This window comes from Talpa europaea (assembly GCF_964194135.1).
Source record: "Talpa europaea genome assembly, chromosome: 7".
Classification (NCBI taxonomy): domain Eukaryota; kingdom Metazoa; phylum Chordata; class Mammalia; order Eulipotyphla; family Talpidae; genus Talpa; species Talpa europaea.
The window spans coordinates 65,752,891-66,240,477 of NC_140074.1; the positions used below are offsets into that span (position 1 = coordinate 65,752,891).

The 487,587-nt window shown below is 42.6% G+C and overlaps 1 protein-coding gene and 1 pseudogene across 2 annotated transcripts; both read left to right on the forward strand.

The window, feature by feature from the left end:
* Positions 1-115,691: 115,691 nt before the first annotated feature.
* Positions 115,692-116,062, forward strand: LOC311172980 (large ribosomal subunit protein eL34-like; annotated as a pseudogene). The gene has a single exon. The product of its transcript is annotated as a large ribosomal subunit protein eL34-like (transcript).
* A 131,010-nt stretch (positions 116,063-247,072) lies between these two features.
* PAPPA (pappalysin 1) lies at positions 247,073-477,998 on the forward strand (the record flags this gene model as incomplete). Its single annotated transcript, XM_084237287.1, has 22 exons — positions 247,073-247,481; positions 276,023-277,085; positions 297,643-297,788; positions 302,195-302,488; positions 309,523-309,715; positions 316,593-316,714; positions 325,841-326,339; positions 357,418-357,546; positions 362,566-362,657; positions 391,016-391,209; positions 417,321-417,434; positions 418,350-418,485; positions 420,696-420,909; positions 428,510-428,678; positions 431,188-431,371; positions 438,867-439,077; positions 439,755-439,926; positions 448,910-449,057; positions 453,699-453,808; positions 460,369-460,440; positions 464,823-464,921; positions 477,891-477,998. The coding sequence occupies 22 exons, from the start codon at positions 247,073-247,075 to the stop codon at positions 477,996-477,998; spliced, it is 4,878 nt and encodes a 1,625-aa protein (XP_084093413.1).
* Positions 477,999-487,587: the final 9,589 nt, after the last annotated feature.

The following is a 487,587-nucleotide window of genomic DNA, read 5'->3' on the forward strand; positions in this document are numbered from 1 at the left end:
AACTATTAAACCCAGTCATAAAAATGCTAACCATAAGGGAAAAATGATTAAGTTTGGGTTTACATTATTAATAACAAATGTAAAATTTGCATTAAATTGATACATATAAAATGAAAAACTATTATAATTTTTTCAAGAGAACATAATAATATGGGGGTAGTCCTGAGTATTCTAAGTTCCCATGCCTCTGATCTGGGGTAAGCAGAATGACAAAGTGGAGGGAAAAAGTATTGGATGTATGGGTCTTAGCCATATCATTGAATGACTGTGCAAGATATCATTTATCTGAATCTCATATATCTTACCTGTAAGGTAGTGGTTTGATACTGGAGATTAGGTGATATAGTACATGTGGTAAATATTTTGAAAACTGTGAAGTCTCACCAACAATTGTTGCTATAGTTAGCATCTATGTGCCAGAGGTTCTTTTTAGGCATTTCACTTTTGTTACTTTATTCAATACTCAAAAACTTGAAATCTGTGAGAGATAAATAATATCTCCATTTTCTAATAAAGATAAGGAATAACTTGCTCAAGGTTACTAGATAGTATATAGCAAGGATTCGGTTTAGCTTAGATTCACTAGAATCAGATTTTCTAAAGCAGCTCCTTGATGCATTACAGCAGAACGGAGAAAAACCAGGTGCATCCTCCAAGCTTGTGAAATGACTGTTATGTGGAAAACCGATCAAAAATGTACTGATCACTTAAGGAATCCTATTTTGGCTCAGAAACGTTCATACCAAGAAGTCTTCCAAGGGCTCTACTATCTGGAAATTTCCATGCAAATATGACACCAGTAAGTTGTACTCATCTAAATCTCATCTTTGTCTTTCCAAGCCCACTCTTTCAAACCTTCGTCCTCATTATTTTCCACTATACTTTCAGGATCCCAAGTCCAGAGATTTGTTACTTATCTCTATAACTAACTGAGCCCTAAGACTTATTGAGTTTTCTTGTTAGATGGCCCAAGTTGGGGCTTCTTTGTCATTTCCAATGTCATAAAGCTAGATGAAGCCTTTTACTTTTCAAACCCATAGTATCAATGCAGCTAGGAAATCATTGCTTGCTTACCTCTACCCCAGACTTCACTGTTACACAGCTCTCCACAAAGTGGCATGGCTGTCATGTGATTTTTGTATCCACCTCATCTTTGCCTGCCAAGATTAAAAGGAACTTTAAAGACCCTAGGTATAATAGTCTTTCTGAAGTACAGAATTCTTTATTCCCAGGCTTTTGTATTTGGATAACTTGATTCTCTTTTCACTAAGGTAGAATTGACTAATAACTAGATTGCTGGTTCAGAAATAGACAAGAATTGCATGTAGAGGAAGACATCAAGCTCCTGAGAGGTGGAAAAGATGTTATCCATACTTTTCTCCAAGTGGTTCCATAAACAGGATGCACCCTCTTCACCCTTTTCTTATTACTCAGATCTTGGTTTAGTCTTTCTTTCCTCTAGGAAGAGTTCTCCATTGCCTAAAGCAGCCTCCTCTGACATGGATCTCAGAGCTCTTCTTTTTTCTTCATAGCTTTATGAAATGAGTAACTGACCTCCACCCATGTCTGACAGTGTGACTGCCAACAGGGGGAGTTGGCCTGTGCCATGCACCATTCTGTCACCAGCACTTACCAACTCCCTGAAACATAGTAGGCATTCACAAGTACTTGCTGAAAGGCTAAGTGAATGAATGAAGAGAATATGACAGACTAGTTTTAGTGACAACTTTGTCAAAAACCTCCAGAACTCCCAATCCCTTCATGCCTCCTGATACCAAGCAAACACTTTGTGTAGTCTCAGAATCTCCCTGAGAGGGAGCATATGTTCCCATTTTATAGAAAAACACTTCGTGTAGTCTCAGAGTCTCCCTGAGAGGGAGCATATGTTCCCATTTTATAGAAAACTGAGACTCAACAAGGCAAAGTGGATTGCCCAGATGTTGCCCCACATAGGAGACTAACACACTTAAGGCACAGACCATTAAAATTTCCATCAAGAACATGGACGAGCTGTCAAGGCACTTCATCATAGATAAAGGGTATTCAGATAGCCACTAGGCATGTGATAGGGATGAAAAAAAATGGTGTTTTCAAAATTTTTGTTGCTCTTTTTTGTTTTTAACATTTTAAGAGATTCTAGTGTGTTGCCCCTTCTAACTTCCATAGCTATAAGTCTTGCTTCTCACCCCCAGGGGGTCGTGGTTTCCTAGTGTAATCATTAGTAGCACTTTCTTTTGCTTTCAAAAGCATCCCACTTTACTGCTAGTTCATAGGGCTTCCCCACTTAACACTCATCTTGTCTTTATCATACACTAGGGTGGAGGGGGGAGAAGGGAGGAGGGAGTAGGATCAAAACAAGGGGGTTGGGAATTGTATAGGAACTATAACAAAGATGAAAATGCATACATTGTGCAAAAATGAAAAATGATGCAAAAATGTATTAAAAAACAAAACAAAACAAAACAAAAAACCCTGGAAGGGCATCAGGAATTCCTAAACTACCTCAATAACATTGCCAAGGCAAGCTTTCAGGTCTCTATTCTCTCTCCTCTCCCTGCCAGTTCCTTCTCCCTTTGTCTTTGCCTCCCCTCCCCCCTCCAGTTCATCCATATCTTTGGATTTATGAAAACCTGACTTTTGCCAAGTCACTCTGGTGAACTGTAGACTTCCTAGAACTGCCCATCCCACAGGCAATAGGGGAATCTCGTTGGTTTTAGAGATGCTTCTACCTGTTGAAGAATTTGGGGGTGGTTTCATTTCAAATTCAATAAAATCTCAAATGTATTTTACTGACCACCTCTTTGTTTTAAACCCCAGATTCAATTTAAGAAAAACTATATCCATCCCAGAATTTCATTCACAAAATGTGATTTTTCTGCAGCATTGTTGATATCTTCTAAAAAGATATATTTAAATTTTTTTCCTTTCCCTTCAAATACCAAAAGTTTAGAGCTGACTGATAGATTTTTCATTTTAAAATGTACAAACCCCCAAGTTCTGAAAATTCTAAACATGGATTTGCAGGTTGAGGCACAACCATATCTGATATTTGAGTTTAAATGTATTTTATTTCTCCCATTTTCTTCCAATTCTCTATCTTCAGTACTTTAAAACATAAAACAGTACCCCTACAAAACAATGAAAACTGATTATATGTGAACAGTATTTTAGATTGGTGTTTTATTAAGGTCTGTGATTTAGAAAGACTTTTTATTTTTTGTGTGTTTCATGGAAGTTTCTGAAATAGAATTCTTTTCAAAATTTTTGTTCTAAAACATTTTTCTGTTTAAACCTTGAAATTGGCCTTTTAAAAAAATTGATTGGGAGTATATGCGGTGGGGGAATTGAGGGGTTCAGTCACTTTACATTCAGGTCTTATTTCATAGGACAGAGTAATAACTTATTGTTTCTAGTCATTTTAAAATAATTTTATATTTCCATAAGAAATTTCAAAGACACTGCATATTCCTTAACCGTTATCTCCTGTTATTAACATGTTTTATTATCAGTTTTCCTTAATATCCCTTTCCTTTTCCAGAATTCTATCCAGGGCACCTCTTCACATTTAGCTGGCAAGACTCTTTAGATGGCTCTGTCCTGTGACAATTTCTCAGACTTTCCTTGTTTTTAATGACCTTGACAGTTCTGAGGAGTAGTCAGGCATGTTTTAGAATGTCCGTCAGTGTGAGTTTTGGATGTTTTTTCTCATGGTTAAACTGAGATTTGGGGGACCTCCCCAGTGGTGCAGTGGTTGAGCGCTGGGTTGTGAAGCTGCCCGCAGCCTCTGCAGCGCCGGTTCGATCCCCGGCTGCTCCCCGGCCACCAGAGGAGGGTCCCACATGGCGCGCAGACCTCTCCTGCCACCCGCTGCTCCCCTCAGCAGTGTACTTCGGTCCTTCTGCCTGCTCTGCTCCCCGCTCTGGCTCTGGTGAATTCTCTCACCCTCCGGCGCTTCTGACTGTACCCAGTGCTTGTATAAATAAATAAAAATAAATCTTTAAAAAAAAATGAGATTTGGGAAGAAGACCTTAATGATGAAGTACCTTTCTTATTGCATCACCTCATGGTGCGTGATCTGTGATGATGGGTGGCCTAAGCAGTGCTTGTCAACCTAGAAATGGTCACTTTTCAACCAACTCTCTAGTTTTCAGGAAAGCAGTGTAGGTGTCTGTCTGATCTCAAGTCAAGACAGAAAAATTTGTAATCCTGGCCTGGATGTTAACTTGCTATGTCAACTCCCCTCGCCAAGTCTTACCTGCAGTCTGTAGGGATTAGGGAAAACATTACAAGGTAAAGGGAAACCTTCTAGAGTCTTCTAATGTCTTACATTCCATGTTCTCAACTTTTATTTCTGTCCAACTTTGTCAGTTGGTGTCCCAGTAGCAAGAAAAGATCGGTAACTTGAGAAAAATATGATTCATGTATTTATGCATACAAGAACTGGGGTAGAGGCCACAGATGCGGGGGTGAGAGGATTCACCAGAGACAGAGTGGGGAACAGAACAGGCAGATCCACTGAAATACACTGCTGAGGGGAGCAGCGGGTGAGACAGGAGAGGTCTGCTGCTCCATGTGGGTTTCTCCCTGGCCGGCTGGGGATCAAACTCGTGCTGCAGAGGCTGCAGATTGCTTCATAGTGTGGTGCTTAACCCTTTGTGCCACCAGCAAGGCCCAACTTGAGAAGAATATGATAAAGAAATAGACAAAAGTGAAATGGAATGTAGGGAATACCTGAAACTTTAGTGCAGCCCTTAGGTCTCGTGCCAGAAGGGAGTCTGTGTTTCACCTGAACTGGAGATAAAAGGATGGAGCGCTCAAGGGCCTCTGAGACACAAATATCCTTATTGAGAAAGAAGGCCACCAGCGAGGAGATATGGCCATCTTCCAGAGAATCCAGGCAACCCATGCAGACTAGGCAGGAAGCAAGAGGGATCCATTCCCTGACCTCATACTTGTTCTTCCCAAAAAACTTCTCAAAGTGTTTCCCACCGGAGCTGGATAAACCTAATCTGAATCTACGGAGCAAGGCAGCAAGATCAGACTCTGGGGCACGGCAGTATGAGAAGGATAGAAATTAATCTGGAGTGACAAGCCAATGATATCTAGCACAGCTGTACTTTGAGTGCTATGAATTGCAACTGAATCAGTTCAGCCCGACACATAAAGATGCCCAACATTACTTAATATAGCTGTTATTTAAGTAGTTGCAGAGATAGAGGACTCAGTGAATTTCCAGACAACAGATGCCAATGTGGCATATTCCTAAATATTGCCATCTGTTCCTAGTCTTTTAATCCATTCATCCCAGACAACTCTTCCACATTAAAATGAAAAGTATATAAAGACAATTGCAATGGACTCTCTGAATCACTTCTTCTCCAGCTAAGTAGTCCAGATTCCTTCCAGATTAGATGGGAAATTGGACTAGGTGACTCTAAAGAGTCACCCATATCTAAGATCTGTCATTCCATGGAATTGCAAATCACATCCTTGGAAAGATTTATGTTCCTAAGATTCATTTATGTTGCATTGAGAATTAACATAAATAGATAGAGACAAGGTCAAGATCCTGAGGAAACAGGTCAAACACCAGAAGTTTAATTGCATTTTGGGGGTGCCTTATAAAACAAATAATCAATCAGAATGGCATAAGGGAAATTTGTGGCTTCCCGGTAAGTGAGTTAAGAGTCTGAAGTTGCATCAGATAACTGTCCATTGCATAAAATGACTCCATTTTAAATAGTCAGAAAAGGGGCGGGGAGGTAATAATAAAACATCACAAATGTTTTACATTTGAGAATGCTTAGTATTTCTTATGTCATTTATAACATTGTGATAGCAAGATTTTTATGTCCATCTCAATGATGAGGAATAAGTATCAAAGAGATAAGCACTTGATCCAAAGTCATCTTGTCTTAGCACAGGGCCAGGCACATCCTTGATACTCAGCAAACAAACCTGAAGGAGTAAAACTTCATTAGCTAAAGCGATGAACTAATCTTCTAGAAAGGGCTGCCCAGCACTTACTACCTCCTGGCACAATTGCTGGGCACAGAGAAAAGTCAGCCAGGGTTCCTTTTTATATTCTAGCCAGACAGTCATTTGGACACCTGAGTGAAAATGACTTTTATATTCTCTAATGACTATAACTCATTTTCTACGACTTAATAAATGTGATGAATAAGAGAATCCTGGGGAAGCCAGATAGCATTTACAAATGGGCTGGTGCGACTTGACGGATGGCTTTGGAGCCCAAAGCAGGGAACAGAGTTGCTGAAAGCTGCAGGTGTCGGCAGAAACTGGCTTCTGAGCCATTTCTGTTGCCTTGGATGATGATAATCTGGGCTTTTTAACTGATTAGAAAATCTAAAAGTGCTGTTTGATTTTTCAGTCTGTCTATAAGAATCAGCTAACTGCTGGAATTCAGCAAGCTTTTTCTTGCCCCTTTCCACCCAGTTCTAGGTTCTCTCTTCACTTGGAGGACTATTGCACATATGGATATAAGATCAGGAGGCCTGATGCATTTAAACTACTCACCTGGATAATATCATCCGTCCTTTTACTAGCAACTAGAGTATTTAGGAAAAGCCATACCATAACTATTCTTACAAGATATGCAGTTTTAATTTTGTTGAGCATTTTGCCTTTTGAAAAGCTTTTTAAGTATTTGTTCTAAGAAAAGAGGAGTTGGGTTTTGGGTACTCTGCCACGGTGAAAGAGAAATTGGACTTTGAGTTAGATAGTTCCAGGTTTGGTTTTGGACATACCACCTTTAAAAAAAAAAAAAAAAAAAAAAAAAACCTTTGGGCACTTTTAGTTGTAACTTCTCTGTGTCCTTTATGAGAAAGGAAATCTATTTCAAAATTCCTCCTGTAGTGCAGTGGTTCGCAGTCTTGTCTGCACACTAAAACCTCTTGGGGAGCTTTAAAAAAATAGGCAATTAAATATCTATTTGTGGGAAGTAAGTATTTAAAAATAACAACCCAAAGGTGGAGCTATAGAAACTAACAGCTTGAGTGCAGCGCTGTGAAGCTGTCCACAGCCTCTGCAGCGCCGGTTTGATTCCTGGCTGGCCAGGGAGATACCCACATGGTGCAGCAGACCTCTCCTGTCTCGCCTACTGCTCCCCTCAGCAGTGTTCTCGATTCATCTGCCTGCTCTGCTCCCCGCTCTGTCTGTGGGACCCTGGGGGTGGAACAGTTTTGTTTGTAAACCCCAGGAGGTGGGAATCTGAGGGTGGCCAGTGGGCCTAGATGGCCAAAAGCAGCCTGTGCATGCCCAACAGCCAGGTGGAGGAGAAAAGCCAATTAAGGCGGCAAAAGCTGGTACTGATGCTAAGTTGAGAAGCCCTAAGCGGCTGTTAAGCAGCCTGGGTATGCTGAAGAACTGTGAGTCTCGTAAAATCACCTGTGGGTGATGCCCTGCTCATTCTTGAGTGAGGGTGAGGAGCTGAGGAACCTGTCCTTGGGGGACGGGTGGGGAACGTGGCTTGGGGTGGAGCCCAAGCCAAATGCAGAGTTTGGATCCCGACCCATGTGCTTGTGCAGTGGGTTGGCCTGAGTGCAGGGGTCTGTGAGTTGCATGGGTGGCCATGAAGGCCGAGTGTTGGAGCGACTGCAGAAAGAAACCCTGAGGGTTGGCGATTACCCCCAACAGAATAAAATTGCCAATCCCAGAGCTAGTGCATCCTGGGGGTGGATGCTGTGTGTGCCTTGTAGCCAAGACTACAGCCAGAGAAGGCCAGGAAGCCTGACGGCTCCTGGTGTAATATAGTAGATGCCATGAGTGATTCCCCTTCCTCGTATGAGCAGTGACTTCGGCAGCAGATTTGGTGGCTTATCTGCTGGTACCAATAATTGTCTTTTGCACTAGGTTGGTGCCCTGCCTGGACTTATTTGTGTTCTGTTGTATTTTGTTGTGATGTATTTGCTTTTGTGGGCCATGGCTGCACTGTTTATGTTTGCTTAAAAAATTGTATATACGTGGACTATATGGCAGAAAACCCTGAGGGGGTGGACTGTAGGGTAAAGAAAATGTCAGGCTTTTCTGCCCTTCCGCCATCAGGATAGATGATGGATCCTTCTCCTGAATGCATGCCTGATGGCGGGCACCTGGAATAGGGTGTGGGCATAGGTAGATGGGATTCAGCTGAGCTAAGACTGTGCTTTTAAGGGCGGCGTCACAGGGACGCCAGCAGCACCAGCAGCAGCAGAAGCAGCAGCAGTAGTAGAAGCCGAAGCCGAAAGAGAAGCCGAGAAGCAGCAGAACCAACTCCAGAGAGCCCAGATAGAGTGAAGACTTGAAGCACCCCTGCCTGCCATATGCCTGGTGAACCCCAAATAAAAGACCTGCAAAACCACTGAGGACTCTGACTTCTCCTTTGCCCGGTCTTCATGGGATCAGAAAACCTGCCCCGTGTCCGTTCCTGACCTTACACCATCACATAAATTTGCTGTGTCATCTGCACCTTAGATCTGCATTTATCTTAGATCTGTACATCTCAGGAGACAGAGTTGGAGATGTGCAGCCCTGGTCTGAAGTTCTCAAGGTAGCAGAGTGAGAAACAAAGCAGTCCTTACATTTCCTGTCCCCCTTTTCCCTGGAGGTTGTCAGTTGTAAAACCTGGAGTGACAGTGGCAAACAGGGGTTCAAATCCTGGTGACAACACTCCTGAGTCAGAGACTGAGTGAATTATTGCCTTCACTAAGGGTTCTGTTTTTTCCACTACAAGAATTAGGATGAAACTAGTTACCTCTCATAATGTTGTTACAGGGATTAAATTAAAAAAAAAAAACTGTTAAATGCTCAGCTCAGTGCCAAAAGTGAGTGAGGATTCCTTCACTGGTGTTCTTGTCATCATCATTGTTGTTTTATTGTGTCATGTCCTTTCCACTCCAAAGCCATGAATTTTCTGAGTTTTTGATGTTTATAAGGACTGGATAATTTCAATGGGGCTCTCTCTCTCCTCCTGCAAGCCTAATTGTACCATCAGAGTGCAAATACTCTTTTGAGTTCACCCTATTGGGCATTCTCGCCATGTGTGGTAAATCCTAATCTGTAGCATGGTTTTTGAAACTACAGTGTCACTGAATGTAATTGATACCAGGGACCTGATATATGGTCTCCCTGGGGTATGACCGATACTTTTAGTAATGTGTCTTAAGAAGAGTGGCTCTCAAAAGGCAAAGGGAATCAGAAGCATGAAAATCTTTGGACCCAGACCGTGGAAACGATGTATTTTTCCCAAAGCCTGAGTTGAGAGGAGTTTGGCCTGGAAAACTGGCTAGTCTTCTTTCCATCTCTGTCTCCAGTGTCTTGCCCCGGCCTCATCCCATCTGTCATCGGCTAGCAGACTTAAGGAAGGGCATGTAAGTGTGGAGTGATGGGGGCGGACACATTTTCCAAGCCTGCAGGCAGCCCCAAGCTATGTCATGAGAGGACACCGTTGGTGTTTCTCAGCAGAATGAGGCTTCCAAGAGGTATAAGACTTGGACTCAAAAGGAAACCCAGGCATCTCTTTCACTGGGTCCAGCCATGTGGGGAGGGAAGGATAAGCTCACACTCCCTTAGGTCATCATCTGACCCTGCTGCTATCACAGACCATCACACAGACTCTTGCCCGTCCCTTGTGCGGTCCTTGTTGATAACCACAAGGTGGCATTGCAGATTAAAGTGAAATACTTCCAACCTTCCCTGCTCCCAGGTGCGGCTCTGATGTTCAATAATTGGGGGTTAAGAGGTCATCTTTTCCAATGTGCACATTTTACAGACGGTCACACTGAGGCTCAGAGATAAGGCATAGCCTTTCCAGGCAGTTGCAGTATAGAACATATATATCCAGAGGACTGGTCAGGGAAATGCCTTGCCCAGATAATGGAATGCGTCCCTCAATTTAGCAAAGTATGGAATACACCTATATGGATTTAAAGAATATTTTCTTCTCTTCAGTGGGCATGAGAAATAGAAAGTAAATACTATGAGGGCAAAGATTATGACTGTTTCTCTTGGCACATACAAAATCATAGGGATAGTTTATACAACATTGGTTTTGGTCCCTAATCATGCTAGGTTCCTTCTGCCCTGATACATGCTTGGTTTACTTTTTTCACCTTCAGGCTAGATTTCTAGAAGTCAATAGGGTAATATTTACTTTCCTGTTACTCAGTTTATAAATAGTTATTGAGACCCTCCCTGGTGTGGGGACTACTGTGCATCTACTTGGGGCCTGGCCTGGTGTTTGGCTCTGAGGACATGACGGGAACATGTTTTGTTTCCACAGGTTTACTGCTAACTCACTCATTAACTTCTGAGAACTGTGGAGAATAAGCAGGGGTGTTTGCAATACCTTCCTCCTTTTCCCACTTCCCCATTCTGATTCCTTCACAGAATTCAGAGTTCTGAATTCTAGATCATATAACAACCCTAGTTCTAGATCATATAACACCCTCCTCCCATGAAGCTTGCTAGAAATTGGATCTTCTCCCCCATTGCTCCTGTTTGTGTTCCTTTGTACCAAAACATCGCTGTCCAGTGAGGACTCCCTGATGACTGAATCTGGAATGTGTATTCTTTGGAAGGCTCTGAGGTTAGCTCTTCAGGGGAAAAGACATGCTGTCATGCTGTTTTAGAAAAAATTCTCTCCTGTCAGAGGAAAAATCAGTGATTTGTTAGGAGAAAAAAAATCAAATGCCCAGATGAAACTTCATTACTATTTTGTATTTTAATGCTCGTGTAGGCTAAATGATTTTTCTCAGGTCCCTGACTATGTTGGAGTGATGTTCAGCAGTAGACATAGTTTCTGAAACAAAATCTGAAAATCCCTGCAGGTAAAAATCCCCACACTATGAAACCTCACTGGTGTTGAGAGGGGCAGCAAGTTAACTCACCCATTTATGAGAGTGGGAACAGAACCTCCTCTTCCTGCAGCTCTGGGTCTGATGGCTCTCATTTGATCTCAGGCCACCAGGGTCTTTTGCTGAACAGCTCTCTTTCTGTCTCCTCATCCTCACTCACTTTCTATTCTCCCAGCCTAGAGTCCTTCCATTCTTTCACAAGTTGCTCACAGGACGCAGTGTCTAGACCCTTCTCTCTGCTCCAGGGCTCCTTCTGAAGAGGGGTGGCTAGAGCTGTATGGCCCCTAATGTAAGCCATCCTTTCCAACTTCTTTGTGCCCATTCCTGTGCTAAATATTGGCAGTCATGAACAAGAAATGGCTGTTGTCTTGGAAAAACTCTTCCTACAAAGTAAAGGTAAACACAGAAAAGTAAACACAAGAGGAAAGAGGGTGAAAGTAGATTTCCAAGGCTGCAGCATGAAGTAGCCATACAGCAGACATAGTGCTCTAACATGTCGGCAATATTGTCCACCTTCTAGAAGTTCTTATTCCATTCCTAATATTTCATTAAAATGGGTATCTACATTATTGCTAATGGATGTCACCCATAGGAATATCAAAGATGAAATGGATTCCCAGTGCAAGGCTAGGTGCATTCTTCCTTTTACTTGCCTTCTTTTTCTCTTGTAACTCAGGGATGGCCAAATACTTAGAGAAGAAATTTTATTTCATTAATCCCTTTCTTTTGTATAAATTGACACAGCTGAGTCTCAGGGAGAGAATGGCATTTGCATTGAGCCCAGGATGGACCCATGTGCTAGATTCCCCTTGCAAAAGGACTCATTTTTGCAGCACACTCTTGTATCTTAGTTGCTGGTTGCACTTCTGAGATAACTGAGCTCTGAAATGCAGTGCTCTGGAGACAGGGCATGAATGCTGTGTAGTAATGAATACCACTTCTGTGTCTTCGGTGGTGGTTCTCTGCTGTTGACTCTTCAAGGCTTCATTGGAGGGGATCATATTTTCCCAGCACTTATGGGGGCTCCTCTACTTTTCTTTTTAATCAGAGTAGAACCCACTTTTTTATTATACATTGTAGAAGTTTCCAGTTACAGAACAAGGTCATATCTATCATGTTGCTTCTATGCTGCATCTGTGAGGTTGCAAGAGGTACACCCTAGATTATGTGGGAAGACCAGTCAGAGAAACAGAACTAAACTGGAACTCAGGACTCTTGACTTTAGTGCCCTTGTTTATTCTTCATACTTCATAGCTTAGTCCAGAACATCCACTTGATATGTAATGTTACTGTTTATAAAGTTCTGCCCCATAAATCAATGTCATTTATTCTTCACAGCAAACACATGGGATTGGTATGAGTTCTTGCTTTACAACCAAGGTTTATAGTTTTATTTGGTTTTCTTCTCTTCGTGTTTAGAAGAAATGGGACAACTTTATAGTTATAGGGTGGAGTTGTATATGTGCGTGTGTATACATGTATGTGTTTAATCAAAACACCTCCCCTCCCTGCTTCAAGTTCTAGAAAACTTAGTGGAGCAAAATTAGTATAAACCCAATTCCCTCCTCTTCTCTTCTTTCCAGGACAATGAAAATTTCCATTCACAAACATGTTCCCAAAGACCTGAAAGATCTAAATGTTTAATTGACAAAACACACCACGACACTGGCTTCAGTTATGTCTTTATGAATTGGTCTCCAGCAGCAAGAGCAACAGAAGAGAATATAAACAAATAGGAACTACATCAGACTGAAAAAATTTTACACAGCAAAATAAACTCATTAAAACAAAAGACACCCTACTCAATGGGAGAAAATATTTGCACATCATACATCTGATCGGGGGTTGATATATAAATGACTCATACAGCCTTACCAAAAAAAAAAAAAAAAAAACAATCAAAAAATGGCAGAAGAGTTAGATACTTCTCCAAAGAAGACATGAAATTCCCCAATAAGCACATGAAAAAAATATTTACATCACTAATCATCAGGGAAATATAAATTAAAACCACAGTGTGATGCCTTCTTACACCTATGAGAAAGGCCCATATCAAAAAAGTGTAGGAACAAATATCAGCAATGGTACAGAGAAAAAGGAACCCCCATACACTGTTGATGGGGATGTATACTGGTGGAAACCCTTATGGAAAACAGCATGAAGGTTTCTCAAAATATTAAAAATAGATCTACCATATGACCCAGGAATTCCACTCCTAGCACCTACCTGAAGAATAAAAAATACTAAATTGAAGGGATATATGCACTTCTATGTTCATTGCAGCATTATTTACAATAACCAAGTTATGGAAACAATCTAAGTTCACAAGGACAGATAAGTGGATTAAGAAGATATGAGAGGGCCTCCCCGGTGGCACAGCAGTTGAGCGCTGGGTTGCGAAGCTGCCGGCAGCCTCTGCAGCGCTGGTTCCATCCCCAGCCACTGGGCGAGGCTCCCACACGGCACACGGACCTCTCCTGCTGCGCCTGCTGCTCCCCTCAGCAGTGTACTTCATCAGTCTGCCTGCTCTGCTATCCGCTCTGACTCTGGTGAATTCTCTCACCCTCCTGTGCTTCTGACTGTACCCAGTGCTTGTATAAATAATTAAATAAATAAATAAATCTTTTTTTAAAAAAAAGAAAGAGCTCAGCATTTAAAAAAATAAAAAGATATGAGAGATAGACACAATGGATACTTTCAGTAATAAAAAACATAAATTATTGCCATTTGTGACAACATGAATGTAACTGGAGGGGATCATGCTGGGTGGAATAAGTCAGAAGGAGAACACAAATATCAAAAACATAAATTCTACTCTTATGTGGAATATAGAGAAACAAAACAAAGGACCAGTCAAAACCAGACTAATCCAAACCCTAGAAATCTGTCAGTAAAATTAAAGCTACAGTGGAGAAGAGGGAGGGTAGAGAGCAAAGTGGGGAGGGACACAATGAAGTATGATACAGGACTCTGCATGCATCAGTGGTGGGAGTGGCTGGTGACTACGTGTGAAAAGGTGTGATCCTATACCACTGAGTCACCTACTGTGCTATGAAACAATAGTACCTCAATAAAAAGAAAATTTAAAAAAATAAAAAATGAGTAACCCAAACTTACATTGTTACCAATATAATCCATAGCCCATGAATGAAAACTAGGATTATGTGGTCTGTAAAGATGCTTAATATACAAATCAGAGTTTCACTTAGTTAACTATAATTTATATTTATTGGCAATTTTAATTAACTAGTCATTAAGTTAATTAATATGATCATGAATATGAATAGATCATTTAATTCTTCTAGTAGTCATAGAATGTAGATGTCACTAGAAATGTGGAAACCAAGGCACAGAGATGATCAGAAATTTTTCATCTACTGGGTGACAAAGCTCAGTGATGTAGAATTTGGGTCTGCTCAATTCAAAATACCATGCACAGGTTCTTGGAATTTTCCGTAAGGGACAACTGCAATTTTTGTTCTTCTGCCTCTGGAAAAACATTCCTTCTGCCAGTAGTTGTAAAATTCTCAAAAGCTTTAGTTCAGGGAAGGTCTTACTTTTTTTTCCTCTCAAGTTACTAGTGATGGAACACAAAAAGTGAAAAAGGGGGCCTTATTCGTTTTGTCAGCTCAACGTGTAGTTGCCTTAACTTGTGAAAACTGCACATGACAGCTTCTCTGTGACTTTGACACAGTAAATCATAACATGTCTCTCTGATCTTGCTGAAATAGCAGGAACAATATATATCTGACCACTGCATTGATAAGTAGTCTGGACTGAAACTACTAGAGCTATCAACAGAGGTAACATTCATTCTACTCAGTACTTGGTGTTCCTAGAGATACAGGATGCTTCTGAGAGCATGCACTTGAGTGGTACCAGCCCTGGGGTTGATATGGGCTCTTGAAGAAAAATATGAAAATCACTGAAGAATTCCATCCTAGAACTGGATAGTTTTAAGTTTAATGGCATCGTGACTGGGGGAGGCCATAACCATCTTCTAATGGAGTCATTCCCAGAAAGGGATGCCATCTGCCTAAGAGCTGATATCAGATCATTTACAAATCTTTTAACTCCTAATAAGACGCTTTTCCTTGCATTACTCAGTGGCAGCTCACTGAACCACCATCATATTTGTGGTCCCTGAGTAATAGCGTTGAGGACATGATGAAAATAAGTCATGGACTGACTATACCAGTCAAGTAGAGAACAGATCACTAAATAGAATTACAATATTTCCCAAAAAGGCTACGATAACAGTTTAGTAATAGTCAACTCTATTGAGTAGCATTTCTAATAATTCCAGTGACCCCATATGATGGCTATGTCTTTGTTTCAAATATGTGAGGGAAGTAAAATTGGAAGTTGTTTTTATTCAAGAATATTCAGTAAGTGGGCCTCCCCGGTGGCGCAGTGGTTGAGCGCTGGGTTGCGAAGCTGCCCGCAGCCTCTGCAGCGCCGGTTCAATCCCCGGCTGCTCCCCAGCCAACAAAGGAGGGTCCCACATGGCGCGCAGACCTCTCCTGCCGCCCGCTGCTTCCCTCAGCAGTGTACTTCGGTCCTTATGCCTGCTCTGCTCCCCGCTCTGGCTCTGGTGATTTCTTTCACCCTCCGGCGCTTCTGACTGTACCCAGTGCGTGTATGTATAAATAAATAAATAAATATTTTTTTAAAAAATTGAATTAAAAAAAAGAATATTCAGTAAGTAATGGAACTAGAATTATGAGTATATTAGAAGAATTGGGTGATCCAAGGGGAAATGTCCATATTACCCTCGGAGAAAGGAAGTTGTGATGCCTGAACTTGTTTTCTAGGAAAACTGGGAATTAGCCAGGCAGAAAAGAGAAAAGAATAGTAAGAGACCAAGAAGGAGCAGTAAACTTTAAGTTTGAAAACATATATAGAGTAAAAAGTAAAAGTATAAAATTAAACCTAAAATAAGAAGTGTAAGACAAAAGGAATAAATGTGTTTTTATATATACATAATTCAGACATTCACTATAAGAAAATCAGAGTATGTTAATAACAGTCCAAATAGTCATTAGAAAGATGAGGTGGGGCATTTCACAATGATAAGGTGGTCAAGTCAATCCACATAGGAGACTAAATGATTTTACATGTGCATCATAGTAGCAGAGTTTTAAAATACATGAGTGACAACTGATAGAAATGAAGAAAAGCATACAAATCCATGTTGAAGAATTCAACCTTCCTCTTTGAGTAATTGATTGGACAGAAAATCAGTAACAATGGAGAAGACCCAAACAACACAACTAGCAAACATTCCAGCTGGCCTTATAGAAACACTCCACCCAACAGCAGTAGGGAGCACATTCTTTTTATGTATAAATAGACAGTTCACCAAGACAGATTATCTACAGGTCAATAAGAAAATATCCATAAAAAGTAATTATACCTATTCAGGAAAAAACAAGGGTGGTATTGAGACCTGTTTCCATCCTTAGCATAAACTAGTTATACCTTCATTATGTCAGTGAAATTTTAAGATTAATATTATTACATTTTAAGCCTATTGTTCTGTTAACTCACTGTTTGACCACTGACAAGTTTCTTTGTATCCCTGAACCTCAATTTTCCCAAACATAAATGTTTGGTACTGAGAAGGCAATGTTTCCATTAATTGTTTTCCACTATTATTTATGCAATTAGCACATAGCACAATGCCTATTGTATAAAAGGGCATCACAATAAATATTTTTCCTAAGTTGTTTTGAATAATTTATAATAAGTAATTACTCTAACTTCAATGCTAACATGTGACTGCATTTCACCCTTACATTTCTGACTTTAAAATGTGAATTGAGTACAGTTTTCAGTTAGCTATTTAATGGAGTAACAATCTGAAACCTTTAAATAGCAATAATATAAATATTTCTTGGTATAGTGTATAAGAAATGCACTGATATATATACTGTATAGACTGTTATTAATGCTTGTGAAATGTGAATAAGCAATAATGCAATTAATGTAAAGACTTCAGATAATTAATTTATTTGGTTCCAAAATGCACAAAATCTTACAAAGTCCATTTTGCTGTTGAAAATACGCATTCCGTAATTTGGTTATTTAAGGTGCCACTAGCCATGTACTAATTATTTTAAGAATAATAAGAAGTATATCATGATTTTGCAACTGTTTTTGACCTGATCTTAGGGCAAAGATTTTTTTTTAAGATGTATGTATGTATGTATTTATTTATTTATACAAGCACTGGGTACAGTCAGAAGTGTGGGAGGGTGAGGGGATTCACCAGAGCCATAGCATGGAGCAGAGCAGGCAGACTGATGAAATATACTGCTGAAGGGAGTAGCGGGCGCGGCAGGAGAGGTCTGCGCACCATGTGGGACCCTCCCACGCCTGGTAGCTAAGGATCGAACCAGAGCTGCAGAGGCTACACAGCGGGCAGCTTCTCAACCCAGCACTCAACCGCTGCGCCACCAGGGAGGCCCAGAATTTTTAATTCAGTATTTTTCTTAGTGTATTCTGTAAAGCTGTAGTCACACAGGTTGTAAGTGCCATAGTAAAGGGGGAAGGAAAAAAAAATTAGTTTCAAAATGTTTTAGAAACTTTGACCGAACTAAATTTACAGGAATGTATAGATCTTTAAATATATTCGTGTGCATTATAAAGTTCAAAATAGTGGACAATATGACCATCAAAGTAGCGGTTTACAATAAGAGAAAATTGTTTTCTCCTAGCTCTGGTAGCTGCAAGTCCGCAGTCAGTGAACAAGCAGGACCACTTTTCCTATGGAAGATCCAGGGGAGGTTCTTTGCCTCTTCCAGCTTCTGGTGGCTGTTTGCATTGATGTGTGACCGTGTCACTCCCCCCCCCCCGCTCTATGGTCAAGTTAAAAAAGAGAATAATCCCCCATCCTAGAGAAAAATACATGATTGACAAGGGAATAGGAAATCAAGATTATTTATTTATTTATTTATTTATATTTTGCACCTGTGCACCATCACTACAGTACCCTCTGCTCCTCCCTCCCTGCTTCTTATCCCTCTCCCCTCCCCTCTCCTGCTGGATGTCTCTGGTTTATAATTGTCTGTTTGTTTTTGTTTCTTTGAATTGTGTTTTGTATTGTTATCATTTTTTTCCCCAAATCAGGTTGAAATCAATATTCTGTGTACAGCACTGGGTCCAAGAGGGTGGAGTGGAAAAGTATTTTTAAAAAGTGCTTTTCTCTCATGTTGAAATGCAAAAATGAAATGAACTTATTCTTAAGCATACATTTCAGAAGTTAAAATACCAAAAATAAAATTGTCCTTGAAGACACTTTTATAGAAAACACCTTAATACATAGATACTTATCTGGAGGACAGACTTCTTGTCTTTTTTTTTTTTTTTTAAGATGTATTCTATTTATTTATACAAGCACTGGTTAAAGTCAGAAGCACAGGAAGGGGAGAGAATCTACCAGAGCCAGAGCGGGGAGCAGAACAGGCAGACTGATAAAGTACACTGCTGAGGGGAGCAGCAGGTGCTACAGGAGAAGTCTGTTGCACCATGTGGGACCCTCGCCGGCGGCCAGGGATCGAACTGGCCTTGCAGAGGCTACGGGCAGCTTTGCAGCCCAGCACTCAACTGCTGCACCACTGGGGAGACCCAGAATTCTTTTCTAAATCATGAGAATAAATAAAAAGGAAAGACTGACAAATATATAGGAATTCAGACTAAAACTCAGTATGATACAGAGAGGGGGTAGAGAGGGATAGATAATTGAATAACAGAATGATCTAAATATTTGCTTTGATCCAAGGAGGATATAAACATTGAACACCTTAAGAATTGATGAGAAAATAAAACTAATTTAAAATTAAAATTCATAATAAATTGGTTATGTTTGGAAGAATTCAGCAGACTATAATTTTCAAAAACAGCAAAATAAAGTTTACTCTTTCCATTGGACAGGAAAAAAATGGAGAAATGATAAAAGAAAGCAGGGCAAATTGTGCAAAAAATCTTGCAGAAATAAACAAGTCTCACAGCAATATATTGATACATTAAATGTATGTGGTTTAAATTCACTGTTCATAACCAATGTGTTTCAGAATGTATTTCTTGCACCAAGGACCACTAATTTATTTTTCAAAGAAAATATTTTAACAAAGGGTTATAAACAGTGTACACAAAGGCAAAGAAACATACATATAGACAATGCATACCACAAGAGTCTGAAGTATCAATTTTAATGAGAGATAAATATAATTTGAGGTAAAAATAGACAGATAAAAATAATAGAGGACTTTGGGGCCTTCCCTAGTGGCACAGGCAATTGGATGCAGCACTGTGAAGCTGTCCACAGCCTCTGCAGCATGGGTTCCATCCCAGCCGGCCCCAGAGATACACACGTCACAGCAGACCTCTCCTCTCTCGCCCGCTGCTCCCCTCAGTAGTGTATTTCATCAGTCTGCCTGTTCTGTTCCCCACTCTGTCTCTGGTGATTCCTCTCACCTTCCCGCACATCTGGCCTGTACCCCAGTTCTTGTATGCATAAATAAATAAATATTTTTAAAAAATAATAGAAGACTTGAAAGAACATGATCAAAGATACTATGTTAAGAAGCATGTATTCATCTAAGAAGATAAAGTCAAAATTAATAAAGCAACATAAGCAGAACCTTAGGGAGAAATCATGGTGGCAATGATTGGTAGATTGAGATCTTTGAAAAAATTTTCAGTAAATCTTGATTTTAAAAATAAGTAGAAGTATTTATAAATTGCAAAAATATATTTAGTAGATAAAACTAATAGGAAAATATAGATTTATACTCAACAGAAAATATGCATTTTTGCAAGGACATATGACATAATCTCAAGATTAATATGTATGTTACTAAATGTATAATCCCTCACATACAGGATAATTTATCCATAAAATATGTGTGGCAGTGCAGAGGTGGAGCCAACTTGAATGTCTATTCCCATAAGGTTAGATTAAATAAATGAAAAGAAGAACATGCTCAAGATGGAGTAGAGTCACAGTCAGAAGAAATAAATTAACTGCACTTAGAGGAATGGTGTTGGCTATTGAAAACAATAGCATTTATTAAATTAAGAAATACAGTAAAATAAATAGAAATTTATAATTTTATTTATGTAAATAAAATGTATATATAATTTTAATTGATTATATATCTAAACATATCAGTACACTAGTCTGAAGGAAATAGAAGGAAAAAAATGAAATTAATGGGCATGAACTAGAAAGTAAAATAAACAAGTATGGAACCTTGAAAAAATTTAATGGGCTTCCCTGGTGGTGCAGCAGATTGAGCACAGCATTGTGAAGCTGTCCACAACCTCTTCAGTGCGGGTTCGATTCCCAGCTGGCCAGAGAGATACCCACATGGTGGAGCAGACCTCTCCTGTCTCGCTCGCTGCTCCCCTCAGCAGTGTTTTTGGTCCATCTGCCTGTTCTGCTCCCCACTCTGTCTCGGGTGAGTCCTCTCATCCTCCTGCGTCTCTGGCCTGTACCCCAGTTCTTGTATAAATAAATCTTAAAAAAATCATTTAAAAAATATTTAAAAGAAAAAAAAGAAAAGAAATGATAATCACCATGCAATAAAGAGTAATGCTGACTCAACTCAATGCCTCATCGGAGCTTGAAAAAAAAAGACAATAATGCAAACCAACCAAAAACTAGTTAAATAAATTATATATTAAGACAAAAAATAAGAAACAGTCTGAAAAAATAGGTCAACATATTTATAGTATTGTATATGTGTGTACATATACAAGCACATATAGTTGTACACATATAGTTCTGGTCTGTGGCATATGGATGTTTTACACTGTTTTTAGGATTTTTTTTTCATTTTCTCCATTGAGCTTCTATTCCTTTCATAATCAGAAACAAGGAAAAAACTGAAAAAGAAACACTTGTGCCTAAGGCATCTATAGCTCATTTTGACATTTTGGTTTTTAATGTCATAACATTTGAAAGAAACACAAAATGAATTAAAAGACATCAAACACACAAAGAAAATGGCTGATGAAATTATTAAACCAAATAGTCAAGAAAAAGCAAAGTTCTAAATTGTTGACATGCATTCTCTTAATTCTAAGACCACTGCACAGCAGACATGACTGCCTCTCAAGATTAGTTTTTGCTGCAGTGTTAGTTAACTGTTTCTGTAGCATGTATCAAGCTCAACTTTTCCCCATACTCATCACTGAGATGAAAGTTTAAAAGGAGCATCATTACTAAGCCTGCAAAAATGGTCATGCCAATGATGAGATGGAAAAAAACAGAAATGTGGCACTTTCTAAAAAAAATAATTTTTAAAGAAAATTCCGTGAAGTCAATTCTTGGCTATTTTTAACTTCTGCAAACTATTTTGAAAAATCAGACTTTTGAAGCTATATCAGGAAATACAGTTCAGACCCTTGCAATTATACTGCCTTAGGTCACAGAAACATAGTCCATGACCATCTTGGAATTTCTAGAAATTCACAAGCATAGAGCATTTCCTTTTGAGAGACGTCAGCAGGTCTTTTAAAAATTAGAACAAAGGTAACATTATCCCATTTCCTCTTATGGTATCCATTGGTGCAGACAAGTCCACTAGCACTGTTTTGGTTTGAAAGTTCTAAGAAGTATTTCCCACAAGTAGTATTTCCTTTATTCCAATACCATGATTATCACATTTTATGATCCTTTAAAAAAAATCTTTAATTTTTTTCTTCCTGTAACATTTTAATTCTCATCTTTCTCCAATTTCATCACCTTCCTCATCATTGTCACAAAACCAGATGATAACTGGTATTGCTAATGATCAAGAAAAGAGCAATTGTAATGCCATATATCAGTATACATATATGTGTGTATGCATATATATGTAAATACTTGTATATCTAAAATACATTGAATACCAATTATTGCCAGTAATTTGGCATACCATTTTCATAGACACAGCTAAAAGCATTAGATGTACTCCACTCCAAGGTACTCATTGTATAAATTGGGGGGGGGCATATTAATATTACATATCATGCCAAATTATTACATCATTTCACAAAATATTAAGAACACACCACATTTGTTACATCTAATTAGGCATGATATAGATGAAATAACTGAGTCTTAGAGACTACATATACAATCCAACTGCTCACAGAGTTACAAAGTGGTGAATATAAGAACTGAATTCACATATGTATCATACCCAAGCCAGTGCTATTTCTACTGGATTGAATTGCCTCCAAGGGAGACAAGAGACTGAATTAAACAGCAGAGCTTGGATTTAAGACACATTTATATCAATGATAATTGAATTCCCACTTTAATGCACTGACATTTCTTTGTAATATCATTTCAATTTACCACAAAATGATAGATTATTTTTAACATCCACACTTTGAAATGTTTCCTATGTGTTTCATCAGCTAGACAATATATGAGGCATGTTATATTAGTGTCTTCCAAGAATTTAAACTTTGTAAAAATAATTAATTCTTGTGAACCTATTATAAAATAATGGCTGACAATTTCTTTCTAGTGGCATACTGAGGATAGCATTTCAATTCAGTTCAGGAAACATTTATTGAGTACCTATTATGAGAAAGGCACTAGGATGTCTTTGGGGACACAGAAGGGAATAAAATAGTTACCAGTCTCAAAAGGAAGAAGTATACAAAGACAGAATAACAATTAAATGTGGCCCATCCCAAATGAGGGACTAGCCCAGTGATTATTTCCCAACATAATAGAGTTCTTACCCCTCCCTAAATGTGCAGAATATTTCTGGAGGTGATTGACAGCAGAAATTCAATTTTCTTGAATAACAAGAAAAAGGCAGTTGGATGAAGAAAAGAGAAGAAAGCTCTTAGAGGGAATACTGTGAGCCACAGGACCTGGGGCAATAAAAACATGGGAAACTAAGAGGATTGTGATTAGATTGATTCACATATGGCAGAGAGGTTTTAATGGAGGTTAGTAAAAGATAGAGTTAATAAAAGGTGGTAGAAGATCCTGTCAGGAGACAAGGAATCAGGACTGGATTCTCTGGACTGGTGAGAAAGTGACAGGGCATGGTTATGGGAGCCATGTGGTCTGTATTGTACTCCTTTACTATTGTACAGAGAAGGAAACTGAGTCTCAGAAAGAGAAAGTGACTTTTTTCTATGTTCCACATTTAATTAATGAGCAGTGACAAGTCCAGAATTCTTACTATTATTTCATTCATTCAATATGTAGTTATTAAGTGCCTACAGCATTCAGAAGGATAATAATACAAGACAGAAACTCTGCCCTTGTGGATTTATCTCTCAGTAGGTATTTTTAAATATCTGTCATTTACTGAGTTATTACTTTGTACCAAAAATAATGATGAGGCATTTACATAAACCATCTCCTTAGCTCATATCTCTTATTTCCCACCAAAATCTCTAATTTGTAATCTGTTTTATTTCATTGAGGTGTTTCAAGAACCTACAACTATCCCTGGCACAAAACAGAAGTTCAGTAAATGTTTCTCAATGAAATAAATCATTTTATTAATTAGTGAATTGTTCCTTCCATTTTTCCATTTTAAGGAATTCTGACTCTAGGTCCAGTGGTCTTAGCTTTGGACATTTCTTTCCTGGTCATGTTCCCTTCCCACCCCACTCTCTGGGAAGCTAGGGAAGCAGCTACAAATATTATTCCTGGGTCAAAGAGCTTTATCTTTCTTACCAAGGCTCTGACAGATGTGCATGGAGCTAAATGTGTGACCCACCAGCCTCTTGTGTGCAGAAGGGAATGGTCCCACGGCATGGCTCTGTATGTGGTTCCCCTTCTAACACTAGTGAGACAGGACTTTAAGGAGATGATCCATGTTGGGACAGGATGGTTGATGTCCCTGGGAGCAAATTCCCAGAAGATAGATTCTGGAAGAAAATTCATACATGTATCTAAGTGTTGTTATGGCTGTCAGACTGTGTTGAGACTGAGATACGTACTTTTGCAAAAAAAGCACATTTTTCTCCACTTCAACTTTGTACACATGCTGCAATTTAACTCTCCATAGGTTTTATATGAACCCCAAGCTACTTCTACAGGATTCCAATACGCAGTTGAGACCACTTGACTTCTGCCTTATATCCCACCCTTCTCCTTCGCTCTGCCAATCCTCCCCACCCATTCTCTAATTTCTAATTAAGTATGTGCAAGTTAATAAAAGAACATTTGAGTGCTCTGCAATCATAGGGTCATAAAGTCAGAATCTAAAGTGTCACTGAACCTGATGTCCCATTTAATGCAGTGAAAATTATCCTTTTGAAAAGTACCTTAAAACCTCGAGAGTTGAAATGATGTGAACAAAATCAGTTGTTGATAAAATGTTTAGTTTTAAACTACTAACATACTTAAAATAGTCATACCTAGGAGTGCTGAGCAACTTGATAAACCCCTGGTTCTCTTGGCTGGTAGACATACAGAGTGATCCACAGGGTTGGGAATGGGCAACGTGGAAACCTTTGCAACAAGGGTGGAAACAGCCAAAATATTTTTAAATTGTGCTCACAGTTGGCTATTGAGTGAATAATTTACAAAGTAATGGGCATAAATAGAAGACTATGTAGACAAAATCATAGTACCCCTGACCCTTTCTCCACTAAAGATTCTAAAATTTTTAAAGTGACTAGAATCTATCAAATTATCAAAAGAATATATCAGACTTTTTGATTTTTGTTGAGATGATAGCTATACATAATTTATTTATTTTTACTAGCATTCCACTTTTCTTCTTATGCTTGGTTTTTAGGTTTTGCTGATAAATGGTGTGGTGAAATATTTTTTTCGAAAACTTTAGGTCATTAATTTTTTTTTTTCCTTGTGAGTAGGATATTCATAGCCTTTGCCCATTTTAATTGACTTTTTTAAATGCTTATTTTTTTAAATTTTTTTAAAGATTTATTTATTTATTTATACAAGCACTGGGTACGGTCAGAAGCGCGGGAGGGTGAGAGAATTCACCAGAGCCAGAGCGGGGAACAGAACAGGCAGACTGATGAAATACACTGCTGAGAGGAGCAGCGGGCCCGGCAGGAGAGGTCTGTTGCTCCATGCGGGACCCTCGCCTGCGGCCAGGGATGGAACCGGCACTGCAGAGGCTGCGGGAAGCTTCACAGCCCAGCGCTCAACTGCTGTGCCACCAGGGGAGGCCCTTAATTGACTAGTTTTATTGAGTTTTCAGCTTTTTTATATATTATGGACATGAGTCTTTTCTCTATGAAATATTTTATGATATTTTTAAAGTAACAGTTATAGGAAGCTCTTGAAAATATTTATTTTCCCCAAAAGGCAGATTAGGTTGTTACCTAAAGAAGATGATGAGAAGCAGTCAGTAATGTGTTGATGACATAGGTCACATCTTCAGCAGCTTCCATGAGTGGATGATGAGTCAACATACATCCACTGTTTTCACTGAAGGAAAAACCCGTGTGGTGACTAACCACTTCCATTGTCCTCTCCTTTTCTTTCTTTGAGAATTACACATTTCTTGTGGCCACCCGGCATGGAGCTCTTAGAAGGAAGGCAGAGGCAGAAGGAACTCAAACCACAGCCTTAAATTCAATCTCTCTTAACAGGAACACTAAGAAGACAGAAAAACTAATACAGTTAGAAAAACTGCAAGAACACAAATCCTTTCTGCACAATCTACAATTCATAATTTACAAAGAACTTTTCATCATTGGATCTCTTTAAAAAATTATTTTTGAGGCATCATTGGTTTATTACACTGTATGGGACTCAGATACATAAGGCCACCCTCCTTAGATGCATGTGACCACACCACACCCAACTAACAAGGCACACAGAGGCCTCCACCATAGACTACCTGGCCCATTCCCCACAGTGTCTGCCCCTCTCCCCCTTTGGAAGGTTTGATTCCACAGTCAGATTTCTAGGATTTGCTATTGGTTTGGTTCTGTCTGACCCCTACTTTTGTTTCTCTGTATTCCATATATAAGTGGCACCACCTGCTATTTGTCTTCCTAGTAATTGCTTTAGTGTTATCTCCATTTTACATAGAGGTAAATAGTGATTAAGAGGGGTGTCTGAATTAACAGCTCTAAAATTTTTGTTGAGTCTCATCAGCTTTTTGTAGATTTTTGTGATCAGTCCTTTATCATTAGGACTGGGGTTTAAAAATCTTCTCGTTCTAGTTGTGTTTTTCTTTTTTTTTATTTTATATCTTCTAACTTTATTTTTTCCTTTTGCTTATTTTATTTATTTTAATAGTATATATATATTTATATTTTATATAATTCTTACATCATTTTTCATTTTTGCACAATGTATGCAGTTTCATTTTAGTTACATTCCCCATGCAATCCCCACCCCTCTTATTTTGACATTAACCCCTCCTCTCTTCCCTCCCCCATAATGTGTCTCTGGTTTATAATTGCTTGTTGATTTTGACTTTTTCTTTATTATAATTAGTCTTTTTCCTGGTCCCTCGCTTAGGTTTTCTAACTTCCTGCTATGAGTGAGACCATCCAGTATTTTTCTTTTTCTTTCTGGCTTATTTTGCTGAGCATGATCCCTTCCAGCTCCATCCATGTTGCTGCAAATTGCGTGAGTTTATCTTTTTTGATTGCTGAGTAATATTCCATTGTGTATATATATCACATCTTCTTGATCCAGTCATCTATTTTTGAGCATTTGGGTTGTTTCCAAAGCTTAGCAATTGTAGATAGTGCTGCTATAAACATAGGGGTGCAGGTGCCCTTTGGAATTAATGTTTCTCTGCCCTTTGGGTAAATACCTAGGAGTGGAATTGCTGGTTCATATGGAAGCTCCATATTTAGCAGGTCGAGGAATCTTCACACAGCTTTCCATAATGGTTGGACCAGTTTGCACTCCCACCAGCAGTGCATGAGAGTTCCTTTTTTCTCCACATCCTCGCCAACATTTGTTGTTGCTAGTTTTTTTTTTTTTAATATGTGCCATTCTCACTGGTGTTAGATGGTATCTCATTATAGTTTTGATTTGCATTTCCCTGATTACAAGTGATGTTGAAGATTTTTTCATATGCCTGTTGACCATCTGCATTTCCTCTTTGGAGAAATGTCTTTTTTTAGCTCTTCTGCCCATTTTTTGACTGGACTATTTACTTTGTTTTTGTTGAGTCTCATTAGCTCTTTGAAGATTTTTGTGATAAGTCCTTTATCATTAGTGTTGTGTGCAAAAATGTTCTCCCAGTCAGTGGGGTTTCTCTTTGTTTCTGTTATAGTGTCTTTTGCTGTGCAGAAGCTCTTTAATTTAATGAAGTCCCAGCTGTTTACCTTTGCCTTCACTATCACCACCTTGGGTAATGTGTCTGTAAAGATGTCTTTGAGGTGCCTGTCATGTAGTGTTTTGCCTATATTTCCTTCTATATATTTTATGGTTTCAGGTCTTATGTCTAGTTCTTTAATCCATTTTGAGTTGTTTTTTGTGTATGGTGTGAGGTAGCAGTCAAGCTTCAATCTTTTGCATGTATATAAAACACTGTTAAAGGAAATAGAAGACACAAGGAAATGGAAAGACATACCCTGCTCATGGATTGGAAGAATTAACATTATCAAAATGGCCTTCCTACCAAAAGCAATTTACAGATTCAATGCTATTGCAATAAAAATTTCAATGACAATCTCAAAGAAATAGAACAAATATTGATGAAATTCATATGGAGCCACCAAAAACTCTGAATAGCCAAAGCTCTCCTGGAAAAAAAAAAAAAAGAAGTGAATGGAGGCATCACACTCTCAGATTTCAAACTATACTACAAAGCCATATTCAAAACTGCATGGTATTGGAGCAAGAACAGACAAATGGACCACTGGAACTAAATAGAAAATCCAGAAATAAACCCACAGATTTACAGTGAACTAATCTTTGACAAAGGAGCAAAGAATATGCAATGGAGCAAAGAAAATTTGTTCAATAAATGGTGCTGGGAAAACTAGTTGTGTTTTTCTTTTTCTTTTCATTTTTTAAAAAAGATTTATTTATTTGTTTGTTTATTTATACAAGAGCCAGGGTACAGGCCAGATGCACATGAGGGTTAGAGAATTCACCAGAGTGGGAAGCAGAACAGGCAGACTGACTGAAATACACTGCTGTGGGGAGCAGTGGGCCAGACAGGAGAGGTCTGCTTGCTATGTGGATTGCTCCAAGGCTGGCGGGGATCGAACTGGCACCGCTGAAGCTGCAGACAGCTTCACAGTGCTATGCTCAACTGCCTGCGCCACCAGGGAGGCCCTAGTTGTGTTTTTCTATTGAAGAACTGAAACTGTTTTGATGAGTTTTGTATTCTGCCTTTGCTGGTATATCACTAAGAGTCACAGATGTATTTTATCATGTAAGTTGTTTGTTCCATAGAAATTGCATTGTTTTCCAACCTTTATAGAGAGAGGGAATGGAAGCAGTGATCAGGGAAGCATACGTGAAATTCTCTATAAATTAACCTGGTACAAGAAAGCTCAGATATACATCAATAATTATGGAAGAGGGCCTCCCCTGGTAGCACAGCGGTTGAGCTCTGGGCTGCAAAGCTGCCTGCAGCCTCTGTAGTGCCAGTTCGATCCCTGGCCACCGGGCGAGGGTCCCGCATGGCGTGCAGACCTCTCCTGCTGCCCGCTGCTCCCCTCAGCAGTTATTTCGTCACTCTGCCTGTTCTGTTCCCCGCTCTGGCTCTGGTGAATTCTCTCACCCTCCCGCACTTCTGACTGTACCCAGTGCTTGAATAAAAATAAACAAATAGGGCCTCCCCGGTGGTGCAGCGGTTGAGCGCTGGGTTGCAAAGCTGCCCGCGGCCTCTGCGGCGCCGGTTCGATCCCCAGCTGCTCCCCGGCCACCGGAGGAGGATCCCACATGGTGCGCAGACCTCTCCTGCCACCCGCTGCTCCCCTCAGCAGTGTGCTTCAGTCCTTCTGCCTGCTCTGCTCCCCACTCTGGCTCTGGTGAATTCTCTCACCCTCCCGCGCCTCTGACTGTACCCAGTGCATGTATATACAAAACAAACAAACAAACATAATAAATAAATAAATAAAAACATGCCTCTATTTAAAAAAAAAAATAAATAAACAAATAAATCTTAAAAAAAAATAATAATTATGGAAGAGCAGTCACACACGAACCTCTTGCTCAGTGCTATTTTGAAGTGACATTTAAATAGAAAAGGTTCCTTTTCCCCTTCTTCACTCATCAGTACCTGTACTTGTGCCTTGCTAAGTGCTCCTCTTCCCTCGTATACACATTTTCACATCTGTACTTTCTTATTTAGAGTGAAGATACTATGGGGCCAATAGATGCTGAGTTTGGGGCCGTGATCTTTCCATAAATGGTTGGGTTGCCCAGTGCCAAGCTCATTGAGGCCCTTACTGATCCTGTGGCTCACACGTCACGCTGCCCCTCAGAACCTGAATAAAAATCCAATGCTTAGGGCCTTGCTGATGGAGCAAGGGTTAAGTCTCAGCACTATCAAGCTATCGCCAGCCACTGCAACATGAGTTTGATCCCCAGCCAGGGAGCTAACCCTCATGATGAAGCAGACCTCTCCTGTCTTGCCCACTGCTCCCCTCGGCAGTATAATTCAGTAGATCTGCCTGTTCTGCTCTGTCTCTCACCCCTCCCCCCAGTTCTTGTATGCATAAATAATAAATAAATAAATGTCCAGTGCTTAGCCACCTTTTCCTGAATGCATGTATGTTAGGTGATAGGGTTCGGGGGAGGCTTCCACAAATACGCCATGGTAGCATATTGATTATATTGACCTGATACTACCTAAGAAATTGCCAGTGCAAGACAAAAAGTGTGGCCTGCCTTAATCTCCCTCAGAACATGAGAGATATCTCCCCACTGAAAATTACCCTCTCTGTACCAGGAGATGACATTTAGAGTCATAAAGTCTGTAAAGCAAACCCTGTTACTTCTTTACTAATTTACTACCCCAACTTCTTTACAAATTTATTCTTTCCTTTTCAAAAAGGCATAGAAGCTATCTGCTTTAGCTATTTCTTTGGTCACATATCATTATAACTCTTGTACACATGAAATTACATTTGCTTTATATCCTGTTTGTCTGTCCTTTACCACAGAAGTATTTCTGCCAAGTCAATAACTTAGAAGGGTAGAGGGAAAAAGGGGTTCTCCTCTACCCAATCCCATCCTCCCAAGATAGCAATCCCTTTATTTTTTACCTGTGTGCCCCCCTTCTATCTCATCTGAGATTATAGAAGTATCACATTAAGACTTTGCTCAAATGAAAAATTAAAACCTTTCCAACTACTCTGCCTTCCCTTTTGCACACACAAATGGCACTGTATAATTCATTGCAGTCAGCACACTATAGCAGTTACTGGGGAATGTCTTACCAACCCTATGAGTCTGCAAATTCCTTGGTAGAAGGAACTGAGCATTTAGCAGGCCTGGGTTATGCTACTGTGAACACTCTTCCTCCCTCCTTGGTAACAGTAACAGGGATGGTGATGCTGCAAAGGGTGTGTAGTCGTTTCCTGTACACGGGAAATGCAGTTTCTCCTCAGGCTCTACTTCCCAGTGACAGCAACCAGGGCATTCTACCACACCCTCTCCTTACCTCAGCAGGGGGGCAACACAGATCCCAAAGGGCAGACAATCACAGAGCAGTCAGGGTAAATAGAGTGCTCACACATTCAATACATTTTTGTTGAACCTCTTCCCAGTACTGGACACGATTACAAGAGGCCAGGAATGTGAAAATGAGGTAGAGTTCCATAGGCACAATGCCTACAGTTAAAGGGTGAATATAGCCAGTAAAGCCAAGAGTATATAATGTATAGCATGCTGGGTGAGAGAAGTGACACGTAGGAGCAAAGAAAAGAATTCTGTGGTAATGTTAAATAGGATGGTCCACAAGGCCTTGTTGAGGAGGTGTCTTTGAGCGAAGACTTCAGGAAGTGAGAAAGTGAGTCAGGTATAAATTTAGGGAATGTTGCTTTCACACTGAGAAATGGCAAATATAAGAGGAAAATAAGCAGACAGGTAAGGAAGCCAGGAGACTGGTGTGGAGAGCGAAAGGGACATTTATGGTCAGTGCTTTTTTATTTTAGCTTTATTATCATACAAGCCCTTGGAGGTAGACTCCATCTTCATCCCCACTGTTGTTACAAGACTGAGGGCAATGCCCAAGATCACAGAGTTAGGTGGTAGAGCTTGAATTTGAACTCAGTTCAAATTTCAAGGGAGAGAAATTGTAGGATTGTGTGTTAACAAGCTGGGCACAGCTGTAAAGCATAGCTGGGTGGTCGGCCACTTAGAATCTCACCAGTTTCCATGTGGAGTCACTGCATCTCAGCCTGTCAAATGTAGGATGGAAAGAAATTTATCTACTTCCCACCTCCTGTTTATCCTTGACAAAAGTCCGCCCTACAGTCCTTCCTTTTGGCTTGTCCCACCCAGCCTATACGAGCCATGGACATTGTGGGAACTGTCATAGCAGATACTCTTCTGGCTGTAATGATGGTGGGTGCAGTGTGGGTCATGGTCAAAGTCTGGCCTCACCTGAGAAAGGGAGGAGCCTGCCCTTCATAATCATGAGGATAGTCTGATCCATCAATGTGGCCTCTACGGCCAGAAGCAAGGCAAGCTGCCAAGTTTCAGAGTATTCCCCACCAGTGGGCCAGTGGGCGTAAACTAGGTCAGTGCATTTTGCCAAGGAACAGGAATTCCTCCATTGCAGCACCGTGACTTCCTCAGTTCCACCAAACTGACTCCTTACTCATCTCTCATGCCCAGTCTATCATCTCCTTCCAGAAAGACTTCCTAAATTATTTCAGCCTTTTTACTCTCTTCTTTCTTAGTGCCCACACTGATCAGTCAGGAATGATTTTGAACTAGAATATCCTGTGACATCCAAGTTTGATTCTACCAGCTACTAGTCAGGTGAACCTGAGTGTACCATCTTCCCTCCCCTAATATCATTTCCATCATGCATAAAGTGTAGAAAATTATACTTTACCACAGTGCCACCTGAAAAGATTTGTGTAGGCTGTAGCATGTAATAATATTTTGGTAAATCTTATCATTGTGTATATCACCACCATCATTGCCATCATCATCATCATCATCATCATTGCTTCATCTTTGTTTTGTGGGATCAAGAAGTTAAGGCCAAGGATCACACTTTTTCTCTTATCTGTTCCCCAAATTTCCAGCACAACGATAAGCCACTCAATGAAAACTTTTGGCTTGACCAGTACTTGGAGAAGAACAAAATTACAAATCCTTTGCTTCAAATCCTTTTTGGAACTTAGCTAACCATAAATAAATAAGCACATGAAAATAAATTACAAACCCAACTGCGTGCCTTGCTCTGAACTATGTGTTTGACATAAAAACTAAGCCTCCCTCTTTTAAAATTGAAATATGAAACATTGTGTGTGATTATTTTTTTCCCTTTTAAAGACAGAGCCACGGTTGCAGAAATAATTTAATATACTCCACTGCATTTGCCCTGCAGTTGTGCCAATTCTGATTACACATTTCCAGATGCTGCTGTTTGTTGTGGTTCTTTCACTCCTACCTGGCCAAGGAACAGAATGGTTTGTGTCTCTCAGCAGCTGTGGCCAGGAACATTCAGCTGATACGTGCTCTCGGTGGAAAAAGCACCTGGGTGATCGTTCACCTCAGGGTCAGCATTCTGAAGTCCTCTGGCCTCTCAAGCTCAGCACCTGTACCTTGTGTTTAAGAGCCAAAGGACTGAGGAAGAGGTGGAATGGGCCAAGATAAGACAACCGTCAACAAGCATGAAGCAGATTTAATAAAGGACCTCATTCCTTTCCACTATGTTTTCGCGAGATATTTCATGGGAATTGCCACTTGGGAGATACAAAGAGCCAACCTGGGGTGTGGCCAACCACAAGTTGTGAGCTTAAAGCCTTCACAGACTGCCTCCTGGTCTGTGTGCCGAAAACCTTCAGGAGCAGAGCCCTCCTCCAGGATACCCAGCCCAGGGGCTTTCTGCACAAGCATGCAAGTGGGCACTGGGAAGTATCCTTCCTGAGAATGGAGACCTGGATTCCTTCTCGTCCACTCATCCTTTGCTACTACTGGAGGTCATCAGTTTCCCTTGTGTTGGTCTCAGAATTCCTGCCTATAAAATAATGAACCTCAGGTTTCTAGGCATGATTTTTGTTTCACCTGTATTACTTTCATCATGATTTTAATAATTCTGAAATATTATTTATTTACTTGTTTATTGTCTTACCGTTATTTACATCCTTGTTCATTTTTTTTTGCAATAAATAATTTCTCCAGAAAGTAAAAGAAAAATAGTGGATGATCTCACTCTTAGCAGGAATTTAGAAAACCTAAATAAAGGACAAGGAAAAAATCTAATTATAATAAAGTAAAAATCAAAATCAACAAGCAACTATAAATCAGAGACACACTATGGAGGTGGGGGGAAAGGGAGTAGGATCAAAACAAGGGGGGTGGGAATTGTATGGGGACTATAACCAAGATGAAAATGCGTCCATTGGGCAAAAATGAAAAATGATGTAAAAAATGAATTAAATTAAAAAAATAAGGAAAAATAATTTCTCCCCCCAGGTGTAGTCACTGTACTCGCCCACTACTAAATCATCCATAATCTTTTCACCATTATCCATCGTGGTCACTCCACCTTTTTTCTCCTCTCCCCCTTTCTCCATTCCCTCCTGGATACTTCAGATCTATGGTCAGCTTTCAGTGGTTGATTTTAGAGTTTGTCTTTGTTTGATCTTTTGTTTTGTTTCTTTATATTCCACATATAAGTGAAACCATCTGTTTTGTTTTGTTTTTTTCCTTCTGGCTTGTTTCACTTAGGATAATCCCTTCCAGCTCCATCTATGTTGCTGCAATGGCATGAGTTTATCTTTTTTGATCACTGAATAGTATTCCATTGTGTATGTACCACATCTTCTTTTTTTTTTAGATTTATTTATTTATTTGTTTGTTTGTTTGTTTGTTTATTTATTTATTTATATAAGCACTGGGTACAGTCAGAAGCGCAGGAGGGTGAGAGAATTCACCAGAGCCAGAGCGGGGAGCAGAGCAGGCAGAAGGACCGAAGTACACTGCTGAGGGGAGCAGTGGGCGGCAGGAGAGGTCTGCACGCCATGTGGGGCCCTCCTCCGGTGGCCGGGGAGCAGCTGGGGATCGAACCAGTGCTGCAGAGGCTGCGGGCAGCTTTGCAACCCAGCGCTCAACCACTGTGCCACCGGGGAGGCCCGTACCACATCTTCTTGATCCAGTCAGCTATCCTGGGGCATTTTTGTTTTTCCACATCTTGACTATTGTCTTGACTATAGTGCTACTATAAACATTGGAGTGCAACTTTCCTTTCAAATTAGTGGTTTTGTGTTCTTTGGGTAGAGTCCTAGGAGTGGAATTGCTCAGCCATATTTGGAGACACCTCCCCACTTCTTTCCATAGGGCCTGGACCAGTCTACTTTTACTTCTACTCTTTTTGTAATGCTCCTTCTTGTGCACCGTGGAGGCAAACAATAGTGTGACGTGGGGAAAACAGCATTTGGTGAGAAGACAACACCCCCTAACTCTCATCTGCTGTTGTCTCTACTGCCTTGCAACTGTGTTTTACCAGTGTTGCCCCCTTTCTGAGTCTCGGTCTCCCCAAATGTAATGAAGAAGGAACTGAGCAAACTCACTGAGCTCAGTTGTTATGATCTGGCATACGTTCCCCTGTTGTGGAACGGAAGGGCCATATTCTACACCCACTGACTCCACACCGTGTGGAAAAGAAACCAGTGGCAACTTCCAGGGACCATCCAGTGCTGCTTTGTTTGAACTCTTCTCCTCACCCCTTTTGGTTACTAGAACTACTCCAGAGAGAGAGGATTAACTTGCTGTCCTGCCTGTAGGGTTTCCTTAGTGGAAAATCTCATCTTTTGCACCTTAGTGGTGTAGGAGTGAGGGGTCAGGGTGGGGACTGGAGTTGGGTCCAGACCTGGCTTTAACTTTCTGATGCTTTTATTTATAAAGTGCTGACAGTTCACATGTGTATTCATCAGTGCCTCTTCCCCTTTTACCTCTTGGATTCCTTCCCAATATATTTGCTCACATTATTTATTTTATTCGAAAACCTTTGTATTGTCTCCTTCACTCTCCTCAACAATAGGTAATAATGATCATATCACGGCTAGTACTGCTACTACTGCTACTATAATAACAATAATAAGAAAATCACTTATTAAATAATTGTTACAGGTTAAACAATGCAGTGCAATTTACTTATGTATTTCATTTATTCCTCACAACACAACTGTCTTGTGGATGGGTTTTATTTTCCCCATTTTGCCGAAATGGAAACTGAGGCAGAGAGAGGCAGTGTGGTAATGGGACTTTCTGTGGCTGATGATAGACCTTCACTTTGATGACTCTGTATTGTCTGTCATACTCAAGATAACCATTCAATACTTGCACCCCTTGTGTTGTTCTTTATGGATGGAGACAGATTTTACCACTGCAAAATCTCTGAAGGTTAGAGTCCATGCATAGATTTCTCTATATCTCTCGGATGTCTCACCTTGCCTAGCACATGGTAGGTACTCAAGAGATAGTAGATTCAGTTATCTCATTTAATCATCACAACATATTGGAGAAAAACCTGTTAAGAAATGTTTAGGTATATTCTCAAGGTCGTCACACAGTATATGGCAGAGCTGACATTCGAGCAGAAGTATCCAAGGCAAATTGCGTGAGATTCGGTATTACCACAAAGTATCTATATACACTTTCACGTTTTTTTTTTTAAACAATTTACTTTTGGGGAAAAAAGCATCAAGCTATAATGAGGGCATTATAGTCTGAGAGTTGCAACTGAGAGTTGCAAGTAATGGTAACCTGAATACAGAGGTTTCTGGTGGTTTATATGTGTTTTATTAGCAACATTGGTGAGAGCAATGAGTATGGTGGTAAAATTAATGCTGACAGGGAATTATTTTAGCTTCCATGTGAAAGTCCTCTATTTTTAAAACACATATTGATTACAGACCAATTACTTCAATTCTATTATTAGCCTAGCACGATAATTTACAATGGATTCTCAGTTAAGCCTGATGGTTCAGTTCTCTGCCATCCTCCACACCATCCTCTTTTTAACATACAAATCAGCATAATGCATTGAAATGACTTTCTTTAAAAAAAAAAGATCTACAAGCAAAATATATCTGCAATATCATAGTCATGTTGAAATTGCAACCTTTGTGACCCACAGAGTCATTTTCCTTGACGGACTAGTCTCTAATGCTTAACTTTAAAAAATAGTTATTGGGGTCTCCCTGGTGGCACAGGCAGTTGAGCGCAGCGCTGTGAAGCTGTCCGCTCTGCAGTGCCAGTTCGATCCCCACCAGCCACAGAGCAACGCACATGGCGTGGCAGACCTCTTCTGTCTTGCTGCTGCTCCCCTCAGCAGTGTATTTCAGTCAGTCTGCCTGTTCTGTTCCCCGCTCTGTCTCTGGTGAATCCTCTCACCCTCCCGCATATCTGACCTGTACCCCAGTTCTTGTATAAATAAATAAAATCTTAAAAAAAGTTATATATTTTTTATAGCTATATAATAATATAGCAGCAATAGCAATAACAGCAATAAGCAGCTGTGGGCACTTCCTCTGTGCCACACTATACTAAAACATGCATTTTCATATTTATTGAATCTAATTAGCATTCTATTAAGAAAATAACATTATTACTTATAGTTACAGAATTTGGGTTCAGAGAAGTTAAGAAACTTGCCTAAGGTCAAACAGCTAGTGAATGAAAGAATCTAAATTTTCTGGTCCTAGAGGCTAAGTTCTTACTTATTAACATAAACTGATTTTCTTAGTGAAGATGATTCAAGACAGATTTGGCCTTTGGAGGGGTTAACCCATGAGAGGAAACATCCATTATGTTAGCAGAATAAGAATATTTGTATGTAGTCTTGATTTGCTATTTTTTTTTTTTGTCTGTGTGGGTTAGTGAAATTTAAGTGACTTCTACAGATGTTGTAAAATTTACAGCAAAGAGCAGACCTCGGTAGCTACCTGCAACCAATACTGATTCCTCTTTTGTTTCAATATCACTTCATAGTTACCCTACAAAGTTCATGCGCCATAATATTCTGTAAAGTAGCTTGCTCACATGAGTTTTTAGCATAAAAAGTTTAAGTGTCTTGCCCTAGATCACTGAATTAACAAGCAACAAAGCCAAGAACCAAATCTTTTTCTTCACGATTTGGAATCAGGGCTCATGTGTTTGTTAGTTAGTTAGTGAGTTAGTTAGTTAGTTAGTTGGTTAGTTAGTTTTAAGATAACAGTTTGAAAGATTTTAAATATCTTGGTCAAAATCACAATCATTCGGTAGCAGACCAACTCTATCTGGTCAAAAATAAGATAGAGCAAAATGCGATTTTTGCTGGTGGTTGGTATTCATCCGACTATAACACTGCCAGAACTTTCAAGAAGAACTGACTGCTAATATGTGCCCCCAGACCACCATTAGCAAATATCTAGGTTATGAAACTCTGGTCTTCAAGAACTGATATCAGGTAGCTCCTCCTGGACATGAGATAATAAAAATTCAGCATTTGCTTTCCTTGTGAAGGCTCAAAATGAGATCCCAAAAGATATGAAATTCAAGATTTAACCTGGCCCAGTTTTCTTTACAAGTTTCTGACATCCATCACTAAATCCTTTCAGGATGTGAGAGCTGAGTTATGAGTATGAATCAAACAATGGGAACCACTCCATGTGAGCACATCTACCCCAATTTTTAATCCAAATGGAATCCAGATCATAGTGGATGATGGCTGACAGGCAGCATTCTTTACATTACAAATTATTTTTTTCTTCCATTTTATAAATTCCACTGCAGGGTGAAACATTCAAGTCACAGAAATGTAAGAAATCACTTTTTCTTAGTAACTTCCATCGATAGGCTGAAACAAGATGAAGATCTAACCCTGAACTTTCTCATGGAAGCTCATTTGGGATATCAGTTCCAGGCTTTGTATCTTACATTGTGTGTGTGTGTGTGTGTATGTTACTCTATCCTCGTGATTTTCCCAGACTGAATCCACTATTATAGTTTCTATAGAAAAAAAAAAAAAGATAGCTGGAATAAAATGCCACAGTATGTGTTGCTTGTTATTCTATGTGGGGTGCTGGAAAACTATGAGGGACATAAAATAGCAGAGGGCTCCTCATCAGAGCGAAGGCTTAGGGATGAGCTGGGGTGGGCCTGCCCTACTGTGTGGGTTGGTGCAGAGGTTAGGTCCGGTCGAGGTGCCCAGCTGAGATTACTTTCTCTACTTGTCCCCTCCTCTGACTCCTTGCTGCTCCTCACATATGGGGGGCATGTTTCTTTCTCAGGACCTGGCTGTTATCTCTACTTACAACACTTTGCTTCTAAACTGGCTCCCACACCCACTTCAATTCTCATTCAAAGTCACTTTCTTTCTCTCAAACTCCACCTGACTACCCTATTTTAAGATAACCTTGTAGGGCCTCCCTGGTGACAAAAGGGTTAAGTCTCAGCGTTATGAAACTGTCTGCAGCCACTGCAGCACAATTGGATCCCTAGCCAGGGAGCTGACCCACATGGGGCAGCAGACCTCTCCTATTTCACCCACTGCTTCCCTCAGCAGTGTATTTCAACAGATCTGCCTGTTTTGCTCCCTACTCTGTCTCTGATGAATCCTCTCATCCCTCCCCACCCCACATCTCTAGCCTATACCGCAGCTTTTGTATGCATAAATGAATAAAATGAATCTTTTAAAAAATAAAAATAAAATAAAATAACCTTTCATCTTTCTTCCCGTTCCTTGTTTTTTTTTCTTTTTTAAAGATTCATTTTATTTATATAAGAGCTGGGGTACAGGTCAGATGGGTGGGAGGGTGAGAGAATTCACCAGAGATAGAGCAGGGAACAGAACAGGCAGACTGAGGAAATACATAGCTGAGGGGAGCAGCAGGCGAGACAGGAGAGGTCTGCTTCACCATGTGGGATTCTCAATGGCCAGCAGGGATCGAACCCACGCTGCAGAGGCTGCGGAGAACTTCACAGTGCGGCGCTTGACCACCTGCGCCACCAGGCAGACCCTCTTTCCTTGTTTTCTTATAGCTTTCTAACAAGTTTATTTATTTTATCAAATTGTGTAAATAAATACATACATAAATACTTTTTATAAGATGAACTCCAAAACAGAGAAGAGCTCCATCTGTTTTGTTCACCCAAGAGCCCCAAGTACACAGAACAGTCTTGGCACAGGGGGTGGCACTCAGATGTTGACTAAAGACATGATTGTTAGTCCATATCACTCCCTTCAACTACTTTTCATTACCTTTGTAAAATCTGTCATTATATTGCTTATAACATGTATTTTTGTTAAGGCACCAGTTCTGAGAACATTCTCAGGGGATGGACCCATTCCCAAGTCATTTTAATTTTACAGATATACGGTTCGTCAAAGCAACCAAGACATGTTTGATGGATGAATAAATATTGAACTGATGTTAAATAAACTTTGAGGGGAAAGAATGAGGAGGTAGAAGTGCTTTGCATAGATTATGTCCAAGAAGCCACTATCATCAATCACTATCTTACAGAGGAAAACCTAAGGCTCAGAAAAATTAAGTGACTTATGCAGGTTACACAACTAGTAAAAAGAAGAGGCATAATTCAGGCGTAATTTGTTATTCCTGACCCCAAAGCCTGTGGTTAATTACATGATACTGCATGATACTGCACAGTCTTCAAACCATAAATTCTGTAGAGATGATAGTTATAGATCCTCTGTGTATTGGGATGATGTGGCATGCCAGTCAGATATCCAGGGATTAAAGATTCATTTTCCTAGATGATCAGAATGCTGGTCACTGTCAACTCTTCAGCTACAAATTGTCCTCGATGGAAAGGAGTCTTCTCAGTCAAGGCAATGGGTCAGCTCTTATCCAATGACTTCTCAACGTGGGGTTCAAAGACCTCACCACCTTGCCTCAGGTGGCATGACTCTGCAAGGTCATAGTTCCCCATGGGATCAGCTGGGACCTCTGATGTGACTTCATTACATCCCAATGCCTCCTTCAGTTTAGTTCTAGAACCTTCTCTGACCCAGAGTCTATTTTCTAGGAAACCATCTCATAGTCAAATTTTAGGTAATGCCTCCTTCAGTTTAGTTCTAGAACCTTCTCTGACCCAGAGTCTATTTTCTAGGAAACCATCTCATAGTCAATTTTTAGGTAGTATTGTTGAGTTCATAGATTTGCCATTATCACACCAGTAGCATGCTCCTTAAATCTGACCCCAGGTAGTAAGCAGTGTTTGGGATGCCTGGACACCTCCAGATGAGATATGCTCTCTTATCTTCTGGAAGCATGTTGGGGAGAATGATTATGATACAATTTGACCCTGTGGGTTCATGTTTACTTGATCCCCTTAGTTTTTTTTTTCCATTTCTTTTAATTTTTTTAATTAAAAAAATAATAATTGTCACCAGTTTGAGGGTCATTAAAGTTAGTAAGAAACTAGTCCTGGAACTCTTCCATTCAAGAACTAGGACCCATATGTACTGGACATTAGGCTGCATTATATTTGAAAGAATCAATGGTGCATAAACCTAATTCATGCCTGCAAGTAGCCCTTGGTGTAACATGGGTTGGTAGGTGGTGTTCTAAATTCTGTGTATCAGAACTGCCCATGGAACTTGTTAGCAGTGCCCATGACTGGTCTTAGATGGGACCCAGGAATTATTATTACTTAATTGTTATATTCTTATAAAAGTAGTTCATGAACTAGTTGTGGAGATTTGAATCCCCAAAAATGATATAAAACAAGTATTGCTTGATCTACTTTTTTTTTAAGATTTGTTTATTTATTTATACAAGCACTGGGTACAGTCAGAAGTGCAGGAGGGAGAGAGATTCACCAGAGCCAGAGCGGAGAGCAGAATAAACAGAGTGACAAAGTACACTGCTGAGGGGAGCAGCGGGCAGCAGGAGAGGTCTGGGTGCCATGTGGGACCCTCGTCCGGCGGCTGGGTATCAAACTGGCGCTGCACAGGCTGCAGGCAGCCTTACAAGCCAGCACTCAACCGCTGAGTCCCCGGGGAGGCTCTACTTTTATTGAGTACAAAGAGTTATGGTCAGCACTCTCTCATTGTGTAATGTATGTATCCGTTAGGTTATAGAAACATATATTGTACTGGGAAAGATAATAATCTGATTAATCTATACATTCATTGAGAAATCATTATGTGTTAGACACTATGATAGGCTCCATGGCAAGATGAAGATGAAAAAATGCATATGGGTCTTTTGCCCAAAAAACTTAATTAAAACCAGGTAAGAGTCTTTAGGTTTTGCCTTCATTTTCATTTATTTAACTATTTAATCAATTAATTAATCCTTTTATTCATTCAGTAAATATTTATAGAATATCTGCTGAGTAAAATGTGCTATCAAAATGACAAATAGCGGGCCTCCCCTGGTGGCGCAGCAGTTGAGCGCTGGGCTGCGAAGCTGCCCGCAGCCTCTGCAGCGCTGGTTCGATCCCTGGCCACTGGCGAGGGTCCCACATGGCACGCAGACCTCTCCTGCTGTGCCCGCTGCTCCCCTCAGCAGTGTATTTCATCAGTCTGTCTGTTCTGTTCCCCACTCTGGCTCTGGTGAATTCTCTCACCCTCCCGTGCTTCTGACTGTACCCAGTGCTTGTATAAATAAATAAATAAATAAATCTTAAAAAAAAATGACAAATAGCATAATATGTGATAAATACCTCTCTGAATGTACCAGTAACCTAAAATGGGAGGTCTACACCTCAGCTTCCATACACTTTGTAACATTTGAGACTTGAATTATTAGAATGTTTCCTGTGTCAGCAAACCAGCAATTATCTTGAGGTGGTGATCATTGTTAAGATATTTGTAATTGGGTCATCCTAATTCCCTTTAGTTCACAAGTCTAAATGGGGGAGGGGAGAGTTGTAAGAGTTCCCTCTGGTTTGCCTGACTCAAATGAACCATTTTTGAATTTGGAAAATTTCACAATCATAAGTCTCACTGGCCTGTGCTAGCCAGAGATTTTCTAGGAAAATCTCTGGTATGTGTCATGGTGAGGAAATGCTCAAAGAAGAAAAAGGGGTAAATGAAGAATCATAATCATTTAGAAAGAATTCACCAAGAAATAGAAATCTGTGTGGTGTAATTGAGAAATTGCATAATGTGGTTGCAGAAAATGCAGGACACATGACAGGTAGGACTTCATTCTCCCTTCCCCAACCTGTGGCAGACAACACCAGTCCAGCCAATCTCTCTTTGCTATAGAGGATAGATGAAAGTACAGAATACTTCTAACAGTGCTGACTCCAGATTACCCACTACTAGTTGTCATTGGTGTGAGAGATGTTATCTAATTTCCATTCCTAGAGTAGTGATTTGTATTTGAGAGTGTAGAGACTTGGAATTTAGGTTCAGTTCTTCTGCCAACCAGAGATTTTCAAATGACTGGTTCCCTGGGCATCAGTTTGCCACTTACCAGTAGATTGTGGATCCTTTTTATGCTTCTGTGTGTATGTGTGAAAAGCAAAGGGAAGAAAATGTAGGGCTCAGCACCAAGACCATACATGAACTTGAAGTGTAGATGTATGCCCCTAAAATTACAGTGTTCTAAGTATGCATTACCTCAATAAAATAAGTAATTAAATTTATTAAAAAGCTACAGTAATTAACAGCATATCACTTTTCTATTTGATGAAGAGGCAGAATAAAGAATTTAGAAAGATCTATACACATATGGTATTTGCTATCATTTTATGATGGTGGAAAAAGATGAATTTTCAAATGTATCAGGACAAAATCCAATCTGGGAAAAATTAACCTTATCATTTATGCCAAAATAAATTGTAAAGATATTAAAATAAAATACTTTAAATATGAAAAGAAAGTTTGAACCACTGATAAATAGCAGAAACCTACTTGTTCTCTCTCTCTTTTTCTCTTGTCTACTGGCAATCTCCTTTTTTGTTTATCTTGAACTTCTTATTTCCCTGAATGCCCTTTCTCCATATTTCTTATGTACTGTGACAAATGTTATTGCTGGACTCACTGTTCCCTTTCTCCTCATCTCTTACTCTACCCCTTGCCCAATTCCAAACTGTTAATCACTTGAAAACAATTCATTCCATTTCTTTCTTTTTTAAAAAAAGAGATTTATTTATTTATGCATATAAGAGCTGGGGTACAGGCCAGAGGTGCAGTGGGTGGTGGTGAGAGGACTCACCAGAGAAAGAGTGGGGAGCAGAATAGGCGGATCTATTGAAATACACTGCTGAGGGGAGCAGTGGGCGAGTTAGGAGAGGTCTGCTGTACCATGTGGGTCAGCTTCCTGGCCAGGGATCGGACTCATGCTGCAGTGGCTGCTGACAGCTTCAGAGTGCTGAGACTTAACTCCTTGTGCCATCAGGGGATGCCCTCCAGTTCTTTCTTTAGCTTTACTGGTCCTTGTTCTGGGTGTTTTTCTCTGGTGACATCAACTTGGGTTGCACCATATTCTTCCACAGCCCCCATCACTACCCTTGTCTTGGCACTACCCTTTGAGTTATTTCCATTCCAAGACTGTGCCTCTTAACCTCCATTCTTTGTAGGACATCTTACAAGGTGACATATAAGATATATACAATCTTATACCTCATTCTCTTCCCCACTAGAATGAATGATCCTTGAGGAAAAGGGACTTTTTTCTTTATTTTTGGATTTGGATTATTTATCCAAAAAGATACTTAAAAAAAAAAAGAAGTAACACTTGTTTACAACACTGTATGTGATTTAGAGGCACAAAGTAATACCTCTTTAGATGTAATCACTACACCACATCCACTACCAAGGTATCCATAGTCTTCTACTATAATCCATTGTGTCTCCTTCTCCCTTTGTTATTCCCACCACACCCACCTGGTTCTAGCAACATCAATTCTACATTCAGATTTCTAGGGTTTGTGATTGGTTTGTTTTGCTCAACCCTTTGTTTTGTTTAAATTCCACATATAAGTGAAACCATCTAGTTTCTGTCTCCTCCTTCACTTATTTCACTGAAAGCCCACAGTGAACATAGAAGTACATATATCACTTTGAATTAGTGTTTTTGCATTGGTTGGGTAGATGCTTAGAAGTAAAATTGCTGGATCATATGGTAGTAGATTTATTTTTAATATTTTGAGAAACTTCCAAACTGCTTCCAGAGGGGCTGGATTAGTCTACATTCTCACCAATAGTGTGCAAGTGTTCTTTTTTCTCCACATGCATGCCAACATTTGATATTTCTAGTTTTTTTTTTTTTCATATGGGTCATTCTCATAGGTGTGAAATGGTATCTCAGTGTAGTTTTGATTTGAATTTCCCTGTGATTAGTGATGGTAAGAATTTTTATATGCCTTTTGAGCATATGCATATCTTCTTTAAAGTATGTCTGTTTAGCTCTTCTGGCCATTTTTTAAGTGGGTTATTTGTTTTCTTTTTGTTGTGTTGCATGACTTCTTTGTATATCTTGGATATCAGCCTTTTGACAGATATATGTAGAAATATTTTCTTCCATTCAGGATGGTGTCTTTTTGCTTTAATGATAGTTTCTTTTGTTGTGCTGAAGCTTTTCATATAGTCTTGTTTGTTAATATTTACTTTTGTTTCTTTTGCCAATGAGACATCCATAAAGACATCACAGAAATCAATGTTGTTCAGTGTTTTGCCTATGTTTTCTTCAATATATTTTGTGATTTTAGCTCTTACATGCATATATTTAATCCACTGACTTAATTTTTATGTTAGGTGTGAGAAGGTGATCTTGTTTCATTTTTTTGCATGTGGCTGTCCAATTTTCCTAACACCATTTTTTGAAGAGAACTTTCCTTTCTCTTTGCTCCTTTGCCATTGATTAACTATACAGAAATGTGCTTTTTACTCCTGGGCTTTCAATTCTATGCTATTGACCTACATATCTGTTTTTGTTCTAATGCCATGTTATTTTGATTACTATAGCTCTGTAGTATAGTTTAAAGTCTGGGAGTGATATTCTACCAATCTCCTCTTTTGTCAGGACTTCTTTTCTATGGGATCTATGGGATCTTCTGTGATTCCATAGAAATTTCAAAAATGTTTGTCCTATTTCTTTGAGGAAAGTCATTGGAACCTTGCTAGGGATTGCATTGAATCTGTGTTTTGCATTGGATAATATTGCTATTTTAATAATGTTAATTCTTCCAATCCATGCACAAGGAACATTTTTCCTTTTGGGGTATGACTTTTCAATTTCTTTTAACAATGCTTACAGTTTTCATTGTATAGGTCCATCAATTCCTTTGTTAAATTTACTCCTAGGTATTTATTTCTTCTTAATGTGACTGTAAATGGAATTGTTGTCTTGATTTCTTCCTTGTCCAACTAATTGTTTGCATATAGAACACAACAGATTTTTGTAAATTAATTTGGTAACCTGACACTTTACTATACTGTTTTATTATTTCAAGTAGGTTATTTTTTCAAGTTCAGTGGGGATGAGGGTGAGACCTGTGACAGTGAATAGGAGGAGAAGCTGTGAAAGAACAGGGCTGCATTTATGAAACTTACAAATTCTCCAACCATCACCCTCCCTACCACCCACTTGACCCTCTGTTCCCTGCTCTGAAAACTAATATTCTTCTTGTGAGTTCTAAATTCTCTCGTGTATCTGTTTCCTTTGCTGGGTGCTCCACATTGGCCTCTACCCAAATGCCTCCTGCAAATGTTTATTTTTATAAATGTTGCATATACAGGGCAGGAGATAGGAAAAGGGGTGAGCCAGAGTTATTTACGAAAGCACTTTGGCACTCTGTTCCGGAAATCATTTCCACAAGAAGCTGCCCTGGACAGAGTGCACTTATTCTCAGACTTCCTATCCTCATTTACAAGCAGAAGACATTGCAATTGCTATTTACAGTCAGGAGATCCATAAGGTTCCAAGCCAAAAGTCTTCTTTCCTGAAAAGCTTGTGGTGGCCTCCAGCATCCTATCCTCACCTTTAACAAGAATGCTTGTCTGTTTGATCCAAATGATAACCAAATACCTGGGTCAGAAGGAGAATTGTGGACCTCATTCATCCCTATCAGTGGACATCCATTTGTGCAGATCCTATCCCAGTTGCTGGGACTACCTTTATTGAGGACATGCTACATATTGTCATGCTTTACATACATGATGTGAAATTGTCATGAAATAAACATGATCCCATTTTGCAGATGAGGGAAGGAAGGGAGGCACAGAAGACAGACAGAAGGATGAGTGATTTGAAGTTCTATAACTTGTACAGTGCCCCACAATGGGTGAATATTATCTCTGCCCATTTTGCCTATACCTCCAATCAAACTTGTTCTTACATCTCTCCACCAAAATTATTCTTATCAAGGTTACCTTTGTCATCCAGCTAGGTTAACCCAACAGTAACTTCTCAGTCCTCACTCTGATTTCTATCACCTAATGACAATATATAAACAGTGCAGTACTTCTTGAAACATTTTCTTCAGCTGGCTTCCGAGACATCACACACTCTCCTGGTTTTACTCACTCCTCACTGCCATACCTGTCACTTATGTCTGCCCAACCAGATATGTTGAAACTGGAGTCTTTCAGTACTAAGTCCTTGGACTTTTTTCTTTACATTGACTAGCTGGGTGATCTCATTCCCTGTCATGGCTTTATCTGCATACTAGCAGCTCTTTTTGCTCTGCATTTTCAGAATGGACCCCTTCTCTAAAATTCAGGCAGGAATATATATCAGGGTACTTAATATCTCCCCTTAAGTATCATAATAGCTCTCCTCAAATTCTCCATATTTTACTATCAAACTCACTCCTGTGATGAACTCCCCAATCTCCCAAGCTTCCCAAATCATATTTCATGGCAAATCCTTATTTCTCAAAAATAAACAAAACCACTTTTGTTCATATTCTTATGCAATATTATAGGCTATCTGGTTGTTATGCTTAAAACAACAACAAAATGCTTTCTTCTGATAATCATATCCAATTTGACAGTACATCTGGTTTAAGTTAGATCCAGCCAGTCCTCACCATCACCGTGGTTCTAGTATAAGCATCAATCTTCTCTCACTCAGAGTGCTATGTTGTCTTCTTTCCTTTGCACTTGCCCTACAAACTGTTTTCAAACCATAGTCCAGAGTAATCTTGTTAAACCTGTTGCTTTGCTCCTATATAACTGTATAAAGTCTTCTCACTTTCAAACCAAAGACCTTAAACAAGTGACAGGGCTCTACACGCCCTGGCCTCACATTCCCTTTCTGAACTCATCACCCACTTAGCCCACACACCCCTGCTCACTCTACTCTGACTCCACTGGCCTTCTTACTGCTCTTCTTGCCTGGAATTTTTCCCTCTGGACATATCTACACCACCTCTATCAGATCTTCATTTAAATGTGACTTTCTCATAAAGATGTAGCTGATCACTCCACTTAAAATTGCATCCTGAACCCAGCATTTTCTACCTTGCTCTCTTGTTTTGTTTTTCTCCATAATGCTTACCATCATCTTATGTTCTATATATCTTATTTGTTTTGGTTATCCCTTTCTTTTCTCACTCCACATTAGAATGTGAGTACCTTAAAGGTAGGGCTTTTTGCTGATTTTCCTACTGCATACTGCCAGAACTTCAGAGCAATATGTGTAATATATTGGTCCTTTATCAAGTAGTAAATATATCCAAACAACTTAAAATGGAGGCACCACTGAGCTTCAACAAAGGCAAGAAAGCCTTCCTGGAGAAGGAAAAAAAAAAGTTGAATACTTATTGTGTGCTAGATAGTAACTTAAACATCTTACATTCATTACCTCACTAAATTTTTCCTAACAAACTTGTGAAGTAAGTATTATTGTTGTGTCCAAATTAGAAACATTAATGTCAAATGGCTAACTTATTTTCTCAAGATCACTACAACAATTTAAATGAAAACCCGGGACCCAATTCTTTTTCTCTCTAGTTCCCAGTCATGGAATACAATCTTAGAATCTCATTAAATGGATCCAGTCTACTTCAATTAAATAAGGAATAGGGCCTCCCCTGGTGGCGCAGGTAGTTGAGCGCTGCACTGTGAAGCTGTCCGCAGCCTCTGCAGCGCTGGTTTGATCCTGGCTGGCCAGCGAGGGTCCCACATGGTGTGGCAGACCTCTCCTCTCACTCCCTCTGCTCCCCTCAGCAGTGTATTTCAGTCAGTCTGCCTGTTCTGTTCCCCGCTCTGTCTCTGGTGAATCCTCTCACCCTCCCGGGCATCTGGCCTGTACCCCGGTTCCTGTATAAATAAATCTTTTAAAAAATAATTAATAAATAATGAATGACTGTTTATTAATTCATTTGTTCAGTAACCATTATTTACTACTCATGATCATTTTTTTAAAGATGTATTTATTTATGCATACAAGAACTGGGGTATAGGCCAGAGGTGTGGGGGATGAGAGGATTCACCAGAGACAGACTGGGGAACAGAACAGGAGGATTGACTGAAATACACTGCTGAGGCGAGCAGTGGGCGAGGCAGGAGATGTCTCCTGCACCATGTGGGTAGCTCCCTGACTGGGGATCAAACTTGTGCTGCAGTGGCTGTGGATAGCTTCATAGGTTGTGTCTTAATCCCTTGCACCACCAGGGAGGCCCTCCTACTAATTATGTTATAGTGCATGTTGTATCCAGAAGGAAGAAAATGAAGGTGTCAGTCCTTGCTTTCCATGAGCTTAGTCTAGCATAGCTGACATTATCATGAAATTATAAGTGTTTTAATAGTTTTTTGCTTTAGGAATAAGAGGAGGGAATAATTGATTTCATCATGATGGAATCAGATAAGAAAGACCTTGTAGAGAGATGACATCTAAACATAATCTGATAAGAATAGTGAAGACTTTGCATTCCAGGTGGGACTGCAGTGGAAGTAAAGGCTGAGGCCATGGCAGTGTTTGACACACTCGGGAGAAAGAGCAAAGCAGGTACAAGAGAGAAACTGGAAGGTGGGTCTGGGACTTTGCCCTATAGATAGTAGGAAAGCAAGGTCAGATTTTGTCTGAGTAGTGGCTCACTGATCTCCAGCTTCATTGAGATCACCTTGACAGTCATTGTGGAGGATGGATGCTGGAATGGGAGGCCTTGCTGCCTCCAAGAAGAGGGTTAGCATAGAGTGTTAAAGTCAATTCTCAAACTTGGCTATTCATTAAATTGCCTGGGGGGCTTTAAACAATTCTAATACCAGACACAACCCAAGTCAATTGAATCAAAATTTCTGGGTGCAGGCAATGACATCGGTAGTTTTAAAGATTATCTGATGACTCAATGTGTAGCCAAGTTTGAAAAATACTGGTTTATGAGTTACCAGATCTGGATGACTAATTGGATATGACTGGGAAGGAAGAGAGAGGGCTCAAAGATAAGATTTTCCAGTTCATATGACTTGGGGAAAGATTATTGTTTTAAAGTGTTTTCCATAGAATGGACTGATTACCCCGGCACTTATTGAGTAGCCCTAGGAAAATGACACTCTGTAGGGGCAGGAATGGACCCATGCAGGTTTTCTGATCCAGCAGACCAGGTAAAGGAGGAATCAGAGTCCTTAGTGGGTTTTTGCAGGTCTTTTATTGGGGTTCACCAGGCATATGGCAGGCAGGGGTGCTGGGGGTGCCGGGAGGCTGGCAGTCTTCCCAGCCCCCAGCAAATCCTCACTCTATCTGGGCTCTCTGGTGTTCTCTGCTTCTGCTTCTTCTTCTCTGCTTCTCTCTCGGCTTCTCTTTCGGCTTCTGCTGCTGCTGGTGTCCCCATGACGCCACCCTTAAAAGCCCAGTCTCAGCCCAGGTGAATCCCATCTACCTATGCCCACACCCTACTCCAGGTGCCCGCCATCAGGGATGCATTCAGGACAAGGATCCATCATCTATCCTGATGGCGGGAAGGCAGAAAAGCCTGACATTTTTCCTTACCCTACACACTTTCAGTTGTAAGAAATGGCAAACTTGTCTTTTAAAATCTTTATGATTATTAAATGAGGTAGTGCAGTTTAAACACATGGGTTGATGGTAGGAACATGATGAATGCTGAAAATAATTTTATTAATTAGGCAAGAACAGATCTATAGGAAAAGGAATGGTTTCCAGCTGACAGATATTACTCTGGCTCTCAACATATTGAATTTAGACTGTATTTAAGTTACTTAGTAATTATTTGAAAAGAATGTTTCAGTGTACCAGAAGTGGTTCAGAGCTGTAGGTACAAGTGTGGTTCTATTTTGTGCTGACACAAATGTATCATATCATTCAGAGAGAATATAATGAGAGAAGTGTATGGAAGGCTAGTATAGCAGATGCAAATAATTATAAGCCTCAGTTTCCTTCTCTGTAATGTGAAGATAATAGTAAATCATGTTTCAGAGTGTTTCTGGCAGAATTAAATATGATGATGTGAGTAGAGCACATAAAAAAATGTGTAATATGAGAATCAGCAGAGTGTAGGAAGTCAGAGGAGAAGAAAGGAAGAGAACTTTCAGAAGAGCAGTTTGTCAAGGAACAAAAGAGTTCCAAATTTGAGGGAAAGATTACTTGTGTCAAATACATAAAACAAATCATTTGGGGCCACAATGTTCTCATTGGTATAATGAACCCTTGAGTAAAAGGGTATTTACGTAAGTGACAATTTATTGTCCTACTTTAAATATGAGCTTCCTAGTTTAATAACAAAGAAGGAAATGTAATCAGTTGCAAGGTTCTAATACCACTACTCAAGAGGAAACAGTTATTTTCTGGTTTGAAGGCTGAAATCAATTTCTTTCCTGAATTCTTATCGAAGAATTAAGAGGCATCCTCTTTTAATAACTCAAAAAAAGCTTTTAAAAATGAGCTTTATGAGGCCACTTCTCATAAATTCTCTCCATTTACACTACTCCATAAATGCATGCTTACTAAGAACCAGATATAATAATAGTGTCTAATATTACCATAATAAAGAAATCAGCTACCATTTAGCGAACATTTATTATGTGTCAAGCACTGTGCAAAGTGTTTTATCTGCATTGTTTCTTTTTTTTTAAATTCAAATTTATTAATTTATTAAATTTAAGCTTATAGAATTGAACACCCTATACAGACATACACAGATGACTCCTGCCAGCCAGGATACAATTCCAAACCAGTCATAACAGAGATGCCGATTACTAAAAATACAGGTAACTTCTTTCCTTTCTTCCTCCCCTTTAAGTGACTTTATAGTAGGTTTTAAAAATGTTCCAAAGTACCTAGTTCCTTTTTTTCTGTTCTAGCACAGAAATAACTTCATGGGGTCAAGTGGGTGGGTTTTTGATTGTGAAATCATAGACCTGTGCTTGCTCCAAACCTTCCCAGTGATACTCCCACGGCCAGGAACAAAGAGTGTGGGTCTGCCTGGAGCAGGCAGAGGACACTTGCCCCATATTATTCAGCACTCACAACTGGCATTTCCTCGCCAGAAACTGTTGTTCCATGTTCTTCATCTCCAAACTTCAAACTTTTTTAGCAGCGATCATCAGTCACTGTTGACAGGTCCTTTTTGCCCCACTCTGTTGCGGTGCTTAGTCACCTCGGTCCTACTTTTTTTTTTTTTTTGATTTGTGAAGTCAGTTTTTAATGATTTGAGGTCTTATTTTATTTTTTTATAATAAATTTTATTTTTATATTCCCCATACAATTGCAACCCCCCCATTCTGACCCCAATCCCTCCCCTTGAAAATAACCCAGTGTAAGGGCAGGACAGGACACAGTGCAGGTTTTGATCCCATGCAGACCGGGTAAAGGAGGAGTCTGAGTCCTCAGTAGTTTTGCAGGTTTTTTATTTGGGGTTCACCAGGCATATGGCAGGCAGGGGTGCCTGCCAGCCTCCCAGCCCCCAGCAAGTCTTCATTCTATCTGGGCTCTCTGGAGTTGGTTCTGCTGCTTCTCGGCTTCTCTTTCGGCTTCATACTGCTGCTGCTGCTACTGCTGCTGCTGCTGGTGTCCCCGAGACGCTGCCCTTAAAAGCACAGTCTTAGCTCAGCTGAATCCCATCTACCTATGCCCACACCCTATTCCAGGTGCCCGCCATCAGGCATGCATTCAGGACAAGGATCCATCATCTATCCTGATGGTGGAAGGGCAGAAAAGCCTGACATTTTCTTTACCCTACACCCAGTCAAAAAATGGGCAGAAGAGCTAAAAAGAAACTTCTCTGAAGAGGAAATGCAAATGGCCAACAGGCATATGAAAAAATGTTCAACATCACTTGTAATCAGGGAAATGCAAATCAAAACTACCATGAGATACCATCTTACACCAGTGAGAATGGCACATATTAAAAAAAACTAGCAACAACAAATGTTGGTGAGGTTGTGGAGAAAAAGGAACTCTCCTGCACTGTTGGTGGGAGTGCAAACTGGTCCAACCACTATGGAGAGCTGTGTGGAGATTTCTTGACTTACTAAACATAGAGCTTCCATATGATCCAGCAATTCCACTCCTAGGTATTTACCCAAAGGACACAGAAACATCAATTCCAAAGAACACCTGCACCCCTATGTTTATAGCAGCACTGTTTACAATAGCTAAGCTTTGGAAACAGCCCAAATGCCCAAAAATAGATGACTGGATCAAGAAGATGTGGTACATATATACCATGGAATATTACTCAGCATTCAAAAAAGATAAACACATGCAATTTGCAGCAACATGGATGGCACTGGAAGGGATCATGCTCAGTGAAATAAGCCAGAAAGAAAAAGAAAAATACCGGATGGTCTCACTCATAGCAGGAATCTAGAAAACTTAAATAAGGGACCAGGAAAATGAATAACTATAAGAAAGTGAAAATCAAAATCAACAAAAAACTATGAACCAGAGACACTTTTTGGGGGGTGGGGGGCGGGAGGGGAGGGATTGGTATCTGCATTGTTTCTATGCAGTCCTAGAAGAAGCAAGAGGGTATTTGATGTGTGTCCCTGCAGGGTAAGTAAAGTATCAGGCTTTTCTGCCCTCACACCATTAGGATTGATGATGGATTCTTGCAGTCCTGAATGCATGCCTGATGGTGGGCATCTGGAGTACGGCATGGGCATATGTAGGTGGATACACCTGGGCTGAGAGACTGGGCTTATAAGGGTGGCCTCATGGGGATGTCAGCAGAGTGAAAAAAAGACCAGAAGGAGAAAAGAACCAGCAGAGAAGCAGAGGCCATGAGAGACTGCCAGAGAGCCCAGAAAGGGTGAGGACTCAGCCGGGACTGGGAGGCCTGCCAGCCTCCCGGCCCTCCAGCACCACTGCCTGCCGTGTACCTGGTAAAATCCCAATAAAACCCTAAAAAAAAAAAAAAAAAACCCGATGGCCCTAGGACTCTCCTTCTTTACCCCGTCTGCTTGGGTCATAGAGATCCTGCACTGTCCCATCCTGCCTCTACTGTCCCATATGATGTGTCTGAGGTTCCAAAAGATAAGTGACCTCCCCTAAGTTCAAGCTACCACTAAATTGTGTGGCCAGGATTTTCAAAAATAAGTCTAATTTCCTCCAAGGTCTGTGCTTTTAAATTCTGCTCTAATCTACTATTTTGTAAATATGATTTCCAAAGTGAGTGGTTAAGGTGGAAATGAGATGATTTTGTCAATAAGGAAAAGCAGGCTTTGAAAGGTAAAATGAGTTTCAAGTGTCCCAAGAGTTTCTTTACATAAAGTACCATATGCTCAGCCCCTTCTGGCTAAAATTTTATTTTGTTTTATCCTGTCAGATATAACATGAATTGGCATGAACAGAGAACAGTGGTTATTATGCCCTCTTATGGGCAGAGGATATTTCTACCAATGTGTAGATGTCAGGAAGATTGGTTTATAGTTATAACTCCTGGCTCCTAAGCAATCAAAAAATATATTACCTTCTACTGTTTCTTTCCACTCAAAGCATCAGTTTTTCTTTTAAGGTGAGTGTAGGATAAAGAAAATATCAGGCTTTTCTGCCCTTCCGCCATCAGGATAGATGATGGATCCTTGTCCTGAATGCATGCCTGATGGCGGGCACCTGGAGTAGGGTGTGGGCATAGGTAGATGGGATTCAGCTGAGCTAAGACTGTGCTTTTAAGGGCAGTGTCACGGGGGGACGCCAGCAGCAGCAGCAGCAGCAGCAGCAGCCGCCGAAGCAGAAGCCGAAAGAGAAGCCGAGAAGCAGCAGAACGAACGCTAGAGAGCCCAGATAGAGTGAAGACTTGCTGGGGGCTGGGAGGTCTGCCAGCCAGCACCCCTGCCTGCACCCTGCCTGCCATATGCCTGCTGAACCCCAATAAAAGACCTGCAAAACCACTGAGGACTCTGACTCCTCCTTTACCCGGTCTCCATGGGATCAGAAAACCTGCACTGTGCCCAGTTCCAGCCCTTACAGTGAGTTAATGGCTAGTGGGAGAATACTGAGTGGAGAAGTTTCCACCCAGATCACCTGGTTTAGTGACACATGTTGTGCCCTCTCCAGGTGTGCCCTCTCCAGGAGAGCCTTGTCAACCAGCCTCCTTGCCCTCACTATTACATTCTCTATCTCACTGCAGCTACAAAAAACAAAACCACCACCGACAACCAAAACACAAAACAAAATGCTCTCCTGCACTTAAAACAGCAGAACCTTGCCAAATACTCATCAATCTCCATTTAAAAGCCAGCAAAATATAAATCAGCTTCATTTTAAAGAATGTTCTTTTAACTGACACAGGGAATTGGAGTGAAGGCCGTAGAGAAGAGGCTGTGATGTATACAGACTATTGTTTAGACCTTTGGCAATGTACAACAGTCCTGGTTTCAAATCCAGGCCCTTCTGTTCATTCGTTGGTCACATGAACTAGAACCTGTCCATTGAGTCTCACTTTTCTCATTTGTGAAAGGGTAAGTTAACTGCACCTATTTCCTATGCTAGCTGGAAATATTGTTGAGAGGAGAGACACCCATAAACAGACACTTGTTAGTTCTCAGCCCTCATTCATCTAATTGGACCAAGGAACTGGGTATTCAGAGCTCAGCACTATCCCTTTCCTCTTTCGAATCTTCCTTTGTCCTAAGAGCCTGTATTCCAGTTTGCCCCCTGTCATGTAGTGACCCATGCAGTAAAGACCCTGGGCACACCTAGGCAACCACAGGGTGTCCTGGGCAGTTGTGACCAGGTAGACATCTCTCTCACATCCTGGAGAAACTCCATTGCACATTCTCAAACAGCTCTTTCAGTAACAAAGTCAACATTTTGCTCTCTGTCTACTTAACTCCTTTGAATAACTTGACTACACAAGTTCAGAACATGGGAGACTCCCTAAAATACCAACAGGTTTTAAATAAAACAATGTGGATCAAGTGATTAATGCAGTTCTGTTGGTTCTGTTTAGGCAGCATATTTTCAGGTGTGCTTTCTGGACTTAATAGACCTGGCAGTCAGCTTGTTAGTTCTAATTAAAATTACCTGTTTCTTGTTATTAATTTTCAATAACTATGATTGAGAGTTTTCTAGGTGCAAAGTCCTATGTCATGCACAGTTGAAAAAGAGCAAACTTTATACCCAGAGATTTACCAGACTGCTGGTGAGAAAAAAAAAATGCATGTGTATTTATATAACCACATATGAAAAAGAAATACAGCACAAGAAGGGTCAGAGGAACTACTATGGGGGACTGGCACAAAGCAGGTCAACAAGGAAGCAGAATTATTTCATTTGGTCAAGGAAGCAGACCCGTAATTAGAATTTCTAAGCTTCTCACTAGTAAAAGGGGAAACTGAGGTGCACACAGAGTGTGAAATACCCCAACTCTAAGATATTAGGGAATCTTTCAATCCCTCCCCAAGTTTACTAAACTTCAACAACTACCCATACTCCCACCCTTAATGTTGGAGGTCATGTTAGTGTGAGAGAAGGAAAAAGTATGATGATAGTAATAGTGATTAATTGAATAGCTCTCATGAAATTGATGTGAGACCGTGAGTAAGTTTTGTTCCTTCTTTGTGCTTCAGGTTCCATTTCTGAAAAGAGAGGAGGATGATTGAGTGACAGTCCTTTAGGGTCGTCCCAGGACTGACATGCTCTAATCTGTTCTTCTACAACCTCAGGATGTTGTAAGGCCAGGAATGCAGGGAGGATCCTTAACGAAATCTTGTTGTGCCTTAGGGACTTGGAGGCACTTTGGGGAAGCCCCTTTCATCCCTGTGCCCACCTCATCTCTGCAGGTTTCTTTCTGTCCCAGGGTATCCCCCAGAGGAGTGATTGTCCCAGTAATATGATACCGCTCATATCCTCCTAATTTGTCTTCACTCTGACTTTAATGAAAAGTAAACCAGTCTCCAAAAGAACAAGATATGTCTGGTCTTGCCCAGGCAAGACATAATGGCCCAACTAAATCTGGTCTCTATATCTATCTAAGCAATGACTTCCCAAAAATCCCAGGGGAAGCCCCACCTGGGGTGGGGTAATTGGCGTTTCTAAGCTTCTCACTAGTAAAAGGGGAAACAGTGAGGTGCACACATGGTGCAAAATACCCCAACTCTAAGATATTAGGGGATCTTTCAGTCCCTCCCTCCAATTTCCTCAACTTCAACCACTACTCATATTCCCCCCCCCCTTAATGTTGGAGATCATGATAGGGTGAGAGAAAGAAAAAGTATGATGATAGTAATAGTGACTAATTGAATAGCTCTCAGGTATGGGTACTCCTGTAAATGCCTCATATACCATTCCATTGAATCCTTGAAATAACCCTATGGAAACAACCCTATGAAGTACTCAAATTATCGTCTTGTACAGTCAGATTTCTGGGGTTTGTTTTTGTTTGGTTCATATTATTTATTTATTTTTAAAAGATTTATTTATTTATTTATTTATTTATACAAGCACTGGGTGCAGTCAGAAGCGCAGGAGGGTGAGAGAATTCACCAGAGCCAGAGTGGGGAGCAGAACAGCCAGATTGATGAAACACTCTGCTGAGGGGAGCAGCGGGTGGCAGGAGAGGTCTGTGCACCATGTGGGACCCTCGTCCAGTGGCCAGGGTTTGAACCAGCGCTGCAGACGCTACAGGCAGCTTCGTAACCCAGCGCTCAACTGCTGCGCCACTGGGGAGGTCCTGGTTCCTATTATTTAAAACAGTAGTTCTCAACTGGGAATAATTTCACCCAACCCCAGGGGACATTCCTCAACCTCCTACAAGACACAAAGAAGCCTCTCTTCACCCTCCAAGAAAAGTTATCCATACCCAAATTGTGGAGATTGAAAAATCCTTAGTTAAAGATCTATATAAACTCTCTCCTGTTCAGATAATAGAAGTTATAATAACTATCTTCTATTTCAAAACGGTATTTGCTATTCACTAGTAGCTGAGCAAAAACAATCATGGACCTACGTTGTTTTTCTTACATATGCAACCAACAAACTGCCATCATAAATGAGATCCATCTCTTAGTTTCTTTAAATTTACTCAGATCAGATCAGACAGGAGGATACTGTGATTCTCTGGCTCATGACTTTTCAAAGAATGTATGTACATATGTGTGCATGTTACATATGTGTGCATGTATGTCCAGCACTGTGAGTGCTTCTGGTTTTACCTACAGAACCACAGTTGTGAAAAGTCATAGCAGGCCTGTTAGTCTTGGAATAATACTTGCTGTTGTATTTCTCTCTGGGTAAATGACAGAATCCATAATCTGTTATAACTGTTGCACATTTACCAGAATTTGTAGAATTTTTACTTAATTGATGCTCAGACTGTCCCTAGAAAATAAGGAGAGCAGAAATTATTATCCTGTTGAACAATTGAGAAAGCTGACATCCAGGAGTTCCAAGATTTGCCTAAAGCCACAAAGTTATTAAGTAATAGAAGCATTTTATGACTCAATGTAAGAAAACTAGCAGATACATTTGTAGGTAGGCATTTGTGCTAGGATTTAGTATTTACTTTGTTTCAACATTTCAGTTAAAATCATGCAAGATGTGTTAGGCAGTGAAGCCAAGTTTGGGAGTTCCAAGTGACACAATTCCTATCATCAACTTTTCAGAAACTAGTATCTGAATTTATTGTGATTGTTAAGACGTTTTCCATAATTTTATCCCTCCAAATATCTGGGGCTCACTTTGTTGAATCTAGTATGTGTGTTTTCATATAGAAATTAAATTATCTATGAACATGGAATGGAGAAGAAAGAAACTAGACAGGTCTCAATTCCAACCTTGTATACATACAATAATTGCAGGTTCTCCCTCAACCTCTTGGGACTTCCTTTAAATTTTCCTCAGGACACTGAAGTTCAGTCTTCTCTTTGTCTCAGTTGTAGTATGGGGTTGCTCTGAGGATCTATCTAGTAAAATACCTCTATTAAAACTTAACTGTGAGGTAATTATGTAGTATCCTAACCAGACCTAACCCTTATCCAAATTCCAGTGGGTTAACAGTTCTCCAAGAGCTGATGAACTCATCCATCAAAATACCACCAACTGGGCAAAGAAGCAATTTCAAACAAGCATCTCTTTTTTTTTTTTTTTTATAAAATTTTATTGTTATATTCCCCATACAATTGCAGCCCCCCATTCTGACCCCAATCCCTCCCCTCCCGCCCCCGCCCCCCTAAAAGTGTCTCTGGTTCATAGTTTTTTGTTGATTTTGATTTTCACTTTCTTATAGTTATTCATTTTCCTGGTCCCTTATTTAAGTTTTCTAGATTCCTGCTATGAGTGAGACCATCCGGTATTTTTCTTTTTCTTTTTGGCTTATTTCGCTGAGCATGATCCCTTCCAGCGCCATCCATGTTGCAGCAAATTGCATGTGTTTATCTTTTTTGAATGCTGAGTAATATTCCATGGTATATATGTACCACATCTTCTTGATCCAGTCATCTATTTTTGGGCATTTGGGTTGTTTCCAAAGCTTAGCTATTGTAAACAGTGCTGCTATAAACATAGGGGTGCAGGTGTTCTTTGGAATTGATGTTTCTGTGTCCTTTGGGTAAATACCTAGGAGTGGAATTGCTGGGTCATATGGAAGCTCTATGTTTAGTAGGTCCAGAAATCTCCACACAGCTTTCCACAGTGGTTGGACCAGTTTGCACTCCCACCAACAGTGCAGAAGAGTTCCTTTTTCTCCACACCCTCGCCAACATTTGTTGTTGCTAGTTTTTTTAATATGTGCCATTCTCACTGGTGTAAGATGGTATCTCATGGTAGTTTTGATTTGCATTTCCCTGATGACAAGTGATGTTGAACATTTTTTCATATGCCTGTTGGCCATTTGCATTTCCTCTTCAGAGAAGTTTCTTTTAAGCTCTTCTGCCCATTTTTTGACTGGATTATTTTCTTTGTTGTTGTTGAGACTCATCAGCTCTTTGCAGATTTTTGTGATCAGTCCTTTATCATTAGTGTTGGGTGCAAAAATGTTCTCCCAGTTGGTGGGGTTTCTCTTTGTTTTTGTTATTGTCTCTTTTGCTGTGCAAAAGCTCTTTAATTTGATATAGTCCCAGCTGTTTATCTTTGCCTTCACTATCACTGCTTTGGGTGATGTGTCTGTAAAGATGTCTTTGATGTGCAAATCACGTAGTGTTTCGCCTATATTTCCTTCTATATATTTTATGGTTTCAGGTCTTATGTCTAGTTCTTTAATCCATTTTGAGTTGATTTTTGTGTATGGTGTGAGGTGGTGGTCAAGCTTCATTCTTTTGCATGTAGCGACCCAGTTTTCCCAGCACCATTTATTGAACAAACTTTCTTTGCTCCAATGCATAGTCTTTGCTCCTTTGTCAAAGATTAGTTGACCATAAACCTGTGGGTTTATTTCTGGATTTTCTATTCGATTCCATTGGTCTGTATGTCTGTTCTTGTTCCAATACCATGCGGTTTTGATGATTATGGCTTTGTAGTATAGTTTGAAGTCTGGGAGTCTGATGCCTCCATTCCCTTCTTTTTTTTTCAGGAGAGCTTTGGCTATTCGGGGTTTTTTGTGATTCCATATGAATTTCATCAATAATTGTTCTATTTCTTTGAAGAATGACATTGAAATTTTGATTGGAATAGCATTGAATCTGTATATTGCTTTTGGAAGGATGGCCATTTTAATAATGTTTATTCTTCCAATCCATGAGCAGGGGATGTCTCTCCATTTCTTTGTGTCTTCTTCTATTTCTTTTAACAGTGTTTTATAGTTTTCTTTGTATAGGTCCTTTACCTCTTTTGTTAGATTTATTCCCAAATATTTGATTTTTTTTGTTTCAATAACAAAAGGGATGGTCTTTTTGATTTCTTCTTCTTCAGATTTATTGTTTGTGTATAGGAAGGCTACTGACTTTTGCGTGTTGATTTTGTATCCTGCCACTTTACTGAACTGATTGATGAGTTGAATTAGCTTTTCTGTGGAGTTTTTGGGGTTCTCTATGTATAATATCATATCGTCTGCAAATAGTGATAGTTTGACTTCTTCTTTTCCTATTTGGATTCCTTGGATGTCTTTCTCTTGTCTTATTGCCCTGGCTAGGACTTCCAGTATTATATTGAAAAGCAATGGTGAGAGTGGACATCCTTGTCTTGTTCCAGATCTTAATGGAATTGCTTTCAGCTTTTCACCATTGAGAATGATACTGGCTGTTGGCTTGTCATAGATGGCCTTTATGATGTTGAGGTATGTTCCTTGTATCCCAAGAATTTCAAGGGCTTTTATCATGAATGGGTGTTGCACTTTGTCGAAAGCTTTCTCAGCATCTATTGATATTATCATATGGTTTTTATATTTCTTTTTGTTGATGTGTTGGATAACGTTGATTGATTTTCAGATGTTAAACCATCCTTGTGCCCCTGGAATGAATCCAACTTGGTCGTGGTGAATTATCTTATGGATACATTGTTGGATTCTGATAGCTAAAATTTTATTCAGGATTTTTGCATCAGTGTTCATTAGGGAGATTGGCCTGTAGTTTTCCTTTTTTGTGTTGTCCTTGTTCGGTTTTGGTATTAGTGTAATGTTGGCTTCATAGAACGTGTTTGGTATTGTCCCTTCCTTCTCAATTTTTTGGAAGAGTTTGTGAAGGATAGGCACTAATTCGTCTCTGAATGTTTGGTAGAATTCATTTGTAAATCCATCAGGTCCTGGGCTTTTGTTTTTGGGGAGGTTTTTGATTACCATTTCAATTTGGCTAATTGTAATTGGTCTGTTTAGGTGTTCTATTTCTTCTTTATCTAGCTTTGGGTGATTGTAGAGTTGTAGGAATTTGTCCATCTCCTCTAGATTGTTAAACTTGTTTCCATATAACTGTTCATAGTAGTTACTGATTATTCTTTTGATTTCTGCTGTGTCCGTTGTGATTTCTCCTCTTTCATTGATGATCCTGTTTATTTGTGCTTTCTCCCTTTTTTCCTTTGTGAGCCTGGCTAGGGGTTTGTCTATTTTATTGATTTTTTCAAAGAACCAGCTCTTGGTTTCATTGATCTTTTGGATTGTTTTTTTAGTTTCAATTTCATTTATTTCTGCTTTGGTTTTTATTATTTCTTTTCTTCTACTGGTTTTGGGGTTTTTTGTTGTTCTTTTTCTAGATCTTTGAGCTTCGAGATTAGGTTGTTTCTTTGCGTTCTTTCTTGTTTCTTGATGTGAGCTTCTATTGCTATATATTTTCCTCTTATTACTGCTTTTGCTGCATCCCATACATTTAGGATATTGGTGTCCTCCTTGTCGTTCAATTCAAAAAATTTTTTAATTTCTTCTTTGATCTCCTCCTTAGTCCAATGGTCTTCCAGTAGTGTGGTTTTTAATCTCCATGAGGTAGGAAAGTTCCTTGCCTTCTTTTTATGGTTTATTTCTAGTTTGATGCCTTCATGGTCAGAAAAGATGGTTGATATGATTTCAATCTTGGTGTATCTGTTGATGTTTGTCTTGTGCCCCAGTATGTGATCGATCCTGGAGAATGATCCGTGTGCGCTTGAGAAAAATGTGTACTCCATTTTTTTGGGGTTTAGTGTTCTATAGATGTCTGTTAAGCCCAATTGCTCTAGGTCTTTATTTAGAGCTTTGGTTTCTTTACTTATTTTTTGTCTTGTTGATCTATCCATTGTTGATAGTGGTGTGTTGAAGTCTCCCACTACGTATGTGTTTTCTCTGATGTCTGTTTTCAGAGAGGACAACAGTTGTCTGATATATTTTGGTGCTCCTTCGTTTGGTGAGTATATGTTAATGAGTGTTATTTCTTCTTGAAGTATTGTCCCCTTGATCATAATGTAGTGACCATTGGGGTCTCTTTTTATCTTTTTGAGTTTGAAATCTGTTTTATCTGATATAAGTATAGCTGTTCCTGCTTTCTTTTTTGGTCCATTTGCTTGTAGGATTGTTTTCCATCCTTTAACTTTGAGCCTATTTTTATCTTTTGTAGCTAAATGTGTTTCCTGGAGACAGCAAAAGGTTGGGTTTTGTTTCTTAATCCAGGCTGCAACTCTGTGTCTTTTTATTGAAGAGTTTAGTCCATTTACATTTAGAGTTAATATTGATATGTTAACATCTGTATTTGCCATTGTGTTTGTCTTTCCTTTGATTTTATTTATTTATTCTTTTAATAACTTTTTTTTTTTTGGCCTTCTTTCATTGTTATTCGTCGCTCTGAGGTTCTGGCTTTAGGACTCCTTGTAGTATTTTTTGGAGTGGGGGTTTAGTTGCAATGAAATTCCGGAGTTTCTGTTTGTCTGGGAAGGTCCATATTCTTTCTTCAAAGAGGAAGGAGAGCTTTGCGGGATAGAGTATTCTTGGTTGGCATCTGTTTTCTTGGAGTCTGTTGACTATGTCCCTCCACTCTCTCCTTGCCCGTAGTCAAACAAGCATCTCTTAAAAAGGGAGAAAATATTGAAGAAGGCTCATGGGAAGGTGTGGAGATTAAAAAAAAAAAACACAGATTAGGAAGGGGAATGAAACCCACCATTTCTTTAATTTCACTTATTTCTCCCTATCAGTCATGCCTAGACTCAGCTTCCTTCCTACACTTAGATTCTGGGTACCTACTCTAAAGAATTCCTTTATCAATAAAGTACATTTATTTCCTTCACATGGAACATTCACTGACCTTCCTGGAAAAACTCTCCTGGATACATCCAGAGATCTGCCCTATTGGTGTTGCCATCTGAACGCTGTTGCTCAACACTGGGAGATTTTTTTTTTTTAAGTTATCCAGCATTATGGATTGGAGTGACAAGTTGGCAGTCCTCAACCTTGCTTTATCCCTCAACACAGCAATTTTTTTTGTTTGTTTGTTTCCCATACTCTGAGCATGGAGAATTTGTAGAATTTGTATTTATCTTAATTTTTGCTCAGAACATCCCTATAAAATAAAGAGAATTTGTCGAAATCTATGTCTTTTGATTCCAAACAGATATGCTTTACTCTTAGGCTCCTTATTGCAACCATTTTACTGCCTCTACTTGGGTCTGGCTGCTCCATCAATTCTTTGTTGGCTCTCAACAGATAAACTCTTCCTTATAGTGGAAGCCAGCACAGGGGAGTTTCTCCAACATTCTCGCACAAGTCTTCCAAGATACGTTGAATTTTTATACATCTTTCCTTTATTCCTCCTGTCACACACACACAAATGGCATACGTCCCTTCCTTTCTCTCTAAAGATAATTACTTCATCAGTGCTCTGGTGAATTTTTCCAGGACTTTGTCCTTTCAGCTATCTCCTCCCTATTTTGTACCATCAACCCTACCCCTCTTTTTCCCATGAATCATTCCCATCTAACTAGGACTAATTCATCCATGTTAAGATATTGATGTTTTATTGCTCCCCAAAAAACTACAAATAATCCTAAATCCATGTCTTTTGATTACAAACAAATTTGCTTTTTTCTCCACATGGTCAACTCTAAAAAGGATTGTCTGTTTCCAGTCTTCCCTTTCTCAGCTTCATTTTCAGTCCACCCACTTCATGCTGGCTTTCTTCCCTTCATTCATTCCTCACCCAGGTGGCACATGCCGACATGTAATATGTAATTCATAAATATTAGTTGATCAAACTTGCCCCACGCTCCACCATCTGTAGCCAAGTTCATCAGAATCTCACTGATGCTAGATCCCATAAATACTTCTTTATGTAAGTAGATTAAGTCATAGCATATCACCCTGAGGTCACCATGCCTCCTGATTTCTTCCTTTTTATTTGAATATAGCTCTATTGAAATCTTGTTCACATGCCATAAAATTTACCTTTTTAGAAGTGTACAATTCAGTGGTTTTTGATATGTTTACAGAGCTGTACAGCACTAACCACTATCTAATTCTAGAACATTTATTACATCACTTCAAAGAAACTCCATGTCCTATAGCAGTCATAACAGTTCCCCCCACACATGCACACACAAATCTACTTTTTAATTTTTAAAACTGTTCTGGACATTTTATGTAAATGAACTAATTTATTGCTGTCTTTGGTAACTTACTTGTTTCCACGTACTGTAATGTTTACATGGTTCCTTCATGTCACACCATGTATCAGTACTCATTCCTTTAATTTTCTCCACTGCGTTTATCCATTCATTTATTGATTAACATTTGGGTTTTCTACCTCTTTTGTGACTACTATGAACAAGGCTGCTATGGATATTTGTATACAAGTTTTTGTGTGGGAATATATCGTAACATTTTTAGGTTTATTCTTTTTACTTTTTTTTTAAGATTTATTTATTTATACAAGCACTGGATATAGTCAGAAGCATGGAAGGGTGAAAGAATTCACCAGAGCCAGAGTGGGGAACAGAACAGGCAGAACGACTAAATACACTGCTGAGGGGAGCAGCGGGTGGCAGGAGAGGTCTGTGCACCATGTGGGACCCTCACCTGGTGGCCAGGGATCGAACCAGTGCAGCAGAGGCTATGAGCAGCTTTGCAGCCCAGCGCTCAACCGCTGTGTCACCAGGGGAGGCCCCGGTTTCTTCTTTTTAAAAAAAAAAAAAAAAGATTTATTTATTTTTATACAAGAGCTGGGGTACAGGCCAGAGGCACGGGACTGTGAGAGGATTCACCAGAGACAGAGTGGGGAGCAGAACATGCAGATGACCAAAATACACTGCTGAGGGGAGCAGCGGGGTGACAGAAGGGGTCTGCCACGCCATTTGGGGATCTCCTTGGCTGGCCGGGAATCGAACCCATGCAGCAGAGGCTGCGGACAGCTTCACAGTGCTGTGCTCAACCCACTGCACCACCAGGGAGGCCCTTTGGGTTTATTCTTAAAAGCAGATTGCTGGGTCCTAGAGTAACTCCATGCTTAAATTTTTCAAGCCCTGCGAGACTGATTTCCAAAACAGCTGTACAAATTTATATTCCTACTGGCACTGTGTGAGGTTTCCAGTTTTTCCATATCCTTGTCAAACTATTATCTATCTTTATAAATTTTAGCCTTCCTAGTGAGTGTAAAGTGGTATGTCACTGTGGTTTTAATTTGCATTTTCCTCTGGCTGATGTTATTGATCATCCTTTCATCAGACTGTTAGGATTTTCTATATCTTCTTTGGAGTTAAATGCCTATTCAGATCTTTTGTCCTTTTCTAATTGTGTTATTTCTAATTGTGTTATTTTCTAATTGTGTTATTTTTTACTCTTGCTTTATAATAGTTATTTATAGATTCTGGATACAATTCTCTTACCATAGATATAATTTGCAACTATTTTCTCCCATTCTGCAGGTTATGTTTTCATTTTCTTAACAGTTTTTAGATTTTTTTTTATATTTGATAATATACAGTTTGCTTATTATCTTTTCATATTATTCATTTAATGTTATGTCTGACAAAGTTTGCCTAACTCAAAGGCATGAAGATTTAATACTAGTTCTAAGAAGTTTGCAGTTTTAGCCATAATATTCAAAACTATGGTCCATTATAAGTTAATTTTTCTGTATAGTATGGTGAAGGTTCTCCATTTGGGTATACAGTTGTCTCAGCACCATTTGCTTAGAAGACTGTTCTTTTCCTATTGGTTTGTCTGGGCAATCCCATAAAATCCAATTAGCTATAAATATAAAGGTTTATTTTTGGACTTTCAATTTTATTTGTTTGATCTGTATAGGCCTATCTTTTTTTTATTTTTTTTTAGAGGCATGTTTTATTTATTTGTTTGTTTGTTTGTTTTGTTTATACATGCACTGGGTACAGTCAGAAGCGCGGGAGGGTGAGAGAATTCACCAGAGCCAGAGCGGGGAGCAGAGCAGGCAAAAGGACCAAAGTACACTGCTGAGGGGAGCAGCGGGCGCCAGGAGAGGTCTGCGCACCATGTGGGACCCTCCTCTGGTGGCCGGGAGCAGCCGGGGATCGAACCGGCGCCTCCGCAGAGGCCGCGGGCAGCTTCGCAACCCAGCGCTCAACCGCTGCGCCACCGGGGAGGTCCTGTATAGTCCTATCTTTATGCCAGTATGGTATGTCTTGAAAACTGCATCTTTGTTGTAAGTTCTCAAATCAAGAAATGCCATTCCTTCAACATCATTCTTCTTCCCACCCCTGAGGGCACAGAGCTCTTCTCCCGAACAATAGGCCTTGTGTCCAATATGGCGTCTTCCTGCCTCTGCTGACTTCCATAATGCAGCAGCCAGACTATAGGCCAGGTTCCAACTCACCAAGACAGCAAAAGATGCAACAGGAGATACTCCCAGAGATGCCAGGATGCCCCAGCACAGCACCAGACAAGCAACACTCAAGACTACAGCTGCAGCTGCTGAATGATCAGACAAATGGCCACATTCATGCAGCTCAATGAGGCACCCAGCTCCAGGTCTTTGCCCAGGCTATAACAGCAACAAAAACTGGGAGCATTTTCAGTTGCTCATCTACTCTCAAAGCCTCTTAACTTTTCCTCTCTTAGGTTGGCTGCTGAAGCCCTCTCCTCATTCTGAGGCTCACAATAGCCTTCTGGAAGATTTGGCACGGTCCCCCCAAAATCTGCTGAGCCCAAATGCTGAAGATCCAAAACCCACTGAATCCTGAAGACTGAATCCATTCCTGCCCACTTCTGCGGTGCCTTGTATTTCTTAATGGTCGCCCCACCCTCAAAATGTGATACTTTTTAGCATTTTCCCTGGGGCTGTCTATCCTCACCATCAACCCCCTCCAGGGGGCACCACCTGTAACAGTCTATGGCTTCAGCCACTGGTTATGTGACCATGAGTGGTTTTGTTTATGTTTTAGCATTCCATATTAAAATCTTTTGCCTTTTTCCTGTGTGTGCAAGCACTCACTCACTCCCTCTCTTTATCAATTCCTAACTTGTCCTGATCCATTGTTCTCACTTCAGCTAGCATCTCTGTGCTGAAGACTCTATCTTTGTAACTCCAACCCAAATATTCCTTCTGAATCCCACATAAATGCATCTAAATGTCTATGGGTATCTCTTGGGGGACCTACATCCATCTACAACCAAATCTGTCCCAAATTCGTTGCAGTACTTACTTTTCCTCCTACTTCGTATTTGTCATTTCTATTTTTACCTGTCACAGTTAAAGGCAGTACAATATGCATAGCAAAGGAAACCAATTATCACCCTTGACTTCCTTTCTCCATCCCACACAGCAGATTGAATGATCATTTCATCTGATCATACTGTTTTTTCTGCTTCACGACTGTCTTACTTTTCCTGTTTTCACTCCTTGTTACATTTAGAATTGAACCTGATTGCCTTAATGCATCTACAGAGAACTTCAGAATTTTGATTGTCATTCTCTCCACTGTCACCTCTCCTTGTTATCCCAAAGTCACCTTGAATTTTCCTTTCCATACTTCATTATCTTTTGCACATAATATTCCAAGAGAAATCCCTATGTGCTTTTATCAGTTCTCAGATTTTTTTTATGCTACCTTGAATTGGATTCCATTATTGTGACCAAAGAAACCTAAACCCCACACCAAACTTCAGGGCATAGCTGCAACCTCCTTAGCCATAATTGATCCATTATTTAATTTTTTCTCACCAATTTATCTACTCTTAGCTGAACTGACAGGCATCTGGTATCATCCATGCTCTTGGCAAGTCCTTGACAGATCTGATAAGCAAAATTCTCTCTTTTCTGCTCTTGCTATGCTAAGGGTTGGCCTCACACTTTATTTTAACACCTGAAAAAGTTTCTCTCTCAATCACTTTCTTTTTTTCTGTTTGCAAATGGAATTCTCCACACACACCCCCCCACCACCACTACCACTTTTGTCGGGTGGAGAAAAAAATGGATCTGTTGTTTAATCACTAAAATTTACAGCCGATATATGAAATACTGTTGTTCTAGAAGCAAAACCTTTTTGGAACCTTCTCTTCTGCATCCAGTGTGTGTAGGTTATATAGCCCCGTGGAAATTTTTAAATTGATGTATAATGGGTAACGTTTGTTACAACTATTGGGGGGTTAGGTTATGGGTTCCTTCTTTGTATAAATCCATGTTCACTGGCATGGGGACAGGCAGTCCACAGTGACACTTTGGATTTTGGCTCTGACAGGCCCATGTTGCAATTGTATTTCCTCTTTCTTGCTACTTCATGACCTTGTCTTTCTGAAATGCATTCTTTAAAATGTATTTATAAAACGGGATAAACTCCCTTGAAATTCAGGATTATTAGTAGAGTTAACTATGTGAGTGGATGTTAAAATCTTCACCTGGGATCTTGTCAATGGTGTCCACCGATAGATGGCAGCTTGGTTTATTGCCATTATGGTGATTCCTGACCCTACAAGCTCTGCTCTGCTAATAGATTTGATCCCTCTAATCTTTTGTTTCTTTATCCTAATCCTCCACTTCCCCTCACTGTTCCTTTTTGGTTCCCAGTGAACAGGCTGCATGTCTCTTGATCTGGCAGATCCTGAAATCTCTGGTTAACTTTGTCAGACAAGTTCAGGCATGCACAGACATGTCCACGCATTTCTCAGAAGGTTGACTTTGCCAAAGCCAGAACCACACACTCCCCCTCCCTTCCCAGCAAGTCCTGTGTTCCAAGCTGTTGGACATAAGTTTGTGCTTTCGAAACTTCAGTATTTACACAGAGCCTTTGCCTCTGATTTACCCAGTGTCCAGCTGCTGATACTTATCTTGAAATTTCTAAGTGCAAGACTGCAATCAAAGCGTCAGGGCACAGAAATGAACAAATAAAGATGTTTGGGGACTGCCGGCTTTTCTCATGCAATTTGCACATTTTTCTTGGCTTGCATAATATGAGGTGGCTGGGACCATGGGCCCCTTCATTCCTTGGCCCAGTGGTACAGCACATGGCAGTGTTACAAATACAGGAGCTGGACATGCAGAAGGGGCCTCACCCCTGCTAGGAAAGCGTCCACCTCTGTGCCTCCCAGACAGCGTTGACGCATTCAGACAAGCTGGACAAAGAACGTACAGTCTGCATTCCCTGGCCTTTGAAGGGAAGATGTTGCAATGTACAGGCAATTGGAGTGTTTGCCTAATTCATCAAAACATTCACATTTGCTAGTAATACAATGCATCTATGATGAGAAGGACCCAGAGGGAGCTCTGTGGATTAAGGGCAAAATGGCTTATGTCTCCTAATTTCTACCATTTGGCTAAGCTTTTGAAGCAGCCTTCACTTCATTCATGAAAGTGTTGCAGTGTTGTTTAAAATGCATGGGCTTTGGAACCAGATGGATCTGTGGCTCAAACTTGCTAGCTGTGGTATCTTGGGCAATATACCCTTTCTAAAGCCTTTGCTCTCATGTAGAAAGTAAAGGCAATAAAACTAAGCTCTTAGAACTTTTACAAGGATTCTTTCAGATAGTGTATAGTGTTTAGCAGGGCACTAGAGTAGATGCTATAAGTGAGCTTTTATCATTCATGCACTCTTTTAGTATGTACCATGTGCCAAACACTTTGCTGGGAACTTAGTATAGTTTTTTTATTTTGGAGTCAGTTGAACATTGGAATGGAAGTTGGGAGACAGGGAGAAACATATTTTGTTTATGTAAACAAGGGGGAGTGGGAATTGTATGGGGACTGTAATAATGACAAAAATGCATACATTGTGCAAAAATGAAAAAAATGATGAAAAATAAATAAATAAATAAATAAGAAAGAAACATATTTTGACCGAGGCATAGAAGACTTGAGTTTAGTGCCAGTATCACCTCTGAGGAATCTACATGATCTAGGATAAGAGACTGTGCTCTAATCCTCTTTCCTCTGTGGTAAAGCAAAGCAATTATTCCTATACCTAAGAGCAAATGACACTAGTCATTTCAGATTGCATAATCTTTTGCCTTTTACAAAGAGCAAATGAGAATAATAAATAGTAAGATGATAATGATGATGATTATAACTAGCACTAATATAGAGCTTATTAGTTTCCTAGCACTTTCTAAGCGTTTTAAATTTACTGCTTTCTTCAATTTTTACAGCATCTCTAGAAAGAATTATACAAATTTTACAAATGAAGAAACCATTTGATGTAGACTTGTCCACAGCAAGAAATCGGAAACCAGCTAGTCTAACTAGAGAGTCTTTTCTTTCAGTCATCATATTTTGTGCTTGGTGTATTATGAAATGCTGTGTAAATGTGGAAATTTGTTATTGCCACTGGAAAATTCTACCTAATGAGCTACATTTTGCTCTGATGATTGTAGGATCCAACAATGTCTTTTTTAAGGGAACTGAAACAATTGTTCCACAATATATTTTCCCCCAACATTTTGTTATGAAAAATACCAAGCACACAGAACAACTGACATGTGTTTACAGCCTATCTATACACATATCTTCCTCTATCATTTTATTTGTGTTGCATTTCAGATGAGTTAGAGTCACCACCCAGCTTCACCTGAGTATTGCAGTGTATATATCACTAATTAGAATTTAATATTCTTTATGATTTTTTTTCTTTTTCAAAATGCATTTTAAGGTGCATGAATGGAATTAACATTTACTCCTCAGAAAGTAATAAACTAACATCAAATCATGTGACAGTCCACTTACAATATTATCACTTTATAATCATTGCTGTTGTTGTTCTGCTAGAGTTATTGATTTTCACATCTGATATCTCAATACTAAGAGCCAGTCTACTATTGAGCTGCCTTCTCTCCTGCTCAGACCTTCCATTTCATCCCAGACATAATGACTCCTGCTCAGTTTTTCCCACTCCCACCCTCAACCTTTTGTGCCCAAATCCAACCACAGTTTGCTCTCTGCCAGACCTCCATATATGCAATGGCATTCCAGTGCTGCCACAGAGTTCCACATGGTATCCAAGCATCTGTCTGACCCAGCCAGTGATTACAATAACACCTTATATTTATTTGGTGCTGGTTCATTATTTCATTCTGTAAGTATTTATCAAAAGCCAGTTTAACCAGGTGACTGGGAGAGGGAGAGATGTGGAGTGGGCAGGGGCACTGAGTAACGAAAGACTTAAATCAATCAGCACACATTCATTGCTTGACTTCTGTGTACACAGCATTGTCATCAAGGAATTTGTAGTCAAGTGAAAGGAAGGAAACAAACAAACAAGAAACAATTGGGGACCAGTTGTAAAAGGAGAAGCAAACAAAAGAGTTCTAGAGTGTCATGGAAGATCTGTTTGTGATATCTGCTGGCAAAGTGTAGAATAAGGTTGTGCACAGGATTCAACTGGGATTTCTGGAGAGAAATGAGACTTCTTAGATACACCAGAAAGAAACTCAGTAGCTCCTATTGAAGGAACCATTTAGAAACTGAAAAGTTACCTGTCTGGATGGTTGTGGAATTTAATGAAGACATTGAAAATCTCCAGTGTCCTCTCCATCTCTGAGACTTGGCGACTAAGACTCTATAATAATCTCAGCTTCATACCCGCCCCCCCATAATTACACTGCCCTTTGGGGGAAAAAAAAAACAGGGTCAAATGTAAGATGATAACACATATATTTTTCTGCATAGCAAAGAAATCCAATTATAAATCTCTAATTGCCAACCCTCCGAAGCCAGCAGGATATGTCACACATGGTTTTTTGGCCAAGTCTATTCATACTAGGTGTTTTATGGTGCTCACGATGCCCTTGCCTTACTGGCTCCCCTCTCTTTCACTGATGAATCTTCCTGGGGAGGGACTCTCAGCACTTTCCAAGGGTACTCTTTTACCAGGATGTATCCAAATCAGTACCTCCAGATGTCCCAAACATCTTCAAAATACCAAGGTTTGACTTTGTTCTCCCTAGAATGTGGAAAAGGTTACTTGTACACATTCTTTGCCATGTTTCATGTCTTGGGCACCAAGGATGCCTTCTCTGCCTTTTTGTGTCTCACAAAACTTTTGAATTAACATCTCATTCATCCTCAGTCATAGTTACACAATTTTTCTTGCCATTCCTATTCCTCTTTGTGGTCTTCCCCACTCCACCATCTCCAATCAGTGCAAACTACACATAAGCATGCACCCAGCCAACTCCCCAGACATGTATGAATATCACTTTCAGCCTCAGTTTATGTTCATATTGCTGCAGAGTAAATCTATCACCTGAATTTGTGAAGTTCTCACAGGATGTCCAACCAAACTGAGTCCTTAGGATACCTTTTAAATGGGAAATCAGTGGATTCTGCTGTGCAAAAGTGCAGTCAATAAGGACATGTTTATTTTTAAAACATTAGTTTGATTTTTTTTAACAAAATAAGTCTCATTTTAAGCAGTTTTTTTTTAATCATACAAAACAAAAGGATGGAAAATAATGACTGGAAAAATCTCACATTCCAGATAAGGTATCTGCTGACTTTTGATTTGTCTTATTCTAGGATTTCTCATAATATGATTAACTAGATCCAAGGTTTCTGAAGGTACAGGTTATTTCTAACATTCTTATTTTAAACCATAAATATTCCTATCATTGTATCTTTGAAGAAATCCATGGTTATCAACTTAGAACCAATTTTTAGACATGAAATCAGTCCCATAGGTCACATAGTAGATCATTTGGCAAGTCATGCCAGCTACAACTTAAAATTGTTTTTCCATTTTATTTTATTTTAATTTATTTTTTATTTTTTAAATTTATATATTTTTACATCAATTTTCATTTTTGCACAATATATGAATTTTCATCGTGGTTATAGTCCCCATACAATTCCAACCTCCCCTTGCTTTGATCCCACTTCCTCCTCCCCCACTCCCCCGCCACAGTGTGTCTCTGGTTTATAGTTGCTTGTTGATTTTGATTTTTAATTTATTATAATTAGTCTTTTCCCTGATCCCTTATTTAGGTTTTCTAAAGTCCTGCTATGAGTAAGACCATCCAGTATTTTTCTTTTTCTTTCCAGCTTATTTCACTGAGCATGATCCCTTCCATCTCCAACCATATTGCTGAAAATTGCATTGAGATACCTTCTTATACCAGTGATAATGGCACATATTAAAAAAAAAATTAGCAACAGCAAATGTTGGCGAGGATGTGGAGGAAAGGGAACTCTCCTGCACTGATGGTGGGAGTGCAAACTGGTCCAACCATTATGGAAAGCTGTGTGGTGATTCCTCAACCTGCTAAAGATGGAGCCTCCATATGATCCTGCCATTCCATTCCTAGGTATTTACCCAAAGGACACAGAAACATTAATTCCAAAGAGCACATGCACCCCTATGTTTATAGCAGCACTATTTACAATTCCATGTCCCCTTATATTATCACCTATGAACATCTCCCACTTGCTCATCACTTAAGAATATATTCTATTAGTTAATCACCAAGAAATATTTCCCACTAGTCCTTCAATCAAAACATCTTTCAATGGCCCATCACCCTAAACTGTCAGCCTAGAATATCTCTCAATGTTCCATTACTCATGAACAGACTCCACTAGGCCATCTAGTCCATCACTCTAGCACATCTGACTGTTGTCTGTCACCCAAGAACATCTCCCACAGTTCTTCAATCTAATCCATTTCCCTGTAGTCCACCACTGTAATCCAGCTCTCCCCTCATCATTGCTATAATCGACAATTGGTTTTCCTGTGTCTGTATGGACTCCTAGTTTTCCTCCCACCGAATAGAATGAAAAATATTTTGAAATAAAGTCAGAATAAGTCAGCCTCCTATCTTAGAAAAAACAGACGTGATTCTGCATCACAGCCTTCCAAGTCACCCAACTCCTGGGTGATTTAGCCCCCGGCATACATCTTTGGCTTCCTGTTTACCACCACCATCTCTAGGCACTCCAGCTACATTGACCCTCTCTCTGCTCCTTGAATAAAAGAGGCTCATTCCTGCCTTAGAACCTTTAAGTGGGTTTCCTTCTCCAGAAAACTGTTCATCCAGATCTTCATATGAACCCCTCCCATGATTCTAAAATAGTTCACCACCCATCACTCTCCCCTACCAATTACTGTTGATACAACTGCTTTATTTTCACCATGGCATATATAATTTTATTATATTAAAAAGGTATTGTTCTGTATCCCGACACTAGAATTTAAACTTCATTAATTCTTCTTCCTTGTCACCAGCATCTAATACCTTCAGTAATTAATGCTCACTATGTAAATATTGATTGATATATGGCTGGAAAAAGGAGCATATTGTTTTATTAAAATGCATGCAGAATATTAAAGTTTTTGATGCCTATTTTCCAATTGGCTCTCAAAATAGTTTATCTTACCTTTATCCCCACTAGTAGAGAATTAAAGAAGAAAGTTTTAAATTGATTTGCTCAAAATTATTATGTTTATTTTCTTAACATTGCAAGAAAAGAACATTCTTTAAAGTGTCATGCGCAGGGAAAGAAATTCATTTATTCTTTCATCTGGCTATAACTTTCCCTTGAAAATGACTCAAAGTAAGTATGACATGATAACTCTGAAGAGTAAGCAGATTTTTCTCCATAAGTGAACTTCCTTTTCTATATGGATGACCATGTGTGTTAAGGGGACAAATAAAAATTTAAAAAGTCATAGTAGGAAAAACTTAAAAGGCTACTTGATATGTGAGAAAAATCTTGCTCTCTGGAATAAAGCCTATCTGAATTCAAGTTCTGGAAACAATACTCACTGAACATAGGGCACAGTTTCAACACTTCACTGAGACTCAATACCCTCATCTATAATATGAGAATAACCATTGTTCCCTTTCTGAGTTGCAGGTAGGACTAAATAAAATACAAGGCAGAGTATTTCATTGGACACACCAGAAACAGTCCATTGTGCTCCATAAATGAAAGCTATTTTTAGCTACATTCTTTTCATATTGGTGACTTCAGCTGCTCTTCTGAAACTTTGAAGAGAAAGAATATCATATCCTCTAATATGGGAGGAATCATTTTTTGTCTAGGAAGGAAATGCAATTAGGAATTTGACACCAAGTGGCAAGTTGGCACCACTAACTAGAACTGTCCAGCAAATGGTGAGATTCCTCATGAAGCAGGATGTACCTGATATCCTCAAGAGGTAAAAGAGAGCAAAAGACAGTCATAGGTAACATTTGACTCTAAGTAACATTGCCCATCAACTATTATTGATTCCCAAAGGCCCTTTATCAATGTACATCTGCTTTGCTAGGCAACGGAAAGGATATTTAAGGGAAGAATTTTCATATTATATCTAAGCCCATGCCACCTAAACAGTCTCCTTCTCTGTCAATATAGAAACTCAGCCTTGGGCATTCACACACAATTATAATGGAAATAAAACCCAAATTCTTCTTACATTTATCAACAAGTGGCTGGAGTGTGAAACAAAACCACTATCCTGTGATAACTCTCCTTTACTAAACTGATTTGCAGCTCCCAAGTGTTTGGGTAGACAATAAATTAACTTAAGATCATGTCCTTTATGCTAGTACTCACTGAGGAAATCCAATCCATTGTTCCCTCTTTCTTCTTCTTTTAACACCTTCCAGTCGTTAGTGTTGATATCAGTGGACCAAGTAGTTCATTGAATGGTGACATAACAAAACAGGATTGCTGGTGTTAGCCCTGTGCACTGTAGTTTTGCGTTTTCTTCAAAACGCTTGCACGTGTCTATAGACTTAGCCAGGTAGTAGAATATCATGTCAATGAATATGTGGTGTAAGAGAGAGTAGGTTCCAGTCCCTGCAATGCCCTTGCTTACTATGTGTCCTTGAGCAGGTTACTCTCTGTCCATCTCTACATACATGATGGAGGTTTCAGGCTTTCCATCACACAGACCTGAGTCCAAATCCTGACTCTGCCACTCATCAATTGGGAGACTGTCGATTAACCTTTCAGATCCTGAGTTTTCCTTCCTTAAAATTGGTTATTACGATAACCGTTCCTCCCTCATTGAGAGGCCGTGGCCATTAATTTTGGTACTGTAATGTACAGAGCTTAACTAAGTGATTAACACATTGTAGGAGCTTAATAAATAGTTCATTGTTACAGTAATTAGATAAATATGCCCAGATCTAGAGAATCCTCATGAATATCACCCAGTTTCCTTGCTTCTGCATCAGTGGTCAAATCCTGGCTGCAATGTTGCTATTCTCCCAGTCACCCAAGCCAGAAATGTTTATCGATTCACAGTGGCTCACCCAGTTCTGTTTATGAATTGGACACTATTCAAATTGTTGGGAGATGCTGACAAAAGGACATATGTGTTTCTTCCTTCCATGGATCTTATAATTTGCACAGTCATCTTGGCTTCCCCCCTCTCAAATACTCCTGTCCTTGCTAACAAGGTACTAAATTCAATTGATTCTCTTGCCAAAATAACGCTTAACCTCACCCTCTCCTTTCACTTCATCATACGCTCACCTCAATTCTAGTTCCACTGGCTCTTGCCTATATTACCACTGCAGCATCTTCACTGATTTTTTGCTTCCAGCCTAACACTCTGCCAGCTGCTCTCCACAATCTGTCACAAGCATCTTGCTTAAATACAAACCCCTTCCTGTCCAGAACTAAACTCAAACTCTGCACATTTTATATGAGGTCTTTCATCACTTAACTCTGTTGACCTCTAATTGATTTTTGACCCTTTCTTACATGGGCAGTCTCTGACCACACAAAACAACCTAAAACTACCTGAATAGCATTTGCTATCTTATGTTTCATGCTTCCATATCTTTGCATATGCACTCTCTCCTTTGGGAACAAAAGTCCTCCCTCTTACCTATTGGGAAAACTCACTCTTTAATATTTATTTATAATATTCCATCTACTGTGAGGGAACCATTCTCAGAGAGGTGGTCACTTCATCTTTTGAGCTTTCATTGTACCTTGAAACTACTACTCTTGGTTTCTCATAATTATTCACTAGCTATCAACTCAAATGTCACTTCCTCAGAAAAGGCTTTGTTGACCACTCCCTATTCTAGAACCTCTGCCCAAATTATGAATTTTTATCCCAAAATACTTCTCCTGTGACATAACTTCTGTTTACAAATATAGTACCCTGAGTCTTATAAACAAGCTTTTACAAAGCAACCACATAATTATATAACCATAAATTAATTGACTATTTTTCTTATATGAAATGTTAACCACAAAAACTATATATTTTATTAAAAGCAATCTGATATCATCTCACAGAAATGCTAGGCTAAGGTCATGCTAACTATTCAAACCTTAAAAATTTCCACATTTTATCTCTCTCTTAAAACAGATCAAGAGAAAGTTACATCCTTGGCCCATATTCTTTGGACCTGTAAGGAATCGTCTTTTTAGAACTACAATTTAGCACTATTCTCTGTTTGTCCAGGCGGTTGCTATTATGAAAAACAGATGTTTGTAGAACATCTTTTGAACCCTTCATCAAAGTGCTACTGTGTACAACTTCCAATGTATTGCTGTGTCTTTTAGACAAGTTCATCTCAGAAGTAAAATCAGTGCATCTACATCATCTTCAACTCAGATGCCAAGAGATAAATACCCATCATCTTTCTCTGCTAGCTTGGTTTGCAGGAATCTCAGTGCTAGTTTCGGCATAGCTATAACTTTATTTTCAAGGTTATTATTAATATACTCTTATTTTTTCTCTTTCTATTACCCTCATACTTCTAGTTTTTAATATGTGACATTAAAGGATTTGTGGCAAGATAAAAAAGAAGGAGGTATGTGGTAGTAGAAGCATTTTGGTCATATAGGATACTGAGTTTCAAGGTCACTTCTGTCTGAACTTGAAAGAGTCCCTACTCAAAACCCAGAAAATAATGTCTTCGGTGTGATTATGAAAATTGTACACGCCTACCAGTGCTTGAAATTTAAGAAAGGGTCCTTTTTCAATTATGTCTGTGCCACCTCACATCTTTTCAGAAAATGAAGAATAAATATATATACAGACAAATGATAAGAGATTGAAATAATAATAAGTCAACAAGATTGTTCATGATCAAGTGTGTAACAGAGGACAATAGTTTTACATTGAATGACCCAGAAGGTCCTAATGTAGAAGATAGTCTTTTAAGGACTTACATAGATGAAAAATAAAAGTGATATTCTGAATGGTGAGACTTTGGTGGGAAGAAGAAAAGTAAAACCCAAAGCAGTCAGATCTCATAACAAGTTTATCAACTAAAGCACCAGAATGTATATCACAAATAATGAAATTAAAAGTCCAGAAATTTCCTGCTTTTCAGGAGATTTTGATATTGATTGATTTTGAACTGATAGTCATGAAACACACAATAAAAACCTAATTTATTGGAATATCAAAGGGAAAATCAAAGGTAATATTTGGAATGTTCCTCTCCCTCCTCAAGTTTAAAACCATTGACAATGGAGAATGTGTAAATAGGAGTAATTCTGTGGAAACCTAAGATTTTTCCACTCATCCTTCAGAAGCCAGAAGCATATCCATGGAATCATAGAGAAGAGAAAATGAATCGGTGCTTGACATCAATCTGGACATTTGAAGAAGAAAAGAGAGAGATCCAAACAAGATAGATCTCATAACAAGATAGGTCTATAATGCAGACCAAATTCATACCTCCTTACTCCAGCCCAACTTGAGACTGCTCTGTGTATGTGCCAGATCCTCTCCATGTTCAGGTCATTGCATCCTATCCTACCACATTGGGTATGTGAAAAGAATACCTTTTTTTAATCTTTTTATCCATAACTTACTGGATCTTGATCCATTTCCATGCCAACATTTACAGTGGTCAATAAGACTGAAAACGTCTGTATTACGTTTGGTGCATGCCCCTTGCTTACTTATATTGCTGGATCTAAAATAAGAAAAAAAAGTATTTTGAGAGTCTGTTGTGAGGTTGCCAGTGGATGTTTAGATTAAGATGGATCATACACCACACATCAAATGATTTTCAGCTCAGTATCCAAACATTTTGTTTCTTATCTACACTAACTCCAAATTTTGTAAAGTTATTGAAAGTTTATTGTGGATAAATTCATACAAGTCTGAAAAGGACACAACTGAAGTAAGTTTTCACTCATTGGATGGGGGTGGGACTTGCCTTCCAAAGGAAAATATGTAAGTAGAATGATGAGCAGTATCTCTTCTTGGCAAGAGATTTAAAAAGTATTTGCAGATAGAATATAAAATGATTTTTTTCTGGAGATGAACAATAAGCTGAGTAGACAGCTGCCTTATGTCCTGAGAATTCTGAAGCTGGACTCTTGCAAATCATGAGAGAGGGTCACAATGGATTGGGAGTTGCTGCCATAAGATGGAAAGTGTTGGTGGGAACCTACGGGCCAGACAGATGCCATCTCTGATCTGGCCCTAATGCAACAGTTTTCAATTGTCAGAGAAACAATGAATAGACAGATGGCCTGCAAGTGCAGAACCTAGAATTCCTGACTTCTTATATGTGGCTTTTATCATCTTAGGGTGGCTTCAGGACTGGTATCCTTAGTTTGATAGAGAAGAAATGCATACCTACTCTGAAGTTGCTCCATGCTACTACTATTAGTGAAGCAAGGTTTTCTTCCATCCCAAAAGTTCCATGTAGACTTTTCAGAGCATCTTGCTCTTAGCCACACTCTGTGAGAAGAGCTTGTGGATTCCTCATTGATGTTCTCAAGTTAGAAGACAAAGTCCAACCCTTCTTGTGAGAGTAAACAAGACCCAGATTTTTATTCTTCTGTGAGGATGTGGGTAGCTATTTTTTCCTTGAGTCTGCTAGGTTCTCTATTACATAGAGAAGAATTTTAGAAAGAGGAGTCCTGCTTTAATGCAGGGGGAACCAGCCAGGCCAAACATGCTTGTAACATATGGGAAGATTCTAGAGCAGGCAATTGCAGTGTTGGACAGATGTGCGAAGGAGGGATGGTGGAGGAATAGAATACCCCCTCTGTTTTCTAATTCCTCCAGCTGCTTCCACCCAAACAAACTTATTAGTATTTCAGAGCCACAATTGGACAGAGAGCTGCCCATACATTCTACCTCTCCTTTTTTCCCTCCTTAGTAGTCTCTGAATCAAATGACTTTGAGTTGTTCTTCCACTACTTTAGAACATATTTTAGGTTTCTAGGGAAACACACCTCCCCAAACACATTCATGCATACACACAAAAAAATAAAATAAACATCTAATAAAAAAATATGAGAAGTTGGGATTTGACACCAATTTCTAGGTATTTCTCCCAGAGGAAATATTTGTGTCTCCTGGACCTGTATGGGAACAAGTCTTTACATTTAAAATAAAAGATCCAAATGGTGGGACATGAGCAACTTAGGGATGTGCTATGTGGAATGGACTTGACTAGAAAACCTGAACTGTAGCGTCCCCCCCCTCCAAACACACACAGAAAGAGAGAGAGCAAGAGCTTCATGTTCTTAGAAATTACTTCCTTTTCTGGTTGAGTCCTCCCCTTTATATTTTCCCTGCCCTCCAACCCCCTTTTAGCCCAGTAGCAAAACCTTGTACTTGCTTCAGTTGGCTCATTGTTCCTATTACATTAGGTTGTGATTGTGTACCTGGTCTGCTAGTGAAAGGTGAGAGAATCTGAGTTTTAGAAGCAGGTTCAGATGAAAATCCTGACTGTACCCTCTCAAGTGTATGACCTTGAGCAAGTTGTCTAACCTTGCCTAATTTATATAAAGGGGAAAAAAAAAACACATACTGTCTACCCACTGAGGTTTGTAATCAGGGAAATGCAAATCAAAACTACCATGAGATACCATCTTACACCAGTGAGAATGGCACATATTAAAAAAACTAGCAAAAACAAATGTTGGCGAGGGTGTGGAGAAAAAGGAACTCTCCTGCACTGCTGGTGAGAGTGCAAACTGGTCCAACCACTATGGAGAACTGTGTGGAGATTTCTTGATCTACTAAACATAGAGCTTCCATATGATCCAGCAATTCCACTCCTAGGTATTTACCCAAAGGACACAGAAACATCAATTCCAAAGAACACCTGCACCCCTATGTTTATAGCAGCACTGTTTACAATAGCTAAGCTTTGGAAACAACCCAAATGCCCAAAGATAGATGACTGGATCAAGAAGATGTGGTACATATACACCATGGAATATTACTCAGCATTCAAAAAAGATAAGCACATGCAATTTGCAGCAACATGGATGGAGCTGGAAGGGATCATACTCAGTGAAATAAGCCAGAAAGAAAAAGAAAAATACTGGATGGTCTCACTCATAGCAGGAATCTAGAAAACTTAAATAAGGGACCAGGAAAATGAATAACTATAAGAAAGTGAAAATCATAATCAACAAACAACTATGAACCAGAGACTTTCTATGAGGGGTGGGGTGCGGGGAGGGGAGGGATTGGGGTCAAAATAAAGGGATTGCAATTGTATGGGGAATATAAAAAATAAAATTAAAAAGTAAATAAATAAATACTATGCTTCCTGAACAGAAAAAAAAATCTTTTTTTTATTGTTAAAAAAAAAAAATAGAGCATGTATGAAAATAACTATGTAGGGCCTCCCCGGTGGCACAGCGGTTGAGCGCTGGGTTGCGAAGCTGCCTGCAGCCTCTGCAATGCCGGTTCAATCCCCGGCTGCTCCCCGGCCACCGGAGGAGGGTCCCACATGGCGCACAGACCTCTCCTGCCACCCGCTGCTCCCCTCAGCGGTGTACTTCGGACCTTCTGCCTGCTCTGCTCCCCACTCTGGCTCTGGTGAATTTCTCACCCTCCCGCGCTTCTGACTGTACCCAGTGCATGTATAAACAAAACAAAGAAACAAACAAACATAAATAAATAAATAAATAAATAAATAAATAAATAAATAAATAAATAAATAAATAAATAAATAAAACATGCCTCTATTAAAAAAAAAAGAAAAGAAAATAACTATGTATATACTATATAAAGATTCAATGAATATTAACTTCCATTGTATTTCCTTATTATTTAATATAAGCCTGACATACGATGGGTATTATGAAATTTCCTGTTGGAAAGAGAAAAAGCAAGAAAGAGAAGAGGAAAGGAAAAGGGAGCGGAGAAAGGAAAGATCAAGAAGGAGGGAGGAAAAAGGAAAGAAAAGGCTCGGAATAATGGGAGGGAAGAAAGATGTGTGGAAGAGGAAATCACACCCTCATCAATAACATATTTGTTTTTAAGGAACTCTGTGGCATACTTATCTCTACATCCTCATTTCTTAGTACTGATGTTAGCATATTGTAGCTCTTTATTGTTTGCTGGACAGATGTTCTGAATCTTTAAAATGGGCATAATGATACGTACTGCTCTGTGCTGAGTTTCTATGAGAATCTGGTGAAATGTTGAGTGCAAATATGCTCTGTAAAGATATCATGAGTGCCGGTGACTGACCTAAGTTCTAGTATATGATAATAAGTTGCGCTGCTTGTCCCACGACCCTCTTTACATAATCAAATAAATTGGTAACTGAGGAGCTTACTTGAAAATGAAGTGCTCACAACTTAGGTACAGACATGCACAAAGTTTATAATACTGCATGTGAAAGGGATGAGTAGAGAAAAGTGGATCATGAGGAAGAATAGGATTGTGGATTTTCTGGAGACAGTACATCATAAAGAAGGACCTTGGAAAGACAAGAGAACTTGGACAATAGGTTGAATCGAATGGAAAGAGTTGTCTAAATAAGTTCTCTTTACTTAGGGGCCCAAGCAGCCCTGCTGTGGGACTTCCCCAACAGAGGGCAGATGTATCCCCCTCTTTGTTGGGAAATAATGAGCTGCCATATTAGAATGAGATTGTGGTATACCAGATGAACAAGTGGAGAGCTTTGTGGATAACTTTGTGCAAGTACTACGTGCGGAAGCTAGAGACAATGCTTTATCACAGGTCTTTCTGGCAGATACTGTGGTCAATGGCTATACTTCATGGCTTATATTAGTACTAAAGAACAGACTTGTAAGACAACTTTCAAGTCAAAATTTGTTATGGTGAAGAAGAGACTGATAAGGTTCTCTGATAAACTTTGTCTTTTCAGAAGTCTTATTTAGCATAACTATGCTTTCTTTCTATTACAAGGACTTTTAAAAATGGGAACATTTTAATTAAATAAGTCGCATCATGTATAATCAGAGTTGCTGGGCTAGACACTCTAAATTCACTGACTCAGAGTTTATTCACTTCTCTGGGTAGAGGAGTCATACATAAAATTTCACAAATCAGCCAGACCAGACTTTTTTTCCCCCATAGGAGTGAATAAAGGGGAGTGAATATAGAGAAGCAAGTCCTAAAGTTGAATAAAAATTGTGCTTGGGTTGAAGAAGGACTAGCTTCCTAAGAGGGCGGGATTTTTTTTTAAGATTTATTTATTTATGCCTACAAGAGCTGGGGTACAGGCCAGAAATGTGGGGAGGAGGGAATAAGATGATTCCCCAGAGATAGAGTGGGAAGCAGAACAGGCAAACAGACTGAAAACACTGCTGAAGGGAGCAGCGGGTGAGACAGGAGAGGCCTGCTGTGCGATGTGGGTATCTCCCTGGCCAGGGATCAAACTCATGCTGCAGAGGCTGCAGATTGCTTCATAGTGCTATGCTTAACCCCTTGCGCCACCAGGGAGGCCCAAGGCTAGTGTATTCTTTTTTTTTTTTTTTTTTTAATACAAGCACTGGGTACAGTCGTGGGAGGGTAAGAGAATTCACCATAGCCAGAGTGGGGAACAGAACAGGAAGACCGACAAAATGCACTGCTGAGGGGAGCAGCGGGCAGCAGGAGAGGTCTGTGCGCCATGTGGGACCCTCGCCGGTGGCCGGGGAGCAAACTGGCTCTGCAGAGGCTGCGGGCAGCTTCGCAGCCCAACGCTCAACCGCTGAGCCACCGGGGAGGCCCCCAAGGGTAGTATATTCTTTACTGAACATGGATCCTGGAGCATTTTTCTAATCATGTGGGCATTTGCCCACATCAAGGAATATACAGACCATTGATTCAGTTGTCTACATTGAACCCACAGAACTATAGAGTGCACATTGCTCCAGCAGGAAAGTCACATTGAGTCTCTCTCATTCACCTGATTTTCTAGAACTAGGATGACCTCAGAAACTACCTCTAAAAAGAGGAAGCTTTTTTAAGCAGTTTGCATTCTGTGAAATGCAGCCAAAGAGGAGATGGGATATCTCAGGTCTTTGAGAGCACAGGTCCCAGAGCACACGCACCTGACCTTAGGCAATCTGTGAATCACTTTAGGCAACAGCTATTCATCTCTAAAATGAAGGTAAACTTCTTCAACAGGAGGCATCAATAATATGTGAAATAAAAAAAATGCTAATTAGACCTGTACCTAGCAAGAGTGAGTACTCAATAAATTAATATCAATACAATTGCTACTATTGGCAGTGGAGTTTAGAATTGGGATAGAAATTTGACAACCAGATATAAAGGGTGATCCTATGCTAGTGAAGGATGTCTCCATTCAATTCACTAAAATTTCTGAACTCTTAATATTGATGAGTCATTTACAGTGGTTAGATTATTGAGGCTTTTTTTTTTAATATCAGATGTACAAAATTCATGAAATGAGAAGACAATTAACAGAAATGTCTATGAGACAAAATAAAGATAATTACACCCATTACTCTTAAGAACTGTTTTGGCTATTCAGAGGAGGAAATTATTTTACCTAATGGTGAAATTCATTAAGTCAGGACAGACTTAATGAAACAGGTTTTTTACATTCTTAGAAGGAAACATGGAGTTTAGAAAAACACAGATATGAAGAAGGATAGATATTTTAGTGAGGAAGAAGGAAGTGCAAAATACGCTATGTGTGATAAAAATGTAAGCTGAAAATTCAGACTAAGCTTACAGGGCAGAAAGTCTTAGGAAATTCTTAATTCTATAGGCAATAGAGAAGCATTCCACATCTCTCTCGAGTGGACTGGTAATTCTCTAAGGACGGAATATTTAGTTGTGTATATGAATTTTTCATGATATAATATGGCACTGACAAATGGCACTCATAATTGAGTAAACAGTGATGGATGGATGGATGGACAGATGGACAAATGGACAAATAGACAAGTTAATTAAATAGTGATTGTGGAAGATATGTATCCAGCCATATCTTGTACACATCTTGTTGTTCATTTATTAATTCACTCATTCAGTTTTTAGTAAATATCAAAAATTAGTATTTTGGAAACTATACTGCACACTATTTGATAGGAATTTTTCTATCTTGCCTAGGAAATCCACAGAAGATCATTTTGCCCACCCTATGGAGAGATTAACTTTCTTTGTAGTACACTTTACTGCAGGGATTTTTTTCCTTAGTCATTTTTGTTGAATCTTTGAGTTGATTTAGATAAGTAGGATGGATCTTTTGAAATTTGGACCTCCCCAATGCCAATTTTTATGCTTCCACAAGCACTGCAATTGAGGCCACTCTGCCTGGCTATTAATACTCTAATGGAACGGCATGCCCTCATACAAAAGGGAAATCAGACATTGTGCTGAGCTGATTAGAAATGATGGCATGGAGCTTCTTCCTGAGAACGGAAGTCCTGTAACCTCAAGTACCAAGGACTATAAATCTCAGCAATATATAATGGTAATTGGTTTGAAAGGCCTAATCGACACAGAGAACGGAAGCCAAGTACAGAATGCTCAGGACTGTAAGCTCCAGGCCTCCGCCTTCTTCCAGAAGGAGATGTGTCATTTTCTCCCTCAGTGCTGGGAAAAGCAATAAAGAATTTCAAAAGGAAAACTTCACTAAATGTCTAGGCCAGAAGCCCTCCCTGATGACTGGTGGGGTTTAAAAGTGAAGTACACCTGCAGCACATTAATCTGGAAGGTGGTAAAAACATGAATTCCTAGTTACCATTTTAGACACATTGAGTCAGAATTTCCAAATTTGGGTCCAGTAATTAGTAATTTTAGGAAGTTCCAGTCAATTCTCATTCACAGTGTTGTTTGTGGACCACGGCTCCAAATATCTATCCTTCTTCTCTATAAGACCATCCTCAGGGCCTCCCCAGTGGCGCAGCGGTTGAGCGCTGGGTTGCGAAGCTGCCCGCGGCCTCTGCGGTGCCGGTTCGATCCCCGGCTGCTCCCCGGCCACCAGCGGAGGGTCCCACATGGCACGCAGACCTCTCCTGCCGCCCGCTGCTCCCCTCAGCAGTGTACCTCGGTCCTTTTGCCTGCTCTGCTCCCCGCTCTGGCTCTGGTGAATTCTCTCACCCTCCCATGCTTCTGACTGTACCCAGTGCATGTATAAACAAAAAAACAAACAAACAAACCAGCAAACAAATAAATAAAGCATGCCTCTTAAAAAAAAAAAAAAAAGACCATCCTCAGCCCTCTGCCTCAATTATAAAGAAAACACCTGTGACCTTGGTTTTAGACAACCCATGTTCAAAACTCAACTCTGAGTGTCTTTAGCAAATTCCACATTCTTTCTCCAAACCCCACAGGTTGTTGTTTACTCACACCTGAGACAAATACAAATTAGCCAGTTGGGAGATATTTTTTTTTTTTCTCCATGCAGTCTCTCTAAGGCCAAGTCTGTTTCCATCTGTGACTTCATCTTCAACATGTTGCTTCCAAAGTCTATGCAGAAAAGCAGGACGGCCATGGAGACAATGTCAGAGACTCAAGTGCCTCAACCCAGAAGAGACACACAGAACTTTTGCTCATGTTTCATTGGCCAGAGCTCCTCACATTGACCCATTCAGGAACAAGGAGGGTTTCAAAAATCCCTGGGAAGGCAGCTGCTTCCTAACAACTTTGCATTGTTGAAGGAAAACCCAAGTCTCTCTCTCAGTCACTCTACTAACTCATGCAGTTGCTGTGAAAATTAAAGGAGAAAATGCACAGCAAATGCTTAGCACAGAGCCTAGTACACAGTACATAATCAATAAATATTAACTGGAGTCACCATTCCTAAAACCACAAGGTTAATTACATTCTTTATAAACACGAGTGGAATGGCTTATTTAAATGCCAAATTGACTATCACAATGACCCAGCCTGATTTCAGTCTCATTTTTATGAATTCATTCAACTCATGCTTATTAAGTACCCACTAAGGCAGTACACACACAGTGAATAAACTCCCTACTTGTAGACATTACATAGAGTGGTGGAAGACTAGACATGGATATGATTTCATAAGTGATTGTTTAAATTACAAATGTGAGGGCCTCCCCTGGTGGTGCAGCCATTGGGCGCTGGGCTGCGAAGCTGCCTGCAGCCTCTGCAGCGCCAGTTCAATGCCCGGCTGCTAGCGAGGGTCCCGCATGGCGCGCAGACCTCTCCTGCCGCGCCCGCTGCTCCCCTCAGCAGTGTGTTTTGTCAGTCTGCCTGTTCTGTTCCCCACTCTGGCCCTTGTGAATTCCCTCACCCTCCCGTGCTTCTGACTGTACCCAGTGCTTGTATAAATAAATAAATAAATCTTAAAAAAAAAATAAATTACAGATGTGATAAATTATGTGAGAGAGAAGTACAGAGTAATAAAAAATATATATCTTAAAGACTGACCCAGTCTGTAGTGTTCAAGAGAGGCTTCTTTAAGACCGGAAAAATGAATGGAAATTGGCCAAATGAAAAAAGTGGGGAACAGATTTCAGGCAGAGGGAACAGACGTCAGCCTCTTCTTCCAGATCTCACTCAGACCTGGGGCGTCATTCAGCTTGCACATCAGACTTCATGGAATCTTCCAAAGCATCATCTGCTTAAAAATGCAAATAAATAAAAACATCCTGGTAAATATGTCTACAAGAATCATTAGAAACTTACAAAGAACACACAACATCCAAACACTTTAGCTCCTCCAAGGAACCTGCAGATGTTCTTATCCAATTGCAAACATTCCTTTTCTCTTCTTTGAAATCTTCAATAAGTCTCTTTATACATAACTTTTCTCAGCTTGATTCAAGTCACTAAAAGTGTTTCATATCAAAACATTTCTGTCATTTGTACTGCTCTTGGGTGACTATTTGGTCTTTAAGATGCAGAAATATGATTTTATGTCAAGTATTATAAGAAAATAATAGTGATAATAAATTAGAGGGAGGAGACTTTTAGAGATGGTAGATAGGCTCATGGCATAAATTGTCATATTGGTTTCATTGGTACAGTGACCGCCAAACTTATTGAGCTGTGTAGGCTAATTGTGTACATCTTTTTGTATGTAAAAAGAAATACTTTTTCAGAGTGAAAAAAGCAGAAATTGTGTGCACATTTGGTCTCCTAAGTACACACACAACCACATACACATGCATGTGCATATTGTGTGCACACACGTATCTACACATGTGCATGTGCACCCATAGAGTAGAAGAGTATGACTGTGAGTGATAAGTACTAAGTAGATCTAAACAGTTCAAGCCCTGGCTCTACGATTTGCTGGTTGAGTGATCCCAACTCCTTAGCATGACACTCAAAGTCCCTCATGCTTTTGAACCTACCAAAACTTTTGACCATTCTTCCCTGAAGATGACCTTGGATACAGCCAGAGCAAGCATGTGGGCCCCTGGATTGTCCCTCATGCATCCATTATCTCATACCTCATGTGAAAATCCACTATCTGAAACTCATAGACCTCAGTCTCTACCCTCTGCTACACATACCACTTCTCAGCTCATACTCAGTCTGAAAATGAATTTCAGTCTCTCTAAGCTTTTTGTGATATCGTGTTAGCCTCATACATGCCACACCAAGCAGACTTAGGTGTCCATTCTCTGGGGTGCTATGCTCTGCTGAACACACTGGTAACATTTGTTGTACTATTTTCTAACTATTTATATGCCTTGCTAGCATACTATGTAAATTTTTCAGCATGAGCAGAGGAGATACATATATATATATGTGTGTGTGTGTGTTTGTATGTGTGTATGTGTATATATGTGTATGTATATATATATATATGTATGTATGCAAATACATATATATATATATGTAATCCCAGCACCTAGAACAGTGCCTGATACATAATGGGCATTGAATGCATGTATGTAAATCAAATGCCTGCTCTAATCATTTATTCTCTTTGAGGGTCAGTTTTTTTCTCACCTGTGGAAATGAAAATAATACTTGCTTTACTTATTTCATCTATCATCTTATTAAATGAGAAAGTGTATCTATATTGCTTAGCGGAGTCTGCCATATGGTAAGTGTGAAAGATTGATTAAATTAATAAATACTTGAGTGAGTACCATGTCCTGGATTATGAATGTAAAAATATTTTCCAACAACTAAGTATTCTACACATATAGTCATATATTCAATAATCATAATGGGATTGTTGTAATATTAAGACAAATATGTGTGTACACTTCTGCTTATTTAATTATAATAATGGTAATAATATAAATAATAATATAAATAACTCTGTTCATGTGCTTGAAGAATAATAAGAGTAAGGAACACAGAGTTTGCAATCATTGGAGTTTTGAGCCAAATGATAGCACTTGATGCATAACCAGTTATGAATTCCAAGGTCAGTGAATTTAATACATTTTATATCATTGTAAATGTTTGCTCTACTCCCAGGGAAGATTAAAAAAATTCCCCTGTTTGGCTCAGGAGCTTGCTTCTCTCCTGGCAGTATGCATCAGACTAAATGTCACAAGAATATTTCAGCATATGTGGGTAAATATTTACACTCATTTTAAACAGATATTCCAAATTCCTTGTTGTTTTTCAGCAGAGGTCTAGCCCTGGTGGTAAAAGTCATGAATAAGACTTTTTTATTCTCACTAAGTGAAAAGGGGCTTCTCAAGGATTCTTGCCTCCAGGGTGCTCTATTTTTCTCCTTCCATTCTCTTTGGGTTGAGCTGTTGGAAGGGAGAACTGGCCCTCTGCCATGAACTCTCTTCTGGGCTACTTCAAGTTATTGCTCCATGGTCTCTGAAACCCAGTAGAAGATTCAGCTGTGGTCTCAGGGAAGAAAAACATATTAAGCCAAGAAAAGGGAAGAAATATAGAAGATATAATATGAAGAAATAACTCTTGTAAAAATGTGTGGTGTTATGGCTTTAGGATGCAAATGGGCAGGCAGAAAGATTTACACTGAATTTCCAATTCTAAGAGCTATGGGGAATCATGGCCAGAGCAAATCAAAGGTTGTGATTGTACATTGGAGATAGAGGGAACACAAGGCTACAAACATGGAGAACACTGGCTGAGTCGATAGGCTGATAATACACAACACTTGGGTTATCGACATTTTTCTGTTTATCTGTCTGTATGTATTACCCTAGCAATTTCCCTACCTTTCTCTACCATCAATAGTAGAGCCCCTCCTTTGTGGAAAAGGCATAAAGACATCTGCTAATTGGTGAGGGGAAGAAGCTAGCTTCAGCCTGTTCTAATGGGCTATTCTGAAGCTTCATTGATGCCACAGAGTAGCTACATCTGAAGGCAAGGGGGGGGGCTCCAATTTTTATAACCCTATATCACTCAGTTATTGGCTGCAGGGTTACCAAGTGGTTGGACAACAAAGGCCATCTCATGGACCTCTTGGGCTGTTTGAGTAAGGTAGCTCATCACAGAATAAGGGGGATTCTTAGACTGTGAGTGCTATGAGCTATTAACAGCCAAAAGTCACAACTGCAGTGGAAAAAAAGGGAATCTCTGTAGGCACAAAAAGAAAGTACTGAGTTGGGGGGCATCCCCTGGTGGCGCAGCAGTTGAGTGCTGGGCTGCAATGCTGCCCACAGCCTCTATGGCGCCGTTTCCCTGGCTGCCGGTGAGGGGCCCACAAAAAAAAAAAAAAAAAAAGAAAGAAAGAAATTACTGAGTTGGGGTTGTGTAGAGAGACAAGTGAGAATCATAGAGCATTATAAGTTCTAGCAGAGGAACTGATTTTTTTCATTCTGTGTTTACTGAACTTCCACTATGTTAGTAATACGACCAGGCACCAGGGAAGCAAAGACCAGAGGGAGTCTTCAGTATTCTGAATCCTAGAACGATCAAGACAAGAACTTGGTGTTAGGATCAATAAAGTGGGACAGTGAAGGCCATGGAAGACCCTGAGCACAACACGCCCATACTCTATACCTGCTAGGTGAGCAGTTCTGTGCTTTGCATTGTGAAGGCAACAAAGTTGTGTAAGCTTGTCTTCCACTTCTAGGAAGATAATGAGTGAAAAGAGTAAAGAAATAAAAATACAAGGCATGATGCAGTCTATGTCTCATAATAAGTAGGAAGATTAAGTAGTAGGAGAGTGTCAGAAAGATCATTAAATGGAGAAAACATGGAAATGTGAGAATTGGCTTTGGTACCCACTTTTTTTTTTTTAATTTTTTTTTAATAGAGGCATGCTTTATTTATTTGTTTTGCTGGTTTGTTTGTTTTTTTGTTTATACATGCACTGGGTACAGTCAGAAGTGCGGGAGGGAGGGTGAGAGAATTCACCAGAGCCAGAGCGGGGAGCAGAGCAGCTAGAAGGACCGAAGTACACTGCTGAGGGGAGCAGCGGGCGGCAGGAGAGGTCTGCACGCCATGTGGGACCCTCCTCTGGTGGCCGGGGAGCAGCCGGGGATCGAACCGGCGCCGCAGAGGCCGCGCGCAGTTTCGCAACCCAGCGCTCAACCGCTGTGCCACCGGGGAGGCCCTTTGGTACCCACTTTTAAGGATTAGAAGAATAAGATATGTCAGCAGGGAAAGGTTTCCCAAATAGAGGGAATGGCATAAGAAAAGGTAACAAGAAAAAAAGTTTCATGTAAGTTGTCCTCCATTGTTTCCAAAAAGTGGGCTTTTACTGGCGTAGCAGATGAACCCTGGAAAGCCATAAAAAACATGACCCTGGAGAGGAGGGCAGTAGGTAGAGAAACTTCATATCTAGGAAAAAAAGGCTTTAGATGTCAAGTCGCAAAACAATGGGCAACCATGAATATATTCTGAACAGTAAAACTTCATAACTTGAGCAGTCCAGTGGGAGAGTAAATCTGGCAGTGCAGAATGCATACAAGGAAGCAAGAAAAGGTAGGCAAGACTGAAATAAGCTGCTTCACAATTCTGTGTAACACGTGAGTTACCCAACATGGAGGTTTTAAAATAGAACACACTAATGTGGGAGTGAACCCAAATATAAACTAGGGACTTTGACTAATAATAATCTATAAATATTGATTCATAAATTGCAACACATGTATAACAGAAATGCAAGATGTTGATAATAAGGGAAACTCCCTGAGAAGGGGGAATAAGGTGTGAAGGGGTATATGGGAACTTTCTGTTAAATTTTTGTACAGCCATAAAAACTACTCTAAAAACAATGTTTTAATCTAAAAAAATTAACATTTTCCTGCTATTTTACCTGACCTATTCCTACTCATTCTTTAGAATGTACTAAAAATGGAGCATTTCTTTCTGTTCCTCAAATAGAACCTCTTTGTTTTTAACTAACAAAAATATTTATTTATTTGTTTTATAAATTATTTTATTTTATATAATTCTTACATCATTTTTCATTTTTGCATAATGTATGCATTTTCGTTTTGGTTCTATTCCCCATACAATTCTATGGTTTTATACTACCCTGGACTTATCCTTGATTCCACTTTTACTATTGATGAGTAGGAATACTCTCATACTGTGATGTGACTGAAAAGTATTTTTTATTCCACTAAACTACTGAGATTATAGTGTTTGTTGTAAGAACTGTCACTTACCTTAATATGCATATGCATGAAATATGGAGCATCTGTGGTTCAGGATTGTGTTTGTCTTCTTCTTAATTCTCTACTACCTATAAAAAGCACCTGACTCTTAAGGAAATACTCACTAGATGTTTATTGACTGTATGTTTTCATTACAAATTATCTTATCATAGATATGTGATATTGGCCATGAATGGTGACTTGCTGGCAAGGATGTGGAGAAAGGGAACCCTTATACGTTGTTGGTAGGAATGACATTGGCGCAGCCGCTATGAAAACTGCCTGGAGGTTCCTTAAAAAATTAAATATAGCACTACCGTATGATCCAGCAACTCCACTGCTTGGAATATATCCAGAGGAAATGAAAACACTATGTTGGAGAGATATCCAAGACATGAAAACAACCTAAGTATCCATTGACAGATGAAGAGATAAAGAAGTTTGTATATATTTCAGTTCTAAAAAAAGAAGGAAATCCTGCCACTTGTGACAACATGGATGGATGTTGAAGGCATTATGTTAGGTGAAATAAATCAGACAAAAAATAAAATACAGTTTGATTTCACATGTGGAATCTAAGAACAAACAAATAAACAAAAAAGTAACCTCATGGTGAGTGAGGGAGGGCGAATAAAACAAAGGAACTCAAAGGGTACAAACTTTCAGTTATAAGTAAATACTATGGATGTAATGTGCATGTCCCTCACCCTGCTATGTGGTGTTAATTGAAAGTTATTAGAAGAGTAGATATGAAGAGTTCGCATGATAAGGAAAACATTTTTTTTTCCATTTGGTATTTATTTGAGGTGATGAATATAAACTTATTGTGGTAATCATTTTACAATATATGTAAGTCAAATCATTATGCTTTACAAACTTAAACCAATACATTAATGTATATCAACTACCTTCCAATAAAACTTGAGTGGAAGTAGGGAGAAAATTGACTTGGAAATAAGATAGTCCTCAGGTTAAGTTCTAACTAAATCACTATGATATTATATAGTTTTTGCTTACATTTCCCGGAAATCGGAACATAGTGTAAGTACTAAATGTTAGTGGTTAATTTGGGAAGGTGCAATCCCAGCGTAGAAAGAATGTGGGAAAAGGAAAGTGAAACGTGGGTGGGTGGGCAGCCATGTGGGGGAAGCATTGCTATGCTGGTCACTGCTTTAAGACCAACCTTGAAGAGGCATAGCTGTGCCAGGAAAGGTGTATCCACATGGGTACAGCCAGGCAGCCAGCAGAGAGAATCCACACCTCAGGACAGTCCAGGTGACAGAGGAAGGAAGTGGGATTTCTTCTTCTGCCTTCGGTCATTCACAGTTAATACCCCACGCATCGGGACTGTTCCATCTGGCTCTTTCAGCAGCTGCTCAGAAAACCTGATCCCTGCTCTGTGTTGTGCTTTTCATCCAAAGAGTAAGGAAAGCCTGACATTCAGGTTGTGGAGCTGGTCAGTCTGACTTCTCATGAATGACCAGGGTGGTGGGAGGCTGAACCTTCTGAGGAAGTTGCTAGTCAGTTCTGTGAGGCAGGACCCATGCAGACCCAAGTAAAAGTGGTTAGCCAGAGAGACAAACTTGTGAACCATCCCTTGAAGAGGTACTGTGATAGCTTAGATTGTACCAGCAGTTAAGGGAAAAGAGAACAAAGCACTAGAAAAATCCAGTATGGTGCAGATGATATGTTTAACACAGCATGCAAAGAATTAAGCACAATGTTTACACACAGAACACAATAAATTATTGGTTATTCTTTTCTCTCACATTATGCAGCTAACATGGTTTAAAACTATCCCCTCTGTGCCAGAGAAAATAGATTGAATAGAGAAGAGATAGATCCTCAGCAAAACCTTAAAAGATAAAGATAAATTTCTATTTATTGTAAATTATATTACGATGCGTACTACTTGAGATAATCTATATCTATATTCTGTATTAGGATAGGTAGTCAGGGCTGAACACTAGCATAATAAACACTAGCAGATTGTATTTGAAATATCTGTTGAATAAATGAATAAATAAAGTTAATTTTTGATAAGTCTAGAACTTTAAGGAGATTAGTGCTAGAAGAGATCTTAGCAAGTGGCTATTCCAAATTCCTCTTTTACAGAAAAACAATATTGAGTCTCATGAATGCAAAACTGTTTTCCTAAGGTTCAGTAGTGAGCTAATGGGGAGGTTTTCAAGGATAATATATAATTATTTAATATCTGATCCCAATAACCATTGATCATCTCCTGTAGTGCAAAGGAATCTAATCTTGATAATAATACAAGCTGTCAACTTTTCTAGTACCCAGAATGTGTCAAGCGCTTTAACTTGCCTGAGGTGTTTACTCTCTATTCACACATAAGGAAACCAAGCTCTTAAGTGATGAAGTGCCTTACCCAGGAATTAAAAGGTAGATTCAGAAATCAAGCTTAAGTCTTGCCTTACCCAATGTTCTTACCTTCTATCACTGCACTACACTGCCTGCAGACCTTGGTGATGAATTTTCACTCTTTTCAGTCTTGCAAGATTCATGTAAAGGGAGGACATGGACGCCCCATCATGTATAACAAGATACATGGGCACCAGAGGGGATGCAAGAGGCGTGAGCTGTGGACCAGCAGAAAATTTAAAACCTAGATCTCCCTCCCTCCATCCGCTGAATTGGCCATTTTTTACAAGAAAAGGTCCCTTCTGGGAAAGACTCACTCAACTACAGATACTTTTCCAAGACATTCTTGGAGCCTAGACTAGCATATCCAATTTGGCAGCGCAAAGTGTGATTTTAATTAGGCCTTTTCCCTCTCAGGGCTGGGGCCTCTGTTGGCTGAACTTCATAAAGGAACCTGTGGGTGGCCAGTGCACAGGGAGCACAGAGGTGAGGAGCCTTCAGGACAAGCCTCCCAGAGGGGCCTGGCTGTCGTCTTGTGAAATTTCCCCTATTCCTTCTTCCTCCTAAAGTAATTGGAAATTGCTGCACCCAGGGAGAGACGTGGCCTCCCTCAGATAGGAGTGGGCTTTGGAGCTCTTGGAGCAGAGCCAGCTCATATCCAGGGCATTTGTTTTTCAGCCGCAGGGCCCCTGTGCGGATTAGTCACTCAGTCCAGACAGGTGTCCGTTTGGGGCCTGGAGAGACCGTTAGTGCCCACTCCCCACACAAAACGTTCCTGTTCCCCCCCAACCCCCACCCCCGTTCATGTAACAATGTGGTCCTAACCTTGTCTCCTGGGGCCTGTCCAGTGATTTAAGGCTTTTGACTTCTGCACTGGAGAACAGTCCAGAGATAAATCGTGGGCTGCCGACAATGTCTCTTCCATGCTGGAGAAAACCATGGCCGTGCAGCTGAGCTTGCGGGTGGGCCCAGCCACTCAGGAAGCTGGAGACTGGGAAGATGGAAACCAAGCTCCTCCCAAAAAACTGAGAGTGGAAAGAAAACTTCAGAGGTGACTCCTGCAAGTCCACCCTGGTTCATTATCCTCCTGAGAAAACTAGACCTTGACCTCGAGTTTCCAGAGAATATGAGTGCACTCTCTAAAATGCAAATCCACTTACATCATAGTTGCGCTTGAAAATACCCTAGTGGGCCCCAGTCCACGAAATGAACACCTTGGCCCTTCACTGAGCTCTCCTTGTGTTGTCCCCACTTTGCTCTCCTGCTCCCCTTGCTCTTGTAAGTACACCCCCCTACATTTCCCAAACTAAATCATGCCCTTCAGGATTGCATCCTTATTATTTCCTTGAGGCTTCTCCCTTCCTGTCAGCTCCTCCCCTCTCCCTCCATCCCAGGCCCCTTTTATACTTGGCTAAATTCTGTTCATATTTCTTATGTCAAATGAAAAGTTACCTCCTCTGGAAAGACTGCCCTAAATATTCCTCCCCCACTCACTGGCAAGGCTGGGACATCCAATCATGTCCTTCCAGAACAAACTGCTTGGACATCTATGTTAACACTTACCATGCTTGTAATAACCTGTTTAATTTGCTCTCCCATATTAACTGTAAGTTCTGTGATGCTAAAGACCAGGTTTGGGTTTTGTTTATAATTATTTTCCAAGTTCAGTGTCAGGCATATTTTAAGCACTCAATAAATATTTGCCAAATTAATAAACGAGACCCCAGAGGGCATCCTGTTAAACCTTTAATGATCTTTGTCATTTCCTGGGGATTAAATACTTAAAGCTTCGTTTGAAAACCTGTGGAATCTGGAGGGTTGCGGCAGCATTTCACCATTAATTTACAAACAGCCAGCCAGAACTATTGGTAGTAAAGACTGAGTTTTTGCTAGATTTTTAAGAAACACTGAGTTTTAATAAAACTTTCAAATACTAATTTGAAGTATGGCCAGAGAAAGTGTAGACCTGCAGCACAGTCCTGCCTGTGCCATTGCTCGGAGGAAAAGACAGGAGCACATTACCCTGTTGGGTTAATTTGTGTTTGTGATATACAGTAAAGGCCTCAGGCATAGGGAAATTGGTAGAGAAGAACCTATGCATATCCAGGGGATCATGAGACTCTGGTAAGAGGGAGCAGCTACATTTCTGTGTTTTCCCAAGAGGGAGAGCACTAAGCAGAGCCTAGCAGATGTTTCAGCAAAGGTTAAGAACCAGAGAACAGTAAAAAAAAAAAAAATTATTTGTCTATTGACCCATCAAAATTTCTTGTTTAATGAATCGTCATCTATTATAAATATGTGTGGCCTATTTTGCATTGCCTCTGTTGTTATAAACAAAAAGTATTTTCTACTTTATCAGAGTAACTAGAAAATTAAACACCTTTGATGTTTATATAATGACCTGTAAGGCTAGACTCTAAGTTATATGTTAATACAGGAAACAGAAAAAGTAATAATAATGTAAATAATAATGGCTCTTTTATTGAGCCTTTAAAAATGGATCAGGAACTTGCTGGCCACTTTCAAAACTGTTGTCTCATTTGATACTCTCAATACCTCTATGAAACCTATCTTATTATTGCCTCCATTTAACCAATAGAGAAACTTAAAGCCAGAGAATTTATAATACCCAGTTATACAGCTAGTAAGTGGTATAGTCTGATTGCATAATTGGTACTCTTGATCCTGAAGGCATTAGTCATCTCGATTGTGAATGTGAAGGATTTACACATACCTGGTCTGATTTGTGTTGCTTCTGGTAAAGGGTGCATATTATTCTACTTACAATGAGGGCGGATTCCCCGCCCAGTCTAGCAAAGCTTTGAGTTACTTCCCAACCTTCAATTGAGCAGTAACATGTAAGAGTAGAAAACAACAGATGAGCCCAGGCTGGGACACTGGCTCCATGAATGAACATTCTCTGGTAGCACTCAAGAGAAAAATTCTTTGAATGTCAATGAATAAGCAAACAAGTTAAGTGGTTTTAGAGTCCCAAAATTAGAAGTTGGACTTTAGGTTGTAGTCGTGGGTCATGAATCATGTAAAATTATAATTAACCCCTTGAAATGCATATGAGAAAATGTATCAAAATCAAAGCAAGATTTTGCTTTGTCTCATGGGGTGTTCTGAAGCAAATGAAAGAAGATCCACAAGGGATGTGAGGGAAGCCCTTTTTCTGACTCATGGAAGCTCTCTGTAAAACATTCCAGCAGAGAACTGCCTTCTAAGAAGCATTTCTGGTTTGAAAGTTTACTGTGTGCCGACTCTAAGACAAACAGAAGAGATGAGACTCCTAGAATCTACATTCACCTTTCCCTTTCCATGCCAACAACCAGACTGTTGTTCTAAAACATGAAGATGATGACATCATGTCATCCCTTCCACAAAATACACTGTGGCTTCCCATTATACACATTGTCACAAATCCCCATTTAAATTAAGAGAGCTTCCTTTACCTCTCCAACAACACCTACCATGGTATACCATGAAGAAACTTGTCAACATTAGAGAAACTGAACAAAGAGTCCGGAAAAAGACAAAACTTGCAAGCTGACCATAGATCGGAGGCATGCAGCTGGGAGGTGGGGGAGGAGAGGTGTCAAAACAGGGAAGGGAAGAGTACAAGGGATGGTGGAGGTGGGTCCTGGGAGATACAGTGGTGGGAGAACTAGGGGACTACACCTGAGGGAAGAAATCTAATATTGTCCAAAAATTAACAACAATGTAAGAAAATAAATATATTAATCACAAAAACAGAAATTTTTTGAAACAGTAAGATGTTAGGCTATCCTTTTGAGAATGAATATATTTTCAGCTTTTAAAGTGAAGTGTTCAGATATTTGATCTACTTTATTTTTCTTTCATTTGTTCTGATTGCTGGCTTATGCAGATGCTTTATGTCATTTTTCTTTCATAAGCAATTTTTTTCTATTTTTTTATTTTTTATTTATGTTTTAATTTCTTTAGTTCACTTTCACCAGTTGCCTTCCTCGACTTGCATAGTAGCTCTATATATTTCCACCAGTAGAGATGGCACTTCTGATACAGGTCTAGGTGGTGATTGTTTTATTCCCCTTCATTTCATTCCTGACCTTGTTATTTAGATAATTTATCTTATAGTTGTTATTGTTCCTTGAGTCCCTGAATCTCTCATCTCTCTTTTTTTTAATTATTATTGAGTATTGTTTGTCCTTTTTTTTTGTAAGGTTCTTTTTAACCTTTCTTCTTACATATATTTTCTAGAAGTTATGCTAATTTTTCTTGTATTACCATCATCTTTATACCTTCTTGTGGAAAGTTGGTAGGGTGGGAAGGAAGAGCCACTAGTAAGAGGACTCACCAACTCCCAGTAGAACCCTGGCTAATATATAATATGTAATGTGTATGTGTGTGTTCAGGGGGCATGCACAAATGAAAGAACCAATTGCAGAAACATAAGGCTTATGTTTCTCTTTCTTGTTTTCAGTGGGTACTGTTTATTTTAAAAGAATGGTACCAGAAATACCTTCTTAAAAATTAAAAGGTTTTCAAAGACCATTATGGTTATATTCAACAAGTAGAGGGAAAGCAAGAGATGAGGGGAGCAAGCAGAAGGAGACTATTATAAAAGTGCACATAAAATATGATGGCTGATGGCATTGAAGACAGAAGAGAATGGAGGTGGAATTGGTAGGACCTGGTGATTGTTCCAGGCTCTGCCCTTAATCACCAGTGACCTTTTCAAAGAGTGAAGATATGTTTTTCCATTAATTCCCAAGCACCCAGACCAGACTAGTCACCAAGTGAATAACAATACACATTTTAAACACAAATACTTGTACATTAAGAGCTCAACAATAATAAAAAAAGATGAGAGATTTAGGGACTCAAGGAACAGTAACAACTATAAGATAAATTATCTAAACAACAAGGTCAGGAATGAAATGAAGGGGAATAAAACAATCACCACCTAGACCTGTATCAGAAGTGCCATCTCAACTGGTGGAAATATATGGAGTTACTATGTAAGCCAAGGAAGGCAACTGGTGAAAGTGAACCAGGGAAATTAAAACATAAATAAAAAAATTAGAGAAAATTGTTTATGAAAGAAAAATGACATAAAGCATATGCATAAGCCAGGAATCAGAACAAATGAAAGAAAAATAAAGTAGATCAAATATCTGAACACTTCACTTTGAAAGCTTAAAATATATCCATTCGATAACTAAAATCTTGTCCTGAATGAAATATTGTCTATTTTTTTCTTATACACTGCACAGGTTACATACAATAGGGTGAAGGGGGGAGGGTTGTGTTCGACTTTTTTCTGGGGGACTTCAGTGGGATATTTTATGTAGCAGTTTTTCTAATTCTCTAATAGCCCTTTAATGCTTGTGAGTAATGAATGTGAATTAGTCACTTCACTCTAAACATCTGTTTTCATAATTAAATGATAGCAATAATAATAACAGTAATAATAAATAACCACTACTAATACTACTAATAATGCTAATACTTATTTGATGGTGATTTCTTAGAATTAGCAAGTACATGTTCAGTGTGCCTCCCACTGGCCTGACATGGTCTCACAACTCCCTAAGATAGCTGCCTATTACTCCTTCTCACTCTTTCCTGCAGAGGCTCCTCATACTCTTAGACTCTCATTTAGTCACTATCATAGTCATGTACACAGTGCTTTACAGTTACCTGTTTATGTGGTTGCACCCCTATTCCACCAGGGACCATGATATGTTAGCCTCCTGTCTACTAGTACCTGAATGTGAAAGTCTTTGATACATTTTTAATCAATGTAATAAATTATTCCTAGTGGCAGATCATTCCTCTCTCTCATGGCTAGGGATGCAAATAACCCTTCATCCCTCCCCCCCTTTTTTAATAAACATAAAGATTAAAGAAAGGCCACCCACAGCCTTTGATCCTTGGGCTGATCAGTTACAGAAACAACTGAAATGTGTCATATTTGGAAGAGCATGTTTCTCAGATATATGGGCTTCTATGAGCAAGAGGCCCAAGCTATCATGTTTTGGTGAGTCATAAATGGCTTCAGCATCAACCAGTTCCAGAAGAGCAGAGAAAATGCCTTTAATTGATGAAAGAATACATTTCATCAGAGAAGATACATATTTTTGAAACAGAACACACATCTTAGGAAAACAGTCTTTCTATAAATGTATAAAAGAAATCAGAATTGCATTATCATCTAACGGCTAGCTTTTTTTTTATTATTCTTTTGAAAGTGTAATGTGTTACTTACTTAGTAAGCCCTTTATTTTTATTTGGGAAATTGAATAGTGTAACTAACCCAATGGAATTGTGCTTTGGAAAAATTGGCCTCCTACAAATCAATTTCACTTCCTTCTCTCTAGTGGTGCCATAGCTCATCCTAGCAAGACAGACAGTTGGCAGTTGTTTTCTGAACTCCTGCAGGGTTCTCAGCAGCACATTAAATGATGGATGGTTGGAAAGTTGATGACTGGGGATGGGGAGGGGAGTGTCTACTGTTAGTCTAGTCATCATTTTATTGAAGCTGGCAGAATGATTGCCATTCCTGAAATCTAGCAGTTCATTTTTGAAAACAATTTTTATAAACTAATTTGTTTTTATAACCAAACAAAATGCTATTTACCAAACTAAAATTCCAACTTGAAATGTTAGCACTAGTTCCTTATAATTATACTGAGGGAAGTAGAAATTAGTTATGTTTCAGTAAAGGCTTACTGTGCACTAGGTACTTTGCATGTTATATAATTTAATTTTTATTTAAAGTTTGATGGGAGGATTCATATTATCCAGGAAAAATCAAAATTATCTCATTTGACTGATGAATTTTATCTGTTATTTTTTATATTTTTTAATCATTAAAACAATATATTAATGCATTTTTGAAAAGACCACAACATTTCAGAAATTATTGTTATACCCTTGATTATCATTTTTGGAAAGATGAAAACATTTTAACACTCTTTTTAAAAATATATGTTATACTACAATTGTACATATTTTCTTTTGACTTCTTACTTGCAAATATAAGAATTTATACATATGTGTATTTAAGACATTGAAGACACAAGGTATACACACTTTAACACACATTCTCTAATATGACCTTCTAAGTATAACTCTATCACAGCAATGCATCAGATACTCCGGTTGGCCTCTGGTTAAAGTTATTAAAGTTATTGTCACTGAACTAAACTTTCTTTATTCTATTGGCTAAAATTGTATTTATGCCTATGTAGTTTTATAACTCTGTAAACATGGTATACAACTGAGCCACCAGTCTTTACATATATGCCTTTTATATATATTTCCTTGTTTTTATTAGTTAATAATTGCCTCTTTCTCTCATCTGCTCAGTTTTTAATATGCCTACCATTAATTTAGTCTGTATTTTCAGTAGAACTGCAAAATGTTTTATAGTGTGAACATAAACAGTACGTTTTTCAGTCAGCTCTAGTTTTTAAATTTGAATGTGACTCCTCTAGAGTTCTCTGCCGGGTCCTACGTGGGATGGTTGTTCCTTATACCTTAACTTTATCTGTCATCGTGAGACTTTTCTCTCCATCACCACAGTGACTTCCTTTTCCTCTCTTTTCCTGCATTTGGTTTAACTTTTCTTGACATTTTGTCTTCTTCTTTCTTGATTTACTCTTTCATTTTTTTGGAGAACATCTTCACATAGAGTCTTGGGGTAAAAGGATAAATAGGAGGTGATTTCCTGAACATCGTGTGTGTCTCAAAATGTTTTGTGTCAGACTACACTTATGGACAATTTTCATATAGAAAGTCATGTTGCAAGAAGAAATATCATAGACCACATGGCCAGAAAAGTGAAGAGAAGCCGATAATTTAGGATATTCGGGACCTTGGTAAAAAAAATTTGAAATTTGTTCTGAGTGAAATGGAAAGCCCTTGGACAGTATTGCATAGCAAAATTTCAAGATACAATTTTAATTATTTAAAATAGTCTTTTACCAACATATAAAGAGTGGACACTAAAGGGATTAGGGCAAAGCAGGCGGTATGTAAACATGATTGAAACAATCCAGGCTTGTGTCTTGAACTCAGTTGATAATAGAGAAGACAGTGGAATGGTATTACTATCTTGTAAATAATGATGTCATTTTCTGATATGAAGAAGATTGGAAAAGAAAATAGGTGGAGAGGCGAATAAATGGATAAAAGAGATTTCTGTCAGAGCTTGTTACTTTTTTTTTTTAAAGATTTATTTATTTATTATTTATATAAGCACTGGGTACAGTCAGAAACATGGGAGGGTGAGAGAATTCAACAGAGCCAGAGAGGGGAACAGAACAAACAGACTGAGGAAATACACTGCTGAGGGGAGCAGCGGGCGGTGCAGGAGAGGTCTGCGCGCCATGTGGGACCCTTGCTGGTGTCTGGGGATCAAACCGGAGCGGAGGCTATGGGCAGCTTCGAAGCCCAGCGCTCAACCGCTGCGCCACCAGGGGAGGCCCAGAGCTTGTTACTTTTGACAGGAGATGTGAGAACTCAGTTTTCTCAATCTGGAATTTAGGGAAAACATAATATTAAAAGAAAGAACTGCAGGACTAGATGAATTTACCTAGAATAGGGCTTAGCAACTTACAACCTGTGGGTCAAATCGGGCCACTATCTGTAAATAACATTTTTTTGTAAATAACATTTTATTGGAATATAACCAACTTCTTTTTTAATGCAGTGTCTGTGAACTAAGATAAGGATTGAGATTTGGTCACTCAAGTTGGCAAGATAAATTCTAGGGATCTGGACAAGTATGGTTTGTATGGAGTATTAGACTGTTAGCAACAAAGTCTAATTAGAAAAAGCTCAAATAAGAATGGAAGGTGAAGAGGTGAAAATAGTGTAAATGGGTGGTTAGAACAGTTAAAATCAGACCTATGTTCTTACTACATTTTTTTTAAAGATGTATTTTTTTTTATTTATACAATAGCTGGGATACAGACCAGCGGTGCGGGAGGGTGAGAGGATTTACCAGAGAAAGAATGGGAACAGAACAGGCAGACAGACCAAAAGCACTGCTGAGGCAAGCAGTGGGCACGATAGGAGAGGTCTGCTGCACCATGTGGGACTCTCCCTGGCTGTCCAGGAATCAAACCTGCATTGCAGAGGCTGCAGACAGCTCCACAGCGCTGTGCTCAACCTGCTGCGCCACCAGGGAGACCTTGTTCTTAATACATTTTTAAGTGTACACTGCGCTGTTGTTCATTATAAGCACACAGTTGGTGTAAAACAGTGAGGCCACTATAAGAAACTGCATGGAGATTCCTCAAAGAATTGAAAGTGCAAATACTATCTGATCCAGTAATCCCACTCCTGGGTATTTATCCAAAAGATTGCAATCAGAATCTCCAAGAGATATTTCTACGTTGTGTTCATTGCAGTACTGTTCACAACAGGCAGGATGTGGAAACAATATAAATGTCCATTGTCGGCTCAATGGTAAAGAATATACCATTGAATATTACTGTAAATGAGCGCAAAAGGGGTGATAGCTGAAAGGAGGCAAGGGGTCAGGGAAGGCGGAAGAGGTTGGCTTGCCAGGAAGCAGACTTTGCGATGGAGATTGGCAGGGACAAAGTTTCCTAGGTCCTGCTTTCAGAACCAGCATCTCCAGATGGGAAGGCAGGATGGAATAGAGGGAGAAGCTGACTGAGATAAAGTCCAGCAAAATCTCCACCCTACCCCAGGGAGAGTTTTGAAGCTGAGATGGTCCTTCAGGGGTATCTCTGGGTAAGGGAAAGAGGCAGAAGCCTATTTTCTCCCTCACTGGTCAGTCATTGGCTGAAGGCTGCCACAGGCAGGGGATACTGGTGGCCAAGGGGGCTGCGCTCTACCAGGGCAGTTCCGCCAGGGCAGTTCTGTAAGAGGCATGACAACTGAGAGCAGGCCCAGCAGTTGGAGGAATAAGTTGTTCCTATCCAAAGAGTGTTCTGAAAGGGGTCTAGAATTCACTTCAGATCGAGCTTTAACACAGGGGACCCCTGCTCAATGTCCCTTCCAGAAAAAGTTCAAGATTGTCCTTCACAGTTCTGAACAATATGAATTTCATCTGGTAACACAACAGCTGTTGGTCTCGATTTTATGTCTTATCTAAAAAGGGTGGGGAGTAAAATCCATTTTACTAGCTTGGATTGGCTCACCTGCTGAAGGATATTAACATGACCATTAGCTTTTACTTAAAGAATCAAGGACCATTTTGATACAATGGTGCTTCTCACAGACTGCCTGTCCTCCTCCATAAAAATCCAACATAAAAGAGATTAAGTATATTATGAAATCAATGGCTAGTACCTTTGACCCCTGGAAATAGGGTTTGGTTTAAAACCAAATTACAGAGGGAGGAATTTTGATTACTTAATATCTTTTTTCTTAAATAGTTGGTATTATGTTCCTCTCATCTAATAAAGGAAGCTTTTTTATAGCCTCTTAATCAATTTGGAATCATAGGTGGGAAGACACTCATCAAGCCTTTAATCCAGCCATCTTCCCTGTACAGAGACACTTTCTGTAATGATTTGGCTGGTGCTACTTCAGACATGAATGAGAAAGGACACCAGCCAATGTCTTCTAGTGTTTGACACAAATGGTTCTCCTATCATTTCCACTATATTTGAAGGATAGTTATAATTTATCTTCTGAAGAAGATCCTTTCAGAGATTTATAGGTAATTTCAGAACTCTTTCCCTACCTACCAACTTTCAATATTAATCTTCTGCTGGTCAGTGTGGCCTCCATATTTTCGATTTGGTCAGCAAACATATCCCGCAGCACCTACCTGAGGCCAAGCACAGGACTAAAATCTTGGACATATATGCACCTTGAACAACAGAAATAATTCCAGTAGATTTCCCTTGCTTTTGGAATGGATTCTCAAATGTTCACTATGGTGCTATGGACATCTGAGATTTCCATCTGTCTGGTGTCCTTTCCTCAACACCGATGCTATAATCCACACTCCCTATGTTTGCCTTAGGAAAGCCCCTCTACGCCAAATATGTCAGGAGATTTGGTAATGATATCAGTTATGTGACTTCGCTTTCTAGGCCACTGGGGTTAGCCTATCACAAAGAAGGGATCAGTCATTTCACCCCACTTCCATGACGCAATGACATGTCTTAAACGGTTTTCAAACTACAGTGTGCCCTGCAGTAAGTGGCAAGTGTGTGGCAATCTGCCAGCATCTGTGAAAATCCACCATGGAAAGAAAATGCAGGCTGATCCTCAGCTGGCATTAGTGAGCCCGATCTGAGAATTTCTTAGAAATCCCACAAGTTTCCAGCTGAGGAGGAGACCATGGTCAAGATACATCCTAGGAGAGGAGAAAAATGGACTCAGAATGGGTCAGATAGCTCCTTTTTCATTAAAGTGATGAAAATCATGTGAAGCATCTTACAGATGCCTAATAGACTGGTCTAATCAAAATGATGCAGTAAAAACAAACTTATGTGTGCATCCAAATCACCTGGAAGACCTGTTGAAGTACACATTGCTGGACCTCACATCATCTGGATTTCTGAATCAGTTGGCTTAGGGTGGAGCCTAAGAATTTGCGTTCACAACTCGTTCCAAGGTGATGCTGCTGCTGACATTGATGCCGAAGGTCAAGAATAGGTCGGAGACATGCCAAAGGAAGTTGTATGTACTCACTAGGAAGGTTTCTCCCTTTTTTGGAATCTGTTGCAAGGAAGCTATATGGAGTCATCAGTGGCTAAAATCATTGAACCCCTAATACCTATGAAGATTCTGTTAACTGTAGAAAATGTAGCCAAGATAAAGAGGGGAATAGACTTGAGAGTTAAGGAGCATCTAAGCAACATGATTTAGTGTCAAGATCTAATTATCACCAAAGTTAGTATTGTTCCCAGTTTTCCTTTTTGATATAAGCCATTACAGCCTTTTGATACATACTCCCACCCCTTACCCCTGTGCCATGCACACTTTTTAATTCAAATAAAAGTCATTTGTAACATACTGACCCTGATTATAAATACATGACCTTCTGGTCTCCTCTGCTCTGCTCTGACTACATTTGGTGATCGTTCTGCTTTCTTTACCTCCTTCAGGGCCTCCACACATCTGTGTGTGTGTCCTGGAAGGTTCCCTCTAATACTTCTAATATTCCTGCCTACCTACCTCCTGTTTATCCCATCTTCAGGTTCTTAGGAATTCTTCTCTACCAGACAACCTAGGTAAATTTGGCTTATGCCTTTAACATTAGCTTTAATTACCTACAGTAATGTTTTTATGTCTCCCCCACTAAAATGCAGATCCCATAAAAGCATAGACTGACATCCTATTTAAAATTCGATCAGGAAAAAAAGATATATTGGATTTCATCAATTTTTTTAATGGTACCTCAATGGACACTATCAACAGAATGGAGGTTTATCCAGAGACTGGAAGAAAATAATTATAAAACTATATCTGGTAAAGGATTAGTGTCCAAAAAATATAAGGAACTCATACAATTCAAGCAAAAAATAACCTGATTAAGACATGAGCAAAGGATTTGAATAGACAAGTGTCCAAAGGTTTACAAATGGCCAATAAGCACAAGAGAAGACAGTCAAAATCCCTAATAATTAGGAAAATGTAAATCAAAACCATAATGAGATGCTACTTTTGATTCATTAGGATGTTTATTATCAAAATATGCAGTAAGTTTGGACAAGAATGAGGAGAAATTGAAACTCTTTGTATACTGCTGGTGGGAATATAACATAGTATAACTGCTGCAGATAATAGTATGCTAGTTCCTAAAAAATTAAATTAGGAACTGCCTTATGACTTAGCAATTCCACTTCTCGGCATGTCTTGACAAAAGTTGAAAGCAGAGAGCCATAAGATATTTGTACAGTCAAGTTCATAACAGCATTATTCCCAGCAGCCACATGGTGGAAGCAACCCCAGTGTTCATCAGCTAGTGAATAGATAAAAAATGTGGTTTATCCATAAAATGGACTATTATTCATCCTCAAAAAGGAAAGAGATTCTGACAACATGAGTGAATCTTGAAGGCATTATGCTGAGAGAAATAAATCAGACTCAAAAAGACAAATATGTGAGTTCATCTACATGAGGTACCTGTAGTCAGACTCATGGAGATGGAAAGTAGAATGATGGTTGCCAAAGACCAGAAAGAAAGAGAATGAGGAGTTATTGCTTAATGGATACAGTTTAACATGAAAAATTTCCAAAGATGTATAGCTGTGATAGTTACACAATACTGTAAATGTACTTCATACAATTACATTATAAAATTAAAATAATCAGTAACACTGATAAATCTTATATAGATTATATGACAGTAAAAACTCAATCAGCAACTCTATAATAATGCTTGATACATTAGGTGCTCAGTATATATTATTAGAAAATAAAGAATTACTGAATGAATCAGCAAGAGATAAACCAAAGAATATTAGAAAAGAAAAAGTAAATTTATAAATACTGATATAGAAGGAAAATCTTAACCTGTTTAAAACCAAAAATAGTTTACAAAACATTATGTATCTACTAAAATGATTTCATTTTCCTATGGATAATACTCTTTCTGAGGAAAATGTCTCAGGGACACCTCATCCTTTTTCTGTGCATTATAAATCAAAGGAAAAAAACAATGCAGTCAAACATACAGAAAAAGCCTGTGAGTTCAATCCATTAATTGTGGTTATTTCTGGAGTAGAATTATAGGTAATGGACTCTGAGTTTCTACTTTATATACTTCACTTCTCCTTGAATGTCTTAAAATAAGCAAATATTACTTCTTATATTAAGAAGCAATCAATAAATACACTTTCATTTTGAAAAATAAATACAGAGTTCGAAATGAAATGCAACAATTCAATGTGCTCAGACCAGAAGAGGTTGAAGTTAACTATCAGTGGTGAGGTTTGAATTTAGGAGACTGGACATCTAATTTAAGAAGGAGATATCATATGTCAGGCCCCAAAAAGGTGTTTCTGACCTCAGGTTAATTCTGGAAAGTTAATTACTCCTACAACCTAGTATCCCACTCTCAGGAGATCTGTCTGGACAGGGCAGAGTTTTCAATACAAATGAATGAGATCAGAACTCAGGAGACTAAGCTTGGAAGTAACCTTTGTGGCCAGGCTATTTTAACCCTCCCCCATCCAGCCCACACATTACACACAAGTTTGCCTAACCAGGAAACCCTTCCCAAGAAAATCAGGCTTGAGATGGAAAATGAGAGGCACTGGGCCTGGAAGGAAGGATGTTATTGTTGGTGAATCATGTCCGGTGGGAGCCTAAGTGACAGCTGAGCCACCTCCCTACCTTGATTTTGTCACCAGTGATCCTTGTCATTTACACTGAAGCAGTGGCTGAAAATTCATGGGGTTGTATGGGGGGATATGACTATGTAGAGAAAGAAAGGAATTCTTCAATCATGCCTTGACTTTTAATAAACAGAAGAGCCTATGCAGAGCAAGATGGGGTGTGGGTTCATTTTGGAAAGAACATGGCAGTGGGGGTGCGGCTGAGGGGGTAGATGGAAAGAACCCTGGTCTGTAAGTCAGACACACCTGGTACTAGTTTCATGTCTGTCATTAGTCAGCTCTGTGGAAAAACCATTTCATCTCCTCGATCTTATGTTTCCTCTGTAGAGCAAGAAGTGAGAAATTTTGCCAGGTGGCTTCCAAGGGGTATCTTCGTGCAGAGACAGCAGCTTCATTGGGCTTCATCTCCCAGTTGTGCCACTTATTAGACCTTGTGTTAGTCTTCCTGCCTGTCAAGGTAGCCCAAGTGTGTAGCGAGTTTCACTGCATAAGTACTCAAAACAGTGCCCTTCATACAAACATGAAAGAGATTGTGCCCTCCCCACAATGGTTTTTGGTGGCAATAATAGTCATGCGTGTTTTCACATATGGACCACTGAGAATGTGACTAGTCATGGATCTGGCCTGGCCATTGAACCTTCCAGGATGTGCACGCACCTTTAGGGGACATTTTCACTCGTCAGCTAGTGGAGAAACGTTATTAAACTTGCTCAAAGTCACACACTTTAACTGTCATGACTGATTTGAACCCAAGTTGTGTATTTCCAATCCCTTGCTCTTGACGTCCTTGCTACATGGTCCCTCTTGAGTAAAATGTCTCAGAAGAAGCTCATTCTGTTTTCATGCACATCACAAGCCAAAAGCACTTTCACTTTGCAAATCACTTTTCATTGGCCAAGACATTTGCACTACTCCTGGCCTTCTTGGAAAGTGTTCACACTCCAGCTGCTCTTGAATAATCTTAATGTGGGGTTTGCATTTAAGAAGGATCTGCTTGAACTACGGCACATTTTGATGTGAATTTCTCAAAGTGTGGGAGTTCTCAAACTATTCTACATCAGTTCCCTAAGAAAAGTCAACAGAGGAAACGAACAAGTCATGCTGATTAATATTTGAACATAAACAATTATTAGGAAAACCTGCAGAGACTGTGGGCTGGGAGAATTCCTTTGCTCATGTACAGTGTGGTAAATCATGGGGATCTGCTTCCTCCATATTTCCTGTGTACCCTCCGCTCAGTTCCCCTGCTGCTTCAGCCACAGACCTAGTTCAGACCTCATCACAGCTCTGATTGGTTTCTCCTTCCCTTACTAGACCTAAGTTGGTTGCTATTGATTGCTTCTGATTTAGCAAAACCTCCCACTGTTCTTCTTTCCCAACTGATACTTGAGCTTTATACTCAATCTGGGTTACCTGGTCTCAAGATAGTCTACACATAACATCTACCTATTTTTCTCCTTTACCTATCCTTTGCTGCAGCAAAACTCACCAGTGCCATGTTCCTTGAACATGTTCTATCCTTAATGCTTCTGTGTGTCCTGTTCCTTTCCCCTGGAATATCCCTCTCTTCATCTATATTTTCAGTTCCCACTTTTCCTCCAAAGTTTACACCCATTGCTGACTCTTAGGTCAGCATGGGCCTACTGTTACTGTCACTGATTCCATCTGTCAGTCCTCTGAACCCCAGTCTGCTTAGCTACTTCCTCTATCATAGCTACTATAATGCAAACTTGAGGTCTGTGTGCATCTTAATACTCCATCTAACTGAAGCCCCCTCACCTAACCAGTGTAGAAATAGGTCATACCTATTACTGGGGAACTGGGTATAGAACCGAGATATTGAGACTACTATGCCTGCATCAGGAATATAAATCAAAATTCATTCAACACTTCATTTTTTTTTAGTATCAAGAACTGTGCTTTGATTAGATCTCATTCAGAGTGAAGAAGGTCCAATATTTCCAGTGGCCTGCAAGCCCCATGTGATCTGAGTCCCCTTCTCTAGAGGTGCTATGCACTTGTTCTTACTTCTGCCCAGAATGGTCTACCAACCTGTCTCTTCCTTTATCTACTTCAAATTCAAGCATTTTTGAGGGGAAGGGGAGCTTAAATGTTCCTTCCTCCATCTGACCTTCTCTGACTACGTAATGTAAAATTTCAGCCACTACACCCCCCACCCCATGCTCAGTCTTCCTATCATTTGCTTGATTTCCTTTCCTCTAAAATGCCCTATTATCCTCTGACTCATTCTGTCGTTTTTCTATTCAAATATTGTCTGATTTCGTCACTAGAATATGTGTTGTTCTGTTCATTTCTGAGTACTTTATGCCTACAAAAGTGCCTTACACATAGGAGGAGACCTATCACTATCTGTGCACAAATGAAAGAATATAAAGTTGAGTAGGACTTGTTTAGTCTTTACCCTTTTGTTTCTCATGGAGCACTGGGAGAATATGATTGATTTAACACTCTATCTTAGAAGTGAGTTAGGAAACAGATGCAGGCAACTAGACTGGGACAGCCAGGGAAAACAAGGCAAGCAAGTCACTGTCCCCGCCCTAAAACAGTTATAGCTTTCCAGAGGAACAAAGAGACAAATAATTATCAAACGACGTGAAAATGACTTTGCCGAAGAACAAAGTAAACTCTCTCTTTGTGTACATCTTACCCCTCCCACTTGTCTATAAGTTCTTTGAATAATTGGTCCAAAGATAGCTCATCATTTTGTCTCCATACTCACACCTTCACCTCCCCCCATCCACATACAATACCTGGAAAGAGAGAATGTACAAAAAGATGCTTGATGGGTCAATGAATGGAACCAGAAACAATATGCAAACACATGGCCCCTCTCCCTCTTGAGCAATGTAAATGCCAGTGGTAATTTGGCTGTGAGATCATTGTATTTTCCTGTTTATCCATTTGGCTGGTACAGTAAGGCAGGGATTTCATGGTCATTCACTTGCTGATATATGGCATGATAAAAGCAGGCATCTGCCTATGAGGAGCAGTTCTCCTTAAAGCTCTTCTGAGAAAAACAGGTCCAGTAAGCTGAGCTCACACCCATTACTGGAGATAATTCCAAATTTATTACTGGAAGTGGTATTAGGAGGAAAGTTGACACAGACTTCTCCTGGTCAATTTCATCAATGGTGGTTTGGACGCATGAGATCATCTTAGCAATGGAAACATTGTTGCCCCCATCCACCTACTGGAAAGTTAATGTAGGCTGTTGAAATCTGAGGGGGGACACAGCTTCTCTTAAAATGACTCCTTGTCTTCAGATTAATAAAGAAAACTGGGGCTCAAAGGGAAAGTAATTTTTTCTAAATTCATATAGCTATATCATCAAAGATCCTGGACTAGAATTGCATTCTCAGAGTCTAATGTTTTGCTTTATTAGCAGGCCTCTAGTTGTAAACTGTTCAAAATAGTTCTATGCCCAAAGCAGCAAAAACTCAAAACACATATTTGGTCATATTTTATGGGACTGTCTTACTTAGCAGAGGATGTAACTCTTTATAGAATGTTTTCAGTTACATAATGCTTGGGGTAAATTTCCTCCCCAAAATAAAGGTGATGATGATCTTGGTTTTTATCTGTATGTTTTTACCTCCTTCCTAAATTGAAACCCTAGCCTGCAATGGGATAGATTTGGAAGTAGGACCTTTGGTAACTAGGTTTAGATGAGTTCATGAAGGTAGAGTTTCCATGGCGGTGAGCACAAGGGACTATGGTGACGGTGCACAGGTGAATTGATGGTGGGAATTTTACAGGGACTGCACCTGAGAGTAGAAAGCATAAATTGTACAAAAATGAAGAATAATGTAAAATATGTATAAAATAAATAAAGAGACTAGAGCTAGCTCTTCCTTTGCCATGTGAAAGTACATCAAGAATATGTCCATCTGCAAACCAGAAGAGGGGAACATAACTGACTGGCACCTGGAGTTTAGATTTCTTCTTCCAGGACACTAAGAAATACTTTTATGTTTAAGCCACCATGTCTATGGAATTTTTGCTATAGGAACCCTAACTAAAACAATCTTCCTATCAATAAACAAAATGCCACTGTTTTCCTGCCACTGTTGCTGTCTCTGTCACACACACACACACAGATGATATTGTCTGAAATCACACAGGAGACAAAAGTTAGGCTACAATGAAAGGAACTCAGAATCACAGAATCACATCTTCACAAGGGACAAAGGACAAAATCATAAAGTCTGCTTGCATTTCTCTAATAACAGGAACCCACTTGGCGCTCCCAGTTTTTCTGCTGATGTGACTAATAGAGCAATTTCCCAATATTTGGTTGAAAGTAGTCTCTAATGCAAGTCTACAACAAAAGTAATAAAAGTCCAGGAAAAAAACAAATTAATCCATGGGAAGATTTAGTGGCAGTATTAGCTTCCAATCAGTACATTGTTTTGTCTCTTCAGCATGTATTATGTGTCTCCCAATGACCTGTTTGGGGATGCAGACTTAAACAAGACCCGACCTATGTTTCTGTCAGGTCATTTGGAAATATGTTTCCAAGGGTGTTAGTAGCTAAAGTAAATAAGGAGGTTGACTCAGCATCCACTGTTTCTATAAGGACCAGAGAGTTGTGAGGAGGGAGGGGACAGTGATTCAGGGCAAGAAAGATGTCCAGGGGTCATGACTGGCTCCTCAAATACCCAATCTGGACACCTAATTTTAAACTTTCCAGAAGTGTGTTTGAGATTGTTTGATTTCCCAGGGTCAAGAATTAGAGGATACGTTTGCCCAAATCTAGGCATATACATGGTCCATTTGTATCTTTGCAGTCAGTAGATACTAAGATGATAATTAGTACATATATCTCTGAATTATTGAATTCAGCAAGTGAAGAATTAAAGGAAGCATCAGAGAACTAACTGCCAAACATTGTAAATTGTTTGCCATCAACTTTACTATCCTTGTGCATCCAGCCTGGTCAGTGTATCTCCAGCATGCCTCCCATAAATAAGTGGAGTTTATTTCTCCACCCTTTGAATTTGGGCTTGGCCATATGATCTGCTGTGGCCAACAAAGCATTAGCAAATGTGACAGAGGCTTGAAAAGTGCTAATGCATCAGAGCATATATTCTTTTCTCTCTGTTGTGTCCTGAAACCACATAGGTAAGAGTTGAAGCTTGCCTGCCAGGGAAGCACCCCAACTGATAGCTTGCCGGCCACCAGACCTGAGAGTGGGGCCCTCTGAAACCCTCCAGCTCTAATCCAATCACCTGTTAATTTCAGTCATTGTAAGTGATCCCAAGTGAGACCTGCAGAAGAAATACCCAATAAGATCATAACCTGCATGTTGTAAACAGTGAGGCAGTGAACATAGGAGTGTCTCTATCTCTTCAAATTAGTGTTTTTGCATTCTTTGGGTAAATACCTAGAAGTGGGATTGCTGGTGTGTGTGATGTGATAACATACATCTAAAGAGATGTGAACCTGTACTTCTGAATTATATATATAGCAACATTGTGTTAACATTATGTAAAAAATATACAATTAAAAAACCCCAAAACATAGCCCAACTTGCTGACCTTAGCAATTGTGAGTGAAATCATATCCTAAGTCCCTAAACTTTGGTGGTTTGTACCGAAGTGGTAGTTGTTGCAGAGGATATCATTAAAACATTAAGTAATTAATATATAGAAACCTCTTGGATTCCTTATGCCATGAATGTGAATGGAAGGAAAACAAAATTATCTAATTTTGTTATTAGGAGGAAAGGCAATTAGTTTTGTTTTTTTGTTGTTTTGTTTTTTTTTTGTTGTTGTTGTTGTTTTATGAAACAAAACAACCTGGTAAATTACTCAATGTTTATAGCCAGAAAAAGAAGGTGAATTCATTTGGGATGACACCCCAGCTCTGCTCAAAAGAGGTCTCCACAGAAAGTTATTTGTGTAGGACTGTTGTAGGCAGTACCCACCGAGATTCTCATTCCAGAGACCTGGATCATCCAAGGAATCTCCAACTATAAGTCTCTGTAGCAGTGGGATGGCAGGCAACATCCAAAATCAATGTGGAGGGGCAACAAATTTCATTATATCCACAATTATTAAAAGCAGAGGGACTGTAAATACATCTGGCCTTAAGATACAACCTACGATATTTGACCTATGATCTCTTTCCTCTTCTGGGGACGGTGTCTGGAGGTCTTCAGGATGGTCCAGCGTTTGACTTAACCGCAGTAGGCTCTCCTACAATACAGCCTCAAACAAAACTAGGCTGTCCCGCACCCACAGCAATAGAATTGTTTACCTTTATACCAAGAAGGTTGGGAAAGCACCAAAATCTGCATGCGGTGTGTGCCCAGGCCGACTTCTAGGGGTTCATGCTGTGAGACCTAAAGTCCTCATGCTGTGAGACCTAAAGTCCTCATGTCTAAAACAAAAAACATGTCAGCCCGGCCTATGGGGGATCCATGTGTGCTAAATGTGTCCGGGACAGGATCAAGCGGGCTTTTCTTATTGAGGAGCAGAAAATCGTTGTGAAAGTGTTGAAGGCCCAAGCACAGAGTCAGAAAGCTAAATAAAAATGAAGCTTTTTTGAATTAAAAAAAAAAAGATACAACCTACGCCTGGTCAAAGAGCAAGAAAAAAGGAAACAGAGGCTTTAAAGGAAATAGCCACAAAATTCATATTGCTCACTGAGATACCCAAGGCACACTAAAAGTATTAAAAGCAATTATATAACTCTCTTGATGTAAATAGCATATTCATAATATGTACGTAAGTTTATATATAATTGTAGAAATTTTGTGGCATATATACACAGTGGAATATTACTCAGCAATCAAAAAAGATAAACACATGCAATTTGCAGCAACATGGTTAGAGCTGGAAGGGATCATACTCAGCAAAATAAGCCAGAAAGAAAAAGAAAAATACGGGGTGGTCTCACTCATAGCAGGAATTTAGAAAACCTAAATAAGAGACCAGGAAAAAGACTAATTATAATAAAGAAAAAATCAAAATCAACAAGCAACTATAGACCAGAGACACACTACCGGGGAGGGGGGGAAGGGTGGACGTGGGAAGAGAAGAGGGATTAGGGTCAAAATAAGGGGGTGGGAATTGTGTGGGGAATATAACCAAAATGAAATTGCATACATTGTGCAAAAATGAAAAATGATGTAAGAATTACATAAAATAAAATGTATTTTAAAAAGAAATTTCGAAATATATGTTTTTTGCCTGACAAATTATTTTTTTAAATTTTTTTAAATATTTATTTATTTATTTATTTATTTATTTATTTATTTATTTATTTATACAAGCACTGCGTATAGTCAGAGGCACGGGTGGGTAAGAGAATTCACCAGAGCCGAGTGTGGAGCAGAACAGGTAGAGTGACGAAGTACACTGCTGAGGGAGCAGCGGGCGGCAGGAGAGGTCTGCGCACCATGTGGGACCCTCGCCCTGTGGCCAGGGATCAAACTGGCACTGCAGAGGCTGCGGGCAGCTTCACAGCCCAGCGCACAACCGCTGCGCCACCGGGGAGGCCCCTGACAAATTATTTTTATCATACTGATGGACTTATGCAATCGTTCTATACAAAAGCTATTTTCAGAAATTAAATTATCTTTATCATAAATTCACATGCACTTTCATAAGTGTTTTTTGATTTCTTATATCATCTCAAAAAAGGAAGCAGTATTTTTATAAGTAGATATTTAGATCATGTCAAAGCTACATCTAATTTGGCATCACCACTGATGTCTCCTGACGAATGTTTTTGCTTTCAGTATGGTTGTTTCAGTTAACTAAATTGTCTGCAATTTTTTCATTGTTGTGATTAAGAAATTTTAAATTGTTGGCACCTTCAATTGACTGTCTTCCATAGACCATAATACTCCAGCAGATACTGAGGTAACTAGGATACTTGGAGCAGTGTCTACTAGGCAGACAAAATTATCTACTCTATTTTTTTTAATATTAAAATGTGTAAATACTTCAGCCCAAATATTTTTACAGGTACTGTTTCCCCCCTCTATCCAGATGGTTTTTTCAATAAATATTTTATTTTGTATAACATTTTTAAAGATTTATTTATTTATGCATACAAGAGCTGGGGTACAGGCCAGAGGTGTGGGGGGTGAGAGGATTCACCAGAAACAGAGTAGGGAACAGAACAGGCAGATTGACTGACATACACTGCTGAGGGGAGCAGCAGGTGAGTCAGAAGTCTGCTGTGCCATGTGGGTAGCTCCCTGGCCAGCTGGGGATTGAACTCAAGCTGCAGTGGCTGCGGACAGCTTCATCGGTTGCATCTTAACCCCTTGCACCACTAGAGAGGCTCCTCAATAAATATTTTATAAGACAAAAACTTATCATATAAGTACTTCAACTTACAGTAATGAATTTAGATGCAAAAAAAATTGTACATTTCTCAGCTTCCTCCCTATATAGTAAATAATTTAAACTTATTAGCAATTGGAGGTCCTTCCAAAGATTCTTCCTGCAGATCTAGATATTCCATACCGACATTAAGTACACCTTCCACTTCTGTCCATGTCCAGTTTTTCATCATATGGGAATGATCTCCAAAGAACCTCCAAAAATATTTTGAAAGGGATTTAGAATGTCAGAACTGAATTCTTGTTTTAGTAAATATGAACATTGCTTTTTTTTTGTCTTAGTGATACTGAAAGGATTTGTTGCAAAATCTAAAAGGATCACCAAACAATTAAAGCAATGTACAGTTGTATATTTACCCTATATAATAAATAAATTCCCTGTAGCATGTGAATTCTATGGGATCACTCCATCTTTATTTTCCACACACATTTCATGTGTACCTCATCTCCTTTTCACTCGCCTGCCTGGCCATTTCTTTATGTCATAGCCTTCATCTCATAGCCTTCATCTCATAGCCAGCTATAGCATTACTGTTTGGTATACATGGTGACCAAAAGGGGCAGTGCTGTTGAAATTGTTTTGGCACCTCTGGACATAGGAAGGCTGTTGCATTTCTTAGACATGCCCGTCGGTGTGCTGAGTCTGAAGGGGAGATGTTGGTTACTGTAAGGGTAGAAAATGTCCAAAAAGAAAAATAGCCTATGGATATTGTCATTCAGACTCAGTAAGTTAAAGGAAGACTTCATGTATCTCATACTATGAGATGATGTCATTATGAACTCTATGAAACAATGTGGAAGTCTTTCACACCACCTTAGCTAATTTAAAGGCAACTGGTCATAATAATACTTGACTAAACATGGAAAACTTTGGACAAATGGCAAACCAAATGGGACAACTGGACAGCTTGTGACAGGCAAGTTGAGTTGTATGTCCACCTTAGCTTAAGGTGTTTCCTTTCTGGCAAGTATATTTAAACAAATGGTATTTAAATTAAAATCCTGTTGGAAAATAATCTTAGTTGATTGACCTTGACTAGGTAAGGGGAAAAAATTAAAATGAGTATAAGTATTAGGAACTATAAAAAATTTGTGCCCCAAACTAAAATCATACCATCTTTTATGCACATTCTGCAAATATGAAAAAAATATTCAGACAGAAGGGTGACACCCCTCACTTTGCATAAGTGTGCTACAGAGGGAGACTGAAACTCAGATCATGTGACTTCTTCATGTTTCTGCTTGTTGTTTCGTGAGGTGTTATTTTTTAGACTGTTAATCCTTCAATAGATGCATCATAAGTTTGAGGTCAACCTTCAAAATCCTAAGCTAGGGACTTGAGCCCCATTATGATCTGGTCATCTTGATCACTATGATCTCATCTCACTGTACAGTTATCTTCCTAGAGCATCTCCAGATGTCCTTTCTTCCAGTCAAGTGTGTTAATTTTCATTTCGTAGGACATGTTTCATGCTTCTGTGACTTTGAATATGCTGCTGTCTTTGCTTGAAACATCCTTTAATTCGTGTCATTCATTCACTTGATAAACATTTATCCACTGTCAAATGTTTCACATTCTGGGCTAGGTATGTTTTTAATGATTAGATAAATAAACCAATGAATGCATGAGGCACCCTTATCAATTGGAAAAATGGGCAGGAACTACGATGGGATGAGGCACAATATTTTGGAAGAAAAGGATATATGAGCAAAGAGCAAAGAAGTTAACCCAAAGGTTCTGTCCTCCCTTCCCTGAGCTATTTGTTTTATCACAGAAACAATGGCTAAAAATAAGAGTTGCAAAGTGGTCCACCATCTACATCCAAGTATATTACACCAGGTACCTCAACAGAAAGTGAAAGAACAGACAATGCTATGATTACAAATGGCAACAGCACAGGTGGGAATTGACCTACCTTCCAGATTATGCTTGGATGCCACCTCCTCTAGGAAGCTTTCCTAAATATTCAAATAGACATATAGTTGCTACTGTAAAAGGTGTCATCTCTCCCCTTTTTTTTTTTTGTCCACCACAATACTTTATATCCACCTCCTTTTTTTTTAGTCCTTTTAAATCTTTTTCTAATCTTGTATATACAGTAATTTATGGCTCCTTCTTGTATCCTTACATCCTCTAACATACTGGGAGCTATCTGAGGACAAGGCGCCAGGACTCATTCATTTGTGCAGCGTCTGGCATCATGCCCTTACTGTTCGGTAATTTGATTTGAAAATTTAATCAAATATTTGGATGCATTTTAACTTAACTCTTTTCACTCAGCTTGCAAAATGTAGAATTATTATTTTTTTAAATAATAAATTTTATTTTTATATTCCCCACACAATTGCAACCCCCCCATTCTGACCCCAATTCCTCCCCTCCCGCCCTCCACCCCCCAAAAAGTGTCTCTGGTTCATAGTTTTTTGTTGATTTTGATTTTCATTTTCTTATAGTTATAGAATTATTATTTCTTATATGTGAGTAACCTTTCCCAACCTCTTCCTCACTGGCTTCCAGTCACATCAGTCTCCATCTGGCTGCAAAATAAGCACGAAACTCTGGTGTGGGGGTCTTTATTTGAGCAGCTAGTTATGTATTTATGTATTTAATTGTATTATTTTTATTGTGGTATTATTTACAGTACTGTATATGGTTTGGAGATATAGTTATGTTATCACTCCCCACCCACCACCAAAACACCCATAATCCTCTACCATAGTCCATTGGGCCCCCTCCTTCCTTTCAGAGTGTCTTCCTGGAGCACTCTGTATGGACATCCCATCCCCACAATATATTATTCCAAGCTGTGGTGTACCCTGCCTCTCCTTTCATTGCATTTTCAGTTTGCATCTCTGTACTTGTATGCTTATTTGTTCATTGTCTGTCTCCCCAATTATACGATAAACCCACAGTGACTCATTGTAACCCAGTACTTTGCACAGTGTTTGACATATAGTTGCTACTCAGCATATACTTGTGGAATAGATGAGCTTCAAATACTTTTACAAAACTTCTTCCAAGTCTATCTACAGTCCTAGAACTTGGAAATGGGAGACAGGAGCATCCCTGTTTCACACAGAAGGGTGCTGAGCCATAAAGGGCTTAATAGCCTGCAATGACTATGAAGAAACTACTCTAACCTCCTGGCTTGTAGCCCGTTATCTACAATTCCAGGCCAGCTCTCCCGCTCTTTCCAACTGGAATCAAAGTTACAAGTGCCTTTAGCGTGACTTTGACTGAGGACTTCTCAGGAGACACATTGAGGGATCTCAAATGCTCACTTGGGCAAGCAGCCTTCAATCAGAAACAGGCACGTGTTTTGGGCCCTGGAAGAGGAAACCTCTGTCTCACAACTGCAAGCTGCACTGTGGATATTTAATAAAACAAGCCCTCTTTTGAAATATGAATGACCTGAAAGGGGAGAAAAGCAGTGGCCTATATAATGCAGAAAAGAGAGCTGGATGACCACAGCCCTGATCCCTCTCTAGATGATGTCATCATCAGCCTAGATAATAAATTTATAACAAACTGGCTGAAAGAGATGGGACACAATTTCAATATAAGTCAGAGGAGCTGGTGGCAGCAGAATCTAAAGAGTGGAATTTTTAAAAATCTGGCTGGCATACAGTGTTCTATTCCCTGGGTAATTAGATTATCCAGAGAGAAAAGCAGAAACCACAGGGAGTGCTGGCTCCAGGAACCTGGATGCCCCCAGCCCATCACCACAGGCAAGTGGGCCCCTTTCTGTTATGCATCTCTGGGCAGGATCTTCTAGTTTGAAAGAGGAGAAAGGGGAGAATGCTTTATTTCTTCCCTCTCCCACCCTGATACTCATTTAACGTGTTTCATAAGAAATGATGCCGGAAAGGAGTTTCCCTGAACATGTAGAATGATAATGCCATTTTTCTCGCTCCTCCCAGGGTCTGCTACAGGTCAGTGCTCTCTGGAACTGGTCTAGAGTTTGCCATTCTTACCATGTTGGCTATTTCACAGAGGCTCTGAATTACTCAAACATGTTCTACGTTTCATCTACAATGTTTTGAAATGGGACAGAGCTCCGTTATGATGATAAATCTAGCCTCAGGGTCTTATATATCATCTAAGGGCTCTCATTGGTCCTCATAACTACAAATGTTGAATAAAAGAATGAATGGATGAATGAATGAAAGAATGCACAGAGTTGCAACAAGTGAGATGATTTAATTAATTGTGAAGCCCTTATCACCACATCTTTCATGCCATCTCTGATGCTTTCCCAGTCCTAAAGATGGACTGACAGTGTTCCCATACGTCTATGATTCTGGCATAGACACTTATTAAAGGTAGACTGGCAAGATCCACTTCTCTCTGTTATCATCTTTATCCAAGCCACCGTCACTTTCCTTACAACCATACTTCCTTCTCTCCAATACATTTTACATAGACAGTTTGGGGTTTAAAAATACAATTGCTTCTTTTTAAAGATTTATTTATTTATGCATACAAGAGCTGGGGTACAGGCCAGAGGTGTGGGAGGTGAGAGGATTCACCAGATACAGAGTGGGGAACAGGCAGATTAACCAAAGTACGCTGCTGAAGGGAGTAGCAGGAGAGTCAGGAGAGGTCTGCTGCACCATGTGGGTTGCTCCCTGCCTGGCCAGGAATCGAACTAGTGCTGCAGTGGCTGTGGATTGCTTCATAGGTTATGCCTTAACCCTTGCGCCACCAGGGAGGCCCCAGAAAATATAATTGCTTTTTTTTATATATATAATTGTTTTTTTATACTTCCTTTCCTGAACACTTAAGTGGTTCCCCACTTCTCCTTGGATAAAGACCAAAATGCACACATAAATGACTACCAAGCCTATGTGCTGTGATGTCCACTCACCATGCCCACCTCACCTTGGAGGCCCAGGACTTCCCTGTTCATTTTCTTTAGTCAAACCATTTTTGGTGGTGGTCGTTGTTGTTGTTTTAAACATGCCATGATCCTTTCTGTCTCTGAGCCTTCACATTGACTGTTCTTTCCATCTGGATTGTCCATCTCCTCACTCATGGATTAATTCTAATCCATGCTGTACCAAATCACTGAAGTCTTCTCTTACCCACCTCCCTCAGAATCCGCGTGTGCGTGCACACACCGGTTCACACCAGCCTTTCTCATAATAACTTATCATCCCTGTCCCCTGAAAAGACTGTATTTACATCTTTGTTAGTTTGTATGACTAATTCCTAATTGAGTGTAAGGTGTGGAGGGGCAATGTTTTCTTTATGTGCGCTGCTTGTTCCCAGAGACTAGGGAATAACATATGATCAATAAACATCTGTCAAATGAATGAGGGAAAAAAAGGTTTTTCTTAGGATTCATGATCCTGGGAAGTCAAAGACATGAGTTCAATTCTGGGGAGCCTCTTACCTCAGGCCACACCCTTATAAGATGATGATGATAGTGGTAGTGATGATGATGATGATGGAGAAGAAGAAGAACCCCTACTAGACATTAGACATTGAGCTAAGAGGTTTCTATACCCCCAAATGGCTGGAAATACTAATGCTCAGAGGGGCTAAGTGCCTTGTCAAAGGTCACACTGCTAGAAAATGCCAGAGCTTGCATGGAAAGCCAGGTCTGCTCAACTCGATCATCTGTTCTTTCACAGCTCAGCTAAAAGTCGAAAGTCCGTTTGACTTTTAGTATTATTTTTCCTATGGACTGGGATGTCAATAATTCAGAGGACACACTCCATGGGTGCAGAAAAGGGGTGGGCTTCTGTGGACAAAGGGAAGAAGATCATGAAGAAGAACATTTTACATTGGAAAGGGGGTACTGTTCAGTGGAATGCAGGAAAGTGGTTCTCCCCAGGCTGAGGTATAAAATGGAGCTCACTGATCTTTCTTCAAAGTAAAACCTGAGTTATGATGGTATGTTAATATGCAGAAATATTAGAAATTGGGTGTAAGCTGTAAGAAAAAGCAAGAGATCTGTCTTTTTGAGGCTCTTGCCAAAGGACTGGTAGAGAAGAGACTAACTGCAATCAAACATGTGGTGAAACTTTCTCCACATCTGTAGTTTTCCCCACACACCCCCACCCCAGCCTCTAAAGTTCTTCCTATAGAAACGTGTAAAATTGGTAAGAAGTCAAATATAAAAAAAAAAGTCTTCCTTTTTTAAACCTGGTTTTAGTCTTCAAATGGAAACCTCTTGAGTGTGGTTTCTTAATTTTTTACGTATTTGAAAAATTGTACAGAAATTATATGAATAATAAACATGTGTGAATGAATAAAGCTTATCACTATTTTGAGAAAAAGGATTTGCTTAGCAAATAAATAACTTCAATATCAATGGAAGGAATGTTTAAACACCATAAGAGAATGAGCTATTTTCAAGCACTTTATATGCCAACTACTGATAAGCTTATTACAAATCACTCCTCTTTATTTACTGAGATATGTTCCTAAAGACACCTACTTGGCAACTCTTGCTTAAGTTAATATATCATCTTTAAAAGATAATCTGCATTTATTTGAAAACATTGGGTAACTCAAAGCATCACAGTCATATACTAATAGGTGTGTATTAGAGTCAGGAAAACCTCAGAGTGTTTACATAATGCCTTCTATTTGGAAGCCTTCTCAAGAGTCACAGAATCTCCAGTTTCTTTTCCTTTTCATCTGTCTCTTTTTCCTATGCCCCAGTTTCCAGTGCTTGTCTCTGTGTGTCTCCTCTGAGTCTTCTCTTCAAGTCCTCTCCCCTGTCCTTTCTAGCCTCTTCCTCTTGCCCCCAGCTCCAGTTCCACCCTTTATTGGGTGGAATAAGGAACATGGAAATTCTCCTGTTAAGATGACACTGTTAAGTATATTAAAAATTATTTCCTACATTGAATAATGCATTAATTTAGAAATATACTTTTCTCACCTCACCTGTATTTATAATTTCATGCAAACCTTTTACAAGCATTTTTCAATATCGCTTGGTCCTTAGTGGATTGCCTTTTTAAATGTCTTCCATTTAAGTTGTTTCATTTTTTTTTTAAAGATTTATTTATTTATTTATACAAGCACTGGGTACAGTCAGAAGCGCTGGAGGGTGAGAGAATTCACCAGAGCCAGAGCGGGGAGCAGAGCAGGCAGAAGGACCGAGACATAGTAGTTTTTGAAACCATAAAATATTATTTACAAGACTTGTTTATTTACAGATCTTGCCATTATGAAGACATGTTCCCTCTCATCCCATTCTTCCACTCCTGCCCTCCACCACTTTACTCCCAGAATGGGACAATTGCTTAGCATGTGTTACTTTTAATTGACTTTCTTGGTGACTGCTTTTCTTAGGTTATTTCTATAAGTACCCAACCCTAGAACTGATCCAGATTGTTATAGATAATCTAGATTGTTGGGAAACTAATGCCTTCCCCAAACAAAATTTCTATTAAAATTACAATAAATGAACATCAAAACCTTCAAATGTAAGCTACTCTATTCAATAAGACACACATTGAGGGGGAAACCCTTATCTAATATTGAGGCAGACATAGTATAGTTTCTCTTTGAATCCTAAGGATAACACTTTCACCCTTATGTAAAGGCTTTCACCCTTAGGGAAAAGCCCTTAAGGTAGCTGTTTGCATCTGAACCTTTTGAAGCTCAGTGTGGGATGGAGCAGAGCCAAGGTAATATAGCTAATAGGAACTTGAATATAACCTATACTCAAGTCTCTCAGGCTATAGATATCAGCCTACTTATCATTTACTCACCAAGTTTTCATGAATGAAAACCAGCTTTAAAGGCATTGCAGCAGGAGGTAAAAATATAAGCAAAAGCGAAGAAGCAAAAATGTCCACAAGACTGCCTTTCCCAACTTTAATTTCCTTTCCAACAATGTCTCAGGTACTTGCTGAAATGAAAAATAGTTTTCTGATTTTGTATGCCAGACTTGATTCATTTAATGGTCCTTAGAAGTTAAGAAAGTTTCATAAAACTTGTTAAATAATGTCTATATATTGAATGCCAACAACTCCCAGGATCAAAGTTAGGTAAAAATATTTAAGGTTTTAATTTTAAAATAAGACACAAATATATGTAGTTTTAAAACAAATCCACAAGACTAAAATATTCCTTTGAGAAATGTTCTTTTTCCAACAAGAGACCTATTTGATACAGCCTTCCTGAATGTTATTGGATTTTTGGTTTCCTCATCAGTAAAATTCCTAAACTATAGTACTAGTGTAAGGTTAGAAGAGATAAAATATTTGAAACATGGGTCTATTTTACAGAAAGCGTTCAATTAATATTAGCTCCTTTGCCTTTGTTCTATTAGTTTCTGTTCAGTCTTTAGACAAATAATGATACCAGTGGGAGAGTCACAGGAGATAAGACTGAGGGTGTAATGATTCTAAATTCAAAAAAAAAAAAAAGTTTACATGAGTATATTGTACTTTGTGATCTGCAACATTTGCATGAATGCTAATTATCATTTAAAGATGAAAAAAGGTTCTTCACTACTTATCACAAAGGGAACACAAATCAAGACCACAAAATAACACCTTACTCCTATGAGACTGGCCCATATCAAAAAAAACAGACACAACAGGCACTGGCAAGGATGTGGAGAAAAAGGAACTTCTATACACTGCTTATGGAAAATAGTATGGAGGCTTCTAAAAATATCAAAAATATATCCACCATATGATCCAGATGTTCCAATCCTAGCTATCTACCCAAAGAATGCAAAAACAACCTAAGTGCCCAACAACAGGTGAGTCATTAGGAAGATGGACATACATACATATAGGACTACAACTCAGCTATTGAAAAAAAAAAAGGTGGAAATCTTGCCATTTGCTACAACATGAGAAGAAGACCGATACTATATGATTTCTCTCATTCATGGAATATAAAGAAACAAAATAAAGGAACAGAAAAAAACAAGCCAAGCAAACCATAGACATCTGACTGTAGAATTGAGGCTACCAGTGGGGGAGATGTAGGAAGGGGGACAAAGTATGGAGGGATCCCAGGGGACTGTGATAGAGGGCTAAGGGTACCTTAGTGGTGGGTGTGGTGTGATGACATACACCTGAAGATAGATAGATAGATAGATAGATAGATAGATAGATAGATAGATAGATAGATAGATAGATAGATAGATAGATAGATGGATTCTTGATCCCAAAGTTGTATAAGGTGTGTTCCTAAATTCTGAATCATTTACAGAGTTATAAACTAATCTCTCAATATAAAATATACAAAATATAAATAAGTGAAATTTTAAAAAAGAGAGAATTTTAGAGGCTGATCCCAAAGTCACAATTTACAGGCTCAGAGATTGGAAGTAACTTCCCTAGTGGTCACCAGTAATTAAGTGGTAAAGCTAAAGGGAACCTATCTCAAAGAGATCAGTAGCACTATGATGTTTTGAAATTATCAATAAATTCAAGGTCTAAAATGTCCAAAAACTAATTCCAATCTAGGCTCTGGAATTTAATTACGAGCTTCACCATTTTCGTTTTACCCATTGGATTCTGGTTTGCAATTCCACACAGCTTAAACCTGGCCATAGTCAACCAGCAGAAGGCAACCCAGCTTCCTTTCTAAATCCCTCTACAGTTTGGCAAGAGTGTTGAACTTTGATGAATTTCAGACCTGTCTGAGGCAATAGTAATAAAAGACAAAACAAGACCATTGAGTTGCTAGCAAAATGTCATCAGAAGTATACATTAAGTCCTTAAAGGCAAAATAAATCCTGCCATTGGCCTGTAATGATTGACAAAGGCATTGAAAGTGGTCTTATATATTACCTTTCCAACACAGTAGTGCTGCAGGTGGAAGAACAGAGGTCCAGAAAATAGAGTCACTTGCCCTGGGTTCCACAGATAATCATCACAGAGCAAGAGCTGAAATACGTGATTCCTGGGTATCTAGTAACTAACTGGATATGAATACATAGATATATAACTACATATCACATCCTTGTAATCTGTCTTTGACAACTTCACACAAACTCTGTGGTAGAATTATGGTAGAATTATGATTGGAAAAGAAAGAAAATGACATCAGTTCTAGGACATCTGCCCCTAGTGGGTAGCATCTAAGACCCTGTCCAAGGACAGCCCCAATCTCCTTGGACATGCTGGTTCAGCTACTTGCTTGGCTGACATCAGGTTGACTCACAGCTTCAGAAATTGCAAGATGTGCACAGTAAGAAGTGAAACCAGTGTGTGCCCAAGCGAGTTTAGATTTGCCAAAATCATCCCCAAGCCCCTTTAGCTAATTGGAAATTGCTGCGGAGGGCCTACCTTCATTCTGCAGCTGAGCAACAAAAGTGCCTCCATTGGAGAATTAACCCCCCAGAGATGAGCTGAGATCATTTCTGGCAGCAGAATAGTCCCTGTTTATTTTTAGAGCACTAGAATGGAGCTCATTGGTTGATAGCTGGGCACACACAAATCATTTGGAAGCTATAGCTCTGAAAAGATGTCTTTCAAATAAGTATACCTTAGTTTGTTTCTGCCTCCACTAATAAGAGGTTGATTAAGATGTCCACCAAGCTCCACTTTAGTATATTTTTCATCCTTTAAACCTTGTGTGTTGAGATGGCCTGTGTAGAATAGAGACTGGCCTATAGACAATAGTAACTGACTCTTCACTTTCATTTGTTTGTACATTTAATCAGGAATAGTACATAAATAACTTGTGTATATTTTACTACATGAGGTTATCATGAACCGTTGACTAATAAAATGAGCAACAGAATCATTTTCATCATTAATCAAACCAATATTTGCTGAATGATTTTTATATGGCAGGCATTATACTAAATGTTAAGGTTAGAATGCTAAAAAAATTAGTCTCAGCGATGGCATAGGATATAATCTGATGAAGGAGGTAGCTGCCTATAGAACACAATAATTATTCTAAGTGCTAGAATTGATGGTACATAAAATACATGTGAGCAGAGACAAGTGAGTAGTTACCTACACTCAGGGAAAGTAGGGGAGACTTCCAGAAGCAGATGATAACTGATCTGGGATTTCCCTCATGGTTAGGAGGAACAAAGGGATAACAAAAGAGTTTTTCACGCCTAGGAAACAAACCTCTCATCCTTTTACTGGAAGATTGAAGTCTCTTGGGAAAAGAAACTCTGAAAAAGCCCCTGAAAATGCCCATGGCCTGACCCAAAAGAGAAGCTCTATGTCTCCAGCTCTCTTGGTTTGGGTATCTCACAGTGGTCCACAATTTACTGCTACAAGAAAAAAAAAGAAAAAAAAAAAAAAAAGAAATCCATGTGGGTTTGGAAGGTGCTTTTCTCTGAATCACTACTCCAAGCAGAACCTCAGGAAGGACAGAGTGAATATCCCTAACCCCAGCCATAATAAGACCTGGTTCAAACCCAAGTTTTAGAGGAGAAAAATGTAGACTTTGTGTGTCTGGTGCTGGAATAATCAACTTCACCATTCTCAATTCAATAGTGTTATTAGCACATAGATTCACCCTCCGCAAAGGACTTGTAACACTAATTAAGCTTTTGGGGTAATCAGGAAGAGGATTCCAGAATTAAGAAAGTTGTAGGTTGATGCCAGGGCAAATATTTTGAAGACTTTTGTTCTGTGATCATCTCTACCATTAGCTGTATGGTCTTGGAAAAATGGCACCCGCTTCTCTGGGCCTCATTTTTCCCTATTAGAAATGGTAACTGGATTATACTTCCTCATGTGAGCCCTACATTTAAGATTTTATGAGTCTGTTTAGACAGACTTTTAGCTTAATGTAACTCTGTAAATTTGAAGCATTTATCAGGAAACCCCAATCATTTTGGTCATGCCAATGTGGAACCTATCTGTGCAAGGGACTGGTGAGCCCAAAATTTCACAGACATTGACACCCCTCTATACTGGAGCCAGTTATACTAATTGTCTATGAATCTTCCTTCCTTTCTTGCTCTTGCTATGCATCTTTGGAGCAGGCTGTTCTTCCTTGTTGTAATGACCTGAGCTGAATTTTATGACATACTTGGGACAATAGAATGTAGACAGAAGTGACAGCATGTCTACTGAGTCCTTAATTTTATCAATTTGGAACATATTAATCTGCCAGGAGGACATCATGTCCCAGAGAGCCAATGCGTCACTAATGGGTCCTACCTAGAAAGAAAATGTTCAACCTAACCTAAGCCCATCCTTAATCTTAGAGACCAGTACATCTCAATAAATCCAAATTATTTGATAATATATGATTTTGTGTGTGTGTGTAAACTGAATTGCATTGATCTATTTATGTGGTACCTGGACTATGTTTTTATTGTTTTGACCCACAGAGACTTGGGGTTGTTTCTTCTGTAGCATTATTATTTCAGCTGAAAGTTGACTGTTATGGTGGTCCCCTTGGATTAGACTCTGTAGATAGCCCTGCAAGAAGACACTTGACAATTGTTTCATATAGTTGCTATAACAATTTTCTACAAAACTGTATTGCTTAACAACACACATTTATTCTCATAGTTCTGGAAGTCAGAAGTTTGAAGTGATTCTCACTAGGATAAATCAAGATGTTGGTGGGACTGTGTCCCTTTGGTGATGGGCTCCAAGGATGAGTCCATTTCCTTGTCTTTAGTAGTTTCTAGAAGCTCCCTGCATTACTGGCTTATGATCCCACTTCATTCATCTTCATGGACAGCAATGTGCTTGTCATATTGCCATCTCTCTGACTCTCTTCTTCTGCTTCCATTTTGCAGATATAAGGCAGTTTGGGATTATATTGTGCACATCCAGATATTCCTGTATAATCTTCCTATCTCAAGATCTGCTTATTGGCAACCTTAATTCCAACTTCAGAATTAATTTCTCCTTGCTATATACCTAACATATATACAAGTTGCAAGAATTAGGAGATGGGAGGGAGCCATAGGAACAAAAGTCTTCATCCTGTACTCAATCATAAGACCACCTTAGTGGAAGAAGCATTTGTTATAGAGCTTATGATGATTGCTCCAGAACCCATTCATAAATCAAACAAAATCAATGACTAGTTATAACAGGTGTTTTGGGTGCTTTATGTTGTATATCTTCCATCCATCTCTAGTAGTGCAACAGTGATGGACAGCTCTGTGTATTTTGATGGCAACTATCTGAAGGATATACTACCAATTTCTCCACATTTCTTCCTCATGATCTTTACTGGAACTACAGAAGCTTGCTAAGATCCTAGGACAGGACAACCCTCACTGTTTGGTTGGTTATGTGGTTCCTGTTGTCTCAGAAGGAATACAGTAATTATCAACACAATTATCCACTATGGACTAGCTTTCCTTTTATTCCCCATCTCTCTGTCTCTTCTCTCACTCCTACTTCCTGGAATCACCTTCTAAATACATTGCCTAATGCCCAGACCTCATCTCAGATTCTGCCATTGGAAGACACCAACCTGAGGCTTAGAAACTTAGCTCTGACTTAACAACCAGGTCTTAAGTTTACAAGAGCAGACCTACCTCAACTTCATCTGGTCCAACTTATATAAAAATACTTAGTCTAGCTCTTGTGATTCAGGAAGACCCTCTAATCTAAACCATCTCTTACCAAAACTTTTCCAGTCTCTTGCATATATGTTTTCAGGGATAGGGAAGCTACTGTCTTATGAGGAAAGTTGTCTTAATGCAGATAGCTCTCCATGAAAGTTTGGTTCTTTGGGAAGTACTCTCATTGCTCCTACTTTAATCTTTTGAATCCTTTCATAATGATATATGTTCTTCTTTGTAAAAAAATAAAAACAATTAGATGTTTAGAGACCAAAAAATCAATGGAAACTTAAACTTTCTTTCATTATGCTAATGTCCCAGTGCCCACACCATACCACACATACTCAAATGTCTTTACTAGTGATAGACTGAACATAATGTTTCATAAGTAAGAAATGTAAACAAGCAGAAAAGACTGGTCCAATTATATCACTTGTGAAATCTGTGTCCTTGAAGAAGTCAGCTTCACTGACCAAGCCTCAGTAACTCCATCTGTCAAATGGAGATAATGGTTCTCTCAGAGGATTGTCATGAAGAGAAAATCTATTAACATGTGAACCACCTGGAAAAGACTAAAATAGTTTTATTAATAGTTCAAGTGAATGATTCCTTTCTTCAATTTTAATTCAAGTTCTAACCAAGGAATGGGCCATCTTCACAATACACATGGAAATGGAGCCAAATTTACAATAAATTATGTCTTCACTTTAAAATAAGATTTTCTCTACTAAAATGACAATGACCAATTATAGTTCTAAATTTCTAATGTGTCTTTAGTGTTATTTGGTTGCTGATCATATAAATCAATCATTTTATGGAACCAAAATGTAGTTCCATGAGATGACAGTTTTGCAGTCTATAAATCTGGCCTTCTCCACACTTGTCACATAGCACTTCCCTTATAAAATAATACAGCAAACTTCCTTTGAGATCGCCTTACAAAAGGTAGAAATGGAGTTCTACCTGGTCCATTGAGGATCTGAGCAGGGTAATATTGGCCTCTAGTGCAGCAAATGCAAAGGCTCTGAGGCCTGTTCAGAGTAGCATAACACTAGTGTGTCTATAGGGAAGGGAGACAGTGGTAACAGATGAAGTCAGAGATGTACACAGGTGTCAGATTATATAGTGCTTTTTAGGACATGGGGAAAAGTTTATAGTCTGTTTTTAGAAAGATGAGATATTTTCAGAGTTTTTTTGAAGAGAGGAGAAACACGATCTGATTTCTGTTTTTTAAATCATGCAGTGTTGATAATTGACTGTGGAGAGTGAGAGTGGTCCAGGGAGACCGGTTAGCAGGTGATCCCAGTAGTCTATGTGAAAGACGATAACTTAGAATAGCATGGTAGCAATAACAGCAGTCAGATTCATGGCATATTTGTAGGATTTGTAGGATAATACAGCTAAGATATGAGGTTAACTTAAGCATAGATTATTATGGAATGAGAGGAATCAAGAATAACTCCTACGTTTTGGACCTGGGAAATGGAGAAGACTCTGATGCCATTCATTGACATCAGAAAGCAATGCAGAAACCAAGGACTTATTCCCTTTCCGGGTCTCCAGCCAGCCTTCCCAGGGGAGGACAGAGGGGGTCTTCTACTCACTCTTTCTCAAAAAGAAGAATACCCTTGGTGAGCCTGTGGAGCCCTGGTCTTCAGGGTGCAGAGGCAGGACTAGAAATCAGTCCATTTTGGGCATATTACATGGGAAATGTCTATTAGATATTCAAGTGTGCATGTCATTTATGTAAATAAAGGTATGTCTCTGAAGATAACTGGTGAGATCATGGTAAGAACAAAGAACACATGGAGTCGACCACATATGCATGGTACAGAAAGCCCTTGAAGTCAACACAACCACCCAGCTCTGTTGTGTTGCTAACATAGGGGGAACCTGATACTGAGGACCAGTATTTTCAGGTGAGGAAGAGAAACTGTAAAAGATGCTGTGAAATAGAGGCCAGTGGTCTAGGTGGAATCTGAGGGAGGGTGACAACTTGAATATGAACTGAAGAAAGTTTTTCAAAGATAGAGTGGGCAGTGGTATTAAAATAAGGAACTTGGTGACTGAGAGCCTATACATTTATGTATCAATGTGCTCTGTAGGAAAAAAGACCTCTAAAAATGCAGTTTGTGTCCAAACATCACTTTCTCTTGAATATCAATTTACCATGCCTAGAGTACTCAGTTGATTAAATGATGGTTTAGACATAAGGAAATGAGAAGTGATCACCTTCTTTCTCCCATTTCTACCTCATTCTTCCCCTACTCTTCAGAGCATTGCATGAAAATTGTAAAGAAGGGCAAGATGGCATGCATTCTTGCAAATGTGTGTGGCCTTTCTGTCTGATTTCGATTAGGCAAGGCCTGGTTTCTTGGGTATGAGAAGACCTCACATATGAAAATTAAGCCACAAGCAAAATCCAAACCACAGCATTCAAAGGTTTTCTTGTCACCAGCCAGGTCTGAACTTTGGCACTAGTGCTCCAGGGAACATTATGTAGTGTGGGCAAGACCTTGCCCGGCCTCAGTGCCCCCTCCCTTTCCAGAGTCCCAAGTCCCACTGTTACTTAAAGAGAAGTGTCAGGAAAGATTTTTCTTTTCCAGATCATTGGCAAATGTTTGCTCAGATCTATTTTGGGGACATTAGCTCAACTCTGCTGTCTTTTCTTCCCAAAGAATTAGAAAAGTATTTCAAAAACACATTTACACACCCTGCCCCGGGACGCCCACCCCCCACCCCCCACCCCCCCGGCTTTGATCCTTCTGCCCCTGTTTTCTCTCCTTACTTTCCCTGTCCCTCTTCTTCCTTGATCTAGTGGGATGCAACATGGATTTACTGGTGCTGGCATGGGGAGCCTGTGTAGACAGGCACAGGACAGATTGGGCCTGCTCTCTGCGACACTGCCTCTTGGCTTTCTCAGCCTCCATTTGCATGCAAACTGGAGCAGCTGCAACTGATGTAGAAACTTTTGTTAACCAAGCCAGAGTCAGGGTCTTTTGCTCAATGCAAATCTCATGTTTACCAATCACCTTCTATATATGAGACAGGATCTTTTTTGAAGACCAGAAAAAAGAGGGATGGACAATGATTGAAAATAGGAGGTGTGTATTTCCATGTAGGTTACTGTCAAAACATTCTCATATCATCCTGACAGCCATGATAGAATGAACATCCTTTCTCCCATTTTACAGTTTGGGACACTGAGGCAAAGAGACTTTCCCAAAACTAGTCTCACACAGGCCTTTCGTTCTCTATGGCCCACAGTCTGTACTCATACTGACTGAAGGAATCAAAAAAGTGAAAAATAAAAATATTTAGAAAGGGATATTTAAGAAAAGCAATTAAGAATATGAAATAATATAAGAAGCTGAACCTATGCCTTTTAAGTCAAAATGTTCATTCCCTTGGTTTTTTTGTTTTGTTTTGTTTTGTTTTTTTTCTGTTTTCTGCCTGGCCCCTACCTCCCTGGCACTGAACTGCATCCTTCACATGGTCCAGATACCTTTCCCTATAGTCCTTTTACATAGATAGAAAACATGTCTTTTCTTCCTGTCTTCTTCTTTCCTTTTGTTGAAATTTTCTTCTAATGTCAGTTTTATAGAATATCTCCATGGTCAAGTTGGCCACACACACACATATCCTAGAAGAGCAGTCAGCATCTACACCTAAGTTCTTTCCCCAAAATTGGAAAAACTTACCCCTGTCCAAGTTAGACACTTTAAAAAAATGACACACACTGAGAGTGGCATAAAAAAAGCCTTTCTCATCATCTTAAAACAACTCCAATCTCCCCCCCATTTCTGGGTGATAAGTTCTCCAGGATTTGGCATCACAAAATAAAAAGGAATGGAGGAGGAAGCTTTTATTTTTCCTAGAAAATTATGATCTACTTCTGTTTTGAATCACCTTCCAAAAACTAGACATTTGGTCCTACAAAGCCATGTTTCAACTGCAAAATATGGGGACGTTGACGTCTGAGAGAACTGCAGTAAATATTAGATTCTTTCGGCCAGCTGGCTTCTCAGCTTCCACCAGCAGCCTCGGTACTGGGCCAGCCCATATTTTAATCTGAGGCAGCTAGGCCTTATTCCCTTTCCAGGTCCCCAGTCAGCCTCCCCAGAGGAGGACAGAGGGGGTCTTCTACGCACTCTGTCTCACAAAGTAGAATACACTTGGTGAGTCTGTGGAGCCCTGGTCTTCTACACATTCTCTTCTGGCTTTAGAAATAAGAAAGGGAGATCAACAGTGACTGTGGAATGAAACCTGAGGTAGCCCAAAAACAGGAATATCAACGGTCCAGTTTCTGGTAGTGGTTTATAGCATAGTCATTTATCAAGACATCCATTGTGCGTACAGCTGGACAATGAAAGTCATGAGCTTATTCCTTCAAGAGCTTAATCCTTCTTTAATGGTTGATGCAAGGATTTGTTCATTTGTTCCTCTCCCTTCAGTATTGAGCTCTGAAAGTCACTCACGTGATCTCCTAAATTATACCGGATGTATCAAATTAATTCTATTAACCAGCTTATCCTCTAAATCTTTAACCAGGCCCTGATGCATATGCATTCACTGGTGTAAATGACTTCAAGCAATTTTAGAGATTGCTGGTTGGAGCTGTAGCTACATTGAAAGGTGAGCCAGTCTCTGACCTTACTGCATTCCACACTGTTAAATAATCGGCTAAATGGTTACAGCCCTTTTTGAAAAAGGGGTACTGCATTCTCCTCTTACCCCCTCCCATTCCCTTGCTAGCTTGGAATTCGCCTTCAAACCAATTGCAGGACCCATGAACTGTAATGAGCAAAAGCAAGGGATATGAGAGGCACTGTCTCCACTAAACACTGAGCGTAAAGCAAATCTAAGAATGCTCTTTCTAAATGCTACCTTGCCCTCTCTGTCCCCTACCTCTTTTACCTGAAACATACTGTCCTTCATACTGTTTCCTAGGAAGCTTTTCCTGCTGACCCAACACGGTAGTTAAGTGCCTTTTTGTTTTTTTACAGCATCTTATGTTTGCCTCTATCACAAAACTCACAGTAATAGTAGTAGCTAATATTGAATCTTTGCTATATATGCGCCAGGCACTTTTCTAATTGCTTATCAATATCAATTTACTCAATGTTTATTAAAGATTGAGGGAGGAACTATTATTATCCCAACTTTCATGTGGGAAAACTATAGGCACAGAGTGGTTCTGTAATTTGCTCAGAGACACAAAACCTTTAGGTGGTAGGTAGACCTAGGACTAGACTAGGCAGGTGGTCTGAGTCAGTCATAACAGCTAACACTCTTGAGTGCTAGTAATGTCACTACTATGCTAATACCAAGTCACTCCTGGGCTTTATCCCATTTCATTCTCCTGGAAGTTGTGTGCACTAGGGAGGACATAGTATTTGTATCGTACAGAATGTAAAAGTAAAGGGCTTTGCTTGCATCCATATACTCAGGAAGCTTAGAATCAGAACTCAAAAACAGGAATCTTTGTTTCCAAGGCCTCGGTAATCCATCACGATGAGTTTTATAGTTGTGTGTTTCTTCATGAGCTTTCCTTTCTGTGTGATCTCCACATGATTTCATCTTCCTCTGCTCACCCCCTTATACCCAATCTACAATGTACCACCTTTTACGAGTGTTTGCTCTGCCCACCTGAATTAAAAATAATTGGAGGTTTAGCCCTGTAGACCAGCCTCATGGGGGGGAATTGGTCTTCAAGGGACGGGAGATAGTGAACCTGGCTTAACACTGTCCATGTATGTGTTTGTTCTGCTCTGCTTGTCTGAAAATGGGTGGACATGTAGCAACCTCCATCCCCTGCACTCCTATGAAAGAGAACCGTGTTGGAGGTAGGGAGAGGCAGGGAGTCCCATCCTGTGGTCAAGCCTATGCTGGTGTGGTTAGGTGCGTCTATCTCCCAGCATCAGGGGTGATTCCTTGCATGTCTGCACCAAGCAGTCTTGGATACTTAAGATACTCACAGTAGATTCCCCAAGAGAAAATTGTAGAAAGTCCTATACTTGCGTCTACTTTTGGATGTCTTAGCTCTACTTTTTGAATGTCTTAAGTCTGGATAAATTACAAGTTAAGTGTGCTTTTGTTGCTTGTATGAAATATAGGGAGTGTTTAGCCACCCATGGCTATTAAAGTAGGTAGTAGTCATGAAGCATTTGGCGCAATGCCAGGCATGTAATATGCTCTCAATAAGAGGTAACAATTATAATAATTATGCTAAGTACTGTTTTAATTTTCTCCTGCTCTCCTGGACACTTTCTTCTTTGCCATCTGCCCAGAGATATTCAATGTGCTGTTCTAACAGAATATGTTATGAGTGAGAAGCAAGAAATGGTGTCAGTAATAACCTTATATTTGAGTTCTTGATCTATGCCTGGCACTATGCTGAATATTTAAGTGTACTTCCAGTGGATTAACACATTTAATCCTCATCACATCCTGTGACGTAGGCACAGCTATGTCCCCAACTTTACAGATGAGGAAACAAAGGCTTCAGGGGGATAAGCAGCTTGCCCCAGGCGATGCAGCCAGAAAGCAGCAGGAATGGAATTCCAGCCAAGACTGTCTACCTCTACAGCCAGGTCCTTTCACCAACCTGGCTTGCTAAAATTTCCTCCATGTAATCCCAGGTTGGGTCTCTTGTTTTTAAAATGGGTGACAAAGAAGAGCAAACACTTGGAAGGTCAAATTTACCCAGCTGTAAGCAACATTTGGGACTTGGCATGCCAACAAGAAAATCTGTTTGTTTGCAAACTTTTATGGGTAGCGTTGTTGAGTCCCTTCACTGTCTGTCTTCTGTGTATTCTTTACAGATGATCTTCAGTGAACTTTTGGGTTCTGGGAAGCAGCTGGATGGTTTGCATAACTGCCTTTGCACTTTTCTGGCACAGATGTCAAATGTTCTTAAAATCGACACAGATAAAACTTAGCAGCTATCGATTAGACTCTTGACACAACACTCTCAGGTTTTCCCTCTCTCGTATTTTACTACGTCCCCCAGCAGTGTTGGTGACCTTCAGAGCTTTCTTTAAAATCTTATTGATCATGCAATTAAATGGTTTCTCAATGTGTGTCAGAAGTCCAATTTGGATGAAACTGTCCTTACGGTTTCTTTTTTTTTTTTTAAAGATTTATTTATTTATGCATATAAGAACTGGGGTACAGTCCAGAAGTGTAGGTGGTGAGAGGATTCACCAGAGACAGAGTGGGGAACAGAAGGGCAGACTGACTGAAATACACTGCTGAGGGGATACGTGGGAGAGACGGAGAGGTCTGCAGCACTATGTGGGTTTCTCTCTGGCCGGCCAGGGATTGAACTCATGCTCCAGAGGCTGCAGATTGCTTCCAAGTGCTGTGCTTACCCCCTTGCACCACCAGGGAGGTCCCCTGTCCTTACAGTTTCAATCCACATTTCTAAATATCTGTCCTTCTCAGATAGTCATCCATCATGTTTTAAATGCATGCTGGGTTTTAAAGGCGAACTACAGCACAGGACAGACTCTGGATTACAAGAAACACGACTATCATGCATGTTCTTATATGTCTTTCCCATTTCCAGGAAAGCAGTATTCTGATTTTTAATAGTTCCATGTTCAGAAGGCAGTCCAACTGGAACAAGGAACACACATTCCAAAGCAGACTTACAAAGTCTTAAAGGCATTTGTATTTTTTCTATATGGCAACACAGATTGGCACACACAGCTCGGTGAGGGAGACAGAGTTCACAAGAACACCACAATTTGCAAAGTAGCGATGTTCTCCCTGTGACTGATTGGATGTGATGTATGCTGCTGAGACTGGTGTCACATTTAGGAGGTGGTATGGTCAGTGCAGCCCTAGATGACCCACCACAGCAATCAGAGATATTCATAAATGAGATCTAGTACAGTAAAGAAGAAACTACTGCAACCTAAGATTCTGGAGCTAGGAGTTGCAGTTTTCCACAACTCTGGTATGACCTGAAAAAGTCCTGCCTCTTCTCTGGGACTCGACTATCCGTAAATCACAGGCTTGGGTCCCGAGCCCCCCTTATGAATGAGCAGGCTTCTCATTCCATGTAAAGACTGCATGAGACAGCAGGCACTCCCTCTCTTGGAGTAGTCCTCAGGATGCAAAGTCTGTGGCAACTAGGAATAAGGAAGAGAGCTATGACTTTAGCTCTGTTCTCAAGGAGAAAAATCTCACCACGCATAGGCCCAAGGGGAGCAGCCAATGTTTCCAGAAGTCTGGTGTTAACTGATCTCAAATCTGAACCTTTGTGAATTATAAGGCCAATTTTCCAATCAATTCCGGCTGAAATTCAGAACGCTTGTTGAGATTTAAGGGCTGGTGAGAGGACTGAGGTACAGAATTGCCAGAGATAATTCCTGTTGCCATGTTCTGGACCCAGAACAAGTCCCAGTAATAAAAAAAGAAAATACTGGCAGTATTGCAGAGTAAAAGTAAGAGTAATCCAATCTGGATTTAAGGAATGTATTCAAGCCCATTTCCAAATCAGCAACAGGCAGGATTTAATTCTTGATGTATTTTTAACATCTTATAAAAAGCTGTTGCACTTGGTATTTTATTTGTTCTTTAAGGAGGGAATACACACTCGATAACAATGGCAACACTTTTTTCCAACCTGAAAATTGGTTACAGAGAGCTCTATGTTAGTCTATCCACTAGAAGTCAGTGGTTTTGCATTTATTCTACTATTTTAGGTTGGATTTTACAAATTAGGCCTGGCCCGATTTCATGTTGGTTAGGACTATTCAATAGTTTCCTGAAAGAGTTTTAAAATTCAGTATTCATCCTCAAGACCATCAATAGCTAAGTACCTACTGTGTACCTGAAGCAGTGCTTACGTCAGCACACAGCTGTGATGTCTTGGGACACCATGAGGGAAGGTTATTATCCTGCTTTATAGAGAAGGAAACTGAGAGTCTGAGTAGTTAAGAAATGTATCCAAGGGCCTGTAACTGAGAGCTTTGAGATTTGAACTCAGGACTGTCTGGATCTAGAACTCACACTACTTCTGGAATTCTGTGCTAGCACTTAGGGTGCCCATGAATAGTTTTTTCCATTACCATGGATTTGACAACCTGTACTCTGGGAGACGTCTCCCAGGAAGCTCACCATTCACCCAGGCACAGTGCAAAAGGAAAGAAATGAATATTAATATGTTTGCTTCATTTTAAATAACTTAATGCACAGTGTATAGATAATAATGTTTTTCTAGTTAGGAAAGCAATTATTCATTGTTAAAATGTGGGAAAATCCATAAAGTCACAAACAAAAAGTAAAAGTTTTCCCTCAACTTTCAAATATGAGAAAACATGACTAACACTCCTTTTCCTAAAGTACATAATGTTAGGTGCTCAAAATTTAGATCCAGGCAAGGGTAGGTTCAAATCACAGTTTAAGCATTATTAGCCAAATGGATTTGCACAGATGTGATTCCCCTTTTTGTTTATTTATTTGAAGTTATTAACTTTTAAAAAGTTGTGAATTACCTCACTTAAAAAAAATGAAAAAAGTCGCCAACATGTCCACAAGATTTATTCTATATCAAGTACTTCATATGTAAATGTAAACTTAATCTTCACAAAATCCACATGAAATGAGTACAAATGTTGTCTCCATCTAAGTGGTGAGGAAATAGTGGCAGAGAGAGTTACAGGAACTTCCCAAATCACATGGCAAGGAAGTGTTAGAGCTAAAATTCCAACCCAGGTGTCCTAACCCCACTGACTATGTTCTCAGCCATTAATGACACTACTTCTGGCCTTATTTAATATTGTTTCCCTTATAATTTTTTTTTTATTTTACAAAATTAGGAACATACCAAGCATATTGTTTTGTTATCTGCTTTCTTCATTTAACAATATGCCTTGAACATGTTCCCAAGTCATTAAGTACTTTTAGGGAACACAATTTTTTGAAGTCTGCATGGTATTCAATTGAACATCTGAAATGTAATTAACTTAGCCAAATCTCTATTGTTAAGCATTTCAGATGTTTCTAATTTTTCACTGTAATAAACAATGCTGAGATGAACATCATTGTACATGCATTCTCTGGTTATTTCCTTTGAATAAATTCCTAGAAATAGAATTGCACCGTCAAAAGGGTATGACGCGTTTCATGTGGATATTGCTGTTTTTGTTTGAGTTTTGAGAAATTGCGGAGCTCTCTGTAACCTCACCACATCAGGCATACTACTGTGACAAGGGAACTATTAAAAGTCACAAAACTAGAGTTGGGACACACACATTACACATAACCCATTATTTATTACATATAAAACCAGTGGTTCATCCGACCAGAATTCCTGCTAATTCATGGTTGGAAAATGTAATAACTACTTAACCCTACACATTGGGGCAACCCTGCTCTAGAGTCCGGAAACAATTTGGTTCATAGCCTGGTGAGGGGAATAGTACTTTATTGAGCAATTACTATGTGTCAGCAATGAATTAGCTCCTGTAATGACCCTGCATTGGGCAATGGAAAAATGTACTTCATAGATAGGAAAATGAAAGGCTATGTGACTTGCCTAATGTTGTGGAGATAGTAGAGACAGAAGCAGTGAGAGTTAAGATTCAGGCCTGTCTGTCTTTACTTTGCCTCTTCCATAATCCATCACATCACCCCAAAGTTGAACAATTCCTTATCAGGATTTATCAGAGGAACCTTGTTCCTGCATCTAGTCTTCAGTCTTGGTCCTTTGCCTGATAAATAGTTCTGTGTTCCTGCCTGTTAAACTTTACCTGTGATCTGGCCTAATCTGAAGGGTGGATCTTCTGATATTTGCTCTGTCAATTTCAAGAAGTTGGTTGTGTGTAGGATGCCCAGCTTATAGCTGGTTGTATGGAACTTTTCCAGTTGTAGGAGCAAGAGTCCCTTATTCCAGAACCCTCCATCCCAGGCAAAGCAGGACAGTTGACCACCCTAGTGGTTACACATAATGAATCTTGGCTCATACGAAGATGTATTGTCTTACGAATAAACTAATTCATTTGATCACATTCATTCACTCACTCCTTCATCCATGCCTGGTCACTGACCACCATCTCCTACCAGCTATATCCTCCAGCTAGGATTCATATAAAGATAAAATGTATTTTTGTTCTCTTACTTGACTAGTTCCATGATAAAAATGGCAGGAAAGCATACTTTCATTGTGAGATAAATGCTACAATACAAATAAGGGACCACACCATAGGAGCACCGGGAGATACTGGCATTTAGAAAGATGAGAAAAGGCTTCCCTGGGAAAAGGGTGTTTGTGATGAGCACAGCAGGTGCTGTGGGATCTGTTCCATGGAAAGGATGGAGCAGCTGCTCAGAGGCCAGGATGACCCAGGGACCAACAGGAGAAAGGCTCTAAGAGAATGGGGTGGTTGTTACATTTGGGGGAACTATAAGGAGTCAGGTATTTCTGGGAAATGGGATAAGAGAAGCATGGCAATACCAGGACCTACTGAAAGACAGATGGAAAATCAAATTGCTGCCCATTATAGAAGAGGCTGAGATTGGAGGAGGTGCAGAGAGAGAAGACTGTGCAAAAAATGCCTAGTGCAGAAAACAATTTTAAAAAGTCGTGGCGCTTGAATTGAGATGTATCTTCATAGTGGCAGTCAAGCACTTTAATTCTCTCTCTTGTTCTCTAAATAGATACCTATTAAACATCTCCTATATGCCCATCATTGTTCTAGATACTGAGAATGTAGCAGTGACTAATAAATAGATGTAGTTCTTGCTCTCATGGCCCTAGCATTTTCATAGAGATCTGGCAGACATCAAATACATAAGCAAAGGAGTTTTTTTCAGGTAGGAAAAACTATAATGACAAAGTACAATAATTCAGTGCCTGGTACATGGAGAAAAGTCCAATAAATGTTGGGTACTTTGCCCTCTCATATTAAGCCATCAATCATGAGGCCAGATCAAGGTCTTTTGTATTCTTGGCCAGTGCTGTCTTTCCTGAACTTCTCAATAACGGGTCTCCCGCTTGGCAAAATGATACATCCAGAATTTATTATTCTCACCACTCTCTTACCCTTCCAAGTGTTATTAATTCATTCCAAACCCCAGTCCTGATTATCCTAATTTTTTTTTCTTTTTTTAAAGACTCCATTTCAAAGTTAGAAGATAGTAAGGATGACCAAAATGAGCGTGTCACTTTGATGGCCAAAGACAGTGGAACACAAGTATGTTCAGAGCAGAAATTAAGGCTGAGCCAGATGCCCGATGGCGAAACTCTTTGGCTGTTAATTTTTGTTTATGTAGCATCTACTTACTTCACTCACTGGAACAGGAATTATGCAGGATCATGTACTGTACACTAACCATCGGGAAAGGTTACTTATTGCCAGCTCATGTGTGACTAGAGGCATGTCATTTCCGAAAGAAGCCATCAGAAAGCTTTTCCTGCACTCACTTTCCCATGTTTAAGAATCCTTAGAAAAAGTGAATGATTGCTGATGTATTTCACAATTTCTTCTACTTGAGCAAACTCCAGAGGCATTTAGAAGTTCCTCCAGCCATACTGGCTCCCAGATTTAGAAATCTATGATCCTGAAGCAACCAACCACTTCTAAACCCTACTATGTGCCAGAGGTCACTTGCCAGGAAGTGGTTCACAAAAATGACATGAACTAGAATTTTGTCCTCAACTCATTTATATTCCACTAAGCATGGCTTCCCACTGGCTTCAAGTTAAAGCTTAAACTTTAAATGAGACCCAAGGGACCCTGGGAGGCTGCCTCTGCTCCACTTTTATAGGTCCTCTGGCCAAATGGAGTTCTCCTCCCCAGCCCCTCTTGTCCTTTACAGCCACTGCATCATGCCTCTCTTTGAGTTTGTCCAGATGATTTCCCCAAATAAATTGATGTAGTGAAAGAACACATTAACAAAACCATTCCTTTGAGCACCTCTCTAAAGAAGACATTTAGATGGCATATAGATACATGAAAAAACATTCAATGTTACTTATTATAAGTGAAATGCAAATCAAAGTGCACATGCAAAATTCTCACACCCTGTGAAAAAGGCATATTTCAAAAATACTGGAAGCAACAAATGTTGGCCAGGGCATGGAGAAAAAGGAACACAATAGTGGATGTTAGGAATGTGGTTTGGTGCCGATTCTATGGAAAAGGGTGTGGAGATACCTTAGCAAAACAAAAATGAAAATACCTATGGTTCAACAATATCGCTGCTAGGAATTTATGAAAACTCTAATACAAAATGATTTATATGTTACTATATTTATAGTAGCATTATTCACAATAGCCAAGTTATGGAACCAACCTAAATGGCAATGACAGTTGACTGGATAAAGAAATTTTAGAATATAAACTCAATGGTATATACTCTCTAACTTTCAAACATGATGAAATGAGTTTGGGGACAAAATACATAGATATTAGAGGAGACTATGCTAAGTGAAATAAGTCAGAAAGTGAAAGGCAGAAACCTAATGGTTTCAGTTATTTGTGGACTATAAATAAACAAATAAAACAAACTGGCCAAGCACAGCAAATATAAACATTCATAAACTGTGACAATATTCTGGTTATCAGAAGAATAAGGGGGTCAGGGAAGGAAGGAGACAGGACAGGACATTCACATGGAAGTTTTGATGGGGGGGGGTGAGTGAAGCATGTAAGCATACGGAGGTGTGAAAATGTGTCCCCCGAAAATATAGTTATGCAAACAACTGACAAATCAATAAAATTTAAGGGGAAAATGAACATCAAGTCCAGGCTCTGCAACTCGCTTTCTGTGTGTCTTCAGAAGGTCAGCTTCCCTCTTCAAACCTCAGTCTCCCTAGCTGTTGAATAATTGGGAATGACTATATCATCTCTATTCTTATTTCTATCACTAATATTCTGGGGTTCCGGAGGTAAATTTAGAATAAACAAGATATCTCAAGAAATGTTCAGGATGTCTTCTCAAAACAACAAAAATAAAACATCTCCCTCTGCTCATTCAGTTCTGTTTGCCCAGAGTTGTAAAGAGAAGATCAATGGGATTGGTCCAGCGTGTTCTATGTGCCACTTACCTGGTGGATCTCTAGCAGCACTGACTGAGGATGCCCTTAAGGTCATTCATCAGATCTCACATTCTTACACCAATCCTGAGAAGAATAGATTGTTATTTCCACGTTACATGTGGATACAAGTAAGTTCAGGCAGGACATTTGACTGAAGTTGTACAGTAAGGCCATGGGGTCAGGATACAAACCATAGTTGCAGCATCCTTCTGAAATAGTGCAAAGCCTCCCTTATTCTTCCCTGGTCCTGCCTTATGTCTGGGCCTCCATGCAGAAGTGGCTGCATAAGGAGGAGGGTCTTTGCAACTGAGTGTTGTGCCAGCTCACGTTTGCACTGACTGGCTCCCCTCTCCACGGGTGGGAGGGTGGTGGTGGGGAGGCTAGCTCTGTATGTGATATAGGGAAACCACAACAAGGCAATCCCTGGAACTATAAAATCAAATTAAATCAGGGATTCTGGCTGGGGATTTAAACGTTTTAGCCGCTCTGATTTCTCTAGAGAAGCTGGGAGACCGAGCCAACTCCCGTCATGCACTTGCTCTAGTCATAGTGTGTTTTTGCCCCGGGTTTTCAATCTGGTTTAAGTTGGCCATTTGGAGAGGAGTGAACTTCCTGGACTCAAAGAAAAGAGCTTTCTGGGCTTGGGAGGGACTTTTGCCTGCCAGCCTGCTCTGCTAACCTTGCTGGAAAAGCTGGTATGCTGGTAGGCTGGAAAGGTGAACAAGGAGTGTGGCTCCAAGTTATGGAGCCTCGGTTGCTCTCCCAGCACTTCGCACCTGCTAATGCCCACAAGGATGCTATTGTAGCAAATACGGTGGGGATTGTTCTCACCCCCAACGTAAAGACAAGGAAACTGAGGTGCATAGAGATGAAGTAACTAGTCTAAGGTCATGCAGCTGGCCAAGGTGAAGTCATGTTTCAAATTCTGGGTCACATGTAGTGACCATCTTACCTTTTAAACTGTATGCTAGAACCCCTCATCCCTACCAGCCCCTACTCAAAGAATACAGTCTGGATTTTTGGAGAGAAAGTGAAGAATAGTCCTACCTGCCCCAAAGGAAACATTAGTCTTCAGCAACCCAGACTTTTTTAGGAGGGGGACAAAACACATTGGTATTTATGATAAGTTTTCAGGATGACACCTACAAGCACTTAAAAAAAAAAAAAAAGGAATTCTCCCACCACAAATCAGTGGCAAGAGGAAGTAAGCAGCCAAAGCAGAATGGAAGAGGGGAACAAGGGAGAAACAAAGAATTGTTATGTAAAGTTTGTAACTGATAAGATGTGATATAGTAATATGCACAGAGATTCTGCGGAAGTCTGTTGAGATTGGAACCTCAGCCCCACCCCTTCTTGCTTAATCTTAGGTAAATTATCTAACCTGTTATTCTTTATCTTTATTTATTTTTTTTAAATTTATTTTTTTATTTATTTATACAAGCACTGGGTACAGTCAGAAGCACGGGAGCGTGAGAGAATTCACCAGAGCCAGAGCGGGGAGCAGAGCAGGCAGAAGGACCGAACTACGTTGCTGAGGGGAGAAGCGGGCGGCAGGAGAGGTCTGCGCGCCATGTGGGACCCTCCTCCAGTGGCTGGGGAGCAGCCAGGGATTGAACCAGCGCCGCGGAGGCTGCGGGCAGCTTCGCAACCCAGAGCTCAACCTCTGTACCACCGGGGAGGCCCTATTCTTTATCTTTAAAGAGAAAATGACAGTATTGCTACCTAACGGGGTGGTTCTAAAGGTTAAATGGTGGTTCTAAAGGTTAAAAGGCTATAGTTTAGAGGGTACCTGACACATAATAAATGATATACCTCTTTGCTGGTATTATATTTAACAGGTTTATTGGTATATAATTCACTTTGCAATTCACCCATTTATAGTGAAAAATTTAATGAATTTTGGTATATTCACTGTTGTTGTACCATCATCACAATCAATTTTAGAACATTTTCATCATCCTTAAAAACCTTGGGCCCATAAGCAGTTACTACCTATTTTCCCCCAATTCCCTTGCCCTGGCCACTCCCCAGTTAGTTTCTGTCTCTATGACTGGTTTGTTCTGGATATTTCATTAGAGTCTTTCATTTAGCCTAATGTTTTCACCATCCATCCATGTTGTAGCATTTGTCAGTACTTTATTCTTTTTGGTGACTGGATAATGTTCCATTGTGTAGATGTAATATAACTTAATTACCCCCTCGGCAGTTGGTGCATACTTGAGTTATTTCTACTTTTTGGCTACTATGAATAATGCTGCTATGAACATTTACATTTAAGTTATTTTGTAGTCAGTTATTTTCATTTTTGCTGCATGTTTACTCAGGAAGGGGATCACTTAATCACACGGTATTGCTGTTTAACTCCCTGAGGAGTGCTATACTGTTTTTGAAAGGAGTTCCACCATTTTGTTTACCTACCTGTAATGTATGCAAGTTCCATTTTCTCTACTGCCTGTGACCACTTGTTATTGTCTCTCTTTTATTTTAGCTATTTTAGTGGGAGTAAAGTGGTAATTTTGATTTACTTTTCCCTAGTGACTAATTATGTTGACAATCTTTTCATCTGCTTACTTATTTGTGTGTCTTCTTTGGAGATATATATACTCAGATCATTTTTTAAATTTGAATTGTCTTTTTGCTATTGAGTTGTAAGAACTCTGTATGTTTATGCATAAAATTCTGTATCATGTGTTTTATTTGCAAATATTTTCTTTCATTTTTTTAGCATGTGCTTTGTAATTTTTTATGCCTTTTGTATATCAGAATATTTTGATGAGTTTCAATTTATTTGCTTTTTTCTTTTGTCATGTGTGCTTTTGGTGTCACAGCTAAATTTTTTTGCACCCCAAAGTCATGATGCTTTACCTCTATTTTCCTAACCTTGCAATTTTAGCTCTTCCATTAGATCTGCAATTATTTTTGAATTAATTTTTGTGTATGCTATGAAGAAAGAGTTCAACTTCATTCTATTCTTATGTATATCTAATTATTCCAGCACCATCTCTTAAAAAGACTTTTCATCCCCCATTGCATTGCTCTGGCACTCCTGTCCAAAAAAAAAAAAAAAGTGACATGTGAGGATTTCTTTTTCTAGACTTTACCTCTGTCTGTTTGTCCTATACCACAACCATACTGTCTTGATTACTGTAACTCTATAGTACATTTTGATGTAAGGGAGTATGATTATTCCAGCTTTTATTGTTGGTTTTTTATTTATTTGTTTTAAGATTGTTTTACCATACTGGGTCCTTTTCACTTCCATATGAATTTTTGAATCAATTTGTTAACTTTTGAAAAAATAACATGGATTTTTAATAAGAATTAAATTGAATTTATAAATCATTTTGGAGAATATTGCCATCCTGACAATATCAAGCCTTCTGATCCATCAGTATGTGATGTCTTTATGTTTATTTAGGTCATGTTTATTTTTTTAAATAACGTTTTTTAGTTGTCTGTAAGTTTTCTATTTTTTCGTAAGTTGATTCCTAAATACAATATTTTTTTATGGCATTGTAAATCAAATTTTCTTAATTTTATATTTGGATTATATTATGATTACTATAAGAATATAACTGCATTCATTATAATAAATTTTAAAGTACTGCTAATAAGAAGAAACATGAAAACAAAAAAATCCATCACACATATATAATATTAGGTTGGTCCATGTGAAATGGCTAACATTGCTCTTTAAATGAGTGATATTCCATTGCTCATATTCCACTGGTTTTGACCTTCTAAAATGGAAATTTCATGTGACCAACCAAGTAAGTGGCATTCATTAAGATTTGTTGATTCTATTACAGATAATATACTTAGTGTTAATTGTCTTATTTCATTTCATTTTCACAAATGAAAGTAACTTGCAAGGTTACAAAGTAACCCTGTTAGGTCTTTGATATTATACCATTTATAATTTCTTATCTCTAGGCTCAAGGAGGCTTCATAGCTTTCCCAGACATACATAATTGCTAAATATAGAATTATGATCCAAACAGGAATGTCCATCTCCAAAGTTATGCATTTAGTTTTTCTATGTGAAGAATATCATTTTTATTACCTAGATCATGAATTCCTGAAACTAATAGGGTATTCTGACCTTGTATCATGAACTTTGGTGTTTTTTGTGACTTGGAATACCTAAGATCAGCAATTACTATCTGTTTGGCCTTAAATTAGTTACTTAACTTTGCTTCAGCAAAATGAGACTACTAATTCTGAAGCTATAGGTTTTGAGAATATAAAGAAATCATATGTCCATTACATATGACATAGTACTAAATATGATGTGCATAGCAATCAGGACCTGTAATTTTTATTGAATGCATCAAATATTTTGGTTATAATTGACTTACTTTGTTGTTGAGACCAAGAGGATATATGAAAGCATTTTTTTTTTTCAGGAGGTTAAGTAATAAACCCAAGAGTAATTGCCATTCTGTGATAGTTTCAGAATTCAATCTGCTTCCTTCTGATTTGAAGTTTATGATGTTATTCAAGGGACTTTGGATGCCTCATGTTTTATGCTATGGAAACTTTGGGGTATTGAACAATGATCCAAATAGGCAGGTAGCAAGCAAGTAACTTAAAAAGTAATCAGTCAGTCAATGAAATCATATCTGGTCACAACATTTCTTCTCATCCCTATTTCTATCTTGTAACTTGACTTGTCATTCCTTCATTAAGGGTATGCTCTTTACCCTCCATTTGCATCTGACCCTTTGATTTGGTTCACCCAATGGAACATAGCAGAATTTTTTTTTTTTCAATTTTCAATGCAAAGTTTTAAGAGATCTGCAACTTCGATCTTCACATTTAAATGTTCCTTCTAAGAACCAATGCCATGCTATGAAGAAAAATAAGTGGCCAGCTATCAGCCCATATATGGCAGAACCATGACTTTTGGGTCATGACACCAGGTGAACTTCCAACTAGCAGTCAACACTACCTGCCAACCATGTGAATGAGGTCATTTTAGATCTACCCCCGTCAACACCAAGTGAAGCGGTAGAATCACATAGTCAAAGCAACTTCAGAATCAAAATTTTTTAAAAGTTTTTTATTTTAAGTCACTATGTTTGTTTGTTTTTTTTTTTAAGATTTATTTATTTATTTATTTATACAAGAACCGGGGTACAGACCAGATGCACGGGAGGATGAGAGGATTCACTAGAGACAGAGCAGGGAACAGAACAGGCAGACTGATGAAATACACTGCTGAGGGGAGCAGTGGGTGCGACAGGAGAGGTCTGCTGAGCTATGTGGGACCCTTGCTGGCCAGCCAGGAGATGGAACCAGCTATGCAGAGGCAGCATACAGCTTCAAAGTGCAGTGCTCAACCGCCTGTGCCGCCAGGGGAGGCCCTAATCACTCCTAATCACTATGTTTGTTTGTTTTTTTTTAAAGATTTATTTATTTATTTATACAAGCACTGGTACAGTCAGAAGCGCGGGAGGGTGAGAGAATTCACCAGAGCCAGAGCGGGAAACAATACAGGCAGACTGATGATACACTGCGGAGGGGAGCAGCGGGCAGCAGGAGAGATCTGCGCGCCATGTGGGACCCTCACCTGGCAGCCGGGGATCTAACTGGTGCTGCAGAGGCTGCGGGCAGCTTCACAACCCAGTGCTCAATCGGTGCGCCACCGGGGAGACCCCCTAATCACTATGTTTTAAAGTAAATGTTACATTGTAATAGACAGCCAAAACAACATGAATTCCTAAGTAAGAAAATGATGTCTGAATGTGAACGTTAATTATTTATAAATTTGATAGAGCTAAAGAAATACCTACAACCTCCACTTTACTCGAGGATAGATATGGTTTTGTTTTGCTGTATCACCAGGAACACCAAAATATAAAAAAAAGACACATGTTCATTCAACATTCAATGATGCCTCCTTGCTTCCATCCAGCCAACAAATATTTAATGACTGTCACATAAGTGCCCCATATATGTTAGACATTGAGGATAAATAAATGAGTGAGGGAAAACTATCTACTGCTCTATTTGCATGTATGACTAAGGAGAGAAAACAGACAAAAAGGAAGTAACTATAAGTTGACAAACTGGTAAGAATCAATAGTTGGGGTTACTTCTAAGAGAAAGAGTGATAGATTTTCTGCAGGTCAGGACTAGCTCTCCAATCAAGGGCCATGTGCTTAGAGAGCTGAGACGGTAGCTACTTCAATTTCAGTTATTATGTTCCATAATAACCTTCACACTCATTCCCCCTACCTATGAAAGTAGTGTCATGAAACAAAAATTTACTATTCTCATGAATTCGGTAGACTGAGCAAAGGGGTGATGACCTGTGTTTGCTCTATCTTGGGCATCAGTTGAGCAGAAGTATAAGCCAGGGATCACTTGATAGCTGGGGACTGGAAAAATCTGAACATAGCTTCAGTCTTGCATCTGTCTTGCATTTGATGCTGGTTGTCAGCCAGGACCTCAAATGGGCTGTCAGGCACTCTGCCTGCACACGGCCCTTCCATGTGCTCTCTCCACAGGGGCTGGTTTGGGCTTCCTCACAGCATGGCAGCTGGATGCCAAGAGTAAATGCCTCAGAAGAGAACTATGTAGAAGCTAGGGAACTTGCCTCTTAGGAACTAACCTCAGAAATTACATATGTCTTTCTGTCAGAGTGACAATTCACTCACATCTAAGGGGAGATAACATAGACCCACCATGTGATCAGAGGAGTATCAAAGTTACATTGTGAGAGGGATTTGGGGAATAGAAGAGATCGCTGCAGCCATCTTTATTAACTACAATCTGCCTAAATATATAGCAAAAGTGTTTTTAGATACTTGAAGTTGAAAAACAAACAAACAAAACAGTCCTTAATTTAATAACCACTAATATGTTGGAACCACCTGAAGGTTTGAGAGATTCTATATTTCTAAGCTCCAGAGTGTCTGAGGAGCAAAATCCAAGGCCACACATCAATATGACCCCTTCTTGAGTCCAGGACCAAAAAAAACTGTGCCTCTTAATTCATGATGAGATGACATAAAAGTGTAAATTCTCCTAACAGTCAAATTAAAATATAAAAGCTCCATGTGGACATATACTTTGAAAGTAACCTCTAACTTTATTAGATCAGAAGGCCTAAAAGAATTACCATAGATGTGAATTCCTCATGTCCCTTTAATATTCGGATTACCTACCCCTCCCACAGTACCTGTTCACCTATTCAGTGTATTATGATTGCCTGCTTATTTATTTGCATCCTTCATTAGGCTATGAGCTCTCTGAAGGAAGGGAACAGTTTTTATAAACTACTGTATACTCAACATCTAATTATTACATTGCTTTGAACATAGTAGTGTTCCATAAATATTTGCTGAACAAATGCATGAGATTTTCTGCATCAGACAGTTGGAATCATAATGATATATGTTATCTCTTGCTAACACTTTTTCTAGTCCCAGTTCCACCACCTATGGCTACCACCGAGTGAGAACTTTCCCATTAGAGCTATTCAAGCCATCTCAAAATGCCAAGGGAAACAGTAACTTCTAGAATGGGTGCAGGAAATATACAGAATAAGCCTGGAACATTTTGTAGTGCCCAAAAGTAAGGGAATGCTGAAAAAATAAGCAAACAAACAAACCAACTCCCACAATGTTGAAAGTATATGTCAAAGGGCATAGGAGTCAGCTGAAAGAGTTCCTAATGGCTAAAGCTGGAACAAGTTGCGCAACAAAATAAATCAAGTAGTACCGGATTATAACCCTAAGTATAAATTAAATATCCTTGACTCCATTCTGATGTAAATAAATGATTGAATAAATAAATAAATTAGGGAGGAGAGACAAATTTCCTTTGCAGATTTTTTAATAATTTATGTAGATTACTCTGCCCTCAAGAGGTGGGACATAAGTACCATGACCTAAATGAGGGCTGTAAGAGTGACTTCTTTCCAGTGAGGACAGTATGGAAAGAGAAACACAGACTAGCTTCCTAATTGAGAAAACAAAATGGCACCTCAGCTAGGTGATCAGTGTCAACGTCAATAGTAACATCATATTGATAGCCTGTGTTTTAATAGAATCATGATCAAATGAAAATGGCACTTTATTTTTGTGGCTTGCCTCCCCCAAATTTACAACCCCATTCTAATCTTGAGGAAAAAACCTCAGACCAAGCCCAACTGATGTTCTATAATATACCTGACCAATACTCCTCAAAACTATCAAGGTCATCAAAAACAAGGAAAATCTGAGAAAATGTCATAGCCAAGAGCAGCCTAAAGAGACTTGAAAACTAAATGTAATGTGGTATCCTGGATGGGATCCTGGGTAGTATCCTGGATGAGATCCTTATGTTGTAGACATTAGGTAAAATCTAAGAAAATCTGAGCAAAATATGAACTTCCCTTAATAATTATATAGCAACATTGGTTCATTAATTATAACAAATGTACATATTAATGTAAGATGTTACCAACAAGAAAATCTGGACATGGGGAATATGGAAGCCCTATGCTATCTTTGTAATTTTTCTATAAATCAGAATTATTCTAAACTTAAAATTTTGCTGTAAAAATTTTCCAAGGAAACATAGATTTTAAAACCCTGAGTTTCCCAATTGAAAACAGAACCAAAATAAACAACCAACACAGCAAAGTCAGTAAGTAAAGGACTCCATCTTTCAACTGCTGAAGCGCCGGCAAACTTCACTTTCTGATTCTCATCTTGCTCACTGAATGAATTGCAGCAGGAGAGTACAGGAGGCGGGCATGAAATTGTCTGAAAACTTTTGCCTTAAGGTCTGGTGCCAAAGATCGTCTGAAGTCTGGAGCAAAAACAGTTTCAATCTATGTAAATATCAGGAAATTAAATTCCATGTGTTGCATGCCAGATGCTTTCAACTGCCACAGCTGTGCACAAACAGTAAGCAGACAATTTGGATTGTCAAGCAGAAGTGTCATTCTTTGCAAAGGAGAGGGCTACAGCTGCCAGGTGGAGGTCAAGGGGTGCTCTGTATGAGTGACTTGATTCCAGCAAACTGACAAGTTAAATCACTGGTCAGTTCAGAATCCATGTGAGGCTCAAAAGTTGGAAGAACTTGTTAAGAGTGTCATTGTCTTTGGAACCAGGGTGGCCTTTGAAACATGTTGTTTATTCTAGAAACTATATTAAAAATCCATGTAGATGATGAGGATAAGGACAAGGTGGGAGGGAGATTTCCATTGTAATTAAATATGGCTAATATAGGAGAAAAGAATATCATCAAACATAAAAAGCAAAAGATCTTAAGAATGTGCTTATGTTGTGAATAAAATTGATTCACATGGCATAGCTTTTAAGCTTTCAACAGGTGTCCCTGACCTTCCAATTCTGATCCATTTGGTTTAAATGCTTTTTAAATCTGAAAATAGCATACAACCTGAAAGTGACTAATATATCAGAAATGAGTGGTAGGACAAAAACATTTAGGAAGTAGATATAAGGAGTATGTTATAAAATGTGTAGGTCTAGCCCTCTTAGAGGCCAGGATCTACAAAAGCAGCAGCATTTTTGGAAGGAACTCCCAGATTCTAGTGGATTCTAGCTTGAGCTCCTACACTAGATTTCTTTTTTTTTTTTAAGATTTATTTTATTTATACAAGAGCCAGGGTACAGGCCAGATGTGTGGGAGGGTGAGAAGATTCACCAGAGATAGAGTGGGAAACAGAAGAGGCAGACTGACAAAATACGCTGCTGAAGGGAGCAGCAGGTGAGACAGGAGAGGTCTGCTCACCATGTGGGTTGCTTCAAGGCCGGCAGGGATCAAAATGGCACTGCACAGGCTGCGGACAGCTTCAAAGCACTGCGCTCAACTGCCTGCACCACCAGGGAGGCCCTACACTAGATTTCTGATCATATTGTGTCTTGACTGTAGAGCATAAAACAGAGCTTTGACACTGGCATTTAAATCCCTGAGTTTGAATCCCACTTCTGCACCTTATTGACTCTGACACTTCACAAATAACTTTACCTCTTAATATATCAATTTCTTCTTCTACCACATCTTTCAGTTGTTGTGGAGAAAATTTAATCAATGAATGCTTTCAAAGACTTACCCCATGTTTGGCACTTTCCAAATTAAAAGAGTGTGAGACCCAAAATTTCAACAGTCTATAGCCCAAGGTTGGGATGGTTCTGTGAATTTAATATGGATTAATAGAATGAGAAGCTTAAGTCAGTTACATTTCCAAAGCTAATGACCCCAGGTTAGTCTTATAGGATGACAGATCATTTATGCAGTTAGAACGTTGAATGCAGTCATATTTAGAATGTTGACTTTAATTCAGAACACCTCATTTTTAAAAAGTCCTAAAGAAGACTTGAATAATATCATAAAAATTCTGAAAATCATATTGCAAGAGAAATCCTTAACCAGAAGAGACAGATGATTCATGAGGTACATGATAGAGCTCTTCAAATATTGGGTTGTCAAAAAAGTGATGACGTGTTTTTTCTGTTTTTCAAGCAAAAATGCGTCATGACTTTTCCGACAACGCAATATTTAGAAAATACCTACCTAGATAACTAGAAAAACCACTGAGTGGAAATTTGAGTGACAGATTAGAGTCAACACAAAAAATTCACTTAATGTCATTTTCTCCTTACTTTGGAATGTCTAAAACCTCTCCTCCCCTCCTCATTCTCAGCAAGCAGCCTTATTTGCTATTTCGAGGAGAAAGTGGGACAAATCTTGTGATAACTTTCACATACTCCTATCCTCACATCTACCTCCCTCCTTACATTTGCACCAATAATCTATATTCTGATCTACACCTTACATATTGTCAGGGCTTAGCCATGATCAAGATTTCCACCTCCTCAATAGACTTTTTCCCCACACCCCCTCATCCAGTCAGACACTTCTCAGGTAATTCTACCTCCTTTTTCCTGCATCATTGGATTTCTCACTTTCCAGTATTTTTCCTGAAGCATGCAAAATTGTTACATTAACCAGAAAAAAACAAAAAAAGAGTTTGACCCTATTTTTCCCATTAACCAAAAAAAAAAAGAGTTTGAGCCTATTTTTCCATCCATCAACTATGACATTTGTCTCTTTTCCTATATGGAGGAAACTTGAGTTTCCAATTTCTTTCCTCCCATTCCCTCTTGAACCTACTTCAGTTAAATTTTACCCACATCATGCTTATCAACATGGTCAATGATTGCTGTGTTGCTGACTCCATTGGTCAACTTTCAGACCTCATCTTGCATCTTGCTTGGCTTAGCAGCAGCATTTGATAATACTGATCTCTCTTTCCTTTTTGAAACTCTTCAATGGTCTACCAGGAAATTCCATTCACCAAGTTTTCTTGATTCCTCTCTGGACACTTAGTCTCCTTTGAAGATTCTTAATCTTTTTTGTTTTAAACATTGATTGCCTAGAATTGAAATCTGGAATGGCTTCTCTTTATCTATCTTCATTTGCTGGATAAGCTTGTGTCATTTCTGTGATGACTCCCAGACTTTTCAAAGCCGTGATGGCATAACTCCTGAGAGCTAGATTTTTATAATCAAATGTTAATGCAACCAATGAACTTGTACAATTACCCCACCAAACCTGCCATAACCATACTTTTCTTCATTCTAGATAATGAAAATGCATGTAGATCATGGAAATCTTTTCTTTCCTAAAATCAAAACACTTATAACCTTGTAAGCTTGTGAGTTAGTGTTTTCTCTTGTTCTTTCTCTTGCTTTCTCTCTCTTCAATCTTTCAATCTTGACTCTTTAGAGCTAGACTGTGATCACATCTTACAACTTCCACTGTTCTCTCCTTGATCTGAGCTTTTATATCCTTTCACCTGAATTATTCTAATGGCCCATGATCTGTTTAAATTGCCTCCACCCTTATTCCTTTTAAAATGTTCTCAACGTGGGAGCTAAACTAATCTTTAAAACTTAAATCATAGGATGAGTCTCTTTATGCCTAACCATGGCCAGTAGTGCCCTTCAGTGTCTGCCCACCATCACTGCCCCTTTGAACATCTGCCCAAATATTCTCTTTCTTTCTCCAATTCAGTCACATTAGCATCCTCAGCATATCAAATATCCTCTCATTTTTGAGTCTTGTATTTATTGTTCTGTCTACTTGGAATACTCTTCCTCCAAAGAATTTCATTGCTCACATCCTCCAGGTATTAACACAATGGCATTATCTCAACTTTACACTTTCTGCCATTTATCCCAACAATTCCTGTTGACCTTTCCTGTTTTATTTTGTTATATTTATCTATTTTTTTGACATTGCCATAGTATTTGTTTTATTAGGATTTTCCTCTAGAACATAAGTGCCAAGTGTGTAACAATCTTTGTCTGTTATTCAAGGATCCTTTCTTAGCACCAAGAACAATCCATGAGTTAAAGCTGGTATTCAGTGGATATCTAGGATGGGTAAATGAGCCAGGTTTTTTGTAGGGAGATGGTGAGTTTTCTATGACCCAGCATACATCTTTCTAGGATGCTGAAGATAAGACTATTGCATAGTCTTATTATTATAGTCTTATTATTATAGTCTTATTATAATAATTATTATTATTATACTAAATTATTTCCAAATTGATGATTATATAAATGAGTTACAGCTGAAGAGATTTGAAGGTGTGGCTATAACTATGTGATACTGACAATCAAAGAGAATAAAGCAAAAGGGCATGGTGGCATAACTTCATTTTATAGGTGAACCACTAGTGTTCTAGAAGCTGTAAGCTATGTATTCCATGTCACATGGCTAGTAAGTTACAGCAAAGAAAAATAATGGAAATAGTTCTCATTTAACCCTGGCTGGAAGTCTGGATCTATGTAAAATCTGGAACTGGATCTCAACAAGTGTTGTGGAAAATCTTATCTCTTTTCCTATGGTTGAAATTTAGGTACAAGAAAGTATTTCTTTTTTAAGGTAGTATTGCTCACATTAGGCACACATACTTTTTTTAACTAGACAAGTTATTTTTAAAGTACTGTTTTTAAACAAGAACTATATTTAAACACAAGATGTTTGACTTTAAAGAAAACTATTTAGGATTCATTTCTTTAAGAGTAATTTATCCCTGGGTCTCCCCGGTGGTGCAGCGTGTTGAGCGCAGCACTGTAAAGCTGTCCGCAGCCTCTGCAGTGCCAGTTCGATTCTTGGCCAGGCCGGGGAGAGGTCCACATGGCACAGCAGACCTCTCCTGCCTCGCCAGCTGCTCCCCTCAGCAGTGCTTTCCATCACCTGCCTGTTCTGCTCCCCACTCTGTCTCTGGTGAATCCTCTCACCCTCCCATGCCTCTGGCCTGTACCCCAGTTCTGATATAAATAAAAATAAATCTTAAAAAAAAGAAAAAAAAGAGTAATTTATCCCTACTTACAAACAGATTGTCGTGTATGTTACAGCTATGTACAAAAACATTATGAAATTATACAAATTTTACAATTGTACCACTTTAAAATTGCAAATTGTTTAAATTTTATAATGATTGATACTCTCAAAGAACAAGTGTGCAAGAATTTTTGTTGTTGTTGTTGTTGTTGTTAAGTATTGAGAGCAAAATAACTCAAGTATAAAGAACCGAATAAGCATACCACTCATGGAGAAAGGGTTTCTTTCACAGAACCAATATTTTTCCCCATCTCATCTCCATTTAATGTCAATCAAAACATCCCACTTGTATTTTTTGTTAAGAAAGAAGCAATATGCTTGTGCATATGCACCAGTTACTTGATGTACATTACAGCAATGGTTGAAGAGGGTAATGAAAAACTAGAGGAAACTATACTATAGTAGTGAGGATGCGGCAGAATCAAATTGCAGTTTTCTAATTGAGAATGTCTTTTGGTGTGGGGTACTAAGAGAGTTCTAGAGTAAAGCAGCCGGTTTCCTTTTTAGTAGCCACCTCCTGTCTGCTGCCCAAACACATCAATTGTGTCTTCATCCTCCATTTCCAGCTGTGCAGGTGTGTCTGTTTCATTGATTGGCCATCCATCAAAGTCAAATCTGATTCACCTCATTGACAAACCCTGTGTTTTAATAGGTTTTCATTAAGCCCCTAAATGGTGTGTGTGTCTTAATCTTAAAATGCACCATAGAAATACACTGACCCGCTCCCTTCAAATGAATGTGATCATTGTTGTCAGTCTTGGTTTCTGCCCTGGGCTTTTTACTGGCATGGCAAGCACAGGACTCTCGCCAGCTGCTGCTTCACGAGAGGTACCAGGCCCACACCGAATGAACGCATAGGTCCAAAGTATTACTTTATTTTTGTGTTTCCTAAAGAAGAGAAAACATGGGTCAAAACAGAATGTCATGCCATAACTTATTTTATATGGAAACAGACAGGGCATTTGAAAAACATTCTGCCTCAGCTAAAATGTAAGAACTAGGTCCCCATGCAGTTCCTTTTACCATGGATTATAGATTTGATCACAGGAAGGTGAGGTAATTAGGCCCAAGGTGGTCATGATTCAGCAGCTGAACCACAAACAGAACTTTAAACACTCCTAAATCGGAGAGCAGAGTGTTCACTTTCTTCTGTGGTGACAAGGGAGTGACCTGTGGTTTGGTTCATAAAAATCTTGTCTCCTGGGACCTTGGTAAAAGCACACGCAGCTGCTAAACTCTCTGGGTAGCTGAACTCAGACAGGGACAGGAAGAACAGCTCCATCCTCATGCAGTGGTGCCTCCCGATAGGTACAAAATATAGTTTGTTGAGGCTTCAGTTCCCAAGGGAAAGCCAACATGCCCAACATCAGGGATGGTCACATCCTTGGTGTTGTTCCCTAAGTCTTTTTAAGATTCTTCCAGCCACCTGGTCTCCAATCCCACTCTGAATTTCTGCTGGCAACGTGACTTGTAAGGCAGACATATCCCGATGAAAAGTGAATAACCACATCTTAACCTATACTGTCCATGCTGAGACTGAGTGACAACATCTTGCCCTGCTCCCTTTCCTTTTACTTTGTTTTCAACCCAGATGGAAAATTCTCTCAAAAAGGGGAACATCATGGGCTTCTGACATCATTATGAAAGTGTGTGGGTCAGAGCATAGAGATCGTGATGTGTTTGCTTCCAGAGATGGGGAGGAACCAGAGGCGTGTATGTGAATCACTCAACACAAGGTGAAAATATTGGTGGAAAAATCCAGCCACCTGATGACTCTGAAATTTATTTAAATATAGGCTCCATGACCCATGTTTCCAGGGAATTTAAAACAGTGGTTTCCATTGACCACACAATCCAAATTCCAAAGAATCACATACTTAACTGTTCTTTTATGGACATGACACTAGAGTAGGAGGAGAAAGGAGGGACCAAAATAGTTCAGAGAGATATGTAAATAGCTTAGGCATGCTGGCTCTATGTGTCTGAGTGTGTGTGTATGTGTGTGTGTGTATGTATGTGTGTGTATGCATGCAAAAGCTTGTTGGCCTAAAGGGGAATACAGAATACTTGGGGCCTGCCAAGGTATATGGTTTCTTTTACATTACTCTATCATATTGGGAAATCTCTCGGTCTCCCCTAGCATCCAAGACACAAAGAGCTTAAGACTAAAGTTTGCCAACAAAAACTACCGTTTCCCATCTCACTCCTGTGGGGCCCAGCTCCATACCACTTGTCAAAGTAGCTTCCTGCACCCATTGCTCACTAAATGTCCTTTGTCTTTGTAATATGCTTGGCTCACAGTTTTAAAAGCCAGCAAATTCTAGCTAGGGGCTTTCTGTTGATGCAAGAGGGGAAAAGGGCACTACAACAAGAGTAAGTTTCCTAAATGATTCTGAACTTTCAGTCTGCAGTGGTCACAAAACCTGGGCTTCTTCAGCTGTTTTGTGCAACTTAGGAGTTTTATGAAAACATCTCTTGGCTCGCCTACAATTTTATCTTATTGGATATGGGAGATTTGAAATGACACATGTTCCCAATTTTCTCTTCTCCCCCTTCTTTGATGAATATCCTAATGCTATTTACCTTTATGTATTTACCCTTCATATGCCATATTGGATTTATGACTTTTGGTATTCTGGGCTCAATATTTTAAAACTCAATTCTTTCATCAAACAGGCTCCATGGTGTGTTTTATGTCTGGATTTTTAAGAGCAATTAAGGTAGGAAAGGTACAGTTTATCTCTGGGGGAAACAGTCAGGCTATCTATCTACAAATCTCTGCCCTATACCTTTCCTCTCCTCTGTTCAAATATTTCTAGACAGTTGATCCTCAATATCTTTAATCTTGCTTTTACTAAAACTTAATTATATATAAAGTTTAATTCATTCACTCATTGAGCCCCTTTTATGAGTTTAATTTTTATTTACTTTTCCTGATGGTTCTTCTGCTTTGACCAATTTTATCTGTCAAAAATCACTGCATTTAATAAATATAAATAGTTCATATTGCTACAATGAATCAATGCGATTCTAATCTAGAGTATGTGAATGTGACTTTCCAATTAGTTTTGGTGACCTGAGCAATAAGTGCATTTTGCCACAAGACCTACTTCTAACAATGGAAGTAGTTGGTAAATGCCAATATAACCCTCATGCCTCAATGACAGCTGTTTTTCCAGTATGTCTTAGTATAATCTCTTGCAATGTCCAGGTATTCAGTTATATCATAGGAAAGGTGTAAATAGCTCAATTCAAATCATGTTTAATGAACTTTTCTCTCATTTCAAGTCTAAATTTCCCATCATGTTCTTTTTCATCAGATCTGCTGTTTACTAGCCACCTCTAACTTGGATTCCCATGGAAATTTATAACTCAGAATGTCTGAAACTGATATCACCCTCTATTTCCCACACCAGTGCAAAGATAGAACCATCCACAAAGCACCTAACTAAAACCCAATAGGCTATTCTTGACACACTGTTACTACCATTCCAAGGGTCCTAGGAAGCCTTTCTCTTTTATCTTCTTTGCTTCTGGCAATCTGCAGAGCCCTTGGGATGAAGGATTGGAGAGCATCATTTTGTTGCAAGGGTCACATTATAGAAAAAAAAATGAGTATACACTGCTATAATGGACGGTAAGCTGGAAAGGGGGGTGTCATGAAAGAAACAGGTATGATTGATAAAGAAAGTTGGCACTCTAAACAAAGTCAGGAGGCACAGAGATAGAAACTGGGAGTCAATGGTTTTACACATTTGAATGAAGGTTGCTCTGACATGAGCAAAATGAGTAACATCTTACATTATAGTAAGAGTTGGGAAGACTGGTCCTTGGTCACAGTGTCAGTATTGTAGTGAAGACTGCTTTTATGGTTTGGGTTTTGTTTTTGTTTTTCACTTGACAGAAAAATCAGTAATTTTGAGATTAGATTAGAACTTGAAGTTCATTTAACTCATTCCCCAGCAGATGATTTAATATCCTCAGTAAAATTCCCTACATGTGATTTCCTAATGTCTGTTTGAATACCTGTGATAATGAGGTCTGCACTCCAATTCTGGTGAAACAGAGTACAGGGATGATCATTAAATGGTCTATGGTCAGATGGCATCAGACATTGGTCATTAGAACCAGCCACTTCAATTTCTCTTTCTAGCCATTCTTCATCATTAGATTAGAAATGAATCCTGGGCTACCAGGAGATAATTGAAAAGTCGGGAGAAAGGGTGTGCACATTCTCAGCACCACAGCTGACACTGAGCAGGTAAATAGTAAACACTAGTCCCTTGCCCTGTACAATGCTCTCTCTTTCATAAAAGACCTGTGAAAAATTCACACTTGCACGGCTTTTCCATTTTTCATATGTGGGTAGTAGCTATAAAGTTTGCCATCTTGCTTATTAAATTTAACTAACACTCCCCACCCCCTAGAGATGCATCATCAAATGATTTTAGCATGTGAAATAAAATACTGCAAATGTTATTGCTATGATTATTCAGCTGCCAGGGTGTTTTATAACAGTACTCAGATGATAGGTTACATAGGAAGCTCTGGGGTAAATAAAATTAGTTTTTTTGCAAACTTGTAAATGGTTCATTTAACCTTGTTCTTTAGGGAGAGAGAAGAAAGCCTTCACCTTTCTCCCTCTCAAAAGAATAAACGTTAAAATACTCTGCCAAATTTTGCATTCAGCGACACAGGAAGTATTCTTTGTTTCTATATTTTACATTTTTATAAAATGTATTTCTTCATAGCCTCTGGACACATTCACAGAGATAAGAGAAGATAAAAATATTATTTTTACTGTCTCTTGTGACTCTTCCCCTACTAGAATATTAGTTTTGTAAAGAAGAGAGCTGAATGTATGTTCTTCAGTGTTCTGTAGCTATCCACCTGAACAGGGCTTTGCCTAGAGTAGTTGCTTGAGAATTATTTTAGAAAAAAAATAGTTCCTGTGAAACAAGCTGACATTCTTATACAAAGTAGGCACTTTAACAAAGCAGCTTAATTCTAAGCATATTTTTATGTGGGATGGGGGATTGAGATAGAAGGTAAGGACAGGTGTTCAGACACACATATATGGATTGCTCATTGCAGTGTTTTGCAGGGAAAACAAGAGCAAGACAATGTAAAGAGCAAAATAAAAATTGGTGCATTCAAACTTGAATCTCATAGTTAATCTGTAAAATTGATAGTAGCCATCTAACATGATGAAATGGACATATTCAATGACACAGAACACAAAATGCAATTTTGATTGAGGAAAAGTATTTGTGTAATGACATACCACATTATTTATCTTGAGATGGTGGGATTTGGATAGCATTACTTCCTTTCTTTTGATGATTCTTTGTTGATAAAGTTTACCTTTATTTTTGAATCATATACAGTGTTATAAGCCAATGTTACCTAAATTAAAAATTATAATAAAAATTAAAAAAAATATTTGTTAATTAAAAAACTCATTTTATGTGATATTAGAGAAAGGTTTCCCATCATACGAAGTATGCTTGTATTTTGAATTTGTCACAAGTGTAGTTTCTGCAGTTGTCATTGTCCCATTCTAATTTGCCCCAAAAATATCTTATCTCAAAAGCTTCTGAATGTTTTGCTATCAATAGTCTGTTGTGTAGGGCATATTTTATATAGTTCCCTTTGGAAAAACACAGTTTGAACACATGTCAGAGAATGGCCTTGAATTGCCTTCTCTAAAAAAGTTCTCAAATTCTTTCTGTCTCTCTTCCCCAAACCACTCCCATTCATAAAAATGATGTTGGCATAAAACTCACATCGCTTCTAAGGAATAAAGGAAATTTACTTGTAGACAAGTAAATCTGGCACAAAATTGGGAGTGAAAAAATCCAGCAACGTAAACATGTGAAGTTTACAAAGAACAGAGGAAGGAGGTATGTCGTCATGTAGGAACTCAAAAGGAAATGGCCATTGGAATGGGCTTCGAAGGATGATTTCAATAAGTGATTGTGAAGATTGAAAGAACAGCAGTGTGACTATAGTTAACAACGTTGTATTTATTTATCTTGATTTAATATAACTTTATATCTTTTGACCATCAAGTCCCCATGTTTTCCTCTTTCCTACCCCGGGAGACACTGGAAACCACTATTCTCCCCACTGTTTTGATGAACCTCTCTATATTAGCTCCCTCATATAAATGGAATGATACAGGATGTGTCTTTCCATCACTGGTTTATTACTTAACATAATGTCCTCCAGATTTATCCATGATATTGCAAGTGGTAGGATTTCTTTCTTTTTTAGCACTGGATGATATTCCACTGTATGTTTTGCCACATTTTCTTTATCCATTCATCTGCAGTTGACATAAAAGTTGTTTCCATGCATGGATGTTAGGATCTCTGAGGTCCTAATTGGAGTTCTTTTGATATAAACCTAGAAGTGGGATTGTGAAATCATAGGATAGTTCTATTTTTAATATTTTTAGGAACTACCAAAACATATTCCCCAGAATACAAATGATCTTATATTCCTACCAACAACATATGGGGGTTCTGATTTCTCCATATTCTCACCAATAATTTTATCTTTTGGTTTGGATTTGATGATAGCTGTCCTAACATGTATGAGGTGATATCTTCGTGGTTTTCATTTGCATTTTATTTCCCTTTCCCTGATGATTAGTGATGTCAAGCATCTATTTTTATACCTGTTGGCTATTTGTGTTTTGGATATTAACCCCTTATCAATATGTGGTTTGTAGATATTTTCTACATTTCCATAGGCTGCCTATTTACTATGCTGATTGTTTCCTTTCTATGCAGAAGCTGTTTAGTTTGAGGTAGTCCCACTTGTCAACATATGCTTTTTTTGCTTGTGATCTTCAAGAAATCAGTCAAGACCAATGTCATGATGCTTTTTCTCCATGTTTTCATCTGGGATAACCATGCTTTATTCAAATGTTACCTGAGTGATTTGATCCCTGTCCCAGGTAGGTCACTGATGGTAGAGGCAAAAATTAAGCCACACAGGCCTCTATGTGGGAGCTGAAAATGGGAGCTGAAAATGGGAGCTGTTCTAGGGCCTACAATTCAGGGGCCTGTACTTCAGAGTGATCAATAGGATTTCATGAGATGCTGTCTGTAAAACTGCCATGTAAGCTCTGAAATGTTAACCTAGCAGTGAAATCGTACACTGGTACACAACTAAATTGTTTTGTTGAAAGAAAAACATTTGGTCCTCCCCGGTGGCGCAGCGGTTGAGCGCTGGGCTGCAAAGCTGCCCGAAGCCTCTGCAGCGCAGGTTCCATCCCCGCCCACCAGCGAGGGTCCCACATGGCGCTCAGACCTCTCCTGCCACACCTGCTGCTCCCCTCAGCAGTGTACTTTATCAATCTGCCTGTTCTGCTCGCTGCTCTGGCTCTCACCCTCCCATGCTTCTGAGTGTACCCAGTGTTTGTATAAATACATACATACATACATACATACATACATACATAAACAAATCTTTAAAAAAATATTTAAAAAAAGAAAAGGAAGAGAAACAGTTTGTCTTGAGGGTGCTATTAATTGCTTTAAATGAGATTAAATTTGTGACAATTTTTCCATAGCAAACCAAACCCTTCATCAATCTCCAGTAGCCCCCCACCCAGTCATGCACTGTTTCGCCACTCCCCAGTGTTCACTGTTACTCTGTCCTTTACTGGATGTTTCTTGTTTATTCTTTGGATGTAGCTGTTTCCCTTCATTATAATGTGGCTTCCACATGAGTGGTGACCCTGTCTGTCATGTTCAGAGAAGTGTCCTCAGTCCCTGAAAGGCCATGGTCACAGAGTAAGCACTTCGTGTGTGTGATGATGGAATAAATCAGAAGCATGAATAAATAGACTTGAATTGTCAAGGCACTAAGAAAATCTAAAGGATGAAGTTCTTATTTCTATTTTCCAAATCGACTCAGAGATGTTGAATAACTTGCCCAAGGAGTTAGAAATGCCATCTAATTTCAGATTCCATGTCTTTACCACTCAGTATGCTGCTAGGGCTCTCATAACAAAGTACCACAGGCTAAGTGGCCTCCAACACAGGCATTAATTTTCTCATAAAGCTGGAGTCTGGAAGTCCAAGATCAAGGTGTTGACAGGGTGTTTCTTCTGAGAACTCTTTCTTTAGTAATCTTCTCCCTGTGTCTTCATATGGTCTTCTCTCTGTAACTGTGTCTGTTTCCTCTTCTTACAAGGATGTCAGTCATATAGGATTAGAGTCAACCCAAATCACCTCATTTTAGCTTAATTACTACTGTACAGATTTATCTCCAAATGTAGTCACATTCTGAGATGGTAGAAATGAAATCTTCAGTATATGAATTGGAGGGGAACACAATTCAGTCCATACAGGTGGTGCTTGAAGTAGTTTAGTCTGGTCCTGATCTGTCCCTGGTAAACCTTACATGCCCATCCTGGTCATTCAGGAAGCCTTCCAAAAGCACTGTTCCCAGGTGTCTCATTCATAGCATCTGAAGTGTCCTGAGAAGGTCTCCTTTGGAGAATGAAGACAGTTCTTTATTTTCTGAACCTTTACTAATAGTTACTTTATTTCAGTCATGATCCCAGTGAAGTGTCCAAGAGAATGAATACGATAGGCAGAACATTTGCCTTCAAGGAATATGGGTCTAGCAGAGGAAGTAGACAAGTCAACAGAGAGTGTGATGCAGGATGTTCATTGCTACAACAGAAAGGATCATGCTTGTCTCTTGGAGCAGACCAGGGCAACAAACATGGATTTATGACAATGTTCAAATTCCAAGTGGGTGTAATTTCTGGAGAAACTTATGAAGCAAGGTGTAGATGGGCAGGCAAGGGCTGAGAGGATTGATTATAGTTGACTTAATATTGACTCTTCAAAAGATATGTCCTTACGTTGGAGACTCAGAATTTAACCTTATTTGGTTTAAGAATCTTTGGAGATATAATTAAGGTAAACCTCTCAAGGTGTGACTATCCTGGGTGAGGATGCCTCTAAATCCAATGAGAAGTATCCTTAGGAGAGAAAAGGAGAAGACACAGATAACAAGGGGAAAAGCCATGGAAGTCAAAGATGGGGAGATTGGAGTGGTATATCCATCAGCCTAGGAATGCAAAGAATTGTTATTGGTCACAGCCACCAGAAATCAATACCTTGATTTCAGACTTCTGGACTCCTAAACAATGAGAGAATAAATTGCTGTTGTTTTGAGAAAACAGCATTATGGTATTTTGTTACAGCAGGCTTAGGAAAGGAATACAATCAGTATTCCAGATGGGAGTGTTAATGTAAAGTTTTAATGGCAAGAGTCTTGGTAGAAAACTACAAGTAGTCTAAGTTGACGAGATACAGGTAGCCAGTGGTGGTAAGTGAGTCCCCATGAAATAAATAGGGACCATATCCCCGTGGGAAAGTCATGTTCACGTTTCAGGGTCATTTCACTAAATTAGATGGTTAGACTCACTATTCTTTGAGAACTCTTTAAATTAAAATAATAGCATTCTTGCAGAATGAGATACAGAAACTAAATTTGGGGCTATTTTAACCCCAGAAAGAACTTTCTAAAACGTCCAAATCTAAATTCTTACTGAGAAAATCAAACAATATCTAAGGCCTCTTGTATTTCTTTTCCTTGTCCTTTTATATATTCCTTCAGTTTCTGCTCAGTTCATCATTAATATAGGGACTTGAATATAACAGAATGAAGTGTGGAAGTTTGTGTGTGAACAGACCTTGCTGGGACTGCTTTGGTAATCTCCCTGTGTCTTCATGCGATCTTCTCTCTGTAACTGTCTGTGTCTGCTTCCTCTTCTTACAAGGATGTCAGTCATATTTAATCATCTCATTTTAGCTTAATTACTACTGTACATATTTATCTCCTAGCTACCTGGGATCAGATCTTCATTTTTATAGTGGTTCTTGGGAGCCATTTCAGTCCTCTCTCCATTTAGTCCTCTGATGAATTTCCAAGACTTGGGAAGGAATGTAGCACCATCGCTGGATTGAAGGAGTTTTAAGTTTAGAGAAAACAGGAGGGAAGAGAACACTACCACAAAACATGGTATCTAAGAGCAACAGCAAAAGGGCAGGAGGGATTCAGGTAACTTCCCAGTAGGAGGGACCCACATAAGCAAAGGCGCAGAAGCTTCTGGGGTAAACTGGTGAGTTCCAGAGTATTCAACACAGGTGCCTGTGATGAGAAGACACAGTAATAGGTAGGAAGGGGTGAGATGGAGAACAGGATTGGATTTCCCACATCTTTACTGGCCATTTGAGACTTTGACAATTTCCACTCCCTGGTTTTGGATTCCTGCAAGACTATTTCTAAATATATTGCTCTTTTCAGTTCTACGCATCTTCCTATCATTGTTCATATCAAACTCACTCTACAACCACAACTCTCCTTACTCAGTTCCCAGTTCAGTCCTCCTACATCATCAACGAAGACACTTTTTGTTCCCAAGGACAGAAAACCAACTTGAATTAGCTTATGCAAAAGGAGGGAGGTGTTTGTTTGTTTTTGGTGTAACCAAAAAGGACAGAGGTTGAACTGGAAAAACTAGAAGAATGGTTTCTCCATGACGCCAATAGCAGCTTTCAAGATCAAATATTCCCAAGAAAAGAAAGGGAGAGCCTTTATTTCCTGGTTTCAGTTGGGGAAAAAAAATACCACCATCAAGAATCTTGACTGGCTTCACATAAGGTATCATGCTAGAATAGGTTCTATTGGAGCAAAGGTGGAATTTGAGAGAAAGGAAAATGGTTGCAGGGCTGCTCGAAGAAGAGAGGAAGACTATATGGACAGAGGGCAGTTGTGTTAGCTGCAAAACCATCCTAATTTATATCACAGCATCATCCCTCCCTCCTCCAACCCACAGCTTTCTCCTCTCTTCTCATTTCTTATACTGTATCTCCTATCCCACACACTATGAACCCTGGATACAATCATGAACATGGACCTTGGATCAGGCCTGGACATTGTTACTACTCTGGAAAGCCGGGAGAACAATGACTTTGGTATACAGAAAACAGATGTAGAAACCCTTGCATGCTTTAATACCTTGGGTCATACAAGGCCTATGACTCATTTCAGAAACCATACGGAAAGAAAATCCTAATGAGTACAAATAACTGACATTGTGACCATGATGCATTAAGAGAAGACCACTAGAACTAGAATGGTGGGCAAGGATGTAGGAGGGGGCATTACCTGGAGATAGACAGGGTTAAGGGAAGAGAGGAGGAAACCACTACAAAAGCAGAACCACTGACTCCCCTTGATGGACAATTCAATTACCCTGTACACCTTAGTAAAGGCCTGAGAGTGTCACAGTGGGACCCTGAGACCTCCAGTCTCCCTTCGTGGTAGAACATTCATTGTGGTGATGGAATACCTAGCAAACCTCTCACTGAGTATAGAGTTGTTGGTGGCGCTGATAGTCACCCCGCATCATGGTAGGTAAAGAAAGTCAGGGATGCTGTCTCTGGAGAGCAATAGAAGTTCAGCCTGGCCACACTTGAGTTCACACCAGGTCCTTGGAGTCAGGTGGGCATGTGTAGATATTTTTAAACTACAAGACTCAGTGTCATCAAAAGAACAGCTGAGCCTTTCTTCCAGTTTCCAGAGGACACACGTCAGCGTACAGGTTTGAGTGAGGAGTATGTTCCCTTGGCCCTCATCCCAGGCCCCTTCGTGCCTCTACCAGAGGTAGGGATGCGTGGGAGGACACAGCTCATTGTGGCAAACCTCAGCTCCCCGGCATGTCTAGCTCTGGCAACCACCAAAGGTTAAAATAATTTTAATAAAATCTTAATGAACAGCTCAAAGCCTCAGAGTTATTCCTAGGTCAGTGGAGTTTAAGATCAAATTCTGGAATCATTCCATTTTGTTAGAGCCATTTACTGTTAAGGTTCATGTCAACCACGCACTCATGAAGCACTCACAGAACATACACATTCATATTTATAGTATGTATAATATTGTCTACCACGTACCCAGAACTGTGCTGGGCAATTTGCAGACATGATTTCATTTAGCTCTCAATACTGTCCTATGAAGTTGCTCTCATTATCATCCCTATTTTACAGATGAGCAAACTATGGCTTCGGGAAGTGAAGTAACTTCCTATAATGACCTAGAGTGAAATTGGCAGTGAGAGCCCAGGCCTATCCAATTGCACGCTGTGTGTTCTTAGTTCTCTGTAATGTGGAGTCCTTACATCTGAGCCAGGCACTCTGCTAATTAAGGGGACTCAGAGTTAAATAAAATCCTATTTTTGTCCTCAAATTGCTCAAAGCCTACTGGGATAGATAAGTAAATAATTAGAATACAGTAGCATATGAATACATCGGACAACAAAACTGGAAAAATTAGAATACTGAGGAGAGGCAATGAACACAGTGCAGGGGGTCAGAGAAGGTTTCCTGGCAGGGGTGATGGAGAGTGGAGTTATGACAGATGAGTAAGATTGAGTTGTTTGGACAGAGCAAGAATGGAGTGATCAAGACATAAGGAATGGATGGGCCTCCCTGGTGGCGCAGTGGTTGAGCGCTGGGTTGCAAAGTTGCCCGCAGCCTCTGCAGCACCGGTTTGATCCCCGGCCACCTGGCGAGGGTCCCACATGGCACGCAGATCTCTCCTGCCGCCCGCTGCTCCCCTCAGCAGTGTACTTTGTCATTCTGCCTGTTCTGCTGCCTGCTCTGGCTCTGGTGAATTCCCTCACCCTCCCGTGCTTCTGACTGTACCGATTGCTTGTATAAATAAATAAATAAATCTTAAAAAAAAAAAAAGACACAAGGAATGGAGAATCTGGTGTATTCAGGGAACTCCAAGCAATGCAGTGCTTTGAATTTACATTAATTAAGCAACGGGAAGCTTGCCCAAGACTTTATTTGTGGCTTGCTCGAAGCTGCGTTTTCAGAAGCTAGAGGGCAGCACCTTGGGCAATGCTTGGCAGCAGAGCTGAGGGCTGGGCCCAGGTAGGAGCAGGACAGTCAGGATACTTGGTCTCCTCTGGTGTCAGCGGGCACCTGGTCTGTGTGAGAGCTGACACATGTGGCCAGTGCTCGCCTCACAGCCCACCTGTTTTCCATCTACTCACTTGCACCTTCTAGGGTCCGACGAGTCTCCTGTAGGTCCCTACAAAGTTATTCAGGCAAGGAATCTGAAAAAAATATCCTAAAGTTTGGTTTTCTGTGGTCGCAGCTGATTAAAACCACATTTGACAGAGTGTAAGGAGGAAAATACCCTGGTATTTGAAGGCAGCATGTCAGAAAGGAGGTGAACGATTAGGTGCCTTTGTCTATACTGGATATCCTGTGCTGATCCAGAGACTGGCCTGCTGGAATTCTTCCTGATGCCAAGACTATACGGAAAGATCATCCTGAGTTAGGAGAGGCCTCGGCCTGAGTCTCTCCTGCTGTTGATGGGAGAATTAAGCTTCTCTCATCTCCGGAGCCCCAGCAATTTTCCTCCAACTCCTAGTAGTAGGGTGAAGTCTCCTGCTTCGCCTCCAACAGGGGAAACAAATAAAGTAAATCACTGTGTGGAGAGAAGGGGGTTGATGTGACTGATTTGTGAGAAAAAGATTCAAGGAACTGTGTTATGCATAGCTGGACAAAGGCTTAAGGAAAACAACAGGAAAGTTTGCAGGTTTGAGAACAGCTCTTGGGAGATGTCTGGGAGGTAGTAGAGAGGCTCGGAGATAAAATTTCAAAGGAAAAAAAGTCTGTAGATGAGGATTTTTATATACATTGAGTGTCTTAGAGCAATATTGGATATTGTGAGGTAAATAAAACTAACCCCCTTTATGAAGGAGAAACTGACCCTCAGCCCCCTCTAAATACAAGAATTAAATGGTGCAGGTGAGTTTTGAACTCAGGTTTGTTAGATTTCCAATCTCTTATTCACCACATAAGCAGGGAATCTGTTTTCATGGTTGGTTAATCAGAGGTAGACTCAATCATTTGAGATCGAATTTTAATATTGTAATGCTGTTGCAATTGTGGAATCAGCATTTAAGTGAAGACCTAATTGCCAAATAGAACAGACTTGCGGAATCAAGTCAAAAGGGAAATCCAGTCACTCTCCCCAGAGAGTTGTTACCCCCAAACAGTGAAAGCCAGCCTAGAAAGAGAAAGTATGACACAGGGGGTTCTGTCAAATTAACCTGAATTTAAATAACTATTCCCATTTTTAAATTGGATGTTCTTGACCACGTTATCATTCTTTCCTCTCTCAGTTCAGTTACTGTATATGTAAGGGGGAGGTAATATTTCGTACCTCACAAGTTGATCACTAGAATTAAGTGGAATCATTTTATCTTAAAGAAATGTCTAGTACAGGGCCTGGCATACAGCAGGTAGTCAATGAATGTCTGTGGCTGAAAGGATTAAAGGTTCGGTCTGTTGTGCTACTATTACTGTTACTGTTTTTACTGTTACTATTGTTGCTGCTTCTGCAGCCTTTTGCCTCTAATAAAAAAATTCCCTTGATTACGTCTAATGGAAAGTGAATGTCTAACTCCTTCTTTGATTTCCCCTCCCCCACACCCCTTGGCTTTTTTCCACAGAAACAGAAGGAGACCGTCAGAGAAGAAATACACACACATGCACACAAATGCTTGACAGCCAAAACGGGGGGATGTATTTGCCAGAAATCTACAACTTGACGCCAGGGGCAAACATGTGACTTTATTTTCCCCCCACCAGGATGGACTTGTGCTGTCACAGCAAAAACTGATCTTCTGTTTGTGGGAAATTATACACAGTTCCCTCTTGTCTGTGCTGCAGCAAATTCAAGTCTAAATCCTTGCTCACAGATTTTGGCAAGTGTTTTCTGCTTTATATCTGTTGATTGCCCCTCTCCCCCTAGAAATATGAATTCAGTACTTAGCTTGTGCGAGGCCTAGGGCTCACTCGCCAGGCAGAATGTAACAGGGCAAAGGCATACCTGCTCCCCACCTTTGCAAAGCTTGCATCCTTCTAAGATGAGGGGAGGGGAACTAGCAATCGGGCTAGTTCACTCACATTCTTCTGTGAGTGAACTTGCGTATGTGTAGAGAGAGGGAAAAAATGTCTTGGTCATAGTCAATTCACCTATTAATATTCCTAATCATAAGAACTGCTATATCCTAGAGAATTAAAGATGACAAGGTAGTCATCTGAGTTAGAAAGAGCCTGGGACTTGAACGTGTGATCTGAGGTCCACTCCCAGCGAGCGCCCTTGCTGATAGAAGGGCTGTCTCCCTCAGCACCACGGTTCTCATCTACTAAACGACAACAATCCTGGCAAGGCCAAAAATAAACGATGCTGCTGAGTCTGTTCTCACCGTCCATGTCACTCTCCACACCATGGCTGCCTCGATGAGTCCTGTCCACCTATAAGGTTAGTTTTAAATGGCACTTCCTCAGGGAAGTTTTCTTTGACCTTCCGAGACTAGCTGGACCCCCTGGTACACATCCCCATACCCCCTGAACATGCCTTCTCTGCACTCACTACCCTGAAAATACAGTTTCATGTCTGTCACGCTCACCCAGCATCATGAGGGCAAGGACCTGGCCTGCTTGCTGGTCAGCCCTGTACCCCCGGCCTCAGACACATGGCTGCATCTCAAGAAAGGAAATTGAGTAAAGCCTCTAGCTTCCTGGCACAGAACAGGCCTTCAGTAAATGCAGCTTGTGATTGTTGCATTGTTTGATATCAGTGGAACAGAATAATGTTGCATAATGAAAATCCTCCTCAATAATAGGAAAGATTAGCCCCATCTTAGATTTAGAATGATGATCCCTTGTTCTCTGTCAGTTCCCAGCTTTGTCACCTTTTCAAAGGCAGACAGCCTTCCTTCATCTTTACTCTGCCACCACCCTCCCTGCCCGGCCTTACTCTCCTGCGCTAAGAGGACCTGCTCTGTTTGTCCCCATGTCCCCAGGTGTGCCTGCTCAGGCCACGCATGCAATGGCGCCTCAGTTACCCAGACTCCCCACTGAGTGGGAACCAATGAGCTGGTCCCACAGTTGCAGCTCCCAAATACTCAAACTTACCCTTTCACTTAATCTTCCCAGTATACCGGTGTTAGCGATACAGGAACACAGACCCACGGATGAAAGTGGAATGCCTGGACCCAAGTCCCACTGCAGAGGATTTAAACTGGGACATCTCAAGCCAAACACCCTTGGGGGCCAGACAAGGCTCTTTATGGAGTGCAGCCCCCTGGAAAGGGCCCGTGGCACCCTCGGGAAGCAGAGCAGACCTCTGGTTCATCAGCAGCAGGCAGCAATGTCGCTGTGTACTTCATTACAAAAAAGAGAGAGAAATCTGGATTTTTTAATATTTTTACATGAATCTCACCACTTTTGAATGTTGGCATTGGATTCAAATTCTTTTAAAGTCCATTGCAGTCCAAACTAAACATAATCATGGGTCAAATTCAGCCCGTGGGCCTTCAATTTATAAGCTAAGATGTAAACTCTCACATCTTCAAAACTGGCTTGCATTGCCCTTCCCAGAGAGCAGACTCAGCCACAGGCAGCCGAGGGCTGGGGAGGCTCCTCTGCTACCCCATGGCCCCGCAAAGTGAGAGGAGAACATCGCATGTGAACGTCCTGACTTGGCAAAGGAGGAACATGTTGCACTCTTCTCTTGGCTTTTTTTTAAAGTGTACTAGTCCATGAAATCCAGAAGTCTGGAAATGAGTGACTTAGCACAACTCCCACAATTTAAGACAGACAAAAACCCAACAAGGCTAGTTTATCAGCCCAGACTTCAAGGTGAGCCGCGCTGGTCTCCTGTGTCAGGAATGTGTCTCCACCTCACTGTACACAGCTCTGGCGTGGTCAGGACCATGTTCCTCCTCCCTGCCAGCAAAACTGGCACTTCCTTACCAGGTGCCATCATACAGGTGGGCAGGCAGTGGTGCTCTTTAGTATACAGAGCCCAGATTCCTTCCCTATCTTTTCTGTGAAGTCATGAGTGCATTCTCAGAGAAAAACCACATCTGCCAGGCCTTCTCAAATCCCTCAAATCAGTCAAAAGGATGTGTTTTCTTTCCCTGTGCTCTGGCGATGTCTCACTGGTCCTCTGCATTAACCCCAGCCTCACTTTGGATTTACTAATTTCCATGGAAAGATGGAGAGGCAGTGATGGCAGAGCTCAGTTTGTGTTCCACTCCGCATGCCTTCCATGGAGATGAGTGCAGCACCTTGGCCAGGCAGGGAGCTTCTACTCTCTATTGAAGGTCTTCCTGTTACCGGCCTGGCACGCCACTGGCCTGTGTGGTGCTTCATCGTGTCTTGATTTCTGAGCATTCTTAGCAGTTCATTATGCCTGCTTGGTAGGCACTCGATAACCACCCCCCACAGCCTTTAAAATGTTATTTTATTTATTTAAATTGGGGTAATGTTGGTTTGCAATATTACGTTGACCTAGGGAAATAGGTTCACACCTCCTCAAATATAAGTCACCATGCAGCACCCACCATGAAAATACTCATAGTCCTTTACCATAGACCACTGGGACCCTCTCCATTTTGCTCCCTGCCCCCACCCTTCCTTCCATTCTGGTAGCCTCCATTCTGCAGTCATGCTTTCAGAATTTTTTTGGTTTAGCTTTCAGTTCCTTTGTTTTGTTTCTCTACATTCCATGAGTGACACCATCCAGTATTTGTCTTTCTCCTTCTGATGTATCTCACTTAACATACCTCCCTCCAATTCCATCTATGTTGTCCCGACTGGCAAGAATTCATCTCTTTTTCTATCTGAGTAATATTCCATTGTGTCTGTATACCAATTCTTCTTAATCCACTCATCAGTTAGGTCGCTTCCTTCTCTTGGTTATCATCCACAGTGCTGTGTGAACATAGGTGTGCATGTGTCCCTTTGAATTAGTGCTTTTGGATCTTCAGGGAGTGGAATACCTGGGAGTGGAATCGCTGGGTTATATGGTATATCTTGCTGGTCCGTCCCGCAGGCCGACGGGGTTCAGGAACACGGCGGAGGGGCTAGGGATGAAAAACGCGTCTACTCACATGGATGGCTGCAGGAACTCACGCTTTATTACCGAGGGGGCAGGGATATATATATATATATATATATATATATATATATATATATATATGAAAATCTGCGCATGCGCTTTTCTTGACTTGCGCATGCGCTTTACGTGGCTTGCGCATGTGCTTCGGTCTGTGCATGCGCTTTGGTTATTGACGGCTCCCCCGTTTTTACTTTCTGTGCATGCGCTTTCCATGGACCTTGCACCTTTCTGTTAAGATTGCATTAGATTTGTAGTTCTTTCGCTTGGCGGAAGCGAACACTACCTCAGGTCCCTCTGTCAGCCAGAAAGCAGCATTGCCAAGGCGGTATTGCCAAAGTTAAGTTTTGCGTCTGTTATTGACAGCAGACACACAAGGGCCTGTCTTAGGTTGTGGCAGGTGCATACCCATGCTTACCCATCATGGCTGTCCGCCACCTGGATTCCGGATAAGGTGACAGTGCTGTCTTAGGTTACTATGGGGCACACCACCATCTTACCCGTCATTGGCCTACAAGTGGTCTAGGGCAATACTTATCCAGACATTGGGGTCCTGAGAAGGTCTGTTCCATTGATGCCACAAGATGACAAAAATGACTCCTAGACAGAGGAAAATTAGACTGAGGAGTGAGACCGCTCCACCTAAGGATTTGACCAATCCCCAAGCTTTGGAGAGCCAGGAGAGGGCTTGATCAGGATTAATAGTGAGGATTTGATTAGCCAATTGGACAGTAAATTTAAGAAAGGTTTGGTTCCATGGGCTGCGCAGGTAGTCATTAAGGGAATAAACTTGGGAGGAATAGTTGGATACAACAGCAGGGGTAACGCAGGTGAAGGCATAGGTAGGCATACAGGGGATATGAGCAGTTAAAGTCAGTAAGTCGATTTCTTCCTGTATTAAGGAAACTTGTTGATTCAACTGGAGTAGTCCTACTGCGAGATGGTTGTTGATGGAATTTTGTGTGAGAAAGGTGCTGGAGACTCTTTCTGAGAGAAAGTTGATGGTATCTGCGTTGAGTACGGAGTTAGATGGAGCTAGGCTGCCGACCACCGCGGACACCACTGCCAGCATCGAGAAGACGGAGATCAAGGCGCCAACAACCAATGCCGGACCTGCTTGTCGATTTCGGATGATTACCTGAGAAGTAGACTCAGACACATTGACAGGCATAATAACGACCTAAGGGAAACACATGACAACAAAGGAATTGCTGAGGGTTTTAGACCAACAAGAGGAAAGGTGACAGCTACAATTGAGGGAGGATTGATTGTTGAATGGTAGATTGAAAGACACTATAGAAAGGAGTCCAGTGGTGGAATTGGTAGACAAGAATGACGGTAGAATACTCCCCTTTCTAGAACCAAGAGGGATCCATTTACTAGACCCAGATGTCGTTGCTCGGTTCAAGCAAAGGTATCCAGATGGTATTATCTCTAAACCTAAGAATTTCTGAAGCACTTCCATAAAGTTAAGTAATTTAAGGCCATGGTTCTACAGGCTGTACCTGAAGAGTAATATTGTACAGTAGTCTTTTTTCCTTATTTAAATAAAAGTTTGTATTGTGGTTGGGATTTTGAGGTTAAATTTTGGCTCTGCTACTTAACAGTGGTGTTTTTGTGTAGCTTATCTCAGTCTGACTCATACATAAAATGGGATTATTACCTACCTTATGGGTTGTTTGGAGGGTTCAAACTAAACGAATGCATGGAAAACATTAAAACGTTGATTATATAAAAAAATAAATAAAATAAAACTAATTAAGTAATTTAAAAAAAAAAAGAGCCAAGTAGTATTGGTTGCCTCTGGAAACTAGAAACAGCAGGAAATAAATCCTCTCTTAAGGCATTCATATGCAAAGCAGTTCTGCCAACACCTAGATTCTAGCCTACTGAGACCCATGTCAGATTTTTGAACTATAGAAATGTAAAATAATATATTTTTTATTAAAGCCACTAATTTGTGATTATTTGCTATATAGAAGCCATAGAAAACTAATATACCATCCTCTGCAAAATCTCAAATATGGATGAAATACCACCAAAAAAATAGACAAGCTCAGAGAGCATCTCAGCCAAAAGAGAAAAAAAAAATGCAAAGAATTCAAACAATTGTTTTCCAAAGAAGCAGAGTTAATAGAGGAGTCAGAAAATAACTTCAAAATAAATATATTTTATATGAGTAGAAAGTTAATGGAGAAAACAGTATTCATGAGAGAAAATATCATCATAAATAAAAGATCCAGAAGTTTTTATATAAAAATATAACCACTTATATAAAAATAGACTAATAATTGCACAGTGGTTAAAAGCAAATTATTGAGCTAAATGATCAAAGTGAAGAATTATGTCAAAATACCAGAGATAGACATTAAAATCAGAAATATTAAGCAGAATGGAAAGAAAATCACTATTCACTAGTAGTTTCTAAACTAGAATATAATAGAATATAGGAAAGGCAAATAATAAAAAAAAAAACGTTGATTATACACTACAGGATTAGAGTGACTAGTAATCAGTACTATGTGAACATGGTGGTTAATACGGAAGTTCTCTGGAATAGCATTTTTTAAGGTGTAAGGTTTGGTTGAATTTTACTTAAAGTATCACTGGGGACTATCACCCTTTAAATATTTTCTTATCATGTTAAAATTTTGTGGCTCTGCTAGTTTATTTTTTAACTTACATTTAGAAAAGAAAAAAAATAAGCACACTGGGATGAAATAAGTAGCAGAGGTATGCAGAGAACTAATCTATATGACGGCTAGGTGAAAACACCTTTTGCCTATTTTTTAAGATACTTTATCAAATACAAGTGAACGGACTTTTTTAGATTATGGTGAAACTTATTATACTAATTTAAGTATGTAGATAGCCTTTTACAGCTATGATAATATAGATAGAGGGATATTAACTACAGAAATAATATGTAAAGAGAAACTCCTAGGTGTTTTCCTCGCGGGATGTTTGAGAAGGGCTTGAGGAGGTGAATTTTGAAAGAGCAGAAGTGAGGGACTGCACAAGCCCCCAGAAGTAGAGTGGGAAGGGAGGGATGCCGCCGATTTTTGGTTGATGGGGGTGGTCTATCCTAGGGAGGTGGATAGTCTGTATTGTCCTCCACATTCCCCTCGTCTGAAGAGGAATTTCCCCCTGGATTTGAGGATTGAGAAGGGGGGGTTTCCGTGGCTGAGCTTGCCGCGGCCGAGCAGGTGGCAGGCATAGTTTTGCTTTTGGATTGAGCCGCAGAGCGCAGTGCCTCAGCCACTAGTTCACAAGCAGCTGCTCCCCCATCACTAAGGGCATCATAGACTAGTTGCCACACAGAAAGAATACGGGGGGGAACAGTTTGGGGTCCGTAATGGTCCCTGTGAAGAAGGAAGTCTACTTTGACCTTTTCCCAGTTTTGTACTGAGACGGTGTCCGGCTGAAAGAACCATTTGCTGGTATTTGCGAGGACTGAGACTAGCTTATGAAGGGTCTGAACCTTAATGGGAGTTCCATAATGTTTAAGCAGAAGTTGTAGGGATCTAACAAGTTGGCCCTTGGACATGGTATTGCCCATGATGCCGATCACTTACCTAATCCTCACCTTACTGATTGATCGGTCCCTCAGAGGATCCCTCGTACTCGTGTCCCGACGTTGGGCGCCACTTGTCCTTCCGTCCAGCAGGCCGACGGGGTTCAGGAACATGGCGGAGGGGCTGGGGATGAAAAATGCGTCTACTCACATGGCTGGAGGCAGGAACACACGCTTTATTACTGAGGGGGCAGGGATATATACATGAAAATCTGCGCATGCGCTTTTCTTGGCTTGCGCATGTGCTTTGGTCTGTGCATGCACTTTACGCGGTTTGTGCATGTGCTTCGTGGGGTCTGAGCATGCGCTTTGGTTATTGACAATATCTATTTTTAATATTCAAGGAACTGCCATACTTTTTTTCCATAGGAGCTGGACAGTCCACATTCCCACCAACAGTGCACAAGCATTCCTTTTTCTCCACACCCTTGCCAGTGTTTGTTGTTTCAGGGGTTTTGTTGTTGTTGTTTTTTGACATGGGCTATTCTCTTGGGAGTGAAGTGGTAACTCATTGTCATTTTGATTTGCATTTCTCCAGATACCATTGATGTTGAACATTTTTTCATCTTCCTTCTCTGTGTCTTTGGAGAAGTATCTGTTTAACCCTTCTGCCCATTTTTTTTTTTTTGGATTGGGCTTATGATTTTCTTTCCAATAAAACTTTTGAATGAATGGATGAATGGGAATATGACTTGTCAGGCTAAACACTTTCTTGAGAAACCCAAGGGAATTTCCAGAGACTTTCAGCCTCAGTTCAAAGACCCCTATTGTGAGGCTTAAAGGGGAGTTTGGTGCTAAGCAGACTCCTGGTAGTTGTTTGAGCCAGTGGTGGGACTAAAAGAAGCAATTAAGGGACCTAAGGTAGAAACTTAAGAAGGCTATTCTATTCTATTCTATTCTATTCTATTCTATTCTATTCTATTCTATTGTTCTGCTCTATTCTATTCATGGGGTTGTAGAAGCCCAATGATACATTGTGTTAATGGGATGAATACCCCATTTGTCCAGTTCCAGCACTCCTCTGATGTATGTTGTTGGCTCCACATCAATCACCTCAGGTGGCCTTAACAAAGTACCAAGGACAGAGTGACTTAAGCAACTGAAATTCATTTTCTTTCAATTCTGGAGACTGAAAGTGCAAGGTCACAGTGTCTTCAGGTTTAGTTTCTCCTGAGCCCCCTCCTTGGCTTGCGGGTGGGGCCTTCTCACTGTGTCTTCACATGGTTGCCCCTTAGTGTGTGTGCTTTTCCAAATCTCCACTGCTTATAAGGGTAACAGGTATACCGGAATTAGGGCCTTCCACTTTACTTTAATTACATCTTTTAAGATTCCATCTCCAGACACTGTCTTAGTATTAGCACATACTCAGATTCTGAGATACTCAGGAGTCAGGACTTTAGCCTGTGAATTTGGGGGAGGCATGCAATTCAGTGCATAAGAGACTCCAAATACCGCAGTTGACAACTCACTTAGTTTCTTTTGAATTTTTTTTTAAAGATTTATTTATTTATACAAGAATAGGGGTATAGGCCAGAGGCACGGGAGGGTGAGAGAATTCACCAAAGACAGAGTGGGAAGCATAACAGGCAGACAAACTGAAAACACTGCTGGGGGGAGCAGCAGGCGAGTCAGGAGAGGTCTGCTGCGCCATGCCGGTAACTCCCTGGCCGACCGGGAATCGAACCCACACTGCAGAGGCTGCAGACATCTTCATAGTACTACACTCAACCTGCTGTGCCACCAGAGAAGTCCCTCTTTGAATGGTTTTTGCTTTGGGAAATTGGGAATTGTAATAAGGCCATTAATAATGTCCATAAAAGGCCAATTACTTGGATTTTTCTGAAACTTAGTAGTACTCCTGCAAGAGACAGAGAAATCCCCTCTTCCTGCCATCCATCCTTATAGTGAATCCATACCCTCTTGTATTTCCAACCCTACCTACAACACTGGATAAAGAAAATTTAGCATCTCTGGTTATGATAAAGGTTTTAGTGATGCGAACAGACAGTTAAGGAGGAGAAAGGTCCAGAACCATTTATGCTGCCCATATAACATGGTTACAGACAGTACCTAGGTTTAAGTGCCCATAAATTCTTGTAAAAATTATTTAACTTTTAACAACTCCAGAAATAACTTTAACTGAGAGTTTACCAAATGTTCAATTCACTAATATAGGTTGTCTGTGGATCCTGGCAGGTAGAAAGAGAGAGAGCAATTTATTTGGATCATCTTTAACTTGGATAACTGCTAACTATGCTAAAAAATATAATAATAATAATTCTTTCTAAGTATAAGAACAGAACTGGGAACATTTTGAAGTTAAAGATTTATAGCCCTATGTAGTTCAGAATATTCCAGAAACGTGCTGGTGTGCTTTCTTAGGACATGCAATATAACTTCAGCTGTTCGAATAGTTCTTGGAATTTCCCCTGTCTTTCCTAGCATTGGAATCAATGCCTCAGCTCTGATGGGTTTGCCACTTTTGGCAGGAGGGTTGGATTAGGAGGGCAGTAAAGGCAGTCTGAGGTGAGAAGAACGGTTAAGACAGGAGCAGGAGTTACTAGTTGTGTAAGGAAGGTTGCAGCCTAAGCAAGCTGGCCAGAGCCTACCAGACAGCCCCCACAGAGTCCAGCCATGTTAGGAGAGCACCATGGACACATGCCTGAGAATGACCACAGCACATGTGCTCCCTGCCTCCCAGCTTTACTTGCGTATTTCCTAAAATTTTGAATCACTTGGCTGCATTCTGAGCCATGTTCCAATATTTATTTTCTATTTTACCAGTTCTTTTTTCATTTGTATCTTAAATGCTATTTAAGACTCTCTAGCTGTTTGATATATTTCAGATGATGTCTAATTTTCAGACTCTAAGTTCTCTTTTGAAAAATTATTTTGCTTTTATCAAGTTATATATATCAATATATATGGTGACATATATGCATACATACTGTGCTGTCTAACTGCTTTATATATGTACATGTATACTGTATGTAAAACATATGCATGCATATATACTATATGTGATATATAATTATATGTGTATGCATATATAGATATAGGTGTGTAGAAAGTTATGTTCACTTTTATTATCTCACGTCCTCCTCTGTGTGCTGCCCTTTATAATAAGTGTTTTATGCACATGGCTTTTAATACCTATTGGAAGTTTCATTTTTGGGTTAGGGGGAGAAATTCTAAGTGTTCAGGGCATTGAGACCAAGCCTAAAGTCCTGCTCAAAATTCCCAGCAAGAATTTAAAGGAGCTAATTCATAATACTTACTGTGTTTTTAATTGAATAGGAAGGATAGTTGATACACTGGACTAGAGTCAGATTCCCAGACAATCCACTGGATCAAGCGCAGCAAGATATGGGACCAGACCATGAAAAGCTGCCTGCAGCTTATTGAACTTGCAAATGGATTTTCTACCTTTGGAGTTTAGCACTCCCCTGCCCACCTGTACACTTTCCCTGATTTGACTGCTACTCAACTTTAGCTGTAAGTTTCATTGTCGTTTATTTCAGTGAGTCTTTCCTCCCATTGTCCCAACATCCTTCCAATCACCAGTGTAATTGTATCCCCTAATTTCCATCACTGTTGTTCACTGCACTCACTGATCATTCTCTCTCCCAGTGATTAGTAATTTCATTATTAGTAAAATCCCTCAGGATAAGGATTGTATTTTCACATAATGATTAAAAGGTAGCCACAGTATTGACACTATATGCCAGGAAGCTAAAATAAACTTTTCACATGTGTTTTCTCATTTACTATTACAACAAACTTTTAAAGTTAGGCATTTTTATTACCACATTAAAGATGATGAAAAGAAGGCTCAGAGAGGTCAGGACACTTCCTTAAGATGATTTGGTTGATAAGTATCAGGGATGGGGTCCAAACCAAGATCTGCCTCCCAGGTTTTTGTTCTCAAAACATGCTAGATTATTTTTTCCATATCTGTATCCCCAGTACCTCTACTGGGGATAGCATAGGTACAAAATGTATATTTAATAAATAAATTCATATGAACTCCTAACTGTTGATACAACAAAGCTTTCCAAAGGGGAGGGAAAGCAGGAGGACACAAGGTCCTGGCTATATATCACTGCCAGTGAAGCCACCCCCAAACCTAAAAACAACTCTTTCATTGTGTCTGATGGTTTTGTGGATCAGAAGCCCCAGTAGGGTTCTGCCGGCAGTTGTCATCTGGTAGGGAACCTGGAAGGTTGGGCTCAGCTAGAGTTCTCTCTCTCTCTTCATGAAGTCTCAAGACCTTCAAGGAATGTGTGACCATCTTTATTTCTCTGCATATGGCAAATTAAATGACTAAAGTAAAGTAAAAAGACAACTTTGAATTTGGGTTCCCTAGTACTTCTTTCTGGCTAAATCTGGTTCCTCATTATGCTTACTCAAAGTCTGGTTCCTACTCTAGCCCCTATGAGGGCAGGAAGCATTCCTTTTTCTCTGTCACTCTGCACCCAGCATTTAGCACAGGGACACATATGCCATGGGCACTCAGGAAATGTTTTGGAGTGGATGAGTAGATGGGAAGTAGGATGGATGATGGTTCTCCTACCCACTGAGCTAGGTGACTAGACTCAACTCCTTTGTCAAAATGAGAGCAAAATATTTATCAAAAATGACCACCGATGTTCCATGCAGCTCTAGCAGGTGAAATGTGAGCCTATGGCAGGATCAAGATGCAAGGAAAGCAAGTGGGACCTCGGAGTCTTCTGGTCAAGAAAACCAAGTCCAGATAGAATCTGTCATGCGATGCTCTGTCCTCGAACTGGAAACCACCTTGGCTTCTGGACACAGTACTTTCAGAAACAGTCACTGTACGGCTCGGTCAAGGGCATTTGAAGAAACTGGAAATATTTTACCAGGAAGGAAAATACTTAAGACTCACCATAAATGTATTGTAATGTTCATGTTGCAGCCTTGAGGCAGGAGAAAAAGACCTGTACTGTGTGAACCCCACAGCACAGAACTGAGTGTTGAATGAAAGTTATAGAAAAGGTAATTTCTGCCCAACAGAAAGAGGTTTCTGGCCAGGGATCTGCTTGGTAAATGCCATAGGTTTGGAGAGAGGAGTGTATTCAAGAAGAATCAAGAAGTAGTCAAGAAGAATCTCTCAACACCTGAATATGGATGCTGTAAAGATACTCAAAGGACAACCTGTGTCTGGACCATTGACTCACATTGCCTGAGTGTGATGCTGAGTAGTATTATTGGATTTGGAACCAGAGGACCAGGATTCCAACTGCATCTCTACCACTTTAATGTGATGTCAGGCACATGACTTTACTTCTCCAAGAGGCTAGTGAGAGCTAAATAGATTTATCCATATTAGGTATCTAGCACATCAAGTAGGACCTAGTAGAGTTCTAACAAATGACATTTGTTTTATTATTATTTCTATAGCGCTTTTACATAAAGAGGAGACAATGGCCATTTCCTGAACATTTGCCTTCAGCCAATCCGTAGATATAAGCTTTTTTCCCTTTTCATGACCCTATGATATAATTAATCATTAAAATTCCCCTTTTACTCATTTTCTCTGAAACTGGAACTCAGAGAGTAGAAACAACTCACTCTCTGTCAAACATCTAGTTAACAGAGTAAAGAAAGTTTCAGGCCCACATATTCTTACCCAGAGCCCCATCTCTTAAAAATAAGCTCATAGAGCTGTGTGGAGATTTCTGGACCTACTAAACATAGAGCTTCCATATGATCCAGCAATTCCATTCCTAGGTATTTACCCAAAGGACACAGAAACATCAATTCCAAAGAGCACCTGCACCCCTATGTTTATAGCAGCACTATTTACAATAGCTAAGCTTTGGAAACAACCCAAATGCCCAAAAATAGATGACTGAATCAAGAAGACGTGGTACAGATACACCATGGAATATTACTCAGCATTCAAAAAAGATAAACACATGCAGTTTGCAGCAACATAAATGGAGCTGGAAGGGATCATGCTCAGCGAAATAAGCCAGAAAGACAAAGAAAAATACCGATGGTCTCACTCATAGCAGGAATCTAGAAAACTTAAATAAGGGACCAGGAAAAAGAATAACTATAAGAGAGAAAATATCAAAATCAACAAACAACCATGAATCAGAGACACTCTATGGGGTGTGGGGGGCGGGGAATGGAGGGCTTGGTGTCAAAATAAGGGGGTTGTAATTGTAAGGGGAATATAAAAATAAAATTTAAATAATAATAAAAAATAAGCTCATAGAGCTTCTGACATATCTGTCCTATTACACTGGCAATGTCACTTTTAGCTAAGTGTTACACAAGCATTTGTCTATTTCCTCCACTTGTATCTCTAGCTGGGTCAAACTACATTAGGATCTCGGTATCCCATACATTATAACTTTGTTGAAAAACCTGTTTCTGGAAAAGGTGATTTCTTCTAATATTTATATGAGGCTGTTGGAGGCTAGACATTAAAAGCAAAGACTTTCTTTGAGTGATCCTCACAAACTCTACCCAATCTGACTATCCAAATGTGTCTCCTTCCAAGTTCATTTGTACTTCCAATTCAATGCGTAGGTACCTCGAGATAATTTAAAGGACACAACCTTGTCTATTCCTATTGTGTGACTTTAAGGCTAATCACTTAACAGTTCCAAACCTTAGATTTCCTATTTGTAAGTATGCACGATTAACCCTCTCTTGCAATAATTTTGTGAAGAAAGCATGAGACATTACAGCAGAGACAAAACTATGTGTTCAGCAAAATGTTTCATTTTCCTTCTGGCAATGTAAGTAGTCTTCCCAGACCCTTTCTATATAAATAAGTACTTTGGTGCCTAAATCTAGCCAAAAGCATAAGATAGGATATAGGCCACTTATTGCTCTGAAACTCAGCACTTTCTTTTCAGTGATTCTTCCCTAGCTGCTAGCAGATGTAAAAACAAAACAAAAACCCAGTGAAGGACTGAGGTCCTAGTGGAGGCCTGAGATGACAGATTCCACTCTGGGGAGGAAAACAGCTCCAGCCACATTAGATTGTGTTGACAGCAGTGTATTTGCATATATTTAGGGATTGTTTATTACAGCAACTAGTATTACTTGCCCTGACTTATACAATTAACAAATGCATCAGCATGGTAACTGGAAAAGTGCTCCATAATTGCTTATGTCCTTATTTTCTTTCCCATTTATTTTTATCACCACAATCTGTACAAATAAGGTCATTTACAAATAGCAATACCATTATAATTTATAAAGCTCAGCAATGTGAAAAAATATATATTAATGTGAATTTTGCAATGCTCTACAAGTGGCAGGAAATTACTGTCTTCCTTTTTCAATTAAAGAAATTCAGAAAAATTAGGAGGAAAGGAAAACTATTCCTGGATGAGCACTGTCAGTGGCTCTGATCACCAAGTGCTTTGTTCCAAGTATCTCCTGAAATTATATAGTTTTGTAAATGGATGATAAATTAATAAAATCTGGTTTTAAAAATGAAAGACAATGTAGAAATAACTAGAATTTCTAAAGTTTAAAAAAAAAAAGTGACTGCTGCTCTGGTAACTCAAATAGTTAAACTGTTAGGACATTGCAGATGAGGACATGGAAGCTTAGAGGAGGGCCCAAGTTTGCAGAGCTGGAAAGTGATAAAGCTAGAAAATTGACTTGAGCCAGTGTGTCTCCATGACCTGGTATCTTTTGAACACACAGGCAGTCCAGCTTCTCCAAGGTCATGCACACAGCCTGACACTCAATCACAGAAATCTACAAAACTGATGACTTCTCACCCTGTTCTTTATTCACTATCCCATACTGCCTTTCTCTGCAGGAAAGTGGTCTACTCAGTTGTAAATGGTATCCAAGCAACCACAATGATGCATCTTTCCTTAATGAAAATATTGTAGATGTAGCTAAGTAAATCAATCAGATTTCAAATATTTGAAATTAGCTGTGATTGACCTTTAGTGAAATCAAATAAACCAAAAGAAATATTTTTTTTACATCCCAAGAAATAAATAGATCTTCCACAAGGGAAAATATGGGTGCCATTTGCCACTGAGTAATACAGCAACAGATGAAACTCAGCATGAGGCACAGAAATCCATGGGTGTTTCCTGGTGGTGATGCTGTTTGCCAGAATGCTGAGGCTGTTTTTGTAGCAATAAAAATAAACAACATTATTCAAACATAATTAATCTTCCCCCAAATATTCTCCCTTCCTTGGTGTCTTTTTTTCTCACCAGTGTTTGAGGGATCTCTCCTTAGACTTGAGTCATCAAACACCTATTTTGATTTTTTTTTCATGCCTTATGTTTAGATACAGACATGTCGTGCCCACTGACTTTAGTCACCCTTTCTTGGGGTCACACCAGGGCCTCCACCCAAGTCAGTTACCCTAAACCCTTAGACCCACCACCGGCTATAGCTCATCTGGCTGCCAACCAGTCTTTACATCGGGTGTGCTCCCTCCCATCACTGTGTCTTTGTTGGGTTCCCTCCCTTCTGATTTTCTTACCGTCATCACCCTCTAAGGAATCCTTCCATTTTCCCAATCCTTTATCCTTTCTGAAAAAGTGTAACACCATTTTTTATGATTGAACTTATATGAAGTTCTTCTTTGCCCCTCAAGTTACGCTGATTTGGAAAATGCTTATGTAACTGTATAGTTTTGGGGGTACCCCACACACCTCCATATGTGCACATGCTTCACTCACCTCCACTGGTGCTCCTATGCCAGGGCTCTGTCGCCTTTCTTCCCCTATTCCCCCCTCCGTCCCTTCCCCATCTACTAAATCACCTCAAGCTAATCACCTAATCACCTCAAGCTCCATCCATTGTGTCCCAAAATGTACTATTTCATGTCTGTTAATAGCTGAATAGTATTCCATTGACTAATTCTAGCACAATTTATTTTATTTGTATGTTGTTTGTTTAATAACCTCTTACCTGCAACATTGCTGTAGATGTTCATTTACCTCAATTTGTTCAATTTGATTCGTGTATCGACATGAGGTGGGGAAAGTTAAATCTCTAAGATTTACTGACAGTCAGAAGGCAAGAAAGCTGGAAATAACATCTTAAAGCCCTTCCTCTGTGCCTGGCACTATGCTATCCAGCTTGTAGATCCTACCTTATTGAAGCAGTGACCACCCTGTGAAACAGACTCAAAGAGTTTAAAGAATTTTTGAAAAATTACCCAGCCATGAAATCAATAATAGAGTATGGAATTTAGGCTGAAATATTTTTGCCTCTAAGTCTCTTCTACTTTCTAGGATACCATTTTATTCAATTCCTTTCACTGAGTAACCCAAGTATGTAAATACCAATAGAAAAGTTAAAGAAAAAAGAAACACACATATTTAACTCTCTAGATTTTGGTAGGAACCACATCATCTATCATAGATTTCACAGAGGCTAGGTTTCTAAACAGTGCCTGTGTGACAAGATAAACACTCCATCATCTTCATTGTCTCTCCCAATTTGAGCCAAAAACATGGAGAACTTGGTAAATTTGACACCTCTCAGGAGATCTGACTAATTTCTCCTGTATTCCTTGGAATTCTATATTAGATTAATAAGAATAAGGGGAAGGAGCAGGGGGAGAAAAAGATAAGAAGAGTTGTACAGTTACTAATTTTCATACAAACCACTTTCCCATTCAATTGTGTCTTCTTACCTGAAATGCTTCATCCATCAAGAGTGTGAAGGTGTCTTCCTTTGGAAAGTAGAAATAATTCTGAAAAAAGGAGTGTCTCATATACATATTAAGTTTACAATTTAAATTGACTGCTTTGTTATGTACATGAGTCCTGTTGAGACACTCAATAGAAGTTCTAAGATTTCTATGACCTCTTTTCCCCCAATGATTTAAAGTCTAATTAAGCCCATCAAGTATATTTAAATGTACAGTGACTAGAATTCATTGGTCAACTTCAGAGTAAGATGGCTAAGATAAAGCTAATTCATCATCTTAAAATTTGTAAAATGGAAATGCTCAAATATTTATTTATACCTTCCTTTATTAACTATACCAGTATGTAACCAGATTGTAGGCTATAGAAAATATCTTTCCATAAGAGTATTCCAGTTGATAAATGCAAAATAATAATAATAAAATCAGAGCTTCACCCCAGTGAATTAATGGATCCAGAGTATGAACATCAACAGCTGTGGGCATTACCTAATAAATGCCTTAGGTCCCCCCACAGATGAAGTATAAGGAAAAACAAGGGGTGGAAGATGAAAATACAGATTGAAAGCTTCATCCATCCTTTTAAAATAATGTGTAAGACTAAATTTGGCCTCTAAGGATGCACACTTGGGTGACAAAAGTATAAGGCAACAGAGGAAGTGACCAGAAGAAAGTTTAGTTAGCTTTGTGAGGGACAGAAAGCAATGGTTTGGGACACAAAGTCCCAAATGGAGCAGTGTGCAAAGTCCAGTTTCATGACCTGGGAGGTAGTCACTAAGCCATTTGCTTTATAACAACTCATTAAGCCATTCCTTTGTTCTGTGTGGGTTTTCTGTGTCTATCATCTTTTTTACAAGGAAAAGAATAAAATGCTCAATTAAGCAATTCCCCGAGATTCTAACTATAAATTGAAAATTCATCTGAAGCATGTATTGAATTTAAAAATGAAGAGATATTCTTCTAGCAAACATTGAAGAACAGAAGTCAGGAAAGAAAACATTTTCTTTTATGAAATTTGACATCATGTATGCCTAGATCCCCAACCATTTATTATCTCTGTGATTTTAGCTAAGTTTCCCCCCATCCCATGATCCCATGACTGTGTCTGAGTCTGTTTCTTCAGATGTAAGATGGTGTCTTTCCTGATTAAATAAAATAGCAAATAAAAATAAATTTAAAATGCCTAAAGGAGTGTCCTCATGCAGGGAAGCCTCTAACGGCCCCTTCTCATTGGAGATAAAATTTAGAATTTTGACCTTTGATTGGGAAACAGTTCCAGATAGGACTTTATTTATGATAGTTGGAGAGCACATTGAAATACTTTAGCTTGGGATACAGGTGATGAGCCACTGCCCAAGTACAAGTTCACAGACCAACCAATACGGGCAGATGTCCAAATCTGTTCAGGATCTATGGGATACCAGATACTGTACAATGGATAAACTTGCATATTCTATACACACATATGTGTGAATGTGCATGCATGTGCATACACACACTCTGAGAATCAGATGTGGTGACCCCCAGAAATTAGATAAGCAAGGTTTATAGAAACTGAATATGGGAATTTGGAATCCAAGTCTTGCTGACTCCAACCTCAGATGTCAACTACCCTCATTAGTTTAGAAGTGAATTCTTTCTTTCTGAGGGGTCAAAGGTAGAATGAATCCCAAATGATGAGATACTGGTTCTCTGACACTACATCCAAATCACTTGGAGTTTAGATTAATAGTATCATTTCTAGGTCTCACTACAGACCTAGTGATTTGTGATATTCTGGCTTTTATCCCAGAGATCTTCATTGTAATGAACTTTTTAGAACGCTTATGACATTTGATCCTGTATGGAACAGTGAATGGGGAACTGTAGCCTCATGGTGTGAAGAAGTAATACAGAGATGCTGGAGTCTGAGGAGGAAGGCAGGATATATAAGCACGTGTGTGTGTGTGTTTGTGTGTGTGTGTGTGTGTGTGTATGAAAGGTATGCGTATGTGGTATTTTAAGACACTGGGGAGAATTGAGAAAAGAAAATCCTGTCTATCAAGGATTGATCTGGTTGTTCATTCACTGGGTTCAGGAGGTCAATGCAATATCAGTTCCTCTAAGAGATCGTTTTTCTTAGAATTCATGAGATAATCAACTTTGCGTTGGCAAAGAGTCCAGATCATCTAACACGGAAAGATTTCTTGGCCCATTCTTTTGAAACGCTCATCTAATTTTATTCTCCATCCCTTCATCCTGTTTAATTTTTCTCTCTAGCCTTCATTTTATCTTACTTACGTTACTTCTTGGTACATTTGCTTATCTCTCTCTTTCTTTACAACATGAGTGTTGTGTGGTCAGGGACTTTATTTGTTCACTGCTCCACATCGTCATCTGAACAAATCCTGGTATGTGGTAGAATCTAGACAAGTTGAGTAAGTGTGCTTCCAAAGAAGCATAATTTTACGAGTTTGAAAAATTGTCTAGAGTGGCCATAAAAGAAGGATTAGGCAAACTTCCTGCCAGATCAATAGGAAAGAGGCAGGTTAGAGGACTACAGAGGAAGCAGCTTCGTGAAAGCCAGAGAAGTCTATACCACCTGGGAACCTTTAACAAGTTGATTGTTGAAAATAAGCTTTCCCAAGAATAAGCACATCTATGTCCTAGGGAGGTTTTTTTTTTTTGGGGGGGGGAGTTAAAGGTGAAAATGGTACACAGGACCTTCATGATGCTGAATGTGGTGAGAGACTTAGTGCATGCTGGTTCCTTGGGGAAACAGTCTAATGAGTAGTGGTCTAGAACGCAGCTCTGAAATCAGACTGCCCACATTTTTGTTCTGGCTTCACTACTTCTTTCCTTTATGACTTCAGCAACCCATGCTGAACCATTACTCTTTTGCGCACAAAGTTAGATTGAAATAACACCTACATTATAGGGTCATTGGAAACAGTAAATCACAAAATCCACAGGAAATATTTATCCTTGTGCCTCATCTAGAGGCAGCCCTCTTTAAGGATTATCTCTAGTTTTGTGCTGATTTTGATCCTTCCTCTTTTTTATGGAATAATTTAGGTCAATTCTGATCTCTACTCTTTATCTATGTAAAAGTATGACACTCAGAGAATCTGCCATGGAAGCAATGATTCTGTCCATGTAATGTGTGCATGATACTGACAAGAACAAACTCAAGAGCATCCACATTAGCCTTGACCTTTCCAGTAGAGCGGTCTTCTCAAGAGACAATGCACTGTTCAGGGCCTGAGTCAGGTATGCATCACACTAGTAGTCTGGGTGACTAGGTGCAATTTTCTGGATGTTGGGAACTTTCAAATGGAAACTCAGATGAAAAATCTATCCATTAAAAGGGAAGCTGCAGAGATAATCCTATAGATGCAGGAACTTTGACTCTAGGGATATCCTGATCTGTAAACATTTCTTTCCCCATTCAGAAATAGTAGCCATCTTTCCAGGGAGCCTGGCCAAGCCTTGATTCATGCTGACCCTCTAAATTGTCACTCACCTTCAGCTAGAGAAATCATCTGCTGAGTCCTTCATGTCACCTACTGTCTCTGAATTTCACATTTTCTTCATCCCAGTTACAACAGTGAGGGTGGGTTAAGTTGTAACAAACAATTCTGAAAACTCAGTAGTTTAAAATAACAAAGGTTTATTTCTCACTCATGTTCTGGGTGGGGCACAGACTAAAGAAACAGACACCAACTTTAATTTGCTTTTCTCTGTGTCAGAGGATAAAGAGTTATGAAGGATCTCAGAGTCCCAGTCAAATGGCCCACTCATCTCATTGTCTGGAACCAATACTTGGCTCACCCATCTGTAGCTGGGCAAGAAAGTACATCTTGCCATAATCTCAGGAGACCCAGAGCTATAGCTATTCAATGACTAGAAGTTGTGATTACCACTCCTCCTAAAAGAAATTATGTATTTATTCATTCATTCAAAGCATATCTACTGAGCCCCTACTGAGAGTCAAGCAGTACTCCTGGCTTAAGGCATTCCTAGTGGAGAGGCAGAATAGTAACCTGATACATGTTCTGATCAGAAAAACAGTGCTACAGTTTAAGAGATGTAGGGAATGACGTAGGGAAGGTTTCCTGGAGAGGAAATACATCAATTAAACCTTGAAGGGTGAATTTGAGCCAACTAGGTAAAGGGCTAGGATTTAGTGTCCTAGGCAGAGACTCAGCATTGGCCAAGGCATGATTAGGAGAATGAACAGAACCTGTCTGCATAACCCAAAGTGGTGTAGTGTAGTTGAAGCATTAGATTTGTAGGGGAGACGGGTAGGAGATAAAACTGATGTGATAAGAATAGGAACAATCTGAAGGACCTTTCTGGTAATTTAGGCCAGAGGGGAAGCTTGATCTAAGATCAATGGAATGCTGTTTAAAAGTTCTGAGGGGGAAAGTGATAGCTTTCATATCATATCATAGTTGGGGAGCAGTGTGGAGGATGAGCTGGCAGAAAGGTTGGAGGCCAGCAAACAGTTAAGAAATGTTCATAACTACAGAAATAAATGTTGGAATACAGTGGCCTGAACACAAATCAAACACATTGAGGAGAAAGATGCAAGTAGGGTATGAGGGCATTAAGTAAATAGAATTAAAAAGAAAAAGGAAAAAAAAATAAAAGTCAGAGTGAGTCTATAGATACAGAGGACAGATTGGTTTGCAGATATGTTGGTATGAATATATATGTGTGCATATGGATATATATATGTAAGTAAAATATTTTTAAACAAAAACATCCAGAGTATTTAGTTACCTGTTTTCTTCTGTTGTAAACTGCCTTTCTTGTCATAAAGAAGAAAATAGAAATCACAGTCAGATGTATCTCAGCGTGTGCTTTCTGTCCAGAGAATTAACAACCTGAATGTTATTGACGGGACTTAAATATCGGCAATGACGGTTACTTGTGCATGAGAAAGGCAAGAGTGTTCAAATTTTGAGTACTGTTTTCATGCTTGATCAAGCTATAAAGTGCACTTTGTTTAATAGTCTCTGTAATGTTATATGTCAATGTTCTTAGCTCCATGTTAGAGATAAGTTTGTAATTCAGGAAGGTGAATTAACTTGCCAAGTTTGCATGAATGGGGAAACAGAAATTCTTTTTTTAATAATGTATGTATTTTTCTTTTTCTCCTTTTTTTAAAAAAAAAGATTTATTTATTTATACAAGAACTGGGGTACTGGCCAGAGACATGAGAGGGTGAGAGAATTCGCCAGAGACAGAGCAGGGAGCAGAACAGGCAGACGGACCAAAGACACTGCTGAGGGGAGCAGCGGGCTAGGGAGGAGAGGTCTGCTGTGCCATGTGGTTTTCTCCCGGCCGACTGGGATCGAACCTGCACTGCAGAGGCTGCGGACAGCTTCACAGGGCGGCGCTCAACCCACTGCACCACCAGGGAGGCCCAAGAAAATGAAATTCTTACCAAACTTTCTCTGACTCCAAAACCTATATATTTTCTATGAGTGTTAGGTTTCAAATGACAGATTAAACATCTTCAAGGTACTAAGGTATTTCCCAGGAGCCAGCCATTCAACAAACATTATTAGTGACTACTACGTTCCAGTCATTGCTTGGCATAGATAGGGATGGCCTAGACAAATTCCATGATTTCAGAGAATTTCTAAATACATGCACATAAAGAAAATAGAAGTGACAGTGTCTCAGGAGAATCATGATAACAAATAGGAGGTCCAGATTGATAGAGCTGAATTCAGGATCTGCCATAATGAATTTGGAATGCCAGAAGAACAATCTGTGTGGGAGTATTAGGATGTTGAAGTTACACATTTACAAATAAGCTGCGTGTTTGTGATGTTGAGACTAAGACTACTTGGTTTGTCCAAGATAGGCTTTGCTCCAAAGTATTTATTGGTGCATTCTAAAATGAATACCGAGTAGATAGTGTTTCCCAGAGTTCTCCATAGAAAGTTTTCCCAGAGAAATCTCCATTTTAACAGATTTGAGAAATTCTTACCTAAACCAACCCAATAGAAGGGGACTCCATTAATCAAGACAAACTAGGTTTTGCTCAAGTAACAACCAATCTGTACTCTCAGTGGTCTAAAATAGCTACGGTTTCTCTTTTGTTTACCCATCATAGCCTGGTGGTGGGACCTTACTAAGTGCTGTCACACAAGAAGCCACATTGGTGGAGCAGCCACCATTTCTGATGTTGTTAGTCTCTGTGCCAAAGGGAAAGAGACCTCCGGTGGGTCTCAAGTTCATCCATTAAGTTTCCTGACCTGGAAAATGCACATATTACATACCTTTACAACTCACTGGCTAAGACTAATCTCATGTTCTGCTTGACCACAAGAAAGATCCTACTATGGGCCAGGAAGGCTTAACCTACCATGTGATTAGAAGTAGTTGGTGGGCTACAGTAATATGGGCCCCAAAGAGAAAAAGATTGAAGAATTTCTCCACTTACAAATAATGAAAAGAAAGTCTCAAACAAAGGAATAATGGAAGAAATGGGTAGAGGATTTCAGAACATAGTTCGTGACACAGGTAGTCCTGAGTTCTGGTCATGGAAACACTCTTTTCAGACTTCTCCTTCAAAATGTATTTCTCTGTGAAATGGGTGACAAGGATTACTGGAAATTCTGTTCTGTTCTTAGTTTGGTTGTAATAGTCTAATTTTTCACCATTTCTCCTCTTTCCCATCTAAGGGTACATCTTTTGGGATGAGATTATTGATTCACCAGGCCCTCAGATCTTACCTGAGTCACTCTTTCTTCCTAAAGGATATCCTGTTTTCTGACCTGTCTCTGGTTGATAATCAACTTTTCATTTCCTCAAGGTTTAAGAAGATTAGACAAGAATGATCTCATTTGATCCTGTGGGTCTCAGTCCTGGTTCTCTTGCTCATCCCATGGAGCGCCGCCTCTGGATGGTGGATGATCTGCTCTCCTGTTTCCACTACTTTCAACTCCTGTCTCAAGGCCAGAAACCCTGATCAATCCATGAACCAACTTTTTCACCTTATTTAAAAGAATATAATATAATGTAATATACATAAGATATGCAGTCAGACAGGCTGGTTTAAATCCTGGCTGCACACTTCTATCTAACCCTTGGGCAAGTAACTTTTCACTAACACTACATCTTCTTTTCCTCATTTGTAAAATGGTGTCAATGGTTCACAACCTCACAGACCAGTGGTGAAGATCATAGGAAAAGATGGTGGTACATGAATACTGGTTTCCATGTCTATTGCTTTATACCAAAATGCCTGAAAACTTAGTGGCTTTTTTATCATTGCTTGGAGATCTTTAGATCTACTGGCTAGATTTGCATATTCTCAGGAGAGCTCACACATATGTTTATAGTCTGCTGGTGGATCAACTGAGTCTAGCTAGTCTAGGGCGGCCTCACTCATGCTTGGCAACTGACTATGGACGTGGGCGACAGAGGAGACTTAACCACATGCCTTTTGTCATTTAACTGGCTAGCTTGGACTTGTCTTCGTGGCAGCTGAAAAGATTCAAAAAGAAAAAGTGAAAAGTGTGCAACACCTCTTGGGCTCAAGTTCAAAACTGGCACAAAGTCACTTCTGCCACATTCTATTAAAAAAAAAAAAAAAGCAAGTCCCAAGGCTAGCCCAAATCAAGGGTTAAAATGATCGACTCCACTTCTTAATGAATGAAGCTGTCACATAATCTTTCAAAGGGTGTTAATACAGAAATGAGTGGGAGAGAGTAGCCATCTTTGTAAGCAAACTACCATAGCCCCCTCTTCTTTAATCCCATCTTGAGTCCTTCCTGTCCTCAAAAGTTCTGGACCACCCAGTTGTGAGCTTCTCGAAGGCTGGGACTGCATGTTATGCATCTCTCTACATGTCCTGAGCATCCAGTGAACACCACCATTATCACTGCCACCACTCACTAAAAGATGAACTATCCAGGCTCTGTTTTAATCACTTCTTAATATATCACTTTTTCCTAACAACCATTCTCTTTATAATAGCTACTTATTTATAATGTATTTTTTATTTATATCTTTTACATCATTGTGTATTCCCCATAAAACTCTCACCACCAGTTTATCTGTGAACCATCACCATAGTCCCATGTGTTCTTCCCTCACCTTTTTTGATCCCTTTTCTTCCCCCTCCCTCGCAGAATGTCTTTGCATTCCTATACACTTAGCAGGTACCCGACAAGAATCTATTAAATGAGATTTTTTTCCTCTATCCCCAGGCTCTTTTGTGGGGTGAGCACCTGCTTTGGGGTCCCAGGAGAGAGTAGCAGAAATAAATAGTGATAGACTTATCAGTCCCATCTGTGAATTCTCCAAGCACCCTCTTCTATGGCTCACCAGCCTCATTTCCAGTTGACCCCATAGACTTGTTGTCCTGGGTTGAATTCAGCCTCTTGTGAACTCTTATAATACTTCTCATGCCCCACAGTGCCCATATGACTCATCTCACCCACACACCTCCTACTCCCCTCCATTCATGTCTTTGCCCCAACAATCCCAGCCCTTTGCTTGTGTGAGTTTATCACAGTTATTTTTCAGAGAGAGTTACCATAAACTCTTATGCTTAGTCATAAAGAACAATAATAATAATAATGCTTTTCTGTTGCCAAGTACTTGTTCTAATATCTCATTTGGTTTCTCAAATCAGCCTCATGGATATGTGAACAGGTAAAACAGTTCCCATTTATAGGCATCAAAACTAAGGCATGGAGAGGTTTGTGTGTTTTGTATTGTGTATGAAAGTGCTTTTGTGTTTAGATAGCCTTGGCTTCTCATCAAGTTTCTATTCCTTGTTCATTTTGAGATCTTTAGCAAATTGCATAATATGTTTGGTCCTCAGTTTCTTCATCTCTTAGAAGTGGGTAATAAACTTCGCACCACAGGTTTATTAGGAAGATTAAATGAGATGATGCAAATAAAGCTCTGACACATAGGAGCCATTCCGCAGGCTATTATTATTGTTGTTGTTGTTGTTAATAAATATGAATGAGGTAAGAATGAGTCATGTTAGTCAATTGCTCAACCCTCTCCGTTCAATCTTCATCACATTTGTCTCTGTTATTCATTCCATATTTGTCTGCCAAAGATATAAACCTTTTTTGTTTTGCATGCCCAAATCTAGAATGACCCTTCTATTTTTCAAAGGAGTAATTTGAAACATTAGTCACATTTAGGCCCATGAGGTATCTCCCCCCACCCACCCCATACAAAGGTGTGCATGAACTAGAAGGAACAAAGAATAGTAGTTTAGGAAATATTGATATCCCAGAAATTTAGGGAGACACAGCAGTTAGGTCCCCAATCACTGGATCATCTGGGACTCGATTTCTAAATAACATTCACAGCAGCCTGGACTATGTTGCAAAAGAGAATGGTCCAGTTAAGCCCTCATGATCTAAACATCTTTGAAGTCAATTTTCTATGATTATAGCTTGCTCAGTGAGATGCAGCAAAACTCACAAAAGCTAAAGACAAAACCTAGACAAACCATCAGACTTTCCCTCCAGTGTTCCATGCTCAGCAATGCAGAAATAATGTCAACTAACATCCCTCATATGCATTTTGTGCTTTGTTTACAGCAGGTTTCCATTTCTTTCTTTCTATTTAGCCCTCTCAATACCCATGTGAGTTAGTTAAGGTGACATTTATCTCATTTGTAAAACTAGAGATGAAAAAATTGGACTCAGGTGGGAAAAGTGCCCAAGATTTTGAAGTTAATGACTGGCATCCCCATGCCAGTCCCCTCTCTACCCCAGTGGTTGTGCTGGAATATGATGAAATGATCCACTACTGGTTTGATCAAGGAATTTTCTTCCATACTCAGCTATGCAGGAAAGCTTGTAAAGCATGAATTTCTTCTTGAGGGTTGGAAGTTGGAAAGAACTGAATGGAATCAAAAGACAGATCACTCTGTGAAGGAGCAAGGAAAGGACTGAATAATTCAGTGAAACTTAATGGACTTTTCAGATCATGCCAGCAATCTGTTCCCATTCTCAATCCAGATGCCACTGAGCCAGCACTCTTCCTGTTTATCTGATCCATTTGGGCAATTTCATTGTGGGGACAGTGAAGATTCTTCCTAGGAGATGGAGGACTTCTCCTCTCTCATCTCGAGAAGGCTGCCCTTTGAGAAGGCCTGTGTAAATATTGGTGGCTGATTTGCATGGATATTGGCAGCGCTAAGTGAGGCAATAGGAATCTTGAGGACTTCCCTCCTTTTAGACCCCTTGTTACACACTAGATCAACAAAGATGTACTAGAGCTTCCTGGCCTCTTCACAGCTAGTCCACATCTGTCATGTCATGATGTCAATTACCAATTTGGATGTCAGCTTCCTAAACAAGATGGACTCTTGTTCCTGGGCATCCTTTGCATTCCAGAATGTCATGGTTTTCAGTCCTCTAGTAAAGTAAACAGCTCTTGTCAGGACTCACTTGGTAGATTAGCCTTGGGTAACTTGAGTCTCAGTTTCCTCATCTGTAAAATGAGCATAAAAAGATGACTCTCATTTCATCTACTGCTGAAGGCTTGAATCAGTGCTTGCATGTAAAAATTTTTGTTGCAGAACTTAGCACCTAGCATTCAAATTTTAGCTGTCATTGTTATCATTATCAGTATTGTCTCTTTTCTGTTTTTTATTCTGCTGCTCCATGAGACTTTGAAGCCAGAGCAAGAGGTAAACTGAAATGGCATCCTAGGGGTCTGGGTCTCTAAGAAAAATGGACCCTTCACAGCCTCAGGGCTATCAATTAGTAACAATTTCTTTGGAAATCAACTCTTTGAAAGAACTAGACTATTTAATTCTAGGCATAAGTAAAGAGAAGGAAACAAAAATCAGTCACAGCTCTAAAATGTTCTAACACTATTGGTGCTATTATCTCAGCAGCCAGGTATCCAGCACTTCCACAGTTATTTAACATAATGGATAGTTGCTGACAAGCTTCTCAACAGAGCTCTCACTTGCAGGTGTATAACCACAGTATTAGCTGGGACTTTATTTGAACAACACACTCTTCTCATGACTAAATTGAAGGGCTTTTACTTTCAGGGCACAATGACTGCTTAATATAGAAATGCTGTTTTCTGCTGCCCATATGTCTCTGCTAGGAGATCACCCAAGGAGATTCGCGCATCCTTTCCCCTCCACACTGGGGTACAAAGTTCTATCTGTTGGAGCAGGCTGAAAACCTCTTTTGGTTAGTCCCTCCTCTCATTCTGCCCCTCTCTATATTCATTAGTAACTCCATAAACCTTCAACAATCTCAACACAAATAAGAAAATAGTTGGGTATAAGTTGACTCTTAAAGATAGGAATGATTGAGTTGTGAGTCTCAGGTTGAAAGGGGGTGGAATGGAAACAGTGTGAGTATATGTGGGGACATAGACCTGGAGAAAAACATGAGAAGAAAAGCCTATAATTTGTATAAATCATGGGGAAGGCTTTTTAATATTAAGACCTGGGATTTAGGTTCGAGCCAAGTTTAACTGTGCTTCAAGTGTCAAGCGTCCTCAAGTACTGAGGTGTCATTGTGCATGTGAATTTATGCAGATACATGTCTACACATGTAACATGTGAGTATAATATGTATGCATGCATGGCCACACAAAATATATGTGCTGTTGTTTGGCAACTTGTTTGTTTCACTGGGAAATGCATCATGATATTGATTTATTATTTTTCAAGACTATTAAGTGATGGCCTGCAATGCACCAGGCACACTGCTACAGGCACTGGAATACAGCCATGAAGAATCTCTTCACATCAACACCAATAGATCTATATCATTCTTTTTAATGACCACATTGAATTCCACAGTGGAAAGTTTTGTTTTGTTCTGTTTTGTTTTGGTAACAACTCCTCTAGTCATAGACATTTAGATTATTTTTAGTGTTTTGATATTCCATGCAATGTTCTGATGTATTGGTATATGTGTGCACATCTGCAAATATTTTTGAAGGTAGGTTGCTTGAGGATTGGAGGAGTTAGGGCACAGACAAATTTTAAAGAGGCATGGCCAAGGATTCTGGCATGATGATGCAGAGTGAAGATGCCAGACTTGCCTCCTCTACATAGTCACAACCAAATGACAACGAAACAAAGGCAACAACCCCTAAAGACAAACAGATGGTTTTTGTGTATATCAAGAGCAACTGGCATGGCTGAAAGGAGGAGGAAAAACTCTAATTAAAATGCATTTAGAGTGATAGCAGGGCAGTTCAACCATGTGAAGGAGAGACAACTGCTAGACAGAGCCCCTTTGCTGTTGTTAACTCAAAGGCACACTTACACATTGGGCACTGGAGAAGGGGGTGCACAGTCAGTGTTCAGAATAGAGGGTATACCACTGGAATAAGGGTACAGAGTCATGATTACTAGCTTGAGCAGTGGCTTCTAAGCTAGAACTTGGAGCCAGAACTGGTTGGGAGAGCCAGGTCAAATCACCTGTGTCTCCTCATGGACAAAACTATTATTTGAAGCCTGTGACTGTGATAGAAAAACACCTGTCTTAGCCCCCACCCAGGGCCAAAACCAAGGTTGAAGCACCTGGATCTTAACAACAGGACCAGGCACCCCAGTGTAAGGCTTCATATTCAAAAAAAAAAAACCACAAGTCTCAGCTTGTGGCCTCTCTCAACTATAGTCACCGAGTGCTACATCTGTTGCTCAATGACACTCTGGCCATTGAGGCTGCCATGAGACTGAAACATTTTGGCTAAGGTATTGGCCTTGGGAGTGGATCACTATGGGTCCCCCAACACATAACTCAGGTACCTGGAACATTGTAGGAAGCTTGAACTCCTGTTGCTCACTGGAGGTGACCTTCAAATGCTCCATTGACCCTATTCCTTCCTACCTTTTATCCCTTCCCAGCACCAGGGCCCCAGTCATCTGAATAGGTGTAAAGGTGTTATTCTATGCAATTCAGACACCTTAAAATCCTGGGTAAAAAAAAAACCTAGGATTTTACCCAGCTTCTTATAAGAGGAGTTATAAAGTAAGTTTATCAAGATAAAAAACAGGAACTCTCTATTGCAACCCAAAATGAAGCAACAGAAGACATATCACAAATGCTACGGCAAAAAGCAAAAGTAACAGGAGTTTCAATCCAGCAGAACAGCAGAATATGCCTGATGAACAGTGTAAGATTATAGTTATAAACACACTTGCTGAATTAAGAAAAACATGGATGATCAAAACCAAGAACATAATAAAATAAAGATCAAGAAAACATAACATTTTACAAGTAGAACTAGTGGAACTAAAAACTATAACCAAATTTGAAAATATAACAGAGGGCCTCACAATAGAAAAATGCAAGTAATTGAGAGAATCAGCGAGCTTAAAAGCATAATGGCACAAAACAAATGAAACAACAAAGAGAAAAAAAAATTAAATGAAAATAGTGTAAGAGGGTTTTGTGACAACAGACTTACAAAGAAATAATATAATGGGGGTTCCAGAAGGAAAAGGGATACAGAGAAGTATAGAAAATGTATTTAAGAAATAATTGCTGGGCCTCCCTGGTGTTGCAGGCAGTTGAGTGCTGCACTGTGAAGCTGTCTGCAGCCTCTGCAGCGTGGGTTTGATCCCGGCAGTGAGAATCCCACATGGTGCAGCAGACCTCTCCTGTCTCGCCCGCTGCTCCCCTCAGCAGTGTATTTCAGTCATCTGCCTGTTTTGTTCCCCACTCTGTCTCTGGTGAATCCTCTCACCCTCCTGTGCATCTGGCCTGTACCCCGGTTCTTATATAAAAATAAATAAATCTTAAAAAAAAGAAAGAAAGAAAGAATTGCTGAGAATCATCTCAATCTAGGAAACAAAGCAGATGTCCCAATCCAAGAGAATCAAAGAAATTCAAACAAAATAATACAAAACTGACTCAATCCAAGATATAGACAACCCACCAAACACAGTGTTCAGGAGGCCCATATAGACATGGAAAACTTTTTGTGTTTGCTTTTAATAAAGGATATGCAGGTTAAACCCATGAGATCTCATCTCATAGCTGTGAGCATGGCAATTATTTAAAAGATAACCAGCAAGTGTTGGAGAGGATGTGGAGAAAAAGGAGCCCAGTTACACTGTTAGTGGGACTGTAAACTGGAATAGCCATTTTGGGAAATGATTCCAAAATGGATTTACCTTAAAAACTGAAAGTGAAAATATTATATAACCCAGTAGTACCACTGTTGGGCATCGATCCCAATAACGTCATCAACTAAACATACCTATGCTCTACAATGCTTATTGGAACATTTTTAGGGCCCACTGAGAGAGGATTGAATTGAGAAGAGGCAGTATATCCATGCAATGGAGTATTTTTCAACCATGAGAAATATTGCCATTTACAGCAATATGGAAAGAGTTTGAGTGAAAAGATATAGTAAAGCAATTTAGAATGACAAGACCTAATATTGTATATTTACATAGCAGACAATTTGACAAAGTGAAATACTTCAAATTGTTGGAAACTAGCTAATAAATGGCAAAGCCAAGATTTGGGTCCTTTTCTTTCGTACTCCAAAGGTCCATCTACCACTTCAGAAACACACATGGATTTGCCATATGCTCAGATCATGAAGTGTGCCATTAGGAAGAGCTGCCTAGTAAATAGAATTTCAGCAATCAAAGAATTTTGGGAAACATTTTATATATTTATGTTATATACAAAATAATATATGTTTATGTTGTACACAAACATTTACATAGTCTGTATATTTTTAGAGATTCACAATATTCATTAACAAACTAAATCCTCTGGAAAGGTATTTGGAGAAGTCAGACAATCATTTTTTCAAACTTATTTGCTTGTAGAACCCTTAAACATGTCTGGTCTGAAGAAACACTTTGAGAAATACTGTCTTCATTGTACAATATTGCTGTGCCTCAGTCATAGAATCTCAGGTACTTTAAAAGATTTTTTAATATCACCTTCACTAAAAGATTGACATAGCTAACACCCTTCCCTCTGGTCTTGCTGGATGATCTGCAGAAATGGGAACAAACTCCATCTGAGGATATCCCAGTTGGTAGAAAATAGTTTTTTGTATATTCCACCAACATATTCCTGTGCAATTTGATTTCCCCCATTTGTTTCACAGAATGTATTGGATACTACTTCTCCCTTGAGATTTTTTAAATCATAAAATGACAGGATATCATAGTGTAAGGTTTTTACCGGCTCTTATCTGGCTTTAATTTTTCTCTCGTCACCTCATTCTCGAAACGATCCTCTCTTTAATATACTGCTGTTGGTCTGTATTGACTGTAAGGTGTGACACATGGAACAGGACCACTGTTCAGCTCTGGACAGAATAGCATACATGGGAAGAACCAGTTTTCCCTTGTTTGAAACATTCCATTTCTAGGGACACACCCAATTTTGGAACAATTTGATTTTACACCCCGGCAAACTGGAAACGCCAACTTTGCTCAGTCATAACCCAGCCACCTCAATAGTTCTTTCTTCAGAAGGGAGGGAGTGGTTGATCGTGGCAATTTTTGAAGAAAGTAGACATAGAAGTGATCATGAAGTTTTGTTCAGAACAGCTCTGATCCTAAAACAATATTGAACCTTGTAATCTCCTGACTATAAGAGCTCTCTCAATATACAGAGAAGCTGATAAGGGGCCAAGGGGAAGAGAGACATATATGAAAATAAAGGATAAATTACACAATGACTTTGGCAAGTTTTGCAAGAAAGATAAAAATCTTAAAGCTATAAACAAAACAAAAATAAAAGAGTAAGAATAAATTATACCAACTCTGACAATGTTTTTACATACATTGTCTCTTTTAATCCTCATAACATAAAGGAGAATATGACCTTTATTTAGAGATGAAAAGATTCACCTTCTAATTAGCTGCGTTACAGAGTCAATTTTTCTGTTTTGGTATATTAAATTCCAAGGCCCTAGAATTCTATAGCTCCCAGATCTCCCACCAGCCCCCAAACCCAAACTCCTAGAAGGACCCCAGGGGTGTAATGGAGCACCGACGCTCAGTTAGCTCTGCTTCTGAGATGAGCCAATGGATAGGACTGGGCAAGGAGCAACTGAGAGCGACCTGAAAGGACCATGAGTGATTGCACAGTAAATCAGGCCTCTTCAAAGCATGCCAAAAAGAAAGTCTCTCTCTCTTCCAAGTATAAATAATTCTATAAACCAAAGCCGTGTAGAGAACATATAGGAGACCTCTTATTAGGTTGCCTTGAATGCCACTTCTGCCTTTGAATTCACCTATTTCCTGTAATTTTATCCAATCCTTGTGATATCCTCGCACTGACAGAGAAGATAAACAGGGCTGGCTGACATGATTTTCCTGTGTACAGGTTGAGGTTGGCCAATTATTAAACTATGAATTTGTGGCTGTCGATACTATTAATAGATACTAGTTATTAGACACTATGTATCTTGCATTGTGCTAAATACTTTACAGCATCTCATACAGTTATCAAAAAACATATTTTTAAGTATTATTACCTTCAACAGTTTAAAATAACAAACAATATATACTAAATATAATATATACTAAAAAGGCAGGGGGAAACCTGGAGGTGATGCATATGCCTCAATTGAAGTGTCGCTATTATCATCCCTATTTTTATTGATGGAGAAACTACAGAGTCGACTTGCCCAAAGGCCCCCAGCAAATAAAGAATAAATCCACACCTTTTTTTTTTTGAGGTTGTGGAGAAAAAGGAACTCTCCTGCACTGCTGGCGGGAGTGCAAACTGGTCCAACCACTATGGAGAGCTGTGTGGAGATTTCTTGATCTACTAAGGATAGAGCTTCCATATGATCCAGCAATTCCACTCCTAGGTATTGACCCAAAGGACACAGAAACATCAATTCCAAAGAACACCTGCACCCCTATGTTTATAGCAGCACTATTTACAATAGCTAAGCTTTGGAAACAACCCAAATGCCCAAAAATAGATGACTGGGTCAAGAAGATGTGGTCCATATACACCATGGAATATTACTCAGCATTCAAAAAAGATGAACACATGCAGTTTGCAGCAACATGGATGGCGCTGGAAGGGATCATGCTCAGCGAAATAAGTCAGAAGGAAAAAGAAAAATACCGGATGGTCTCACTCATAGCAGGAATCTAGAAAACCTAAATAAGGGACCAGGAAAAAGACTAATTAATACAAAGTAAAAATCAAAATCAACAAACAACTATAAACTAGAGATACACTACGGCAGGGAGGGGGGATGGGGAGAGGAAGGATTAGGGTCAAAATAAGGGGGGGTGCAATTGTATGGGGAATATAACCAAGATGAAAATGCATACATTGTGCAAAAATGAAAAATGATGTAAGAATTACATAAAATAAAATATTAATAAAAAAGAAGGAAGGAAGGAAGGAAGGGAGGGAGGGAGGGAGGGAGGGAGGGAGGGAAGGGAGGGAGGGAGGGAGGGAGGGAGGGAAGGGAGGAAGGGAGGGAAGGGAGGGAAGGGAGGGAAGGGAGGGAAGGGAGGGAAGGGAGGGAAGGGAGGGAAGGGAGGGAAGGGAGGGAAGGGAGGGAAGGGAGGGAAGGGAGGAAGGAAGGAAGGAAGGAAGGAAGGAAGGAAGGAAGGAAGGAAGGAAGGAAGGAAGGAAGGAAGGAAGGAAGGAAGGAAGGAAGGAAGGAAGGAAGGAAGGAAGGAAGGAAGGAAGGAAGGAAGGAAGGAAGGAAGAAAGAAAGAAAGAAAGAAAGAAAGAAAGAAAGAAAGAAAGAAAGAAAGAAAGAAAGAAAGAAAGAAAGAAAGAAAGAAAGAAAGAAAGAAAGAAAGAATCCAAAACTCTGAATCAGTCTGTTGGAAATCAAAGCCTAACTAACCCAATACTTAGGAGATTACAGTACATTCTGAAGTCTGAGAAGTGTGAACCTAAGTATGAAATACACATACCCCAAAAAGAGATTTGTATTTAGTGGGTCTGTCACAGACCATGGAACCTCCATTTTGACAGCACCACCACATCATTTTTGACTACCCTGTTTGCAAAGAAAACTTTCTGAGACTCTAAGTCAACCACATTTTCCAGTATGAGTTATCTCCTATCTCCAGGTATAAATACAGTAGACTTCTAATCAGAAAAAAACAGAGAAGTTGAGAAAAACAGCGAATCCAAGACTGGAGCAAGGAAGAATGAGTGAGGTTTGGGTAACAAAGGAGGGTGAAGTGACTCATCTGGAATCCTGACTTTCCGGGATTTCTAGAAGTTCAGTTTACACACTAGGTTCCGAACATGGTAATCGTCCTTTGCTCTGTCCCAAAACTTTTGGGAGATTTTCCTGGGCCAGAGACAACATGGCAGCATGGAGGAGGGAACACAGGGTTTACCAATAAGTGGCCTCTCCCCTCCTGCTCCCTCACAGCCTCCTGCAACCCAGTGGTGTGAACAGAACCGTGAATAAAAGGGGCCAGAGATGAGCAGATTCCTGTGGGATGTGAAATGTATAACTTATGCATTGCCTGGAAATGCCATAAGAAATTAATATTTGTTACAGAAACAGTGGGGCTGCATTAATATTTTAATGGTGAATGAATATTTAATCCAAAATTCTGGATGGAAAGCAGACAAGACAACCATGACAGGAACAGCCCCACCACCCGGTTAGAGACGTGAACAATGCGTTGGCACCGTCACTAATAATAATACCACCCACTGCATCCATTAGATGATTCCTTTCAAATATTGGTAAAGTCACTCCTCAGAATCAATCCTCAGTGTTGTTAATTCTTTGAAATTTAGGGTGAAGCATAGGACAGGAAAGCATAAGTCTTTGGGACTAGAGGAGCCTGTAGTTGGGTACAAAGTCTATGTTCACTGGCACAGCAGCTGCAAATAAATCCATTTAGCTCTTTGAGTCTCATCCTCAAGATGAAATGAGAATCTGCTTGATAGAATGGGTGGCAACATACATTGTTCCCCCATTTAATGTTTTCTGTGTGTTTCTCCTTATTTGCATAATGTGGTAGGAAAATATTAAAGGTGACTAAATCGTCTCTTAATTTCCTCTCAAGTTTACTCAGAAAAAGACGCAAATGTACATTTTCCTAAATGCTTGTGTCTGCCATCATTCCTCTTCAGTGGAAATTTCTGCAAATGATTTGGAGAAAATAATCTAATTGAAAATCCAATTCTGTGTGTGATGCTTAAACTTAACATACAATGATGATATCTGCTTTTGAAAGGAATTAAGGTGTCTCAATTTGCTCCCACTCTTCATGGTCACATTGCCAATATAATTGTGGCAAATTAGTAAACTTCTCCTGGCAGGTAATTCTCCCTCCTCCAAGGTTAGAATATGGCACTGTCCTTCATGGTCCCCCATCCATCCTCTCTGGCCCCACTACAGTTTATGAACTTCTTTATTCTGCAACTTGGAAATTTCTATCATTTAATAATTAAATACATGGGCTCTAGAGTCCAGTAGCCCTGAGGTAGTTGTCTCCATTTGATCCCTGATTGGTAATGTGATCTTGAGCAAGGTCATCAGTCAACCCCTCAGGTCAGGGTGAGGGGGTCTTCATTTATAAAATTGAGACAGTGACATTTACCACATTGCATTACAGGTATCTATGAAATATACACATAAAATGAAATATTTTGTACCATCCCCATTTTTCCAATGAGGAAACTGAGATTCAGGCTCAAAGGATTTACTCAAGGTCATTCAGCAAGGACATCTTGATTCTTCCACCTGTGTACTTAATCTGCATAGTATCCTAAGGAGACATCTAAAATTGAGGTTGTAATCAAAGTCATCAACAACGCAGGGGTGCACAAAGTGTCCTCGCTGAGAACAAGCCTCAGAGGCTTAGGTCTTTTTAGGATAAATGATTTTCAGGTTTTTTTGCCCTCCTGCCATTAGGATTGCCCTGCCTGACAGGTTACCTGCATTTGTTACATTGTTATAAATTGTGTTGTTTACTTCTGTGGGCCATAGCAGCAGTTTTAGTCACCAAGGGAAGCAGAAGCAGGAGAAAGAAGCAAGGAGCGAGACAGAGGAGAGAGAAGGGGGAAAGAAGGCCAGAGGAGCCCAGAGTGAAGACTTGCCGGGCCTAGGAGGCCTGGTGACCTCCTGGCCCCCCGGCACCCCTGCCTGCTGTGTACCTGGTTGCTGCTCTACATGTCAAAGCTCAATAAAATACTGAGCCACCGAGGGCTCCAGGACTCCTCCTGTACCCGTCTGCTGGATCATAGAACCAGCTCTGTGCCATTCTGGCCACTACAGTCATGATATTTAAATTCAGTGTAATATAGTAGCTGCTTGACTTGTAGGTCCTAATCGAGAAGCCAGCCCATTTATAACAGACTGATCATGAGAACTAGAAAATTCCTTTTATTCATTTGTTCATTAGTAAGCTGATGTGTTACCGACCTTGTAAGTCATTTTTCATATTCACTCTGAATAAAAAGAGGTATTCTAATAATTAGGTGTTTCTCCCAGTCTTAGAGAAGGATTGTTTTATACCAACAATAAAATACTACTTGGGGTTAAAATTCACTAGTAGCTAACAGTGAGAACCCTGCTTGGTATCAACAGTGGATCCTCTCCTTTGATAAATCTTCATAGACAATCTGCTATGTTCACAGTGTTATACTCTGTGTAAAGGTGAGAGTGTAGTTGGGGAGGAAGTTATCCAGATGAAGAACAAAGGAAGCAGGACAAGACAGTACAGATTATTATAACTCAAAGTGTTATAGGGCAGAGAGAGGGTCACCCCAGACCACACAAACCTGCCTGCTTTAAATGGGTTCTGCCATCCACCACATCAACACAAAACATATGGGACTTTAATGAAAAGGAACTTTAATGCAATTAGTAAAGAATATAGTTTTTAAATCAAGCACCCAAAGTTACCCATCCCCTTGTGGGTAAAATCCCAAGCAGGATTGGCCCAGAGCAAGGACCCAAAGCCTGCCACAAGTCTAAAGCATCTTAGAGTGGGGACCCACAGGAAAGGATCAGAAACAACCAGACAAGTCTGGAGGGAAAAGAGCAAAGTCAAAATCAAGACAAAAACCGCCATTGTCACCTCCCCACAGGTCTCTCACCCACAACTGTGTCAACCAGTCCACAACCAAAAGGCAAGCACAGTTTCTTCATGTGTCCCTCGGTTCCATGTGCCTCCTCCATGTCTCCTTCTGGCTCTCCAACCTGCTTCCTTTCTTCCTCAGTCTCCTCTGCAGCTTCTCTCCCTGCTCAGCTCCACCCTCCTTTTTGGGTGGGGCGGGGAACCTGGAACCTCCCCCTTTCCTGGGGACCACCCTGTTACAAAAGCAGAAAGTCATTCTTGGGAAATGAGAAGAATATTTTGCAAAGTGGAGACAAAGTAGTAGCTTAACTTTTAATTCACATATTGGGATTCTAGATTGAATTTCACTGAGGAAAACAAGTGTCTGTGGGTAAAGGAACATAAAGACCAAAACCCATTATGATAGATGATGGCACACACATAATAAACATTCTTCATCCTGTGCCACCTTCTGGATAAAATTTAGTCATGGAACAATCTATGAATACCCACCATTTTGCTTTTCCTGGAAGAATGCTTGTAGTATATACATAGGAGGGAAGGTATAATGGATGGATGCAAGAAAGAGTTTGAAAAGCTAGTAGCTTGCACTCAGCAATAAAAGTCTGCAGTTCTGTTTAAAAGTTTCTGCTTTGTCAAGGAGAGGAAGTAACCATGGGATTCCCTGCCAGAAGCAGTACAAAATGCCTTACATATGTAATTTCATCTAATCCCAACAACAGCCCTAGGGCAGGAAGTGTATCAGCAACAACAGAAGTCACTTCTGCTTGTCTTAAGCAACAAACTAGTGCCGGGCAGCAGACACAGAGGTTGCTGTCGTACTCTGCCACCCAGGGATGCAGATTCTATTCCCAGACTCCTCATCAAGAGAAGAATCCCCTGTGCCTCTGTCCTTCATACTGAACCACTCATGGGACCTCCAAAGTCCAAGGCAGGAATAGTCAATCAGCCTGAATCAAGTGATGCTTTTCAGACCAGGATGCCTAAAGCTATTCATATTCCCACAATTGACTTCTGCATTTCTCCTATAAGACAATGAAGTACCCCAAATTGGGAATAAAACTATTCCTGGCAGACTAAAATGACAATTACTATCCTCCCTGTTTTTTACTTACAGTATTTTTTTAAAGATTTATTTATTTATTCATACAAGCACTGGGTACAGTCAGAAGCGTGGGAGGATGAGAGAATTCACCAGAGCCAGAGAAGGAAACAGAACAGGCAGAGTGATGAAATACACTGCTGAGGGGAGCAGCGGGGGCGCGGCAGAAGAGGTCTGTCGCACCATGTGGGACTCTCGCCGGTGGTCGGGGATCAAACCGGTGCTGCAGAGGCTGCGGGCAGCTTCACAGCCCAGTGCTCAACCTCTGCGCCACCAAGGGAGGCCCTTACCGTATTTTTTTAATTGAGGTAATGTTGATGTACAGAACTCTATATGACTCAGAGTTACAGAGTCACACCTCTTCAGATGTGTGTTACCATACCACACCTACCACCAAAACCCCATCAAGGCTCAGAGAAGTGCAAGTCATCTTAACATGCATAGCTAGCTTTTCAAAACCACTATGGAGATAGGGTGACATTTAAAAAGCTTATCATGTTTAATGTATGCAACTCAATGAGGTTGGGGATAAATAATCACACATGAAATAATCACCATTATCAAAGGCATATATATGTCCATCAGCTCCCAATATTTCCCCATCGCACCTTCATTATTATTATTGTTGTTATTGTTATTTTTACATGTACTCGTGGTAAAAACACAACATCTAATCCATTCTCTTAGAAATTTTAGCATAACAAATACAGTATTGTGATAGGACTGTGCTATATGGTAGATCTCCAAAACTGGTTTCTCTTGCATAACTGAAATTTTGTTCCCTTTGACCATTTCTATTCCATTTCTTCCTTCCCCAAGCCCCTGGCAACTGGCTCTTCTACTCTCTGCTTCTGTTAGTTAGACCGTTTTACATTCTACATGTAAGTGAGATCATGCTGATTTATCTTTTTGTATCTGATTTATTTCACTTTGCACAATGCCCTCGAGATTCATCTGTGTTTCCCTGAAGGCAGGTTTTCCTTCTTTTTTAAGACTCACTAATACTCCTTTGTATGCCTAAACCTCATTTTTTAATCCACTTATCCATTGATGAGCACTTGGGGTGCTTCTACCTTCTCACTGTTGAGAATAATGCTGTTGTGAACATGAGTGTCCTGGTATCTGTTTGAGTTCCTGCTTTCCATTTCTGAATAGCTACCAAGAAGTAGAATTAATTCTTAAGAAATTTGCCGTACTGTTTTTCATAGAGCTGGAGCATTTTTAAATCCCCAATGGTACGCAAAGCTTCTAATGTCTCCACTTGTGTTATTTTCTGTTTTGTTATTTTCCATTTTGATTTGTGTTGTTTTCCATAGTAGCTATCCTAAAGGGTGTGAAGAAGTTTCTGTAGGGTAATTTTTATGTGTGACTCACACTGGCTCCCAAAGTTCCCTAGTGAGAGAAGAGTTGCCCTCAATGGTAACTTGCTTTATGGATTTCTTCCCCTTCCTTTGCATGCTTTGCTCCTTTGCATGCTTTTTCTTGAATTACCTTGCAAATAAACCACTTACATGCAAACTCTTGTCTCAAGGTCTTCTTCTGGTGATCTTTAACTAAGCATATATTCTAGAGTATTCCTTATCCCTTATAGGATTTACTGACAGTGCCTACCTTAATCAGTTATGTTAGACTAAGTCTCTTGTTAACCTCAGTCTTACAAAAGGTTATCTGTCTCCATAGGTATTACAAGAGCAGAAAACTTCCTAAACACTAATTAACTACTTGGCCTTCAACCACACTCTGGAGGAAATACAGGATTCATCCAGCCTATCCCATAGATAAGAAATCCCTCAGTGTTCAGTATTCTCAAGACTCTTAAAACAGCTTTAGAGATAAGTAGGAGCTCACAAGTATATAGAACACTTTTTTTAAACTATATTTGATGGATCCTCTGTTTTAGGAACTGGGCAGGTTTAATTTGCACAATATGAGAAATAAATTAGTGCTACACAAAATATTAAGACACTTCAAATGGGCTACCTTGGGTTGCTAGGTCCATTGCTTTTGTTTGGTACAGAAATCTGGTTCACAATTCTGCCAATCATCTCTATTAATTAGAAAATGTCCAGTCTTCAAGGCAAGTTGTGTTTTTTTTTTCCATTCTTAAATGTTGTTATAGACAGCTTTATAGTTATGTCAATCTGGACTTTATCAATCCTGTGTCATCTTATCAAAACTTCAGATTTCTTTCTATACTAATCTAAACAATGAGAATGTTAAATCATTTCCAGGAAAAGTATACATTGCTGCTTTCTTTTTTTTTCCTTTTTTTAAAGATTTATTTATTTATTTATACAAGCACTGGGCACAGTCAGGAGCGCTGGAGGGTGAGAGAATTCACTAGAGCCAGAGCGGGGAGCAGAACAGGCAGACTGATGAAACACACTGCTGAGGGGAGCAGTGGGAAGCAGGAGAGGTCTGCACTCCATGTGGAACCCTCTCTGGGGGCTGGGGATCAAACCAGCGCTGCAGGGGCTGCGGACAGCTTTGCAGCCCAGCGCTCAACTGCTGTGCCACCAGGGGAGGCCCATGCTTTCTTTCTTATATAAATCTGGGATTCCAGTAGAGTTTGTCTAAACACAGGTTTTTCCCTCTATCCAAAAGTAGAATGCTTCTATTTGGTATGATTTGGTAGGTTATTTTGGGAGTCTGAGAATGCTATTACTGTTCATTTACATGGATATGTTTTTGAGTGTTTCCAATCCCCCAAAATAACCTACCAAATCATACCAAAGGGGAAAGTCTACTTCCTGATAGCAGTGGAAACCTGCATAAAGAAACAAACAAGGTTTCCATAACCCAAAAAACTTATAAACCATAGACCTAGGTCAAGTCCTCATTCAATTCATAATACCCCCCAACACAATCTTGACGTGTGTGCTTAAAACATGCCCAGCTAAAGAAAGCTGAGGAAGTCTGCTTTATTTTAGGATATTTCTAATTGCTGTGAAGATTTCTGGTTTTCCCTCTATTGAGCTGAAATCTGCCTCCCTACAACTTTCGCTCTTCCATCCAGGAGAGATTTTTGTGTGTTTACTCTCAAGGCAGTCTTCAGACCTTGTTTGGGGTTTCCCAGTGTTCTCACACAAGCAGGCAAGAGCCATTGCAAGCATTCGAACTCCCATGCCTTTTGGGACTCAGGAAGGAGAGGGTTCCCCTTCTTTGCCATTGGTTGGCAGTAAGCCTTCTCTCTCCAGTTCATCTGTAACATAGAGGAAAGTGACGGCAAAGATATGGATTTCACCAAACTTAATCAGAGCCTTAAGTGAATCAACAGAGGCGGGAGTAGGGGTGTAGGGAAGGGGTGGGCAACTTTCCAGCCCCACAACATATGGCAATAGTTTCATTGAAAGCTCAAGATAGTATTTATTTCATGCAGCGACATCGCCCCAAGAAGCATGCAGACCAAATTTCGAATACATGAACCCTAAATCCAATTTTTCAGGCCTCCTCCTCTTCCTCTGATTTCCCTTCCCCCAACACACCCCCCTCAGTGCTAGTTCCTACTCCTTATTTTTTTTGAAGACTCCCTGTTCTTGAAAGCTGGAGCAGTATGAATGGAATGTTTTGATTTACTGCAGCCCCCCTGAATTCTACTTTCCCAAATCAATTAATTTTCGCACATTCTGACAACTGAGGAGTAGGAGCATGGGCTGAGAGGGGCAATGGTTGGGTGGTGAGAGGTTAGGGTATAGCAGGAGGTGAGGTGAGTGGGAGATCTCGATCCCTGGAGGGGTTTAGCCAGGAGAAGATAAATTACCTCTGTGCATGGTGTTGAGAGAAAAGGACTGGGGGAGAGCTTGGTGTCTGAGATGAGCACTGGGGGCAGGGGTGCTGGCCATCAATCAGAGAATTAAAAAAAAAAATTAGAAAAAGAAAAAGGCAACTTCATTCCAAGATGATAGGGAATTGGGGAATTAGGAGACTTCCTACCTCCCTGCCCCACGTTGCCTGGGCCATAATTATGCTTTGTTGCTGCCCATTTGCTCCTGCAGCTGTATCTCCTTCTGAGGTAGGCAACCATGTTTTTCTACAGCGTATATTCGAGAATTCTGAGGGAAAATATGGAAAGAGGAGCCATCTCTTTTCCGTCTTCCTTTGTTTCTTTATTTTAATACTTTTATATCTTTTATGTCTTCCTTCTTACCTCCCTCCTTCCTTCCTGTCCCTTATTCTTTTCTCCTTTCCTTTCTTCATTCCATCACTCAGTCATTCGTTCTTTCAAATTATACTAAACAGCTATTTTGTGTGAGACTCTTTGGAAATTACATAGTAGAGCAGCCTTCAAAGATATGATACAATTCAATTGAAATGGCGTTGACTCATCAAACTCTGTGCTAGATGCTAGAGATACTGTGTCTACAAGGAGGAATACAGCACTGACTGTGACCTCAAGAAACTCCCTGCTGGGTAGGGGAAGACAGATATATCATTACTCATTTGTTGATTCATTGCATCCCTATGTGAGGTGCTGGGATTATTGACGATTTTTGAACCGATAGCATGTAAGACCATGCCTGACCTCTAGCTGGCATGCAATAAATATTCAACAATAAAACCAACTATGTTTATTAGAACACCTGTAATGTGTCAGATATTTCACATGCTTTGTTTTTAACCCTTCCACCAACCCATTAACAAAGATACTGTTATTCCCATTTTACAGATGAGAAACATGGACATGGAAGTATCAGGCAATTGTCCAATGTTGACCTCCTAGAGGTAAAATTAAGATGCTGATTCAGATCAGCCTGATGCCAATGTAGAATATTTTCCTTGTCTTCCATGCCACTTTCTGCAAAAATTACAGGAATAAAAAGCCACTTGGTTGATGAGTTTAAAAGCTTCCCAATTTGAGAAAATCTTATCCTAACTGGCAGTAAATCTAGACTGTAACATGTTTTGCTTGAAACTTTACAAAAAATAAATAAACCAAGCTGACTTGTTCCATGTTATTCCAGCCCAAGGTCTCCATATCTCATGAAACCAGATCATTTTGCTGTTCCAAGCTCCTATCTACATGGCATAGGACCTCAGTCCCACCCAGCTAATGTCTCTTTCCAATTATTTTTGATATCAGCATATACCCAGTAGTAACTTTTCTCCTTTTATTGTGGTCCCTTTATTAGTGTCTCCAACACAAAGTCACCCAGAGTAGTTGTTCACCATTAACATAACACTTAAGACCCTGAAAGAAAATATTGATGGGGGTGATTAATCCTTGGCCCCCTCAAAATGCACTACCAAAGATTTCTGTACCACTCCTATTACGTTCCCAAAGTGGATCATAAGGGAGGCTCTGCTCATGGAGTTACTGACTCATCACAGGTTTCCACTACCATCCCAGCAATGAGTAGAGTTCATTGAATTGCCAAATCTTGCTGTTTTCCTGCAGCATACATTGTGGGCAAATTGAGTTGTAGTCAGAAATGGAAAGAAAGAGCCACTCCTCAACTCTGAGTTGAGCCACTCCTTTCACCTGAATTTGAAGGAAGTTTGCTTACCTGCAGTAGATTGACTGCAAAAGTTTTCATTCTTCCCTAAATCTATATTGATTGATAATAAACCTACTGATTGTGGACTTGGGCCATGTGACTGGTGTTGCACAATGAGATAATAACAAACTTGAAATAAGCAGAGGCTTGAAAAAACTACTTGCAAGAACTTGTCTAGACCAGACTGCTAGAGGATGAACTATGTGAAGCAAATGTAGTTGGCCTATATAAAACTATTCTAGATTTGCCAACCCTCAGCATATCACATGAGTCTTAGGGAAATAGAAAAGACCTACCAAAACCAAGTCTATTCAGCAGAACTGCCCAATTAATTCATAGACTTAGAAAAATAGCATATGGCTATTTAAATCACTATTGTGGGGTTTGTTTATATATATATATACATGGGTATATATATACATATATATGTAATTGTGACTTAAGTCTCACAATTTATGAACACAGATTGTTTAGCTCTTGCAGCCAACATTTCTTTCCAAGGGGTAAGAACCCATCTGAGAAAGAAGCATCCTCCTCTGCTCCCCATTTCCCTGTATCCTCCACTCCTCTCCATCTTGTTCCTCATAAATCTGCTTTCAAAACTAATCTATAGCACTATCAAGAAGCAGATGGTCTGTACCCATGTTCCTCTTCTACTCTTAACTCCTCTCCCCTCTCCCTGTTCCTTCTATCTGCAGTCACCAGGGTAGCAACCTGCTCTTTCTTCCTTCACTAAGAGAAAAAAAGGAGCACAAGAGTCTCTTTTAAATTAATTCATACAAATAGATGCCTATGGCTCTACTAAAGCTATCTCTTCATTAGGCACACATAGACAAGGCAAAATTCCCTTTAGACTAAGCAACAATCTCATACAGAAAAAAGAAATGTATGTAAGTGCAATTGATGTGCACATATCATACACATACAGATGTGACTTGTATGAATTACACAGACACAGTGAGATTCAATCAATAAAAGTAAAGGAGATTGAGGAGAATGAAGTCACGATAGATCACTTTATACAACAATACATTGTTACCACTAACAGCAGGTGTTATTACAATTTTGCCCTTTGTCATCATTAGCATCAAGTGTCATCTCTTAACTCTAGCAGATTCTAATTAGCAGGACAGGATTCAACATTAGTTTTGTGCCTTCATCCTGCCTTGTGATTCTGCCAAGGACATGTGAGAATTTTGACCTTCCAGGAGCCTATTGCTCTTATGTGATAGAGGAGCAGCCCCAGCTTTGCCAGGTTATCCTAAAGTCATCAGAGTAAATCAGTCCTGCTCTTGCTGGTATATTTTCAAGAAGCTCTTTCTTATCTCTCTGGCACTCTTTTTTCCTTTGATCCATACTTTTATTTCATTGATAACAACCCTCAACATTGAGTAAAGTGTCTCTTTCTTCTCTCAGCAAAAAACAACAAACCAAAACCAGGCTGTATTTCGTGAGCAATACTCAGCTTGTAAAATACTTAACAAGCACCAACTCTGAGCCTGAGAGTACACTGAGTGCTAGGAGTCAAGAGACATAGGTTCTAATAATGGGTGTTCCCCCAACTTACATTGCAAATTTGACCAGTCACCCTAGGCTGGATTTTAGCCTTCTTGTCTCTAAAGTGCAGTTATGTTAAGTGTTCTTTAGGATTCCAACTTCCAAAACTAAATGAGTTCATCCTGATGAACTCGAAGCTACACTGCTTAGAGTTTATTTATTTATTTTTTTATGTATGCAAGAGCCAGGGCACAGGCCAGATGCATGGGAGGGTGAGAGGATTCACCAGAGACAGAGTGAGGAACAGAACAGACAGACTGACAAAATACACTGCTGAGGGCAGCAGCGGGCAAGACAGGAGAGGACTGCTTGCCATGTGGGTTGCTCCGAGGCCAGCGGGGATTGAACCAGAACTGCAAAGGTTGTGGACAGTTTCACAGCACTGCGCTCAACTGCCTGCGCCACCAGGGAGGCCCCTGCTTGAGAATTTAGATCTTGGATACCAAGACCTTCTGCCTGGACCACTGATTTGATGTTTCTGTTTCCACTGTGGTGTTACTACCATCCATTTCCCTGCTGGAGACCAGAATGATGTCTATACGCACAAATTAGGTCATGTCCCTTCCTTGCATAAGTCCTCTGACCATGTGCCATTGAACTTACAACCCAACTGAAACTCTTACAAGACATTATCTAGCCCTTGTCTACACCATCAGCTTTCACCCCCACTGCTCTCTCCAGATGACAATCTGCCAGGAAAAGGAAACTTCAATTGTACAACAACAAGGAACTTAATTTTTCTTAGCCACCTAAATGAGCTTAGACATGGATTCTCATCCTGGAGACCCAGGAAGCCACATGCCCTGTGGACCCCTGGACTCCAGCATTGTGAGACCTTAAGCAGAATTCACTCTTTTGTGAGACCCAATCAAGCCAAACCAGGCTTTTGAACTACAAACTGAACATGACACATTTGTGTTTAGTTAAAGCCACTAATGAGATACAAATACTTTTGCAGAAGCAGCAGAAGACAAATACAGCAACAAATAGCACTCATCTAGGAAGACTCTATGAAGAAAGAGATCTCTGTACCTCAGGCCTGGTTTTCCTCTCTTAGAACCTTTTAGCCTTCTTGCAGGTAACACATCTGAAGATTCAGATTGTTCCCAGTTTCTAGAAGAAATCTCAGTTGACACTGTTGACTTCATATTATGTGTGAAGGCTCTTGCTGTACCAGGCTCATTTCCCCTGGAGTCTTGGGACAAACGCTCGAAGGTGGTAAGGACAGAGTGGGACTTGTTCAGCATGGGAAGGATCTGAGGCTTATGATATTGAAGAAACTGGGAGATATTTTTCCAAGAGAGAAGGGAGATCATGGGAGACAAATGAACAGTTGAACTGGGTTCTCAGGGGTAGAGAAATAGGCCTCTTTTGGTGTCAAGGGAGAGAGATTAAACCGATGGGTACATATTCTAGACAACTTAGTGCCAAGAAAAAAATTGCTAGCCATCAGGGGTTTTCAGCAATGCCTTCACCAGTGCTGAAGCTAAGGCTGTTGTATTGGGAGACCAATGCCACACTGGCAGAAGTTGGAACACTTCAGAATCTCAGAAGCTCTGGCTCAACATTTTATTTCATCAATGAATAAAACAGAGAGCAAAAACTTGTCATGTGATCTCTAGTCTTTGAAAGGCCCAAGGAAAGGAGAATGTGTTGTAGTTCTTCAGGAATTCTAATACCACCCTTGTCCCCTTTCTCTCTACTCTGGTTCATGAGATCTTTATGGTGACTATTCTTTGCTGGCCATAGGCTGAAAAAAAATATGGGGATTCCAGTTCTTGCCCGACTCCTCAAATGGAAATCTTTCAAACTTCAGACACATCTGAGACTTATATGTTCTCTTGTATTGTGTCCTAAAGAGATTTATACAACAAAATAAGTGCTCATTCAAGATGTTCAATTTGTGAATTACTTTCTGAGAGGCATTAAAGTTTTCATTCAGTCACTAAAAAAAAATTCCTTTCATGCTAAATACAAGTATTGTAGAAATTAATAAGATTAACTCCCAAATCTGTAGTAGTTCATAGGGAAATGACTCGGGAAAAGTCACTAAACCATACTATATCGTAAGTGCTACAATAAGGAGCTCTTGAAGGTGAAGGTAAATTACAGATCCTTAAGTGTCAAGAATAGAGCTTGATGGACTGTTTTGACTGGTGCACAGAGAGCTGGGGAGAGATGGACTGGCAGCAGATGAGGCTGGGAAAGTTAGCTGAGAGACCTTGCATGCCATGTTAAGGAACTTGTATTTCTTCCTGAAGCTAACATGCATTAGAGGATATATTTAAGGAAAAGAAACCATAGTGATGGTTTGGTCTGTGGCAAGACCAATTTCCTATAGTCCCCTAGTAACATCCACTATCACCTGGTGCTAAATGTTTTTCTCCTCATTACAGTATGTCCAGTTTTGGTTACATGTTAGTTGCTAATCCTTGCTTCAGAGAATATACGTTGTGGTGATTAAATATTTCTATTCGATTTGCACATCCATATTCATAGCAGCATTATTTACAATAGCCAAAAATGTGGAAGGAACCCAAATATTTATTGACAGACTAATGGTTACACTGTATCTTTATGGTTAAACTTTATGTAATGGTTTAAAATGTATGTGGTCTCTACATACAATGCAGCATTGTGCTTTAAAAATGGAGGAAATTAGGTCACGTGCTACACCATAGATGACCCTTGAAGACGTTGTGCCAAGTGAAATAAGCTCGTCACAAGAGGACAGGTGCAGTATGATTCCACTTACATGAGGAAACTAGAGTAGTCAAATTCATAGAGACAGGAAGGAGAATGGTAGTTGCCAGAGAGTAGGAGGGAGGAAGAAATGGGGAGCTATTGTTTAATAGATTCTGAGTTTAAGTTTGGGAAAATAAAGATGTTTTGGAGATGGATAGTAGTGATTGTTGTACAATAGCGTGCATGTACTTCATGCCACGGAATTGTACACTCAAAATGATTAAAAAGCAAATTTTGTGTTATGTATGTTTTATCACATTTTTCAAAGTCAATAAAATACAAGCAAGAGGCAAACTCCTCAGTTCTCACAGAGTCCTAGGGTAGCCTTTCATATCAGCTTGTCGGTGTCTATATAGTCAATGTCTTCATTCTATCTTCCTCTGAATTCTTTCTCAGTTGCATTTCTACCCCTTAACCTGGCCTCCTCTGAGGATATGGATAAAAGGAGACCAGTTCAACTGTTCATCAATCCCAAAACAACAAAGGAGTTTCTGAGGTCGTTTCATACATCCCACATCTTTATTTATACCTGTAGACAAACTTGGGCCTATGTTTGTTCTTTTTGCCCTGCTGATCACACTACTAGGGCTTCTGGTAGAGGGACAATCTGCCAGAGCCTCCCTGTCCCTCTCTTTGGCATGAGACCAGGGACTTGGGTATTTTCAAAGAGAAAGGGAGGGAGACAATACCTGCAAGCAACGCCAGCCTGGAGACCAGGAGTTGAACACCCTTGATTGGAAACCAGAAGCAATATTTGTTGTAGAGTAGGACCCCAGGAGCCCAGTGCCCACTGAAATGGCAGCAAAAAACAAGCCACCTGAGTAATGGAAGGTGCTGTCAGAAGCAATGAGAATTAGAGGAAGGTAGAATAAACCAAGTGCCACAGGAAGAGCCATACCGGAGCCAGGGCCCTAAAATCAAGCCCCACTCGTGGCTCTCTGAGTCACAGGAGTCTAACTTGTAAAGTGCATACATTACAGAGTTATAAGCTCCTATACTCCATATCCTAGCCAGAATTTGTTGTTCCTGATCTTTTTGATATGGGCCGTTTTCACAGGTGTGAGGTGGTGTCTCATAGTGGTTTCGATTTGCATTTCTCTGATGATAAGTGATGATGAACACTTACTTTTTCATGTGCTTATTGGTCATCTGAAGTTTTCTTTGGAAAAGTCCCTGTTTAGCTCTTCTGCCCAATTTTAAGTTGAGTCATTTATTTTCTTTTCATTGAGTTTATGTGTTCTTTGTTGATCTTGGATATCAGCCCCTTGACTAATGTATGTCATATAAATAGATTCTCCCATTCTGTAGGGTGTCTTTTTGTTTAATAGTTTCTTACAGCACTATTTATAATAGACAAGCTATGGGAACAGCATAAGTGCCCAAAGATAAGTGGGTTAGGAAGAACTAGTATAGAAACACAATGGAATACTACACAGCTATAAAAAGGATAAACTCTTGCTTTTTGGGACAACATAGATGGAACTGGAGGGGGAGGTTGATTGTGCTAAGTAAAATAAGTCAGGAGAAAGACAAATTTCAGATGGTGTCACTTATATGTGGAACACATAGACATAGAGCAAAGGGTCAGATAAAACCAAACCAGTAATAAGCTCTAGAAATCTAATTGTAGAATTGAGGCTACCAGAGAGGAAGGGAGAGCAAAGTGTGAAGGGGCACGATGGACTATAATGGAGGACTGTGGGTGCTTTGTGGTGGGTGTGGTGTGGTAACATACAACTGAAGGGTGATTCTGTACCTCTAAATCTCCTCATTGGAAAGTTTTTGTTTTAGAGTTATGGCTTCACAAAATAATTTTAAAATTCCCCATTTAAAATGTGTCTAGGGCCTCCCTGGTGGCCCAGTGCTACCACTGTGACAGCTCTCTGAGGCAGCCTGACTTTGATACCTGGCCAGGGAGTTAACCCACATGGTACAACAGACCTCTCCTGTTTTGCCTCCTGCTCCCCTCAGCAGTGTATTTCAGTGGATCCACCTGTTCTGTTCCCCACTCTGTCTCTGGTGAATTCTTTCACCCCCTGCACCTCTCGACTACACCCCAGTTCTTCTATGCAAAAATAAAATCTTTTTTAAAACTTGGTTTAAAATAAATAAATAAAAATGTTTATTCTATTGGAGGAAAAAAAGCATGTATGAATTTTATTAACTACCCACTGTATCACATTACCGAAGGCTGGTCTGCAAAGGTTTTAAGTGTAGAGAGGACCATTGAGATCATTTTGGTCCAGAGGAGATGAATTTGAGTATCCTTTCCAGGTAGCAAAGATAGAGGAGAGCCACAAATCAGGAGAACAGGACACTCAATGAGGACCAAGGCAGGAAACCTCTTCATCCTTGTGAATATCTTTCTTTAAAAGAAAAAGTCAAGGACCTCCCCGGGGGCGCAGCGGGTGGAGCACAGCGCTGTGAAGCTGTCCGCAGCCTCTGCAGCACGGGTTTGATTCCCGGCCTGCCAGGGAGATTCCCACACAGAGTGGCAGACCTCTCCTGTCTCGCCCACTGCTCCCCTCAGCAGTGCCTTCAGTCGTCTGTCTGTTCTGCTCCCCACTCTGTCTCTGGTTAATCCTCTCACCCTACCATGCCTCTGACCTGTACCCCAGTTCTTGTATAAATAAAAATAAATCTTTAAAAAGAAAAGAAAAGAAAGTCAAGTGTTCAGGCATTTGTAAAATGATTGGCCAAACCTGGAATTGGAAAGTGAAAAGATTAGTGAGTGTCCAGAGATGGAGAACCTAACCCCGCCCCGTGGTCACAAAAACCTTTCAAGCCTGAGGACGAGAGTTACTAAGGAGAACGGTGGACTGAGGAATGGGTAGGTAGCCCAAACCACACAGGCCCAAGGGAAAGTGGAAAGTAGCATTCACCATCCCAATGTGTGACATTTAAGTAAATTATATAAATAAATATACAGTGTTAAATAAATGGCACATTGAGTTGGCTTTTATATGTAAAGTTTATGGTTTCCAAATTATCAACACATGATACTCTAGAAGTGAAAAAAATCGTATCGCTACCAGCTTCCTTGTTTTAAACATGGACACGTAGCTCTAAGTGGACAGCCAGCTTAGCATTCCAGCTACGGTCTGTGCTGGAAACGATGCCTGTGGACTTGATGTTACTTATGGCAGATTCCAGCTTTGCGTTTGGGACGTAGCGTTATGCCTTAGTTTATTTCAAGTTTCCCTTTCTGTCTTGAAAAACTGAAAACTCATTTGTTAGGGATGGTGTTAAGGGAACGTGGACTCTAAGAGACATTCGCCAGGCTGTCGTGGTTGGCTGCTTTCTGGAAATACAGACTTTGGAGCCAAACTCTCGGTGTGTGATTCCTAGGTCTACGACTCTCTAGCTATGTTTTCTTGAGTAAGTTACTTATATTTTCTGTGCTTCAGTTTTCTTCTTATAAATCATAATAAAACTTAACAGTAGCATTGAGAGGACTAAATGGTACAGTTGGGAGAGGACACTTAGAATAGTGTCTGGTATGCTAGACACTTAATATATTTATTATTATGACTTTTAGGAATGGTGAATTCAATGATCTTTAAAATCTCTTCCAGTGCTGGGATTGCATGATTCCATAGGGAGACCATTAAATCAGCAGCAGGTCTGGTTGTACATAGAATTACAGTGGAGCAGGTATGGTGGGATAAACAAATAATTAATTAAAGAGTTAAAAACAAATACAGCTAACAGTAATCTACTTGGTGGATCTATGAAAAGCAAAAAGCATTACCATCCCTGCTTCCTATGCATGCCCAATCTTTTTGAGAAGTTTAAAATTGTTCATATGAACAAAACATGGAAGGAAGGAGGAAGGAGGGGAGACGAAAGCTAAATAGAGAAGTCATAAGGTGTTCCAACATGAGGGACCAGATTTACTTTGTTCATTTATTCAAAAATCAGTTTGTGAGCATTCCCTATGCACCTGGGCTTGTCCTAGATAAAGGGCTGCATAAAGGGTGATGATGCAGTGAAATGCTAGCTTCAGAGGACACCAGGAGGGCCAAGGTGGAATTGAGAAGAGGCGGTTAGTGCCACCTGGGACATGTCCTAACCTCTGTCGTCTCTCATTTGAATTCTGCACTACCCCTATAACTGGTCTCCCCACCTCCGGCTTGTTCCTTCTAACTCAGTCTCCCCATTGCACAGCACAGCCTCTAGATAATGCAAATCCATGTCACTCCACTGCTTGTTTAGTGTGAACATAGCTTACAAGGATTCACAGCATCTGGTCCTGGTGCACTACCTCTGATTCATTTCTTACCACTATACCTGTCATCATCAAACTTCCTTCTACTTCTTGAACCTCAAACCTCTTTATTTATCTCACTCCAGACTTTCACAATGCTGTTCCAGTAATGGGACAGCCTGGCTATATCAGACTCATCCTTCAAACCTCAGCTTAGATTTCACTTCTTCCAGAAAGTCTTCAGGGTTTACCCACACCCACCCCTTTCTCTCTCTCTCTCTCTCTCTCTCTCTCTCTCTCTCACTCTCTCTCTCTCTCTCTCTCACACACACACACACACCTGGGTTAGGTGACCCTCCTCTCAGACCTCTCAGCACACTACTTCCCCATTGAAATATTTATCTTAAACTATTCTAATGTTCCTTGTCCCCACTAAATACTAAGGTAAACATGGTATATAGGATGGCTGTCCTGTTCACCATTTACTTCCAGCATATCACATAATCTCTAATACTGAATGGTGCCCCTTAAATATCTGATGCAATACCCTCCTTCTAGAATGGATGCCAAAGACCATCCTCTTTGGTGTCCACAAATCTGCCATACCCCTGAGCTCCCAGAGCCTCCACCAGGACTCTTTCCAACTTCCCAAAGCTTCCTCCCTCTCCCCCTGTTTCACCTCCCACCCCTATACCAGATCTGGAATCAGACCTTACTTTATTAGACTTGTGTTCACTTTGAAGCTGTAGCTACACATGGCCACACAAACTCTGGCATCCAGGCCTCCAATCATCCAGATCCTTGGTGACCTGACAACAAAACATCTGGGCAACTGACTCATTTTGGTTTTCTTTTCATCCCCATGGTTTGGCACTACTTAGGCACTGCCTGAAGGTCGGGCACTGAATCCCTAATGCCGTGACAATTTTTCTCTGGTCTCTTGAAATCATCAAGGGCTTGTATATATGGGCAAGGCTTTTTTAATCAGGAAACAGCTGGTTGTGGTGGAGGATCTATTTGTTGCACCCAGTATTAATTAGTAACATTTTAGAAAGCAGAACAAGGCAAAGGGGAAAAGGAAAGTTTATGACAGGGAGGGCGAGTTAGAAGCCATATGTAAAAGCTGTAGGCAAAGAATGTTGGATTACATGTCATGATTGAAGATACTCAGGTAAAAAACAATTACTTCTTTTCTCTGACTTTAAAGAATGAAGCCATGATCAAAAATGTCACAGAAAACTATTTTATTTCATTTTAAATGAAGTACCAGTGTTTTACATCTTTACTGGTGTTTTGACAGCATAGGATTTCTCCCCTCAGGTGTAGTCACTGGAGCACTGCCACCATCGAAGCGTTCTTGGGTGCTTTGGTGGCTGAAGACTATTTTAGATTTTATCCTTTTGATACAAAGGATAAATCAGATGGTATCCTCCTTGTGTTGTTGTTTTTCAACAACCATGCATTGCACCTCTATGTATTATGGTTGGCCCCTGAGCAAGGCATGGAATGAGAATTATCAGATTTCTTACTCTCAAGAGCAGATCAGTTGGGGAAAACTGACATCAAACTAATAAATTACAATGATGCAAAGGTTAAATGCAGTGACATACAAGTACATCCTGGAAGCTGAGGAATGGGGCTCTTTTTGTGGGTTTAGGACCTGGTACTAAGTGCTTGAGTAAATCTCGTCATCTGTCTGGCATGATGACAATCAACCTAGAAGGATTTAACATAGGCAATAGCCTTTGTAAACTGAAAATTAACCAATCAGTGTTAATGTCCATTACTAACCTTTCCCAAATCCACACAGAGTTATCTTGTAAGTTAATGAACTTCTGGTCTCCAGAAGTATGTAAGGAGGCCAGATGGCTTTCTAGATAAGAAATGTTTAAAGGCAAATTTCTCACTGGGGAGAGACCTGCAAATGTACTTGTTATAATGAGACTAGTGAATCTGATTCTTGTTCTAGAACATGAGAGTGTGTCAGAGTCAGAAAATGAGCAGCCACCTGGCACTGAAATATAACCAGCCCCTGCCACTAGGATTGAGAGGGATCCCATAACTCTGTTCTGGCCTTGATTTCCTGATTAAGGACAATGTAACCTAGACCACCGGCAAGGAGGAGGGGTGAATTTCCTCTTCATTCTCCAGTGCCCCTTCATCTAGTCCCATAGTTTCTTTCTCTGAAATTTTACAATCCCTCCTTCTGTTTCATCCTTCTCCAATCATCAATTCCTATTGATGTTTACTTCTGTATTTTGTTCATCTTCTTGGCCCTTTGTCTGCATAGACTTCACTATTTCTCTTAACAGTCCTTTTGACCTCTCATCTTGTCCCCTCACCTCCAGCATCCAACATAGTCCTTCTTCCAACAATAGCTAGAGCAATCCTCTGAAAACACAAATCCTACAACACCGGTTCCTTATATATAAACTCATTCATTATCTCCCACTGGCCTCAGAATCAAGTCCATGACTAATGGGATTTTGCTCAATGTGCACATTATTCTCTGGCCAACTGACCCAACTGCACCTTTTCAGTGAACTCTCAGAATTCTTTCACAGGATATTTATATATGCTGTTCCCTCTGCCTGGAAAGTCAGCCCTCCCTCTATCTGTTTAAATTTATCTTTTCTTCCTTTTTGAAACTTGCACTGAACTTTAACCTCTTTACTCTGTCTCTTGAGGCTCCAAAACTAGCAGATCCATTTTAATGCTTTATTATACTCATTTCTTTATAAGATTTTCTTCCTCTATCAGCTGAAGTATAGACTGCATCCCAATTGCCTGGCATGGGATATTTTTAAATAAGAAATTTGCAACTGCCCAAACTACCATCTGGTGTTAAAAAAAAATAATAATCTCCATTACTAGGATCCTTTATTGTACAAGAAGGTCCAGGTACTGCGCATTGAGTCAAAGATAAAATGAAGCAAATTTCAAGATTTACCCTCTTTCTTCAAGTAGCTTACAAACTCCGGACAGGAGTCTGCTAATTAGACTATATAATTAGTGCCATCATTGATATCTGAAGAATAATCAAGTGAGGTGAGATTTTTCATTTCCCTGTGCCATCTGGGGACACAGAAAACATGCCTAGCAGAAGCCACATCATGAGCAAAATGTTTCTTCAAACAAGAGACAGTCCCATTTATGTGTCTGTGGGACAAGGACAACAGACTAAGGATGAGCTGCTGATTTGTAACAAAATCTCACCCCATCAAGGTTCAGATGGGGTATTCATGTGGGCAGTGGCCAGCGCTTCCATCCTTCTCAGTGGAGGCTGCTAGCCAGTGCGATCTGTCCCATCAGGGTCCCCATCACCATGAAAGAAGAGGATTCAAAGAGTATATCCAGCCTTCCATGGGTCGCCATCTGGAGCTGTCATACTTCCTTCCCACAGGAAATAAAGGTGTTGTTAGAGCTTATTAATCCAGAAAAACAGCAACAACAAAAGCCCATAATTACCTCAAAAATTTTGTCTGGCTGAGGTGGGAGTCACAGTAGCCGTGCATAACTTTCCCGAGAGTGTGGCCATCCACTAAGAAGCATGTGAAGGGCACAGGCGCCACTTTTCATGGACAAGAAATGCTAATGAGTCCTTTTATTTTTTTTTTCTTTTTTCCCAAATTGTGTATTTTATTTTATTTATTTTTTTTTATTTTATTTTTTTTTTATAAATTTTATTGTTATATTCCCCATATAATTGCAGCCCCCCATTCTGACCCCAATCCCTCCCCTCCCGCCCCCGCCCCCGCCCCCCTAAAAGTGTCTCTGGTTCATAGTTTTTTGTTGATTTTGATTTTCACTTTCTTATAGTTATTCATTTTCCTGGTCCCTTATTTAAGTTTTCTAGATTCCTGCTATGAGTGAGACCATCCGGTATTTTTCTTTTTCTTTTTGGCTTATTTCGCTGAGCATGATCCCTTCCAGCGCCATCCATGTTGCAGCAAATTGCATGTGTTTATCTTTTTGAATGCTGAGTAATATTCCATGGTATATATGTACCACATCTTCTTGATCCAGTCATCTATTTTTGGGCATTTGGGTTGTTTCCAAAGCTTAGCTATTGTAAACAGTGGTGCTATAAACATAGGGGTGCAGGTGTTCTTTGGAATTGATGTTTCTGTGTCCTTTGGGTAAATACCTAGGAGTGGAATTGCTGGGTCATATGGAAGCTCTATGTTTAGTAGGTCCAGAAATCTCCACACAGCTTTCCACAGTGGTTGGACCAGTTTGCACTCCCACCAACAGTGCAGAAGAGTTCCTTTTTCTCCACACCCTCGCCAACATTTGTTGTTGCTAGTTTTTTTAATATGTGCCATTCTCACTGGTGTAAGATGGTATCTCATGGTAGTTTTGATTTGCATTTCCCTGATGACAAGTGATGTTGAACATTTTTTCATATGCCTGTTGGCCATTTGCATTTCCTCTTCAGAGAAGTTTCTTTTAAGCTCTTCTGCCCATTTTTTGACTGGATTATTTTCTTTGTTGTTGTTGAGTCTCATCAGCTCTTTGCAGATTTTTGTGATCAGTCCTTTATCATTAGTGTTGGGTGCAAAAATGTTCTCCCAGTTGGTGGGGTTTCTCTTTGTTTTTGTTATTGTCTCTTTTGCTGTGCAAAAGCTCTTTAATTTGATATAGTCCCAGCTGTTTATCTTTGCCTTCACTATCACTGCTTTGGGTGATGTGTCTGTAAAGATGTCTTTGATGTGCAAATCACGTAGTGTTTCGCCTATATTTCCTTCTATATATTTTATGGTTTCAGGTCTTATGTCTAGTTCTTTAATCCATTTTGAGTTGATTTTTGTGTATGGTGTGAGGTGGTGGTCAAGCTTCATTCTTTTGCATGTAGCGACCCAGTTTTCCCAGCACCATTTATTGAACAAACTTTCTTTGCTCCAATGCATAGTCTTTGCTCCTTTGTCAAAGATTAGTTGACCATAAATCTGTGGGTTTATTTCTGGATTTTCTATTCGATTCCATTGGTCTGTATGTCTGTTCTTGTTCCAATACCATGCAGTTTTGATGATTATGGCTTTGTAGTATAGTTTGAAGTCTGGGAGTCTGATGCCTCCATTCCCTTCTTTTTTTTTCAGGAGAGCTTTGGCTATTCGGGGTTTTTTGTGATTCCATATGAATTTCATCAATAATTGTTCTATTTCTTTGAAGAATGACATTGAAATTTTGATTGGAATAGCATTGAATCTGTATATTGCTTTTGGAAGGATGGCCATTTTAATAATGTTTATTCTTCCAATCCATGAGCAGGGGATGTCTCTCCATTTCTTTGTGTCTTCTTCTATTTCTTTTAACAGTGTTTTATAGTTTTCTTTGTATAGGTCCTTTACCTCTTTTGTTAGATTTATTCCCAAATATTTGATTTTTTTTGCAAAGGAAAGACAAACACAATGGCAAATACAGATGTTAACATATCAATATTAACTCTAAATGTAAATGGACTAAACTCTTCAATAAAAAGACACAGAGTTGCAGCCTGGATTAAGAAACAAAACCCAACCTTTTGCTGTCTCCAGGAAACACATTTAGCTACAAAAGATAAAAATAGGCTCAAAGTTAAAGGATGGAAAACAATCCTACAAGCAAATGGACCAAAAAAGAAAGCAGGAACAGCTATACTTATATCAGATAAAACAGATTTCAAACTCAAAAAGATAAAAAGAGACCCCAATGGTCACTACATTATGATCAAGGGGACAATACTTCAAGAAGAAATAACACTCATTAACATATACTCACCAAACGAAGGAGCACCAAAATATATCAGACAACTGTTGTCCTCTCTGAAAACAGACATCAGAGAAAACACATACGTAGTGGGAGACTTCAACACACCACTATCAACAATGGATAGATCAACAAGACAAAAAATAAGTAAAGAAACCAAAGCTCTAAATAAAGACCTAGAGCAATTGGGCTTAACAGACATCTATAGAACACTAAACCCCAAAAAAACGGAGTACACATTTTTCTCAAGCGCACACGGATCATTCTCCAGGATCGATCACATACTGGGGCACAAGACAAACATCAACAGATACACCAAGATTGAAATCATATCAACCATCTTTTCTGACCATGAAGGCATCAAACTAGAAATAAACCATAAAAAGAAGGCAAGGAACTTTCCTACCTCATGGAGATTAAAAACCACACTACTGGAAGACCATTGGACTAATGAGGAGATCAAAGAAGAAATTAAAAAATTTTTTGAATTGAACGACAAGGAGGACACCAATATCCTAAATGTATGGGATGCAGCAAAAGCAGTAATAAGAGGAAAATATATAGCAATAGAAGCTCACATCAAGAAACAAGAAAGAACGCAAAGAAACAACCTAATCTCGAAGCTCAAAGATCTAGAAAAAGAACAACAAAAAAACCCCAAAACCAGTAGAAGAAAAGAAATAATAAAAACCAAAGCAGAAATAAATGAAATTGAAACTAAAAAAACAATCCAAAAGATCAATGAAACCAAGAGCTGGTTCTTTGAAAAAATCAATAAAATAGACAAACCCCTAGCCAGGCTCACAAAGGAAAAAAGGGAGAAAGCACAAATAAACAGGATCATCAATGAAAGAGGAGAAATCACAACGGACACAGCAGAAATCAAAAGAATAATCAGTAACTACTATGAACAGTTATATGGAAACAAGTTTAACAATCTAGAGGAGATGGACAAATTCCTACAACTCTACAATCACCCAAAACTAGATAAAGAAGAAATAGAACACCTAAACAGACCAATTACAATTAGCGAAATTGAAATGGTAATCAAAAACCTCCCCAAAAACAAAAGCCCAGGACCTGATGGATTTACAAATGAATTCTACCAAACATTCAGAGACGAATTAGTGCCTATCCTTCACAAACTCTTCCAAAAAATTGAGAAGGAAGGGACAATACCAAACACGTTCTATGAAGCCAACATTACACTAATACCAAAACCGAACAAGGACAACACAAAAAAGGAAAACTACAGGCCAATCTCCCTAATGAACACTGATGCAAAAATCCTCAATAAAATTTTAGCTATCAGAATCCAACAATGTATCCATAAGATAATTCACCACGACCAAGTTGGATTCATTCCAGGGGCACAAGGATGGTTTAACATCCGAAAATCAATCAACGTTATCCAACACATCAACAAAAAGAAATATAAAAACCATATGATAATATCAATAGATGCTGAGAAAGCCTTCGACAAAGTGCAACACCCATTCATGATAAAAGCCCTTGAAATTCTTGGGATACAAGGAACATACCTCAACATCATAAAGGCCATCTATGACAAGCCAACAGCCAGTATCATTCTCAATGGTGAAAAGCTGAAAGCAATTCCATTAAGATCTGGAACAAGACAAGGATGTCCACTCTCACCATTGCTTTTCAATATAATACTGGAAGTCCTAGCCAGGGCAATAAGACAAGAGAAAGACATCCAAGGAATCCAAATAGGAAAAGAAGAAGTCAAACTATCACTATTTGCAGATGATATGATATTATACATAGAGAACCCCAAAAACTCCACAGAAAAGCTAATTCAACTCATCAATCAGTTCAGTAAAGTGGCAGGATACAAAATCAACACGCAAAAGTCAGTAGCCTTCCTATACACAAACAATAAATCTGAAGAAGAAGAAATCAAAAAGACCATCCCTTTTGTTAATGAGTCCTTTTAAAATGACATTTTAACCTGGGTGGCAGCCTTTCCTCTGCACCATGCAGATGCAAAACTCCTTCGGTTGGAACCACCCAGAAGAGTGCATCAGGATCATGGAATTCCTCATAGCCCCATTACTATGATTGACAGCCATTTGGACTTACTCATCCTGACAAAATTTCTAGATTTTAAGCATGTCCTGGAGCCCTATCCCACCCAAAGGGTTCCACTAAACCAGTGCTACCCACAGGAATTTTGGTAGAGTGAATTGTGCAGTTTTGTAGGACTCAGGAGACCTGGATCTTATCCCAGCAAAGCTCAGGGTTTGTTGACATCCCCCCTCTGTCCCTCCATTTCCCCCTCTCTAAATTGGGGGCAAAGTTGTTCAACAAGGTGAGCTTCTTTCTAGTTCTGCCTCTCTTTGCATATGTTACCATGGGTTTTTTTAGTTCAGCCGCATCTGCCTCAAGGACTCTATAATAAGATATCATAAGAAAATCTTCAGATAAATTGCATTGGAACATCAATACGTTCATACTGCTGGGATGAGGGTAATATAGCTCTTGGTCGTGGCACTTATTAAGTGCATTATAATCACACTTAGCAAGGCTTAATGTTCACTGACATATTTGTAATGTTCTGAGAGGTAAGGTTGGTGAAATCAAGTGGATAGAAGATATTCACTAAACAACTGCTTTGACCATAAGGGGTCAAATCAAGTGCAGTAACTACATTTTGGTCGCCCAGTGGCCATTGCAACTTCAATGAGTACTCAGATGATTAATATTGAGAATATTAATTCCTATCCAGCTTTTATATGATGGTCAGGCAACCTCTAAGTTCCAACATGGTTATTATTAGTGGTTAAAAGAAGCAAGCTCCTTGGGTTGAGTCCTCAACTGACGGATACTAGTTGTGTGACTTCAAGGGCTATTGACGACGAAGTTTGCAGCATGATGTCTGGCCTACAAAGAGTTGTCATTTGCATTCTACCAGGGAGGCGGGCAGGAGGAGGACAAGTTAGAGCCATGTCTCACTAGTTAGAGCCATGTCTGCTTTGGAGCCCAGCTCGCATCACTCCCCAGCCTATGATTTGTTCCTATAATGGCATGTGACTTAAGAAGAAAGAAAGGAAAGCAAAAGCAAGAGAGAAGGAAGGAAGAGAGGGAAACAAAGAGAGGGTAATAAAGAAAAAGAGAAACAAAGGCAAAAGGAAGGGAGGAAGGAAGGAAAGAGAGGGAGACATGGAAGGAGGGAGGGAGGGAGGAGGGAAGTTTGAATACAGTAGCTTCCTTGTCTGTGGTCCCAGGTATGCTGCATTTTCTTTACCTCTCAATATCGGCACCAATTGCACAGGCTCTCTTGCCATCATCAAAGTAATGGTTAGCTGCCTCGGTAACAACAACAACAAGAAACACAAACCTGCATTTATAGCAGAGTATAATGCCCGGCCTGGAAGTTTGGGAGTTATATGAACAGGCAAATATAGTACCCAAGTCAAGTACATTTGCAAATGGGATGTCTCGATTTCTTTTCCTCTTGCCTGGAAGAGCAGACACTTAGATGATGTGACACAGAGAAAATGACAGCTTGAAATCCAGAAATTATATATTTATTGGCATCAAGTTGAAATTTTCCAACTTACTTTCTCTAGTCCCTCAGGAGCCTGAAATTTAAAAATGAAAAAAGCAGAGAGAGAGAGAGAGAGAGAGAGAGAGAGAGAGAGAGAGAGAGAGAGAAAGTTCCAGTGAAAATAAAGAATGCCATTTCATCTTTTCCCTCTGAAATATCGGCCGAGGATGAATGATCCCACTTGGATAGAACAGGACACTTGGAACAAATATCTGTGGTTGAAAATGCTCCTTTGAAAGTCATGTAACTCTCTGTGTATCCTTCCATGGCTTTCGAGCATTGGCAATAGTCTGGGTATGGCGTGAGACAGACACCTAACAGATAGTCACATCTCTGAGCACGTACTCTGGGCCAGGCACTGTGCCAGGGACTTTGGTACACGATCTCATTTGTGTCTCACAAGAACACTTCGAAGTAGGTAATTCTAAGCCTATTTACAGATGAGGAAATGGAGACCAAGAGAGGGAGGTGAGGTAATTTGCCCAGGGGTGTGTATCTTGTAAGTGACAGAGCCAGGAATTAAACCCATGCTTGTCCTGCTCCAAAGTCTGTTTCCCAAACACAGACCTTCTCCAGATCCTTACATCCTGCTTGGCCAAAGAGGGAGTTTACATAAGAGTGCATAGCTAGGGAGCTGCTTTTGTAGGCACGTGCTGTGCAGGCACGTTGGGTGCATTGGATCATATAACCACACTCTGAAGTGAAAGAGGAATTCTTATTTCCATTTCTCAGTTGATGAAGCTGAGGTGCAGATCGATCGAGCGTTTGTCTGAAGGATACTGGCTGGATAATCCTAGTAAGACTTAGGTGTCAGAAAACATGATTGAGAATTGAGCTTATTTCAAGTGTGTGTTAAGATTCAGTGAGTAAAAGCTTAGCAAAGTTTGTTGTCTTAGCAAATACCCTAGCATTTTCATTATGATCTTGTCATCATCATGATTTATTGTCTAGAAGCAAAGGGAATCTGCATTGGCCAGCCAAGATGAAGTGTGTGCATGAATGAAAGTGGCTATAAGAACCCCTGATTCATCACCTCTCTTTTTTACTCTCCATCAATAACTGGACCCCTCTGAGCTTTAATCTCCTCTTCTCAAAAGTGGAGCAAGTAAAGATTCATGCTGTTTCACCTGCCTGGGTGGGAGGTCTCAAATTTCAAATGAAACTGGAAAAGAAAGTAGTTTGCCTACTTGAAAATGAACTGTGTTGCTATTTCACCTCTAAGTTGTTTCTTCTTTTTTCATAACTAAAATTAAGTCACAAATAATTTATTAATACCTTACATTTGTTGTTTTTATGAAACCAAACAATATAGACAAAGCAAAGTTCCCCTGACTTTGCTATCTACACAATTGGTCTTTCAGTTATTTAATTTTTTTCCAGTGAAGTAGGTGGCTGAGGTATTAAAGATGATGCTCAGAACCCAAATCATCTCAGTTTGAATTGTGGCCCTATCATACCCTCAGTGTAGATTACTTGTTTATCTTTTTGGCATCTTGGTTTCTTACTTTATAAAGTGAGGCACTAATGGTACATAACTCAGGATCTCTTGTGAGGCTACTGCAGCAAACATGTTGATAGTGTCTGCACTCATCATATTCACTGGGCCTTCATTAGTGTTGTGATTAGACGGGCAAGTGTGTGAAGACATGGTTCACAGTTGAATCCTTAGCATTTACCTAGTGCCTGTCACCCAATGAATGACTGGTAAATATTTCTTGCTTTGGTAAGAGAATGTTACATTCATTTTTACTTGGGGATGCTGCTGAGGAATGAGAAAAGCTTAGTAGAAAGACTACTAAAATAAAACTAATTTGTACCATGTTAGCATTTACTCTGCTCTAGATAAGAGTGTATGCTTAATGTGTGTTGACTCAATTTACCCTCACTGAAACCATACACTAAGGATCTTACTAATGAGTTCATTTTACTGGTAGGGAACTGAGACATGGGCAAGGTAAGTCTCCTGCATGGGGTCACACAGTCATCATTCAAACCCAGCTAGTGTGGACCCTCTACGAGCACTCTGTCTTTCCCTCCAATCCTGCCTCTTTCCCAATGGTTTATTATTAACTGGTTTTGCCTGAAGACATTGAGTGATTGAGCCAGTTACACTCACCCAATGGTTTCCCCACTTATCTTTCTGGGCTGACAGTGCTTGTTTCTCTTTTATCTCAATACTGAATGTGATGATGCAAGTCATGAAAGCAAGTTAATATTGCCTTTGGAATCATGTGAGCAGAATGGTCCAAACAGCTTTAGAAAGGTGCTGAAATTCTCTAGTGGGTTAAAGCCTGGCTGGAAGGGTGAGGCTGCTGTCCTGAGAACGCTTCCAACCTGAAAGCCCATTTTGCTTCAAGAGCTAGCCCACCTTTGTGAAGTGTGTAAAATAGCAATGTGGAGCGACTCCAGCCTGCTGATGAGGACCAGAGAGAAACTGAGTGTGGAGGACTCTTGGGGGCACACAAGATGGGGGCCTATAATGGGAGTCCCATTGGATTCAGGATAATGAATATCAGCCTCTGAAATCAGATATGAATTATCAACATGAGTGACAACTGGTAGGTCACAGACTACCAGCTAATCAGAAAGAGCCCAGACTCTAGAACACAGAAAGGACAGGGCTCCTGTGGCACAACTATAGCAGAGCACATCTGCTGACTGTCAGACCAGGTAGTCTTCCACCTTCAAAGCTTTGACAGATTCTCCAACGGAAAGGAAAAGGACTTGTCAAAGGCAACATAGAAAATGAGTGGCAGAAGTGAGAACAGAACCTGGACATTTTTTTTTTAAGATTTATGTATTTATTTATTTACTTATTTTTTTTTTATTTATTTATACAAGCACTGGGTACAGTCAGAAGCGCGGGAGGGTGAGAGAATTCACCAGAGCCAGAGCGGGGAGCAGAGCAGACAGAAGGACAGGAGTACACTGCAGAGGGGAGCAGCGGGCGGCAGGAGGGGTCTGCGCACCATGGGGGACCCTCCTCCGGTGGCCGGGGAGCAGCTGGGGATCGAACCGGCGCTGCAGAGGCTGCGGGCAGCTTCACAACCCAGTGCTCAACCGCTGCGCCACCGGGGAGGCCCATAGAACCTGGACTTTTAGATCTCACAAGAGTTCCTCAATCAGACTAGTCTTCCTCACAGTCCCTATTGAATACACAGTTCAGGAACAGATGCACGTGGAAATGGGTCATTTCTCAACATGACACTGCACAGTAAATTTAAATGTCCCTTTCTTCACAGGAGCTCAAAGTTTTCCACATCCACTCGTGTCATTGACTAAGTCTGCTGCTGTTATTGCTATGCTGACATTGTTACTGTTTATTCATTGTTTGATATTAATGCTGTCCTATGTGACCCAAGTCATTTGATGGCCTGTACTCCCCCAGAACTGAGTGGCATTCTTTCTCAGTGTTCATTTCCCTAGCGTCACCCATGAACTTTACTGTGGTGGGTCGTCTACTGCTGCTTTTCTACATCGATGAGCTCATGGACAGGCTTGGGACACTGCAGACTAAACTTCCAATGATCTCGAAGCAACTATCCAATTTCTCATTGTTGCGGTTTATCCTAAAGAATAAGAACATGGGCTTTGGAGGCAGGCATGTCTAGCTTTTGGTTGCTACAAATTCACAAGTGCTCGAAAGCTCTTTTTATCCCCTGCAAAGTGAGAATAGTCTTATTACCTGCCTCTTATGGTTGTTACAAAGTTTAAATGACATAATGCATAAGTGCTCACCCCACAGAAGCATACAAGAACTTTCAACAATTAGTGATAAAAATTTGAGAGTAAAAAGTCATGCTAGCCAGATGTTGGCCCAAGACCTGACATATAATTGTTGAATGAGTAACTGAATCCCCATCATCTGCAATACAGCAGATACAGCATTACAGTAGAAGGGATATTGGTTTGGGAACCAGGAAACCATGGGAGTCTCACTTTGGAAAGTTTTTTATATGAGATGTTGGAAGAAATTCTTCCCCTCTGAGATTTCATCAGCAAACTGGAGGTGCTAGATTTAGCAGGCTGTGACATGCTTTCTACTTTAAAAAATATATGTGACACCATTACATGGCGACGCACATACTGACATCATCCTTACATGCTGTTGAGGTCGGGTTCATTGGCATGACAAGGTGGATAGCAGTCCATGGCTATGCAGGATGGTACTGGCCGGATGGCCTGAAAATAAGACCTGAGCTGCAGAGGCGGGAGGGAACCATTCTAAATGGTGGAGGGCCTGTGGAAGGTTTCCTGTAAAAGTCAGGACTTTCTTCAATGGAGCTTTAAGATTTCGAAGGACTCAAGTGAGATGAAAGAAGCAGGGCTTGATTCTGGAAGTCACACATAGCTGGGAGCTATGGAGATCCGAAAGTTCACCAAATGTCCATCAAGCTCATAGTCTGCATAAGGTTTAGAGGGTTAGTCCACGGGGTGCCTCAAAAAGCAGAAGACTGAGGTTTCATCTTCAGTTTAAAGACTGGCAAGGAAGGGAAGATAGAAATGTAAACCCGACAATAGAGAACAGGAAACAAAAGCCCAAGAATCCTCTGGGAATGATTTCTTTAATGTTTAATAAAGAATAATGTTATGGAGAAGGTGACATTTGCACTATATTGGAGAAAAGCACAGAGGTTTAGAGTTTTGGTTTGGCCATATATCTTCAAAGTAGCTGATTTGGGGTAAATTGCTCCCTCTTTCTGAACTTGAATTTCCTCATCTTTTAAAATAAACAGAGCAAACCCAACCTAATCGAATTGTGGGAATATGTGCCTGCTGGTTCATGCCTGGCATACCGAAGGTGCTCAGCACGTCCTGTTATTCTGAATTGGTATAGATTGAGCTCATTAGCAAGCATTGCTGGAGTAGTTTCCCATGGAAAGGTTCTTCACTGAAAAACAATTAATTGCACGCCTTCAATCTCAATTGGTATGAAAGTGGCCAATTGGACAGTGATTCTGCAGTTTCTGAAAAAACAGAATTGAAAACATTGCCCACTACGTGACTCAAAGCCTCTTCTCAACTCAGTCACAACCTACATTTGTCCTGGGATTAAATGGAAGATATTGTCAAACATTTTAATTGTCATTCAACAAAGCACAGGTGAAGCACAGCAAGTGAAGAGTGCCCTCCCATTGTCTGTGATTTGTCATGAAGCTTCCTCTTCCTCTTCCCCAAGATTTAAAGTTATTTTCTTGATTCCAATTTAAAACAACAAAAAGACTAAAGGGAGATTAGAAGCAGGTTAGCCAAGCAGTTAAGAATGTGGACTTTGGAATCTACTCACTGGAGAGCTAGATAGATTTGGGTTCAAATGTGTCATGGAATCCAACCAACTTTATGGAGACTCTTTAAAAAAACAAAAAACAAAAAAAACATAAAAAGTTGTGATAATAAGAAAAACTGCATATTACAACTTTGAAAATTAAGTGAAAAAATACAAGGAACTACTAGAGATAGTTTCTATCAATTATAACTAATGATTACTATTATTTTACTAAAGTGAAAATAAGATAATAAGATTCACAAAATTGGGCCTCCCCGGTGGCATAGCAGTTAAGCACTGGGCTGCAAAGCTGCCCGCAGCCTTTGCAGCGCTGGTTCGATCCCCGGCCGCCAGCAAGACCTCTCCTGCCATGCCCGCTGCTCCCCTCAGCAGTGTACTTCATCAGTCTGCCTTTTCTGCTCCCTGCTCTGGCTCTGGTGAATTCTCTCACCCTCCCGCACTTCTGACTGTACCCAGTGCTTTTATAAATAAATAAATAAATCTTAAAAAAAAAAGATTCACAAAATTGCGTGTATTGCTACACGTAAAAAACATGCAATGTCATCTTCAATTAAGTTTTAAGAAATTCTAAGATTATGCTAAGTGAAATAAGTCAGAATGAGTAAAACAAATACTGGATGGTGTCACTTATATGTGGGCTATAGAGAAAGAAAGCAAAGGATTAGGTAAAAATAACAAACCCTAGAATTCTGACTGTAGAATTGAGGTTATGGGGTGGGGGAACAAAGTGGGGGGATCACAATGGACAGTGATGAAAGATCTACAGCACCTTGGTGGTGGGTGTGGTGTGAGGACATACACCTGCAGAGTGTGATCCTGCGCTTCTAAGTCACATGCAGTGTTGTAAATCAGTGTTCCCTCAATTTAAAAAGAAGAATATAAAATTATATACAGAAAAATGCTGAGCAACTCAGATATAAGGAGTTCAAACTTACCTCCTAGTGCAGTGAAGAGAAAAGCTAACCACTTAACACAGTGTCTCACACATAGTAGGTACTCAATATGAATGACTTGATATTACCACCACCCTGATTCCTACAACTGTCTGGTCCAGTATGTATGTTCCATTAATATAATAAGCCACTGCATGCAAGCAAAGAAGCTAATGTATGTCAACACCCACTGACAACGTACTAGTCACTACACTATACGTGATATCCATCAGCTCATGTCATCTCCTGGAGAACCACGAAATCTATAAAAGTGAAAATCATGATTCAAAAGACTAATTGATTCTTTCTAGGCCCTGGAGCTAAATCACAGAGCACTTGATCTAGATTGGCCGGGTTCTTTACTCTTGAGCATCTGTGATTCATTTTTCTTTTCTCCCATAAAATGGGATGAGCAACGGACCTCTTATGTAGGTTTGTTATGAGGATTAGATGGGATTATTCCTGTGAAAGGCATTTAAATTTTACTTGGAACATAGTGCATTCTCAATAAATGTAATTCTCAATAAATGGAAGCTGCTATTAGAACAGTTATTAACTGTTATTGGCAAAGATAGGATTTGAATCCAGTGACTTCTACTCCAACATCCATATTCTTTCTAGTGACCCTCACTTGAGCAGCCAATGAGTGCATCTGTCAGAGTATCCACAAGTGCATCATCTGGGAAAGGGGAAACTGGAAGAACGAAAAGATTATTTATCAAGAGCCTAACATGTTCATAGCCCTGGGCACTGTGCTCAGCATCAGAGGAATACCTGAAGAAGCTAAATATATAGATACGTATGTAAGTTCCCCTCCCCTCCCCTCCTCTCCCCTCCCCTCTCTCCTTCCCTCCCTTGCCCTCCCCTCTCCCCTCTCCTCCCTTACCCTCCTCTCCCCTCCCCTCCTTTCCCCTCCTCTCCTCTCCTCTCCTCTCCTCTTTTGTCTCTCTCTAACCCCCTCCCCACCTCACACCCCTTCACCTCCTTCCATCTAGCTACTGTATAACAGAACATTGGGGAAACACAAATATGAGTGCAACAGAGCCCCTGTCTCAAACAGGCAGGGGAGGAGAGCAGATATGACATTGAGTGTGATAGTAGGCTCTGGAGATGCCCATGGAAATTCAGAGGAAGTTCTATGAGAGCCCAGAGGAGGGAGCACTTCAGGTTGGTGAGGGAGGAATGTGATGACAGAACTGGTCCTTGAAGATCCTTGCCCTTGGGGAACTGGAGGAATTACTTAAACAGGAAACCAAGGACAATGCAAGATCTTATCTAATCCAGTTCCAGATTCCACCACACGGACAATGCTGGCCTGGGGATTCTGAGATGAGTATACTTGGAGAAAGGTGGGGCTCCTGTCTAGATAAGAGCTTAGGCAAGTCCAGGGGGTCATACACTTAGATCCCTGGAAAGGAAAGGAGGGTACAGATTTATTGAGCTCCTACTGTGTGTCATATGGTACTTGAGCTTCTAAACAACACCAGGATAAAGTCACTGAGACTCAAGGAAGTGAAACACTTCACCTAAGATCAGAGAAACAACACTGGTGCGTGAGGCCATCCTCACGTCAGCCTTCTCAGTCCGTAGGGCTGCACTGGGATGTTACTGTCCTTGCTTTCAGGGAACGCTTACACCTTCCCTGGCAAAACACCTTACTTTTGGTTATTACCAAATGAAATAAATTTTGAGGGAGTATATCCTAGGAGTGTAGAAACAGACTCCATGGAGATGCGAGGGAACTGAGCAAATATGGAATGATTGGATGCGATAATTGCTAAACTCTTGGAGTGGGGCTCCACTTCCCTTCAAATTTGGAAATAATTTAAGAAATCTTCAACTGCTACTCATTTTCCCTGAAAGCCAACTGAAGTCAAAGATCTCACCCACATGAGAATTAGAATCCAGTTCTCCTAGTTCTCAGACGCTTGCTCTTTTATCACAAATGGTGAAAGGAGAGGGGACGGATCACAAAAGATCAAGAGATGGAGTAAAATAGGGATACAGCACATGAGGTATTATTTAAGACATATAAATAAGACCATTGCACATAGACCAATGATTAAGGTGGTTCAAGAACCAAGGGTTATAACTCATTCAGTTTTATTTACTCAATTAAAAGCAAACAGATCACACATATGTAAAAGTAAAGCATGACTAGCTTTCAAGACAGGTGGAATAGAGTAATAAATACATGTTCAAGGAAAAGACCAGTGGAAGGCTTTGCCAATCGCTCCCAATTCATTTAGGAACTGAGGTCAAGGAGCTCAAGAAGCTGAGACATGAGTCTCCGTCTCTGTCTTCCTACCTGCGACAGGAGAGAAATACAACTCAGCCTCCTAGTGTTTTGTCTTTAAGAAGTTAAGAAGTATTTTGTCCTCCATAACAAAAATAGGATAAATGTTAATTATAAAGCATGTTTATAGTTTCCAAAGTATTATACCCCAATGTGTATTTTGTCCTCAAAATTGATTTATAAAATACATATCCCATTTTAAATGCAAGGAAGTAGAGGGCCAGTGAAATGAGTAAGTCACTTAGGGTATAGCTTCAAGTGTTGGATTAAGTGGGGACTTAGCACTAAACCCTCGTGTTCTGACATTTCATGGGAGAGTTTACAAAGTTCCAAAAATCTAGGAGAATTTATTTTTTTTTAAAGATTTATTTACTTATACAAGAACCGGGTACAGGCCAGAGGCACGGGAGGGTGAGAGAATTCACCAGAGACAGAGTGGGGAGCAGAACAGGCAGACCAACTAAAAACACTGCTGAGGGGAACAGCGGGCAAGACAGGAGAGGTCTGCCATGCTATGTGGGTATCTCCCTGGTCGGCCAGGAATTGAACCCACGCTGCAGAGGCTGTAGACAGCCTCACAGCGCTGCGCTCAACCCACTGCGCCACAGGGGAAGACCAGTTCTAGGAGAATTTAAAACTCGTATATGCAGTGACTGAGAAATCTCTGCAAGAAATACAGTTTCCAAATGCTGAAGTGCCACTTTGAAGTGAAAGAGTAGTCACATTCCGCACTCCATTAGGGAAAAGGGGATTTTGTCAGATATAATTTGTGTAGTTCAACACAGGTTTCTATTGTTGTTGTTGTTATGAATGCCAACTTCATGACTTTTATAGATGACTTGGAGTCGCAAAAAGTTAAAGCTTTGCTCGGGCAAATGCCTTATCCAAGGCATTGTGCATCGAAGATCCTCTTCTTTCAGCCAGTCTCTGGAAACACATTTAGGATAGAATACCACTTTTATTTTACAACTGGAGAAACTGAGTTCAAACATTCTTGGCCTAAGACTATACAGCAAGTTCTTCCCAAACCAAGCAGCTCTGAATCTAGATCTCCTGTTTTCAGAATGGCGCCATAATCCCTGCATACCACATTCCGGCTTTTATAGAGGGGATGTCTGAGTCATTTGCTCATTCTACAAATCTGCATACTTTCACCAACAAATATTCTCTACTGGTGTTCACTCTGCCCGAAGCGTGCAGGAATGATCCCAGCGCCTGGAAGGGTCTGGAGCAGCCCTGAGGACAGGGTTTACGAGGAGGAAAGTCAGTTAATTTCACCCCAGACTTGCAACATACCATCCGCATGCAAGCCTCAAGTAGCATATTCTTATCACTGCATTATTTGAACAGACTGGGAACTAATAATTTGTAATCCACCACTGCTAACTCATTTTGACTTATTAAATACTTGGAGGGGGAAAAAAAAGAACAGTTTTGCCATAAGGGGGAGCTTTTGAGTTCTATAAAGTGGGAAAGAAAAGAACAAAAATATATTGCATATATGTCCCAGTTGAAAACATATCTACAAAGCAGCTAATGGTCATATCCTTACCTGTGATTTGAACAATGTCAGAGGACCTGCATTTCTTAGAAAAAAAGATGGCATTTTTTATCCTTTTTTTTTCCTTTTTTTTATATGAAACTAAAACAATTTCTCACAACCACAACCAGCAGAATATTTTTTAAGAATATTCAGGAGTATAAAGAAACGTAGTTGTGCTGAGTCTACAGCTTTGACAGGCAAAAGCCTTGGAAGCTGCCTTTTCTCTGGTTTCTTCTGAGATTCCTGGAGAAAACAATATTTGGACTAAAGAGGGTAGAACCCCGGGCTCATGGAAGAGGGCAACCTTCATCAGTGCACAACTTGAAGGAAATTCCAAGGGGAAAAGAAGAAAGGGATTAAAAGACAGGGAAGGAAGAAGAAAAGGGGAGAAGGGGGTTTGAGAGAGGGGAGAGGGAGAGCAGGGGAGCGGGGAGGCAAGAGGTGAGGGAGGGCTCTACAGACAGCGTTCAAAAAATCTGAGACTCAAGTTTCAAGACTCTTTATGTACTATGCAGAAGGATGAGGTTTACCAGCGAAGTGCAAATCTCTCCTGAGAGAGATTTTTCTCTGGCCAGGGGGAAAATAACAATATTATCATTAGTAATATTATTATTATTATTAATATAAGGGGAGAGGGGGTGGAGGAGAAAATAGGCAAACAAAACAAAAACAGGAATGTGTGTTTTGAGCAGGCATGAGGGGAGCTGGGAGGACCGTAAGGGGGTGTGTACAGAATTTCATTAAATTGTTACTTTAAGATTGTCTTCCGAAAAAAAAAAAAAAAAGGGAAAAGGAGGGGTGGAGGAGCGGAGCGAAGGAAAAGGAGGCAAACGGCAAAGTGGAGGCAGGCTGGGTAGCTCGGCCTCTCCAAACTGATTGATTAGTCATGATCCCCGCAGTTTTAACAGGGACTCATTCAATTGGGAAGGTGGAGCGCTCGGGAGCAGATTAGCATACGCTTGTTTACTCATCTTCTGAGGGATTTTTCCCCCTCTTTCCTTTCATTTTGTGAAGAAGGAGGGAGGGGAGGGGGGACTTTGGGGGGGGGAAAGGGGGCTGTGGCTTGTGTTATAAAGGACGCAAAAAATAAATAAATTAGAGCATCTTTGGGGGGGGAGGGAATTCAGCGGATCGGTGTCTTAGAGGAGCTTTTTTTTTTTTTTAAGAACGAGAATTCATATAAAATAAAATGAAATAAAACAAGGAGGAAGGCAACCAGCTGTTAGGGGGGGGGAAATAAGGCAGATAAAGGAGCGGGGAGAGAAATTAATTGCCAAGCAGGAGGAATTGGGCTGTATTTTTCAAAGGTGGGGGGAGTGGAGCACACCTTGAGGAGGAAAGCGAGAAGGAAAAGAAAAAAGCAAGTGGAAGGGGGGGGCTCGCCCAAGAAGGGTGAAGAAGCGAAGAAAGTCGAGGCGCTGAGGCTCCCAAAGCTGGCAGCTCCGGGCGGCGGTGCAGGGGCGAAGGGGGGGCGGGGGGGACCGTCGGACATGCGGCTCTGGAGTTGGGTGCTGCGCCTGGGGCTGCTGAGCGCCGCGCTGGGCTGCGGGCTGGCCGAGCGCCCCCGCCGGGCCCGGAGAGACCCGCGGGCCGGCCGCCCCCCGCGCCCCGCCGCCGGCCCGGCCACCTGCGCCACCCGGGCGGCCCGCGGCCGCCGCGCCTCGCCGCCGCCGCCGCCGGGCGGTGCCTGGGAAGCCGTGCGCGTCCCCCGGCGGCGGCAGCAGCGGGAGGCGAGGGGCGCCGCGGAGGAGCCGAGCCCGCCGAGCCGGGCGCTCTATTTCAGCGGGCGAGGCGAGCAGCTGCGCCTCCGGGCCGACCTGGAGCTGCCCCGGGACGCGTTCACGCTGCAAGTGTGGCTGCGAGCTGAGGGGGGCCAGAGGTCTCCAGCGGTGATCACAGGTAGGCGAGGGCGCCGCGGCGGGTGGCGCGCGGTCCCCGCGGCCCCAGGGGCTTGCGGGTGCGGGCGGGTCGGGGGCTTGCGGGTGTGTTGGCGCGGGAAGCGCTCCGGCACCCAGGGGATCTCTCAGCCTCGCTTTGCCCCATCTGCGGAATGGGCGCGCTGGGAAGGGGTCGCCGCTTAGCCCTCCAGGCGGGAGCGCAGGGAGAGCGCCTGGCCTCCCGGGACTTGCAGGCGCTGAGAGCCGGTCCCTGGGGAAACCTCGTGCACGCAAACGGTGCTGGGATGGTGAGACGTCCGCCGCCGTTTGGGATGGAGGCGAGGGTGACCCAATTGAGAGGCATGTGAAAAGAGCCAGGGGAGGGGGGCTGTTGATTTCTTTGACTTTAATGGAGGTGAACCCCCTTCCGTTGGCCCCTTTACCCTGAAAGGCTGCAAAGACAGGTTGTTGTGATCGCCAAGACTTAGAAGTCCTCCGAGTGCCCCAAAGTTGCTCTCTGCTTGGCGCCTGCCTCTGGGATTCACCCCCTTCAATCCCTCCGCGCCCCCGACCATCCCAAGTCTTTGCTTTTAAAGCCCACGTTGCAAGTCACACAGGGCAGGGGCGAGAGCGTTCCCTTGCACACCCCGCCAGTCTTGCCCCTGCGCGGCTGAGAACGGGGCGCTTTTCTCAATTGGGACTTTTATGAGCCCGTAATGAATTTGAGTTCTCCCTCCTCACCCTCCCTCCCTCTCCCCTTCGCTGTTCCACAGCAAAGCCCGTAGTGAAACCGGACACTTTGCGAGGGCTGCAAACCTTAGAAATGCTCCAACATCCATTTTTCCCTCTCTAAATGAATCTGCGGCAATGCCTTTAATAAAATTGGGGGGCGGATGGGGGACAGAGCTGGAGGAGAGAAGGAAAAGTTTTGCCTCTTCTGGCCGGGAGATTCCCTTCCTGTGCAAACAGTCTTGCCATCTCCTAGGACGTCTTAAAGTGAGAAGGGGTTCCCCCTTCAAAGCAGCCAGGGAACGTGTGGAGGCGTTTTGCGATCCCACCCCCTTACACACACACTTTCTTAGAAGGGAAAGCTCTGAGCTCTTCCGCCAGTCCTGCTTCTTTCTCTCTTGGCGTGGACTTTCGCAAACACTGTGCTGACTCTACCCTATTTACATGAAGTCCATTTCGGGGGAACCAAACTCCGCTGGTCTACAAGAATATGCCTTCAAAGCTCCCTCTCTCCCGCTGCCGCTGCCCAGAGCAAGAAAGTGACTTTCCCCCACCTCTGACGTCATCATATGCTATTTTTTTCTCTTTTTTTTTTTCCCCAGGAAGGAGAGGGAAACTGAGCTCCTTGGCTTTGAGCCCCCAAGCCCTAGTCACGGGGGCCAGGGAGGGGGTGTACAGTATAGAGGAGAGGAGAGAGGCTATTCATAATAGTGATGATGATGGTGATATTCAGGGCTGTGTTATGTTTACTTCTCTTTCGGAACATATGACCAGCTCAGAGCCTGCTGGGTCCCGATGATAAAAAAATGAATAGCTCTGATTATTCCTGGTGTTTACCTGTCATGCGGTGATTTGGAAGCCTTCCCCTCCAGAGAGGAGAGCCCAGGGTTATATAGGTATTGTCAATGAAAAGGTAGCAGATACATTTAAAAAAAGAAATCTGTATATATAGAACACCTCGGGTTCCTCGGGAGCCCGCTTTATAAATATCTGTAATTCAGACAAGGAGCCTCTCTTCACACGCCTTCTGCTGAGCACTCTCATTCACTCACACACAAAGATCGTGCAGTAAAATACTTTAATTGGACGGGGGACGTAAGGTTATTATTGCTTGTATAAAATGCCTGGTCCATTTTATGTGTGGAAATAACATTCCACTTAAAACAAAAAAAAAAAAAAAAAGAAGAAGAAGAAGAAGAAGACGAAAGAAAGAAAGCAAAAAGCAAAAAGCAAAAAGCACTGCTGTCGTGTAGCCCCAGAAAGCCAGGAGCTTTTCTCCGGAGGTTTCGGGTGGATTTTTTTCCCTCCCCTAGTTGAGTCTGAGCCAAATTTGGCGGTGTGTAAACACCTGGCCCTCAGCCAGAAAAGACTCACTCTCTCGTATCCTCCACTCCGTACAGGCTGTTGGACTAAAAAGAACCTGCTTCTCCTTGAATTAAAAAGCAAACAAACAGAGGTTCTTTGCCGAAGCACTTTTTCAGCTCCTTCCTTCGTGTAAGTCGGGGCTGGGAGCAGCAGGGCCAAGGTGGGCAGCGGGCATGCCGGTGCCAGGCCACGTCTTTCCCGCTGCGACCTCGGGTGCCCATTCGCTGCCTGACCTCTGCTGGCTTCCTCTGCCTGGGCGTAGCCACTTTCGCAGGAATCCCTGGTCACCTATCTGGAGACAGCAGGCACCGCTCAGCAGGGACCGCGCTGCTATTTCAGGCTGTCAGGCCAGGCCGCCTTACATCACTCTTTGCTGCAGGATTCAATTGGGTTTCGTCAAGGTCTAATTTTACGGTGCTGTTAACCGGGTCTGTCGTCTGGCAGAGGCAGGCCTTGCTGCTCCTGGTAGGCGGGCTGTGCTCCCAGATCCACCCGGGATGCTATTTCTGCCCCGGTTCAAACTTCACTGACACCGGTTCAGACAGGCGCTGGAAGAGGCAGAGGGAAGGCGAGGAGGAGCAGTTTGCTTCTGAAGCTCAGAAAACTTGCCTTTTATTTTTCTGAAAGGGAAGGGAGGTGGATCTGCACACACGCGCACACACACACGCACACACACGTACACACAGGACAGGCTTATGCAGGCAAAAAACAAAGTCAAAGTTGAAAAGTACTGGTGTGCAGGATCCTCCACGTCCCGTCAGGGATGGGTGGTCTTAGGATGGAAGAGTCCTTCAAGGCTATTGTCAAAGGGGTCCTCAGAGCTTACCAGGGTCAGTTTTCTCTGGCTGAATTGGGACACAGAGGCACAGAAAGGGGAGGGGTGGGTGCTGGATGACACGGCCCCTCAATGGCAGGAACTAGGGTTTATTCCTGGGTGTCCCCTCTTCAGGCTTGGCTCGGACACTGCTGAGAGAAGGTGTCTAATGAGCACCATCACCTCTCACCCGGCCCACCAGCCAGCACAGCCTCAGCTTTCCTGCCCAGCAATCTGGGCTTCCTTTCAAGTCCAGAGGTGGGGGGGGGGAGGTGCTTTCTGACACATCCCTTTACTTTTGTATCACACCAGGAGGATCCAGAATCCTGCCTCTCTTTCCCAAATGACCCCGCCCCCCACCATGTCCCTTTAGTTTTAAATTAAAAAGAAGAAAAAGAAAAGCAGCAGTTGATCTTGTTAAAGTTTCTCCTGACCTGTTAGATAAGTGAAATGTGGACCCCCCAAGTGTGCCTGCGCCCCCAGCCTCACCCCTTAGCTATCCAGAAGCCCTGCTCAGAGAAGTTTTACTTGAGTCCCACCCAGCACCTCTGCTTGCCAGGTTCATTTCTTTTGTTCTATATGTTGGACTGTTGAGTTTGCGGGCCAATCCAAAGAGTCTCTTTTCATCCCTCCCTTCTGTACCCCTCACTGCCCATTTCCCATCCAGTCCCCCAAAATGAGTGTTTCCATTTGCCCAACTTCATGAGTTTGGTAAAATGGAAGTCTAGATTTCAAGGCATCCATATATTATCATGTTCTTCCCCCAAAATTTACAGTTACACCTGGGGTCTAGAGTGATCAGAAGCCAGTTTTAGTCGCCAGGTTCCCTGTCCCTAATTGGCTGTGTGACCTTGGCAAGCTAGTTGACTGCTCTGGGCTTCAGCCTCCTCTCTGACAAGGTGAGGCTAGTTTGAGGACCTATCTCATTGTGTGAGCTCATATGTGAAAAGTACTTAGAACAGGTCTTGGTGAACAGCAAGAACTCAGGAAACTTCCCTCAAATTGTTGTACATGATTTTCTTGTTGTACATGTACAACAAGACTGTTGTACAGTCTTGGCTTTCTAAGTAAGGACACTTACAGGCAGGAAGGAAACTGAATCTTCCAAGGTGCCAGGACCTGTGTGCTTGCATAATTCTTCCTCAGCTCATGCAGGGAGGTGGGTATCGTCAGCTCCTTTTTACGTCAAGGAAATAAGTCTCAGAGAGTCGAAGTGACTTAGCCCAAAGCCCCACAGCACATCAGGTGGGCAGAGCCCAAATGCTGCATTGCTGTGACTGACCATATACCTACAGGTGAAAGAACATTCTGGATTTGAACCAGCAGACCTGTCTTTCCATGCCAAATTATCAGGCAGACCAGACTTGGGATTTCTGTTGCCAGTTACCTGCAGTGTGATTTGAATCAAGGCAGTTTATATTCCTTGGTTTCCTCATCTGTAAAATGGGTGTATTGATAGCAGGATATTTCACTGGAATAGACAGGCAGTTAGTAGGTGGTGCCGTGTCAGCTCATGACAGGAACTTCGTCAGTGGAAGAGCTGGATCTAGTGAGTAAGCACCTGCCCTTTTCCAGCTTGGGAGATTGGCCTTCAGAGAAGGGGGGTCCATCTGGACACTGTTGGGGCTTCTCCTTGAGTTCCTGGGGTAGTCTATCTAGAATAGACAGCACATCTCAGACAGTTATAGAATCCCTCAAATCCCTTTCCTTGCCCTGGAATGACTGCTTGGTGCTAAGAGCCTGATGAAATACTGGGATCAGTTGATAGCAAAATCATTTTGCATCAGGGGGAGCATAAGCCTCAGGAATTCCTCAGCAACCGAAGGCTGACAGTGTCACTGTGAGGTCCAGATGCCCTTCAGCTTCCTCTTTCACTGAGCAGCCATTCATGTGGACAGATAGGAGTGACAACGACCTCATTGCCCTAGCCCCTTAGTGCAGAGGAAAGCAAACTTGAGGATCAGACATGTAGAGTTCAAGAGTGTGGGGTATGCAGGGTCATCCCTGCATGGACTGGATCAAGAAACTCATTTTCAGGTCCTTAGGGAAACTGAAGACCAGCATCACTCAGGGGTTGCCCTCTCTCAGAGGCACCTGGAGATCATTTGGTCCAGGAGTGCCTATCCCTGGCAGCATGTGGAATCACCTGCCTTTATAACATCTCAATGCCCACACCACATCTTGGTGATTCTGATGTGATGGTTTTGGGGTTGGCTGGGCACTGGGGACTTTTCAAAGCCTTCTGTGGTAATGTGAAAAGGTCACCACCAGGGGGGAGAATCACTGATCCAGGTCGTTGTCTCTCAGCTCTCCATGTGGGAAACTGAGGCTCAAGGGGGAACTGGCACCCTCTGCTTCCCAGACTCGTTAGTGGCTGAGCTTTTAGAGAAATTCAGCTGTTCCAATGCTGAGCTGCCAAACACAAGAAGGGCCTTTTTTCCATTCTCAGTTCCCCTTGTGACCCCAAACCTCTCGGGCCCCAGGGTCCCATGTATTAAACCTTACCCTCTCTTTGTGGTGCTGCCTTAAAGTGAAAATACTTCTGTAAGGAGGTAACACACTGATACTATGCCACTAATTTTAAACGAATCTCCAGGAATAGGGGGTATAAAGAAGGGAGGCTCAGCTCTGAGATATTCCCCCCTTTGCTCTGGGCTGGTCCCGTAGCAAGGGGTGTGATCCTAGAGGTCACTCTGAAATCAGCACTGTCTACTGTGTCTCAGATGAGAAAGAAAGCCCTCCAGTGACCCCAGACACCTCCCCCAGCCACCGTGCACCCTGTCTGCCGTTGGCCTGACTGCTGTTGGCCTAGGACTAGGGAATCCAGCAAGCTCCTTTTCCTCCCCTTACTGGTCACCGCTTCATTGGACATGAATTCTTTCTTTCAGTGTTATCTTCTTGCTGTCCTGAGTTCCTCTTTATGCCTTGATGCATTCACTGGAAATGCTCAACTGAGAATGGACTTGAAGGTTCTTGGCCCCTGGGCTCCTTTAAAGACCTAAAACTGGGACTCAGGAGCTCTGAGTTCAAGTACTGGCCTTGTGACCTGGGTCTCTGACTCCACCAGAGTGGCCTCAGGTGAGAGCATTTCAGGTGTGGTGCATTCAGCATCCCTGTCTGTCTGGGTTGTCTCAGGAACCAGGTAAGACAACAGGAACTCTTGACCATGATCTGAACCCCGTCCATCCACATGTCAGCAGTAGGAGGAGCCAGAGTGAGAGGTGGGAGGCATTTGTGCAATCAAGGTCGTTCCTGGAAGAGTGCCTTAATTACAAATATTCATACTGCGCATGATAAGTAGTGATCAAATTAGTAAACTTTCAATATCTGTGACTCACTGGAGGCCCAAGATGTCAGAATTTTACCAGCATCAGATCCTTCCACTTGCTGTGTGACCTTGGCCACCTAACTGCACGTCCCTGAGCTTTAGTGTCCTCAGGGTGTAAAAGGAAGGTGAGGAAGAGCAAGGGCTCTCAAACTCTGTCCCACCATCTTAGAGATCCCCTGGGGGGATGCTGAAGGGGTGATTTCTGGCTCTCCCCACCTTCCCTTCACCTTATTCTGCTTAAATTGTAAAAAATTCCTTTTGAAGGATTATACAGGTTTTTCAATTACAGAGTTTGAGTGAACATGGACTGACCTCAGGGAATTATTAATTTTGTAGATATGATATTTTTATTGTGTGTTTTTAAGGCTCTTAGACTGTGACAGTCATACTGAAGAATTTATGGATACAAAGACATTATATCTCTTTTGTTTGTTTAAAATTGGGTACTGGGGGTGTTAGGGTGGTAGGTGAAAGAAGATCGACAAGCTGATAATTATTGAAACCAGGTGACAGAGACATAGGGCTTCCCTACCTTTTTGGCAGTTCCTCTGTGTGTGATTGAAGATTTCCCTGATAAAAAGACCTAAAGTTATGGGTTTGAGAGCCACAGGAAGTGTTGAAATCTTAGGTCCCTGCACATTTTATGAGTTGATAGGTTTCCAAATACAGAGGCCACAACTTGGAGAAGGTTAGGGTCTTTTCCAAGGTTGTGCAGTCAGAGCCCAGTCCAGAATTCAGACTCTCAGAGCTTCTTCTGCCTTTCTATCTGTTCACCTGTAAACTCAGGTGATGGACCATCCTGGGAGAGCTTGAGGAGAAGGAAAGAAGTAGCGGAGCCTTAGGAAGGGCAAGAGGAATCTGGCTGGGAAGTCAGAAGCTTTTGAGTGGGAACTTTGCTATATGGAATACCCCACACACTGTGAAACATTAAACCTCCTTGAGTCTACCCCTGGGATCTGCTAGTCATTGTGACAGTCCCAAACCTATTGTGACAATATAGACACATTCATCCCCATCTACACATACCCATAAGTCCCATTTTCCAGGATCCTTATTTCTGTTTATCTTCAGCTGTCTGGGGAACCTCCTAGAACTCTGAGGGAATTACCTTCCATTGCCTGATCTCAGGAAGAGTTGACACCATCAGAAAATAGGGATTAAGGGGCGTGTTGATGCGGAAGTATTTTGTAGTGGTTAATCACAGGACTTGGGAGTCAGACTGGCTAAGTTTGATTACCCGACTCTCCCACCTGCTGGTTGCACGACCTTGGACAAGTTACTTAATATCTCCTGGCTTCACTTTTCTCTTCTGCAAAATGCGGATAATACTGGCTCCTACTTCATTGGGTTGTTTTGAAGATTAACTGGGCCTCCATGTGGAAAACGCTTAGTAATGGAATCTAGACCATGGGTAAGCATCCAGTAAACGTTAACTCATATTGCTATGATGTGTGTCCCGTCCTTGCCACACATTACTTCCAGTTCTCTCACTCTGTGACTTAGGTGTGCTTATCTCCTTGCCAGAGCTGGGAATTGTCTTTCCCTCCCTTATAACTAAGGAAAGGTTGATTGGTCTCACCTTAACACAAGACAAAAATAAAAATGAGAGACAAAGCAGAAGATACACATCATTGTTTCATGTTACAAAAAGTTTGTATGATCCTTGTAGAGAATCTAAGACATGTGAACTAAAAGAAAGGAGCAAAGTAAAATGCATCCTTCCCCTGGGTAGGCATTTGGCAAGGATTTATTGCGTTCTCGCTGTGGGCTAGGTCTAGTTTTAGAGCCTGAGTGCGATACAGTGAAGAGGAAAGTATATCTGCCCTCAGAGAATTTGTATTCTGGGGAAGGAGGGTGGAGGCGGAGTATAAATGAATAAGGGAATATATCATGCCACATCTGGTGAATGTTTATGAAGAAAAATAAAGAAAGGTGTCTAGGGAATGGAATGTGGGATGGGAGTACAGGAGGAGTAAGATTTGAAGGTCATGGGGAGACAGTAGTGGGAAGTGGCATGGAGGAGAGACCTCAGGGCAGACCCCAGGCTCTGGAGAAAACCAGGGCATGCTGGGAGAGGACGAGCCATGGGCTGGGAGCTGGGAGACATTAGTTCTAGACCAGCTTAGTCAGTGACTCTAGGCAAGTCACTTTCCCTCGTGGGGCCAATTTTCCTCATCCGAACAACGGGGTAAGGAGGAGTTTATTTATCTTTGCCCTAGAGACCCTTCTAGCAGATATCTCCTAGGGTTGTATAATCTTAATCAAGGTTGTTCTAAGACAGAATTGTAAAGTTGGCAGTAATTCCAGTGTTCTTCCCTTTTAGGTACACTTTCCTCCACTAGGTGGTGCCTGGGCCTGTCCACCTCAGGGGCCAAGTGCCCACACACTCTGCTTCCTGTCTGCCAGCAACACTCCTTGAAAAAGGACATGCCATTCCTTTTTGCTAAAGGATTGTTGACTGATAACCACTCAGAATGTTACTCTTGCATTGACATATAGACATTAATGCCTCCCCCAAAAGGTTGTATTAAGAAAGCAATGTACTAACGGCACACAGTCAAAGACTGACTGAAGACATTATTTAGGGAATACTGGTACTTCCCAATAGCTGGAAGTCATCTCATTAATAATATTATTAATAATAGTGGACATAAATATCCAAAATACTGAATGACTTTCTTAATGACTATTTACACGACTAATGATTAGCATATTCAAATTTCGTAATTTTTTTGCTATACAAAAGTCATTCCAGGCAAGTTCCTAGACATCAGAGCAAGCTCCTGACCTTTCAGTCTTTTCATTTCTAATCAAATCATATCATGAATAAAAATCTAAAACTCTCAAGTCTACGGCCATCTCTTAGCCTGTTTTCCTTCCCGGAATCCCTATTTCTGTCATAGATAAAGTACTTATTGCTCGCTCTTGCCCTCCTCCCTTGCACTCTCTCCCTACTCCTCATCCCTAACACATTTAGTCTGGCCACTTAGATTTTTCTTCAAAGGAGAGAAAGCAATTTCGTTTCCTAATATTTTATGATACAACCCAAGGTCCATAAACCCTGGACAGTAGGAAAGATGATCCTGTTTCAATCTTAGAGACCCTGAAAAGATTCCAGATTCCAGTTCATGTGAAGGAAACGGAGACAGAAAGTCTAGGATAAGGTAGGTCAGAGCTTGGGATCTAAGTATGCAGATAGTGGGAATATGTGATAAAGTACAGAACACTGATCTAGACTTTTCCCTTCAAGTTAGCAGTCTGACTTATACCTGTGTCCTGTTTAGTCAAGAATGCATTCCTGTATCTGCCCCATTGCCATTTTCCTCAATTCCTCTTGTTCTCTCAGCAAGAAATGTGGCTGGGCAGAAGGTGACCAAATGTATTTGCATTAAAGGAGTTATTTTCCCCTATGAGCTTGGAGGTCTTTCAGCTGCAAAGGCTGATGAGAGAATAGAGAAATATAATAGGCCAATCACAAGCAAGACTGCCTTATTCTAAGAGATGCAGAGTATACCAGCAGAGGACATAAGAAGTGAAGATATACTGAACTCTGTTTTGGTAAGTTACATTCATGTAAATGCAAAGAAGCACGATCTATGAGAGTCAGAAGGACTCATTTGAGCTATTCATTCCATGCATGAGAAACTGAGGCTTGTTTAGGAAAGTGAAATCAGTGACGAAACTTGGTGACATCCACTGTTTTCTGTCTTAGGCCACTGCTAGCTCTACTTGTCTCCAGGCTTTTCACCCTTCCCCTTGAGTAATTACCATCTCCCTGTTGATGAGCATCATTTATCTCCAGATTCCACTGGACTCCCAACTCACAGATTCAGCTACCCACTGGAAATATCAACATGCACTTCAAACTCAGCATGTCCAAATCCAAACTCTCATTCCTCCAAATTTCCAATGTCTTCACCTACTATTGCCTACTCTAGATACATCACCTTCCATATTCAATCAGTCATCAATACCTGTCTATCTAACCTCCTTACATTTTCATAGCCAACCTTTCTTCTTGGGCCATTTGCCTTTCTTGCTTTGACTATTTCTCTAGTTTTGTAAGATCCATTTCTCTGAGCCTAAAGCCCTATAGCCCCTTTTCACCTACCTTCTAACATCCCACAGTCAGATCTTCCAAAAAATGCATCTGACTCTATTGCCTTTGACTAAAAAGCCTTCAGTAACCCTGGAATTTTTTTTGCAGTTCCCCCAGACACATTAGACTTTGTCATGTCATTCCTTGTGCACTTCGTGTATCCCTAGGCACCATGTGAAGAATGCTGAAGCCTCTTTAGGACACTATTTAAAGTTCCCCTCTTTTGGAAACTCTCCCCAAGTCTTTCCCAACTCACTTAATCCATCTGTTTCTGCTGTGCCCTCTGCACACATGTATCAGAACACCTAGACTTCTTTATCACCTTTAACTGTGTACATAGTTAGGACTATACAACTTCTCCAGTACCTAGCACAGTGCCTGGTTTATAAAGGAGCTATATGTATTTTTGTTTACTAACTGCATGACTGGATAAGAGAGCCAGCTAAATATCTAATGATTCTGGGAGAAAGAACTCAAGAACCTCAGGCATGTCACATTACGTAACGGAAGCACATGACCTAGCCCGAGCGTCACACTCAAAAACATTGTACAGTGCTTAATTCCTTTTCCCCTTGAGCAAAGAAGTCAGAAGTAAAAGAAACCTGGCTTTCCAAAGCAGAGGGGGAGGGGCATTGTATTTAAATGCCTCCTCAACTCACATTTCGGCCTTTCTAATCCAAGCCACATTTTAGCCTTGGTCCTCCCCTCACAGCCCCTGGCCTGTTTGCAAAGCATTTGTTTTGTGTGTGCACTGCAGCACATAATCCCAAGCTTTGCTCTCCTCTCAGATTTCCCCCTCTCCCCCTTATCAGGTTCTTTTTGGGCCTCGAATGTCCTGGCAGTCATATCTGTTGCCTGGGTTTTCATCCATTTCCCTCCTTGCTGATAGGGGGGCCTTTCTGTCTGCTTCCCTTGATCTTATGAGACCTTGTGGTGACCTCAGGATCTGGAATTCTCTCTTCACTGTTTATATATCCTTGGGGGAGAGTACGCATTCTCAGCAGTAATAACAGTAATAAAAGCAGCTAGCTTATAATGAGCACTTACTATGTGCTGGCATTGTGCTCAGTGCTATAGTTTGAACCCACTGAATTAGGTTTATAAAGTTACATGACTTTGCTGAAGGCTCCACAGCTAAAGGGTAGTAGAACTGGGGTTCAAATGCAGGCCAGTTTAATTATATCTCTATCCACAGGGTTTAGCTCATTGCTTGGAACACAGTAGTTGTCCAGTAAATGTTCCATGAGAGAATGTATATATGAATGAATAAATGAACGGATGGGTGGGTGGATGAATGATGGTGCCTCCAATCTTTGCCAATAGGAGCATTGGGAGATTTTTCTAGAATGAAAAGGTAAGAGGGGGAGGGAGGGACAGAGGTAAGAAAGAAGAGAGAGATGGAGGATAATTTCAAATGAACTTTAAAAGAGATTGGCTAAAAATCTTTGTGTATGCAAAGTATATTTTATTTGCAGATGACTTTTGAACATAAATATCATTTACATCCACCAGCATTCCCAACCTTTAAGTAGTCACTGAGAGACATGCAATTATTTCCAAGGTGCTCTCTGCTGTTTCTGATTCTGGATTCTCTTAGGGGAATCGGATCCCAGTGTGTGTCCCTCATGCTCAAGAGAGACACATTGTCACCCTCTGAAGAGGGCCCTGATGTGTCCTAAGCCACATCTGAAACATAAGTGGGTACTCATGCTGCATGAACTCGGGGGTTCTGAGCAGAAGAATGCATCTGGATGGAAGAGGCCGACTTGTGATGTGCTCTCACTGGAGACAGTCACGGCTCTGCAGTGCCTGTATTAAGCTCTCAGAGTGACTCCTTTATAGATCAGTCCCACTGGGCTAATCAGAGCTGATCTGCTGAAAACAGCTGCTATAGATCTTGTTCATCCTTTTCCCAAATTCCACTCTGGAAGAACTGGGAGTCTGCTTTATCAGATCTGCTCAGTTTATCAATGGGAAACCAAACCATAGAAGTTAAGTCAACGTATTAAACCAAGTTGAGTTGAATTAGGCTAAGCAGCACATTGGCAGAACAGTTGAAACTAGAATTCACATCTTTTCAGTCCCAAATCGGTGCTCTTTCCATTGACTCATCCTTTACAATAAGGGGTGAAAGTTATATCTGTGGGTTCACATTAATGAATGTGTTAGAAAACATTGTGCAGCCATTGAATAACTTTTCTTAAACAATTCTCATGTGCTAAACCTGTGTCCTAGACATTCTGTGAGCTTCCGTAGGAAATGACAGTTGGAGAGAATTAAGTCTCCCTCCCTCACCCCCTCTTTCTCCCCCCTTCCCTCCTCCCCTCCCTCCCTCCCTCCCCCTTCCCTGAACCCCTTCCCCCCTTCCTTCCTATAGATAATCACTGAGCAATCTTTATGTCCTTATGTATTATACATTGCACTGGGAAGATGGAGGTTGAAAAGAAGGTACAGTGCTATCCCTTGAGGCACTCCCAGTCCTAGTGGCGGAAGCAGACTGGTAAACAGATGCATGACATCATGGTAACTGCTATAACTAAGCAATAGAGTCCTGGGGACGCACAGAGGCAGGAACACTGTGATGCTTAATACTTATGTTAGTTATGGTGGCCAGAAAGCACTTGGAGATTGCAGGGGCATAAGCGATCCCTTCCACCTGGAAGGGCTGGGTGATATAAGTACATATGTGCTTGAAGGGGTGGCCATGTGTACATATGTGCAGTACATGCCTTGTCTTACATGTGCATTATCAAGCATGTCACTTGTAATGGAGATTCATAAATCACATGAGAACAGTAAACACTTTTGATTCGTGTCCCAGGTGAGGACACTGACCCAGAGTAGCTCTTAGGAGTATGACACTAGGAGAAGATTGGACATTCAGTTCATCACCATCTCTGTCAACTCCAGCAGCCCCAATATTCTCCCCTCATTGCCCTTATTATTCTGTTGTGATTGCCTTCATATTATCAACTCTCCCCATCTGTCTCCAGGCTCACTTGGAGGAGGCCATTTCTGTCCTCATTTCTACTTTGTTCCTATCTTGGCAGTACCAGCTGTGTAGGTCAGAGCTCAGTGCCCAAATGAATTGGAGATGTCTTCAAATAAGGGGGAAGATAAGGTGACAGAAATGGGTGCTGTGAAGAAAAGGCACTTTGAAAAATATCATGGGCCTTAGCAAGTGCCAAGCAGTAAAGGCAAACACATTATGAGTGGTATTGGTCTGTCCTGCTCTCTTCAAGATGACCTATTACTCTGTACCTTTCTTTCTTATGAACCAGTGTACTTTTCTGTTGGCTTTAAGTCCTTTCCCCCATAGTTTGCTGCCAGCTTCTTCATTCCACTCCTGGAGGGAGCTGCTGAAGAACTAGGTATAATTATGCATCCATGCTTACCTGCAACCTTTACCTTTTCTTTGCAGCCTTCCTAGAGGATGTAAGAGTAGGGTGATTGTGGGCATTATGTCTGTCCATGCTCAGTGCACACTTTGCAGGGCTTGGACAGATATGCATGGGTGGATTCTAAAAGAAGACACAGTGTAAATTGACAAATCATCTGGTCCAGTCTCCTCTGTTAACAGTTGGAGACTCTGATGTCCAGAAGAGACAAGAAAAATATGTCAAGTTCCATCCCAAACTAGGACAGAGAAAAACTGGAATCTCGTTTTCCTGACCACTCCTTCTAATCCTGTCATTTTGTCCTGGGATCTGGGCCCAGGTCTCTTGAACTAGACCAAAAAGATTTCAGATCATTGAACCCTATAGTTGGATAGAACTGAATTTATCCTGTTACAACTGGGCCATCTGAAGTCCAATGAGGGAGAGAGATTTGTCCAGGATCCCACTGTGAGATAGTGGCCACACTGAGGCTTCAAAAAACCTCTGTGTGTTTCTGTAGAGTCAACAAATGTAAAGTATATCCCTGCCATTGTTAGAGATACAGCAGTGAGCAAATCTTAGTAGTCCTTGCCCTCATGGACTTTACGGTCTTAGGAAGAAAGAAAGGCAATAACAAAGGCACAAGCTATAGATGTATTGGTATGTACTGATACATAAATATTATATGCTAATATATAAATAATAGTGATAACTGATAAAAGTAAGTGCTAGAAGGAAAGACTGCAGTTGAAGGACACTGGCTTTGATGGTCAGGATGAGGCTTGAATGAGGCTGTTTGGGGGGCAACTTCAGTGGGTTGATGAGCCACTGAGGAATTTGAATATCCGGTGCTGAAGACAGGCTGGATTAGTGTACCTGGATTTTAACCTGGATGAACTAGGAAGTTAGTGGAGAGTTTCAAATGAGGAACTTTGAGATCTGATGTATGATTTTCAAAGATTGTTCCACACTCTATGCAGAAAATGAGTTGCATGAAGCCTAAAGTGGAGTCCCAGTGATGGTATGAATTCATGGTTGATGCCATTATTTTGTTATGACAGTGTTTTTGTTAATGGGATTGCCAATACCAGTACCAACTAAAATACCTGAATAGCACTAGTGGTTTAGATCCACAGAAGACAAGAGCAGCGGTTCTTACACTTGAGACCAAGAAGGTTTGAAGAGAGATTTGTGAATCCCAAGACATTTTCTGTGGAATGTGAGGATGTGTACATTTTTTTCTGGGGGGAACTTCCAAAGTTGTCATCAGTTTCTTAAAGGGGTCTGTGGCCCCAAAATGATGACTTAAATGCCTAAAAGCAGGGGGCATACAAGGTCATTTCCTGAAGCCTGTTCCCTGCTCTAAAATCTGAACACTCTAGCAGATCTGTGAAAATGAGAATGTTGATGTTGAGTTGTCATATCAGACTGAGGAATTGCACTTTCCTTCATCTCTGCCCTTGTTGGAGTAAATAGAATTTGGGCCTTTTTTTCCTCTGAGGAGAAGTTAGTTTATTCCTTAGAAATATAATCTACAACTTTGTTTATTCAAACTCTCGTCTCTTAGTTTCTTTGAGTTTTAAAATAGGCAAGTTCACTTCAAATGTGGCCTGAGGTGGTCCTGACTATAATTACTCACGGTGGGCTTCACCCACGAATCTATGAATCCAACTATGTATCTACTCTACCATTCTCCCAAACTTCCCTCCCTCCCTTCCCTTTTTCTCCTCTTCTCTCCCTCCCAGCTACTCATCCACCTACCCATCCCATCTATTCACTGCTCCTTTCATCTCATTCACCCTCCTTTCTTTCAGTCCATGTCCTCATTCATCTGTCCCTCTGTTGTCCACGTAATCTTCCACTTGGGCTAGAGCAAGAGTTAGGAGACTCCAGTTCTTGTTCTTGGGCCACCACGAGTCCTTGACAAAAATCACCTGAGACAGCTTCACTGTCCCCTTTGCTTCTACTGGAGTTCAATTTGAAAACCCCACTTCAGAAATTGAAAACTACTCTGAAATAATCACAGTGCTTGGCTTGTATAGTTATATAATTGTAAGTATCCCCAGTAGGGCTCTGACTATGGGTCTAGACTACTGGAGGGTTCTTTATCAACAGTGTTATTTTAGATCAATAACAACTTTTACCCTTAGGTCTTTATTGGTGACGGGAAACCAATAGAGGAAGTGAAACAGAGGCAGGACTCAGTGAGAGGACAGGAGGCTTCCTAAAGGGAGCTGCCAGTCACTTACCTTCTAGCATTTTCTTTGCCCACACCCCCTGAAGCCCTTGTAGAGTGATTCTGAGCCATCACGATCTGTCTGTGCCCCTGAACGCGTGATCTGCAGGAAGCCCTCATGGCGTGGAGTTGTTTCAGTTCCCGAAGCATTTTCGACATGTACCTATCATATTCCCACTCGCCTTGTAAAACAAGCATTTTCATTTAATACAGTGAGGCCTTTGTATTCTCAACAACAAACTCATGGTCTAAGACTCACGGACACAACCTGCCTTTTTCTCCAGCCCCCCTCCCCTTCTCTGTCCTCCCTTACAAAACCCAGTGTCAGCAGAAAGATCTGTTTACAAACAAAGGCTCCAAGAGAACAATATCAGTGGCTCAAACAAACCCCTGAAATATGCCCCCACTCTGTTTTTGAAATCCTGGTGCATAGTGTGTACCACTGACTGCAGCTTTCGTGGAAGGCTTCCTGCCTTTCCATCTCTCCCTCTGTTTTTCTGTCTGGCTTCCTCTGTTTATTCATTGAAACCATGAGGAGCCTGGACTGGATAGGCAGCCGATGCTGGCCAGGGCTTGTGGCTCTCTGGGAAATAGAGTCCAGACACAGAGTTGCTTGCATATAGCCAGACAGACCCAAACACGACCACCTGAAGCAGAAACTTATTGAAGAAGGTTTATGGTTGGATACAATAGTCACACGATGCTTATGAAGCTCTCAGTCATTTTTCTACATTGTCAGAAAGGACTCTTTTGCCCTTGAACTTGAGTCCACTGTAGCTGCCTCTTACTTACACGTTGCCAATGTCAGTAACTAACAGATTTGGTACATAACATGTGCCAGACACTGTTTCAAGTGATTCTGCATGATTAACTCTTTAATCCTCACAGCAGCCCTCTGAAGTAGATACTATTATCCACCTAGGTTTCCAGATGAGAGAACTGAGGTCCAGGAAGGTTAAGTGGCTATAGTCCAAGGTTACAGCAGCGAGTAAGCTGTAGAATCGGTCCGTACGGCCCATGTTCTAACCGCTCCTCTCTAGATCAGGTCTGAGTACTGTAACTTCACATTTAACTTCCTCCCCAAGCATTACTTCCTACCATAACTTTTCTAAGTTCCTCATATTAGGTTTCTCAACCATAGCACCCCTGGCATTTGGAATGGGTAACTCTTTGTCGTGGGAGTCTGTCCTGCCACGTGGGGTGTTTAGCAGCATCCATGCCTCCTCTACCCACTAGATGCAGTAACTGCCCCGCCATCCTAGTTGTCATGATAAAAAATGTCTGCAGAGAAATTAACAAATGTCCCCTGGGAGAAAATCTCTACTACTTTGAGAACCATTGACTTAACTTGGATTCTTTTTATTCAACAGAATTTTATGTTATTCCTAGAATATATATTCCCACCTCTGCACTTTTTCATATTTGATTTCCCCATTGACCTTGCAGTGTCCTTGGCACCCTCCTCATCAGTCTTCTCTATTCCAGAGTCTTTCAGTTCCTCAATGTCTTTTACAGCCAGAGAGGAAGTACTAGCTTGTCTGAAGAACTGAGCTGCTTGCTTTTATGCTTTTGTTTAAAATATGGTCTCCCCTTGCTAACTTTCCATTTAAAATCCCCTAAAGATTCCACAAGAATCTTGAGTTAAGAGCACAATTCATTCCATGTATTCAATAATTGTTCTTTGAGTCAACCGTTTGTCAGTTCCCAGACTAAGCATCTAGAATATGAAGTCAAAGGAGATATGATACTAGGTCTTCTAGAGTTTATGTGGTTGACTGTCAGAGCTGAAATGAGCCTGCAGATCAACTCTTTGCTCTCTTCCAATTGATTATTTGGGGCAACCAAATCCCAGAAGGCAGATGATATTGGTGGAGGTCAACTAGGAACCATGCTCAAGACTGCATTAGACCATCCTCCACCTAGTAGAACAAAATTTAAATTTGAAGCTCCATGAAAAAAAAAATATATCATTTCTCCATTGAGAGGCTTAAAGAGCACCTTTGGCACCTTTGAATTGAATTGTAATTCATAGTTTTATAGCAAATACTAAAACAATAGAAAATTAGTTTCTGAAAAGTCAACAGCTTTCTCTCTTCAAAGATTTTCCTCACCCTCTTCATTATTAAATCTGAAGGCTGAATGACTTCAGATTGCCACTGAGTCTTGGACAGGAGTCCTGGGATATTATCCCTAACTTTTTCAGTTCTGTGACTCTATCAATAAAACACCATGAAATCCCAAACTAGTAATCCCCACTCCTCATGGACTTGCTATCTCAGTAGCCAAATATCCCCTATTGTCTATGGAATCAATTTCAGATCATTTGTTGTATCTTCTGCAATCTAGCTACAGTTAACATCTACAGCTTCATTCCCTCCTATGACTGTGTGCACCCCCAGTGCCATCCAAAGCAGATGGCCTCCCCACCTGCAGAGTCACCTTGCAGTGATTTTACAGCTCTGGGACCTTGCTCATGCTCCACCACCTACTAGGAGGTCTTTGCTCAGCCTCTTCCCACCAAAATTCTGTCCCTCACACAAAGCTCAGTTCTCAGACCTCTCATCCAGGAACCCTTCTCTCAGCATTCCCAAGCCTGGTAGAGGAGCTCCCTGTGGCCCCAGAGCTGTGAAGCTGGGATCTGCCCCTGTGGCTGGGTCCCTTCTTTATCTCCGTTTCTATCTCTCTTCCTGAAAGGCTCACCCCTGGCTGTGTGGGCCAGGATGAGGTGATGGCAGGCTCACCCGAGAGAGGAGCTTTTGTTTCCAGAACTCAGCCCACACTGTCTGGGGTGCATTTTTATATAACTGGTTGTGGGCCTGCGTCAGTTATGAAATCTACATCATTTGGCTCGCCCATGTGGGAACCTTCCTGTTCCACCCAGTTCCTTGGATTGGCTGCAGGTGCTCTGGGCCTCTATCCCGATCTGTCTTGTAGGGGTTCAGAGATGCATCATCAAGCACAGTCAACCACAGTGCTGGGAGCCCACAGTAATTTTAGGGGCCCATAAAATGACTTAATTACTTTTAAAAGCAGAAGGAAAAAGTTAACATAATAATAATAGTTAATAAATAATAATGAATCCAGTTTCTTAATTATATTGTTTATTCGACCAACACAATCATAAACTAATTCTATGCATTCATGGTGGAAGGGAAAAGTGCCCGGGACTTTTCATGATGCAACTCTGTGTGAAAAAGAACTTCCCCCAAATCGAGAACATTAGTGGAATATCAGGGCAAAAGTTCATGTCTTAGCACCCTCAACTTAGAAATAGTTTCCCTATGTTTTCAAGAAAATCCCTAGAACTTATTTTACTATAGTCTTCTCCCATGATGGAGCCAGAGAGGGTGCAGCTTGCCTTGGGTCACACAACTTAGTCATCCCAGCACATGGTGAAGTTGTGCTTTCTGATCTCTTACTGCTACTTACAATATTTTACACAGCCAAACCCAGTGACCACTACGGCCAGCCTCCCATTTTCTAGATACAAAAAAAAGCCTTCCTCAGGATGGACTGGTGCTGCAGTTTTCTGGGAAGAGATTGTTGCCTGTAAGGTTTGTCGAGTGAGCAGAGAGAACTTAACGTCCTCAAAGCATCACAATGACCCAAAGCAGACACTCTTCTCCAGGGCAGCTCCCACATCAGCACCACTCAGTCACACAGGCTCTGACTTATACTAATGCAATCTTTAAGGGTAGAAAATACATGGATCCTTTTCCTCTCCTCTTTCTCCTCCTCTACCACTTCTCCCTCCTTTATTACTTTCCATCTCCCACTTCCATTTTTTTAAGTTGATATACACCAATTTCACAGACAACAGGTGACAGAGAGCAACAAACATGTTTCTCTATTTTAGACAGCAGTATCAGAAAAGATCAAGTTTAATAGCATGAAGGAAAGAAAAAAATGCCAACTGTCCCAAGTCTGTGGAAGAGGAACAGACATTTATCATGGATATCAATAAAGAGGGCACCTACCGTTTATCAAGTACTATGCAAATGAGTGTTTGTATTCTCTCACTTAATCCTCAAAATGGCACTCTGCGTTAAGCACTGTTATCCTTTGAAGAAGGGATTTTTCCCAAGGCTACAAGCTAACAAGGGCAGAGCTGGGATTCCAACAGATCATACTCGACAGTACATGTGCTTAGCACTTGTTATGTTGCCAGCGACCCGTGCCAAGTCCCGGTGCACCCATTATCTTATTAGTTCCTCCTACAATTAACAGAGGTAGATTGTATCACCCCATTTTACAGATGAGAAGGCTAACACTTAGGGAGATACCCTGATTTTCCCAAGTCATGTGATTAATGAAAGGTAAAGCCAGCATCGGAATGCACCTTTTTTAGTCTCTAAGACCCTGACCTTTCTATGTGCATACAGCCCGCTTACATAGGAGCAGAGGAGGCAAACTGCAGAGCCAAGTGCTGTAGAGAAACACAAATATACCATGAGTCCTCAAGAACACCTTGAAATCCCAAATGCACCCGGGTATCAATGAAGCTTATGGGTCTTTGAAACCCATGGCAGACTCTTGTCGACCCACCTTCCATCTGGATAACCTTAGATAGTTACAAGAAAATAAGCATACATCCACCTCCTTTTTCAACAGCCATGTGTGAGGTGTACAGGAGTATACTTGGAAAAACTGAGGCTCAGAGAAGTAAATGAACTCATCCCAGGCTACTCACCCGGTAGCCAAATGAAATGTAAGCAGATGTTTGTGGTCAGAGGGCTTTCAGGTAATGGTTCCCAGCAGAGAAAAAGAAATAGGCAAGACATAGACAGTACCACCTGGGTGCTCTTCTCACCGTCCCATGCAGTCCTGCAAATGGAAACCTGCCCCCCACACCTTCCAGAGGAAAAGAGCAAAATCAAATGAAGATGAAAGCTGCCATTGTGAACCTCCTCATGGATCTTTCACCCATATCTGTTTCAACCAGTCCAGGACCAAAAAGCAAGTGCAGCTTCTTCATGTGTCTGTCTGCTCCATGTGCCTCCTCCAGGTCTCTTTCTGGCTCTCCATCCTGCTTCCTTCCTTCCCCAGTCTCCTCTCCAGCTTCTCCTCCCTGCTCAGCTCCACCCTCCTTTGGGTGGGGCAGGGAACCTGGAACCTCCCCTTTCCCTGGGGACCACCCTCTTACAGAAGGAGGAAGATACCACGGGGCAATCTCTTAGGTACCCACCTCAGTGACATCCCAAATTTCCCCCCAGTGCCTGGTGCTGCTAGTCCTCCAGGGTCATTTTGGTGGCCCTCCCTCTCCTGCCTCCCACACTGAACTGAGTGCAGGGACCTTGGGTTACACTTAACCCACATCTGTCTGTTTTAATCACTCTCCGCTGGACAGATAAAAGCTTTCCATAGGATTGCTCTCTCAAGCATTCCTCTGTGACTTTGATAACAGACATTAAATCATGGAAGGGAAAACAAAACAAAAAAGAATCAACTCCAACCTTTGGCTTTTAATTTTTTTAGCCTCCTGAAAGAAACCCAACTGTTGACCTAAATTCCCTCTTTTATCCCTGCATCTTCTCACTTCTGTTTGTATTCCCCTGGAAGAGGTCCCACCACTGGACGGCGTCCTTAAATTGTACTCCTGAAACTGCCTCCTTTCCTACCCCTCTCCCACCACTTTACATCTCCCACTGTGAGAGCCAAGGCTGGAGTGTCAGAAGGACGAGGATCTCAGGATCCCAGGGAGCCTGAGATGGATAGGTAACCTACCCGGGGTGACCGTCAAGCTCATAGGATAGGGAAACGAGGCAGCCCAGAGAGGGAAACTGCTTTCCCAGTGACACACAGCACTGAAGGGCTGAGCTGGGATGCAGAAACCTTGACTGTGGACTGAAGAGTTATTCCCCATGAAGGGAAGCATCCTGCAGGGAACACTGGCTTTATATTCTGTTCAGTTGTGAATTTCCCGCTCTCAAGCTTGGGACCCTCGGGAGAAATCACTTGGCTTCTCTGTATCTCAGTTTCCTTCTCCATCCAAAGAATATCAGGAGAGCCCCCTGGGGCCATGAAGATGGATCATGAAGTGGAGTGTCTATGCTTAGCAGGGAGTCTGCCACACAAAGGTGTTCAGCAGTCATTTGTTGGTAGGATCGTTATTTATTAGTAATATGTTTTGTCACAAGCAGAAGTGACCTGAGTAGAATTTTCTCTCCTCCCATGTGCACTCTCCCAATGAGAGGAAAACAAAACAAAACAAAACAAATAGTACAAACTTGATAAAAATCGTCATCCTTTGCTCATTATCCTCCTTTGGCAATGATGAAAAAAAGGTCAGAGGTTTTCAAAGCTGATTTTGTGTTAAGTCCAACCATTCCAGAAAAACATTCTGGGGAACCCACACACGCACGCACACACACACAGAGACAGAGTCAGGGGGGAACATTGCTAGTTACCTTTCATCTGTGGGGAAACTGAATTTGAAGTCAGGAATCTTAAAGTACAGTCTTATTACCCTTGGTTCTTGGTCATCTTGGACAGGGTAACTGGCCTCTCTGAATCTTGGTTTTCTCATCTGTAATACCAGGTTGTTGTGAGGATTCTGTGAGACACACTGATGTCGACCAAACCACCTACATACTCTGCACCACAAGCACTTCAGAAATGCACGCTGGGGCTGAAATACAGCAGCACTCTCCTATCTGTGCAAAGTGCCCTATATATGGTATCCGTACCCCCAGTGGCTCTGTCCTGCTAGTATACTTTGCTCTTCTTAGACTAGAGTTGAGTAAGTGGAGGCAGTGTATCGTAAGCAGGGAACTCTGAACTGGGCACTAGGCAATAGCAGATGGAGCAGATTTTAGGGACATTTTGGTGGGAGAGTGTAGAAATCTTGTAGGGTGATGGTATTATGGTTTGCTCACATTGCCATAACAAAGCACCCAGACTGGATGACTCCAATAACAGAGACTTCTAGAGGTTTCTTCTGAGGTGTCTCTCCTTGACTTGCAGTTGGCCATCTTTTCCCTGCATCCTCCTATGGTCTTTCCTCGGTATGCACCAATGTCCTAATTTCCATGTTCCAACCAGTTTTGTTGGTCAGGGTCCACCCTGAGGACCCCACTTGAACTTGATTATTTCTGTAAAGACCCTGTCTCCAAAATGATCACATTCTGAGTTACTGGGGGTTAGGGCTTCCGCATATAAATTTGGGGATGACACAATTCCATCATAACAGATGGAAAGAGAGATCAGAGACAGTCAAGAGTGAGACAGAAATGCTAAAGAAAAAGACCATCACAGCCTAGACTCTGGTTGAGAAACCAAAAGGCAGAGAGGCAATGATGGTGATCTTGCTGAAGGGCCAGCTCTGGAAGGAAGGCCTTCTGAACTCCAGGTCCACACAAATCTTTGGATCCAGTAAATGAGGTGAGCCAAGTAGAACAGATTAAGCACCACTAGTAAAAAAAAAAAAAAAAGTGGGTTCTTAATCAAGCATTTTCAGGCCCGTGAGGAAGAATGATGTGAAAAGCAGCTTCCTGGCATGCCTTTCAGTTCAACTTGCTTGAGTTGGCACTGCAGACCAGTATTTCTGGAGGGTCAATACCTTCAACAACCCACTATAAGGTGGTGAGTTAATGTGGGTGCTTAACGTAGGGGTATGATTAGGAACCTGGCCGAGAATCCTGTAGACTTGGATTCTAAGATCTGTTGCCTTTGGTAAGCCACCCCCTTGGTCCTAATTTTCTCTGAAGAAACATCTGCGCTACTAGTTCCATTGTGAAGCTTAAGTGAGAGAATTGCTGTAGAGCACACGGTAGTTAGCAGGTTCTAAATAAAAAGGGTAATAGTGCTCTTCTAAAGAACACAGCAATATTTTTCATTTGCAATGACTTACTCTATGGGGCAACTACAAGCATGTTAAATAGTGGGCACTTAGGTTATTTCTATGTCTGGGCTATTGTAAACAGTTCTACTATAAACATAGTGCAGGTTTCTTTTCAAATTTGTGCGTTTGTGTTTCTTGGCTAGGCGTGGAAACGCCGAGTCATATGGCAGATCCATTTTTAGTGATTTGAGGATCCTCCTCAGTGCTTTCCATAGGGGATGGATGAGTCTACATCCCCACCAATAGTTTAAGAAGGTTCCTTTATGAAAATAGATTCGCTTCAAGTTTTTTTGGGGGGAGGTGGTATGAAGTCCTTTCCATAGCAAGCCTAGTTGCAAGAAGTTTGGACATAATTGGAGGGCCCTGCACAGGGTTTGCATGTCCAGTAGTCACCCATGAGGCCCAGGGCAAGTCCTTTACCTGGTCTGGGCCTCGATGACTCCATCTGTGCCACAGCCACTTCCTCACTGGCCTGTGATGGACTCTCCTCACTTCTGCTGCTGGGTTCCTTGTGCCTGTAGCCAGGAGGCAGGCTTATGCCAATCAGGTGTAGATTGCAGGCTGGCCTGCGCCTGTGCCTTCCATCCTGCTGCGAGGGGATACCTCCTCTGGGACTAACCTCCAGGACCACACAGATGGCGATGAGAGGATCTGCTCATGTCCAGTGTGGGTACACACAGGAGAGGGGCCCCGGCATGTAAAAACTGGGAATGACGTGGCAGCCCAGTCACACCAACACATACTTTTAAGCAACTCCTACTTACAAGGAACCATTCTAACAGTGAACAAAAGAGCTCTGAAATTGTAGTGGGTGATCATTTCATCAGCACCCCTCCTTTGAGAGAGAAGGGAAATGAGGCCAAGCAGTATTCGGGGTGGTGTGGCTTTTCCTAGCCACGGTCACCCAGCAAGTTGATCCCAGATCTCAGGTTCTAGGCTGGTGATACGGCAGGTCTTCCCTTCTAGTCCCCTGAGATATGACTAAGACTACTATGGATTAAGGTATTTTCATTCAGAAATAAATCATCACTATGCCCACCCACCCAACCACCCCAACCCTTATTGAAGTCCAGTGATTTCCTTTGGCCACTCACACTCCAGGTAAATAATTCCTTCTGAACTTCTGAAGCCACTGCTTCAAGGTTCTCATTTCCCTTAATATGTTTCCTCCTGGTTCCACCGAGAGCCTTCTCTTTGCCCTTCCTCTCTGCCTCCTGTGGCTAAGCCACCTCTTCTGTCCTCTGCGCTGTGTCACAGAGTCTGACTTTTCTCACTGTTTCCCTCTTCCCTCTCAACTGCAAACAGGGGTGGCCTGAGCCAGGTCCCCAGCCCCAGGAAGGTTCTGAACTGAGGGCACCCTACAGATGTGTAAACATTTTACCTTGCTAACCCTGCTAGCTGCCTTCCAAAGGCAACAGGAAAACCAGGGACTAAGAGAGCCGCTAGCAAAATAAAAACCTGCAGGGAGGGAGGGGGGCAATAGAGAGAAGGAAAAAGGATACTGTTTCAGATGTTAATTTTCTCATTAGAAGATTTTTCTGTTTAAGAAAGAGGAGGTTGGCCCAGGAGAGGAAGAGAAGTAGAGCTGAGAGTTGGCTGGGGGGTGGGGAGGGGGGTGTGCACCAGGTCGGGGACCCGGGAAACCTCTGCACTCATTGATTCCCATTGCCAGTGGCAACAGAGAGATGTGGGGCAATTCCTTCCAAACTGGGAGTCAGAGGTCTTGCTTTGGAGGGGTCTGTGGCGAGGTAGCTTCCGACAGTCTCCAATCAGCTGCTAAGCCAGCAGGGATTCATGATTTCTAAGTAGGGTTTGCCAGTGGATTTGAGGACTTGTACAGTTTTGAGCCTTCTTCTTTATCAACTAGGGACATAAGGCAAGATACCTTCAGGGTACTTTCTCTCTGAGATCTTTTGTTCCAGTTACTTCCTATTTTCATCCTTGACGTCACTCTGGACCCTCCAGCATCTTAAAAATGAACCCCTATTTGGACAGTGCTGCAGGCCAAGGCTAGCATGTATACCCACTGCCTTTTATATATGGTGGCCTACTTCCAGCAAGATACAGATGAGGAAGATCCACAGAGGTGAAGTGATTTTGCCCCAGATATATGACTAGTGGTGGCTGTCACTGCAATTCTAAGCACAGTACACTGAGTGGAGTCCAAAAAACCTGCTCTTTCTTTCTTACCAAAAACACAATCTGTCTTCTGAGTCTCCCAGTTCTGTAGCCTCAGAGACAAAAATCAGTGCCCTTGGTTCGGTCAAAGTCTCTCTTCTCCAATCCTATTTAGAACAATTCACGAGATGCTTACTGAGCGTCTGCTGCAGGCATGGCCTGGTGCAAGGTGCTGGGTCCAGGACAATCAGAAGAGTCTCACCCTCAAGAAGCATCCTTTGTAAGGAGAACTCCAAAACCAAGAGCAAGTGTCCAGTTTCCTGAAAGTAAAATGTGCTCACAGGGGAACATGACCATTCCTTTTAGGGCTATCAGGGAAAGCTTCTTGGAAGAGATGGTTTCTGTGTTAGCCACTGAGACATGTGGAATCATAGAAAAGCAGACTTGGACTGATCATGTGCTGGAGACATTCATTCATTCCCTCTGTTACAAGATGGAGACCCACGTTCCAGAGGAGGCTTGGGTGCTTGGCCAAGGCTGCCTGGGCTTAGAGAGCAGGTTGACTTCCTGAGCAGACTCTGGCCTTTACTTGAAGAACTGCTGGGCATTAAGCAGGGGAGTGGTATAGGTGGGCTTAGATGTCCAGCCAAAACTGCCAGCCATGTTGGCTGCTAACAGAGATTCACACAAATTCTAAGGCCCCAGCGGCCATAAAGGAGGAAAAACTGTGGGCCTGCTCTATTGATTTTGCTCAAAGCTTCCCATGCTCATTTTGATGAGCATTGATGGCAGATGCACAAAGTTATGGTGACCGCAACAATTCTCCAGCTGAAAGTAGGGGCTTGCTGTCCTTCTAAATGAGTATCTTTTATTCATTCTCCTATCCTTCTCTTTCTCCTCCCACCTGGCCTCATACATCATCAGACACTGAAATTACTCTCTTAATTAGAAAGTCCTCTTCCCCATCCAACACCTTTGTCTGTGCCAAGGACACTGGGTATATTCCAGAAAGGCTGGGAAATGGGGGTTGGTTAGATAATTAGATCCAGAGAGAATCTGTTAAGCGACTTACTGGGGTTCCCAGAGTCTGGCTTGAAACTTTCCCAGACACCCAACGAAAGTTTAGTAGCACCCCCACCCCAGGCCCATGATGTGATCCACATCCCTGGGGCCATTGATGAGAGAGGGGGAGGTTCTACAGTTAGTGCACAGGACAGTGGACCCCAGGGGCTGATGGCTCTGGAGTTCATGTATCCACTACCTGACCTTAAACCCACCTCTTTACTGCCTTTCATTTCCATTTTCTCCTTTGTTAAATGAGAAACTTGAGATCACTACCTTGGGGGTGTTACGTGGGTTATGTGAATTAATGCCTCGACTGACCTTCATACTGTGCCTGACCTGCCATAGAGTCTCAGTGGATTTTACTTGTTATTTGCTATCAGTGGGTTTTACTTGTTATTTGCTATCATGTAGGAGTCCCCAATACCTTTTTATGTTAAGAGGGTATTCACTTTAAAAAATATGGCATTAGTGTTCCAGAAAAGGGAGCTGAATTGGGTCTGGGTCTCAAGAAACTTGTCAATGACTCTATGTAACTTGACGTAATCCTCTGTTGCCTGGGTCTCAGCCCCCTCACCCCTCAGTCCCCAGCTCAGGTATTAAGGGGTCTGCCTTTCTTGGGGAGCAGTGTCAGGGTTAGGCAGGACTCCCGCAAAAGATAGAAGCACTTGGGCCTCCCTGGCGGTGCAGCAGGTTGAGCGCAGTGCTGTGAAGCTGTCCACAGCCTCTGCAGCGCAGGTTCGATTCCCGGCCAGCCAGGGAGACACCCACATGGCACAACAGACCTCTCCTGTCATGCCTGCTGCAACCCTCAGCAGTGTATTTCAGCCCATCTGCCTGTTCTGCTCCCCACTCTGTCTCTGGTGAATCCTCTCACCCTCCCGCACCTCTGTCCTGTACCCCAGCTCTTGTATAAAAATAAAAATAAATCTTTTAAATAATAAAGATAGAAGCACTGACTTTGCAGCCCTCAATCCCTGCTTCTTTCCTCAACATCCACCGCTCCTGATCATCTGGTGACTGCTTACCACTGACGCTCTGTCTGAGATAGAGTGACTCTAGTGAGGACCATCCTTCCAAACCAACACTTTGTTTTTGTTATCATCTCCTTTATTTTTCCTCTCACCTCTTACACTGGCCTACACTTAAGATACTCTCTTAATTAGAAGATACTCTCTTAATTAGAAGTTCCTCTCTTCCCCCTCTCTCCCCCCAAGAGCTTTGCACAAATCTAAGGTCTGTAGATTGTCATTATTATTTTGGTCCATGTCTTGGTTCTCTTTAGCTCAAGTATTCACTCTGTAAACAAAAAGTGGTCTGTGTGCTCCGTATTCAAAACCAGTAAAAGTCCAATGCTTGGGTGATAGTGTTGGTGAGAATCTCCTCACCCCAACTCAGTGCCCCGTCAGTGCCACGAGCGCTTGCTTGCCCTTGGTCCTTGGGGTGGTCCCAGAGGCACCACTAGGACCTGCCAGGACCCCGCCGATCACTGTGAAAGCCAGTGATCTAGCACATCCTGGTGGAAATTTTATCAGAGAGAAATAACCCCCCTTCCATCCTTTATTTATTCCTCTTTCTCTTTTGGGGCCACTTAGGGCTGTATGACAAATGTTCTTATACCTCGCGTGACCGAGGATGGGTCGTGGGCATTCACACCGTCAGTGACCAAGGCAACAGAGACCCACGCTACTTTTTCTCCTTGAAGACAGACCGGGCCCGGCAAGTGACCACTATCAATGCCCACCGCAGCTACCTCCCAGGCCAGTGGGTCCACCTTGCCGCCACCTATGATGGGCGGCTGATGAAGCTCTATGTGAACGGCGCCCAGGTGGCAACCTCTGGGGACCAGGTGGGTGGCCTGTTCAGCCCACTGACCCAGAAGTGTAAAGTGCTCATGTTGGGGGGCAGCGCGCTGAACCACAACTACCGGGGCTACATCGAGCGCTTCAGTCTGTGGAAGGTGGCCAGGACGCAGCGGGAGGTCCTCCAGGACATGGCCGTCCACGACCTCCACCCCCCTCTACCTCAGCTCCTCCTCCAGGAGAACTGGGACAACCTGAAGCGGGCCTGGTCTCCCATGAAGGATGGCAACATGCCCCAGGTGGACCTCAGCGGCGCCCACGGCTTCCTGCTGGACACGAGCTTGGAGCCCCCGCTGTGCGGGCAGACGCTGTGCGACAACCCCGAGGTCATCGCCAGCTACAACCAACTGCCGCGCTTCCGCCGGCCCAAGGTGGTGCGCTACCGCGTGGTCAACCTGCAGGACGACGGCCGCGAGCAGCCCACGGTCAGCCGCCAGCAGATCGACTTCCAGCACCGGCAGCTGGCCGAGGCCTTCAAGCACTACAACATCTCCTGGGAGCTGGAGGTGCTGGAGGTGAGCAACTCCTCACTGCGCCGCCGCCTCATCCTGGCCAACTGCGACATCAGCAAGATCGGGGACGAGAACTGTGACCCTGAGTGCAACCACACGCTGACCGGCCACGACGGTGGTGACTGCCGCCACCTGCGCCACCCCGCCTTCACCAAGAAGCAGCAGAATGGGCTGTGCGACATGGACTGCAACTACGAGCGCTTCAACTTCGACGGCGGGGAGTGCTGTGACCCCGACATCACCGATGTCACTAAGACCTGCTTCGACCCCGACTCGCCACACAGGTAAGCCCTCGCGGGCAGGTGATGCCCAGTGGAGAAAGCGGAATGCGTCCCCCCTTCCCCATTACCTTGGCCAGGCCCCTGAGGCCCCTGGCAGATAACAGGAATTTTCACGGTCACACAGCAGCTTGGTGACCTCAAGCCATCACGGGCCCCACAGGCGAGTGGAGTCATTACAGAAATATTTAGTCGGTGCTGACTGTGAGCTACAAAGGAGAACCCAAAACACAGTCTTCTCAGAGCTCAGTCTAAATTGGAAGATGTGAGCCAAGTGCAAATAGCTGTCGCCCCCGGTGTGGTAGAGCAGATTAGAGCCAGGCTGGTGGATATGGGGTCCCTCGCCACCACGTGTGACAAGTTAATTTTAAATTAGTTAACTAAAATGTAAAATCCAGTTCCTGAGTGATGCTAGCCACAGTTCAAGGACTAAGTATCCACATGGAACCATCCTGCCATCCTGGGCAGAGCTGAAAGGGGCACTTCAGACATTGTGGTACCTTCTTCGGGACTGGGCAGTGAGCTGGAGCCAGCTGGGATCATGAATCTCGGTTCATAGCTCTGCTATTTCCACACATCATGCTCTCTTAGAAGCTGTTTCCTAGTCTGTAAGACAGAAATCAGAGTTGTGCCCACGTTGTTCAACTGCTCTGGGTATTAGTTGAGGGAAGGTCAGGAAAGTACAGTCTCTTGCAGTGACTGGACAGTACTGACTCTCCGTGGATTCGTGACTCCTGTATAGCAGGAGGCAGAGTGTGCCGTGAGTGGGGACTATGGAAGGACACGTCTTGGGAAAATGGACTCATGTCCTGAATAGCTCAGGGAAATCTTAGGTGCAGTTTGGACATTGAGATTGAGTTGAAAAGGGTGGAGGGCACCCCAGACAGAGAGAGGGAGCTTTTTCAAGTGCTGTTGTAAGAAGGGCAGAAAAGGGGATCTTCTGTTTATTGCTCGACACAGCTCTCCACTCTGACTAGCCACCCCAAAGGAACAGGCAAGGGTGAATCCGAGGGTGAGCTCTATGAGATGTGGGCCCCAGAGGAGCTAGTTCCAAGCCAGAGTGGCAGTCAGCATCCACTTTCCTGTTTTTCCCCGATTCGTGCTGAACTTTTCCATTCTGTCCAGCACACAGGACCCTGGACTTGCTGATGGCTCCAGCACATGTGCTGACCTCTGCAGCTTTCCTGCTGACTCCTCTCTTTAGGTCTCTCTCAAAAGAGCAAGGGCCTCTCGTGCACAGACAAAATACCTACATGCAAAGGAATGACGGTGCTGGCAGGAGAATGTCGTGCCTGGCAGCCGGCCAAAGAGCACGTCAGCTTGCCTGGCACCAGGCAGGCCCCTGGACTCTCACCTTGGCTCAGAGGCGTGAACAGCCCATGTGTGAAGAAGCCTTAGCGTGTGGCCAGTTCCTTCCAGGTCACGATGCACTTTCATCTGTGCTCTCATTTGGGCTTTGACAGAATTTGGCAAGGAAGACAGGACAGGGGTTAGCATTTGCATTTGACTGATGGGGAAGTAGAGGAGCCTAAGCGTGAAGTGACTTGGTCAAGGTCACGGATCAGGAAATGCCCTCAGCTAAGTCACAAATGCAGGTTTCCCGAGAATCACGCAGTGTGGACTACTAAGCTACACTCCCAGGATTACCCTGTGTCCAGGCAGGGTGGGCGTGAGGAAGAGCAAAGGGGCGCATGTAGCTGGAATTCATTCACTCATTTGTCCATCCCTTCATTTATTCACTCATTCCGTCATTCATGCGACATGTTTTTTTCAGCATCTATCAAGTGCCAGGAAGGGGGATACCCCTAACCCTGTTTTGTTGAAAGAAATTGATGATTCAGAAAGATGAAGGGATTTAGCCAAGGTCCCTCAGCTATTAGATGGAGAACTTCAGTTTTGACCCAAGGTCCCCACTGGAGGGGGGTGTTTTTTAGTCCAAGGAACAAGAGGCAGAGTGACCGGGGAAGGTAACTGGAAGGTGGTTTGGAAGTCTTGGAAGAGAGGAGCTGAGTGTTTCAGGTCAGGACGAGGGCAGCGGAGCTGGGGTGGCGGCACATTGGAGGCCCAGAGTCCCGGGACTGCACACCCAGAACGTCTGTGAGTGACTGCGAACTGGCCCCACCCCAGGGCCTGTTTGCTCACAGGGAAAGCCATGTGTCCTGGGCAGCGTGTCCTCTCCTAACAGGGCTGGGGGTTGTCGGTTCTGGCTGAATCAGCTCTCTGGAGTGCAGAGAGAAACCTATGGGAAGTTTTGGGGGAGGTACTTGCTTTGTGACTTAAAAAAAAAAGGGACGGAAGGAAAGAGGGAAGAAGGAATGAGAGAAGGGTGGAAGGGAGGGAGGGAGAGAAGAACGAACCTGAAATAGAGGCAGTAAAAATTTGATTGACATTATCTAGGTGATTTTAAATAAGCAGTTGAATTTCTTTGCCACCCAGGATGCCCATGTACTTGCTCTCCCCTCCTCCCCATGGATATTTTAATTATACTTCTTGATTTATAGTGAGGGACGACTTTGGTTTTGTTTTGTCCTCTGTGTATAAAACCAAAACTTTTATAATATACAACAAAATTGAAATAAAATGAAAAAACCCTGAAGAATGCTGAGGCAGTATCAGAATTCTCCAGCTGTTTCTAAAGACATACTCTCCCCTTCTGTAATTGCTGCAGCATGAGCTAGTAAGAAACAGTGTTGTGCCACCTACTTTGAGTAGCTTTGATTAAAGTCCATCATTCTGACGACTGCATAGCGGTTCCCTTGAGTAAATGAAGATCCACCAGTCATGCAGCTGGGCAGGCCTGCAAAGGCCATCAGAGAAGCACGGTTTCCTTCCACACACTTAACATCATCCTTTTTCTAGTGGTCCTCAGAATGTTCACAGGAGTTCATGAGTTACAGGAGAAGACATCAGAACAGCATCAGCTGTTTCCAGGCCAGGAAACCTCCTCAGCTGTCACTGGGTCCAAAGCCCCTCATCCCAGGCCAAGACTCCACGGTGATCAGACTGGGGTCACAAGTGCTCAGGATATCTCACTCCCAAACACATGCTAGGGCACAGCTTTCCAGAAATACCCTGATGTCTGCCAGCCCACAGAGTCTGTCCTTGGTCTGTGCTTCCCAACTCACCCTGAGAGTTTGGGATTAAGAAATGCCGAGTGAGTCTGAAAGAGAGGATTAGATACAGCCTAGGGCTTCCATGAGCCACAACAGCACTCCTAGCTCTTTATTAAGAGGCAATGATAAGAGCAGCCAGTGAACATGTGCCCAAAGAAGGGGCCTGGGCTGACGAGGGGATCAGGAGCCATGGCATAGCACTGTTTGATGTTTGCCCTGGATGAGAAAATTTCTCACAAGGTCATGGTCACAAGGCCAGGGCACGTACTCTTCAAGCCTCCCAAGACCCCGCTCTTTGGAATTGTGCTGTGTGGATTCTAAGCCATGGCTGGACCAGGGTGTTGCCATGACAAGAGGCAGCTGTGAGCTGAGTAACATGATGTCATTCCCTGTCAGAATGGTCTTTCTAGGGGACCTCTCTTTACAGGTGGTGAGCTCCCCATCACCTGTGGCATGCTCAGCAGGCTGTAGCTGGGATTTGGCACTCGTGAAGAAAGTAGCCTTGGTGCTATTGGAATTGACCATGGCATCACTCAGCTTATGGCTGATACCTTATGCCAAGGGAACCACATGGTAACGTCCTGTATCCTCTTTAACGGGCATTTACTGGGCATCTCTAACCCTACCAGCCTCTCTTCTACTCACTGAGTATGTTGCAATGAATTGGACATGTTCCTTACGGTTAAGGGGCTTCTACTTTACTGGAAGAGTCAGAGACAAACCCAAGAAACTCTGATCTTTGGTTTTAGGGACACGCAGTGGGACAAGAAACTGGAAAAGCAAGACACGTGAGCTGCAAGAGGTGTGTGGTTAGCCACCTGGGAACAAGCACCACATCGGGAGGGAGAGTTACGTCCTGCCTCAGTCAGGGTCCCGGCAGGATACAGATGGCACTTTCCCCCAGCATAATCAAGGAGAGTTGATTTTGAAGGCGAGGCTATTTACAACAGTGTGAGCAGGACTGGGGCAGCCAGCCGAGTCAGTCAGTACCACTGGGGCAAAGAGAGGAGCTGTGTGGCGAGGGCTTCCAGGTGGCCGAGGTGGTTGTCAGGGTAGAAGAGCTCCAAACCTACCACGACCTGCCAGAGGGAGCCAGGAGAGTGAATTCCACATCCTCCTCCTCTTCTGCCTGCCAGCCTCCTGCCAGGGCTTCCCACTGGGTGACCCAAACTGGAAGTCCAGGCAAAGGAGCGCATTGATGCAACTTGAAGAGGCCAACCTCCCAAAGCACAGAGAGTGGGAATGGGTGGGTGTGAATCAGCAGGTGGGAAGTGTCCAAAACACAGGGGAAGCCCATCCAAGCAGAGGACGAGGTATAAACAAGACCGAGACATGAACAAGAGATGAGGATGGGGCGAGGACGGGTTTGAACTCTGGAGACATTAAGTACAGCTGGGATCCAGACCACAGCCGAGAAGGGTTCCATTTCTCTCACAGAAACTCTAATAGCAAGCTCAGTCCTTCCTCTTTCCCTCTCTCTAACTCCCCCTCACTTTCTTCCTTCTTTCCATCCTTAGCTTTCTCCTACCCTTCCTCTTTTCCTTCCTCCATCCCTCCCTTCCTTCCTGTTTTTCTTCTCTTCTCTCCATAAATATGTGCTGGCTGCCCCCTTTGGTGCTGGCCCAGTCCCCTTTGGAGCTCCTCATCTAGTGGGTAAGACAGGCAAACACACCCCGCACACGATTGCCATCGCTGGTGTGAGCCAGGAGAAGCAGTCTGTGTGTGCAGATGGCTAGTTAGAAAAAGACAGTCCAGATGCACCACGGCCATTCTCTCCAGTGGTGGAAATGGTCCAGATAGGCAGAACTTCACTGCAGCTGTTCGAGATAACTACATACAAAGCTGTCAAAAAGAACATCACATATCTTTTTATAAATAAAATGAAAACCTGGTTAATAATAGAAAGTCCCCATGTCAGGAAATCCAGGGTCAGTTGACACCATGAGCTGTCCACACGCCATTGTGAAAGGATGTTACAACGAACCCACTGGGTTCCTGTTTGGCCCCTCTAAGCTGCAAGCTGGGGTGCTGTTAGGTGAACTTCACCTTTGTCCACAGGTGTGTATTCATACGGACTAGGACAGATGGACAAACAGGACTTCCTTATGCACTGTTGGCTCATCGGGAAATATTATCTACGTGTTCTCTTTGTTATTATTTTTAATGTAACAAGCACCATGTCACTTTTTTTTTTGGACCCAAGTGGACGTTGCTGGCAGGCTTTGGGAAGGACAGCACTAGCCTCGAAGCCCTCTGGTGCCTGGGAGCTCAGTTTCTCTCCTCCCCATGTCGGGGGCCATTATACGGGTTGCCATCATGCACGGGAGCCTTCACTTCTTTTCTGAAACATCTCACAAAATATACATTTCCTTTTCTCTAGCTGCCTGCAGATCTGTGAAAGTCATATGAAATCAGGAACTCTCTGAGCAGAAAGAGCAATAGAGTAGCCCAGTCCTCTCCTACAGCAGACACGGAAACTGAGCTCCTTAGAGGGGCAGGAGGTGTGTGACCAGGTCACACAGGGAGAGGGGGCTGAGCTATGATCCAGACTTGGATCTTCTGGCCCCACAGCATGTCAGAGCCCTTGCATGGCTTTTGTATCCTTGAAACTAGCAATTGGAAACATTGTGTTTCCCCTCTTCTTATTCCTACCCCTCACTGAATTTTAAGATGCTTTAGTACCAGGGCCCAAGACATAACCTCGTTTTTGCAGGGTTTGCCTGCTGTGGTTCAATGACATTTTGTTACAGTCATTCAAAAAATGGCAAAAACACTGACGACTATTTCCAAATCAACCACACAGACCATAAGGCTTACGTGAGCTCTGAGGAAAGACTGTGGTTTGGGGAAGTTAGGAAAGGTTTTCTGGAGGAGAAGGTATATAAATAGGCTCCCAACAGTACTAGGCTTTGTGATGATAGAAAAGAGCTGGACTTGGGTGAGGGGGTTGAGGTGGGAAGGTGTTGGTGAGTCTGCTGGGGACTCTGTGCTGGTAATCCCACAGTTCGTTTTTCAGGTTGTAGACCTCACAGAGAATAGATAGAATGAAAGAGTTCAGCTCTGGCTCCACAGTCTCTTAGCTATGCAGTATTGGGCAAGTCTCTGAATCTCTCTCAGCCTCCATTTCCACATCTATTGGAAGGGAATAATAATAATATCTGACCGCCTACATCACACAATTGCCTTGAGGGTGACAAAAAATGATATCCCAGAAAGAGTTCTGGGAAGAGTTAATCCGCATGCAGATGAAAGAGGGCATTGTTATTTTTGCAGTCACTTTGCTCATTCTTTTCCAGTAATCATGTTAGAGAAATTGCTTGGAATTTTATAATCAGAATATCAGAGTTTATTTAATGTGACTAATATTCATTAAAGCAATAGCAGGCGTCAGGCCTGGTGTAGTGGAAAAATGATGCGTGCTGGAGACTGACCAGGGATGGAGTCTTGGTTCCATTCTTCATTAACTGCCTGACCTTGGCCCATTTCAGTGACTCAGTAAGAGTCACTGTCTTCTCATGCACAAATATTGGGTGAGAACAGCAATCTGATGGCATGTCTTCAAACTTACACATGAAATGCATGTGAAGTACCTGGCACATAGTAGGTCCAGGGAAGACATTCCCTCCCTTCTGGGCACACGTACATTCCTCCTTGTCAGCATTGTTTTGTGGACTCTGCCTTCCTGCACGCTCATATAAAAGACCTGTTTGCAACTTCAGTACACACATTGAGGGCATTTACCCAGATTTCTTTCATTCTTTTTTTTTTTTTTTAAGATTTATTTTATTTATTTATTTATTTATTTATACAAGAACCTGGGTACAGGCCAGATGTGTGGGAGGGTAAGAGGATTCACCAGGGACAAAGCGGGGAATAGAACAGGCAGACTGATGAAATACACTGCTGAGGGGAGCAGCGGGCGAGACAGGAGAGGTCTGCCCCGCCATGTGGGTATCTCTGTGGTCAGTGGGGATCAAACTGGCACTGCGGAGGCTGTGTACAGCTTCACAGCACTGCGCTCTACTGCCTGCGCCACTAGGGGAGGCCCAGATTCTTTCATTCTTAAAATACTATTTTTTTTTGAGGCCTGGCCACAGAACTGGAATTTTAAAATAAAGACCACATCACTTATATGAAACTTATGGAGCTTCACACTAGTATATTTTGAAAATGACCCAAATGTTTAACTGTGTTAGAGGACGTATGTCCACATTGACTGATCCCAGGCAGTTTTGGGATAGGTCATACTGGGTGGCAGGCCAGTGTGGTTGAAGTGCTTTGATTCTTCCGCTCTCTCCAGCCCACATGACTGCTTGAGTGTAGGATGCGAACATATATCTGGGCACACTGGACACAATGTCCAGTTTTCGCTGATTTAGTCTGGGTTTCCCTCATGCTCTCCAGCTGAACCTGCACTCAGAGGTACCATTTGTCACCCTTGTGCACAGGTGACCTTGGTCTTTTGACAGCAGAATAGTGGGGTGAATGGAGAGCAAAGGAACTTCAAATGACCCCTAAAGATGTGTGTGATGAACTGGAACCAGTGACCTGTGAGAAGCAGTGGAAGCTCACATAGTCCAGCAAATAAATAAGAATACAACTTTAAGACATAAGGCACATTTGAATCAAACCACTTAACATTTCCGTGACCTTAAACAAGTCTCTTCCTTTATCAAAGATTCACTGTGTCCTGAACAAAATCAAGGATGAAAGTAACAGTCTACTGCGCGGGGAGATTTGGAGGATTTGATGAGATGATACATGTTCAGCCCTTTAGAACAGCAGCTGGCACTTAATGGTGACTCAAAATAAACACACTGGATATGTGTGGTGTTGGGGATTTTCCATTTCTGGAAAATCTTCTGACCTCTCGTGTGCATCTCTCCTCATTTCCAGCTCCCTCTCCATCCTGAGCCCCTCACTAGAACCTTGGAACTGGCATGGGAATTGGAAAACACCTACTCACTCCCTACTACCACAGGCCTCTTTTCTCTGGCTCACTCAGGTTCCATTGTTAAGAGATTTTCTTTACTCCAAAAGCCTTGCTCATACTAAATGTTGATGTACTTATTCCCCCTAGAGATAAGTACCCCATCACACCAAGTGTATGCATTCCAGCAAAAAAAAGGAAAGGCACACCTGCGTCCCGTGATGGATTCACTGTGTGCTTCTCCCATGTCCTAGGGAAGGTGCTGGAAGCCAGGGACACCCCCCACCTCCATGCTCAGCACCAGGCAAACAGTGTGACAGCTGAGGCATGCCACCTCCCTGCCTGGAACTCCTCAGCAACCGACTATCTCCCAGTGCTTACAGGTGACAGACAGCTGAAACTCTTCTCGGGCCCCCCAGCATGCTGAGGTCCAGGGGGCTGACTCTCTCACCACTTCTAGGTGTGCCTTTCCAGCTCCATTTTCCTGAAGGGTTGGCAATCTTGCTACCCATTCCAAGGGCCTCAGCGGGAGGCACTTGGGTTTTTTTCCACCCTGGGTTTGGCGTAGTCAGCACGCTTATTTTCCCTTGTCCATCTGCAGGTGACACTGACCACTCATGACAGCCTCAGAGCCTGGTCAGATGCCCTTCCAGGCTAGGGAACAAAGCAATGGTGGGGGGTGGGGAGTGAGGGAGGGTTGAACTGACAGACTGTGCATTTTATGTCGGGGAAACAAAGTTCTTAAACTGATTACCGTTCAGCCTTACCATCTCTCACAACTGGGCTGTCTTCTGCCTCCTAAAAGGACCCCTCCACATGCACTTTCTGGAAATCTCCCTAGTGGATTTGCTGTTGGGTTTGTTTGCTTAAGTCAAGCAGGCTCCCCACCCCACCCCTTATTTTTTGGAAGGGCATCTTTTGTCTTTCTCCTCCCCTCCCTGCTTCTCTCTTTCCTTTTCCATCTTCTAGGCTGTTTTGGTGGTCTTCTAGTGAAAGGGAAAAGGAAGGAGACCACTGTCTTCATTGCAAGCTTCTAATGTTGGTGATTCCCACCTTTTTCGAGTTCAGACAGCCAGCTGCGTCTCATAGCCTTGAGCTTGACTTCTGATTACTGAACTGTTTTTATAGTCACAGAGGGCAATGGTAACGACAGTACCACAAGAGCGTGGAGTATCTCAGGATCTTAAAGAGGTTGGAAAACAGACATAAGGGAGAGTTCTTTCCCATGAGGATTCAAGGTAGAAAAACACCGTGGCTTGGCAAAGCATGAGGAAGGAAGTGACTGGATCGTTCCAGTAACTTCCTAACCAGCATGGAGTAAGTCACTTCTGTTAATTTCAGATTCTTCATCTGTACAATGGGAGAATGTGGGGATAATATTTCTAAAGTTCTGTTCCTGCTCAAACATGTTCAAATCAGACATAATCCTGGTCCCAGGCTTGTGAGACCAGGGCTAGAGTACTAATGTGTGTGTATGGGGTAGGGGACTTAATAAGGGTGAGATAATGTCATGTATTAATCCCAGGAGGCAGTCAGGGAAATAGGAGAGAGTCCCCACCTTCCCCGTATTTACCAGCCCCTTTATCTAATTGAGTATGATGTATTCAGAGTGGCAGGGAAGGAATAATTTTACTCTATGACCAGTTGAAAGACTCCTACTCACATTACTCAACCCCAGCAGCAGACTAATGGAGGTACACCACCTTGGGCAGTCTGCATGTCTGCTATTTTATCTTCCCTCAGGCCCCAAATGTGGCATCCTCTTTCCAAAAATCAATTTGAATTTAATTCTGCTTTTGAGAGTCTCACATACAATGTCATGGTTTCCAGCGTTATTTCTCCATACTCGAACTGTTAGCTTGTCACATGACCCTTTGAGAGCCAGCTCTTTTTTAACCTGATGAAAAACCCAAATTTAGATAAGTTTCTAGACTTGTTCAAGGTCATCCAGCAATATTTACAGCTACTGTAAAAACTGTGTAGTTCTAACTTTATATAAATTTGTAATTTGCTGGAAGGTCGGTGGATTTTATTTTTTTTTATGGGGCCAGACAAAAATCCAGAAGTTGCCATATTGACACATTTGACGATGTGATTCTTACCTTATCCGTCCCAAGCATAATATTGCTTGGTTATGTGTTTTGCGTGGCTAACTGTTAGCACCAAACTGCACAGTCAACGTAGAACATTGTGGCTGCTTCAACTTATAAAATAAAAATGATTTGTCTTTATTTAATTGTGTTTCAAGTATAAGACAAACCACAGGGCTGTCTGTGAGTTGTGTGTGCTCTACTCCATGTGGTCAATTGTATTATTTATCAATTGTGGTTTTGATTCTCAAAGAAGAAAGTGAGGCGGTGGGAAGGGATAGCTGTGGGCCCTGGAATTGCATGCTTCTGTTGTGAAAAGAAAAGTTTGACGTGAGAGAGTCATGTTACTGTTCTGGTGCCTCTGGACACACCATCATGCTTGAAGCATTACCCCTCCTGCTTTTCAAGGGATTCTTTATGCTTAACGTCTATCCTGAAAATTAGTTAAGCACTGAGTCCTTGGGACTATCAAAGCAGAGATCGTAGAACATCGGAAACAGATTAGGGATAAGGGACCATTTGACAGTGGTGTGTGCATGTGCACACCTACTAAGTGCAGGCAGAGTGCTAGATGTGTGTGTGTGTGTGTGTGTGTGTGTGTGTGGAGGGGAGTTCCATAATGTACAGTTCACAAGGCAGGTACGGTTCTGCCCTCATGGAATTTCCCTCTGGAAGAGAAGTAGTTATGTGGGTAGTGTCATTACAGGTTCTGAGGGAGCACAGAGGGTGGGTACTTGACTCATAAGGGTCAGAGTGGCTTCTGAGTCCCGAAGGATGAGTCATGTTAACCAACTAGCTGAGCCTGCCAGGAACCAGGTGTTCTGACACTTTGCCTTCCACCCTGGCAGTCGCTAAAATCATTTTCAAAGAGAAAACTGAGAAAAATAGGAGCTGAGTAGTTCCAAGAAAAAGTCTTCATTTTAAAGTAGTGTCCTTCAGTCTGAGATTATTTTTTTTTCTTTTGGAGTACTAATCAGTATCATTTCTATCATATCGTATCAGCCCTCCATCAATGGTGGGGGGTTCACCTTTTGAATACTTTATTCATTAAAATTAAAAATTTTTCTTTCACCTCAATGTTTTCATATGATCTCATGAATCTTTCCGCTAGCCCACTTCACCTCTCTGAATCAGTACCTTCCTTTCCCCTCATCCAAATCCTCAGGATTCTAGATCCCACTCTCCCTGCTCTCACTATGACCCTATGCAGAAGAGAGCAACAGGTGAGTGACATTCCAGGGATTGGCCTTCCCCCATGACTTCACAGAGGGCACAGCCTCAGAGACACAAATCAGCTGAACCTAGAGTTTAGGACAGCGCTAAGGGGAGCACGGACATATAAAACCCAAGAGTGATACAGGAGACATACTCCCATAGACCAAGTGAGCACCCACACCCATCGTGGCACCCCCTCCCTCCCACACCCGTTGGCATCACTTGCTCCTGTGCGATTGTACCTCTCCTTCGGTCTCTCTGTAGCTGCTTCTTCCTGCATATGCTGCCAGCGACTTCTTCACTTCCTCTCTCCTCTAGTCCATCTTCCACTTTCCTCTAGAAAAGAAAGTTCTTTGAAAATTAACAACCAGATTTTCTTATTTGTTGCCATAAAACCTGCCAGGGTTGACTTAGAGCTTTCAGGCCACTCTCCATTCTCTATAACTTGGGTACAAGGTACAAGGTCCTTCCTGGTGTGGCCGTTGCTGGCCTTCCAGCCTCCCCTTGTGAGGTTGCCCTGCATCCCAGCCTTCCCACCACACCTGAGCTTCTGCAAGGACTCACTTTCCCCATGCTCCTTCAGAACCATCCGCGTTCTGCAGCTTCCATCTTTTCCCCTAATCCCCACACTTGGTCCAACAGCCAACCAAGGTTTATTCTTCACGTGACAATCTCAAAGCGATCTTACGTTCATCTGGGCAATTCTCATTGCTCTGTGCTCCATCCCATTCAGCACTCAGATATCCTAAGATAAAGCTGAGAGAGGTGGTGAAGGGTCTGTTCTATCTATTGTCCCCCTCAAGCTGGGGTCCTTGTCCTGCCTCTGACACCTCACCCCTGGGAGAGGGAATTTTGGAGTAGTGTCACCTCATGCAGCCCTGATTCCTCCCCAGTAAATAGGGGATACTCATACTTAACACATAAGGATTTTGTAAAGCTTCAAAGAGATACTATAAAAAATTACTTCAGCTGTGCCAGTATGTAATAAACTCCCCCAAACTCCCCAAAATGGTAGGTTTTATTAGTATTATCACATTGTGTTGTGATCATCTGATAATTTGTCTTGCTTCCTTCATAAAACTCCTAGCTTTTTGATAATGTAAAGTTTCTCTTTCATATTTGTAGGGATAGTTTCTAGCATAAAGCATGATCTATGATAGAATCTCAATAAATGTTGGGAATGAAAGAGGGAAAGGCTGAGTGAATGATATATAGGGAGGTAGGTTGTTAAGGAAAGATTGAAGGCGGCGGGGGCGGTTGGAGAGGGAGGTCAGAATGAATGTCTGATTCAATAAACAAATGAAAGAATAATCAATTTTTCTGTTGATCAGTGATTGGTGCTGTTACAGTTTTCTTACTGTGTACCCAGCTTCAGTACAAAAGCTGTGACTTGGAAAATAAATTATTCAGGATTCTGAGAATTTAATAAACTATCCAAGTACTTTTTTTTGGGGGGGGGGCTTTTCTCATAGACAAGAGACTCAGATTTTCTTATTTATGACGATGGAACTAAGCAGGAAATGTAAGTCCAAATTGTTAGGACCCTGGGATAAAGTACAAAATCCAGGTTTTAGAACTGGTCACAGCTCAGAGAAAGCTTATTATTTGGAACAAGGATATGGATGCAATAAACATTCTGAGGTTTATCTTGCTTTAATGACTTGCCTGGAGTGGCTTTGATCTTTATATTTGATAATCACTTTCAAATGGTCTGTTGTGTTCGGAAAGTAGAGTAAGTGGTTCACGGACTTGAGATGCTCCCTGGGAAGGACAGGCTGCAGTCAGAATCTGGAAGTGGGCAGTGTCACAGGACTTGCTCTTGTAGTTCTCCGGAGTTGTGGAAACAGGGCAACCACCTGTGAGGACGGTAAACGCAGTTAGTCCAGAAAGGGAATCAGGACTGGCTGAAGGGAGGGAAATGCAGCAGGCACCGGGGGCCAAGTTCAGGTTCCTGCAGCTCCACCACGGGCAAGGTCCAAAGAGCACTGATGCATTTTGCACCTTTCCATGACTTGCGCGCTCCTCTGGGTACGTTCTGATATGCCACCTCCTTGAAGTTTTATATCTATATCTATCTATCTATTTATCTATCTATCTATCTATCTATCTATCTATCTATCTATCTATCTATATGTCTATCTCTCTCTCTATATATATATATTTATATATATATAACTTTTTCTGCTATATATATATTAGTGATGGTGGTTTTCAAACATTTTATTAAAGTTTGTTCTTAAACCAAATCTTACAGGAGCCTAACTTGCAGAGTAGGTAGAGTGGGTACTCCCTAGGATGGAAGTTGCTAGATGTAGGGAACCACACCCGCATCACCTTCCACTGAACTCTGAGCCACTTCCTAAGATCTGTGGGCTCCAGAAATATGGGTGAGAACCTTTTCCTTAGAAAGCTGAAGTGCTCTTGCTCCTGCTTTCTATGCTGGTGAGTGTAGTTCAACCAAAAGTAAGACAAAATAAGAGCGAGCTTGATTCCTTTTCTTAGGTCAAATTTTATAGCCCCAATTTAAAGATGAGAAATTGAGGTACAAAGACGGAGTCACTGTTCCAAGGTCACAGGATTGCTTGGCAGCAATGGGGAGATCTGAACACCAGCGTGTCTCTCTTCTGATGTGCTTTTCTCCATAGTCCCCTGTAATAACCCGAAAGAGCTTTCTCACCTACTGTTAGCTCAGAAATGACCCTTCCATGTGAACCCTCCTAAAACTGAGGGTGCTGGCACATGACCAGCACCAGGCCCACAAACCCTCTGCAAACTCCAGAGCCCAGGGAGCAGGACTTAGGAGTGACACTTCTCCAGGCTCTCCTTGGCTGTCATTTCTGCAATTTGCTGTGAGTGCGACTAGAACTTGAGACCAGCCTGTCTTGATCTAGGGTCCCTGAGCTGAGCCTCTGGCCAGTCATTTTTAAAGCAGGAAGGTAGGTAGATTGTGCTTCCAGAGTAGGATAGAAAGGCGTGATCCATGATTGCATTTAAGAGATTTGTTGTTATTGTTGTTCTGTATTTTGAATGTAGTTTCCTTTTGCTTCTCGCTCAATAAAACAGGCCCTGACAGCCCTCTCATTGAGATTATTACAGACTTGTACCATCTCAGGCCAGTGCATTTAGGAAATATGTTGTTGGCACTCACCAGCAAGTGAGATGCATAAAGAAAATATTCTAATGACAGTTGAGTTAAGAGAGCTTTGATCTCCCTCCAGAATTGCTCTCATAGCTTTGAAATGCACTTCTGGCAGAGGGGTAAAGTCTGGGTGCCTTGGCACCCCGAAACATTCCAGGGACCTGCAACCTTCACAGTTGGATCCAGGTGCATGGGCTCTGTGGGAAGAAAAAAGACACTGAAACACCTCTCTTGAAAGGCAGCTGGGGAAAGGATCTAAGAGATTTGCCAATTTAGCCCAACATTTCCCAAACTCTATTGGTTATGCAGTTACTTGGATTTTGGCAAAGGCAGAGGTGGGGCAGGGAAGGAATGAAAGGATTATGATCATCTGTCGAACTCCTATTTTGCATATTAAAGGCTGTGAAAATTCCTGCAATTAAAAAATATCTGTATTTGTGGTTGCTTAACAGATCAGGTCCTACACCCATTTGACTCTGAAGCTCTTTCCCTTTAACTCCGTCTCTGCTTCTTGTGCATTTAGCCTCCTATAGACATGATTTGGAATACTCTAGTCTAGTTGACAAGTTCACTAAACATATAGGGGCTCTGAGCTGCAGATCAGGCAGCAGGGAAGTAGGGCTAGCCCAGAAATGCAGGCCCTACAGGTTCTGCGCAGGGATGTCCAGCCTGTGGAGGTGGGGACAGCATCTCCCACATGCTCAACCTGGTGTGCCAGGCACCCCTGCAGGGGAACTGCGTCCACCCAACAGAAGAGATGACTGGACTCATTGGAACAAAAGCGCTGCCATGCACACACAGGCTGGAGCACAGATTTATTGCCAGGTCCTCCTATGCCCTTTCCTCAACACCTCAGACAAGTCATTTCACTTCCCAGACCCTAGACTGCCTCCTCCTGTTGTGCAGTTTAAGAGAGGGGTGCTCACACGCTTCCAGTCCATGGTAACTCTTGCTCTTGAAGGAAACGTTTAGGGATGACATCACAGGGATGGTAAAGACTTGGGCTGCACCTGCTTGAAACACACAGCTTGATGGGGAAGACAAGTGCTTACACCATGGAGCTGCCACAAAGCAGGGTGATAAATACAAAATCACAAGTGGGGACTTGGAGGAGGAAGGAGTCATCACAGCTAGAAGTGATGACCATGACTTCCTTGTGACTAATATTGTGTAGTAATCCATCACGACAGAAGAATAGCCTGTCCAACCAGCACATGCCTTCTCCATGCCAGGTGCTATTCCAGGCACTTTCTCTGCATTGCTTCTTTCCCCCCAGTGCCCCTCAGAGGTGCATGTCAACATCCCAACTCTCTGGGTGGCCAGGAGCAGAGACATGGAGTACCTCACATGTGAGCTAGCAGAGTGAGGTGTTGTTTTTAAATATTTTTATGTAGAAGAACTGGGGTGTAGGCCAGAGGTGTAGTGGTGAAAGGATTCACCAGAGACAGAGCAGCGAACAGAGCAGGAGGATTTACTGAAATATATGCTGAGGGGAGCAGTGGGTAAGTCAGGAGAGTTCTGCTGCGCCATGGAGGTCAGCTCCCTGGTCAGGGATTGAACTCAGGCCATAGCATTGATAGTGCTGAGACTTAACCCCTACACTACCAGGGAAGCCCAGGATAAGGTTTTAAAAGATATTCGGGAAGAGGTTATGAGGCAGAGGAAGGAAACTTAACAGACTTGCTTAAGGGATAGCCATAATAAGGGAAAATCAGAGGTTCTCAGCATCAGAAACCAGGATGACTTGACTTGAGTGGTTGAGGTTGAATTAAGAGAGTTAGATGGAGGGCAAGAAATAAAGATGCTGAAAACCGAGACTAAGGACATCACCCAGAGTGAGCTATCCCTTTAGATTTCTCCCCAGCGGAAGAGAATAGAAGATAGAATATGGAAAGATTATGTGGAGTACGTGTCGGGCCTGGGTTAGCTGTCTCATTCCATCCTATAGCATCCCTGTGGGCAGACACTTGGAGAGGAAAAGCAATGTAACCATGACATAGGTCTGTCTCTTCAACTCTGAGTAGTAGGATGAGTTTTGAATATGGATGGATTTGGATTGCTTTCTTTGAGGTATTGATTTTTTTAATTAAATATGAATACTTTATAATGGAAACATGGGCTCAACCTTTCCATAGTTAGAAAATGGAAAGCCCAGTGGTCTTGGTCCAGTCCTTTTCCTTCTCTCAACATCAGTTTCCGTGCACTCTATGATTCTAAGTTTGATCTTCTATGCTTTCTCCTCTACCCTTTGACAGGAGAAAAACAGTATCTTAAGGAGAGGTAAGGGGAGGGAGATAGATACCTACATGAATTCCTCTCTCCAAGATTTTCTTCTAATCCTTTTGGAAGACACCCAGCTTGGCTCTGTATTAGTGGAAAAACTTCAGTCATCAGAAAGAAAACATTTAGCCACAGAGCTGCTTCTCTTTGGGTGGGCCCCCAAAAAAGAGGTGGAGAGAAGAGAGACAAGTGGGGCCTGGGCTATGAATTGCTGCCATAGATTCTTCCTCTTTGAGGAAAGGAAAGCTCCCCGAAGTGTGTGTGGGGGGGAAATTCACCTACAAACAGGGAGTGACTCCAGTATCACACATCTCTGCCTTGGGCCAGATTGAATACCACCCCCTAAAAAGATTGGCTTCTTCAACTACCACTGAATAAACAACCAATTAAAATGTCTTCTTTGCCCCTACTCCACCCCTTCTCTTCCACTCATGAAGCTTTCTCAGCCTAGAGCAAAGGGGTAAAGAGGTGACATTTGTGTTTTCTGCCTGAGAGAACACTTGATACAAATGGACAAGTCAATTAGAAAATAATGAACAATATGAAAAAGGCTGATCCAAGAAAATTTCAGCTTTTATGTGTTTTCATTCTCCTCCCTCACTTTGTTTCCCTTTATACCATGGTCCTGGGTGAGTTTGGAAATAGGAAGAGTTGGTTTCTTCTAAATTTTTATTTGGCTTTGTCACTATTCATGTGATCTCTGAATCTGCTCCTTAGCTCAACATTTATTGAGGTTTTCCACATGCCAGGAGTTATTTGAAGTCTTTTACACTTCCATTATTAATGACCAAATCCTTTGAGCTCTACGAGGTAGGGTCTATTATCATCCTTGTTTTGTGTTTAGGGAAAACTAGGGCACAGGAAGTTAAGTACATTGCCCCAGAGTGGCCCACGCTTCAGGTGAAAGAGATGAATTCAGAGTCTGAATTCAGGACTCTGACATGAGAAGGAGCCATCTTGCCACTTGGCCACATGATTTCAAATACTGCGCAGAGATGGACTACTGTTCCACGAGCACGGGGATAGCTATACATCAAGTGCTTAATAAATGTTGCCTTGTTCGTTCCTCTTTCCTGTTCTGATCACTGTGAAGACTCATTTGAATGCCCTGTGGGACTTCCAATCCAAGGGGCTAAAGAAGGGATCTGACACAGAGAAGGCACAGCAGCATGATCTGGGGTCAATACCTTACCTTGTATGATCTTCCTTGGATTTAGTCAGTTCAACTCAGTCATAGATGTAACCTGTTTAGGCCCTGCCTGCATCTCTGGCTCCTGTTAGCCTTGGTTTTTTTTTTGTTTGTTTGTTTGTTTGTTTGTTTGTTTTTGTTTTTTGTCTTTTTTTTTTTTTGAAAAACCATACAAATTATGGTCACGTGAACATTGGGTTTCATGAGTCTGAGACAGTGATGTTGTAGGTAGCCAAGAGGGCTGCTGGTTCTCAAGACTTACCCTCTTGCCATCAGGACTTAGATGTGTGACTCGTAGCAATGTTCTGGGAAGTCCCAGGCAGCTGGGACAGATCTCAGCATATTGATAAGGAAACTGAGACCAGGACCTATGTATTTCAGCTTTTCTCTTTCCAAGTATAAACTCAACCCCATCAGCATCTACTGAGCATTTGCCAGGTATCCAGCCCTGTGCTGAGAACTGGATAAACAGTGATGAATAAGGCACATTCCCAGCCCCACAAAGAGTGGTAGACATAGAAAGTGAAGCAATGAGGTGGGATGGTATCAGAGTACCTATTCTTAGGAGGTAGACAAGCAAAGGGATGGCAAAGGGGGTGAAGGTGAGGTGGGAGTCAGGGGAGTCATCCTGGAAGAGTAGTGTCAGAATGGACTTGGATTTGTTCATCAGAGACAAAACGGGGAGCTGAGTCCCTGACAAAGGAAACAGCATGCATAGAGGCATCACGGTGGGTACTGCCAGTGCACAGGGGGGACTTCAAGAGAGCAAATAGGGGTCTGAAGATGGGGGCAGGAGTTTTCAAAAATGCAGGGGGGCTTGGGCTTGACTCCATATGAGGAGGCCCATCTGAGACTCCAGGAAGGAAAGAGAAAGGAGTCATGATTATATGATCTAGTGCCCAGGCTCCATGCCAGACCCCCTGTATATTCAGCTTTATGTAAAAGGAAAACTCTGTCAACTAACTGGGTGACCTTAGCAAGGTCTGAAGCTTCTTTAAGCCTTTGTTTCCTCCTCTGGAAAATGGGGATAATAGTACTATCTATCTCAGTGTTATTAAGAAGATTAAAGGAGCTAATCCATGTAAAGTCAGACCACATAGAAAGGCCCAACAAACATTAAATATAATTGTTCATAGCCTTTATCTCACATATTATTTGAAGCTGCCTACTGGCTTATTTATGTTTTTATTAATTTATCCATTGGTTCATTTCCAACCTTACTCAAGAAATGACTATTAGTTTTTCACAAGGATCCCTAAGGTACATGATGGCAGACTTAAATGGGGCCTGAAATAAGCCTGAGAGAGGAGCAAGAGGCTTCTCTGTATTTCAAGAATGAACTGTTGAATAATATGCCTATTGGTGATCCAAAGCATTATTTAGTGTTTCTATTCTGATGAGAGTTACCCTCCCCAAGGGAAGGATTCTTGTTTATGGGGCACATAGGATATGTCAGTCTCTTTCCAAAGACCCTGTCTTCCTCTCTGCATCATGTATTTGTTGCACTTATTAAAGAGTTCACCATTGTAGGGCCTCCCCGGTGGTGGAGCAGGTTGAGTGCCAGCACTGTGAAGCTGTCCACAGCCTCTGGAGCACAGGTTCGATTCCTGGCCTGCCAGGGAGATACCCACATGGCATGGCAGACCTCTCCTATCTTGCCTGCTGCTCCCCACAGCAGTGTGTTTTGGTTCGTCTGCCTGTTCTGCTCTGTCTCTGGTGAATTCTCTCATCCTCATGTGCCTCTGGCCTGTGCCCCAGTTCTTGTATAAATAAATAAATCTTTAAAAAAAATTTTTTTTTTTAAAGAGCTCACCATTGTAGCCTGGGACACTAATTCACTTCCTGAATATGTCAGTCTACAATGACAGCTGCTTCAAGTGCAATATCCCTTGGTTATCTATTGTGCAGATAGAGAAATAGAGGCTAACAGAATGCAGACTCATCTTTGGGAGACAACGTGATACCCCAGGCACTTGATACCCCAGTGAAAAACGTGATACCCCAGTGAAAAAAATTATTGGTGTCCAGGCTAGACAAGATTGGGATTTGAAACACCGTTCAGTAACTTTGGGCAACCTGTATAATAGCATTGAACCACATGCTGCTTCTCTTGCAAAGAAATAAAAACCCCTTGAAAGGTTGGTATAGAGATGCAAAGCAGGCCTCCTCATGCTAATCTGTATCTAATAAATAAATGGCCCAAGATGCATCGTAAATGAGCAAAGAAGGCAAGATGCCAAAATGAGAATGAGAATACTTTGTCTCTTGATCTATACCCACATGAACGATCCTGTCATCAGTCAATATTGCAGCATCCTTTGAGTCACAGATGTTGACTAGAAAAATTTAGGTTCTAAACTGAACTTTGCAATTTGTAGGATGAGCAACCTTGGCAAGTCTCTTAAACTCACAAGGACTTTCTTATCCGTGAAATGGGATTGTCTCACTTATCTTAGGATATTATTGGAGGAAGTCAATGAGGTGATGTTTATAAAGTGCTTACTAAAGTGCCTGGCACATTGTAGCTCTTAATTCAATGGAAGTGCCTGTTACTTCAATCTCTTTTGGGATGATGATGACCGTAAGCTTTCTCTTTTTTTATTGCAGAGCATATTTGGATGTTAATGAACTGAAGAACATTCTAAGACTGGATGGATCAACACATCTCAATATCTTCTTCGCAAACTCCTCGGAAGAGGAATTGGCTGGAGTAGCAACGTGGCCTTGGGATAAGGAAGCCCTAATGCACTTGGGTAAGAGTTGGAAACACCTTCAGGAGGAAAATGGATTTGTACAGGAATAAATTTAGTAGTAGCAAGGATGATGACAGTGATTGTGACAACAGTGGTAGTGGTGGTGATGGTCAACAATCCATTTGCTTATCACTTTGATGCACAAAACTCTAACATTCCTTATCGCCTATATTAACCACCAAGTAATGCTTTGAAGAAAACAACACAATATTAGTACCCTGTTTGATTAATAGGGAAGTTGAGATCCAGAGAGGGAATGGGTCTTATCTGTGATCACACCCACACATCAATGACAGAGCCATATTTGAAGTGCAAGTCTCCAGTTCTGTCTATTGATTGCTTTCTCCTTATATCCCCTGCATCTTGTTCATGCAAATATCTTCCTAGGCTGGCAACCACATTGTGCTGGCACAGCCAGTCATGGGTTGGCTTGAAAGACACCAAAGAGTCAAGAGAAAGTGAGTTTGCAAGAACTGCTTGTTCCTCCATATTCCACCCACCACCAGCACCAGGAACTCTTTACATTCAAATTATGCATGTCGACAAACAAGACTTGTGTTTATACAAACCAATCTCCAAAAGTCAGAAATGACAATGGTTTCTGAACCAGGCCCTGTAAGCAAACATTGTAGTCCTTTCATTTTGATTTTTCCATGTTCTTTTCCAGTACACGTCTATATGTAGACATGCATTTTAACTTGCACATATCTGAAATCACAGCATAGCAATTTCATGTTCCTTTTTCATGTAATATGATGTCATCTACATTTTCCATGTTGAGGTAGTCTTCATAACTACATCCCATCCAACTTTTACCTCCTAACATCACAAGTAAAACTCATCTCTCTGGGTTATTTTCATCTCTCTAATGGTGAAAAAATTTTGGCTATAGAATATTCCATTGAGTGAAGGCCCTGCAGTTTATGTAGCCACTTTTCCCTGAGTGGTGTGTCCCCATTATCTGTTAGGGTGAACACTGATGACCCAGTGAGCCTCTTGTGACAATGGTAGGGTTCATCAGTGACAGTGCTGGGTGTTCTCCCCAGCTCCCGCCTGGATCTCCCAGATACAGTAGTCCCCAGCAGGTGTACTGTAGCTACAGTATCTGTTGATAAGGGGCACTACAACTTGAAATGGTGAAGTTGTACAGAATCAAACTCTGCACTTAGTTGCTCCAGGTAGGTCTTTTTTTCCCAGTTGTTTTTAGGAGAATGAAACCAATTTGTGGATGTGTGGGCACTTGTGTGGCTGTGTAATTAGAGGTAGATACAAAGATAAATATCAGGTAGTTCTCAACTGGGTGGATTCTATGCATGAAGGAGACATTCTAGAGATAGTTTGGGTTGTTACAAATAGGGGGATGTTACTGGCATCTGATGTGTAGAGAGAGACCAGCGATGCTGCTAAATCTCCTACAATGCCCATAAAAAGGTTAAACAGTTAAAAATGTGAATAATGATGAAATCAAGAAAACCTGAGATAGATGTTAGAAGACCTGAGATAGATGTTGGATAGACAGACAAGTAGGCAGACAGGGATTGGATTGAAGATGCTGTGCCCCTTAAGCAAACTTGAAGATCGGTGCTTAGCTATTATGTATCTTCTGTGATGAGACAGTATATATGGTTGAGTTTAGCTGTGACTTAACTTAGCAGAATGGCCTTAGGCAAGTCTCTTTCCTGCCCCATGCCTCCTTTTCCCCAGATTTTTAATGTTAGGCCCCACGGCCCCTTCTCAGTCCTGAAATTGTGTCTTACTGGTAAAACAAGCAAAAGCACCATGATCAGAGTCTGAGAAGGGTGAGCAGTAAGTTTCTAAAGTTAAAGAAAAATACTCCTGATAATTCCATGAATTTCAGAAACTGGCTCAGGACCAGGAATACAGAAAGCTATAAATCCATAGCATGTTATAGTATTTCAGGATGATGTCAGGCTGCAGCTATTTCACTTTTAAGAGAAGCAATGAAACAGGACTCGGGGGCTCTGTGCTGTTGCTCTGTGGAAAGGGGTGAATTGGGAGTGGATGAGGTAAAATAAGCAGGGCTGGCCTGGATGTTTTCTGCAATACTATCATTATCCCTGGATTACCCGTGGGGTCCTTCCCCTCTGTTATTTCAATGTTAAAGCTCCACGGAGAGCCAGAGAGTTATCAATTCTCTTGTAGCTGTTTATGTGACAGCTCACCAGAGATGCAAAGTCATTTTCCTAAGATTACACAGCCAGCATAAAGAAGAATGGGAGTACAGTCCTATTCTTGTGAATTCTGACCTCAGTTGGCCTCTCCGCTGCCACCATCCTAGAGATGTAACTCAAACCCAACTCAAACCCTATATATATGTGTGTGTGTGTATATATATATATATATATATATATATATAGTCAGAATACACACACACGCGCACGCGCACACATGACTTTTCTTACCTGCTGTTACACCTGGAAAAAAAAGCCTTGGGTGGGAAGGGGATTATGTTTCATATTATGATTGACAGAAAATAATTGAGAGAGATTTCCTGTCTCAATTCTCCTTGTTTCTGCCTGCCCCTACACACACACACACACACACACACACACACACACACACACCACTCCCTCTCATACATCTTTATCTGTGTGCTGGAAGGCTGAGCAGGTCAGAATTAAGAGACTCTGTGGGCTCCATGACTGAGCAAGCTTTGCCCTAAGCAGTTCAGTTCAAGATAAACCCCCACCCCAAGCCCCAGTGCCTGCTCCAGGCTTGCCAGTACACACCACCGAGACTCTCCCTCCTCTCCATTCTTCTTCAGGCCTCCACTTCGCCCTTAAAGTTGCCACTTGCAGGGTGCTTAGGTCTGAATCCTTTCTGAAATCCTTTTGGACTTTAAAACTTGGATGTCTCTCTGCTAGCCTCCAATGTCTCAAATGAGTATTTCTCCAGTGTCTCAAAGGATCTTGAGCAATGCTAGCATCCAATTCTGCTGGGGTCCAGTCCCTCTGTCTCCCCAAGTTAAGTACTATTTGATCTTCTAAGACCCAGGAGGCAAAACATTGCTTCTTGAGTAGAGCACACAGACAAGTCGCCGTAGTCTCTTGCTCTTGTGAAAACACATTTTCTGATTCTGTCAGTCTTGGGTGGGGCCTGAGACTCTGATAACCTAAGGGTGATGCTCACACTGTGTGTTCTCAGACCACACTTGAAGCAGTAAGTGCCTAATAAGAAAGACACCCTCTCATGGGAGGTACTGTACCAGCTTCACACACACAATTAGACCTCACAAAACATCTTGGCTTGAGTCAGCATTCAACAGATACTCAGGCTACCTTTAATGAGATGGCCAATTCCAGGCCCTGGTGTAGCATAAGTGATAGCACTAAGCTTAAGAGCACTGGCTTAGGGACCCAAGGATCTTGGGTTCAAGTTCCAGTATGCACATACTGCCTTTTGATCATAGGCCACTTACTTCACTTTTCTAAATCTGTGCCCCTCTCACTGGACTGTGAGCTAAGAGTGACTAGATCCATAGAACACTTAGCAAGGGTGCAAGGAAAGGGCACATAATAAATGCTCAAGAAATACTGGCTATTATTATCACTGTTAAAATGGTTATAACTGCTAGAACTATATTGGCTTTCAGGAATGTTCACAGTCATAGAGTACAGAGATGAAGAAACAGGAATTGACTTGCTTAAAGTCAGAGAGCTATCGAAGCCAAAGCACAAACTGGAACCCAGGTGTCTGGCCATGAGGACATTATTTAGACAAGAGTGTGTAGAATGTTTGTAAATCAGGGCATGCCTTGCTATTTAGGGAAAAGGTTGCAGTAGAAATGTTTACCAGCCTAGAAACCGAAGCTCTTGAAATTCTGATCATGTTGCTTCTTTTGAAATCACTTTGGATAAGTTGTCCACTTCTTTAGGAATTGGTATTTTCATCTGAAAAATCAATGGAGGAACCTCACTAGTGGTGCAAGTGTTAAGAAGCAACCTATGAAGCTATCTGCAGCCACTGCAGCACGAGTTCGATTCCTGGCCAGCCAGGGAACAACCCACATGGCTCAGCAGACCTCTCCTGACTCACTCGCTACTCCCCTTAGCAGTGTACTTTGGTCAATCTGCCTGTTCTGTCCCCTTCTCTGTCTCTGGTGAATCCTCTCACTGCCCCAGCTGACCCCAGCTCTTGTATGCATAAATAAATAAATATTTTTTAAAAAAAGAAAGTAAAATCAAGGAATTGCACAAAATGACTTTTGAGACTCCTTCCTACTCTATTGGTGACTCATATCACCAGTCCTAAGATATCTCAGTGCCGTGAGGTCATAGGGTAGAGAAGCCTGGGGTGGTTTAGGCAGCACCTTGATGGACTTATGAATTCTGGCTCCACGAAGCACTGTGCCAAGCTCGGCTAATGCTCTGTTTCTCCCCTGGCAGGTGGCATTGTCTTGAACCCATCCTTCTATGGCATTCCTGGCCATACCCACACCATGATCCATGAGATCGGGCACAGTCTGGGCCTATACCACATCTTCCGGGGCATCTCAGAAATCCAGTCTTGCAGTGACCCCTGCATGGAGACGGAGCCCTCCTTCGAGACTGGAGACCTCTGCAGTGACACCAACCCAGCCCCCAAACACAAACTCTGCGGTGACCCAGGGCCAGGGAATGACACCTGCGGCTTCCACAGCTTCTTTAACACTCCTTATAACAACTTCATGAGCTACGCAGGTAGGGTCATGGGACAGGATGTCGGACATGGGTCCAGGCCTGGCTCCAAGGAGCCAGGAGCAAGCCGCTTACCTTTCCTAAGTTGCTTCCACCCCAACAATTCCTCATCCCAGATAATCAATATAATATTCCTTCTGTGAGAACCTCCGGGGTGTAAGGAAAATGTCACATCTGAAAACTCCTTAGAAAGACACACTTTTGGAAGCTGGTGGTGACCAGAAGCAGAAAAGCTGGGTGGAAGGTCTGGCTTTGCCACTAGGTCACCTACAGGCTTTGGGTCTATCCCATCCCATCTCCGGGTCTCATTTTTCTCAAGGAAGTGGAATCATTGGACTTGCTCTCCAAGCCTCCTTCTAGTTTTGCATCTGTATTTTTCTACGCCAGTGGTTGGTGAGTTTTCCTAATTGTGAGATTCTTACACCCTCCTTTACTCTTATTACCCCCCACCTCCTATCAGGAAAAAGCTACATGCTATAACAGTATTAGGAACTCATTCTTTGAGTTCTAAGATACCCTGCACTCCTTTTTAGCATCTGGCAAGTTCACCTCTAGTGCTTATAGCATCTTCAGCAATGAGAAGAAGCCTTCCCAGGGCAGCCACATCCCTCACCACTGGCCCCTCCAGCCAAGAGCCGTGTGTAAGGCATGGACTGTAGAATTGCACATGGTAGCCTGACGTCAAATCCTATTATTATTATTACATCCAGGTGACTATTTCCCCCACTAGAACAAGCAAGTTCTGTGAAGCAGAGATTGCCTGTAATATATTACTTTATTCCCAGAACCTAAAACAGGGCTGATGCACCACACATTTGTTAGTAAGAAAAGGAGGGAGGAAGAGAGAGAAGGAGACTGTGAATAAATTCTCCCATAACAACTAAACAAAACTGATTCCTATCAATAGAAGTATTTCTACTTGAATGAAAACTTGTTCATAAAGGACTTTGCTACACACCATTGCATTTAATTCTCACAAACATCTATAGGGCAGGAGCTCTCCCCGCTTTGCAGAAGTCCAGCCTGGACCACTGACGGTCATCTGCCCCAGGTCACAAGTGTTTTCTATGTCAGACATTCTTGTGCAGAGACCTAGATGATGCAGGAGTGGGAAGGTGACTGGCTGGCTGGTTTTGCACCCAGGTCCTCAGAGATGCCTAGGGGGCCAGCCCTGAGCCTCTGTGTGGGTGCAACTCCCGATTCCCATCTCCCCTTGAATCAGGGATGCCCCCTTCCAACTGTTTCTTATTTCTGTTGGGCTTTTGCCTCAAGGTTGCATTTGGAGAGAGGATTTCCCTACTAAAATCCAGTCAATTAGATGATCCCCAGCGGGTCTTCTGCTTTCCATTTCGGCTGACGACCCCTGGGGACCTCTCCACTTTTAGATTCATATAGTCAGAAGCTGAGGTTTCCTGAGGGCTGGCTAACCCGCCCCCGGCACCATAACAAGGCTGTACGTGTAGATCTCTAAACAAGCCCAGAGTGCGGGGTATTTCCTCAAAAGCAGATTCCCACTAGGCTCCCAGTCCCAGCCAAGCCTCCAGCTCACATCCGGTGCTCTGTCCCCTCACACAGCCCTGCTTGCGTCCCATTTCTGTAGCACCTTCCCTTGGCCAGCTCAACGCACATGGAAAATAAACAATAACAGGAGTTTGGAAATTTGCCGGCCTCTCAGGGGCCTAGGAGCTGCCACTCGCTACCAGACCCCCATAAACCAAATCTTTTTTTGTTCCCCTTTGTACAGATCTAAAGGGCGATTGATTTACTGTTGTTTTTTTAAAGGAACCCCTCAGCTCAGTGACCCATTAACAGCAGAACTAATTCACTGAGCTACGATAACAAACTTACACCCGCAAAAGCATATTCAAGGCAACCACGAGCTTTGAAATGTTTGTTTTCCTTAGGATCTCTGATAGATGAGGTGACAAAAGCAGCTGGATGAAATTCAAAATGCAGAACCAGATCGGGTTCTCAGGGCTGGGGAGAGCCGTGCGCAAGGCCCCTGCTGTCCAGGGGAGAGGCGGACACAGCGCCAGTCCAGCTGTTTGGGTTTCTGCCCTTCCTGGGCTCTGAGTCCTCAGGTCTGGCCCCTATTTGGAATCCAGTGCAGCACTGTCCAGTGTGTTCCATGCCTGTGCTGCCCACTGTGGCGGGCCTCAATCAGGTCTGTCTGGCTAGCACTGCAAGTATGCCCGGTGAAACAGGGGACTGCACTCTTAGTCCTAAGGGATTCTAGTTCATTTCAACTGAAATAATTTCACCTGACCTGTAGCTACCATCCCGACAGCAGAAGTCTAAGGTAATCAATTGTCCGTGACATGTCAGACCCTGTGGGAAATGCTGCATAGATTTATATTCTAGAATCTTCAAAATAACCCAACCAGGTGAAGTGCTGTGATTATTGCACCCATTTTATGGATGCAGAAAGTGTGGTTTAGGAAGCTTAATAACTAGGCTTCACCCATGGTCACACAGCAGGAACAAGACATGCGTGTGTTATTAATCCCTCATTCTCTGGCTCTCATTCTGTCCCTGGGAAAGGTGGAGAAGATCCTCAGTGACCAGATTGAACCTGCACCAGGCAGGTGATGGGGGCAAATCTAGGCCTGCACCAGCGTGTGTGGTCATGATTAGGTGCTAGCTAAGCTCTGGGCGAGTGGAAAGGCAGCACCCTGGACAGAGAGGGCCCACCAAGTGCACCCACCAGGCAGGGCCCCCTCCAGGGTGTGGGGCTTTCTTCAGCCTACAAGAGCCTTTCTACTGTGTTGGGGCCTTTTAATATGTACATACACTCTGACCCAGTAGCCCCACCTCCAAGGAATATATCTAGGGAAAGAAATCTGCCGATGCCTTTAAAGATTTAATCAAAAGGTTGTTCTTAGCAATGATCATTCTCCAAATACTAAATAGGCATGTCAGGCATACAAGAAAAATGCTAACATGTTTGAAAAATTAAAAAGTCTGTTTAGCGGTCCAAAGAGAATGGATCACTGAAATAAGTCTCAAGGCATCCACCTGAGACAGCATTGTGGGGTCCTGAAGACCACGTGAAGGGTAATGGCAGGGCCACACCGTGGTTCAGAATGTGAAGTCTGGGGTGTGGGCACTTGAATCTCCACACAGTAGTCTTTGATCCTAGCAAGTTCCCACTTCTCTGGGAACTTCAATTCCTTCTTCATCGATGCCATGGAGGACAGTCACACCTCCCTTATTTGGTAGGTGGAGTCAGACAGGTAGCAGACTTAGAACTGTCCTCCATACCATAATTAGTGCACAATAAATGACAATTGGTAGGATTATGTGTTAACTATGTACGACATGAGCCCTATGCAAATTGTAAGACTTGCTATACATCTATAAGATGTATATCTGTTTATGGTAATGAGAATTATGGAAATTCACAAAATCATATCCATACATACATATTCATACACTAAACAATAATTGTATCATCTATAGGTAATTAGTTTAGGGTGATAATTTATGTCTTTGTAACATTTTACAACCTATTCCAAATGTTAAACAATGGAGAGCTGTTATTTTCATACTCATATATTGTTATTACTATTATTATCATTATCTCTAAAAGGCAGGGACTTTTACAATAGGCACTCAGTTATCCATGCACTAAGAGTGAGTTAGCCTGTTAAATGCTCTTATTAGCTATAGGAGGCATGCAGCATCCTTATTCCTCATTTTACAGTGGATGAAAATGAGGGTGTCAAGGTCACCATTCTGCCCCGGGGTCCATAGGGAGTGAGGCACTGAGTCTGTGCTCTGAAGCTTCGTGATCTGTGGCCTCCCAGCTACAGATCGAAATGTGTCCTTGAAAACAGTTCAGTTCACGAACTCGGGGCACTGTATCAACAGCGTGGGGACTGATCAGGATCCCTGAGTGCCGAAACCCCCAATATCCTTTCTGCTTAAGGACCAGATGGAGACAGAGAAAAAGGAATGGACTGGCTGGTCCTGGAGACCAGGATCAAGTGGCCACAATGTCAGGAGGGGTAGCATGTGGTGGCAGCCATCCAGGAGAGGCTGACGCTAGACATTAGCTAATTGAGACCAAGTCTTGTGATAAATGGGAGCCTTTTGCTGCCTCACCTAAGAATCTGATAATAATGCAGTCTCTAAGTGATGTCCCCTGACACTAGCATTTCCTGACTTCAGCTTTAAGTCAGGTATTTTCCTCTTCCCCTGCCAGGCTCTATCACCTATCAGCTTTTGCAAACTCTTTTTTACCACCAAACATGGAAAAGGCTTAAGTTTACATTATAAAAGGATAATGGGGGAAGGGTAGTCAAGGGGAGGAGGAGCAAACAAACTAGGGTATATTAGAGAACAAAATGCTGTTTATCTTCCCCATGCACCATGATAAATGCTGGGGGGTGCCTCCACTCCTGGATCCCCACAACTTTAGGTAGTAGGGTTCTTTTAAATATCTCCAATTTATACATAAAGGAACTGAGTTTTAAACTGACTCCCTTCTTCAGAAAAGGACTAACTAGTATTCTATTCTATTCCTGAGCCTTAATGTACACAGCCATTCCTCTACTAACAGTTGTATTATTTCTATTATATTTTTACTATTATAAATGATGATTAAGGAAACGTTCCTATACATATATTTTTTTCCATATATTTTCTCCATGATCTATCGATCATCCATTGAGTATCGATCTATCCATTGGATTTCTAAATATGATAATCCTAGGTCCAAGACAGTGGATCTTTTTCTATCTGTTTTTTCCCCTCACTTCCAGTTTTTCAACACTCCCACATGCACATACACACAGAAACACACACACACACACACACACAATTTCCGATCTTAAGATAGCACTTATTGAACACAGTTTATTTATCATGGTTCTTGGTGCTCCACTGCCCTTAACCTCAGCTGTATTCGACGATGAGCGTGCTTGTTATCATCAGCACCTCCACTTTACAGATGTGGAAACTGAAGCACCGAGGGTATGAAGTCTCTTGCCCATTTGACTCCAGACCCTTCATGCACTAGTCTAAGTGGACAGCCATGTGCCATTAGCTGTCATCCCTCCTCCTGCCTCTAACCTACTCAGTGCCTTTTACAAGACTTTAGGTCAAAGTGCAAGGTTCATAGTAACAAAGGCAGATGTATCCACATACTGGATGATCTGTCACTTCTCATACTGAAATGTTTGGACTCTATTCTCCAGGCAATGGTGAGCCATAGAATGGTTGGAACAGAAGGAGTTACATGATGCCATATAGGCTTGAGAGAGATTGACACCGTAGTCTCTTTTTCACAGTAGACACCAGCCTCTTCTGCTTCTTCCAGATGCATGAAAGACTTCCCCGGGGTGTTGGAAAAGAGACTGTCAATAATTACTAAGGGGATCAGAAGTAGCTTCCGTGTATAACCTCCTCACACCCCTGTCCCCTTTCTAAGCTGAATTCTCAAGGTCATGTCTAACTGCCCAGCACCTGCCCAATTGTATTTTGTTTATTTGATAAGGAGAAGTGAGTTTATGCTGCAGGATTCCCAGTGGTGGGTTTATTTTAAGATCTGGCAAGCCCTGTGCTCCTCTGTCTGGGGCCCAGCTGCAGAAACCCTGACCAGGCGGACACTCCTGGGAAGTGGTGTTTTTGGAAACCAAGCCAAAACAGTGCCCCTGGGGCAGCTGAATAAAGCTGTTGGAGAGAGAGATGGGAAGCAAGCTTCTTCCTTAGGAGGAAGGTCTTGGTTCACAGCCTATAAAAGACAGAGTAGAATTGAAGGTCATTAGATGTAAAGGCATTTAAGCGATTGTCTTCCAGCCCTTTGGACTCAGAATCCACTTCCGTTTATCAAGCACCTGCAGGCTACCTTATCAGTCCAAGGTCTCATCCATGTTCACCATGCGCACAAAGTCCTCTCATTGGCGAGAACCATGGCCTTGGTATCAGGAATGTCTAGGTTCACATTTCAGATCTGACCCTAACTCCTCTTGCCCTGTCTCAGTTTCTCCCTCTCTGAGAAGTGGAGAAAATCATTGTATTTATTCCAGAAATCGTGGGATTGTATTTATTCCAGAAATTGTTGGAGAGTTCAACATGTCCAAAGGGAAGTGGCCTGGGCCTGGCTCACACCAATCACCTAGTCATTGCCCATGGGCAATTCTGGGCAGCAGGTGCCATGGTGTCCAGTCCCAGCAGGACACTGAGTCTGGGTTTTTCTAGGTTTGCCTGACTAGGGCCTGTGCTCGCTGTCTCAGATGCCATGCTCTGGGGTCTTGTAGTTCCCTCACCTGAATCCCTCAACTTTCTCTCCCAGTCTTAGCCTGGTGGTCTAGTTGACTTCAATTATCTCCTTCCCAGGCCCCTTTGGGTCACCCTTCTTCCCCAACATGTGGTTGACCAGCTTCATGACAACCTTGGCTCCATCGACAAAATATCTTCCACTCTATAATTAGGCTGGTAGCTCCTTAGGAACAGGGAATTCAACGTTTCATCACTTCTCTACTCTTGGCACAGAGCACAGTGTTAGTAATAGATGCTCAATTGGTTTGTTTGAAAGTTAATATCGTGACATCTTGGAGAGCAGAATGAATAATACAAGTGGATGAAGTGAAAGAAGGATGAGTGAAAGAACAGGGAATGCATAAAAGAATAAGTGAGTGAATGAATGAATGAATGAGACATATGGAATGAGTGGTGAGGGAAGGAAGGAATAAGGGAATGTGTGACTTACTGACCAGTGACTTGGGGCCCCTGGAAAGCATCTCACCTTGCCCTTGTCCTTGGCCATGACCTCTGTGCTATTCCCTCTCTAGTCTCAGAAGTACTTTTTCAGTTCCATCCACCCGCCCCTTCCTGCTTCCCCCTCACCTGTCTCCAGAAGTGATGACTACACTAATTTGTTCACAGACCATTAACTCTTGAGCACTGGAAGAGGCCAGCTCTGAGTTGGCAAGGCCTGGCGTGCTGGCTCTCCAAGAGTGTCGGGAGACGTCATAATTCTCTCGCATGCCCGCCTGTGCAGCCCTGTTCTTATCTCTCCCCCTTCCCGCTTGCAGATGACGACTGTACAGACTCCTTCACGCCCAATCAAGTCGCCAGAATGCACTGTTACCTGGACCTGGTCTACCAGAGCTGGCAGCCTTCCAGGAAGCCGGCGCCTGTCGCCCTGGCCCCCCAGATAGTGGGCCACACGACTGACTCTGTGACGCTGGAGTGGTTCCCACCCATTGACGGCCACTTCTTTGAAAGGTGAGTGTGGCCTGTAAAGTGTTGATCCCTCTCTCTCTCTGCTGCCAAGAAGGAGAAAACTTGGAAGGGAAAGCCGCCTTGGAGAGGGATTATGCTGTGTTCTTTGTCCTTGGCTTGTGCAGCGGGTACCCCTGCCACTTAGCACAGTCACTGGTCTTTATGGTGTGTTGTTAATTTAGGGTTCAGTGAAAGAATAATGATAGGTAATAGAAATTAATGAGTAAGAATACATAGTTTAAGCACATGAATGTTTCACTTTATTTTATTATTAAATACCTGGAAACCTTGGAATACCTGGAAACCTGGGATCAAGACGTGGGTCTTGTCTCTGTGAGCTCAGGAGTTGAAATTGCTCTAGTTAATGGACACACACCTTCATGTGCAAACTACATATATAAATATATATTCAGATGTATATGTATACATTCTCATACATTGTACATTAATATGTGTGCATATTTGTAATGTATATAATTCAGTCTTTGTGCCTAGTGCTTCTTTGTAGTGCTGAAGGTAGAACTTTCAGGCCAGAGAATGAAAAACAGAGGCACAACATTTCTCTGTTCTGTTCCCCTTTCTGACGCTTACTAGCTCTATCACCTTGGCAAGTCACTTTCCCTCCCAAGTTGAGTCAGCCTCTTCCCCTGAAGGATGGATCTAGTGATATCTCAGTGGCCTCAAGGTGGAGACCTGAGTCAAAAGGTGTCTTGTGGTGCCTTCCAGCATTGAGATCTCCTGAGGGAGGAGCTCTGACTTTAAGGGGACTCAATTCCAAAGGGTCATGGAAATGGACTAAGAGGTTGACCTCTTTTTTGGTGCTTAGATATAATTTAGGACTCATATATTACCCTCCCCACGCCCTTCTTGCATATCTTACCTAATAGTGATGGCATGACAAAGACGATGGCGAAAACAATTACCAGCTAAGGATTCATTAATATGACCCTATTGTAGTTGCTACCTTTTATTAAGCACTCACTCTGTTGGATTCTGTACTGAATGGTATATATACAGAGTCTCATTTAATCTTTCCATTGAGTTCATCAAGAGGGAATTATCATCCTCATTTGCTCAGTAAGGACGGAATTGGAGCTGAAAGAGGTAGAGCGGTTTAACCAAGAACCCACAGAAGTGGTGGGGGCTAGGCTCGCTCCTAGCTTCAGGGTTTAGGGTCTTGTCTGGGGCTCACACGCTTTCACTAAGTCCTTCCAAAGCTCCAGTTATGATGGAGGTGTTACCCTCCACCCACCAAGGGTCACAAAAGTTACTGGGTAGCTCTCATTTATGGCTGTGAGTGTATATGCATGTAGTATAAAAAAAAAATATGAGATTATATGAGATTTTGGCATCATATAATCAGGCTCCAGTTTTCCCCACCACCATCAGTCCCCGCTCCGAGAGCCTTCATTTGTCAGCTGGTCGAATGTGATTGCAGGGAAGGAAAAGTACCCCTCCGCCCTCTGCAGAGACCCCTTTCCTCTGGCCCAGCCACCCTCACTGGGACCTCACAGCTGGTTTGGGAAACGTCATGTGACACTTCAGAGCAGGCTTTCCAACAGCCTGTAGATTTATTTATTTTTTCTGTGGCGATGAGAAGTATCAGACTTTTGGTCAAGCCTTGGCCTCAATTCTACTTAAAAATGGAAGTTTTGTAAATGAAGTTTCCTGTGTATGTATTTAATTTGTATTTCATAAAGCAGTTATTGTCCATTAAATAAATACCATCTGATTGTTGGAAAGCTATTGGAGGGTTAATTGTTGTGTAATGAGATATGTCTCTATTACATAGTGCCCTCAGCTTCAATCAATATGTTTTTAATAACCTATAGTCAGTTGGTGCTTGAGGCTCTTACAATAGCTATTCTGTTCAGTCTAAGATTTCATAACGGAGTTATCATATGTTAAATTAAAACTGACATTTCAGAAACATGTCTAATTAAGGTTAACAGCTATGTAGACCATAGTCTATGTCTAGAGGAAGTCAGTCCACAAGTTCAATAAATTGTTGTAAAGAAATGGAACTATTTATATCACTCTCCCATACACAGAGTTTACACTCATGGAAAGTGGCTTCATACAAAGTGCACAAGCTTTGATGTCAGGTTGTCTGTGTTCCAGTCTCAGCTTCTCCACCCCTAATCTGTGGGACCTCTGGTGAGACAGCCGCCTCACCTCTCTGATCTTCTCTGACCCTCTGAGTCTTCTTCCATAAAAATGTGCTAATTATGCTCATGTCACCCAGGTTTTATGGGGAACTCAACAGGATGACATGCGGTATGCCTGGCACACACACTCAGTGTTCAAGAAATGTTAGCTCCCATCTTGTGCAGATTTCCAGAGCTGTTTAGCTACTTGAAAATTCTCTCTCCCTGCAAAACCTCTGGTGTTTTCCACTACATCCATCAATGCCAACCTCTCGCCCCTGGCCATCCTCATGTCCTCCTGCTGTTCCTCACATCTGTGGTCTAAGAGAATACAAGGGTTTTCCTTAAAAAAACATATTCAGATCCTCCCACAGCCTGTGTCCTCACACATGGGCAACTGAATAAATAATTCAAGGCCACCCCTGGCTTTTCTAGCTGCTTTATTATTATCTGCCTTGCAAACATGTGTTGACTGGATGGTTTTAGTTATCTGAACAATTGGATTTGATGCATTGGAAAGAGCACTGGACAGGGAATCCAGAGACTAGGGTCCAGTCTTGTGATCTCATTCATTCCCAATTCCTCTTCAGCTTATTTTCTGATCTGTAAGCCAAAGATAGTCCAGCCTTTCTTAACCAAAGTTCCTCTTGCAAATTTCAGAATGCTGAAAATGACTTGATTTACTATTTTCTCAGTTCTTACAAGGATGGCCCTTAACTGGCACCATTCTGGATGCATAGTAGAGAAATTATTATATATACTGGAGGCCTTACAGAAGCCCTATCTAACAGGACTTGCTGCATGAATGGATGATATATGTCGGCACTGCCCAATATGGTAGCCATTAACCAACTCTGACAATGGGACACTTAAAATGTGATGAATAGGACTGAGGAATTGGATTTTTTAAATTTATTTCATTTTAATTAATTTAAATTTAAATAATCTCATGTGGCTGGTGGCTGCCTTATTGGACAGCTCAGACTTGGAACTGTAAGCTATTACTCTCATGGAACCCGGTTTAGAAAGAGGATCCCTTGTGGTATTTGTATCCTGTGCATCTATGATTCCAAGTGTGTGTACATGTATGGGTGCATCTTTGTGTGTTTCTGTGACTGGGTATGTGTAGATACAGGTGTCCATAAACATCAAATAAATGTCAAGATATGAAATACATGCCCCTTTTTGAAAGTTTGTGTTAGAAACTTTGCTTTTCTGAAAGACCTGTATTAGTTCCTGTTTTTGCTTACTGAAAAAAATCCAAAGAGAGTTTTTACTCTTATGATAAAAAGCAAAAAGTGAAATAGAATTCAGCATTTATTTTGCAGCACCCTGAACAGCAAGAGTGGCAGCTCCGTGCTCTTTCTCTGGGATCTACCTTGTGCAAGCTATGTATTAATCATGTCATTCCAGCTTTTACTGTGTTAGTGTTATTGTAGATTTGGTATATTATCTGGTGTGATTTGGTAGGTCATTTTTGCATCTGGGGATCCTAAAAATTGTTCCATCTAAATAAGTGGTAATTGTTTCTTTGTTTTACACTATTTTGGCTTATCAAACGTTACATAGGAATGTTCTACTTTCAGTAGCAGGGGAAACTGTATTCCTGGATGCATAGATACTAATTTCAACAAAGCCTGTACTGAGACTGACTTTCTGCACTATGGCATGGGGTGATTACTTTGTGCTTATGAACCTCAGTTTCCTAATCTATGAAAGAGGAATATCATCTACCATACACAGAATCATACCATTGCTTTATAATTGCTGATTTTGCTTTTATTCTTGCCTTCCTTTCACCAATCCATTCTACATTTAGCATTCAGACTGATATTTTAAAAATGTGAATCAGATCATGTCCCTCCATAACTTATACCTCCCCAGTAATTTCCCATTAGTTTTATATATAATCACAGGACCTCCCAAGATCTGGCCCTTGCCTACATGCCCAACTGCCTCTATTAAGACTCTTTCCTTCATTTGTGATCCCATCAGGATCACTTCAGGAACCCTATCGACCAAAAACTTTTATCACTGCTTAGGCCCTTTAGAATTCTTGAAACTGTGTCTGAAATGTTTTACATCCAATCTTTGTGTCATCCTTCCAATCTCAATATAAATACATGGCATTCCCTTAATCAGATCTTCCATGACTATTCCAATCTTACGGAGATCAGAGTTACTCTTTCCCCCATTCTCTCCTGTTTCCCCTCCTTACTTTCCTTCTAGAACCTACTGCATCTGTAATTTTATATATTTAGCTATCTGTTTTTGAACTATTGCCTCCACTGGACTGCAGGCTCTGAGAGCGCAGGTACCATCACTAATTTACTCACCCTAGATAGCCAATATGCACTTGGACACTAATAATCGAAGACTGTTCCATGACTATCCACTGAACTTATAGGTGAGACCATGAACAAATATGTGACTCAACGGTAGAACATGAAGTAATGCACTCTGTGGAGCTCTCTGCAAAGAAGGCACATTTACTGTTAGATGAATAATGTTAAATTATTTATTATAAACCAAGGATATATCAAGAATGCAATGAAGGGTAGGTGACTCTGTGCATCATCCAAAACAAAACAGCTAAAGAAATAGAAAGAAAGACTCAATGATCATTAAGGTCAGTGTAGCTCCTAATTCTGTCTCAGGTAATCTTATTGTCATCATTAAGCCAGTCATGTGACTCAGAGCTGCTATGCAAGGACTGTGGTCATCGAAATGGAATTCTGCCCTCCAGAGTGGTGCTATGGAAATCTTTCTCTTGCCACTCCTTGATGCCTGTCTATAAGAGTATTTGTATAATTATTTTTATTGCTATCACAGGGCATTACCTATGTATTCAAAATATACAGAAAATTCAAAAGATCAGAAAGAATAGGAAGGGGGTTCATCTTAAGTTCCATCATCCAGTACTTACCACCAATAATATTTTTGTCATATTAAAGTTATTAGAACAGCATTGAGATGCTGTCATAGATTGAGTTTTTTTTTTTTTTTTTTATAGAGGCATGCTTTTATTTATTTGTTTGCTGGTTTGTTTGTTTGTTTTGTTTATACATGCACTGGGTACAGTCAGAAGCGCGGGAGGGTGAGAGAATTCACCAGAGCCAGAGCGGGGAGCAGAGCAGGCAGAAGGACCGAAGTACACTGCTGAGGGGAGCAGCGGGCGGCAGGAGAGGTCTGCGCGCCATGTGGGACCCTCCTCTGGTGGCCGGGGAGCAGCCGGGGATCGAACCGGCGCCGCAGAGGCCGCGCGCAGTTTCGCAACCCAGCGCTCAACCGCTGCGCCACCGGGGAGGCCCATATAGATTGAGTTTTGATATGAGTTTTTCACTTAACTTTCTAGCATACATTTTCCATGAAATTTCATAATTCTTATATTTTGTAGTAACTGCTTACTATTCCATTGAATAGGTCAACCTTAGACTATTTAATCATTTTTTCCAATCACTGTGTATTAATGTGCTTGCGAATTGTCTGCCTTTATGTGATTTCATATTTACAGTGAAAAAGCTGAAGATGCAAAATCTGCAGTTTGAGGATCTAGACTAGATTAGTCATGAGCCCTAGCCACATGTCTGGTATTTATTCATCCATGTGTTGGATGTGCGTGTGTTGACCACTATATAAGCAGATAAGTAGGCACATGGCCTAGTTTAGATCTAGGCTTGGGAATGAGCTCCCTTTCAGCTGTGTGGAGAGGAGGAGATGATGCTCACATGCAGTCTTCCTTACCATGAGCCTAGGAGCTGCAGAGATTTCCTGGGAAGGGAATGTTCCAAGGCTTGAGGCAGGACTCATCCATGTATCCTTCTATAGTCAAAGGACAGAGATTCTCTTAGGGAGATGAAAGAGGCATTGGCAGAAACCTTGCCTTTTGAGAAATAATGGGTTAGACTTGGCTACGTCTTGACATCTTCCCTTTCCACTCTCTGTGCAGAGGTGACTCAGTTTGCAGTTTCGGTCCATCATAGCATAGGAGGCTCACCCCAACCTCTTCCCCACAATTACCTCCTAAATGGATGCAGTGCCTGGCAAGATGCCAAGCAAGATCTGGAGGCTGTTGTGGCCAACGGGAGATTGCATCCAGAACACAAGACAATAGATGGTAGGGAAAGCCACCACAGTCTTCCACTTCCGGGACCGATCTCTTTGAGGGATTGGCTCATTCCTTGGAAAGCTGCTAAAATGAAGTAGATGACATGGCGAGGAAACTGCTTTTGACTGTCAAATCAAGGGCTGACTCCATCCATCTGTAAAATATAAGGGCTGCAAAGTACTTTAGGCATCTACCTGCTCATTTTCAGCTGGAGGACCTGAGCCGTGTCTTCTTCCTATTCAATACCTATGACACGGGATGGAGCCTAATAAATATTGTTCAAAGAATAAAACTTGAGGTCAGATCGGGCAGATTTTCTCACAACCATGTATGAAAGTCTCAGTGGATGTAGAAATTAAGATCCACGCAGGTAGTTAGTTGTTAGCCTGTTAATTCTGTGCTGCTTGAAATTTAAAGTGTATCTGCCATCATAACAGAAGATCATTGCTGGACAGTGGGGAGGAGCTTCATCTACAGTCCTAGTCTGGAAGCTTTAGCACAGATAGGAAGGAGATAACATGGAATTATTGTGTCTTCTGCCCTGTTGCCTTTGGCCTACTAGAGTCAGGGACTCATTCAACCTTTCCTAAGTCGGTGCATTTTCCCTATTTCCTTGGCCTCCTAGAGAATTGGGATCAGCATGTGACCTCTGCCTGGAAGGGAGAATCCTGGTGCAGTATGCCTTCAATGCCTCCTCCCCAATGCCCTGCGGCCCATCAGGACACTGGAGTCCTCGGGAAGCTGAAGGTAAGCCAGCTTGCAGAGTCATTTACAGGTTGGGTGTGCAAAGAATAACACTTTCCATGAAGATAAAGTATGATTCCTGTGGTCTTCTCCACAGCCCATCTCATTCAGATGTAAGACTTCCCTGCAAGACCAATATAGATATTTTTACTTTTTTTTTTTCCCTACCTTTATGGAGCTGTAACTGACATACAACATTGCATGTGTTTCAGGTAGACAACAGTATGATTTGATGTGCATACAAATTGCAAAGTGGTCATCACAATATGGTTAATCAATACATCCATCGCCTCACATAACCATCTTTCTTCTTTTTTAAAGATTTGTTTATTTATTCATACAAGAACTGGGGTATAGACCAGAGGTGTGGGGGTGAGAGGATTCACCAGAGACAGAGTGGGGAGCAGAACAGGCCAATTGAGTGAAATACACTGCTGAGGGGAGCAGTGGGCGAGTCAGGAGAGGTCTGCTGCGCCATGTGGATTGCTCCCTGGCTGGGGATCGAAGTGCTGCAGTGGCTGCAGATAGCTTCTGTCTTAACTCCTTGTGCCACCAGGGAGGCCCCATCTTTTTTTTTTTTTTTAAAGAACATTTAACATTTCCTTCTCTTAGCAACATTCTAGTATTCAGTACAGCTTTATTCATTGTAGTTACCATGCTATAACTTAGAATTCCAGAAATTATTCATCTTATAATTGCAAGATTTGGCCAATATCAAGGCCAGTACTCATGCATTCATTCATTCAGTACACGTCTTTTGAACTTATGTACAGTCCTGTGAGTGTCATCCCTCTTCACATATATGAGGAAACAAAGGACAGAGACATTAAGTAAGTGCCGAAGGCCACACACCTGATATAGACTGTCTGTGTGTGCATGTTTATATGTGCTGGCAGACCCTGAGAGCCTCTGGGTATAAGCAAGGTCATCCTGGAATCAATACACATCTTTGGGGCTTCAAAGCATCAGTGGCCTTTGATTCTTCTTCAGTTATTTCTGGGAATCCCCGGGGCATGCTTGTTTGTGTCACACTGTTCCTCTCTGTTTCTGCCACATGACCCCCTTCTGGGGATCTATCACTCTATAAGACACTTGAGGGAAGCACCCCTTGAATGACACTGTGGTAGGTAACACCATGACCAGATTCTTCCCTGCTCTGGGGTCTTCCATGTCTCTTCCAAAGGGCCAGTGATCTCTGTGCTCCATTTTACAGCAGCAGCCACGCCAGACCCACACACTTGACTCCAGCAGGGCTGCTTGGATGTGGAGAATTTCGTGGAAAATTGCCTGTTAGGTTTCCTTCTGTTCTCGGTGTCTCTCTCTCTCTCTCTCTTGCTCTCTCTCTCTCTCTCTCTCTCTCTCTCTCTCTCTCTCTCTCTCGTGCTCAGATCTAGTCCCTGAAACCAGGCTCAGAGAGACCCCTTCTCTCTCCCCATCCCTTGCCTTCAGACTAACAACTAGAACAGTCGCCCCATGCCTCTTGTTCCTGCGCAGGTCAGAACCTGCTGTCTGTTCCTGGGTGGGGACGCCGGTCCATCACAGGGGACAGAATCCGAGTCCTCATTGAGCCTCAGTGAGACCTCCTCCATTATTCTCTATATTTTTAGAAAGAGGTCGAGAAGAAAAAGCCAGAGATAGAATAAAGCAAGGGAGAGGGGTCAGAGAGGAGACTGAAGGAGAAACATGACAGCCCTGTACTTTGCTATCTTCAAAAGTAGCTTAAAATAAAAATGCAGTCCAACCAGGCAACTCTAAACAAATCCATCTGGAATGTAAAGCAGAGGGATGCCAGGAGGAGCCCTCCACTCAGCCAGCAGAATCACACACTGTCAGACTCGGAAGGGACGCCTGGGGTCAGCCAGCCTGTTCCCACCCAGGCCGGACACCCCTCTGGGCCTTCCCTCGCCGATGTTCTCCTACCCCAGTTGTAGAGTTCCCTGGCTTTCCTCTGCTGGCTCCGTTTCTAGCAATTTCTTCCTGAAATCTACAATCAAGACTTTTCCACCCAAACTGAGCCCATGTTGGGTTCTCATAGAAGGTGTGTCTGTCCCCTTTGAGAACACTTCACGTGCTGGTGAGAGTGATACCTACCACAGAAGCTGGGTGCAGGTGCCACACTGGCACAGCTGAGCTGTGCATCTGATAGGGGTGTCAGATAAGTAAACAGGTAGTTACCACTCAGTGTGAGGAAGCCCACCCTGCTAGAAGGGCAGCGGCCTGGCTTGGCAGCCAGAAGGACACTTCACCCAGAACTGAGACTCAGACTTCCTGGGAAATGTCAAGGTCAAACCAGCCTGCCAGGTGCATTTGAAAATGTGAAAGGAGTTTGGCACTTTTAGAGTAGTGGTTTTCTCTGCATGACCCGGAGGCTTATGGGGTTCCTGGACAGTTTTTTTGGGTGACCTCAAAATCCAAAATTGCTTTCCCAGTTAGTACTCATACAGGGCTTACCTTTTTCACTCCCATTCTCTCCCGAGAGTACATGGGAGCTTTTCAGTGGCTACCTGGAAGGTGATGCGGTTACTGCTGTGGTAGCTAATGGAACACGTGATCTTGTGTTTTCAAGTTTCTCAATTTTAATTTATGGTGCAGTAACTACTAAGGGATGTAACACATAAACACAAGCTCCCCGGTCATGCTGTCAGAGTTTAAATGGGATTGAAGCATGAAGAGCAAGGTGGGGAGTGGGGGAGAAGTAGGACCGGTCAAGATATATAGCAACCAGATGAGGATGGGTTTGGATTTACAGCGAGGCCAGTGAGGCCTTATTTGGAGAGTCATGCATCTTATTAGAAAGATTGCTTAGGTTGCTCCGTGGCAACCAGGCTGGGGAAGGAGTAGGCTAGAGGAAAGGAAACAGCAAAGTGACTTGTAGGAACCAGAGAAGGAGGGGTGGCAGCCTGGTGAGGTCAGTGCCAGTGATATTGGAAAGAAGTCACAGAATTGCAAGATATTGAAAAGTAGTATCAGCCACATTCTCCCCCTGAGACTTCTCTGGCCAACATCATCTTGGTTTGTTCTACCATTGTGTGAATGAAATAATTTCCAGATATCTCCCCACACCTCCATCCAACCCAAATGTCAATCAGTTAAGTCTGTTCCTGGTTTGTCTGTCCCTGACCCTCCTCAAGCGTGATCTGCAGTAGGGAGCTCAACCAGAAGCGTGAGCCCCCGAGTTCCCCAAGCTGACTCAGGCCTCCGTGGAAACCCAGCAACCCCGGGTTTTCCTTCAGGATATGTAAATTTAGTACACACAGGCCAGGAAAAGACACTGTTCTTTTTTTAGAGCATCCTATTACAGGCTCTGTGATCCGTTTGGCTCAGACCCTTTTAATATCCTTGAAGAAATAAACTTTTCCATGAGCCAAACTCTGCAATTTATTTCTCAACTCATTTTCATCCTATTTATCTTTGCGTGTTTAAGTTTTTGGACTTCCCAAACTAACATAAAACTCCCAAATCCATGAGCGATGCCAGACATATCTTTGGGGTCGGGGAAAGAGCCAGGGGCTGGGGGTAGTGGGGGGGGTGAAGAAGACTTGTCCTTGGTCCAGCCTGGCCATCCCCGTGCCCTTGGCCCCTGGGTGAGTCACTTCACTTCTCTGAAGATGTCGTCTTGTCTGCAGAGTGAGCATCCTGTCAGCTCTGATAGTCCATGGGCTATAGCTCCCTTATTTTAATGCCCTCTTAGCAAGATAGATGATTCTTCATTCAACAAATATTTATTGAATGCCCTCAATGTCCCATTTTAACTCCTGTCCATGAACTTTAGGTAAATTCTTGACTTTGGCCATAAAACGTGATTGTACCAAAAAAAGGAAGAAGCCCTGTTTTCCTATCCTTTTTAGCAAAAACTTTATTTCTTAGATGAACATTTCCTGATGAATTCAAAGCCGCGCTTTGTACGAATCCAGCAGTTAGATAGCTGGGATCCAAGTGCTTCAAATCCCAATTTAGATCACTTTCTACAAGCGTAAAATACACCAAGTGTCGAGTTTTCCAGGAGAGATGAACACATGGCGATGTTTTCATTTTTGCTTATTTGTGTCAGTCTTTCCCCGTTTTTCTGCCCAGAATATTTCAGGTGTGCTGAAGTATTCATCTGGAAGAAACTTGGCACCAAGTTTTTGTGACTGTATTTGTGTCAACAGCTGTGGTATATACATATAAATATGTATAATAGATGTCTATATAGATCTTCATAAATGTAAATTAAAATCAGCATAAGTATATATAAATATGTTTCACACACATATATGGCCCCATTTTGGGTGGACAGTTTATATAAACATGGAACTTTTTCTTTAGTTGCCAGATATACAAAAGGGTGTGTGTTAATAATGAAGCAACAGGACCTTTGTCCTTCCTTCCTGCCCTCCTTCCTTCTTTCCTTCCTCTTTACTTTTTTTCTTTTTTTTCCCCTTATCTCCTCTTCCTTCCCTTTCCCCATTGTCCCTCCTTTCTCTCTCCTTCTTTCCCTCCCCTTCTTCTTTCCTTACCTCCCCATCATACATCCAAAATTTCCCAGTGGTATCCATTGTCCCTCCTTAGGAGCTTTAATTTGTCCTCATCTCCTCTGATGGTCCCTTCATCCAGGCCACAGTTGTGTATTGTTTGCATTCTCCAGCGATCTCTTAACTGGTTCCATTACAATGGAAACTCCATGAGGGCAGAGACCAGGTCTGCAGAAACTGTTTCCCTGGGGGACTAACTTAGCACCAGACACAAATCAGGCACGCAGTAATTTTTCTTTGGGTGGATAGGTGGCCAAATGTATGGATGGTGTCTGCGTCTCTTAACAGGGTTGTTATTTTTTTTAAAGACACATTTCAGTTGTTTGCTTAAAACTCTTGTGTAGCTCCCCATCTCTGTTAGTATAAATTTAAATTTCTACACTTGATCTTAGCCAAAAGGCCGAGAAGCGATAAATTTAAATTTCTTATAGTGGCATACAAGAACCTTCTCAATATGGGTACTGCTTGCCTCATTCCTTGGCGCTCTCCCATTACAGTCAAAATCACAGTGATTTCAACTCACATTCTCTCTCAACTGCTCCCAGATACCTCTTTGCTTCAGATACCTCTTCCTCCCAAACATCTTCCTCTTCATTCCCCCTTCCTTTTCAGATCAGAGCTTATACATTTGCAAGCATCTATTAAATATCTCATCCCACTTGAGTTTTACAGCAGCCCTGTGGGGCAGGTATCATTACAGTAGGTGACACAATGAAAAGCTGTGTAGCTGATATTTTAGCCCAACTTTCATTGCTTCAAAGCCTGGCATGTTGCCTGGACCAACAGTATCACATAATATTCTACTCCCCACTAGGGAATTACTTAACCATCTGAGTCTCAGTTTCCTCTTCTGTGAAATGAGTTTCATAAGACCTGCGTCATAGACTTATTGCCAGGATGAAAAGAGCTGAGGCATGTAACATGTTTGGCCCGGTGCCCAACACAGAGAGGACGGTCGATTCGTGAAACCTGCTGTTATTAAAGGGGTTGCTGCTATAGGAACGGGTTGGACTCCATGAACCAGGGTGCTCTTTTTTGCTTGCCTCTGATACCAGACAAGCACAAGCTATGCTACGATTGCTATTCCTGTTTAACTTTCTTGAGCATAATGACCAGGCTCACCTTCCTGTCCTTTGGAAAGCATTTGGTCCCTCTGTTGATGTACAAGAAACCAGGGAGAAAGGATGAGCCAAACAGATTTGTCATCTTTTCTCTCCTGTGGCTTCCCACCACTGACAGTTGTTTTCTCCAAGGAAGAGGGGAGAAAGATGGCTCCATCCCTTGCCAATTCCAGGAAAAAGCCCACAGAGGGGTGGAATGTTCACCTGGCGCTCACCATAGCACAGCAGGCTCTGATATTCCATGGAGCATTAACTTCTTTTTTTTTTTTTTAATTCCATGTAAACAGGATAGAAGAGTCTTCCTTTAACAAATATTTTGAGTATCAACTATGTGCACTCTCTGTGGACTAGTCATTGTAGTAAGCAATAGCCATATGGCATGGAGTGAAAACAGCTACAAAATAGAGATGTGTTTATAATTGTTTTTACAGCAGTTTGATGACAATCAGGTGAATCTGGAGAATGTGCTTCAGTTATATGAAAATACATATGCTGTCATCATCAAAGCTTATTGAATGAATGCATGAATGAATGATATATAGCAACAACCCACAAAATCAAGAGAATCAGGAACTCATTAGGTGGGCGAATAAATAGGAAAGAAAGACTTCAGTCTGGGTAGGGAGTTTTATTGTGCCCTTGAATGAAACAACTGGTCACTTCTAGCCAATATTTGCTGCCAGTAGTGAATGAATCCAGCCAACGAAGGGTAGAGAGGGACTCAGAGTTATGTCCATCTCTCCTGTTCTGATGCACTATCTCTAAAATGCCATTGTGAATTTTCTTGTCTTGCTTCCCTTTCTTGTTTCTTCTCTTCCCTTACCCACTTGCGCTTGGTATCTTCTCCCTTCTTTCTTGGCTGGGCAAAGGCAAGGAGATCAGAGGCACTTAAAGCTTCCCTGGAATAGATTATCTATGTAAAATTACTTTCTAATTTTCAAATTGTGATGACTCCTGTTATTCTGTAACATTACCACAAAGCTTTTTCAGACAAAGATTGTTTTTTCCTTTTCTTTAGAGAGATCCAGCATCCCCAACCCCCACCAACCACTGATGCACAGAGGAAAAAAAAAAAAGAATGTGCTAATAGGACAATTTGAGATCCCCCATGCTACCCTTACTAGCTGATCTGTATCTCTTGCTAGACTCCCTTAAACAAATTAGAGTCAATCACCACATTGACTCCTGATTACTTTTCTCAGCCGTGCAAAAGAGAGGTCTCTGAGGGTCTAAGACTAATGATCTCAGTGGAGAAAAATTCAGAAGTCGTTGCAGGCTGAGATCAGTGGGGATGAGGCATAGTATCCCTGGGGAAAGAGTAGAAGAATCCCTTCTTCCTTCTCCCCCGCCCCTCACCCAGCCCTCCCCTTCCTGAGTCAGACTGGACAGAGCACAGAGAAGCTCAGTAGTGTGGAATGACCTCATGTGGAGAAGCAGAGGAGGAGGAGAGATAAAAGGACTCCAGGACTGTCTTCCAGCTCTGTCATTCATGGTTCTAGACAGTTTCCTCCCAGAATCCTCAGTCCAAGGGGCAGAAGCTCCTCTTTGCTGATGGCTTCTGGCTTATCTGTCATTCCAGGTGGGTTGTACCAAAGGCAGAACCGCAGGGATTTTAGCATAGAGGCTCCAGCATCCAATAATAATAATAAAGAATATGAACTTCTTCAGGATGTTACAAAATTGGGTTCTGATGCTGAGCATTATACTTCAAGCTGTGAGATTTTGGTCACTCCACATTTCTGACTCTTATTTCCCACTCCTCTTATTTTTTTTTAAATAATAAATTTTATTTTTATATTCCCCATACAATTGCAGCCCCCCCCATTCTGACCCCAATCCCTCCCCTCCCGCCCCCGCCCCCCAAAAAGTGTCTCTGGTTCATAGTTTTTTGTTGATTTTGATTTTCACTTTCTTATAGTTATTCATTTTCCTGGTCCCTTATTTAAGTTTTCTAGATTCCTGCTATGAGTGAGACCATCCGGTATTTTTCTTTTTCTTTTTGGCTTATTTCGCTGAGCATGATCCCTTCCAGCGCCATCCATGTTGCTGCAAATTGCATGTGTTTATCTTTTTTGAATGCTGAGTAATATTCCATGGTATATATGTACCACATCTTCTTGATCCAGTCATCTATTTTTGGGCATTTGGGTTGTTTCCAAAGCTTAGCTATTGTAAATAGTGCTGCTATAAACATAGGGGTGCAGGTGTTCTTTGGAATGGATGTTTCTGTGTCCTTTGGGTAAAGACCTAGGAGTGGAATTGCTGGATCATATGGAAAGCTCTATGTTTAGTAGGTCCAGAAATCTCCACACAGCTCTCCATAGTGGTTGGACCAGTTTGCACTCCCACCAGCAGTGCAGAAGAGTTCCTTTTTCTCCACACCCTCGCCAACATTTGTTGTTGCTAGTTTTTTTTAATATGTGCCATTCTCACTGGTGTAAGATGGTATCTCATGGTAGTTTTGATTTGCATTTCCCTGATGACAAGTGATGCTGAACATTTTTTCATATGCCTGTTGGCCATTTGCATTTCCTCTTCAGAGAAGTTTCTTTTTAGCTCTTCTGCCCATTTTTTGACTGGGTTATTTTCTTTGTTGTTGCTGAGCCTCATCAGCTCTTTGCAGATTTTTGTCATCAGTCCTTTATCATTAGTGTTGGGTGCAAAAATGTTCTCCCAGTTGGTGGGGTTTCTCTTTGTTTTTGTTATTGTCTCTTTTGCTGTGCAGAAGCTCTTTAATTTGATGTAGTCACAGCTGTTTATCTTTGCCTTCACTATCACTGCTTTGGGTGATGTGTCTGTAAAGATGTCTTTGATGTGCAAATCACGTAGTGTTTCGCCTATATTTCCTTCTATATATTTGGTTTCAGGTCTTATGTCTAGTTCTTTAATCCATTTTGAGTTGATATTTGTGTATGGCATACAGACCAATGGAATCGAATAGAAAATCTAGAAATAAACCCACAGATTTATGGTCAACTAATCTTTGACAAAGGAGCAAAGACTATGCATTGGAGCAAAGAAAGTTTGTTCAATAAATGGTGCTGGGAAAACTGGGTCGCTACATGCAAAAGAATGAAGCTTGACCACTACCTCACACCATTCCCACTCCTCTTAAATGAGTCCTTGCAAGAATAAAATAAGTTCATGGGACACACTGGGTCTTTAGCAAATGTGTGTCCCTTCTTTTTTTCCATCTGGGGCAAAAGCTACAAGTGGAATATGAAGAAGGCTGGTTTGGGAATCAACTTGATAGTAAGACATATGAGTGTAGTTTTGACTGAGTGTATGATGATTGTTCAAATACCTATATTGCAGAGGTGAGGAGGAGCTGGGCTCTATGCATACAGTAAACTTACCAAGACACAGAATCTTCCCTCTCTTTCCCCCCTCTGTCAGCTTTCTAGTCATGTCAAATGCTCATTAGGTCTGCAGGAAACTCTGAGAACCAAACTGAAGTTCTAGCAAGAACTCATACCCTCATCTCTTCTTCTTAGGTCATCCAGATGTTGAACAGCCCTGTAAGTCCAGTGTCCGTACCTGGAGCCCAAATTCAGCTGTCAACCCCCACACAGTTCCTCCAGCCTGTCCTGAGCCACAAGGCTGCTACCTTGAACTGGAATTCCGCTATCCCTTGGTCCCTGAGTCTTTGACCATCTGGGTGACCTTTGTCTCCACTGACTGGGACTCCAGTGGGGCTGTCAATGACATCAAACTGTTGACCGTCAGTGGGAAGAACATCTCCCTTGGCCCTCAGAATGTCTTCTGTGATGTTCCACTGACCATCAAACTTCGGGATGTGGGTGAGGAAGTGTATGGCATCCAGATCTACACATTGGATGAGCACCTGGAAATCGATGCTGCCATGTTGACCTCTATTGCAGATAGCCCACTCTGCCTAGAGTGTAAGCCCCTGCAATACAAGGTGGTCCGGGACCCTCCTCTCCAAGTGGATGTGGCCTCCATCCTACACCTCAACAGAAGATTCATGGACACGTAAGTGCACTTTTTGAATAGGCAGATGTAAAGGAAGTCAGAGAGGTTGGACTGGAAGTTGGCTCATTATAGTCAGACACACTTCTAGAGTCTAGGAACCTAGTATCGGGTGTAGAATTGTCTAAACAAGGCAGAGTTGCTCTGGTGGTAAGAGCAATAGGCAAGGAACCAGGATTTCTGAATTTTCAAGAGAGCTTTAACGTGTGACACTAAGCCTCCTTGATCTGTCTGCAGCTTAGTTTTCCCAACAGTAACATGAAGAAGGTTGAATGAGAGTCATGATGGGAAAGTTATTACTAATAAAAATGGAAAAGCTAAGGTTTACTAATGATTTTTTCAAGTAAGTTGAAGAAGATACATGTATTCTGATTGTTTTATCAATGGGTGATAAGGGGAGAATTTATAGCAGGTTGCCTAGGAGTTCGGCAAGTCCCTAGTAATTACATAAGAATGTTGCTGAAACATGAAAGTAATAGCCATGGTCCTTATTTTCTTTTGTGAAATGGGACAGAGATTCAAACCATTTGATCATTAAGAATCCTGGTAGCTCTATAAGGATAATTCAGTAATTCATTTTGGATACTCGCTGCTTTCCTGGAAAATATACTTATCCTTAATATTCACCTTTCAAGCCACCTCTGCATCAACCCTTCTTCAGATATCCTCAGGGTTTATCTATGATGAGAGAGATCACATTTTTTTTTAAGATTTATTTATTTATTTTCTAAGTAGAGGCATTTTTTATTTATTTATTTATTTGTTTGTTTGTTTTTGTTTATACATGCACTGGGTACAGTCAGAAGCACTGGAGGGTGAGAGAATTCACCAGAGCCAGAGCAGGGAGCAGAACAGGTAGAAGGACCGAAGTACACTGCTGAGGGGAGCAGCGGGCGGCAGGAGAGGTCTGCGAGCCATGCGGGACCCTCCTCCGGTGGCCGGGGAGCAGCCGGGGATCGAACCGGCGCTGCAGAGGCTGCGGGCAGCTTCGCAACCCAGCGCTCAACCGCTGCGCCACCGGGGAAGCCCTTATTTATTTATTTATACAAGCACTGGGTACAGTCAGAAGTGTGGGAGGGTGAGAGAATTCACGAGAGCCAGAGCAGGGAGCAGAACAGGCAGACTGATGAAGTACACTTCTGAGGGGAGCGGCAGGCATGGCAGGAGAGGTCTGTGCGCCATGTGGGACCCTCACTGGCGCCCAGGGATCAAACCGGCGCTGCAGAGGCTGCGGGCAGCTTCACAGCCCAGCGCTCAACCGCTGTGCCGCCAGGGAGGCCCGAGAGAGACCACCTTATAATAATGTCCTTAAGTGCTCTTTCTACATGCCAGGCAATGGACTAAGATCTTCACATCTTTTACTCATTTCATTTTCATTTCTTATTTCACAAGGAAGGAAACTGCAGCTGAGAGGTCCAAAGTTATGTGTCGAAGATCACACAGTAGGAAGTGGTGAGATTAGGACTGGAATTGTGTCCAGTTCCTCAGCCAGTGCACTTAGCCAGTGTTCAATTAAAGATATGGTTTCAACTTCTGCTTTAACAGGTGTAAGGACCTGAGACATCTAATGTGGATACCAGGAATCTGTGAAGCCAGACACTAAACATTTGTTGAACATATACTATGTGCATGGGACATAGGAACGGGACACTTTGAATACTGGGAAGAATAATAGCTCAGGAGTGAGATGCCTTGTGTCCAACCTCAGCCAGTCCAATATTAATATTAGATAAATCAATAGAGCTCTCTGAATCTCAAATTTCTACTTGTGTGATGAAGATGTTGAACTTAATGGTTTCTAATGAGCCTTTGGTGGTTCTTTCTATTTTTCTAAGATAGTATAAGTCACAATCTCATCCCTGTCAACTTAAAAATATTTACTAAGCCAATCATTAATAAAAACCAAATTCTGGAGGAAACATTTAATCTTTTTAAGAGATAGAATCACTTTCAAACACTTTACCAGGACTTCCTTTTACATGCCAGCAATTCATGTATACATCACAACCAAAACGTTTCCCATTTATTGACTTAAAGATGAAGAACATCTGTTAAAGAACTCAGAGGGCACCCTTAGTTTGTGTTGGAGAATGTACTTAAAATTTAAAGGATCGTCTTGCCTTTAAAAATATTCCATCTCTTCCATCTCCTCACTTATCTTGAATGGCAAAGTTCTATAAATATGCATCCACTTAAAATTTCCTTATAAAACAATGGAGAGAAGAAATATTTAAAACCTCAGTTGGAACACAGCTTGCTTTCTTTTCTTTTTCATTTTCTGCCTTCAGTTATGAACCTGTGAAAACTGAAATGGGTTAATAAGTGTGCAATGGTGAAAACTAAACTGAAGAACTAAGCGCACTCTGAGTTCTATTCTCAGCTACCTCACATACTTGCTCGATGATCTTAGGCTAGTCACTTACCCTTTCTGATCATCAGAAGCTTCAAATTTACAAGGAGAAAGTTGCAGTAGATAAGTGGTTCCCAAACTCATTTGCACATTATGGAAGCTTGGGGCATTTTAAAATCACCTGCATCTTACTGGCATCCCCTCCCCCTCACCCCCACCTGAGGGGGTGGATTAGAAGATGCAGCCAAGTTTAAGAACTTCTGCCTTAAATCAGGTTCTTGACTTGTACCCCTGAAAAGCATCATCAACATGACCTCAGTCCTTTGAAAGGCCAGGTTCTAAGGCCCCTCCCAGCTGAGTGAATCAGAAAGTGAGACCAGGGTCCCCCCAGGTGACTCTGATGCCAGTTAAAATATAATCGCCACTGTTCTAAGTGATAGCCAAGACCCAGCAATCTCCAAGGTCTCTTTCATTCATTCAACTAATCCTTTGATTGACAGGTAGGTATTGAGAACATTCTATGTGCCAGAGTTTGCCCTGGGAGCTAGAGACTATAGAGATGACTCAGGCCTGGCCACTTTCCTATAGACACTCGCTCTTTATTATTAGTTTTGAATTCAGTCATTTTTGTTGAGGTAATGTTGGTTTACAACATTGTGTATATATTTTTAATTTTTTTAAGATTTATTTATGCATACAAGAACTGGGGTGTAGACCAGAGGTGTAGGGGATGAGAGGATTCACCAGAGAAGGTGGGGAGCAGAACAGGCATACTTACTGAAATACACTGTTGAGGGGAGCAGCGGGCGAGACAGGAGAGGTCTGCTGCACCATGTGGGTAGCTCCCTGGCCAGTGGGGTATCAAACTTGTGCTGCAGTGGCTGGTGATAGCTCGATAGCTGTCTTTAACCCCTGCGCCACCAGGGAGGCCCCGTTGTGTATATTTTAGGGATTTAAGTTCACAACTCTTCAGGTGTATGTTCCTAAACTACACCTGCTACCAAAGCACTCGTAATCCTCTACAGTAGCCTATCAGGCCCCCTCCTCCATCTGTTCCCAACCTCCATCCTCCCGGTCCGGTAGCCTCATTTCTGCAATCCAATTTTAAGGGTTTATTTTGTTTTAGTTTTTTTTTTTTTCTGTTCCTTTGCCTTATTTCTTTATAATCCACATATGAAGAAAATCATTCACTATTTGTCTTGTCTCCATCCATGTTGTCACAAGTGGCAATATTTCATCTTTTTTTTTTCTTAATAGCTGAGCACTCTTGCATTATATAAGTAGACCACATCATCTCTAGCTACTCCTCTTGTCATTGGACATGTAGGTTGTTTCCAAAGATTGGCTACTGTAAATGGTGCTGTGATGGACAGAGGAGGCATTCATCTCTTTGAATTCATGTTTTTGCATTTTTCAAATGCAAAATACAAAAGGAACTGGGTTGCCGGATACATTAGATCTATTTTTAATGTTTTGGGCACTCACACTTAGTATGAAGACCGTAACTATTTGGTAAAATGCCAAGTCATGTGAATTTGTTTCTAAAACCACCACTATTGGGGTCCATGCTTTGTGATCATTTGTCTTTCCATTTACTCAACATGTATCTCTTTAGTTCTGACTATGTGACAGCACAAATGCTAGACTGAAGTCTTCACTGGCCTTCCTCTCTGTCTCTCTTGAGTCCCAAAGAATTTATTGGCGACCGGGACTGGATTGGACTATGCTTCTGACCTGAATGTTCTCAGAGACTCTGAAAAAAGTCAAACATCATTCCAAGAAAACTTACGATTTCAACTTCTTTATCTCTCGGTGATTTGAGTTCTGAACTCCAACACAAATACCTCTTTGTGTGTGTGTGTGTATGTGTGTTTTTGCTGCTTTCACATTTTTTCCATATCAAATAAATTGGCTCTTATACAAGTTCTATATAAAGACTGTTGTGGAGAAAAGGAGAGGGGAAAAAATGCTTTTTTTCCTTCCCTGACTCAACCCATTACATGATGCCCTTTGACCTTTGTCTTCATTTTTTTCTCTCAGCAAAAATATTTATTCTTTCTGCTATCTATACTGGAGATAGTTTCCCAAGGTATGACATTGATGAAGGGAGAAACCTTTATCCTTACCCAATGGAAGTTTCTCATAGACTGATTACTTTCGACCCGGACAGGGAAGAAATGTGGAACATCTCCCTTAAGGGGAAACCTCTCCTCCCCACTGAATGAGAACTGACCTTAGTAGAGGAAAGTGGTATCAGTACGGATACTGCTACTAACTCACCGAGTGCACAAAGCCACCCTGGGCCACCCACTTGGCTTCAGTTTCCGTATCTCTGAAATGAGGGGATGACAGGTTAAATTCTTCTCTGTTGATAGGCCTCGCTCTAGGGTGATAGGTGACTCATTCAGCTTTTATATAATACGGTAATATATTTATTATATAAGAATAATATTATATAATATTATATTCTATTCAGCTTTTATATTTTTATAGTAAAAGGGATTCAGTTGAAATTACCAATAAGCATCATAATTCAAGGGGACCTCACTGAAGCTTGATGCTCTATTGCAATGTGTAGTATGTGGACAATAGCGACAGCCACAGCCCTCTACTGAATATTTTCTCTGCTTCAAGTGCCTTACTTATGAAGCAGGTGAAACTTTTAGAAAAAACTGAAACTCGGAGAAGTGACTTATCCAAACTAGTACAACTGGTAATGGCAGAGCCAGTTTTAAAACCCAGGTCTAATCCCAAATTTCACCTTCCTAACCACAAAACCACACTTCCTCTTGCTGCAACAATGCAAAGGCAGAATTCTAGTACTCCAAGTTGGCCAAGGATCAAGAAACAGCAGGTAGAAGAAAGAATTACAACTCCCAAGTCACTAGCTCACAATCAGCTCTTGTTACCCACACTTGGGTTCCAGCAACACAAGTTATTATGCGTCCAGTTGGGGAGTGAGTGCAAGAACACTTCGGCTTGTCAACCTATCAGGTGCCCCTGTACTGGGCTCCATGTTGGTTAGGCCTGCATAAGGTCTTCCGATTACTCCAAGAAGTAAAGACTCTGAACAAAACCAAAAGTTTGAATAAATGTGGTATATAGCAAATGAGGAGGAGTGAAGAGCAGGTCATTGTTCATGTATTTAACTGCCCATCCATCCATCCATCCATCATCAATTCATTCAGCAATTAGCTGAATGCCTGTTGGGTGCATGAACTGACAGGAAATGAAGATACTCTGGTGGCACAACAGCCGGAGTGGGGGCAGCCCTCATGGTGCTCCCACTCTATGAGAAGAAAGATAGAGAGGTGTCACTCCGGTATAGTAATGTTCTAATAGAAGAAACAGAGTCAGAGGCTTCTAACTTTAGCTTGGCAGAATTAGAACATAAATTTACTGATGGGTGGATGTTTTGCCTGTTTGTCTGCTGCTGATGTACTCTTAGTGCCTAGAACAATTTCAGGCACAAAGTAACCACTCAGTAGTTTTTGAGGGCCTCCCTGGTGGTGCAAGAGGTTAAGCACCACAATATGAAGCAATATGCAGCCTCTGCAGCAGCACAAGTTCTATCCCCGGCTGGCCAGGGAGCAACCCACATGGTGAAGCAGACCTCTCCTGTCTTGCCCGCTGCTCCCCTCAGCAGTGTATTTCAGTCAGTCTGCCTGTTTTGTTCCCCATCTGTCTCTGGTGAATCGTCTCCCACAACACCCCCACACACACACACACATCTCTGGCCTATACCCCAGTTCTTGCATACATAAATAAATAAACCTTTAAAATATATAAAAATAAATAATAATAATAAATAAATATTTTTGAGTGGCTTTTGAAGAAAGGACAGGAAGAAGGAGTTAAGCAGTTGAAGAGAAATGGAGATGCTATCATTTACTAAGCACCTACTAACTGTCAAGTAGTTACTAAGAGCTTTACATAGATACTCTTGCTTGAGTTAATCTAATGAGGTAGGTGTTCTTATCCTCAGATTTCATATGAGGACCTGACACTCAGAGCCCCTCAGTTCAAGCATCTTCCTGGGATTTATGCATGGATCTATCAACTCCAATGCTAGCATTCTAGTCATTGACCCTTTAGTTGAACAAATATGCCTATGTTACCTCTCTCTTGTTTGGATCCTTTATTTAGAGCTAGAAGAATTCTGAGAAATCATCTCTCTGAACTGCCTATTTGTTTCTCCTGGTTGATTAAATCTATTGATTCTTCTTTTACATACAGACCTGTTAGGCTGCCAACACAATTTCAATTACACTGTGCCTTTTTGGTATTCTCATTATAATTCCAAGGGAAAATGAAAAAAAAAATAATAGGAAAGGATAAATTCATATGATCTGGCTGGAAATTCTTGTGAGTATGTGTTCAAATTCTACAAATCAGATCCCAAACATATTTTCCTGTGTAGTCCATGGGGTTAGAATTCCCGTCAAGCAGCTCAAGAACTTGAGTTAATTCATTACTTCATTCACTCATCAAATATTTGTTGTTTACCATCGTGAACCCAACTAATTTCTAAGTGCTAAGGATGCATAGTGAACAGAGCAGAAAAGGTCCCTGAGCTCATTGACTCCTGCAATAGAGTTGGGAGAGACAAACCAGAAGCAATTACATAATATCCCCATTGGGTGGGATTTAATGATTTTAGATAGGTGGTGAGAGAAGGCCTCTCTGCTAAGGTGACATTTGAACAGACACTGAAGTGTCCCCTAGTGACTCATAAGGAAGCCTACCTCAGCCGCCATCACTGAAATCCTACTCTATTTGGAACATTGATGTCATTGGTCATGATATCCTTGGTGCTTGGTCACTGTTTGGTTTGTCTTACTACTTAACTGTGATTATTCCCCACCCCCATCACCCCTGATTCAGATTCTTAAATATATATTTAGCATGCTTGCGTGAAACAGCATCTGGCCTCTGAGAGTATGTACTAAATCAATGAGTGGTGAATAGGCCAATGGTAGCACTAGGGACTCTTAGAAGGTAGATCTCTTGCTCCCATCCTTAGCCATAACATTGACACACAATACTATGTTGGGCCTCAGAGGACTGGCAAAGTTTAACCCAAATCAGGGTCAGATGAAGGAACAGGTAGTTCCTTCATGCTATATTTTTCTGGCTCTCAATCTGAAACACTACATCTTTTTTTTTCCTTAGTGCCATTTTATTTTCCTGGTTCTTTCTGTAAATTACCCAGTCATTCATTCTTTGTTCTTGCATTTGTTTATATATTAATTCATTCATCAACCTAGCAGTGAAAATCTAATATAATCATGTTCAATAATACTTGTTTCAGTTAACAAGTATTTACTGTCTGCTCTGTGCTGTGCATTGTGGTCGAACTAGGAATATAGCCTTGATACCTGGTTTTATGAACATATATGTTCAAACATGGGCGCAGACAGGAATCAGGTTATATTGCATGAAAAGTGCTGTGGTGTGAGGAGCAATGAGACTGTGGGCAAAGGAAGGGTGTTTAACCTAGCTCGAAGTGGTTAACAAAGATTTCATGGAAAAAGTTATATCTAAGCTGATACCTGATGAATAGGAGCTGATAATTGATGAGATTTACCACAGTGTGAAGGGTTGAAAACAAGTGGATACTCAGTAAATGTTAACATGAATGAATGAATGAATGAAAGAATGAGTGGACATACTACACTTCATGTCATGTTCAATTACAAATAAAATGTAGCCCTTTAAGGGGAAAATATGGTTAACAGGGATAGCAATCCTCATTAGTTATTAAATCTGTGTTATTCCTTTTAACTGCTGTATAGTATTCCATGGTATACTGCCACTACATTCTATGCTACTAGTATTATTAATATCACCAATAGTAATTCCCATATACTGAATAGTTTGTACACACTCAGTATATTTTCCAAGTCTACTAATGAGGTATAAACACCAATATGCCTTATTTTTATACGGGGAAATTTGAAAGTCAAGAGGTAAAGTAATTTATTTAAGCCCATGGTTAATAAAGGATAGAATCAAGTTTAAAATCTCCTTGCCTGATTCCAAAAGGTGTGTCTGGTAAACTATAGAGCTATGATCACATGCAAAGGATAAGGTGGCATCTTGATGGATGGAAAGTGATGTTAAAATTAGCTTTTCTTGTTTCCAAGAAGTAATAGAATAAACACACAAAAGAGAAAAGAACAAATTGTTTCAATTTTTCTTGAACATTTAAGTACATGAGGAGGGAAAGGCTTGATGAAGTGTGGACATTGTCAGATCAGTGTGGTTTCCAGTAACCTGTTCCTGGAATGCTTACTCCAGGCTGACCCCTTCCTGAGCAAGGCCTTCTCCCACACTCACCCAACATTGTCATGCCTGCATTCTGCTGTTCTGCCCACCAGAGCAGGATGAGCAACATCAGGGTAAGAGCCGTTTCTCCAAGCCCAGAACAAATACCTCTGATCTTAGCCAACACTAGCAGGTGCATAGTCAGCACAATCGTGTTCTATTTCTGGAAGCTGGGCATCATCCATCTATGACTCCCTCTCGTCAGTCTAAAGCCAAATACCTCTCAGAATGAAATACGTGTTCTTGGAACATTAGGATAAGCTAAAGGATTTAATAAAATCAGCAGATCTCCTGGGTCAGCAGCGGCCGTAGAAGTGCTGACTTTCTTCAAGTTTTGAAGATGTGGAGGTCCCCTTTTTGGCAGTAACACTTTTGAAATCACTGATGAACATTTCTGTGGATCAACCTGATGCACTACTGGACTTTAGAGTCAGTGGACCACTAGGGTGTCTCTCCTACAAATGTTAAACTAGACCCAAAGAAGTGAAATGATGGACCTAAGGCTCCATGGATAAATTCATCCATTCATTTATATACCAGCCATTTAGCAAGTATTATTGCATGGTGATATCCATCTCCTATTGTAATTCTGAATCTTATCTTTGGATAGGAGGACTTGGCTGAATAATAGCCCAAGTAAAAATAGGAGGGAATATATGAAAGATAAGAATGGAAAGGTAAGCAGGAGTCAGATTGTGAAGGAGTTTGGGTCCATGTTCTGAAGTTTGGATTCATTCATTGGGAAATAGAGGACTAAACCAATCAGATTTGTTTTTATAAAATTGTTCAGAATGCTCTGTGAAAAAAGGATTGAGGAACAGTAAAAAAGTCCATTTAGGGGATGTTAGTAACATCCAAACCAGAGATTACGATTGTTTGCCCAGAGAAATGGATGAATAAGAGGTGTGTCTGAGGATTTGGTGATGTCTTGGATGCAAGGTCACTGTTCAGTGACTTCCAAGTACCTGGTTTGAGTATCGGAATAAAATAAATATTATTTCCTGAAATATAAGGATGGATTTTAATTTAGTATTTTATTCGTAGATAGGGTAGATCAAAAGCTCAATCTTAGACATATTGTGTCTGAGTTGCCCAACTGTCTTGGGGAGCAATGCTAGCTTTGCTGGTCAATACACAAGACTAGAGTTGCTCCTGAATTAATAACACAGTCCATTTCTACTCACTGAGTGTCAAACAACTTCTCTACAGAATAGCTGAATCTAGTTCTGTGACCATAAAGTCACTATTTCTTCCATTGTGTTGTCTGCCCTACCTTTCCTTCAGCAAATCATTAAAGACAATATAACTACCCACTTCTGATGCCATCCACATTTTTCTGAGAGTAATAAAGTTAAATAAGTAAATAATCAAGTAAATTAACAGGCAGGCAGGCAGGTAGATAGAGCAAGCAGCAACTCTCTATATGGAAAATTGTGTGTAGTTTACATAACACTTCCTGGCTGAGCATTATTTTAAAAGGTTTTGTGGAGGGTTTTTGAATGTATATTTGAATTAATTGTTCTCAGTGTAGAAGGTTCCTCTCTGTATATTGATAGGATAAATGCATTAAGTATTTACAATGGGCCTGATATATTGTCCTTAATACATATGCTCAGTTGGACATCCTAGGAAGATAAACCTTTCCCATTTCCTTCCAAGAGATAGATTTTTTTTCCATTTCATAGAAATTGCTTAGAGAATCTTCATAACTGACTCATGTACTCAACTGATAAAATGGTGGATTAGGACTCTACCCACATGAGCCCATGTTAGGATCCCTTTGTGTAGTTATCCAAATGTAATAAAGTGTAAAAATGATAATTATCATTTATCAATTATGTATCTATCAGACAAACTTTGACAAACACTTTAAAATATTTTATATCATTTCATCCTTTCAAAAAAAAATCCTTTAAGTTTTGTTATTCACTCCACTTTACAACTATGGACAGTGACATTTGGATGCTTTAAGAAACTTCTTCCAGGAGGAAGAAACACATATGAATGAAATAAACCTGATTGAAAAGAAGCTTCTTTATGGACTGATGGTTCGAATTGAGATAATACTCCTGAGGGAGGTTTGAAAGGGAATAAAAAGCTACATCATAGATGGCAGAGGAAATGTATATGATTATTATGTTGGGAGAGAGGCTGGTGGGCCTCAGCACACCAGGTCCATGGTGTAGTTACTGTAGAGGTGTCCATACCTGCTAGTAGAAAATAAAAAAAATGAAATAATTGTGGATGTCCAAATATTTGTTTAGATCTCTCTATATATGGTTTCATGGTTTGTCAGTAGGAATTTTAGAGCAAGAAGATATGTAGTTTTAAGAGAAGGTTAATTTCATTACTAATGAGGGGAATGTTAGTTCAAACACTGCAATGGGACACAGAACCTGGGTATTCCTGGCTGCTGTGACCTTCCCAGAGTTGGGGGAATGCTTCACCCTGTCTTTCCTGATGTTGTTTCTTGAGAGAATCCTGTTCCTTGTCATGTGCCCAAGGACTCATCTTCCTGAGGACAGTTCCATTGGAAAACAATGAGTTAGTGAATTCAGATTGCAATGCATAGTCTGATGCCACCTGCCATTTTGTTCTTTGCTGTTCGCCTTGGGGGAAGGAAGGGTGGACTGTACATAGTTTTGCTGCTCCAATTCCTGACTTTTCAAGACACCAAATAATTGAATAGGAAAGAGAAAGGAATAATAACTATCAGCACAATTGCAGATGTGAAGAGAATGGAGGAATTGATCTCACACTGGGCATTGGCAAGAGGGGTGACAAAATCCATTCAGTCTCTGTTTAGAAACTGTGAGAATCCTTAGCACAAGTCTTCATAGGTTTGTGTTGTGTCTGTTTAAAATAGGAACCTCAGACATTCCTCTAGAGATGCTGAATTTGAAACCAGAAAGTCTAGTACCCAGACCAGATCAGGTCATGACTGCCTTACTGGGTGACACTGACCAGGTCCCTTCAATTGTTGCAGCTTCACCTCCTTCCCCTAGAAAAAGTGGGTGATAATTCCTGTGGATGTAGTCTCACATGGGTGTTGTGAAATAGGGACAAGACAATGGACTTGTATGAATGTGATGCAATCTGGGGGACTGTAAAGATCTAGATATTCATGGTTCCTTCTGCTGTTAGGTTTTCACTAGGCTTGCTGTCAGCCAGGACCAGACCCAAGAGGGTGTGTGAAAGGCAAGCACACAGACACACAGACATACTTGAAACAGTTTCCCATTAAATTCTTTTTTTTGTAAATATTTATTTATTTATGCATGCAAGAACTGGGGTGCAGGCCAGAGGTGCAGGGGATGAGAGGATTCACCAGAGGCAGAGTGGGGAGCAGAATAGGCACTGAAACACTACTGAAACACACTGATGAAACACACTGCTGAGGGGAGCAGTGGGTGAGCCAGGAGAGGTCTGCTGTGCCATGTGGGTCAGCTCACTGGCCGGGGATTGAACTCATGCTGCAGTGGTTGAGGATAGCTTCATAGTGCTGAGACTTAACCTCTTGTGCCACCAGGGAGGCCTTCCCATTAAATTCTGACCAAAGTTGCTATGCTTCAGTGAGAATTGGAAGACAGAACAGATACATTACACTTTGTAGCTAAGCTAAGGAGGGAAACAAAAGAAAGAAAACCACCACCGTTGCTGGCCCTGGAATTAGGAGACCTAGATACCAGCACTGATCTGAAATTTTTCTGTCCCTGGTCAGTGACTTATCCTCCCTAGACCCAAGCACCCATTCATTAAGGTGAAGGTGTAGGGAGATGACTCCAAAGGCCATTTATGGCTCTGCCTTTCTGCCTACACCACCCTTGAGCTCTCACTTGCTCTGAGTGTGTCTGATTCAGTAAGGTCACATGTTTCATTAGTGGTGAGTCTGGACTTAGAGTCAGGCCACCTCTAAAGAAAGTCTTCTGGTCACACTGAGTCTCTTGAGCTCCTCCTTGACCTCCCTTCTCTCTCTTACAGCTTGCCAGCTTTTCCCCTCGGGACAATTCATGTTGTTTGGGTGAAATTTTTCTGCTCAGAGGCATTGTAGTTTGACAGCAAGTTGCTAGAGATGGTAGCTTGGTAGTATCTACCACATATTATCCTTAGCTTCTCATGCAAGGTCAGGTGTCAAGTAGATGGTCAATAATATAGATAATAAAAAGCATTCACAGGGGAATAGATGCATAAACCCTGTGGCAGAGCCATAGTGGTCCATAATACATGGTAATGCAGGTGATATCTGGTATATTAAAGGCCCTTTAACTTTCAAGGTGGGCTAGTCACAAGATCAAGAGCACAGAAGAGAATCTAACAGATCCCCTATTAGGGCCTCAATTTCCTTATCCTTAAAGTAAAGGGAATGGGCCAGGTGACATAAGTCAGTCTTCCATCCATTCAAGAGTCATTTATTTCACATTGTCTTTGTTACCTGCCCTGTGATAAGCAGTGGAGATAAACCAGGCAATAAGAGACAGTCTCAGTCCTCTAGAAGCTCTGTCTAATTAATATGAGAAGTGAACAGATAAACAGGAAGTAACAAGAAGTGAGAAAGGTGTCATGATAAGAGAGCCACATGGGCTAGGAATGCCACGTGAAGCTTAAAGGGTCAGTGAGAATCTCCTGAAAAGCTGATATCCAAGCTAAGGCCAGCGTACCTAGCCAGGAAAGGTCAGACTATGTGTTTATGGTGACTGATGGGTAAAATTTGAGAGGAGTTTGAACAGAAGTGGTGGAGGAGGGGAATCAGATCCTGAAAGTCCTAGAGGCTCTGGATTTCACCCTGAGTTTGGTGGGGAGTCATTGAGTATCTAGGTCAGAGAGGATGATGACTAGCTATAGAATTAGAAAAGCTTTTTGGGCCTTCCCTGCTGGCGCCAGCGGTTGAGCACTGCGCTGTGAAGCTGTCCGCAGCCTCTGTAGTGACGATTCAATCCTAGCCGGCTGGCAAGGGTCCCACATGGCAAGCAGACCTCTCCTGTCTCACCCGCTGCTCCCCTCAGCAGTATATTTGGTCAGTCTGCCTGTTCTGTTCCCTGCTCTGTCTCTGGTGAATCCTCTCACTCTCCTGCGCATCTGGCCTGTAACCCGGTCCTTGTATAAAAATAAATAAATCTTTAAAAAATATAAATAAACTAAAACAGTGGGAATATTATAATAAATACTCTAATAGGGCCTCTCTGGTGGCACAGGCAGTTGAGAACAGCACGGTGAAGCTTTCCGCAGCCTCTGCAGTGCTGGTTTTATCCCCAGCCAAGGAGATACCCACATTGCACGGCAGACCTCTCCTGTCTGGCCCACTGCTCCCCTCAGCAGTGTATTTGTTCAGTCAGTCTGCCTGTTCTGTTCCCCACTCTGTCTCTGGTGAATCCTCTCACCCTCCCATGCATCTGGCCTGTACCCAGTTCTTGTATAAATAAATAAATAAATCTTAAAAAAAAAAAAAAAAGCTTTTTGGCTGTGTGTATGTGTGTAGCTGGGTGGATGTAGGGATGGAGGCACAGCTGAGGAGATAAGACAGCATCACCAAAATTGAAGTAGGGAGGTGATGACACAGGAACTATGGTAGTGATGGTAAGAATGGAGACCGCCTGATTGGGCCTAAATGGTACTGATGGATGGAAGATTCATGATCAGAGGGAGGAGGGGGCACGTAGGTCATGCAGGATTACTTCTCTGACTGGTTCACATGGAGGCGTAACATTTACTCCCTGCATAAAGATGCAGGAGCCACCAAGGTGAGATTTTCAGGTGCAGGTGTACACACATGTGCATGTATGTATGAGTATGTGTGTTGAGTGTGTGTGTATTTATGTGTGGAGGTGAGCAGACAGGACCCTCAAGGCTGCCTGTTTTCATCATCCACTGATTCTCAAAGTATACTCTAACATTCTGAAAAAAGTCTCTGGGGTGGGGGGGTTGTGGGGTTAATCTTCTGTAGCACTAATACCTATAACATTACAAGGCATGGACTTTGTTTTCTGCCCAGGATTAATCATTCACTCATGGGCTTTAATACAAGCCAGACACCACCTCACTGTGCCTCATGCAAAGCAGTGCCAGTCTCTACTTCCATTCTAAATGTGGGCTTTCACATTCTTATCAAAATGCAAAGTTGATTTTTTGGTCCCAGCTTCAATATCCTATGAACTGAAAAGTTTGGAAAGTTCCATCCTGCTAGTAAAACTGGACTCGGCCGTTAATCCGAGGTGGGGGGGGCATTTATTCCCCTTCTCTGAGCCTCAGTATCCACCGCACAATGAAAAACTTGGAAGAGGTAATATCTGAAGCTGTCTAGCTCTGACTTCTACATATTTGTGTTTACTTTTTGAGCCAAGCTACTTCTTCTAAGCACACTTAGTCTTTATAACTTCTATAGGGAGTATTGTGAGGTGCACAAACATCCCACTCTCTAGGAATTCCATTAAAAATTATGAGACCTGGGAGGAGCATTGAAGCACCTACCCTCTACAAATGGAGACAGTTGAACCCAGAGAGAGGAGGCCATTTCCTTAGAGTCACACAGGCATTTGAAGGCAGAACAGGGAATAGAACAGCCCCTGATTCCCAATCTAGGTGCTCCTTCCCCCACATCACAGAGCACTGCAGTTTGGCCGGACATGGGATTCAAACTTAGGCTTAGTTCTCTGTGATCAGGGAGAGGTCACCATTGGTTGCTTGGGGTGAAATCATGGAGAGCTGCTGTGGGTACCATGGCGGCTGGTGCTGGTGAGGGGGTGGTCTAGGAAATGAGAAAATGTACTTGGCCAAGCTCAGGGTCCACGTGACTCTCCAAGAGCCCTCATTTCAAAACAAACTCAACCTTTTAGGTTCAAGTTCTCCCTCAGAAACGTGACTTCCTGCTTCTAAGAAGCGAGGCTTACAAAAGGGCTCAGAAGACTTTGTAGACATCAAATAGCTCTTACAAAATAGCATTTTGATGAGTTAAGTGTAAATGAATCAGAAACATAAGGATTACATTTTCCCCAAGTGCACATGGGTTTCAAAATTTGAGGGGAAATGTAGTTTGCTAACTGCTTTCACCGAATCCCAAAGCATTCATGAGGAGGGGGGACGGGAGAGAAGAAAGAAAAGCCCAGCCCCCAAATGGTTTTAGATGTGGTGCCAAATTTGAAAATGCTGTTGGGCTCGCCCTCTGCCAGTAATAAAATTGCTGGCCACCCAGAGAGGCCACAGGGAGGAGAAAGGAGATTGCTTTCCCCACTGGCCCCTGGTCCTCTGCAACTGTGTTCAGTTAGTGCCGCTCAATCACCAGCTGTCACTGGCCCCTCGCTCCACTCCCTGGCCCAGGCTTGGCCTCGATTTTCACACTATGCCGCATGCCTGTTTACCTCTGACTGTATCTGGTGTTTTGGCTCCCAGGGACCTTGGCGACGGGTCAACTTGTCACAAGCCCCTACTCTGTAATCAAGAGACCCGTCCATCACCAGCAGGGGTGTTTGGGGGAAGCTGTCACACATCGCCTTTGGTTGCATTAAGGAAAAACAAGAGTTCCTTGTAGATCTTCTCCTCTCCCCTTTCTTTAATGCTATCCAGGTGTGGTGTTGCCCCCCAACTGGTAAATGACTTCCCCTCACGTCTTGGCCTGACACAAAAAACCAGTTGAATCTCAGGACTGCTTTTACCGTATCCCAGGATTTGAAGATCTGGATCTTTTATAATTTCCACATTGCCCATCCATTCTTTCCCTTGTATTTTATTTCATTGCACCAAGAAAATAGAAAATCACTTCAATTGGTGGTAAAAGATGTTTAAAACAAAATAACAAAGGCCTTGGCTGCAAACTGTTAGTTTTATTAAATTTGCTACTGTGTTTTAAATTGGTACCAGGGCAAGTCTTTGGACAATTATATCAAAGGCTGCTGGCATTAATCAGTTGCATGTATACATTTGCTCCTTCCTGAGTCTTATACAGGGTAAGGGCAGCTTCTAGTATGAAAGGAATGAGTTTTGTGTTACCTGTGTCAGAGGGGCGGGCCATAGTCCCATTGGGGGAGACCTGACACCCACTGGATTCTCAGATTCCTGTCATCTCATTCTTCATCCATTTAATCCAGACCATGGCTTGGAACTCACAGTGGTCATCAGAATAAATAAGCTGATGGATATTCCAAGACAAAAGTCCATTTTCTCAAACCAAGATTCTTTCTTTGCACGAGATCTCAGCATCACAGCTTTGTTTCAGTAACGGGACCTGACGTGGCAAGTGTGGCAGCCTGAGTGCCTGGTCTGGGAGGATTGAGTTGGGGAGTTCAAGGATCCCAGGCTGTCTACAGAAGGGGCTGCTTGTTCAGCATCTGGACAACTGTTCACACTTACAAGTTTTGACTTATGCACCTGGAAGTGGGACTTGGAAAATCATTGTATCCAATCCCCTAGTGCCTCTCCATTGCTCAGTGATTCAAGACACAGCATCTTTCCAGAGTCTTCTGCCATCTATTATACACTCTCCACTGTATCATTCTAGTAAAACGTTAGCACTTCTTATATTTTCCCCTAAAGTTCAGTCTTATTGTATGTTGTTTCTACTGCTCAGAACACCATATTCATCATTTGTGTCTTTTGACAGTTTTCCCATACATTGAATATTCTTTCAACAGATATTGTTGAAACCTAATCTGTGCCAGGCACTGTGTTCAGCATAGAGATGTAGCAATAAAAAGCTAATGTGTTTTCTCTACTTCATATACTTAACATTCACCAAGGAAGGTAGGCACTCAACATCTGATGGCAACAAAGTTGTGCTGAGTTTTGTAATAAACAATAGGGTGTTGAAGGCACCCGTAAAAGAAAACCAGCCTGATCCAAGTGTCAAAGAGAAACCCTAAAACTTTCTCATCCTCCCAACTACTGTTTGATCCTCCTCTCTGTTGGTGCTCTTCAGACTACCTTGTAGAACAACCATGCTGCCCCGACCTGTTCTCTCTGTTTCCATTTTGAAACAATGATGGCATTTTCTTCCCCTTGGAGGACTCTTACCAGAAACTCCATTTTTCTTTTCATTGCACATAAAGTGAGATCCAGAGCGGAGAACTGATTCATCTCAAGTCACAGCCAAAGTGAATGGAAGACGCCTAGTCATTTTTCCTGACATGAGGTCAAGGTGTTGTCTATAGTGGTGCCAGAGTAGGGCATCCCTTCCCAAGGGCATGAGTACTCTATCCCCAGTCCTCCACAGCCACCTGCCTGCAATAAAACTAAGACCAAGGTAGCTCTGAGCTCAGAATAAAAATAATGTTTTCTCTCAAGAATTCAGGGTGATACCCAGAGAAAACTGGAATTAAAAAGTATATTGTTATCACATGTGGGACGAAACTGAGGGTAGATTACTTTAATGTATGCCTGTTAAGATTCAAATTCTTTTGAGATGACTATACATTTCCATAGTCATTCAATGAAAAGGGATATTTTATTGCAAACTTTAGTTCACTTTAAAGGAAATAGAATAGGAAAACATGTAGCATATTGCCAAAACCTGGTAGGTATTTGCTTTATTTTTGCATCTTCCATCCTGCAGGAAATGCTAGTTTCTACATAATCAGGTATCCCCTTCCCAGTTCTCCCTAAAACCAATTATCGATACTACTACCAAAACAATCATTAGCAAAACAGATGTCACTTATATAGAAAGCCAATTCCTTATTACTATTATTATTGTTGTTCAATGAAGTATCATTGTTAATATTTTTGACAGTATGGGATTTCTGTCCTCAGGTGGGGTCACTACATCTCTCCCACCACCAAAGCACCCACAGTCCTCCGCCATAGTCCAGGGTGTGCTCCCCTCCCCATCTGGATGCCTCAGATCTGTGGTCAGTTTACAAGGGTTGGTTTTAATGTTTGTCTTTGGCTGACCTTTTGTAGGAAGTAAATTCTCTCCTTTCCCTGAGCTGACTTCTTCCTTTTCTCCAGTCAAGCCAGTAAAACTCCTTGGGGAAATCTCAGACTCTTTCCTCCTTAGTTTGTGCTTCCACAGCCCTCTATGCTTTTTTAGGTTGTGTTAAGTCCATCCTTTTTAATGTCTTTTTTTCAACAAGCCTATGAATATCCTGAAGACATGACCATAGTTTATTGATCTATAAATCCCAGTAGAAACTGGGGTGACTCTTTGAGTGCTATTTGGGTGAATGACTAGATAAATAAAACAAATGATATATTTATCCAGAATTTGAAAAGTGGTCAAAGTCATAAATGTATTTAGCTAGCATGAAGCTAATTAGCTGGATTTATTTCCCTTATACTCTTTTTTATTTATTTTATTTTTTCAAAGATTTATTTATTTATGCATACAAGAGCTGGGGTACAGGACAGGGGTGCGGGGGGTGAGAGGATTCACCAGAGGCAGAGTGGGGAACAGAACAGGCAGATTGACTGAAACGCACTGCTGAGGGGAGCAGCAGGCGAGACAGGAGAGGTCTGCTTCACCATGTGGGTTGCTCTCTAGCCAGAGGAGGATCGAACTCATGCTGCAGAGGCTGCCGATTGCTTCATAGTGCAGTGCTTAACCCGTTGAGCCACCAGGGAGGCCCCCCCATACTCTGTTTTAAATGAACACCAAAAATGGAGTGATATTATAAATTTGTGATCATATATTTGTGATCATAAATATATATACATATATCTATATGCATGTGTATGTGTGTGTTTGTACATAAAACGATACAGGAAAGGATGCTGACCAGAATTTTCTTGGCAACTGTGATAAGGTTATGGAATTTGAGAGGATTTTATTTTATTTTTAATTCTTTCATGTGTGTTCTAAGTTGTTAAAACAAATGTGGGTGATGTTTATGGTTAGAAAATAAAAATAAAGCAATTGTGTTAATATAGTATCACTTCTGAATTTAAAAAAAAAAAGCTCTCATCCTAATGGTAGACTAAAGCTATTTTCCTCTACAGTTCTACATGAGAAATAAAATGTAATTTAGTCTGAGTTTCCTAAAAAAAAACCTGTAGCTCTACGAAGGATAGCTTATCTTATGTTCAGGTAGTTTTAATGTTCTGTATTTGACTCAATATTAACACATTACTTACGAGTATGCGTTCATTCAAGATGTCAACTCTATGTCATGGAAAGGTCAAAGTTCTAAAGTCAAACAGCATGGTTTAAATTTGGGTTTATAATTACCTTCCTTACCTTGGGCAATTCATTAAATTATATGGAACCTCAGCTGAGCCATACAGAATATTTTTACCTTTCAAGATTATATTAGAAATTAGAAATATATTATTAATATTAGAGTAAGTGGAAATTTGATGAGCTAGCTAATCTAAAAATATCTCCAATACAAGCATCTATGTGGACAGTCTTGATAAAACATAATTGATAGAACTGTCACCCTTCAAAATCTGACTGAGATCAGAAAATCATAAAAAAATATGTTGCCAGGGACAAGAAATAAAATGGAACTGACAACTAGACAGGTAAACCCTTAATCTTATGTTTTATTGGCATAGCTTAATAAGGGAGGGCCATCAGTTTTGGCAATAGTGGAGTAAATCTTGTTATTCCAGGAGAGGAAATTTGGCCCTTCAACTCTGCAAGTTGGAAAACTGTGTCTAGTGCCTTGAAATAAGGTTAGGACATCTGAGCATCTGCATACATAATGAAAGAGTATACTAGAGTATACTAGTATACTTGTGTACATGTCTTATACCTTGCAAAGATTTGAGGTTTGAATTTGTACTGCTCAGTATGTTCTGGGAATGCCTGAGCTGAGAAACTCGCTGAAGAAAGAAAGAAGAAGAAAGTGGGGGTTGGGGGTGGATGGAGATGAGCAGGCAGGCTCTGTGTTAGTAGTGTTGCAAGGGTATCTAGAAATTAACATAAAATCACTCTGGATCATATACTCTTGACCCAGGAGACACATGTGTTTCCCACAGATTAAACCTGAATGAACGTGAGTTCGAATTTCAAAATCAAAACCATACAACTAAAGTAAACGAGACATCAAGAGCAAGGATCAGCAAACAACATCAGGGCTTCTATTGAATTTTGATTTTAACAAGTAATCATATTAACATTTAAGGAAAATAGGAAAAATATAATCTCCAAAGATTACATGTGCTAAGGAGTGGGGAAGAGTAGAAATAAAAAAAAATAAAATCCAAATGAAGACAAGAAAGGAAGGAAATAAATAAAGGAAAAGGAATGATATATGGACAGCATGACAGGATCGGAAAATGAATCCAATATGGCAGTCATTAATCAGATTAAAGTCACATATAAGGGTGGAGATGTTCAGGTTGTATTTAACCAAAGATAAGTTCACCAAAAGGTTAAAGGTAAAGGAATAGAAAATTTACCAGGAAAATACTAACCCAAACACATTAATATTATTATCAGACAGAGGAAACAATAAAGCAAAAAAAAAATTAAAGAGGTCACTGTAATAACATGAGGCCATATAATGATTTTGTGCTTGAATATACCAAATAACGTGACCTAAAAATATATAAATCGAAGATGACACTTACCTAAACAAATGATATATGCATAATATTATCATGTTATTTTAACACCTTTTCCATAATTAATGACTCAAATTAAAATAATGATCTATACATCTTGAACAATGCAAAAATAGTCATCTGATTAAAAAAAAGTATAGAAGAACACTGCTACCCAACTGAAGTATAAATATTTTTTTATAAGATATGTAGGACTTTTTAAAAATGTACTGTATTCTAAGGGAGTCTCAACAAATATCAAAGAATCAGTACCACACAGGACATTCTTTCTTTTTTTTCTTTATTTTGTGTATAACTGGTGTATAGGTCAGAGGTTCGGGGGCTGAGAGGATTCACCAGAGACAGAGTGGAGAGCAGAACAAATGGATTTATTGAAATACACACTAAAGGGAGCAGCAGGTGAGACAGGAGAGGTCTGCTGTGCTATATGTGGGTCCCTGGCCAGGGACTGAACTCAGGCTGTAGTGGTGATACTGCTGAGACTTAAACCCTAGGCCACCAGGGAGGCCCTAGAATATTATTTCTATCTGGGACACAATATGTAAATGAACAAGTCAATGAATAAACAAACAAACAAATTGACAAATAAATCAATAGCAAAGATAACAGCTTTCAGCCAGTGAGATTTATGACCTAGAAGCAAAAATTTTACATAAAATATTAACAAATAAAATCAAGCAAATAATACCACATACTCCTATAAGCACACATTGTATCCAGACTGGGTTATCCCACAATAAGAAGAACTGATTTTAATGATTAATGGCCTGTGAATATATTCACAACCGCAGCATATTAAAGTAAGGTTTTAAAATGAGATGTCTTACTAGATGCAGAATTTAAAAGCTCAATTGGGGCTTCCCTGGTGGCACAGGAGTTAAAAACAGTGCTATCAAGCTATTGCCAGCCATTGCAAGTAGAGTTCGATCCCCATCCAGGGAGCTGACCCACATGGCACAGCAGACCTCTCCTGTCTTGCCCACTGCTCCCCTCAGCAGTGTCTTTCAGTACATCTATCTGCCTCTTCTGCTCCCCACTCTGTCTCTGGTGAATTTTCTCACCCCCCACACCTCTGTCCTACACCCCTGGTTTTGTATGCATAAATAAATATTTCTTTAAAAAAATAAAAAATAAAATCAAGTCCCTTCGTGATAAACAAAACAGGAAATACAGTGGGGATAAAAAAGGACTATCCTTCATCTAATAAAGGGTATGCACTGAAATAGCAGGAATTGTGCCTCATGGTGTAATATAAGAATTTCACCCCAGAGACAAACCGAGGGATACCATTGGCCTTACCTAGCACAGCTAGAAAATTAATGTAAAACAAAATCTGAGAATTGAAAAGGGAGAAACAAAACCATCATTATTCAACATTTGTCAGAGGCCATAGAAAAATTAACATGAATCCACAAATTATGAGAATCAATGTAATAGTCTAAAAGGGCTTCCAAATAGAATATCAATTTATAAAATTCAGATATTTTTATTAGCTCCCAAATATGAAAATGCAAGTATAGATATATATGCACATGAGTCAATAGATAGAGGATAGATAGATACATGGAAGCTAGATGGGTAGGTAGGTAGGTAGGTAGACAGATAGATAGAAGCTACCAGTTACTAAAGCACTGTCACCTATAAAGTATCTACAGTTAAGAATACATTCCTAATAAAAATTCATCACAACTTTTATGAAGAAGGCTTTAAAATTTCATGAAACCATGCAAGAAGACCTAAATATTTTTTTAAAAGATAAACTGTGTGTATAAAGGGGAAAGGCAATGCCAAAAAATTGTCTTTTTCCTCAAATATTCAATGAAATTTGAATAAAATCTGAATAAAATTTGAATAAAATTCAATGAAATTTGAATAAAATCCTCAATAGAACTTTTTAAAAAATAAAACTTAAAAATTACATTCAAGATCAAAGTGCCCTTTTGAAGGAGAAAAATCCAAATGTAGCAAAACTTGTAATATAAAACAAGACTTCCATAAAGCTATGAAAATCAAGACCAACTGCTATTGATAGGATGATAGGGAAAAAATTAGACCAATGAAACTGATAACCCGGGAAACAGGTATCTAACCCGGGAAACATATATCTAAGTAATGAATGATATATGGTGTCACAATGCAATATGAAAGGATTAGCTATTAAACACACAAAATGTTGGACAAATGGAATCATTTGTATTTGAGACAAAAACAATTCTCCCTACACATTATTTTTTAAGCTATTGATACATTGTGAGTGAATCTATACACTTAAAAATGAAAACCTTGAAGCTATTCAGAGGAAACAGGGGAGACTATTTTATGACCTTGGAGCATAAGCATTTACTTAACAGTATGAAAGACATAAATCATGGAGAAAATGATTTAGAAATTCCCTTCAACAAAACAGGATAAGGCAGAATGTAAAAAGAGTCACAGACTTGAAAATGGTACTTGTAGTGCCTTTAATTACAAAGGGTTATTATCCAGTATGTGAAAATATACTTAGATATCAATAGGGAAAAGGAGCCCATTTAAAATAGGCAAAAGTGATGAATAATCTGCAATAGCACTAAATGTCTATGTGGACAACTAACAGGAAATGATGGTCAGATGTGTTACCAGAGGAATAAAATCAAAGAAATAAAATAGTAATTAAATATCACTCAATACCCATCAGATTGGCAAAAATTAAATGTTTGGCAAGTTCGGATGCTGGCAGGGATGTGGATCAATGGGAAGGCTGTTGGGAAACATGTTAATTGGTATAACCAGTTTGGAGAATAAGTTGGCAATATCTAATAAAGTAGAAAATGCAATTACCTTCAACCTAGCGATGTTGTATAAAATATATTGCAATGCATTTCCTTCAAAATTACTCTTGTTTTGTGTGCAAAGAGATGTGAACACAGATGTTTAGATCAATATTATTGGAAATAATGAACACAATGTTTAAATAATAGTAGTTGTAATTGTAGCAATAATAGAAACAACCTAAATGCCGAACTAGAAAAGAATGTCAAAGTGTTGTATTTCATGTTCAAATATGTATGTCAGTGACAATAACAAGCTAGCTCTAGTTGTCTCAATACATATGATCTCGAAATCAATGCTGAGGAAAGAAAAGCCAGTTGCCTAACTGATACATGTAGTATTCAAACATCTATGAAGTTTAAAATACGCAAAACTGTGAATATGTACAAGAAGTATAAAATGTTCATGGGAGAGAGGGGATGGGATAGAGGAAGAGCACACAGGTAGGTTGAAACAACTACACAAGGTGGTATAATTTGGCAAATGTCTAAGGACATTTGTTACATTGTTCTCCAGATACAGCATTTTCTATGTAACTGGGCAATAATAATAGTACGTGTAAAGTCCCTTGCTGCTTCATCTCAAGCTTGGAAGGTGATTGTTTCCTTCTCTTCCTACTCTTGGCTGGAAGCAACATTCAGAGTGCCCAGGCATTAACTTCTGAGGCTTAGCCCAAGGCAGAACTGGAGTATTTGGGTTCCTCGTGAACCAGAAGCTTCCTAAGCAGTCCCTCCACCATGTCTTCAAGCTCAGACAAACTCATTGTTAGAGCCTGAACCTCACCCATTGTCAGTGCAGATTGAGCAACCAAGATAGCTTCCAGCCTGTGGAACAGCTTGTGATAGAAAGATGTACACTCTTTCTCATTAAATTGGAACTGTGGATTATAGAACTGATCACATTTTTCCCAGACTCCCATTTCATAGATGAAGAAATTAATGGTTCTTCATTATGGTGTTTAAGAGGATGTGTGTTTCTCCTGACATCTGGAACTTTCTGATTGTCATTGTAGGCAGACTCTACTTGTTTCAAAACTAGTCTTTTTAGCTTCTGTCCAGCTCCGTTTTCCAGCTCATATAACAGCTGGGAACTTCAACTTCCAGAAAACGCTGTGTTGGCATGGAGTTAGCGCAGACTCAAGTCTCCCCCACAACAAAAGCAATCTGACTATAAGCAGGCAGCTTAACCTCCTGCATATTAGTTTTCTTCATTAAAAATGAGATGATGATAGTTATTGAAGGGACTGTTCTTTTAATTAATTGAGATTATTCACAGGAAGTGTAGGCATAAAAAGTGCTAGCATATGATGAATTGGCAACAAATGGGAACTACAATTGCTATTATTATTGCAGAAGATGGAATTTCAAAGAAGTGTAACAGAGTTTAGTTACACAGACTATCTGGAGAGATAGAGCATGATAAATGAATGCTGTGATATGAAGACAATAAGAAGATCAATAAAGAGTAATTAAGGAGCCCACAGAGGCTTTCCTGGAAGAAACAAACTGTTATTTCCATATTGCAATGTGGCTTGCCTTCATATTTCTTATTTGATCTTCTTATTGGTATGGAGAATCATTATCCTAATTAAAAGGTAGAAAAAGAGACCCTCAGAAGTAAAGTGACTACAGATTTGCCTACAGATTTCAGATGGGTTTTAATTAACCTATCATGATAGTTAGCTACACAAAAACACTTTTAGAACAATACCCTTGTGCAAAAAGTTAAGGCATAGAGTGCTTAGTCTCCTTATATGTAGATGAACATTCATAAGATAGCAATTTCACAATCAGTAACTAAATTTAACCATAAGATTCTGCCCCAGTTGTGATACATGTTACCATTGATGTGCTATTTCTGAGGAGGTGTACTGAGAAATCATCCCAGTTGGAAATGCCAGTATGTTTGTTTCGGTTTGCCAGAAATGCAAACTTAAAGTAGATATATCATTCGAGACATTTGTGGAAGAATGATGGCTCAGTGATTAAAAAGTTTAACAAAAAACTGATGCAAAGGATTCACAGAAAGCTCTTCCAAACTAGCCCCACAATCTCATTGCATGTAAACACTGGCATTTAAAAACATTTGTTAACATGAAATTCATCTGAGATGAGACTTAAAGGTTTGATGATTAAATAGCAATGAAGGTTAACTTTAAAAAATAAATTAAAGGGCCTCCCTGGTGGCATAAGAGTTAAGACACAACCTATGAAGTCATCCCCAGCCACTGCTGCATGAGTTCGATCCCCAGCCAGGGAGCTACCCACATGGTGCAGCAGACCTCTCCTAACTCACCTGCTGCTCCCCTCAGCAGTGTACTTCAGTCAATCTGCCTGTTCTGTTCCCCACTCTGTCTCTGGTGAATCCTCTCCCCCCACCCCACACCTCTGGCCTATATCCCAGTTTTTGTATGCATAAATATAAATCTTTAAAAAAAATAAATGCAGCAATTCCACTCCTAGGGATCTACCCAAAGGACGCAAAAACACTGATTCAAAAGAACATCTGCACCCCTATGTTTATTGCGGCACTACTTACAATAGGTAAAACCTGGAAAACAACCCAAATATCCAAAAATAGATGATTGGATCAGGAAGATGTGGTACATATACACAATGGAATATTATTCATCAATCAAAAAAGATAAACTCATGCTATTCACAGCAACATGGATGGAGCTAGAAGGAATTATGCTCAGTGAAATAAGCCAGAAGGAAAAAAAAAATATTGGATGGTTTCACTTATAGCAGGAATATATGGGAACCAAATAAGACATCAGAGTGAAAAATAATAACAGTACAAAACACAACTAGCAAAAACAGACAATTATAAATCAGAGACCTCCTGTGGGGGGAGGAGGTGGGAGAGGAATCAGAGGGAGGGAGGAGCACAGAGGACTGAGGTGATGGTGCACAGGTGCCTTGGGGAAGGAAATTCCATGGGGACTACACCAGAGGGGGTGGGGGAAGCAAATATTGTTTAAAAATGAACAATGATGTAAAAAAAATTTAAATAATAATAAAATAAAATTTTAAAAAACAGCCTAAATAAATAAATAATGTGGCCCTCAGAATTCTTGTAAAACAGTCAGAAGTGATAAAAATAATTGTGCTTCAGATGAAGGACTGAAACACTAGTCTGAACACAGAGCATAGAGGAAGCTTCAGCTTGGCAATAACATCAGTGGTCTACATGCCGAGACTCAGAACTGAAGAGTGGCTTTGGATCTAAGAATACTCTGAGGGTGTTGGCAAGAGGGGAAAGCAAGATACTGGAGGCAGAAAGGCAAGGCACAGGCTGCTTCAGCCAGCAAGGCTGAGAGGCTGGTGGCAGTAGGGATGCAGAAACAATGATGGGGAAGTTGTTGGGTGGGGAATATTGACAAGACTTAGGGTCTGCCTGTATGTGGGAGGCACAGAAGGGGAAGGAGTTCAAGTGACAGTGTAAGACTTTCCAGATGGTTTCAGGAGCAGCTGAAAGGAACAACTTGACATAAATGTCCTACTTTGAGATCAACCATGAAATAGGTCCTGACCCCTCCAGCCAAGTATTCAGAAGCCACTAGCGTGTCCTTTTGGAAAAAAATCTATTCTGCATTGGTTCTTTCTAGAAGAGCTCTTGTTTCGCATTCATTTTGACTTTGCATTGGGGAAATTATTAAGTGAAAAGCAATCTTCTTTTTATATTATATATGTAGCGATTGTTCCTATCACTTCTTCCCCTTTTTAGGAAGGGGATGACTTGGGCTTCCAATTTCCCATCTGAAAATTTGGATTAACAATCTCATTCTTGAAGAGCTGCTGACAGGCTTCCCTGAAATACAGTAGCCCAGCACACAGTGGGAAGAAGGAGGGTTTTTAAGTTTCTCTTCCAATCAGATGTGTTCTAGGAATTACTGGTGAGTAGCAAGACCATGGGTGGAAGTTTTGGGGAAACAGATAATGCCCCAGGCCAAAGACAAACCTCTGGGACCCAGAATTTTCAGGAGGTAAAATAACCACCTGGAAAGGCACCAAGCTCCTAGGCAATGTGGATTTTTTTTTTTTTTAAGATTTCATTTATTTTTTTTTTCATTTATTTATTTTTTTTAGAAGAACTGAGATGTAGACCAGAGGTGCAGGGTTGAGAGGATTCACCAGAGACAGAGTGGGGAGCAGAACAGGCAGATTGACTGAAATACACTGCTGAGGGGAGCAGCAGGTGAGATAGGAGAGGCCTACTGCACCATGTGGGTAGTTCCCTGGCTGGGGATCGAACTCAGGCCTTGGAGATGAGACTGCTGTGACTTAACCCCTAGGCCACCAGGGAAGCCCCCTAGCACTGAGGATTTTGTAGTTACCAAACAATGTGGCAAAAAGGAGACTTTCCATCATGCTCTGACACCCAGATGCTGGTCGCTTCTTTATAGGCTAGCCTGACTAGGGTTCCAGCTATTGTCTGTAACTCCACGTCTCTTACTTAGGAGGGCATAGCATACTTCCAGTTAATGAGAATGTTGATCATTAGGTATTTATAGTAATGGGTTAATATTTATTGACTATATGTGGTAGGCTGAGTACCTATGTTCTTGATACACATCTTCACAGTCAATGTGCCAGGAAAGACAGTGTGGTCAGGTTCATGACTAATTAGAAGTGGGTTCAGAGCAATGAATACCTGCCTATGAGTTCTCAGCTACTACATGATAAAACTAAGAGGGTAGCACATGTTTGTGTGCTTCAGGCTTGTGTTTCTTGAAAAGGATTGGGGAGAAGGGAGGAAAGAGGGCAAGGTAGGAGGGAGGAAGAAAACATTCACAAATATTAGCAGAGCACTTTAAATATTATCACCCATAAATCACTCATGACACATATCACAGATAAAAACACAACATAGAGAAGTGCTTCTCCCCCTCTCATGTTTTTCCACAAAAGTGCTCCATCTGCTTCAGACAGTGACCATCTGCCCCTAGTGACCTGGGAGGTAGCCTGATGAAAATTTCTTACTTTATTCAGTAATGTGGCCAAATTTGCTTAATAAGCATGCCTCTGTGTTTTAGAGCAAAATGAATGTATGTAGAATGCATATCATCTTTATCTTTTGCCTTCATGTATCCCCTGGGAAAACCACTCCTCCCCCATGATAATATTCCAGTTTTAAAAGCACCATCAAAAAAACCCCAAAAAACAACATACATTCATTGATCTAGAGGTAAATAAAATAACTCATAAGCTTAAAAAGAAAAGAAGATAATTGTACCAACAAATTAGCATTCCAGAGACTTACAAGACTTACAAGAAAACCATTGTTCACACATTCATGCAAATAGTATCTCAAGAGTTTTATTTAGGCTTTCACCCACTTAGTCTTTATGGACGGAGCACTAATGGAATCCCTAGGGACTTCTGGTCTGGTCTACTCCCAATATTACCAGTTGCTCCGGTACTATTAAACAAACTCTTTGGATAATATGCCCAACATTCTTAGGAAAGCTATGTTCAATGCTCATAAAACTCCAACTCATTGTTACGTTGAGAATCAGGAGACATTGTCTGTCCATTGCCTCTGCACCTGTTATCTTACTGGCCTTATCCAAACAGCTCCAGCCCGAATAGCAGCTGAAATAACAGATGGGCAGGAGAACTTGAGATCTTTTTGACATTGCCCCATTGTTTATGAAATCCCCCTTCCACACACACACTCTGGAATATGATAGGAATTCTCTTCATTATCGCTTTGTGTTTCTTCCCATGGCACTTATTATTAAAAAGGAAATAATTGTATAGAGGGAGATGAAAAGGAGGAATAACATCTGCCTTTGAAAATAGTCAAAACGGAAATGGGATTAGTGATTTGGACATGTGCAATTGACATAAATATGTCCTTGCTTTGGAGGATAATTGGCAATAGCCAGGTTCATTTGATGGTAGAATGAGCTCAAGCGGGGAGATGAGAGGAAATAAGTCAGAGGAGGAAAGTAATTGGTGTATGATTGAATGTGGAACTGCTTTAGGAGGTCCTAAAAGCACAGGAGAGAGCCAATTGAGGCAAGTTGGAAATTTGGTAGGAACCAGCATCTGGGATTGCAATTCCAGGATGAAACCCTACTTTGTAAGAGATAAGATTATTAAAACAGACCTAAAATAGGGATCAAGGAAGCAGAATGTAGGATATTACTTAATAGCGTATAATTTTATGCAAGTTGCTTAACCTCTCTGTGCTTCAGATTCCCCATGGTAATATAAATATGAAAATATACTGGTACATGCATAGGGTTGTTTTCTTGTCCTTAAAGAGAAGATAAATGGAAAGTGTTTGTTCCCAGACCTGACATTCAGTAAACGGATGCTACTACTATCATTATTATAGTCAAGAGTGAGTGACATAAGGAAGAACAAGTAGCACAGAAAAAGAGAATCAATTTGGTCTATCAGAAAAGGGGCTGCCGGCATGTAATGGAGCATATGCTCAGATCTCCAATGAGGCAATAAGCTCAAAAGTTACCAGAGAATCTGGCATGGCACTCTCCCACCTCTGTGTCTTTGCTTATCTCATATATTTTTCTTGGGTGACATTCTCCCAAGCACCTTCATGGTTTGCCACATGGCCATTCAATAATTAACTACCAAGGTTATTCTAAAGGTCAAAATAAAGATAAAATGTACCCAGGAATATACATGGTTATCTGTCAACGGATGTTAGTTATTACTACTGTACTGTAGTGTCATTCATCATGCTTGGCAGAGTGCCTTAACTACAGTAGACTATGAAATTACTGGCTAATAACTATAGATGTAGTTTCAAATGAGCATGACGGAGAACTGGGGTCACTATAAGGGAAGATGGGAGTAGGAAGTGCAAAGGGAAGGGGGCCGCATAGACAGTGGTGCAGTTATAGGTGCTTTCTTGGTGGATGTGGTGTGACAGCCTACATTTCAAGAGGTGTGAACCTGTATCCCTCCAGTATAGATAGTGCTGAAAACCAACATTACTGCAATACAAATAAGCTTAAAAATGAGCAGGACTGATGGAGTGCACTCAGAGGGATCTATTGTCTTCTCTGTCCTTGTCTGCCCCCGGCATTGTGTCTGTAGAGCTCATAGTCTTCTTCATGTTTTTCAGGGATCTCACTCTCGGCAGTGTCTACCATTACCAAGTCATCACCATTGCGGGAAGTGAAGAGAGTGAGCCATCACCTGCTGCCATATACATCCATGGAAATGGGTACTGTGGCGATGGCATCATCCAAAAGTAAGTAGTTCTCACCAAAGAATGAAGAGGGCCAATGGTAACTGGACAGGGGTGGTCAGATTGCCACACTGAAGAGCTTAGGGGATAATCTTCAAGTGTGGACTGACTTACCAAGGATTCCAAACAGCTTATCAGTTGGTCTGCCAGCAATTCACTGACTTCTGAAGGAAAGCAATGATTGTGTTATGAATGCATACATTTCTCAAGTATGTATAGTAATATGTGATTTGGACAAAGTTACCATGATGCACTTGCTGCCAGAATGCTTTTGTTCTTAATAGTTTTACAAGTAAGCTCAGGGTTCAATTAGTCTTTTCCATCACAGGCCACATTCAGTTAATAGGACACAATGTGTTTAGGTCAGAACACTTTTGTACATTCTTTGCTGGTTGCCACTTACATTTGTTAAGACTGTATATGTATTTGTGATCGTAACTGTATCATGCTCTATCAACAATTTACAAAATGGGTCCAAGTTACATAAAAATAGCAAAGTATTCTAACTCGCTATGATGTAGAAACCATAAGTAGTAAACAGTACTCTAGAGTAAATATTGAATGTGAATATGAGTACAGAGAAGCAAATGAACCAGTAAGTGTAAAGATTCCACATGAGCAGCCAAAAAAAAAAAAAAAAAGTGTGAACAGAAAATAGAAAGCTGAAAGTCTGAAAAAAGGGATTTTATTGAACTATCAGTCCATTCATTCCTTGTCCACAGGGCAGATGCAATGCAACTGCAAAGTAGGGGCAAGAAGCCATTGAGACTTCTGCATTACAAAAAAAAAAAAAAGAAAGAAAGAAAGAAAGAGAGAAAGAGAGAAAGAGAGAAAGAGAGAAAGAGAGAAAGAGAAAGAAAGAAAGAAAAAGAAAAGAAAAAGTAAACCTTGAAATTTTTTTTTCCTTCTTCAGAATAAGCACAAAAATGTTTTCTGGCACACAATCAATTTGTTTGTCCCTAGATGTAAGGAAGAGGCCAACATTATTCACAGCTAAGGTTCTTATTGCCAAAATTATATTCCTTTTTGTAACATAGCTCCAAGTCACAGTACGGCCAAGAAACCACTGAAATTATTGTCAGGTTTAATGATAAACTTTACGTGTGGTGATGGCAAAACAAACAGTGGCCAAATCCCTTCATTAAGTGGCGTGGTTGGGTGTCAGACCATATCTGACAAATACCAGGGCTGGACCTGCAAGGGGCAGAGCAATGTAAGGAGTATTTGTTTGACAGTTGGATGAAACCATGTATGCCCAGAACAGGAATCAGCCCACCGGTATGGTGCAGATGTGAAAGAGAAGGGCTTTGTGACTATTCTTCTCTGCTTCTTGTGGACACTGGTGCTGGAGAAGAAGAGCAGGGTCATGTGATAGTGATGACTCTGTGGTATGGAATGTCCTCTGGCCACCTGTACTTCGGGATGAAAGCAGAACACATTCAAGGATGGCACAGTCAGGCAAGTGAGATCAGCTTGCTCCTAGACTTGCATGCACTGGGACATCTGCGTGGACCCCCAGTGTGCTTTCTGATCCTGGCTTAGCGCTGGAGAAAACTGTGAATGCTGTCAATGCAATCAGCTGAGGACTGCTGGGTTACATTATTTCAAATGGCTGTGCAAAAAGATAGTAGTGTGTTGAAGATTCTGCTCCTCTCCACACACACACACTCAAGTCTGCCTGCTGTTAAAAGAAAGCATCCATTCATGTTTTTGAATTAGGGATTTGCACTGCATTTAATGTCAATGCTGATAAGGCCAGTGATGATTATTGCACAAGCTCAGTGGCCTGCTGAAATGATCTATCTCAGGGATTCTTATCTTAAATGTCCTGTATCTATAATTTCAATCCATATTGGCAATGTTAATATTGAGGGAATAACATTAAGATTTTTCAATGTTCAGTTTTGGTGCAGACCACCTGATAGCAAAGAATTTGACTCCCAAACATAGAAGTTAATGTTCCTCACTGGTCAGGGAATGAAAGGGATGTTGTGCTGTTGTGTGTATTTAAGACCTGCCTCCTAAAGTAGCAGCCAGACATGGAGACACGCCTTCCAGTGCCTCATGCAACAGAATCAAGCAAAGAGAGAAGCCTTTCTCTTATCTCCCACATTAAGACATCAACTTCTAGCTTCAGATGCCACTAGCATCTGATGGAACATGGAGCAAGAGAACAAGGCGATCTCCAGTGCCCCCTCATTTGTGGGTCCATGATTGAGTTGAACATCAGAACATCCAGGAAATACTTGCGGTCATCCCTGACAACCCATAATTGTGATCTGGGACTTTCTAATTTAGCACAAAGAATAAAGGAAGAAATTCGCTAGATGTGGAACCTGATCTACAACCCACTGGATCCATCTCAGGGCCAGATACAGATGCATTGGCAAAACTGCCAACAGTCATTCTCCTCACTGATCTACAACCATTACCATCATCAGCATCATTGTCATTCCTTTTAAATAGCATTCTTTAAAATGTTGTTTCTACTGTATTTGACCAGCTCTGGTGTCCTGCGTGGACATCAAATACTCATGGAGCTACCTTTAAATACCATATATTTATTGACTGTTCTGTAGAACAAATGAAGCTTATGAATGGTTCCCTAAACAAAGAAAGAAAAAAAAAAAACTACATTGAGGAAAAGAAGGCACAGCCTCTCAGCTAATTGGATTTGCAATGGGCTGATAATACAGACTTTAATTTACTATGTATGTAAGAGAATTTACAAAGAAATGCTCACTACTTAATACTCAACAAGATCCCTGAGGGATGAGCCTTCAGCCATAAATAATTCACAATAGCAGATACTCCCAGTGTCTTCTTAGGATATTGATAATAATGTTTTTAGCTATTTTTGAACCTCAAATGTGCCTCAGTCACTGGGCATCAGGATTATCTCCTTCCAATCTATGAGGTAGGTCCTGAAAGAGTCAAGAGGTACAGAAAGATGAAGGTGTTTTTCACCAGCTCACACACCCAGCAAGGAGCAAGACCAAGACCTGCACCAGGGCCCATGTCTCACCTGGAGTCATCCTTTGCTCACTGTGCTTCTGCAAAGCCACTCATGAAGGAGCGGCTGCATGCTGTCTGTGCCACCCCAGGAGCACTGCCAGGCACTGGGGTACTCAGATGGCAGCCCTGTCACTTCCTGGGGCATCTTAAAGTCCAGGCTGGGAGTTCCCAAGTCATTGGCACAAGTAGTCCATTTGACAAATGCTGCGAAGATGCGGACACAGAGAAGACGGCCTCCCACTCCAGCCTGGGAGGTCAAAGGAGGTTTCTCAGAACCCCTCTCTCCAATGATAGATCTGTCATTCCTAGAAGATATTTGTGGTGACCCTAATGTTTTGCTTAAACCAATAGAACATACTGTTTGGGTGGTGAGGGAAAGTGGGTTAGAAGTGTTCTTTGTGGTTTAGGGAAACCAGCCCAGGTTGAAAAAAAAAAAAAAAAAAAAAACTCTCCCCAGATAACCCATGGACTAGCTGAGCAGCACAAGGCCATAGCCAGTGTTCAGCCTCTGGCTTCACTAGCAGAGATTGCCAGGCGCAGCCCAGAGAATGTGTTTCTTCTTTGCTGATGGGTTTGTAGACAGAGAGAACTTGGGTGGCTCTCCCGAGAGCAATGCAATGTCCCGGCCATTTCAGGATTGATTGTAAGACGCTGTCCTGTTACTCTGACACCTCATAAGAGCAACAAACATTTCCCAGTGTTAATTGCTTGGGCAAAAGGAAAAGTCTGAGACCTCTTCCATGCTGTGACCCATCCCAGCTGGTCTCTAGAGAGGGAGGGACAAATGTCTCACCCCCTGTGGAGACCTCCCAGAACTAAGTGGGGACAGGGACTGTCCTTTTGTGAGTTCCTACTATGTGCCTCTGTCACTTTAACATTCCATTCTTGCACCAATTCTAAGTAGGCAGAAGAACCCTGTTTTAACATGTGAGAAAATTGAGGTTCCCATTATCCAAAGGATTTTCTTCTGCAATGCTGGAAATGTCTTCTGTGCTGTCCAGTGTAGTGGTCACAAGCTACATCTGGCTCCTGAGTGCCTGAAATGTGTGACTCAGGAATGAAACATTTAATTATACTTAATTTTAATTGAGATAAATAGTCAAAGGTAGAAAGGTCAGATAGACAAATTAAGTGACGTGTCTAAGATCTCACAGAGAGTTAGGGACATGGTGCCTTAAACCAATTTTTTTCTTTTCCAAAAGGCTGGAATTTCCAGAAAACAGCAACCCATTCATTCTTTCCATTCTTATTATAAGTTTTCTTCCTCTTGGTCCAATTCAGAGAACATTGCTCATCTTCTACTCATCCTAATCTCCGCAAAATAATCCTCAAGTGATGGAAATACTTTAAGGAAGCAAAGGGAGGCATTTTTATTTCCTAGTCTCTGCAGAATCCTTAGGTGATGGAAATAATTTAAGGAAGCAAAGGGAGGCAGCATCATTCCACAGGCTCTGGAGTTCTTGACACCATGAACAACCCACTGGGACAAACCCAATGGAGAAAAAAAAAGCTTTGATTTAAGAAGGGCTAAACCTGAGCATGTGAATAGAAGAAATCTTTGCTTTTAAGTGTGTTTGGTGAGAGGGGGAGGGCTGAAGCAGGACATAGTGAAGTGAAGAACAGCATTTATGTTTTCCGGACGCTAGTATTTCCTTCATTGCTGAACAACCATGAGGTTTCCCAGACACAGTGCTAGGAGGACTGCTCAGGAGTTCATCCATTTCTTACTCCGCCTGACTCACCCCTTAACTGCCAACATCTCAGAGAATGAGTTTGAAGCAGGAATTTGACTTTGTCATCAGAAAAACAAAATAAGGTAAATGTAACCAGATCTTAAAAATCCACACCATTTACACAACTCATTTCGAAGACGAAGACACAGCTCCATGCAGGGAAAGGAATTTCCCCAGGTCCCCAATAGTGCAGGACCCATCCAGGGCCTATCCCATATCCTGCCACTCTTCTGAAGCCCATCTGACAGGTTTTCCTCCTGTATCCTTTATGCAGACGCCAAGGTGAAGAATGTGATGACATGAATAAGATCAATGGTGATGGCTGCTCCCTTTTCTGCAGACAGGAAGTTTCCTTCAATTGCATTGGTAAGTCTCTGTCCTTTGTCTGGGTTTCCTTGGTGAAATGGACAGTGCAGAATAATTAGTTACAAGAACAGCAATGGTGACAACTAAGTCATCCTTTACTCTTTTGTATTACAAACAGCTATTGAGTGCCTCCAGTGGGCCAGGCACAGTTTTAGGTACCAGAGAACACAGAAACATTGGAGGGGAGGGCAGTAACAAAGACAGTTATCCCTGCCCCCAGGGAGGAGCTTATATTCTCATAGCCCATGGCAAATGACCGCAGTCACACCTTTGGACCTAATCTTGTCTTATAGACATTATCACTCTTCTTCATGCCAACTGTCCAGGAAGGTTAGCCTGTCAATTTTAAGGCTTTTATTCTTCCTTTAGAGATGAGAAAAATCAAAAACCAGTGATGTTATAAAACTTGCCCAGAGTCACACCGGTTAGAAGGGACTGAGACAGAACCAGGACTTGAACCTGATTTTATCTGATTCTCAAGCTCGCTTGTTCAGGTCATTTTGCTACGCATGTTCTTGCCAGGACCCAAAACCCAGGCTCTGCATACGCCGGGCCTGGGCCAGTGTCTCTGGCTTGAGGGAGGTGGGATCCCAGACCAGTTTGTGTTCAGAAAGCAAACTTCTTTTTCCCACCTTTACTGAGTCAGATGGGAAATTTGTTTTCCGCTGCCCTCTCTGGGAGTCTGGTTGATCTTGTTGTTTCAGCCCCACTTGGGAGGCCCTCACCAGCCTGGAGCTGGTAAACAGACAGGGCTTGGGAGGCAGGGATGGAATTTTGAGGTGGCCCCGATGAGCTCATGCTTCCTTTAAGATGCAAATCGATACCTGAAGATCAAAGGTCCCCCAGCTAATCCCCTGGGCTGGAGGTGAAAACTAATCACAATTCATTTGCAAGTACAAAAGACAGAGGTGCTCCTTCTGAAGAGGGGAGAGGGCAGGGGAGATGAAAACCTTGGTGGGAAGATTTCTCACTGAAAGGCAGCTTTCCAGCACTGAAGGGAGGAAATGTCATCAGGTCCTCACATTTGCAGTGAATGACAGGGTGTGCTTAGACCTTCCTCTGTCAGTGGGTTGTGAGTTTTATGAGGATAAAGGCCTTGTATCATTCTCTGCACACATTTATTGAGCACCTACTAGCTTCTTGGCACCAAGTGGGGGCTAAGTAGGAGCAATACAGCAGAAGTGTCACACACCTGCGTCCAGAGGATGGAAGGAGCAGAGAGGGGATGAGGGCAGGTGCATTTGCAGCCAGGGTTTCAGGGTTTTAATTGGCAAAAGAGAGGGTTGATTGTTTTTTTTTTTCTCTGTGTTGATTTGAGTCTGATGCATGGTAAGAGCTTGATATTAGATGAGTGTTTGGGCAGAAAAAGCCTTGGACTGAACTGAAGAAAACTGGGCTCTGGTTCAGGCTGTCTGAGAACTTGCTACCTAAACCTGGCCAAGTTGCCTCCCTTGCCTGGGCCTCAGTTTACCTCCTGTAGATTGAAAGGATTGTGTTAGGTGGTCTCCAAGTCTTTCCCACCCCTCTCTTATGTGTATGACTACCATGAGCTCTGCCTGAACCAAACCCATACCTTTGCCATCATCCTCAGTGTTGTGGTTTTTTTGGAGTCTGTGGGTTTGGAGTGCGGCGTCCTTGGGTTCACCCTGGGAAAGGGTTCACCAGACCTCCTATTTCAGCGACACGTGGCGAGTTTCTCAGGCAAGTTTCTCCATGAGACAGAGACATTAGTTATATTTAAAGGGCAGGTTTATTAGGGAAGTGATAAAACAGTTAAAGACACTTGCATGGACACAAGTGGGCAGGAAGAGCTGCCCCAAAGGGACAGGTTTGCTAAGAGAGGCCTTCATGGTTGCAGACGGGCGGCCTTGACAGGTCACGGGCAGGCAGGAAGTCTGCTGCCCTACAGAGGAGAGAGTTGGTGAAAAGAAGCACCTGCATAGTCACAGGTGGGCAGACAGGGCCTGTGCAGAGACTGAGCTGATTTAGTCTTCTTCTGTTTGGGAGGGATCACTCCTTGTGAGCCTTCAGTTAGTTGCTGATTTTGGATAACTGCAGAATCTGAAAAGGACTGGAGATTCCACTATGGGCTTAATCTCAGTATCTTTACCTTTGGGGTCTGTTGGGCCTAATCTCCATATCGTTACACTTGGGCCTAGACAGCAGTCTGATACCTGCTTGGATTTTATGCTTTGTAATCTAGGTGTCCGAGCCTAAGGATACTAGTTTCTGCAACTGTGTTGTTTTTGCCTAAAGATCTTGGTGTCCATAGCTGTGTCAATGGCTGTTCTAATCTCTTCTACCCCCACTTCCTTGTGAGCCAGGTTTCTGGTCTTGTGGCACACCTCCTTTTCAGTTCTTTTTTCTATTCTTGTCCTCCATCACTCAGAACCCCCCAACATTACTCCCAGATCATGCTGAAAATATCTACCTATTTTATTCCCCTAAAGTGGCATGTAACTGAAGCGCTTCTGGGAAGAAGGTAGGATGTGGTGAAAATAGGATGTGGTAGCGTCAAGATGATTGGAACTTGACTTCCATGTTCTCTGTGGCTTTAGCGCTGATAATAAGCAAAAATCAGGTAGAAGAGCATAATCCATGAAGGGGTCTGCATACTCTGGCCTGTGGGTCAGAACTGGCCTAGTGCCCAGTTTGTCAATTCTCTACTGGACGACCCGTTGCACAGTTCCATAGCCACTTTCATGCTATAAACAGAGAGAAGTGGCTACAAAAAGACCTTATGTTTCAAAGAATCTTAAGTGATTTACTTTCTGGCCCTTTACAGACATTTGTCGAGCCCTGGTTCATAGTTTTCCGGTCTTTGATATTCTTGGCTCTTGGAGCCAGCAGAGCAGAGGTGAATATTAGGATATGGTTCCCCATTTCTTAAAGGCAGAACTGAATTGTAAGCATATAGTGGTAGGAGCTGGCAGTCTTTGTTAAAAAGGCACTGACTGGCCAGTCCAGCCCTAGCTTACCTCGCCTGCCTGGGCCTTTTATGCTTCAACCGAAGTGACTGTCTTAGACTAGACCAGCTATTTTCCAAAGGCATTAATCGAGGTCTTAAGAAGGAGGGAGTGGGGCCTCCCTGGTGGTGCAGGCTGTTGAGTGCAGTGCTGTGAAGCTGTCCGCAGCCTCCGCAGTGCCAGTTCGATCCCCACCAGCCTTGGAGCTACCCACATGGTGAGCAGACCTCTCCTGTCTCCCCCACTGCTCCCCTCAGCAGTGTATTTCTGCCTGATCTGTTCCCTGCTGTCTCTGGTAAATCCTCTCACCCTCCTGTGCGTCTGGCCTGTACCCTGGTTCTTGTATAAATAAATAAATAAATAAATAAATAAATAAATAAATAGATAGATAGATAGATAGATAGATAGATAGATAGATAGATAGATCTTAAATAAAATAAATCTTTAAAAAAAAAAAAGAGGGAAGGAGTGAAGATGAGGGAGCTACCAAGCAGATGAGACATGGACCTGCCTGGAACCTCTTTGTATACTGGTACTTGCTACTAGATACTAAGTATTCTTCTGCTGGTGATATTTATTGAGCATCTAATATCTTCAGAGCACATTTGTAAGCATCCATTCTCATACAAGTCTTTAATTGCCCTGCTTTCACAAAAGAGAAAATTGAGGTTTGGGGGAGGTGAGCTATGTAAGTGGGGGAGCTCAGACTGAAACCCAGAAAGTCTGACTCCACTCATAGTGGTAAGTAAGCTGCCTGTGGGATCAGGTTGGGGTGAAATAGCCCTTGGTCTTAGAAAACTTACCAGTACAGTTTAGCTCATGTATCAAATGAATGGAATGAAATGCCATGCTCTGTGTGTGTGAACAAATGAATATTGTATATTGACTATGGTTTTATTGGCGGAATCATCTCTGCTTTGCCCTCTACCTCAGCTGTAGAGACTCACAGAGACATGGGGCATTCCAGGAAGAAAGGAGTCTGTCCAGAGGCCCCAGCTCCCGGGAACAGCATGAACTTAAGTCTAGAAACAAATCTTCATAAAAAGAACAGCTGAAGAATAGACAGCAGTTCTAGCCTTAATGAATCAGAGAAATGGGATTGGACTGTGGGGAGCTTTGCTGAGCTGAACATTGTCCTCATCATTACATTTGTCAAGACAGTGGTCAAGAGAGGGGCCAAGAGAATAGGCTTGAGTAAAAATGACTTGGGTTCTTATCATAGCTTAGATGTGTGACTTTGACCAAACTTCAGCGTTCTCATCCAGAAAATGATGAATGCCTTGTGGGATGACTCTATTGTGGGAGATATTACCAATATATTTGGATACTTATAATCTGACTCCCCTAGATTTAGGAAATGATTGTCCTTGTTATGATATGAATGAGGCAGAGCCCCACCCCAAATATGGAAGTTGAAATATAAGCATCTATCTCCCAGTCCCCCTTGTAGCTGAGTGTAGGCATACGATCTATGTGCTCCCTCTGTCCCCCAGTCAGACACACCAACCCATCACTCACTCAGAAGCCATTTTGACCAGAACGGTGGGAGTATCTACATTCCAAATATGTCCAAAGTACTAATGACAGAGGTAGCATTAGTGCTGAAGTGACTGTGAGCTGCAGTAGTTCTTAGGTGCCCTCAGAAGACCTGTCCTAGGGACTCATCTTGGACTTGGGATTGGACTTAGAACATGTAAGCCAGGCTGTCTGGCCCTGTCAGAGAGTCTTCCAGAAGTATCCAAGAGTCTTTGAATGGATATTGTTTGTTTGCTTGTTTGCCTTAGTTAGCCAAAGTTGGTTTCTGTTGATTGCCACTTAGAATCTGGACTGAAAATGATTGTCATGAGATACTATGAGGTTTACCCCCTGTGCCTAGCGAGATGGATGTGTGTGGTGCCCACTGACCGTCGCTTCCCTTAGTGGGTATCTGTTTGTAGTGAGGAGGGGCAGGGATAGCAGCAGCAACCACCATTTTATGACTGCCCATGCAGGTGGATGCCTTGTGTCATCATCACCTTTGTTCAAAGTAAACGTGAGGTCTCATTCCAGATAAAGGACCTGACACCGATGGTGAGGTCTTAACTTGCCTACGGTCATGTGGCCCATAGAGGTGTGAGCTGGTCTTGAGATTGGATCCCAGGTTGGATGGAGAGCCCTGCTTCTTCTACTCTGCCACTCCATCTAAATGATCTTCCTTCCTCCTCTCTCCTCTCCTTCCCACCCTAGTGATTCCCTCCTTTCATCCCTCCCTTTCTCCCTTCTTTCTTTTTTCTTATTCTTGTTTTGTTTTTCTGTCACTGGCCATTCAATAGAACGAATGTTTCCCTAGATTTGGTAACACCAGCATGCGGGTGGGTGGCAGATTTATGGTGGCATTCCCATTCGCTTTTCAGAAGCCCACACATCCGGAAGTATTCCCAAGGTGCCCGTGTGTTCTTAGGCAACACCCCGGGACTTCCCTTTCCCACTGTCCCACTGCTTCCCCCAGCACATAATAAGTTGCTTGTTCAAAGGAACACCACCCACAAGACCTCTTAGGCAATGAGGCTATAGGGCCGGCAATGAGGAAATTATCTTGTCCTTTCCCCCCTTTTTAGAATATAACATACACCAGGCCTGAGGTTTCAGCTAAAAAAATGTGGTATCAGTAAAAAGATAACTGCCCCCCAACAGACGCTGGCTGGAGGCATTGTTCAGCTGTGCTGGGAATTCTGTTTCTCAAACACTGAGTCATAAACTACAGACAGGCTGCTGATAAAAGCTGAAGGAGGGAAGGTAATGGTCAAATTAGTCAGACAAAATGTGAAGCATCCCCAAAAGGGCTTAGACGTAGCAATATATCTTGAGCCAGTGCTGGAAAACGTGCTACCTTCAGCCACGATGTTGACACCATCCCGGCAGATGTGATCTTGGAAAGCCTTCGCCCACCTCTGCTGTACACCCTGGGTCCTTCAGGGGAGCCCCTCCGCATCCCAGGTTAGACTGGGGAGCCTGGGCTGAGTTAGCATCGCGGGCCTAGCACAGCCTCCCCCTCTGTGAACCGGGAGTGACTGCACAGCGGGCTCGACAGTCTATTTCCCCCGCGCAAGGCTGGTAAATCCCCGATTTGTCAAACATTGATTTAAAGGCTTTGGAGTTTCAAATCCTGCTTGATGTTGATCTATAGCTAGGAAAACAAAGCCAAGGGACCCCCCCGGCTGTCTTTCCCAGCCCTGCAGAGACTCCTGTGTGTCTCTTTCACTCACTCCCTACGCACTCCGCTCCTCTCCCCCGCAGCCTGCCATTGGCATTCATGGTCTCTGGGCCCTCACACAGCATCTCCGAGACCCTCCAGGGCCAGGGCCAACAGCCCTGTTATCTGCAAGGCAGATAAGTGGGAGGAGGGCAGATCAACCCACCGCCCCACCAGTCACTCGGACGGGAGGGGGTCGCTGAACCTCGGGGGCCCTCTGTCAGGCCTCCCTGGCCTGCTCCAAGCCAAGGCGAGAAAGGAAAACAAGAAGATGAATCTCCACATCTTCTCGGTGGACGTGCTGATGAGACTTTAGAACAACAATGACTAAAAAGGAAAACAGCATCTGGCAGTGGCGGGTGTGGAAGGGGGAGGAAGGATGGGCTCTGCTGGGAGTTCCATTTATTATTTTTCTTTCTAACAACGTGAAATAGTAATGGACAATCCATCTCTCACCTTAACAAAAAAAAAATTAAAGTTAAAAAAAAATGAATACTAAAATTTCTCACTGCAAGTATCCCTTCAGATGTCCCTCTGTGGGAAACAGTAACTTTCACCAAAACACCTACTTGAAATAAAGCTTCCCTTGGATGGAGGATGGACCTTTAAGTGAAGAAAAGAGTCATATCAGCGGCAGTGACAGTGAAGATGTTGAAGGAGACGGTGGTGGCAGCCCAGTTGTGCCGGTAACACGCTGAGCCCTGGCCTCGTGGCCAGTGGACAATGATTAAGAACAAGGGTTCTTGGCAAAAAGCCTGGGGCAGAAAGTTTGATCTGGGCCTCAGTTTTCTCAACAGTGAAATGGATTGCTAATAGTTCCCACATCTTACAGTTGTGGTAAGGATAAAATGAAGGTATACTTGTAATTCGCTCCAAAGCAGTGGTGTCTGGTAAGTGTCACATGTGTCTGCTGCTGCTCTTATTGTGTTTATTATTAATTCAGAAGGTCTAGCAATCCTCCCAGCAATGCTCTGAGATAAATAATATGGCTGTCCAGGTCTCATAGCGGAAAGAACTAGAGTTCTGAGTGGTTAGGTAACTTGCCCAAAGCCACACAGCTAGAAATAGCAGAGGTGGGGTTCGCAGTGAGTAGGCTTAGCCTGCCTGCTTAACTGTGAGACTTCACTTACTTACCGTTCTACTTACTTACCGGGCACCCAGCTGTGCCAGTCTCTGTGCTAAAAACCTGTCTGTCAAATGATTTCATTTGACAGTTTGTCAAATGGAAACTATCTGTCCAGTTTCCCAGAGACTCCGGGTATTCAGAACCATATAGTCAAAACGGGAACCATAAGCCCACTTTGCTGATGAGAAAACTGAGGCACTGAGCGTTTAAGTGAATTGCCCTGGTAGTGCAGCCAGGTAAAGCAGAGAAGGCTGCAAACCCCACCCGCCTGCCCACAAAGACCATGTCCAATATCCAGAGGGACCAGCGGAAAAGCAGTTGAGAGTTTCTCTTTCCTTCTATGTCTGCTTTGGTGTCACCCCTCGAGGCAGGAAATGAAGGCAAATGCTTCTGTTCCTCCTGTATGGAATTAGCTTTAGGACATCCTTTTTCCCCTAACGCACTTGAGCCTTTTTCATGAATCACGAAAACGGCAACTTTCAGTTATCAACACCCTATGCATGTTCCACTCCATGAGCCCTGTCTTGAGCTGTGTTTCACTTTTTAACAGCTTGCCTTCCTTTGGCAATGTCCACATTGTTGTTTTAAACATAAGAGGAATTTGACACTAATCCCATTGTCATGGCAATGTGATGGAGACAGAGGGTGTGGATGCCTATTACTACCTGGATTACCTTGGTCTCTCCCACCCTCTCTGTGAGCCTCAGTCTCCTCTTCTGGGAAATGGGTGTAAACATAATACCCAGAGTTCTGCTCAGAGAAAGATGGAAATGTCTGTAGAGTGTTTGGCACTGTGCATGGCAGTCGTGGACACTCGAGAAGCACCACTTCCTTTTGCCCATCTCAGTTGTGAGTGAGGTGAAGGCCACCAACCCCTATCTGGAGAGAAAAGTCTCCTGAATCAGATCCCACCATAAAAATGCCTCTGTACTTTATGCAAATGACCAAACCCCTTGATCTCAGTCTCCCCAACTACAAAGGAGTTGGGGGAGCCAGATGAGCTCTCAGAGTCTTTTCAGCTCTGACTTCCAGAATTTAAATTCCAGATCATCATTGTTTTTAAACTGTGCGTTTTAAAAGAAATGAGGGCTTGGGGAGGAGAAAGGAATTCCTTTAACCCAGAGGGTCAAAGGGGGTCACCGAGGGGACAAAGGAGCAGGAAAAGGAGGCGATGGGGCGGAAGGCTGCCCATGCAGGGTGGGGCCAAAGATCTGAAGTCCTCACCGGGGAGGTCTGATGGCTGCATTCAAACCCCCTAGAGTCAGCACCGGTTAGGATCAAGCCTGCCAGCCCATCTCAGACCAGAGCTTACCACCTCCTTTGCAAGCCCAGGAGGCCTACCCCACAGAGAGGCCAGGCTGGAATGAAAAGAAACAGGACGGCCTCTGACGCCAGAAGAGAGGAATTCTAGCCCTCAGCCCAGGTCGGCTTCCTGAATCTTGACAAGGGGTCAGGCTCAGAGGACTTGGAGCTTGCCTGAACTCGAGGAATTGAGACCAAACTTTGAAGTGCGCCTTTGAGAGGCAGCCCCAACCAAGGCAGGTGAATCTGGGGAGCCAAGAACAAGGGCTCCTTTGTGGCCTTTCAAGTGACCAGTAACCTGCCCACTCAGGCATGACGTGTGCCATGTTGTGCGTCCAGGCGGCTAAGGCCAGCTCAGTGCAGCGGGGGCAGGACTGGGGGGTCCTGGTTGGTGTCAGTGTTGGGCCCTTCCATGCTCCTGGCCTGCCACTCTTTCTGGGGACCATGCTGGGTTGGAGGAGACATTTAATATTCATGAGCTGTGATCTCCACTTGAAGGGAGTGCCCTGGGGGAACTTGAAATATTAAGCAAGGGAGGGATAGAGACCTAATTGTGTCCTCCTTTTCTTTTTGGATAGAGAAGTAATGTGCTTAAAATAAAATGATGGATGAGCATTCAGGCTTGTGTGAAAACCCCGCTTTCTGCAGCCCACAGAGGAATTCGGCCATGTGCCCCACATATACAGCCACAACCAGGCAGAAGGTGGGGCGCACTGGCCGCCTTCACACATTTTTCAGTGCCTGCTGTGTGCCCAGCACGGTGCTAGTTACAAAGGAAACAACAATGAACAGGAGGCCAATGATGATAATAGTTACTTCAATGTCATTGCTGAAAATGCCACCAAGTGGAAATACGTGGCGGTGTATAGACTGTAATAAACAAGGGGCTGCCTTTACATTGAGGGTTCAGGCGGGTTCTTGAAGACACAGCATTTAAGGCAAGACTTAAAGATTGAGTAGGAGGTAGACAAATTAGGGGACTAGAGCAGGGTGATAGAGTGAGAACTGCACAATGTTCAGACTATTAAATTCTCCGGGGGTGAGCACGCTTTAGAAGGGTTCAGGTCAGTAGGTCTGTAGGAGGAAGAGAAAGGTGAGGCTGGAGCCTCGCAAGCTGTGATTCTTGGGGACCTTGAAGACCATGGCAGGTCATGAAACATGGTGGAGCTTGAAATAAGGGGAAGGCCACCCCTTGTGCATGTGTGCCTACTCCATGCCCAGCTCCAAAGCAGTCTCGATTGGCATAGATGGGATCAGAAAACTAATTATGGCCAAACGTGACCTGTTACTTCTCAGGATAGAGTTTCACTGAAACAATTATGCCCCGTGGTTTAGCTATGGACCACTACAAAGGCAGAGACCTGGTGTGGCCTACAAAGCCAAAATATTTACTGTCCGACCCTGAACAGAGAAAGTTGCTGGCCAACTTTTGGCATAAGTGCGTAAGTGGGTGAAAGAACAGCCGTTAGATTAAAGCAGAGGAGAGATGGCGAGGTGAGGGTACACCTCCTCCATAGGCTCCTGGATCTATAGTAGCAGAGCTGCAGTTACATTGAGTCCCCACATTTCCCCTTTACCCATCGTTTTCCTTCATCCTCCAACCACCACTGTGAGCTGGTAACATTGTCTGATGACTTGAATGACATGACTTAGCTCCTAAAGGTCCTGGCAGCTCCAGACCCTTCTAGGCTGCAGAAGGGAGTGTGTCAGTATTTATGAAGAACCTTCGTTTCAAACCCCCCATAATGCCTGCAGCCAGGCATTATGATTGCTACTTTCCAGTGACATAGAGTCCCCAAATGTTTAAGTGTCATTTAAGAATGTGGCCTCCACTTAAAAAATATTTATTGAACTGGGAAATCACCCCAAGAGAAAACCAGCCTTCCTGAAAGCTACATCCCAGGCCAACCAGTTGCTCCAAATAGTAATTCATTCACTCTCCTCTTGATTTTCACAAGGTGGAGGAAGGTGGGGGTCAGTGTCCCTATTTTACATAAGAAAAAATGAGGCTCTGGGAGATGAAGTGACTTGTTCAGTGCTGGTCATCTTTAAGCAGCAGAGCTGGGATTTGAACTAATATCTGCCCAGCTCCCAAACTAGAGCGTCCCTACATGAGCCCACCGGTGCGCCTCTCCAAAATACCAGACTTACAGAATAAGTAAGGGTGGTGAGATATGTCTGTATATTTCCACACTCTTCCATCTCATCAACATAAACCATAGTCATAATAAGAGAAATAATTTGTTATTGATTGAGTTAATTTAATGCCTTTTCTCTATTAACTCCTTTGATTAATTGCACTGACCCGATGAAATAGTTTCAGTGTTATGCTGCTGTCATGAAGAAGCGAAAAGCCCAGAGATGTTAAGTAATTTACTCCAAGTTCCAAGTGAGAGATTCTAGCCCTGAAATTCTAGCTCTTAAGTCCTCAGGCTGAACGACTAATTGCCACTCCCTTGGATGATGGTTAAGGTTATCTAATAAAATCTGTACTCTCAAGAGCTGAAGAGGCGACCAGCAAATAATGAGAAGGAAAGACTATGCAGGTACCCAAGGAACCCTCACATAACAAAAGGATCCCAGGGTCTCTTTAAGAAACAGCTCTCTGAAGTGTTTGTTTACAGATCATTAAATACTTAACAGGGGGAGAAACCAAATGTGACTTTCTCTTGGCAGCTACTGATTAAGGACCAAGGGGAAGTTAAGATAAAGCAAATCTGAAATTACATTCATTTTTAGGGGGCTGGGTTTTCAATTTTAATTTGCCAGACAGAAAGATAACGAAGCCCCTCCCACAAGGGCTGAGGGCTGGCCACTTTCTCTGCCAAGGGAGAGCAGCTTGGCCATCCTGCAAAGGCAGCTGGAAGTGAAAGGGAGCAAACCAGCACTAGTTTTTGTCTATATTAAGCACCCACTGCATACAAAGCTGTGTGCCTGTGAAGGTGCAGATGGGGGTGACAGGCAGCAGGAGCCCCTCGTGCAGGGGGCTTCAGAAGGCCTGGCTCAGAGGGCACACCGATGGTGTGAGGGGCCCCCAGGGGAAATGGGAAGCACTGGGTGGGGGATGGTGAGTCTGTGAAAACTCTCCCTGGGACTGGTAGGCTAAGAAAGTGGGGTTCAGCACTGCTGCTATGAAGGTCTGCAGTGAATGTTCTTTCAGAGTAGAAGGAAAAGACTAGTGAGTCCCAAGCACAGCTCCCGGGGGAGCCCCCAGATGAGTGGGTAGGTGGGTGTGAACCACAGGTCCTGGTTTTTCGTGCAGAAGCACCTCATCAAGGAACCTTGTTTTAAGTCCAACCTCCCCCTAGGGGGATGCTCCTCAAGCAAAGTTCAGCAAAGTACTGCCCCCAAGAAAAATCAGAGTCATCTCAATTTCAGCACCAGTCAGAATCCCAGCCCAGAATATCACTGAGCGTGTATAAAACTTTCAGTCGCTGTGAGCAGCACTGTTAAAGGTCCTGGGGGCAGCTAGTGTGTCTGTTGGGGAGGCCAAAACCCTGCCAAGAACTTGAGCTCAGCCTATTACCAACAAGAGTTGCACTGGCTTCTTTAATCTTGACTTCTCTTTGTATGCGTGCCATTTGCCAAGAGAATTCCTGAAAGAAGAGAGGGAGGGAAGGGGACTGACTGGCCCCAGGATCACAGGACCCCAGGGAATGTGCTGCCTGGGACAGTTCCTATTCTTTCGAAAATGATCGGCAAATATCAATCATTCTATTATTAATAATATTCTAGTTCTTACAAGTAGAGAATGCTCTGTCCCTAGAAGAAATGAAGCAGAAAATTGAGACTCATCACTCAGGGCGGTCATAAAAGAGATTTATTGAATAACTTGATTAAATAGACATATTTCATATTGTGTTATTGAACTTCTGAACACCTGGGACCTCTGAAGTGCTGCCCTCCACCAGTTCGCCGGGCGTTCTCTGTTCCCTCGCCTCCCGCCAGATACATTCTTCTGCCTGCTTTAAATATCAGCATTCTCAAAAGTTCCATATTAAGTCCGATACAACTCTGTTTCTGCTTCTACTTCTACTTCTACTTCCGCTTCCCCTTCCCCTTCCTCCATCCCTTCCCCCCTCCCATAATTCAAAACCAAACACCCTCTCTTCAGTTTGGGATCCTTCTCTCCACCTATGCCCTTATATATTTATCATTCTGTTGGATGTCCCATCCACACTCAAATGCAAAATGTTGTGAGATCATTTTTTTCTCTCCAAACCTGCTGCAACTCCTACTTTTCTACATCTCAACTGGTGGTGCCACTAGCCAATCAGACATTTGAACCAGAAGCTTGGGAATCATCTGTAAGTCTTCACCCTCTGTCATTTCCTGCGTCCAAATGATCACCATTCTGCCACTTTAATTTTGAAAGCCTTTCTTTTCCCCCAAATCAGCCCCTGTCCTCTCTCACCACAAACATTGTTCTACCTGAGGACATTTTCTCTCTGGCCTATTGCAAGATAACTTAAACAGGTGCCTGCTTTCCAGTCTTTGCTTGCTCCATTCTGTTTTCCAGTATAGTGAGAGCAAAGCTTCCTAAAATGCAAATACCATTTTCTCACTCTCCACTTGAACCTTGAACATATCTGGTAGCTCCACATTGGCCTTGAGATAAATGTCAATTTCCTACTGTGGCATTCAAGGCCACTAGGGTCTGATCTAGTGATTTGCACTGTATGCTCTGACCTCTGTGCTCTGTCCACCCGATGACCCTGTTTCTAGCTTCCTTTCCTTGGCATAGAGTATCTACACCATCTTCTTCCTCCTCTCAGACTCTCAGTCCAGGTGTCACAACTCAAGGAAGCCTTCTGGGTAAGATTGGACTCTCTGGCTCTGGGCTCCTGCAGCATCTGGGACCTCAGAACAAAACACCATGGGATCAATCATTGACTCACTTGCCCTTTTCACTGGACTGGGAGACCTGGAGTGCGGAGACCCAGGACTTGGCAAATAATTTGTGGCTCAGTAAATATAGAATAGATGAGTGAAAGGAGGATGTAGTTTGGAAGGGGCAGTTTTATTTTTCAGGCAGCAACATGCAGCAGAGCTCTGTCGGTTTCTTAGAGTCTGACAAACCTCAGTGTGCATGGCCCGCCTATGCCTTCTAGCTGTCATCAGGGGCAAAAAGTCTCAGTTCCAGGCAGTCAGGGTAGGGGTTTCCTGTTCAGGCTCCAGAGCTTGGCTGCTTGTGTTCAAATTCCAGCTCTGTCACAGTGGGGTGGGGGCTACTTGAGTTTCCACATCCATAACCTCCAGCATTGATGTGCCTCTGGGCGGCAGAGCTGGGAAGCACTATGGACGTCAGCCAACATTGCCTTTCAAGCCATACTTTACTTTTGTGTAAAGGAGAGGCAGGTTGAATGGCAACTCTCCTCCTCTGTGGCGATATTGACTGTGGTCATAACTCTTTGACAAGGTCCACACATTTTAGGATTTTGGAAGGGGTGAGAAGAACCAGTGACTTCGGTGATCACTGGGGTCACCCCCACGGAACTCTCTGAAAATCCAAAATTGAGCTGCTTTCCCATACCAAGTCTCAGCCCCAGCTAGCTTCCACTGGGGTAGGAGGGAACCTAATTAACTACTAGCAGGAAAGGCCCAGGTAGGCCACCCTCCAGGCAGAGCATTCAAAGGAAGTGGATAACTGTGTAAATAAAGCTGCTTTAAGGTCATTTAAGCCAATGCTCTTTGTTAAGGAAATTGATGGCTTTGTAAGTACCGCCTCTGAAGGCAGCACTCCAGAGAAGGTCCCGATCTCCCCTAGTAAATTCCCTAATGGACTCTGGGCCCCGGCATGTTCAATCACTTGCCAACAAAAACTCAGATCCCACTTAAAAGAAAATTTAAACGCTAAACCAAAGCATAAGTTATTGAGCCCAGGCAGTTTAACTGGTACAAGGTAGCAGAGACAGGCTGCTTCCTTGAGAGCAAGGGAGACTCCTGTCGTTTACAGACCTTTTTCACATTAGAGGCCCTGGTAGGCATTTTCTATGCAGCTTCTCCTTTTGTCCTAACTGGGAAGACAGTCGTTATTTCACCTATTTCCTGAAGAGAAAACTAGGACTTGGAGGTGAAGTGCGTTGCTCTTTGACACCCAGCTAATTAGAGCAGCGATGTGACTCCAGTTCCATCAGACTCCTGAACCCCCAAGAACCACAAAATTGCAGGCATCTGAGAGAGAATCACATCAGCTGGTATCAGATCTTCCTCAGTATCACATTCAAACAAAAGACATGAATTGGGCACCGTGGGTGTGCATGCACTTGGGAATCGAACTGATCTGAAACTGATTCATTCTGGATCTGATTCTTGATTCTGCAACTGGTGGACACTTCGGTGATGACTTACCCTCTTTGATCACCATGTTCCTCTCTGTCAAATGGGCATGATAGTAACATTGAACACATAGGATCCGCCCTGCTAAGATTAAGCACCAACTTGTATCTAAGCATCCAGTTATTCCTTTAGCAAATACACCTGTTGCATGCTAGCTAGGACATTAGTTGGGGCATACATAACGCTACGGGAAGACAGAGAGAGGGACAGCTAGCCCTTCTGGGGCTGGATTGCCAGAGATTTTCCAGAAGAGTGCCTGGTTAAACTATGGGTAAAGGATGAATGGAGACTAGTTAGAGGAAGCACAGTGCTAGGAATTTGGTAAAGTTTCTGCAAAAGTGGGATGGTGAGGGGGAATGTGGTAGACTTAGGAAGAGGACACACTTTTCATCCTCCTGGAGCATTAGAGAAAAATACCCCAGAAGCACGTGGGGCTTGACAATAACCATCAAGTCTCAGTGGGAAATTGCTGAATGAATAACTCAGTATCCTCTGAGGCAACCAATTTCATTTTCAGACCTCTGTTGTTAGAAGAATTTTCCACTGTATGCCCTGAGCCTTCTCGTCTTCAGGTTAGGCATCTCCGTACCTACATGAACACTGAGGAGTGATGGTGTCTCTCTTGGCCCCTGTCTCTGAACTTATTCTGGGTCCAATGACTTTGGTGCATCCAGCCATTTCTAGGACAGGGGGAGCTTCTCTGACCTGTGATCTGAAATACACAGCCAGTAACACAAGCTGCAATCCCATGCTCTTGTTTGGGCAGACAACTTTTCCAGTTGATGAAAACTGAACTCACAGAGATGACTACCTTGTGGGAATGTTTTTGAACATGGCTATGCTGACCCACATCCTCTCTGATCAGAAACAGCAACAGTTTTGATTGATTATTTTTCAAATGTTGTGTATTAACTCTTTAAGATTTAGGAACAATTTCCCCTACCTCCCGCCCTCCCTCCTTTCCCTCCTTCCCTCCCTCCCTCCCTTTCTTCTCTCTCCTGTCCACCCTTCCCTCTTCCCTCCTCTCTTTTTTTTTCTTCATATTGGGAGGAGAAAGAGTCCTACAAATACATTTCAGTAAAAACGCATTACAGTTCAACAATAGAAATGAAAGGGCATATAGAATCAAATTAATATAAAATCCTCTCCCCAGGCTGGAAGAGTTGCACCCTTTCTGTAACATAAAAAACAAAAAACAAACAAACAGACCAAAAAACTTACCTGAGTGTAACTCTGCCTGTAGACTTGCCTTATGTAGCATGTCTTGCCAGCCTGGAGATGGAGGATACTGTGTCTTGAATGCCTCATCTTTTTGTACTTATCTGAACCATATGGCAGGAGGTTGGTCTCATGGCGGGCCAAGCCAATCAGGGCTCAGGGTGGGAGGGATCCATTTGGACACTCTAGTTTGTCGCATGGGAACCTCACCAAGAACCCAACACACTGCGGTCTCCTTAGTCACAAGCAGCATTGCCAGACTAGGGTAACTGGCTTGGTTTTCATGTGGTGTCCTGATTCATCCTCAGTTCCTTGGCTACTGTTCACATAGCATCCACTTGTTTGAAAGTCTCTCTTTTTTGGAATCTTGAGGATGCCTTCACGGATGGATGGGGCTGCATGTTTTACTGGATTAAATTATAGATATACATATTTGTACATACTGACCTTTGTTTGAATGCATGGTTTTTCTTAATATCCAGGTATGTGTATTTCTCAGAACAGTTTTGTTTGACATGCATATTCCAAATATTTATGTAATGAGCATTAATTAGCCTCTCAGGACCCTTAACCTATAACAATTAACTCTGAAGCATTTAGCAAGTTCCTTAACCTTTCTGACACTCCGCCATCACATTTGCAAAAGGAAGCCTGTGAACTAGACAGTTTCAAGATCTTTGCAACCCTAAACCTTTATATATCCATTAATGTGGCACATGCTTACCAATTGTCTTCTATGTCCTGAAAATAAGATGCCAGCGTAGGAAAAATTGCCTGAGTTTCTGCTCTCATGGAGCTGCCATTCTTATTTAGACAGAATGCAGTGATCAGTAAACATCTGAAGTAAAATAATGTTATATAGAGAATAAAATAGAGCAATGGAATATGGAGAGACTGTGCGAAGATAGCATGGTTAGAAAAGGCATAGCTGGGCAGGTGATGAGTTTTTCAGTTTGGTTTTCTCCATTTATTATTAATTTACATTATCCAAAACAAGTATTGTTTTGTTTTGTCAATTTCATACTTTTAAAGGTCATTGGATCGCTCTTCCCCTGTCTGTGCTTAGAATGCCTGCCTATTTTGTGGCCACTACCTAATTCATCTTGGTACTGAATTTTACCTCCTCCTTTCTATCCTGAGATAGTATTGAAACCTTAAAGTGACCCATCTGAAAATCATTCAGGACACTCTGCTCTGCTGAACATTCTGCTGCGTTGAATGCATCATCTTTTATTAGAATTACTATCTTTGCTGATAAGCAAAGCAAGTGGTCTTTTTAGACCATTCACATAATATCTAAATTCATGGTGATGCAAATGTGTCTTCAGAGTCCAATTCATGATACCATTGCATCTCTTTATCAAATTTCAGTCTACTATGCACCACCTTTTCTATCCCGATATTCCATTTCTTTGCAAATTCAGTTAAGAAAGAAAATAAAACAGTATTTCAGACAGATATTGAGGCATAAAGTTTTGTGAGAAAAATACTATGGGTTGGTTTAGACAGAATTGGATTTTTCCCCCTAAAGTGTGCTTGGATTTGTAATATCCCATTCTAATGAAAAATTTCATAAAAATCTTTCTACAGTAAAATCTGTTGAAAGAAATTCAAATTAATTTTGAGAGCTCTTCAATGCATCAATAATAGAGAATCAGAAACCCCAAAAGAACTTTAATTCATCATTTAGTGAATACCTGCTATTTGATGGACATTGTCCTAAGAATTAGGGGTATAGGTAGAAATAAGACTGGGGCCAGCTCAGAAATATCTCACAATCCAAGAATTGTATCTATTCATTCATCCATTCTTAAATAACAATTACATAATATGCTGAGGCATTTTTGATCCTAAAGAAAGAGGTGAACTTTGAAATGTGTGTCCATAAAACCACATCCTGTAGGGGATAGAAATATTAATTGTAAAACTGTATTTTTATATTATGAATAGTACTGTGGTGGGTGCAAAATAAGAAGGTAAGCAGCTCTCCAGTGGAGGTGGAAGAAGAGGCTGTGTATATGCTGCAAATAGACAGAGTTGTTGTTTGAATAAGTAATATTTGATCTGAACTCGAAATGGTAAAAAAGAAGAGATTGTTAGAAAAATCAGGAAAAGAAATTATTGCAGGTAAAGTGAACAGCAAGTTCAAGTTCCTGGAGCAATAACAAGTTTTGTTTGTTTAAGGAATAGATAGTTATTGAATAGATGGTTGTCTGGAAGAAAGGATGAATGAATGAATGAAAGAATGATGTTATGAGCAAAGGACTAATTGTAGAAATGTCAGGTAAACCAAGGACTCATAGGCCATCGTACAGACTTTGGATTTGGGGCCGTGTGATATGGGAAACCATTGATGAGATTTCTGTAGAAGAGTAGCCTGATACAGGTTTTGTTTTTAAGAGGGAGCTCTAACTGTCCTGTGATGGAGGGAGGATTAGAAAACAGACATAGAAGACGTGGAAAGACTGTTTATATGAGCACTGCAAGAGTGAGTGACTTGGGCTAGAGTGGTCATCACAGAGCAAAAGAAGATCTATTTTGAATGTCCTAAAATAAAAGAGTCTACAGTATGTACTCTTGAACTTTATGCAGTGTTGTAGAGAGTAGACTACAAAAAAAAAAAAAAAAAAAAAAAAGGAGAGATGACTCAGATGGTTTTGATCTGGCCATTGTTGAGCAATGGTGATGTCATTTACTAAGATGTGAAGTAAAGAAATGTAGGGAGAAACCATTCCTTCTGTTTGAGACATGTTGATTTTGTGATGACTTTGAATAGATATTTAAGTACAAATGTCATTGTAGGTAATTGGGACTCAGAAAATAAGCCATATATAAAGAAATGTTTGGGCCATTGGCAATACATCACTTTTTAATTTTTTTTTGTTTAAAAATTGTAAGTTTCCAAAGCTTAGCTATTGTAAATAGTGTTGCTATAAACATAAGGGTGCAGGTGCTCTTTGGAACCGATGTTTCTGCGTCCTTTGGGTAAATACCTAGGAGTGGAATTGCTGGATCATATGGAAGCTCTATCTTTAGTAGGTCAAGCAACCCAAATGCCCAAAAACAGATGACTGGATCAAGAAGATGTGGTACATATACACCATGGAATATTACTCAGCATTCAAAAAAAGATAAACACATGTAGTTTGCAGCAACATGGATAGCGCTGGAAGGGATCATGAGCGAAATAAGCCAGAAAGAAAAAGAAAAATACCGGATGGTCTCACTCATAGCAGGAATCTAGAAAACTTAAATAAGGGACCAGGAAAAAGAATAACTATAAGAAAGTAAAAATCAAAATCAACAAACAACTATGAACCAGAGATACTGTATAGGGAGTGGGGGGTGGGGAAAGGAGGGATTGGGGTCAAAATAAGGGGGTTGCAATTGTATGGGGAATATAAAAAAAATTTAAATTAAAAAAAATAAAAATTGTAAGTTGATGAGAGCTTGAAGATAGATGAGAAAAAGGGCCCAAGACCTACCCCTGATACCTGGCAGCAGTTGGTAGAGGGTTTGGAAAGCAAACAACGGTGAGCACGGGCTGGAGGAGGGAACTGAAAGCCAGCCAGAGGAACTAGGGAAGCAAAGCGTCATGGAGTCCAAGAGAGAGGACCTCAAGCAGAAAGGAATGACTAGTTCTTTATGTGTTTCAAGCACGCCTGACATTCTAGTTGGATTTAGAAATGCCGAGATCAGTGATTGACAAGATCGACATTGGTGGCGTGGTGAATTCAGAAGCTAGATTGGAGACAATGATTGAGTGAATTTTGGAGAGAAGATGACAAACAGAAGTTTAGATAGCTCTCAATCAACTTGACTGTGAATCATGAAAAGAGAATGATGATGGCGGAGACACCGTGGTAGGGGATCTGGATTGAAGGGAGGTTTTTCGTTTATTTTTAATTTTTAAAATTTAACTTGCTTAACTTGCGATTAAAACTTTTATATAGGCTATGTCCTGTTTGGCTGTTTGGAAGGAGAGAATAACAATGCAGGAAAGGAGGGAACTGGTTCGTGGCAGACAAGTGATGCAAAAGAGTGACAGATGAGGCTTCTTGGAGCTGAAGATGCTCGTATGAAATCTTGATGAAGGACTCAAAGGCAGAGACTAATCTTTCAGGCATAAGAAACTCTGCAGTGTGAGTTCTGGGAAAGAATTCTGCATTTGCTGGTGTAGGTGAGACTGGAAATGAAAGTAAATGGGAAAGTCGGAACTTGACTACACAAGGATTTGAGTGTTAGGTAAGGAAGTTCACATTTTGCAGGAGTCAGTTAAGGATTTCACACATGATCGGATTCACATTTTTGGTTAATCACTCATAGGCAGCTTTGTGAGAAGACGATTATGCGGATATTGCAAGGGCCAAGGGGACAGAGGATGAGACTGTCCTCTGAGAATGCCCTCTGTGATAGGCCTGAGTGTGGCGTTGGAGGAGTAATGACTGGGGATTCCATCCAGATTCACTCTTCTTTCCCCAGTGTTTTTGGCTTGCTGTGTAATGCCTGGTTGTCACAGTGAAACACAGGAAGGGATTTTTGGCCCACTTCGGTATGTGGCCAATCCTTGAAGGAACCAGAAACCAACTTAAGCTCCTCAGATTCAATAGACCTAATCGACATCTGAAATTTGTTAGTGGATTCATGGTTCCTTAGGAGCCGTTCACCACCCTGCCTTTTGTACTCTGGGCAGGCCAATCTGGTTGAGGAGGTTCAGAACAAACCTTGGTTTGAATAGAATTAAATGAGGTCAGCAACGTGGGTTTCACATGCAGCCTTTTAAAGATAGGCAAAGTAAAGTCTAGATATTTCCGTTCCACATGAAATAGATGTCAATATAACTATGCCCTCCCCAAGCTTCTCCTTTTTAAGCCTTCAGGGGTTAAGCACTCCAGTTTCCCCTGTTCCAAGAAGCTATTATTTGGACACAGATATTGTGCATTTTTTGGGCTTTGCTTGTTGTTGTTGTTTGGATGAATTGTTCTGTGGCATGAAGCTTGTTGTGGTTGGAGCCATCCCTAAACAAACAGCTGAACTTGAAAAATACTATTTTCTTCTGGTGTTTAAAAAATATCCAAAAAGTAGTAATCATTGGACTAAAAGAGAAATCCTCATGCCGATCATTACTACCTCAGCTGGAAATAGAAACAGATGCTAATTTCTGAAAAGTTGAGCCATCTTCATAAACAAGAATTTTAGAAAGACAGGTGAAGCTACCCATCGTTAGAAGACAACCTATATCAGAAGAGTACACATTCAAATCCTCTGCTTCCTTCTTCAGCCCTAAACCAATTACTTCATTCATCTCCCATCTGATTGTTTTTCTCTCGATGGTCTTGAGATTTGGCCATCCAGGAACTTCTCAGACTAGTTATATCTAACCTACCTATGGGTTAGCCATGCATGGCTATTGAAAAGTAAAATCAGATATTCCCAAAAGTAATATTGAAACTCAGTTAAAGGTAACATGGACTATTTTGTGGCCAGAATTTTATACTCAAAACCTGGTTGGCAATATACTGATAAAGGCAGTATGGTGGGGTGGAAAATGTGTTGTATTATGAGTGTAATTATCAGCATTCCTAATCTCATTCTTACTGGAAATTTTCTCTGAAGGCTTTAGCAAATCACTTCAATTTTATGAACCTCAGCTTTCCCATACATAAACTGAAATAATTTCCTTCAGCAGCAAGGTGTCCACTGTCATCATAGGCCTTTTTTAAATCAGCTGTTAAATGCTAACCACTTTACCTACATTTGCACTGTATGTGTAATGCGACATGAGACAAAGGTCATGAGCAATTTAATTCTCTCTTACTTCAACTTATCACAGTTCCTGTACACAGGAGCAACTATGTCAATATTTCTGGTTGCTATGTAAGTGCTTTTATTATTAAGTGATCTGGGTATCATAATAAATATTCAGTCCTTCGACCATTATTCAGATGAGGAAACCAAAGTTTAGAAATAATTATTTGCCCAAGGTCAAATCATAGTACATGGCATACCTGCTAAGCAAAATCACATCATAGAACTTTCTGCCTCTGATTGTGAAAGTCACAGGTACAACACACCTTTCCTGCTCAGAAAAATCTCGAAAGCCCCCCATTGCTAATGAATAAAATTTAAATTCATTAGCATGGTTAATGCCTTCCTCAGTCTAATCTCAAATCAGCATTTGTCAGTTCTAGGATCCAATGCTTTCCCTTAACTCTAACTAACCTTGCACAGATCTGGCTGAGGCTTAGCCATCACTCATATTATTCCTTCCACATGCTTATATTCTTTTCATCCTCCACGACACTGCCCCAGACCATCTTTTCAAGGAAACCTCCTCCTATTTGCCCAAACAGTATTGATTCTCCCTGTGAGGGAAAGCAAGAATTGATTAACCAGTATCTCCCCAGTATTAGCACAGAGACAGCTTAGATTCTCAGTAAATATTAGTAAACTGGGTTACTTGTCTTCTGCAGGGCTCATCAGGGCCTAGAAGCTATCTTTGCCTGACACATGCCACCCCTCACTCCCAAAATCTCCAGAAAGCTTCGGTGACTTTTGTTTCCCAGTTGAAATGATTGGTCATGAATTACCAGTTCTTGGTCTGGGCAACATGGATGTTGAGAGAAAACCACTTAGTGGTTATTTCAGAATAACTGTAATCAATCTCAAAGTTCAAAGAAATTGTATCATGAATTTTAGTAGCTCTTATAGGCAAAAATATGCCATTCCATTGGAAGATGTCTGTTCTGATGAAATTTGTTTTGTAGTGTTCTCATGATATGACTGGTAACCACATTACAAAAAACAAACAACAACATCAAAACCCCAGCACTATATTTTTTCTCCATTATCTAGAAATATTTGAGATTAATTATAAATCATTTGCTAGCTTTCATTTGTCATCCATTCCCTCATATATTCCTCAGCCATTAGGCTACTGCTTCACTCTAATGCTATGAGGTAGAAAGACTCAACAACTTTGTACCCAGGGAGATAGACTCATAACTAAAAATTCTGTGATGGAGGAAATCTGGGAATTGTGAAAAGACAGAGGGAGGACACTTAACCCAGCTAGGACTGGAGTCAGAAAAAAAGAATGTAGTGAAGAAATGACTTGCTGGAAGAGACACTTAAAGTAAAATCTTGAAAACCTGTGGGAGTGAGCAAAGTAAAACCTAAGAACTACACTCTAGTAGAGGGAACTACCCTTGTGAGAGCATGGAGGACTGAAATGGAATGGTGGACTTGGAAAACTGCAAAAAGAGGCCACTTTGTGGAAGGTATTGTAGGGTAAGCTGAGGAAAAAGCTCTTCTCTAAGCAGTGAGAATCTGTCACAGGATTGCATTCAGTGAAGGGGCACAGTTATATGTATTGGGGATTGTTTACTTACAACCCCAATTCCTTAGATTATCCTACTACCCTAAAGAATACACATTATCTGAAGCTTGGTTTGAAAAACACATTGACTTAAGTTATTTTTCTAAGTGGCCAAAAATCTGTCTGGTCTGCAGGGCTCTTCGACAGGTGAAAGTCAAAACAGGGAAGCTGTCTCTAAGATCTCCTACCGAGGTGACGTGAGCGACCTAAGTCTTCCTTTCCTTTCCGGCTATGACCTCTTTCAGTAATTCACATCAAAGACTCCAGTGATATCACAGATTGCCAATGTTTTTAGTCAAGCCAAGTTAGTGTTGCCCAGTAGGACTGAAGTAGTTCCTCTATAAATGTACTATTTCATATTAATACATTCCTTTTTTTAAGCTGATGCTTTCTTCCTTTCTTGTTTGTTCATTTCATTCCCTATATTGGAGATGGTTCATGTGCCCTCCTCAATCACTTCTATTCTTGGATAGTCCTTAGGATGTAGAGCTGGGTAAATAAAAGTAGGATCTCTACTTAAGACAACTTCTCTGGTACCCCTGACCTTACCTCATTATCATCATTGTTTTTTTTTAAAGATTTATTTAGTTATACATAGAAGAACTGGGGTACAGACCAGAGATGCAGGGGAGGGGGATGAGAGGATTCACCAGAGACAGAGTGGGGAACAGAACAGGCAGACCTACCAAAATACACTGCTGAGGAGAGCAGTGGGTGAGCCAGGAGAGGGCTGTTGCGCCATGTAGGTAGCTCCCTGGTCAGCTGGAATTGAACTCGTACTGCAGAGGCTGCGGATACCTTCATAGTGCTGTGCTTAACCCCTTGCACCACCAGGGAGGCCCCCCATCATCATCATTGTTAAGAATGAACCTCTTGCCTTTAAAACCTACATCCCTTTCCCGTCTCCTAGGCTTTTATTACCCAGCACTTTATTAAGCCATCCTAAGAGGTAATGTTGCTTCCACTTCATAGATGGGGAAACTGAAGCTCAGAGAGGTGCAGTAGATGCCCAAGATGACCCAGTAATCAGGGTCAGACCAGGAGCTTGATCTAAGGTTTCTGACTTCAAGCACAAGAGCTTTTTACAATAACTCCCAGCCTTTGCTAATAATTTAAGGTACACTTATCTCATCTCCCTAAGACTTGGCACCCAAGCTTACAAATAGAGGTAGCCATTTGTGTCTCCAATCCCTGTCTTTTGGGCAGGCCACAGGAATGCAGAAGCATGGCATTTCATCTTGATGCTCCAGACAGATGGAACTTGAAAATTAAGTCAATGAGAAGCAGCATCAGCTATGTCTGTCCACTTAGCGTGAGGCCATCTGCCTTGGGCACTTGGAATTGAGCTCATTTCTTCCAAAAGGGAGAGAAAGTATCTGGCAAATGAAAGCTCAGCCAGAGAAGATGGATTTGGCAGTGCCTCTCCACCCACATCGAGCCTCTTCGCTGGGTAGAACAGATTTCTAAGTATGTCACTGCATTAAAAGGAGCAAATCTGCAGTGAGGAGTTCCCTTGTGTCGGGGGAAGACAGGGTGAGGGGGGACCAGACTTGCTAATGTGATCCCATGGTAAGCCAGTCAACACTGGAGTCTCAGCTCACTTTCCTTCACCCTGAGCCCCAGTCTAAAGAAACTTTTCAAAGTGTGCAGAGTCTAAACTATATTTGCGCAAAATATAGTTTACATGCTGTACATCAAGGTGCTGAATTTTAGTCATTCATTCAACAACTGTTTGTTGCACATCTAATAGGTTTTCACCCTCCCAGTGGGATGTATTATTATCAGTGCCACCTAGCTAATACATAGAGGGCAGATGGCAGGGTGATCATTTGACCTCAGTATTAACTTCAAACTCTTTTCACTACAGCCTGCTCAGATCCTAGCACTGAGCATAGAAGAATCATGCAAACTGATGTAATGAAAACAGGAAGGCAGGTTTTGTTTTATTGTTTTGTTGTTGCTGTCTTTGTTTTTCCTGGCCCCACATTTGTATTCCATCCCTCACCCCGCTCTCTTCAGTGTTTGGGCCATGGAAGTAGAGAGGGAGCTAGAATTCCCCAGATGAAAACTGGCAGATGTAGCTGAAGGGCCTCTGGGACTCTCCTAGCAAGAGAAACTGAATAGTGAATTCCAAGGATGTTATTCAAAAGAGGGACACAGAAGAATCTTGGGGGAGAAACGGGCCATCTTCTCTCTGCCTCCTTCTGTGTCCTCTCTCTTGGTGTCCTTCTCTTCTTTAGCTCTGTCTCCTTTCTTTTAACTATCTCTGCCTATATATCTTTTATCTACCTATCCACTTACCTGTGACTACCCTTACTGCTCCTCCATTTCCAAGGTTCTGCTGATCTCAGGTATACAAATATATCGACATCTTCAGTATAATCAGGAAGAAATTAGACTTCATGAGAACGCAACCCTAGCCCCCATTCCTGCCACCCTGAGGTCTCTTTGCTGAGGAAATGAATTAAGTCATCTCATCTAACAGTCTTATATGGTCTTAGCCTTCTTGTCTTTGTGTTGAAGGAGAAAGGTGGTACCCGGAGTCAGGTGACCCCATGATCTTACTCTCAAGAGGATGGGCTTTCCTCATTTTGTAGAGGCAGTGTGTAGGGGAAGATCTCTCTTCTAGCTATAAAAAGGCCAGGTCCCCTCTCTTCTGTTAATTCCCTATGTGACCTGGAAGGAGACACCGTACTCCACACAGCTCTTAGGTTTCCATTAGATAAAGTAGGTGAAGAGGCTGGCATAGTTAGCATCATCTCATGAAATCACCACACTATCACCTGATACATATTCTTTGTATTCTTTTTGAATGAGAACATGCGGTTTAGCAAGGTAAGTTTCTTTATATTCTGTACAACTTACCTATGACAGCGTTAGGATGCGAACCTAACTTTACCTGATGTCAAAACCTGTGCTCTTTGCAATTGCCTTTTTTGAGTTTCTAAAACCAGAGTATGGATTTGTGACCAGTCACTCTTGGATTGAGTCTGTTTTATTATATGTATGTTAGCCACCTTCACCTAGAGGTTGGCGCTACTGGGAAGTGCTGAGTCGATCATCTTTCCATGCTTAGGCAGACTGCCGGTGACTGGAGTCTTTTGCTGGCTCAAACAGACTCTTAAATAATTGAATTATAATGATTTGATTTATTCTGGCTCTTTTGATAGTATTTCACTATATAAACTGTGTGCAGAAATAAACAAGGGATTTTGGGGCTTGGAAGGGGCTCAACTTTTTGCTGCCCCCTAAATTCAATGACTCCTGCAGCATCGAAGGAATCCAAGTCTTATTTCTACTTGACCGAGCCGCAATCTGTTTAAGGGAATGTTGCTTGAACGTGTTTCAAGCTAGTACTGATTTCACTAGCTGATTCATTTCAGCCACTTAGGAATAAATTGACCCCTTAAAGAAGACTATTTTTTCTCTTGAGCACTATCTTGGAATGTACAAAGCATGCTTATGTCCTTTCCCTAGCACAGCGCTATGGCTTCCCTGAGAGGCTGTCCTGACTGGGATAGTTGATTCTGTATCACAGATGGGAAACCAGAGGCTAAAGAGCGAAGCCAGTTGTGGGAAGTTACCTAGCTAATGTAAAGGACAGAAGTCAGATCCTGGTCTTTGGCCCTAAGTTCAGCACCCCCTGAAGAGTCCCCCTCTGCTATTCTGAAGTGAATTCGGGAAGAATACTCTAGATCTGGTTGACTTCATGTTTTGATTTGTCTAGAGATTCAAATTTTCACAAGATACGTAAATATTACTGGGCATAATTTTTATTTTATTTTAAATTTGTCAATAGTTTACACATTTATATAACTTTGGGAGTACATTTTCATACTTCCTTGTATGCACATGCTTCACTCACTGTCCACCAAACCTCCCATGGCAGTGCCCTCCCCTCTCTCTCCCCTGTTCCTTCTGATTACTAGAACACTTTTCACTAAGCATAAGATTTGTGTGTGTGTGCATGTGTGTGTGTGCGCGTGGTGTGTCTGTCTTGTGTCTGTGTCTTGTGTCTGTGTTTAAAAAACCACATAACACAAGATTTACCATCTTAACAAATTCTTAAGTGTACATGCAGTAGTATTAATTAGAGGTCACTGTCGTACAGCAGATCTCTAGAACTTATTTTGTAATATAAATAAAGCTTTTTTTTTAGATTTATTTTATTTATACAAGAACCAGGGTACAGGCCAGATGCAAGGGAGGGTGAGAGGATTCACCAGAGACAGAGCGGGGAACAGAACAGGCAGACTGACTGAAATACACTGCTGGGGGGAGCAGCGGGCGAGATAAGAGAGGTCTGCTCACCACGTGGGTTGCTCTGAGGCTGGCAGGGATCGAATGGGCACTGCAGAGGCTGTGGACAGCTTCACAGCGCTGCGCTTAACTGCCTGTGCCACCAGGGAGGTCCAGAAATAAAACTTTTTACCCACTAACAGCGTCTTTCAAATCTCAACCATTTCCCCATCTCCCCAGTCTCTGACAACCACCATTTTCCTTTTTCCTTCTGAGTTTGACTGCTTTATGTTCATCACATCAGTGGTATCATACATTACTTGTCCTTCTGTGACTTATTTCCTTCGGTATCATGACCTCCAGATCCATCCATGTTGTTGTAGATGGCAGCATGTAAAAGTTCCTTTTAAAGGGTGAATAATATTCCTTTGTGCCTGTGAATGATGGACAGGATGGCCGTGATGGTTCTGCTGGCCTGCTACCACAGCTGTTGATGGTCGATGAGTCCAAAGGACAAATACCTACCTGTTCTCTCCCTTCTGTGTCCATCTCTGCCAGATGAGCCCAGCCGGTGCTATTTCCATGATGGCGACGGGGTGTGTGAGGAGTTTGAGCAAAAGACGAGCATTAAGGACTGTGGTGTCTACACACCCCACGGCTTCCTGGACCAGTGGGCATCCAATGCATCAGTGTCTCATCAGGACCAGCAGTGTCCTGGCTGGGTCGTCATCGGCCAGCCAGCTGCATCCCAGGTAAGCACCCGCCGTGTACGACATTTCCTCCGGCCTGCCCGCCTCCCAGGCCTGGATATGGACGTTGACCACACCTTTGGCTGAACAGAATTCCAGGGCCCTGTAAGAGTCATCTATACATTAGACACAAAGGTGGTCAAGAGTAGTCGGGGTAATGTAGTTCCCCTTCTTCGTCACCTGTGATAATTCAGACTTGGGAAAAGAACTCCACTTCATGTATACCACTGAAATTCAGTGGGGGCAGGGACAAATTCTTTGGGGGAGTTCCACTTTTGGGTTGTGTAGGTACCAAGTCTTCTGCTCCCTGAGCACTCTCTTGTGAGCTCATGATTCTGCCATAAATTTGCTGTGTGGCCTTAGACTCATTTAACCACTTCTCTGTGCCTCATTTTTCCTATCTTTAGTTTAAACAGTAGAGCTTGATGATCTCCAAGGACCTTCCCAACTCTAAAAAGCTATGACTCATCCCCCAGTCCCCTAATGCACTATTTATGCTCTAGGGTTCGCCCCCAAGGGACTGTCAGCTTAGTTGAGGGAACAGGATTGTTGGAGCCACCAGAGCTTGTGTGGTTCTAGGGATGGCTCCTCTGTCCCCGGGGCCCCTTTTCCAATTATCCTGCCTAGCAAGCACCTGCCTTCTTCCGAGACTGCCATTTCCCAGAGATGCGACCCAATGCGTCCAGCTGCTGAGCTCAGTGGCCAGGCCTAGGCCAGCCTGCCTCCTGGCCTTGCAGATGAGCCATCACTCCCAGCTATTTCTCGCTCATATTGCCTCCCTGGTGCAGGGTTGGGGTAGGCCTGGTGTCTTGATGAAAGAGATGAGGCCTTCTGGGGCTCAGTGAAAATCTCTGGATGAGGTATAAGATGGGGTCATCTCTTCCTCAATCGGAGTTCATAATTTGCGTTCATGTCTGTTTGTTTATGTTTCCATGCATTAGATTCTTGGTGCATTTGCATTTGTGTCTAACTGCCCTGGGGAGTGTGGAAAGACATGCGAGCATGGTATTTTCTGAGGTTTCTTATGTAGAGGGCCCCTCAGAGTGAGTTCGTTCTGGGGTTCATCCTCCCCGCCATGTCTGTGCTTGCTGAAGACATCGTTGCTTATGCTCTGCACACTGACCGTATTGTCTCTGCGCCTGGTTCCCGGAGTAGGCTGCTAGGCTGCTGGTTCTTTGAAAACTGTTTTGAGATTTATTCATCTCGGTCCCCTTATCTTCAAGCACAGGGTCTAGATAAGATTAAAAGCTCAGGAAATGTGCATTTAATTTACTGTACACACACATACAATGAACCACACTGAGAAAAATGCTCAAAATCACCACTCTGACATGGAATCCCTGCTGGAGAAGTGTCAGAACTGGGCATCAACAGAGCCAGGAATTCCAAATTCAACACTAGCATCCAGTTTCTAGAACTGGAAATGTAAAAAAAATATCACTTAAACAAGGGAATCATTAACACACTCAGAATCTCACATGAGCAAGAGTTGGGGTAGCAGCTGTGCTGAAAAATCACCCAAAGGTTATTGCTACTAATGTGAGAAAAGGAGAGAAAGAATTTTCCAGTCTTAGCATTTGAAAAGAGACTTCATGGGGCAATTATTCCAATCTTGTAAGGAGGGTGCTGTCAGGAATTATGGGTGATTATCTCTTCCTAAACAAAAATCCAATTAAAAAAAATCATTATAAATACTAGCTCTTCGATCTACAAAGAGGAGATGAGGAAACAAAATCATCCTATTGAATTATTCATTGTAACCAATTTTATTTTAATGAAATCGACTAGGTTCCATTACTCTGGGCTTGGACATAATCTTTTGTTACAAGGAGACTTAAGCTGTAACTAAATTTGCCATAATGAGATCAGCTCACTGGAGAATATGGGGTCAGGGGAGGGAATGTGTGTGCAGCCTGTGTGCAAGGGCCAGCCAGGGTGGCTCGGAGGGGGACAGAACAAAAGTGTCTGGATTCCCCATCTGCAGGCACATGCATGCCTGGAAGTCATCCCCACACAGCCCCTGTCACGCACATGCGCACACTCATACACACACATTCCTATCTGCACCATGAAAACACACACACACACACACAGTCTGCATAATTCTGAGTAAAGACTCTCATTGGAATGGAAGCATCGTTCCTTTCTGACAGCAGAGAAGAGAGGAGGAAGGGTAGCTGTGGCCTTCGTTACCTTGTGAAGTGATTAGAGGAAGCTGGTAGTTAATTTTCACCCTGTCAGGGCCTCCAGTGAAGAGGTTGAAGCCTTGAGAGGAGTTGGGAGGTACTTCAATATACCACATCCCCCCTCTTTCCTCCAGTGCAATTATTCCTGCCGCGTCCACCTTCCCCCCCATCTCACACACACACACAGGTACACACATTCACACACATACCACACACACGAACACACCCCTTACACGAGCAGGCTGTGTAGGCACATGGTCCAGTGAGTCCCAACGCTGATAGAGGCCGGTGGGAGAGGGAACTAAAAGTCATGAAAATCCACTGGCTGCTCTACTTGTTCTGCTGCTCACACATGCCCTGCAGCCACACCCAGCTACTAGGGGAGATGGGGTTCCTGGGAATTGGGCAGAAAGAACTGCAGAGGAGCAGCTCTCCGAGTGGGGGTGCAGTGCACACCCCACAAGCCACTGACTCTTCTCTAGTAGACTCACAGCCCACCTTTGAGCTCAGGCCCCCTGTGCTGGTGGCCTTGGCCATGTTCCCTGGTGCACACTGGGACATCCACTCACATGGGGGTGGTGAAGTGACCACAGTTGTCCTCATTTCTTCTACAGACCAGTTTTGAGCTTTCTTGATGCTGTGAAAATGATCACCGCAGGTGTTTATTGGAGTTGTGCTCCCAGCTCTGTGCTAGAAGGAAACCAAGAAAAAAAGGCCCTGCCCCTGACCTTGTCCAAGTACAAGTCTTAGGTGTGGGATTTCCATCCAGAGGCACAGCCAGGTCTAAACAGGTTGGCAGTTTCTCATGGCATGTAAAGCAGCGGCACCATTGTACACATGACTCTAGAAAATGGACTCAAACTTCAGTCCTGAATGTGTGTAAGTCTTCTACTTCTAATTGTTTCCAGTCTTTCTGGTCCATTCTCCTGAAACAAGATTCCCAAATTTGGTTAGGGCTAAGCTACTCCACCCTGAACATCAAGCCGTATATCCAAATGTTATCAGGAGTATCAAAACTTCCTGGTTGTACAAATTGGACTGAACATCCTATAATAAGAGACATTCTTGGGATATTTTGGCCATGTACCTTCTTGGCCCAGCTGGAATTCAAGAAGTGCCTGAAACAGAACAAAAATGGAAATGAACCGAAAGAATCAAGTTATCTCCCTTCTGGGAATCTCAGAAATGATTTGGTTGAAGTGCTTGCAAAGATCCCGTCTTGTTCTTATTTTGTCTCCCTGTTTTGCATTTCTCTAGTGCTTTACACCAAAGGCTGCCAAAATACGAAGTAGATACTCCCACCCCCAGTGTTTCTACCAAAGCCCATTTCCTCCCGTCCAAACAGGCACCTCCCTCCGTCTGCAGTGGCCGAGGGAAGAAGTGGAAGCACTGCCTAGAAAGTGTGGTGCTCTCCCAGGAATTACAGATCTTCAGTCAACCGGCCAATTTATTTGGTTAGTCCTTTGAGGGTAAGACTTAGATGAAGCATTTCCAGGGCAGTTGTTTCAGAGCCAAAGTAAAGAAAACCTTTCTAAGAATGAGAACCATCCATGGTGGGATGAAGGGCCTCATGAAGGAAGATGCTCCCCATCATGGAGCAACATCAGCTCATGCTGGTGGAGTCATCTAGGCTGAGCCCATGACTCAACCATGGCATCAAAATGTAGGAGAAGACCTGGACATCTCTCCTTCTTTGGAAATCAGTTCTCTGACTGTGTGCAGTCCTGTATTGCCTAACAATAGGAATATATTCTAAGAAATGGCATTTAGGTGATTTCATCATTGTGCAAATGTGCCAAGGTGTCCTAACCCAACCCTGTATGGCATGACCTACTACACACCTAGGTTATGTAGAGGGACCACCACCATCATCATATCTGGGGTCCTTGTTGACCCAAATATTCACATGGGGCACATAACTGTATTCCATCAACCCAGAGGAGGGTGCTCCACACTTCTCTTTGAGTTGCTGTTGTCTGTTCATTGTTATGTCCATGGTATTTTGTGGCTCTATTAAAATACAAATCATAATTTGTATTGTGTTACAGCTGCTACAGTGAAGCAAACAGTGATATAGTAGGTATCAATTTGTTTCTTCGTTTGAAATGTATTTGAGGTATTCCTACACTGAGGAATGTGAGTAGGTAGAGACCGGGTATTGTGGGGTGACATAGAAATGGTGCAGATGCAGCATTGTCCTCTTAGCTTCTTGTCTCACTTGGGAACCATGAGCACATTCCCTCTGGCCATTCTTCTGGTTTTTCTAACTTAAAGACAAAACTGGGTAGTGCAGATGATAATTCCCTTTGTTAAGCTCACCTTAACATGGGAAGCTCCCCTCTACACCCTCGCCCCAGGGCTAGCCACATTCACCCACTGGACAGAAGCTCTGTGGACATTTGGTTGAGTTAAGGCAGTTGCATTAGCGAATGTTTCCTGCTTACTCAGGACTGACTGTCCCAGGCATTTTGAGAAACTCCCAAGAAGTGCTGGTTCTTTTGTTGCCCTCCGTTTGTTCACCATTTCACTAAGGGCTGTGTCCAACCGGAAAAAGTAGCCAGAGGCCCTAGAGTATGAAATTCAGAGGGAGTTTCCCTGAGGATGAAACCACGCAGCCTATCAGCTTACTCAGCCCACAGGCATGAGTGCCAGAGTGCAAGGATGGAAACATCTTTTGCCCACTTCCAGAAGGCCCTGGGATGATTATAAAAATAACATTTACCAAGATCCTGGCACCCTACTGGTACTGCTACCCTAGTAGGAATCTGCATTGATTGGGACAGTAAAACTCAGATCTTTGAGTGACTGGCTTAGGGCTGACATTATAGGGAGCAGAAACAGGGTGAAGTTCCTGTCAAGTCCCGGATGAGGCAGCTCACACCTGCTTCAGTAACTGACCCAGGAGAACAACTGGGACAAGCTGACATCCTTTGTATCTTTTCAAGAACCAGCTTGAAATCAGGGGTCCCCCAAATATTGCCTTACTGTTTTTTGCTTTGCTACCTTGATCTCCACCTGTGGGTACTCATTCTTTAGGTTAAGCATTTTCCTCTACAGAAAGCCATCTAAAATGTGTGTACGGAAATATGGGTGAGACATAGGAAGTATTTTACGTTGCCAACCTCTGTTTAAAAGCAGATTTCTTAGATTTTGGAGTGAATGCCTATTTGTGGGTGATGGGAGAAAAAGGAAAAAAAGCACAAGCAGGACAATTGTAGATGGAAGGTGATACTTTGGGATTCTCAGGCCAACCCCACGCTATGTACAATATGTAAGCAACTTTGAAATGTAAGTAACAGAGAACTGCAAAGCGTGTGCACTCCTGGGGGTCACCAAGTCCGAGTCAGGAAGAAAGAGACCATTCCCCTGTGGCATCTTCATTCCTGTGTCCAAAGAAAGGATCAGATACCACTGGGTTCCCTGGACACAAAGATAGAAAATGTTTCTATATGCATTCACGACGAGATGTTGGCAGTGCTTGAACAGGTGACCTGAGAGGATGGTAGGGAGATCGTTCCTGTGAACGTGAATCCTGTGTGTGACTGCAAGAATAGCTGGGCTAGAAGCAGCATGTGGATGGCAGAGCATGTCGGGGGACCCAAAATAGGGAGACAGGGAGGAAGTGAGGGGCGGAGGAAGGTCTCCAAAAAAGGGCCAGTAAGAAGTCAAGAGAGATGTGCCAGGAAGGTGTGTGGGGAACCCCAATGGTGATGGGGTTTCCAGAAGTTTTAAGTGGGGTGGGAGGCTGACAGGATGAGATGTTCACCTCAGGCAGAGGCATGATACTGAACACGTCCTCTGTACCGGAACCCGTACTAGGGGCACGAAGCACATTAGAGAACTGAGAACTCTCACTTCTCAAAATGAAGAAACTGCCTCGCAGGGAGACTACAGGTAGCCCCACCTGAGCTGGAGCTCACCTGTGGCACGTTGTCTGCCACTGCTCCCTTTTCTGGAACTACAGGGAAACAGCCTTCCCTGGAAGTTTCGCACAGACAAGCAGTTCTCCCACGCTGCTTCGATGGCATCATTTGCAAAAGACAGGGGGGACACCGTGGACTGAACAGCCACAGCCGAGGTCTTGCCAGAGGGCGTGCCTTCCCCCATGCACCTCAGCAAAGCATCAGCCCTTCTTACGGGTGAAGTGGGACAGCATCTGCCTGTGCCTGGGAGAGGCGGAGAGGCAAAGGGAACACACTGAAATGTCAGAGGAGATTCCAAGCACTTTTCCCAAATGCCCAAGGGATCCTCTTTCTCCCGGTGGTTTCTGAATAATTTTTCAAGAGCACATGTGAGAGTCATATGAGGAGACAGAACAGACAGTCCCAGGGTCTATTACAGTCTGTCCTGTTGGTGTGGGGCACCCCACATTCCTCCAGGGAGTAACAAACAGCACCTGCATCTGAGCGGAGCCCCCAAGCTGCCCACTAAAACTGCCTAAAACTCATCATGAGGAAACCCTGGGCTAGGGGAGGGGGCATTAAATCCACTGGAATTTTTAAGGTCTTTTGTAAGGAATTCACCAGATGCTTCTCCCAACCCTCTCTTCTTCCCTCCCTCCTTTACTCATTCACTCTTAATATTTATTTGAAAATACCAGACACTATCAATGACCCCAACATTTTTTCAGTAATGAGGATTTTAGAGAAAAAAAAATATGAGTGGAGATGACACCAAGTTAGTTTCCAGATATTGATCCACCATTCGCCCCTTGGTGACCTCCCTACATATGGGGCGGTACCCTTTGCCCCCATCAATTTCTTAACTCTAGAACTGGAGTGATAATATCTATATGGCAGGACTTGCCAAGAATGAGACGGCTGATCCAGAAGTTTGGTTTCCCTTCTGGTAGTAAATGACACATATTTTTAAAGAAACCCTTGTCTGGCTTATATATTTTTAGCAACTGGGGGATCCCATTAGGAATAACTGTTTTTTTTTTTTTGTTTGTTTGTTTGGTTGGTTGGTTGGTTGGTTGTTTTTAAGGAATACTTTTAGGTGCAGAATCTAAAACAAGAGAGACTTGGAGAGTCTCTTGGTCTTACTTCACTTAATTAGGATTTGACTTTGATAAAAACAACTTCCTGGAGCCTCGGAGTCCCCTGTGTGTTATAAAATGATTCTGATTCTTGGATTTAGAATCAACAGAGTTCTATTGTGAAGCTACTGGGCCCAAAGGGTCATTTTCAGCAGTGGGTGTCAGTTCAGATGAGCAGTTCACCCACTGCTGTCAAGCAGCCGGCAGTGTCTGCGAAGGAAAGGGGGCAGGAAGTACGGACTTCTAACAAGAAAAGACTGGCAATGGCAAAACATTCTGAGGTGTCCATACATGGACTTTACCTGGGAGAGAGTGTGCATTGAGGGGGAGCAGTGAGCCTGAATAAAAAGAGATTAGCAATGACATTTTTTTTTTCACTTGAGCATTTGGGAGAAATAAAAGATGGTAGTGTGTCCACATTGGAAGGAAGCATGGCTTTTGAGCCAGAAGGGACAGGATCTGAGCGCCATTCCTTGCTAGTTGGCTGATGCCTGGCAAATAACTTTACATTTCTGAACCTCAGTGGGTCTGCTGTCACTCTGTGGTATGACCATGAAAATCCAGTGAACTGACAAATGTCATGGGTATAATTCCTGTGTACCTTCTTTTTTTTAAGATTTATTTTTTATTTTTTTATGCCTATAAGAACAGAGGTCTAGGCCAGAGGTATGGGTGGTAAGAGGACTCACCAGAGACAGAGTGGGGTGCAGAACAGGCGGATCTACTGAAATACACTGCTGAGAAGGGCAGGGGCTGAGACAGGAGAGAGCTGCTGAGCCATGTGGGTCAGCTCCCTGGATGCAGATCGAACTCCTTGGATGTGGATCGAACTTGTGCTGCAGTGACTGGCAATAACTTGATAATGCTGTAACTTAGCCCCTTGCACCACCAGGGAGGTGTACTGTGTACCTCCTTACTAGCTACATCTTGCATGTTTCCTGCAAAAGCACATTATCATTAAACAAATTGAGTCTGGAGGAGGAACACATATTTGTGATAAAAGAAAGCAATTGGGAGGGGGCTAGCATTTGGAGGCATGCAGCAAACATATACTAACTGGGAAGGTGCCTTGGAGAGCAAGAAGGATCTTGTTTGAAGACGGAATCTGCCCGTTGACTTAAAGCCCAGAGCAAACATGGCTCCGTGGTCCCAGACTGTGGGAGCCGACCCGGCCATAGCCCCTCTAGGAAGGTCCCTGGCCTCTATCTTGCCTCTTCTCCAAGCCCGACTCATTCCATCTCATTGCTTTCATTCTTCACATCTTCTTTCCCTACTTTTAGCTTGAGGACTGAACCCCTTCCATCCCTGTCATTCACTCCAGCTCTTAAGACCCTAGTCCATTCTTACCTTTCATTTGCTTTGCTTTGCTTTTTTTTTTTTTTTAATTATTGTTGTTTTAAGCGGGAGCATCGACATTTAGCCAGCATGGCCTTTGCTATGTAATTTAGTTTCGTGTTCTGTACCCAAGAAACATGTAAAAAATGTAAACAGGGTTCCCTCTCCGAGGCTGCAGCGCACTTAGGAAGCGACAGGCAGTTAAGCTTGCTGAGCCCGCTGCTTTGCTGCTTTGGCGGGATTGAATTCTGTCCCCAAAACCACATGCTCATTTCTCTAAGGCTGAAAGTAAACTTTCTCAAGCCAGGCACAAAGGATGGGGTTTCAGGGGGAGTTGGGTTTGGCGGTGCACGGGATCTCATTTTTTTTTGTTTGTGTGTGTGTTCATTTGTTTGTGTTTGTTTTTCAAGCCCTTTCCCCCCCACTCTCTGCCCCCCCCACCTTTACTATTTAAATTAACCTGGATGTGTTTTCTGTAAAATCAGACCAAGAAGGACTGATGCTCCCTCTGCCACCCCAGTCATGGGATTCTTAAACTTGCCCGATCCCAGTGCCAGGAGTTCCTGCCTACATGTGTGCAGCTTGCTTTCTGGGGAGAGATGGATTCAGAGAGGGGGCCCTGCTGGGAGCCTGGCTTCTGTGCCAGGGAAGTCCAACACAGACTTCCCTGGAGCTCCTGCCCACCCGGGGTCCCTTTCCCAAGATGGTACAGCCTGTGGGAGGGGATGCTTGGCTGGTCTCCGCATTTTTCTCCATCCTGGAGAGAGGCCCCTGGGGAGGTGTAGACCTGGAAGAGATCTGGTCTACCGCCAGGATATAGCTCTCAGGAATGGAGATGCCACCTGGGTGAGGCCCAGGTCTGCAGTGCGGTTACCCTGCAAGTGGTCCAGGAGGAGATGACCAGTTCAGTGCAAAGCGAGGAAGGAAGGAGAAACACTGGAATGCCTTGGGGAGCTCTGGGCAGCAGTTTGTTCCAGGGAGGCAGCCCCAGATGAGCTGTCTGGTAGAACTTGTCATGTCGATGAAGGAGATTCATGACACTCCTCAAGCCACACCCATGTTCTAGAGCCTGGAAATAGGGCTCATGAAGTCGAGGAAATGAGCTTCTCATTGTAATTCCTTTGAAGGAGCCATGTGGGACTGGTGGGCCGCCCTGTGGGCCAGCAGCCCTAGAGGGTAACCCAGTGCTGTCACTTTCTGTGAGATCTGGGGTAGGGTCTTTAGGGTGCTCAGTCACCTCATGTGTAGAACAGGAGACTACAGTGGTGATGGTGAAGATGTCAGAAGGTGACAAATGTGAAACACATGGAACAGTGCTCGGCACCACTAGCTCCGCCTGAGAGCTCTCCACCAGGCATTGCCTTACCTGCCGGTAACCAAGCGGTGGCTTGGAGCTGTGTCCCCTTTTCACAGATGGGGCAGCACAGGTCCCCAGGGGTCCCCTGTTCTAAGTGGTAGGACAGGAGGGATCCAGTTCTTTCAGTTTCCACACCTCAAATGTTTCTACTACACCACATCATGTGTCCCAAGCAGTTTTTGTTTTTTTACGGAATATTTCTTCCTCTCTTTCCCAGATGAGCTGTGACATACTAATCTTTTCATGACATAACATCTTCAGTCTTTTGAATCTAACTCTAGCCTTATTGGAGGATTTTTCATTTACACTGAGTACATTTTCCATAATTCACAATAAAAATGGGTCTCAGTGATCTCTTTCTTACCTGTGGAGTTTTCTGTATTGTTCCCCATGGCCCAGAAAATCCAAAAGCCTTAGCAGACAAATCTTGCATCTGTACCAGCTTCTCTTTCCAGCCTGTTCCCTGACTGGTGCTTTCCAGCACCGAAGGGCTTACAGTCTGTACCCACCCATACCCTGGGGTTTCTGTTTCACCACTATTCCCTCCTCCACCTTTTGGAGGCTTAACTGTCCTTCGAAGTCTACTCAAATGGCAGCTCTTCCCTGTGGCCTTTCCTGACCCACCCAGCCCATGTGTAACCCTCACCCTTTTAATGGAAACATAGCCCTTCTGGAATCATCCAGGGGCCCGAGCATAAGCTGCTTTATGGTTTGCATTTGCCTGTGTCTATAGCTTTTCATACCAAATGGCCTGTGAGCACTTAGACGTTTGGACTCCATCGTACAGTTTTCGGGATTTTTAGTGCCTAGCGCTGCATTTAATGCTACAGAATACTCAGAAAATGTTTGTGGCTTCACTGAATGATGCTGCTGGTAACACTATCTGCTGAGTGATGGCTCCTTGTGATTGGCTTAAATATATGAATAAATGTCTGTAAGTGATTTCCTTGTGTGTCTCAGTTGAGCCCCCTGCAAATACAACAGGTGAGCAGAATGAGCAGGGTCTTCTTATACCCACACCCCCATTCTTCCCCTGGCTTACAGATGAGGTGAGGGCCACCACATGAGGTGGGGATGAACAGGCCCTGAAGCCCATGCTGAGAAAGCCTGGAATTCCTTCTGCTCTGGAGCCTCCATGACCAGCCCCCCACCACCCTCCAGAATGTTCCCTGCTGAAGGACAGGGGCTGGGTGGCTGTGGCTCTGGTGTGTTCAGTGCTGTTGTCCAGGATCAAGAAAAGGGCACACGGCAGGCATGAGGCTGAACCCCAGGATAAAGGCTCTCCCTATTGCCTCTAATTATTTTTGGGAAGTATTGGCGTCTCGGTGATGTCCCTGTGACATGCTTCCTACAGACTAATGGAAATCTAACAGGCTTTCCTAACTTGAGAATGTGACTCATGCTCAGAAATTTCTCCCAATGTGAGCCCCAGCAGAGGAGGGGATGAAAGAGCAAGAGAGAAGGAAGGAAGGAGAGAGAGGGAAAGGGAAGGAGGCTGTGGAGTTAAGAGAGAGAGGGAAAAGGGAATGACTAAATAATAATCAAAGATGAAGATGTGGTACATATATACCATGGAATATTACTCAGCATTCAAAAAAGATAAACACATGCAATTTGCAGCAACATGGATGGCGCTGGAAGGGATCATGCTCAGCGAAATAAGCCAGAAAGAAAAAGAAAAATACCGGATGGTCTCACTCATAGCAGGAATCTAGAAAACTTAAATAAGGGACCAGGAAAATGAATAACTATAAGAAAGTGACAATCAAAATCAACAAAAAACTATGAACCAGAGACACTTTTAGGGGGGCGAGGGCGGGAGGGGAGGGATTGGGGTCAGAATGGGGGGGGCTGCAATTGTATGGGGAATATAAAAATAAAATTTATTATTTAAAAAAAATAAAAAAATAAAAAAAAAAGAAGATGATAATATGGCAGACTAACCATAAGAGCTAGGTCATTGATCTGACTCTCCGAGTCATTATTCTCTATCAGGAACTCTGCCCAGTTCCACACTGTGTTAGCACACCCTACGTGGTAGCCACAACTGCCACTGCTTTGCAGAGGAGTAAGTTGAGACTCACAAAGGTTAAGTAATTAATCCAAGTTTCTGCAGATGGCCCAGGGTGGGGCTGGGAAGTCTAGAATTTGAACCCAGAACTGTCTTCATCTAGAGCCAGGAAGAAAGAAACTGGGGGGGGGGGGTTCAAGGAGGGAAATGTTAATTGTATGCTTCTAGCATGTAGGGCTGTGTCTAAACACTTGCAAGTGCAAGAGTTCTTTGGATTCTGGCAACAGCCCCTTCTCCCCCACCCTCTGTAGGTACCAGCATCTCATTTTGCAAGAATTTAGATTTAGTGAAAGATTCAAGGTCATGATGTCAATAACAATAGAAGCCAAGATTCCAACCCACATGCCTTTGACCTTAAAAATGTGAGTGACTTCCTCTGCTCCATGGAAGGGTCAGGAAAGTGGCAGGTGTAGGGATGTTGAAGAGTTCACATGGTGGATCCCAGATCACACTGCAGTTGTTCCCAGGGACTGCATCTCTGAACAGCTGCTTCAACACCCTGCTTCTGTGCAGATGTGTGCTGCCTTGGCCAAGGGCGCCACTGGGGGAAACCATGACTCTGCAAGGATTCTGTCCCTCAGAGGAGTCTGCTGATGAGGTGGTGGATACTGAATGTCAGTGTGCGTTGGATGTTTGACAGGCAGAACCCCCAGTCAACCTATGACAATCCCTGCCCCTATCTCTGAAACCTGGAGGGGCATGCCAGAGAGAAGCACCACCTTTGTTCCTAAGAAGACCATCCCTCGCTGGAGCTGGAAGCTTGACAGGACACCATTAAAAGTATAAGCGATTCCTGCCCTTGTTCCTTGCATATGTCAGTGCACTGCAGCCTTTGGAACCTCTTCCTTGGGAAATCAAGTTGGAGGCAGCCCTGGCAAGAGCCTCGCCTGCCCTTCAAATGCAAAGAGGAACAAGTCAGTCCCTTGGTGGTTTCCAGCCCTTGTCACAAAGGTTATAGGAGGGATCAGAGCCCCCAGAGTCTGCAGTAAGGAGCAGGACCAGGGACCCTGCATTGTGCTTGGTCGTCTTGGCATCCAGTGGGCTTTGCCTGCAGGTAATGTGACTCGTCCTTCATTTGGACACAACTTGGAACACACAGAACGTAATTAGGAAAGCTGCAGAAGGGGAGGAAGGGGGAGAAGGGAGGAAAACAAATACACAAAAAACAACCTGGAAACTCCTAGTTTTATGAACTTGAGAAAGTCTTGATCTTTTAATACACAGATGTTTTTAAGTGAAAAATCACTCCTCTGACCTTTTTTGAATAGACCAGTGTGGTCAAGACTGCCATTAACCTCTGCTCAACTATTTCTGACCAAGGGTTTCAGTGACCAGGCACCATGCTGGGATGTGTTCATTCCTTTCCTGATTAACCCATGGACGTCTAGAGCCTCCCTGAGAAAAGCTAAGAAAGGGGCTTCTAAGACAACATGCCTCTGTCTGAGTGCCTCTTGCCGGGTGGTGATTTCTCTAGCATTGACTGCATTTCCCTGTCCCAATCTCAAGTGCAGAGACAGGCCATTCTGGATTAAAGTTAACTAGATTTGTGTTCTTGGTCTTTGCTATCTGATTCTCTTCATAGGCAGTTTGGGGGTTTGGATTTACAGTAGACATCATTGACCAACCCTATTCTAGAATCACAGCATCTCAGTATTCTGGCAGTGCCTCAGGGATCTGAAATTAGTATCATGATGCACAATGCAGGCTTTTCATCAAATGCTGGTGGTGAAGGAGTGAATTTTCTGGCTGAAATTAATGGCGTCCTCTTGATCTAATCCAGAGTCCACACTGCTCTTATATCCTGATCTAGAATACATGAAACTTCATTAATTGCTTTTAGTATAAATGTGGGGAGAAAGGAGATTTGGAAACACAGAAAGTTAAGTGATGTACTTTTTAAAAAACAATGTTTTCGGAACAGTGTTTGCAGCGAGATTCTGCATCTCGAACTTTATCCTTCATGCCTCAGAGATTGACATCATCTGGGAAACTGGGTTGGTCATGGCTCAGCTGTGGCCCAGTTTTCCCTCTTGCCTTGCCTTCCAGACCCTGCTCTCCAGGGTCCACTTGACGTGAAGACTTTTGCATTTCAGACCCGGGCCTCAGGGACAGATTGCCTTGTCCATGCCCCTTCCCTAGCCTGCACGCACCTTGAACACAGAGCCCACCACTGAGTTCTAGGGGCATTTGTTGCCATCATTGCTGGTCCTGCACTGTGGTCCCTGTGTGCTGGGGTCTATTTAGAAGGGATTTTATGTGTATTGGTGTTTACTTTGTTTTTTGGTCTACATGTAGGCCATGAGCAAAATGGATTCAGGAAAGTTATTCTTTTAACGTGGAATATACTTATTCTATAAGCAAAATTCCAAAATGGAATTAGGTAACATGTAAGGAATGCTATATTCATGGATACTGATTAAATGAGGATGAAATATTGGAAAAAATAAGGAAGAAAATGGCTAGAAAAAATTGAGTCTTTCAAAAGAAAACAGATCTCAGGGGGCCCCCAACCCACTGCCTTGTACCCCTTCAGAATATCAAGAAGGTTCCCCACCCCACTCCCCGAACCCCATTGGCATCTCAATGTTGGAGGAGGCACATGTGCCTGAAGTCACCCACGGACCATCTGGCTGGGGATCCCGTGTTCCTCCTCTGCTACAGGAGATTACGTAAGCTGGACAGCAGCCCCCAGATGTTAGCAGTTTCTGCTCATTTTTTCCCTCCCTTTTCAGCAATAATAATAATAATTAAAACAAACACAAGCCTCATCCCCTACCCCCACCTCTGAAATTACAAACAGGTGGACCCATATGCCCTTCTCCTTCAAAGGCTGCCTGGTCTCTAAGCCCAGCCACACACGCCCCTTGGCCGGGCCCACCCTGCCAGCTGTCCTGTCGCTGGGCTGCGGCCCTGATCGGGAACATGGCCCTGTCATGAGAAGCGCCTGTGCTGGACTTTCCCTCCCCTGCCGCTCCCACCCCCAAAACCTTGGCCTCCAACTTAAATGGATGTATTTTGGAGGACTAGGTGGCTTAAGAGATTAGTAATGAGATCCCAAGTCTTTCACTGCTGGGTCAGGAGTTCAGAGGCGGGACTGGGTGACGAGTGAATGGCATAATTATGGAGACGGGGAGCAGGCCTGCGGAGGGCCCGTGTGAAATGAGCCGGCCAGGCCTTTAAAGGGAGCAGTTGTCAGCAGCACAAAAGCCCACCGCCACATCCGACACTAATCACTCTCCCTTGTTAGAGGATTTACTAGCTGGAAGAGCCGGAGCCCCCTGCCCAGCACCTCCTCAACATGGGCGTCTGCATTCCGGGCACAGGCGCAATCCAATGTCTGGACACACTGTCTGTGAAATGGGAGAGATGCCGCTGAGCCCGAGGGGCTGTGCGCGCTAACATTTCACAGAATGTGGGTGTGCGGCCAGTGTCATCATTTAGTTACTCCTGCCTCTGCAATGGTGATTATTTCTTCCTCTCCTTGGCCTCAGTTTCCCCATGTGAAATTGGGGAATCTGAATCCTCCCTTCACAGTGACATCAGGGTGGAGTTCGTGGAGGTGAAAGCAGCAGGATGCTTATCGTCACTGTAATTGTCAATCCTGTTTGCACGGTGTGGGCCTCAGTTTTCCCACCTGTGCATTGGGAGCAGGCTTCACTGCTCCTTGCCGGGCTGGCTTGGGCATGCCTTGTATCCTGTCTGAACCTTGGGCTCTATATTTGCAGAGCGAGTGAGGAAGGGAACCCCCTACACGAGAATGGAAGGATCTGCATTGGGACATAGGCAAGAAAACACATGGGCTCTGCCACTCCTCATGGTTGCTTTCCGGGGCCTCTGGCTTCAGCTTTTCTCTTAGAAGAAGGCTTGGGCACCTGGTTTCTGTCCTTCCCAAATGACAGAATAGATGCGATAGATAGTAAGCTATTCAATGAGCATTCTTCCAGAATCATCTCTGATTCCCAGCCATTTCTCTCTAAGAACTGCTGTTTCCCCACCTGTAAAAATCTTAGTACCAGTAGGACCGCTGTGTCTTCAGCACTTTCTCTGCTCCCTTTAGGTTAAAAGCCTAGACTTTTTTCTCTACACCTGTTTGATCAGATTGGAGGTTGGCACCCCAAACTCCAGGATTTCAGACTTGTGAGGAGGTGCAGAGCTGGAGGGTATTTGAGCCATAAGAAGTGTGAAATGCCTAACACGTAAGGGACAGACCCCGAGGGCAATGAGGTGCTAATCACCCCAGAGCTGAGTACCCTAGACTGGGGGCATTGAATGCCAAGTTATCTTATCTGGAGCTGTCTCCGGTGGAGGTCCTGAGACCTGCTGTTTCCAGAACCCCAGGTGGTAGAAAGAAAGCCCCTCTCTGCTCCATACACCCACCCTGCACATAGGAAATGCTTCTTTGCTTGATTGTCTGTCCATGCCAAATAATAAATCCTGAAATTGAAAGAAAAGCAACCTACCCTCCCCCTCCCCTCTGTCTCTTTAGGCAGGCATCAAAGGGGGAAGCTGCTCAGAGGCCTGGGGAAGTGATAATTGTTTCTAATGGTCTGGTCCATAAAAGAAAGCCTGGCTTTTTTTTTTTTCCTTCTCTCTCTCTCTTTCTCTCTCTCTTTTTCATTGCTATTAAGTGTGTAAAAAGGAGGTTGGAGGAGGGGATTGAAGGTGTGTATGTGTTGGGTATTTATTAACCCTCTGTTACCCTTCAAGTTTTCGGCATTAGGGGGGGTCAGTTTGGAAAAAAGGGGGCATAAGAAGGAGGCTGGGATGAGCATAGGATTGGGGAGAAGCAGGACCCAGGCACACAAGGACCACAGTCAGTGGAAGAGACCCTGGTCCTGGAGCACTGGGGTGGTGTGGGCTCATAAGTGTGTTCATTTAAGATAAAGTATGTGGCGCGCTTATTAGAAAGCCTGCTATGTAGTCAAGGATCAATAATATTTATGGCTAGCTGTTGTTACTTCATTCCTTTATTTGCTTGGTATTTGCTTAGTTGCCTACTTTAGACCTTCTTCTGCAGTTAATACTGAAAATGTAATGAGCAAGACCCCATTTTTGCCCTCAGTGAGCTAACAGCCAAGTTCAAAGATTGCAAATAGGGTTCATCTTTGCAGTTCATCTTGACTGATGGTGCTTGTCTTGCTGTATGGCATTTTGTTGAGATGGCATCAGAGGCTTACACTCAAGAGAAAAGCATGCCCCATTTAATTAATGCCAATTTTCCCGGGCAAGGGAAAGGGGTGGCAGCATTGATGCTCCCATGTGCCTTGACTGGGCCAGTAAGCTGCAGGACCATGGCAGCTCCCGTTAGCTCTCAGACTTGGTTTCTCACCCAGGAAATAAAGATCTGCTAAAAATTTTCCCATAGGATGGGTTTAAGGATGAAATGAAATGGAATCAAACAGGCTCTGGAGTACATTAGACTAATGAGAGAAATTGCTGTGACTACCAGTTGTCATTGTTGTTATCCTGTGTTATTATCACATCTCAGCTCTATCTGAGCCTAGGGTGGTAGATGGGTGAACCCCCTTCTAGTGCCCATGAGTCATTCTCCTGGTGACCCCTGGGTCAGTGTCCTGGGTCTCCTGGTGCCTGGCCTGCACCGTGTGGTTATCATCTCCACACACTGGTTTAAGCCACAGAGACCAGGGGATTGGGGTCAAATACCTCACCCCTGAGCTTGAGTACAACCTTGGAAAAGCCACATCAGCTCAACATAGGCAACTTCCGGTGCTCCCCGCCCAGTGATCCTCATCAGACACCAGTGAAAGGGGGAGAGATGTCCAGCGCAGGCACTGTTCTCGAAGGTCATGCTTGGAGACCGGTGGACAGGCAAGGAAGTACCTTGCAATGTATTACTCAAAGGGTATGTCCAAGCGTTATCTGGATGTCCAGCCGCAGGGTGGGAAGAGTGGACCTTGAGACAGACCAGCTTGGCTTTGACTCCTAAGCCTTGGCCAAGTGACCAATGCCTTCCAGACCTCAGAGTCCTTATCTCTAGCATGGGGACAAAGAGTTGTATTTCTCAAGGTTGGTGTGAGGGCCATATGAGGTCATCCACAGGCAGTGCCAGTCCTGCTTGGCCATCTTAACAGTTAACGTCCTTCCTCTCCCTTCCCCACAGAAGCACTGGGGAGGGGCAGCGTTCCTTTTAGGAACAGTCACAACAGCTTTATGGAGGTGGAAGGCAAGTGTAGTGCTCGATCCAAAAGTGTATTTATTGTAGCTGGGCCACCCTGTCTCATCTCCCAAGCCCTTTTACCGGCAAGATCTGATGTGCTGACTCCCTACAGGCTTTCCTGCTGCCTTCTTCATATCAAGGAACCCACTTCTGACATCTCTTGAAATCTTGCAATTCTTGGGCTAATAACTCGCCAGACTGCGATTCAAATATGACCTGAACATTGGGAAACACTGCCCCGGGGATGCGCGTGTGCCTGTTCCCGCGTGTGTGTGCTTTTGCATTTGTGTGTATTTCTATTGTCGGTATGCACCCCCCCCTCCTCCCTTCCCATTCCTTTTCCTCTTTTTCTATGAGGCCCATTCCCAGGTCCCCTTGGGTTGAAAGAAGAAATTGGAGAGGATGGGCTAGAGGTTTGACGAGCACTTCCTCCCTCCTGTGATTGACAAAAGGGCATGTAAATCTGTAAAAGCGAAATTCAATAGAAACCTCATGGTATCTCCCCTGTGTGGGAAAATACCAGTACTCCCGCTCCCCGTCCTCCCTCCATCTCCCGCCTTTGTGTACATCGTGTGTGGGTGGAAGATAAACTGGATTTAAAAAAAACCCTTTGAAAGCAAGACATCGTTAACTCTTCTAATTGAAAGCAGTCTGCAGTAAAGGAGGGGGCTCGCACTGGGGTGCTGATGTAGTGGTTGGCAGTGCATGGAGTGGACTAGAGTCCCCGCGTCCTAGGGCCACAGAGGGCTCTGCTTCTGTGAGCCCAGGAACTGCTGATCACTAGATATTCCAACCTGTCTCTCTACTCACTGGCCTCTGTTCTCCATCTATTTATGGGATATATGTCTGCAATCAGATCTCTGAGGACCCTCCTCACTCAACCAATGATCTCAAAGCTCTGAAGGAAGAACTCCCCCTGCTCTTTATCAACTTACAGTTGCAGCCGCAAAAGAAAAGAAAAATAAAACAAAGCAGAAAACACATTGCTGGAATAGCTGTAGTAAACTTTTATGTTACTCCTCTGGTTGTCTCAGCTGTGAAATCAGTCTCGAGCCTCAGAATGTCAGAGATATGGGGTCCATGAGCTCACTTGAGAGCTGGAGAGTGTGATGGCCAGTGTAGACGAAGGTTTCTGTTGTTTCTGGATTTGCTTTATACTTCAGTGCAGAGTCAGCTCTGCCGTAGCATTCACTAGGAAGAGTCTGGAAATGACAAACTAGCAGGATGTCAGATGGAATCGCCTTTTGGGGGTGGATTCATCTTGCTCTATCCATTGACATGGGAGAAAGAGGGTCAGAAGAAGTGAGCAGTTGGGTGAGCAAGTCCCTGTTTGGCAGTTAGGGGTCTTTCGCCCACTTCATCATTCTGCAGAGTAGACCAGTCAGGCCTGTTCTGGCCTGCTGAAGTAGCCTTCATTCAAGCGAAATCCCAAGGCCATTGTCCACAGCAGCCCTGAGAGATGAGTAGGAGCGCCCTTTCCAGGTCAGCAGAGTGTGGGCCTACTGTACACCTGGGTTTGCATCCTGCTTCTTTCACTAGCTGTTTACGTGACCTTAGGCAAATGATTGGGCCTCAGTTTCCTTATCTGTGAAAGGGGCACAATAACAGCAGCCTCCTCAGGGAGTTGTCCTAAGGATTGGATGACAGAGCCACCAAGAGTCCTCAAAACAGTGTCCTGCAAAGAATAGGCCCCCAATACGTACAGCTCCTGCTGTTGTTACTGCTGAGCTCTGGCACCTGGTGGGTCCTGAGTGCTGGCCACTCTGCTTGGACTTATTTGAGCTTCTCACCTTGAGAGTCTTCAGAGTTTCAAAGGACAAAACTATGCTCAGAACAACTATTATCCAACTAGACAAGCACTATACCCAAGGTACATATAAAGAATTCTATGGACACATAAGAGGCAGCACTTAATTCTGCTGGGGAGTGGGCGAGAGCTTTCAGAGGAGGGGTGATATTTGAGACTGACTTTGAAGTGTGTGTAGTATTTCACAAAATGGGCAATCCGGTGCAGAAGGTGGGGAGGGGGGATCTGGGTGCTTGGCGGGGGGGCAGTTCACAGCCTGTGAAAAAGTTGCCCCAAGAGAAGGGAACACCACTGTGGATACAGAGACACCTGCCTGCTATGTGGGGAGGGGAATCAGCTGGAAACAAAAGTGGGGATGTGGCAGAAACCATCTCCCAAAGGCCTTTGTGAGCTGCGTCTAAAAAATGTTCTGTCCTGTGGTCTGTGGGCAGCCATGAAGGGTTGATCTGGAGCAGGGAATGGGGTTTGTTTTCCGCTTCAGAAAGTTAAATATGAGGAGCATGGAATGGGGGCAGGGAGTGAGTGTGAGAGGAGTGACTAGAGGTGGAAGCACAGCGTGTTTCCCCAGTGGAGGAGGCGGGGGGCAGGGGTGGTGACCAGGTGTGGCGTGTTATGGTTAAATCCACAGAACGTGGAATCAAAGGGCTCAAAACCCAGCTTCTTCTAGAGTTGTTCACAACTGGGACTATGGCCTGGAAAGAATTCTTTATAGCCTCTGGGCCTCATTTCCTCCTCAAAGGAAAATGAAGTAACAATTCCAACCTCACAGAATACTTGTGAGGATGAAATGATACTGGGGCCATTAGACCCTTGGACACATTACCCCTGAGGGTGTCTTTATGTTTCTGGGGCACTTAGCTGTCAATCCAAACAACTGTGCATGTCACAGGTGAGGACACTGAGGGTGAGAGATGTCCAGCAAGTAGGGAAACAGTGAACAGATCCTGGGCTTCTGTGTCCCATGGTGGTATGTGAAGTAGCACAGATAATTCTGAAGTCAGGGAGTGAGCATGTAATTGATGGTGCTGAAGACAAGAGGCTCCCCTCAAGGCCAAGAAGAAGCAGACGCTTTCCCATTGGTCCCAGTGGGTGCTAAAATAAAGATGAGAGGCAGTGACCTGCTCATCTTCCATCAGAGCCAAAGGGCTGGCTTCCTGGAGAAGAGAAAGCAGTGTGGGCCCCAGAATTGCTGTCTGCTGTGGTTGTCATGAATTCTTGGGGGAAGAGGCAGAACTCTCCCTGGAGGTGGTTCTCCATGGCAGAGGTAGGATTGACAGGGTGCAGAAAGTGTGTGAGCCTTGGGCATCAGTTCTAGGAACCAGAAGATTTTGCATTTTCATAACAATTTTGCTACTAAACTTACTGTTTGAGATGGTGTTACCCTCTCATGAGCATTGAAAAGAGAAAGGGTCTTAGTAGATCACCTATTCAAGTGTACTTGACCCTGCAGCTCTCAAATAAGAATGTTTGCACGCACTGGTACTCAGAGAAAGGGGCAGGAGAAATCGTGGCCAGACATCCCCACCCCAGCTGTTGGGAAGAGCTGTCCATCAATGGCAACGAGTTTGGTTCATGAAGCAATGGAGTGGATGCTGGGCAGGCCCTTATCCAGCTGAGAAGGCACCCAAGTGAGGTCACATATGGCTGATCACGCCTGCTCCTGCTCATTGCCTAGCAACATTATGTGATTTTCTTTCCCCCCTTCACTTCATCATTGGTTTATTAATATATATGTTCATTCAGTGAAAACTCAATATTTCAGTCATTCAAAGTAATATTCGCTTACTGAAAACTTGATTCCTAGTGATCAGCAACAACCCTTTCCTCCCCTGCCCACTGTCAACCAAAGTTCCACCCTGATGCAATGAATTGGACTAATTTAGGTACCTCATGGAAGTGGAATCATATACAATTTGTCCTTTTGTGACTGCCTTGTTTTACTTAGCATCGTGTTACATGTGGCAGGATTTCCTTTTTTAAGACTGAATAATATTCCATTGTGTATATATTCCACATTATTCAACCACCAATCAATGGACATTTAAGTTGTTTCCACATCTTGGCTATTGTGAAATAGCCAATATTGGGCAATGCTGAAAAGTAGATTTCAACCCTAGGTGACCCCCTCTTTACCTCTCTAGAGGAACTTGAAGCCCAGAGACCACCCATGTTTCTAGAGCCTCATCAACATCTTCCACTGGACAATGAGTGGTGTGAAGCGAGGGGTCAGCTTTTGGTCATTCCAGTGTGACAGAGAGGCTGAAAGTTTCCTCTGTCCACTCCCTGGGCATCTGTGAGGCTGGGGCACTAGGGAAAACCCTTGGCATTGTCAGGATTTGTGTGCGCATGAGTGGGGAATGTGAGGGAAAGCAGAGGGGCTAATGGAAGATTTGAGAGAGGTGTCGGCTGTGACAAGGAAGGAAGTCAGGAAGGATTGGGATGGTCGCTGGGGCAAGTGACACTGAAGAAAGTGGAGAGAGGGAGGTAATAAATGAAGAGGATCTCAGGGTGATGGTGGAGAGCTTGAGTCCACGTGGAGTGTGGATGTCAGTTTCCTGCTTGACACCTACAAGATATTCAGAATTGTCTACATTCTCCTGTGATGCTTTATGGAACTGGATTTACTTTGGAAAGTGCAAAATCGTGGGTGAAGGAAACCAAAGCATCCCCAGAGAATCAGTCACCTGGGGACCCTACCTGTATCTTTAGTCACCACCCTCATGTTGTGGGACAAGGCTCTTTTTTTTTTCCCAGTGTGCCATGAGAACTCCAGAAATGCCACTGAATGTGCCGATCCATACAAGATCAATACAAGCAGGAGGCTCATGTTTGCTTCCCTTTACCCAACAACCTCTCCCTACCCCACCCCAGGAACTTAGATAATTTTAAGATTGACTGAGGCTTTGGGCAAAGGTTCAGCTGGATTTGTTTGCCCCTCTCTGATCTGCTTTGACTGTCCCCGGTCAGGATCACAGCCAGCCTGAAACAAACACAAAACTAAATAGGAAAACAGAAGAATAAAATAACAGCAGCATGTTCCTCTAAAGCCCTGTCTAGTGCTGATAGAGCTGACCAGATAAGAGGAAACTGGATTTAAGCAATAAGAGGGCTTTGTTCCTGTCGGAGACTTCTTTGACTGTGAATGCCTTAGATGCACAGATAAGCCCCCCCATTCCAGCACTCCAGAGATGTGCTCCCCCACACTCTTCTGGGGGACAGGCTGCTAAGAGCACTAGGGGAAAGAATTCCAAGATGAAAAATGTTGAATTGCTGGCCTGGATTTCAAATGCCATAGATAGTTTATGCAAAGTCTCGCACTGTTGTAAAATGTAACACAATCCACTGGCACATCTGCCAAAGCTTGGTCCCAGTTGTTTTTGAGCAAAATAAATAAACTTGAAAACGTCTTCCAGGCCACTCGAGTGGCTATGTTTTACCCGCGGTCTCCTCAGTATTAGGATCCTGGAGATATGAATAACTGAAGCCATCACCTAATTCCTGGCCAAGGAGATGGTTGATTCTTGGCACTGACTCCCTGTAAGAAGTTACCTGCTATATTTTGGAAACTAATACTCTTATTCCCAAGTCCCACTAGTCCTTGGGAGGGGGCTGCGGGGAACATTGGCAATGAACAAGCTCCAGTCCTTTTCGGTGTTTTAAAGCAGTTGAGGCTTTTTTCCTAAATGAAGCATTACAAGGCAGCTCAATATATAAAACAGATGAGTGAGGAAGCTCTGGCTCAGACAGTGGAGCAGCAACCAAGTAGACCTTTCCACTGTTGACTGACACCTCCAAAGAGCCCAAGAATCCACTGGTGACACCTTGGAAAGCTTTGACCTGATCCAAAGAGGTGGGGTAAGGCCTCCTTGGTGGTGCAGGTGGATGAGCACCGTACTATGAAGCTGTCTGCAGCCTCTGCAGTGTGGGTTCAATCCCGGCCGGCAGGCGAAAATCCCACATGGCACAGTAGACCTCTCCTGTATCTCCCGCTGCTCCCCTCACCAGTGTTTTTCAGTCCATCTGCCTGTTCTGCCCCCCACTCTGTCTCTGGTGAATCCTCTCACCTCCCGAGCATCTGGCCCATACCCTGGTTCTTGTATAAAAACAAATAACATCTTTAAAAAAAAACAACAAACAAAAAACCCCAAAGAGGTGGGGTAATATCTAATCCACATGTACTCGTCAAATTTTGAGGGAGCCTGGACCAGACCCAGATCTCCTTAATCCAAAACCAGCACATCGTTGCGGCACTTCCTGGGTGATGATGTGTGGTTCTCCAAAATTGGTTAGGCAATTTTTCTTCCTCTCTTTGAGGTTTCAAGAATGAATTGTTGAAGATGTCAAGGTCAAGGGAAACTGGGTGAAGGGTATAAAAATGCCGTGTATTGTCTTTGCGACTTTTTTGGCAGTATAAATTACACTAAAACAAAAAGTACTAAAAAAATACTGATGCTTCCGATACTGGGTAACAATGAGGCCATGCGTTTAAGCCTACTTTGATTTGTGAATTTGATGTATGACTTTTCTACTCCATTTTTAATTCTTCTCCATTCATCCATAGAAATGCCTGGGGTACACTTAGTCTTGTTCTGTATGATTTCTGCAAATGACATGATAATGTACTTTCACATTTACACCTCGCTCCTTTGTTTTCCCTCAGTGTTATGTTTTGCTGTCTCTCCCTACTGATGTCTATGAGTTCACGGGTAGGACTCTGTTTACATTGGCCAGGACCCATACTGAATACGGTGTTAAATATTTTTAGCATCATCCTGCATATAAATCTAGGTCAGTCCTTCTTTTGTTTCATAGAATTCTGTCCTGTGAATATGTCATATTTTGTGCATCCCTTTGTTAATAAGTGAACATAGAACCTATTCTCAAACCCTTGCTACTATAGATATTGCTGGAATAGATATCTTTGATCCTTCTAGGTAATTTTTCTTTATTCCTTTCTTTTTTGTTTGTTTCTTTTACAGTATGTGCTTGGTATGCTTGAGATTAGGTTAGCTCATCTTTTAAAAATAGTTGATGATGCAACTCTCCAGGTCACCCTCACTTTTCAGATAAGTAGATCAAGGCCTGCATATTTGGGATAACAATCCCAAGTTTACTGGGAGGTTTTGAGAGAGGAGCCACGTTGCAAGTCAGAGGGAAAGCATTCGTTTGGGCAGACCTGAAAAAAAGCTGATCAATCGCAAAAACAGTTTAGTGTTCCTAGCCTATAAGAGCTGTTCTGCTTTCTCTTCTGCAGTTATGTACACCTATGTGATTGCTGCTTACATATCAGCGCACATGTCAACTCTACGCTCCTTGGCATGCATCGTGTCTGCCATCTTCCCCAGACTGCTTGGCAAACAGCAGTTACTCAATAAATATTTGAATGAATGAACCAATGAATGAAATGACATTTGGATACACAAGAAACTCCTGAGTTTGAGGAATTCTGCTTGTCTACACATGCTTTGTGGTTCTTTTAATGTCATTTGGCAGATCTACCGTTAAGAATGTGTACACATGCGGGCGTGCATGTGTGTGTGCGTGTGTGTGTGTGTGTGTGTGTATGTAAATGTATATGAAGGGGTGGAGCTGCTTTTTATTGGGGAAAGCAAATGCTTATCTTGTCACAGTCTTTGCTCTGTCATTAATATTGACTGGGTACAATTTATAGATTTGTTCTAAAATGGTCTGCTTGGTAATCATGGCTCTGGGATGAGATCTAACTTCTCAAGCTGCTTTTTTCTGCCACTTTCCCCAATTTCTTAGGCAGTGCTCACCACCTAAGCATTCTGAGTTTCTGTTTTCCTTCAAGTCTTTGTCTGTTTCTTCCACCAGTGACACTCTTTCCTTATCTTTACGCTGTTCTTCCAGACCCAACTCGAAGATCATTACTCCCATGTCCCCATGGGAATTTCTCTTTCACCTCTACCATCAAAACAAGGTATCATTCTTTCCTTGGCAGTGTTGAGGATCCCTGCTCTGTGGCAGAACGTGAGCTCCCGAAATAGACTCTTAGCCTCTTATCCCTGTTTCCTCCCACTGTGTCAAGAACAAAATTGGTGGACAGTAAAGCTTTGTCAAACTGAATTTAACTCGACCTCTCAGACCCTTAAAAACTTTTTTTTTCTTTCTCTGTTTCCAGGTGTGTCGAACCAAGGTGATAGACCTCAGTGAAGGCATTTCCCAGCATGCCTGGTACCCCTGCACCATCAGTTACCCCTATTCCCAGCTGGCTCAGACCACTTTCTGGCTCTGGGTAAGTCAAAGCTATGAGAGCTTTAGACTCTTCTGCAGTGGCCCCCAGGAAGCCCTGACTCCCATGGCCCTTTCTCAGGATGGTTTGTTTATCCACTGAGGGTGTTAATTGTAAGGACAGGGAACCTGACACTGAACAGTGGGGTGCTTCCTGAAATGGAATTCCTTAATTGTTAGTGGGATGCCCCCCAGTCACTCTTGTTTTGGCAAAGAGTTTGGATACCTTTTATCTGCCTGGACCCTCCTTACTCATTGCTCCAGGCCTTTACACATAGCCTTCTCCTCCTGGAAGTCTTACTGAACCCCATAAGGAAAAATGACCATGCCCTCCCTTCTTGTCCTGCCCATGTGTGAGCATCTGTTGTGTGGTTTTCCGTAACTGTCTGTGAGCCTGTCTACCTGACCAAGGTCTGTGGATTGCATTGAGTTTTGGTCAGTGTGTCCCTGACCACCTTCAGGGTGCGCAGGCCCCATGAATTCCAGGACCACGTCTTTGTCTCCTCAGTGCCTAGTGCAGAGGTTAGCATGGGTTGGGGTGAATAATAAGTGCCATTTTCTGTGGTTTTAGTACATGGCAGGCACTACTCATTATCATAGTGGAGCCTCCCAGCCATTATACGAAGTGGCTTTTGGTTTAATCCACCATTTAAAGGTGAGGGAACTTGGGTGCAGAGTGGCACAGCACCTCTCAACATCACCCACCTCGGAGGGAGCAGAACCGAGACTGGAACAGTGTCTGACCTCAGAGCCTGCGCGTCTGACTGCTAGGTGTCTGCCTCTCTGCTTCCCTGCTGGGCCCATGGCAGCCAGTCCAGTGTCTGAAATGGAAGAATCTGCCCCAAGCCAACCCCTCGAGGCTGCTTCCCCACTGCATGACCAAGTGCAAGAGTGACCCTCCTGTGTCTGCTGATTTCAGGCGTATTTTTCTCAGCCAATGGTGGCTGCAGCTGTCATTGTCCACCTGGTGACCGATGGAACCTATTATGGGGACCAGAAGCAGGAGACCATCAGTGTCCAGCTACTGGACACCAAAGACCAGAGCCACGACCTCGGTGAGCATGTTCTCTCTGCTGTGACTTCCTCTTGTGTCTGCTCCCTCCCCTGTGCCTGGAGGCTGGGAGGATGTGCTGCCTGAATACTGTTTTCTCCCCTCTGCTCTTCCTTGCTTCTCTGTTTGGCATTCAAATCAGAATGTGTTTGTCTGTCCAGAGAAGCCTGGGTCTGCTGGATACAGGGACCAGGGGTTAAAGTTAAGTCCTCCCTTCTGCTGGAGACCTTCAACTTCAGGCATCTTGTATGATCCTCAAAAGACCCTGGAAGAAGACTGAGCAAAGGCCTTTCCCATTATATCTAACAGCACTAAGACCCAGAGAAGTGCATGGAGACCTACTGGGTCCCACGGCAGTAGCCAGTGTCTGTTGTCCTAGCCCAGAATTCTTCACCCTCTAGCCAGTGGTATCCATGAACAACCTCCAGTGCCCCCTTTGTGTTCAGCGCAACCTCCAGAGCTCCCTGGGGGGGAAGTGAGATCAGGTGGTTTCTGGAATGGGGAGTAGGAGTCAGGGCGTACCAACCTAGGGAGATGCCTCCCCAGCATGCGGCTGGGCAGAGGGGTTATCACTTGCTCTGCCGCCCCGGCATGCCTGCGTGAGCCTTGGACATGGGGGAATGGAGCCCTGACTCCAGAGCTGACAGCTGAGGTTCAAACCCACCCTGGCCACTCACTCACTTCCACCTTGTGAGTGCCTTTCTCTAACCCTTTTCCCTCCTCTGCACAGCAGGAGAGCGGGGACTTCACAGTCAGCGACTAAACAAAATGAAATGAGATGTTACTTGGGGCTGAGGTGACCCTGCCTGGCACTAGAAAATTCCCCCTCCCACATTTTGATAAACCCTCTGGACAGCCAGTCCAGAGCCTGGGAATTGCAGGCCAGCACTGCTGTCTGAAGCCCTGGCCCACACCATTCCACAGAGCTCATTTCAAAGACCCAGAGGAAGCAAGTCGGCAGGGGGTCATTTCAGGGTCAAGCAGAAGCCAAGGGAGCAGGGAGGGCTTTTTGTTTTGTTTTTATGTTTACTTACTTGCTTAGTTTTAAAGGCAAGAGGGAACATATGAAGAAGGAAGAGAAAGAAAACCCCTCTGGACTTATTTGGATTCCTGGGAAATTTCCCTAAGTGAGAAACAAATATTTTCATAGCCATCCCGGCACTGCAGAGGGCTCCAGGAGAATTTTCAGCGGGGTGGGGGGTGTCCAATGCTGTGGAAGCTCCTTGAATTCCACGCTCCCCAGCGGTCCCTCCCCACTGGCCCCCTGCGCTCTGGCTCTGTCCTCAGAGGGGCGGCAGTGCCCGCAGAGACTTCACAGTTTTCCTCTAAGAGTGGACCTTGGAGCTTGAGCTCCCATAAGGGGAAACGATCCCAGCAAGGCAAGCCTGCCGGGACCTGGTGAGGACGGGCCAGGTTTTAGCTGCAGAAACTGAGTTTTAGGGGTTTGCTAGAATCATATCATTCAAAGTCATGAGACTAAGCCTGGCACTGAGGTCCTGAACACCAGCACCACGACTGCGCCACCCTGCACATGCGCACAGACTTTCCTCTCCTTTCCTCCCTGTTCTGTCCCTGCCTGCTCTCAGCTGGAACCGGGGCCTGTTCTCTGGACTGGAGCACCGAGGCCGTTCAGTGAGGTCAGCTTAGATCTACTTGCAGTTTCTGTCGCTGGCCGTTCTGTGTCCTGAAAAGCCACCTCCTACTCATGCTTCTCAGTCTCCTCTCTGCATACTGAGCCCAGAAGTCTTTACCACCAAGCATTGATCCTGGGCTCCCAGAAGCCCTTGGAGAGCAGGCCTTTTCCCTCAGGAGAGGCCTGTTGCTATGAATTATGTCCATTCTTTATGACTGGCCAGGAAGACAGCCCGAGAACTAGCCACTCAGACCACAGGCCTGAAGGCAGTGAGGGAGGGAGGTGAGGGCCAGTGCTGCTGGGCCAGGGTGGCCATTTGGGGGAGGGAGAGGGGTGGTGGGCTGTAGGTGAAGAGAAAGCTTAGGGGGCAGGGAAGCAAGGGGAATGGAAAGATTTGGAACCAAGAGAAAAGGGCAGACAAAGAAACTTTCAATCAAACTCAAAATCCCCATCGGCCACCCAATGGTGCTTTTGTGCAGTGACATGAAAGGGTCTGGGGGCTTCGGGAAGGGCCTTTGCGGAGGGTGTGACTGGCCTTGAGTAATGAGCCTGGCCCCTCGGCCCTCTGTTTCCCCTGACAGGCCTCCATGTCCTGAGCTGCAGGAACAATCCTCTGATTATCCCTGTGGTCCATGACCTCAGCCAGCCCTTCTACCACAGCCAGGCGGTACGTGTGAGCTTCAGTTCACCCCTGGTCGCCATCTCGGGGGTGGCCCTGCGTTCCTTCGACAACTTTGACCCCGTCACCCTGAGCAGCTGCCAGAGAGGGGAGACCTACAGCCCCACGGAGAAGAGGTAAGAGATCCTGGGTCTGCCTGCCCTGGGACGGGGGGATTCTGGAACAGGGAACCACGTGCATTGCTGTAAAAGTGTTTCTCCCTTTCCCATCCTCTGACCCCTGGCTGGCTTGCCTTTGGGCCTGAGAGGCTGACATGCATCTAAGTTCCAGGGGTGAGGGAGAGAAGGAGGGGGATGTGGTGAAAAAAAGAAGCTTCTCTGCCTGACTTGCAGCCCCAGAGGGGACAGTGGTGTGCCGGGTGACCCTGGGCCATCATTTCCCTCTCTGGGCCTCAGCATCCTCCTTTGAACAAAGAGAGGATAAGTGGATTAGCTCCTTCAAGCTCTGAAATGCTGGAATTTTGTGATTCCCTAAGTAGCACAGGCAGGAAGCATAACCCTCCGAAATTTGGGGGGATGGTGAGGGACTGGTGTTTGCATCCTCACTGATCAATGTGTAGTTCAGTGATGGGTGAAGTCTCTCTGTCTTCCCAACCCTAGCCACTGAGGTCCCTGAGGGTCCAGGAGTCTGTCTTTTAACTGCATAGCCTCTCGCCATCAGTGCTTTTGATCTGTCATCTGTGAATGCACCTAGTTGAGAACCAAGAGAGGGGTTGGTGTTTCCTGAAAAGGACACAGCTGTGGTGATACTCTCACCTGGGTTTCTCTCCCTCCCTGACTGTGTGTCCTTGGACAAGCCACTTTGCTTTTCTGCCTCCCTTTCATGAGCAGACAATAGTATCTACCCCATAGGGCAGTTGTGAGGTCAAATGTTGCACTGTCCATGAATATGCTTCTGCAAACTGTTACACAGCCCGGAAAGAGCAAAGATTAAAAAGGACACTCATCACCATTTTCTGACACATGGAAAATGGAGTTCTGCCATGGAGAACTCCATGGAGTTCTGCCTATGGTTCTTAGAGTTAGACCTGGAAGAAGCCTCAGAGATCACCGAGTACAAGTATACAAGTGTCCCCACTTCCCTGCTACCCTTGAGAATCCCAGAGTCCTAAAGGGGAAGGACGGGGCCAGGGTCTCACCACCTCTCAAATCAGCGTAATGAGATCCAAAGGGAGAAAGAAAAATGGTCATCAGAGGCTCACTCAAGACTCCTCCGAAAAGCCCCTGCACACCTGGGAGCAGGAGAGGAGCCGAGTGCCGAGGGGCCCCCCAGCCTTTCCCACGCCCCTGCTGCCACAGCAGACACAGAAGGTGCTTGCAAAACCCACATTGTTCTGTGCCCACTGAGTCTAGCAGCTGTTGTGCAAAGCCTGTCGCAATCATGGGAGGCAAAAGAGCTCCTCAAGTCTCACTCATTGTTATATTTCACCCGAAAAGGGCTCTCCCAACTATGAAAGTCAGTCAGTTCTCAGAACCTAGGGAAGCAGTGTGGATGGAATGGGCAAATCCATCAGACCTCTTCCGCACTGCTCTCCCATCCTGAACCACCCACCTGACCCGTCCAGGAGTGTCCAGGAGTTACCCGAGGCCAGCTGATTTCTTTCTGAATTCTTAATGAACAGATCCGGTGCCCAGAGTAAAACAGAAAGAAGTGTTTGCCCTCAGAAATGAATCTATCAATAAGTATTTGCTGCATCTTTTGACTTGCTGGGGAAGAACACAGAACTGGGGCCAAGTGTTGCCCTGGCCAGACTCACTGTGGGACTGTGAGCCTGTCTTCCTCTGGGTCTCAGTTTCCCCAACTATGAAATGAGGTGGGTGGGATGCTGTCCACGGTCCTTCCAGTGCTAACAATCTGTGATTCCCAGGAGGGAAGAGGTAGGGGCCCACACATTTTATTTCCTTATCTAATTTCTTTAGCAACATGATTTCATGTGCATGGACAGTGACTGAGTCAAGCTCACCATAGGCAGAAAAACATAAAAAGGTCATGCCCTGCCCACCAGAGCTGGGCATAGCTGGGAGAGAGGGCACTTCTCAGGGCTGGTCCCATGGAAGCAGGTAGTCGGTGAGACTGAGTCAAGTGATATGCGGCCCTGAGGTCCTTGAGCTGGCTTGGCCCTGAACTTGGACCAGGCTGGGACAGGTGAGCTTCTAGGACTGAGGCCACAGGTCTGCTGGAGTCCTCTCAAGTAGTCTAGGGGTCAGGACAGGATGGCAGATGTCCTTGGGGAGCTGAAGAGACCCCCAGTAGGCAGGACTGTGCAAATGTGCAGCTGCATTAAAGCAAATAAACCAGGAGGAAAGAAAAGAAAAATAAGCAACCACTGCAAAAAGCCATGATGTTTTTCCGTGCTCTCAACACACCAGGGTAAATAGTGTCACTTGAGAGCACAAATCTCAGCTGTAGGAGAAACAGCCACTTTGCACTCAGTTGTTTTGCAGGTAGTGACAAGTAATCATTTTTTGGGCTTAAATAGCAATGGATCATTTTGCTGGCTCCTATCCTCTCTCCCTCCCCTTCTCCTCCCCATCTATTCTTTCTGACTTTCTCTCTTCCCTCCCCCTCCTCTCCTCCCCCCTCCCACCACCCTCCCCCTATATTCCCTCCTCATTTTCCTTCTCTCCCGAGAGCAGAGCTGTGTTGTGTGGTATCTCATGGGCCGCCCGGGAGAAACCTCACAACAGCAAAATCAATCCAGGCATGTGCAGTGTGTCCTGACCTGGATTCAAGGGTCTCCAGTCCTGGAGCAGTACTTGAATAAATTCAGAGGACCAAGAAAGTCGGATCAGGTTCCAAATGAGAGGTCCGGGTGTGGAATTTTAGTCAAATCCCAGCTGCATATGGGGTGGGAGGAAGGGGATGAGAGGGGACCAGAGTGATGGTGGTGGTGGGGGGGAAGCAGAGAACCTTGGTCAATGAAGAACAGCAAGCACAAATTGAGCCTTTTGTGTGTCTAACACACACCCATGAACACACTTGCAGACACACACACACACAGACACACACATTGCCTCTGAACAATAAACTTTCCAATTCCTTCCTTCCTGCCTTTCTTTCTCCCTCCCTCCGTTCCTCCTCATGCCCTTTCATCTCTTGCATTCTCTTCCTTCCTTTACTGCAAACTCTTCTCACTTTCTCCAAGCCAGTCCATCCAGAGACAGGGACTTCTGAGAGAGCATTAACTTTGGGAAGGCCAACTTCAGGGGCAAGCCTTCTCCATGTAGCTAGATCAGTCTCTGCCAGCGGGGTGGGCTTGGCTGGGTGGAAATGCCTGTCCTCTGCAGCCCAGAAATCCTGGAGTCTGTGCTCTGATCAGAGTCCATGTAGGGATGACAAAGTAAGAATTTAGATGTAAGATTTGGAGCCCAGCGTGAAGCTTTTCATAGAAGAGACCTCGGGCCTCAGATGGCTGCCCACAAGCTCACCCAATGTCCACTACCCACCAAGGGACCAGAACCTCTCAGCACATTATTGGGAGTCGCTGGTCTAGGGGATTTCCCTGCACTTGGAACAGCCGTGCCTAAGCCGGCGTGTATCCTCGGCGGCTCTGGATTCTGCCTGACTATTCTCCACCACAGTGTCTCACTCTCGTGCCCACCAGTGGTCTGCCAAGAATTCCCAGGGTTCCTTCCATATTCTTGTCAGTACTTAGAATTGGCAACTCTATTTTTTCCCTTTCCAAAGGATGCTGAACTATGTATCTCTGCTGTCTTGTCCAAGATCCCTGAAAGCTGGGAAGATTCTAAGAGATTCTCTGTTTCCCCATCCTCCTGGAAGATGGGGGCCCATAGGTGCAGGCAAGGGGGAGATGTGCTCAAAACTGGCAAGTTAGGGGCAAGCTCTTTCTTCCTCATCAGAAGTTTCGAGACTGCTCCCACAGCCACATCGGTCAGGCCCCTGTTGGTCATCTGCTTCAATTAATTGTCATGATTTAAATATCAACATTTAATAGTTGTCGACATTTAAATGTTAGTATGAACTAAATTCTTCCTCCTCTTAAAGACACAGGAAGGCTAGGACCACCCAGAGTACAGGTCCCACTAGGTCACCTTGGGCCAGCTGGAGAGCTGCTGCTGGTCGGACAACGGCCTCCACGGGGTGTACCCACTCCGCCCTCTTCCCACTCACATGGTTTTCCTGAACCCCCCAGGCCACTGACTTTCATCCCTTCCCATCAAAGTCTCACCCCTCTCCCCCGCCTTAGAATTCCAGGATAGAGAGCCTTTAGTGTCACTTCCCCAAAAAGCCTCATTTCCACACAGAAAGACTAGTCCTATCTTGTTAACACTCAGGCTCACTTGCCCAGTGATCCTGCAACCTTTGTGCCAAGGGCATTTTGCCCTTCGCATTCCAGCATTGAACTTGCTGTTCTTTTTGTTGTCTCCATCGAGCAACATATATGACCTGTAAGCAACCTGCCTGTTTTATTATCTTCACCTGCCCATGCATATATGCAGCTACGTAGCAGGCCACCGGAGTTAGGCTGTGACTCAAGGGACTGACCTGGGAGTGGGGAGATCTTACCAACCCTTTAACTTCTGGGCTGGATGAGCTGTGCCCCCGTGTGCTGTTATACGTGGTCGGGGTCCAATTCACTTGGCAGACAGCTCTCTGAGGGTTGGTGGTCAGATGACTTAAGAATCTCTCTCTCTATGTGGAATTGAGTGTGCAAATAAGGAAATATATAAGTAAATATTTAAATAAATAAAAATATATAGTGCATATAAATTAATATATATTAGTGTGTATATATATATGTATGTATGTATGTATGTATGTATCCATATATGTGAGAACAACAGAAAATTCACGAGTATCTGATTGTCTCTACCTTGGCCTGGGGTAAGAATTTCATTGATTGAATTGGCAGTGTCCCTTCCCCCATCAGTCACCTTCTTCCATTCTAAGAAGTACCTTTATTTTTCCCTTATATTATTTTTCTTAACCGTCCATCACTGTCACTGGTATGAAATCCTCCCCCCAGATTTTTTATGCAAGCAGAGGCTTTTCTTTTTTTTTTTCATTTTTTCCTTGTTTTGATTCTTGTTTCTGTGTTTCAGAAATGACAGGGCTCTGTGAAGGAGTAATTTGGGCACTGGGGCAATGTCTAGTCTTAGGGACAGTGTGTTCTGACCTCCCTTCCCAATTGCCAGGAGAGCGAAGGGACTTAGGGGACAGACTGCAGTCTCGTGTGGGAACTCTGGCTACCCTGAGAGCTTTTGGGCAAGTGATTGAGCTCTCTTGTCTCAGTCTCCTCTTCTTGGGAATGGGACTAGTGATCCTGCCTCAGGAAATCACCAGGAGAATGCAAATGAGGGGTGCAGGTAAAACACAGCTGCCAAGGCTTAGCACTCTTCTATTCCTTCTTTTCTTCCTGGTTTCAAGCCAGTAAGCCAAGTATAGACAGGTGTGCTGAAAAAGCAGGGATGCCTCACTCCCCAAAGTTGTTCTTAGAACTAGGGAAGACCCTCGTCTTTGTTATCAGAGTTCAGAAAATGATAGGTACCTAACCTCGTCCCTTATGGAAATCCACACCTCACATTGGAACGTTCAAGGTTCTGAGAAGTCCAGCAATAAAGAAAGCTGATCTGGCTCATTCATCCAGTGCGACCCTTTTCCAAGGATAGAGGTGACTGGTCAGGTAATTCATGTGACTGGGGAATATTTCCCAGGGAGCCCTGGCAGTGCAGAGCCAGAGTAGCCAGCTGGAAGGCAAGGTCAGGAGACCAGCTTGGGAGCTGGGGCTGAGTCCGTTGTTCTGATTGGATCCATGTGATCTTCCCCCAGTATTTACAGAGTGCACAGATGCATGTTTGTGTCAAAGCCCCTGCTTTGGCTCCTCAGTAACAATCTCCTCGTGGTCGCCAAGGCTGTCAGGAGCCGGGGGGAGGTCAGAGAATTGGACTCTCCATAAGCATCACTTAATCCCACTGTGTATTTTAGTGGTGATGGGACATGAGGCCTGAGATCTAAATCAAACACTTGCCCTTTTCCAGATCCACAGACAGTGGATCTGTCTGTGATACGTCTGGGAGGTGTGTAGGCCCTCAACAACCTGCCCACCTCACTTTCATTCCCACCATACTGTTGAGCAGGGGACAGAGCAGGAGATAAGTAACCATGTTCTTCTGAAACCCTCAGCACAGTTTGCTGCAACAGACACCAAGAAATCCAGTGGGAATTTCTTCTTAAGTTGCTTTGGTCCCAGTCACTTCCTGTCTCCTGGATAAAAACTGAGAAAATGACAGCCTAGAGGCTCCAGATGCAAATCTGTCTGCCTGTCTGCCAGACTTTGGGGTAGAAAGAGCCAGAGGGGCAGAAGTTAGAGCAGACTGCTCCTAGAAGCTTTCTACATTGGTGCTCACCCTCTTAATGCTAGTTCTACAAAATTCTTAAGAGTCCTTTCAAGCACTGCCACCATTTTTTTTTTCCTGCTGTTTAAGAAACATCTACTGAAGGCAAGGCATTTTTATAGCAATGAGAAGTATACCAAGATGGAAACAGGTTTTATCTTTACTCTCAGGGAACTTCTAGTGCAGGTGTGGGGTAAGGTGAACAACAAGGACTTTGGAGCCCCACATCTGGGTGGGAATTAAACAAGTAACTTAATCTTGCTGGTCCCTGATTTTTCCAACTATAAAATGAATAACACTTAGCTCATGGGGTTGTTGTGCGGGTGGAGTGAGCTCATGTATGTAAGCAATCCATGAATAGTCACTAATGTTACTGAGTGTCTGTGTAACTATACTAGAAAGGGAAAGATCACCCAAGCAGAGATTTCATGTTGTTTCCGATTATATTTGTAAGGGTTAGCACAAATTCTGCCCCATGGCGGCCACTGACGACCTGTGCTTTCCCTGCGTGAAGCGTGAGACAACAGCATTAGAGAAGGGAGGGCAGAGTGCCTGGGGCACAGATTACCTGGTGACCAGGGAAACTTCCTGTAGAAATTTATATGAAGCTCTAACTCACAGAATGGGAGCATTCAGATTGGCAGAGACATGGGGATAGCAGTTGCAGCGAGGTGCAGGGCGTGATCTCTGTACAGCGTTACTAACAATTCGTACGTCACCTTACAGCTTCTAAGAGGCTTCCACGTTCAACGCTTCAGTTGAGTGTCAGGACCCTTTGGGTTGGCCCAATGTGAGAGTACTCTGAAGCTCAGATTGGTGATTGCACCTTGCCGAAAGTCACACAGCTTCTGGGTGGTGGAGCATAGGTTTATTACCCCATCGATTACCACTTACTGGGGCTTTTGTATGCCAGGCTTTTATATGCTCTGTACTCTTCCCGAACTCTCTGATTGAATTCTTGCAGTGATCCTCAGAAGTAATATAGTAAAATATGAAGAGAGTTGCCTTCATTTTATGCCTGGCAGATCAGACACTCAGTGAGTCCTGGCTGTGATCACACTGTCCCCATTTCAGACACAGGGAAACTGAGACTCTGCCAGGTTGGAGATATAATAACGCAGAAAGCTTTCAAGTGCAGGATATGAATCGTGGTGTGTCTGTTTCCATGACATGTTCTGTTAATGATAAAATTGACCCCTGCTTCCAGGGTCTTCTTCACCCAAGCCAGCACCTCTCCCTTTCTTCTGCTCCTCTTTCTCCTAACATTTCGGAGAGGGAGTCTGTGAGCCTTATCTTCCAGCTGGCGTGCAGCAAGTGACAGGAAGGCTCCCTCTGACCCTCTGCTTTCTTCCTTCTCCAGCTGCGTGCATTTCGCCTGTGAAGCAACAGACTGCCCCGAACTGACTGTGCAGAACGCATCTCTCAACTGCTCTAGCAGTGACCGCTACCATGGCGCCCAGTGCACAGTGAGCTGCCAGACGGGCCATGTGCTCCAGATCCGGCGGGATGATGAGCTGATCAAGAGCCAGGTGTGTGCAGGTGCTGGGCTCATGGCCCCGGAAACGGGCTTTAAGACCCCGGAAACCGGGCCTTAAAGGTGTTCTGTGCCGAATCCCCAGCTCTTCAAATAGTGATGCCTCCTGGTCTATGCTCAATACGAGCATGTTGGTTGAGTAATCTGGAGTTTCCAAGACAATGGTTCCTGTGCAAAGTGTTTCACCCAACACATATCAGACTCTTTGTATAGTTTGCAAATCTGGAAGGTCATGGCTGGTATTTTGGAATGAAACTTCTACAATCAGAACTGTACTACAATTGAATGGGCTGCATTAGGTAGAGGTGGGTCCTCTCTCAATGGAGCATTCATTCATTCATTCACTTATTCATCACAAAAAACCCATGTTTGTTCATTGAGAACTAGATACTATTCTAGGTGCCACAGGCGGGGGTGAGGGGAGAGGGGTTGGGGGAAAGTCACTAAAGTAGGCCTGTCCTTCCTCTCAAGAATCTCAAGAGGCTAGTGATGGAGAGCAGACAATGAATGATCAGTGACCTCACAGTGTGATCATACCATTAAGAGGCGTGTAGGGGAGTGTGGAAACAAGGAATCAAGGAAAGCTCCCTGGAGGAAGGGACATGAAAGTGAAAACTAAATGGGTTGGCAGAGGGCTGTGTGTTGGAGAGGGAAGAAATACGTGCTCTGGACACAAGCAGGAATAGTAGGTGGAAACCCACTGGTAAGAAAGAGATTTCTCATTTTCTGAACTCATCCAAGTAGTGAGGCTAGAGGGATAGGCGAGGTCCACTGGTGGGAGGCCCTGTCTGCTTTGTCAGAAGTGTGAGGTTTATCTCCTGGGCAGCAGGGAGCCTGTTGTTGGAGATGGTGTGGTCGGATTGCAGTTGATAAAGGCCCTCTGACTGCCCACTTGGGTGCGACTTGCAGTCTGGCCATAAGACTGGCTGCTGGGAGAGCCCCAGGAAGTCAGCAGAACTTATGGAGGAAGAGACGTGTCCTGGAGGACAGTGGCAGTAAGTGGGTTTAAGATGTGGCAGAAGGGACTCACTGATGGTGCAGGGGGTTGAGCATGCCACTATGGGGTGGCCCGCAGCCTCTGCAGTGCGGGTTTGATTCCCTGGCCAGTCAGGGAGCAACCCACATGCGCAGCAGGCCTCTCCTATCTCACCCGCTGCTCCCCTCACCAGTGTATTTCAGTCCGTCTGCCTGTTCTGTTCCCCACTCTGTCTCTGGTGAATCCTCTCACGCCCTGCACCTCTGGCCTGTGTCCCAGTTCTTGTGTGCATAAATAAATAAATCTTAAAAAAAAAAAAAAAGATGTGGCAGAAAGAGGCCCCAGCCAAGCATGCTGCGGGGTCTCAGTGTCGGCAAGGTGGGGTGCAACCTGACGTTTGAGGACTCCAGAGCTCTGTCACCAGAGGCAGCCTTTCCCAGGGCCCTGATAGTGGTGGACTCTGCCTTCACACAGTGAGCACACAGGCCATGCTTCTTTTTGGGAACGCCTGTTTGTGCAAAGCTTCTGGGCTTGAATGGAGTCCCATTTGGGAGCCTGGGGGCCCACGGTTTCTCGCGTAGACACCTCCTTTTGTGTGTTGGGTGTGGCAGTTCTGAACTCCTGTGGAAACAATTAAGCTGCTTTGGCAGTGAGGAACCTCTGTTCCCTTTGATGTGTGTTTCAGGGAGGAAAAAGCCCTTTGCTCTTGAAATCCCAGCTTAGCAATTGGCCTCCCCAACCTCCTGGGACTTGGCAGCTCCCTCCTTGAATGGGAGCCCGCAGGCTGTGATGACTGTCTGGCCCTTGGCTCTGTGGCATGGCCTCTGCCTTCCCCCCCCGCAGCACCACCATCTTCTAGGTCGGTCCAGTTCCTTGTGGACACTTTCATTTTTCCCAGCCTTCTTCCTTCTTATGTCTACGTCTGTCAACTATGGAACCATCAGCTCTCACATAGAGCATGGCTTTTTGCATGCTTGGTTCCAGTGCCAGTGGGAGGATGCAGTTAAAGAAAGGCACTTGCCCATGGACACATAGCACACAGGGATGCCTGCTCCAAGCCAGGGCCCCTGTGACCACCTCCAGAGTCAAGAAAAGATACAGAGAACAAGAGCCAGTGTCTCACCACTGGGCCATGTTGCAGTGGGTATTTGGAGAAAGAAAATCATCATAGCCAAGAGCTCTGCATCTCACAGTTCTCAGTACAATGGAGGTAATGTCCGGGGACTGCTTATAGCAGTTAAGAAAGTAGCCTTGGAGGACAGGTCCCACGTATCCTCTTTACAGCTGTGTAATTTGAGGATAATCACTCAGTGTCTCCAAGCCTCAGTCTCCAAATCTGTAAAATGGGATCAAAAATACCCAGTTCATAGTTTGACATCCTTCAAAGTGGGCTAGACTTGAACACTAATCATTGACCTCTTGGTGCCCTTACAAGATTCTGAGCTGTAGCCTAGGCAGGGAAGGGTGGTTGTTCCTCACATTTGGGATGGGCTCGACCACTCTTAACTCTGCCACCTCTGCCTTACAGACGGGCCCCAGCGTCACAGTGACCTGCACCGAGGGCAAGTGGAACAAGCAGGTGGCATGTGAGCCAGTGGACTGCGGCCTCCCGGATCAGCACCATGTCTATGCTGCCTCCTTCTCCTGCCTCGAAGGCACCACCTTTGGCAGCAAGTGCTCCTTCCAGTGCCGGCACCCAGCACAGCTGAAAGGTACCCAGGGCCCAACAGCTCTGTTCACCTGCTTCCAGGCCCTTCTTCTGGGTCTCAAACACTAAGGGTTGGAGGAGGTTTTATTTGTGCTTCCAATTGTGTTTCTGCAAACTGCCCTGCTGTGCAGGTAAAGGTAGCACATAGTAAGTGTGACAATGTGACAATGAAATCTCTTGCAAGATCTTGCAAATCTTGCAAAAAGGATAAGAAAAGAAAGAGGAGGAAAGGGAGGGAGGAAGATAAAGAAGATTATAAGAAGGTAACATTTTGAGCTGATGTGATGATTTCGCTGGATATGATTAGGGTCCAGGAAGCCTAAGAGCTTAGTTATTGTTACTCATTTGTGCAGAGGAGCTACTATAAAGAATGAGATGGGAGAGATGTGAAGTGACCAGTGGAAATGCAAACTCTCCATCTCTTGGGCTATCTGAGCCCTTCTGTTGGCCCCATATGCCCAGATGTGGGATGTATTAATAACTCCAGACTACGAAATCACACTTCTCTCAATCAGAGGCCCTGGGGAAAGGGAGGTGTATAAATTAGCATTGCTTATTACAGCCCCTAGTGTGGCTAATAATAATTCTTAATCAAAGTAACTCAGGCCCTTCTGTCATTGCTTCTCCTCTGACTATGGTAGAAGGGGGAAGTGACCCCACTGTGGAGGCAAGACCTCAGGAGGACCGTCATTTTGATCGTTGTTGACCCAATGTTGGTCTTCCCTTGAGAATACAAGAATTCTCACACTGACCCAGGAAGCCCCATTGGCGCTTCATGTGCCTTGGTTCTCAGCATCATCTGATGCTCAAAATCCAGGCCTGAGACTTCCCCTGGGATCTACTGGCAGCAAAGATTGCACAAAGACCTTGCTACCTGTCTCTTGAGTTGTTCATACCTCTCTTCTCAAACCAGGTTTAAAGAGGTGATCAGAACAAAATATCTTTCCCTGTACTTTTGTTTACTTCTCTTTTCTCCCTTCCAGTCTCTGTTTTTCCTTTCCCAGGAGCTTGATTTATGCAAAAAAGAGCTCTAGCTCTAGAATTAGACAAACTGGGGTTCCATTCCTGTCTCTGCCCTTTAACAAGTGTTTGAACTCAAGAGAACAATTTTACATCACTTAGCATCAGCATCACCCTGGTTTGTAAAACGGGCTTGCAGTGCCCATGTGGAAGGGTGGGGCTGAGGAGTAAGGGGTGGTATGCATAGAATGCCAGCCCACAGACAGTGCTTAGTAAGTGCTCCTCTTCCCCTGTGAGGGCCTGCAGTGAACGCTCTCCCCTCCCCTCCCCTACCCTCTTTATGCAGTGAAGGCCTTAATCCTGGGTGCTGTGGAGACTTGCTCTCCCTCATGCCCCCTCTCCCCTAGGACCCAGAGATTAATGTCCTCAAAGAGCAACTACCACCCAGCAGCTCCAGGCATCCTAGTGTTATGCAGAACCCTCTTGCCCCTCAACTTGTATGTGAATTTTTCTTAATTTTCACTGAAAATTCCAAGCCCTTTTCAAGATGAATGCAAAATATCCTGAGAATTCACATCCTTGAAATGACCTCTGCCAAGGTTCTTTATCAAATAAACACCAGAAGTTTAGGAAGAACCTACAAAATGCATAAGGGGAAAAAAATGTTCAAGTTCAAGGGGGAAAAAAAACCCTTCAAAATCATAAATGTTTAATTAAATGACAGAAATGCAGCACTGCTTACAAAATACTTAGCCTCAATTCCACTCAACCATGTGGGCGCCCTTGATGTTGACTGTGGAACGGGATGCCTGGAGCAGGCAGGCCTCCATCTTACCAAGAAGGTCATTTTTTTTTAAAGGCTTGGCTGCTTTTTCTATATCTTGTTGCCTTTTCAATCTCAGTTTTTCCTACATAATCTCACATATACAACTGAATCTGTTCTCTAGTTTCTATAAGCTCCCAAGGCCACGGAGACATTCTGATTTTTAGACTTTACTGCAGTTAGGGACATGAGCTGGGTGGACATGGACACTGACCACATCCTACAGTGCCCAGTGATTAATCTTCTCTGCCCTCGCCCCTGCCCTCTCCCTTCAGAGTCCTGCTACAACCTCCCTCCCTCTGGGAATTGCAACTTGTCTGTCCTCTCTCAGGACAAGAGCCATCCCTCTTTCTTAGAAGCAGATAGCCAGGCCCAAGAGACTCCAGCTTTATCCTCATGGCTTCCTCAAGAGACCTTCCCCACTAACAGGTGACCTCCTAAGAGGAATTCTCAAACCACTCCCAAATGGAAGTTGCATTCTTCATCTTCTCCCTGGAGAGTTTGGAGGATGTCAGTGGGTCAAAAGAGCATTGGATACCTAAGGCAGACTCTTAGGCCTGGGACTTAGGGTCACCGTGAAGAAGGGGCTTCCCCAGGACCACACAGCTGCTTAGGAAAGGCCACTCTCAGGTGTAAACCATGTGAAGGACATAGAGTGAGACCAATTCCATCTCTTAAATAGCCCTTCTGGACTCCCTGACTACACTCCACTCGTAATGGCTGATCAAGCTTTCAGAATTTGGCCTCTTCTTACTCCAGGGTTCTCATCTGCTGCCTCTGAACCCTTTGGCCTTTTTGAAACCATATTCCTTAGCCCAGATTTCCCATCAAACATGGAACATCAGCACTGGAAGAAGCCTAGAAGGTCATCAGGGCCAATTTTTTCATTATGCAGAGGGGAAAATGAGGCCCATGGGTGGAAGATGTTGATACTAGTGCTGGTACCAGAAGGGCACCTAGGGGTCCTGACCCTAGGAATGGTATCCCATGCTGGGCATGCACCTCCCACCGATCTGGAGAAACTGCCTAATGCAAGTCTGTCCGCGGTGCTCACCGGGGCTCCTGCTTGGCAGGTCTCCACCATCTCGGGCTCCTTTCTTCCTCTTCTTAGGAAGGGCTCTCCACCAATTATCCACCAGTTTTCCCCGAGTGTGATCTCACTGGGGGACATCCTCCTTCCTTCCCTTCGTGTCTAACATTTGGTATAAATGGGCCCCCGTGGTAAAGAAACTTGAAGTGAGGGCAGGATTCTGGACAGTGGGGAGAGGTGGAGATAATGAAGCCTTATTACATGATTCGTTCTTGAGTGGGGGATGCTCCCCGTGCCCTGATTCCATGAGATTTTCTCTCGACAGAAACTTCTCTTTGGTCCTGCTCCTGGGCATGACCCTGCAGTGGGTTCAGGGAAGCCCCAAGGACTCAGACAGGCCTGGGGTGAGCCCCCGCTGTAGTCTGAGCAATTTGCTTTCCATCTCAGGACCTCAGTTTTTCACTGCCAAGTAGGGTTGATGACAGACTGGATTATAAGAAAGATCAAGAAAATGGCTCTACTAATTCTTTGTAGGCCTACCTTGTGGACTCAATGATGGACAGCTGTTGGTGTAATTCCCTTCAGACATTTAGAAAAAATTGGACAAACAATCAAAATGTAATCTGATTCACCGAGGCTGGGACAGTGAGAGCCCAGTTTTACTGAGCAATTGACATACTTTCTGGGGCTGCCAAGTCCAGCTCAGATGTACTCTTTCACTACATGGGATCCCAGGAGCCTAGAAGTGTGCCTTCAGAATTAAGATTGACAAAGGTTTACATACTTCCTTTGATGCCTCCATTTCTTCTGCCTCGGTTTCTTCCTCTGATCTTCTGCAGCCCCAGTGGTGGCTAAAGTCCTAGTTGGCTCTTTTCGGGAAAGCGACCAGTCTGAAATCATTTCTGATCTCATTTCCTCTTGCCCCACGTGGCCCGGAATCTTATACAGTGACCTCTTCTTTATTTATGTTCCTGGTCCTCCTTCCTTTTGCTTTCCTCTGCAACTTTTGCTAAGGTTTTTTCCTTACCAAGGGCAGTGAAACTGAATCTCTATTCAGGTCCACTGATACTAGCCTTTGGCTAACATATCCTTCCAAGTGCTTGCTTGTCCTTTTCCCTGTCCAGCTAGCTGCATTTTTGTTTTCTAAAAATATTTCAGTGGCCAATATCCTTTCACATCCTAAATTGTTAGAGCTGTGTGAGAACCAAAAGATAGTTTAAGGCCAGAGAATAAAGTGACATGTTCAGGGCCACTGGGAGACTCATGAGACTAAGTAGCTAACCAGTGGTGAGAAGGGCTTATTATGGGCTTGGCACTAAGCTGGTTTCCTGAATCAAAGAATGAATAAGCTGCAGCCTCAGCCTTAGGATGCAGATAGTGCCAACACATGCAGGAGGGACACAGAAAACCAGGCCTTAGGTCTCCTGGCGTTTCGTTGCTTCTATTCTGTTCTAGGTTAATTTCAAGTCATAAAGACACTCCCAACAAGATTTGGACCTTTTGGGTAGCCTCTTAAATAAAAGAGTAAAAATAGGCACATGTCTTTTGGCAGCATGTTAACCATTATTTTAACAATCATTACACTTCTTTGAAATTTCCTTCCCCACATTTGTAGACAGGCTGAGCAAGGTTTATTGTCTTGACTTTAAAAGATGAAGAGATGAGGGCACAGGGTCATCCCCTTTTTGGGAATCCAGTTCCATGCTTTCACCCCCTATCCTAACCCAGGCTCCCCTAGGGAATATAGTAGGTGAGTGGAGCAGGAGGCATGAGACATAGAAGTACCAGAGGTCTGTTCCTAAAGCCAGTTGTTGCCATGGTACCCAACTTCATTCCTTCAGGGAAGGTAGGGCACTCCTCAGAGTTATTGCAACTCTGGAAACCCGCATGTTCATTCACCCCATTGCCGATTGAGGGCATCGTGCAGAGACATGGATGCCTCAGAGTCTTGTCTGTGCTCTGCATGTGAGCAGAACACTCATCCCTAAGCAGAACAAAAGGTCTCTGGTGCACAATGGCGAGGCAGTGAGTGGTAAGCATCCTTCGGAGCAGAGCACTCACCACCAAGGTGGTGAGAGCAGGGCAGGAACAGCCTATGGCATCCCATACTGGCTTCAAAGCCATGTGGTGGATGCAGGTAGCGGCAACATCTTGCTCCTAAAAATACTGATTCTGCCCAGTTCAGTGTCTGCAATTGGCTCCATTTTGTTGGGCAGGGGGGAGTGTCCATGGTCCTGAACTGCCCGTTCCTCCTTTCTTAGAATTCTATCTTTGACTGTAGCATACTGTTAACTCCTGCTTATCCCCTCCTAGAATTTATGTTGCTAGTGTACATTGTCTCTCTCGAGTAACATATTGTAATTTTTATGTTATTTCGTCCCACGAGAAACATGACTTTCGCACCACGGCTATGGCTTGCATAACTGACGCCTTGTACTTTTTCCAAGTCCCAACACTTTTCTCACAGATACTCCCCACTTCTTGGAGACTCTAAAGAGGGTATGCTTACTTTATGTTTTATAACTCCCCTCCCCAGTGATGTTTCGGATATGCCTCGACACCCCCAAAACATTGCCCACTGTCCCCATCACAAAAGCAATGTCAAAAGCAGTTTGTAATCTCTGGTGTTCTGGAAGCCTCTCTGCTTCCATCAGAAGCCAAATGGATCCTCCTCTGCAACTCTGGATATTTTTACTTGATTTCGAAATGTCTCTAGTTTGCAGCATCTCACTTTATCAACGTGGGATCTACAGACAACAGATTATCTCACATTCACTAGATGAATCACACTGGCAAAGGAGACCGAAGAAGTTAATGAATGAGACAGGAGAAGCAGAGGCGCCAACACAGAATTGCAGTGTTCTCTCCTCTTTCTGCTGTACTTCTCTCCAGAGCTCTTAACACTTCCAAGTAGCACACGAAGAAATGTGCTTTAGAGTGCAGTTGGTTGTGCTCTGTCCTGATGCTCCAGGATACTGGAACATAAACTCTAAGAGGGCAGAGCCTTCAGTGTTTTTTAGTTTTGTCCACTGCCTGGTCCCATATATGGAAGAACATATGGTGCCCCTCCATGCTCCTTTCCACCTGATAATGGAGGCAAAAGTTAGGAGGGAGGTTGAGAGAGAGGAAATAGGAAGAAAAGGAGGGAGAAAGCTCAGAAGCAAAAGAGGAATTTGACAGCACTTTTCTGGACATTTTGAATAAATTCTGTCTTATTTTACCATCTCATCACCCCGAGAGACAGAGAGTTGGGTTGGACTCTCCCTTTGAGCTCCCTTGGAATACGGCTGCTGACTCAACTTCCCATTAAAGAAAGAAGATTAACTCCAGCTTTGGAGTTAGACAGATTGGTTTTTAATCTCAGTTCTGGACTTTTTGAACTCTGAGAACTTGGTCAAGTCACTTCCTTCTCTGAGTCTCTAATTCCACAGAACAGTCCCTTGGGGGCACTGTTGTGAGAATAGATGACATTTCACAAGCACTCAGTGTGCAGTAAGTCGATGGTCAGAAAATGTCAGTTTCACCCCTCTCACTTCACCCCTCCAACCTTCCAACCTTCACATCCCGAAGCCTCCGACGTGCTTCCAGCCCTGCTTGTCAACACCATTCAGTAATAACCAGGAAGAAGAGAGTTTGGTCGAGAAACCCATGTTTTAGGTCCTTCTTTAATTGTCCTGGGGAGGTTTTGGGCAGGCCGTGGGTCGATAATATATGACCTGGCAGTGAAAAGCTGAACTCCCCGTGTTTTGCTTTTATTTGTAACGTTCCCGTCGGGCCAGCTTCCCGATGGCCATCAGCACATTTGTCAGAGCTGGCACGGTGATGGGGAATGTTGCTCTCAGCTGCTTTGGCAGCCCGTCACTGAATGCAGGGTCTGGAAAGCCCATCAGACCTCCAGAAACCACGATGCTGTCACTTCCAGCCATGGGGGGATGGAAGAACGGCTGGGGCAAATACAGGAGGGCCCAGAGCAGAGCGGCAGCCTGAGGTCACACAACATGCTGTTTTCAGACCATGGGGTTGATTCTGGAGTGTGCTTATGCTGTCAGTGCCTGCATCTCTGGGCTCAGATGCCCACCTGACACACAAGGAGGGGGATGGAGGGAGCATCAGACTTTTTTCTATGCAGTATAAGAGTTTCTGAATGAGAGGCCTCCCTGGTGGTGCGAGGGGTTAAGCACAACACTGTGAAGCTGTCTGCAGCCTCTGCAGCATGAGTTCGATCCCCGGCCAGCCAGGCAGCAACCCACACAGCGCAGCAGACCTCTCCTATCTCACCCGCTGCTCCCCTCAGCAGTGTATTTCAGTCAAACTGCCTGTTCTGTTCCCCACTGTGTCTCTGGTAAATCCTCTCACTCCCCGCACCTCTGGCCTGTACCCCAGTTCTTGTATGCATAAATAAATAAATCTTAAAAAAAAAAGTTTCTGAATAAGGAATTCCCAGCCCTGAATTTTAGTTCACCTTGGGTTGGGGTTAAGTCATGCCCCAAGTTGGCTGGCTGCTTCTCCGTGGCAGCAGCTCCCTCCCTCATTGGAGGCTCCACAGTTGTAGTGGAAGGATTTAGGCTTGCAAGAGGAAGACCCTTTGGTTTTCACCTTCACTCAAGTCCAGGCAGGTGGTGAATGAACGCAGCTATCGGGGACCCTGCCTTCCCTTTGCTAACCCTGTCTGCCTGTGTCCTCCAGGCAACAACAGCCTCCTGACCTGTATGGAGGATGGGCTGTGGTCCTTCCCAGAAGCGCTGTGTGAGCTCATGTGCCTGGCCCCGCCCCCGGTGGCCAATGCAGACCTCCAGACTGCCAGATGCCGAGAGAACAAGCACAAGGTGGGCTCTTTCTGCAAGTACAAGTGCAAACCCGGATACCATGTGCCTGGCTCCTCTCGGAAGTCAAAGAAGTAAGTGGGGCTGCAAACTCATAGGTGCTGGGGGGGAGAAGAGCCAGGTCTGGCTGGCTGTTGGTGAGCAGGAAGCACTCATTTCTTTGCTGGAAGCAGTACTCACTGTTGATTCCATTCCGCTCTGTGAGAATCTAGAAGGACATGGTTAATAATTGCCTACTGGCTGTTTGACTTCAGGTAGATGACCTCACTTCTCTGGGCCTCTTTTTGAGCAGTAAGATAGGGATGAGAATAATAGTTAACCGGATAGGACTTTTGTGAAGAATAAAGGAGGTTGTGTATGCAAACTGCTTGCAGAGTGTACATAGGAGCTGTTCAGTGGTGGGTGTTCACGTCATCATTGGGCCATCAGAACACTCTGGAAGGAAGGGCAGAAACAAGGGACATGTAGAGCTTGAGTTTTGCTCTAGCCCACGAGTAAATAAGAGACAGTTTGAAGCTTTTGCTTGCTGCTGCTGAAGACGTTCTATGAATGAATTTTCCTTAGTCCCAGACCATACCCCCACCCAATCAAACATGTAGGAATAAATAAAGAAATGAGACAGGTCAAATCAATCAAGAATGGGAAAGGGAAATGAGAGGCCAGCTGGCTTGGGAGGAGCTGGGGTTTTTTGGTAGGCCTTGGGTCTAGCCATCTGGTCCTTGAAGTCTCTGCTTTTATCTCTTCCTTGAAGACGGGCCTTCAAGACTCAGTGTACCCAGGATGGCAGCTGGCAGGAGGGAGCTTGTGTTCCAGTGACTTGCGACCCACCTCCGCCAAAATTCCATGGGCTCTACCAGTGCACTCACGGCTTCCAGTTCAACAGCGAGTGCAGGATCAAGTGTGAAGAGAGTGATGCTGCCCAGGTAAGGCTTTGCAAATGAGGCCAATGCCTGGGCCTCTCTGCTTACCAAGCACCAGCCTGTAGTCTAAAGAACTACTTCCCCTGGGAGACTCTGTAGAGGCCAGCATTGTATGATGGCAATGTCACCAATGTAGAGGTTAAGAAACTAGGTTCTGACTGTCATTCTTTGTGAACTCTCTGAGCCTCATCCCATAGCCCCATATTACTGTATTTTATTTGATCAGAGATTCTTAGTTTTGCAAAAGTTAGTATTGGAAGCCTTCCAAAGGAAATCATGTATGGAATCCCAAGTGTGGAACCTGATCCAAGTTGAGTTACTCCAAGAGGAGTGTCCAGGGCTATTCTGCCAGCTCTCTACCTCCATTACCACCCATGCCGGAGCCTAAACAATTTAAAATCACAAGACTACCATGATCTTTAGATACGCACTGGCTCCCCAAGCTTAAAGAAAAAGGAAACCACCTCTAGACTCGACCTGCTGTTTTGGAAACACTGGGAAAGAAAGGAGAGCAGAGGAGAAGGCAAGGCTTGAGCTGTCTCTCACTCTGCATGTAACTGGAAGCTCAGCACTTCTGCCCATCTATGGTGAGCGTATTCTGAGTGTGAATTCTCCTTAATCTTTATGTATGTCCCAGCACCATTCAGAGGGCAGGGGCTCAAGAGTGGGAAGGGAAAATGAGAGACCAGCTGCTCCAGAGAAACTCTAAGCCTACCAAGAGTTCCATCTTGACCAAAGCAGCCCTGTAGACTTGGTTCCCCATGCCTCTTGCCTCATGGGGTACGGAAGACTTTATCACAGGAGGCAGAGTTGCGCCAGCTTGACCCACGGTGGGTTTTACCTACATACAGTGCTTATTAGTCTTTATCCGTGACTGCCAGGTGCCAGGTACTACCAGAGGCTCATCAGCAGCTCCTTCCACTGATGCTTTCCACATCCAGACAGTCATCAGGTCCTACCCATTCTCCTGCAAAGACATCTCTCCTGATCACAGGCCACCACCCTAACTCGGGCCTGCCGGCAGCTATATCTTGGGCCACCCTGCAGCCTCCTGTTCATCTTCCTGCTTTTATTCCCTTGCTTCTCTCTGCAGTAACCACATCCCAGAGTGATTTGCTTCGAGCATCAATCTGATCCTGATAATTCTTCTGCTTAAAACTCTTGGTGAAGCAGTGACACCAATTCCCTTAAGATATATCCCAACTCCTCAGGGTGGCATTGCAGCTTCTTCTGCATCACCAGTAAGCCTGAGTGCCCCTCTGACCTCTGCTTTCTACCTTCAATAGCTCCCCTTATTCCCAGTCTTTCAAGTCAGGTCAGGCATCCCTTCCTCTGGGAACTTTCTTGATGCTCCTTTCGCTGTGGGGTTCAGTGTTCCTCCTTGGGGCCCCCCTCTTCATTGGCCACACTGTATTGTAATTCATTTTCTATTCCCTGCTAAGCCATGAAATCCTTGACCACATCTTTAATCGCCCCTGTTTTCAGCACTGGGACAGTTCCAGGCACCTAGTAGGTGCTCAAGAAATGTTAGGGTATGAAAAAGAACTTCAGTGATGGGTTGATCCCTGTCAAACCCTCATTTTCCGGATGAGAAAACAAAGACTCAGAGTGGTCATTCAACCACCCAAAGTGACACAGCTGGTGTCAGCTGAGTCAAAATCAGAGCCCCTGTTCCCCCAAAGGTGGGCAGAATGGGTCCAACAGGCGCTACCTGAAAACCCTTGATAGTACACACATATGGACATCCGTGCACCCGAGTCATCCCCATCCTTGGCTGCCAGGGAAGCAGAAGCCAGTGCAGGGACAAACAAAGGCCAGAGATTACCATGGCCTCACATGGGCTGATCAGCTTCATTCTCATTCCCTTGCAGAAAACTGTTGCTAACAGCTACCCAAACTTCTGAGCCAAATAATATTCTGGCCATGGTCATGTTATCGAACTGAAACCCAGTCTGCCTGCGGCCTGCCAAGTACCTTTCCTGGGCAGTTTGTATTTAAAGGAGAGGAAAATGTAAATTTATCAGACGACTCAAGCAGTTCTGTTTGGCAACTGGTGGAGAGGCTAGACGCGAAGGAGCAGGGTATTGCTTGTCGGCTCAAAAATGAGGGGACGCGTGCCAAATGGGCTCCTAATACAATTGACGTTTCTAGTTTGTACTGAAAATGAATTTCCTCTACCCTCAGACCAGGGGCCTGAGAGCCAAATCTAGTTTTCACCTCAGATCCCCTCTGGCTGCCTGGAAACACAGCAAAAATGTACGGCCCAGAGCATCTTGAATCAAACAGCGTGTGTGGAATGGGAAGTCTTTGCTTTCCAAACAAGTTCACATCCTGGCAGGAGAGGACAGGGACTATTGGAGGAGAGATGCACATACTCCCTTCCACTGACACTAAAAGCAAATTAACAAATAAAACATCCATTTCATTCATTTGTTGAGAGCCAGTGCAAGGCTGGGTTCTGAACTCTGAGTTTGAATCTTGGCTCCACTCCTTACTAACTGAAGGGCTTGGGCAGATACTTAACTCTTTCAGCTTCTGATTCCTCAGTTATAAAATGGTGGTGGTTGGGGGGAGGAATGGCGATACCTATCTCAGAGTCTACTTGTGACGATGAAAAGTGGCAATGAATCCGCAGTGTGTTTCGGTTGATCTATCTGTTCTGTTCCCAACTCTGTCTCTGGTGAATCCTCTCACCCCCACCCCAAACACTGGCCTATACCCCAGCTCTTGTAGGCATAAGTAAATAAAAAAAAAATCTATAAAAAAGAAAAGTGGTAATGAAAGTGGAATACCTATGAATGGCCTGTGAACTTGTATAGTGCACAGCCTGTGCCACCATACATGGCAGCCCTGGCATGGAAAGCACAAATCTACTAGGTGACTTTTAAGGTCACTTCTAATGGGAAGAATCCCTGAAATTCCTTTTGGACTCCTATGGAACCTAGAAACAAAGGAAGTGAGTTGAAAGTTAGCCCTCTGCTGGCAGCTAGCCCCATTAATCAGAGAAGGGTCCATCCATCATGGAAAAAGTTGAGGTGTGGAATGGGGAAACTAGGATAAATCACAGGGAAACTTGATTTCTTGCTCAATACACCTACAGAATATATAGCTCTCGTGACTAGTGCTGTGAAGTTGAACTTTCTGCTAAGAGGAAAATATTCCATCTCTGCGCTGTGCAATGTAGTAGTCACCAGCCATAGGAGGCTATGGAGCACTTGAAGTGTGGCAAGAGTGACTGAGCATCTTGATACTGTATTTTATTTAATTTCAAGTAGTTCAATTTTAAAGGTAAATAGCCAAACTTGTTTAGTGGCTACCAGGCCAGGCAGTTTACCTCTAGCAATTGTAGTGTCATTATACTGCAAACCAAGAGAGAGCACCTTAAAACCAGCTTTTTTCTTTTCAAGTGTTTCCTGGATGCTAAACTGGGGCCATAGACCTTCCCTCATTTTGACAGCTTGCCATAAATCTTTGGAACAGAAAACAGTATGCCCATTTTACAGATAAGGAAGAAGGCCTATGAGGCTTAGTTCTTGCCCATGGTTTTGAGTTTGTAGGCAGCGGTGAGTGACTCCACAGTCCAGCTCTTCCCTTGCCTCCAGACATTCCCAGGCCAGCTGGTGGCAAAGGGCAGGGACACCATCTCCAGGGGCTGGAACGAGGATTGAATTGGCTCAGCATTTAATCCAGTTCAGGTGCCCCTGAGCTGTCCAAGGTGATCACTCAAATGCAGCCATCCCAAGAGGCACCGTGGAGGTGACCTGGGAGTGGGCGGGGTCTGCAGGAGATGTGTGTGCAGTGGCTGCAGCAGGAGAGGAAGAGGCGGAAGCTGCCTTTTGGAGAAGTGATGTAATTATGTATATGTGAACAGCCAGCAGGAGCTAGAGAAGGTTGGGAGTGGATTGCAAGGATCACAGAGAATAGCTGTAAAGCCTTTCTGCCTCTCAGGCTTGCAGCTCGGCTACCCCTCTGGGGTCCTGCTGTGGACAAGCGCAGCTCTCCTGTGTGCAGTGCAAGCAGCTTCTCTTCTAGTTTCAAAGTTGTCAAATGTTTGCCCAGGCATCAGGGCCTCCTAGAGGAAGTCAGAAGCATAATGCATCCTTGTGAAATTAGAGCTGGGAAGGACCTCAGCGATCTCTCACTGCAACCCTCTAATTTTATATCTGGGACCACTGGAGTCCAGAGAGGGAAAGGGACTTACCCCAAGTCACACAGCAAGTTACCAACAAAGTTGAATCTTAAACAGCATCATTGTGTAATGTCCCACTAAGTCTTAAGTTATTGCACAAGTTGCCTTCTCTGTCCACGCTTACTCCTGGGGCTACACATCACCCTAATTTGGAGGAAGCCTGACATGTATGACAGCATTGGCTGGGAGAAGAGGCAATCAATAGTAGCTGAGGCGGTGGAGCATTTCCTACATGCCAGTCACTGGCTAAGTCCTTTTCACACATCATTGCATGTAGCTCACTGCACCTGGGTTTACTGTCCCATTTTACAGACAAGGAACTGAGGTTCAGTGAGTCAAAGTGCTTTCCCTACATATCCAGAGGAAGTGGTGGTACTGAGATACCTGTGATGAGGGCAGGCTGCCTCCAAAGCTTAGTATTTGTTCCAGACACAACAATGTCAGCTCTTGTCTTGCTCTGAGTGTGCCATATTTCTCTGTGCCATTATTTTCTCTATTTTCATTTTCATTAAAAGTTTACTTCTTCCTCTCCACTCATCTCCCCCCTGCCCCCGCCTCTTCTCTCGCCTTTCCCGCCTCCTCTCTCCTCCATTGTAAGGGCACAGAAGCTCACAAACCAGAGGGCTGGCTCTGGCATTGGCACTCTCCGTGAACGGGGCACGTTGCCCTTCATTCTGGTTGCTGTGGCTTCTATAATGGAGGTGACAGTTGAGTTGATTCTGAAGTTCCCCTAAAGTAGTTCAACAGAGCAGTTAAGAGTCTTAACTGACACTGAATGTTTCCCATGAAAGAAGTCAGTCATGCTAATCTGTCGGGTAGTAGACTCTGTGTCCATTAACAGCTGAGGGAATTGGCAGAGAAAACTTCAAGAACACCCCCAAGTCCGCCCAACGAGCAGGCTGTAGAGCTGGGATTTGAACCTAAGCAGTTTGGCTTAAGTCCACATGCTTAACCACCACAATAGCATCATCTAAAAACTTACTTTATCAATTCCTAGCTGAGCCTCAGTTTCCCTGACTGTAGAAGGGGAATTATTGGGCTTCCTCTTTGTTGTTAAAAGGACTTTAAAATGTTTATGAAGTGCCTGACACATAATAGGTATTTTCCAACAACATTGTTATGTGATGAAGAGCCTTCAGCACTTTAGTGATCTGTGTAGCTAAGGAGAGTTTGAGAGAGCACACCATGATTTTTAAGATGGGTGCCCGAGCACCGAGCGACAAAACACTTTGCCAGAGGGGCATCAATCCTCTTGTGAGAGATTTTACCTAAGCCTACAGTATTGTGCACCTGGACCCAACACAGCAGTGGGTTCCCTGACAGCACCCAGAGAAGTTGGTCTCTGGGCACCCCAGTTTGGATTCTCAACATCAGCTGTTCTGTTGGCAACCTGGACTCAACAGCAAGGCTCTGTTCTGAGGATCTGCATTGAGCACATCAAGATCTAATCCTAAGAAGGACCTGAAAATCTGGAGAGGCTCCAGAAAGTCTGCCATGCAAAGGGCACAGCAGGGGCAAGTGAGGAGCTAGAGAGGTCTGCCTGCAAGGCGGCTAAGGAAGAAGGAGTGCCCGGCAAAATAGCACACTGAAGGTCCTCCGGGTCTCACTGTGGAAGACTTGGCATGCCCCCCATGAGCACGTCTTGTTTGGAAGGCTAAGGTATCTTAACAGAAGGCTGCCATCTTGTTTTTTGTTTAGTTTTGTTTTGTTTTTGTCAGTCATTTACATGTCTGTGTAACTGTGAGGAGCCATATTTGGTAAAGCAGATTTAGTCAGTAACAGAAGGTGCCAGATGACCTAGGCAGGAGACAGAGAGAGAGAGAGAGAGAGAGAGAGAGAGAGAGAGATTGGAAGCAGCAAAAGCAATGTCTTTATTGTGCCACCTTCTGTGCTAGAGCCTCCCAACTTTGAAATTCCCTGAGCAGCTTCCAGCAAGTTCGAATACATTCCCTGCTGCAGACTGAGCTCCGCAGCCAGCTCTGGCCCACGTAGTGCTGAGGTCGGCAGCCCTTCAGGGGCTGCAGGCCAAATGCATCATAGGCTAGGCCAAGGCTCCAGGAAATTGGGGTCAATTTCCTACTCCTCTGAGGGCCCAGTCGAATCATGGGGCTTGGGGCCTGGGGCTCCAGGAGGGAGAGTCATAGTTCTCTGCAGCCACGTGAAACTGTCCCTGAATTTCCCTGAGCTTACACACCACCTCTGAAAGTGGACTCCTCCTGCAGCTGTGTGCTCGGGATGGGCCACCCTTCTCTATGACCACAGGGGCGTCCACTGCAATCACACCCTCTTTGTGCTGACCTAGGAGAGGCCCAAAGAGGAGCTCCCCTTTCTCTTCTGAATCCTGTCTCCTTGCAGTTGTTTTCACAGACAGGGACGCTTCAGCTCACACCAGCCCTTTCAAAGAGTGCATTCATCTCCTCCTCATACACACACCCATTTATTTCCTCATTCATTCATTCACTTACTAATTTGCTCATTTATTTCCTCAACTATCCATTCATTTATTTTCCTACTTGTTAAACAATTCATAACACTTCACCTATTCTTTCCATCTTTTGTTAAACAGTTCTTGAACATAAATAAGTACTGAGTGATGAATAAATTGCCCAACCGAGTGGCCAGAAGCTGTTCGGCTTTGTGGAAGACCCTGAGGATGCAGGAAGGAGTAGGGAAGTGTCTTGGGCCTCGAGAAACTCAACATCTAGAGGAAAGTAGATGATAAATCAAGAGGTGCTGTGCATCAGGGACCCTAAGTCCGGGAGCTCTGCAGCACCTGGTGGCACTCGGTTAGGAGGCTGTGTGCCTGGGAGGCCCGGTGTGGGAGGAAGCCTGGAGCCAAGACCAGTATGGCAGCAACATAGATACACTTGACAATGCAGGAGATTTATTTATTTTTTATTTTTGTTAAAATTTATTTATTTATGCATACAACAACTGGGGAACAGGCCAGAGATATGGGGGTGTGAGGATTCACCAGAGAGAGTGAAGAACAGAACAAGCAGATGTACTGAAATACACAATGCATGCAATTTAAACTGAAATTCAAGATTGGCAGTGCTGCTTGGGGAGCAGTGAGCTGCAGGATTAAGCATATTGAAGACTGTGAAGGTCGTGGAGGCCAGGCACAGGAATTTGAATGGAAGCTGAAGGCCATGCAGCCATTCCATAGATGTTTGAGCAAGTGGAGCCAGGCCACCACTCTGGCTTCATGTGGAGTTTCTCTTCTTCTGACAAGCTTGAGGCTGGAAGAGAGTATACTGTTTGTTCTCAGAGAGATGGACTCCTGTGTAGAAAACACCCAAGAGTCACCATTTCCAAGGGTTGAGCCCCAACTCTGTAAGCTGACCTTGAGGGCCCCATCCCTTATCTGCCTTCCCAGCTCATCCTCCCCTGCTTCCTTTCTGCATCACAGGACCAGGGCCACCAGGGATCCCTGCTGCTCACTCTACCTCCTTGTTTAGCTCACACTCATTGGTCTTCCAGGGATGCCCTTCAATTACTTCCAGTGATTCTATGCATCCTCGAAAACGCTTTTGCATATATCACATCCTCTAAGAAGCCTTCCTGGATGGCCCCCTCACAACACAGTGAGCACAGTCATGGTGCTATGACTGGGTGGTCACCTGACCATCCTGCTCACCCTCCTCAGGATCACTGGGGCAGGGACTGGCTCATTTTCCTTTTGAACCCCACAGAACTGGGCATAGAATAAACACTGAGAAATGGCCCTTGAATTCAGGGATAGTTCTGAATTTCTACAAAGCTAGACCTCCCATCAGAATCGTTGGGGCCTAAGAGAAAGGATCAGGTCTGCAAACTCCCTAGTCTACCACTTTGCAAATGATTGAGAACTGTGCATGCCTAAGGAATGGGAGGGGGCAAATGAACAAATGAAACTAAAACAAATTCTTAGATTCTGACTACAGAAAGGTGGGTTCCAGAGGGAAAGGGGATTGGACGCAGGTAAAATGGGTGAACGGGGTGAATTGTATGGTGACAGATGGAATAGGGACTTGTATAGGGATCATAATGCAGCATATATAGCTCTACAACCATGATGCTGTACTCCTGAAACCTAGATTCTAGTATAAGCCAATGTTACTTCAGTTAATTTTTTTTAAGAAATATATAAAATCATTTTTATTACTAACTTTTCACAAAAAAGTGAGGGGGCAGGTAGGAGTATCCCATACCACCGTGTGGGTACCACTGTTGGTGGGAGGGGATGGGCTTGGGGGGTAGTATGGGATGGAACAAAAGAGAGGAAAGGAGGGGCGAGGGTACAAAGAAGGGCCCTGGAAGAGAAGCTTCTCAGGGGTCCAGGGTCACTTAATAAGCCCTGATAGGACGTGCTTTCTCACTGGCTGAGAAGAAACAGGCTTTGGTGTAGCCCTTCCACCTCACATCAGCTCCAGGGCCCTTGCTCACCCCACTCTACAAGTGGGGGTCCATATGAGCAACTACCTTCTCAGTTAAAATAAAACAAGTCATTCACTTCCAATTGAAATCTCTGCAAGACCACTCAGCTTGGATGCGGGCAGCCTGGGAATTAGCTCTCTGGGAAGCTTTGTGCAAATGTCTTCTCACTCCGAGTTCTTAGTTTCCCCATCTGTAAAATGGAAACACTGTCAGTGCCTCCATTGCAGAGGGCTTAAATTTGGATCATCATTAAGAAATTGTTTTGGAACACTTTCAGTGTCCCGGGAGGCGAGATATGACTCCTTTTTTATTCTGAGAGACTTATCCTATTGGTGCCTGGGTCTGCCGGGATCCTGAATGTCTTTCTGTGGTGTCCAGGTTCGTGGCAGCAATGTCATCCACTGCCGGAAAGATGGCACTTGGAGCGGCTCCTTCCACGTCTGCCAGGAGATGCAAGGCCAGTGCTCCGCCCCGGACCAGCTCAACAGCCACCTCAAGCTGCAGTGCCCCGAAGGCTATGCCATAGGTACGATGGGCTCCCGAGGGTGCAGCAGGAGGGGCATGTCGGGGCTGGTAATGGGGTACCTCTCCCAGTGAGTCTTGAGGGGGACAAAGGTGAGAAAGAGCGGGCCCTTCCAGAAAGAGAGGGAAGGGCAGGGACATTGACAAAATCATGGCGGGTGTGTGTGCATAGTTACACCTGAGCGCAGACGCGCCGACCCGTGCCCAGAGAAAGGGATGAGGTTCTGCAAAAGCTTCCTGAATAAGAAAGGTCTTCGAGGCAGAAGCAGTTATGTGAGCAAAAGGAAAGAGATCAGAAAGCACAGCATCGTATTAGGAAAAGAGCAGTGGTCCAGTTGTCATTCATTTTAAAATTTGCACACAAAAACGAACCATTCTTGCATACCTACTATGGATTATGTCTTGCATCTTTAAAGGCATCATAAGCTAGTCCCTCAGTAATCTTTAGCAGATGAGAAAATTGAAGGGAGAACAGAACCTGCCCCAGATCCTGAGACCTAACAACCAAAACTGAGTTCTTTCTGTGGCATCTCAGTTGCCTCCAAAATGAAGATAAATAGCATTTTCAAAATACTGTTTATATGGTGACAGGCCAGCTCACAAAGTGCCACAGTGAAGGGAGACAACATGGGTTTGATGCCGGGGCTTGCTGGTGAAACCAGCCTCTGGACAGATGCATCAGGCACGGGCTTTGGGGCTCCTGGGAACTAGGGGTGCATGGAGTCTGACCTCAGCGGAGGAGAGTGATACCAACCTCTTGGGCTGATTCCCTAATTGACCATGATGAAAAGCCCAGGGAATTGGATGTCCTTTCTCATGGTCAATGTGATTTATGGGGCAATCACCAGGATTGTCTGGAGCAGAAGATTATCTCTGCATGCACTCACTGGCAGCCTTAGAAGCCAATGTATTCTTACCCAGCAAAATGAGAGTTGTCCAGGAGCGATGTCTAGAAGTGAGCCTGCAGTGGGAGAGTGGAGGCCGGTAGGACCTTGCCACCTCCCATAGAAGAAGAAACACAGCCTCAGAGAGCAGAAGCTCCTCATCTGAGCTTAGAGTAGGGATCTGGACTCATGCATCCACTCCAGGGCACATGCTCCCACTGGGCCAGAAAACACCCAGTGCGAGTGGGTTCTCTCTGACGGTTCAGAGGCACTTTAAGATCTTACTTTAAGAGCTGCCATTCCAAAGGCCCTGCAGCAGCAGAGCTGCAGAGAGGTAAGGCCTTGCAGGACCCACTTTAGAGATATTTGAGAAGATTGGGCCAATAGTGAATGACATTGGCTGCTCTATCTCTAGGCCAAGGCCTTCACCTTCTTGATGGATGTGTGTGGTTCTGGACATAGGTTTCTGATCGGGTCCCTACTCCCATCTCAGTCAGGATATGCAAGTGAATATTCAGTCATATTCATGACTGGCACTGAGTGGCCCTGGGAAAAATACCCCAATTTAGTAATTGAGGCTTTTATTAAACAGCCTTTAAAAACAGACTCTTGCATGTATACATCCACTGACATTGTCAAATGTATTCAATCTTGTGTAGATAAACACAAGACAGATGCTTAATAATCCAACATGGACGCAAACACAGATATCACATGGTAAGGTCATGCCTAGCATGTACACATCAGCCACATAACACACTCATGCACCGCGTATACACCACCAACACAAAGGCAAGTGACTCATACATTGTGTTCACTGTCCCAACAACATGCAGGTGAGCCATGGTACGGGGATCGCTATTCACCTTCTGAACTGTCTAGAGATGGGGGGAGGGTCTGACAGCAGCAGTCCTTTACCCACTAATCTTTATCATGGTCAAAGCAAAAAGAGAAAGATGTCTGGATGACGCTGAGGCCTGACTCTTTCCCCACCCTGTGCCATGTTTCCACTGCGGTGTGGAAATTCCCTGCATGAATGTGCTAGTTCGGGTAGGTGGTGGGGCACACCATGGAGAGCTGAGAGAGAGAGAGAGCATCACAGACAGAGGGCAAAAGTGAGAAGGAAGAACAGGTTGTCCACCCCCACTCCTGGGCTCCCTGGCCCTCCCCACATCCAGATGTCCCCCCATGTTACTTCCCAGCCTGTGCCCCTCCTGGGGAGAGCTCACCTACAAAGATCTTGTAAGTAAGGGTGAGCAGTGCATGTATGTGTGTGGGGGGTGGGGGGGGTGGAGTTTAGGAGTTGGAGGGAGCATTCTGGAGCCGCCCAGAGCACCTGGCTCTGGGCCGCTTTCCAAGCAGCCTGGGGAGTCTTCTGGGGTGTGAGCAGCCCTCCAAAGTGGGACCGCACTAGGGCTGCCACCCTCCAGACTCCTCTTAAAGGAAAGGCAGGGCCTGATGAGATCACCACTTTGAAAAGATGCCAACTAGGGCTCATATATCACAACACAGCAGCCTGGTCCTGAAGGCCTAAGCTGCTGTGGGGGAGGGTGCCTAGCAGACAGAGACAGAAGAGGAATTCAGATGCAGTGGGTAGCAATGGCCTCTGGTGTTGACCTGATTTCTTCCATTTTTTTCCCCCTTTTGGGATAAGATAGCCCTTGTCTAGTTCTCAGAGGCTGCATTTTCTTTCAAAGGAATTGTATGGCCCCAGCCTTGTTCCACCACGTCTCACAAACACTCCTGTATAGTAGAGTAAATCTCGTGATCCACATACCACTGAGCTTCCCTGAGCTCTGAGGAACTGTCCCCCTCGTGCGCCTCACTCCCCGTGTGTGTGCTATTGCATCCTCCAGTTTCTTTTCTCTTTCTTGGTCCTTCTCCTATCTCTGTCCCTCGCCACTGCCATCTTCCCTCTTCTGCCCTCTGTGTGGCTATACCCTGAATCCCTCACTGGACATGGGAGTCAGAGAGACATGCGTTTTAATTCTGTGCACCAACTGTGTGCTCTCTTCCCTGAGAAGTGGAGGTGATGACACCTGTCATGGGGTTGGGTTTGCAGAGGAAGGAGTGATGTGAGAATCACCCAGCAAGTCTCGTCTCCCTCACTTCTGGGCTCAGTGTCCCCATGTTTAAAATGAAGAGGCTGTCCACACATTGTCACGGGCCTGCCATTTGCCCCTGCCACCTCTTCAGACCTCGTGAATCTACTAGATTGAAGAGGATGAGCACGTGGCAATAGAAAGGATGCTGAATGGATAAACTATGTGAATATGTGAGTGTATGTGGTGGATTTTTAAAGTCATCTTTAGAATGACTAATAGAGAGCGATTTTTTTCTTAAAGGCATTATTTCTCGCTCATGCACCATTTAATGTTCAAAGGTGTCTTGGCATCGCCTCATGGAAGGACCATCCTTAGCGGTCACTGAGTCTGATTCTGACATGTCAGTTATTTGCCCACACAAATGAGCACCTTCAGGGAGTCCTGGGGACATCTCATGGGTAGACTTGTTTTCAGGAGGCTTCAGAGTTGGATGGGGTCAGGGCAGAGAATGAGTGGGCCAAGTTACAGTTAACTTGACAGCCCACAGCCGAAATTCAACTGTCTTCTCCCTGAAGTCCTTGGACTACTTCTTGGTGCCAGCCCTGTCCTGATCAGTCATCCATGCCTTCACAGGCTCATTCCCAGATTCATGTTTTTCTTTCCTTTATCCATTTATCCAGCATTCATTCATTCACTCATCCATTAATACCTGCTTCCTCCTTTTTAAATGCTTGGTCATTTGTTGTGCCACTTAGTCACTCACTCACTCAATCATCCATGCACTCTTCAATCATTGTCTCATTCATGTCACACATAATTATTGAGTGCCTACCCTTTGCCCTGGAGAGTGCCAGCTCTGGAGAGAGAATGGAAACACAGGCTACTGTGGGCCTCATGGAGTTTACAGTCCAGCAGGGAAGAGAGCTTGATATAACCTCACAGTCACCACACCAATGAGAAGTGGTTCTGTGACGTTTGGTGAGGGGTGCTATGAGGGGTGCCATAAAGCTTGGAGGGCAAAAGCACCAATTAAAGAGCAGTGGGCAGGGGCTTGAAGGTACAGGGGAGGGTGTGAGCATGTCTCCCCCAGGGAAGGAGAAGGCGAGGGGTACAGAGCTCAGTGGGTGTTCATGGAGTAGCCCCTGCATGTTGGGCACCCACGTGGGCCCGAGAAGAACCTGCCTCATCCCTGCCCTCCCAGAGTAGCCCTGTAACTGTGGAAAGGAGGCACCAGGACCAGGGCCAGCCCTGGGTGAGACTGCCCCTAGGGCAACCTGCAGACAGTGGAGGGTGGGGGACAGGTGAACAAGAGCACAGAATGTGGGACCTGGATGGAAAACTAAAGGTGGTTCAACATGGTTGGACAAACCAAAGCGTGAGGTGGTGAGTGGGAGATGAGATAGACAAGAAGAATGCCCGGCAAAGGGTGCTGGACTTAGCCCTGGATTTGGGGAGCTTTGGAGCAGTTTTCCAGCAGAGAAGGAGAGTGACCGAATTGAACGCAGAGCATAGGAGCATGGCGGTGGGTCCAGCTGGATTGGAGGCAAGAGAACTGAGTCAGGACACCAGATACCCCTGGGGAGTTCACTCCTTCCCAAGTGGATAGGCCAGTCCACTAGGGAGCAGGGAGTAGCAGGGCCTGTACTATGGGGGAGCAGCTGGTGGGTGTCAGGAGACTAGGGCTGAGCTTCTACCTCATGCTCTGCTTCCCTGCAGGGGCGGAGTGTGCCACCTCATGCCTGGACCACAACAGCGAGTCCATCATCCTGCCAGTGAACGTGAGCGTCCGAGATATCCCCCACTGGCTGAACCCCACACGGGTAGAGGTGAGTGACTGGGGCCACCCACCTGAGGCTAAGGGGAGGGACACGAGCTTGTTTAACACTTCCCAGGCTCTCGTTCCACATCAGACTCTCCACACATGTTAAACCACCTCATCGTCACGCCTGCCCTGCGGGGTGGAGGCACGTCCACCATTCCTCCAGTCCCTAATCCTCTAATTCCTTCCATCACTCAGATCCAGTGCTAAGGACCTTTTATTTACTGTCCTGCTGAATCCTGATGGCATCCTAAAAATAAAAGGACTATGTGCCAGGTTACAAATGGGGAAACCTAGGCACCAATGTCCTCCAGGTTGAGTGTGCAGAGTTGGTCTGGCAGGCGCCCTCCACATCCCATAGCCTAGGGTTCAGGCACCTTTCTCAGGCTTTTTTTTTTTTTTTTTTTAACTCAATTGGGAAAGCAGTTAATATTCAGATAGGGACCCAGTAACACCTCTCGTTTTTGAAGCACCTACTGTTTGTGTGCCCAGTACCTGGTACACAGAATTGTATTTAAGCCTCAGGATGTTGTGGGGGTATGGGGTGCAGGGGCTCTGTCCCTGTGCTCATGAACCCCAAGAGCTGGGAGGGCAGTGCTGGCTGAGGCCAAGTCCTGTGCTCAGCCCAGGGCACCAGGCTGACTTGCCCCTGACCAGAAGACCACGCGGGCCCTAATTCCCCACAGCCATTGCCACTCTGGGAGTCACTGATCCTTCCCAGACTGGATACTGGACCCCACTCTTGTCTGCCACAGCAGCTCGGATGCCAGGTTCAGGTCCTAGCTCTGGGCCCTGGCTGCTTACCCAAGAGACCGTGAGAAAGGAAGCAGAGGTGTGCATTTGAGGCTCTTTGCTCCATCTCTGTCCACCAGCCTTTCTGTCTGGGAGGTTGGAGGACAGGGTGCTGCAGGAGCTATCGTCTGCCCGAGGCTACAGATCACAGTAGATAGCTGGGCAGAACCTGATCCCGGGTGTCCTGTTTCTCAAATGAACTGAGGGCACCCTCGTGAGGGCTTAGTCAGCGCTCCTGGTGGCTGGAGCTGCCCTCCTCGGCTCCACACACTCCCCACCCACCAATCCATTCTCTTCCCATCTCCAACTTAATCCCTTTTCTCCTGCCTCTCTTTTCACTGTTTCTCTCTTTGTTCTCCTGATTCCTCCATCATCTTGTTCTACTTCCCTCTTGCCTACCCTCTTTCCCTTCCCCCACATCCAGGGTCACTGTCTCTTTGCCTCTGCCTCTCCTAGGCATCTGCGAGACAGTGCCACTTCCCTAGCCCTTCCCCTCTGGGGACTTCCACTCAATACGTGGTTCCCCTTCCCCAAGCCCGGGGCAACCCTGATCCTGTGCATACAGGAGCCCAGAGATCAGCATCTCAGGACATCAGAGAACATCAAAGACAAGCCCCTTGCTGTACAGATGGGGAGAAACTAAGGAACAGAGGGGACACTAGGCCAGAATCACACAGGAAGGAGCAGGAGCCTCCCTGCCTTGACCCTCCTGGCTCCCACAAATGCAGAGGGCAGGGGCTCACCTTCTTACCCAGATGCAGGAGATCCCCTCACTCCAGCACCTGAGGTGCCTGTGCCTGGGACTCAGACAGGTCGTCCTGGTCCAGCTCTCACTCAGGCCTTTTCTCTACCCGCCCCCCCCCCCCGCCCGAGTGAATTCCCACCCTCACTCTATGAGCCCCGGGCACTAAAGAGTTCAGTTATAATTTACTGTGAAATAAATCCAGGGATTTGAAAGCCTGCAAGTTCCCCCTCCCCAGTCGCCCACCCGCCGCCTGCCCGCCCCAGCCCCCACCCAGTTCCCTGGTCTGCGGCCTTTATTGATGCCGGCCTACCGAGAGAGCCATAACGAGGTTCAGACCTCCACTGGTCTCCGGAGGCCTCATTATCCAGGAGGAAAAAAATGTGGTAGAAAAGGGGAGGAGAACGAAGGGCAGAGATTGATGATTTCCAGGAATAAGGCAGAAAAGCTGGCCTTTGCTACACCCTTGCCCCTGGTGTGGCAAGAGCTACAGAAATTGAGCTGCTGGTGCAGGCATGGCTAGGCCAGAGCAGGCCTGGAGGGCTCCTTACTTCTGAGGGGTGCCTCTGAGAGTCATTTCAAGGCAGAGGGCCAGCTGGGCACAAGGCTCTGCTCCTGTCACCTTTGTCCCCGGGGTAAGAAGGTGACAGGCAAGAAGTGACATTGAGTGAATGCCTGCTGTGAGGGCACATGAGATCAGGCAGTTTCCAACTTTCATTTGCAACCCCCCCAACATACACCATATATATACCACACATACACACATACCACACACACACCATGCACCACACACCCAGACACATACCACACACACCTCTGAGGTGGGAACTAGTCCCCACTTTCCCAGTGAAGGAGATGAGGCCTCAAGACTGGGAGCCTCTAGCCTAAGAAGGATTGAAGAAGGACCCAGCTTTCAAGAAATCTGCATTTCAGCTACCCTTACAGCCTCTGCTGAATGTACAGTTATCAGTAATAAAGGAAAAATGGCTGCTGGTTGCTTCCCAGGGATGTGCTGGTAAATGGCATCAGATCCCATCTCAGGATGGGAGTTTCTCCTAAGATGCTTTCTCAGATGTCGTCAACTCTGTGGCCTTTACCTTTTAGCCCCTCTGTCCCTACTGTATTGGTGTGAAAGTAGCTCTGTCTTCCTCAACCTTGAATTTTCAGTCAGAAGAGTCCTCTATTTTATACATATGGCTTCAGGGGCTAGGGGAATTTGAAGGAGGATATAGTGTTCAAAGTACAGACTTTGAAATCGGACTCACCAGGGTTTATTCCTTGCTGTCATTGCCTATTTGTATGATTTAGGGCAGGTTATTCAAGTTCTTCGTGCCTCAGTTTCTTCTATAAACCAGAATCCCCTTCTGTTTTCAAAGTCTTTCTTCCCTCTCTCCCTCTCCTTTCTGTGACATTGGTATGCATCGGTGTTTGTGTTTTAGAAGTATAGGATCTCCCCCTTCAGGTGTATCACTACACCACACTCAAGACCAAAGAAAATCCAGGCCATCCCCACAGTCCACTGTGCCTTCTCCCCACTTTATTGTCCCACCCCCCCCTTTTTCTCCCCCTCTTGTAGCTTCAGTTCTTAGCCAGCATTCTAGGGGTTGTTTTGCCTTATCTGGCCTTTTGGTATTTCTTTACTCCAAATGTGCATGATTCTATCTCCTAGTTATGATAGGCATCGAATTAAATTAAGGCTCTGAGCACAGAGATTGGCTAACAGGAGATTTTTTTGGTTCATGAGGATGAGAATAACGAGGGTGTTGGTGATGATGATGAAGATGATGAGAGTAGTGGTAGAGGTGATAGTGGTAGTGCTGGTGATGATAGTGGTGGTGGTAGCAGAAATGCTGATAGGGCTGCTGGAGGTGATGACAATGGTGGTAGTGGTGGTGGTGATGGCGGTGGTGGAGGTAAAGATGGTAGTGTTGGTGTTACTGATGCAGATGGTGAAGATGATGGTGTTTGTGTGCTGGTGGGATTGATGATGGTAGTGATGGTGATGATGGTGGTGGTGAAGGTGATGAAGTCAGTGTTGATGTTACTGATGGTGGTGGTGGTGGTAGTGGTGGTGGTACTGATGCTGCTGGTCATTATAGCCAGGAAGAAAGGCAGGAAGGTAGGAAATGAAAGCTGACTTACAAAACCGACCTGGAAGGCCTCTCTCAATGCTAAATGTTTCACTGGCATCAAAAGGAACAAGGCTGACATTTGAGGGGCGCCATCTGGGATCTCCCAGCTTGTGGTGTAAACAGCCTAGTCTTTCCTTCAGATCCTGCTGCCTATCCTCTTTCCCAGTTCTCTTCACATACAGAGGGGCCCTGTAGTGAGACAGGTGGGGCGTGCAGCCCTGAGGAATAGTGGAAAATCCAAAAGCCTTGGAAAGATAAATAGGCTCAGGCAGATAGTATAAAAGTCCTTTTTCTGAACTCACGTCAGGTAAACCTCAACTGACAGAAACTCATACAACCACACCAAGTCACTCCTCCAGATGGATTAAATTAGCTCTCAAATAAATAGGGGAAGGGATGGGCACTAAATACCCAGTGGATCCTAACCCCGCTGTTTTCTTCTTCTCGAGCCATTACCAAATGCCCCTCCAATAGCCCTGAAATGAAAGTCTGACTCAAGTTTTCCAGAGAATGAAAGCAGGTGTTTCACTCCACTTCTGGCCCTACGATTGGGAGTACAGGGCCCAAAAGTAGCAAAGCTGGAAGGAAGAAACACTGGAACTAGTGATATTCCATTATTTGGTCAACATGTATTTATTTTCTGTGTCCTGTGCCTGATCTCAGTGGGACAGCATGTCTAGAACCCAGAGTAATCCCTGGAAACATCAAGAATTGGGTTCTAATCAACCATTTCCATGTCACTTGTCTCAGTACATCAGCACAAGCATATGACATTTTCTGTGTCCATTTCACAGATGGACAACCTAGAGTAGAAATTTGCAATGCAATTTCAAGTCAGAATTTCAGCCTCATCTGTCAAATTCCAATGCCGAAGGTCTCTCTTAGATCACCATGTCAGTAGCGGCATTAGGGGAGTAGTTACTAGATTTCACATTGCAAGACTGGTTGGCAGATCATCAAGTTATGTTGTTTATCCAAGATCTTGAATTCATTCTACACTAAATTGATCTTCTAAACTAGACACTGCTAGTCATTGTGAGTGTTCTTCTGATGCTCTAGAAGACTGGAAGACAAGTAAAGAAAATATTGTTCATTGTGATAATTATATCTATTTTCAAGAGAACCCATTCATTTATAGCATAAATATTTACTGGGTGTTCTCTATGTGCCAGGTACCATTCAAGGCATGGAATATCCAAGGGTCAAGCAGATATACTACAGAGCAGAGAATAAAGACCAATCTTGGCCAGAGTTTGGATTCACACAATTCCCTTAATCCCAAGCTTACCAAGAAACTTAATTACAATTTGGCCTTCATATAAGCCTGTTCAGGGAGAGAACGGTCTGGTCACATGGATTTGCCACGTTCTGGCCCTGTGACTGCTCATTTCTTAAAATGAATCAACTGGCACTCAGCCAAGAGACAAGCCCTGATCATAGAGACTTCTGTGGCTAGCCCCAACACAGTTACCCCTCATTGCAAATCTAAGCATTTGCCTCTTGGTTATCTTTATTCCCTTTAAAGAAATTTTTGTAATCTGGCATGATAAGTAAGGCATCTATAGCAAAACAGAGCAGGGGACTTCTACTGTTATTCTGCCATCCTGATGGTCTCCCAAGTTTTATCTATTATTTTTTTCACCTACTTTAAATATTATCATCATGTGGGATTTTATGTTATGAGCTGCCATATATCACTTCCAAAACAATTGCCTAGCATCCAATCCTGGTTTCTCTACTTACCAGCTATGGAGCTTGGGAAATTCCTTCTTATGTCACAAAGCTCTCTGCGTCCACCTCTCTGCATGATGGTCAGAAATACATAAGATGACGCATAAAATACTCAACTCCCAAAAGACACTGCAATACACTGCAGTTGTAATTACCCTCACCATAATCACCATCATTAAAGGATGCTATAGAAAACTACATATATGTACACCCATAAGCTTAGGTTAGGAAAAGCACCACAGAGAAAGTCAATCTTGAGCAGAAATTTAAAAGATAACTAAAGATTCCTCAGTTGACAAGATGGGGAAGGGCATTTGTTTCAGTGAAGGAGAACAGCACAAACAAGATCACAGAGATACCAAAGTGTGGGCAATTTCATGGACTTGCAAGCAGGCTGATCTGACCTGGTAGCAGGTGGAGGCAAGAAAGGTGTTTTGCATCTCCAGGGTTCCAAGTAAAGGTTAGTCTGTTCATCCTCAGTTCACTGTTCTCAAACTTTAGTGTGCATCAGAATCATCTGGGAGGCTTGTTAAAATGTAGAGTCCCAAGTTCTGGCCTCAGAGATTTGGATTCATCACATCTAAGGCAGCACCAGTGAATCTACATATCGAATGTGTTCCTGCAATAATGCTGGTGAGAGTGGTCCTCGGCGCCTGCTTTGGGAAACCCTGCTCCTTACCATTCTCCCATCTTCCTGCAACAGCCACACACATGCACACACATGCGCACACAAGACACATGTGAATATCACATGTAACATGCACAGTCACCTGTGTGGGTCATATGAGACACTCACATGCACACATATGGCCACAACAGAGACTCATGCACATGCACACACTATCCTTCCCCTTTCCTCACACCTCATCCCCAACTCCTGCCACAGAGGGCCGCTTTGATCATACCTCCATCCCCTACTTCTGCTCCTCTTCATCCCTTATTCTTGCTGGGAAAGACAGAATTGTGACACCTCCGATGAACACAAATATTTTAATATTACTGCTTCTGATATTGCAAGTACCCAGAAAAATTGTCCATGGACATGCCAGGGTGAGGTCAGGACTTGGAAGATCCAAGAAGAGGTGGTGTGGTTGAATGTAGTGCCAGCAAGATGGCTCCCTCCCACCCCCAAACCCATTAACCTCTCTCTCTCTCTCTTTCTCTCTCCAGAGAGTCGTCTGCACAGCTGGTCTCAAGTGGTACCCTCACCCTTCTCTCATCCACTGTGTAAAAGGTTGTGAGGTAAGTCGCTAGAAGTGATCCTATTGTTATTGTTCTCTTTATCCCAGCCACCATCCCCTGTATCTAGTAGGTGCTGCAAATATCCCTTGTGTAGACTTTTGGGACAAGAATCAGCAGTCCCATTTCACAGGCCATGGAACTGAGGCCCAAAGTTATCAACAGATATACCCAATTATACACCTACTAGATAACAGAGTCAGGATTCCAAGACAGCTTTTTCTGATTCCAAAATCTGTGTTCAGCATGATATTAAATCTGTAAGCAGTTGTAGGAGAAGCCCTCTGACCTAGCATCCATCATATGCTAGGAATTTTAGCAGCATGATCATGCTTAACCTTGGTGGAACCACATGAGACTGCTCTTTTAAAAACCCCCACTTTGCTGATGACCATTATTTGTAGGTCACTTCCTGTGCCACACATGCTGGTCATTCACTCCACCTTTAACCCCAGAAGTAATATAGACACCTTAGATCCAACTGTTGACCTGGCAATGGAAGATCCTCTTTGATCCTTCAGTTCTCTGGCTTGGCAGTTGAGGCGTTTCATTCTGGGAAGCTGACATACAGAGAGCCATCTCTGCCTCTCAGGGACGAGCTCAGGGACGGGCAGGGACAGGGTTCTTGTATTCACCTGTGTTCTCAAGGGAGCTGCTGTCCTCGGGATTCAGAGACATTTCAGCGTCTCTGCCCCTGGTGGTGCTCAGCTGGCAGTGAGAAAGCAGACCCAAATCCCATCCAGGTGGATGCCTAAGCCCTGGAGTCTCCCCAGAGCCCATTCGAGAAAATGCAAGTGAAAAGGACTAGAACGTGCTCAAGAAAAATGTATTTGATGAAATTCTTAAAAGGTCAGAGCCCGAAATACTCCCTGAGATGTGCAAATGTAAACTTGTATTTCAAAGATGGAGAAGCTGAGAGAGAGCTAGACAGTGGCCAGATCTAAAATTTGACGTAAGCTCAAAACTAGAGGGCTCAGACTGTGCTCTAACCCCACTCATTTGTGGGGTCGGCGGGTCAGAGGGAAGATGGGTAGCCCAAAGTTAACAGCCTAATAGTCACAGAGCAAATCATGAGCCCAGTTGTAGGGTAAAAGTGATGGTCGGGAGTTTACGCCGCTTGCCGCTGTGGCCATCACCTGTGGCTTTGAAAGCAGGAGACGCTTGGGAGTGTGGGGCGGGGCGCGCGTGACCCTTGGAGTGGGCACACCTGCGCCTGGAGGCTGAGGCTGTAAGGGCGGCGTCCCACTGAGAACGCCTTGTCAGAGAATGGCTGTGAGAGGAAGACAGCGCGAGAAAACACCTGAGAGAACCCAAAAAGAGAGTAAAGATTCGCCGGGGGCTGGGAGGCCTGCCAGCCTCCGGGTCCCCTGGCCTAACCTGCCTGCCCTGCGCCTGGTTGTGCCTTTTCTCTCCCACCAGCTCACCTCCTGCCATGAGCCATCCCCTGACCTGTAAGTATCATAGGACGGTCCGTGGGCATACATTTCTTTCTGTGTATTGGAGGGGGACCCTCTGTGGTTGTGCTCAGGGTACTTGACATTGTACTTCTCCCAAGATTCAGCTCAGACCCCTGCGGCTGTGCATCCTTCCATTGTTCTGGATCATTCCAGCACTTCGGAGAAAGAAAGCTTGGGTTACCTGGGCACTCGTCCTGCTGAGTTGGCAGTCAGGGCAACCAGTGTGACAGCAGAATTGGATCCCTCCTCTGACTCAGCACTTTGAGACCCTCACCTGTCAGGCTTTGCGCCCAGCTGCTGATGCTTATCGCCTTGCCCTTGCAGGTGCCCCTCGGTGTCTTTCCTCCTTAGCTTAGAGCTCCTAGTTTGTCTCTAGTCCGGGGCTGAAAAGTGTGCTTAGAAAAAAATATCCAAAGCCACCAAGGGAGGAACTACCAGCCCGGAGTCAGTCCATCTAGAGGTGGACCTGACAGAGCAAGGGGCCCCTGAGCCTCCTGCCCTCTGTTTCAGGCTGTGTCCAAAATGACTGTTCACTCATTTGTCAGCACGTCACTGAGTCCCTAATATGTGCCTGGCGCAGCTCTGGGCAATGAGGATTCCAGTGGCCTTCGCCGAGTAACTATTTTCCCTGATTCCTCTTCCCCTGATTCACTGTTTAGCTGATCTTGCCCATCGTCCGTCCGTCCGTCCATTCCTCCACCCATCCCTCTATATGGTTTTACTAAGTAACATTGAAGGAACATATATTTGCTGAAGTTTTGCTCAAATCGCCAGGCATTTTGCTAGTAAATCTAGGATATTTAAATGGATGGCACACGTTTCCTGTCCAGAGGGAACTTACCAGATACTTAAAGGAGATAGACAAGTAAAAAGAGGATTCTAAAATGTAAGTGCAAGGCGCTGTGGATGCACAGAGCACCCTGGGGGGTGTGGAGGACATTTTGGAGGGGCGATGTTTGAGCTAGATCTTGAAGAGTGAGCTCTTTGCCAGAACAAATTATAGGAGTAACAGCATGAGAAACACGAAAAATCTCTTAGGTAGCAGTGCTTTTTACACACTATTCCCACTCTAGAAAATTCTCCCTTCACCCTCATCTAATTGACTCCTACTCATCTCATGGTCTCAGCTGAAAAATTTCCTCAGGAGCACCTTGATGAAGCTTCCTGAGTAGGTCAGATCCTCCTGCTCTTTCCTCTGGCTGCGCCAGGTACCTTTCCTCCAGCGTTCTCACCAGAGTTGAAGTTGGGCCATTTGATTATTTGGTTAAAGCCTGTTTTCTCACTGTAGTATAAGGTCTAAAGAAGTCAGAGCTCTGTTTCGACATACAATTGCATCTTTATTTTTAATGGCAATGTGTCTGAAAGGTCAGGAATGGACACAGTGCAGGTTTTCTATGATCCAGCAGACCAGGTAAAGAAGGAGTCAGAGTCCTCAGTGGCTTTTTGCAGGCTTTTATTGGGGTTTACCCAGTACACAGCAGGCAAGGATGCTGGGGGGCCAGGAGGCTGGCAGGCCTCCCGGCCCCCAGCAAATCTTCACTCTATCTGGGCTCTCTGGTGTTCTCTGCTTCTCTCTCGGCTTCTGCTACTTCTTTCTCGGCTTCTCTTTCGGCTTCTGCTACTTCTTTCTCGGCTTCTCTTTCGGCTTCTGCTGGCATCACCATGACTCCGCCCTTAAAAGCCCAGTCTCAGCCCAGGTGAATCCCATCTACCTATGCCCACACCCTAGTCCAGGTGCCCGCCATCAGGCATGCATTCAGGACCGCCAGGATCATCTGTTCTGATGGCGGGAGTGCAGAAAAGCCTGACATTTTTCCTTACCCTACAGTGTCACACACAGTAGGCACTCAATCACTAGAGTTGACTGGAGGGTAGATTGAAGCATGGATGGTGGATGGATGGGCAGATTCATGGATGTGACTACAGGGAAGGGTGCTTAGAGAGGAAAGTTGCTAGTGAGACTGGACATTTTTCTCAGGGGTCAAACTAAAAAATGAACGATTTTCATTCATTTTTTTTTCTCTTTTATCAAGGCATTTTTTTTTTTAATTCTAAGGAAGGGGCACTGGTCTCTTTAGTCTGCTACATATGGCATGTACAGAAGGTGCAGAGCAGAGTCCACGGGTAGATCTCCGAAGGCCTGCCAGAGAAAAGCAGTGGGGATGTGCTGTATCTGCTTGCTGTGTGAACGCAGCATTTTGGTGCATGTTATCATGGCAAAAGAGGTGACACTGCCCCAGTGACCCTGGGGCTCAGCCACGTACCTGTGTACACACCTCTCGGCACAACTCTTGCCTGCCCGCGGCTCTGTCTGTTAGACCCTGGTTTGGCCGCAAACACAGGGCAGGTTCTCTATTGGTTGGGGAAGATGGTTAAAGGAAAGTCCAGGAGCCCTCAGTGACTTTTTCAGGCTTCAATGCTCTTTCTACACCATTTGTTGTAGGGCAAGCCAGCAGGCTTCCCAGGCAGGGAAAGTGGGGGAGGCTGACAGGCCTCCCAGCCCCCAGAAAATCTTTACTCTTTCTCTTTGGGTTCCCTCTGGCATCATTTTGTGGTCCTGCCTCTCGTAGCCATTCTCCATGCTGTGTGGCGCAGCCTGTATAGCCTCAGCCTCCAGGCTCAGGTGTGCCCAGTTACGCATGCCCACACCATACTCCAGGTGCCCACCATCAGGCATGCGTGCCCCACCCTATGCGCCCAAGTGCCTCCTGCATCAGCACAATCAAGGCCACAGGTTATAGTCACAGAGACTCGTGGTGTGGAAGCCTGACCATCTTCATTTACCCTACAAGGGTTTGGGGCTTGAAACCAGGGAGACTGTGAGGTTGGTGAGATGAGAGACAGTCAAACCGTGACGGAACCCATCCTCCTATGATCATGCCAGAGTCTAACAAGACCTCCTTTCCTTCCTGACTTTGTCTCTTACAGCCCTTCATGGGAGACAATTACTGTGATGCCATCAACAACCGAGCCTTCTGCAACTACGATGGTGGGGATTGCTGTGCTTCTACCGTGAAGACTAAAAAGGTAGGCTGGTGTACCCATCTAGGTCGGGGGTCTCTCCACTTGCTGTCCAGGGTGAGCCCTGCAGGCTGGGCAGCCCACGGCCCGTGCTGGTCATGTCTGCACTCGTCTACAAGTTTTATTGTATTGACTGTAGCTCTTGTTGGTCAGTGTTGATCTAATAACATGGCAGGCACTCACCCGGGTTTGGAGGCTCATGGATGATCTTTGCAGAAGTGGTTCTTGACCCTCAGAGCTTAGAGTTATGTTGGAAGGAGACAAAAATCCAATGTGTTCTTATAGAAGGGAAGGATGGCGTGCTGTGAGGGACCAAGCAAGGGGGTGGGGAAGACTCTGTCAAGGATATCAGTATCTTCCATAAGGGCTTAGTGAATGGTGTGCAGAAATGGCCAAGAGAAGAATGTCTGCGGTCGGGGACTAGCATGTGAAATCCTAGACAGAAATGGCATTTTTAGGAGATAGGGTACAGTCTGGAGGACGAAATGAGATGGGACATTATAACAAGGTCAGTCATGGCCTCTGATAATTTTGTTACATCTTCTGGTTTTCACACCTATGGAAGAAGAGGGCATTGGTTGTGATTTGCTTCCTTTCTGTATTAGGATGCAACAGGATTGAAGTGAATGTTGATATTGAAACTGGAATATTTAACTAAGATGCATATCAGCCACTCAGGGGAGAGCAGCCACCTCCTCTTTTCCCTTGATGAGAGCTGGGCCCAGCATCTGGGCCCTAGCCAGGAGTTGGGAGAGAAGTGGTCAGCCCAAATTGAAATGTTCTTGTGATGAATGACTTAATGGGAGACTCTTTCTTTTTTTATACTTCTCTGCAGTATGAACAGAAAGATCATTAGATCTTAAGGTGATCTCTCATTTTAAAGAGGAGGGAACTATGTTCCTGAGACAGGAAGGGCAAAGAATCATAGTCCTAGAGGGAACAACCCCTCTACAGATTTGTTATTTTCTTTATGGGATTCTGAGAGCCATTGGTGGAGTTGTTTGTCCCAGGGGGCTGAGAGAGTGATAGAACAGAGATTTCCGGCCTCCTGCCCCATCCCTTTGTGTTTCAGCATCCTTAAGACAGTGAGTTCCTTCAAGAAAGATGTGACCCTCAAATGCAGAGATGAACAGGGCAAGACCCAAGGAACTCAGTCAAACAGGATTACTATTGCATCTTTTAGTTGATGGATAAGGATGCTGGGTTCTCTGGGATCAGAGTTTGCCCACACCCCTTCTTTCCTTCTTTTTTTTTTTGGGAATACACTTTCTGGTCAAATCCAGTAAAGAAAATAATGTATTAATGCATTTAATTTTAATACAATTATTTTCTATGAATTAATTTTGTTATTTTCCCCAATTATGAAACAATACATATTTTGCTTTTTGGCAAACCCAGAAAATCAAGGAGAACAAAGGCATTCACTGAATTATATTATAACCCAAAGATAACAACCGCTTTCCTTTTGGTGTGTTTTATTGTGAGTATGTGGGCATTTGTATATATCACTGAACTTCCAGTTTTGGATTTTTTATTGAGCACAAAAAAACTTGCCACATAAGAGTTATCTGATATTAGTGTACAATTCTGAGCTTTAGTTTTCACTGTAGCATTTTGTATCCTATGGTCGTGATGTATGATAATTTACATAACCATTCTCCTCTGAAATTTATTTTATCTTTTGAGTTATTTCACTTCTTCACAATGATAAATAATGATGCTCTTGAACATTTTTGCACAAAAACACCTACTATTTTTTTTACAATGGATTCTGAGAATGGTGTGAGCATTTATAAGGCTCTTGATAGCTACTGCCAAAGGAATAGTGTACAGCCATGACTGTTTCACTCCATTGCCATCGGCATTTTTACAAGTGGATGGACGATGAAGTTTGTGTTTTAAATAGAAGGTTATGTCAAACTATGATACTCAATTCATCTGACACTATCAGCTGGAGAAAGAGCAGCTCTGATTTAAAATTTTCCTACCAACCATAACTTACATACTAAAACATAAAATATTATTGGGAAACTTTCTTAAATGGATTGCAATTTCTACAGCGTGCATGGTAGGGACATGAAGTCATGAGAGGAGGGCTCAGGTGCTGATTCCACGTTATTATCGTCACTGAAGTTTATCTATATGTAAAACATAGATGCAGGGGCCATTTTCACTCTGTTGCTGTAATGAGTTCAGCTGCGGCGGTTTCAGACTGCCCCTCCGCGGAGGACCCAAAGTCCTTTGCTAGTCCCAGAGACGCTTCCTAGTCTTTTCTTGCCTCTTGTTTTACATCCATACTAGAAATGTAACTTCGGCTTTTTGTGGGTAAAGAGCCCCTTCTTCCTTTTTCTGCTGGCCCAGGCTGCAGAGCTCGGCTGCGGCTGTGCTGCCTTCATGGAATGAGATGAGGTTCCCTGAGGGTCTCTATCCACCCAGCACTATGTTCGCTGTGTGCACACACATGGCCGCATCCCGATGCGGTGTCTGCCTGTTGTGGGGCGAAGGGAAGGCAGGCAGGGGAGCCAGGAGGCCCCCAGACCCCTGCGAATCTCTACACTTTTTTCTCTGGCCTTCTCTCTCGTGGTCTCGCCTCTTCTGTAGTCACGCCACTTGCCCTCGTGTAGCCATCTCCCCGTGCCCATCTCTGTGTGACGATGCCCTTAACAGCCCTGACCTCTAGGCTCAGGTGTGCACACTTACGCATGTTCTAGGTGTTCACAATCAGGTGCGCGTGCCCCCCACCCATGCTCCCAGGTGCTTTCTGTATTAACATGATTGTATCCACAAGTGATAGCCACAGAGGCTAGTGGCCTAAAAAAACCTGATCAATTCACCCTTCACTGCCCTTGCCAAGCTCACTGTGTATTAGGGGAGTCAGACATTAAGCAGCGATGTGCACAACCCCACATTCAGTTACCTGGGCGAGGCAATGGAGGAAGGTGATGAGATGCTATAGAGAATAATGAGGAGTCCAGGAAAGCTTCCCTAAGGCAGGGGCAAGACCTGAGGATGAGTAGGAGTTTTCCTGGTGGGGGTGAGAGGTAGCTGTGGGAGAATGGAGAGAACTGTGTGTGCATCAGGCGGAGGAGAGTGCCTAGAGGCCTCTCTGGAGGTGCAGATGGCTCTGCTATAGTTGTTAGCTGTTTGGAAGTATTTGGGGCTTTCTGCGGATTTGAAATCCCTGGCAGTCTGACATCTGCAGAAAGGTGTCTCCAGTCAAAGCTAGAATACTTACAATTTCAATTTCTCAGTCGATGACAAAACACAGCAAAATAACTTAGACTTTGAAAAATATCATGACTACAAGGGAGGAGAGGAGAGAAGTCCTGTGGACCTTCGAGAAGGGCATGTGCACAGAAGTGGAACATGTGCACAGAGAGGTGTGAGCCTGAACTCCCCAAATTACAGTGTTGTGTAAACAAATGGCAAATAAACATAAAACTTGATAAAAAATAGAATAAACAATAAGTCCCAGTTTAACTTCTAAACAAATTCCAACTTAGTGAAAACTTCTTCCTTACACACATCCCCGCAGTAGGCTGCTTGCTAAAGCCAGTAGCCCAGAGCAGAGCGTAACACAAGGCACTTTTCATGAATGCCACTTCCATTGGATGCTCGTCCTCACTTGTTACCTGTTTAATCCTCACGTCAGCCCCGACATGTCAGGTCACGTGTATCCCTCACTGCACAGGTGAGCCTGGCGCAGGGCACCTCGGGAAGGCTTGAGGTCAGTGGCTGTGCGTGCAAAATTCCTACCCTGTCTGTCTCATGAGCCCAGTTCCTTGTCCTGCATGGGGCCGAGTCTGAGAGGAGGATGGGGGGCGGCGGTTAGGACTAGTGCTGGGGTTCCTGGGGCTGCTTCTCCCAGTTCCCACAAGTGACATTTCACTGTGGTCCCTGGGGTGTGGGCCCCTCCTCTTGGCAAATTTTGGTGAAAGTAACTTTTCCCTGCAACAAAGTCAAGGTGGGGAGGAGATGAGGCTCTTTGGCTTACCAGACACCCCTGATGTCCCAGACAGGAGTTTCCCCTGTGCAGCTTCCAGCCTGCAGCTTCCATGGCAGGAAGCCATTTGCGGGCAGGAGAGCTGGCTTTCTTCCTCTCATTCCTCTGCCCCTACCTGCTAGACCTTTCAGTCCCCACCTGTACTCTTGGCGGGAAAATCCCCTTCCCATCAGCATTCCCACTGGCGCTCAGAAACTCATCGATATGGAGGTTCGCGTCCCAAATTAGAGGAATTCTGTGAACTGAGCACTTGCCATGTTCTTGGCCATGAGTGGTAAACCTCTGTGTACATTCTCACTCTTCAACTCCAGAACCACCCAGCAATTTGAGGCTCAGAGAGGTGGAATCATTCGTACAAGGTGACAGAGCCATGTAGAATTTAGGATTTCCGGACTCCAAACCAGTAATAGTCACTACTGTTTACTGAGAGCTTTCTATTGGCCAGGCATGGTACTAAGTGCTTTACCATGTGTCATTTTATTTGATCTGCACAGTAGCCCTCTTGTAGGTGTTGTCTGTTCATTCTCATTTCACAGACAATGCAGCTGAGGCTTGGAAGGGTCAAGGTCACACAGGCAGTGCGTGGTAGAGCTGAGATGCAAACCGAGTGTGCCCAAGCTGCACAACACCTGCTCTCAGCCCTGTTCCGAGGGCTTGAGCCTTCCCTTCCCCTGACTGGTGGCTTCTTGCTTCATAGACTGTCTGGACTAGAGTCCCCCATGAAGCACTCTGTGCCTTCTCCCACATTTCCTTCTGGCCAGCTTTCCACCTAAATCTCTTCCCAGTCCCCAGAGCCAGAGCCTCCTGGTTCCTTGGCCCAGAGTGATGTCTCTCTGCTTCCTCCATCCTTCCTCTCCTTGTTGGTCTGCACAGACACCTGCTATTCAGCGTATCTGCCTGTGGTGGCCTGGACTCAGCTGTCAGACGAGAACAAGATGATGCAGAAACTCCGTCTGACAGGGGTGACCAGTTTCCCACCCAGACACCTGTCTGTGGAGCAAGGCAGACAGGAAGGGCAGGACTCAGCTTCTCAGTGTGTCAGATTATTATTTTCCTGTTGGAGCCTTGAGGAGTCTTGAATACAGAGCGGATTTCCAGAAATGTTGCTTCAACAGTTACCCCTCCTGATAACAAAAGTAGTCGTGTGTAACTGGAATCCCTCTAAGTGGCATGTGAAAGGCAGGCAGGGGAACAGCATGGCCATATTCACACACCTAGGCTCTCTAAGGTACAGAGAATACTGAAATACTGACTATATCATGTTTCAGGCGGCTGCTAAGAGGCTGGTTCTGGAAGATGTCTGGGAGTTGGGTGGAGGCTAGGTTCTGTGACCTTGGGCATGCTAGGTTCACCCAAAGTTTTTGTCTCCTGAAAACTCAGATAAAAGTAGCATGGCTTCCTGGGCAGGGTGATGATGAAACAAGGACTTGAAGGCTAGTCAGAGATGGGGCCAGTCAAGAGTAAGAAGAGTTTAATCCCAGAAGCGTGTCCCAGCACAGGGTCACATGCCTAAGTGATGAGTTTAAGTGTAGGATTGCCATATTTCTTTGCTAAATCTAGGGGACAATGGACTCTGGATTCTTGGGAAAGGACATAGGCCCTAATGTAGCCCATTGAACTAATGAGGCTTGTGATCATAGTTGTTATTAGAGAGCAGCCTGCTCAGCAGAGTGGGCCAGGCTGAAGGGTGGGGTGTTGGGGAGTTTAGGATGTAACAAGTGACTCCACCACCTCCACTTAGCCACCAGAATGCTTGGAAAACAAGTCAGATAGCATCACCTAGAGAAATCTCTAGGTGAAACTTTTCAGTGACTCCTTAGAATAAAAACCAGTTCTCCCAATGACAGACAAGGCCCCAGGTGCTCTCCCCACCCTCATGAACTCGCTGACCTCGCCTCCCACTCATGGTGTGTCCCCTCCCTTAACTCCAGCCCTTTGGACTCCCTGCTGTCCCTTGCACAGGCCAGGCCAGCTCCTACCTTAAAGCCGTTGTCACTGGCTGCTCCTTTGACTGAGAACATTCTTCTCTATTCATCCTCATGACTCACTTGCTCCCCTCCTCTAAGTCTGCCTGAGCATCATGTCATGTTCCCAGTGAGCCCCACCCTGACCACCCACTTTACCTCACCCTAGCACACCCACACCCATTCGCCTTGGCTTCTGCTTTTTTATTCGTTCCATAACATGTATCACTTTCACACGTACTATAAAACGTATTTATTATTACCTGGCAGTCCCTACCCCTTTGCCACTAGAATGCAAATCCATGAGGGCAAGAGCACGCAACTCTTGTGTACACTGATATTCTGACTCTCTGAGATACTCTGCTGGGCCATGAGCAAGATGGACCCAGCCCCAGCCATGTCTCGTGGTCCAGTGGTCGGGCACTTTGAATATCATAAGGGCCAATGAAAACACAGCCGTAAGGGGGGTCAAACAGAGGACAACACTAGAAATGAGATGTGAAAGGGGTAGTGGGTCCTACCCAGGTGGAGGGAGTAGGGGAAAGAGCAGAGATGAAGGATGCAGCTGAAAGGAGTGTTTCTGGCAAGTGGCACAGTCCGTGTAAATGCCCGCCTCTAAGGGAGTGTATTAGGGAAACAACAGCTCCAGAGTACTGCTAGATCTCAGTGCAGGAGGGAGGGAGGAGGACATGTGCCTACAGGAACAAATAAGGCCATTATAAACCAAAGCAGGGAAACTGAACTTTCTCCAAAGGGCAGTGGGGGCGCTGGTTGACTTTAAGCACTGAACTAGCCTCAGAAGATCCTGGGAGGCTTCCTGGGAGGGGAGGGGTCTGCTTAAATTGAAAGATTAGGAAAAGACCACAGGCCAAAAGCTCAGCAGGTTAAATTCATTCCTCCTTGATCAGAAGTCACTGGCTGCAAGAGTATTTGAGCTTTCCGCATTTGGGGCGGAGCTTTGTCTTTCCTTGGGGATGGATTAGACTCATGTTAGCTTGCTCCTATGAAGGAGTTAGGTATGCCAGAAAGTTGTCACCCTCATCCTGATTGTCAGTATCACCACCACATCGTCACCACCACCACCACCATTTAATGAGTACGTAGTGGAGCCTACGCAGTGTGCTAAGGGCTTTGAGTTTTACACTTGACTCAAAATAGTTATATGTGGTGGGACTGTTATTGTCTCCATGTTATAGGGACACTGCAGCCCCCAAAGGAAGTAACTGGCCTAATTGTATCGCGGAGTCAACAGCAGAGCAAGGAATCAACCAAGTCTTCTTCTCATCTAGGCTGGCCCTTCCCTCCACTCTGCCCACGCTTTTTCTCCATTTATCCTCCACCTACCCACATCCACACTGGCCTCTGTATTCATCAGCTGCCTGCCCTGTGCCCCACACACAGGCCCCGCAGCCTCAACAAGCTCAGCCACAGGGGAGCCCTGAGACTTGACATCCAGCAACATTCCAAAGATGGTGGGACCCAGAGTGGTGGAGTGACTTGCCTAAGGTCCCACAGCAGGCCGGGGGGTAGGGGTGGGAGTAGAGGAAGGCAGGTAAGGTTTCCTGAGCTTCAGCACAGGGTGTCTCTTGCTTTCCCTGCTGCATGCTCTTTACTTGTTACCTTCCTGTGGAGTCTGAGTCAGAATCCAGCCCCTGCCTGTCTCCTCGCCTCAGACAAGACCTGCAGCCAGGGCCTGGTGGTGCAATTGCCTGGGCTGCGTTCCTGAGCCGCTCACACATGCACATGGAGGTGTCAGCCTGGGCAGCTCACCCAGGAGAAAGCCCTGTGCCCAAGCATCATCTCCAGCCCAGAGTTAAAGAGGAAAGGATTCCGACCTCCCATCATTAACCTGGGCTTGTTGACAGAATCTCTGAGTGGGTGGCCATGCGGTTTATGGACTAGGCCAAGCCCATGCTGCTGGGAATCCCAGCTGTCAACTGGGCACCATGTGCTTGAGCTGCGGGTGGCAGGTTTTCTTAGGAGGCTGTCTGGGAGAAAGGTGGGTGGCTGCTTGGGGACTCAGAGACCCGGGGGTCCAACTCAGAGCTGATGATCAGGATGTGACTCCTCTCTCCAGGCCTCAGTTCCCTCTCTGTGCAAAGGGTGCAGACCCTTTTCTTGCTCTACCGGCCTCTTGGGGGAAAACACTGAGAAGTGTTGTGGATGGGACTATAGGTTCCACATAGCGGGGTTTCGGATCCTGCTGTCCTCTCTGTGACTGGTAGTGAAGGGCCTGGGGCAAGTGTTTTGTCTGAAGCATACTGCAGTCGCGATTTCTCATGTGCAAGGTGAGACACTAACAAAGATGCCTTCTGAAGGTTGTGCGGAGCCGAGGAGCGAGGCTGTGGGAGTCCTTTGGCTCATGGAGGGCCTCGCTGCTGTAAAGCATGTGTTTGCTGCTGTGAACCTGTCCTGACAGGCTTCCTTCTCGCCCAGCACCTAGGAGCAGCTATAAGGTGCTGGAGCCTGGTGATGTCCACCTTCCTCTTCCCACTTTCAGGCCCCTGATCAGAGAGGATGGTGGGGACCTGAGGAAACCGCCCCCCACCCCAGTGGACTCTGAACAGGCAGGTGATAGAGGGGATGGGCAGGGCTGTGTGTTCTGTGCAGGGTCCCCTGCCAGCTGGTTGGAGACACCTTCTCACTGACTCCTCCCTGGGACCCTGTGAGATCTTTACGACGCCCTCTTCTCACAGACAGGGCTTGATGAGCACAGCTGCCAGGGATTTGCCCCGCATTGGGTGGCGCCTCCACGGAGAGCCCACCTGAGCCCATCTGTCCCCTCTGCGGTTCCTGGCGAGGGTGCGGTACAGGGGCTGAGTATATAAGCATGCGGTGGAAACAAGCAGGCTCTGGATCTGCCACTGAGACCAGACCTCTAGAACGTGGTGTTTTCTGATGGGGTTTCCCTCCCAGAGGGTCCAGAGGAACCTTGGGGGAAGATGCTGAAACTGCCTGGGCTGGCTCTGGGAGGGAAGAAGGTGGCCACACACGCCGCCATCACCAGCATGGCCGGATGGCCTGAGCAGCTCACAGTGGCAGGGCCTGCTCGCTGCTGGTTTTGGAGAAGTGGATAGAACTGGGAGGTGTCAGAAAGGAACATGCAAGGCAGGGCTCCTGGAGAAAGCCTATTTTTCTAGGAAGTTTCTGGCCAGGGTGTTACCTTCTGCTTGTTTCAGACTAAGGATTTTCAGAGATGGGAAGGTAGAGATCATTAAAATCAAATCCTAATGTATGAGAAGTAAATTGAAGTCTAGCAAAGAGAAGGTTCACTATCGATTCAGGCAGATAGATAAAGGAGAGTCCTGGAGCCCTCAGTGGATTTTTCAGGCTTTAATACTCTCTCAGGGAACCAGGTACACCAGGCAGGGAAGCTGGCATGCAAGGAGGCAGGGAGGGACTGGGCAGGAGGGGGGCTGTGGGGCAGGCAGGCATCTGAGCCACCCAGCCCCCCTCCAAATCTCTATATGGTTTTTCTGGGTGCTCTCTGGCCTTCTCTCGTGGTCTCAACTCTTCTGTAGTCACCCGTGCTCTTGGTAGCCATCATCCCACGCTGTCCTCCCTTAGTCCTTATACCCAGCCTCCAGGCTCAGGTGTGCACACTTCCATATGCCCGTGCCCACGCTCCAGGTGTCCACCATCAGGCATGGGTGCCCCCGCTCCCAAGCACCCTCTGCATCAACACTATCAAGGCCACAGGCGATAGCCACAGAGGCTCGTGGCGTAAAAGATCTGTTAATTCACTGACGCTACAGGCAGTAACTTGTACAGTCACACAGTGAGTGGGTGCAAGGGCAGGGGCTCCCTGACTTGTATTTGGTAGGCGTGTGCGTGTTTTTCATGTGTTTCCCCACTCATGGCCCCCTCCTGAGCCATGTGCACGTGCAGAAGTCTGTCCGTCCAAGAAGGGTCTGCAGTTGGGATGTAGTGGAGTAAAGGCAGGTGATGCTATAGTCTGTGGTCAGATCTGTGCTGGGGGACGTGGTGCCTGAGATAAGGCCTGGAGAATGAACAGGAACAAGCAGTGAGGGTAGAAGGGCTTTAATGGTATTTGAGGAACCTGTAAAATCAACAAGCCCTGGGAAGTGAGGGAAGAAGAGACATAGCTGAGGGTGAGAAGTGTGTGGTGGTGAGACCATGTGAGGCCTTGAACTTGTGGAGAGGATTTTGGGTTTTATTCTGAGAGAACCTATGGGTTGTAGAGCCCAACGGGAGGAGTTAGGGGGGAAAATTGTGCAGACAACATGAGGGGTAGCTGGATTGTTCTAATGTGGGGATGTGGGCAGGGACAAGGGGGGGACAGATAAAGGGATGGGTGAGCTGCGGACAGAGCTCTGCCCGTATCTGGGAGGGGGAGACAGGCAGAAAGGTGTCACAGATGGTGACATCAGAGCTGTGAGGAACTTGATTCCATGTGCACACTCTGGGGCTTCCACATGTTTCTTCTCTGATCCTCATGACCCTATGCAATACAGTATTCTTTTAATCACCCTACAATAGACAGAGTAGAAACTAACGATTGTGGCAGTAAAGGACTTTTTCCCAAAACTGTCCAGCAGATACGAGGCAAATGAGGATGCCAACCCAGGCTTTGCCCCCAAACCCATGTGGTACTCTTTTCTCCAGACCCCACTTGTCAGACTGAGACTTGGCTATGCCCTCCCACTAGGATGGGAAGGTCTTTCTCTATGTCTCTTCCAGTTCTAACATCTTCTGAGTGAAGAGGTTGCAGAACAATGATCTAGATTGGAAGACCCAGCCTCCACAAAGACATAGAGGCTGGGTAGCAAATGCCCTGAATTGGGAATAGCAGGTAGTTGTAAACAGAAGATAGGGAGTGCATGGAGAAGATGTAAGCTGCCTACCACAGCATCAGCACCAATGAATCTAAGTTAAATGGGCCTTCCCGGTGGTGCAAGGGGTTGAACACAGCACTGTGAGGTTGTCCACAGTCTCTGCAGCAGGAGTTCGATCCCTGGCCGGCCAGGGACCTGACCCACATGGCACAGCAGACCACTCCTGTCTCCCCCGCTGCTACCCTCAGCAGTGTATTTCAGTCCGTCCATCTGTTCTGCTCCCCACTCTGTCTCTGGTGAATCCTCTAACCCCCCACACCTCTGGTGTGTACCCCAGTTCTTGTATGCATAAATGAATCTTTTTAAAAAAATAAAATGTCAAAAAATAAAAGAAAAAGATGCATTAGCCAGCAATGCTAATAAAGGGTCAGAGAGGGTCACAGAATAGAGATATGGCTGAGCACTGAGCACGTATCAAGCTCCATGCGCTTGGTGTTTTCCAGCAGTTTTACCCTCATCCCTATCACAGCCTCCAGAGGTGTGTGCTTTCACTATTTTCCATCTAATGAATGCATTCACTGAGGCTCAAATTGTCACAAGCCCAAGGTCACACTTAAAGAGGAAAGAGAGCTGGGGTTTCTCCTTAAGTCCCCTGTTCAGTCCTACAATTTTTTTTTAAAAATATTTTTTATTTACTTATGCATGCAAGAACTGGAGTACAGGCCAGAGGTGAAGGGCGTGAGAGGATTTACCAGAGACAGACTGGGGAGCAGAACAAGTGGATCTACTGAAATACACTGCTGAGGGGAGAAGTGGGTGAGACAGGAGAGGTCTGCTGCACCATGTGGGTCAGCTCCCTGGCTGGGGAGTGAACTCAGGCCTTGGTGGCTGGCAATAGCTGAGACTTAACTCCTGCTCCACCAAGGAGGCCAAATTCCCATATTTTAAGTTATTGCAAAATTGCAGAACAGAGAGCGGTTCGGAGGGAGGGGGAATGGCAGGGAACGTGAGTGGGGAGGAAAGGCAATGAGACAGAGAAGCTGCCTCAGATATGGCAAGTGAGTCCATGAGCTAGAAAGACAGTGATGCTCCCTGAGACTGAGCACTTGGAGACCCTGTCCAGGCAGGAGGCGAATGAGGTCATTAAACCCATCTGCGCAGATGGGGACCCTCTGGGGAAAGCTGTATGCAAATGTCATGATGCAATGAGGTGAAATCCACTTTGGTCGCCCAGGCTGGGGCTCAGGCAGGGACTGCACTGTGCTCTTTGGAAAGACAGCTTATCTGCTGCATGGGGAAGACATTTGCTTTGCTGGGCTTTTCTATCGGTTTCTAGAAGGGAAAGCCAGCCCAAGGTCACTGAGCATGTGAAAAGATATACTGAAAACTAAAATAATTCAGGCCTCTAAGTTTTCCCTTTTCCCCCAATTTTCAGATTTATTTTCATTTCCTTTTATCCTTCCCCCAGATTTCTCAACACATACATATATCAAAACATAAACATTGCATACCTTTCAATTTTTCTGATGCTGAAATATGCTCCTGAGATCCTTCTACCAGATTTTGCACAAACTCTTAAGATTTCAGGTGTCCTTGGAAGAAACTTGCTGAGACATGCTTTTGTTGTTTTCCTGAAGGCTTCCCCAAATCAGAATTGCCAATATGTGCAGAGTTGTTCTCCGAAGATACTTTCACAACCTTTATTTTACTGGATCACCACAGTGGTCCTATAAGAGATCTTCCACTGGACAATTCCCTTAACCAACCCTTGATTTTGTTGCACCCTGAGAGTTCACATTGCAAGGTGGGTCTCAGTTGATCAGCTCCACGGCTATGCAACTGAGGCCCAGAGAGAGGTAGCTTGCCCTACTTGAAGAACCAGATTTTTCCCCCAGGACTTTGGACAAACACTGGCCCCTTTCTGAGCATCAGGGATTGTTTTGGTACCCAGCCTCAATGTCAGAGTTTTCAGCATTTTCCTGTTTAGCGAATGCTGAGCACATTGCCTGGCCCCTAGTGAATGCCCCCCTGAAAATGGAAATCACTATAATTGCCATAGTAAAAATTGTCATGGGACTAAGTGAGAAGCACAAGTCACAGCTTGAACTTGACTCTGCTGCCCCCACAAATCCAATGATGACCCCTGCCCTGACATTCTGAAAATTGTCTCTCTAGTCCCACCATGTGGCTCACCTCTTCTCTGTCTCTGCAGGTCACCCCTTTCCCTATGTCCTGTGACCTACAAGGTGACTGTGCTTGTCGGGACCCCCAGGCCCAAGAACACAGCCGGAAAGACCTCCGGGGATACAATCATGGCTAAGGAAGGCCAAGGAGCTGTCAAAGAATTCCCAGCGCCAGGACCTGCATCCCTTTGGTATTGATTTCACCGTCAGCTGCTCAACGGAATGGCCTCTCCACACCAGGGATCCTTAGCGCCCAACCGGTCTGCCTTTAATTTCTCCAAGGAAGGACTAAGTGGGGGCACATGAACCAAGTCTCACCTTGCCGAACGATGGAATGGAATCCCATCCCAAAGTCTTAGGTGGATTGCACATAGAGTGTGCAGTCCCAGAGCCTCCTAAAATTCTAACCATTTGCCACATGACCACAGCAAGAAACAAGTTCTGTACCTAGGAGTGTGCATCTCTGTGGTTAGTACCTATGCATGCATACACACCCATGCAGACAGCATGTGAGGGCAGTTTTGGAGACTGAGCAGAGAGATACTGGAGCAAACTTTCCTTTTCCAAGCTCCTAGCCAACACTGTCCTTGGGAGAAAGAGAGTTGCACAAACTGCTAAGACCAAGTGTTGAGATGCCAAGATAGCTCACACCCTGAGGCTTGGAATACGTAGGCCTGCACAGTTGTGCAGTTCTTTGGGATTGGAAGTGAAATGTCTCTGATCACCTGCCTTCCAGGGATGTAGGACCCAAGAAAAGGTAAAGAATCCAAGGTATGCAAAGCCCCCCCCCCCTCAATCATTCCTCTGCTGTGAGGGATTTTACCCCTACTCCAGGGTTTGAGGTCAAGCTGGAAATGGCTTAAGATTCCATGTCAAGGTATTATACCAGCCCCCTGCTTGAGGCCATGATATCCCTCCAGAACCCACCCATTCCCCAAATCTTGCCTTGGGACCACATTTGCTGCTACTTTTCCTGCTGCTCTATCCTATACATTGAGTACCCCAAGATGGTAGGACTAGGTTAGAAAAAACCCCACACAACCAAACAGTCTGCCTTAAAAGTGACCCACACTTTTTCCATAGCTCCTCACTTCTCAGCCCTTCTGCAAGAGGAGTCCCCCATGCGTGGACTTTTCCCCCTGGAAAAAGTCAAGGGACTTGAGATGCTGGAACCTTCACTGAGTCCAGAATGTCGAAGCCAGTGTTAGATTTTATAATCAAGTGGAACAGTGTTAAATGTCTATGATGTTGGAGCCATCCGAGATTATTGAAATTGTAGGAACCCTTGAGTTATTACCGTTGTCCCAGTCTTCTCACTCTGCAGGCTAGAGGAGGCTCTGGTCTGAGGACCTCACTGTTGCTTTGAGTATCTATGATTCTGGAACAGAGCAGCATCTTGGATATGATCACTCCAGACTGTTCCAGAGGGCCATCTGAAGGAAGCCAAAGAGTTCGCAGCCTCAGTCCCCAACAACCCAACATGGTCATCCCGTTGCCCTGATAGTCTTCCAGCTACTGCTGTGCCCGTCCCTCTCTCCCATGTTCAGCCTCCAAAAGTTAAGAGGAAGTTAGTCAAACACACCTGGAAGCACCCACCTCTTTTTGGCTTCTCTCTCACTCTTTTCAGTCAGTTACCGACCCTATGAAATCATTTGGGAAGAGACTAACACAGAATGAGGGGGAGGGAATGGATTTGACATTTTTTGAGACCCGGAACTAAGAAAGCGAGGAGATAGGAATGTCTCAAAAAAAGATTGCTGAAAACCAGGTCATCTCAAGTCTAGGACAGACAACAACAAAGACTGGCCCTGGAAGGGAAAAGACCAGGCATGAGTGCTGACCCTCCAAGGCGAGGTAATGTTGGAATCAACAGGGATTGATTCCACAGGGACCAAAAATAACTGCAAAAACCTTACTGTGTCACTGGCAACAGCACTTACCTGCTGGTCAAGAACACTTGAGAAGACATCTATTGGCCACCTGTGGGCTGTTAAGAAATCTTTCCAGGTGCTTTTCGCACAGGTGCCCACCAATCAGGATGCAGTGCTCAGAGTTTACTTTGCTTTTTCCATCTTACAAACCTAAATTGGGCTCCAGAAGGGAGAGACTGCCACCACTGTTAAGGCCAGGCACAAACCCTTTGTTTCCTCCTTAGAAACTCATATTTCATTTATATTCAGGGCAGGTTTTTCTCTCCCTTCTGTAGTCACTAGGGCCAAACCTTAGCTCCCTCCAAATTATGGAAATAGAATTGATCGCATCTCATTACTCCTCTGCTGTATCTTTCAACTCTTGCCAACTCTTAAAGTCTCTCTCTTGCCCTGGCTGAGTTAGTGACCTGTGTGGTGTTAGCTTAGAAGCTACAGACTAAGAAAGGTAACAGCGTCAGCCAATAGTGCAAAAAAGTCTCAAAGACCCAAAGAGGACATGACTAGTGGTGAGGTGGCAGAGCCACTGAAGACCTTCACCACCGTCCCTGAAATTGATCCTCATCTGCTTTCTTTCTCCACCAACACCCTCATCTCTCCCCCCCCCACTTGGGCTGAGCAAAGTTTCCCAGAGGCTGACTTCCACAGAGCCACAGATTGAGTTGAGCCCATCTGAGCAAAGATCCACCCACTCTCCTTACCATCATTCAACCTGTTACAAATTCATATCTGCCAAGGACACTAGGCAAGAGAGCGACTTAATTGCTGGCCAGCCCTCTGCCCACGTGGCAGGTATAATTCACAGGTGCCCTTCTCAAACCTTAGCACAAGAAGGTCAGCTCCATTCCTACAATGTGCAATACAAATGATCCCACTTTCATTTTCTTTCTGGAAATAAACTCACAGTCTCATCCATTGGATCATCTCCTGCTTAGGACAATGGAATACTCACAAGGCGGCAGCTCTGAAACTCTATTGTCTAGCAGCAGTTCAGGGGCCCTGAAACACTTGGGGGTTCTGGGTCTGAAGAAGTATTACCATGTTATAAGCAAGAGAGAAAAGAGGAGGTGGGCAGTTCTCCAAGCCCGGTCTTGGGAAGCCTTTCCAAGTTAAAATCCTCACTGTCTCCCTAGAGGACTTGCATTACCCCCAGATTCTGTGCCAACCACCTCTTCAGGGCAGACAGTCCTGGGGAAGTCCATTTTGGTGGCTGACTTGGGGTTCAGGAGAGATCAGTGATCATCAACAGTAGAGCTTGAAGATGGAGGGTACCTGCTGCCCCTCCTGGCTTCAGTGTGCAGAGTCACCACCGAGACAGTCCTTTTGACCTGTTTCCACCTTGGCCAATGCTTAAATGCTATTTGTTGAAAATAATTCATTGAGACAGATTCCAACTACCTCCCTTCCAGGTTCGCTTTAACTTGGTTGTAACTGTTTGTTATAGGTCTTGCCTGTGTTAAAAAAAAAAAAAAAAAGGAAGGAAGGAAGGGAACTATAGATTCAAGTTGACAGTTTTGAGGGTTGTTTTTTGGAACTACTTCAAATGGGAAAACAAGAAATTGAAGATGACAAAGCTGTACAGGTAGCGAGTCATAGGAGACAAGATGAAAAGGAACAAACCTGCATGATTAAAAACAAAAGCTAATAAAGACCCTATTTTTGTGCTCCTAAAGGAAATTGTTTATTCAGAAGACTGAGCAGGTAGGTAGACACAAGCATAAAGAAAGATTTCCCTAGGAGGAGACATGGAGCGGAATTTTATAACACTGTTAACTCTCTGCACACAGTGGAAATATGACATCTTCCCCCTTTGATAAGTAGTAGTTGTTATTGAGGCATATTTTGTCTGTCTGGTGGAAATCAGTGGTAGAAGGGAGTTGGGGGGAGGCTTGGAAATTGGTTTACCTAATTCCAAGGGGACATATTGTGATGTACTTTTCACAGTCTGAAATGTTTGTATTTACCAGTAGAGCACTGGGCTTTACAAAGACCGCACTTAGAATCACACAGCACAGTCCACTTTCTTAAAAAGCTGCTACATGACCAACAGGTAATTCCCATAGCTTTTGCAAAACAAAGCAAAGCAAACCACCCAAACTGCAAACCCCCCAAAACCAACTAGTGAATAAATACAAGCCTACTTTCTTCATTTAGTCAACTTTTGCCAAATCTCTACCAATTATTTGTTGTAACTGTTGTTGTTGTTGTTGTTTCTTAAACAAATGTACAGTAGCCCAGAGAGGCATTTTTGTCCCTGGAATAAGAACCTGGAATTCTTGGCCCCAGGCAGCCATTTGCTCAGTGACCTGGAACAAGTCATCAAGTTGTCTCCCCATTTGCCTCCGTTTCTCCAGCTGCAAAATGGGGGAGACGACTACTTACCTACCTCACAGTACGAGGGCAGGGGGTTGTGAGGCCCTGAGGTCTGGCACGGGCTGTGGCAATCTGTGAGCGCTGAGGCTTGACACAAAGTCCAGGGGTTATTTTTCAAGAATGCACCGGCCCATGGGCCATTTCAGAAAGACAGGGAATGTTCGCTGGAAATGTCCAAGCAGAAAGCTGGAGTTCCTGGATTATAATCTGCTTTAAGAGAGAGGCTTGCTGTTTAAGAATATTCATTTTAGGGAAATTGGATTTTCCTCTTTATTCTGGCCTTGACTAGCTCTATAATTAGATTAAGCCAATGACTTCCTACAGTGTAAAAGCCAGTTCACTCTTCTCCACTCAAGACTTCCAGGCCATTTCCAATTTTATAGAGGAAGGGAGTTCCTAAAATCACTTCTCTGACTTAAAATTCCACATCAAGTGTTCCAATAAAGGGAAGATAGGACATTCTGAGTGTAAACAACTCGGGGCTTCTTAAACTCTACACCAGCAGTCAGTGAGGAGAGTTTTGAGCGATTATTGAGTTGCTTTCTTGGGTCTCTATAATCAATAACCTGTCCACAGATATCTATCTATATAAAGATATTATATATAAATATAAATTTACATATATATGCACATGTATATATAGTTGTACATATATGTGTGTATATATATACTTAAATGTAATATTTACAAAATAAAACTGTGATCTCGTCTAGAGAAAATGTATTCATATTACAACTGCTCTTCCATATTTATGTATCATATTATACCTTTTTATTGTTATAATTATTATGGGTATTTCTAATTATTAATGATGTTGAAATCTGTTTGGCACCTTCTGGAAACTACCAAAAAAAAAATGATTCTCCATTGAAGTGCTTAAAATCTGTTCTCATGAGAATTCTACTGGCCTACTATATAAAAAAGAAAAAAAAAAAAACACAGAAAACAATCTAAACACCAAAACCAAAACATGATTCCAATCCTTTCTCTGTACCTCACGCGCATAAATTTGCTGCTCCTATTTTGGGTTTTATTTTTTCCTGTTTATGTGTTTTTATGGATCTAAGTTAAGTCTTTCAGCAATATATAAAAATGTAAATAGCAAACTTTATTTATTAAGAATGTCATCTTTTTTAATTTATATTTACACAATTGTTCATCTAATTTATTTTTTCTATACGGTTTTAAATACTCAGACATATTTTGCTGTTCATGATATTTTTATCCTGGTCTCATGGATTTGTTTTTCCATCCTATTTTCTCTGGTCTCAATTACAGGTTGGATCTCACAAAAATAATGTCAAAGACAAATATTTTGCCACTGTTGATTACTATACCTTAAAGTTCTATATTATGAAAATATATTATAGCTTGTATGCTTCACTATGTGTGGTGTGGTTCTTACCTGCTGTGGAACTAGAGGACTCTCATCTGTACATACTAACAGGAACTCCAACACTAAGCTCAAAAGATCATGGCATCATGAGGTTGAAGCCAGTAAGCACCCAATCTACTACACAAATAATTCCTAAAAAGTACCTACATTTTGCATATGCAAAAATTGAAAAACATTCTTACATAAGAAAGCTCAGTTTTCAGGAACCAAAATGAGTATCACTTCTACTTACAATGTTTGAATGCTACCTTCAACAATATGCTTGAGCAAATTTTCCTACTTTTCGTCACAATTAAACACTCAATTATCGGGTTCATCAAATGAATGTGCAACCAGACTGAAGTTTTACTATTTTTTTGTTTACCTATCAGATCCCAAGTTTTTTCATCTTATAGCCATGTGGTAGCAATGGAAAGTTATTACATTGCTTTAAGATTCAATTTTCCCATCTGTTCAATGAAATCATAAAAGTGCCCACTTTATAAATTGTTGCTAAAATTAAGATAAATTCACAGTGTGTAGAACTGGGTCAACAGATTATGTTAATTTGTGTGAGAATTATTATGACAAGTATTAATAACACATGCATTGTTCTAATAGCTAATTATTTTTTAAAAAGAATTAAAACACAATACACTAGAAGCATTTAAGTGCTTGCACAGGCATTACCTTAAGGTGAAGTTACTGGCTCTGTCCACTGAGCTGTTGGCTGGCAGAACCACTGTAAGACAGGTCAAAGTCTGTGTTTATCTGTTGAAATGTTGAATTCTGCATAAAAGGTCATTTTGGGGATATCAATAAAAATTACATAAAAGGGTAAAGGTAGGAAGTTAAGAAGTACCCTTAGGTTTTTTGGGTTTTTTTTGACACTTTATGAGGTCAAATTTTTTGAAGGATATGAGGAAGGCATAAATAAGTACATAAATACACACACACACACACACATATATATACATCCATAAAAAACTATTGCTGAATTCTGCCAGATGACTGATTATTGCAAAGTAAGATAGATGATTAAAGAGAATGTTTTACTAAGCTCAATTCAATATGAAGATTGAAACAAGATTTAAAGAACAATTCCATGAAATGATGCAAATATATCTCATATAGAAAGATCAAGATAGAAAGTCTTCATATAGCCTTTTGTATTCTTAGATTTGTCTACAGAGACAGGAGTCAGGGAACAAAGAGATGCTCTTGGAAGGTAGGAGATAGTTGTAGTGTCTTCTCTGCCTCCTTCTCCATCCCTAAAACAAACACACAAAAACACAAAAGTTCACTGGGCTTTAGCTGCTTAATCTATCAAGTAGGAAAATGACTTCTTTATCACTTCAAGATAAGTGGAAATATTCAGATTTTAGATATATTTATACTTTTAATCCAAGTTTTAGTTTGTCTAATAAAAAATGGTTTTAAAAGTTTAAAAAGAAAAGATAGAAGAAAACATAGGAAAAACATTCCAGGACACTGGTTTCATGATCTATTTGAGGACTTGACTACAATGGCAAGGAAAACAAAAGTAAAAATAAACTAATGGGGCTACATCAAACTAAAAGGCTTCTACAGTGAAAGAAACTATCATTAAGACAAAAAGACACCCCAAAATATGGGAGAAAATATTTGCACATTATATATCCAACAAGGGGCTAATATCCAATATCCACAAAGGACTCATACAATGCAACAAAAAGAAAAAAAAAATAACCCAATTAAAAAAATGGGTAAATGCGCTAAATAGAAACTTCTCCAAAGAAGACATTTGATGGCCAGCTGACACATGAAACAATGTTCATCATCACTTATCAGGGAAATGCAGATCAAAACCACAGGGAGATAGCACTCACCCCCATGAGGAGGTCCCATACCCAAAAGAGCAGAAACAAGTGTGGGGAAAAAAGAACTCTCATATTCTGTTGAGGGGAATGTAGACTGGTCTAGTCCCTACGTAAAACAGGATGGAGAGTTCTCAAAATATTAAAAATAGATCTACCATAAGATCCAGCAACTCTACTCCTAGGTGTCTACTCCCAAAAATGCAAAAACACTAATTCAAAGGGATATGTGCTCTCCTATGTTCATTGCTGCACTATTTGTAATATCTAAGTTATGGAAACAACCCAAGTCCCAAGGACAGATTAGTGGTTTAAGAAGATGTGGTATGTATACACAATGGAATACTGCTCAGCAGTAAAACAGATGATATATTGCCATTTGTGACAACATAGATGGAACTGGAGGGAATTATGCTAAGTGAAAGAAGTTAGAGGAGAAAAACAAATACTGGATGATTTCACCAACATGTATAATATAAAGAAACAACACAAAGGAACACACAAAATAAGCCCCAGAAATCTGACTGCAGAATTAAGGCCACCATAAGGGATGGTGTAAAAAGGAAGGGGCCCAATAACTCTAGTGAAAGATTAGGGGTACTTTGGCAGTGGGTGTGTTAAAATACCTCTGGAGAGGTGTGGACCTGTACCCCTAAAATACACAGTGTTGCAAACCAAATTATCTAAAGAATGGAGGGAGGGAGGGAGAATATGAGGAGGTAGGAAGGGGGAGGAGAGGAGCAATAGTCTACCATGTCATGCTGGCACTGGTAAATCTGTCCAGGTCTTTACCTTTGGTTCCAGAAATTAAAAAAAAAAATAAATAAAACCTAAAACAAACACACAGCCAGGCTAGCCTTCAATACAAAGGAAGCTTCTTCTGATGAAGTTCTTTAAACATTTTAATAGCATGAAGTTTGAGGTGGAAAACAGCATTGCTGTATGGAAGCATATGTTAAGAACTGGGGAGCCAAGAACAAACATATGGACAAATGGAATTGAATAGAAAATCCAGAAACAAACCCACAGATTTACAGTCAACTAGTCTTTGACAAAGGAGCAAAGAATATGCAATGGAGCAAAGAAAGTTTGTTAAATAAATGATGCTGGGAAAACTGGGTCACTACATGCAAAAGAATGAACTTGACTACTACCTCACACCATGCACAAAAATCAACTCAAAATGGATTAAAGAACTAGACATAAGACCTGAAACCATAAAATATCTAGAAGGAAATATAGGCGAAACACTGCATGACATACACCTCAGTAACATCTTTAAAGACTCATCACCCAAAGCAGTGACAGTGAAGGTAAAGATAAACAGCTGGGACTACATAAAATTAAAGAGCTTCTGCACAGCAAAAGAGACAGTAACCAAAACAAAGAGACAATTTTGCACACAGCACTAATGATAAAGGACTGATCACAAAAATCTATAAAGACCTGAAGAGACTGAACAAAAACAAAGTAAATAATCCAGTCAAAAAATGGGCAGAAGAGCTAAAAAGGAACTTCTCCAAAGAGGAAATGCAAATGGCCAACAGGCATATGAAAAAATGTTCAGCATCACTTGTAATCAGGGAAATGCAAATCAAAACTACCATGAGATACCATCTTACACCAGTGAGAATGGCACATATTAAAAAAAAAAAAATAGCAACAACAAATGTTGGCGAGGATGTGGAGAAAAAGGAACTCTCCTGCACTGCTGGGTGGGAATGCAAACTGATCCAACCACTATGGAGAGCTGTGTGAAGATTCCTGCTAAAGATGGAGCTTCCATATGATTTAGCAATTCCACTCCTAGGTATTTATCCAAAGGACACAGAAACATTAATTCAAAAGGGCACCTGCATCCCTATGTTCATAGCAGCTCTATTTACAATAGCTAAGCTATGGAAACAGCCCAAATGCCCAAAAATAGATGACTGGATCAAGAAGATGTGGTACATATACACAATGGAATAATACTCAGCAATCAAAAAAGATAAACTCATGCAATTTGCAACAACATGGATGGAGCTGGAAGGGATCGTGCTCAGCAAAATAAGCCAGAAAGAAAAAGAAAAATACTGGATGGTCTCACTCATAGGAGGAATCTAGAAAATCTAAAAAAGGGACCAGAAAAAAGACTAATTATTATAAAGTAAAAATCAACATCAACAAACAACTATAAACCAGAGACATACTA